The 576,716-nt window shown below is 48.7% G+C and overlaps 2 protein-coding genes and 1 pseudogene across 3 annotated transcripts; 2 read left to right on the top strand and 1 right to left on the bottom strand.

Annotated features, from left to right (window-relative positions):
* Window positions 1–144,790: 144,790 nt before the first annotated feature.
* Window positions 144,791–407,058, top strand: FBN3 (fibrillin 3). The gene is made up of 65 exons (XM_090027836.1): window positions 144,791–144,929; window positions 148,040–148,348; window positions 174,020–174,102; window positions 187,435–187,533; window positions 195,746–195,841; window positions 205,973–206,068; window positions 243,811–244,008; window positions 253,639–253,764; window positions 291,263–291,388; window positions 318,198–318,350; window positions 319,215–319,412; window positions 321,391–321,534; window positions 324,163–324,282; window positions 331,846–331,971; window positions 333,561–333,683; window positions 334,195–334,470; window positions 335,660–335,713; window positions 338,411–338,536; window positions 339,246–339,371; window positions 340,315–340,434; window positions 341,484–341,621; window positions 341,716–341,766; window positions 342,524–342,649; window positions 350,526–350,753; window positions 350,896–351,021; window positions 351,540–351,668; window positions 354,810–354,935; window positions 355,771–355,896; window positions 356,448–356,570; window positions 357,161–357,286; window positions 357,437–357,562; window positions 358,637–358,759; window positions 359,090–359,212; window positions 359,941–360,066; window positions 360,679–360,801; window positions 361,255–361,377; window positions 362,263–362,424; window positions 363,114–363,182; window positions 363,485–363,610; window positions 364,162–364,287; window positions 365,200–365,349; window positions 372,689–372,760; window positions 375,210–375,335; window positions 376,470–376,595; window positions 378,428–378,553; window positions 378,852–378,968; window positions 379,168–379,296; window positions 380,475–380,594; window positions 381,404–381,529; window positions 381,896–382,048; window positions 385,237–385,302; window positions 386,561–386,686; window positions 386,943–387,062; window positions 388,414–388,536; window positions 388,809–388,940; window positions 390,545–390,670; window positions 392,149–392,355; window positions 392,952–393,077; window positions 394,583–394,705; window positions 395,373–395,489; window positions 395,891–396,019; window positions 397,293–397,412; window positions 398,353–398,584; window positions 400,990–401,158; window positions 404,402–407,058. The coding sequence occupies exons 2-65, from the start codon at window positions 148,179–148,181 to the stop codon at window positions 404,774–404,776; spliced, it is 8,622 nt and encodes a 2,873-aa protein (XP_089883962.1). The 5' UTR covers window positions 144,791–144,929; window positions 148,040–148,178; the 3' UTR covers window positions 404,777–407,058.
* An 18,755-nt stretch (window positions 407,059–425,813) lies between these two features.
* Window positions 425,814–538,680, bottom strand: CTXN1 (cortexin 1). 2 transcript variants are annotated; one of them, XM_090027789.1, is made up of 4 exons: window positions 538,581–538,680; window positions 536,463–536,538; window positions 429,976–430,086; window positions 425,814–427,935 (listed from the first exon to the last, which is right to left on the bottom strand). In XM_090027789.1, exon 4 carries the CDS (start codon window positions 427,688–427,690, stop codon window positions 427,436–427,438), a length of 255 nt encoding a protein of 84 aa, XP_089883915.1. In that variant the 5' UTR covers window positions 427,691–427,935; window positions 429,976–430,086; window positions 536,463–536,538; window positions 538,581–538,680; the 3' UTR covers window positions 425,814–427,435. The 2 variants fall into 2 exon arrangements, with proteins under 2 accessions (XP_089883915.1, XP_089883916.1); XM_090027790.1 differs by lacking the exons at window positions 536,463–536,538; window positions 538,581–538,680 and adding an exon at window positions 455,529–455,668.
* LOC149853356 (uncharacterized) lies at window positions 430,109–431,156 on the top strand (annotated as a pseudogene).
* Window positions 538,681–576,716: the final 38,036 nt, after the last annotated feature.

Below are 576,716 nucleotides of genomic sequence, written 5' to 3'. Positions count from 1 at the left end.
ATTCCTCTTTGGTGATCTCTCCCTGTTTCCACTTTTTATGTGCTCCCCTTTTGGCCCTTAGTCTGCCCTGGATTTCTCTGGTCAGCCAGGGAAGCCTCCTGGCCCCTTTCCCTCTTTTACCTCTCACGGGGATCGTCTCGCTTTGTGCTCGAAGGATAGCTTCCTTAAGGCACAGCCACCCTTCTTGGGCTCCCATCATTTCAAAACTACTACTCTGTAGTGCGTCCTTCACTAATTGCCTGAGTTCACTGAAATCAGCTTTCCTAAAGTCCAGCACATTCACCCTACTGGTTACCTTACCCACTCGATGCCTTATGTTGAATTGTATTTTTAGGTGATCACTGTCCCTCAGATGGCTACCAATCTGTAGGTCCCCTACTATGTCATCCCCCGTTGCCAATACCAGATCCAGTAAGGCATTCCCCCTAGTGGGACCATGTACCTCCTGCGTCAGGTGGAGGTCCTGTACACAGGTTAGAAACCTGCGTGAGCGGTGGGACTTTGCTGTCTGTGTCTCCCAACAGATGTCCGGGTAGTTTAGGTCCCCCATGACCACCGCCTCTTTAGCTTTTATGGTCTCTGAGAGTTGCCTCAGGAGCCCCAAATCTATTTCTTCCCCTTGATGTGGGGGTCTGTAGCAGACCCCTACCACCAAATCCTTTTCTCCTTGCCCCCCATTTAGCCTAACCCACAGTCCTTCTACTTCCTCATCCTTTGATTCTGTCTTGATGAGGGTTGATGTATATTGCTCCTTAACATAGAGCGCAACCCCTCCCCCCTTTTTCCCCACCCTGTCCTTTCTGTACAATCTATAGCCCTCGATATGTACCGCCCAGTCATGGGATGAATCCCACCAGGTTTCCGTCAGCCCCACTAAGTCATAGGTGTTTAGTGCAACCAGGAGCGCTAGTTCATCCTGCTTGTTCCCCATGCTCCTAGCATTAGTATATAGGCACTTGAGCCCTGCGACTGGTGCCTTTGCTGCCCCCCCGCTCCAAGTCCCAAAGGGCTCTTTGTCTCTTACCTTCTCGTTCCTTACCTGTGCCGTATTGCTGTCCACCCCCTGTCTTTCATGTTCCCAAAGCTCTCTTTCTTCAGGCTGGGCTGTCCTTGTTGGTGCCACCTGGTTTGGTGGTCCACAGCTTCCCCCGCCCTCATCTTCCCCTCCCCCCGACGAGCCTAGTTTAAAGCCCGCCGGAGGAGATCCACCAACCTGTAAGAAAACACACGCTTACCTTTGGGGGACAAGTGAAGCCCATCCCAGCTGAGCATGTCCCTCATTGTAATGTGTGGGTCATTGTCCAGGAAGCCGAAGCCTGCCTCGAGACACCACTGCTGAAGCCGCCAGTTGGTCTCTCGGATGCAGTTCTCATGCCGTCTGCCGCGTCCGTTCACTGGTAGGATGGAAGAGAATACCACCTGTGCACCGAATTCCCTCAGCATGCCGCCCAGAGCCCGGCAGGGCAAGTTATGCTGAGGGGAAACCAGCATGGGTTCGTGGCAGGCAGATCGTGCCTGACCAATCTAGTCTCTTTTTATGACCAGGTTACAAAACGCCTCGACGCAGGAGGAGGGGTGGATGTCGTATACTTGGACTTCAGGAAGGCCTTTGATACGGTATCCCACCCCATACTGGTGAACAAGTTAAGGGGCTGTGACTTGGATGACTGCACAGTCTGGTGGGTGGAGAATTGGCTGGAGGGTCACACCCAGAGAGTCGTGGTGGATGGGTCGGTTTCGACCTGGAAGGGTGTGGGCAGTGGGGTCCCGCAGGGCTCGGTCCTTGGACCGATACTCTTTAATGTCTTCATCAGCGACTTGGACGAGGGAGTGAAATGTACTCTGTCCAAGTTTGCAGATGACACTAAGCTATGGGGCGAAGTGGACACGCCGGAGGGCAGGGAGCAGCTGCAAGCAGACCTGGACAGGTTAGACAAGTGGGCAGAAAACAACAGAATGCAGGTCAACAAGGAGAAATGCAAAGTGCTGCATCTAGGGAGGAAAAATGTCCAGCACACCTACAGCCTAGGAAATGACCTGCTGGGTGGCACGGAAGTGGAAAGGGATCTTGGAGTCCTAGTGGACTCCAAGATCAACATGAGTCGGCAGTGTGACGAAACCATCAGAAAAGCCAATGGCACTTTATCGTGCATCAGCAGACGCGTGACAAATAGGTCCAAGGAGGTGATATTTCCCCTCTATCGGGCGCTGGTCAGACCGCAGCTGGAGTACTGCGTGCAATTCTGGGCGCCACACTTCACGAAGGATGCGGATAATCTGGAGAGGGTCCAGAGAAGGGCCACTCGTATGGGCTCGGGGTCTTAAGGGCCTGCAGGCCAAGCCCTACGAGGAGAGATTAGAGAAACTGGACCTTTTCAGCCTCCGCAGGAGAAGGTTGAGAGGCGACCTGGTGGCTGCCTATAAGTTCATCAGGGGGGCACAGAAGGGAATTGGTGAGTATTTATTCACCAAGGCCCCCCCAGGGGTTACAAGAAATAATGGCCACAAGCTAGAAGAGAGCAGATTTAGATTGGATATTAGGAGGAACTTCTTCACAGTTTGAGTGGCCAAGGTCTGGAATGGGCTCCCAAGGGAGGTGGTGCTCTCCCCTACCCTGGGGGTCTTCAAGCGAAGGCTAGATGTGTATCTAGCTGGGGTAATGTAGGCCCAGCACTCTTTCCTGCTTATGCAGGGGGTCGGACTCGATGATCTATTGAGGTCCCTTCCGACCCTAGCATCTATGAATCTATGAATCTATGGCTGCCCTTAGGGGCTAGTCCTGCTACATTGATGTGTTGGCTGTACACAGAAAATAATATTTCTCTTTCCTGAAAGTAAAGAGAGCCCTTTGGCCAAAAACAGGAAAATGGGACAGTTAGAACCCCATACCTAGCAAACAAAGGGCAGGCAGAGAGGCTGTGGGCTAGGAGAAGGCTCAGCCAGGGAGAGTTCAGGCCAGTGTTTTAGTAGAAGCTAGGGGATCACTGGCACAAACGGTTGCCCTTGGGGAACATGGACTGGGATTTCTGGACCTGCAGAATGATCAGGATAGATCAGCCTACGAGCAAGCCCAAAGAACAGAAGCACTGGGGCAAGCACAACTCCAGTTAGGACAAGAAAACTAGGGCTTGTTAAAGCAGATAGTTTTGCTCCTGGTGCAGCTGGATAGCAAAGTTTGGAAACTCCAGTTACAAGGTATGGAGGCCTAACAAGACAGAATAATGATGCAGCAGCTGCTGCTAAAACACCCATCTGACCTGGAACAAAATTATAGGGGGGGTCAAAGTAGAGAAAAAGCAGCAATAGAGGCCAGCATAATTGAGCAGTTGAAATGCAAACTGCTAGAGATACAGCTCTTCTAGTATGAAGTAGTAGAGTGAACCGTGCACTTTCAGTGCCAGATGCCATCATTGTATGCAAGCAGAAACTGAAGCAGGGTCACTTAGACAACATATATAGGCAGGTGGAAAATAAATTAAAGCTAAAAAACTGAGATGTTTGATTGTAGCAGAAGCAGAAAAAAACCAAAGAATTAAAGCAAATGTTAACAGCAGAGTCAGAAAAAAGTAGAAAATGGGAAGAGACATTACAGAGGCTAAGGAGGGAAATACTCAATATCACCTCTCAAGCAGAGAAGAGAGACTCTGGTATGAAGACTAAGGTGATGAAGTGCTCAGAAGCAGCATTGGAGATTGTAGAGCAGAAGTCCAGAGATTGGCAGATGAAATGTATGGAAAATGAGCAAATGTTGACCAAACTGCAAGAAGAATTTAAGAGTGCCCAAGCCCTCAAAGGGAAATCGATGCCAGTAACATATTTATACCAGCACCAGAAGAATGAGCAATGTTCACTGGAGAACAAATTTTATGAAGAGTGGGACAAGGGCCAAAACAACATTAAGATCCTACAGGGGGAGCTTGCACAAACCAGGCAGTTGTTAACAGAGGTCCACATGCAGAGGGAGAAGCTGCTGGCCAAGAATATCAGCCAGAAGGAGCAGCTTGCGGTGCTCCAACAGACCCTTACTGAGCTGGCTAAGCAGAACCAAGGGCTCAATGAAAGATTGAGCCAGAAGCAGTGGGAGTTCAAGGCTGAACCTATGGAGTGAGAGAAAATCATGCTCGAGAATGGGAGTGCCTCCTGTGGGAGGCCAGGTGTGAACAAGAGAAGGGGAAAAGGAACTGGAAGTATGAAGAATCCCCAAGGGAAAAAGAGAGACACCATAAAGAAGACTCCTGAAGGGAAGTGAGGGGAAGAAAAATCACCAGAACAGCATCTCAGTGACAGAAACACAAACAAAACAGAAGGTGATATCACAGATTTCAAACAGGGAAACAGGCTGGTAAGACAGAACCCCTGAAAGCAATCACCACAGGGCAGGGAGCAGGAAAGAGAAGTTCTGGCCATAGCTTCGACAGGCAACTGCAGTGGTAAGAAAGACACTGGCCTGGGAGATGCAGAGATAGTGCAGGCGGGGTCCCAGTAGAAAGAAAAGAGATTCTGAAATTAGAAGTTGGTCTGACTCCCAAAGGGAAAGTGAGGTCACACCCTAGGTGAAGGTGCAGTACCTGTATGCAGGCAAAAACACAGTTCACAAGAAGATGGACAGTTCAACCCTGGAGACAAAAGGTAGGCCATCCAAAGAAAACAGGGATGGTGGGGAACCCCCACAAGAAGCAGAGGAGAAACAGGACTACTTGCTGGGGGCGGGGGGGAGAATAATGGACTTCTCTTTTGGGGAGTATCAACACAGGGGCAAGGCTATAGACATTGTGGAATCATCTTCATTGGAGGTGTTCAAGAAAAGGTTGGATAAGCATCTGTCAGAGATATTCTAAGCATAGCCCTGACTGCTTCATTTATGCTTGTGGTATTTTCCATACCTGTGGGCTTTTCAGGCTGCTATATGGGACAGAGAAGGAATTGTTTTTTCCCCTCCTTCTGCTAGATATGTTTGGTGTTGTTGTTGGTGGTGGTTCTTTGTTTTTGGGTTTATTTTTTGTGGGGGAGGTGTTACCTTCCTCAGAAGCACTGAGTGTTACCTGCAGCCAGGGCTGGGGATTTTGACTGTAGTGTGCCACTGCTGCTAGACTAAAACCCAGAGATGCTTGGATAGAGGGTCTTGCTCCTCTGTTTAGGGTCTTACTGATAGCTACTTTGGGGGTCAGGAAAGAATTTTACCCCATGGTCATATTGGTACATACTGTGAGAGGTTTTGCCTTTCACAGCTTTCTTCCTTGATCTCTTGAACATATTTTAACAATCCTTACAGCAGCAGGATATTAACCATTGTTGTCACCTTACTGTGTGTGGCAGATTATGTCTTGTGTTGTGTCAGGGTTAACTGTGTAGTTCTGCTAAGAGGTTAGACAATGGGTTTGTATAGGTTGGTTTGGAAAGAGATGATCCTACCCCAGGCTGGGGGTTGGACTAGATGACCTATGGAGTTCCCTTCCAGCCTTCTCTATTATTCTATGGCTATTTGTTATACCTTGACAGTGGCCCTCCAGAAACTAAAAGTCCCAGTCAGTGGCTCAAGGGAGTCCATTAAACACCAAATGCTGAGAGACAAATTATAAAAAAGATCTATAATGGAGGAAAAGAAGAAAGGCCTATAATGGATCAAAGGATGGATCTACCCCAAAGGAGGTGGACTCTGCACTAGTTTGGACCTGTAGGGAGTGAACCAGGAAAGCCAAGGCTGTGACTGAACTCCACCTGGCTACACGTATCAAAGACAATAAAAAGTCCTCTTTTAGATATGTGGGGAGCCAGAGGAAATGAAGGGTAACATTGAACCCCTGCTAAACAATATGGGTCAACTGACAACTGATGCCCAAGGAAAAGCCAATCTGCTCAACAGGTATTTCATACCTGTTTTTCATCAGCCCCAAGGGATGGCCCTGCCCAATAAGGTATGGGACAGCCAGGGTGAGGGGAAACTTACTCTTCATCAATGTTGACCATGTCAAGGAACACCTTGAGAGGTTGGACACCTTCAAGTCAACTAACTCAGACAGCTTATACCCCAGGGAATTTAAGGAGATGGCAACCATCATAGCTTGGCCACTGGCATGAATCTTTGAGAACTTGTGACACTCAGGTGAAGTGCCGGAGGATTGGAAGAAGGCCAATATGGTGCTTATCTTCAAGAAAGGGAGGAAAGTAGATCCAGGGAACTACAAGCCCATCAGCCTGACCTCCATCCCTGGGACGATCTTGGAAAAATCATCAAAGAAACCATTCTTGACAAACTGGCTGAAGGCAACTTCTTGAGGGATAGCCAGTTTGTTGCAGGTACATCTTGCCTGACCAATCTCATCTCCTTCTACAACCAGGTGACATATCACCTGCACAAGGGAGAAGAGATTGATGTCATATATCCCAATTTAAAGAAATCTTTCAATCTGGTATCCCACGATCATCTTATAGAAAAACTGGACAACTGCGGCCTCAGCTACATCACAGTCCACTGGCTGGGGAATTGGCTTCAAGGTTGGACCCAGAGAGTGGTAGTTGATGGAAGTCAATCACTGTGGTGCACTGTGACCAGTGGGGTCCCCCAAGGCTCCATCCTTGGGCCTTTCCTTTTCAACATCTTCATTAATGATGTGGACATTGGTGTCAGGAGTGGACTGGTCAAGTTTGCTGATGACCTCAAACTTTCAGGTAAAGCCTCTACACACAAGGACAGGATGGTGATCCAGATGACGTTGACAGGCTCAGAAAATGGGCGGATGAAAACCTGATGGCCTTCAACTCCAGAAATGCAAGGTACTCCGCCTTGGGAAGAAAAACCCACAGCATGCTTATAGGCTTGGCAGTGCTACACTTGCTAGCACCATGGCCAAAAGGGACTTAGAGGTCATGATTGACCACACAATGAATATGAGCCACCAAGGTGCCTGCTACTTGGAGAGCTGGGATAACCACCCAGGTGCAGGTTGCCAGGGCAACCAAAGGGAGCTAAGGAGCCACACCTGCCTGGTCAGCTGATCAGAGGGGGCAGGGCCTGGTTCCTATATAACTCCCAGTCTGAGGCCAGACAGGCAGTTCCCCGCTGGCAGCCAAAGGGGTAGGAACTCTGCCGGAACAAGAAAGGTGAAGAGGCTAAAAAGCATGAACAGTTGGTACGGGGGAAGTATGAAGCATCCTTGGGGGTTGCTTGAGGGATGTTGTAGCCGATTGGTAGAAGTTTATGTTATAGCCTAGGGGCTTGAGTTTTGTGTTTACTGTTTATGACAGAAGGTTTGGGTGAGGCTATTAGGGGTTGGAGGAGACCTCATAAGGGGACCCATGGCAGAGTGGGAACCCCAGCCCCAGAGCAGGGGGCTGTGATTCTATGAGCATCCAGAGAGGCGCGGTTGTGAGACAGGGGCTACGGAGAGCCCACGAGCTGAAGACAGTATAAGACTAAACAATGTCTGGTACATGAGTGAGGCTTGGGGTGTGGTATGGGTTGGTTGGAATCATGCATAGCCCATAAGGCTGGGGTGCGTAGGAACACCCGTTGGCAAAGCTGGGATAATGTACAGGAGGTAAACCATGTCCAGGAAGACGAAGAGGCAGCCTCCCTATCATATACATTTAAGATCAAAGACGTGGTGGGTGAGAATGAAGGGTGCTTTATAGGTTAACTGGACATGGTAAAGAGGCGCTAGGGGAGAGCATGGCGACCCTAGGACTCCCTCCTGCTACATTGGTGCATTGACTAGGAAAGGCAGCTGTGCATAAACCAGGAGTGAGAGAGAACCCACGGGCTAAAATAGAATGATGGACAGTTTGGTAGAAGGGCAGTGGGGCCACAGCTTGCTAGGATGGGCTGAAGGAAGCATACCCATTGCCCAGAATTCAGGAGTAAGACTGAGGCCCTGACCCAGAAAGACAAGGGCGGGGTAATTATGGCTCAGGTAGGAAATACAGGAGGCCAGGGACAGGAAAACTTTGCCTGGGAACTGAGGATGGATGATATGAAAGAGAAGATGACCCAGTTAGAATGGGAACTAGGACTAGCAAAAGCCCAGAAAGAGAGAGTGGAGGTGAAGGACACCATGTTAGAGCTTCAGCTACTGTTGAGCAAGAAAGATTGAGGATTGAAAGAAATCAGGTGCCTAATGGCGGCAGAGGCAGAGAACTTGAGAAATTGAGCAGCTTGTCTCCCAGGAGGCTCAGAGGAGCCAGGAGAAGGAAGAGAAATTCAAAAATTTGCAGGAGGAAATGATAGTAGAGAGGACAAGGTCTCTGGAAGCTGACCCCGAACAGGTAGAAGAACATAAAGAAGTGCTACGGAAATTAGAAGTAGCAAAAGGCCTGATAGGGGTCCTCCAAAAGGAAGTCCATAGCCAAAAGGATTGGAGAAGGGAATTGCAGGAGGAGATATAGAGCTGGCAACAGAGATCTATACATGCAGAAGACCTGGCACAGGAAATGCGGGACAAGTTGCAGGAGAGCTATACACAGGCAGCAGAGACCTACAAGGTGCTCTTGCAAGAGGTGGAACAGATGAAAAGGTTCAGGGCAGATTATGAGACATTGGAGAAACAAAGGCTATCCCTGGAAGGAGATCTAAAAGCCAGAGAGAAAGAGAATGAGGAGATATACACCCAGCTACAGAGGGTGGAGATAGAAAAAGAACAGCTGGTGGAATAAGTGCAGTCCCTTAAAACCTCATGGGAAAGGCTAGAGGTTTTCGAAACCCAACTAGCTGAATACCTGGGGACAGCCAAATCTGAATACCACGAGAGGGAAGAACTTATGGAGTCCTTGAAGGAGGTAGAGGCACAACTAGAGGACACCTGGTCTGGAATTATGAAAAGCCTTGAGCCAGAGGAGTTTCCCAGTGTCAGGAGTCCAGAGGGTCCTAAAGAGGAAGCTGGACGAGGGCAGCCGGAGAGAAGTACCGGGAGGAGAGTCCCATAGCGGAGAAACCGGAGACCTTACAACAGGAGGCCCTGCCAGCCCTCCTAGAATACTGGGACCAGAGATGGAACCAGTGGCAGAGTCATCATATGAACGAAATGAACCAGCTAAGGCAACAACTGAGGGAACTATCCCTACTGCAAGTCAAGGGAGGAAGTACAGCGCCCAGCCAGGGGCAACTAGAGGTGGTAGACTTGGGATATGTAGGGGTGACAGGGAAGGAGGAACAGGTTTCCCCCAGAAAGCAAGACCTACCTCTCAGTTGGCCAAGATGAGGTGCAAACGGTCTGGGGCCTAGGGCAACAAAAGCCCAAGATAGATCTGGTAAAAAGGGGATCAGTTGAGCTCAGGAAAGGAAGTTGTGCCCAGGGGCAGGAGACGAGGAGGAGAAAACCACCACCAAAAAGGGACAAGGGCCTGAGAAACAACCACAGATTTACATAAATAACATTCCTAAGCAGATCAGGTGGCAGACCCTGAGAAACATCATTGAAGAGAAAAGTGGAGGAGTATCTTATGTGAAAATCTATAAGGGACCTGGAGGAAGACCCACTGGCCAGGGAAAAGTGGAGTTTTGGAGAAAAGAGTATGCCCAGAAAGCATTGGATAAACAGTGGGAGATCTGGGGAAGGCTTCAAGATCTCCAGAGAGCTATAGAGAGGCGAGAGACTCCGCTATTTGTCTGGGAAAAGAGACCAGGGTATACGGGGAAGGAACGTAGAAGGGCCAGAAATGAGAGAGAGAAAAAACCCTGTAAGGTAGGCTGTAGCTTGACCCACAGAGAGTATAATCTACCAAGGTTGGCTAGTGTGGGGGAAATCCCATAAAATACCACATGGTGTGCCTTGGGTAGAAGGTGGGTAGGAGGTGCCTTAAAACCTCTGTGTTGGTGTGTCTGAATGGTCAAAGAGCAAGAGCCGGAACCTGAGGGAATGGAGACAAGAGAGGTGCGGCAGATGAAAATCAAGACCAGGCCCAATGAGTTTGAATCAAAGGGGGGAGGTGTGTAGCAGGGCACCAAGGTGCCAGCTACTTGGAGAGCTGGGATAACCGCCCAGGTGCAAGTTGCCAGGGCAACCAAAGGGAGCTAAGGAGCCACACCTGCCTGGTCAGCTGACTAGAAGGGGCAGGGTCTGGTCCCAGTCTGAGGCCAGACAGGCAGTTCCCTGCTGGCAGCCAAAGGGGTAGGAACTCTGCCAGAGCAAGAAAGGTGAAGAGGCCAAAATGCATGAGCAGTTGGTATGGGGGAAGGATGGAGCACCCTTGGGGGTGGCTCGAGGGACGTTGTAGCCAATTGGCAGAAGTTTGTTATAGCCTAGGGGCTTGAATTTTGTGCTTACTGTTTATGACTGGAGGTTTGAGTGAGGCTATTAGGGGTTGGAGGAGACCTCATAAGGGGACCCATGGCAGAGTGGGAACCCCAGCCCCAGAGCAGGGGCCGTGATTCTATGACCGTCCAGAGAGGCACAGTTGCGAGATGGGCTGCGGAGAGCCCGAGCGCCCAGGGCGGCACGGTTGCAAGATGGTCTGTGGAGAGCCCAAGAGCTGAAGAGAGTATAAGACTAAACGATGTCTGGTACATCAGTGAGGCTTGGGGCATGGTACAGGGCTGGTTGGAGCCACGCATAGCCCATAAGGCTGGGGTGTGTAAGAACACCCATTGGCAAAGCTTGGCTAATGTACAGGAGGTAAACCATGTCCAGGGAGACGAAGAGGCAGCCTCCCTATCATACACATTTAAGATCAAAGACGTGGTGGGTGAGAATGAAGGGTGCTTTGTAGGTGAACTGGCCATGGTAAAGGGGCACTAGGAGAGAGCACGGTGACCCTAGGACACCCCTCCTGCTACAGTGATGTTGCAGCTGGCAAAATGAGCAAAGCTCTGGCTTGCATCCATAGAGCTTCTATAGCGCATCCCAGGACATCATCTTCCTGCTGTACTCAGCCTTGGTGAGGTCGCAGCTGGAGTACTGTATCCAATTCTGGGCTCCACAATTTTAAAAGAATGTGGAGAAGCTTGAGAAGGTCCAGAGGAGAGCCACGTGCATGATCAGAAGGCAGGAAAACAGGGCTTATGATGAGAGGCTAAGAGCTACAGGACTCTTCAGCCTGGAAAAGCACAGGCTCAGGAAGGACTGGGTGGCTGCCTATAAGTATAAAAGGGGTGTACGTCAGGAGCTGGGGGAACGCCTGTTCACCAGAGTGCCCCATGGGATGACAAGATCAAATGGTCAAAAACTTCTGCAAGACTGTTTCAGGCTTCACGTAAGGAAGGACTTTACAGTTCAAGCCCCCAAGACCTGGAACAGACTGCCACCAGAGGTGGTGCAAGCACCTACTCTGGATTCCTTCAGGAGTTAATTGGACATTTATCTTGATGGGATCCTGTGACTCCAGCTGACTTCCTGCCCCTTGGGTAGGGGCCTGGACTTGATGATCTTCTGAGGTCCCTTCCAGCCCTAATGTCTATGGAAAAAAAGAAGAAGAAAATTGGAATCAGAGTGCAAGTTATAGATTGTAACAGGGTGAAAGAGAACACTGTACTGGAGGGGGTAACCCTCGGGAGGGGGGACAGACAGCAAGGCCAGGATGAGGGCATCGCATTGCAGGCTCATGTTCATCTTGTGGTCAGTCATGACCCCCAAGTCTCTTTCTTCTGTAGTGCTATCCAATGTAGCACTGCCAAGCCTATAAGGATGCTGCAGGTTTTTCCTCCCAAGGTGGAGAACCTTGCATTTTTCGGTGTTAAACACCATCAGGTTCTCATCCGCCCATTTGCTGAGCTTGTCCAGGTCAGCCTGGATCACCCGCCTATCTTCTGGCATGGATGGTTTGCCCCAAAGTTTGGTGTCATCGGTGAACTTGGCCAGTCCACTCCTGACTCCAATGTCCACATCATTAATGAAAATGTTGAACAGTATGGGTCCAAGGACAGAGCCTTGAGGGACCCCACTGGTCACAGGGCACCACAATTAGTGACTGCCATCAATTACAACCCTCTGGGTCCGACCACGGAGCCAGTTTCCCAGCCAGCGGATCGTGGTGGATACCAGATCAAAAGCTTTTTTGAAGTCAAGATATATGACATCAATCTCTTCTCCCTCATCCAGGTGATAGGTCACCTGGTCATAGAAGGAAAAGAGATTGGTCAAACAAGACCTACCCGCAACAAACCTGTGCTGGCTATCCCTTAGAATGTTAGCCTCGGCCAGTCCATCAAGGATGGCCTCCTTAATAAATTTTTCTAAGATCTTCCCCAGGATAGAAGTCAGGCTAATGGGCCTGTAGTTAGCCAGATCCACTCTCCTTCCTTTCTTGAAGATCGGCACCACATTGGCCTTCTTCCAGTCTTCAGGCACTACACCAGAGCGCCAGGAGTTTTCAAAGATCCGTGCCAGGGGCTGGGCTATGATGCTCGCCAGCTCCTTGAGTACCCTGGGGTGCAGATTATCAGGGCCGGCTGATTTGAAGGTATCCAGCTTCTCAAGATGTTCCTTCTCGAGATGTGGGACAGCAAAAAGAAAACAGGAATGGGAGTGAAGTCATAGGTTAATAACTAGGGCATCAGAAGGGGACACTGAACACAGCACACCAGCTAGCTCCCACTGCCCCCTGGAGGAGTTGAGGGAGTCTGTGGATGCCAACCAATGAAACTCTTTCTGCATATGTGAGTGGAGTAGTGCTAGGAAAGCAGCCCCACACTCACCTGGACTCCTCCCAGCCAGAGCCTTCCCTTCTTCCTGGTCTTTTAGATGGCAAGCTTGGCCAGAACCAGGAGGAGGTTGACCAGGAGGTCCCAGGACTCGGTGAGGCCACAGATGGAGAAATCCATAAAAGAAAAGGTGTGGGGAGAAGTGCAGCAGGAGGGTCTGGAGGAGGTGGGAGAGGGGCTGCAACCTAGCACACTCAAGGTAGGTATGCACCAGGGTGTTCCTCTGTGGGCAGAAGGGGCAGGTGTCAAGTGTGTTTGTAAATCATGCCAGATACACACCCATGGAGATGGTTCCATGGAGGAGCTGCCAACTGATGTCCCCAGTGGCTCATGGGATCAATGTGGAATACAGACTAGTCCACTGGGGACCCTTGCCCCCACCCTTGCCTAGGGTGTCCCGTCACTTGTCAGGGTGGAATGTGAGGATGGGATGGTGAACAGTGTGGAGCATGAGTGTATAGAGCTGGTGGCAGTGGGCTGTTCAGAAGTGGAGCAGAAGTGGGCTGTTCAGAAGTGGAGCTTGGTGTCCCCCAGTGCCTGCTGAAATGGTGGGGCAGGGAAAACTGAAGGGCCGGTCCTGTTCTGTGACAGAAAACTGGACTAGATGGACCTACAGTCTGACCCAGTAAATGGCATTTCTTATGCTCTTATGTTCATTCATCCAACATAGTTATTCCTTTAGCTCTGGTTACTGCTTTCACCTCTCCTACTAGCAGAGGCTTCATATATGACACTTTAGGCTACATAGGTGCCCAGCCTCTAGCTATGATGTTGGGAGTTGAGGTTAGTGCAGAGAATGCTGCTCTGGCTGATACTCTACATCTGGGGATCTACAGCAGAAGGACTGGGTCTGCAGTAAGGGTGTGCAAAATATGTATTTGATTTGGATTCAGCCCGAATCAGGGACAGTGATTCAAATCATTGATTTGAATCACTGTCCCCAATTTGATTCAGCTGAATCCAAATCTGAAAATTTGATGCTGATTCAGAGAATCAGCAATTCGGACATACACACAGCTTTAAATGTTTTTTCTACATACCTTGAGGTACCAGGCATGGCTCATGAATGCTGCAATACTGGGGCAGCTGGAGTATCCCACAGGAGTGCTGGGCCCCCCCCGCATGCTTGGCATAAAAAAATAAGGTTGGGAGGGCCTCAAGAGGTCTAGTCCAATCCCCTGCTCAAAGCACAACCATCTCTACCTAGATCATTCCAGGCATGGCTTTGTTGAGCTGGGCCTTAAAAACCTCCAAGGATGGAGATTTTACCACCTCTCTAGGTAACCTGTTCTAGTGCTTCAACCTCCTCCTACTGGGAAAGTTTTTTTTTTTCTAATATCCAACCTAAACTCCCCAAGCTGAAACTTCAAACCATTGCTCCTTGTTCTGTCATCTGTCACCACTGAGAACAGTCTAGGCTCTATCCTCTTTGGAACCCCTCTTCAGGTAGTTGAAGGCTGCTATCAATACCACTCCCCCCCCCCGTCTGCAGTTTTCTCTTCTGCGACTAAAAATGCCCAGTTCCCTCAGCCTATCCTCATACATCTTGTGTCCCAGCCCTCTTCCCATTTTCATTGCCCTCCACTGGACTCTCTCCAACTTGTCCACATCCTTTCTATAGTGGGGGCCCAAAACTGGACACAGTACTCCAGATAGAACAGAACACCAGTGCAGAAAACAGGAAGAATTACTGCTGGCAATGCTCATACTAATATAGGCAAGGATGCTGCTAGCCTTCTTGGCAACAAGGGCATACTGCTGACTCATATCCATCTTGTCCACAGTAACCCCCTTTTCTGCAGAGCTGGTGCTTAGCCAGTCAGCCCCCAGCCTGTATTCGTGCATGGGATTCTTCCATCCTAAGTGCAGAACTCTGCACTTGTCCTTGTTGAACCTCATGAGATTACTTTTGGCCCAATCCTCTAATTTATCTGGGTCACTCTGAATCCCAGCCCTACCCTCCAGCATATCTACTACACTCCCCAGCTTGGTAGTGTCTGCAAACTTGCTGACAGTGCACTCCATGCTATCTTCAACATTGTTAATGAACACATTGAACAAAACCAGCCCCAGGACCCACCTCTGGGGCACTCCACTTGATACCAGCTCCCAACTAGACACTGAGCAATTGATTATGAACTGCTGAGTCCAACAATCTAGCCAGGTTTCTATCCACCTTACAGTCCATTCATTCAGCCCGTACTGTCTCATCTTGCTTGCAAGAATGCTGTGGGAGACAGTATCAAAAACCTTGCTAAGATCTATTATGACCACTGCTTTCCCCACATCCACAGAGCCAGCTATTTAATCATAGAAGGCAATAAGGGTGTTCAGGCATGACTTGCCCTTGGTGAATCTATGCTGACTGTTCCTAATCACTTTCTTCTCCTCCAAGTGCTTAGAAATAGATTCTTTGAGGACATACTTGTCACAGGCTGGCTAGGTGCTGTGAGCGTATCAGCTGTTAGGCTGCTGGGTTCAGGATCAAGGAGGTGAGTCAGGAGTGAAGTAAAGGCAACAACAGTTAACAGAAAGGTTAATGCGACAAACAGATAGTACCATAATAAAGAGCTAATAGCAAATGATAACAACAGATAGACAGAATGACAAAGAGTTCCCACATGGGGTTGGCAACTTATTGGGAGTCCCTCTATGCCAGGTGCACACCAACTTGTTCCAGTGAAGTCAGGTATCCCCAGTCAATGCTGTCTAAGGGGTCACCAGGAAGGTCCCTTGGTCAGGATCCGGTCCTTGCTCACACTGGGAGTCCAAGGTCCGGGCTTGGTACAGTGATGGTCCTTCTGTCCCATCCTTCTAACTGGTCACTTGACATGCGTGTTCCTTTATGCTTTATCTTATGCTAATCTGTTGGCTTTAGAGTCGCTCACAATCTTGCCCCTATAGCTGTTACCCTATGGGCTCAAAAGGTGTTAGAAATTATCATGAAAGGTTACCACCCGAACTCAGGTTCACCCAATAAGCAAATTACACCACATTACTCTGAGGTTTGAAATTAGCATTACCTGCCCAAGCTCAACCCCTTAGTTTCTTATTCCTGGATTCCTTGGAATGTGCTAATTATATTAGGTGGTCAGATCTTGTTACGGCCGACCTTTAAAAAACCTGATAGATCAGCTAATCTTGTAGTTTGCTTATTTTGGGGGCTCAGTGGTCCCATGATCAGTGCAAACAGTTAGATTCAGTACTTCGGTTAAATTGTGACAGACAAATTCCACTTTCAGGTTGCAAACTTACAAGCTTTGCATTAGGTAATCTTAACTGCTTAGACAATTGCCTGAATGTCTCCAAGAGCATATATTTATTGCTCATGATAGTAACCCCTCTGGTTCTGGCCACCACTCCTGCTCCATGATTTTTCCAGAGACTAAGGTGAGGCTGACTGGTCTGTAGTTCCCTGGATCCTCTTTCTTACCCTTATTGAAGATGGTCACTATATTTCCCTTTTCTAATCATTTATGACCTAGCCAGACTGCCATGAGTTTTCAAAGATAATGGCCAGCAGCTCTGGAAGCACATCAGCTAACAGGGCTGTGCGAAACAGCACCATTCTGCTTAGACTTCTGTTTCAATGTTTTGATGGAACACTGAAATTTCATTTCAAATTTGGTTTGGTTTTGAAAGCACTGTTCCATTTTGTTTCATTGAAACAGTTTAGCTGTTTTGATGCTGTTTTGACGTTTCACCCATAGGCTATAATGGGGAAGCACAAAACTGGAGGAGGAGCAACCTCCTATGATCGCAGGCAGATTGGGGGCCTGCACCCCTAGAGGAATCTGGCAGAGCCCTGCAGCCCTCCTGGGGGTGCTTGCAGGAGGCTGCTACTGCCTCCTGAGACCGGTAGAGCTCTGCCTCCCTCCACTGGGCTCAATGCCCAGCAGCTTGCAGCCTGGTGAGGGAAAATGGAGCACAGCGCTGGGGCTGCATTCCACCTCCCTCCACAGGGCTCAGCTCCCAGCAGGTTGCATCCACGTGGAACTCAGCCCAGTGGTGGGAAGCAGAGTGAAGCTCTGCCCACCTCCCACCATTGGGCTGAGCTCCATGGGGCTAGTGGAGCCAATCAGAGTGTAGCCTGGCAGTGGGAGGCGGGCAGCGCTGGTGCTGCACTCTGATTGGCTCCGCCAGCCCCACAGAGTGCAGCTTGGCGGTGGGAGGCTGGGGAGAGCCAGGGCGGTGTTCTCTCCGCCCCAGGCTGAGCCGTATGTGGAGTAGAAACAGCATAAAAATGAAACAGCCAGTGAAGCTTTGCACAGCCCTATAAGCTAACTCCCACAGCATCCTCGGATGCATTTCATCCAGCCCCATGGGGTTGTACATGACAAGCTTTTCTAAATAGTCCCTAACCTGTTCTTTCACCACTGAGGCTTCTCACCTTCCCAAAATGAGCTGCCCAGTGCAGCAGGGAAGATGAGCCCTCCTATGATTTTTCCCAGTAGCCTAGCAGTTAAAGCATTTGACTGGGAAATATGAGACTCAGGGTTTCAGCCTATTTACCCACTAGAGATTTGAACCTACATCTCTCCTATTTCCCAACAGAGTGCTCTGACTGCTAGGCCACAGATTAGGCATCATCTGGTCTCCTCTTGCATGTCCACACTGCATGTGGATTAATGTCCCTAACAAGGTTAAAGTGCCAAAAACATGATACACAGCTGCACAACTGCCGTTTGGGTGTGTAAAATGAAATAGGATCCTGCCCCTAACATCCTACTAAGCTCTCAGGCCTGTGCTGATCCTTTCTCTACATCAGAAGTTCTCAAACTTTTTAGGTTCAAGGTACCCCGTCCTAGGTCCAAGGCACCTCAACTCTTAGTTCTATCTTTTTTTAACAGAAAAATAATAGAGCAGTTTTTTCTATTACAAAGAAAGACCAAAACAGGGCAGAATTTTTTTAACACTACAAACTCCTATTTGAAATCCCGGGGTTTATCTTGTGAGTAATGTTTGTACACTTAGTGGTGCGAACATTGTGGGGCTCCACACACTATCCTTGAGAGGATCTCAAAGCACCCAGGGTCCCCCTGCACCCTGGTAGAAAATCACTGCTCTACACAGTGCAATAGGCACTTTCCAGCTTCCATGTGTGCTTGCAGTGATTCCTACACCCTCTCCTAAAGCGGTGCTCCCCAAGTCTCAGTGGCTATTCCCATTTCTCTGGCAGGGTAACAGCTGGAACACAGGGTAATGGGGTATGATTGGGGGACAGGAAGATCAGTATCATCAGTGAAAGGGAAAAACCAGAGTGTTCCTGGAACTGTGGTGATCTAAAGATGTAAACTTCTTAACTTGTCTGGTCAGTCTTTCCAGCCACATGAGAACACAGTACCCAATTAGGGTGTTCTCAAAAACAGGAATATTTCTAGAAAGACAGAATGGATAAGCTGATTGACCATGCTGGGAGATTTCCCTGGGCAATTCTCAGAGTGGGACGGTGCTCAGAGTCAAGTAGTTGGTGTTAGCCCTGTCTCTGTCTCTGTAAATTGCTACCCATTTCTCCCTCTGAGTTGGTGATAATGGTAATGATGACCCTCCTTGGATGGGCAGTCTGCCTTTATTTCTTTTTCACTAATGAGGTAAAACAAAGACTTCCCCAATGTCGTGAAGAGCAATGGAATGCTCTCCTTTACATCTACTCCTATATCAATGTCTTTGTCTTGTAAAACCCAAGAAGCCATATAGGGATAGTACACTGGAGACATCGATTGCCCTGCACCCTAACAATCAAAGCCACCGAGGATCCTGAGCACAGCTATGGGAAATCTCCAATTTAATGCCTGTACAGGTGTCTGTTGTCCTCATTCCAGACAATTTTTGGACAGTCCTCTGGCAGGGTTGTATTTGTATAGAAGATTCCTCTGAAAGCTGAGGAACTCACACAGAAGAAACTCACGCATACTCCACTGCTGAGCAAAACTCTAGTTAATGAGATGATTAAAATGGTACAAACATGACTGGAAAAAACACTGCACTGAAAGGCCAATAAATTCAAATCCTCCTCCCTAATTACATGTGATTGCTTCCTGGCAAGCATTCAATCTGCCAGAACACTGAGGGAATGTTTTACAAACATTCACACAGGCATTAGGTCATTGTTTGAATGAATTATTGGCAGCCCAAATCTGAAATAAAAACACGGTTTAAGGAAAACCATATTGAACAGGGTGAAGCTGCCTGCTTTAATGTTATGCAGTTCCTATACTCCAGGGCATGGAGATGGTGTTCCTTTGGGTTCCTGTAACATGCCAGTCTGTCCCTTTGAGAGAGAACAGTCAGGTCTGTTGAGGATGCCCAGATCTGGATAATGGGAAGTGTCCCACTAGGAGCTAAAAACCCCAGAGGAGATAGTTCCCTCACAGTTGGCTGCCTATTTGCTGTTTGCAATGAGGAAGGAAGCAGGAACTTCTTGCTTCATAGAGGGGCCAGGATGTTGTGCCAGAGGATAAGGAGTTCCCCTCCCAGTGTCTGGGAGAGGACAGTAGGACATTGTTTCATAGAATCATAGAAAATTAGGGTTAGAAGGGACCTCAGGAAATCATCTAGTCTAACTCCCAAAACAAAGCAGGACCATCCCCAACTAGATAATCCCAGCCAACGCTTTGTCTTGCTGAGTCTTAAAAACCTCCAAGGATGGAGATTCCACAACCTCTTTGGGTAGCCTGTTCCAGTGTTTTACTGTCCTCCTAGTGAGAGAGTTTTTCCCAATATCTAACCTAAACTTCCCTTGCTGCAACTTGATACCATTGATCCTTGCTTTATTGTCTGCTATAGAACAGTGGATTAGGATCATGTATGATCACAGGAAAATAAGGCCTGGTGGGGACTGCACAAAGTCATCTAGTCCAGCCCTCTGCTCGAGGCAGGATCATCCCAACTAAACCATCTCACCCAAGCGTCTGTCCAACCTGCTTTTGAAAGGTTCAAGAGATGGGGATACAACTTCTCTAGGTAGCCTGTTCTACTGCTTGACTGTCCTCATAGTCAGAAATTTCCTCCTAATCTACAACCTAAATTTCCTCTGCTGCAGTTTAAGTCCATTGGTCTAAGTCCTGTCCCCCAAAGCCACAGGGAAATGTCCACCTTCATCTTCTCTTTAATTGCCCTTCATACTTTAGAAAGCTGTTATCAAATCCTCCCCAACAGTCTTCGCTTTTTTTGTCTAAATAACTCTAGTTCTTCCAGCTTTTCCTCGCCGTCATGCTTTCCAGATCTCTAATAGTTTTTGTTTCTTTCCACTGAACTCTTTCCAATCTAACTACATCCTTGATGTGTGGGGCCCAAGACTGGGCAAAGCACTCCAAAACAGACCTCACCAGTGGCAAACAGAGTAGAAGAATCATTTCCCTTGATTTGCAAGTGACGCTCTTGTTGATACACCCCTGTATGCTGCTGGCTTTTCTGGCAAGAGTACACTATAGACCCATAGTCAGCTGATGGTTTACTGTAAGTCTCAGGTCCTTCTTTGCAGTACTGCAGCCTAACCAGTCATTCTCCAGTCTATATTTATGCATGCAATTATTCTCTCTCAAGGACAGGACTCTGCACTTGTCCTTGTTGAATTTAATCTGGTTGATTGCAGACCATTTTTCTAGTCTATCTAGGTCATTCTGGATCCTAAACCTACTCTTCAGAGTTTCTGCAACTCCACCCAACTTGGTGTCATCTGCAGATTTGCTAAACATGCACTCAATTCCATCATTCAAATCATTAATAAAAATGTCAAACACTACTAGACACAGAACAGACCCCTTGGCAAACCTACTTGATACCTCCTCCCAAGTAGACACTGGCCATTGATGTCCACTTCTCAAGCATGATAATTAAACCACTAATGTATAATAGGGGTGCGTGAAGCGGGCCCTATTTGTTTCAGATTTGGATTTGGCTCAAATCAGGGACAGTGATTTGATTAGTTAATGTGGATCATTGTCCCTGATTCAATTCAGCTGAATCAGAATCTGAAGATTTGATGCTGATTAGGAGAATCAGCGATTCGGACATAGACACAGCTTTAAAAGGTTTTTTTACATACCTTGAGGTAGCAGGTGAGGCTTATGATTGCTATGATGCTAGGGTGCATGGAGTGTCCCACAGGAGTCAGTGGAGCGGGGGGAGGGCTTTACGTGCTTGGTGGTGAACCCAGAAGTGGACCAGAAGTACTTCCAGTCTGCTAGGGAGCATGCTGGGGAGGCCCCCCACACCCTTCTGGCTTGGTGATTGGAGAAATTAAAGGTTTTTCACAGATTTCATAGACATTAGGACTGAATGGGACCTCGAGAGATCATCATGTCCAGTGCCCTGCCCCAAGGGCAGGAAGTCAGCTGGGGTCAAAGTATCCCAGCAAGATAAGCGTCCAAACATTCCTTGAATGAGTCCAGAATAGGTGCTTGCACCACCTCTGGGGGGGAGTCTATTCCAGGCCTTGGGGGCTTGGACAGTAAAGAAGTTTTTCCTTATGTCCAGCCTAAAATGGTCATGGAGGAGTTTATGACCATTGGTCCTTGTTATCCCTTGGGGTGTTCTGGTGAACAGACATTTCCCCAGATCCTGATGCATACCCCTTATGTACTTATAGGCAGCCACCAGGTAACCCCTGAACCTACACTTTTCTAGGCTGAAGAGTCCCATGGCTCTCAGCCTCTCATCATAAGGCCTATTTTCTTGCCCTCTGATCATGCGCGTGGCTCTCCTCTGGACTCTGTCAAGCTTCTCGACATCCTTCTTGAATTGTGGAGCCCAGAATTGAATGCAGTACTCCAGCTGCGGCCTCACCAAGGCCAAGTACAGCAGGGGGGGATGACATTCTGAGATTTACTTGAGAAGCATCTACGGATGCAAGCCAGAGTTTTATTTGCTTTACCAGTTGCAATATCACATTGGTGGCTCACGTTCATCTTGTGGTCAATCGTGACCCCCAAGTCTCTTTCAGCCATGGTGCTAGTGAGTGTAGTGCTGCCAAGCCTATAAGTGTGCTGAGGGTTTTTTCCCCCAGAGTGGAGTACCTTGCATTTTTCGATATTGAATGTCAACAGGTTTATATCTGTCCACTTACTAAGCTTATCCAAGTGAGCCTGGATCACTAGCCTATCCTCAGGTGTAGACACTATGCCCCAAAGTTTAGTGTCATCGGCGAACTTGGCCAGTGTGCTTCTGACACCAGTGTCCACATCGTTGAAAAATGTTAAAGAGAACCAGTCCAAGGACATGGCCTTGGAGGACAACACTGGTCACGGAGTGCCATAGTGATTTGTTTCCATCGACTACTACTCCTGGGTCCGACTTTGGAGCCAATTTCTCAACCATCGGACTGTGGTGTAGCCTAGGCCACTGTTGGTCAATTTTTCCATGAGCAGATCATGGGACACCAGATGAAATGCTTTTTTAAAGTCCAGATACATGATGTCAATCTCTTCTGCCTTGTCCAGGTGATATATGTCACTTGGTTATAGAAGGAGATGAGATTGGTCAGGCAAGACCTACCTGCGACAAACCCATGCTGGCTGTCCCTCAGGATGTTGCCATCAGCCAGCTTATCAAGAAGGGTCTCTTTGATAATTTTCTCCAGAATCTTACTGGGGATTGAGGTCAAGCTGATTGTCCTGTAATTCCCGGGATCTACCTTTCGCCCTTTCTTGAAGATGGGTACCACATTGGCCTTCTTCCAGTCTTCAGTTACTTCACCTGAGTGCCACAAGTTTTTGAATATTTTTGCCAACGGTTGAGCTATGACTCCTGCTAGCTCCTTGAGTACTCTAGGGTGTAATTTGTCAGGATCAGCTGACTTGAAGATGTCCATCCTCTCAAGGTGTTCCTTTACAAGGTCTACACCAATACTGGGTATAAATACACTCTCACCCTGGCTGTCCTGCATCATGCTAGGCAGGGTGGTCCCTTTGGGCTGATGAAAGAGTAACATAAAGTACCCTTTAAGCAGGCTGGTTTTTCCCTGAGCGTTGGTTATCAGTTGTCCCATTTTGTTCAGCAGCAGTCCAATGTTACCTTTGCTTTTTTCCCAACTCCCTACATATCTGAGAAAGGAATTTTTATTATCCTTGGTATGTGAAGCCAGATGGAGTTCAGTTGCAGCCTTGGTTTTCCTGGTCCACTTCCTGAAGGCATGGACCAGTGCTAAGTACTCCTCCTTGGCGGTAATTCCATCCTTTCATCCTTTATAAGTCTCTCTTTTTAGGCATAGGGGGTCCTCAAGTTCCCTGCTGAGCCAAGGGGGTTGCTATGCCCTTTTGCTATCCTTCCTCTGAGATGGTATGGACAACACTTGTGCTGTCAGGATTGCTCTCGAGGAGCAACCACACCTCTTGGACTCCCCTTCCTGTTGAGTCATGGTCCATTAGGTCTCAGCAATAAGCCTCTTGAGCTTTTCAAAGTCAACTTTCCTAAAGCCGAGGACTTCTGCATTGCTTACTGACTTGCCAGCTTTGTGATGGATAGTAAAGGTGATCAGCTCGTGGTCACTATCACCCAGCCTTCCACTGATTCTTAGGTCACTGACTAGATTATCCCCTTTGGCCAGTAGCAGGTTCAGCAACACTTTACGTCTTGCTGGACCATACACTTCTTGAGTCAGGTAGAGCTCATCCACGCATGTGGGGAAGCTTTGCAACCAATCAGATTTGGTTGAGTGCTCTTCTCATGAGATGTTCAGGTAGTTAAAGTTTCCCATGACAACCATGCACCAACAATGTGCAGCCTCAGTCAGTTCCCTGTTGAATTCCTGGTCTGGCGCTTGTTTCTGGTTGGGAGGTCTATAGTAGACTCCTACCATGATGTCCCCTGTGCCACGTTCCCCACAGATTTTAACCCAGAGGGACTCCACTCATCCTCCCTGGGTGCCAATATCAATTTGCAGGAACATGTAGCTTTCCTTGACATAGAGAGCTCCACCACCATCCCTTTTATCTGCATGATCTCTCCTGTACAGGGTATAGCCATCTATACCTGTGGCCTAGTCATAGGTGGAGTCCCACCAGATCACCGTTATCCCTATGAGATTGTAGTCTTTCTTGCTTAGCAGGAGGACCAGTTCCTCCTGTTTGTTCCCCAAGCTCCTGGCATTGGTGTACAGACATGTATGTTTCCCATTGGAAGGCCTAGGCTTCCTTGCGTTCTCAGGTGGACACCATTCCAGGGCTGGGGTAGGTGTGGATTCTTTTGGGTGCCCTAACCTGCTGGTTATGCAGTAGTTACCTAGTGGGCTTGCATTGGCAGTTATCAGCCCATCCCCTGGAGATCTTAGTTTAAAACCCGGTTGAGCAGGTCAGCCAGACTGGCTGAGAAGAGCCTCCTCCCCAGTGGAGTGAGGTGGAGGCCGTTTCTTCCCAGCAGACCACTGCCTCTCTCATCAAAGAGTGGACTGTGATCATGGAAGCCAAAGCTTTCATGATGACACCAGTGCTGCAGTCTGGTTGACTACGTGGATCCTCCTCTCCCTCCTCAGCCCATAGCCCAAAACCTGAAGGATCGAGTAAAATACCACCTGTGCCCCCAACCCCTTAAGTCCCACTCCCAAAGCCTGGTAGTGCCTCATGACCTAGCTGGGATTGCTCTGAATCATATCATTCATGCCCACGTGGATAAGGGGTATAGGGTAGTAGTCAGTGGGCCAAGTCCTCCCTTTCCCTGGGAGGTCACCTTGGTCTACCTTCCACCTCCAGGGGGTGAAGGGCTTGGAAACAGGAGTTTGTCTCCTGATTGCCCTCCCTGATGGCATGCAGTCTCTGGACTGTGGCCTGGAGCTCCTCTATCTGGTGCCCGAGAGACTCCAAAGTGGAGCAAACCTTGTAAGGGGAGGTGGCCATGCTCCTGGTCCCATGTGCCTGCAAATGTGCCAATCAGTCCCCATAGCTGAAAGCCAGAGACTCCTCTTCATGGAGCCTGGAACCATGGGTTCCATCTAGATGGAGACCTCAGACGTGTCAGAGGGAGAGGTCATAGACTCTGAGGGCACCCTCGGGGTGTGGCATGTGCCTATCTGCATTGTACCAGTGGTAGTCTGGCTACTACTGTGACTACCTACCCTAGGGTGCTCATTGGCAGAGCCTCGGGCCCTCCTACTTGCCCTCCTGTGTGAACTCCCATGCTAACTTGCGTGCCAAGCAGATAAGTGTGCCTCTTTGTGCATCCTGTTCACGCACATGGCTCCGGTCACATGGCTCCCTGGGGGCTGGATGAAGAAGGAGCTGGGGGGAGGTGTCCCTCCTCAGTTCCCACTCAGCTGCCCCACAGATGACTGGGTTGGGGGTCCCTCCTTCCCTGCCATGGGCCTCACCTACCTCTGGCTGCACTGGGGGTCCGGGCCAGGGTCCTGCTGGGAGGTCTTGGTGGGGTCCCTAGGCTCAACGGGGGTGTGATGGGCTTCTGCCTATATGTCTCTCACCAGCACCAGGGGATGAACTGCTGCTTTGCCAGTGGCAGGCCCTTTTAAAGCTGTCTGCATACATAGAAGGGCTCGCTGATGGCACTGTGCAGGGGGTGATGTGTAGGGGTGCACGCGAGTGCACATGCACCCTGTGAGCATGGCAGTGCACAAAAAGGCACCACCAACTCTGTCAGTGGCACCTGGGAGCAGTCACCGCTCACCACCTCCACTCCCTTGCTGACACCACTGGCAGCATCTGCAGGCAGCATCTGCAGGTGGTCAGCGATCATTGCTGTGGATCATTGCTCAACATGCTGTGGAAGGGCTGGCTGAGGCACCAGAGTATGATTAGCTGGAAGGAAGCCCCTGCACTGTAGATAGCACCTTCATGCCCTAGTCACCCAGTTCAGTCTCTACAAGTGTGTTGCTGCACATAAAAACAAACAACACAAAACAAAAAACAATGCTCCAGCGGGATATTATTTGTATTAACCTGTCCCCGATGGCACTAGGGGGTCCCTGCTTCACGGAAGAAGGGGACAGATGAGTTCCTCCCGTTCCCCTAACTCACACACCAGGTGGGACCGGTTACATGGCTCCCTGGGGGCTGAGCCAAGTAGGAGCCGGGGGGGTCATGTCCCTCCTCGGCTCCCACTCAGCTGCCCTGCAGCTGACTGGGTTGGGGGTTCTTCCCTCCCTGCTGTGGGCCCCACCTACCTCTGGATGCACTGGGAGTCCAGGTCAGGGTTCCACTGGGGGATCCTGGGGGGTCCCTAGGCTCAACGGGGACGTGACAGGCTTCTGCCCATGGGTCTCTTGCTGGAGCCAGGAGACAACCTGCTGCTTTGCTGGTGGTGGGTCCTTTTTAAACTGCCAGGGTCTCCTTATTCAGTTTGGATTTAGAGATTCAGCCATCACATTGGGCCAAATCTATGCCAAATGGAATCAGGGACTGAAGCTTGGCACAGCCCTAAGATCTGCATTTACTTTGTCCAGGGAGGGCTCCACCCAATCCCACTGCTTCTGACTAAAAAAAACTTTTCACTTTCAACAATGCCAGTTTAAAACCATCACTAAAAATGCAATAAAATATCCTTTCTTATGCAGCTTCAGGGACACTAATGTTTGAGCTATACACCCCAACCTTTAACCGCCCAGTTGCCTCTTCCAAATTTGATTCTTTGAGTGCATCTACACATGCATATTAATGTGAAGCAATAAACTCTAGTGCATATCATGCCAGAGTGCATTGCTCCTGGGCACCATCTTTACATGTGCACCTGGGACTGCAGTATGTTGAGGTGGGTCAGAGTAGCCCCAGCTGGAAGGGAGCCTTGGAAGTCAGCCTGCCAGCTCAGGGCTGCTCCTGACCAGCTCAACATGCTGTGGAAGGGCTGGCTGAGGCACCAGAGTGTAATTAGCTGGAAGGAAGCCCCTGCACTGTAGATAGCACCTTCATGCTCTAGTCACCCAGTTCAGTCTCTACAAGTGTGTTGCTGCACATAAAAACAAACAACACAAAACAAAAAACAATGCTCCAGCAGGATATTATTTGTATTAACCTGCTGTGGAGTTCTTTTCCTGATGACTAATAGGGCTGCACATGTAGATTCCAAGACAACTCTGAAAAACACGTCTTGTGTAGATGCACCCCTTGACTATCTAAGAACTCCGATGCTGCTTTACTGCTTTGCTTCTCCAATATCTCTGCCACCCATTTGGGGTTGGAAATCAATGACATCTCTGATAGTGGGGAGAAGTCTGGCTCCATATCAGTCTGACCATAAGGTAAAATTCCTTCCTGACCCTAAATATGGTGATTAGTCTGACCCTGAGCAGAGGGACAAGACCCTCCAACCAGGAACATCCAGCTTTAAGCCCCAGTAGGAACACTAGCATGCCCCCAGTCAAAACCCCCAGCCTGGGCTGTAGCAAACACCTCATACCTTCTGTTTAACAGAGCATGAACAAGGTGTGCCCTTGGTGGCTGGGGGGCATGGCGGTGCTGGCGGTGGTGGGAACATGGTGGCCATAAGTGGGGATCTCCTGCAGACACCACCAGTGCTGTCGGCAGCTGTGGAGGTAGGGGTGGGGGTGGCGAGCGCTGACTAGGGGTCAGCAACCACCCACAGACACCACTGGCAGCATCAGCAGTGGCCAGCAATGATCACTGACCACCTGCAGATGCTGCCGGTGGTGTCAGCAAGGGAGTGGAGGTGGTGAGCGGTGACTGCTCCCAGGTGCCACTGACAGTGTTGGTGGTACCTTTATGTGCACTGCCATGCTCACGGGGTGCATGTGCACTTGCGTGCACCCCTACACATCACCAATGACAGAGAGACAGTAAGGTAGAGACATTTCGATCCACAAAATGAACTTAGGTACCTACTTGTCATTGCAAGTGCCTATAAGTCAATCATTTGGAACCAAAGACTGCAGCGCTGGTGTCATAGGAAAGGCTTTGGCTTCCATTACCACAGCCCACTCTTTGGTGAGAAAGGCAGTGAGCTGCTGGGAAGAGATGGCCTCCACTTCTCTCCCCTGGGGAGGAGGCTCTTCTCAGCCAGGCTGGCTGACATGCTCCACTGGACTTTAAACTAAGCCTGCCAGGAGACAGGGGGACTACCACCACTGCTGGCCCGCTTAGCAACTATTTCAAAGCCAGCAGGCCAAGGTACTTAAGGGAAACCACCCCTGCCCCAGTCCTGGTACAATCTGTGGGCAAAGCAGGAGCCCCCAAAGGGACACTTGCCTGCCTGTACACAAATGCCAGGAGCTTGGGGAATAAGCAGGAGGAACTTGTCCTCCTGCTTAACGCAAATAATTATGATATAAGGATAACAGACACCTGGTGAGACTCCACCCACAACTGGACCATGGGTATAGATGGCTATACCCTGTACAGGAGGGATCATGTAAAAGTAAAAGTAGAGGGGGTGTAGTTCTCTATGTTAAGGAAAGCTTTGCGTCCCTGCAAGCTGATGTTGGTGACCAGGGCGGATGACTTTAACCCTCTGGGTTAAAATCCGTGGGGAACACGGCACAGGGAACACAACGGTGGGAGTCTACTACAGACCTTTCACCCAAAGTCCTGAGGTTGATAAGGAGTTCACTCAGGAACTGGCTGAGGCTGCATGCTTCAGGACCATGGTTGTCATGGGTGACTTCAATTACCCAGACATCTCGTGGGAGGATCACTCAGCAAAATCTGAGCTGTTGCAAAGCTTCCTATCATGCATGTATGACCTCTACCTCACTCAAGAAGTCTACAGGCCAATGAGAGGTAAAGCGCTGCTCAACCTGGTACTGGCTACTGGGGATGACCTAATCGGCGACCTAGTGATCGATGGGAAGCTGGGTGACAGCGACCACGAGCTGATCACCATCTGCAGTAAAGCTGGCAAGTTAGTCAGCAACACGGAAGTCCTTGACTTCAGGAAAGCCGACTTTGACAAGCTCAGGAGGCTTGTCAGTGAGGCCCTAAGGAACCACAACCCCAGGGGGAGGGGAGTCCAGGAAGAGTGGTTGCTCCTCAAGGAAGCGATCCTCAATGCACAAGCTAATTCTATGCCATTTTGGAGGAAAGGCAGCAAGAGGGCACAGCAGCCCCCCTGGCTCTCCAGGGATCTAGCAGACCTCCTGAGGCTAAAAAGAAAAGCCTACAAAGGATAGAGGTTGGGTTTCACCTCCATAAACTCTGCAACTGAACTCCAACTAGCTTCGAGCATCAAGGACAATAAAAAGTCCTTTTTCAGATACGTGGGGAGCTGAAGGAAAAGCAAGGGCAACATTGGACCCCTGCTGAACCAGATGGGACAGCTGACAACTGAAGCCCAGGAAAAAGCCAACCTATTAAATGGATACTTTGTGTTGGTCTTTCATCAGTCCCATGGGACACCCATGCCTACCACGGGACAGGGAGGTCCGGGTGAGGGAGATCCCCTGCCCTCCATTAATGCTGACCTTGTGAAGGAACACCTTGAGAGGCTGGATACCTTCAAGTCAGCCGGCCCTGACAATCTGCACCCCAGGGTACTCAAGGAGCTGGCTAGCATCATAGTCCAGCCTCTGGCACGGATCTTTGAAAACTCCTGGCGCTCTGGTGTAGTGCCCAAAGACTGGAAGAAGGCCAATGTGGTGTGTATCTTCAAGAAAGGGAGGAAAGTGGACCAGCTAACTATAGACCCATCAGCCTGACTTCTATCCTGGGGAAGGTCTTAGAAAAGTTTATTAAAGAGGCTATCCTTAATGGACTGGCCAATGCCAACATCCTGAGGGACAGCCAGCATGGGTTTGTTGCGTGTAGGTCTTGCTTGACCAATCTCGTTTCCTTCTACGACCAGGTGACCTATCACCTGGACAAGGGAGAAGAGATTGATGTCATATATCTTGACTTCAAAAAAGCCTTCTATCTAGTATTCCATGATCACATCTTGGCGACACTGGCCAATCGTGGCCTTGGGTCCACCATGATCTGCTGGCTGGAGAACTGGCTCTGTGGTCGGACCAGAGGGTGGTAATTGGTGGAAGTCAATCGGCATGGTGCCCTGTGACCAGCGGGGTCCCCCAAGGCTCTGTCGTTGGACCTACACTATTCAACGTCTTCATTAATGATGTGGACATTGGAGTCAGAAGCGGACAAGCCAAGTTTGCCAATGACACCAAACTTTGGGGCAAAGCATCCACACTAGAAGATAGGCGGGTGGTCCAGGCTGACCTGGACAGGGTCATCAAATGGGCGGATGAGAACCTCATGGTGTTTAACACCAAAAAATTCAAGGTTCTCCACCTTGGGAAGAAAAACCTGCAGCATCCTTATAGGCTGAGCAGTGCTACGCTGGCTAGCACTATGGAAGAAAGAGACTTGGGGGTCATCATTGACCACAAGATGAACATGAGCCTGCAATGTGATGCTGCGGCTAGTAAGGGACCAAAATGCTGGCTTGCATCCATAGATGCTTCTCAAGAAAATCCTGGGTCATTCTCCCCTTGTACTCGGCCTTGGTGAGGCCGCAGCTGGAGTACTGCATCCAGTTTTGGGCTCCACAATTCAAAAAGGATGTGGAGAAGCTTGACAGAGTCCAGAGGAGAGCCACGCGCATGATCAGAGGTCAGGAAAACAGACCTTACGACGACAGCCATGGGGCTCTTTAGCCTGGAAAAGCGCAGGCTCAGGGGTGATCTGATGGCCACCTATAAGTTTATTAGGGGTGACCACCAGGATCTGGGGGAACCTTTGTTCACCAGAGCGCCCCAAGGGATGACAAGGTCAAACGGTCATAAACTACTGCAAGACCATTTCAGGCTGGACTTAAGGAAGAATTTCTTTACTGTCTGAGCCCCCAGGGTCTGGAACAGCCTGTCATCAGAGGCGTTTCAAGCACCTACATTGAACACCTTCAAGAGTAAATTAGATGCTCATCTTGCTGGGATCCTATGACCCCAGCTGACTCCCTGATCTTCCAAGGTCCCTTCCAGCCCTAATTTCTATGTCTATGTCTATGAAATGACAAGGACTTTTCTCAGCTTCCAAACACAAATTTATAGAGGCATCAGGAGGATGTGGTGTCCTACTGCTTAGACCTCTAGTGCCGGGGCTGAAACAATCAACTGGGATGTGAAACCCATGAGTAAAAATTCTTCCTCCTACCAAGTACTTAAATAATCTTTGGAGAAGTGATTGGAACCTGGATCTCTTAGGTGAGTGCTTTAGCCACCAAGCTTTAATCCTTCCCTTGCTGGGGCCAAGGAATACTTAAGTATTTCATAGAGATGTTCTATTTTCTATCAGCAGGACTAAGAGAGTGTCATCCTGAAATACCTTCTAGATTGGTGGCTAGGATATCACCCTGAAAATGTGAGAACCAAGTTTAACCCCTGAGGAAAATGGGACTGAAGAAAAATTTGAACCTAGAAGTCCCATTTCTGGGTGTGTAAGAAGGTGAGTAATGTAAACCCAGCTTAGGTGTCTAATTTCAGGGTAAATTCACAGTTGTGAATCCTGAACTGAGGGACGTATCTATATCCTTTGTGAGGCTAGGTCACACACTACTTCTTAGATACCTGTGGTAGCCCACAAGTGATACTATCTCCCTTCATGTACTTGCTTTTTGCATTCCATGGTTAGACATTTAATTCTTGACATGCACTCTGCAGAGGGCTTGGATGTCTAATTCAGGAATGATTTAAGTGTCAGAGTACCTAAGAATCTGGACAGACTTAAATATACACAGGTTTATGGTGAACAAGAGGCTTATCACTTTAGAACTGCATGTCAATGGAACTACTAAATATTTCTTCTGTCCATTCTTATATCAGTGTAAATGGACTGGACTATTATAACTTTAAATAAAATAATGGATTTCAGGGTAATTTAGTGCCTTAAAAATCTAGATGTGAGTGTTACGTTCCAAACCAGTACATTTTTAGTGTCTTTTTTGGATGCTCAGCTGGAGTTCCTGGGATGAAGTTGCATCACTGAAAGGCCTGAGAAAGAGAGTATGTTTTGAAGTCAGTACTTCAGTTCAGCCTAGAGAAAAGGATAGAAGATGGAACCATTTGTCACTTATATATTGATAGTGGATCTCATGTTCTGGACTCTGTTGAAGATTCCTAGCACCTAACAAATAGTGTCATGTGAAAGAGCAGGGCAAATAGCCATTACAATGATTTGCCCTGTTTGTTTCATTCTAAAATCCATTATGTGTCAGTCATAAAATGAAACTGATCTTCTATATGTAGTATCTCAGTCACCCACAGAATCAAGATGGAAACTTCCCCTGCCTGAAATCTATGGTTTACTTGATCATTCTTCCCTCACAGCCTCTCTACACATCTGTTGCATGGCACCATTGCCTCAGTTTTTCTAGGATAAGGACAGTTTTCTGTTATTTCTTTGCAAGCCACTAGACTATGATTTGTTCTTTGCAAACACTGGTACCTTGTTGTTATATATATTAAAGACCACACAAAAGTATGTGTGCACAGTTGGGGCCAGTAACTTCATCAGGAGAGCTTATGTGACACAGACCAATGATACAGATCAATTTTAAATGTTGTTTACTCAGCCCTGCAGACAGCCTGTCCCTGGTCCTTTTTGGCATTGTCCCAAAACCCATCATTAATGCAAGGATTTTTTCCCTTTCTGTAAGAGAGGGGAAATGAGGTGGATTCTTCTTTCCAGTGACCATTGGGATTTCAAGCACAAATCCCCAGCCAACAGTGCATTGCATACAACTATGCACAAAGGAACTTGACCTAGTTTGAATAAATTAGTGGTAATTATCTGCTCTTTCCAAACAGAAAATCCTTTAATCACCAGCATCTGCTTTGCCCAACCTCACAAATCAGTCCAAAAGCCTGTCACTGAGTGAGAACATTCTCATCCCAGAAGCACCAAATTACAAGAATACTCCCCAAAGACACTTCTGGAATGGAGCCAGATGCTGCAATGATGGGCACCAATACAAGAACTGGATAGATGGACTGTGTATACCAAAGGTACTTTCCAGAAAAGCAATAAATATACCATGATGTGCAGTGCAGTCCAGGGCAGAGAGTTCACATTAGATGAGAGGACTTGGGGTTTTCAATGCTTCCATCATCCCACAAGAACCACAGCTGAATAAGGAGCCATGATGTTTAAGTCCCAGGGTTCACTAAGTTTCTGGGTCCCTGCAGAAAAGCCACAAACTTAGCATACCTGTACTCCTGAGTCTCTGGTGTAACTTGGGAGGAGAAGAGGGAGAATGTGTCAGTTAAAGTATAGACCTTATACTACTGCACTTGTTGACTATTCCTAGCTCTTGCAGAGTTCACTTCCTGACCTCAGGCATGTGGCGGGCCAGTAGGGGGCGCTCCTGCGTTGAGCCGCCCACCTCACTGTGCCCGACCACCTTCCAGACTCTGAATGCCTCCCTAGGGGCGCCTTATGCTTGGCCGACCCCTCTCCTGGAGCACACTCGCTAGTCTGGGGGTAACTTTGCCGCCACCACCCCGAAAAGGGACTGTCTCGGCCCTGTGTCCTCGGGGAAACACAGGCCTAATAGTCCGACAGGTACTCGACCCAGTACAGGCACTTGGGGCACTTCCCCAAGTCAAGGCGGCAAAAAGTAAGGTCTCCCTTAGTCCGCAGACCTAAGGGGTCTCTTAGGCATAATTTAGACCCACCCCTCAATAAGTCTCCCACACCAGTCAAAAAGGAGAACTTTATTGATTACAAGGGGTAGGGTAAACTAGGGTACAGGGTTGAGCAATATCCTAGAAATCCTAAAGAGCTGTGTGGCTGAGGTATCCTTTTGATTACGCATCTGTGTAACTGCCAGCTAGATATCTAATCCGATTGACCGGCTTACTCACAAGCATCTTCCAGAGTTCTCCAGTTTCCCTTCTGGAGTCTTGGGGTGAGAGAGAGCTAGGTCCAGATGGTAAGGCTTCTCTGTCTCCCCTGCTTTGCTGCTGCTTCACATCATGGCTGAAGAGAGCGAGCCTCCTCCCCCCCCCAACCTATATAGCCCCTGAGACCTCATTCACCTGGGCCAGTGGAGGTCAGCCCCAGTTGGCTGTCAGCCAACCAATTTGAAATACATAGATTTCATAGATTTCATAGACATTAGGGCTAAAAGGGACCTCGGGAGATCATCGAGTCCAGCCCCCTGCCCAAAGGGCAGGAAGTCAGCTGGGGTCATAGGATCCCAGCAAGATAAGCATCCAATTTACTCTTGAAGGTGTTCAATGTAGGTGCTTGAACCACCTCCGCTGGCAGACTGTTCCAGACCTTGGGGGCTTGGACAGTAAAGAAATTCTTCCTTACGTCCAGCCTGAAACGGTCTTGCAGGAGTTTGTGACCGTTCGACCTCATCATCCCTTGGGGCGCTCTGGTGAACAGATGTTCCCCCAGATCCTGGTGGTCACCCCTGATAAACTTATAGGTGGCCATCAGATCACCCCTGAGCCTGCGCTTTTCCAGGCTAAAGAGTCCCATGTCTCTCAGCCTGTCATCATAAGATCTGTTTTCCTGACCTTTGATCATGCGCGTGGCTCTCCTCTGGACTCTGTCAAGCTTCTCCACATCCTTTTTGAATTGTGGAGCCCAAAACTGGACGCAGTACTCCAGCTGTGGCCTCACCAAGGCCGAGTACAAGGGGAGAATGAAGTCCCGGGATTTGCTCGAGAAGCATCTATGGATGCACGCCAGAATTTTGGTCGCTTTACTAGCCACAGCATCGCATTGCAGGCTCATGTTCATCTTGTGGTCAATGATGACCCCCAAGTCTCTTTCTTCTGTAGTGCTATCCAACGTAGCACTGCCGAGCCTATAAGGATGCTGCAGGTTTTTCCTCCCAAGGTAGAGAACCTTGCATTTATCGGTGTTAAACACCATGAGGTGCTCATCTGCCCATTTGCTGAGCTTGTGCAGGTCAGTCTGGATCACCCGCCTATCTTCCGGCGTGGATGCTTTGCCCCAAAGTTTGGTGTCATCGGCGAACTTGGCCAGTCCACTCCTGACTCCAATGTCCACATCGTTAATGAAGATGTTGAACAGTATGGGTCCCAGGACAGAGCCTTGAGGGACCCCACTGGTCACTGGGCACCACGATGAGTGACTGCCATCAATCACAACCCTCTGGGTCCGACCACGAAGCCAATTTCCCAGCCAGCGGATCGTGCTGGAGCCAAGGCCACAACTGGGCAGTTTGGCCAAGAGGTGATCATGGGATACCAGATCATAAGCTTTTTAGAAGTCAAGATATATGACATCAATCTCTTCTCCCTTGTCCAGGTGATAGGTCACCTGATCATAGAAGGAAATGAGATTGGTCAAACAAGACCTACCCGCAACAAACCCGTGCTGGCTATCCCTTAGAATGTTAGCCTGGGCCAGTCCCTCAAGGGTGGCTTCCTTAATAAACTTTTTTAAGATCTTCCCCAGGATAGAAGTCAGGCTAATGGGCCTGTAGTTAGCCGGATCCACTCTCCTCCCTTTCTTGAAGATCAGCACCACATTGGCCTTCTTCCAGTCTTCGGGCACTACACCAGAGCACCAGGAGTTTTCAAAGATCCGTGCCAGGGGCTGGGCTATGACGCTCGCCAGCTCCTTGAGTACCCTGGGGTGCAGGTTGTCAGGGCCAGCTGACTTGAAGATATCCAGCTTCTCAAGGTGTTCCTTCACGAGGTCAGCATTGATGGAGGGTAGGGGATCCCCCTCACCCAGATTTCCCTGTCCCATAGCAGGCATGGGCGTCCCGTGGGACTGATGAAAGACTGACGCAAAGTACCTATTTAATAGGTTGGCTTTTTCCTGGGCTTCAGTTGTCAGTTGCCCCATCTGGTTTAGCAGGGGTCCAACATTGCCGTTGCTTTTCCTCCGGCTCCCCACATATCTGAAAAAGGACTTTTTGTTGTCCTTGATGCCTGAAGCTAGTTGAAGTTCAGTTGCAGCCTTGGCTTTCCTGGTTTGCTCCCTGCAGGACCGGACCAGTGCGGAGTAATCCTCCTTGGAGGTGAATCCCATCCTCCATCCTTTGTAGGCTTTCCTTTTTAGCCACAGTAGGTCTGCTAGGTCTCTGGAGAGCCAGGGGGGCTGCTGTGCCTTCTTGCTGCCTTTCCTCCGTGTTGGAATAGATTTAGCTTGTGCACTGAGGATCGCTTCCTTGAGAAGCAACCACTCTTCTTGAACTCCCATCTCCCTGGGGTCATGGTCCCTGAGGGCCTGACCGACTAGCCTCTTGAGCTTGTACAAGTCGGCTTTTCTGAAGTCAAGGACTTCTGTGTTGCTGACTGACTTGCCAGCTTTACGGTGGATGGTGAAGGTGATCAGCTCGTGGTTGCTGTCACCCAACTTCCCATCAATCACTAGGTCGCCGATTAGGTCGTCCCCTGTAGCCAGTACAAGGTCGAGCAGTGCTTTGCCTCTCGTTGGCCCATAGACTTCTTGAGTCAGGTAGAGGTCATCCACGCACAAGAGAAAGCTTTGCGCCTGTTCAGATTTAGCTGAGTGATCTTCCCACGAGATGTCCGGGTAATTGAAATCACCTATGACAACCAAGGTCCTGGAGCAAGCAGCCTCAGTCAGTTCCCGGGAGAACTCCTGGTCAAGCTCAGGACTTTGAGTGAGAGGTCTGTAGTAGACTCCCACCGTTGTGTCTCCTGTGCCGAATTCCCCACGAAGTTTTACCCAGAGGGTCTCTAGCTGTCCATGCCGGTCGCCAACATCAGCTTGCAGGGACATGTAGCTTTCCGTCACATAGAGAGCTACACCCCGCGCCCCTTTTGTCAACACGATCCCTCCTGTATAGGGTATAGCCCTCTATCCCTGTGGTCCAGTCATGAGTGGAGTCCCACCAGGTCTCCGTTATCCCAATGACATCATATTTCTTTGCACTGAGCAGGAGGACGAGCTCGTCCTGCTTGTTGCCCAGGCTCCTGGCATTAGTGTACAGGCAGGCAAGTGTGCCCTTGGGGGCTCTTGCCTTGCCCACAGATTGTGCCAGGGCTGGGGCAGGGGTGGGCTCCCTTAAGTGCCCCCTTAAGTGCCTTGGTCTGCTGGCTTTGCAAGGGCCGTTCAGTGGGCCAGCAGGGGCAGTAGTCCCCCCATCCCCCAGCGGACTTAGTTTACAGCCCGGTGGAGCAGGTCAGCCAGCCTGGCTGAGAAGAGCCTCCTTCCCAGGGGAGAGAGGTGGAGGCCATCTCTTCCCAGCAGCTCGCTGCCTCTCTCTCCAAAGAGCAGGCTGTGGTCATGGAAGCCAAAGCCTTCTCGATAACACCAGCACCGCGGTCTTTGGTTCACCACGTGGATCCTCCTCTCCCTCCTCAGCCCATAGCCCGAGACTGGGAGGATCGACGAAAACACCACCTGAGCTCCCAGACCCCTAAGCCCCACTCCCAACTCCCTGTAGCACCTCATGACCTGGCTGGGGGTGCTCCGAGCCGTGTCATTGGTGCCCACATGAATAAGGAGCATGGGGTAGTGGTCTGTGGGCCGGAGGAGCTGCGGGATCCTCTCCGCAGTGTCTCGGATGCGGGCCCCCGGGAAGCAGCAGACTTCCTGGGCTAAGGGGTTGGGGCAGCAGATTGCCCCCTCAGTGCCCCACAGGATGGAGTCTCCCACAACAAACACCTTATGCTTTGTCTTGGGGAGAATGGGGCCAGTAGCTGCGGTCGAGCCTGGGTTGCCTGCGGGAGCTGGCAACTGCATGGGCTCTGCTGGGGCTGCAAGAGGTGCGAACCTGTTGCTAAGCTCCGGCGGGGCAAGGGCCTTGGTGCGGCGGGCCTTGAGGCCCTTGACCACCTTGGTCCATGCCCCTGACTGGGCAGAGCGGGAGGTCCCAGAGTCCTCCTTAGTCGTGAAGGGAGACGGAGCTCTCCCCTGTGGCTCCCGGGGGAGAAGGGCCTGGCAGTAGGAGTCTATCTCCTGCTCACAGTCCCTGATGGCATGCAGTCTCTGGACTGTGGCCTGGAGCTCCTCCAGCTGGCACGCCAGAGACCCCAGTAGGGAGCAGACCCTGCAAGGAGAGGTGGCCATGCTCCCGGGCCCCAGAGCCTGAAAAAGGGACAGGCAGCCCCCGCAGCGAAGAGCCAGGGGCTCCATCTGGGTGGCCATCTCTGTGGTGCCTAGTGGAGGGGCCGTAGAGCCTGAGGGGACCCTCGGGGTGCGGCGTGTGCCCATCCGTGTCATGCCTCTGGTAGGCTGGCTACGGCTGGGGCTGGCTATGGCTGGGGGGGTCGCAGGCAGGGTCTCGTGCCCTCCCACGCCCTCCCCTGCGCAAACTCCACGCTAACTCGAGCGCCTGTTTACGCAGCCTCTTCGCGCGGCTCTGGTTGCATGGCTCCCTGGGGGGCTGGGCCAAGTAGGGGCCTGGGCGGGGGCTTGACCCAGCCCGGCACCAGGCAGTGGCCTCCTCCCAGCAAGCGAGGAGTTAACCCCTTCCCACCACAAGCCGGCTCACCTCCGGCTGTGCTGGGGGTCGGCAGGGGGCTCGGTGGCTGCTGAGGGGGTGTCTACGGGGCTTCGGGGGAGTGGGGGCGCAGCGGGCTTCACCCACGCGTCTCTCACCACTCCAGAGCCTACCTGTTACCGGGCAGATTCCAGCTCCCCAGGTAGATGCCCCTCACCCAGGTAACAGATGCCAGTCATGTAGGCAGAAGGAGCAGGTTTCCCCCCTCCCTCAGGAATGCAGCCAGCTCAGGTTACCTAAAGAGACAGGCTGAGGGGTGAATCCTCTGTGCTGGCCCATCTAATCACATAGTCATAGGGCAGAGATTTTGGGGAGAAACCAAGGTGGCTTTCTGCCACAAGGCATATCAACTCCCTTTTCAGTCCCTGTTCCACTAAGTATAAAATAGAGATACTAATTGTAGTATCTTGTAGGGATGCTGGGACTGAAGGCATTTTCAAAATATCTCCTGGCCAGTAAAGCTGTCTTGTCTCTATTATACCCTGCAACGTCTGTGAATAATTGAGATGACTGCTATAACACTCTTTTACTTGCTTTTCACCAACTGCTACATAGTTGTTGTATCATGTTAGTTCAGTTCTTCACAATCAAATTCAAGTAGGGTTAAATGCTGGAATGAGACCAGCCACTTTGCTGTTGTCCTTTTCTACTGTCATCATAAATATAGGACCATCTGACCTTACTGAGGGCCCAGGAACAAACCATCCTGATGTGCAGGAAGAATAGCAAATATGGCAGGTGACCGGCTCAACTTAGCAGAGAACTCTTCAGTTAGCTTAAACACAAAAAGAAACCTGACAAGTGGAAACTTGGACAAATGAGGGAGGAGTATAAGGATATTGCTCAGACATGCAGGGATAAAAATCAGGAAGGCCAAATGCACAAGTGGGAGTTGCAGCTAGCAATGGATGCAAAGGGAAACAAAAAAAGTTTCTACAAGTAGGTCAGCAACAAGAAAAAGATCAGGAAATATGTGGATCCCTTACTGAATGTAGGAAGCAACCTAGTGACAGATTGACACTAACCTAGTGACAGACATAAAAGACTGAAGTACTCAATACCTTTTTTCACCTCAGGCTTCACTGGCAAGGTCATCTCCCAGACTACTCACCTGGAAGCACAGTATGGGGAGAAAATGAGCAGCCAACAGTGCCAAAAGAAAATGGTTAGGGACTATTTAGAAAAGCTGGACATGTACAAGTGCATGGGGCCAAACAAGATGCACCCAAGTGTGCTGAGGGGGTTGCCCAATGTGAGTGCAGTCACCAACCATTATATATCCACAAGAGGTCCTGGATGATTGAAAAAGGGGCAAATATAGTGCCTGTATTTCAGAAAGGGAGGAAGGAGGATCCGGGGAACTACAGATCAGTCAGCCTCCCCTCAGTCCCTGGAAAAGTTATGCAGCACTTGCTCCTCAAGGAATTAATTTCTAAGCACTTGGAGAATGTTATTAGGGACAGTCAGCATGAATTTACCAAGGGAAAGTCATGCCTGACCAAACCAACTGCCTTCTGTGATGGCTGGTTCTGTGGATGCAGAGAAAGCAGTGGATGTGGCATACCTTGACAATAGCAAGGCTTTTAGTACGGTCTCCCATAACATTATTTCAAACAAACTAAGGAAGTACAAGTAGGATAAATGGATTGTAAGGTGAATTGAAAGCTGGCTGGATCATCAGGCTCAATGTGTAGTAATCAATGGCTCATGGTCTGGTTGACAGTGCCCCAGGGATTGATTCTTGGGCTGGTTTTGTTCAGCATCTTAATAAATGATCTGGAAGATGGGAAGGATTGCAACCTCAGAAAGTTCACAGATGACACCAAACTGGGGGGTGTAGTAGATGCACTAAAGGGTAGGGCTAGAATTCAGAGTGACCTCAACAAATTGGAGGTTTGGGCCAAAAGAGATCATGAGGTCCAACAAGGACAAGTGTGAAGTCCTTAGAACAGAAGAATTCTGTGCATTACTACAGGCTTGGGACCAACTGGCTAAACAGCAGCTCTGCAAAAAAGGATCTGGGGGTTATATTGGACAATAAGCTGGAAAAAAATCAAGTATGCCCTTGTTGCCAAGAAGGCTAATGATATACGGTAAAAGCTCTGTTATCCGGCATCCCCCGGGAATGGGGAGTGTCGCAGGGCACTTAAGTGCCCTGCGTATAAAATGGAAGTGACCTGTGAGTGACCCCTAGTGGTGAGAAGGGGAAGGCTCAGCTGCCAGTCACCAGGGCAGCACAAGTGTGGGTTGCCAAGACAACCAGTTTGGTCAGCTGACCAGAAGAGGGCAGGGCCTGGCCTATATAAACAAGCCAGCCTGACGCTGGAGGTCAGTTCCCCTCTGGCAGTCGAGGAAGGTGAAGCTCTGTTGGAGCAAGCTGAGTAGGGAAGCCTGATGGCCTGAGAACCTTCTGTGGGAGGATACAGGGTGGAGGAAACCCTGGTAGGGAGATGAATGCTGGATAGCCAGTTGGCTTTGAATTTATGTTGTAGCCCAGGAGTGGGAGTTTTCTGTTTTGTTGTTGTATAAGACTAGAGGACCGGGTGAGGCTGTAGGGGTTGGAGGAGGCCTCATAGGGGCTCCACAGTAGCGTGGAGGCCCAGCGCCAGAGAGGGTGCCGTGTTTTGGGGTGTATTGACCCTGGCCCCAGTGTGGGCAGTATTGTGAGGGAAAAACCCCAGTGACGGCACAGGCAAGAAGCCCCAGTGGGGCGCAGGACCCGAGAAGGGGGTCTGGGGCCAGGCATGGCTATGGCCACCTGAGCCTTGATTGTGGGAAGCCCCAGTGGGGCACAAGACCTGAGAAGGAGGGTCTGGGGGGGGGCCAGGCACGGCTATGGCCACCTGAGCCTCGATTGCGAGGAGCCCAGTGCGGGTGGGGAACTGTGAGGCCAGGCCCCAGTGCAGGCGGGGATCGTGGAGACAGGCCCCAGTGCAGGCGGGGGCAGAAGAGAATTGACTAGACAATGTCTGATACATCTGCGAGGCTTGGGGCTTGGTATCAAGGTGGTAGGAGCCACGCACGGCCCCAGAGGTTAGAGTGCACTGTGTCACCGAAGGCAGGGCACGGACTGGGACATCTCAGGGCACCATGCCAAAGAGGGTAAAAAGGCAGCCTCCCTTTTACTATGTTAACATCAAAGACGCGGCGGGCAAGATGAAGAGGGTGCATTGAAACCGATCTGGCATGGTAGGTAGGGGGTGCTAGGAGGGATCACGGCACCCCTAGGTCCTGCCCTGTCACAGGGATGCTGGTTAATCAAACATGCTGGTTAATCAAATGTGCACCACCTGGTGCACTCCCCGGCGTCAGTGTGCCGGGGGACGGAGAGGGGGGCCCCGCACAGGCTGCTTTGCCCTGGGCCATGGGCCAAAGAAATGACAAAGAAGAACTCAGCTCATGGCAGTAAAACCAGAAGTCCCTGCAAGTGGTACTTCTGGTTTCGTTTTTGCCATGTCCCTCAGATGCCGGTTAGTGGAGTTTTCCAGCTAATAAAGTGCCAGTTAACACAGCTCTTGCTGTACTGGGCTGCACTAGTAGGAATGTTGGAAGCAGATCAAGGGAAGTAATTATTCCTCACTATTTGGCACTGGTGAGGCCACATCTGAGTACTGTGTCAAGTTTTGGGTCACCCACTATAGAAAGGATGTAGACAAATTGGAGAGAATCCAACAGAAGGCAACAAAAATGGTTAGGGGGCTGAGGCACATGACTTCTAAGGAGAACCTGAGGGAACTGGGCTTATTTAGTCTCCAGAAGAGAAGACCAAGGGGGAATTTTATAGCAGCTTTTAACTATCTGAAGGGTGGTTCCAAAGAGGATAGAGCTGGACTGTTCTCAGTGGTGGCAGATGACAACAAGGAACAATGGTTTCAAGTTGCAGCAAGGGAAATTTAGGTTAGATATTAGGAAGAACCCTCTCACTAGGAGGGTGGTGAAGCACTGGAACAGGTTACCCAGAGAGGTTGTGGAATCTCCATCCTTGGAGGTTTTTAGGGCTTGGCAACAAAGCCCTGACTGGAATGATCTAGTTGGGAATGGTCCTGCTTTGAGCAAGCGGTTGGATTAGATGGCAACCTGAGGTCTCTTCCAACCCTAATTTTCTATAATTACATGACTTAAACCCAGAGGTTCCCATCTAGAAGGCCTTGCCTTTCCACACAGGGTAAGATTCTCTGTAGTGGGGGGTAGGGCCCTCTTCCAGGGATCGCTCAAGCATATCTTAACAATTCTTGCAGCAACAGGAAATTGATCACTTTTGCGCCTTACCTGTTACAGATTGGTGTAGTATATTTTGTACTGTGTCAGGGCCGACTGTAGTTTTGCTAAAAAGTTAGACACTGGATTTGTACAGGGTGGTTTGGATCCTGCCTTCAGACTGGGGGTTGGATTAAGTGACCTCTTGAGGTCTCTTACATCCCTACTTCTCTGTTTCCACATCCAATGTCTCAATATAGATATTAGGCCTGTACAAAGCAGCAAGTATTCAATTTGGATTGGCTGATTTGGAGGGACAGTGATTTGATTCAGTGATTTGAATCACTGTCCCAATTTGATTCAGCCAATTGGGGTTCAGAGATTTGGCACCGATTTGGAGATTAGGCCATAGACTGTAATGGGGAATCACTAAAATAACTATAACTTTGTCCTTTTTTTGTAAATTCAGATGAAAACCACATCTTTGGTAGTTCCTTCTGAGGGCATGATGCCTGCCAAGTTTTAAGGAGATAGGTGTAGGGGTTTCTGTGAAAGAGCTCAAAATGTTGAAAGCAAACTTGTATCATTTGTGTGTTAAGGCAGAGTGGGATGAATGCAGCAGAGATGGTAGCCCCTCATGTGGACGTGAGGCCTGCCAGGTTTCATGCAGAATGGTGCAGAGATTTCTGTGAACAAGGTTCTGAAAGGTTCCTGGGCAACCGTGGCCAGATCCTGCCACGCCTGGCTGCAGGTTGCCCAATAGGCCCAGGGGTCACAGTGCAGAGGCTTCACATCCTTGACGAGGTAGGTAGCCACCAAGGTCTCTGTGTTACCTGCCTCTGGACCCCAACATTGAAGCCATGCCCTTCGCCCACATTGGCAGCAGTTGTGGTAGAGGAGATTTGCTTGTGGTTGGAGTGCTAGCACAGGAAAGTGGATCCCCCTATTCCATGTCCCTCTGCCCTTGTGCCTCCCTGACTCTGCACCAAAACCTATGTCCAGTGATGGATGGTTTTGCTGCTGCAGATGCTCCCCTTCACCCTTGGTTCTCACATGCCCGCCAGCACATGGAGCATATTGGACTGCAATGGATCCAGCCATTTTTTGATGCCCTCATTCAGCTGCTTCACCAGTGCCTGCACCTCTGGTGAAAGCGCCCTGCCTCAGCCAGGAACATCGATCCCCTGTTACTTCCCCATTTCATTCTCAAGCTCCTTCACTGTGGGGATCACCTGGGTAAGGAGGTCATAGCCAGTGGTGAGGCTCTCTGTGGCCTCAAGGAAGGGTTTGAGGACCACCAAGATTTGGGAGAAGGTATCCCACTCTGTTTTGTTCCCAATTTCCCCGAGCAAAGCCATCTCATGGATGACCTTCTGTTGCTCAACAGGCCTTTCTAGCACTAGGTATGTGGAGTTCCACTGAGTCTCCACATCCTGCATGATTTTATGTTGCAAGATGCTCAGCTCTGCCTGTTTGTCATGCATCATGTTCACCATTTTGATGCTCCAGAGGAAGCAGCCTTCCACCTTCCTGCATTTTGAAATAAGCTGGCTGGTAGTGATGGCACCATCACCTGGAGCCCTATCCCCCTCCAAGGTATCCCTGGCTACAAGGTGGAACTTGTGTGCCACACGGCAGATGCCAACAAAGTTGGCATCACCGACCGCCTTGACCATATTGCCCCTGTTGTTGTTGGCCATAGCCCTGTGGGTGAGCTCACCCTGTCTGATGAGCCATCCCTGCACCATGCAGTTCATGGCCACCATGATTTTCCTTGCCATGTGGGATGCCTCCATCACCTGTGCTTAAAGGAGAGCCCACTGATGCCCTGGCTGATCGCACTATTTCCCTGTGAGGGAGAGGTAGGTATGGTCTCCATCCAGGCTGTGCCAGATGTCTGAGGTGAAGTGCAAGGCTACCTGTGGCCCTGCCTTCCACAGCTCCTCCCTCACGTACTTCCTGCATGCCTCATACAAGGAGGGCACCACCATCCTGCTAAAGGTGTTGCTTGCAGACACTTGGTACGAGTAGGCCCCAAGCACCATGAGCTGCCTGAACCCTGGACACTCAACAAAGGGGAAGGGTTGGTCATCCAAAGCAAGCATCTCCCCAATGCTCTGGGTGACCTTGGTTGCCTTGGGAATGCACCCCCACCTGTGTTTCTGCTTTTGATGACAGGGGCTTTGGAGGAAGAGGGGGATTTCTTTTTGGGCCACTCCTACTGGTGCCAGGCTGAGGAGGAAAAAGGGCAAGGGTGTGCTATCTTCTGAGATGCAACAGAATCGCCGCGGTGGTGAAGTGTTTCACATCCTTGCCCTGGCTGATCTGCCTTTGGCAATGCTGGCAGGTAGCATACCTAGGATCATCTGCCACCTTAAAATGATCCAGTGGTGTAACCTTAAAATGATCCCACACTACACTACCCACCCACTTCTGGGTTGAGGGTTGGGATCCTGCCTTATCTCCCTCCTTCCCAGGCAGAGGCACAACAACAGGAGAAGCTGAGCCAGTTGCCCCCACAACCTCCTCCTAAGTGCCTTCCAGAGAAGGAGGTCTGCCTCTAGGGGAACTCTGAGGGGTGTAGAGCACAAACTTAGATTCTTCCTTCTTCCCCAGAATTTCCTTTGCTATGGCCCTCAGCTCCTCTGCTTCCAGATCCAACTCCTCCTCTGGCACTGGAAACTGAAATCAGGGTAGAGAATGTAATGCTGCTGCTGGTTAGTGGTGGTGGTGCAGGTGCAGGCACTGCTGCCACCTCCTTGCTCCTACTAGCAGAGGAAAACTCATCACTGCCAGGAAAGAGGGTGCATCTATGTTTGGCGGGGGGGAACTTGCAGCTCTCCCTCTGCCCCCTGCCCTCTCTCCATCCCCTGCCAGAAGACCTGGCACCTTTCTTTCCAGCACACTTCATAATGTTTGGTGTGCTGCAAAATGTGTGTGCGCATGCATGCACATGCATGTGTGTGTGTAATATGTTGTGCTTTCCTGCACAGTGATGAGACACTGTCAGGGAGAACACAGATTTCTTTTTGTGGGGGGAAAGAATCAAGACAAACTAGCAAGAACAAATAAGAGGATTTTAGGAGAGGAATAAATTGAAAGGCATGGATAGGGATAACAGTAGGGATTGTAGGCAAGGGTAGGTAGCAAAGGATTGGATACAGCTTACAAGAAGAGAGGCTAGATAGCGAGCCAGAGTCTTTCAGACACTGCTGGTCCAAGAGAGACAGCTCACAAAAGGCACAGATCACTTCAGACACAGCTTAATATGTTGTTTGCATATCCCTCCCCCAGAGCACTGTGACTAGAAGGGAACTCAGAGAAAGATCACAGTCACTGGCCAGCTATAGATGTCAATATCAGAGCAGTTCCCCTCCCCTCCCCCCCCCCCCAGCCCTTTCCATATATGGAAGAACACTCCCCTCCCTCTTCTCTGTTTCTGTTTCCTGTGTGGCGGGCCAGTAGGGGGCGCTCCTGCATTAAGCCGCCCACCTCCCTGCGCCTGACCACCTTCCAGACTCCGAATGCCTCCCTAGGGGCGCCTTATGCTTGGCCGACCCCTCTCCGGGAGCACACTCGCTAGTCTGGGGGTAATGTTGTCGCCACCACCCCGAGAAGGGACTGTCTCGGCCCTGTGTCCTCGGGGAAACACAGGCCTAATATTCCGACGGGTACTTGACCCGGTACAGGCACTTGGGGCACTTCCCCAAGTCAAGGGGGAAAAAAGTAAGGTCTCCCTTAGTCTGCAGACCTAAGGGGTCTCTTAGGCATAATTTAGACCCACTCCTCAATAAGTCTCCCACACCAGTCAAAAAGGAGAACTTTATTGATTACAAGGGGTACGGTAAATTAGGGTACAGGGTTGAGCAATATCTTAGAAATCCTAAAGAGCAAACAGTGTGGCTGAGGTATCCTTTTGATTACGCATCTGTGTAACTGCCAGCTAGATATCCAATCCGATTGAGTAGCTTACTCACAAGCATCTTCCAGAGTTCTCCAGTTTCCCCTCTGGAGTCTGGGGGTGAGAGAGAGCTAGGTCCCGATGGCAAGGCTCCTCTGTCTCCCCTGCTTTGCTGCTGCTTCACATCATGGCCGAAGAGAGCGAGCCTCCTCCCCCTCCCAACCTATATAGCCCCTGAGACCTCATTCACCTGGGCCAGTGGAAGTCAGCTCCAGTTGGCTGTCAGCCAACCAATTTGAAATACATCACCTGTTACCGGGCAGATTCCAGCTCCCCAGGTAGAAACCCCTCACCCAGGTGGCTGATGCCAGTCACGTAGGCAGAGGGAGCAGGTTCCCCCCCCTCAGGACTGCAGCCAGCTCAGGTTACCTAAATAGACAGGCCGAGGGTGCGGTCCCCTGTGTGCTGGGCCCATCCTAATCAAATGGTTGCAGCTCAGAGATTTTAGTCACAGTGTCACAGGGCAGAGATTTTGGGGAGAAACAAGGTGGCTTTCTGCCACACTTCCCCCCCCCTCCTTTAAAAGCTTGGATCCGTAGCTTCACAGAGGTATGGAGACAAGCGTGCTTGTGCTGGGCCTCTTCACGCTGGGCCTCCCGCTCCATCCTTTTCTCCTCCTGCTCCATCCTTTTCTCCTCCTGCTCCATCCTTTTCAGCTCCAGCTGAGCCTCCACGTGCTCACGCTGGGCCTCCATCTCCATCTTTGCCTTCTCCCACTGGGCCTCCATCTCCGTCTTTTTCAGCTCCAGCTCATACCTGAGCTTGCCCTGTCGCTCCTCCGGAGGGGTTGATTTCCCTGAGGACTGCAAACTTGGCATGCGGTGCTGTGATTCTGGGGAGGACTCAGGAGTTGGCGTGTGTGGAGGTTGCTCTATGGCTGTGTCATTGTCACACAGGAGTTTAATCAGTTCCTCCTTCTTTAGCCCTTTCTTCACATGAAGGCCTCTCTCTTTTGCCAGCTCTTTCAGTTCAGGCACGGTCTTTTGGGCATACTGCTCCACCATCCTGGCTATCTACACTATCCAGTCGACCCGATGCCAAATTAGAAATTGTTTGCTCAAGGGATTTCAGTGACTCTATTACTCTTCCCAAATTATGCCTGTAAAGCTGCAGGGTATTCAGATCCCACCGCTACCACCACATGTGGCAGGCACAGGGATCCCACCTAGGTAGAACAGCTGGGTATTCGTATCCCACCCCTGCCACCACGTGGTGGCAGCCGTGGGATACGAATACCCAGCTGTTCTACCTAGGTGGGATCCCTGCGTCCGCCACATCCTGCAACGCTTCCAAATCTCTGAATCGCTCAGAATTGATTCAGAGTCTTACAATTTGATTTGGACCTTTTAATGGGTCTCCTTATTTGATTTGGATTCAGAGATTTGGCTGTCAAATCGAGCCATATCTACTCCACATTCAATCGGCTACCAGAGCTTTGCACAGCCATAATAGATATATTGATGACATTTCTCACAGCAAACAATAATCCCTAAAGCTCCTTCTTAATCTGTGTGTATCTAGTTTCTGCCTTGGGCATCATTTTGGAAGAATATGCCATTGGTTGCCAATTGTCATCTTTTTGCAAACTACTGTATCTGATAGATTTTTTTTTTTAATATTGTGATGGGGGCTATCCCAGGGCAAAATACATTACTGGCCTTCTCCCTGTCTAAGACAGTCCACCCTCACTTTCCTGCCATGCCTGATGTAAATTGCCCACGATCCCCTGCTTGTGTGCCCCTGCCTGGAGCATTCTGGCTGCAGATTGCAGCTCTGCCCTGGTTCCAGAGCAAGCTGCCCCCATCACAAAATCCCGGCAGCTCTGGAGCAGCCCCCTGCCCTGCTCTCCCATGTGTTCTGCCAGTGTGGCTAGAACTGGTCTCCTTGGCAACCCCAGCCTTGTGTTTTAATGCACAGCTGCAGCTAAGGTCTCCATGGAGACTGACCCCCCGCTATACACAGGGAGGCTGGGAAATAGTGTCTGCTGCTGACCAGGTACAGCCCATGGGCTGGACTTTGCTTGTCCCTGCCCTGGAGGAAACAAACCCCAATGCAGCTTAGGTCCAGACCTACAGCTGTTCCAAGCAACCAGTACAAGTACTGATCCTTGCCACCTGTTGGACCTTACTCCCCACAGCAGAGTCTCATGTGGGATTGCTTCCCAGGCTAGCAATTCCATTTACTTCTATTACAGCTCACCCTGGCAGTATCATTTTCCTGATTATATTCTGCTGTAAGCCCTACAGCAGAGAAATGTTGCTTCTACTTTTTTCTAAAGGGAAATGCCCTTGTTTCCAGAGTCTGTTGACTTGATATCATAGTTGGCTTGATTCTCACCCAATCAGGCACCTGCCCTGGGTTACGTGGCCACCTGATTGGGCCAGTGCACACCTGTGGGTAGACCCACAGCCTGGCTGCTTCCCTCCAACCTCATAAGGTGGCAGGCGCACTTTGTGCCCTGCTACATATATATTTGCCAGGTATATAAAATTTTGATACTGGCACTTTCATCAGTTGTTGCTTCAATGTAAGCAATGATTCCTCTTGTTCTGCTTTCCAACACCATTTGTTTTTATTCTCAAGGAGTGTCCTCAATGTTGTGCTGGGTGTTTTTGACAGATTAGGTGTTAATTTGTCCAGAAAACTTGGTAGTGTTGGGGTGATGACGTAACTCTGTACGGTAATCCAGGTTCTTCTTACTGTGCTTGCTTTCCTCCTCAGATTTGAAGAATCCTTTGCATTTGAAGGCTTCTCTAACATCATCTGATCTATATACATGGTCCAGTAAAAGTAACAGCTGAAAGAATCCTTGCCTGTCCAAGAAAATGTATCATTCCAATCAGCCATTGAACTTATCTCTTTGACTAGAGACAAAGCATCATTTCAGTGGCCTTAATTTTGTTTTTTTCAGGTTTCACTTGGTCAGTGGCAATTTATATTCCCTTATAAAAGTCACTTCAATGGCATCCAGCATGCACTTTGCTCTATTCGATTTAAAATTTGCAGCTATAGTAGCCTCCAACACTTCTCAAAGCTTGTGATTACGAGGCCCAGATGATAACATAATCCATAAAGGTGTCCACAGCAGGAATGTGCTCATAAATCATGTGTATAGTTTTATGACACGCTTCAGGAGCAGAGGCAATGCCAAAAGGTAGATGCAGAAATCTGTACATTCCAAAGGGAGTATTAAATGTACATAATTTAGAGCTTTTCTCAGTGAGCTTCAGCTGCCAAAATCCTGAGGGGGCATCCAATTAATTGGAAGAGTATGCATTCGCCAATTAGACCATAATTTCTTCTCTAATTGGCAATTGAAATTGTTCTTGTTTGATAGCTTTGTTGAGGTGCCTCAGATTCAGGCATATATGTAACAGGTCATGATTTTTCTCCATAGTAACTAAGAAGATGACCCATTCTGTAAATTTCTATTTTTTCTGTACCACTTGTAATTTTTCCATTTTTGCTAACTCTGCCAAAGAGCAAACAGCAATTTTCTGCATTGCTGAAAAATGGGGGACACTCATACTCCAGGCCCGGGTCGTGTTGTACTGCATGCACATTCTAAAATGAGATTCAGGTTTTCAGAAGCTGCTGGAACCAAAATGTGTATAATCTCCCTCAACAGCACAGTTTCAGGCCTTCAACCCAGGGATATGGCCTTGCCAACACAGACAGTGCATCCACACCTACCACCCCATAGCTAGCTACTCAGACAAGGCAACACTAGCCTGACGCCTTCAGTAGAGTTCAACTGGAGTGGCAGTCAGTCAGGAACAGGAAGTGTCAGGATTTAACCAGATCCAAGACAGCTTTGCTGTTCCCTCTAGCTTGCTGTCTGATTCTATTTTCTGCTCAATCTCCTGTTTTTTTGACCCATCTAGTTCTCCAGCTCCACTGCCTGCTTGACCCCCTGCCTTTCCAATTCAGCCCCGCACTCAGATTGATCCTTGGCTTCTTGACCTGGCTTGTCCCAACATGGGTACTCAAGTGCCCCTAGACCTGGATGCCCACATCCCTGTGTGAGACATGATCAATGATGTTATTTTTTAAGTGGACTTTAGCAATGGATCTCTGTAACAGGGAACTCTGGCCCTGTTATTGACAGGTGGCATGGCTCCTTTAAGGGCACAGTCTTTGTAGTACAGGCAGCCAGCAAGGGTTAAAGGCATGCATGGAAATTAAACTGGCAACCAAAATTAATGACAACAAAAAATCCTTCTATAGGTACATAGTGAGCAAGAAAAAATCAAGCCCCACTGTGGCACCCCTACTGAATATGGAGGGGAAGCCCACAGTTGACCCCCATGAAAAGGCAGAGCTCCTTAATACTTACTTATACTTACTTAATACTTGCTCCTTAATACTTATTTTGCACCAGTATTCCTGAAACTAGGTAAGAACTCACCACCTGTCCAAAGGTGCAGAGAATATGGCGATGATAGCAGTCCGCATAAAATAAGTCCCAAACAGGTGAAGATACTCTTTTCATATGGACATTTCCAAGTCAGCTGGGCCAGATGAGCTGTATCCAAGAGTGCTGAAGGAACTGGCTGAGCTCATAGCGGTGCCTCTAGTGAGGCTGTTCAAAAAGTCAAGGAATCCAGGAGTGGTCCTGAATGGCTGGAAGAGGGCTAATGTGGTATCCATCTTTAAGAAAGGAAAGAGGGACTACCTTGCTAACTATAGACTGATCAATATGACTTTGGTCCTGGGAAAAATCTATGAAAAAATAATCAAAGAGGTCATCAACCACAAGCTCGCAACTGGTGGGGTACTGAGAAACAACCAACATGGCTTTGTTGAGGGGGGGTCATGCCTAATAAACCTGGTGTCCTTTTATGACTAGGTAAATACCCATCTGGACATGGGACAGGAAGTGAATGTTGTGCAGAAGGCTACCTCTGTTTCTCCCCAAAAACTCTGTTCTGTGACAATTTGGTTAGTCAGGGCCCTGCAGAAGCTACACACCTTAATACTTGCTCCTTAATACTTATTATCTCTTTAGGTAATCTGAGCTGGATACATTCTTGAGGAAGGGGGAAAACCTGCTCCCTCTGCCTACGTGACTGGCAATATACCTCGGCAATATACCTGGGTGAGGGGCTTGGGCTCCCTGTTAGGCTAGAGACTGCCATTCTGCCCAGCAACCAGTGATGCATTTCAAATTGGTTGCCTGAAAGCCAACAGGTGCTGGCTTCTGTTGGACCAGGTAAATGAGGTCATAAGGGCTATATAAGTTAAGGATTGCCCAGGTGGAAGGGGGAAGCAGCCATGGGGGAAACTCAGAGAGAGAGAAGAGCTGGACCATGTGAAACTTGCTCTCTCTCCCAAAACTCATGATCAAGGAACTGCCTGCCTCCAGAGGGAATCTCCACCTGCCTCTGAATGATACTTGTGAGTCAGCTACCTGAGATCTAACTAGATATATAGCTTGCAGTAACTCAGATGTATGATCAGAGGCTACTCCAGCCACCCTGTTTGTTCTGTGGGATTATCTCAGATATTACTCAACTCTGTACCCTATTCCAACACTACTCCCTGTAACCAATAAAGTTCTCCTTTGTACCTAGCATGGGAGACTTATTGGGACTGGGTCTAGAGATTGTGGCTTGGGGCTCCTTTGGTTCAGCTGACTAAGGGAGACCATTACTTGTGCTTCCAACTGAGGGAAGCACCCCAAGTTCTTGAAGTGAGTCAAGTACCCTCAAGGGCTACTAGGCCTGTGTTTCCCAGGGGGTGCAGAGCCAGAATCAAGCCCATCCTTGGGTGGTGGCAGTTCTACCCCCAGGCTAGCGGGTGTGCTCCAGGAAGGGGGTCAGCTAGATGTGAAACACCCCCAGGGAGGCACTTGGAGCCTGGAAGGTGGTCAGGTGCAGTAAGGTGGGTGGCTCAATGCAGGAGCACCCCCTACTGGCCTGCCACAGATGTCATCACCTAGATTTCAGCAAGGCTTTTGGTACTGTTTCCCTTGAAATCCTCTCGATAAGTTGGAGAGTATTGGCCTAGACCAGGCTACAGTTTGGTGGGTTGGCAACTGGCTCAGCAGTTGATCCTAGCAAGTGGTAATTGATGGGATGGCCTCTTCCTAGAGGACCATTTCCAGTGCTGTCCCCCAGGAATCAGTGTTTGTGCCCCTGCTCTTTAACAGATTTTGTAGACATTAGGTGCTGAAAGGGACTTTGTGAGATCATCAAGCCCAGCACCCACCCCCATAGGCAGGAAGTCAGCTGGGATCAAGTGATTCCAGCAAGAAAAATATCCAGATGTTTTTTGAAAGAGTCCAGAATAGGTGCTTGCGCCACCTCTGTGGTGAGTCTGTTCCAGACCCTGGACACAGGCACTGTAAAGAACTTTTTTTCTTATGTCTAATCTAAATCCACCTTCCTGGAGTTTATCGCCATTAGACCTTGTTATCCCTTGGGGACCCTCTGGTAAACAGCTGTTCTCCTAGGTCCTGATGTACCCCTCTTATATAATTATAGGCTGCTACCAACTCCCTCCGAGCCTTCTCTTTTCCAGACTGAAGAGTCCCAAAACCCTCAGCCTCTCCTCATACGGCCTGCCCTCCAGGCCTTGGATCATATGAGTGGCTCTTCTCTGGACCTCTCAAGCTTTTCCACATCCCTCCTGAAGTTGGTGGCCCAAACCTGGATGCAGTACTTCAGGTGCTGCCTCACCAAGGTGGAGTAAACCAGAAGGATGACATCCCTGGTTTTGCTTGAGATGCATCAGTAGATGCACGCCAGAGTTTGGTTTGCTTTGCAAGCCATAGCATCATATTAGTGACTCATATTCATTGGTGACTCATATTTTTATCAATGGCCTGGGTGAGGGAGTGAAAAGCACAGTGATTAAGTTTACAGATGATACCAAGCTGTGGGGACAAGTGGGCATGTCTGAGGAAAGGACAAAGATCCAGGATGACCTTGACAGGCTGGTCCTATGGGCAGAATGCAATCAGATGAGGTTCAACAAGGACAAGTACCGGGTCGTTCATCTGGGTAGGAAGAGCCCTCACCATTTCTACATGATGAGTGGTGATCCACTGGCTGGTACTGTATCTGAAAGGGACCTGGGCATGACAATTGACCAGAGGATGAATATGAGCCATACATGTGATGATGCCAACAGAACAAATAGAACTCTGGTGTGCCTCAGAACCTGTGTTGCCAATAGATCTAGAGTGGTGCTCTTCCCCCCCATACAGTGTTGGTGAGGCCACAGCTGGAGTCTAGTTCTGGACACCGCAGTTCAAAAAAGATGTGGACAAGCTTAAAAGGGTGCAGAGAACACCAGGATCTGGGAAAGCAGCTTCTAAGAAAAGCATACCCTGGGAGGATGAGATCATTATAAGCACAAGCTAGTCAAGTAAAAGTTTAGGCTAGACATAAGGATAAACTTCTTTTCCGTACAAGTAACTAGAATATGGGACACACTTCTAGCAAAGGTGGTGCAGTCGCCATGCCTAAAAGTGTTCCAGAGGAGGTTAGACAAGCACCTCATTGAGCTAATTTGGACTCAACTACTAGGGCTGTGTGAAACGGCACCGTTTTGTTTCAACTTCTGTTTCATTATTTTGAAGGGGCAGTGTTTCACAGACTCATAGGGCTGGAAGGGAACCCAAAGGATCATCAGGTCCAGGGCCCTGCATGAGCAGGAAAGACATCTGGGGTCAGGTGACCCCAGCTAGGTGACCTCTAGGGTAGATGATTGCACCACATCTGAGGGGAGCTTATTTCATAGTCTGGACACCCTAATTGTGAAGATGTTTTTCCTAATGTTTGGCTTGAAACTATCTTCTAGAAGTTTGTGGCCATTGTTTCTACTTTTCCCCCAGGGCACCCTGGTGAACAGTTGTTCACTAAACCCCCGATGTACACCTCTGATATAGCGGTAAGCTGCAATCAGGTCGCCTCAGCCTTCTTTTCTTTAGGCTGAAGAGTCTGAGATCCCTTAGCCTCTCTTCACATAGCTTGCCATGCAAGTCTCTGATCATATAGGTGGCCCTTCTCTGGAACCTCTCAAGCTTTAGCATGTCCTTCTTGAAGTGCAGCACCCAGAACTGGATGCAATACTCCAGCTGCAACCATACCAATGTTGAGTAAAGTGGGAGAATCACTTCTTTGGTTTTACTGGAGATACATTGATTGATGCATGCCAGACTTTTACTGGGCCTTATTGGGCCTAGCAGTTACTGTGTCATATTGCTGGCTCATATTCATGCTTGGGTTTGTTGTTACCCCCAGATCCCTTTCATTTTTAGTGCTGGTCAGGTTAGCGTTGCCCAGTCTGTTGGTATGCTGGGGGGTCTTCCTTCCCAGGTGTAGCACTTTGCAGTTCTCTACATTGAACCTCATCTGGTTTTTTTCTGCCCAACATGCCATCCTGTCTAGGACTGCTGTATCTGCAGCCTATATGCGAGTGTGCCCACACAACCCCGTATCTTAGTGTCATCTGTGAAAGTTGCCCAATGGGCTTTTCACCCCCTCATCTAAGTCATTGATGAAGATGTTGAACAGCATTGGGCCAAGTACCAGCCCCTGGGGTATGCTGCTACCCACATCTCACCAGGACAACACTGATCCGTTCATTTGGACTCTCTGGATCCTACCCCGCAACCAGTTTTGCACCCACTTGACAGTCCCGCAGTTGAGCCCAATATATTCTAGTTTTCTGATCAGTACCTCGTGAGATACCAGGCCAAAAGCTTTCTGGAAGTCAAGGTATATGATGCCAACCACTTTTCTTTCATCTAGGTGACAAGTCACCTGATCATAAAAAGAAATGAGGTTGGTCAGACAGGATCTGCCTGTGATGAAGCCCTGCTGGCTGTCATTCAGTATCATGCTTTCTGCAAGTTTGTCACATGTAGCTTCTTTGATGAATGTTTCTAGGATTTTCCCTGGAATAGATGTTAAGCTAATTGGCCTGTAGTTTCCCAGGTCCTCATGCTTCCCCTTCTTGAAGATGGGCACAACATTGGCCCTCTTCCAGTCCTCTGGGATTTCTCCAGAGGCCCATGATTTTTGAAAGACCCTTACCAGGGGCTCTGTGATTACTTCAGCCAACTCTTGCAGCACTCTTGGGTGGAGTTCACTTAGTCCTGCTGATTTATATACATCTAATTTATTTAATTGGTCATACACCAGTTCTGTGGCAATGGCAGGAATCGTGACAATCCTGCCCTGCTTATTCTGTTCCCAACCTGGTGTATTGTTCCCCTTGGTTTGGTGAAAGACCGAGGCAAAGTAGTCATTTAGGAGCTCCGTTTTTTCCTGAGTAGTAGTGACCAAATATCCTGAGGCACTGAGCAGTGGCCCCACACTCCCATTAGTTTTCCTTTTTCTCCCTATGTAGCTAAAGAAGGACTTATTGTTGTCCTTGATTCTTGCATCTAGTTTTAGTTGGTTTTCAGCCTTAGCTTGCCTAATCTTGTTTCTACAAGTGTGGGCCATTGTCAAGTAGTCTTCTTTAGAGGCTGCCCCAAGCTTCCAATGTTTGTACACCTCTTTCTTTTTCTGTAGGAAGGGCTGCAACTTCCATGCTTAGCCAAGAGTGTCTTTGACCTTTCTGCTACTTTTGTCCATAAGGGAATGGATTTTCTCTGAGCCTTAAGGGTTGTGTTCTTAAGGAATGACCATTCTTCTCGTGCTCCCTTTACCTGTGGTCCTTGGTCTCTCAGGGCATTCTCTACTAGTGATCTGAGCTTAACATTTCCATTTTTGAAGTCTAAGACTTTGAGGTTGGTATTATTTGTTTTGTTAGCCTTGTGATGGACAGTGAACATAATGATTTCATGATCAGTATAGCCTAGGCTGCTCTTTATGTTTAGGTTGGTCACTGTGTCATCCCCTTTGACCAGGACCAGGTTAAGAAGTGCATTGCCTCTAGTTGGCGTTTGCACCTCCTGAGTCAATAAAAGCTCTTCAGTGCTGGTCAGAAGAGATTGTGATTGATCTGAGCTGGCCAAGCATTCCTCCCAGGAGATGTCTGGGTAGTTGAAGTTACCCATGACAACCATGTCCCATGCACACGCAGCCTGTCTTTGGTTAGGCAGCCTATAGTATACACCTACAGTCAGGTCTCTCTCACCATGTATCCCCTGGAGCTTGACCCAGAGGGTTTCAAGCTGTTCTTCTTTGGGGCCGACTTCGGCCTGTAGGGAGGTGTACTGCTCCTTGACATAAAGGGCAACATTACCACCTCAGTTCCCTACCCAATCCGTTCTGTGAAGAATGTAGCCCTTTATGGCTATGATCCATGAGAGGAGTCTCACCAGGTCTCCATGATCCCTACTAGGTCATAGTGCCCAGTGGAAAGCAGGAGGACTAGTTCCTCCTGCTTGTTCTCCATGCTTCTGGCATTGGTGTACAGGCACCTAGGTCCTTCTACTGAGGTCATTGGTTGCCTGTTGTGTTGAAGGGGAGGTGTTTTCTCAGCTCCCATAAGAGTGGTTTCCTTGTTTTCATTGTCAATGGAGCGTTCCTGTATATTGGTCCCTGGGTAGGCTCCACTTAGCATTTCCCCATCCCCCTCTGATCTTAGTTTAAAGCCCTATCTAAGAGATTGGCCATCCTGGCCAAGAAAAGGGACTTACCTTTCTGCATGAGGTGAATACTGTCTCTAAGAAGGAGTCCTCTGTCCTTGAAATGGGCACCGTGGTCATAGAAGCTGAAGCCTTCTGTGGCACCATCATAGGAGACACCGGTTAACCTCATTGATGCATTCTTGCCTCTTTGGACCTTGGCAACAGGGAGCACAGAGGAAAAAGCTGAGAGATTGGAGAGAGAGAGTGGTTTTCTTGTGAGAAATGTGTCCCTACTGGTAATTGGGTGTTCTTGTCTTTAATAGATTTCCAGTGTGCATTCATTCTGGTGCGCAGTTGTTGTTTGGTCTCTCCTACATATTTTCCATCAGGGGATTTGGTGCATTGGATGAGATATATAACATTTCTGGAGGTGCACCTATAAGATCTGGGAATGCTGATGGTTCTGTTGTGGGGTGCAGTAATTGTGGGGGTATTGGAGATATGTTGGCGGATTTTGCATTTCTTGTCATGGCATGGTGTTAATCCATTCGGTGTGTTTCTGGGCTGTAGGAAGTTTGCTTGTGATGAGGTTAGTGAGGTTTGGTGCTTGTTTAAATTTACAAAAACTTTTCACAGACAACCCTATGAACTTCACTTCATCAACCTCCTAGATACAAAAGCTCATGGACTCAATATAGACATTGGATTTATGACATACTATAACCTACCTGACATCTGACTCCCCAGGTACCTCTCCACTTTTACGTGCTACATCCCCCTTCCCGCTCACCCCCTGATGCCTCAATTTACATTTTCACTGACTGACTTTCTTGCCTGCAGCCCAGCTTCTGGCTTCTTTATTATTTATTCCATCCAGGAAGATCCCACACACCAACTCCAGATGCCTCCTCAGCCGGATGAAGAGTTTTTAAACCCAAAAGCTTGCTAAGTTATATTTCTCCAACTATTCAGTTGGTCTAATAAAAGATATCAGATTGACCCAAAGAACCTTGTTCGCCTATGTCCTTAGACCAACATGGCTACAACCTACACCCCTTAACACACACAAGTGATATGAATTTTGCTTTCAACTGCTTGCGGGTGACTTTCACAGAAACCCATGCACCTATCTCCTTGAAACTTGGCAGGCTTCATGCCCTCAGAAGGGGCTACTATCTCTGCTGCATTCATCTCACTCTGCCTTAACACACACAAATGATACAAGTTTTGCTTTCAACAGTTTGATGGGCACTGTCATAGAAACCCCTGTATCTATGTCCTTGAGGACCAACACTGTGCCCATCCTCAAGAAGGGGAAGAGGGAGGGCCCAGGCAGCCTAACCTCCATCCCAGGGAAAATCCTGAAAAAGCTCATTTCATAGATTTCATAGACATCAGGGCTGGAAGAGACCTCGAGAGATCATCAAGTCCAGCCCCCTGCCCAAAGGGCAGGAAGTCAGCTGGGGTCATAGGATCCCAGCAAGATAAGCATCCAATTTACTTTTGAAGGTGTTCAATGTAGGTGCTTGAACCACCTCCGCTGGCAGACTGTTCCAGACCTTGGGGGCTCGGACAGCAAAGAAATTCTTCCTTATGTCCAGCCTGAAGTGGTCTTGCAGGAGTTTGTGACCGTTCGACCTAGTCATCCCTTGGGGCGCTCTGGTGAACAAATGTTCCCCCAGATCCTGGTGGTCACCCCTGATAAACTTATAGGTGGCCATCAGATCACCCCTGAGCCTGCGCTTTTCCAGGCTAAAGAGTCCCATGGCTCTCAGCCTATCATCATAAGATCTGTTTTCCTGACCTCTGATCATGCGCGTGGCTCTCCTCTGGACTCTCTCAAGCTTCTCCACATCCTTTTTGAATTGTGGAGCCCAAAACTGGACGCAGTACTCCAGCTGCGGCCTCACCAAGGCCGAGTACAAGGGGAGAATGACGTCCCAGGATTTGCTCGAGAAGCATCTATGGATACACGCCAGCATTTTGGTCGCTTTATTAGCCGCAGCATCGCATTGCAGGCTCATGTTCATCTTGTGGTCAATGATGACCCCCAAGTCTCTTTCTTCTGTAGTGCTATCCAACGTAGCACTGCCGAGCCTATAAGGATGCTGCAGGTTTTTCCTCCCAAGGTGGAGAACCTTGCATTTTTCAGTGTTAAACACCATCAGGTTCTCATCTGCCCATTTGCTGAGCTTGTCCAGGTCAGCCTGGATCACCCACCTATTTTCTGGCGTGGATGCTTTGCCCCAAAGTTTGGTGTCATCAGCTAACTTGGACAGTCCACTCCTGACTCCAATGTCCACATCGTTAATGAAGATGTTGAACAGTATGGGTCCCAGGACAGAGCCTTGAGGGACCCCACTGGTCACAGGGCACCACGATGAGTGACTGCCATCAATTACAACCCTCTGGGTCTGACCACGGAGCCAATTTCCCAGCCAGTGGATTGTGGTGGAGCCAAGGCCACAACTGGGCAGTTTGGCCAAGAGGTGATCATGGGATACCAGATCAAAAGCTTTTTTGAAGTCAAGATATATGACATCAATCTCATCTCCCTCGTCCAGGTGATAGGTCACCTGGTCATAGAAGGAAATGAGATTGGTCAAACAAGACCTACCTGCAACAAACCCGTGCTGGCTATCCCTCAGGATGTTAGCCTGGGCCAGTCCCTCAAGGATGGCCTCCTTAATAAACTTCTCCAAGATCTTCCCCAGGATAGAAGTCAGGCTAATGGGCCTGTAGTTAGCCGGATCCACTCTCCTCCCTTTCTTGAAGATCGGCACCACATTGGCCTTCTTCCAGTCTTCGGGCACTACACCAGAGTGCCAGGAGTTTTCAAAGATCCGTGCCAGGGGCTGGGCTATGACGTTCGCCAGCTCCTTGAGTACGCTGGGGTGCAGATTGTCAGGGCTGGCTGACTTGAAGGTATCCAGCTTCTCACAAGGTTAGCATTTATGGAGGGTAGGGGATCCCCATCACCCGGATCTCCCTGTCCCATAGCAGGCATGGGCGTCCCGTGGGACTGATGAAAGACTGATGCAAAGTACCTATTTAATAGGTTGGCTTTTTCCTGGGCGTCAGTTGTCAGTTGCCCCATCTGGTTCAGCAGGGGTCCAACATTGCCCTTGCTTTTCCTCCGGCTCCCCACATATCTGAAAAAGGACTTTTTGTTGTCCTTGATGCCTGAAGCTAGTTGGAGTTCAGTTGCAGCCTTGGCTTTCCTGGTTTGCTCCCTGCAGGACCGGACCAGCACAGAATAATCCTCCTTGGAGGTGAATCCCATCCTCCATCCTTTGTAGGCTTTCCTTTTTAGCCGCAGGAGGTCTGCTAGGTCCCTGGAGAGCCAGGGGGGCTGCTGTGCCCTCTTGCTGCCTTTCCTCCGAGATGGAATAGACTTAGCTCGTGCATTGAGGATCGCTTCCTTGAGAAGCAACCACTCTACTTGAACTCCCATCTCCCTGGGGTCATGGACCCTGAGGGCCTGACCGACAAGCCTCTTGAGCTTGTCAAAGTCGTCTTTTCTGAAGTCAAGGACTTCTGTGTTGCTGACTGACTTGCCAGCTTTACGGCGGATGGTGAAGGTGATCAGCTCGTGGTCGCTGTCACCCAACTTCCCATCAATCAGTAGGTCACCGATTAGGTCGTCCCCCGTAGCCAGTACCAGGTCGAGCAGCGTTTTGCCTCTCATTGGCCCATAGACTTCTTGAGTCAGGTAGAGGTCATCCACGCACGAGAGAAAGCTTTGCGACCGCTCGGATTTTGCTGAATGATCTTCCCATGCAATGTCTGGGTAATTGAAGTCACCCATGACAACCAAGGTCCTGGAGCAAGTGGCCTCAGTCAGTTCCCGGGCGAACTCCTGGTCAAGCTCAGGACTTTGAGTGGGAGGTCTGTAGTAGACTCCCACCGTTGTGTCCCCTGTGCCGTATTCCCCACGAATTTTTACCCAGAGGGTCTCTAGCTGTCCATGCCGGTCGCCAAGATCAGCTTGCAGGGACATGTAGCTTTCCTTCACAGAGAGCTACACCCCCGCCCCTTTTGTCAACACGATCCCTTCTGTACAGGGTATAGCCCTCTATCCCCGTGGTCCAGTCATGGGTGGAGTCCACCAGGTCTCCGTTATCCCAATGATGTCATAATTCTTTGCACTGAGCAGGAGGATGAGCTCCTCCTGCTTGTTGTCCAGGCTCCTGGCATTAGTGTACAGGCAGGCAAGTGTGCCCTTGGGGGCTCTTGCCTTGCCCACAGATTGTGCGAATCTACGTGTGATATGTTTACGGGAGCTAAGATTCTGAATGATAGCCAGCATGGTTTTGTTGTGGGTATGTCTTGTCTTATCAATCTCATCTCCTTCTACAACCAGGTCTCTCGCCACCTGGATACGGGAGACATGATAGACATTATATACCTAGACTTCCAAAAGGCTTTTGATCTAGTATCCCATGATATCCTTCTGGGAAAACTGGAAGATTGTGGGCTCAGCTGCATGATGGTTCAGTGGGTGGGAAACTGGCTACAGGGTAGGACCCAGAGAATTCTCATGAACGGATCTGTGTCATCCTGGCACGAAGTGGCCAGTGGTGTCCCTCAGGGGTCCGTGCTTGGACCAGTGCTTTTCAACATTTTTATCAATGATTTGGACGGGGAGTGAAAAGTTTGCTGGACAAGTTCATGAATGACACCAAGTTATGGGTCAGTGTGGTCACATCAGAAGACAGGTAGACCTGGATAGACTTGAGTGTTGGGCAGACCGGAACCAGATGAACTTCCTGATCTCTCCCCTTCTGCCTTGCTTGCGACGCCTTTTATTTCCCTGTGCTGGCTCCTCCCATGCCTCTCTCCAGCTGGCTGCAGTTTTAAAAAGATGCAGCTAACAAGCCACGCAGGTCCTGCCACCACTTCCAGTTTTGCCACGGCTCCAGCTGCAGGTGATTTATTTTCCATTGTTCTCTCTCTCTCTTTGTCTTTCCCAGGATGTTCCAGCCCCAAGGGGTCCCCTTTGATCCCTCGGGGTCTGTCCCTTGTGTCCCCCCTGTGCCTTTTCCTTAATTTGACATTAGCACAAAATTAATAACTGCTTCTCTGTTTTGAGTGGGATACTGAGTGCACTTTCATTTGCAGCTTAGACCAGCATGGGGTTCTCTGATTCCATGGCTTCATGCATTGGAACTACCTTGCCCTGTGTGAGCCTCGCTTCTCTCACCCACCCTTTACTTTGAACAGGGCATTCATAAGCCAGATTTGTGGCTTCTGCCTAGGCCAAAGCCAGGCATGGTCCCAGTCACTCAGGGCAAGAAGATGGGCAATTGGGCTGGGATCTCCATTACTGTTTTTTGTGTCAGTGGGTCACTGAGGTTGGAAAAGGTTCTTTTCCTGAGTGCAACTCCCCAGAACCCTTCTGTCTGTGATGACACACCATTCTGAGCACACCATTCACTGGAGCCAGTTGAAATTTCAATAGTTGCATTGCACAAAATATGTTAGCAGAGCACAGCTCCCCAGATTTGCACAATAGCAGTGGCCTTGGGAAACTACTTCTCCCTTCTACCCTCCACTAAAATATCTCTTCAACATGCTGTGCCTGAATTTTCCACCCCTACCCCCCAACATACATATTCATGTAGCGTTTTTACAGAAAATTGGACAAATGATGTTCTATCAGCACACAGGACCATTAAGTGTGGCCACACAAACTATGAATATCGGGTCCATTTTTTCCCCAACAATGCTAAATGAAGATCAGAGTAGGATTAGGATTAGAATTAGGATTAAGATGGGATGGTACAACTACACCACCCTGGCCCGTTGTTCCCACCAGCACAGCACATATGCAGCTGTGACAAGGTCCATAACTTTATTTATCATCCCATTTCCCCAGAGCTGGGTGGGGCCTCCCTCACTGCTCACACACTGAGGAAAGCATTGATTCCTGCTGCAATGTCATCTCCAGTATCGGGGGTCAGGATCGTGTAGCGCTGTGACAGGTAGCCATCCAACTACTAGTGAAGGTTGCATGGCAGATCAGGCTTGCCTCCTGTGCCATTATAGTTAAGGGTCCCAAACCAGGAGTGCAGGTGTACATGGGGCACCAGCAGGATCAGCAGCAACAGGGTGTAGTGGCTCAGGCAAACTTCAGTCTGCACAAACAGCTCATCACACAGCAGCAGCATGCTCTAGGCACATTGGCATTATGGAGGATGACTGTCCTCAGGATGCCTCCCTGGAGAGGCCCCCAACGTGTGTGGCAGCTGCACAGCAATACCCGCACAACAGTTGTTCTGCAGCCCCATGTATGATCTGAGCCTGGGCACTGACAGCTGTGCAGCAGTGCAGCAGAGTTGTTGTTCTGCATGGACAGATAAAGGGGTGGGGAAAAGAATTTGGAATGGCAGCAGGTGTTACCTGCCGCCATCACCCAGCAGGATGCTGGCCACAGTGGACCAAGCAGGGAAGGGGCAGGGGGCTCATCCAGCATCCTTCTGGCCACCAGGTCTGACCAGGTGACTTACAATTCTCACTGGGCACCCCTATGCACAAGCAAGCTCAGATCTAAGGAAAGGCAGTGGATGGCACTTGATGCTGAGCATCTTATCTGTGAAATGTTGCAAGTTTCACAAAAGACTTCTGTCTCTTCGCTCTGCAGAGCCAACATCTGTACATGCGGGAGAGTCCAGCTTAGGGTCCCAAACACCTCAAGGTTGCAGGCTTAATATATCAATTATGTTTAAATATAGAAATCAAAGTTTCTATGTGCCTGACTTCAGGATCCAAAGGGAAGGACTTGAATAACCTTGATGGGCAGGCATTGTCTTTTTAAATGTAGGCTATCATGACATATTCAGGCCAGGCTCCATGGTTTTGTTCTTCTCACTTGCAAAACCAATAGCAGTTGACAGAGAAAGCCATAGAGGGGCTTGTTAAACTTTTAAAACTACAAAACCTGTTAAAATTGCAGATTGGCTTCAGGGAGGGGGGATGAAAATAAATGCTAGGAGCCAGGGGGAAGCACAGCAGAGGTTGGCACCCTGTCCAGAGACATGTGTTGTGGGCATGGGACAGGCAGGGCTCCATTTGCTGTTTAGGGCAAATGAAAGTGCTTCCACGTGCCCACATTAGGCACCCAAGCAGTTGTTAAGTCCTTTCAGGATCCAGGGGCTGATTATGGGACACCAGAGCACAGAGGGTCACCCTGGCCATGGACATGCAGAGGAGTGTGGCACAGCTGCAGGCAACATGGGTGGCCCTGCTCCTGCCCACGCCTTGCAATTTGCCTTTAGCCGCCAGCACCAATGCTGCTATTATAGTATGAGACTGCCCATGCAGGCAGCCGGTGTTGAATCTGCTCCCCCACAGCCACCCTAATTCCATTCCACTACACCACAAATTACCAGGGTACCCCTGTTCTGCACCCCCCACACCTCCCACACACCCATCATCCCCGTGTGGAGAAGTGCTTGCTCATTACTGCTATGTGTATGAAGCAAGTCAGGGAATATTTGACTTTGCTTACATCACCCAATACCCAGAAACAGGCATTATCAACCCTTCCCAATAAAAAAAGGCAGATATGGATGGGAATTACTTTTTATTGAACCAGAGCACTTACTTAAATGACAATGAAATACCAGAGGATGTCCACTTCACTATTTCCTGTATAAAAAGCAGCATTACCAAATAGGATCCCCTCTTCAGTTATATGCTCTTCTTTCCTGGTCATGCACCCCCTTTCTGACCAACCCCTTGTCACCGGAACTATAGCGGTGATCTCCTGGCCCTGCTGTAATTGCGGTGCACCATGGTTGCAGACAATGTTGGTGGGAGAACAGGCTCAGAGATCTCACTGCTTGTGACCACCTGGAAAGAAAAAAGCCTAATGGAGCTCCTGTGCACTCTTCCAGGGGGGACCCGCTTATGAACTGGGGGCTTGTTCATGCACCTAAGTAGCTGATCCTTAATCATTGCACATATCTCCTGGAGAGTTGCACAGCACTGTGAGGCCAGCTCAAGAAATTTGTTTGTGTGGTCTAGGAGACCCTTTTGGAATTCCCTAGTGTTAACCGTACTTTCTGTCTCCATCTGTTTAGCCTCTCTAAGCACCTTCCAGACTTCATCCTGCCAGTTATCAATGGTGGCCACTTGTGATTGTGCAGCCTCCACCAGACTCGATCATGTTCTTTCTGGAGCATCACTGCCTACAGCTGAATTCCCTCATTCTCTCTGCTCCAGTGCGAGTTGATGTCTGCAGTTTGTATACATGTCCCCAGCTTCCATAGGGTGTAGTAGCTGGTAACAGGAATTGGAAAATGAAGGGCTTGTGGTCAAAGATCTCATCCCCAACCACTAAACCAAAGGTTAACCCCCATCTAAGTTACTTGCAGTAACCCCCCAGAATATTCACACCAATGGAAATGAAACATTACCTGCCATAGTGCCACATAGCGGATATAATGCCCATTAGGCCTGTGCGAGTCGGCAGCGATCCAATCCGGGTTCAGATCTGGCCAGTTCAGATGGCAGCGATCTGATCCAGAGCTCCAGACTGGGTTTCTGCCTTGGTCTGGCCGAAGCAGCTCTGAAGCTTTGGAGCCGCCTTGAAGATCCAGCCATAGGTTATAAAGGGGGAGTCAATGAAATATCTATAACTTTGTTGTTTTTGTCCAATTTGAATTAAACTTGCAGGGATGGTAGCCTCTGCTGAGAGCATGAAACCTGCCAAGTTTCAAGGAGATCGGTGCAGGGGTTTGGAGAAAACTGTACCCCAAATTCTTGGAAGCCAAACTCATGTCACAGCTATGTGTTACACCTCGGGGTGGGGGAGGGGGCGGTGAAAACTGCAGTGGTGGTAACTCCTACTGAGGCCACAAAGCCTGACACGTTTCAAGAAGATCTGTGCAGGGGTTTGGGGGGAACTGCACCTCAAGCTGCGGACAAGCAAAACTGGTACCATGGGTGACACAGCGTGTGTTAAGGCACAGCAGAGTGACAGCTGCAGGGATGGTGGCCCCTGCTGCAGTCACAATGCCTGCCAGCTGTTAAGGAGATCTGTGCAGGGGGGTTCTGGGTCCCTGCACCCCTGGCTGCTGACAGACAAAACTTGTGTCATGGGTGCTTGTGGGACAGACTGTCTGTCTTGGGGCAGTTGATTGTCTGTATTATTTCCTCTCCAAAGATCTCATCTCCAACCACAAAACAACCCCTGGTTCCTGCAAGGACTTAACAACTGCTTGGGTGCTTAATGTGGGCACAGACGCCAGTCTGTGGTCTCTTGGCTAGGTATGCTCTCCTGAATACCTGTCTCAAATAACCGGACACAAGCCTCACCTGCATCCTTGGTAAGAACGGGGAACAGCTGCCCATAGAATGGTGCAATTGTGTGCATTACCCCAGAACAAGAGTTCTCATTTTTGGTCCAATGAAAAGCACATTTCAGTGCATTGATCTTACTGTAGTACTGTTTTCAGTCCAAGTGGTGCCTGTGCATCTTCATTTCCTTGGCAATTGCTGTATACACTGGCTTATTCTATCTACTTTCCAGTTGCTCAATGATCTTTTTCTCCAACCAAACATCTATCAAGTCTTTAAGTTCTTCTCAGGTCCAGTTGGAGCCATGGTTTATGTATCTGGCTCCTGCTCCATAGCCTGCATACTGGACTTGTTCTTCAGCATCAACATCAATAATTTTTTCATGGCCAAAAGGAGTCAAGAGAGGGCTAGCTATGGTGCCACCAGTGTCATGAAATGCTTTCTGGTAAAGTGTTTGAGCTGTTATATAGACATCTGTTTAAAGAACATTTTTGTAAATTCCACATATGCATACCTATGTACCTGCATTCAGAGGAATCTCATCAAGTGACCTTTCCAAACAAAGCATCAGTGATATGCATAGCCTGGCCCAAATCATCCCATTGTCCAGAAGGATAGATCAAACTGGCTCACTGCCAATCACACCCAAGCATCTTTGGCTGGCAGATCTTCCTTCATGCATACATTCCCTTCCCCCACTGTGCCACCTATCAAGTGCCCAACTGTTCTGAGGTTCTATTTGGTGTAAAGGGAAGGAAACATTGGAGTTCATCCATTGAGTGTTTGGCTAACCCCCCACTTTTTACCAATGAGTGATTAATGAATTTCTGGCGGATTGATGGGGGGGAGGGGGAGGAATCACACAAAACCCCAAATACTAAGTTATGGGAGATGACCACATTACAGGGCTACACGAGCCTGGTGTGTTCAACAATACAGATGTAGCATGGGTGTTAATAATGCCCTATTCCCAAACCCGGTGTGGGCTGATTTCAGACAATAGTGACTGCAAAGGAACTTGATGGTCCTGGTGCCTGGCATAGGTGTTTAAACTGATTTGGATGGGGAAACTCCAAGTGGAGCATGACTGGGGAGTGACACACAGGACAGCTCCCACATGGAGGGCACTAAGATAACTGTTTTTGAAAATGCTAATGCAACAGTTCTCCCACAGCATCTAGGAAATCAAGGGTGTCAGTTGGGGGCCTCAGCTGCCTGTACACCAATGACAGGAGCACGGGGAACAAAAAGGAGGAGCTAGCCCTCCTGCTCTCTAGTGGGCAGTATGACCTGGTACGGATCACAGAGACCTGGTGGGACTCCTCATATGATTGGAGCATAGCTGTAGAGGGCTATATCCTGCACAGAAGGGACCAAGCAAGGAGAAAAGGTGGAGGGATAGCTCTCTATGTGAGAGAGCAGTACACCTCTCTGGAGGCTGACATTGGCTCCAAAGATAAGCAGCTTGAAACCCTCTGGGTCAAGGTTCGGGGTGGGGGTTGAGGTGAGAGGACCTAACTATGGGCTTTTACTACAGGCCACTAAACCAAGCAGAGGAGCTTGATCTGGAGTTGTCTGATGAACTGGCAGAGGCCATGCGTGCAAGGGACTTGGTTGTCATGGGCAACTTCAATTATCCGGACATAGATTAAGAGGAATGCTTGACTAGGTCGGATCAGTCATGTAGCTACTTAACTGTGATTGAGGAGCCCTTTCTGACCCAGGAAGTGCAGGGGCCAACCAGAGGTACCACTCTCCTAGACTTGCTCTTGGCCAAATGAGAAGATCTGGTGCGTGGCTTGAACATTGAGGGCAGCCTGGGTGACAGCAACCATGAGTTCATCAGGTTCACTGTCTGCCACAAGGTTGACAAATCAACTAGTAGGACTGAAGTCCTGGACTTCAAAAATGCTGACTTCAACAAACTCAGGGCATTAGTAGGGGAGACGATGCAGGACCAGGGACAGAAGGCAAATGGGGTGCACGAGGAGTGGTTGTTCCTTAAGGATATGATCCTGAAAGCACAAAAGAAAACCATTCCCATGAAGAGGAAAGGTAGCAAAAGGTCTGGGATGCCCTCCTGGCTCAATAGGTCATTGCAGTTCTCTTGAAAAAAGAAAAAGACATACACATAGTGGAAGCTAGGGACAGTCCTCAAGGAGCGCTATACAACAGTGGTCCACACTTGTAGGGAAATGATTAGGAAAGCTAGGGTGGTGACTGAGTTTAAGTTAGCCAAGGGAGTCAAGGACAGTAAGTCCTCCTTTAGGTATGTAGGGAGCAGAAGAAAAACAAATGGAGGCATGGGCCCCCTGCTTAACACCTCAGGACAGCTGGTAATCAACACTCAGGAAAAAACTGAACTCCTAAATGCACCCTTTGCTTTGGTATTTTAGCAGATCAAGGGGAAAGACATGTGAGGTAAGGGTCACAGGGGGCATGGTGGGAATAACAGCCTTCCCACTGTGGATGCTGATCTGATGCAAAACCAACTGGAAAAGCTAGACATTTATAAGTCAGCAGGATGAGATGGACTTCACCCGAGAGTGCTGATGGAGCTGGCTGAAGTCACTGCAGAACCCCTGGCAAAGCTCTTTCAGAATGCGTGGCACACAGAAGAGATCCCTGAGGACTGTGCCCATCTTCAAGAAGGGGAAGAGGGAGGACCCAGGCAACCAGAAGGAGGAGAATGAGCCTAACCTCCATCCCAGGGAAAATCCTGGAAAAACTCATTAAAGTATCTATGTGCAATACACTTGCAGAAGGTAAGATTCTGAACAACAGCAGCATGGCTTTGTCGTGAGTAGGTCTTGTCTTACCAATCTCATCTCCTTCTACAACCAGGTCTTTCATCACCTGGACACGGGAGACATGGTAGACGTTATATACCTAGACTTCCAAAAGGTTTTTGATCTAGTATCCCATGATATCCTTCTGGAAAGATTGGAAGATTGTGGGCTTCACTGCTCAACAGTTAAGTGAGTGGAAAACTGGCTGTATGGTAGGACCCAGAGAGCTCTCACGAATGAATCTGTCATCCTGGCGAGAAGTGGCCAGTGGTGTCTTTCAGGGGTCCATGCTTGGACCAGTGCTTTTGAACATTTTTATCAATGATTTGGATGTGGGAGTGAAAAGCTTGCTGGCCAAGTTTGCAGACAACACCAAGTTATGGGGGAGTGTGGCCATGCCAGACGTTAGGTTGCCGGTACAGGTGGACCGGGACCAGATGAAGTTCAACACTCAGAAGTGTAAGGTGCTCCACTGGGGGGAAAAAAATCCCCAACATACCTACAGGCTTGATTGTGACAATTTGACTTGCACCATGGCCAAAAGGGACCTAGGGATAGTGATCGACCATAATATGAACATAAGCTGGCAGTGCAATGCTGTGATCAGCAGGGCAAACAACATGCTGGCATGCATTAACTGTTGCATTTCATGCAAAGCTAAGGAAGTGATACTCCTGCTGTACTCTGCACTGGTAAGACTACAGCTGGAGTAGTGCGTCCAGTTCTGGGCACCACACTTCAATAAGGACTTGGAAAAACTTGAGAGGGTCCAGAGAAGAGCCACTCATATGATCACGGAGGCAGAGGGATGCTCTGGAGCTGCTGGGATCTTGCAATGGAGGTAGCTTGCTCCAGAGCCAGGGCAGAGCCGTGATCTGTAGCCTGCATGCTTTGGGCAGGGGTGCTCAGGCAGGAAGTTCTGCTCTTGCTCCAGACCAGGCTGTCATTGCTGCAAGAAGCTGGGGCAGACCTGTGATCCCCTGCCTGTGTAACCCTGTCCACAGCATGCAGACTACAAATCCCAGATCTACCTGGCTACAGATCAAGCTACCCTCATTAATAGATCTCAGCAGCACGCTTCCCTGCTCTGCCATGTGCCCTGCCAGCATGCTGGGGCTAGTCTCCATGGCAACCCCAGCCTTGTGCTTTCACACACTGCTGTGGCTGGGTCTCCAGGGAGACCGGCCCCAGCCATGTGCAGGGGCATCTGATAAATGGAGTCCACTGCCATATGGATCCAGCCTGTGGGCCAGACTTTGCCTGTCCCTGGTCTAAACCTGGTTTCCTATATGTATCAATCCTGCCAGACTTTCCAGATCATATAATCATAGAAAATTAGGGTTGGAAGAGACCTAAGGAGGTCATATAGTTCAACCCCCCGATCAAAACAGGACCATCCCCAACTAGATCATCCCAACCAAGGCTTTGTCTAGCTGGGTTTTGAAAATCCACCAGGATAGAGCTTCTACAACCTCTTTAGATAACCTGTTCCAGTGCTTTATTACCCTTCTAGTTGTTGCAAAAATTTGCTATGGTTCGTTTCTCGGGAGGCAAAAAACTCTCAGTCACAGACACACTCCATTAGCAATACAAAAGGTATATATTTGCAAATAGGGTCAGAGAGAGAGACAAAAGATCAAACCCTCTGCCCGCGGGGAACACTTCTCAGCAGGCTTTTATCCCCTCTCTCCTGAGCACGTGTACAGAAGCAGGAACTCTTACAACTCATTTCCGGTTCATACAAACATATATGAAATGACGTCACGTCATACATCGCATGTGTATTATAATTAACTACTTAAGTATGCGGGGCGGGTAGGCTTATATGTATTAGCTGATTGCGCTTGCTCAGAAAGTACTTTAGGTTACAAAAAGTTCAGACCCAAGGCCAAGATTGCAATTATTCTTATCTACCCTGAGAAATGTAGGGGGCATGAAAGGAAGTGTGATTTAGTGTAACAAAGAGATAGTAAATTTGCAGAACAAAGAGAGAGTGATACCTTAGTACAAAGAGCCCTTAGTAGCTTTTTTTTTTTTTTCTTCAATCTCCAGCCCCCCCTTCTTCCACCAAGGAGACAAGGAGAGCTAGCAGCTGTGCTGTTCTAACAACACTATTGATAATGCATTTTTAATAATATTTCTAACATAGTGAAAAAGTTCTTCCTCATATCTAACCAAAATTTCCTTTGCTACAACTTGAGACCATTGATCCTTGTTCTGTTATCTGCCACCACTGAGGCAATTTAACTCCATCCTCTTTGGAACCACCTTTCAGATAGTTAAAACACTGCTATTAAAACCATCTCAATCTTTTTTCTCCAGACTAAATAAGCCCAGTTCCCTCAACCCCTCCTCATAAGTCATGTGCCCCAGACCACTAATCATTTTTGCCCTCCACTACAGCACTCTCTCTAATTTGTCCACATCCTTTCAGGGCAGGGGAGGGGGAGGGGAGGCAAAACTGGGCACAGGACTCCAGTTGTGGCCTCACCAGTGCTGAATAAGGGGAATAATCACTGCCCTTGCCCTGCTGGCAACACTCCTACCAATAAAACTCAGGATCCCATTAGCCTTCTTGCCAGCAAGGGGACACTGTTGGCTCATATTCACCTTATTGTCCACTATGGCCCTCAAGTCATTTTCTGCAGAGCTGCTGCCTAGTCAGCAGGGCTGTGCAAAGCTTGGTGGTGGTGATTCAATTTGGAGGAGATTCGACCCAATTCGGTAGCTGAATCTCCAAATCTGAATTAAATCAGGGGACCAATTAAAAGGTCCAAATTGATTCAAAGCTCTCCAAATCTTTAGAAAAGATTTGGAGAGCTTTGATGATTCAGGTAGTCCCCAGTGGCTGCAGCTGGGAGCTGCAGCCGACTCCAAGCTGGTAAGTACTAGGGGCGGGGGAGGGGGCAGGAGGGAAGGGGACCATGGGGGGACCCCTGCCAGCCCCTTCAGCCCCCATTTCCTTCCCCATCCCCCCCGCTGTATGGCTGCCTCTGCCTGCCCCAGCTCAGTACTTTAGTAAAAGCACCATTGCTCACTGGGTGCTGCCAGGTGAGAGGGGCAATCCCTGCTTCCCCCAATGCTGTGTGGGAGGCTCTGCATGAGCCCCCCGACCCCCACCCCATGCTCCTCCAGTTCCCCCATGGGTGCCCCACCCAGGCCAGCTCTTGCCCTTTAAGAAAAAACCCCAGAGAAAAGCTCCGGGCTCACCACTCCTGCAGCAGTCTTGGGGCTTTGGAGGCTCCTGCAGAGCCCGCCTTGTGGTGTGGGGAAGTGGGGGGCAGTAGGGATTGCCTCTGACAGCAGGAGCAGTGAGGCCAGAGGGGGGTTCAGGTTTTTTTTTCCTGTTTTTTTATGCCAGTGCCAGGCTGGGAGAGAGGCAGGGGATGGGCTTGGCCTGGTTGATTCAGAGATTTAGCAGCAGCTGAATCTCCAAATCAGATTCAGCCAAATTGAATTGGAACAGTGTTTCAAATCACCAAATCGAATCACTGTCCCCCGAATCAGCCAAATCCAAAGTGAATACTTGCCGCTTCACATGGGCCTACTAGTCAGTCAGTCCCCAGGCTGTAACAGTGCATTCAATTGTTCCATCCTAAGTACAGGACTTTGCAGTTGTCCTTACTGAACCTCATGAGATTTCTTTTGGTATAATCCTCCAATTTGTCTAGGTCTCTTTGAATCCTAACCCTACCCTCCAGTGTACCCACAGCTTGGTTTCATCTGCAGACTTGCTGAGGGTGCACTCCATCCCATTTTCTAGTTGTTGTTGAAGATATTGAACAAAACCAGCTGGAGGACTGACCCCTGAGGCACTCCACTTGAGATCAGCTGCAAACTAGACATCAAGACATTGACTACTATCTTCTGAACCTTATAATCCAACCAGTTTTCTATCCACCTTACAGTTCATTCATCCAACTGTTACTTCCTTAGCTAGCCTGTGAGAATGTTGAGAGACTGTATCAAAAGCCTTGTGAATTCAAGGTATATCACATCCACTGCTCTCCCCACATCCACAGAGCCAGTCATCTCATAATAGAAGGCCATCAGGTTGGGCAGGCATGACTTGCCCTTGGTGTATCCAAGCTTCTTCTCCTCCAAATACTTAGAAATGGATTCCTCAAGGACCTGCTCCCTGACTTTTTCAGTGACTGAGATGAAGCTCACCAATCTGTATTTCCCTGGATCCTCTTTTTTCACTTTCTTAATTATGGGTACTATATTTGCTAGGGGTGTGTAAAGCTTTGGGTGCTGATTCGATTCAGGGAGATTTGGCCCAATTTGGTAGCCAAAAAATCCAGTCTCTGAATCCAAATCAAATCAAATCAGGGAACCAGTTGAAAGGTCTGAATTGATTCAAAGCTCTCCAAACTAATTTGGAAAAGATTTGGAGAGGTTCAGTGATTCAGACAGTCCCCACCCACTGCAGCAGGGAGCTGGTAAGTAGGGGGAAGGGGACAGCAGGCTGGAAGAGCAGGGAGGGGACCATGGGCGGACCCCTGCCAAGTCCCATCCCCTGCCTGCTCCCCCTAAGCGGGGGACCCCCTGTCCCCCGCTCCCCTCATGGCTGCTCCACCTGCCCCAGCTCCCTGCCCTTTAAAAAAAAGCCCCCACTCACCGGCTGCTGCCAAGTGGGGGAATGATCCCTGCTGCACCCTACTGTCCCATGCTGTGTGGGGGGCTTGGCCACGAGCCCCACGATCCCTGCTCGCTGCCCCTGTCCACCCCAGCTCCCGGTCCTTTAAGAAAACAAAACAAAATAAAAAACCCGAACTCACCGGCTCCTGCAGTGACCTCGGGGCTTCTGGGTGCACATGGAAGAGCCCCCCCATGTCACATGGGGCAGTGGGGGACGGCGGGGATCACCCTCCACCCTTGCTGGGCAGCAGCTCGTGAGTCAGGGCTCACATGAGTTTGGGGATTTTTTTGTTTATTAAAGGACCAGGATCTGGGCTGGGTGGGGCTGGGAGAGTGGGCGGGCAATGGGGGGACTTGTGGCAGAGCCCCCCACATGGCACGGAGCTGTGGGGGGGCAGCAGGGATCACCCCCCCAACCTAGCAGCAGCTGGTGAGTGGGAGCTTTTTTTTCCAAAGAGCCAGAAGCTGGGGCAAGCAGGACTGGGAGAGTGGGTGGGGGATGGGGCCTGTGTGATTTGGAGATTTGGCCGAATCGATTCAGGACAGTGATTTGGATCACTAAATCAAATCACTGTCCCCCAAATCAGCCAAATCCAAAGCGTATACTAGCCACTTCACACAGACCTAATATTTGCAGTTTTCCAATTGTCCAGGACCTCTTGCAATTGCCATGCATTTTCAAAGGTGATGGCCAGTGGCTCTACAATTACATCAGCCAACTCCCTCAGCACCCTTGGGTGCATCGTATCCTGCCCCATGGACTTGTATATGTTCAGCTTTTCTAAATAGTTCTTAACCCCTTCATTTACCGTTGAGGGCTGCTCATGTTCTCCCCAAATTGTGCTGCCTGATGCAGTAGTTTGGGATTTGACCTTGCCTGTGAAGACTGAGGTGAATCAGTACTTCAGCCTTTTCCTTATCATCTGTCACTAGGTTGCCTCCCCACTTTAGTAAGGGACCTACACTTTCCCTGATCTTCCTTTTGTTACTGACATACTTGTAGAAGCCCTTGTTCTTACCCTTCACATCCCTTGCTAGCTGCAATTCCAATAGCGCTTTGGCCTTCCTGATTTCATCCCTGCATGCCCAAGCAATATTCTTATACTCTTTCCTAGTTGTTTGTCTGAGTTTCCACTTATAAGCTTACTTTTTGTGATTTAACTTACTGAAGAGTTCCCTGCTAAGCCAAGCTGGTCAATTGCCATACTTGCTCATCTTCCTGCACTTTCAGTAAGGCTTCTTTAAAGTACAGCCAGCTCTCCGGTACCCCCCTCCCCCTTAGATTGGCTTCCCAGAGAATCCTGCCCATAAGTTCCCTGAGTGAGTCAAAGCCTGCTTTTCTGAAGTCCAGTGTCCTTACTCTGCTGCTCTCCTTTCTTCCTTTCTTTAGGATCCTGAACTCTATCATCTCATGGTTGCTGTTGCCCAAGTTGCCATGTGCTATTACATTCCCCTCGAATTCTTCCCTGTTTGTGAGCAACAGGTCAAAAAGACTAGGCCCCCTAATTGGCCGCTCCAGCACTTGCACCAGGAAATCGTCCCCAACGCTCTCCAAAAACTTCCTGGATTGCCTGTGCACTGCTGTATCGCCTTTCCAGCAGATGTCAGGGGGACTGAAGTCCCTCATGAGAACCATGGCCTGTGATTGGGAAGCCTATGCTTTTTGTTTGAAGAAAGCCTCTCCCACCTCATCCTCCTGGTCTGGTGGTCTACAGCAGACATCCACCATGGCATCACCCTTGTTACTCTCCCCTCAAATTTCAACCCAGAGACTTTCAACAGACCTATCTCCAGTTTCATCCTGGAGCTCTGAGCAATCATACAGCTCTTTTACATATAGCACAACTCCTCCTCCTCTTCTTCCCTGCCTGTCTTTCCTGAACAGTGTGTACCCATCCATGACAGTGCTCCAGTCATGTGAGTTCCCCTGAGTCTCTGTTATTCCAATCATGTCATAGTTGCTTGACAGTGCAAGGACTTTCAGTTCTTCCAGCTTGTTTTCCAGGCTCTGTGCATTCATGTACAGGCACCTGAGGTAACTAGCCTATTGCCCTAATTTCTCAGGAAGAATAAGAAAGTCTCCCCTGTTTACCCCTCCTGCTTGCACTTCCTCCAGGTCACCCACTTCCCCACTTACCTCAGGGTGTTGGTCTCCATCCCCCAACAAACCTAGATTAACGCCCTCCTAACTAGGTTATCAAGGCCCTATTTGATTTGGATTTGGATTGGCCAAGGGGGGACCCCAGGTGCCCCCCCAGACTCTGGAGGCACCAGTCACTAAGCTGGGGGGGGGGAAGGGGCAATGCACTCTCTGGTGGACCTGGAAATGGACTGGAAGTGCTTCTGGTTCACTTCCGGGTCTGCTGCTGAGCACACTGGGGAGTTCCCTGTGCACTTTTGGAACACTCCATGCACCCCAGCATCATAACCTTCATGAGCTGCCTGCTACCTAGCGATATGTAGAAAAAACATTTAAAGCTGTGTCTATGTCTGAATCTCCAAATCTTTCTGAAGCTCTCCAAATCAATTCAGAGGGTTCTAATTTGATTTGGGGAGATTAAAGGGTCCTCTGAGTTGATTCAGATTTGGAGATTCAGCCTGCAAATCGGGCTGAATGTCCACCAAATTGAATCAGGGACCAAAGCTTCACATAGCCCTACTCTTCCCTCTTTTCAGCAGGTGCATCCCATCTCTTCCTAGCAATCCTTCCTCTTGGAAGAACATCCATGATCAAAGAAGCCAAAGCCTTGCTGTGGATACCACCTGCACAACCATGCATTGATCTGTATGATGCACCCATTCCTACCTCAGCCCTTCCCATTGGCCAGAAGAATCGAGGAGAATAGCACCTGAGCCCTTGCCCCCTTCACCCTTGCATCTAGAACCCTATAGCCCTTTTTGATCCACTCAGGGTCTCCCCTGGCAGTATCGTTGGTTCCCACATGGACGAGCAGCACTGGGTAGTACTCAAAGGGCCAGATGAGTCTTGGGAATCCATCCATGACATCTGATATCCAGGCCCCGGGCAAGCAAACTAGGACCTTCATTTGTTCTTTAGGAGTTGTATCTCATAGCTCAAATATCCATTTCCTGGTGGGGTGGCCTATATAACAGCTAGGGAGCAATAAACAGATGTAACCATGCATTCTGTTTTGGCTGGGTTTTCTTGCTGGCAGATTCTCCCCTAAAACAATAGCATCTCTTTCTTGCCTTCCTGCAGCTTAAGCCATGCATCCTCATTTACTTTTACTATCAACATTTCTGGGATTTTGAAGCAGGAATGGCTGTTCTGTTATGCTGATTACATTAGTCTGAAGTTGGAATAGAGATGCACTTTATAGACTAACTAAATCATGAACTTGCATAAGCAAAAGCTTACTTCATCAGATCATAACCTGTGTCAGAAGAGCTGCTAACCGCATGCTTCCATTCTTTTCTGCATAGAAAAAACATACTAAAGTATAGCCAGACTAAAGCTGATGAAGCAAGCCATTGCTTACAAAAGCTAATGAATCTGATTTAGTCTATACAGTGCAACCCTGCCTTATATTATATACCATACCTTCTATTATATTATGGCTGTTTTCAGTTGAATCCCTTTGGAAAAGCGTCCTATGTTCACCAGCCTTTTGCTGCTGAAATTAGCACTCATATCCTATTAAATTTCAGGGCCTGAACCTAATAGGTGGCACTAAGAAGAGTCACTGTGACTGGAAAGACAGGGTATCTTTCAAAGCCAAGTTTGCAAAGTACATGCTTAATAATAATCCAGTGAAAAGAAAGCTCTTTGGAAAGGCATCTGACTTCTCCTACTAAGGGAAAAAATATGTGCTGTCAGTGGCTTGGCAGCCTTCAGAAGGGGTTAACCTTTCTACTGAAAATCAACCAAAGAGAGAATTTTGGAGTGGGCATTGGGATTAGAACTAAGATGACATTTTTAGGTCACACACAAACATTTCCAATCATGACCTTTTTTAACAAAATGGTGCATTTTATACTGTAAGCGCTGAACATTCCACAATTGCTGTGTTTAATAAATACAGCAGGGGCTCCTAGGAGACTGAATGGGGCTGAATGAATGAAGTATGTGAGACATCTGAAACCCATTAGTTGAAGCAAACTGTTAGCAAGGCAGGAATTCTTCTCTTTTTAAAAATATTTATCCATTTTGCTTTAATGTCAGGCCAACATCTTATTTGGGGTTATGTTCCAGTGGAAGGAAAGGTGTGTCAGAGGGAAGTGCAGGGGGAGGGGAGGCACATTTTTGGTCTAGTCTCAAAAGGAGAAGAGGGGCCATGTGGCTTTAGTAACCTGGCTTTCTTTTGCTAAATGAACCAAGTTCAAAGACGTTACAGTCATGTTCCCCTAACTTTGGAGACAACTAGGGGAGCAGCATTAAGCATTTATTTTTTGTAGAAGCTAAGGACTCCCCAGATAGGAGGGCATCACCAGATAGGAGAATGGTGGATGCCTGGAATCTTAGTGTATTCAGTCTGTTTCTGATATGTAGAAGGGAATACTAGCATGCGGCCAGCACATTCTCTTACACATGGAGGGCTGTGTGCACACAAATCATCATCTTTGCACCAGCAGGAAGTTCCCTCTTCCACACCCACTCTTTTCAGTGCTCTCTGAATTAAGGATCCATTCAAACATTTTCTTTATCATGCACAAATGGGCACATCCACCAACAGACCCTAAGACAGAGAGAAAACCAGGAAGTAATTTTAAGAAAGAGTGTAACACCGGAGGATAGGTTAATATCTATTTAGAAGGAAGTCTTCACCAGACAGTAGCCAAACATTTTTGCTAAAAGGAATACCAGTGATATGATGAACAGTTAAATGGTTGATCACCTGGCTTCACTGTTAACACAGCATTGAGATGAATTGAGCAGTTCACATCTCATGAAACTGTTTTCTTGAGCTGTCTGTCGTTTTCCAGGAGACCAAATAATCCTGGTCACAGTAGGAATGTTTCCATAGAAGCCAAAAAGGCTACAATTCTCCCTCTCTCTCCCTTTCACCCCCGCCCCACTTCCCCCTCAGTGCTCCTTTGCTCCCCTCTCTTCCACCCCCTCTTCCCTGTCCCTCTCTCTCCCCCCTCCTCCCCCACACCTCTCTCTCTCTCTCTAAAAAACAAAAACAGTCCAAATTCCACAAAAATCATCAGGATGAGAAGTGTTACAATGGTTCAGCACCACAGCCCAGCTCCACTTGCTGCTCCATTTAGGGTATGTCCCAGATGGATACCAAGGGCAGAGGTAACCCAGGAATGTCCAGAAATCTCTCAGACTTTCTATCTTTATCCAACAGTTTTTACACTGGGAGGCAATGTCCAGGCAATTTTTTAGCATCTTCCTTCTGCCTTCTGCCCTCTTTGCCTCTTCCTCCTCTCCCATGTACTCTATCTTCTCTTCTTTCCCAAGAGAAACATAAGCTTCAAGCCACTTCTGATTAGAAAATCCAGGAAGTACCAGAAGGTCATGAAAGGCAGGTTTTCCCAACTGTAGAATAAGCTGGGTACTTTTCAAAGAAAGAGCTTTAGATCTCTGTAGACTCTGTTTGGATGCAGCTGTTGAGATCTCACTTTATGGCTGAATGCGGAGGTATGGGACAATGTACAAGCACAGTACAACTCCCTCTGTATAGATGAGCTCTACCTGCAAGCCACCCACTGTTAGACACAATAAAGGTGACAGCACCCTCTTCTGCCAGCAAGAAGAGACTGTAGCACAAATGGAGCAGTGCTGCTGTTATGTACCCATGCATAGGCAATGTTGCCTAGGGGTTAGTTAACTAAAGCACAGGTGTAGTCCAGGCCAGTTTCCCAGGAAGCTGGCATCTGGTGGGTTATGGTGTTGGAATTGGATTCAGAAGCCATAGCCAAAGTCAGGACAAGCTGAGATCAGAAGCCAAAGCCAGAGACAAGGTAAGCCAAGGGTTAACCAAGATCAGAAGCCAAAAGGCAGAGTTGGAGGTCAAACCAGAATCATAAGCAGGGAACTAGAATCAGGAAATACCGGAGCCAGGAGTCAAAACAAGAAGATGAACAGGGCACCACATGGAAGGTCAGGAGCAAGATCTTTCATCTTTGCCTGGACAAGAAGACTTCAGTCTGGACTTGGCTTTTAAGGGCTGGAGCAGGTGGGGCCTGCTGCCTGTGGATGCCCTGATTGCCTCACTCAGCCCAGCAGAGTAGGCTGCTGCTCAATGCTTGCTGCAGGTGGCACAGGGATGACTTGCCCTGATCTCTTGATTGGGAGTGGCTTGGTCCAGGGTTCTGGCTTGTCCTTGTTACAACCCTCCAGTGACAATGAGTGATAGTTGCAACAGTGAAGCAGTGTCCCCTGGGGTGGTGAGAAGCAGTGGCAGTGGGAATGGAAGTACTGCCTCCCCATTTCCTGGGGGTCAGGAGTGGTGGTAGTGCTGGCAGAGCTGTGCTACCCTCCCCCCTCCTGGTAAGGCTATCAAGTTCATCCTTTTGACTGTGATAACGTGTTAGTAGTTGGCTTTGGTGGAATACTGAGTATTAAGGGTTTTCTCAAGATAGTTTATTGAAACCATTTCCCCCCCTTTAATAAGCCCTGTTTTGGTTACTATATTTTGTGAGTAGGGAGGTTTGTTCAATTTGGAACACCCAGGCAGCATTTTTTTCTCAGGTTTCTGGGTTGGACTCAAGCAAAAATAGAAAATTTGTGTAAAACCCCTAAACTGAAGTCAGCTCTTGTTACTGCCATACAATGCCTGGCACAAGGATTACAACAGGATCACAATTTCAGTGGAGCTGTAAAGGGGAGCTGAACTTTTTGTGAGCATCTAGATGTGAGTATCCAGAAATCCTGACTCAACTATGTGTATATATGCCAAAAGTGATGATGGGGGGGAATGCCCCCTCCCCCAGCATCCTGGAAGAATGGGATCCACAGAGACGGTCCCTCTGGGGATCATAGTGGGAGTGGGAGTTTTATGAGAGTGCTATCAACATGAGCAGGGTTTTCATCCCCACACCTAGAGGAAGAACGGGTCTGAAAAAAAGCAAATAAAACAGCAGTCTCTGGAAATATGTTGTAAGGGTAGAGTGCAAGTTGCAGCACCTGGCTTCCCTCAGGTACAAAAGCCCCCAAGGGAAAGCAAAAGCTACTTAGCTGCATGGAGCTTTCAGGCAGGTCAAAGAGCAAACTATCCACAGCAGCTGGAAGGGAGAAGAGTCTCATAGAAGTGCCTGGTACCTCTATAGTCCCACGCTCTTTGAACAGTGGGCTCACTCATAGACATCTCCCTTTCTTCCCGCCCACTTTCACTCTGCAGTCAAGCTCCCTAAATCAATGCCCTTCTACCATGTTATCCACAAGTTTCCCTCACAGTTTCACACTCTGTTCTGGCTAGGTGCACCTTGTTCCTACTCCTTGTCTGTCTTCGTACTCTGTCCCTACCCTTTCCTTGTTTCCCCCTAGATCTCTCTAGATGTCCTTCTAGCTCCTACTTTAACCCCTGGACCCTAAAGCTAGCCTGAGTGCCCTAAATTTAATTGTAGTTCTCTGAGGTTCCCTCAGTCACCTCTCTCCTGCTGGGATCTGGCTCAGTTATGCTACCCTGCCCCTTCCTCCCCATCTCCATGGGTGGCAGTCCCCTCTGTTAATTGTCTTAGGTGCAGAAGATCTTCCTGATGAATCAGCAACTTCTCCTGCACCAGAGGCAAAGTCCCTGTAGTCAGACGCTGAGTGTGACTACATTTTTCTAGCTTCATGAGGCTCTAGATCAGCGATGCTCAGCCCACAAAAAGATAGCTTGTACGTAGTGGAAAATTGAAGAAATAACTAGGAAAGAATATAAAAGTATTGCTGACATGCAAGGATAAGTCAGGAAAGCCAAAGCACAACTGGAGTTGCAGCTATCAAGGCATGTGCATGGTAACAAGAAGGGTTTCTACAAGTGTATCGGTAGCAAGAGGAAGATCAGGGAAAGTGTGGGTCGCTTACTGAATTGGGGTGGCAACCTTGTGACAGATGATGCATCAAAGAAGTGCTCAATGTCCTTTTTTTCCTCCTTCTTCACAGGCAAGGGCAGCTCCCAGACTACTACACTGGGCAGTACAATTTGGAGAGGAGATGAGCAACCCCCAGTGGTGAAAGACCAGGTTAGGCACTACTTAGAAAAGCTGGATGTATAGAAGTCCATGGGGGCAGATAGGAAGCACCCAAGGATGCTGAGGGAGTTGGCCGATGTGATTGCAGAGCCATTGGCCATTATCTTTGAAAACTCTTGGCGATCAGAAGAAGTCCTGGGTGATCGGAAAAGGACAAACATTGTGCCCATATTTAAGAAAGGGAAAAGAAGGATCCAGGGAACTACAGACCAGTCAGCCTCACCTCAGTCCTTGGAAAAATCATGGAGTAGGTCCTTAAGGAATCCATTTATAAGCACTTGGAGGAGAAAAGATTGATTAGGAATAGTCCGCATGGATTCACCAAGGACAAGTCATGCCTAATCAACCCAATTGCCTTTTATGACGAAGTGACTGGTTCTGTGGATGTGGGAGTACTGGTGGATGTGATGTACTTTGATTTTAGCAAGGCTTTTGGTACAGTCTCCCACAACATTCTCACAGACAAGCTAAAGAAGTATGAGCTGGATGAATGGTCTGTAAGCTGGATAGAAACCTGACTGGAGCATCAGGCTCAGAGAGTTGTAGTCAATGGCTCAATGTCTAGTTGGCAGCCTGTATCAAGTAGAGTCCCCCAGGGATAAGTCCTGGAGACAGTTTTGTTCAATGTCTACATAAACAACCTGGAAGATGGCATAGACTACACCCTCAGCAAGTTTGTAGATGACATTAACCTGGGGGCAGTAGTAGATATACTGGAGGGTAGGGCAAGGATTTAGAGTGACCATGACAAATTGGAGGATTTGGCCAAAAAGGAATATCATGAGGTGCAACAAGGCCAAGTGTGAAGTCCTGCACTGAAGATGGAATAAGCCCATGCACCATACATGCTGGGGGCAGCCATCAGCGGGGCTGCAGGAGCCAGCAGGAGTGGGGTATGTGGGCCCTTCAGGAGGGTGGTGCCCCTGTGGGGCCCATGTGACTCCTGTCGGGGGGGTTGTAGTCCTGTGGGGGGCAGAAAAACATATAGGTATTTAGAATTCATTTTATTATGATGATAGAGACAATGGCAGGCTTCCAAATTGCTTTAACACTGTAGATGTATCAATAAAACATTGCTGTACTGATTGCTGTCTCTCTGTCTCTCACTCTCTCTCTATATATAGTGGTCTTTATTCTAATTGTGGAGGAACATGGATTTCGGAGTATTTTACAGACTAACTCTGGGATTTTTTTATAAGGAATTTTTCAGTTTTCAAATAGGAAACATCAAAATTCCTGCTAGGGAGACAAGTGGCAGGACCAAGGTAGAGGAGCCTGCTCAGAGGATTACAACATGGACCCAGCTGGAGGTGGCTGACTTTCTGGCCAACTGGGGCCAAGAGGACATGCCTTGACAGTGCAAAGCAGGCCACCACACTGAGAACATCTTCGGAGCAATAGTTGCCCAGATGGCCAGGCAGGGGGCACCCATGGCGGTAGTGCCGCACAAAGGCCAACTCTGCAGCCACAGCTCACTGGCAGCTGGCCCAGAGGGGTAGATGCCTCTACTGGCTGTGCAGTCCCCATTCAGGTCTAGCAGGTGTGCAGCAGGTCACAGCCAGATAGCAGCCCCCACTGCCAGACTGCTGCAGTGGGTAAAGGGTGCAGGGGTCACTCCAAGTTAGGGCTGCTTCAGCAGTCCAGCTGGCACAAAGGGTAGTGTCCCCAGGTACCAATTGGCCTGGCCTCAGAAGCTCCTGAGAGTGAGTAGCCTTGACAGGGCAGCTTTTGTACTGATGGGGCCAGGACAAGGCAGCTTTTTATACTGCCGGGGACAGCACAGGTGCTGATCCTGGCTCTAGGTCCCCCTGGCTGCAGATCCAGGAGGAGCTAGGCGGGGTTATTTTGCCCCAAGTGGTATGATCTGCCGCACACCAAAATGCATGTCCGGGCACGTGTGCTGAGGCAAAAAGCCCCAGCTCAAATTTGCACCACTTCTATTTGAGCTGCTGCAAGTGCACTTGCTTGCATATGTGGGCGGACCCATGATGAGACACTATATTGCAGACATTTCAACTTTCTGTTCACTTCCACAGCTAAGCAGAGCCTTTCTTTCCCATTTCCTATGATTCCTGTTTCTTCACCAGCCTTAAATGTCTGGCAAACAGCACCAAATGGGGCCCCAAACAGTTCGCCCAAAACCCATCTGTTGGCCCCTTTCTTAACCCATTACATATGATTAGTATTGTCCCCACCCTCCATGAGGTGGAGGCAGACCTGGTTGCCCTGCACCTCATTGGCATAGAAATTTTTTATGGATCCCAGGACTTGTGACAAGAATGTCTGGCTCTGGTCATGAGTGGGGAGCTAATTAGCACATGGATCCTTTGTGAGGTGTATCTGGACTACACATACATACTGAGCAGGTCTGAGATGTGGGTCACTATGGCTTGAAGTGTTATTGACTCTGGTGAGCCCCCACCGAATGAATAATATGGTAAATTATGAGTCTTTTGGCTTTAGGCTAATATCATGGACAGTTTGTACTCTATATACTTTTCTGGAAGGGGAGACACTATGATCAACCAGGGAGATACCTTGTGGGTTTTGGCCCAGATGGTTTTACTTATCTGGCAGAGGAGATACCCTTCTTCTCCGCCTTGAATGACTTAGCGTAGTTAGAAAATGAAGACCTGTTATTTGCGTTGCAGAAAGGCTAACCCTTGTGAAAGTCTACAAATACCTCCAAATGTGAGGATCTTGACTACACTATGGTGAAATATTTCTAAGCTGCTCTCCAAATAAAAGTGCTTCATACAGATTGGATCTGGAATGCATTATCTAATCTGAGCTTTAGACTGTTGAGATGTTGCTGTTGCTGAGTCCTCCCATAGTGCAACTGTTCCACCTCCAGCATCACACTGACCTATTCACAGTTGTCCTATGTTTGTTTTTAATTTGTCTTGCTGTAATCATTTTGCTTTAGCTCTATATGTCTTTAGTCTCTCTCTGAGACTATTTTTTGGGAACCATGTTGAATAGTTTAATAAAGTGGAGAGAAATTACTCCCACTGCATTTTCTTTCACAGAAAAATGTGGATTTGGGGTTACTTTTTTTTTCACCAAGAATTGGGGATTTTTTCTAAATGAGAGAAAACCAGGATCCCTGCTGATGGCAGTAGCAAAAAAAAAATTGTTGGTCAGTTCAAGAAAAAGTACTGAGGAGCTCATTAATGCCAACAGGGAATTTGGGCATTCAGCTGACAATCTGGTCCTTAATGGTGAAACCAACACTGTGTATTCTCCCTTAGTTTGCAGGTTTCCCTTTCCAGAAGAACGTATAGTCACCCCTTCCCCCTCCCCCACAAACATGGCCTTCATCTGCACATCTGGTCTCACTGAGAGCAGTGATATTGATGCTGTATCACGAGAGTTCTTGGGCGATGATAGCTGTTCTACATTCAGGTCTGTCATTGTTTGGGTCATCTAGTAGGATTCATACATTCCAGGATGCAAAGGACATTTTTGTGTTTCAACTGCAATCTGTATCCCTGACTGTAATATAATCCCCATAGATTATATTATAGACTCATAGATATTAAGACCAGAAGGGACTTCGGAAGATCATCGAGTCCACCAAGCAGAAAAGATAACTGGGGGTCAAGTGACCCCAGCAAGGTGATGGTCTAGTTTCCTCTGGAAGATTTCCAGGGTAGGTGATTCACCACCTCTGGAGGGAGCTTATTCCACAGTCTGGACACCCTGACTGTGATGCAGTTTTTCCTAATGTTGAGCCTGGAATGGTTTTCCAGGAGTTTGTGGCCATTACTCCTAATTTTCCCCTTGAATGCCCTGGTGAACAGTTGCTCACCAAGCCCTTGTTGTACTCCCATAGTATAGCAGTAAGCTGCTACCAGGTCCCCTCTCAACCTTCTTTTCTTCAGGCTGAAGAGTCCCAGATCCCTCAGCCTGTCCTCATATGGCTTGCTGTGTAGGACTCTGATCATATGGGTGGTTCTTCTTTGGATTCTCTCAAGTTTGTCCATGTCCTTGTTAAAGTGCGGTGCCCAGAACTGGATGCAGTACTCCAGCTAATCTCACCAGTGCTGAGTAGAGTGAAAGGATCATCTCCTTGGTTTTGTTGGAGATGTATTTATTGATGCATGCCAGAATATTATTTGCCCTACTGGCTATATCATCACACTGCTGTCTCATATTCATACTGTAGTCTGTTATTACCTGCAAGTCCCTTTCACTTATTGTGCTAGTCAGTTTGGTGCCACCAAGCCTGTAGGTGTGTTGTGGGTTGCTCGCCCCAAGGTGAAGCACTTTACATTTCTCAACATTAAACTTCATCAGATTCTGATCTGCCCAACTTGCTAACCTGTCTAGGTCGTCCTGCATCTGTAGCCTATCTTCAAGCATGACCACGCTTCCCCATAACTTGGTATCTGCAAACCTGGCCCATGAGCTCTTCACCCCCAAATCCAAATCATTAATAAAGATGTTGAAAAGTACTGAACCAATCACTGATCCCTGTGGAACACCACTGCCCACTTCTCGCCAGGATGATACGGATCCATTCACCTCAACTGTCTGGGTCCTATCCTGCAGCTAGTTTCCCACCCACCTTATTGTCTCAGAGTTAAGCCCACAATCCTTCAATTTTCTCATGAGGACATCATGGGTTACTAGCTCACAGGCCTTTTGGAAGTCAAGGTATACAATGTCAACATGTTCTCTCATGTCCAGGTGGTGAGTTACCTGGTCATAAAAGGAGATGAGGTTGGTAAGGCAAGACCTGCCTGTAATGAAGTCATGCTGGCTGTCATTCAGTATCTTACCTTTGCAAGCTTATTGCAGATAGACTCCTTGATGAAAGTTTCTAGGATTTTCCCTAGGTTGGAAGTTAGGCTGATTGGTCTATACTTACCTGGGTCCTCCCTCCTGCCCTTCTTGTGGATTGGCCCTCTTTCAGTCCTCAGGAACTTCTCCAGAGTGCCACGAGTTGTGGAAGAGTTTTGCCAGGGGTTCCACAATGACTTTGACCAGCTCCTTCAGCACTTATCCAGTCAGGTAAGATAAGGTGGGGCAGCCTATGTTTGGGACACCTTTTCTAGCCCCTTTCTCATGCAGGTTTAGCAGAGAGGATCCTTAAAAGGACTTCTCAGTCATGATAGCAGATGACCAATCACCCTTCTGTCCCATTCTGTCCCAAGGGTGAAATTACCATCATGCAACCACTTCCTGCATGTGAATCCATGACTAGAGACTCCTGGTGATCACTTTATCCATCCTTCCTGCCACTTGTCCATCACTGCAGGACTCTGCAGAGGTTATGGGTATTGGTTATTGGTTATTGTGGTAGATGTTGGATCCAGTAGGAGTAGCCTGCACATGACTTGTTTTATATGAGGAGGCCTTTACACACTGGCAACAACACAGATCTTGGCATAGGAGAAACCTGTATGTAGTAGCAAGGAAGTCCAAAACAACAAGGTGGTACTCTTCCACTGCACTTTTCATTTATCTTCACTGCCATTGAGAAGTATACCTTCCTTATCTATCAGACCCATTGTTGAGGTCTTTATATTATGTTGTGTTGAATGGCTCTTTGTCTGATATTTCACCTTTGACCTTACTGCCATTAGTGACCCTACCAGGAGAACAGGACTTCAAAAGATGTTGCTCTTAAGGTCATTGGTATATGCAAGCTTCTCCACCCCATCAAGGTGCCAGTCCATGGACAGGTCAGGATAAATATGTTCCAAGTTAAAAACTTTTACAGCCATTTGCTTGGAAGATCTGGTACCTCCAAAGTTCCCATCTCCTAAGCAAGAGATCTAACAACTGCACTATTAGAGAAACAGGAAGTGGTGGGCAGGCCCCTGTGTTATTGAAGTAAAGCATGAAGTGTTGCTTCATTCTTGCACATAATAGTTGTATATACATACTGTCAGGATAGGTTTCCAGACTCCTAAATAGATGGAGGCACCTACTTGCAGATCTGAAGTAGATACCTAAATTTTAGAGAGAAATGGGACTCCAGACACAACCTTGTACATAATGTTTCTAATTGGCTAACTCCATGTTTCTACCTGCTGAGCATATGGGATTTTGGATTGACCTTTTGAGATGCCTAACTTTCCATACCCACTAAAATATTTCAGTAAAGATGGGTCTTCCTGAGCAGTCCTCGGCATGCCATTCCCCTCCTGACAGAACCTAAGTGATCACAGATATAGTTACCCAGAAAGCTTTAGGTTGGTGCCAAGAATTATCAATGGGAAATCTATTTCCCCAGCAGGACTTCTGGAATCTGTGCCAATCCACAGGACTAAAACACAACAGTATGTTCATCCTCTTAGAACACAATAATTACAGCAACAAAACAAACTTTGTTATTCACAGCTCAAAAATGAGATATAAAGTCAATGGAAATGTAGGGATATTTATTTAAAATGAAAACATGTGTCCCACACATTTGTATGATTGTAAGCCTGTACATATGAGATAGATGTTTATGTTCTTTCTTGGTGCATGAGGGTTTTTTTTCCAGGCATGTTAGTGATTAGCAGGAGAGCCGGCATGAACACATGTCTGTAGTGAGCTGGGTTAGGAGATTTCTGCACACACTAAACCATATGGGATTGGAACAGACACAGAAATATCCTTTTCAGTAGGGTGCTATGGCTTTAGTTGTGCTTTTCAGTGCCTTCAGGAGCTGCCAATTAAGTTCAAGAGACTTAGGCAGGGGACCAAAGTAGGCAAGGTAAAAGAAGGATCTATAATGAAATAAAACAGAAAACTGGTTTCTGATTTGTGGTACAGAACATCATAACATCAAAAGCTCTGGGTGTTGGACTCCAGATCTCCTATGAGCAAGCCCCTGAGGACACAAAGAAATGGAAGCCCCTCCTACCCTGACTGAACTGAGATATTTGAAATGCTTCAGCCATTGGCTATTTGAGATGGTTGACACCATCAAAGATGACATAAGTCTGGCTCTGTGCTGAAACATGTACAGTTGGGAATGCTAGTGAGTTCCTCAGATGTAAGTAGCATTTGCCCAGCTGAGATGATGCTGACCTTGGAAAGGATTCAAGGACCTAGAGTGTTTAAATTATTGTTCCAAATAGAGAGCATGGAAATGAAAATCTATGAAACTGGGAAAGACTGAGGCAGAAGATTATTGGTACCTGATCTAGAGTGAAGAAATATCTGCATTTTCCCCTATAGCTATGTGGAGAGATTCCAGCATCTGTTCCTCAGAGATGGTTCAAATATACTGCTTCAGGAGAAGGTGAAAGAGCAAAATTGGCCACAAGGAAGAAAGTTCATTCCTGGCCCCAAATTCTGCAGATCATCCAGGTACCTGAAGGCAAAGATTTTCATTGTTAAACGTCTCACACATTTATATTCAAGATACATTTGTGGTGACATTCTGTTCTATTCTGCTTATGTAAGTAGCATTTTTTGGATGACTGGAGAGCATTTTTTGGTACTTACTGTCACAGGATCAAGGAGGTGTCCTGTGACTAATATAGGGTTAAGGAGCTGCCAATCACCAGGGGCAGCTCAGGTGCCGGTTGCCGCAGCAACCAGATAGGTCAGGTGACCAAAAGGAGGCAGGGCCGGGCCTTTATAAACAGCCCAGGCCAGAGCCTATGTGGGCAGTTGCCTTGTGGTGGTTGCAAGAGTGGGAGCTCTGTGAGAGCGAGAACTCTAGAAGAGGCCATGACTAAAGAGCCTAGTGAGTGCAAGCTTTGTGTTATAAGCCGGTAGGCTTCTTGTTTGTGTTGCAGCCGCTTGGCTCATGGTTTTGTTATGGTTACACCGGAGGACTGGGTGAGGCTGTAGGGGTGAGAGGAGGCCTCACAGGAGCTCCCCAGTAATCTGGGGGTTCCTGGTGCCCAGCAGGGCACAGCTGTTTGTGCCAGTGGGGGGTGTGTTTGGGGGTGTTGCCCCCCCCGTGGGGTGAGATGGGGGGAAGCCTCAGTAGGGCAAGTGACTGAGACAGTGGTCCAGGGGGCCAGGCACGGCTGCGGCCACCTGAGCCCTCAGCCTCTCCTCACTGAGACTGCCACTACTCCATCCTCCTTGAAAGCACCCTTCAGGTAGTTGAAGGCTGCTATTAAATCTCCTCTCAGCCTTCTCTTCTCTAGACTTAATGAGCATTTATAAACATACATTTTCATGCCCAGATATGCTGGAGATCTGGCACATCAGAGCAGATTCAATTAATTGAGTTTGCTTTGCACAGGAGCTGATGTGTCAGTGCTGCGTGGCTTGCAGTTGTGTAAGTGGAGAAATGTGCATCAGGGTAAAGAAAATGGCAGTGGTGCACTTTTAAACTAAAACACCTATGTGTTTTGGTTAAAAAACAAACTGCCACCATTTTCTCTGCTCTGATGGACATTTCACCACTTATTCAACTGTAACTGGTGCTTCCGTGTGTGTGTGTTGTTCTATAAAAAAAACCAACCAAACAAAAAAACTCCTGTTCCCTCAGCCTTCCTCAGAAGTCATTTTTGTTGTCCTCCACTGGCCTCTCTCCAATTTTTCCACATCCTTTCTGTAGTGTAGAGTCCAAAACTGGACACAGTACTCCAGATGTGCCCTCACCAGTGCAGAATAGAGGGGGATAATCACTTCTGCTGGCAACGTTCCTACCAATGTAGCCCAATAGGCTGTTAGCCTTCTTGGCAACAAGGGCACACTGTTGGCTCATATTCAGTTTATTGTCCACTGTAACCCCCAGACACTTTTCTGCAGAGCTGCTGCCCAGCCAGCCAGTCCCCAGTCTGTAGCAGTCCATGGGATTGTTCTGACCTAAGTGCAGGACTTTGCACTTATCCTTGTTGAACCTCATGAGATGTCTTTTGGTCCAACACTCCAATTTGTCTTGGTGTCTCTGAATCCTAACCCTACCCTCCAGCATACCTACATCTCCCCGCCAGGTTGGTGTCATCTACAAAGTTGCTGAGGATGCACTCTGTACCATCTTCTAGGTTGTTGTTGAAGATATTGAACAAGACCGGCTCCAGGACTTACCCCTGGGGCACTCCACTTGAGACTGGCCACGAACTAGACATTACACCATTGACTACTACCCTCTTCACCTGAAGGTCCAGTCAGTTTTCTATCCACCTTACAGTCCATTTATCCAACTCATCCTTCTTTAAGTTGTGTATGAGAATGTTGTAAGAGATCATATCAAAAGCCTTCCAAAGGTCAAAGTGTATCATGTCCCCTGCTCTCCCCACATCCACAGAGCCAGTCATCTTGTCATAGAAGACAATCAGGTTGGCCAGGTCTGATTGTCCTTGGTGTATCTATGCTGACTGTTCCTAATCACTTTCTTTTCCTCCAAGTGCTTAAAAATGGGTTCTTTGCAGATCTGCTGAATGATTTATGCCACAACTGAAAAGAGGCTGACCAGTCTGTAGTTCCCTGGATCCGGTTTTTTTTTTCACTTTCTTGAAATATAGGCACTATATTTGCCCTTTTCCAATCATCCAGGACCTCTCCCAATCACCATGAGTTTTCAGAGATGATGGTCAGCAGCTCTGCAATCATGTCAGCCAACCCCCTCAGCACCCTTGGGTGCATCGCACCCTGCCCCATGGACTTGTATATCTTCAGCCTTTCTAAATAGTCCCTAACCTGTTCTTTTGCCACAGTTGGCATCTCACCTTCTCCCCAGACTGTGTTGCCAGGTGCAGTAGTCTGGGAGCTGACCTTGCCTGTGAAGACTGAGGTGAAAAAGGCATTGAGCACTTCAACCTTTTCTGCATCCACTGTCACTAAGCTCCTCCCCCATTCATTAAGGGACCCACACTCCCTGATCTTCCTTTTGTTACTGACATACTTGTAGAAACCCTTCTTATTACCCTTCATAGCCCTTGCTAGCTGCAACTCCAATTGAGCTGTGGCCTTCCTGACTTCCTCCCTGCATGCCTGAGTAATACTTTTATACTCCTCCCTAGTTGTTTGTCCATGATTCCACTTCTTATAAGCTTTGTTCTTACGATTTAGCTTACTGAAGAGTTCCCTGCTAACCCAAGCTGGTATTCTGCAGTTCCTGGATGTGTAGCTCTACATACATGGATAACTATATGTGATTATGGAGGCACACAGACTGAACATGCATAGTAGCAGCCTTATTTAGTGGACTCTCACATGTTCAAATGGAGTCAGTCAGAACCCAGCACTCTCACTACAGTACCAGAAAATGGCCTGGTACATGTTGTCCAGAACCATTCATTCTAACCACAGAACCGGTGCATGTATCCCCCTCCTAGTGCACTCATCTGAATTGCTTGAGCTCAATGGTGTTGGGTCCCACTCACCCAGAGAGGGTGTGAATCAAGGCCTCTTTCACTTCCCAGTATAGCACTGTAATTCTTAAGTAGAGAATATTACTATTAACTCAGTAACTGGTTTTTAAACTTATTTGATTTGTATATAGGCCTGCTCCATAACTCTAGATTCCATTTTACAATGAACTTTGCAGGAGGGTGGTTTTGTCTTATAGCTTTGCAGCTGGCCCCTTTGTAAATTCAGAGCTGACCCCAGACTTCAGTTTAGAACATTTCAGTTCTACGGAGGTGTGGACTCTGAGAGGTATCTGACTGGGTAGGTATATTCCTTCTCATTTGAGCATCTTTTCCTCATGTTTGCCTGAAGGCCCAGCCTTAAGAGGAGGGCTAGAGGGTACTGTGCACAATGACTAGGACACAGTTTGGTGGTTACAGCACTTTGCTGGAAAACAGTAGATGTAGATTCAAACCCTCTCTAGGTGAAGGATCTAGAATGTTTCCTGCTCCCTCAGCAATTGCTCCAATCCTTAAGAAGTTTTGCTAATTAGACTTCCTCCCCCATAGGTACACACATATCTGGGCAGCCCAGTTCACTGATAAGAGGACATAGAACCTAAAAGCTATTTAAATGCCTGTGGCAGGGCACTAAGGTGCCTGCTACTTTTGGAGCGGTAATAGAGGACCCCAGGTGTAGGTTGCTAGGGCAACTGGAGGGAGCCAGTGACCCACTCGTGTAAGCGGTCAGCTGACTGGAAGGGGCAGGGCCTGGTTCCGATATAAATTGCACGTCTGAGGCCGGGAGAGAGTCTCCTGCCAGCAGCCAAGGGGGAGGGGAGAGCCCAGACTGCAGGTACAGCCTGAAATTTGGGGAACGATGAAGCACCCCCAGTGTGGCAGGAATAATGTTGGAGCCAGATGGCTAAGATTTATGTTATAGTCCAGGGGCTTGTGTTTTGTTTGCTGTTGTGACCAGAGGTTTGGGTGAGGCTATAAGGGGATGGAGGAGGCCTCATAGGGGGTCCACGGCAGCGTGGGGACCCGGGCGTCAGACAAGGCACAGCATTGGGGGTGTGCTGACCCCAGGCCCCAGAGAAGGGGCAGCGAGACCAAAGAATGTCAGTTACATCTGCGAGGCTTGGGGCATGGTAAAGGGGTGGTTGGAGCCACGCATAGCCCATAAGGCTGGGGTGTACAGAAACAGGGCCAGTGTACAGGAGAAAAACTGTTTCCAGGGAGATGAAGAGGCAGCCTCCCTATTATATATATTTGACATCAAATTGAAGGTGCTTTGTAGACTGACTGGACACGGTAAGGGGCATCAGGGGAAATCATGGCGACCCCTAGGACACCATCCTGTCGCAGTGCCTTTTGGGCATGTAAAGGTGAAACGGGATTTAGTACTTCATTTAGGTCACTCCCCCAAAGCATTTAGAGTGCTCACTGATCTTTCCACACAATCAAGGCTAAGGACATGCTTTCTTTTGTACCACCAGTTTCTTAGTGATATTTGGTCTGCTAAGGATGATATGCACACAAGTAGTGCAGTCCTTAGCTAAAGAAGTGCACGTCTCAGCTAGCTTGCTGAAAAGTATGTTTGTGTTTCATCGTTCAAGTGGAATTGCAGAAGCCTCCACCATGAATAGCACAGGAACTCCCATATGACAAAGCTCTGGTATGTCTATCCTGTTTAGATCCTAGATAAAATCATCTCGGTAGGAGTTATCCATCACTATAGTTGTGATGGCATTTTCTTGGTAAACAGACCCTCTTGAATTGACACTAAGAAGTGTTTAACATGTGGGGAGAAGTGGGCACGCTGGAGGAGAGGGACAGGCTGCTACTAGATCTAAACAGGTTACAGGGGTGGGCGGATGAGAACAGGATGGGATTCAATACTGACAAGCGCAAGGTACTGTACCTAGGAAGGAAGGACCAACAGCATACCTACAGGCTGGAGAACTTCCTTCTAGTCGGTACAGAGGCAGAGAGGGATCTTGGTGTCACTATTGATGCCAAGAAGAACATGGGCTGCCAATGTGGGGACGTGGTCAGGAAGGCTAATTGCATCTTGTTATGCATCCGCAGATGCATCACAAGCAGGTCCAAGGAGGTGATCCTTCTGCTCTATGCGGCACTGGTCAGGCCGCAGCTGGAGTACTGCATCCAGTTCTGGGCGCCGCACTTCAGGAGGGATGTGGCCAGCATTGAGAGGGTCCAGAGGAGGGCCACTCGCATGATCAGGAGGCAGCAGGGCAGGGCCTATGAGCGGAGGCTACGGGACCTGAACCTGTTCAGCCTCCACAAGAGAGGGTTGAGAGGGGATCTGGTGGCTGTCTACAAACTGGCCAAGGGGGATCAGCAGGCTATGAGAGAGTCCCTGTTCCCCCAAGCACTACTGGGAGTAACAAGGAATAACAGCCACAAGTTGCTAGGGAGCAGGTTCAGGCTAGACATCAGGAGGCGCTAGTTCACAGACAGGGCAGCTAGGAGCTGGAACCAACTTCCAAGGGAAGTGGTGGTCACTCCTACCCTGGGGGTCTTCAAAAGGAGGTTTGATAATCACCTAGCCAGGGTCATTTGACCCCAGCATCCTTCCTGCCCATGGCAGGGGGTCGGGCTTGATGATCTGCTCAGGTCCCTTCTGACCCTACCAACTATGCAATGTTATTATGCAGAGGCTGCAGCCAGTATTCTCAGGGAAAATCCCTGCAAGCACTGGCTGATTGCTGCAGCTGCTCCTAAAAGCAACCACTGCCACTCCTGGAAGCAGCTACAGTGATCAGCTGCAGCAGTCGGCTATTGTGGGATCAGATGTAAGTCTATCTGTGTCTAAGCTTTTTCCTGTTTTTTTCCCATAAAATCACATAAGTTAGAGCAAGCAGAAACTCGTAAGTCATGAAGCCCTCTGCCTCAATTCAGTTTTATCCCAGGCTGTCTTCCTACAAGTGTGTTATCTAATCACCTTGTGGCATGTTTCCATTTAAGATGTCATAACAGCTTCCATTGGTATTTGTTCCACTTCCTTAACTGGACATACTGGTAGAAAGATTTCTTCATATCTAATCTAAACTTGCCTTTCTTTGGGGTAAAGCCATTACTTCTTGTAGTGGAAGCCCTATTTCTCCAGTCATTCACACCAAGACCAGACAAGAAGCTTGGTCTTTTGGAAAAGATTTTTTTTTGGTTCCTGGACAATGGACAAGGCAATCTAACAGGGATTTTCTCACTTATTTTTCAGCTGGTTCAAGGATGTGATGCATTAAACCAGAAATATAAGTCTTTTCAATGTTTTATATTGTTTTCTCTCAGGAAAATGCAGTCTTTCCCATTTCTTTCCTTCATTGAACTTTAGTAATTAAGCTCATTCACTTGTAAGTACACTTACAGTTGGAAAGGATAGACTGATCTGATTTATACTGAAGTATTTACACAACAGAATATGCTTCAGAATAACACTTTTGTAGCACCTTCCTAAAGTTACTATAAAGATGCATGCTTCCACTCATGGGTTACTTGACCATTGCATTTCCTAAGTTTTCAACTCAAAGTACTTTTATAAAGAGGGGCGAATGTTACAATCATCTTTTAACAGATGAGGAAGCAGAGGCACAGGAATGTGAAGCATCTTTCCACAGACACATGGAAAGGTAGCAGCAGGGCCCGGAATTAAATAAACATCTTTTGAATGTTGATTAAAGTACCCTATGTATTTAAGCACACTCCCATCAGTCAGGGGTTGCAGAAACATACCCCTGCATATTAAAAGAGAGCACAAATTAAAGTTGGAACTTGAAGTAAATGATTATTCATTTGGAACCTACAAAGGCATCAATTATGCACCCAAACTTTTCTATTCCTTTTCTAACAGATACCAAAAATGGATACTGCAATTTAAGTTAGCTCTAATACAAAATGTTCACACACTGGTCATAGGGTTTTATATCAGTTACATCAGTAGACTGACACATGGCTATCAGGTGTAGGGTTGTAGCCATGATGATCCAGGCATGTAAGGGATTGTTCCCTCCTAGGCTGGCCTCAAGTACTAAGCTTAGGCCTTGACGTGAATGACTCGAGGAATCAGGCTCCCAATGAATGTGACTTTAACCTGAAGAAAGATGAGATAGGCTTAAATAAAACAAATTTTTGTTCTTAGAGCACAGACAGTGATATATTCTGTGTTGTTTTTGTGTGTGTGGGGGGGGAGGGTTGTTTGTTTGGTTTTTTTTAAGATAGCCATCGCCTATTTGACTTGTGGCTTCAAAGGATGAGACAGTCAGCATTTGAAGACAGTTATACCGAAGCTAGCAGAGAGTTAAGGGAGAGCACTCTCTCTCAGTCCAATACACAGGTAAGTATGATTTCTGCTGAAAGCTTTTCCTTACCTTGCAGTTTTGCCACCTTGAGTTCTGCCAAGACACTAGTCTTTGTAAAAGGAAGGAAGAAGTTTGATGTCTTGTATCCACAAGAGACAGAGCGGTATAAAGTATTCAAATGCTTTTAGAAGTACCTAAAACTAAGCTCTTTCTAAAGTTACCTGCTAAACCCTGAGTTCATAATTCTGAGTTTCAAAACTTTCTGGCAAAATTAGCATCCAGAACTCAAGAGTATAACATTTCCCTTCACATAGGTATATTGAGGTGGATACTTCCAGTGTCTGGGATGGATTCATAAGGAGCCCCCATATACAGTTTTCAGCAGGTCAGCCAAGGAAAACCTAGGCTTTGAAATATTTTTTATTTAAAAATGTAAATATGTTTTTATCTGCATAAACATCCTTGATAAAAGCTAGGGGCTGCAAGCGTTTCCTTATCAAAGTACACTTTGAACATCCATCCATATGGCCAACATGTGTGTTTTACCTAGACAGAGCATACAGTATTGTAGAATTTTAAACTAAAGAGGACTATTAGATCACCTAGTCAGATCAGTCACATGATGTATACCATAGGCCATTAAATGTTACCAAGGTAGCTGCATTGAGTCTGGGAACTTGTATCTGATTCAGGCACATTTTCCATAAAGGCATCCAGTTTGGATTTGAATTCATCAAAAGATCATGACTCTACCAGTTCTCTTGATAATTTCTTCACGTGGTTAATCACCCTTGCTGTTTAAATATAAACCTTATTTACAACAGATGAAGGTTTCTTTACTAAAGTCTTTTTTCTTCATGAAGGTGTTTATGTTCTAAAAATCTAATCACTTTTCAAATCCTTTTGTAATAAGATGATTGAGCTCCTAAGTCTCTCAGCACACAGATGAGCATTTTCTACAGACCTTGAAACCTTTCCCTCTCTTGCACTCTCCCCAATTTTTTAACTTTTTTTTTAATGCAAAAGAGGATGCAGTATTCCAGTTGTAGTTTTACCAGTTCTATATTAAAATGTAGAATCACATTTTTCCTTGTTTCCAACTCCCCTGCTTATACATTCAAGGATCACATTAGTCCTTTGGCCCACAGCATTGTTGTAAGAAGCCATACCAAGTAGTTTGTCCACTACAACCCCCAAATCTTTTTCCAGAATTGCTGTGATGAGGCCAGATCAGAACCCTTGACCCAGAGGCCGTGTCCAGATGAGTGAGCACATGCCTGTTGCAGCATCTCAAAGCAGTCTGAGATGCCACAAGAAGCATGCTAAGAATGAAAAAATGTTTCCTATGCTGCATATTTGTAGCATGGGCTTGTAGCAGGGCACAAAGGTGTCTGCTACTTGGAGAGCTGGGATAACCACCCAGGTGCAAGTTGCTAAGCTAACCAGAGGGAGCTAGTAACCCACACCTGTCTGGTCAGTTGACCAGAAGGGGCAGGGCCTGGCTCCTATATAAATCACAGGCCGGAGGTCAGGAGCTAGTTTCCTGCTGGCAGTCAAGGGGGAAGGAGCTCTTCCTGAATGAGAAATAAGCAGCAGCCTGAATGCATGAGCGGCTTGATATGGGTGAGGGATGGAGCACCCTTGGGGTGGCTCAAGTAAAGTTTTAGCTGAGTGGCAGGAATTTACGTTATAGCCCAGGGGTTTGTGTTTTGTTTGCTATTGTGACCAGAGGTTTGGGTGAGGCTATTAGGGGTTGGAGGAGGCCTCATAGGGGGCTCATGGTACAGTGGGGACCCCAGCCCCAGAGAGTGGGCAGTGATTGAGAAGCCCCAGAGAAGGGGGCTGCAGAAAGCCCGAGTGCCTGTGAGGTGCCATGCGAGACCAAACAACGTCTGGTACATCGGTGAGGCTTGGGGCGTGGTAAAGGGGTGGTTGGAGCCACGCATGGCCCATAAGGCTGGGGTGCACAGAAGCACACAGTACAGAAGTGGGGCCAGTGTACAGAAGGAAAACCATGTCCAGGGAGATGAACAGGCAGCCTCTCTATTATATGTACATGACACCAAACACGTCATGAGAGCGAATTGAGGGTGCTTTGTAGACTGACTGGACATGGTAAGGGGTGTCAGGGGAGAGCACGGTGACCCCTAAGATGCCCTTCTACTACAGGGCTCTAAATTTTATACCAGGATTTCCTGGTATTAAAAAACAAACAAACAAACAAAACATTGGGGCGGGGAGCAGTGCAGGGTTAGGATGTGGGCCTGGCCCACTTGCACACGTCGGAAAGAATAGGGCAGGCTCTTGCTTTCACCTGGGGTTCTGGTATCCCACACAGAAGCTGTGTGCCATTAGGCCTGGCCAGGTCCTGCCTTTAAGGAGCTGGTCTAGCCCAATGGCATGTGGAAGCAGGACCCGGCCTAGCTTGAGAGTATGCAGCTTTTTCTTGCAGTGCTGGGACCCCAGGTGACAGAAATAGCTGTCTGTCCTGTTTCTGACTGAGGGTGCATGCAAGCAGGCTGGGTATGCGTAAGTGGGCCAGGCTCACACCCTGTGGCATGTGCAGCTGCGAGGTCTGAGGCCATGTTGCACCACACCCCGCTGCCAGGGGTCTCTGCCAGGAGTGGGTATGAGCGCTCTAATGGCTGCTGCTGCTGTTCCTGCTGTCGTGTGATGTGGGGGCTGTGCACCATGCAGGGGAATGGGCGGGGTCCTACCCTTCCCAAGCAGTCGCTCCCACACCCACAAACCCCACACCACCCCAAATCCCCACACCAGCCCCAGAAACCCAACAAATCTCACATCCTGTTTGTCCAGCCACCAGAATGGATGGGACAGGACCTACTGGGGGGAGCCACACTGCAGCCCTGCCCTATGCACACACTGGTGCTGGGACATACAATGGTGGGGGCTCCTGGTCCCAGGAACTACTTGGTGGGCGTGGTGGGCTAGGGGAAGCAGTGGAGGTGACGGCAGGGGTATGTGTGTGTGCAAGAGAGAGAGACGGGGTTTGGGAATGGGGGAAAGAAGTTGCTGAAGCCAAGCTCGGAGCCTCTCTGCCCCTCTAGAGCAGCCTGTGAAGGGGAGGCCATTTTGGAAGGGAAGGGAAACAGCTCCGAAGCTTCAGAGCTACCTTGGAGATCCGGCCATAAGATATAATGGGCAAATCAATCTGGTTTGCTTCCGCATTCTTTACTCAATAAACACCATACCTGCCATGTGACAAAACATATTCAGCATGAATTGTCTTTTTTTGATGTTGAAGTTATCTAGATGGTGGTGTCTAATGAAATTCCATTTTACCAGTAGGCAACTAAAAGGCTTACTACAAATCCATGGTGCCAAAACTTATTCTGAACATACTCAAAAGAAATCCAAGGCAGCTACCAAAGCATTTAACTTTGCTTCATTCCTTTCCACTCCTATTCCTAGTACCTAAGAGAGGGGACCTTGAGAGGCCATCTAGCCTAATTTCATGCCTGAGGCAGGATCATCCCTGTTCAAACCACCACATACTAATCCATTGTCTAACCTCCTAGCATAACTAGAGCCAACTGTGACATAACACTCTAATCTGCCACAGGTAAAGCAGGGGAACTATGGTGGCCAACATCCTACTGCTGGAAAGCTAGTTAAAAACACTCAGGAGACCCCAGGAAGAGGACCCTAACCACTACTACAAAGGAAGGTAACGTCCCCCACAGTCATTACTGTTCTGACCATGGGGTAAAATTCCTTCCTGACCCCATATCTAGCAAGAAGTTTGACCCTGTGCAGAAGGGCAAGGCCCTCTAGCCAGGAATTGATGGGTTTGAGTCCCAGCAGGAGCACTGGCACACCCCAGTCATAAACCTCAACCTTGGCTGCAGCCAACACCAAATGCCTCTTGGTGAAGGCTTTAAAAAAACACTAACACATGTACCAGTGGCAGTGGGGGCAGAATTTCTTCCCAGCCCAACGTGGCAACCAGAAAAGCTCAGAAGCATCAGAAATACCCACAGTAGAATATATATGTAGTTATGCCTAGATAGTCTCTGGCCAGTGGCTGGACTGCTTCTCAAACACCTCCAGTGATTGAGAGTCCACAACTTCTTTAGGCGTTCTATTCTGCCACCTTACTGCTTTAACAGTGAATGAGTTTTTCTTGAGCATGTCTACACATAGATTAATGCACTGTAGTTACAGTGCGTTAAGTTAATACCTGTAAGATCTACTAACTCAATGTGCGGTAACCAGTGCTACTATGCAGTAGTGCATGCCTTTTTAGTGATGCTAATGCACAGCAGACTAATTCTACTGTGCATTAGCACAATAGCACAGTTTTTGCCATGGTGCTGTAATGCACAGTAGAATTAGCCTATGGTGCATTTAGCATCTTGTGTAGACATGCTCCCTGTTACCCAATAGAAACCTACTTTGCTGCAACTTCAAGCCATTGGTCCACATCTTGCTGTTTCCCTCTTCTTTATAGCAGCCTCTCAAGTATTTGAAAACTGCTATCATGTCCCCTCTTAAGCATCTTTTCCATTAGGTGAACATGCCTAGCTTCTTCAGCCTCTCCTCATGACTTGCCTTCCAAGCCCTTTACATTTTTGGCTCCTGCCTCTGAATGCCCTCTAACTTCTCCACACATGTCCCACAATACTTTAGATGAAGCTTAACTGTTCCCAATTAAAGAAGCAGTATCGCCTCCCATGTCTTGCACCTAATGCTCCTATTGATGCATGCCAAAACTGTATTCACCTTTTGTGTGGCTGCATCACATGGCATATTGAGACTATGATGTACCAAGACTCCCAGATCCTTCTCTCTAGTGCTGCCATCAAGCCAGGCATCACCCATTTTGTATTTGTATTTTTGATTATTCTTCCTAAGGTGTAGAACCTTGCATTTGTTCCTAGAAAAGTGAATAAATTTCTCACAATTCCCCACATATATGAGCAGGAACTTCAACTATTTCATATTGAAATTCAATATGCAGTAGCATGGCACTGGTGCTTACCTTTGACCTAATGGACTAGTGGTTAAAGCAGTTGCCCAGGGAACAAAACCCCCAAATTTTGTCACCCCCAGAGGTCTGAACCCATACCTCTCACTTCCTAGTAAAATATCCTCCCCAAAAGGCTCTGGGCTAGGTGAGAATGCTAGTGGCCCAAAGTAATAGCCAGGATGCCAGAAGACAAACAGGGAGGGGAATCTATGGCTCAGAGAGGTGGCCATTATTGTTTTCTGGTCCATGTTAATTATCCATGTTGTTCAGTTTCTGTGTAGCATAAAATACATAGAGGGCACTTTAACACATGCTCCAGGTGGGTGGGGGGCAGTTCTTTAATTAAAGCGGCTCCAAGACCTGCTGTAATTAAAGTGCCACAGCATGTCATGTATCAGCATCCCCACACTTCAAAATGGCAGTGGGGCACTTGTACTAAAGCTTCTTTGATGAGCCTTAGTTCAAGTGTCCCCACCACCGTTTTCAAGTGCTGGGACACTGATATATAAGACACAGGAGACTCCTGGAGCATGGTAATTGCCGCACTCCAGAGGATTTAATTAATTGAGTCTGCTCTGATACACTGTGTGGCAGCAAAGATTGCACTGCCAGCCCCAAGGACAGTACAGTTCCTAGGGAAAAGAACCTTGAAGTCCCTAAAGAGTGTCAGAGGAGTTGCTCTGAGCACAAATGCTTATCTTGCTGCAAATGAGAAGACCTAGACTCACTGGGAATGCAGATGCTGAGATTTGTGAGTCCCTGATGGTTCTGGTTTGCTGGGCATGCAATGGACTATTTCATAAAAATGCATGCAGCAACAGCTGTGGGAGAGAAGGAGAAACAGGAAGGAAGAGAGGGTTACTGAAAAGCAAGAATGCTTAGACTGTGCCCTTGCAGGGGAAATGGAGGAGAGCAGGAAACTGTCTTCTTTTGAGGATCAGAGGAGTCTCTTTCACTTACCTAAATCCAAGATTGAGAATGGGACATGGAAAAACTTTAGAGAACTGCAGTCCAGGTGCAGGAGAGAACCTGCAAGACCAGAAGACAACCAACCGTGAGTGGTGGTGTTGCAGGGCTTGTGGTCAGAGAAAATCCCAAGAACAGGAGCTCTGCAACCCACCCAAGGATATTTCTCGTACTCAAAAGGAGCTAGACCAGGGCAGGGGTCCCAGGGCTATGGACAATTAAGGAGACCCAGTCAGGATTGGAAATTAAGTTAACTAAGAAGATAGAAGTAAAATTAGAGGAATATAGGCCAATTTAGGTCTGTGACCATATTACCATTGTTTGCCTGTGACCACAAAGCAGGTAATGGGAGTGAAGAACTACAGCCAGCCATAAGTCTAAAGCATTCTAGGCCAGCAAGCCTCCCTCTTTTTCTTACATTTTTTTACATCAAGTCGTGGCAGGAAAGAAAGAGCAGATGTGCTGATAGACCAAAATTTCAGACACCTGCTGAGATCTTAAAAGCTAGCACACACCCAGTACCATCAGGAAAGTAAGCGAGCAAATTTGATAAGGACTCACCTGTTTATACACTGTAATTACAGTGCATCACATCAGTCTCTATGCTTGTGTACAGGCACCCAAACAGTCCAGGCAGCAAGTATGAGAGAGTTGTGCTCTGCAGTCCAGTAGTTTGAGCATGCAAATTGAAGTTCTAAGCTAAATGGAACTTATGTAGTTGGGTAACTGCCATTTAGACATGTAAAGTAAAATACCCATATTCCCTCATAGATCACTTACTGTCAAATAAGACGCACTTCTTGTTTCTGGAAGGCAATAAGAGAAAGAGAATAGTCGGGGAAGCACTGAGGTCCCAGAGGGGAGGGGAGCCAGGTGTCCAAGAAGAGTGGTTGCTTCTTAAGGAGATGACCCTCCAAACCCAAAAGAAGGTAATCCCAACACGGATCAAAGGGGGAAGGAGGGCGCAAAAGCCCCCATGGCTCACCAAAAGCATCCAGGAGTCCTCTCTTAGCTAAAAGGGAGGCGTACACCCAATAGACGGGAGGAGCCATCACCAGGGAGGATTATACTGCAGTTGCTCGGGGATGCAGGTGGGCAGTCAGAAAAGCCAAGGCGGAGATGGGACTGGGACTAGCTTCCCGGATTAAGGACAACAAGAAGTCCTTTTTTTAAATACATAGGGGGCAAAAAGAAGGTTCCAGGTAATATGGGGCCCCTGCAGGACACGCTAGGAAATTTGGTTGTCACACCAGATGACAAAGCTAACTTATTTAACGATTTCTTTGCCTTCATTTTCCTGAGCAGGGATGGGAACAGCCACCCCCCATCAGACCACAGAGGAGGTGCACCTAGGCCAAGGGTGAGTGAGGAACTAGTTAGGGAACTTCTGGAGGGACTGGATGTATTCAAATCAGCTGGTCCGGACGATGTCCAACCTAGAGTACTGAGGGAATTAGCTGAGGTCGTTGCAGGACCCCTGGCACGGCTGTACAAGCACTCATGGTGCTCTGGTGTGGTGCCAGAGGACTGGAAGAGGGCCAATGTGGTTCCCATCTTCAAAAAAGGGAAGAAGAAGGACCCAGGGAACTATAGGCCAGTTAGTCTTACCTCAATCCTATGCAAGCTTTTTGAGAGAATTATTTTGGCACATGTCCACGAGGGGCGAGCAGGGGAGATTATGCTTAGGGGCAACCAACACGGGTTCATTAGTGGCAGGTCCTGTCAGACCAACCTGGTGGCCTTCTACGACCAGGTCACCAAATCCTTAGATGCAGGGGTAGCACTGGACATAGTCTTCCTGGACTTTCAGAAGGCCTTTGACACTGTCTCTCACCCCGTTCTCAATAAGAAACTGGGGGACTGTGGTGTTGACACCTATACAACCAAATGGGTCGCCAACTGGCTGGAGGGACCAGAGAGTGGTAATGGGTGAGTCATTTTCGACTTGGAGGGATGTGGGCAGTGGGGTTCCGCAGGGCTCGGTCCTCGGGCCCGCACTGTTCGACATCTTCATCAGTGACATGGACAAGGGGGTAAAAAGCACCCTGTTCAAATTTGCTGATGACACTAAGATGTGGGGGGATGTGGGCATGCTAGATGGGAGGAATAGGCTGCAATCGGACCTAGACAGGTTACAGGGGTGGGCGGACAAGAATAGGATGGGATTGAACGCTGCCAAGTGCAAGGTGCTGCACCTGGAGAGGAAGAACCAGCACCATACCTACAGGCTGGGGAACTCCCTTCTCATCAGTACAGAGGCAGAAAAGGAACTTGGAGTCATCATTGATGCCAAGATGAACATGGGCCAGCAGTGTGGGGATGCAGTCAGGAAGTCCAACCACACCTTGTCATGCATCCACAGATGCATCTTGAGCAGGTCCAAGGAAGTGATCATCCCCCTCTATGTGGCACTGGTCAGGCCGCAGTTGGAGTACTGCGTCCAGTTCTGGGCACCCATTCTGCACAGGAGTTAAACTTTGTTCTCATATTTTCAGGGTGGTATCCTAGCCACCAATCTAGAGGATATTTCAGGATGACACTCTCTTAGTCTTCCTGATAGAAAATAGAACAGCTCTATGAAATACTTACGTATTCCTTGGCCCCAGCAAGGGAAGGATTATAGCCTGGTGGCTAAAGCACTCACTTGATAGATCCAGGTTCCAATCACTCCTCCAAAGGTTATTTAAGTACTTGGTAGGAGGAGGAATTTTAACTCATGGGTTTCACATCCCAGTTGATTGGTTCAGCCACTGGGCTAGAGGTCTAAGCAGTAGGACACCACATCCTCCTGATGCCTCTATAAATTTGTGTTTGGAAGCTGAGAAAAGTCCTTGTCATTTCATAGATATAAACATAGAAATTAGGGCTGGAAGAGAGCTTGGAAGATCAGAGAGTCCTGCCCCCTGCCCAAAGGGCAGGAAGTCAGCTGGGGTCACAGGATCCCAGCAAGATAAGCATCCAATTTACTCTTGAAGGTGTTCAATGTAGGTGCTTGAACCACCTCTGATGGCAGACTGTTCCAGACCTTGGGGGCTCAGACAGTAAAGAATCCTTCCTTATGTCCAGCCTGAATCGGTCTTGCAGTAGTTTATGACCATTCAACCTCAACATCCCTTGGGGTGGTCTGGTGAACAAATGTTCCCCCAGATACTGGTGGTCAGTCCAATAAACTTATAGGTGACCATCAGATGACCCCTGAGCCTGTGCTTCTTCAGGCTAAAGAGCCCCATTGGCTCTCGTAAGTTCTGTTTTCCTGACCTCTGATCATGTGCATGGCTCTTCTCTGGACTCTCTCAAGCTTCTCCACATCCTTTTTGAATTGTGGAGCCCAAAAATGGATGCAGTACTCCAGCTGCGGCCTCACCAAGGCCGAGTACAAGGGGAGAATGACATCCTGGGATTTGCTCGAGAAGCATCTATGGATGCGAGCCAGCGTTTTGGTCATTTTACTAGCTGCAGCATCGCATTGCAGGCTTATGTTCATCTTGTGGTCAATCATGACCCCCCAAGTCTCTTTCTTCCGTAGTGCTAGTCAGCGTAGCACTGCCAAGCCTATAAGGATGCTGCAGGTTTTTCTTCCCAAGGTGGAGAACCTTGCATTTTTCAGTGTTAAACACCATCAGGTTCTCATCCGCCCATTTGATGAGCCTGTCCAGGTCAGCCTGGATCACCTGCCTGTCTTCTGGGGTGGATGCTTTGCCCCAAAGTTTGGTGTCATCGGCGAACTTGGCCAGTCCGCTTCTGACTCCAATGTCCACATCATTAATGAAGATGTTGAACAATATGGGTCCCAGGACAGAGCCTTGACTGGTCACAGGGCACCATGACGATTGACTTCCGACAATTACCACCCTCTAAGTCCGACCACAGAGCCAGTTCTCCAGCCAGCAGATCATGGTGGACCCAAGGCCATGATTGGCCAGTTTCGCCAAGAGGTGATCATGGGATACTGGATCAAAGGTTTTTTTGAAGTCAAGATATATGACGTCAATCTCTTCTTGTTGAGACGATAGGTCACCTGGTCGTAGAAGGAAATGAGATTGGTCAAGCAAGACCTACCCGCAACAAACCCGTGCTGGCTATCCCTTAATGGAGTGGCTGACGCCAACATCCTAAGGATGGCCTCTTTTTAATAAAGTTTTCTAAGACCTTCCCTGGGACAGAAGACGGGCTAGTGGGCCTATAGTTTGCCGGATCCACTTTCCTCCCTTTCTTGAAGATATGCACCGCATTGGCCTTCTTCCAGTCTTTGGGCAGTACACCAGAATGCCAGGAGTTTTCAAAGATCTGTGTCAGGGGCTGGGCTATGATGCTCGCCAGCTCCTTGAGTACCCTGGGGTGTAGATTGTCAAGGCTGGCTGACTTGAAGGTATCCAGCCTCTCAAGGTGTTCGTTCACAAGGTCAGCATTAATGGAGGGCAGGGGATCTCCCTCAGCAGGACCTCCTTGTCCCGTGGTGGGCATGGGTGTCCCATGGGACTGATGAAAAACTGACGCAAAGTACCTATTTAATAGGTTGGCTTTTTCCTGGGCGTCAGTTGTCAGCTGTCCCATCTGCTTCAGCAGGCATCCAACATTGCCCTTGCTTTTCCTTCAGCTCCCTACATATCAGAAAAAGGACTTTTTATTGTCCTTGATTCTCGAAGCTAGTTGGAGTTCAGTTGCAGCCTTGGCTTTCCTGGTTTGCTCCCTGCAGGACCAGACCAGTGCAGAATATTCCTCCTTGAAAGTGAATCCCATCCTACATCCTTTGTAGGCCTTTCTTTTTAGCCTGAGGAGGTCTGCTAGGTCCCTGGAGAGGCAGGAGCTGCTGTGCCGTCTTGCTGCCTTTCCTCTGAGATGGAATAGAATAAGCTTGTGCGTAGAGGATCTCTCCCTTGGGGAGCAACCACTCTTCTTGAACTCCCCTCCCCCTGGGGTCATGGTCCCTTAGGGCCTCACTGACAAGCCTCCTGAGCTTATCAAAGTCAACTTTCCTGAAGTCAAGGACTTCTGTATTGCTGACTGACTTGCCAGCTTTACGGCAGATGGTGAAGGTGATCAGCTCCATATAACAAGCCTCATCAAGACACTACAGACTTCATGCAGCAGCCCACTTGCCCTGAGTCAGCACACTTGCTGCTTCAGATACAAGCAACAATGCTCAACCGATAGTTACTGGAAATTCCTGTGCAGCTGTGAGATGGTTAACACCAGATTCCAACCCTTCTGCCTCTGGGTCCATAGAGGAACAGCAGCCATTTTGGCAGCAATTAGAATACAGTGTGTATATATATATGTATGTATGTATGTATATGTATATATATATATATATATATATATGCTTCTGTTCCTGTTTTTTTTCCCTATTCCCATGACGAAAAATCAGCCTCCTGGCAATTTGGAGCTGGCTAGTGTCATTTAAAAGACCTGCTTGGCAGAGGCAGAGAAATGCAGTTCCATGCCCTGGGGCAGTCACACAGCACCTAAGGCAGTAGTGGCTCCTGCTGCCTTGATTGCAGAAGTGCAATCAGCCATCACTGTGGCAACAGCAGCTTTTGCACCCCTGCAACAAAGGTGGTACCTTTCATATGTTTTGCAGAAGTATTTCAAACTTATAGAATCATATCATAGAATCATAGAAGTAGGGTTGGAAGGGACCTTGTAGATCTTCAAGTCCGACCCCCTGCCTGGGCAAGAGAAAAAACTGGGCTCAAATGATCCCAGATAGGTAGGCATCAAGCTTCCTCTTAAAGACCCACAAAGTAGGACCAAGCACCACCTCCCTTGGAAGTTGGTTCCAGCTCCTAGCCGCCCTGACCGTGAAGTAGTTCTTACGGATGTCTAGTCTAAACCTACTCTCCAACAACTTGTGGCCATTATTCCTTGTTATGCCGGGGGGGAGGGGAGGCTAGGGGAAACGAGGCTTCTCCCAAAGCCTTCTGGTCCCCCCTAGTGAGTTTATAGAGAGTCACCAGGTCCCCCCTCAGCCTTCTCTTGTGAAGGCTGAATAGGTTTAGGTCTTGCAGTCTTTCATTGTAGGGTCTGCCCTGTTGTCCCTGGATCATGCAGGTGGTCCTCCTCTGGACCCTTTCAATGTTGTCCACATCCCTCCTGAAGTGGGGTGCACAGAACTGGACACAGCACTCCAGCTGTGGCCTGAACAGCGTCGCATAGAGGGGGAGGATCACCTCCCTGGCTCTACTTGAGATGCACCTGTGGATGCACGACAAGGTGCGGTTAGCCCTGCCAACCGTGACCTCTCATTGTCAGCCCATGTTCATCTTGGAGCCAATAATGACTCCAAGATCCCTTTCTGCCTCCGTGCTCTCAAGAAGGGAGTTTCCCATTCTATAAGTGTGCTGCCAGTTTTCTACTGCCCAAGTACAGCACCCTGCACTTGTCAGTATTGAAACACTTCCTGTTTATGTTAGCCCACTCCTGTAACCTATCCAGATCTTGCTGCAATCTTTTCCTCCCTACTAGCGTGCTCACCTCACCCCAAATTTTGGTATCATCAGCGAATTTAAACAGGTTGCATTTCACCCCATCATCCAAATCACTGATAAAGAAATTGAACAGTGCAGGCCCGAGGACCGCGCCCTGGGAGACTCCGCTGCCCAGTTCCCCCCAGGTCGAATATGACCCATCCACCACCACCCTCTGAGTACAACCCTTGAGCCAATCTGCAATCCATCTGACTGTGTAGGCATCAATGCCACAGTCGCCTAGTTTTTTAATGAGGACGGGGTGGGAGACGGTGTCAAAGGCCTTGCTGAAGTCTAGAAAGACTACGTCCACAGCGACACCTGCATCCATTGCCTTTGTGACTTGATCATAAAAGGCAATCAGGTTGGTCTGACATGACCTGCCCCTAATGAAACCGTGCTGGTTGCCCATGAGCATCATCCCTGAAGCCAGCCCATCACAGATGTGCTCCTTGCGGATCTTCTCAAAGAGAAGATTGAGGTAAGACTGATGAGCCTATAGTTGCCCGGGTCCTCTCTCTTCCCTTTTTTGAAGATGGGGACCACGTTAACTATCTTCCAGTCAAACTTATCTTGGAGACTTCTACGTGGGCTAAGAGAACAGTTGTTTTGGTTCCTTCATCCTTCTCAAAGTAAAGCAGAAAGCTTTCGGAGGAGAAACCAGTTACTGCTCCGGCATCCAGAAGAGTGAAAGGTTTCAGCTCGTTGGTAAGAAAAAATGTGATGTTTAGGAAGTTACGTGACCTGTTGCAGTATTTTGAGTCAAGTTTGGGGCAGGCTGGACCTATGCATGCTCTCTGTTGACACACACAGCTCTGCCAGCATGTCTTAGTCTTGACTGGATGTCTCGAGTAGTTTTCAGCTGCCATCCAGCCATGGTTTTGCAAAATATATCAGCACCTCCTGTGGCCAATGACCTTTTAACCTTGATTTGCAGGGCCCTTGGCACTAAAGGCTTTTCACTAATGCACAGCCTTCCCAATGCACCTCAGTCCTGATCAGTGCTGGGTGAACAATGAAAATAAGAATTTGAGAACATTTGTTCAAATTAAATCTGTACATTCACATTAATGGTCCTTGTAAACACTTATTCCCACTCTATAAATGATCACAAAACCAAAGATGTGTTTGTACAAATATACACAGAAATAAAAACAAAGTAGACATGTGAGCCCCCAAATATGGTAGAGGTTCAATATTATGAGACTTCAGCCCCTCAAAAATGAAGTGTAAATTATAATTTGTGAATACTTATAGCCATTGATGATGACAATCCCTTGATTTGAAGAGGCTCTCTACCATGGCTTATTGATGGGTCTTGAGGTAAGAGTCCAATCCCTGAGCCACAAATCTGCCACAGAAGTAGCAGAATTTTCCACAGGGGAGAGAAGCCCATAGGCCAAGATTCCTTTCCTTTTTCTTCCTCTGCTTTCTCTTCTCTACTTATAATGCTTTATTTCAGAAGGCTGCTGCTTGGTTGAGGTTGGGGAGCCATTGAAGTCTGTTAGCAGCCAGCTCTTCCCAGGTCCTGATGTCAGTGTCCATTTTTCTGAAGTATGCCTTCAATATGTCCTTGTAGCATTTTCCATGGCTGCTGTGAGACCTCAGGCTGCAACTAAGCTGGGAGTAGAACGCTTGTTTTAGGAGTCAAGAGTTGGACATACACACATAATGTCCATATAGCAGAGCACTAGGGTGCTCGCTACTAGCAACCGTAATGAGGACAGCTGCCAATTAATAGGGCAGCACAGGTGAGGGTTGCCAGGGCAACTGATGTTGGTCAGCTGGCCAGGAGGGGGCAGGGCCGGGCCTTTATAAGCAGCCCAGGCCAGGGCCTAGAGGAGCTGGAGCCTGGGTTGATGGTTGCAGCCTGACCACTCTGGCTGGCTGCAATGATGCAGGGGTAAAGAGAACTCTGATGGGGGTAAGACAGAGCCAGCATAGAGCGGAGCTGGGTTTATGAGCTCGGGGGCTTATGATTGTGTTATGAGCCGGTAGGCTTCTTGTTTATGTTGCAGCCGCTTGGCTCATGGTTTTGTTATCGTTACACCGGAGGACTGGGTGAGGCTGTAGGGGTGTGAGGAGGCCTCATGGGAGCTCCCCAATAATCTGGGGGCCCTGGGTGCCCAGTAGTGGCACAGCAAGTGGTGCCAGTGGGGCACAGCTCTTTGCGCTGGAGAGCTGCGGTGTGCAGGGTTTTGGACGCCAGCCCATGAGGGCAGTATTTTGCCCAGTGGGGCAAGCGGCCCAGGAAAAGGTCAAGGGGCCAGGCATGGCTGCGGCCACCTGAGCCCCAAACACAGGAAACGTGCAAGTGAGACCCCAGAGGGGGGGCAACGAGCGCGAAAGGTGTGGCACAGGCCCCAGAGAGGGTGAGGGAGAGGGCTCAGCTTTGTTTGGGGGCACGTTAGCCCAGCCCTGGAGCTAAAAGGGGGCAGCAAAGAGCCCTGGAGCTAGTGGGGTATCCCAACACCAGCCCAGTGGGGCAGTATCGGGAGTAAAGCCCTAGTAGGGCGTAAGACCCCAAAGGAGGGTCAGGGGGCTAGGCACAGCTATGGCCACCTGAGTCCTGACCACGGGAGGCGCGGCATAGGCCCCAGACAGGAGGCGCTGGTGGTGAAACCGGCTCCGGGGTGCCAGGTAGGGCGCTGAAGTGTAAGGGCTTGATAATGCCCAGGAATAGCTGCAAGGGGAGCTTGGAGGCACACATTGCCCATAAGGCTGGGGGTGTTGGAGCACCCCACTTGGAACGGAGGTAATACCAGCGCTGTGTCAAGGTGGAAGTAGGCAGCCTCCTTTACTGAACTTTATAAGATAAAAGATGTGGCGGGCGAGAAGAGGGTGCTGGGCCACCTTTAATTGACACGGCAGGGGGCGCTAGCAGGATCACGGCCGTTCACAGGCCCCACTCCGTGACAGTCCAATTTAACAAAATTGGTGCTAAGATTACCAACTTGATGCTGGTAACACTGGCTTCAGCAATGATGTTGGAATTTGTGCAGTGATCTTCCCATTTGATAGAGGATTTTCCAGAGGCAGTATTGGTGATATCTCTCCAGGTTCTTGAGATGACAACAGTAGGTCACCCATGTTTCGTATCCATAGATAAGAGTGGGGATGGTGACTGTGTTGTAGACCTGGATCTTGGTCTCTTTCTGGAGATTGTGATCAATCAAAACACTGAATCAATTTCCTGAATCACTTCCACAACAGATCCAACTCAGGATCTCCTCCTCAGTATTCACTGAGAGAGATGGCTACTGAGGTAAGGGAAGTGCTTGACAACCCTTAAGATCTTTCCCTTAATGATAATTTGTAGGGCAGTGCAAAGCTTTGGTCCCTGACTTGATTTGGCAGAGATTCAGACTGATATGGTGGCCAAATCTCTGAATCTGAACTGAATCAGAGGACACTTTTTTTTAATCTCTCTGAATCAAATCAGAACCCTCTGAGTCAATTCCGAGAGATTCAGACATAGACATAAGTTTAAGTGTTTTTTCTAAATACCTCTACGTAGCAGGCAGCTCATGAGTGCTGTGATGCTGGGGCGCATGGAGCATCCCACAGCAGTGCTTCCCAGCACACTCGGCAGAAGACCCGGAAATGGACTGGAAGCACTTCCGGTCCACTTCTAGGTCCACTGGGGAGTGCACCGGACCCTCCCCTCCCATACCCCCTCAGCTTGGCAACTGGTGCCTCCTGGGTCTGGGGGGGTCACTTGGGGTCCCCCTGCAGCTGATCACTGAACCAGGGGGGCACAGGGGCACCCCCCTGTGCACTCCCTGGGAGACCCATAAGTGGACCAAAGTACTTCCAGGCCACTGGGTTTGCCACTCAGCACATGGAACCCCCCCCCCTCCTGTGGGACACTCCATGTGCCCCAGCATTGCAGCAATCATGAGCCACACCTGCTACCTCAAGGTATGTAGAAAAACTTTTAAAGCTGTGTCTATATCTGAATCAGTGATTCTCCAAATCAGCATTGAATCTTCAGATTTGAATTCAGTGGAATCAAATCACAGAAAGTGATCCAAATCAATTAATCAAATCACTGTCCATGATTCAGGTTGAATCCAAGTCCGAATCAAATAGGGCCCACTTCATCCACCCCTAGTAATTTGAGGAGGCGGGGGTCACGTTCATGGCCTAGAGCACGCTGATAGAATACTTTAGTTTTCTTAGTGTTGAAAGAGAGGCCCAAAGTTTAGTAGGCTTCTGCAAAGAGATCCAGCATAATCTCAAGGTTTTCCTCAGTGTGCAAGGATGGCACAGACATCAGTGTATTGAAGGACAAGGATGGGATTTTTAAATTTTGAACAAAAATGTCCTAGACTGAAGAGCCCTCCATTCATTTGCTATTAAATGCTAATTACAGAATGGAAGCTGTTCTTAACAAGAAACAGGATGATGGTCAAAAAAAATGGAGAACAGACCTGGGCAATGACACATTCTTCCTTGACCCCAGTTTGAATGACAAATGGATTTGTCTCTGATCCACTAAAAAGAACAGCTGCAGTATTCTGGTCATGGAGAAGCCTGAGGACCTCTTTAATTTTTTTCAGAGTATCCAAATTTGACCAGTATTCTCCACAGCACTTTGTGATTGATGGAGTCAAAGGCCTTAATGAGGTCAAGGAAGGCCACAACATAGCTGCAGCTGTATAAAGTGGGTAGGAAGGAGTATATAATTTGTAATGTGTTTGCATAAACCATTCACTGAATAATTCTGGATAGGCAAAAATCCAACTCTACATTTATTATTTGGTTCATTCCTTTATAACAGACCCCTAATGCTGGGGACAACAAGCTCAAGAGAGATGTACCAGAGGCCTGAAAGTGTGATCATGTGCTTTCTGGCCTACCTTTGCTAATTTATTCTGGCTAGCATAGTGAATAATAGCAGTGAAGACAAGCTTCAGCCTAATTCCTCTGCTGACATATATTTCTTGGTGCACAGCAATATCAGCCCTCTTTTTTTTTTTTTAAGAAAAGATAGTATTTTCTTCTTTGTAATTGGGCTGATAAGGTTCTTAACATTCCAAGGTACATACTTAATAGGGCTGTGCAAAGCTTCGGGTGCTGATTCGATTCGGAGATTTGGCCTGATTTGGTGGCCAAATCTGGTCATCCGAATTAAATCAGGGACCAATTAAAAGGTCTGAATCAATTTGAAGCTCTTTGAATCGATTTGGAAAAGATTTGGAGAGCTTCAGTGGTTTGGGCAGTCCCTGCCCACTGCAGCAGGGAGCTGGACCCAAACTCTGAGTGGGTAAATAGGGGTTGGGGGGGGCTGGAAGAGCAGGGAGGGGACCATGGGGGGGACCCCCACCAGGCCCAATTCCCTGCCTGCTCTCCCAGCCCCCACAGACCCGCACCCACTCCCCAGCTCCCCTCCCCCCACCATGGCTAGCCTACCCGCCCCAGCTCCCAGCCCTTTAAAAAAAAAAGCCCCTACTCATCGGGTGCTGCCAGGAAGAGGGTAATTCCCACTGCCCCATGCTGAATGGGGGGGCTCTACCACAAGCCTCCCAAACCCCGCCCACTCCCCCAGCCAAAGACTGGAAGAAGGCCAATGTGGTGCATATCTTCAAGAAAGGGAGGAAAGTGGATCCAGCTGACTATAGGCCCATCAACCTGACTTCTATTACGGGGAAGATCTTAGAAAAGTTTATTAAAGAGGCCATCCTTAATGGACTGGCCGATGCCAACATCCTGAGGGATAGCCAGCACGGGTTTGTTGTGGGTAGGTCTTGCTTGACCAATCTCATTTCCTTCTACGACTAGGGGACCTATCACCTGGACAAGGGAGGAAAAAATTGTCATATATCTTGACTTCAAAAAAGCCTTCTATCTGGTATCCCACGATCACCTCTTGGCGAAACTGGCCAATCGTGGCCTTGAGTCCACCATGATCTGCTGGGTGGGAAATTGGCTCCGTGGTCAGACCCAGAGGGTAGTAATTGATGGAAATCAATCATCATGGTGTCCTGTGACCTGTGGGGTGCCCCAAGGCTCTGTCCGTGGACCCATATTGTTCAACATCTTCATTAATGATGTGGACATTGGAGTCAGAAGCAGACTGGCCAAGTTTGCCGATGACACCAAACTCTGGGGCAAAGCATCCACACCAGAAGACAGGCAGGTGATCCAGGCTGACCTGGACAGGCTCATCAAATGGGCAGATGAGAACCTGATGGTGTTTAATATCGAAAAATGGAAGGTTCTCCACCTTGGGAAGGAAAAACCTGCAGCATCCTTATAGGCTTGGCAGTGCTACGCTGGCTAGCACTACGGAAGAAAGAGACTTGGGGGTCATGATTGACCACAAGATGAACATGAGCCTGCAACGTGATGCTGCGGCTAGTAAAGTGACCAAAACGCTGGCTCGCATCCATAGATGCTTCTCAAGCATATCCCGGGACATCGTTCTCCCCTTGTATTTGGCTTTGGTGAGGCCACAGCTGGAGTACTGCATCCATTTTTGGGCTCCACAATTCAAAAAGGATGTGGAGAAGCTTGAGAGAGTCCAGAGGAGAGCCATGCACATGATCAGAGGTCAGGAAAACAGACCTTATGACGACAGGCTGAGAGCCATGGGGCTCTTTAGCCTGGAAAAGCGTAGGCTCAGGGGTGATCTGATGGCCACCTATAAATTTATCAGGGGTGACCACCAGTATCTGGGGGAACATTTGTTCACCAGAGCGCCCCAAGGGACGACGAGGTCGAATGGTCACAAACTACTGCAAGACCATTTCAGGCTGGACATAAGGAAGAATTTCTTTACTGTCTGAGCCCCCAAGGTGTGGAACAGCCTGCCATCGGAGGTGGTTCAAACACCTACATTGAACACCTTCAAAAGTAAAGTGGATGCCTATCTTGCTGGGATCCTGTGACCTCAGCTGATTTCCTGCCCTTTGGGCAGGGGCCTGGACTCGATGATCTTCCGAGGTCCCTTCCAGCCCTAATGTCTATGCCTGCCCCACCTTCCCCACCTCCCAGCCCTTTAAGAACCCCCCCCTCCCCCAAAAAAACCAAAACCCCTCAAACTTACTGGCTCCTTTAGCAGTCTTGGGACCTCTAGGGGATTGTGCACAGCCCCCACATAGTGCGGGGCAGTGGGGAATGCCCCCTTGCTGGGAAGCAGCCAGTGAGTCTGGGCTTTTTTTGTTTTGTTTTGTTTTTTTTTAAGGGTCGAGAGCTGGGGCAAGCCAGGCAGCCATGGGGGGAGGGTGCTGAGAGAGTGGGCAGGGGTTGGGGGTATTCTGGCAAAGCCCCTCATGTGGCATGGGGCAGTGGGGATCACCCCCCGCCAGGCAGGAGTCAGTAAGTGGGGGCTTTTTTTTCTAAGAGCTGGGGTGGAATCTAAATCTGAAGCAAATATTAGCCACTTCATGCAGGCCTAATACTTAATAGGACTGACCATTTTTAGTGACCTTATTTTTTTATGTTCAGTTTTGTATATACCTGGCAATATATCATTTTCCATAAATCAAATGTGCAACATTTATCTGTATATTGCCACAGATGAGTATATCAACATTCTACCATATATTTAGAACTCATAACAAGAAAGGCTCAGAAGCAGTCTCAAAAAAGAGCATGAGAGAGAAGAAGAGAAAGGAAAAGAAAATAAATATAAAGCAGAAATAATATTAACAGCAAATTTAATATATGTCATACTATGTCTTCAAAAACAGATGAATATCATTGGTTGATAAACAGTGTTTAACAAGCTAAAACCCCCTCACTTTCCTCCCTCTTTTTTTCCCCTTCTGTTAAATAACCCTAAAATATATTGAAGTAATTTTGGAAGTAAACCTAGTGCAAGTATCATAATTTCATGGAAAAATAAATAACATTTAGACATGTTTATATACATTCACTTCTGAATATTTTAAATAATATAGTAGCCACTGTGAGGAATATAAGAAATCTAAATGATGATGTCTTCTGAGATGTGTTCCCTATAAACAGTTTTACACAGGTCAATCTATAACTTTAGCTTCCCCAGATAAAGCTGACATATTGAAGGTTTTTAATTCCCTAAGGTCAAGAATATTTCAAGGTACTAGATTTACTCTGCATTAACTAAAGCATGTTAATATGTGTATGGATGGACCAACTAGTATCATTTGGCTTATTCCATAACTTTACCCTCCCACCCCCGCCCAGTTGGTACTGATGTAATAAAGCTTTCTGCTTTCTTAGGGTCAGAGAAACTATAGGTTTTCCCTCAATTAATCCAGATCTAGGATGGCAGGATACTTCATGAAGTATTTCAGCTGCTTCAGTCTGGTCTGCCATTTTTAAACCAGGTGTGTGCAAAGTACGGCCTGTGGGCTGGATCCAGTCCATCAAGGGATTTTCGCCCACAGTGGGTCCCTTGCCCCCCTCCCCCACCAGCTTGGGGGGAGGCCTGGGCTGTCGTGTGTCTAGTCCTGCCACCCCCGGGCAAGCAGCAGGACTGGGGTGGCATGGTGGCTGGACATCACTTCACAGAAGCCATAGGGGTGGTGACTCCTTCTGGTCTGCTGCCACCAGATCCAGATCTGCTTCCTGGACACCCCAGTTCATCTGCCGTGCACCCACCGCCAGGGGTGCTAGATGAAGCAGGTGCTAGACCACTTATCCTTGAAGGTCCTGGCACACCAGCAGCCCAGGAGCTATGAATGCTGCTTGGTGGTGTCCCTGGTAAAGGTCCTAGTGTATCTGCAGCCCAGGAGCTGGGAGTGCCACCAACTTGTAAAACATTAAAGTCTGTGGACTTTTAGGAAAAAATCTTAAATAATTTAATTGAAACCAAACCACGGTAGAGCAAGAGGGCTTAGAGCCACATTTGGCCACATTTTGCCTGCAGAATTCAGCTCAAAACAATATGATTTGAGCTTACAAATTTTTATAAACACACTCCTGCCCCCTCCATGACTAGAAGTGTAGTAAGGATGAACAAGGTTACTTCTGAGCCTTTTGAGACTGGCCTAAATTCTCAGATGTACCTTTTGACTTTAGGGCCCGATCCAAAAGGATGAAGGCAAAGCAGATTCTCTTGCTTCTGGACTCTTGGTGCAGATCCTAACTTCAGTCCCTATTTAGAGCAGCCTATAAGCTGCTATAAAACACTGGTTCGTCACGAGCCTAAGTGGTCATTATACCAGCCGAGTATAACTTGAGCATGACTGTATGGTGACTGTACCCTCTGCTCCCCTGACACACCGCATAGGCTGGAGGCGATGAGTTCCTCCATGTAGAGGAATGGACAGCTAGAGATTTTTGGCTATTTTCCAACTCATTTGTCCTGTTTACTGTTTTCTAACTGTTGTGGAAACCATTTTGTTTTTCTGGTTTGAAGGTACTAGTCTTTCTTGTAAATAATTTACTACACCATTGGCATGCTAGGTCTACAGCCCAGCTAACCGCAATTCTGGCTCAGCTCTGTCCTATGTTAAATATTACTCTGCACCATTTTTGTCATACGAAAAAAGAGTAGTTAGGGCCACTGCATAATAACCTAGTAGCCTGGCCTTTAGCGTTACAAGGGCACCCAGAGAGTCCTGTTGCAGTTCCAGCTGGTGTTTCTGGGAGCCTGGGGATTAGCCAGAGCAAGAGGTGTGGCCAGGATGTCACAATCTGGAAAGCTTATAGCTATTGCAGAAGTCCTCAGGATAGTTTTAGCTGATGAAATTTAGGGCTGGGGCTAGGTTCAGCCATGGCTGAGTGCTATGATCAGAAAAGTAGGAAGAGGGCTTGAAGCCTTGTATCCAGTACAGAGTACAACGTATCTGAACCTGTGGAACAGTTTTAGTACTTTCTATTTGCTCTATTACTTTGTTTTTTGGGGGCTTTTTTGGTTTGTTTATATTTCTGTTTACATAAACAGAAAAATAAAAGGAATTTTCAAATGAGTGTAGTGACACACATTTTAACGAGGAATTTTGATTTCAGGCCAGGGACCAGTTTTGAGATGAAGAGCTCTGAATCTGAGGGGCAGCAAGAACCAGACCGTGCTGGCTGTCCTATGCATTGCCTTTTGGCCTGGGGAGAGAGGGCCAGAGAAGACTGCTCCTTGGTTGTATGTAGTACCTCCGTGAGCAAGAGCTCTATGCAAATTACAGCCATAAATGTGATTTGTCCATCTGTGGGGAATGAGAAAGGTGCTTGTACCCCAGATTTCACAGGAAATGGAAGGATTGCCTTATTCCTGGCAACAGAAAGAGGCAATTTTTGTTCTAAATAAGGTAGTTTCCATGTCAAATGTTCCACGGTGAAATCTCACTTCGCAGCTTTTTCTGAATCGAATCTTAACAAGTGTCCAGTGCTTGATTCTTCACAACAGACTTTGCTTGGCTTTGCTCTGGATTTGCCTCAGCTCAGCACGGCTGCTGCTCCCTGCCAAACTAAAAAGGAAAAAATGTGACTTTTTTCTTTGGTTTGAAATGAAAATGTGTGTTTTTGTTTGTTCTTTCTTTCAAGATGGCTGCTGACAGGTGAAGCCCTTCTAAGCTCCTGAAGCTCAGGTCCCTTCTGCACGTGCCCCCCACTTCCTCTCCCCAACGCCCCCGACCTTGCCTCTCCCCAGCCTGTGCTTGGGGAGCTTTCTCTCTGCCTCTTCCCCCCACTTCATGAGCATTTCCCCCTGGGCTCTGGCAGCCTCGTTTGCCTCTGCCCCACCCCCACCTGTGCTCTTCCTTTGATTCCTGCTGCCTCCCTCCTCCAGACCCCCTTACCTTGGTCTATGCCACCTCCTCCTGCCTTAGGGCTTGCCTACAGCCCCTGCAGGGTTGCTCTGCCCTCCCCCCGGGGCCGATTTTGGGGCTGTTTCAACCTCCTCCCAGTCCCCAGCTTGTTTGAAGCTTTTTTTTTTCCTCCTCTGTAGGAGAGTCAACCCTCTCCTGCCCAGGATGGCTGCCAGCAGCTAGGGCACTTGGCACGGGGATGTCTCTATGGACCTTCCCCTCAGCCATGGCCTGTGGGTGCACACCTCTCTCCACGTCAGGGTGGAGGACGGTGCCAGAGCTCTGGCGGACCTGCTGGGATGCTGCGGTGTCCAGTACGCCTCCCGGGTAAACTCTGCCCATCGTATATTTGAGCTCTCCCAATCTGGTGAGGGAGGTGTGTGTAGTGGGGCTGGAAATCTCGGGGGTCCACCACTTGGTTATGCCCCTGGAAACTCTAGCAGTGCAGGTGGTGGCTTCCAATGTCCCCCCACGCCTGCCAGACCAAGACCTCACCAAGGTGCTTGAGTGCTGTGGTGTCCTCGCCACCCCCTGGTGTAGGCTGACCATGGGGAACAGGGACCCTAAGCTCAGGCACGTCTTGTCCTTTCAGAGGCAGGCATTTATGCTCCTCATGGGTGGCACCCAGAAACTGCCTCTCCATGATCTTCGTGTTGGATGGGAGGCCCTACGTGGTGTACCTCTCCCAGGGTGGGAATTCATGCCGCTGCTGTGGCAGCAGCTCCCACCTGGCTGCGCAGTGTCCACTGGAGCAGTCAGCCGGGGCACTGGCTGCTGCACCTGCACAGGGGGAGGGTGCGTCTGCCTCTGGTGTAGGAACCTCATCAAAGGGTGGGGTTGTGAGACCCTCCAAGCCCCCCTCCACCCCTCTTCCATCTGGGGGGAGATTGACCCCTCTGGTGCTGGCATGCCACCCGGGGGGGGGCCTGGGATGTCCTTCCAGGGTTCTCCTGCCCCTGTCGTGACCGATGCCCCACCCCATGGAGGGCCTGGGGTGTCCTCCCAGTCCCTCCCTGTCCCAGTTCCATCTGGGTGGCTAGCATCTCAGGCGCTGTGGCCCCATCAGGTGGAGCAACTGAGACCTCACCTCCACCTCCCACCACCCCTGCTTCAGCTAAGGTGGCGGACCCGGAGGTGGCGAACCCCAAGTAGCCTGGCCCATACCCTTTGGGGGAGGTGCCAGCTGCTCCTGAGAAAGCTAAAAGCGAGAGGCAACAAGGAGCTTCTAAAGGAGCGCCTGCCCCTTTGGGGCCTGCCTCTGACAGCACCGGGGAAAATGTAGCCAAAGAACCTGACCCCACCCTGTCTGCCCCCCTGGAAACCCCGCCCCCTCAGGCCATGACTGGGGTTGTCCCAGCAACGTCTGGCAACCCTTCACCCCCATCCCAGCTCGTGGGGCTTGTGAGCAGCAAGGCAGAAAGAGAGTGCCTGCCTCCCCAGCATCAGGCACAGGAGACAGCAGAGGGTCCTGCCACCTCCCTGCTCGCTCCCCTGCCCACTGAGGCCAATGAGGAGGAGATGAAGTGCCTGCCCTCCAAGCGCTGCAAGCAGCCCCAAGAGTGGGATGACATTTGCCCCCCAAAGCAGATGGGGATTGATCTCCCGAAGACCGTCTTCAACCCAGATGCTGAGGGGGGCCTGCTAGGAAGCCTGACCATTGAGGGCACCTTCACCGGTCTCACTGGGAGGTCCCCTCCCAGAGTACAGTCCTGCCCGTTCTTGGTCAGCAACATCCAACTCCTGCTGGAGAACCACCCTGGGTGGCCCCTAGCTATGGAGGCCTCCCCAACGTCTTAGAGCAGACCAAGGGCCAGAGGAATGTGGCAGAGAGTATCCGGCAATGGTGCCCGGACCCTGCGCAGCTTGTCCGTGCCGCTAGTGATGCAGCAAGGCTCATGTGCTGGGACCCGGGCACGTGTCAACATGCCTTCCGACTTGAGAAGCTGGTGACTCAGGTGAGGGAGGTGTGGGGCCGAGGCGGGCCCATGGAATAGGGTCGGGCAAGAATAGGCCTTCCCCTGTCTCTGTGGTTTTTGCCCAGTTCTGTCACCACCTCTTCCGTCAGTACCCTGCCTACCCTTCCTCTCTATTCTCCTGCTCATGGCAGTTACTACCATTGCCTCACTAAGCACCAATGGCTGCAGAGACCCAGCGAAGCGAACAGCCATCCTGGACAGCTTGCAGCAAAAGCGGCTGGCAATTGCCTTCCTCCAGGAGACACAGCGACCTGTATGTCCAAGCTAACTGGCACGCTGCCTGGAAAGGCCACTTATTTTTCAGCCACAACACTAACCTCAGCACAGGAGTGGCGACCCTCCTCTTGCCTCAGCTGCAGTATGACTCAGCAGTGGCATGAGAGGTTGTCCCTGGCCGGCTGCTGACTGTTCACGTCACCCTGGCACATCAGAGCTTGCTCCTCATCAACATCTACGCGTCCACTGACAGGAGAGAGGGGGTAGCCTTCCTAGAGACCCTGGGTGACCTCCTGCATGATGCCAGTGAGAATGATGACCTGCTCCTCGTGGGCAGGGATTTCAATTGCACCGTCGATGCGCTGCTAGACCAGGCGGGGCCAAAGCTGCCCCTGCCTTCAGGCCACAAGCTGCGGTCCGTGCTAGAGGCAGCGGATCTCATCGATGCCTGGCCTCACAGGTCCTTCATGCTGACATGTGCCAATACACCTGGGCAAAGAGGAGTGCTAGTGGGATCACCATGGCCCACCTCGACCATCTTTACAGCACCACCTGCCGTTCCTACACAGCAGCTGCATCATCCCATCGGGCCTTTCAGACCACATCCTGATCTGCTGGGAACTGAGTCTGCCTGGCAGAGCACACATGCAGGCCCCTTACTGGTGTCTCAACATCAGCCTGCTACAGGACACCCACTTCGGGGACTACTTTGCCCACCTCTGGAGGAGCTGGGAGGCTGAGTGAGCAGACTACCCCTCCTGGTGGCTGTGGTGGGACGTGGGGAAGACACAGATTCGGGGCATTCTGCCAGCAGTATTCCCAGCTGATGGCAAGCAAGATCCGCCACTGCACCCAGGAGCTGGAGGAGGACATGGCGGAGCTTGAGGCAGCCCTGCTCCATGCAGGCAATGACGTGGCACTCCTCAAGAGCCTCCGGTCCAGCAAGCAATGCCTGCAGGACCTGGCGGAGGGTGTGGCCCACGGTGAGTGGGTTTGTGCCCACTGCCAGGAGCTGGCAGAGGCTGACACCCTGACCGGCTTCTTCTTCGGCCTGGAGAGGCAGTGGGTTGCAGCTAGGACATTGGACCATCTCAAGACCCCGGAGGGATGGCTGCTCCTAGACCTGGGCAAAGTGCAGGGGCATGCTATCGCCTTCTATCGGGACTTGTTTGCGGCTGACCCCATTTGTCCGGAGGCCACTCAGCAGCTGCATAAGGACCTGCCGTGCCTTGGCTCTTCACAGGTCGATGCCCTGGAGCGTGAACTCTCCCTGGCAGAACTCGAGGCTGCTGTGGGGGAACTTGCCTTGGGCAGGGCCCCGGGCCTTGATGGACTGCCCATGGAATTTTACAAAGTTTTCTGGCCCCCCCTTGGGTCCAGCCTCCTCCACGTTTTCCGTGAGAGTCTCACCAAAGGAACCCTGCCAACCAGCTGCCGCCGGGCAGTGCTCACCTTGCTGCCCAAGAAGGGGGACCTGGGCTACCTTAAGAATTGGGGCCCATCTCCCTTCTGTGTGCTGACTATAAGATCCTGGCAAAGGTGCTGGCAAACCGTCTCCGCACCATCAAGGCCTCCGTCATTGGGCCGGAGCAGAGCTACTGTGCCCCAGGCGGGACCATCCAGGACAACCTGTTTCTGCTGCATGACCTGCTCATGGCCACGGAGATTTTTGGCGTGGACATCAGCTTGGTCTCCCTGGACCAGGAGAAGGCCTTCGATCGCATCGACCACCGGTACCTGCTCGGCACCCTCAAGGCTTTTGGCTTTGGGCCTCTTTTCATCGCGGTCCTCCAGGTCCTGTACCACGACACCTCCAGCCTGCTCAAGGTGAACAGCGTGGTGTGCTTCCCATTCCCGGTGCATTGCAGCATACACCAGGGCTGCCCCCTCTCGGGCATGCTGCACGCACTGGTTTTTTTGTCTAAAGCGTGCAGGCAGGCCTTGCAGGCCATAAGCCCAGGCCTTGTCCTCGAGGCCCAGATCCTTGGACCAAACTGTACATAATATCTACTGCCCACTATTTGTCACCCTTCCTGAAATAAACGTCTCTTAAAAGTCAAAGTCTTTTGTTCTGTGTGGTTTTTTGTTTGTTTGTTTGTTTTGTCTAAAGTAGGCGGGGAGGCCTTGCAGGCCATGAGCCCAGGCCTTGTCCTTGAGGCCCAGATCCTCAGACCAAACTGTACATAATTTCTACTGCCCACTATTTGTCAACCTTCCTGGAATAAACGTCTCTTAAAAGTCGAAAGTCAAAGTCTTTCTTTCTGTTTTTAATGCCTTGGCTGTTGACTTGTATGTTATTCATCATTGCCTCAGACCTATCCATTCTTTCCCATCCAGAAAGCACATTGAAACAATTTCCCCGTGGTTTCCCTCCTTGGTAAAGCAGATTCCTAGAAAACAAAAGGAATGTCATAACAGTAATCACCAGCACTGAAGGAAGTCAGGAGGCCTAGAAGCTGACTTGCATAATGGACTGAATGTCTGCTGAGCATGGTGCCCTGATGCTAAACGCTATTGTCTTCTTCTCATGGAGCAGATTTGACTCTCATTCTGGTGACTGGCTTAGAAATTTTCTCTTTCCTTCACATGCCAGTGTGCTGCTCAGAATTCTGCATTGCACATCCTATGGATACATCAGAATCCTATGACTCATAAATGTGTAAAAATTTATGGAACATTTCTACAACCACAGAAAAGGCTGAAAATGCTCAGCAGAGCTGATACTTCAGCCCCAGGGACATGCTCCTTCAGAAGCCTGGCCTTCCTGTGGATGCTATTCCTCCCTTCTTCACACCCATTTCAGTCTTCCAGCATAATCGCATTGGAAGCTTTTAGTAATTAGTGCAGGATAACCCCAACAAATTACAAGTAAAAAAAGGGATCTGATAAAATATCCTAATCCAACCAATCAAAAGGGTGCTGACAGATATGCAGCTCCCCACCGTAACTCATGGCACCTCAAAAGAAGCACCACAAATTACAGCGATCATCACCCCAACCAAAAGATTCTCCCCCTCGTTTGGGGGAAATCAAGCTTCAGTTTGGAGCCAGCTGCATGTCTGCAGCCTTTCTCCCTTTAGCCTTAACCTACCTTCCCAGCTCTGGTATTGTCTTCAGAATGGGAGGGAGGAAAGAGAGGGGAAGGGGGTCAATCTGGGGTTGCCTAGCTTGTGCTGGAGGGTGGAGCAGGTGGATTGGAGCCCCCCACCCCATCTTGTTTTTGCCTCAGTGTCATATGTACTAAGCTTCTGCACATGTCAAAATGTCTGTGGGGGGGCTTTATCTAAACCTCATCAAAAGAGCTTTAGATAAAGCATCTTGTGGCCATTTTAAAAAGTGTGGGGCTTAATACACATGACGCTGAGCCGTTTTATTTAGAGTGGCTGTCCAAAAACCCCTCAAATTATAAAACAGTGCCCCATGCCCACCCCTAAGCGCATGTATAGGAAACCTATGATGTTTTCAGGTTTATCAGATGCACTTACAGGATACGGCAGTAAAATGGTAGAATTTTTCCAGGGCTATAATTGTAGAGCGGGACAGTCTTACTTCAAAGTGACCGGAGGCCGCATGCTCTGTGGACCACACCAGCAAGGGCTGCACAGTGTTCTGAAGTGAGTCTTTACTAATCACTTTTTTGGCCCCCGCCCCCTTTTCTGTAGCTCTTAACAAGTCTCTGAATCTGCTGTTTGTCTGAAACCTCCTGATGTATCAGATTTAATTCCTGATTTGTTCTTGGTGTGAAGCTTTTTCTCTAACTCTGGATAAACTTGAGTTCTTATACTGGGATACAACTGACTTGCACTTCTGGCAGCTATGCTTCTGCTCATAGCACAAAGTTCATTAGCTATAGACTGTTGAGGCTGGTTTCCTCTTTCTGCATGATAGTATTTGCATTTGTGTTTGTAGATAACTTTCTTCCCTTATGGATAAGGTTGTTTCTGTGTTCTGAAATAGTTAGTTTCTTCCTATGAAAATTTTCCAGATTTGAAGTATAGCAGCCAAGAGGATCACCAAGAAGCAGGGATGTTGTGTTTTCTTGTATTACTTGCACGCACACACTTAACTAGACTCAGTTTCTCACAAGCTGCTAGACCTAAAATTGGTGTTACCTCCTACGGTACCATAACACATGTGAGTTTGTATACTCTAAACTGTATGCCAGCAATGCATCTCACTTTCAATGGTATATTTGTTCCAGAATAGCCAAGATTTTTTCTTTCTTTTTTTTTTTTTAAATGTGCTTATTTTTTTAATACAGTAATCTAGTTATTAAATATTCCAAGATTTCTTTCCAAATAGCACCATTTTTTTTGGAGCCAGTTAAGCCTACTAAAAACACGATTTTCTCCATGGATGCCAGCTACATTAGCTCATTTTACCAGATTTTGACCTTTGGAGATATCCTACTTTTCCATGACCACAACATCCTTTGCACGCACGGCCTCCCCAAGCTGCCTGGAAAATTCCAGATCCAGGTCTTCCTCCTGATGTGGTGGCCTGTAGTAAGCCCCTACCACCAGATTCCTCTCCCCCTGCCCTCCTTGAAGCTTGACCCACAGGGTCTCAGTTAAGCTTTCCTCTGGTCCCATTTGGAAGGTAGAACTGGTATACTGCTCCCTAACATAGAGCACTACCCTCCCCACCTTTTTCCCCCTTCCTATCTCTTCTAAACAACCTATAGCACTCTATGTCTACTGCCCAGTCAAATGTTTCATTCCAACATGTCTCCACTAGGCCAACCAAGTCGATTTTACTACTTGCAAGCAGGAGACCAAGCTCCTCCTGCTTGTTCCCCATGCTTCTTGCATTAGTGAAGAGACACCTTAATCCCCCCAAGAGAGCCCTGGGCACCCCCTTGCCCCCCTTCCTGAGAGACAACTGTTCCCTTGGTATATACCTGAGCTCTTACCTGGGCAGGTCCTACACCTGGTTGAGTTGTCTCTTGCTCCTGTGGATCCCCATCCCCCAACAAACTTAGTTTAAAGCCCACTGGAGGAGGTCAACTAGCCTGTAAGAAAACAAACTCTTACTTTTGGGGGAGAGATGGAGACCATCCCGCCCCAGGACGCACTCTGCTCTGAAGTGCGGGTCGTGGTCCAGGGAAGCCAAATCCGGCGTGACGACACCAACTCCGAAGGTGCCTGTTCACCTCATGGATGCAGGCGCTTTGCCACCGATTGCCTTCACTAACCGGGAGGAGGGACAAAAAGACCACCTGAGCCCCCACTCTCTAAGCTTGGCCCCCAGAACCATGTAGTCATCAATGATCTGGTCCGGACTACTCCGGGCCACATCATTGGTTCACACATGGATGAAGACCATAGGATAGTAGTCAGAAGGCCAGATGAGGTCAGTGGTCTTCCCTGTGACATCCCCAATCTTGGCTCCTGGGAGACAGTACACTTCTTTCACATTGGGGTCCATGAGGTGGATGGGTCTCTCCGTTCCTCTGAGGAGGAAGTCCCCTATGACAATGACCCACTGTCTCCTCCTCTGGGTCACTGGATGATGCTCAGTTGGTACGGATTCCAGCTTGCTGGATGAGAACGTGGCTTCCTCCCTTCCTCCTTCCTTGTGCCAAGTCTCCTCCAGCGCTGCCAGAGCCACATACCTGTTCCCCAGTTGTACTGGGGTGACAGTTGATGCAGCTGCGCGCCGCCTGCGACGCCGCCTGGCCCTGGAGGTGACTGTCCTCCATTTGCCTCCTGCAGACTCCTGGGTGGTGACAGCCTGAGGGGACAGACCCTGCAGAGAGAGAAAGTACCTGTCAGTCTCGTCCTCCATGGCCCTGATCCCCCACAGCCTGCTCATTTCTGCCTGGAGCTCTCTCACCTGCCCCTCCAGCACCACAATCCTGGCACAGGTGGGACAGGTGAGAGAAGCCCCTGCCCCCATGTTCCCCCCCAGCCCCAGGGACCAAGCCAGGCAACCCCCACATAGTTCTGATGAAGCATCATGCAAAAAACCTGGCCTTCGTCTGCCCAATCACTGCTACCTGGCAGCACGCATTCACTAGCTTCATGTAAATAAACAGGTATATGTCTGGTAGTGTCAGAGACCCTAGCAGGCAGCCCAGCCTGAGATAATTGCCTAAGCACCACATCTACCTTGGGTCTCTGGCTAACAAGCTTTGCCTGAGGTAGTTAACTGGCTGGCTCGGTTTCCCAATTTATTCCCATCTGTGGCAACAGCCTCCAGGCCAGCCAACAGTTCTGATGTCAGTCTGTTTTGGCAAGCCTCCTGGTCCCTATAGGCATTTATACACATACATTTTCATGCCAGGACACACCAGAGATCCAGTGCATCAGAGCAGACTCGATTAATTGAGTCTGCTCTGCATGTGAGCTGATGCACACTGCGCTGCACTGCGTGCAGTTGTATAAGTGTATAAATGCACATCGGTGCACAGAAAATGGCAGCAGTGCACTTTTCAACTAAAATACCTTTGTTCAAAAGTGCGCTGCTGCCATTTTCTCAGCGCTGACACGCATTTCACCACTTATATAACTGTATGCACCGCAGCACTAGGTGCTTTTAAAAGCACCTGGTGCTGTGGCACAAGCATGTGTACAAATGTCCTATACTGTCTATCTTTTCTGGTTCCTGACCCTGGTTTTGAATCCAGCCCCCCTGCCCCAGGGGCAGTAAGTCAGCTAGGGTCAAAGGATCCCAGCAAGATAGCTGTCCAAAGGTTTCTTAGAAGAATCAGGAGTAGGTGCTTGCACCACATCTGGAGGGAGTCTACTGGGGGCTCAGACAGTAAAAACATTTTTGGAAGTCTGTTACTTCCTAGACAGTTATACACAATTTTTTTAATTCAACTTTTCATTGTGGTTCCAAGTTTGGTAACAAGTTTTGGGAATCTCTTATCTGGTCCAGCAGCCTTGCCAGTCTTGGTTGCTTTAATAGTTGTGTTGAACTCATTGTCAGAGATGAGGGTGGTTAAATTAAGATTGGCATTCAGTGATTTAATTTGTTCATGAGTCCAATGTCTAATCATTCCTGTGGATTGCTTGCTTAGATTACTGTACTTGCTGCTGTTACTGGAGTTTGCCGATGCAGGGCAATGTCCTTTTTTTGGTGACTTTGCCTAAAAAGGTCCACCATGCTTGTCTGCTCAAGTGGGTCATACCCAGTCCTTCTATGGAAGAAGTAAGTCATTTCTCCTTTGTGATATTATTCATATCCCTTGGACCTGATAACTTGGCATCTGATCCTAGACCTAAACCCTGACACTGACCAGTATTGTGCCTCTGGATTTGGTAATGTGGCTCCTCATCTCTGAATGAGCCCCTCTGATCTAACCAGTAGGCCAGCCTGCCTGTGACCCAGTCCCTTACAGGTACTCCCCAACTTCAAGCTTTTCAGTGTAAGTTAATCTTTCCAAAAGGAAATGCACGTTGCCCTCTTTAAACAAGATAATTGCTACCCCGATAGCAGAAAGTCCCACATAAAAGATTGTAGGCAACAGAATCACCTTCATGGCTTTCACCTATCCCCCTCTCCCCCATTAATCGGCTCTCTGTAATCCTAGGGTCTGTCATTCTTTTATGGTGGTCTTTTCCCCATACCTTCTCCCCTGCAAGTCCCAAATCAAAGGGTACTCCCAATATCTTCATCTCTGTACTGGTGATCACCTGCCCAAGCTCATGCACTCCCCCATAGTTCCCATTCCCATGCATGCTCTCCCTTCTGTTCACACTGCCTCCTTGTATTCCCCCCAATGTGCTGCAACAGTTTCTGCAATGAGAGGTCTTTATGCTCTGCCCAGTGAAGTGAAAAGAACACAAAATTAATATGGGAACCATTCCTGTTAACTCACAATCCTATGGAGGAGCTAAGACAAGCTGTCCAGGCCTGAACCTTCTCTCCCTTTGTCCTGTGCCCTTACACACAGGGTGCATCTACACCAGATGCTTACTGCGCAGTAGCATGCCAGTCAAAAACCATCCTAATATGCTACTGCACAGTGTTATTAGGCTACTTCACAGTAAGCATCACAAAAAAACAACTGTGCACCACCACTGCTGCACAGTAACTGTAGTTACTATGCATTTAGTTAGTATTTCATTAATCAAGTACTAAACTAAATATGCAGTAACTACTGTGCATTAGGGCTGTGTGAAGCTTCAGGTGTGGATTTGATTTGGAGGAGATTCGGCTTGATTTGGTGGCCAAATCTCTGAATCCGAACTGGGTCAGGAGACCAATTAAAAGGTCCAAATCGATTTGAAGCTCTCTGAATTAATCTGGAAAAGATATGGAGAGCTTTGGAGATTCGGGCAGTCCCACTTGCTGCTGCAGGGAGCTGGACATGGACTCTGTGCTGGTAAGTAGGGGGCGGGGGAGGGAGGGCTGGAAGACGGTGAAGGGGACCATGGGGGGACCCCTGCCAGGCCCCATCCCCTGCCTCCTCCCCCAGTTCCACTGAGTGCTCCCCAACCCCCACCTGCTCTCCGAGTCCCCACCATGGCTGTCCCATCCAGCCCCAGCTCCCGGCTCTTTAAAAAAAAGTTCCCACTCACTGGCTGCTGCCAGGTGGGGGGTGATCCCTGCTGCCCCACACTGCCCCACACTGTGTAGGGGGCTCTGCCATGAGCCCCCTGACCCCTGCCCGCTCTCCCAGCCCCTGCCTATGACTGATTAAAAAAAAAAGCCCCCACTCACCAGCTGCTGCAGCAGCCTTGGGACTTCTGGAGGCTCACAGCGGAGTCCCCCATGCAGCGTGGGGTAGCAGGGATCACCCCCCATCTGGCAGGATCCAGTGAGCCCCAGGAGCTGGGGCTGGGTGGGGCAGCCATGGGGTGGGGCTGGGAGAGCGGGCGGGAGTGAGGGGGCTCATGGCAGAGACCCCCATGCAGCACAGGACAGTGGGGGTGCAGTGGGAATTGCCCCCCACCTGACAGCTTCTGGTGAGTGAGGGATTTTTTTTTTTAAGAGCCAGAAGCTGGGGCTGGGCAGGGGTTGGGGGCTTGTGACAGAACAGAGCCCTCCACATAGCATGGGTCAGTGTGGGGTGGCAAGGATTCCTCCCCCCCCCCAACCTGGCAGCAGCCAGTGAGTGCTTTTTAAAGATCTGGGGCTGGGTGGGGCATCCACTGATGGGGTTGAGAGAGTAGGCAGGGGATGGGGCCAATTCAGAGATTCATCCGATGCAGTGGTGGCTGAATCTCTGAATCAGATTCAGCTGAATCAACTCAGGACAGTGATTCAAATCACCAAATCGAATCACTGTCCCCCAAATTGGCTGAATCCAAATCCAAGGTGAATACTAGTCACTTTGCAAACGCCTACTATGCTTGAAGAAATGTATAGACACATCCACTGTGAGCAACTAAGGTCCACCATCACAATTTTGCCCGTTTTGAGGGTAGACAACTATTCATAAGCTTACAAATAGTAAGCATTCAGGCTAAAAATGCTTGTCCATAAAGTCCATGAATAAATTTAAATCCCCTGTAAAAACAAATCAAGCTCTGGCTACTTTGTGAAACTCCCTCTTCAAAAGAAGCTGCACAGCTGGCACTTCTGTGGAGCAGAAGGAGTGGGACCAGCAAGAAAAGGCAGAGTGGGTGGCCTGGAGGGTGCAGTTAAGGATGTCAGGGTGTGGGATGCGTAAGGAACCCCTGTGGTGGGGGCAGCAGAGTGTAAAACCATTGCTGTAGTCACACAGGGCTGCCAACTCAAGATTTTTTTTCTGACAGTAAAACATTGTCAGTAAAATTTTGTTAGTAAAAAAAGTTTGCAGTTTGTCATAAAAAAGAAACTTGGGCCAGGCAACCTAGCTACACCCCCAAAGAGCACTGTGTTAACTGTTTGAAAAGCCCGTAGAAGTGGCCCCCTCCACTTCAGTTGAAGCATATTCATTGACAATAAAAACTCCTCTCCTACCACACATATTGCCCAAAGCAGCCAACTGAATATCACGTTTGCCTAAATGCAATGATAACAAGGATAACAAAATCCCCTAAAGTAAAAGAAAAAAGTAAAGATTTCATTTTGGGTTAAAAAAACAAAAAATCAACCCTCCAAATGCCCAAAAAGGGCGGGAAAAACCCTGACAAACTTTTTTTTTAAAGTCAATCCAACTCTTTTTATTACTTTTTAAATTTAGTTTTAATCTTTTGATTTTGACAATGAAGCAAAAAAAAATATTTTGACAACTGTGTTCTGAAGACAATTTTTATGGGAGGCTTTCTTGATACTTACAATAATGTCTGAGTACTTTTATAACATTAATGTTATTAAATTAGCATTTTTATTTATTGTTAGCATTATTATGTGAGTGACCAGTGGGGTCCCTCAAGGCTCTGTCCTTGGACCCATACTGTTCAACATTTTCATTAATGATGTGGACATGGCCAGTCCACTCCTGACTCCAAAGTTTGCCGATGACACCAAACTTTGGGGCAAACCATCCACGCCAGAAGATAGGTGGGTGATCCAGGCTGACCTGGACAAGCTCAGCAAATGGGCAGACGAGAACCTGATGGTGTTTAACACTGAAAAATGCAAGGTTCTCCATCTTGGGAGGAAAAACCTGCAGCATCCTTATAGGCTCAGCAGTGCTACGTTGGATAGCACTACAGAAGAAAGAGACTTGGGGGTCATCATTGACCACAAGATGAACATGATCCTGCAATGCGATGCTGCGGCTAATAAAGCGACCAAAACGCTGGCTTGCATCCATAGATGCTTCTCGAGCAAATCCCGGGATGTCATTCTCCCCTTGTACTCGGCCTTGGTGAGGCCGCAGCTGGAGTACTGCGTCCAGTTTTGGGCTCCACAATTCAAAAAGGATGTGGAGAAGCTTGAGAGAGTCCAGAGGAGAGCCACATGCATGATCAGAGGTCAGAAAAACAGATCTTACGATGACACGCTGAGAGCCATGGGACTCTTTAGCCTGGAAAAGCGTAGGCTCAGGGGTGATCTGATGGCCACCTATAAGTTTATCAGGGGTGGCCACCAGGATCTGGGGGAACGTTTGTTCACCAGAGCGCCCCAAGGGATGACGAGGTCGAACGGTCACAAACTCCTGCAAGACCGTTTCAGGCTGGACATAAGGAAGAATTTCTTTACTGTCCGAGCCCCCAAGGTCTGGAACAGTCTGCCAGCGGAGGTGGTTCAAGCACCTACATTGAACACCTTTAAGAGTAAACTGGATGCTTATCTTGCTGGGATCCTATGACCCCAGCTGACTTCCTGCCCTTTGGGCAGGGGGCTGGACTCGATGATCTCTCGAGGTCCCTTGCAGCCCTGATGTCTATGAAATTTATGAAATTATGTATTGTTATTAAATTAAATTGGCTTTAAATTAATTAATTTAATGCTACAGCTACACAACCATTTGTCATGTTTGCAATTATTTTAGTGGGATAGCAACCATCAGATTCTAGCCTAATTGTCTGAGGACTTTGTACTTACCTGTCTAGGACCATGATGCTAAGCTATGGCATCTCCAAAACAGGTGTGGGGAACTCAATTAAACAGCAGTAAGCTGAACTCAAGAACAGAAGTCCCATACATTGGACACCTTCTGACCTCAGCAGGATTCTGGCCTGACTGAGAAATTGAGAGTCATTAGGGCTCAGGATAGACATTCAAAAAGCCTGAGCCTGAATCGATTTAATCTTTGCACGTTTATCTAACCTACCGAGGCTGAGTCAGTTTGTAACTGCTCAGACATCCTCTTGGGACTGAAAAAATGGAGGCTTATGCCTGCAGTGTCTAAGGCTCAAAGCCAGGGGGTGCTAGATCAGCCCTCTCTGTCAAGGGGTCAATCACTCATTTTCAGACAGCAGTATTGCATCTGGCTTCTTAAAAGATGGTGGAGAAACCCTTTTGCTTTCCTGACTACCACCTTCACTGAATCTATGTCACTAACTCCATCTTTTAGTAGCTCTCTCACAAACCACATGCTCTATGGCTGCAGGGATTGCTACACTTTCTTTTTGTTCCAATATTCTTTTTTCAGGCAATTCTGTGGAAAATTGCAGGAAAAGCCATTTTTCACGGTGATAAAGGAAATCGCCGTTTTACGTGGTTTCTGTGAAAAATGTGAAACTGTGATTCAAGTAGGTCCCTATAAATTGGGGGCAGACAATTATTTGGACCCATGAGCCATATAGACAGTTTTGGGGAGCTACCATGGGCCAATCAGCTCCTTGCCCACAACAGCCTAGAGTCCATACACATCAGTGGCAGTGGCCAGGCAGAAGCTGCTACTGGGCACAGGGGAAAAGCAACTGCATCCCCCTTGCAGACCCTTCTTGCTGCAGCTGCCTAGAGCCCATGCCTGAGCTGCCCTGTGGCTCCTATCCACTGCCACTGTTGCCCTGCCAGGTGGCTTGGAGGCAGTGCTGGTGGTGGTGATGATGGCAACAGAGAAGCGCCAGAGGGCAGCCCAGGCATGGGCTCTGGATGGCCACAGCAAGGAGGGTTAGGCAGCGGCAAGTCGGAGGTGTCCACTTGTCATTCATGCCAGCCACCAGCTTCTACCCAGCCACTGCTACTGCTCAGCATGGGTAAGCAGGTCTGGAGGAGGCAATGGGCAGGCCTGGGTCATGGCTGTGTGCATGGGTCCTGACTGGCCTGGAGCTGGTCTACTCTGGCTGGGGTGAGAGTGGAGCAAGTGTGGGACAGCCTGAGGCCAGGGCCAGGGCTGTGTAGGTGGGTCTGTGCCAGTCTCCATTGGACGGGGGCCAATGGTGCCACAACCAGAAAAAGTCACCGCTGCCTGGGCTGCCTAGAAATGGAGTCCAGTTGTGGAGCCACCCCATCCCACCTGTGTGCCCTGGGGCAGTGGGATACACCATGGGCTAGATGGTGCCTGGGCCAGGTGGGACTGAGGAACCTGCTGTGTGAGCTGGACAAAAACCCTCCACAGACCAGATCTAGATCTGGCCTGCAGGCTGTTTTGCCAATCCCTACTGTAAATGAAGGTACAGTGTAACTTTAAGAACACAGAGGTGAAATCAGAGGAAACTGCGAACAGGCTTAGGTTTGTGTGACTTCATGTGTTTCATTTCATGCAAATCATTTACTTAGTTATTTTGCATATTGCAATCGGTGGTTGTCAGAACACAATGTAAGTAAGGGACATTTGATTGCCTCAGCATGTTTGCCTTAGCACCACCAGAGAGTGGCGGTGGATGGGTTGGTATCAACCTGGAAGGATGTGGGTAGTGGGGTCCTGCAGGGCTTGGTCCTTGGACCTGCACTCTTCAATGTCCTCATCAGTGACTTGGATGTAGGTGTGAAATGTAGTCTGTCCAAGTTTGCGGACTAAATGGTGGGGTGAAGTGAACACTCCAGAAGGTAGGGAACGATTGCAGGCAGACCTGGACAGGTTAGGAAAGTGGGAAGAACATAATAGGATGCAGGAGAACAAGGACAAATGCAGAGTACTGCACCTAGGATGTAAAAATATCCGGCACACCTACTGGCTAAGAAATGACCCTCTCAGCAGCACAGAACCGGAAAGGATCTCGGAGTCATAGTGGACTGCAAGATTAACATGAGTCAGTGTGATGAAATCACCAGCAAAGCTAACTGCACTTTATCATGCGTCAGCAGATGCATGACAGATAGAACCAAGGAGGTGATACTTCCCCTCTATGTGGCATTGGTCAGACCACAGTTGGAGTACTGCATCCAGTTTTGGGCACCATATTTAAGAAAGATGTAGATAGTCTCAAGAGGGTCCAGAGGAGGGCCACTTGTATGGTTAAGGGTTTACAGATCAAGCCCTGTGAGGACAGACTAAAGGACTTGGACCTCTTCAGCCTCTGCAAGAGAAGGCTGAGAGGTCATCTTGTGACCACCTACAAATTCATTAGGGGGCTGCAGCAAGGTATTGGAGATGCTCTGTTCACCAGGGCACCTTTTGAGGTAACAAGGAACAATGGTCACAAACTGACAGAGTGCAGATTTAGGCTAGACATCACGAAGAACTTCTTCACTGTAAGGGTGGCCAAAATTTGGAACGGGCTTCCAAGGGCGTTGACACTCTCCCCTACCTTGGGGGTCTTTAAGAGAAGGCACCTGGCTGGGGTCATCTGACCCCAGCACTCTTTCCTGGCAGGGAGTCAGACTTGATCTGTTGAGGTCCCTTCCAAACCTAGCATCTATGAATCTATGAATTAGTTTACATGTTTACTATAGAAATAGGTAGTTTTCAGAACACAATGTAAGTAAGAGACATTTGTTTGCCTTAGCATTTATTTCAGGGTTTCAGGGTTGATTTTTAACAAGCTTTTACCTTTTGATGAAGAAAATGGTGGCTACCCATGGTATGCATGCCACAAGTGGCATGGGCAGCTGGAGCATTTTGCACACAAGCCCAGGGTGCCAGTTAAAGGGAATACTGGTGACAGGGGTAAGGGAAGCACTCAGGAAGGGAAAGGGATCAGAGCATTACTGGGGGAGGCAAGTGGGGGGAGGAGGTCAGTGCTGGTCCAGGGGTTTGGCCCCATGGGTGCTGTGGGTTAGCCACCAAGAAATGCAATGTTGCCATGAAGTGTTGCCATTTCCTGGTGATGGTGGGATTCAGTGGACCAAGGCAACTGCAGTGGATGATCATTAGAGTGGCACTGCATCATACTTTGGACTCAACTTGTGGTATATTAGTCAATAAGATTGTCCACTATGGGATTAATTGCTGTGGTGAAGAAATGTTTAATATTTATATGTTTTTAATGCTTAGCATTAGGGCTGTGTGAAACTTTGGCAGCCGTTTCATTTTGGAGGTGTTTCAGCCCATTTTGGTGCCTGAAACACTGAATCCAAAATGAAATGGAAGGCTCCGAAACATCTCCGAAATGAAACGAAACCATCTGAAACATTTTGGAAATGTTTCAAGTGTTTTGGAATGTTTTGGAAGTGCCTCCAGCACAGGTCCTCAGCCCTCCTTTTAAAGTGCCAGGAGGCTGGGCCCAGGCGGGGGATGGGGCCAGGCAGGGCAGTCATGGAGGCTCCTCTGGCTGTGCCTGCCTCTCCCTGGGCAGGGGGATCCATGGGAGATGTCCTCATGGCTGCCTGCCTGGCCCCATCACTGACATGGCCCCAGCCTCCCAGCACTTTAAAAAAAATAAAAAACCCCACACTTACTGGCTGTAGCAACAGCAATCAGGGCCTCTGAAGGCGCGTGGCAGAGTCACCTTTCCCCCCACCCCGCCCCTCCGTGCAGCATGGGGCAGTCTGGGGGTGGGGGCAGCAGAGATCTTGTTTGCTCTAAAATATTTCTCTGATATTACTCTATCCTGTACCCTGTTCTAAACCTACTCCTTGTAATCAATAAACTTCTCCTCTGTACCTAGCATGGGAGGCTTCTTGGCAGAGGGTCTAGATTATGCCTTGGGGTCTTCTTGGTCTGGCTGACAAAGGGAGACAACTATTTGTGCTTCACAGTAAGGGAAACACCCTAAGTTCTTGCAGTGGGTTGAGTACCCTCTAGGACTACTAGGCCTGTTTCCCAGGGGGCATAGGACCAAGAACAGTCCAGACTCTTGGCAGTGACAGCATTCCCCTCAGACTTGCAGGTGTGCTTCAGGAAGGGGGTCAGCTGGACCTGAGGCACCCCCAGGGAGGCACTTGGAGCCTGGAAGCCGGTCAGATGCAGTGAGGTGGGTGGCTTAGTGCAGGAACATCCCCTACTGGCTGCCCACACATGGTGGAGTGGGGAGCTGCAGGAGAAGCCCCCATGGCTTCCCTGCCCAGCCCAGCCCCGTCCCCCACCCAGCCCCAGCCTCCTGGCACTTAAAAAAAAAAAAAAAGACCCGCACTCACCAGTTGTAGTAGCAGCAATCTGGGCCTGTGAGGGTTCATGGCAGAGCCCCCCCATGCAGTTCAGGGCCCTTGCAGGGATTGCCCCTTCCCCTTGGCACCTGTGCAACAGCTGCCCCATTGTGTGGGTACAGCGGGGCTCGGCAGGGCACCACACACTGTCTAGGAGTTGGGACAGCTTCACCTGTCAACCACAGCCCAGCACTGCTCAGACTCAGTGGCCCCAGCTCCCTGACAGTGGGCAGTGCCCTGCTGATCTACGCTGCACCCATGCCATGGGGCAGCTCCTGTGCAAGAGCGGGGCAGGGGGAGATCCCCGCTGCCCCCACTGCCCAGTGCTGTGGCGGGGGGGGGCTCTGCCACAAGCTCTCAGAGGCCCTGATTGCTGCTGCTGCAGCCAGCAAATGTAGAAATGTGAGGCTTTTTTTTTTTTCTTTTTAAGTGCTGGATACTGAGGTTGGGCAGGGCAGCCTCTCCTGTGGCACCCCCCCACCCGAAGTGAGGTAGGCACAGCCAGAGGAGCCACAGGAAAACCTGCAGCCACCTGCCTGTGCCTGCCTCTCCCCAACTGATCCGACTCTCCAAAACAGCATGGAAACTTTGAAACAGATTCAGCCAAATTGAAACGGAACAGTGATCCGAAATACTGAAGCAAATCACAGTGAAATGGTGAAATCAGAAATGGAAATAAAACATAGCAGTTTTGCATTATGGCACTTGTACACCCATGCAACTGAAGTGATAAAAAGTTAGAATTCAATACATAGACATGTATTGCTCAGGAATATTGTGTTTCTGGGTTATAGTTTCATTTGATCAGGCCAATAAAAATGTTAAGGTGATAATTATTAACTACATTGTATAGGCTGATTAAAATTATTAAATATTGAATAGTCTTTTTGGGCCCCGCATAGTTGTAACAATGTGTTTAATCCTTTCAGTATGATGAGGATAAGTCTTCCAGTAAATAAGAGAATCATCAGTAAGTCTTGATATGGCTGATTATGCCAATCTGACATCTGCATATTTGACTGCAGACATGGTAAATAATTCTAGGAAGAACTGGGACCTGGTGATGTCACAGATCTTTCCCTTTGTCTCCCTAATAGAAGGAAGGAAGTGGTGGAAGGAAGTTGAGTAATACAGTTTTTAATGACACAACTAATGAGCAAAAAATCTGAGATAGCAAATCTGTTAGTGAAGAAGGAGACCTCCAGCACTGAGTATGGATTGTGAAGATGGAACTTTGACCCATGTTTGGCTTAGGAAAAGCTGTTCTTAAGGGAAATTTCAGTAGAATTTAATAAGGATGTGTAGCAGGACAGTAAGGTGCCTGCTACTCTCAGAGCAGAGGCACAGGTGCAGGTTGCTAGGGGCAACTGTGGGGAGTCAGTTGTCCGGAAGGGGCGGGGCCTGGCACATAAAAACCCCAAGGCTGAGGCCAGGAAGGCACTTCCCTGCTGGCAGCCAAAGGGGAAGGAGATCTGCTGGACTGAGTAAAGAGGAGAGGCCAGACTGCAGGTACGGCTTGAGATTGGGGAAAGATGGAGCATACGGTGCTGGATGAAGAAAGCACCGGGAAATGTGGGGCCCCTGCAAGATCCTCTGGGCAATCTGGTGGTTGCACCAGAGGAGAAAGCAGACCTCTTTAACCAATTCTTCACCTCTGTTTTCTTAGGCAGGGACCAGGACTTCCCCACCGTGATGCAAGACGGGCTCAAAGGGAACGCCTCCAGACCTCAGGTTGGGGAGGACCAGGTTCGAGAGCTGTTGGAGGGGATGGACATGTTCAAATCAGCGGGTCCAGATGCTCTCCACCCAGGGCATTGAGGGAGCTAGCAGGGGTTATTGCAGGGCCCTTGGCATGGCTTTATGAGTGCTCATGGTGCTCGGGCCAGGTGCCGGATGATTGGAAGGTAGCCAAAGTGGTCCCCATCTTTAAAAAAGGGAGGAGGGAGGACCCAGGCAACTATAGGCCCATCAGTCTTACCTCAATCCTAGGGAAAGTCTTTGAGAAGATCAACATGGAGCACATCTGTGATGGGCCGGCCTCAGAGATGATGCTCAAGGGCAACCAGCATGGTTTCATTAGGGGGAGGTCACGTCAGGCCAACCTGATTGCCTTTTATGATCAGGTCACAAAAGCCTGGGATGCAGGTGTTGCCGTGGATGTAGTCTTTCTGGACTTCAGCAAGGCCTTTGACACCGTCTCCCACCCCATCCTCATTAAGAAATTGGGTGACTGTGGCATTGATGCGTACACAGTCAGATGAATTACAGATTGGCTGAGGGGTCGCACTCAGAGGGTGGTGGTGGATGGGTCATATTCAACCTGGGGAGAAGTGGGTAGCAGAGTCCCCCAGAGCTTGGTCCTTGTCCCACCCTGTTCAGTCTCTTTATCAGTGATTTGGACAACAGGGTGAAAAGCAACCTGTTTAAATTCGCTGATGATACCAAAATTTGGGATGAGGTGAGCACACTATAAGGGAGGGAAAGACTGTAGCAAGACTTAGACTGCAGCAAGACTTAGGTTACAGGGGTGGGCTAACAAAAACAGGATATGCTTCAATACTGACAAGTGCAGGGTGCTACACTTGGGAAGTAGTAACCAGCAGCACACTTATAAGATGGGGAAAATCCCTTCTTGAGAGCACGGAGGCAGAAAGGGATCTTGGAGTCATTATTGGCTCCATGCTGAACATGGGCCGACAATGCGAGGCCACGGTCGGCAGGGCTAACCAGACCTTGTCGTGCATCCACAGGTGCATCTCTAGCAGGGCCAAGGAGGCGATCCTCCCCCTCTGTGCAACACTGGTCATGCCACAGATAGAGTACTGTGTCCAGTTCTGGGCGCCCCACTTCAGGAGGAATGTGGACAACATTGAAAATGTCCACAGGAGGGCCACCCGCATGATCTGGGGACAACAGGGCAGACCCTACAATGAGAGACTGCGGGACCTGAACCTGTTCAGCCTTCACAAGAGAAGGCTGAGGGGGGACCTGGTGACTCTCTATAAACTCACTAGGGGGGACCAGAAGGGTTTGGGAGAGGCCTTGTTTCCCCTAGCCCCCCCACAGCATAACAAGGAATAACGGCCACAAGTTGTTGGACAGCAGGTTTAGATTAGACATCTGTATGAACCACTTCACAGTAAGGGCGGCTAGGATCTGGAATCAACTTCCAAGGGAGGTGGTGCTGGGTCCTACTTTGTGGGTCTTTAAGAGGAAGCTTGATGCCTACCTAGCTGGGATCATTTGAGCCCAGTTTTTTCTCCTGCCCAAGATCTACAAGGTCCCTTCTGACCCGACTTCTATGATTCTATGAACTCTGGTGTGGCAGGAAGAATGATGGTGTAGCTGATTGGCAGAGATTTATGTTATAGCCTAAGGGCTTGAGTTTTCTGTTTACTGTTTACAACTGGTGGTTTGGGTGAGGCTATTAGGGGTTGGAGGAGGCCTCATAGGGGATCCATGGTGGCGTGGGGACCCTGGCACTAGAGAGGGTGCAGCATTTTGGGGTGCACTGACCCCAGCCCCAGAGCGAGGGGGCCAGTAAGAAGCCCCACAGCGGGGAACGAGACAGAGTGAGACAGGGCTGTGGAAAGCCCAGGGAAGACAAGGGGAGGGCCAAATTGCAACAAGATCCAGATCAAACCACGTCAGTACCATCTGCGAGGCTTGGGCTGTGGTGCAGGGGAGGAAAAGGAGCCGCAGATACCGCCCTCTGGCACCGGGGCAAAATAAATGGGCAGCCTCCTGCTAATTAACATCCATTATTTAATTATGATCAAGGCATGGCAGGTGAGAAGGCAGGCGGTTGGCCCATAACAGGAGGGTGGAGTCGCTGATAGATGGACTCCAGTAGAGGCACTCCTGTCACAGGATGAAACCAAGAATATTTCATACAAGTTTATCAAATTTCTGTAGAAATAACTGTGAAAACCTAAGGAGTGAATTATCTTCTTTCTATAGTGTTTTTAACTATCCAATAGAAATTTTATAGCAGGGACAGAAATATCTATTTACTGTTTAGGAGGGCTCAAAAATCTACTAAAGGGAGTTATTTTCTATCTAATTCTCTAGTGCAGTTTGATATGGGCCATCCATGACAACACAAGACATAAGGCCAGTTCTGGAATAAATCATGCCATTTTAATCATGTGTCGGGTATACTTTTAACTGTTCAGGGCAAGCCCCCCTGACCCGCGCCCTGCCCTGCAACTGCGGGCTCTGTCCCCAGGTGGCCCTGTTGGAGCAGTAGCTGGAGTGGGACGCGCTGCCCCAAGGCCCAGGGCAGGAGCCGTGGCTGCCCTTACCCACAGGTCCTGGAGCTGGAGCCCAGGGTTGGTTGTGCATGACCCTGCACGATATTGCCCCGCAGCTGGGCAGTGCCAGGGGTGAGGCACAGACCAAGCTCTGGGTGTGGCCCTTTGCCCCACCATGGCTCAGTCCAGTTGCGGCAATACCTGGCCAACAAGCAGGATTGTGGCCAGGCCAGGACCTGGCTGTTCTGAGGCTGCCTTTCCGCTGGCAGGTCCCAGCCATGCACCGCACCCGGCTCTGCTCCCTACTGCTGGTGACTCCAGGTGCTCCCAGGGCCCTGGTGCAGTCACCCCCCAGACCCCACCCAGCAGCCACAGCCCACAATGTCGCGCATGCCTGACCTAGCCTGGTCACCAGTTTTGTCCCCAGACCCCCTTCCCTCCATGCCTGCCTTCCAGGCATCCGGGGGCCCCTGTTTGACAGGGGCCCCGGGCCCAAACCAACAGCTGGGCTGTGCATTCATCTACCTGTGGTTCAGGGTTTCAAAAGAGTGAAGTTTCCTCAGAAGTGAAGAATCCTAGAAAATGCTTTTAACAACAGGTAAATCTGACTCCTTTCCTTGGTTTTTTGGTGGACAACAGTGTTATTTAGTGCTTTCCCTGGGATCAGGGACCCCCATATTATACAACTCCTCCCCTGCCAGCACTGCTGCCTGAAAGAAAGGGAGAAGATTCAAGAGAAAGTTGGTATTACCTTCTGGTTCCCTCCCCAAGGGCAGCTCAAGTCCTGGTATAAACTTAAGCTGGATACAAATAGGAGAGGTGGATAACAAACTTTCATATCCAATTACATTCCTCACAGTGTCTGGGTGTAATTAAACCAAGGAGCTGTTATTTTGGTGTGTAACACTGCAGACAAAAACAACCAAAATTCACCCAACCTCCTAGCCATCTACCAGGGGAAACAGATGGGGATTTGGACAAATATATCCAAGTGGTAGCAGCTCACTGCTGGTGACAAGTATTTGGGAGCCAGGCTGAAGACAGAAGTCTGAAAGAGGCTCTGCCATCTTGCTGGGATGCCTATGTCCTGGTGTTTATTGTGACATAATCACATACAGCTGTGCTGAAAATTTTTGCTGTGGAAAAAGAGGGAAAGAGCTAAAACAATAGTGTACATCGAGATTTGCATATGTTAGAAGGATTAAAATACTTCTTACCCATCAAAAATGGAATGTAAAGAAAAATAATGTGTTTCCCTTCTGTGCCAGCAGTGTGTAGGGCTGCATCTCACTTTCTGTCCCTGGAAGAGAAACTAGGAGGAGTACTCGTAGCAGAGAAATGTGAATTAAACATGTTTGTTCCTACAGATGACTTAGATGTAAATTAACAGGGAAAGCATACAGTGCCTCATTATGCCTTAGCACAAGGCACTTTCCTTTGACCTACCTTCACCAGCCCAAACCTCCAGCTTTTTAGGCACAAATACAGTCTAAGCAGCATGACAAATACATTATATAATTATTCAATTAATGTTCCTTTGGCATTTTTCCCCTGACAAAGCGAGGGAAAATAGGAAAAAAAGAATACTTGTGCCAAGTAGCATTTACTTTGCTTAATACAAGGACTGTGGGCCTGAATTTGAAAGACACTTTAATATACAAAAGATGCAGAAAGGTATCTAAGGTGTTTTGAAAATCCAATTAAGCAGCCTGTTGCATCTTTAGATGCCTAAACACTTAAAAAAAAAAATCTAGCCCTTAAATATCATAGTGATAAGCACAGTATAAAAACTGAAATAGGATAGTTTCCTAGGCCATCAATTTGCTTTTTTTGCCTCTGCTTTTGTACATCACTGTCCTATGCCTCGATTGTGTAATTCTTACTCAGGCCAAACTCCTGTTAATTTCCAAGGATGTAAGAACGACGGGCTAGGGCCCTCAGCAAAAGCCTAGGCTCCTGCTGAGCACTAAAAATTCATGCAGACTTGCAGACGGTACAGAATTCCATGACATTCTCCGTTACTGGATGTTTGCAAAAATTAGGTCTCTTTTCTCAGACTGTCTACCCAAGTTTGTTGTTAATTAGGCGGAGCATCATTTCAACTTCTATAAAGCTAGCAGGGGGCTGATTACTGGGAGGGAGAAGAACAAAGACATTTCAAAGAGAGGCAAAAGAAGGGAAGAGGAGCTGACAGTCATACTCTCAGCCTGAGGTTTGTCTTCACATCTCTATGAATTGACAAAAAGGTCACATGCAATCTTTTATATGCTGGCTGTAAAAAGGTAACGGAGGAATGAAGCACATGTGCTTTAGGATAACAAAAAGTCTGATCACTTCTTTGTGTGCTTCATACACAATCTTCAGGATTACTTCTGATTCTATTTAGTTAAGCAGCCAGTGCCCAGCTGCTTTTCTGAAGCTTATCAACATGTTTTTGGCCTGGAAATTGGCCTGTATCAGATTTTCTGGTGAAATTTTTGGCATTCCCTTGTTCCACAGTTTGGTGGCTTCAGCTTCCTGGAAAAATCCCGGGCGTGCAGAGGCACACATAAAAGCAGCGGGGAAGAAGGTTTGTGTGTGCGTGCATTTTCTTTTTTCATTTAAAGAAAAGACATCAGTAATAATTATTGAAACAAGATGGAGAGGAAGCATATTATTAAGCACCAGGAGAGCAAAACCAGACTATGAACTAGTGGGTGACTGTAAGAAAAGCCTAATGACTTCAAAATGCTGTTTGTTTGTTTGTTTCCCCCTAGCTTGTTTCAGATCTCAAACTGTTCTTTTGTGGGTTTATTATGATGTCGCCCTTCGCTAATTACCCCACATCAGTGCCAGTTAATTGCAATAAAACAATTGGTAAAAAGTACCTTTTATTTAGTCTTTCTTTTGCTCACTTTGATATGGGAACAACTTTTTCCAAAAAAGGAGTGAAAACTCAACCCCCAAAGGAGAATGCATTCTTTTCTCCCCAAATCTTTTGATGTGAAGTCACTGTTCTTAATTTTTTTCTGCCTCCTACAGATCCAGCCTAAAGTTGGGACACGCAGTCAGGATGTGAACTGAAATGGGTAATTAGCTGAACTGAGCCAGTCCTAGGTTCACTAGGACTGGTTAGGTGATAATCGTGTCTGCATTCAAATGTCTCTTGCTAAACCCAACTCCCCTCCTCCCCCCCCCCTTGAAGTTAAAAACTTTTGGCTCAAGAATGCAATAGGGTTGTCCTCCTCTTACTCCCACTCCCCCTGCACCCCTTCTCTCACAGCAAGGCCCTCCCCCTGTCCAATTTGGATTAGGCTGTACCTTTTTTCTTTCCTTCAGGGTAAAGGTTTTATTCCCTTCTTTTCTGCCCAGATCTCCACTGAACAAAGGAGCTCTGGGCACAACACCAGTTCCAGGACCTGAAGGTATTTAAACAGATTCAGACTAAATCCAGACCTGTAGAGCTGATTTTTTTTTCTTTCTCTTTATCAGTAAGCTACTTCATAATTGTTTGAATGCCTCTTTAATTTATTTTTTATGTATATCTTCTTTTTAATCTCTGACACTTAATAACACAGATTGCTATATCTTCCCTGCTCCCATCAACTCTGCCAAGTAGTTTTAGATCTGAGTTGATCAGTTTTTTTTTCCTTTGTCAATGCTGATTTCTTGCAAAGAGTGTTTTTAATGGAATTTCTCAGAGCTGCAGATAATTTTGTTGAGCTATTTCTTCTAACTCTCTGCTGATGGTGTAAATGACTTTTCCATATTCTTTTAGCAAGACTGTTGTTTTTAACACTTTCAGAGGTATGTGTCTGTGTATTAATCACTGTTGTGATTCTAATTTCATTGTAAGGTCTCTGCAATTTAAATCACTGCACAAGAACTTGAAAACTTTTTTTAAAAGTATAAAACTCTGCTTTTTCTGACAAGTTTTTTATGTGTTTTACTCTGAAATCTCTGAAAACATATTTCCTTTTGTCTAGCTGGAAATAATCATATCCTAGCCTTCAGCAGAGAGGCATGTGTAGCAGAGTTTTTGCAAGGCACTGCAGGGAGGGGAGTTTCTTTGTCTCTCCTTTTGCCTCTGCTTCCAGCTCTGCCTGCTCCTTTCCACTCTGTCTTTCTCATTTACTGCCTTTGAAATATTAGTGGCTGAAAAACGCATGTCCTCAAGAGCTGAGGGATTCTCAACAGGGATATTGCTCTGGTGATGTGAGTTTCTGAATGGTTCAAACACATTTTCTGCCTTCCCTGAGTTGATTTTTGTCTGCTTTGGGGCTGGGCTAGAATTGGAAACTGCTGCTGTGGGAGAGCAAGAGGGACATTTAGGGGAGGCTCAGGGGCCCTACTCCTCCCAGCAGGAGCATACTTGAAGGCTCTGCCTCTCAGCAGAAGCAGACACTTTGATCTGGGGGAGGGTAGGTAGGGGGTAGCAGCAGACTTGCAGGGAGGGGTCTGGCCTGAAAGTCTCTTTCTAACCCTCCCCAGGACGACTGGAAGTCGAAGCTCTCCCAGGGCCCAGCTCACAGTTCTGGCTGCCTGGAAGGACTAGGGGTGGGTGGGAGGAGAGGGGCTGCTGCAGAGTGGTCGAATGTCTGCACATGCCAGTGTGGGGTGGGGGGTTGAGAATAGGAGGGGCAATGGGGGGGACTGGGAAGGTAAAGGTTGGGGCACGGAGTTCCAAAGTGGTGATTATTTGCAGCAATTTTGTCTGTCCCATCAGAGCAGTCCCAGCAGGGCAGTTGCCCTGACCCCTGCTTGCCAAAAACACCCCTTGCATCCCAGGCAGAACCCTCATTGCCATTCCAGGGCATCTTCCCGGGGAGCCATCAGTCCTAGTTTGCACACCGTTCTCTTAGGAGGGCCAGGAGTATGGCTACCTGCCTGCAGCTGTATTCGTGGCAGGTAGCCCTGCTTCTGCTGCTTGGGCTGGCACTCCTTGTACTCTGCAGGCCTGAGATCAAAGTCCTGCATAAATGAGTCCACATTGCTAAAGAGAAAGGGCTGGGCAAAATCCCTTTGAAACTGAAATACAAATGCTCTGGAGATCTCTGGGCTTTCCCTACTGTGGCCCCCACATGAATCTTTACTGCAACACAGATGGGTCCACAGGGCCACAACTTGAATCCCCCTCCATCCCTCTCCCCTGGGCCAAGAGCTCCAACAGTGAGGCACCAAGATCCCTCTCCCCGTTGTGTGGGCTCTCCCTGGCAGCAAGAGCCATCCCCTAGCCCTCCGCTTGGAAGGTCTCTGGCTTTGACTTTTGCTTCAGTCACTAAAACTGATCCATGATGAGCTGATTGTAGCAAAAAGTCTCTGGTGGCCCCTGTTGTGTGTTTTGGAGAAAGCTGCAAGCTTAACTCCCATTTTTCTCTGCCTGGGCTTGCTGGACTATGATACTTGGCCATTGCCCTAAGCCTGAGGTCAGATGCAGTGTTGACACCAGCCTCTTGGAATAGCTTTGCCCTCATCTCTGCAGGTCCCAAGCTACTGATGCTCACTCAGTGCAGTAGCCAAAAATATGGCATTAAGGAACGCCCAGAATCTCTTGTTGCCTGCCTTCTACTACGGCACAACCATTCGCCTCTCCCACAAAGCCTCCATGCTTCTGCTCCTTACCCTTTTATGTGAAAGCTCCCATGCCTCCCCGAGGCCTATAGGAGTCCAGAGGCTCTATATCTGCATTACCCAACCATATGGTTGGTTCAACTTCCCAACCATTCCTGGCCTCTTCCCTTGCCCAAAGGTCTTGTACTCTCTCACCAAGCAAAAAAAAGAACATGCCATGTTCCTCCACTTCCTGTAGCTGGGCCTATCAATCTCGCTACCCTCGCTTAACTTTCCACTTCACCATTCCCACAGTCCCTACCCCATGCTTACTGGCTACCTCTTAAAGGAGCCTCCCTTTACCAGCTGGAAATACCAGGAACGGGAGAGGTTGTTTTTAGGGCTCTCTTTGTCTTGCATTCCCCAGCTCCTGTTCCATCTCTGGGTGGCATATGTGGTCTGCCTATACTAGCACAGTCCTGCACCAAGAAGCCATTGTCATTGCAATATTGCCACTGGCTCCATAGTGTAGCTCTTACATTGCTGCCCAGAACTGCAGGCAGAAATCGCTGTCACAGTTTGGTTCCATAGTTCAGCAAAAGCCAAACCCACCTCTCGTCTTCCGTCATGTCTACTGCACAGATTAGGCACTCTTTACATTTCTGTTGCGCTACAAAAACTCTGCCAAGTTCAGAAGAATGGAGTGGAGAGGAGAAAAGCAATTCCTCTGTATAGACTTCTAGAAGCAGCCTCTGTTATTTCCCAAGTTTGGGGAGAGGAATTCTTTGGCAATGTCTTTGCGAGGACTGAGCGTGTAAGCTAGTTAGCCTGGCTCCCCATGCAGAATCCAGCCAAGTGGGATTATATGATCTCACTGTATTAACACCAGGGAGGGACAGCCTGGGATGAATGATTATTTAAAACATGTTAAGGTTTTTAAGAACACTTGTCTCTTTCCTCCCTTCTGTCCCTTGTCTGCTTCTAGCTTCAGAAGGGGAACATCAAGACAGCAGCTTGGCTTTCAGAGGTTACCGCCACAGTCTATCCTCACAGAGGGCTACAAGGGCCCTCCAGCTGGAAGAGGCTTTCAGGAAAGCCAGGGGAATCAAGGAATTGCTGCCATCATGGGGGTATTATGGCTGGCCAAATTCATGCTGGGATGTACAGCACTTTTGTATGTGGAACAAGCCCAGTGTCAATATGACGGGGACTTGCAGACGGACAGATTTTCAGGCTATGAGGAAAGACAGCCAGCAAACAGAGTGAGAAGAAGAGGCCAAGACACTTTACGAGGGTATGTCAAATGTTCTTTTATTTTTTATGGTGCAGCTCTTGGGATATTAACATGGTACAATAGACAATGAAGACCGACCTGCTTACAAGACTGTCCTTTAGTCGTTTCCCCCGCCCAGCCAAAATAAGAGTTTCCAGCCCTCCAACTAAGAGAGAAGCAGATTCCTCAGCAGAATGTAATGTTTGATTACCACAGGGAAATCACAGGTCTTTTATCTGCTGCACATATAATAAGGGTTTGGGAAAAGAAATGAGGAAGGGCTCATGTGGTTGTGTTCACTTGGTCAGTGTATCTTATCAAGGAAATGTGATCCAGGTGCTTTTCCTCCCAACGAAAAGCCAGAAACTGTCTGCCGGTAGAAAGGCACTAGTATTTTCATGGTTCCATCTTTGAAGCAGTTACCTATGGGGTCACTGGAGTGTGGAGGGACTGGGCAATAAGGGTGTCGCATCTGGTCTCCAGTGCCAGACCAGGCCCAGAGCTATGTTAGGTGAGAGATCTTAGTACTTGATGGCTACTCTGGTTTTTGTATCTTATGTCCAGGGAGTTATTGATTCCCAGTCCCGTTCTTAGTATGCAAGTGTCCACATCACAAAGCTCTTTGCTGTGATGGGAACTCATGGACAGTCTCTTTCATGGATCAAATCCCTGAAAATTGACCTTGTGCCAGCCATAGAAGGGGTGCCTTCGTGTGTGTGGAGGTTAACCGGCAGGACCCTGGTCTGTTCTGAGAAGCTTGCACTATTGCTGCTCATGCTGTAGCTGGGCTCTAGTCTGAAGGCTCGAAAGAGCCCCCAGTACTACACTGACTTGTGGGTTATTTTAAGTCTGCCTCACTGTAGTTGGGGAAAATGTTCTTGTGTCAGCGGGCAGAATCGGAACAGGAAGTGACATACACACAGCTCCTGTACCTCTCCAGTCAGTGTTGCTTTAGCCCTTGCCAAGGAACACCTCTTGAATGGGATCTGAATGTGGTGTGTTTGGCACAGAGGGTCTAACGAGCAGATCTTGACCTGGAGCTGTAGCGTGGAAGCAGGCAAAAGCAAATGAGGATCATCTGCCAGGGGCAGGTTATCAGGGCTGGCTACTTTTATTTTGAGAGTGGCCATGGATACCTACATTTTTGTCTCTGCTGCAGTGAGATACTGAAAGGATGGACAGCGACCATGGAGGCTGTATTTGGAGTGCGTTCACTTTAAGAAAAAAAGGGGGGCGGGGACCCACTACAAACAGCTTTTCATAGAAAAGTAGGGCTACAAGGGGCTTCTAGTCCAACCCTCCCATTTGAAGCAGGATCATCCCTATCAAAACAATCCTATACAAGTCCTTGTCTAACCTATTTCTAAAATTACACCATCAACCTTGTTGTACAACTACAAAACATTGCCCAGAGACACCAAAAGCACCCTGACCTGCCGTAGGTAAAGCTGGGTGGTCAGTGTCCTTCTGCAAGGGTGGTTTAAAATGCACTCAAGAGATCCAAGGTAGAAGGCCATGGTTCCCTGCTACCATGGAAGGTGAAAACCCCACCGTCCATGCCGATCTGACCGCAGAATGAAATTCTTTTCCGATTCCAAATATGGCAATTGGTCTAACCCTGAGTAGAGGGGTAAGGCCCTCTAACCTGGGTTTAGCCATTTTTGTACCAAAACATCTGGGCCTTAGTCCAGCAGGAGCATTGGTACACCCCAGTCAAAATAGCAAGCCTTGCCTGCAGCCGACATCTGAGGGAGCTGGGGAGCACCCCCCATACCTGTAGCAATAGGAGTGGGGGGGAAAGTCCTTCTCTACCCCAAGTAGCAACCAGCAAACCCCAGAAGCATGGGCTTTGCTGGGTAACACTCAGGGCAAAGAAGGATTCCCCCTCACATCTTTGCCCTGCAGCTAGGTATTAGGTGCAGCCAAAGCTTGAGGTTTCGACTGGGGTGTGCCAACAGTCCACTCTGCTCTGCAACCTGGGGCAGCAAGCATAACTCCATGCGTCGTACCCTCTTACAGAATAGTCAGAACTCCCCTTTCTGTATTCCCTCCCCATAACTTATCCCAGGTCCCTCTACTTTTCATGCATAACTAAACCATTTATGGCACTCCGCTTCATTCTGCTGCTGCTGAGCATGGTCATGTCTAGTATCCACCTGCTTTAGGCAGCAGAGCTCTTGTTGTCTCCCAGGAATCCATCCTGCTCATTACAGAACACCCCAGACATGGTACTCCTAGATCATCCCTGACCAACACCTTTCCAGTTCTTGAAAATCTTCAATGGTGGGGATTCAACAACTTCCCTAAGTAGTCTGTTTCACTACCGCACTGTTCCAGTGGCGATGAAGATTTTCCTGATATCCAAAGGTGTGTGTAGATGAAGCAGGGGCCCTAAATTGAAGTGGTGGGCTTTTAAAAACACTGCTTCAATTTAGGGTCCTTTAAACCCCTGGGTCATGCACATACCCGACTTAACCGCTTCTCTGGTGACAGGGAGGGGAGGGCGAGCTGCCGGCAGACAGAGTGGGCCCTGGGCTGCAACAGGGGAGGGTGGGGGAGCTAGTGCTTCTCTACACAGCACATGCCCGCAGGCACCTGGCTCAGGTGGTCCTGGGGGGCATTGCAGCTGGGGAGGAAAGCACAGGGCCCCTGCACAGCTTAGGAAGGCAGGCTCTGTGGGGGGTTGGAAATCAGGCTTGCTGCTTTTCTTGGGTGGAGCCTGCCTTCCCAGGCAACTGCCAGGCTGCCTGCAGGGTTTCCCGCGGAGCCACACAGCTGCACAGAGCCTGGTGCTTCGCTACACAGCTTTAGGGGCAGCAAACTAAAACTCTTCAGAGGAAATTGTTTGCTGTGCCCCAAGTCATTTAAGGTGCATTACGCTGGTGAGCCTTGCAAATACCGACACCATTAAAGCAGTGCAAAAGCATTTAGCCTGCTTTAAAGTGTTGTGCACACCCCGCCCTCGTTTTGTCTACACGTGGCCCAATTTAAACTTACTTTCTGCAGCTTCAAGCTATTAGTATGTATCCTGCTCTCTGCTGCAAGGGCGAAGGTATTTTCTCTCTTCTTTATGGCAGCACTTCAGGTATTGGAAGACTGCTATCATGTCCTCTCTTAATCACCTTTCTTGCAAGCTGAATATGCCAGTCTCTCTCAACATCTCCTCGTGTGCCCTGCCCTTCAAGACCTTTGTCATTTTTTGCCACCTGCTTCTGGACCTATTCCAACTTCTCCATGTCCTTTTTAAAATGTGGAGCCCAAAACTTTACACACAACTAGATGAGGCCTTAAAATGTAGAGCCCAAAACTACACGCAGTACTCTAGATGAAGCCTAACCAGCACCAAGTGGGGAGGCACCATCACCTCCTGACCACATCTACATGAGATGCTGACTATGCAGTTGTTACTGTGCACAAGTACAGTATACACAAGTACTAAACGACTGCAATAACCAGCATTACGGCACAGTAGCATCCCTGAGATGCTGACTGCGTAGTAGCTTGTTACTACTGCGCAGTAGTGTTGAGTCGCACTTCATGCCACAAGACTACTGCACTGTCAGTGTCTGTCTCATGTAGATGTGGCCCCTGTGTCTTGCAGTTAATGCTCCTATTGATGCAGCTCAAAGCCACATTTGCATTTTGTGCAACTGCATTACACTACAGACTTATATGAGTCTTTGATCTACCAGAACTCCTGGGGCACCTATACACGCGTCTGATGCGTGTTAATTAGTACACTCTAGCAGCCGCAGTGTCCCCTGTAGGGGGGGATCAGTAGGGGGTACCCCTGCACTGAGCCACCCACCTCACTGTTCCTGGGGCACCTCGCGTCCAGCCAACCCCCTTCCTGGAGCCTGCCTGCAAGCCTGGGGTAACTGCTGCCACTACCAAGGGGTTTGGGCTGTTTCTGGGCCCTGTGCTCTCTGGGGTACACAGGCCTTGTAGTCCTTGAGGGTGCTTGACCCACTGTGAGAACTTGGGGCGCTTCCTTTAGCCTGCAGTATGAAAAGTAGCTTCACTTAGTCAGCTGAGCATAGGGAGCATCCAGACAGGCCCAGTCCCTCTCCCCACAAGTTCACCATGCTTTTTGTAGTGGAGAGCTTTATTAGTTAAAGAGGGTAGGCTTGGAAAAGGGTACTGGATAGGGAACGATCACAGAACAACCTTAGAGCAAGTAGTATCAGCATATAGTAGTTGGTTAATTTGCTTCTACATTACGGTAACCTCTATATCTAGATAAGTTTCAGGCAGTTTACTCACTTCAGCATCTTGAGAGAGCGAGTGAGAGCTGCAAATGTTCCAGTTGCTGTGTGTAACCCTTAACACGGTGCTCTCCCTCCCTCTGGGCAGTCTTAGGTTTATATAGGCCTTTTGCCATCACCCCTGAGACCCAACTATGGCCATGTGTTGCGGGGTGCCAGCCAATCAATTTAAAAAGCATCACTGCTCACCTGCAAGAGTGACAGGAGCTTGAGCCCCTGCCCCATGCAATGACGGTCAGTACTAACACAGTAGAGAGCTAGGTCCACCCCCTCTCACCTGGCAAAAGTCACGTAGGCAAATATTTGGTTGCCTAGCAACCAGTTGATAGACAGGTGAGAAATCAGTGGACAAGGAAAAACCTAATAGAAGAGTCTGGGAAGAGACTGGGATGGCATGCTTCCATATCCCCATGCTTCAAAATGGCAGCAAGGGTGCTTTAACTAAAGCTCGTTCAACAAACTTTAGTTAAAGGGCCCGCACTACCATTTTGCAGTGCAGGACGCTAAAAGCATGAGATGCTGCAACACCTTAATTAGAACAGCTCGTGAGAGACACTTTAATTAAAGCACCCCTCACCCTGGAGCAAGTGTAAAGATGCTCCTAGATATTTCTCTGTTGTGCTGCCATCCAGCCAGTAGTCGCCCAGCTCATAGTTGTGGGGTTTTTGAGGGTTTTTTACTATTCTCCCCAAAGTTTAGCATCTGGCATCTGGCAGGATTTAACCTCATCCTATTGACTCTAACCCAGCTTTCCAAGATCAAAACCCTTGTTAGTTCATTGCTACTGCATAACGCCCCCCTTCCCATAGTACCACACAACCTCTTTTGCTGTGCCCCCTTCATATATTTTCAAGTATACTTATCCTTCAGACAATACATTACCTCCATGTGTCCCCTGCTCTTTAGTGGCTGGTGAGAACATGGAATTGTAAATGGGGAGATGGCCATGGGCTGTGGTCCAGAGTCCCTCAATAATGGTGGGAGTGCCCAAAGTAGTTGCCCAGGCAGTTCAGTGTTTCACTAGCACTGTTATACCCTAATACTGAAGGGCAAAGGGCTCTAATAATACAAGTTTTAATTTTGCCTTTACCCTAGGATCCCTGAGGACTTTATTAACATTCATTCACAGTGGCAACACTACCGTAAGGGAGTTGTTGTTTGTTTGTTTTAGGGGGAGGAAATAAAAAAAACATATTAGTGACTTAAGCCTAAAAAAATTTTTGGAAAAGTGCCTTAGAAGCCAAATACATCCCATGAGAATGAGGGGGTAAGCTTGCTAAATTCCTATGTGCCTTTGGAAAATGGAATTTAGACTCCAAAGTCACTTGGATGTTTTTGACATTTTTCTTCTTAATGTATGCTTAAGAGATTGTCACAAGTGCACAGAGCTCTGGGCATTCTTTCACTGTGCTTTGGAAACCTTTAGATAAATACATTATTCCATCTGATACACTAGTAAGGCCACACACAGTCAGTGGCAGGATCGCAGACAAATCTGGGAGGCCCTAACTCGGTCTCCTGATGAGTGCACTAGACCACACTGCCATCTCTCTGGTATTTTCTGTCCCACTTTATCTAATGGCCTTAGAAGCCCTCTCTACAAGCAGAGGAAAAGAGTTGGTTGGGGTAAATGGTAGGTCTGCTTAGGAAAGCCTAGGAAACTGTAAATTAAGTATTTTTCAGGCATGCAAGTATGGTTTTCAGTCGTGCTTGCTTATTACAAATGCGGGGATCTTGCTGCCTACAGATGTAAACAGCATTTTGGCAAACCGCAGAGTACTTAGGACTTCTGTCCTGGGGCAGTTGCCATGCTGTGTGTCAAATGTGTGTGATCAAAATGATTGTGCAGTACTACAGCATGGAGGAAAATCTTTCCGGCCCCAGTTTCCGATAAACATATGTAGTTTCTAGCTAGAAAATCAAATCTAGTTCTCAGATATATGTTAAGAGCTGGAATAACAAAAGAAAAGTTATTTAGTTTAGTTATTAGGTGCAAGTCTGTGTAGAGATTAGAACAAGGGAAAATATATTTGAGTCATCTTGTGTTGCTATATAGCACAAGGTAAAAAAAAGAGCATGCAATTAGCTTATTTTATAACATTTATATCGCACATTATTGTGTCTCTTTCCAAATTAAGGCCCTGCCATTACTTTCATACATGAATATCTTTACTTGCATTATAGGCACTATGAAAGTAATAACTAGAGTCAGTTGGAACAGTCTCATTAGTGAAACTGCCCCTGCTGCTGCACATGCCAGAGATGTCGCCAGGGCAGCGTGAAGCTCACAGTAGCAAGGAGATCACTGCTCGGCCCTGATGTTGGTTGCAGAGGCCCTGGGGAGAGGACAGCAGAGTAGGCAGCCTGCGCACACCCCGTGCACAGGTCTGAGGGGCCACAGGTCCCCGCTGCCCCCAGTTGCAGCCCCAGCCCTGCCCAATTCCCTTCCTCCGTCCCTATGGGGGTCTCAATCCCCTCCCCTCCCCTCCCCCCCGCCACTTACCTGCAGGAGCTGCTCTCCAAGCTGCCTGGCAGCCAATATACATATGCATGACACCCCCTGCCTGACCACTCTCCCACTCCCTCCCATCCCCTTGCAGGCTGCAACACTGCCAGCTTGCAGAGAGCTCTTTGCAAAACTAAAAAATCCACAGGTTTCCCCAATAAAACAAGAAATCCGTGCTTTCTTCCGGTAAAGAGTAAAATCCATGGTTTTCTCTGTTTTCCCATGAGAAGTACATATCCCAGATTCCTGCTGATTAGCAAGGTTCCTTTCATCTGAGGAGATTCAGCAAAATCCATGGCCTTCTGGTTCATGCATTCCTTTACAATTAATAGCTAATAAAGCAAGATGCCTTACTTATTGCTTTAATAAAGCAATCTCTGTATGTTTCCCAAATCAGGGTAATCAGTTATAAAATCCATTCCAATAAACAGCAATTTAAAATGACTGACTCCTGAAGGAAGAGTATTGACAAATCTATTTGTAAGGCAAGATTTTAACAGCATGTATAACTGTAGTGAATTATTTAATGGTTTCCAAAAGCAAGAGTATGCTGAAAAAAGGGGGAATGAAAAGATTGCTATCCTGGAGCCAGTTGAGTCTGGCAATAGAAATGCATTAATTTGAGGATTAATGACTGCTCATTAACAGCCATCAGCATGAAGGATCAATTATAGTTTTAATGTGAAAATTATTATGTTGTTCATTAGTTATTAAAGAAGTAATGAAGAGTAAAGGACACTTGGAGAAAAAGAATTACTCAGAGCCCTGGTCTCATTGTAACCAAAGAGGGAGGATGGATTCCTTGGATGTTTTATGAAAGACTTTGTAGGGCTGAAATTAGAATCAGGAAATTAGGAGGCAGCAGTGAGGCAAGCAGTTCCTACCCCTCCACCTTCTGGCATCCCTCCCCTTAGGCAGCACCTGGGACACACACCCCACTTGCTCATTCCTTGTTATGCTTCTTCAGGATTCAGCATTACTGAACCATCCTCAACAGATACTGGACAGATGTCTATCCAGCCTCTCTTTGACAGCCTCCTATGACGGAGATTCGACAGCTTCAGAGGGCAATCTGTTCTGTCTACATCTATTACCACTAGGAGATTTTTCCTGAGAGTTGGTTTAAACCTGGTTTCCTGTATGCCTTGATCCTGCCAGACTTTCCAGATCATAGAATAGAAAATTATGGTTGGAAGAGACCTCAGCAGGTCATCTAATCCAACCCCCAGCTCTAAGCAGGACCAGCCCAGACTATATCATCCCAGCCAAGGCTTTGTCTAGTCGTGACTTAAAAACCTCCAAAGACTGGGATTCCACAACCTCTCTGGGTAACCTGTTCCAGTACTTTATTACCCTCCTCATGAGAGTTTTTCTTGTTCTCAGACATATATTAAGAGCTGGAATAACAAAGGAAATGTTATTTAGTTTAGTTATTAGGTGCAAGTTTGTGTAGAGATTAGAACAAGGGAAAATATATTTGAGTCATCTTGTGTTGCTATGTAGCACAAGGTAAAAAAAAGAGCATGCGATTAGCTTATTTTATAACATTTATATCACACATTATTGTGTCTCTCTTCAAATTAAGGCCCTGCCATTACTTTCATACATGAATATCTTTACTTACTTTCATAGTGCCTATAATGCAATAACTGGAGTTAGTTGGAACAGTTTCATTAGTGAAACTGCCCCTGCTGCTGTGCATGCCAGGGATGTGTATCTAATATCTAACCTAAACTTGAGACCATTGCTCCTTGTTTTGTCATCTGCCACCACTGAGCAGAGTCTAGCTCCGTTCTCTTTGGAACCCCCATTCAGGCAGTTAAAGGCTGCTATGAAATCCCCACAAAGTCTTCTCTTCTCTAGACTCAATAAGCCCAGTTCCCTCAGCCTCTCTTCAGAAGTCATGTCCCCCAGCCCCCTAAGCATTTCTTTGCCCTCCACTGGACTCTCTCCAAGTTGTCCGCATCCTTTCTGTAGTGGTACTCCAGATGTGGCATTGACAGTGCCAAATAGAGGGGAATAATGAACATATTAAGTGTGGGCCAACGTTTGGGCACACTAGCAAAGCTGACACATGTCACTCGGTGTGAGTGCGCTGAAGATATGAGAATGCATCTGATTTAAAGTAGGTTACAACCCACTTGGAGGTAGTCTCAGTTGTTGGAGAATTCCCATAGTCTCTTATGGGCATTTTTCTTAGTTTAATCTGGAAGAGAGAAGGAATGGTGAGATGGGATTTGCACAGCAAACATTTCCTAGGATGTAGGTAGACACCCTGAACCCTATTCTGTCACCTTGGGCGTAATGAACAATGGAAGCCTCAGAAAGATGGCTTCAGCTCTTTGATTTAGGGCTGCTTGGACTCAGTGCATGGCAGATGGATCCGGTGTTATAAGGTTGTTCATACAAGCAGTGGCTTGAGTGCAGCAGAACTCAGGCTCACCACGTTCCCAGTTCACTGATATCTGCCCAGCCCAAATTGACGCTTCTGGTCTGTTCTGTTACTGCACTGCTCAGGCGGTGTGGAGAGGGGAAGCCGTAGGGAGGTGGTTGGATCCTTCATGATAGGTAAAGGAAAAAGACTCTGGGTCTCGCACTTGGCCCTTTTTCTTCTCTATGCATCAATTTTGCATTCAGAATGTGTAATTGATGATGATCCTGTTTAACAGATGTGTTTAGACACTTTAATTCATGTCAAACACTGCAAAAAGCAGAAACTAATGTTTTTTTTAAAAGAAGTCCATACCTGTTAAACGTAAAGAATGCATCTTGTTTCACAATGCTTGTTATTCCCACCACTTGATTTCCTTGCTAATGAAATAGAAAAGTAAAGCCATGCTATACATTCCTATATTTAAATATTTTGTTTTTTAAAAATCATGATTTGTTAACCCTTTTGGATTTAGTACACACGTGCTTATTTATACTTTGGTTTCCTAACTCATGAACACAGTCTCCTCTGTTTTCAAGTGAAAAGTTGCAAGATGGTGCAAAATGTTTAATGATTTCTGATTTGATCCTGCTTCCATTGAACTCAACGTTAAAACTCCTGTTTACTTAATTGGAGAACGGTCAGGCACTCAGTGTATCTGTTACATGGTGTGTGGATCATAAGTTTAGTGATGTTGGCTGTTTTACTTAAATTCTAAGTTTTGGAGTCCTCTGAACGCAAAAGGATCCTAGATTTAATTCTTTTAGAAGAGGTTGGTCTGTATGCCTCGTGGTAGTATAGAAAACCTTGAGTCAAAAGCTAGGTTGCCAATAGGAAAAGGGCTTTATGATATTATGATGGGGTGGGGGGCTTGACTCCTAATTAATCCATTAATTCATGGAGGCTGCTGTACTGTTGCAGCACATTGAAATGCTGTGTAGCATGAAGTTCATACAGGATGATTCTAGTAATCTAGACCACATATACAAATTGGGAAGAAATGTGAGACTTGGATTTGTTAGGAAGTGTTGACTACAGCAGAGAGGGATGTGGCCAGGTACCTGAAGCACGGGGATAGTGGTAACTTCCAGTTGCTACCATGATCTCAATTGTGGCTGCACGGCTGCCAGAAACAGCCACTTTTTATTGCTTTCCCTGCCCAAGTCAGTGCCCAGGGTCATGTGAAGGTGCCCAGTGCTGGTGTGTCACTATGGTACTGGTTGCCTGTATGGTCACCATAAATCACATATCCTTTCCTTACTTGCTAAAAAAACTTGAAGTTATCTGTGAAATGTGAAACTAGCTGTACTCTTTCAAAACAAGGATCATAGAATGATGGAAGAATTTTAAGTTGGAAGGGATTTTCAGAGGTCATCTAGCCCAACCCCCGATCTAACAGTCCTATACAAATGCGTTGCCTACTCTGTTAGTAAAACTACAGAGTAGCTGGGGGGTGAGAGGTGGGGGTCGGGGGGTGCACTTATATTCTTACAGCAATCAGAGGCACATTCCAGTAGGGAACAGAGCCAAATCCTTGTACCTCCTTTTTCTTCTCCCCACCTTGCCTTCATGCCCTAGTCAAAATAATTGTCTCAGTGCTCTCAGATCTATTCAAACCACCAATCTGGGGTGTAGAGACCTCGGTGGTAAAATGTTTCATTAAACCTGTAATACAGGTTTCCTTAATTTTTATGCTGTAAATGTGTTCCTGGAAAACAGCACATAACTCAACTCAAATTTGCATCAAGGGAACTCATTTTACAATGTAACAAATAGGGATATGTTCCAAGACCTTGACTGTACTGACCCCTAGACCCATGTATGCCACTTTTACAAGACAAGTTTGGTAATTGCTAACAGCAGACAGTACACACAAGCACAGGGCACTATCATAATGGGGATGGCAATTACAAAAACACGTGTCGCAGACAATGAGCGAGGAGCACAGATCCACGCAGGAGACCATATTTTGGTGCTCACATCACTCCCGCAATGCATTGCTAGGGGTGCAGGGCCCCAGAACCCCCCTGCACCGATCTCGATAGCTGGCAGGCTTCATGGCCTCAGCAGGGGCCACCACCCCTGCAGCTTTCACCCTGCTGCACCTTAGCACACAGTGTCACCCATGTCACAGGTTTTGCTTGTCCGTAGCTTGAGGTATAGTTCCCCGCAAACCACTGCACTTATCTCCTTGAAACTTGGCAGGATTTGTGGCCTCAGCAGGGGCTATGACCCCTGCAGTTTTCATCCCCCCTGCGGTGTAACACACGCACAACATGAGTTTTGCTTTCAAGAATTTGGGGTGCAGGTCCCTCAAACCCCTGCACCGATCTTCTTGAAACTTGGCATGCTTCCTGCTCTCAGAAGAGGCTACCACCTCTGCAAGATTAATCCAAAAGAGACAAAAAACAACAAAGTTATAGATATTTCGTTGATTTCCCCATTATACCCTACGGCTGGATCTCCGAGGCGGCTCCAAAGCTTTTCCGAAGCCTAAAGAAGCCAGCGCTTCAATACAGACGTACTGCTTTGGACGTCAAAGCGTCTGAAGCTTCTCTGGATCTGAAGCACAGTCTGAAACCTCTCACAGCCCTAATGTTCAGTCATAAAGACTGAGACCAAAATACGACAAACCTAATGATGCCAGGAACAAAAACTAGGGCTGCTACTAAATGCTTCTAGCTTTGGGTTCTCATTTGCCAAGTCCTTTTTCTTTTTTTTCTTCTTCTTCTTGTGTGCCATGATCTATGTTAAGCAGATGGTTGATCTTGCTCGTGTGGGACAGACTGGTTTCTGTTGTTACATTTGCAAACACTGAACACAATTTTTGGTATGGCAGACATTTATCTAGCTTAGAGGTTAATTGGGCCTGGCATTTTTATTTGTAGGTTTTAAGAACTGGTTTTAAAATTTTGATTCATAATGGAGGTTTTAGAGAAAAAAGAAATAAATGGAAGAGTTGGTATACTGCTTTCCAGCTGAAGCTATTGTGCAATTCCTGAAAATCAGTTCCATCTTTAGCTATTTGTAAATTAAAGTAAACCTTGTGGTGCTTGTCCTGATATACAGGTTTTTAACTGAATTTTGCTGAAATTAAAAAGAAGTCTTCTTACACTCACTTAAAAAAGATGGATGTATAAAAGAAAAAAATAATTGAATGGAAAGGAAGGGAAACTCATAGCCGGCAAAGAAAGGGTGTCTAACTAAAGATAGTATAGAAACTTGCTGCTAAAAAAAGCTACTAACCTTATTGGGTATGAGCTGGTGCCTGAGCAAAGCAGCCTGAATACAATACTACACTGATTCTTTCTAAAGATTTGTCTTCCATCTTTTCTTTTCTTTTCTTTTCTTTTCTTTTCTTTTCTTTTCTTTTCTTTTCTTTTCTTGTTTAGTATTAAAATACCATATTTACCTGAATCTAAGATGACTTTGAATTTAAGATGACCCCTCCCCCAATAATTGTATTTGATTCATGGAAAATGTATTTAAAATTATAATTTTACATAGGCGGAATCTAATAATTGGAGGATCATCTTAAGTTCATCCCTGCCCCCATCTCCGCTACCACTTACCCTCCATTGCAGTTCTGGCTCCAGATCTAGAGCTGCTGCAATCCAGGTCACAGAGCACATGATCACTCCAGCCCCCAGGAGGAGGCAGTGCAGAGCATGGAAAGAGGGAGTTACAGGGGGAAGGCTGTGGGCAGCAGAGGCAGCAGAGTGAAAGCCTGGGGAGACAGTGATTATTTATTTATTTGTTGATTTATTTATTGTCTCACTCTGACCCCAAGCCCAAGTAGGGGCTGGAGTCAGGACCACAGCAGCCACCTGCTTTTGTGCCCCCCTCCCCCTCCCTGGATTCAAGTACAAGACAAAGGGCATCTTTTTTCCATGTGTTAAATGAGCAGGGGCCAGGGGCACCTTATCTTGGATTCAAGTAAATACAGTAATGTTGAATCTTGAATTATGTCAAATACTGTCTTTAATGTTGATTTCCTGGTAAACTTGCTGATATAACAAGCTTGCATTAAAGAACATGTAATAGTGAGGTTTTGATATCGGTTTTGTAGCAAGTGCTTTACCATCATGAGCATACAAGAACTAATCATGAAAGCCTTTGCAACCTAATACAATTCCATTGAGAGAAACGTGACCCAGCAAGACATGTTACACTTCACGTAACAGTATGTCTACTCTGCAGTCAGACCTTGTTTGCAGCTATAGCCAAGCTTGTTTCAGCTTTGCTAGCTAGGGTAGCAAATTACAACAAAGATGCTGCAACACAGATTTCAGCACAAGCCATGTACCCACATAAACACTAGGGCTGTGTGAAGCTTCAGGTGGTGATTCGATTCCAAAGAGATTCGACCCAATTCGGTAGCTGAATCTCTGAATCCGAATTGGATCAGGGGACCAATCAAAAGGTCTAAATCGATTCAAAGCTCTCCAAATCTTTGGCAAAGATTTGGAGAGCTTTGATGATTCAAGCAGTCCCCAGTGACTGCAGCAGGGAGCAGCAGCCGACTCCAAGCTGGTAAGTACTAGGGGCAGAGGAGGGGGGTTTTAGGAAGGGGACCATGGGGGGACCCCACCCCCCTTGACCCCCGCCCATTGCCTCAGTCCCTGCATGGCTGCTCCCGCCTGCCCCAGCTCCTGGTACTTTAAAAAAAAAACTACAGCTCACTGGGTGCTTCCAGGCAGGGGGCGATGATCCCCCCCACTGGTGCCCTGCCTGGGCCAGCTCCATCCCTTTACGAAAAAAAAGCTGAGAAAAGCCTCAGGACTCACCATTCCTACAGCAGCTACAAGGCTTTGGGGGCTTGTGCAGAGCCTCCCAGGTGGCGTGGGGCAGCGGGGATTGCCTGCACCGGCAGGAGTGGTGAGTCTGGGGGTTTTCTCAGTTGTTGGTTTTTTTCTTAAAGGGCCGGAGCTGGCCCAGATGGTGCTCCTGTGACAGGGCTGGGGGAGTGAGGGGGTGTTGGGGGTCTCATGCAGAGCCCCCCATGCAGCATGGGGCAGTGGGGGGCAGCAGGGATCGCCCCCGCCTGGCAGCACCTGCTGAGTCATGGCTTTTTTTTTTTTTTAACAAGTGCTAGGAGCTGGGGCAGGCCATTGCCAGGCTTGGAGTGGGGCGGGGGATGGGCCTGGCTGATATAGAGATTCAACAGCAGCCGAATCTCAGAATCAGATTCAGCCAAATCAAATCGGGACAGTGATTCGAATCACTGGATTGAATCACTGTCCCCCGAATCAGCCAAATGCAAATCCGAAGCGAATACTAACTGCTTCACACAGGCCTAATAAATACCCAGGGCTCTGAGCAACATTGCACAGCCTGTGCTAGGGTCAGTGCTGCTGTAGATTCACCTCTGCTGTTACCACTGCTCCTTCGATGGGTTAAAGAATGAATTTTAGGTGGCTTTCCCTAAGATCTGCTCATTGCCCAGACTTCTGTGCTGGCCTGCAAGGTGTGTGAGTCTTCTTCAACCAGGCACATAAGAGTCCTTGTCACTCTCCTGGAGCATGGGCCACTATGTCCACCATGTTTTCAGACCTGACTGTGTAATTGATGGCAAAGATGTGGGCGAGTTCTTTGTCGTGGGCACATGTGACCCTGCTGTCTTCTGTCTTACAGAAATGCTGCCTCAGTATCTTGCACTTGGACTGGCATTGGGTCCAGTCATGGTCATGTCCGCAGGCTGTCATTTTCCTTCACAGTCCATTTATACATGAACATCAGGTGCCCCTGGAGGCTGCAGGTAGCGGCAGTGGTAGCGTTGGCGGTGAGAGCATGGCAGTGGGGAGTGGGGAGCTCCTTCAGGCAGCCACGGTGGTATCAGTAGAGTGGGGTCAATGTGGGGTGGCAAGCGCCAACTATTGGTGGTTGCCAACCATCAGATGCTGCCGGTGGTGTTGGTGGCAAGGGGTGTGGGTGGCAAGCAGCGACTGCCCACAGGTGCTGCTGGCAGCATTGGCAACACTTTTCGCAGGGGGTGCACCACCAAACTCAGAGGGTGCACGTATACCTGTGTGCACCCACTATGCATCGCCAGTGCATTCATAGACTGCCTTCTTTGGTGGCTTGACTGAAGTGCCCATTGCTTCTTAATTTCACCCCAGATGGTGATAAGATCCACTCATGCCTCCCTGGTCCAGTTGCTTCTGTGCTTGTTTAGTGGTGCTAGAGTTGTCAGATTGAGGGAACATGATGAAGGGAGAATGGATACACGTGTGGAAGTATGGAGGTGTGAAATTGCCTCAGTGGTTGATGGATGGGTCTGATGACCACCTTGACAGCCAGGTGAATTGAAGGGTGGTCCCCAGTGGTTGGTGGTGTTCAGTGGATGCAGGTGCTGGCTTTGGGTGGGTGGTGATCACAAAACAGCTGGCAAGTTGCTGTACAGAGCAATTAATAGCTGGGGGTGGCCACTTGGGGCCTGACACTTCCAGGCAGTAGAATTCTGTGACTAGGGGCAGAGTAGCCATGCAGAGTGCAAAAGGGTCCAGGATTGGGACTAAAGCACTGCATTGTGGGATGTTTGGAGGCCTGTTAGGTCTGCTTGTGCCATGATAGTATTGTAGGAAATCCATTCAGATGTCTGGTGCAATAGCGTAGGACAAAGTGTTGCACAAATGCTTTTGGAGCCATCTTGTGACACTCACAAAGGATCACAAATCAAAAAGAATACCAAGCAGACAAATAAAACTCGTGCATGGTTTAATAGCAGAGCTAAGGAGGCCATACAAAGCAAAAAATGGAAGGTATTCCCACATGAGGAAAATGAGAAAGTTGACATATTCTGGCAGGTCAAGTATAAAAGTGAAATAAGGCAGACCAAAATAGAACTTGAGAAATATCTAGCAAAGCTGCTGAAATTTAATAATAACCCTTAAAAACAAAACAAAACAAAACACACCACATTTACTTGAATCTAAGTCAATCCTGATTTTAAGATGACCCCCCCAATAATTTAAATTCTATATATGGCAAATGTTATAAATGTGTTATAATTTTCCGGGACTGGACTCTACTTATTGGAGGGTTGTCTTGAATTTCCCCCACCACACTGGCTTGGGGGGCGGGGGTCAGGCAGCTGCCCTACCCTGTGCCTTCCCACTTTTCCCACTGCAGCCTTCCTGTCCCTCCTGTCACCTGCACTCCCCTACCCCTTGCTTCTCATAATCTCTTCTTCTCATCCTGCTCCCCCTACAACCCTTTTATCTACCCCCTGCTTCTCTTTCCCCCTCCCCCACCCCACTCTTTTGTCAGACACTGCTCAGGCTCCATTCCTTCCCCAGAGCACAGCACATGGACGATGTTCAACCCTTGCTGGGTCATGTAGCAGTGGTGGTGCTGCTGTTTGACCAGACAAGGGATGGACTTTCATTGCGCTCTCAGCGTGAGTCAGAGCTGAGCTGCACCTGCCAAAGGGGAGGGAAGGGGATACAGAAGCCACAGAGGGGAATTGGATGGGGGGCAGGCAGCTGCTGTGGGTCTGACTGGCCCTGATCTGAGCTCAGGGCCAAAGTTGGACCTACCTCCCCTTGCACTCTGCTTTGTACGTGAATCTAAGACAAGGGGATTTTCCCCCCATTCTGGGGGTGGTGGCTCATCTTGGATTCCAGTAAATACAGTATTTCAGAAGCAGGGAGCTAGCCACATAATTGATGGAAACATTAGATGACCAAGGTGTAAAAGGTGCACTCGGGAGCGATAAAGGTGTAGCAGAGAAGCTAAACAAATTCTTGACATTGGTTTTTACCCCTGGGGAAATTCCCATGGCAGATCAGTCCTTCCCAGTAGGTGGGTCTGAAGAGTTGGGCCACATTTGAAGTGACAATAGAGGAAGTTTTAGAGCAAATTGGTAACCTAAATACTAATAAATCACCGGGACTGGATAGAGTTGCCTGAGAGCTCTGAAGGAACTCAGAGGTGAAATTGCAAACTGCATGCTATGGTGGCTACCCCCCAGGTCCCCCTCCCCCCATTGCACATCCCGCCCAGCTCCCCCACCCTGAAGAGAAACCCTCCATTAGAACTTGAACCGGCTAGATGCCTGTCAGACCAGAAAGCTGTTCTGAATCTAGGTTAAAGGCTCCTTTACTCAGTGCCTGAACCAGCCAACTTTACACAGCCTGGACTTCAGCGTTTGCTTGGCAGCTGGGCTAGTAAGCCACAGCTAACCAGTGATTTAATTTTAAAGCCTTTCCTTAAGAGTCTCTCCCTCTAATACATATGCTGTCTTTTATATTCCTTCCATGGAAGGAGAACGATGACTTAGAAGTGTGCAAGTGTCATCCTTCCTCCTCAAGAATTCAAAGCTGAGCTGGTTTTAATAACAGAGCGGGCAGAAGAACTGTTGGTTTCATACCAATGTCTTCAGCTCCCAGCAGGGAACAGGGGTTGTCTGTTCCACTGTCTTTTTCAGAGGGTTACCATATGTCTGGGTTTTCCTGGACATGTCCGCTTTTTTGGCTCCCTATGCTGCATCCAGATGGGGTTTTAAAATAAGAGCAAATGTCCGGGTCTTTTGCTCTTCCTTTGCAGTCCTGGCCTGGCTGCTTGGGGCTGGGAGCAGCAGGCAAGGTGATTGGCTGTTGGAGGTCATGTGCTCCCTGTGCAGGCTCCAGCAAGCCAGGTGAAGAGGCACTGTGTGTGTGTGTGTGTGTGTGTGTGTGTGTGTGTGTGTGCGCGCGCGCTGTTTGGGCAGCAGGGCTGGGGGGTGGGGAGCAGGGGTGTGCAGGTTGGCAGTGGGGGGCACCAGCAGGGTTGGGGGGGCAGGGGCTACCGGTCCAGAGTGCAGGGCTGGACAGTGTTGGAGGAGCAGGAACCTGTGGGTTGGGAGTGAAGGGCACCGGCAGGGCTGGGAGGCAGGAGGCTGCTGGTTGGGAGTAGAGGGGCACCGACAGTACTAGGAAGATGGGGGGCTGTGGGATGCGAGTGGGGGGCAGAGGCAGAACACAAGCATATCGCTGCCCACCCCCCTCTCCTAGCCGGAATCATATGTCCCTCCCCCTCCCTCTCCTTCCCAGGTGTCCTCTTTTTTTGATGCTGGAAATATGGTACTCCTAGTTTTCGGATGCATTTCGTGCCCCCGGGGAGCAGAGCCCTGGCTGTCCCTTCGTGCACAGTACTGTGGAGAGTTTGAGCTCATGCATGAGGTAGCTCTTTTCGGTCAGCCCTAAAGCAAGTTGAAGGATGGGAAGAGCTGCAAGCAAAGTTACCTTTGAGCTTCTCTGCCCTCTGTAAGACTCTCCGGAGAGAATACAGAGTACAGAAGAGCAGGACCTGATGGGATTTGCTTCTGAGCCATTTTGGTGCTTCTCTTCCTGGTTGAGATTTGGAAGGTTTAAAAATGCTTGAAAATGGCTTCTCCTGGAGTGTAGTGATTTTTTTTTTTTTTTTTCCTTCAACAAACAGTTGCCTAGTTCTTAACTTTTATGGACCCGGGATTGTTTCCACTTGGCAAGAATAAATTACGTTAGTTGGATTCTGGGGGGAAATGGCATCTCCTGCAGAGTGGGAAAATGAAAAGGGTACTGTCTGATCTGCAGAGGTTTTTATTCTTGTGGAAAGTGTAGGGAAGACTGCTGCAGCTTTAAAAAGGTAGGAACCAGGCCTGGTGCAGTTTAGCATTCAGGTTAGCACATTAATTTCTTTGCAGTTGTGACTCAGTGAGGACGGCAGGAAATTGGCCTGCAGTGATGAACTGGAATGAATTTTTCTAGAATGCATTGCATCCCCCAGGTCCTGTTCTCCCACTTCCCCAGGATGAAGTCATTGTACCAGAGGTCACCAGAGCTCTGCCCGCCTTTGCAAAGGGATTTTTTTTTCTTTGAAAAAGTAGCTGACGTGGAACTCTCTATGCACTGGTGTAGAGGACTGTGTGCAGAGCTGGGCGAAAATGCTGCTGTTAGGGTAGGCTTGTGGTTGCATTCGCTTGGCTCTGAAGCAAGACGAGAGGGATCAGATTTGACCTCTAGGAAGTATTCAGGCAAGAGGCCAGGTTCTCCCCTCAATTAAACTGTTACAGCTCTGCATAGCTGATTGTTTTGCTGGGGATTTACATTGTCGGAGTAGAGCAGAGTCTCTTCCGCAGTATTTTAGGGCCCGGCAGTGGTTTAGGGTCTTATCCAGTCCTCCTGAAAACAACGTTGGTTGCCCTGTGCTGTCTTGACTGTCCTGCACAGAAGCAGCTTAGAACACTTTTGTTCTGGCTTTTCTGTTGTGTGCTCTTGGTAGTGGTGTAAGTGATAACACAAAGTTCAGGGTAATATAGAAACTTAAGAGGCGGCCTGTGCAGTTTTGCCAGTTACTCAAATGGGAGCCGAATCGGACTGGCAAGAGTGTGGGAGTCACTGGCCTGTCCAGCAGAGAGTGGTTTCCGGGATGTCTGAAGCAGCCCTGTATCCTGTCCTGGGAGTGCCTTAGCTTTATCCAGGCAGCAATTTTCCATTCATATCTGTCTTTTCTTGCTTTAAGAATCTCTCTGAGTATTAAAGCAAAACAAAGATTAGGGGATACTAATTATCCTTGGTGGAGCCAGATCCCTGAGAGTTGTGCCTGTCTTCTGGAAAGCTGATATTACGTGGAGCCAGAGCCTTTGTTAGCTGGGGGCCCTTCTCATTGGCAGGATCCTGTGTCATCCTGGTCTTTATATGTTGCCTGTGGGACACCAGATGGTGATTAAACAACAGAGAAGTGTTTTAGTAATTGTGCTTGGTTCCCCTTAACGGAGGGTTGTGGTTTTGGAATAATTTACTCAATGCTGAATTTCTTTTTCCCACAGCTGCAGGGACAGAGCTGAGTGCACTGTAATGTTCTGCAAGAACTGAGGGAAAGCGGAGAACCAGCTCAGGCTGAGCCTTCTCGGCTTTTCTGTAAAATCTGGCTCCAGCTAGGTATTCTCGTTTTGAACAGCCTCATCCTCACGCTGGGAATTGGACAGCTGTCTTACTCCCACCTCCTCTTTTAATAGCTTTCTTAACTGTGCCAATGCCACACTTGGCAGGTCGAAATAAATTAACACAGCCAAAACCTTCTCAATCCCTGTCTCAGCCAGCTGTGGGCCTTTCCAGTCCTGTGGCAACCAGGCTGGATTCCTCCAAATGCAGCTCTGACACGGCCATTTCCAGGCTGATTACATTGTGGCCTCAGCCAGATGCTGCTTGGCTTTGGCACCTGCTACCCACAACAATCCCAGTGGTCTTGAAAGAGTCTTACCTGCCCTTGCCAAGGCCCAAAGGAGATCCGGTTCCTTCTTTGTCTGCTGTAGGTATCTGGCACATTGCAGGTGAACGGGAGTGCTTTTTTAGTAACCGAGACTGTCTATTTTCACAACATGCATCTGTTCTGTAGCAGTGGCTCTTGGAATTGACTGACTGATTGTCAGCTGTCACGGGACCTGAATTAGTTTTAAATGAATAGATCCTGCTGGCCTGAAAATCTGGAATCTATTATATATGTAGCCTTTAAAATGTATACAACTATAATCAACAAGACACTTAAATGTTTAACGGCACTTTACTATAGGTACGAGATAGATAAGGGAGAGCAGGGGAGCAGCAGTAGGCTTTTGCTGTCAAAAACGATGGGTTTGCAGAGGCTTGTGATTCAGGTGTTTCCTCTGATATAAATCCACAAGCTGCTGACACCACCACACAGCTACTTTCACGCTGAGACATATTTTTAATGAAATTCAGGTCCTGCTGCAGTGTCAGAGCTGGGTAGCTGAGTTTTGTGATAAAGCTCAATTAAAAGACCATTCCAATTTATACAATCAAGAGAATGTCAAAGTGAAGGTTGCCCAGGCAAACAGACTTCAGTCCCCTTTTATGTGCAATCATTACAGCAGTCATTAATTATTAGCAGACACCATTCAAGGCAAAAAGGATGCAATATTGGCTTATATCAAACTTGATTTAAATAATCATAGAAGTAGGGTCAGAAGGGACCTTGTAGATCTTCAAGTCTGACCCCCTGCCTGGGCAGGAGAAAAAACTGGGCTCAAATGATCCCAGCTAGGTAGGCATCAAGCTTCCTCTTAAAGACCCACAAAGTAGGACCCAGCCCCACCTCCCTTGGAAGTTGATTCCAGATCCTAGCCGCCCTTACTGTGAAGTAGTTCATACAGATGTCTCATCTAAACCTGCTGTCCAACAACTTGTGGCCGTTATTCCTTGTTATGCTGGGAGGGTGGGGGGGCTAGGGGAAACAAGCCTCTCCCAAACCCTTCTGGTCCCACCCTAGTGAGTTTATAGACAGTCACCAGGTCCCCCCTCAGCCTTCTCTTGTGAAGGCTGAACAGGTTCATGTCCCGCAGTCTCTCATTGTAGGGTCTGCCCTGTTGTCACTGGATCATGTGCGTGGCCCTCCTCTGGACCCTCTCAATGCTGTCCACATCCCTCCTGAAGTGGGGCGCACAGAACTGGATGCAGTACTCCAGCTGCGGCCTGACCAGTGCCGCATAGAGGGGTTGGATCACCTCCTTGGCCCTGCTAGAGATGCACCTGTGGATGCACGACAAGGTGTGGTTAGCCCTGCCAACCGTGACCTCGCATTGTCGGCCCATGTTCATCTTGGAGCCCATAATGACTCCAAGATCCCTTTTTGCCTCCGTGCTCTCACAAAGGGAATTTCCCATCTTATACGTGTGCTGCTGGTTACTACTGCCCAAGTGCAGCACCCTGCACTTGTCAGTATTGAAACACATCCTGTTTTTGTTAGCCCACTCCTGTAACCTATCCAGGTCTTACTGCAGTCTTTCCCTCCCTACTAGCGTGCTCACCTCACCCCAGATTTTGGTATCATCAGTGAATTTAAACAGGTTGCTTTTCACCCCATCGTCCATATCACTGATAAGGAAATTGAACAGTGTGGGCCCAAGGACTGAGCCCTGGGGGACTCTGCTGCCCACTTCCCCCCAGGTCGAATATGACCCGTCCACCACCAGCCTCCGAGTACGACCCTTGAGCCAATCTGCAACCCATCCGACTGTCTAGGCATCAGTGCCACAGTCACCTACTTTTTAATGAGGATGGGGTGGGAGACGGCCTTGCTGAAGTCCAGCAAGACTATGTCCATGGCAACACCTGCATCCAGTGCTTTTATGACCTGATCATAAAAGGCAATCAGGTTGGTCTGACGTGACCTGCCCCTAATGAAATCATGCTGGTTGCCCTTGAGCATCATCCCTGAAGCCGGCCCATCACAGATGTGCTCCTTGAGGATCTTCTCAAAGAGTTTCCCTAGGACTGAGGTAAGACTGACGGGCCTATAGTTGCCTGGGTCCTCCCTCCTCCCTTTTTTAAAGACGGGGACCACGTTGGCTATCTTCCAATCATCTGGCACCTGGTCTGAGCACCATGAGCGCTCGTAAAGCTGTGCCAAGGGCCCTGCAATAACCCCAGCTAGCTCCCTCAACACCCTGGGGTGGAGAGCATCTGGACCCACTGATTTGAACACGTCCAGCCCCTCCAGAAGCTCTCGAACTCGGTCCTCCCCAACCTGAGGTCTGGAGGCGTTCCCCTCGAGTCTGTCTTGCATCACGGTGGGGGAGTCCCAGTCACAGCACAAGAAAACGGAGGTGAAGAATTAATTGATTAGTAATTGATTAATTAGTACTGTACTAATTAATTGACTAAGTAGTCAATTAATTTCTGTTAACATGTATGATTAATGCAAGAATGAGTTAAGGTGTTAATTATTTTATTGCATTAATCGCACACTTGGTTTTGGAGCACATGCCTGGGCTCCTCTGCTGCCATCACCGCTGCCTCTGGGCCACCCAGCGGGGCAGTGCTGGCAGTGCAGAGGAGCTGCAGGGCAGCTTGGGCTCTGGGCTGCTGCAGGAGGTGGGGGGAGCACACAGCATGCATGCAGCCAGGAATGTAGCCCGGGAGCGTGTAGAAAGGGTGTTTTGAACTGAACTCAAAAGCTGTTGGTGTTTTTCACACTTTAGTTGGACTCAAATGATCAGGGACTTAAAGGCAGTGGTTCTCAATCTTTGTAGACTCAAGGTACCCCATGGGAAATGGCAGCTGGTCATTGTCACTCACCCCACCTAACCCCCAGGAGTTCTCAGGGAGGATAGCCAATGGCTCTGGAGTTATCTCAGCCAGTTCCTTCTGTACCTTTAGCGTACATCCTATCTGGTCATGCCACCTTGAAAGCATCTACCTTTTCCAAGCTATCCTAACTTGTTTTGCCATAGTGTAGGCTGCTCGTGTCCTTTCCTATCTTTGCTGCTCACCGCTTGTCATATGATAGCTGCCTCTATTTGTAAGGACTGAAGTAAAGAAGGCCTTAAATATTTCAGCCTTCTCTAGATCACCCATAACTAGATTGTTTTATGACTTCCTTAAGTGATCTGCCGTTTCTCTGGTCTTCCTTTTACTCTCAACATGCTTGTAGAATCTCTTTTTATTGCCTTTTCCATCTTCTTCCAGTTGCGTCTCAAGTCGTATCTTGGCCGCCTTAATTTTCTTTCTGCATATACGTGCAATACTCTTACACTCTTCCCTAGTACTATGATCAAGTTTCTACTACTTATAGGATTCCTTTTTGAGTTTCAGCTCCTTGAAGAGATCCTGTCTAGCCAGTCTGGTCTCCTGTTCTTCTGTTGCATTGGGTTAATCTTGCTCCTGTGCCCTTAAAAGGGCCTCCTTAAAGCACAGGCAGGTTTCCTGGACTCTTTCCTCCTCTGACTTGCCTCCCAGGGAATCCAACCAACCCAGGGAACTGGTGGGCCGAAGTCAACTTTTATGAAGTCCCATTGTCTGTATTCTGCGGCTTTCCTTTCTTCCTCTGGTTAGGATCTTGAACTCTTATCATTTCATGGTAACTGTCACTGCAGTTACCTTCTACCTTAGAAGTAGAGTTCAGGGGTGGAAAGTTTGTCTACACAGAATGGGAAACATGCCCCTGCATCCCAGGATACTGGAGGATTGCAACTTGGGTGGCTTATCTTTGGGGAGTGTAATGGAACATGAGCTGGGTAACATGGCTCAGGGATGAACCTGCTCTTCAGTGGCATAATTTTAAGCTGCTTAAAATGTGTTTAAAACTAGTTTCCGTGTGGACAACGCAAGAGTTAAGAGCTCTAGGAATTGCCTAAAATTAATGTGTAACAAGGCCTAATTCAACAGTGGACATGTAGGCATTCATGTACCTACATGATACCTCCCATGTTTTAGTTCATTGGCCTAATGGTCAGAGCACAGCTATACCCATAAGGGGTTTGAACACACGTCTGTTTTGCATGAAAGTGTTCTAAGCACCGTGCCATAGGTTAGGTCAGTGATTCTCAACCAGCGTGCCCCAACCTCTGTCCTCTCCTTTCTAGTCCACCCCTTGAAGCTAGCCTGTGGGCAGCCCGTGTGAAGTGCTGGGAGGAAAACTAAAAGCCAGAGGTTGCGTGGCTCTGGGGTGGATGGTACCCCGGATGGGAGATGGCCCTGGACTCTATCCTGGGCTCTGCTCACAGTGAGGCAGAAATTGTCCCAATATTTATTCATCTTAACTGATGAATATGTAATTCACGGGTCAGTGGACCCTCTTCAAAAGCAAGGCTGGAAAGAGACTGGGCGATGGTTAGTTTATGATCTGCTGATTAGAGCCTTTTATTGGGAATATGAGGTGAAGATTTAAACCTCCTTGGGGGGAGGGCAGGCTTAAAATGTGGGTTTCCCTTTCTAATCAGTAGACTATTGGTCTAATAACACGAGGGCTTTCATCCTCCTCTTCCATTCTATTTCTATAGTGCCGTTATAGAGTGTCACACTGTGTGTACGTATTACAGCTGCAGTTACAAAATTTGGGGTGGCTGCAGCCCCCTCCGTAGCCCCCTGTCCAAGCCCCGCCCCTGGCAAGAAGAGCCTGACTCATCCCCACCTCCAGCCCACCCATCCCACCCCATGCAGATCTGGGGGCGTACACCTCTCCATGCCCTCGTAGGGTGTGCGCAGCAGTGGGAGCTGCCCCATCCCCCCATGAGCTACAGCACTGTCCTGTGTCCTCCCCTGGCTGGGCAGTGCCCGCCTCTGCCCCCTCCCTCACTTTAGGGGCATTGATCAGCCCCCCGCACAACCCCTCCCTCCCCCCTCCCCTTCTGCCACAACGGACTTACCCACTGGAGGCAGTTCTCCACACTGCCAAGCTGTGCTCCTCACTGCCTGAATACTATACTGTGGCTGTGCGCACGCACGGGCATTTATTGGCCAAATTATTGACTGCATTGGGCTAATTTCTGATATAGCCAATTTTCTTTATCAGTACCAATCTGATATTAGACTGATTTGTATCGGTGCACCTCTAGGAATTAGACTTTGGAATCTAATTTTAACTTTGTATTTAGAGAATGTAGATAGGAGCAGTTGCCATACAAGAGTTCATAAAATTCTCTCTTATAATAAAGGTACTTCATTGACTGCTTCAGCTGCTTAGAACAGATAACAAGGATTAAGAATTATTTTTACTTTTCTCAATCACAGACCAAATGTTTGTGGCTCAAGGTTCCACTCTTACTGCTGCCCAGGATGGAAAACACTGCCTGGAGGAAATCAGTGTATTGTTCGTGAGTATTTACTTTCGTTTTATTGTCATCACATAGTATCTTCTGGGAGTACATTCTGCACTTTCAGCAGATAACATTAACATTCTCCATTCATTTCAGATGAAGAACTAGAACAGAAGTTATGAATATTGGGCTTTATCACCTCTGTGAGCTGCCAATCTTGGTTAAAGATGAATGATTGTAACCCACCCCACTTAATAGAATTTATGTAGCCCCTAGACTCTTCAGGGTGTTACTGTGGTATTTAATGCTGGACAAGTTGCATGGCTTGTCTAGTGGAATAGCCCTCAAAGAGATGATGTTTATGACCTCCAAAACCAAAACATGAATTTAATGTAAACTTACTGCTTAAAAAGAAATAACTTGTAAGACTGAGGGCGAGCCAAGTACCTGACCCTGTGGGAGTGTGGTTATTACATATTGTTCATTTTCAGGAAGTTATATCTTTTTTTTTTTTTTAATCACCTGGTTCTAGTCACAGGCAAAGAGTAGATGTTGAATTAAACGGGACTTTCATCTGATGTGGTATAGCTATGTTGCTACTTGGACTTTCAAAATAAAACATAACAAAGACCTTCACGAGATGCTAGTAAGGAAACCAATTTAAAAGGCTGCTTAAGAACAAACGGACAACATTTCTAGTAACAATTTTAGATCAAAAATATTTCTTGCAAGTTTTTTACATTTTGAAAAGTGACAAAGTTGGTATTTTGTTTGAACACCTCCTTCAGCAGGACCATAGTTCCAACCAGCATTTCATGTCTGTGGGATAAAAGGGGTGGATGGCAGTGGGATAGTTTGTGTTTCACTGGGAGCAGTGATGAGGGTCAGGGTCCCTCTTCCACAACGTCGTCTATCATATTGAGTCATACGTTCTCTCTGACCGCCTCCTGGACCTACATATTCTCCTCTCTTAACTGCCCTGTGAATCATTTCAATGCTGAGTCTTTATGTAAAACATAGAAAATGATGGCACCAATATACTCAGCAGAGATTAAGCCCCAGCTGGTATACTGTATAGAAAAAAGAAGACAAAGGGGAAGAGTTGTGACCCAGTGTCACCAGGATCTACTCCTTCCTTCCAGAACTATTTTCTATGTCTGCAGTAATACACCCAGATCTTAGATCAACTTCCTCGGTCATCTGTGGATTCACTGCTATCTTCCCTTTACTGGAAGACTGTCTGCCTTGTATCAAAGGACTCCTAGCAATGGTGCAGTTCTGGGCTCCACATTTTAAGAAGGATGTAGAGACATTGAAGAGAATCCAGAGGCAAGCAAGAAAGATGAAAAGAGATTGGAAAGGGGGAGAAACCTTAGTATGTGTGTTTTGGAGAAAAGGAGATTTAAGGAGGACATGAAAACTGTTTCCAAGTATTAAAAAGGCTGTCATAAGAAAGACAGGCTTTTTAATTTCCCTTTATGTGTCTAAATGACAATCTTCTAGTTGCACACCTGGCTGTTTTTAAGCCATGGTCTTATGCTGTAGATACATAATCATGTGCACACACAGACTGAGCATGCCAAGTAGAGCTATGCACTGGCCAGTAGGCCTGAGCAAAGTAACTAGTATTCGCTTCGGATTTGGCCGAGTTGGGGGAACAGTGATTCGATTTGGTTATTTGAATCACTTTCCTGAATTGATTCAGCTGAATTTGATTTGGAAATTTGGCTGCTGCTGAATCTCCGAATCACCCAGGCCCATCCCCCTGCATCCACTCTCCCAGCCTGACAATGGCTGCCCCCCCGGCCCAACTTCCGGCACTTTGAAAAAAACAAAAGCCCTGACTCAGCAGATGCTGCCAGGTGGGGGGTGATCCCTGTGGCCCCCCCACTGTATGGGGGGCTCTGCATGAGCCCCCTTATCCCCCACATCACTGTCCTAGCCCTTCCCACAGCTGCCCTGCCCACCCCAGCTCTGGCCCTTTAAGAATCACCCCCTCAAAACACTGCACTCACTGTTCCTGCCCAGCAGGGGGCGATCCCCACTGCCCCATGCCACATGGGAGGCTTTGCATGAGCCCCCCAAGCCCCAAGGCTACTGAAGGAGTGGTGCATCCTGGGATTTTTCTCTTTTCTTTTTTTCCTTAAGCACCGGGAGCTGGGGCTGGCAAGGCAGCCATGGAGGGGGATGGGGGAGTGGGCAGGGGATTGGGTCTGGCAGGGGTCCTCCCATGGTCCCCTCCAATCTCCTCCAGTCCCCCCTCCCCTGCCTCCTACTTACCAGGTCTGAGTCCGGCTAGAGCTCCTACTGCAGCCACTGGGGACTGCCCAAATCATCAAAGCTCTCCCAATCTTTTCCAAAGATTCAGAGAGCTTTGAATTGATTCAGATCTTTTAATTGGTCCCCTGATTCAATTCGGATTTGGTGATTCAATCACCGAATCAGGCTGAATCTCCTCTGAATCGAATCGCCACCTGAAGCTTCGCACAGCCCTATTGGCCAGGTTTCTGTGTGTGTACCTGGGACTGAGTCCTGGAAGAATGACAGGAGGTAAGCCCCTCCTACATCTTAGGCCCGATAGCTGAGGGTTTATCGCACTTGACAAGAAAGTCCTCCACACCCAGAGCAGAGATGAACCTGCCTCTATTTGACTTCTTAGAACGATACTCTGACCAACACACCACAGGAATAGGAGTTACCAGAGGTTTCTGCAGTACCCCTCTTAAAGCTGAGACATTGCTTCTTGCATTTAGTAATCATGGTATAGCATGTATGGGGAGCAGTGCAAAAGTTTCTGCCCCATTGGGAACAAAGATACAGGCAAGAGGCTGAAGCTAAGGCCTGCTCCCTTCCAGGGAACCACCTCGCTGAGCCATGCACCCTCTAGGTTGCTCTTTTTCCAGTCCCCACATATCTCCTGCTTTCGGCTGACCAGTGGGATCGACTACAAAAGGAGAGCTGGAAAGCACAGGGCATAATGCCTAACCCGTGGCATGGTGGTTAGAGTACTGTGCTGAGAAGTCAGTGATACAGATCAAAACCTCTTATGGGTAAAGAATGTGGGTTTCTTGGCTTTGTACTGGGGCTAAAATGCAGGGAGGTCCATCTCCCCACCCATAATATAGTGCCTGCTACTTGTTTTCTAGCTGACTGTATTTTGGGAACCTACATGCAGCTATACATCCAGAATGGGTATGTGTATGCAGAGGTGGATTCAAAGGGGGTGCAACTGCATCCACCCTTTTGGACTGCACTGCTCTTTGGCAACCTCTGGGCTTGCCTCTGAGCTCTGAAGGGAAGGTGGTGGAGTTTAGTAGCTGCTTGGGGCCTTTAAAAAGTCCCCAGAGGCTCCCAGAGCCCGGTCTGCCTGCACTGGTTGAGGGGAGAGTCTGAGAGGAGGTTGCAGCCACCCCTGCAGAATGGTTGCTACTCTTGCACACCCTTTGGCCAGCCGTCTCTAGGCAGCCAGTTCCAATGCTTGACCACCCTCATAGTCAGAACATTCTTCCTAATATTCAACCTAAATTTCTTCTGCTTCAGTTTAAAGCCATTGCTCCTAGTCTAGTTTCCCAAAGCCACCCATCTCCATCCTTTCCGTAAATGCCCTTCAGGCTTTAGAAAATGGCTATCAAATTCCCCTTCGGTCTAAGAAATCATAGAGCATCAGGGTAGGAAGGGACCTCAGGAGGTAATCTAGTCCAATGCCTTGCTCAAGGCAGCACCATCTCCAACTAGATCATCCTAGCCAGAGCTTTGTCTAGCTGGGTCTTAAAAACCTCCAAAGATGGAGCTTCTATCACCTCTGGGTAACCTGTTCCAGTATCTTACTTACCCTCCTAGAAAGAAAATTCTTCCTAATATGTAACCAAAACTTCCCTTGCTGCAACTTGAGAGTGTTGCTCCTGGTTCCGTCATCTGTCACCATTGAAAACAGTCTAGCTCCATCCTCTTTCAAAGCCCATTTCAGGTAGTTGAAAGCTGCTATTCAATCCCTTCTGTCTCATCTTCTCCAGACTAAATAAGCCCAGTTCCCTCAGTCTTTCCTCATAATTCATGTTCCCCAGCCTCCTTCTCATTTTTCTTGTCCTTCACATGACTCTCTCCAATTTGTCCACATTCTTTCTGTAGTGGGGGGCCCAAAACTGAACATAGTACTCCAGATGTGGCCTCACCAGTGCTGAACAGAGAGGAAGAATCACCTCCCTGGACTTACTGGCAACACCCTACCATTGCAGCCCAGGATGCCATTAGCCTACTTGGCAACAAGGGCATACTGCTGGCACATATTCGGCTTGTTGCCCACTTGTTGTCCCCAGGTCCTTTTGTACAGAGCTGCAGCCCAGCCAGCCAGCCCCAGGCCTGTACCAGTGCATGGGATTCTTCCATCCTAAGTGCAGAACTTTACACCTGCCTTTGTTGAACCTCATGGGATTCCTTTTGGCCCAGTCCTCCATTTTGTCTAGGTCTCTTGGAATCCTAGCCCTACCTTCCAGCATATCTGCTACTGCCTCCAGGTTGGTGTCTTCTGCAAACTTGCTGGTGGTGCACACTATGCCATCTTCCAGGTTGTTGGTGAAGACATTGAACAATACTGGCCCCAGGACTGACCCCTAGGGTACACCACTTGATATCGGCTGCCAACTAGACATCAAACCATTGATTGCTACCCTCATCCACAGAGCCAGTCACCTCATCATAGAAGGCAATCGGGTTGTTCAGGAATGACTTCCCTTGGTGAATCCGTACTGTCCATTTCTAATCACCTTCTTCTTCTCCACCTTCTTCTCCAAACTGACATAGTTCCTCTTCTGGGCATGTGTTGCACCTGGTGTGGGGGCATACTGAACTGAAAGTAAAGCACTAGCTTTCCACACTTCCCCCCCTTCCCCCCCCAGAGTCTGTCAGCAGCCTATTTGCCCTTTTCCAGTCATCCAGGATCTCACCCAATCTCCATGAGTTCTCAGACAGGATAGCAGTGGCTCTGGAATAACCTTAGCCATTTCCTTCAGTACCTGAGGGGTACATCCCATCCAGCCCTGCCAACTTGAGAGCATCTAGTTTCTCTAAGTTAACCCTAACCTGTTCTGCCACCACTGTAGACTGTTTGTCTCCTTCCCTATCTTTGATGCTAACTTTGTTCATCGTCTGATAGCTACCCCTATTTGTGTAGACTGAAGTAAAAAAGGTATTAAATACTTTGGCCTTCTCCGCATCTTCCATAACCAGATTGTAGGTCCCATATGGAATGCAGAAGGCAGTTTCTCTGGTCTTCCTCTTACTCTTGACATACTTGTAGAATCCCTTTTTCATTGCTTTTTACATCCTTTGGTAGTCACAAATCATGCCTCTGCCTTCCTAATTTTTTACCTATATGCCCAAATAAAATTCCTACTCCCTTTCGTAGTACTATGCGCAAGGTTCCACTTTTTATGGGATTCCTTTTTGGGTTTCAACTTATTAAGAAGATTGTTGTCTAGACAGGCTGTTCTTCTGTTGCATTTCCCATTCTTCTGCCGTGTTGGGATAGCTTCCTCCTATTCCCTTAAAAGGGCCTCTGTAAAGTACAGCCAGCTCTCCTGGAAGCTTTTTCGTCTCAGATTTGCCTCCTGGGGAATCCTGCCTACCAGCTCCCTGGTTTTGTTGAAGTCTACTTTTCTGAAGTCCAATCTTTACTCTGTGGCTTTCCTTCCTTTCTCCTTTCAGAATCTTGACCCCAGGACTCTGACATTTCATGGTCACTGTCACCCAAGTTACTTTCCACCTTCACATTCTCAACCAATTCTTCCCTGTTGGTAGAAGCAAAGAAAGGGGGAAGCTCTCTTTTCCTTGTGCAATAATTTGCAGCAGGGAGCCTGATCTCCATTCTACCCCTCCCCCCCCAGAGGCTGCCTGCCTGTATGAGTTGCGAGGGGCCCGGTGCTTTCCTCCGCAGCAGCAGTGCCCCCCAGGACCGCCCAGGCCAGGTGCTAGCTAGTGAGTGCCGGCTGAGGGGTGCTACCACCATGGAGGGAAGCACTGGGGTCCCCTGCAGCTCAGGGAATGCTCAGCCCACTAGCAGCTTACCCCACCCTGCTGTGGGAGAGGCAGGTAAGCTCCAGCACCCTGTGTACCATCCCTACCACCTGGGACCACCTGGGTATGGCTGGCTTGCTCCTAAGGCAGAGCGGCAAGGTGGCAGGAGGGCAGTTGGGTGTGCTGGCAGCAGGAGAAGATGGCAGGGATGGTGCATGGGGTGCTGGAAGCCCACCACGCCCAAGCTTCCCCAAGTACGTTGGCTTTCAGCAATCCATGCACCATTGCACTTTGTTAGGTAGCAAACTAAAACATCTCGGATGGGTTTTACCTTGCTATGTTACAAAGTCATTTAAAGCAGAATACACTGCTGAGCACGTAAATAGCAATGCCATTAAAGTGGAATAGGCTGCCAAGCATGTAAATAGCAACGCTATTGATGTGGTTGAAAAGCACATTTAAGCCACTTTAAAGACCAATTTTGTTGCATGTGCAAAGGCCCTATAGCCACTACCCAACATGATATTCCCCCTGCTGTTCTCCCTTCTGACTTTTATCCAGAGGATTTCAACAGTCCTAACTGCCAGACATATAAGCTACCTCACTACATCTCTATAATACCCAATTCCATCATAAGTCTGTGATTGTACTAAGACCTCCTGTTCTTCCTATTTATTCCCCATGCTTTTCACATGGGTATATAAACATTTCAAGTATTTAACTGATAGTTCTGTCTTCTGTCTGAGAACATTGCCATTGTTTCCCTCTACTAAGTATTTTGTCCAGGTCTTGTGACTGTTTACTTGCCTCTAGGCTTTTGTCTCCATACCTTGCTGAACCTAGTTTAAAGCCTTCCTCAGTAGGTTAGCGAGCCTGTATGTGAAGACATTCTTCCCTGTTCTTATCACTTTTTCCAGTAGTCTTTCTTGAAATGCCATCCCATGGTTTAAGAAGCCAAGTCCTCTCAACACTATCTGTGCAGTCATATGTTGATCTTTGGGATGTCTGCTTCTACCTGGGCATTTATCCTTGACTGGAAGAACAGATGAAGATGCCACCTGGTCCCCCATCCCTTTGCACCCAGACCCATGTTGTCACTTTTGGTCTGCTCAAAGTTGCCCCTTGTAATATCATTAGTGGAGACAGTAGTTAGCCATATTAGCCTGAAGTCAGGCAGAAGGCTGCATAGACATGTACCTTATAGACTAATTAAATAACATATAAATAGAGTGCATATGTACCTTGCCTTCAGTATTAGTGCTTACATGGAGGAGTGGCATGGGATGGATGAATCAGGGGCTGGATGAGGCTCAGCAACCATTCTGTAATGTCTCCAGCTGTGGGCTGCTTGCAGGCAACAGGCTTCCTGAACCAAAAGGTCACATCAGCAACCAGATGCCTCTATACCCTGTGCAGGGAGTTTCCAGCCACCACCACCTGTTGCTTTCTCTTGACAGCAGCAGTCTTGATATCCCACTCCTTGGGCTGCATGGTTGGCCTCTCCTGCCACTGAAATAAGCTTATTCTCATCTAATGCCAAGGCTTCATACCTGTTCTCCAGCTACATAGTTTTAAGATGAGGAGTGTTGTCTGTTGCCATAGGTGACAGGCTGCCAGCTTCCACCTTCCCAAGTACCTGTGTCTTCCAATGCCTTCTCTGGCTGTCCCTCCTCCGTGACATGGGAGGTCTTCTTGTGCATTGAGTTGATGAAGGTATCATGCTCAAAGATGCTTCTGAATCTGTCTACCAGCTCCTACAGCTCCCTTACCTGTTTCCTGGGAAAATCCACCAGGAGGCAACTCTCACATCACAAACACTCCCCAAACTGGCTGTCTTTGGGCCATGCAGGCCGCAGTAACTGCGAAGCCAGGCTGTTAATATCAGCAGTCCTTTGTTATGAGGGTGATAGTCTTCCAGGAAATAACGAAGTCATCAGTGAGTCTGTAGATGATTGGCAAGTTTACTCAAAATGCTCTACACATGCTATTAGTGCACAGGTATAAACTATGTCACATATTGTGCTAGTTTCTTGCTCCCAGGTGCCAGTTGTACATAGGTGTCTGGGACCTCAGCACATTGAGTCAGGTCAGAGTAGCCCCAGCTGGCAGAAGGTGCGGGGAGTCTGCCTGTTAGTATGGAGCTGTTCCAGTCTGGCAAAATATGCTCAGTGGGGCTGGTTGGGGCACAAAGATGCTCCAGTTCAGGGCTAGTTGGCAGGCAGCCCCTGCACTGAAGCACCCTTGTGCCCCAGCCAGCCCCATCAGCGTCTACATGTGCAGTGCCACAGAATAAAAAAACTCAGGAGGAAAATACTTGTAAACACAAGTACTACCCTGCTGTGGAGTTACAGTATAACCTCATAAATCCGGACATCAAATATCTGGAATTCTCAAAAATCCAGCACTTTTTAAAATTACACTAGATCGGGGAGCAGTGGCAGCCAGTCCCACAGCAGCAGAGGGGGAAGCTTGCATGTGGCAGCTGCCGGTGCCATCCAGCACCCCTCGTCGCTGCTCCATGTAAGGCCACTGCTCCAGGACCAGCTGCTGCTACCCACTCTCCTCCCTCGCTCTAGGACAGGCCGCTGCCCTGGTTTCAAAAATATGGAGTTTACAAATTTCCGGCAGGTGCTCAGTCCCGAGCATGCCAGATTCATGACGGTATACTGTAATTAGTTTTCTGTGCCCTAATAGAGCTGCACCTGTAGACATGACACATTTACTGCAGAGCTAATTGGTCTACTCCACAGGAAACATCTCATGTAGATGTGCCTGCCTTGTAATACATCGTGGCATCATGAAGGATTATTTAGTGTTTGTTTCCCAGGCATTGATATTAATGTTGCATTTCTTCAGATTGGCCTTCAAGGTCTTGAATCTTTTATTTTTATTTTATTTTATTTTTTGCCTACCTCGAGAGCACTCAGCAGTGGTGAGTTAGGATCTGTTTTGGAAACTGGTTGTCATGACTTGTCCTGTCCAACAGAGTTGCTGCTGTATAAACGTGGCTTCAATGCTAGTGGTGTTTGCTTAAGCCAGAACACTAGCATTCATTCTTTTGTCCTTCTAATTTGATATGGGGACATTGTTGATTGTGGCAATTGTCATGTGTGCCTACTCTGTTCAAGAGCTCCATGTCACTCGTAGTTGCTTCTGTGAAGCATATGAATTACTTGGACACACTGTCAACTTCATGAAAACTAAGATCCTTTACCAGCCCACCCCATGCCAACCAGCAACTCCTTGGCATATTATAGTTAGACAGCAATCCTTGGAGAGAATGCTAACCATTCCCTGCCTGGCCAGTTTTCCCAAGAAGTAAACATAGACAGTAATATTCAATGCCAGATGAAATCAGCTAGTGCTACCTTTTGGATGTCTCCAAAATAGTATCTTTGATTGTGACATCAGGACCCAAACCAAACTTCTCGTCTGCCAGGCCGTTGTCATCTCTACCCTGTTGTAAGGGTGTGAAACTCGGACAACTTGTCAGAAACATCTGAAAGCTTTTGAATATCACCATCAGCAATGTTTTTGGAAAGCCCAGCTAGAACATGGGTGGAAGCCTTGGTGGTTTGTGGTGACACCTTGACAAAGCCTGTAGAAATGCACACAAAGGAAGAGCTGGCAGTAGCAGAGCCTTTGGCACTGCAGTGTATTCCAGCCATTGTGTTGATACTCCTGCCTCCCGCCATCTCCTTCTTCCTCTTTTGCTGCGACTTCCTGAAAATTTCTGTCTTCCACCTTTATGTGCTTTCACTCAGCAAGCTCAGAATGAAAGAAGGGTGAAAAAGAAAGTGTCTGAGCAAACTCCTCTGTGAACTCCCTACTCAAACTCCCCTGTTTGGTGGTCTGCGTATTTCTGGCTCCTGTGCACAGCCTTTCAGGCTAAGCAAGCCTTTTCGCTCCACTATCAGCTGCTGGGCTTAGCAGCTCAGAGCATTCCTTTCGCTCACTCCCCCAAGCAACCTTGCTGAATGGTTCTAAAACTGAAGCTATGCCACTGAGCCCAAATAAAATGTCTGTGTGCGGAGGGAAAATATCCTTCCTTAGTGCTGCAATAATAAGGCAATGGAATAAGCTGCCTTGTTGACCTGAAGAATCTCCTTTGTTGGAGATTTTTGAGCAGAAGCTGGATAAATATTTTACAGGGCATTTTAAGGAATGGTTCATCTGCATTTGTGAAGAACTAGAGGACCATTCTTGCCTTTTAGTAACATCACAAAATCCTTGAAGCACAAAATTCCAACCAAAACCTATAAAAACTAAAAATAGTGAGTCAGTAACACCTTCCCCCAATCATCACATTCTCTTGCTCAGTTAATTGTCAGGTAACTTTATACATGTGCATATACATATAAATATAGCGTTCTGTATACCTGCTTGAATGCCTTTACTTTACTGTGTTATGCTTCCTTGTAAATGGTGCACACAAGATCTTTGGCTCTATCCCCAAACTCAAACCTGCTTGAAAGATGTATCCATTTTTTTGATTTCTGTATGAACAAAAACATAACCATCTTAACCACAAAAAAGAAAGAAAAAACAAACCATTGCCTCTTCATTATTTTTGTCTTCAATCTAGTGAAATTCCCATATTCCCACCAGCTCCTCTGAAATCTTTAAACAAGGGATTGCCAAACATTTCAGACATTCCTTCAAAATCTCCCCTGCCAAGGGGCAATCCATTAAACAAGGCTTCTTTGACTCCTGGCCATAGTTCTATTCTTGGACAGTTTCTTTCCTCCTTAGGAATATTCTTCCATACATCTTTGAATGATAGTTTTCCATGCATTGCTCATGATACTGTTTCTTTATACTTACTGGATGGTTGTCCACATGTGCTTAGTAGCCTATTCTACTGCGCATTAAAGCATGACAAGAAACTGTGCAGTTACACTAATACACAATAAAATTGGCGACTGTGCGTTAAGCTTCACTGACAAAATGTGCGCTTTTGGTACTGCATATTAGGGCAGCCTAATGCACATTTATTTAGTACCTCAGATTGGAGGTACTAAATTTAACATGCATTAGGAAAAGCTCATTAATGCACGTGTAGACATGCCCACTGAGTAGCTGATCTGATCTCAGCAGTTGTAAGGCTTTAGAACTAGACCAAAGTGCCTGATCCAGATTGTCTGGCACCTGCTTAGAGCACTGAATATCTGAAACACTAGCATCTTTTGATATAATCCTTCCCATGTGTTACTCTTTCAGTACCTCATTCCACAGTACATATTAGTCAAATAAGTTAGAAAAGTCTACCTTGCCCCTCTACAACTGTCTTATTGTACCATTTAGCTACCATCCGTTCTGCTCTGCCTTCCCTAGAGGAGCTCACTATACTTTCTCATACCCCAGCCTGAACTAGACTGCACTGTGCCCAATCATCCTACTTTAATTCTTCCAGTAATTTACAGACTCTCTGAAAATAGTGAACACACAGAGGTATCAAGAAGTTTGTTTAGTGACTAAATCCAAGGCCCCTGTGCTCCTTCCTTCTCATCAACAATGAATGCTTAAAGCATATTGCATTCTCTTCCACAATATGAAAAGAAAACCAGACAAGCAAACAAAACCCTTTATCGCATCCATATTAAAGATCTTCTTTGCAAAAATCTTGCTGGTCTATGAAAAGATACCACCTCTGTCCACGAGCCCTGATTTGCTTTTTCCTCTACACCAATACGGCTACAACCTGGATACCTATCACTTCCTTTGAGGGCAGTCTTAAAGCTATTCAAATTCTTTGCTTCTGCTTCTTGGCTTGGAACTCTGGTTCCAGGAATGCACTAAAGCAATGACTCCAGCCTTGGGGCTTAATGCTGGCAGCACCCCTCCTGGATCGTCTGGCCCACAGGAAATGTCACGGGATAGCTCTAACTTGTGGGCTGTCCCATGATCCAGATTTGACCCATAGGGCCGAATGAGCTTGATACCTAGGACATGGATTTAACTCAGCAATTCTGACATCAAGGCCAATAACTTGCATGTCTTTTAGGAAGATATCTAGTCACCTAAAACAGTTGTCCAAGTCTGTCGAGCACTTCCAAAGCAAAGTCACTTGTCACGGCTTCTAACAGCTGAAGAGGCTCTACTCATGGAGGAATTGGTGTGCAGCATATAACAAATGACAAAACCTGTTGTGCGCCATAAAAGGCAAGGTTTTCATTTGGTGCGGAGCGTAGCGAATAACTAGCATTACAAGAATTAATATGTACGTTATCCACCAAAGACATAAAGCAAGAACAAAGACGAAGCACCATTTAAGGGTTAAAAATGTAGGACTGAAATGCATGCCCCAAGCGTGGTTTTTTTAAAGTAGGAGATGGCACTCCCCCTTAAAACAAACACGCAAACCCACAGTTCTACCCCACACAGGAAATCCTTTCAATTATTTTGGCTCGCCTGTGGTTCTGAAGAAAGCCTGCTGACGATACTAGGAGGAGATTTAACGTTGGTTACAGCACAAGGGTTAGGGAACTCCCAGCCAAAAACTGCCGAGTGGCATGTGAGATAAGTGACACTCACTAATGCCTGCTGACTTTTCTCAGAGCTGTAAAACATGCCATCTGGGTTTGTAATCCTTTGGGGTCAGTATGGTGTAACTGTTTTTACAAAACTCGCTGAGATGGGATCCTTTACGCTGGGCTCTATTAAAATCTTTGCTTACACAGGTGAAACTGCTAGCAGTGGTATCTGGCTCCCATGGTTCAGGACGGGGGAATAGCTGAGCTTCCAGCAGAGGGGGAGAGTAGGGGATGGGAGATGGATTACAGATATCACACTGATACATCTTTGGCTGGAGCTGGCTAGGATGCCTGACCCCAGCAGATGGATGTCTCAGTAATACAGACGGTTCCTTCAAGCCCTGTCTCAGGGTTGTGAATTTTCCAGAGGAACTGTAAAAAATATTGAGAAAATATTTTAATGTGGCCAAGCCTGAAATGCTGGCATTATGGTTATGGCCATCATGAACCATTATGTAAGCAAAAGTGGGGCAGAAATTATGCCTTTCAGCCCTGAATTTAAGCTTGTGCCCTTGAAGATGCTCAGTCTGTTGGGCTAGTGAGGCCTTTCCATCTGCTCCCCTCAAGCAGATGTTACACAGTGCTCCTCAGCGGGTCCAGCAGCCTCTGAAGCTATCCTTTCCATCAGTCAGGTTGATTTCAATCTTCTCAAGAGAAATGTTAATTCTCACTACTCTTGACAGCCAAGGAAATGCTTTTTGCATAGGTTAGCACCATAAAAACAACGTCGTAGACATGGTGCAGCAGCTTTTCGCGCAGAACTAAAGAAAATAGAGTCGGAAAGTCTGAGGCTAGTGCAACATGGCAATATTGTGCTAATCACAGACTTCTTTTTTCCTTCCAGCAATTTGCAGGCACTCCTGTGGTGATGGATTCTGCTCACGGCCAAATATGTGCACGTGCTCCAACGGGCAGCTTTCTACCAATTGTGGTTCTTCTGGAGGTAAGACAACATCACTAATGTTGGCCCTTTTCTTGGATGGTTGTTGGTTACCTCTAAAATTTCCTAGCCAGACCTGAGTGAAATTCTTTCCCTGAAATATTTGCTGTTCCTGGGAACTAACATTACAGGTTGTGATCAAAATGTAACAGTACCTGTAAATCCTAGCAGTGTTCTTGCTGATGATGGGTCCTTTGTTATCTTATGCGCAAGTAAAATTGATCAATCTGTTTGTAATTTTGGCCACTCTTCAATAAGCCCATTGTGGTCCTACAGGTACCTCTTGGAGCCAGTTCTCCTTGTAACAAAAGCATTCCTATAGATTTTGCCAAAAGTCCATCTGCTGCTATACCTGGAAGTGCAATAAACTCTTAATGCTGTTTATTTAGCAAATAAGTGTTCTTTCTATTTTATAAGTCTTCTTTATATGTTTTTGCTTAGACTGGGGGGTGGAGATCAGAAAACCTTCCAGATGTTCCTGGCTTGGATGACATCTTAAGGTCATATACTAGCAAGTCAGGAATCCAAGAAATGTGGTGCCGTTTTCCCTGCCTTGCTCTCTGACCTCAGATACCAAGGTGAAGATGCACAAGGGAGCTCTAGCTCGCCCTCGCAATGGGCTCTCTTCAGTTGCTCACTTGATTGGGATGAAATGAAAGAGCTGGGAGTTACCAGAAATACAGTATTTACCTGATTCCAAGAGACCTTTGAATTTAAGGCACCCCCCTGATAGTTAGTTTCTATACATTAAAAAATCATAAATTTGTTATAATGTTCTATGTATGGAATCTAACTTGTGAAGAGTCATCTAAAATTTGCACCGCTCCCTCCCCCCTGCAGCATGGCAAGAAGCAGCAGGGGAGCAGACAGTGGGGGGCCAGGCCATGAAGAAGTCAAGTGGCCTGCCCCCTGCCCCCTGCCCCTTTATGGTGAGAATATTTATGGTTTTTGCTGGTTACAACAGGGGGCCAGGAAGAATTTTTCCCCCTTCCTGTTGCTCTGGGTGTCAGGGCAGGTTTCCAGTTTTCTCTGAAGCATTGGGTGTTGGCTGCAGCCAAGGCTGAGGATTTTAACAGTCATGTTGACGTGGACTGTGTATGGTGGGAGCAGGGGAAAGGGGAAGAGCGCGAAGTTGCTTTCCTTTGCAGCTGGGAGCATGGTCTTTTTCCTGGGATCTCTTGAGTAGGTTTTAACAACAATTTCCTGCCGTTGCAGTGACAGGACATTGCCAGTAACATCACCACCTTGATTTACCTGTGGCAAATTAGTGTGTGTTTAATGTTTTGGGTATTGTGTCTGGTAGTTGAATGACAGGGCTGTTTACAATGTTTAAGAATAAGTTAGATAATTGTTTGGATGGTTTAGATAGGTAGGATCATTCCCTGAGCCAGGGGTTGAACTAGAAAACCTCCTGCGGACCCTTCAAGTCCCACTTTTGTATGACTCTATGATTCATCGATAACAGGAAGGAAAAGGAAAGATGAGATTCTCATGTCTTTCCTTGTCTATAGAAGCTTGGACTACAAGAAAAATGCAACATAACACAAGGCAGATACTACAGTCGTAGAAGCTGACTGCACCTTGATTGGTTCCATAGCTCCTAAATAGCTTTGATATTAAAAAGAAAATTGCATCACAGAATGAATATTATAGCACTAAAACTCTGTGTCCAGTCACTTTCAAGGGCACTTCAATAGCAGCTCAACAGCACTGGTAAAAAAGATAGTATGTATTTCTAGAACGTCTGTTACCTATGGGCCCTGATACACATTACATTTAAGACCAGGATTAACAAGTTAACTGCATCTTATAGTAACCCAGCCACACTGCAAGTCAATTTAAGGCATGATAACCCAGTAAACAAGCCACAAAGTTATTCCATATATAATCCATAATAACTTTGTGGCTAATTTTATGACATCTTAAATTTAGCACATGTGGCCACCCAGAATCTGTCAAAAGCCTACATGCTGCCCAGCTGGACAGCACACATGGTTTTATAGGTCCTGGACATAGGGGGAGTTGGGTATTGGTCTGTGGCTGCCGGATCCCAGTGGCCTGTGCCAGGGATGAATAAGTGTGTCCTGTGTGCTGCCTGACTGGGTGGTACATGTGGCTCTTTAGCTCCCTGTGCAGAGGGAGACCATCATCAAGGTGCCACAGCCCAATGCCAAACACCCCATATGCCAAGCTGATTGTTGGCTGGGGCTGGGGACGAGTTTGATTCCTAGCCAAAATGACAATCAGTTCATTGGTTTCACCTTGCTGGTACAGGGGGAGCCCAGGCTCATGTATCCAGGCTCCCCCTGTACTAGTAAGTAAGATGTGACTGGGACCTAATTCCGATCCCAAAATCATGTGTCCTACCATGCACATGTGGCATGGCAGGACGTGAGAATGTTGGATCAAGCGTTAGATCCCATCATGTCTTAAACTGAATATTTGTCAGGGTCCCATGTGCCGGAAAGCAACTGGAGGGGGTGGGGGATGGAAATCCACTCCTGTATGGTGGCTAAATTATTACACCCATCATAAAGGTGGTAAAGTTGAGGTACAGATAAAGGGATTGATTTGCCAAAATCCCAGAGCAATTCAACTGCTGAGCTAGGACTAGAACCCCTGGGTCTTTTCCCCATGTGCTGGGCTCCATCACTTCTCTAACTGAACCCCTTTTGTCTCCAACCTTGTGAAATAATAAGGAATCAGATAGTGCTGTTAGCACAAATATTTTGCTAAAAGATCTAGCTAGCACATATATATTTGCTGCCTTAGCACTGTACTAAGTACCAAGCAAAGAGTTCCATGTACTTCAAGGGATAGAAAATGCATCTATTTTCAGTGCAGCTATCCATTGACAGACCTTTTACTGAGCCCAGTCTGCTCCCGCAGAAGTCAACGGGAGTATTACTGTTTTTCATAGCAGACTGTCTCCACTGTTGAGTGCCTCACTAAATGACAACAGATATCCTTATTCCTGCTCTTTGTCTGGCTATAGTTTGGCCCAAGTTCAGCATTATACCATGCAAAAAACACTGGCTAGTCTCACTTTGATATCAGAAGACGAGAGGCAACTTCAGAAAGGCACTGGCTGTTCCTATCGGCTTGTGTGACTGGACATTCCTAGGTGCTTTATAACCTTCCTTGAAAAGACCACCCAGAGTGAAGTCTCAGACTAATAGAGTTGAATTACAGGCATAGCAGAAGGCTGGTTCTACTGATTATCTTTCTTCAGTACATGGCAGTTACTGGGATTTTGTAAAGTCCTTTCAGGTCCTCATATGATTGTTACTTTAGACCATAGTTTCTTACCCTGTGGTACGCGTACCCCTGGGGGTACACGAGACACAGGCAGGGGGTACGCGGGTACCCCAACACTCTCTTGCCCTCTTTCCCTCTCTATCTCACCCTCTTTTCCTCTCAAAACTATGGGAAAAAATTTAAATTCCCCAGTAATAATCTGGCATGCGTGGCAGTGGGTGCAGCCCTCCTAGCTTTGGGCAACATCACCTCTAACCCAGGTATATACTTGAATTGTGCACCCCGGTGTAAAAGGTGGCCACCCTATCCACACCAGATCAGACATCTGTCAGATCATGGCCTTATATACTCAGCCGTTCTTCCAACATATAGCACACATTAGTCTGTAAATAGAAAATCCCCTGGAAAATTGCGTTGGAGCACTTATTAAAATTCTCAGAAGTTAGCAGGTTTCCTACTTAAAAGGTTGAGAAACATTGCTTTAGACTGCAGGGGAGGGGGGTGATCATTAAGGCATTAGCCTGGTGTGGAACAGCCACAGTGAGCAGGACCATTTACAGGGATCTGATGCAATCTGAGGGAACAGCTCCCCCAAATACATTAGTAATATGACTCAAACAAGGAATTTTCTGGATAAGTTTGCAGCTCTGAATTTAAAGTGCCGCCTTTTGCTACCATCCCAAGAAAGTGCTCAGTACAGGAACCCATGTCTGCCGCTGCACGGCAGACCTTCACAGGGGAGGGCGGTTTAGCCTCAGAGGTGACCAGAGCATGGCTCCATATGTTAGCAATCTGCCAGGAATGCGGGGAATGTGTATACAAATGGCCACATTCCTGACATTTCACTAGAGGGACAGATTGCACAATGCCCTCTGGGGGGTAGGCTCCACAGGAGGGTTGTTCACGGAGCTTGGCATTTGTATCAGAGAGTGTTTGTGTTTGTACATATCATTAAAACTTTCATAGGGGCAAAGCCGGCAAGTTGGGCATTCCAAAAGGAAGCAATAAAAGCCACTCATCTCCCCTCTTTCATAACCAAGAGTTTTATTTCTTGCTTGTTAGAGTAAGTGCATTTATAGAGTAATAGTAATTTGCAGTGACTGTTTGGATAATGATAATCAGATTTGTTTACAGAAGACTTTGCCTGCAAAATCCAGTACTGATTACTGGCAGAACCGTATTGTAGCTATCTATTATTTTAAATCAGATTTAGATCTAACCTAATCATGGTAAAGATTAAATAGAGCTAAAACTTTACTCTCCAGTGCCTAGATGCCAGGATGAATGTTGCCCTGAAAGCACTTGAGGTAGATAATAGACAAAAATCAAATCAGTCCCTCTGCACGTGTTAGCTGGGTTTCTGACTCAGACTCTAGTACCAAACTGATGGAGTGAATTCGGCCTTGGTGTAAGCCCATGGACTTTGGCATCAAGGCAAAAAGGGGGTGGGGTAATAGTTTCAGAAAAGTTGGCCTTTGCTTGAGCTCTCAGGGTGGAAACAGGCATATGCAAAGTGAAAGCAAACAGGTTTCCATACCTTCTGTCTCTCCAGAAATGCTCATATTTTTGGCCATGACAAATTGGGCTGCTTTATTGTGTCTCCTGTGTTTGCTTATGGCAGAAGAGTTCAGGCAGAATGAAGCTGCTGGTGCTCTCCAGCCTCCCCAGGCTTGAGGGGCCTGGCCCTGCAGACCTTGGGAACTCCTGGGGAGCACTAGGCCCCCTCAGGCTTCAGGGGGCCTGCCTTGCTTTCCCACTTACCCAGATGCAGCCCTCCAAGGAAGGCTGTGGGTAAGCATGGTGGAAAGTTGGGGCTTTGGGATGCATATCTGCAAGTGGGGGGGGGGGTCTGCTTGCAAACACCCCATAGAGGGAGTAGGGAAATTCCTCTGCAGGGGATTTCCTGACACAAGCCTGTTAACACAGTGTGGGGATGCCCCATAGGAAAGTCCCCCCTCTGCATTTGCAGCCTGTGCACCACACTACTGCCTGCTGGCAACCCAGCATGCATTCCTGGCAGCAGCACAGAGTTTACAGAGGGGTTTCCCTGTGTGTGTCGCAAAGCGCAGAGGGGAGAGTGCAAATCCCTCTGCCTCCCTCCCTGTTTGTGCTTTGCAGAGATGGGAGAGGGGGGATTCTTGCAGTGAGTGCTGGGAAATCCTTCCCCATACACATTTGGGGAGTGGGGGAGCCCCCACAATTCTGCACATGCAGTTGAACACAAGGAAATCCCTTACAGAGGGTTTGAGTACCCTCCCTCTGTGCTTGCAGGCATGCACAGAAATCCCCTGCAGGGTATTCTCCCATTCCTCAATGCAGGGGGCAGGTCTGGAAGAAGGGGTTTTCTTCTGTTTGCAGAGAGCTTCAAGCTGGGGTGCCACAACAGGGGGCATCTATAAATGTCCTGAAAGTAGAGTCAGCTGTTTGGTGACATGTAATAGCAAAGCTGATCACACTCCAGTGTAAACATCTGTTTCTAGCCTCCGACTCAGAATAAAGCTCCTGTAAAAATGCTGGCGTAGGTTCTTTCCCAAAGACCTACAAGGAGGTAGGAGGAGAGGACCACAAAACATGAAGATAGCCTTGGACAAGCATTAGGACTCCTGGGTCCTTCCTCAAATCCCAGTCTCAACCACCGAACCCAAAGAGATCCACCTATCCCTACAAAAGGACCCTTTGCTCAGTCGTTTCCCGTGGTGGCTAAGAAGTACAGAATGCTGCTTAGGGAAAGGCTCTGACAGGAAGATAGAAATAGCCGATGCAGACGGCTAATTCTCTCTGCAAGGCCACTGGGTAACCCTTGTAGCTGTAATTCACAGTGGGCTTCCAGTGCTGGTTAGCTGTAGTCATTAACACACCGAAGCGAGTCCTTGGGCTGGAGAACAAAGACTTTGGACACAGTACCTTTTTGGGTAGAGACAGGCAAGTGTTTGACAGCAGTGATGTGAAGCCTCAGAGATAGTATGCTTATTTCTTAAGAGTTTATCTAACCTTGGGCTGATCTCGGGTCGTAGAGCAGTAGCATGATCAGCACACACTGTGACTGTTCAAATCTGTATGCCCAAGAAATAAATATACACCAGTGTGCTGAGATCCTGGATGCAAAGTTGGCATATGTCCAGTCCCATTCTGAACTCCCAGATTTTGCACGTACCCTTTCCCTACAGATAACTCCTGCAGTTTCTCAGCACTTAATATAATATGTTCCAGAAGGAGGAAGACGGAGAGACCTGTACAGGGAAGGCTGAGTGGGCACAGGATGTACACAGCACAGACAGTCATGACAGGAACCATAGTGCTTGCATAAAATGGTGGCGGCATGTGTGATTCCTCTGGCTGTGCTGCATAAATCAGGCTCGCTCCCAAATCCTACTATGCCTTGGGAAAAGATGTGCATGCACTGGTCTCAACCTGTACGGGAATACTGTCCCATGTGCAAGAGGAAGCAGACCTGTGCTCAGCACCCACTCAGATACGCTTCTGGGCTGTTCAGCCCCACCTTGTCCCAGCACTCGAGCAAATTATAGCTCCCTTCTGCCCTGAAAAAGATTCCTCCGTATATATACTTCTCAGGTACATGCACGCCACACCCGTGACTGGGGTTTGCCAGCCAGACATGAGCATCCATGACAACATTTTAATGTTTAGGCAGCCTCCCCACCCCAACAGATGAATCATGGAGGGATGTCCAAGGGGAAGCAAGCCTCCTGCTAATAGGCCAGTTTTTACACTCATGCGTCTTATGAAAATACTACTATTTTCAGTTTGACTGGCCATAGCCTACCAGGAAAGATGGACTTTTAATAGCTTACCTCACGGCTTGGAAAAAAATGCCAACAACATATCTGGACAAATAACATTTAGTGCTTGGCCATTATAACCACCCCCACCCCCTGCTTCGTTTTCTCTGTTCCATTTTAATACCATTTTCTCAAATACTGAACAGTAAGGGAATAACTACTTATGGTCAATAATCACGCAACTATTTCTCTACCTACCAAGTTAGGTAAGAGTGAGTGAGGTTCGTCTTCCTCGCACAATGGTTTATTCACACCCAAGGCTCAATAAAACACCAGACAGTCTGAATGCCAACATGCATTCAACAATGACAAGTGCAAAGCCCTGCACTTGGGATGTAATACTTGTATGCACAAATACATACAGGGGAAAGACTGGCAAGGCTGCAGTACTGCAGAGAAGGACCTGAGGGTTACAGTAGATGTTGACTATGAACCAACAGTATGCTCTTGCAAAAAAGGCTAACAGCATATTGGGTTGTATTAACAAGACTGTCACTGGCAAATCAAGGGAAGTGATTCTTCCACTCTGTTCAGCGCTGTTGAGGCCTTACCTGGGGTACTGTGTCCACTTTTGAGTGCCACACTTGAAGACTTCTGTGGGTGGCTTGGAGAGAGTCTGGAAAGAGCAACAAAAATGATTAGCAGCTTGTGGAGAAGGACTCATGAGGAAAGGCTGAAAGCACTAGGGTTATTTAGTTCGGATAAATGAAGACTGAGGGGGAATTTGATAACAGTCTTCAAATACTTGAAGAGTCATTATAGAGAGACGGGGGATGGGCTTTTCTCTGTAGCCACGGGGGACAATAGCCATGAAAGCAGTATACTGAATGTAGAGGGTAAGGGCAGACCACAGGAAACCTGTGATGTGTCATAGAATATCCTCAGCAAAAAAAAAAAGTGCAAGATGTTAATTGCTCTAATCCCATATGCTGAGATCCTGCTCCAATGGAAGTCAGTAGTAGTCGTTCCACTGAATGTGATGGCTTTGGGGCTGGTATAACGTGTATTAATTTTGGTGCAGCAGGCAACAGATGTCAAAAAAGCAGGACAGCATTTGAGGATTGGTCAATGTCTGCCTTGTGTTAGAGAGAGATTGGCTTATAGATCCAAAAACTAGAAGGTGGCTTCCTGTAATGTTTAACTGCTGTCTTCCACAGTCCAAACCTGCAGTGTAAGATGCATGAACGGTGGAAGCTGCAACGAGGAATCCTGCCTCTGTCAGAAAGGATACACTGGAACTTACTGCGGGCAACGTAAGTGCTCTCTCTTTTTTTAATTGTTTTGTTTTTTGGGGTTGGTTTGTTTGTTTGTTTTTGCTTTTCTTTGGACTATTTCCTCCACACGGCCTTTAAACTGAATCAGAGTGCTGTGTTCAGGAGGCCAAATAAATAGCTGTCCCACTGTGTTACCCTGCATATAGTGGCATTTTCAACTAGCAAGCAGAACATCCAAGCTCCAGTCCTCACTCTGCATTTGAGTCAGGCTACTTCCTTAATCTCAGGGTGGTGTCAGCATGGGAAACATTGGGGGCACAGACTCATTGAGGACATGGTACTCAGTTCTGATGCCCGGTAGTTACTTCCATATAGATATTGGATTTATGACGCATTACAACCTGCCTAACATCTGACTCTGCAGGCAAACCCTCCACTTCTTACCAGCTGTTCTCATTCCCTTTCCCCCCACTCTCCTGTCTCCCATTATAGTTTCATAGTTTGTAGGGTCGGAAGCAACCTTAGCAGATCATCTAGTCCGACCCCCTGCCACGGCAGGAAAGAGTACTGGGGTCAAATGACCCCAGCAAGATGTTCATCTAACCTCCTCTTAAACACCCCCAGGGTAGGAGCCTGCACCACTTCTCTTGGGAGCTGGTTCCAGACCCTAGCCGCCCTGACTGTCAAGTAGCGCCTCCTGATATCTAACCTAAACCTACCCTCTGCCAGCTTGTGACCGTTATTCCTGGTCACTCCTGGCGGTGCTCGGGGGAACAGTGACTCCCCCAATGCCTGCTGATCCCCCCTGACTAGTTTATAACAGGCCACTAGATCCACCCTCAGCCTTCTCTTTTGGAGGCTGAACAGGTTCAGGTCCTGTAGCCTGTTCTCATATGGCCTGCCCTGTTGTCCCCTGATCAGGCGAGTGGCCCTCCTCTGGACCCTCTCCATGCTGTCCACATCCCTCTTGAAGTGCGGCGCCCAGACCTGGACGCAGTACTTCAGCTGCGGCCTGACCAGTGCTGCATAGAGGGGGGGGATCACCTCCTTGGACCTGCTCGAGATGCACCTGTGGATGCATGCCAAGGTGCAGTCGGCCTTCCTGACTGCATCCCCACACTGCCAGCCCATGTTCATCTTGGAGTCAGTGATGACCCCCAGGATCCTTTTCCGCCTCCGTGCTGACAAGAGGGGAGTTCCCCAACCTGTAGGTATGGTGCCGGTTGTTCCTCCCAAGGTGCATCACCTTGCACTTGTCTGTGTTGAAACCCAGCCTATTCTCGTCCGCCCACCCTTGTAACCTGTCTAGGTCTGATTGTAGCCTGTTGCATCCTTCCAGTGTGCCCACGTCCCCCCACATCTTAGTGTCATCAGCAAATTTGAACAGGGTGCTTTTCACCCCCTCATCCAAATAGCTGATGAAGATGTTGAACAGTGCGGGCCCGAGGACCAAGCCCTGAGGGACCCCACTGCCCACAGCCCTCCAGGTTGAGAAGGACCCATCCACTACCACCCTCTGGGTGCGGCCCTCCAGCCAGTTCGTGACCCATTTGACTGTGTGGGTGTCTACACCACAGCCCCCCAGTTTCTTAATGAGAACAGGGTGAGAGACAGTGTCAAAAGCCTTCCGGAAGTCCAGAAAGATTATATCCACTGCTACCCCGGCGTCTAATGATCTGGTGATCTGATTGTAAAAGGCGACCAGGTTGGTCTGACAGGACCTGCCACTGATGAACCCATGTTGGTTGCCCCTAAGCATGCAGTCTCCTGCTGGCCCCTCCTGGATGTGTGCCAGCATAATTTTCTCGAACAGCTTGCCTAGGATCGAGGTGAGACTAACTGGCCTATAGTTTCCCGGGTCCTCCTTCCTGCCTTTTTTGAAGATGGGGACCACGTTGGCCCTCTTCCAGTCCTCCGGTACCTCTCCAGAGTACCATGAGTGCTCATAAAGCCGTGCCAGGGGACTTGCAATGAACTCGGCCAGTTTCTTTAGAACTCTAGGGTGGAGATCATCCGGGCCGGCTGACTTGAATACGTCCAACCTCTCCAGAAGCTCCCTAACTAAATCCTCACTAACCCGTGGCCCAGGTGCGCCTCCCCTGGGGCCCGAGGGGGGCCCAGCAGGGAGGTGGCTGTTCCGGTCCCTACTTAGGAAGACGGAGGCAAAGAAATCATTAAACATGTTAGCTTTGCTGTCTGGTGTGACGACCAAGTTTCCCATGGCGTCCTGCAAGGGCCCCACATTACCCGGGACCTTCTTTTTACCCCCTACGTATTTAAAAAAAGACTTCTTATTGTCCTTAATCTGGGAAGCCAGTCCCAGTTCCATCTCTGCCTTGGCCTTCCTAACTGCCCCCCTACATCCCCGAGCAACTACAGAATAGCCCTCCCTGGTGATGACCCCTTCTTTCCATCCTTTGACTATAGCTGCATTCATTCCCCCCCACCCCCAACCTGTCTCTCACCTACTGACCACCTCAATTTTATATTGTCACTGACTGGCTTTCTTGCATATATACTGGCCTGAGGCTGCTTTACCACTCCATCCAGGAAAAGCACAGACCATCTGCAGATGCCTAATGAAGGGTGTTTGTGCCTGAAAGCTTGCTAAGAAGACTTTTTCCAACTATTTCAGTTGGTCTAATAAAAGATATCAGATTTACCCAAAGAGCCTTGTCTGCCTATGTCCTTAGACCAACATGGATACAACCTGCACCACGGGTGGGCAAAATGCAGCCTGGGGGCCAGTTACAGCCCACCAGGCCATTCTATCTGGCCCACGGGCCCCCTAAAAAATTTAGAAAATAAATATTTATCTGCCCCTGGCTGCCTGTCGTGCAGCCCTCTATGCCTTGCCAAAACTCAGTAAGCAGCCCTCTGCTCAAAATAATTGCCCGCCCCTGACCGACACCCATAGGCAGATTAATGAACGGTCAAGCGGGGCACGAACCCAGGAGCCCCTACCAGTTTGCAGCCCTGACCCCGGGATCCTCATCAGCAGGGAAGTGAAAGTCACAGGTTTAAACTCCGCGCCAATTTTTGGCGCTAAGTTTAAACCTGTGGCTTTCCCCTTTGCTTCCCTGGGAGCTGGAAGTGGGGCTCCTCCGCCATTGAGGTAGAGTTGGGTCAGGCTGGGAGAGCCATGCCGTGCCTGGGGGAGGGAGGCAAGCTGGGTGGCACCGCGTCTTGGGGGGAGGGGGCCGAGCCAGGCTGGGAGGGCTGCACCCCACCTGGTGTGGTGGGGGTTTGGGGCCGGGCCATGAGCACACCATTGCACTGTGCCTTTGCGGGCAGCGATGCTGGGAGGGCCTTGGGGGCTATAGCCCCCCAAAATTCATCTTAGCCCCCTGCAGCCACCCCTTCCAGTACCACCGCCTGCCCTCAGAGACACAGTTCAGCGCTCCCAGCCTGGCCCTCTGCATTTGCAGGGCTGCACGGGACAGCCGGGCTGGCAGGAAGTGAGACTGAGGCATGGGGGGCTCACAGTAGAGGTAGGGGGGTGGAGGGCTGCCTCCTTCTGATCGAGAGTGTGGGAGGGGGGAGGTCCTGTGAGGGGAAAGTGTGAGTCTGTGTCCATGTGCAGAGTGTGAAAGTAGAGTGTGCGTACCTGTGTCTGCGTGCCCATATGTGTGTGTACGTTTGGCCATAGTGGGGGCAGGGAGCAGGGAGAAGTGGTGGGCATGTGCCCCCCAGCCTGGTGGGATCCACCCAGCCTCCTCTGCCAGCACTAGGAGGGGAAGGGGCCCAGCTCCCATGGGGGGAGGGGGCCTCCTATTTTGTGCTTGCCCAGGGCCCCAGTACACATTAATCTGTGTCTGCCTACACCCCAGAAGCTAAAGAAAACACGCTACAGCTAACGTAATTTTTTAAAACACCTTTTCAATGAAAAATGATTTCTCAAACAAAATAGAAATGTTTATGAGTTGAATTTGAATTGATGTTTATGAGTTCATTTTGGTTTTGAATTGATGTTTATGAGTTCATTTTGGTTGAAACTATCTGGTTTTCTTCAATAACAAAAGAATAGCATTAAGCCTGAAACTGAAAAAATAAGGTGGGGGGGGGGACGGGGAAAGGAAACCAGAACCAAAATTGTTTGTTTAGTATTGAGAAACGTAATTTTATACAAAATCCAAAAGCAGGAAACTCTTAGAAAACCTAAAAGATTTTGGTTTTTGTCTTAATATTTTGTTGGGAGGGGGACAGGACTAAGTAGTTTTGGAGCAAATTGGGGGAAAAAAATGTGTTTCCTGTTTTTTTTAAAAAAAAAAAAAGCTTCTTGCTTTTATCACCTCTAGTATTCAATGAAGAAAGAATTGGCAGCCAAATTTTCTGCACATCATTAGCAAACCCCTAAAGAGCAAGTACAAATAGCAAATTTCTCTACCAAATTCAGATCTCTGTGTCAAAGTCTTCAGGCATTAAAGTTTTGCAGGGAAATGATTGTAAGAATTTCTTAATATAAGCAATGCAGTGTATTTTCCCAACCTGATTCTCAGCTGCGAATGATGATTTTTTTTTATTTTTAAAACTTTTTTTTGCTGACATTCACCAAAAATTCAGCCTAAAATAGATGTGCTGTAAAGGGATCCACCTCTATGTATGCCTGTAGGCCACCCCCTGGCAGCCACCCAAAACCCATTCACACCAGAGTAGTGCCCTCTTACTCCACCTGCCATGCCTTGCTAGTAAATTTATATGAATTTAGGAGACTGGCCTCAAAAAACAGAATGAGATCATAGGTGCCTCACCCCACCCTGCTCATCATCTGGGTGCCTCTGTCTGGTCTGAACTTTTAGCCTTGTCCCTTTGAGCTGGGTGCCTTTCCTTTCAATTAGTCTCAGCCATCTGTCTTAATCAATAGCCAGCCCCTTTCTCCAGCACCTTGTTAACACTCCTTCAGGGTCTTACCCAGCTACCCTCAATGATTTTGCTGGGCTCCTATTCTCTGCAAACCAAATAATCAACAATGTCCTCACCACAGTGCCTTTTTGTGGCCCCCACAATCCCCTTCTAGGTACCCGCTGCCTTGCAGCAAACAGAAAGCCTGCACAACATCATAAGCAAATTTATATTCCTGTGTGTCACTTTCCGGCAGAGATGTAGGGAGGGAGAAAATGCGCTGCAGAAAATTTTCCAAAAGAAAAACATTTCCGGTGCTTTATTTTTCTGTGGGAAATTTTCCGTTTCTAAAAATTATTTGTTTCATAAAATTCATTAGTAACAATGAATGGATGCCAATACAATATTAGGCAAGCATGGCTGCTTCAAAGTTGTAATTAATGTTTTTCAGGTGATTATCCCTGGGAAGCATGTGAGAGAGTACATATATGTTTTATTGATTTGTAAACAGGAGGATAAATGCACTCACATAGTAATCCAAACCAAAAATAAAGTTATGAATTCACCTAATTGGCTGTGCAGGTCAAATCAAAACCAAAGCACAGCACATCATGTACTGTTCTTTGAGTGTGCTAAAATTAGCATGTCAATAGTTTTCAGTGCCTTTGGTTTTTTTCCTTAAATTTAAACAAGAAACATAAGGGAAGTGCATGCTGTTGTGTATTGTCTTTTCATTTCTACAAGTATTTCAATAGAAATAATTTCTTTCCACATAAAGCGTTGGATTTGTTTGAATATAACATTTCAAACACATTAAGTGTACTGTATTTAATATTTTTCCTAATGAAATAGTTCAGTTCAAATACTTGTGGCTATTGGGACATTAAATTAACAAGGGGGGGTACTTTTTTAGTTTTGTTTACTAAATATTCTAATATTATAAAAGCCTAACTCTGTCTGTCTGTCCATAATGCTTTATTCGCACTCTGATTGGCTGATGGAAACAGCCAATCAGTGTGGGGAAGCGCAGCCGTGATTCTGAAGCTTTGCCTAGGACCAGACAGAGGGTGGGGGGTGTTCTGCCTCATGCAAGAGGCAGTACAGTGGCAGCATGGGTCATTAGGTGGCGGCACTCCATCCCAGCCTCCTCCCTCCCCCTGTCATTCTTGACAGGCAATTGGCTAGCAAGTCAAATAAAGTGCTGAATCTATTTAGGGCATTGGAAAATTTTCCAGTTCAAATTTTCCCAGAAAACCCATATCTCTGCTTTCCACCCCTGCAGAGGTCTTTCCCTGAGCCTATTCTGGGTCAGACCTGACTCCTCAAGGAACTTTGTTTTAAGCCCCTGCTTAGCTCCACCCTTTCTGGTCACCAGGATCCTTTTCCCTAGTGGCCCGCAGGGGTTCCTTCTTACTAATAAGCGTATTTACTAATCTGGAGCATGCCTCTCCGCGTGCACATCAGCAGCCTGCCTCTTTGCAAGCAGACTTACAGCTCTGCAGTCCATCTTATTGCAGCCCTCAATAACAGGGGTTAGGGTCCCCAGTTACATATGCTGTCTGGAAAGTGGCATCCCAGATATCTGAAGTTTGGGGAAATTTTAAGCAATGACAAATAGGGGTTTATAGAAAGCATTAGGCAAGCTTACTATAGGGGCTGCTACCGGCTACATCTAATATACTCAATCGTATTTCATTAAACATGTATTAAATACAGGACATCATTAGCAAGCATGGGGAACAAAGGAAGGTCCCACTGGCAACTTTCCAGGAGTACAGTATAGCAGCTTCTCATTCAGAGGTGGGCAATGATTTATGCAGAGGAGGGCCACTTAATGAGTTTTGGTGAGCTGTTGAGGCCCGCATGGGTAGCCCCACCCCTTGACAGTTGCCCCACCTCCTTATTGCCATCTTGGGACCAGAAGTCCCACTCCTAAACCCTGACCTATTCCACTAGAAGTCCTCCCCCACTTGTCCCCTGAAAATGCTCCAGGGAATGGGATGGGGAGTTGCCATCTTAGAACCAGAAGCAAACCAAATCAAACACTAAGAGTCGAACATCTACTATAATGTATTTTAATTTTATTACAAAAAATATTTTTGTCATGATTTGTGTTTGCATAGTGTATATAGAGGTAATTGCATAATAGCTCAAATCAATTTTTAGTCTTGTATATTGTGGGGGTGTATGTGTGTATGGTGAGGAGTGTATAGTACTTGTGTGTGCGTGTGTATGGTGTGTGTGTGTGTGTGTGCGCGGGGGGTGTGGGTAGGTATGTGTGTGTGTATGGTAGGATGTGGGGAAGGGTTTGTGAGGGGGTGTAGCTGTGTGTGGGGGGGCATAGGGTATGTTGGGAAACTGTGTATATGTAAAGAGTTGTGGGTGAAGGGTGTGGGTGTGTGGGGTTTGTGGGGTGTGAGAGAGGGTGGGTGGGTGTGGGGACCCCCCCACACCTACTCCCCCATGGCGCAGCAGCAGCAGGTGGGGCAATCGGCACTCAGGGCACAGGTGTTTAGCGGGACATGTCTCTGGCCAGTACTGCACATGGCAGTGAGGGGTGCAGCCTTCCCCGGGCTGTCTGTTTCGCTGCCACTCCCCACCACTCTTGTGCAGCCCCTGTACTCACCAGGCACAGGAGAGAAGTCCTAGGCACTGGAGCCAGCTGCCTGCCCTGCGCCCCCGGGGAAGATGAAGCCCCAGTGGGGAAGGCAACTGGCTCCGGTGCCTGGGGCTTCTCTCCCATGCCCGGTGAGCGTGGGGGCTGCACACGAGTGGCAGGGAGCACTGGCAATACAGATGGCCTTGTGAAGGCTGAGCCCCTTGCTGCGATGTGCAGCGCCGGCCAGAGCCGGGCCCCGCTGGGCACCTGTGCCCTGAGTGCTCCACCTGCTGCTGCCGCCACCTGCTGGGGCTGCGTGCCATGGGATGGTGTGGGGAGGTCCCCTGATCCCCCACCCTCTCTCACACCCACGTGCTGCCCAGCCTGTCACTGCACTGCTGCCATCTCCCTGGGCATGAAGCCCCACACTCCCACCCAGCCTCACTCATGCCACCTCCCTACCTGCTGTGCAGAGCAAGCAGAAGACCAGGGAAGCAGAGCAGGTCCCTGGGGGTTGTAGCAGTGCCAGCAGGAGCCCCGCCTGGAAGCTGCTGCTGGCCAGGCTGCACCGTTCCTGCTACAGGGGTGGGAGTGATATAGGGTATGTTTGGGGCTATATGTACATGTGGACACCTTGCTCCCACCCTTGTGGGCAGAAGGGCTGGGCTGGGTGCAATCTGTTGGGGAGTGCCGTGGGCCAGATGAAAGTACCTGGTGGGCCAGATTCAGCCTGTGGGCCATATTTCGCTTGCTTCTGTTCTAGCTGCTCTCAGCTTTCAGTGTTTAAGCACCAGCATTCAACGCGACTACACTGTCACAATGAATATGGATCATACACAGAGATCTGACTGTCCTTGGCAGTTGTTCTAAACAGTTCTGCACTCAAGATGCCCCTTGGCTAGCATAGTCGCACTGCACTTGGCATGGCTCTTCTAGGTAGTGCAAGTGGGAACTGATTAACATTGTTATCAATCTTAGAAACCTCAGTCGGGGCACTGTGTGAGCTATCACCATAGCTGTGACCCCATCAATCCAGGATAGCAGTGAGTCCAGGCCTTTATAGTACATAAACAAATGCCACACAGCTCTCACAGCTAGGGATATTAGGAAATCCACTGAAACTTAGTCTGACAAAAGCCATACCTTTCTGCAGAATCAAACACCTAAGGGAAAATCTTCTTAATCATTTCATGAACTTCACACTCACGTCTTTACCTTTGGCTATCTGCTCCTGTACGTAGTGACCACTCTAGACTCCATGTTTCAGTATTAGCTCTGTAAGGAGGAAGAATAGTTGCACCCTGTGGATTCCAGTTCTCTCTGTTGCATGCATTTCTTCAATATGTGGCTGAGTTTACCACATCATGACTAAGTCATTTCCCTTGGAGCACTTGGAATATCTTTTGTTCAAAAGAGACTTTCACTGTGGTTGCTGGGGTTTTAATATGACTCCTGTGAACTATAATTTGGGCTTTAAGAAAATATTGGCTATCCATTGACCTCTACCCTCTCAGCCATCTGTGATCATTTGGCTTCTTCAACATCTGCTTTTAAAACATGCTTAGGTTGAGTGCTCCTGACATGTCACCCTCCATTCAGCTCTGGGACTTTATCAATGACGTGGCACTAACAATCGAAAGGAGATGGTATTTGCCCACTTTGGGACTCAGCGATGCTTTTGCAAGTCGCAGTGAGCTCTGGTTGGAGGCCAGCTCCAGTTCTCCCCAATTTTTCTCTTTACCATCTTTAATTATAAGAATCCATCAGTAGGCTGTCCCTTCCTCTTACACTTCTCACAGGATATAAGACAGGGCTAGCACCAGTACGCATTGGGAGTCACCTCCTCCCTACAAATAGCCCTTTAATCTGCGATGATCCAAAACCTGTAATCCCCCTTTCCTCCCTATGCCCAAACTGTAAATTTTGTAGCAGGAGCTCATGGAATCCAGAGACCTGTCATTCCTGAACATGGCTGGATTTCTTCGCAATGCAAACTACTGGGACTTCGACCCAAGCTCTGGCACACGGAGCCACCAGGAGGGCTGCAGGGGGAGGGACAGCGTTTTCCTAGCTTACTTGATGTGTAGGAATGCGATTGTTCAAGAAAAGGGCTGTTTTATGCCCGACGTACCAAGGCACCTCAAAATTGTAGTGTCCCAGGACAACCTTTTTTCCAAGCATTCAAATGGTGGTAGTTTGACTCTTTTACGATGATAGCTCATACCAATTTGGCCTTGTGGTTCACTCCCCAACTAAATACAAGTGGTACTTGTAAAGCTTTATTTTTTTTCTTCCACAATAAAGTTGTAAAACTTCCAGTACTGCCTGCAAGCAGGGAGGGCAGTCTGAAGGGGCACCTCCAGAGAGTGCAGGTGTTTCCCAGAGCTTTTCTTCAGGAGTCAAGAGTTTCCATTCGGAGCAGCCAGTCTGGTGCATAGGTGGTCACTCTTGTTTTGGATCCCAGTGTTAACTGAAGCCTCTCAGTCAGCTGTGCTGTCATTCTTCTGCCCATTTATAAAAGAAATCATGCACAAGCGAGAAGAATTCAGGGTGGCCTTGCTGGGGAAAAACAAACGCGGTGGCTTTTTCTTTGGGATCAGTAAATGGGGGAAGACCCATGAACTATAAAGGGTGCTCCAAATTCCATGACTTTCCCATGTTTCTTCTAGTGTTTGTGTGTGTTTTTATTTCTCTCTTGTAATTTTGCCCGTATTTATGTTTCTGAACAGCTATCTGTGAAAATGGCTGCCAGAATGGAGGTCGGTGCATTGGACCAAACCGCTGTGCTTGTGTGTATGGATTCACTGGCCCTCAATGTGAAAGAGGTAGAGACCTATTTGTTACGTTACTATCACTGATTTTACTACATAAAAGAACATTTACTACAATAAGAGGATGTTAAGCATGCATTCAAGCACTCAGATCTTAGGACATGCAATGTTAATTTTGCCTGTGCAATGTTAACTAGGCTTCCTTGTTTGTATGTGTCATGATAGTCTTAAATTACATCCTCGCATACAATTTTTTCCATAGGCTCTCCAAGTCATTCAATGCACAGGGTGGACAGTGCTCACTGAATAGGTAGCTAGTCAGTATTTCTTTTTTGTCCTCATCATTCAGTGCATGGCTTTTAGCCTCATTAGTCATGTACCAAAAAATCCCCAAATACAAAAATAACAGTTACCTCTTGGGTGTTTTTAATGATGCTCAGCACTGTAATATCCCATTACTATACAAATGTCAGGAAACTAACAATTGCAACTCATCTGTGAGGTGAAGTGAAAGTAGTATGCCCATTTTACGTATAGGGAACTGAGGCACAGAAACTGAAGGCCAAAACTGTTAAATACATACCCTAATTTTGAGTGTCTAACTTTAGTCACTTGGGTCCTAATTTGCCAGAATATTTAGGATTTCTGTATCTGCGTGTGTCTGATTCGGGGTTCCCATTGATTTCAGTTGCGAGTGCTCACCTCTCAGGGCTGCAATTCTAACTCCAGTTGTTCTCTTTTGGGCACCCAAAAAGTAAGAAATGCTTTCCGTGATCCACTATGAAAATGTCGTGTTTAATTTTTCGCCATTGGCACATGGGAGTTCAGTGTCAGAGGCTGGCATAAAATCTAGTTCTTCTGGGCGGGGGTATCAAGTTGCCATCACCAAAGCCACTGGCATACACTTATTTAATGGCACAGTGGGCCCTAATCTCCATTCCCACCAGTCATGCCTCCTGCCATTCTACACATGCATGGCAGGAGGTCCAATTTTGGGATTGGGGGTCAGATCCAGATTGCATTATAATAATTCTGGGCTCCCCCTGCAGTGGCAAATTGAAAGCCAGGTGCCAAAACCTCACACACAGAGTGGACAATTGGATGATTGTCAGCTCTGGCTGGGCAGTCCCAGGTCTGGTTCACCCAGGGCTGTTAGAGCAGACAATCAGCTAGGAAGGGCAGACAGTGAGACCTGGTGCTGTCTGGGCTGGTGCTCACTATCAGCTGATTGTTAAAACCCTATGCCTGGCAGCTATGGCTGGACTGCTGGGCACAGGGTTTGAAGTCCCAAGTGGGGGAAGCCCTTGTCCAGAAGCCCTGCCAAAGCTGCCAGGTGCAGGTCAAAAGTCCCTGGTGGGGGATGTCCTTTGGCTTCCCTTTCACCCAGGTCTGACAATCAGCTGATTGTCAGTCGTCAGGGCCGTTCCAGACCCTGGTGCAATCTGGGCCCTGGGATCAGGAGTCAGCTGATTGTTGGCCCCAGCCACATGTTAAATTTAGGTGTGTGGCAGGAGGCTGTTGGTGCCTGCCACTTTAAGACCTGGGGTCAAGCAGCCAGCAGGTGCTTAATTACGGCGGCCCTTTTGGAGCTCTGGCCGCCCATATGAACAGGGCAGTTCACTGCTGGCAGCCCAGGTAGCAACATTGCCTGGCTGTGAGATTTCTAGGCACAGCCTGGAGGTAAGAGAGGAGCTGTAGGGGATGGTCTGGAGGCTCCTAGTCCTGGGCGTGACCTAAAACTGTGCCCTGCCAGGAGTGGGTGGCCTGGTGGGGCTCCCAGTGGTGCAGGAGCCCCCAGGAAATGTCAGGCCAGTTACCACGCCAGTGAAAGGTGGGTCGGGGTGCCTTAACCCCAGCTCCCACAACCAGGTGGGTTAACCCTGAGTAGGGGCAAAAGGTAGACCCCAGGAGTGAGAGTGGGGCTAGAGGCTCAGAGGCCTGACAAAGAGTACCGTTGACTGGCCTGGGCTGGGGCCAGGACCAGAGTGGTCAAAATTGTTCTGTATTATATGTGGAACATTTTTTGTCTCATTTCCCACTTTATGGTGCCTGAAGTGAGTGCACATGTAGCACCCTTCCTATTTATGTCATGATTTACACTTTAATTGAGGCATAAACATGATGTGTAGAGGAGGCCCAGGACACAATCCTTCTGTTCCTCTGGACCAGAGCCTCATTTGTGGCACAAGGTCCACTTACTGTAACAAATGAGGCAGGGTCCTACCTACGACAACCTCATTCGCTGCACGGTCTCATCTGCGCTAAGGGAGCACTTTCCCTGCTGTGTTATTTGTGAGGCAGAGCTTTCTGAGGAAGGGGAGTTGATGCAATCTAAGCTTACAAAACATAAAAAATTCAAGTTCTGGTAATTAAAAAATGATTTTGTTTTCACAAAACAACTAACCTTTTTATAGTTTAGACTTTTTCTTTTAAAAACTTGCAAGTTTTCACCAAAGTGCAGTTAGCGGCCGTGTGTCTGGTATATTTTGCAAAGTTAATAAAATCCTAGGACCACCTCTTCCTTTATGGCAAATCAGGTCCATTTCATTATAGTCAGTAGTTCTCGATGATTTATATCCTGTTATATTCCCAGCAGCTCCCAATGGCTTACATCTGGTCATTCTCGGGTTTTATAAGTTATTTTGTTATTGTAAGCCACTCTGCACTTTTGTTGGGAAGGGTGGCATATAAAATCAAATAAATAAATCCAACTGAGGATATGGCACTTAGTGCCATGTAGCTTTGTTTTAGCTTCCGTGACCAGTATGTACTGAGAAGTTGGATCAGATTGTGTTAGAGCAAACTGGTTCTGCTCTGACAGTGGAATTCCTTTCCTTCTGTTGGCTTTAAGGAGCACCTAATGACATTCGCCTCCAGCAGAATATTTGATAAGGTCAAAGCAGCACAGAACAGAAATGAAACTGAAACACTTAACCAAACAGATGTGCAAACTCAAAGGATTTGCATCAAAGACCTCTGGAAATGTTTCTTCTTTCTGGCTGCTTACTTTCCTGAGACTGAGGTTGCTCTAACTCCCTGCTCGGGGTTTGGCTTGTTCCTGTCTCTAATGGCTTTTTCCAACTTTGGGATTTTTGGCAATCTACTTTAGAGGGTGAGACAGGAATAACAGTTGGTTTCCGGTAGCCCGGGCAGTCAATCAGTCCTGCTTGAGGAGCAGCCAGCAAAAACATGCAGAGCTCAGAATAGTTGTGCAGTGTTCTGTACAGGTTACAAGTATCTACTGAACTTCATGGTGCAGGTGCCCTTTAAAAAGGCCTCTGGCATTATTAAAGCCTCATTTTTATTGGATACAGAGGATTGAATGCTCTTTTAAGATAAGGTGACCATTTGTCTTGGTTTCACCAGGACAGACCCGTTTTTAAACGCATGTCCTGGCAGAGTGTGGAAAACGGGGCTGGGGAGTGAAGTATCCTGTTTTGAGTTTCAGGAAATACAGTGGTCCTGTTTTAACAGCCTCCATGTACATATAGGCTAGGGACAGAAGTTGCACATAAACCAGTTTAAGTAATCAGAAACTGGTTTAAACCTGTAACAGAACATAAGCTCAGTACACATAAATCAGTTTCAAAATGGCCGAAACTGATTTAAGATAAAACCTGGTTGAATGTAGTATCAGACCTACCTGATTTGGGTCAAACAAGTTTATAGAACTTCTGTCCCAGACCCCTTCCTGGTTTAAGTTAAATCCGAGTCCCCCACCATGCTTTGCAGCCGCAGGCTGTGCTCTCTGCTCCAGTGGAGCAGGGCTGGTCCCATCCACAGCTGCCAACAGGGACTTTTCCATCCCCAGCAGCCAGGAGCAGGGTGGACTTCTACACCTCCCCCCTTCTTGACCAGGGAATAGACCTAACTCCCAGCTGGGGCAGGGAAGTAAAGCCCCCACTGCCAGCTTCCTCCCTCTGCTGGGCACGGGGTGGGAATTTTCCCCCTCCAACTCCTGCCCTATCCGGGAGGGGTGGCGGGGCCCGGCCCCCGGCTGCAGTGCTGCCCAGGAGGTGCCAGGCAGCCAATTCTCTGACCCCCTGAGCCGGCTCCAGTGAAGTGGCGGCGCTAGGGGTTGTGCTCACTCCACAGCTCCTGGGATGGCAGCAGGGGTCTGGAATGGGGGTGGCAGAGGGAGGGGGAAGAGGGTGCCATTTTTCCTCCCAGTCCCCTTCCCAGCCAGCCTGCTGGCTGGGGAGCAAATACCACTGAGTGATTGGCCTGGCTTCTGACTGCAGGGAAGCCCATAGTCCCAGCTGAGCCAGAAGCCAGAGCGATCACCTGGCCATGACCCCTCCCCAGCCAGTGGGCCAGCTGAGGAGGTAGTAGGGTGGGAACAGCCCCCATTATGGGCTTCCCACCTGCCGTGCTGGGCACAACCCAGCTGGGGGTCCAGAGCTGGGTGGGGGCACCGTTCCCTCCCCCCCCCACTCTCTCCTCAGCCGGCCTGCTGGCCAAGAAGGAGGCATGGCCGGATGATCAGCTCAGCTCCTGGCTCTGGGTGTGATGGCGGGGAGGAGAACTGTCCCACTGGGGGTTCCCCTCTCCCCCCTTCCCCAACACCAGGGAGACCCCAGCTGGGGGTCCAGTGCCAGGTGGAGGGGAGGTTTTTCCCCCTCACCCCCTTCTTAGCCAGCCCAGACTGAGGAGGTGGCATGGCCCAGGGGTTTGGCTCTGGGCATGGGGAGACAGGGGAAGAGGCACCCTGCTGCGGGCTTCCCCCCTCTCCCCTTCCCCCTTTGTGGGGGAGACCCTGGCCGGGGTCTGGGGGGAAGGACAGGTTTCCCTGCTAGACCCACTCCTCAGCTGGCCAGGGGGACCAGCTCTGGGCACAGGGAGAGAGGAAGAAACACCCCACTTGGGGCTTCCCTCCCCCCACTTCCCCAGTGCTAGGGAGACTCTGGCTGGAGGTCTGGTTGCGGGGGGGGTGTCCCCATGCCCCCGCTCAGCTGATTGGAAGGGTGTGGCTGGGGAAATCACCCATCTCCCCACTGGTCACTGGCTGGGAGGTGCATTGTAGCACCATCCAGCTCCTGGTATGGGCCACTGCAGGGGTCAGGCTGCCTTTCTCTTTTGAAAATCTAATATGAGTTCACTTTCTTATCCATTCAATCTAAGCAATTTACAGAAACCTGAAAAGTTTGAATCAATTCAGTCTTGGGCTTTTTGACTGTCTGTCCCTAGCCATAGAGGCGGTATATGTTGTTTTGTTTTTCTCCTCTGTCTTCTGTTACAGCCGCAAAGTTTGGTGAGACAGAATGCTCTTTCTTGCATTATCTCGTGCTCTTTCTTACACACACATATGCACACACATCCACTCTCTCTCTCGCACACTCTCTCTTTTTTTTGGAGGACTAAAGCTATAAAGGGCAGTGTCATGACGATAGAATTACCATGAGCCACATCCTGCAAGCCCTATTGTTTGCAGACCCAAAACCTGAAATGGCTTACAAGGGTGCATCCTGCATGGAGTGTGTATAGGAGTGAGCCCCAATGTGGCTGTTTTGTTCCCTTCCTATGTTAACAGTCACCATAATTACTAAGGTTTTTACATTTATAAGAATAAATGGGGGGCAGGGGGGAGTTAAATGTGATTCTGGAAGTAAGTATGTAAATGTAATTTAAATGTAAAAAGGAAGCAAGTTTTAGCCATGCTTTAGCCAAAGACTGGAAAAAAAATCACCTTTATTTTTGTGACTGTGAAGGTTCTGAAGACATCTTGTAATGCATAAAATTCCTTAAATAAAGACAGCATTTTTATAAAGCCCTTAGAGAATTGATTTGGTCCAGATTTGTACAAGGAGACAAAATAAGCTCTCCAGCTGTGTATAGACAGGCTATTCTATGCCAAGACAAACAGAGCTTTTGCTTTGCTAAGGGATGTTATAAGTTATACTTTTCAAAGAGGTTCCTCCATGCTAATAGCTGGGTTCCCTGGGTGTGCAGCATAGTGGAGAGATTACAACTGTGAGCCTGGCATTTATTATTCCAGAGAAGGAAGACTTCCATTATTCCATGGTGAGAGACCATTTTTGTTCTATCCTCAGACACCTTAATGTCCACTTGCTGTGGACACAAATTATTAAAGATGCTTATCTATCAGATGTTTACCATTGAATGATTGTGTGGTTTCTTATTCACGTCAAACTCCAGACTGGCCCTAGTATTTGACATTTTCACAGTACCTCTTGAAAGTCTCTAGTAGTAGGCGACCCAAGAAAGCAAACTGTAGGTTTCATAGTTTCATAGTCTCATAGTAGCTAGAGTCGGAAGGGACCTAGGTAGATCATCTAGTCCGACCCCCTGCCTTGGCAGGAAAGAGCACCGGGGTCAGATGACCCCGGCAAGGTGCTCATCTAACTTCCTTTTAAAAATCCCCAGGCTAGGAGCCTGCACCACTTTCCCTGGAAGCTGGTTCCAGGCCCTAGCCGCCCTGACTGTGAAGTAGCGCCTCCTAATATCTAATCTAAACTTACCCTCTGCCAGCTTGTGACCGTTATTCCTGGTCACTCCTGGCAGCGCACGGGGGAACAGGGACTCCCCCAATACCCGCTGATCCCCCCTGACCAGTTTGTAGCAGGCCACAAGGTCCCCCCTTAACCTTCTCTTGTGGAGGCTAAACAGGTTCAGGTCCCGTAGCCTCTCCTCATAAGGCCTGCCCTGCTGACCCCTGATCATACGAGTGGCCCTCCTCTGGACTCTTTCCATATCGTCCACGTCCCTCTTGAAGTGCGGCGCCCAGAACTGGACGCAGTACTCCAGCTGCGGCCTGACCAGTGCCGCATAGAGGGGGAGGATCACCTCCCTGGACCTGCTCGAGATGCATCTGTGGATGCATGACAGGGTACGGTTGGCCTTCTTGACTGCCTCCCCCCACTGCTGGCCCATGTTCATCGTGGAGTCAATGACGACTCCAAGATCCTTTTCCGTCTCCATGCTGGCAAGAGGGGAGTTCCCCAACCTGTAAGTGTGGTGCCGGTTCTTCCTCCCCATGTGCAACACCTTGCACTTATCAGTGTTAAACCCCATCCTATTCTCATCCGCCCACCGTTGCAACCTGTCAAGGTCAGCTTGTAGCCTATTGCACCCTTCTAGTGCACCCACATCCCCCCACATCTTAGTGTCATCAGCAAACTTGAACAGGGTGCTTTCTACCCCCTCATCCAAGTCACTGATGAAGATGTTGAACAGTGCGGGCCCGAGGACCGAGCCCTGCAGAACCCCACTGCCCACGTCCTTCCAGGTCGAGAAGAACCCATCCACTACCACCCTCTGGGTGCGGCCCTCCAGCCAGTTGGCGACCCATTTGACCGTGTGGGCATCGACACCACAGTCTCCCAGCTTTTTGATGAGGACAGGGTGAGAGACAGTGTCGAAAGCCTTCCGGAAGTCCAGAAAGACTACATCCACAGCAACCCCTGCGTCTAATGATTTGGTGACCTGATCGTAAAAGGCCACCAGGTTGGTCTGACAAGACCTGCCACTGATGAACCCATGTTGGTTGCCCCTGAGCATACATTCCCCCGCAAGGCCCTCCTGGATGTGTGCCAGGATAATTTTTTCAAAGAGCTTACCCGGGATTGAGGTAAGACTAACTGGCCTGTAATTTCCCGGGTCCTCTTTTTTTCCCTTTTTGAAGATAGGGACCACATTGGCCCTCTTCCAGTCCTCCGGCACCTCGCCAGAGCACCACGAGTGCTCATAGAGCCGCGCCAGGGGTCCCGCAATGACCTCGGCCAGTTCCTGTAGAACCCTAGGGTGAAGCTCGTCCGGACCAGCGGACTTGAACACGTCCAGCCTCTCCAGAAGTACCCTAACTAACTCCTCGCTAACCCCTGGCCCAGGCGTGTTTCTCCCGGGCCCGAGGGGGGCCCAGCAGGGAGGTGGCTGAACTGGTCCCTACTTAGGAAGACAGAGGCAAAGAAATCATTAAATATGTTAGCTTTATCATCTGGCGTGATGACTAAGTTGCCCATCGTGTCCTGCAGGGGCCCCACATTACCCGGGACCCTCTTTTTACCCCCTATGTATTTGAAGAAGGACTTCTTATTGTCCTTAATCCGGGAAGCTAGTCCTATCTCCATCTCTGCCTTGGCCCTCCTGACTGCCCCCCTACATCCTCGGGCGACTGTAACATAGTCCTTCTTGGTGATGACCCCATCTCTCCATTGGGTATATGCCTCCCTTTTAGCAAGGAGACATTCCCGGATGCTCTTAGTGAGCCATGGGGGTTTATGTGCCCTCCTGCTCCCTTTGACCCTTGTTGGGATTACCTCCCTTTGGGCATGGAGGATCGTCTCCTTAAGGAGCAACCACTCACCTTCGATTTTTAGGAATTTTTTTTTTAGATATAGTGATGACTAATGTGTCTCTGAATGGTAATTTCTTGCTTTTCTCTTTCTGCTAGGGCAGTTTCTCAAATGCATCTGTTCTCTGAATTACTTCTGCAGAGAAAGAAAAGTAAAGTGGAGGCAGTGTCTTTCGTTCTGCCATTCTTGTCCCATTGAAATTTTGTGACATTTGTCAAACTTAGAAGAAGGAGGTTGAAATGAACACAGATCCTCCCTTATCCCTAGTTTTGTTTATGCAGGATAATTTTTTGGAAGTTCAGTTCAAGGACAGGGTCTGGAATCTGTTGGGGTTGTTTGCAAGAGGGACATATTTCTGCACATGTATCCAGAATGATCCCTCTGTGACACTGTGGATAAAGAAGAACTACGTCCCTTGGTATTGTGGGTAAAGAAACATTACCCATGAAGTTCCTTGGTATTTGTTCTTAAATCCTTGCTAGGATGATCTTGCTACATCTAGGTTCACTGAATAATGGTTGGCAGATGGAAGGTGAGATTCTGCTCAAATAAGCCTTGATGGCTAGGGACAGATGCTCAAAAAGCCTGAGCCAGAATTGATTCAGTCTTTGCAGGTTAGTCTAACCTGAATAGGCTGAACTGGTTTGAAACTGGACAGACATTGTTTCTGGACTGAGGAAATTCAGGCACATGCCTGCAGTGGTTTGGGCTAGAAGCCAAGGGGTGCTAGAGCAGCCCTCCCTTCCCTTCTACAGGGAGCTGAGCTGAGGAGGGCATGGCCAGGCCTTGGCAGGACTCTCTCATTAGAGAGGTCTACCTGCACGGTCCCAAGCTTTTCCCACTGCTCAAATGGCGGGAGTGTTGCCAGTCCTGAGCTAGCACTCTGAGGCAAGGGGAGGTATGCAGTGCATGCATCTGTTGATGATATGGAGCTTTTCAATCTCCCTCCCTGCTTCATCATACTGTGTGCAGCAAACTGACAGGTGAGCAAGCCAGCCAGATAACAGTCTTTATCACCCAATTAGTAAAATAATAGCCTCTCTCCACATTACTTCAGACTTCTTAAACAGTTTATGGGCTAACCTGTTTATTAGCTCCAAAAGCCCTAAGCAGTCACTTCTTTGTCTCCCTATCCCAGTGAAATTGGAGACACAGACATGCACGCACACACTTCTCGGCATTAGCTAGCATACCATGGGCTGGCTATGGTCTGTGCTGTGGCAGAGAGGAGGAAGGGATCTCTGCTTAAGCAGCAAGTGGTGAAGCTGGGTGGGGGTGGGGGAATGGGGAAGCTAGCAGACCCTGCTGTGCGTACAAGCCTGTGCCAAGCTCCAGCCAGGGAGCAGCGGGGCAGGGCCAGTCCTGCTGTGGAGCAGAGAGCCCTGGCCAGCCTAGAGAGCATGGCAGGATGCTGGGGGACTCTGATTTAACTTAAAGCAGCAAGGGGTCTGGGACAGAAATTGCATAAACCTGGTTGAATGCAGTATCAGACTTAACTGATTTGGCTCAAACCGGTTTATCTCAAACTGGTTTCAGCCATTTTCAAACCAGTTTATGTACACTGAACATTTGTTCTGTTACAGGTTTAAACCAGTTTCTAATCACTTAAACTGGTTTACGTGTCATGTCTGTTCCTAGCCTATTTGTGATAATGGCAACTGTTTCCAGGAGTCTGCTGGAGTCTGTATTTATGCTCAAGGTACAGGACTAATATCTCTCAGTGCCTTAGCCCTATCTGGGCTGATATCCACTTGATGTGCTCAATATCACTCTGCCCCAGTTTGCATCATGGTATCATTACCATTCTCCAGTAGGAACTGATAGATGATCTACAGAAGAACTGAGTAGCAGCTAGCAAAATACCTATGGCCATCTGAGGTGATTGATTCTGACATAAATGTGTAACATTTGCCAACTTTAAGCCTGAAGTGTAACCTCAAGAGAACATTGATTTTAAAGTTATCTTCATTATCACAAAGTTCTGGTGCCAAGCTTAGTGTCCCATGCTTGATAGTAATTAGGCCTGTGCACAGCAGCTAGTATTCATTTTGGATATAGGGGACAGTGATTCAATTCAGTGATTCAAACCACTGTCCCAAGCTGATTTAGCCAAATCTCTGAATCAGCCAGTCCCATCCCCGCTCAGCTCAGCAATTGCTATCCTGCCCGCCCCAGCTCTTTGGGGAAAAAAAATGCCCAGCTCACTGGGTGCTGCTGGGCAGGTGGGATGATCCCTGCTGCCCCCCACTGCATGGGGGGGCTCTGCACGAGCCTTCCACCCCCGCCCCCTCACTCCCCCAGCCCCCACATGCATGGGTGCCCTGCCTGTGCCAGCTTTGGCCCTTTAACAAAACAAAACAAAAAAACCCAGAAAAGTCCTGTACTCAAGGCGCCTGCTGGAAGGGGACAATCCCTGCTGCCCCTCGCTGCCTTTCGCCATGTGGGGGTCTCTCCACAAGCCCCCCAAGGCTGCTGCAGAAGCGGTGAGTCCTGGGGCTTTTCTTGTTTTTTTTTTTTCTCCTTAAAGAGCCAGAGCTGGCCTGGGCAGGGCACCCATGGAGGGGCTAGGGGAGCAGGGGGGGTATTGGAGGGCTCATGCAGAGCCTCCCATGCAGTGTGGGGCAGTGGGGGGCAGCAGGGATCGCCCCCTCCCTGCCCAGTAGCATCTGGTGAGCACCGGGGCTTTTCTTTAACGGGCTGGGAGCTGGGTATGAGGCAGTCATGGGGGGGGCTGGGGGAATGGGCAAGGGTTGGGGCATCTGGGGGAGTGAGGGAGGCCTGCAGGGGTCCCCCCACGGTCTCCTCCCCCAGCCCCTGCCTCCCCCACCCCTAGTATTTACCATCTCGGAGCTGACTGCAGCTTCTTGCTGCAGCCATCGGGGGCTGCCCAAATCATCCAAGGTTTCCGAATCTTTTCTGACGATTCGGAGAGCTTTGAATTGATTTGGACCTTTTAATGGGTGCCCTGATTTGATTCAGATTCAGAGATTTGGCCACCTAATCGGGCCAAATCTCTTCCGAATCAAATCACCACCCAAAGCTTCTCACAGCCCTAATAGTTGTGTTGGCTATAGCCAGCATACAGGTTATTAACATTTTTCCAGGTAATATTGCAGTACATTTTTGCTTTGCACTGTCAGGTTATATTCAGGCTGCCTGCAACATCTATTTCATAATCTCTACTTCAATTTACAGTCAAATGAAGAAATATGAATTGGAAAACAACTAACTAGCTAAGCCACTAGGAAAAGGACATGTTGATTCTAGTGGATGGCAAACTGAATGTGTGACCATGATATGATAAAATTCATGATGTTGAGACAGGGAAAGCAGAACTAAGATACTGGATTCAAAAGACCAGATTTCAGTCAGGAGAAGGGGATAGTAAGGTGACATGGGAGGAAAGATTGAACGATAAGGGCACCAAGGAAGGCCACCACAGTTTTGAATCCTAAAGGGCATGGTATTGAATGCTCAATAAGAAGAAATTTCAACATGATAGAAGCACAGAAAGAATGGTTAGAGACTAATGTGACTGTTCAAGGAGCTTCTAGGATGCCACAAAAGCAGAAGGAAAGCATACAGCCAACAGAAAGATGAGCAGGTCACAAATGAGACATACCAGGAAACAGCAAGAGTTTTCAGGGACAAAATCAGGCAAAGAAGAGTAAAAAATGAGCTCTATCTGATGAGGACAGCCAAGGACAAGAAGAGTTCTATAAATATTTTGACCACAAAAGATAGTTGAAGGAAGTTGTGGGTCTGAAGTTAAATAGCAGGCACTATTATATAGCCGTTTTTCTTAATAGCGGATGTAAAGAAGAGGGAGCCACTCAACAGGCATTTTATCTCAATCTTCTTAAATAAAAATAAGCTGCAACCAGGCAGCTAATAAGGATTATTTGGATAAGGAAAGGGACAAGCTGAGGATCAAGTTAACAAAAGAGACATCAAACAGCTCTTGATTAGTTTTAATGAATTCTAGTAAGCAGTGTCTGACTGCACCTGGTTAAAATGTAATAAGGAAAAGCGATAGCAGAAGCCTTAGCAATATTTTCAGGGAAAAGATAAGACAACCAGATACCTGAAATGTTTATACACTAATGCGAGAAGAATGGGAAATGAACACAAAGAAGTGGAGGGTCCTGGTTCAATTGAGGAATTACAATGCAATTGGAAATACGGAGATGTGGTGGAGATGCAGTATGAAGTGGAAGATAGGCCTGCTGAAAGTCTCTGGTAAAGGTCAGAAGATAAAACAGAAGGAGGAGTGTCATGGGTAGATCTGCTACAGGCCGTGAAGCTGAGAGGAAGAGGTGGACGAGGCATTTGAAATGCATGGAAGCTTCCAAATTATAGGACCTGGTTCTCATGGGGTTACTTTAATTATTGGGACATCTGCGGGAAGGAAAACACAGAATACATAAGCATTCCAGAAAATTCTTGGAAAATGTTAGGGATAACTTCTCAAAACAGATGACAGAGTAGCCTACAAGAGGGGAAGCTCGTCTTCCCTGGGAGGCAAGTCTGAGGGGAAGAGGAGCCCAGGAGAGCTGGCTTACTTTAAGAAGACCCTTTGAATGGCACAGCACCAGAAGAACAAGAAGCGCAACAAGAGCCCAGCCTGCTTGGTTAGACAGCAGTCTCTTCAATGAACTAAAATTCAAAGAGGAATCCTACAAAAAGTGGAAGTCTAGTCAGAAGAATCTGAAAGTATCACACAGGCATGCAAGCAGAATATGAGGAAGGCCAAGGCACAGCTTGGGATGCAGCTGCCAAGGGACATAAAAGAAAATAAACAGGGTTTCTACAAGTATGTCGAGAGTAAGAGCATGGCCAAAGAAACCAGGGGTCCCTTATGGCATGCGGAAAACAATGGATGATTCAAAGAAGACTGAAGAATTATAATGCCTTTTTTTCTTAAGTCTTCATAAATGGGGTCTTGGGTATGACTGAAAACTGCATCTGACTGGACGGCCTGGTGGCAATATATTGGGGCTACTCCCGGTCGGGTAGCTCCTATAAAACACCACAATGTTGCAACCTCCAGAGTAAGGTGAATGTAGGGTGCCTCAAAACCCTAGCCCCCACTGCCTTGTGGGTGTTCCTGGGTTGGAGAAAGGCTAAGGGGCATCACCCTGACAGAAATGTGGCCTTGCTGAGGCATTAGGCCGTCAGCAGCGGTTCTTACCTGTTGCTGTCTGGCAGCAGCTACAACCACTGAGGCATTGAATCTCTGGACTCAGTCTGGCTTTTAGATTCGGTCTCAGTGGTCTAAAGGGGGAATGGTCGGTCTTGGGCAGCCTCCACTCTTCCATGCTCTTGCCTAGGTATACACATCAGAGGTCTTGGTGACTAGACCTCTTAAACGTATGCCATGATCCACAGGATCGATGGTTGCCTACTACATAAATAGAGGCAGCTACCAGGTGGTGAGTGCAGGTGGCAGCGAAGATAGGGTCCTTCAAAAACAGAAGTGTCACTTGCAAATCAAGGGAAGTGATTCTTCTTCTTTATTCAGCACTGGTGAGGCCTCACCTTGACTGTTGTGCCCAGTTTCGGGCATATGCAGACAAAGTGTAAAAAGTACAGCAGACAGTAACAAAAATCATTAGACCTCTGTCCCGTGCACAGATCGGAGGCTGCGTGCCCCCCTCAGCTCCCCCGCACCACCTCTGGAGGAGCCCCTGGGCTCATGGGGCTCTTTGCGGGGATGACGCGGGGTGGGCACAGAGACCTCCGCCCCAGGCGATGCAGAACCAGGGCTGGTGCGGGACTGAGGTGTGGCATTTTCGCGGGGGCCTCCAGTGCTGGACAATGACCCCTGGCATGGGGGAAGGGACAGCTGCATGGGCATGTCCATCTCCGGTTTCTACCCCCCCACATCCTCTGGGCCCTTGCCTACCTGCTTTCCCTCCCCTCCCTGCCGGCTGTTGTGGAGGGTGGCATGCCAAGCGGCGGGAGGGCACCACCACCATGATCCATCCCCTCGCCCTCAGGCAGGGAGGCATGGGGTAGCTGCGCTGCTCCTACAGCTGAGGCACGGTCTCCGCCGCCAAACTTCCCCGGTAGCAGCACAAACTTAGGCCCTCGCAGCCACTCGCTGCCTGTGCTCTCCTGCTTTTCCTAAGCTGGCCCCACCACTAATCGAGTGCAAATACCAATTCATTGATTTTTTCCAGCAGTGGGAAAAGCAGCCGAGGCAGCTGTTGCAGGGAGGCTGGAGAAGGCAGTGGCGCCCACGGAGGGGCCCCCGCTTTTCCTCAGCTGGCCCCACTGCTGTTAAAGTCCGATTCCCAATTGATTTATTTCAAATTACTTATTTCTGATGTGTGGAGGTGAGGCGGAGAGAGCCGGAGACTGCAGGAGGAGGCGGCGCCAGCGGAGGGGCTCCCGCTTCAACTCAGCCAGCCCTGCCCTGCCAGCGCAGCCAGTTGGCGCATGTGCAGTTTGGCAAAAGCATTAGGGACGGACAGATTAAGGCTTTTATTAGATTAGAATTGTTCTGTTTGATTCCTTTTATTATATTTTATTTTGTTAAAAAGAGAGAAAGGGAAATTAAACATTTTTTAATTGTTGTTCAGTTTGAATAATCTAAAGAGTTGTTACTGTATAAAAAGCTCCTTGGCTGATCATGTCTCTGTTTCCCTGCTTAGCAAATGGAAATGCAGTACTTGGGGATTAGGCAGAGCTTTTTGTAGTAGAAGGAATCTGGCTACCTTTACACTTCATTCAGGAAACACTCCACTTTAGTGGTAAATACCTTAATAGTTAAGCACTCACAGAATCTTAGCATCATTTCCTCTCTCTAATTGACAGCTTCAGGGGTGAAAGACTAGCTGGTATGCCGTTTAATCCCAGCAGCATTTGGTAATATGAGCTCAGATTACACTGGTACCAGAGGAAAAAAATGCAGTGCAGAAAAGTTAGCTTTTTGTGGGGAAAGAACCAACATCAAGAAAAAAAGTTGAATTGGGCTTTGCAGAAATTGAAACATTTAGAAGTTTTGTCCCTGTTGTTTACCCTTTTCCTCCATGAACAGAGATTCCTTCTTAAAGTGGCAAATATTTTATTACAAAAATGTCAACATTTTATTCAGGTGATGGTGTGAAAACATGTTCTTTGTTCCAAAAGCGAAACTTAGCGAGTGCAGCATGTTGTTTATGTATAACTTGAGACGTTGTTTTTAGGACAAACTTCCCCGTTCTGCACATAATACCGTATCTCAGTGATGCAGAACCCTAGGGCAAAACCCTCGTAGTCTGACCGTGTGAAACGATTAATTTTTTTTTTAAGTGCTTTTTGGTCCCCAAAGAGAAATTGATACATTCTGGCTTTCTCTATCACTGAACTTAAAATTCGCAGAAGCAGCGCACTTAAGCGTACTATACTCCTCTGGCCAAAATGCTTCTAAAACTGCAAGTAGGGGAATGGGGCAAAATAAACACAATCATAGAAAAGTAAGGCTGGATTCAAGGCAGGATTCTCTCTATCCAAACCATCCTATGCAAGTCCTTGTCTAACCCATTCCTAAAAAGACACAATGAACCCTGCTGCACAGCTGTGAGGTGTATGGCTCAAAGACACCAAAAGCACCCGAACCTGCCACAGGTAAAGCACAGGGGTGGAGACTGTTAGTTTCTCACTGCTGCAAGTGTTGTTAACCCCTCACCCCGCTCTTACAGAGGAAGCAAAAACCTCCACCTGACCCCCTGGCCGTGGGGGGAAACGTCCTTCCTTTGATCCCAGAGATGGTGAGTGGTCTGACCTGGAGAAGAGTGGAAAGACCCTCCAAGTTTCAGTTGCAACAAGAGCACTGGTACATCCACATCTTAAACCCCAGCCTTGGCTGAAACCAGCACCAATGCTTCAGAGAGGAGCAAAAAACCTCCTGATGGTTCTAGCAACAGGAGCGGGGGAATGACTGCCTGGCCCCATGCAGCACCCGGCAAAGCCCAGGAGCATGAGAAATACCAAACACCCTCTGCTGTGTTTTACAACAAGGAACAGCAAAAAACTCTACACATCACTCCCCTAAAGGTCATTCTTTGTCCTCCCTAAACTTATCCCATCCCCTTTAATTGTCTTTAATAACTAAGCAGACTGTGGAGTTCTGCATCATTTTCCTGCTGCTGAACATTGTCCATCTCTGGGCTGCGGATATCCTCCCATGATATCCTAGTGATCTCTGAGTGGGGTCCCTTAAGCTTCCAACTGTTGCTCTTCACAGCACGCTCCAGGCATTGCTGCTCCTAGATCATCCCTGACCAGTGTTTCTCCAGCCTCTTCTTGCAAATGGCCAGGGATGGCGATTCCACGATGTCCCGAGGCAGTCTAGTCCACTGCTTCATTCTTCTAACAGTGAAAAAGGTCTTCCTGGTATGCAGCGTAAACCTACTTTGCTGCATTTCAGGCCATTGCTATGTGTTCTGCTCTCTGCAGAGATGGAGAAAAGGTGTTCTTGCTCTTATTTTTGGCAGCCCTTTAGATACCTGAAGACTGCTGTCATGCCCACTCTTAAGTGCCTTTCCTGCAAGCTGAACATGCCTATTTTTTTCAACCTTTTTTAATTTGGCTTGCCTCCTCAGCCCTTTGTCATTTGTCACCTGCCTCTGGACCCTCTCTAGGTTCTCCACTTCATTTTCAAATATGGGACCCAAAACTTCACACAGTACTCTAGATGAGACCTAACCAGTAATGAATAAAGAGAAACTAGCACCTCCTCCTGTGCTTTATACCTAATGCTTCTATTGATCAGCACAGGACTGCATATGCCTTTTGTGCAGCTGCATCACAATACAGACTCATGTTAATTTTGTAAACCCCCAAGACTCCTGGATTCTTCTCTGTAGTACTGCCATTCACAGAGTCATCACCCATTTCATATTTGTGCCGTGGTTATTCTTCCCCCGGCGTAGCATTGTGCAATTTTTAGCATTGAACTTCATCCTGTTGGCTCCAGTCCAGCTTTCCAGTCTATCAAGATCTTTCAAAATTGTGCTTCCATTCTCCACTGTTTGTAGTTCTTCCCAGTTTCATATCATTTGCAGATTGGTTCAGGAAGCGCTCTCTTCCAGCATCCAAATCTTTAATAAATTCAGTGAATAACACCAGGCCCAGGACAGACCCTGTGGGACTCCACTTGAAACCAGCTGTCATTCTGATATGGGTCCATTTGTAATTCATTTTTACTTGCAGCTATTGAGCCAGTTGTCTGTTCATCTGCAACAGAGCGGTCTGGCCCTTCACGTGGGAGCAGGCAGTCTTGTTGTAGAAACTCAGCTATAGGCTTTCGGGTTATGAGGAAGTGTCCCTAGCACAGAGGCGGGTAAAATATGACTTGTGGGCTGGATCCAGCCCACCAACCAACTGGATCTGGCTCACAGCTGCCCCCATGGCACTCTACATGGGGCTGAGCCCTGCCTGTTCCCGCTGGGGCAACCAGTGCCATGTTCCTGCCAATGCCTGCTGGCTTGGCCCCAGCCAGCATGTGCAGCCACACCAGGAACAGCTCTCCTCCCTTGTGAGTGCCGCAGGGCAGGGCAGGCGCTCACAAAGCAGGACTCGGTGAAGCGGGGGTCATTCTGCTGGTGATGGGGCAGGATGCAGTGTCAGGGGCAGTGCGGTCTTGCCGGGTCAGGTACTGGCAGCGCCTGGGTTGCAGCTGCCTGACACCAAGATCTGTCCATCCACCTGCCCACCCACCTGTCTGTCCCATTGTGGCATGTGTCTGTCTGTCTGTCCACCTGCTGGGCACGTGCTGAAATTAGTATATCAACAGTGTTCAGTGCCTTCATTTTTTTCCCTTAAATTTAAACAAGCAACATAAGGGGAATACATGCTGTCGTGTATTGTCTTTACACTTTTACAAGTATTCCAATAAAAATAATTTATTTTCATATAAAACTTCGAATTTGTTTGAATACAACATTGAAACCACATTGTGTGTTGTATTTAATTTTTTTCCCAATCAAATATTTCAGTTCAAATACTTATGGCTATTGGGATATAAAATTAACATGGGGTACTTTTTTAGTTTTGTTTACTACACATAAGTCAACTAAACATGCCAAATCAGATCACGCTCTGTTTAGGGCATTGGAAAATTTTCTGGAAAATTCAATTTTCTGGAAAACCCACATCTCTGATTGTGCCTAAATGCAGCCCTGTGATTCCAGCCTCACCTACCCATCCAGCTCCTGAGCACTGCTCCCCGCCTGCTTGCAGCCCCATAGGGCATTTTGGTGAGTTGTTGCATGGTAGGGAAGGGGGAGGGCAGTGCTGACCCAGCTCACAATAGCTCATCAAAACTCCCTGTTTGGTTCTCGGGCACAAATAATTGCCAACCCCTGCCCTAGTAGCTTAAAATCTCAGAGGAGAGAGCAGAGGGAGGCAAATAGTGAAAGAGTAATTTGTAGGCGGGAGGAAAAGTGGAACCCCAGATAAATTTATTACCAGGAAGGGACCACATTACTGTACTGAGCCAGTGCAAAGGGCCCCTCCCACTGTCTGGAGAAGGGCTGAAGGTTTGTATTTGTTGGTTTGCTTGTTGATTTGGTGCAAAGGACCGTGTTCCAGTATTAAATAACAAGGCTGATGAGCTCCTGGGGGAGCAAAGGCAGCCTGCAAGGCAGCGGGCTCACACACTTACAAAACCTTGTAATACTTTTGTCTTTTCAGCATTTTGTCCATTTGTTTATAAGGAGGTCATGTGGGACTTTATCAAAAGCCATACTGAAGCCCACATACACTGTATCTGTATCCCTCTACCCACAATTCCTGTCCTTAGCTTCCCTCGCCAGGTGTAGCTCATTTTTTACCTTTACCTCCCTGATTGTGTCCCTGAAAGTTCTTCTTTCCTGGTATACTTCTTTCATGGCTGGCCCATTTTTACATCGCCTGTATCTTTTCCTTTTCCTTTTGTGGAATCTTAAGCTCTTTTCGCAACCACATTGTTCTTCTGTCATTCTTGTGCTTTCATCATGTTGGAATAGCTTGTTGTTGGGCTCCCAGTACTGTGCCCTTTAGAAGCTTGCAATCCTCCTGGGCACCTTTATCCTTCAGTCTTTCTTCTCACGGCCCCATCACCAACTATCTCTCTGTGAAATCTGCTCAGATCTGCTGACCTTGTGCTTTCCTCATCTCAGAATCTTGAATTCTGTATCGTGATCGCATGTTCCCAAAAGTGCCAGCAGCTTCACATCTTCCACCAGTTCTTCCCTATTGATCCAGACAAGATCCAAGATAGATGATCCCCTAGTTGTAGTCTCACCTGCCTGGAACAGAAAATCATCTTCCATGAAAGTTAGAAATTTGATCAACATTTATGTGTGGCTGTATTATTCTTCCAGTAGATACCCAGAAAACTAAAGTATCCCATCAGTACCATAACTTTGGAATGATTTTCACCTCCTTGAAGAGTGCTTCATCCATCTCTTCTTCCGGACTTAGCAGTCCAAATCCCCACCATTATATCTCTGTTTACTTTTTTACCTTTTATCTCTACCCAAATACATTCCAATCTGCTACCTTCTTCCTCCTAAACTAAGGAAAAACTGTATATATTTTTGACACACAAGGTAAAGTTACCACCTTTTCTCCCAACCCTTTCCTTCCAAACCAGAGCACCCTCAGTGAGGATGACAGATTTGTCCCACCAAGTCTCTGAGATACCAGACAGATCGTGGTTCTTATCCCAGGTTGTGGCTTCCTGCTCATCTTGTTTGTTTTTCGTACTTCTCATATTTGTATACGTCAGAGGTGTCCAACCTTTTTGAATGGGGGGCTGGATCATGAACTTCAGTGGGCTAGCAAGCCATATTCAAAGACCTCCCAGGAAGCGGTATCACATTACCCCCCCAAAACAAAAGTACAGTGTTTACTTTCTCTTCCCATTGCAGCACCTCGGGCTTCAGAAAACAGCTTGGAGAGCCACATGGCAGCCCGTGGGCTGCATGTTGGACAAGCCTGGTATACATACATCAGAAGTGTTTTGCATTTTGACTTTCTCATTCACTTTTTGCATCACTTGTTGTTCTGTGGCTCCCTGGACCTTTCCCCAAGCAGAGCTGCTTCTTCCACACCTTTCCCCTCTGTGTTATTTGCTCTCTTGCTGAAAGGTTTTGTTCACCATCTCCCATGGATCCTTGTTTAAAGCCCTCCTTACTTGGTTTCATAGTTTCATAGTTTCATAGTAGCTAGAGTCGGAAGGGACCTAGGTAGATCATCTAGTCCGACCCCCTGCCTTAGCAGGAAAGAGCACCGGGGTCAGATGACCCCGGCAAGGTGCTCATCTAACTTCCTTTTAAAAATCCCCAGGCTAGGAGCCTGCACCACTTCCCCTGGAAGCTGGTTCCAGGCCCTAGCCACCCTGACTGTGAAGTAGCGCCTCCTAATATCTAATCTAAACTTACCCTCCGCCAGTTTGTGACCGTTATTCCTGGTCACTCCTGGCAGCGCACGGGGGAACAGGGACTCCCCCAATACCTGCTGATCCCCCCTGACCAGTTTGTAGCAGGCCACAAGGTCCCCCCTTAGCCTTCTCTTGTGGAGGCTAAACAGGTTCAGGTCCCGTAGCCTATCCTCATAAGGCCTGCCCTGCTGACCCCTGATCATACGAGTGGCCCTCCTCTGAACTCTTTCCATATTGTCCACGTCCCTCTTGAAGTGTGGCGCCCAGAACTGGACGCAGTACTCCAGCTGCGGCCTGACCAGTGCCGCATAGAGGGGGAGGATCACCTCCCTGGACCTGCTCGAGATGCATCTGTGGATGCATGATAGGGTACGATTGGCCTTCTTGACTGCCTCCCCACACTGCCGGCCCATGTTCATCGTGGAGTCAATGACGACTCCAAGATCCTTTTCCGTCTCCGTGCTGGCAAGAGGAGAGTTCCCCAACCTGTAAGTGTGGTGCCGGTTCTTCCTCCCCATGTGCAACACCTTGCACTTGTCAGTGTTAAACCCCATCCTATTCTCATCCGCCCACCGTTGCAACCTGTCAAGGTCAGCTTGTAGCCTATTGCACCCTTCTAGTGCACCCACATCCCCCCACATCTTAGTGTCATCAGCAAACTTGAACAGGGTGCTTTCTACCCCCTCATTTTTTTGCTGATCTTTTGGTTTGGTTATTGAACCTTATGTTTTGCTATTTCTATACATGCAGTTAAGGGGCCTGAATTTTCTTTGCAAAATTTTTTTTTCTCTGCAACACTTAAAATTAAAATAGAGACTTTTCTTTGCATAAAATTAGCTTAATTTACTATGGAATAAGTCCTGTACTGTGTAGACAGTGATGCTTTACCGCAAATTAGATTAGTCTAATGCGCAATAAAGCATCTCATGTAGATATGCCCACAGAACTCTATCCACGCTTATATTTTATAGGCCGTGTCATCTTTTCTCCTGCTCAGGCTTAGCATTCAGGTTAGCTGAGGCATGAAAAGGTCATTCTTAAAATAATTGGGTACTACCCACCCTCAGTAGAAACACTGAGAGAGCTGATTAGAGCTTCCACTCTGCTTGCACGTGCAGTTGACTCTCATAAGGTTTGGGACTACAAGGTAACTTTATACACAAGAGACCATGGTCTACACCAGACTGTATGACAACACACTGGCTAATGCGCCACATAGTGCAAAATTCACTTGCTTGGAGACCTAATCCTTTCCCAGAGCTGACATGTAACGTAGAGCTGTCCTGTTCAGATGCTCTTGTATAATAGGTTCTGTGGATAAAGCATGGGCAGCTCTCCTCCATGCCTCTCTCACACTAAAGTGCAACTCTTGCTGAAACGTATTCAGAACTTTTTCAGAACAAGTATTTGGAGTTAAATCTGAGGGTAAAACCCTGAATGTAGGCAGTAATAATAGCTCCTAGTCACTTTGAAACAGGAATTACAATGTAGTTGCTTAGGGAACAAACACTTCCTACATGCAAATGGTTGTAAACAGTGTTTGGAATTTTGCTGAATAACTTAAAATTACTATGTAGTGACTGTACTTGCATTCCTTATATAGACCTCCATCAGTCTGTTTATATTGCATGTATTTCAGTGTAAAGTTTCAGCAAAAAATGTTTATACTTTTACCTAACCATGATCATCAGAGCATGTTATGTATTGAGCTTCCTTCAGAGAGAGTTTCTCAGACTCACTAAAGTAGCCATAGTATGCAGTGCGACCCACTTGGATTTTTCAGATCTTGTGAAATGTGGCAGTGTTTAGTCCTTTTCCCTCAAAGGATTCAGGTTTTTGAACAAGTAGAAGCTCAAGGCTCCTGCCAGCTAGCAGTATTCTAATTCTTCTTTAGTAACTGATGGCTCTGTTTCTGGTGAGACAGAAAATACCAAATGGTAGAGGCACTGAAATCTGTATATAATATATCCATTCTCTGAATTTCTAAGGTTTCCATACATATGTGTCTATTTATTTGTGGGACATCCCTATGACAGTGCAACAAATCCTGGCACTGTTAGCTTTCATTGTATTGCAGTGTTGTAGTTACGCATAATGCCACAGACAATTAGAATATATTCAGTCCAGAAGAACAATCCTTTTAATGTGTGGAAGCATAATAGGGAAAGCCCTTAGTGTGGCGTGATTCAGTCTGGTCTGCTCACATTTCAGCATGATGAAAATATTATTGTATTAAGCAAAATAATTTATTGTGTTTCTTGTAATGTCCTATGACCTCTCCCGAAGGGAGTGTTGATCAGAGGGGCCCAGACATAGATTTGCTGTTTCCTTTTCATAGTGAAATGTTTTTCTTCTATAATTTTAGTTTCAATTTGGAGGGCTGGGAGAAAGGGAGCACCCACACAGGATGTGTCTGATTCCCATGTGAATATACATAAAAGCCCTAAAAGAAAAGCATTCAGTGTTAAACCATATCATTTTCTCACTGTCTTCTGCTGAATAGATGGTAATTTGAATCCTGGGATTGTCCAAGAAGCAGGAGATACAGGTTCAATCCCTCCTCATGCAGGAGTTAACCTGCAACCCCGGGTTCCCTGCCTCATGCTGCTGCTATTGGAGTCTCCAGGCTCTTCCCCTCCTTCTTCACCTTCTGTTTTCTGCTCATGTCCATGAATCAGGGTGGCACAGCCCACAAGGGTGAGGTAGTCAGGGACCCAGGGACAGGGGCACGAGTACGGCGCAATGGATGTCATCCACAGCATGGTGGGGGCCAGCATAGCATGGCAGAGCCTACATGGTGTGCTGGGGTGCCTGCCCAGTATGGAGGTGCCAGCACAAAAGGCCCTCAGAATAGCCTTGAAACAAAACGAGGCTGGTCAAAATGTTTCAAAAGTCAAAACATTTTGACCATAGGCTGGGGAGGGTAGTCAAGCCAGCTGGGCTGACTTCCCATCCCCAGCGCTGCATCACACTGGGGGCAGGAGACAGCCCAGTTGGGCTGCTTCCCCATCCCCTGCACTACATCCCCCCCATGCAATCGAGTGGGGGACTGGGAAGCAGCCCTACTGGGCTGCCTCCCGCCCCGGCGCACTGGGGATGGGAAGTCAGCCCAGCTGGGCTGACTTCCCATCCCCAGCGAAACTCAAAACAACTTTTCTGTTTCGACAGAACAAAACAGCTGTTTTGACTTGAAATGAAATTAGATAAGTAACACTGTTCTGTCAAACCATTGAAACTCAAGGCAAAACGGAACGGTGCCATTTAGCACAGCCCTAGTGAGAACAGTAGATGGCTGAGTCTGTCTGATTTCTGGCAGGCTGTTCTTCTCATCAAATTCAACTTCATCTTGAAATGTCTTCAACAAAAAACCTGGAGAGGAGGAATGCTATTGGCAGTAATTAGGGTTTTTCTGAAATAAATTTCCTAAGAAAAAAATCATGTTTATAAGGAGATTTTTCATATTCATTTGCAAAGAGACATTTAATGGATTCTTTTTGTTAGTACAGATTCCTAAAGCAGGGCAAAGATCACCATCAAGGTGTCTGATTGATAGGTAGGTATTAGCCTACTGAGGTCTTTCTGCTTTCCTGCTCATTAATAATCACTTCATGTTCTGTCTTTTCTTATTTGTAATAGAATCATCACTGTAGGTGAAGTATGAACTTCCATTTCTCCTGCTGGGAATGTTCAAACTCTGTAATGGAGTAAATCTTTAGGAAAAATAGATTTAGCTTAATAAAAACCTAAGTTGGCTCTCTCTCATATCTGTGTGACCTCATAAGGGTCAGTGGGTAATGTTCATTTATGAACACAAATCGTCATCTACCCAAGTGATAATATGGTGGATGAGAGCAGGTGAGAGATCTGATATCTTGGCAGCTTTATTCAGGCAAGAGGACACTGTTAATGAGACATTCTTGGGAAGTGGTTCTTTAAGTCCCTCTTGACTTTTTCAAAGCCAAAATTTCATGACTTTCAGGAGAGCCTGAAAGGGCTTTTTCTTCCCAGAAAGTTCTTTCTATGCACAGTATCTGCAGGTGGGTTGGAATTCTGAGTCAAGGGGTGTTGAGAAGAATTTGTTCTGCGAGTTGGTTTGGTAAGTATAAGGTTGAGGAGAAAGAAATGAATGATAGTGATGTCTTTCACTGCAGAATATTGGTCTAATTTGCATAGATGTATTTGATAATTGTGTGCATTCTGTGGGGAACTGTACCTTTAGGATGCCATGCTTGTAACTCTGAGGCCAATAGAACTAAGATCCTGAATGCAGCACATTTCTATCAAACAAATCCACACATGAGCTGTCGGGGAGATGCCTGACAATCAGCTGATTGTCAGAATCAGCCCTGAACAACTCTAGATCTCCAACAAGTAGTGCTAACAACCTTGTCAGCAGTAGCTTGGGGCATCCCCAGATCTCCAATTAGGTCTGGGGCTGCCTGCGGGCTCCTGGCAGGGATAGCCAAGGTGCTCCCCCACCAAGAAGTTTAAATGGCTACACCCAAACTCCCCTGCACTGAGCAGCCCCAGCAGGGCTTCCTGGGATGAGGCTCTTAGTATCAGGGAAATGAAGGGCTTCCCCCACAGCATAGGCAGAGGGTGAAAAAAATTGGGGGGCAGGGGGAGAAGAATGCGTGGATGCATATGCATGCATGCACCCCCCCCCAGGCAGGAAGGTCTGTGGGGAAAAGAGCATGGGGAGGGGAAAAGTCTGTGGCAAGATGGGAGGGAATGGGCTTGGGTGCAGGAAGGGAGTGGAGCAGAGCTGGGCCCAGGATTGGGGCTGGGTCTGGGACCTGCTGCACCCGTGCAGCCACCCCTTCCCCCATGCCCAGGATCATTGCCCCCCATGCCAATGAATCCACCACCCCCCAGCCCTGCACTGGACCCAGCTGCCTCCCTGCACTGGGCCTGGCCCCACACCACCCAGGGCACCAGAAGCTGTGGCCAGAGTGGGGCCAGCCTTGGCCGTGCCGCCAGGCTGGAGGGGATGGAGCCCCCAGGATCCCCGTACTTGCCACACCATTAGTTGTTGCTCTCTGGGGGGCATGGCGAGGGAGTGGCAGCTCCTGCCACTGCACACATCCCAGGCATCCCATGCCCCTGGATCTTCCTGGGGCAGGGAAGGGTGCCACTGTAGGCTGGGGCAGAGGCTATGCTGGGCTCTTCCTAGCCCACCACCCCACTGGGAACAGCCCACCATGGCCCCGGCCCCAGCCCACAGTGGCACTGTGACCTGCCCTGTTCAGATCGAGGGCGCACACCCCACTGTGCCTCCCAGGGTGCAGGTAGCAGCAGGAAACACGCCCCCTGCATGAGTGACTGGTGACTCAGTCCTGCACCCTGATGGCTGTGCAGCACCTGTCCCACCCCTAGCCCCAGCCCCACTCCCTTCCCATCCCTGCTGCACCAGCAGCCCTCAGCCAGGCTGCGTTGCAGCCCTGCCCCATGTTTTGGGGGCCTAAGCCCTGTTAGCCCCTCTCTTCTGCCACATATACCCCAGAGGGACTTTAAACTCCACACCCAGCAGCTCTCCCTCCAGAAGAAAAGTGAGACAGTCTCAAAAAAAATGATCTATGTCACTGCTGACTTTGTATTCACCAAACAGATCAGAAGAAACCTGGATTGGTTGGAGGTGCACTCACCTGAATTGATTCAATTTATCAAGGCCAAATAAACTGCTATGTTAAATCACAAGAAAAATGCTTCAGATGAAACTTTGAAGGAGCTGAGGAAAGCAAAGAAAGTAGTCTAGGCCTGTGCAAAGCAGCTAGTGTTCACTTTGGATTTGTATTCAGCCGATTTGGGGGACAGTGAGTTGATTCGGTGATTCAAATTACTTTCCCAAATCAATCTGGCTCCTGCTGAATGTCCAAATCAGCCAGGCCCATTCCCCCCAGCCCGGCAACGGCTGCCCCACCGATCCCAGTTCCTAGCACTTGTTAAAAAACGCCCCCCTAACACACTGGGTGTTGCCGGGCAGGGGGGACAATCCCCACTGTCCCCCACTTCCTCATGCTGCAGGGGGCTCTGCACAAGACCCCCTAACCCCCTGTACTGCCCCAGCCCCCCCCCCATGGCTGCTCCAGCCACCTCAGCTCCGGCCCTTTAAGAAAAAAAACTCAAATAAACCCCAAACTCACTGCTCCTGCCAGCAAGGGGTGATCCCTGCTGCCCCTCACTGCATGGGGGGGGGGTCTGCACGAGCCCCCTGAAGCCACTGCAGGGCTTTTCTCTGTGTTTTTTTTTTTTTTTTCCTTTTTCTTAAAGAGTCAGAGGCATGGTGGGTGGGAAAGCTGTGGGGGGGCTAGGGGAGTGGGGGAGGGGTCAGGGGGCTCATGAAGAGCCCCCCATGCAGCATGGGGATTGCCTCCTTGCCTGGAAGCACCTGGTGAGCACCGGGGCTTTTTTTTAAAATGCCAGGAGCTGGGGCAGGTAGGGCAGCCATGGGGGGTCTGGGGGAGCAGGCAGGAGTCCTGGGGGCTGGCGGAGGAGGCAGAGGATGGGGGCTAGTAGGGGGCCCCCCGTGGTCCCCTCCCAACTCTCTCAGCCCCCCTCCCCCACCCCTAGTACTTATCATCTCAAAGTTGGCTGCAGCTCCCTGCTACGGCCACCCAGGACTGCCCAAATCAAAGCTCTCTGAATCTTTTCTGAAGATTCAGAGAGCTTTGAATTGATTTGGACCTTTTAATTGGTCCCCTGATTCTATTCAGATTTGGAGATTCGGCCACCGAATCAGGCCGAATCCCCTCTGAAGCAAATTACCGCCTGAAGCTTCGTACAGCCCTAATGCAGTAAAACAAGTCTTGAGATGTTTCCCCAATGATTATTGGCTATATCTGTGTGGGGAAATTCAAACTACATTTGACACTGGAAACATCAGAGGCATATATGACAGAATCAAGAAGGCAGTAAGTCCAACAGCAAAGAAATCAGTTCCATCAAAGACAGCATCACAAGGAATCATAACAGACTGAAGGCAACAGATGGAAAGATGTGTAGAACATTATCTTGAACCCTATTCAAGGGAAGGTGATGTCACTGACATAGCCCTTTATTTCATTGAGAGTCTGTCCATCCTTGAAGAGCTTGATGATATTCCAACGGTTGAGGACTTAAGGAAGGCTATAGATAATCTGGCATCGGCAAAGCTCAGGAAAAGACCGCATTCCTACAGGAGTAATCAAGTGCAGAAAACCTGTATTTCTTTCCCACCTATAGGAGCATCTTACTCACTGCTGGGCAATACAGACAGTGCCAAAAGATATGTAACATAGTCACTCTGTGCAAGAATAAAGGTGACGGAGGGAGCTCTACCAACTGTTGTGGCATTTCACTACTAAGCATAGTTGCTGTTTTTATCTGGGAGTCCTGGCTCTTAACTTACCACTGGTCTTTTGTCTCCAACCCTTGGTGAACCTAATTTAAAACCCTCCTCACTAGGTTAGCAAGTTTGTATATAAAGACACTCCTCGGTCTTCTTGTCAGGTGGACCTCATCTCTTCCTAGTAATCCTTCTTTTTGGTATACCACCCCACCATCAAAAAAAAACCAAAGCCAAAGCTGGTGACATGATCTATGCAGCCACATGTTGATCTCCAGGATGCATTTCCTTCTATTTGAGCCTTTCCCTTAGACTGGAAGGATGGATGAGAACATCACCTGAACTCCCATCCACTTCACCTTTGTGCTCAGACCCAGGTAGTCACTTTTGATCTGCCCAAGGTTGACCCTGACAGTATCATTAGTGCCTACATGGATGAACACCATGGAATAGTAGTCAGTCAGATGATTCTCAGCAACCTTTCCATGACATCTCAGATGCAAGCTCCTGCCAGGCGCCACACCTCCTGAGCAAAAAGATTAGGCTGCAGATGGATGCCTCTGCCTGCAGGAGGAAGTCATGACCCACCATCACCTGTTGCTGCCTCTTGGCAGCAGTGAGTGGTATCAGTCATCCCACCCATAGGGCTTGGTCTCTCCTACCATTGGAGTGGGTGCCTACTCATCTGATGCCATGGCTTCATATGTGTTCTTCAACTGAATAGCCCCAGGTTCAGAAGAGGAGTCCTATGTGTTGCCAGAGGTGACTAGCTGACAGTTTCCACCTTTCAGAGCACCTATATCTTCTGCATCTCCCAATGGCCTCTCTGGCTGTCTTTCTACCATAGTGCTGGGGGTTTCTTTGTGGAACAAGTTGATGAAGGTCTTATGCTTACAGATGCTTCTGAACCTTTCTGAACCTCATCCTACAGCTCTCTTACCTGGTTCCGGAAAGAATCCACCAGGAGGCACCTCTCACACCGCAAGCACTCCCTTACCTGCACATACTTGGCAAGGAGGTGCAGGCTGCAGTCCCTGCAAAACCAGACCAGAACTGGAATGCAAGCCTCAGTGGTCCATGGCTATGTCTGGACAGAGCCCACACAGGTACATGGTATCAGAAAGAGCTGTCAGTGGCAGGGTCTTCGACACTGTGATCACGAATGACTGGTGCCTCCCGAGACTGGGGGGTCACTATGGCGGCAAGCAGGGACTGCCTGCAGCCGCCAACAGTGGTGTCAGCAGTGGGGGTGGGGGGGGGGTGGTGAACAGCGAGTGGAGGCCACTCGCAAACGCCACTGGCTGAATCAGCAGGGGGGAGGGGGGCAGGTGCGAATGGCAACTACCTGAAGAAGCTGGCGGCGGCAGCTTCAGCAGCAGCCAATCTTGGGGGGGAGGGATGTGCCCCCCCCGCCAAGCGTCGCCTATGACTGTGATGTTTTCTAGCCATCCTATTGCTTTTCCTACTAGCTCCTTCTTATTCTTCTACTTTTGGGGGAAAAAATCCCTCTTCTTCCACCTGTTTCCCCTCAGCAAGCTTACAGTGAAAGAAGGTAAGAAAGAAAATGTCCTGGCAAACTCTCCAGTGATATTAAAGTTATGTAAAATGTTATAAAGATATTCATGGAAATTATTTTGAGTTTATTCTAGTTGCATTAAATAAGGGAAACTTGCTATGTATTCTTTTTAGAGGTTTCTTCCTGAATAACTAAAATTAGGGATACATTTTCCAAAGACTCATGTTGTACAAAGGAGAAGGGCCATGTTTTATTGGTGATTAATAGAAATACCATAGTGATTAATAATGCTTATAGTGTTTTAGTGAATTGACCTGCCCAAGGACACACAGCAAGCAAATCGATGATAGAGTTCAGCAACACTGGTAGTTTGAAAACAGAAGCCTTGATTTCTAGTGCCCTGCCTTATTCTCTTTCCAGAGGCAGGAATAGAACTCAAGGATCCTAACACCAAGGCCCTTTCTCAAACTGCTGGCCATCCTCCTTCCTTCTCCAGTGCTGTGTAAAATAACTGACCTTATATCTTGCCATGTGTGCTTTGTGCCTGGGATGCTGCTGGGGTTGAGAGTCCTTGGAGGAAGGCTGTGCAGGGAGCTGTATCTCAGGTTTCATCAGACTAAGACTTTGACAGGAAACTGTAAAAACAGGACAGGAAAACTAAAAAAAAAAATCTCTCTTTACTATTTCCTTTGTGTGCTTTTTTCAAAATCTGGAATGTCTGGCCTTAGACACTGCCTTAGCCAGCTTTTTCCTTTCTGTGAATGCCCAAAACGGTTAAACACCAAGACTGGAGTTGTGTTTGTATGAGGTAAGGAAATGACTAAGTAGAGAAAGTATTTCATTAGAAAGGAGCCCTCTGCTGAGACCCCGCACTGCTCCCTCCACCTCTGCCATCCTGCCAATGGAGCCACAATAAAGCTGTCTAGCTGGCTGCCAAGTAAAGAAGAACTCAATGGGATAAAGGGAAGAATTCCCATTTGGTTATATTGAGTAGGAGTGGCGTTATGTATCAAGATTCAAATTTGTTGGTTTAAAATGGCCACATTCAGACCAGGTCCAAATAGGAGTAATGCTAGTGACTTAGCTAGATCTGATTTCACTTACACCAGTTTGGACTTTGACTGATAGTCTTTTCATGTCATCTCCACTTATGCAGCTGCACTTCGTTCACTTCTGTTCTGCCAGCATGAAAACATTTATTTATCTAAAGAGCGTAAATCAATTCTGCTGGCTCAGGAGATGCAAATTGTGTGTTCCGTTTCCAAGCTCTTGAGGGCATTGTGACACGTCCTTGGAGACTGTGCGCGGGAGGGCAGTCTTCTCTTGTAGTTAGAGCTGCTTGGACATTTCAGTAGAGACTTATTCGGGGACCTGCTGAATGAGTGTATCCCCTCAACACGCTGCCCATGTTGGCTTCCCAGCTAAGGCTGCCCACTTCCTTTTGGCACTGTGGTGCTTGCTGCTTGTTTGTGGTTCTTTGAGCTACAGCAGTTCAAAACATATGTGGCTGTACTCTCCTGACCTGATGAAAGAAGCCTCCCACTGAAGGAAAATCATGGTTTGATAATGTGAAAATAGATACTAGGCTTTTGTTACTCTAAAATAAACATTGGAGTAGTTAAAAAATGATGTGGAGCAATGCCAAAGCCTGGGGCATATGTACTGTTGACCTAATCACAGCAAGGTTGCAACTCCCCCAGGAGGGCTTACAAACAGCATTTGTCCTCACTGTTTTAAGAGAAAACCTTTAGCAAAAAAGCCCCCACATTATTATGAGGGAGAATTTGATTTTGGCTGAGAAAGTGCTTCTTTCCCTTCCTCTTCTAGTTATTTGTTTAACAAGGAAAGAATTCTTGTGGCCGCAGCCTGTCTCTCAGGGGGATTTTGGCCATATTATGCCAAAGAAAGGATCATTTAAGACGCAAAGGGACACTACATGAGTCACTTTACTGCGCATCAGACTAATTTGCAGTAGTGTCACCATCTACATGTGCACAGGACTTACTGTGCAAGTAAATTAAGCTAATGCATGATTTGCTTGTACCAAGAAATACAGGCACTAAATTAACCACCAATTAGCTACTACACAGTAGTGTGTGTGTAGATGCTGACCGGGAGCAAATTTGACCGAGAGCAATTGGCTCCCAGTCAGCCTAGGCAGCAAGGGGCCACAGAGGGTGGGGGCTGGGAGAAAGGAAAGCTGCAGCTCCAGTGAGGAGCTCAGCATTGCAGCAGTGGTGCCCTGAGCTTTCCCCTCGCTTTGCTTGCTGAGGTGATGGAGGAGCTCTGTCCCTGGTCCCAGTGCTGCTCAGCTCCCAGCTCCCACTCAGGAGCCAGGAGCTGAGTAGCGATGGGACAGTGGAGCTCTCTGTCCCCAAAATGCTGGGTCAGGGACAGAGAGCTTCCCTATCCCCTTGGTTCCTCCCCCAACTCCCTGGAGCTCAGGCCTGAGCCCCGTGTTCCTTGCCAGCCTGGGGCTGGCACTGGGGGAGCCTGTAGCTCTCTCTGGCTGCTTCAGGGGGTAGGGAAGGGTAGGGGGGCAGGAGCAGCCCTGGACTCAACTCCCATTGGGAGCAAATTTGCTACTGATGTGGACGCATGTGTGGACTCATTCCCAGGTGCAGTTTACTGCACCTTATTTTAATGCGCAGTAACCTTAAGGCACATTTAAAAAGCAACAGAGATTCTGTAGATGCTGGGTACGGCTCTAGCATTCTCATCCATGGATTAGAATTTCTTTCACAAGTGGCCATTTACCATCATGAGAACTTGCATGACAGACCAACTTTACCAGATCCAGAGAGCTGTTGGAGAAACTGGCATTTTTCCTGTGGAAAAATTCAAACAAAATATTGTTTCCTCAGAATCATTTGGTTGAAATGTAGTGCTTTGTCCATGGGACATTTTACTAAACATGAACATAGAATTGTTTTGTTTTAACTTTAAATTTTGGTCTACTAAATCTACAAAATAAGTTTAAAAGAATGAAGAGTGCAGCTCTGAATCAATTTCAACACTTAAGGGCACCTGTCCATGAGCATGGAGGCTGCTCTGGCGTACTGGAATTCCAGCGCATCGGAGTAGACTTGATTAAGAGATTCTGCTGGACTGTGGCAATTGCCACACTCCAGCAGGCTCCTACGTCTTGTGTATCAGCATCCCTGTGCTTAGAAATGGTGGTGGTGGTCCTTGAACTAAAGCTTGCCAAATGAGGTTCAGTTCAAGTGCCACCACCACCCTTGTTAAGCACAGGGACACTGATACATGAGATGCAGCGGTGCTTTAATTAGAGTGACTCTCGGGACCACTCTAACTAAAGTGCCACCCTCTCCACCCCCGATGCACATGTAAAAGTTCCTTTAAGTAGGGTTGTTTAATTTTAGATTTTATTAAAAGGAAAAGCTGAAATGGCATTTTAAGTCAAAATGAAAAACCTTGTTTTTCTTCAAAAGATTGGTCTGAAAAAAATGTGTCTTTTGACATTATCCTTAAATAAATCTATATTTTTTTCTTTGGAACATATCCCCACCAAGAAAAGAAAGTCAGTTTAAATGAAGCAATATATTCCAGCAGGGAAATATCTGACACAAAAAATTCCAACCACTTACATTTGGGGAAGCCAAGGTGCAATAAGATAATGATCCCTAGTTACATGGTACCTGTTTTAACAGCTCTTGAACAGTGGTGAAAGGCTAAATCATTCCAAGAGCCATAAGCTTCAGTAGATGACAGCCTACTGCATCAGATGCTATCTGACAAACAGTGCTGTGAAGTAGCATGAAATCTCTGATTATTTTTGACAAGTTCAGGATGTCTCCAATGTGAATCTCAGCAATTTTTGGCAAAGAGCTGCCTGCTGAGCTCTGGTACCCCAGACAATAACTGAGGCAGACTAAGGAAGGGAGGTTACCAAATAAATAGTTTAGACAGAGATTGTGGGACATATCCAAAGACAGATAGGAATGGATATCAGAAGCCCTTTGCTCCTCATTGCTCTCTCAGCCAATGCACCGGTTCTTATTGTACTAGCCATTGTATCAGGCATGTGTTTCTAGCCAGATTCCAATAATAGCCTTTGAAGAAGGAAGCACCCGGATCAATATTGTGTTGTTTCTCCATACATTTAACATGAATACAGATTGGAGAAAGAGTTAAAAACATATAAGTAGAAGCTTTCACATTCTAACAAAGCAGTGAGGCATCCTCTGGAAGCCTCTAGTACAGCACAAGCCTTGTGCCTAAAGGGTTAATTCCAGGCATCAGACATACGATCATGGGTTGGATCCAGTGTGAAGAACCACTCCATCTGGCCCACTGGCACAATTCTCACAAGTTATGGAGGAGGCTTTGAGTCACATGGGAGGTTCTTTGAGTCTAAAAAAAGGTGGAGAGCCTCTGCTGGGTAAAGGGCAGGCAGCTCAAGCCCTCTTTAGCCCAGAAAGTCTAAATCTTTAGTCTTCTGCTTCTTGGCCGCTTACCCTAACAGCTCACATCTTTATAGGCTGAAACATGGGAGGGCCCTTCCCAAACATGGCAAACAAGTGAGTAGCTTTATATGCATGTTTAGTCAATCCACACTTGTATGACTACAAGACAGATGGATGGCCAAGTATCCATCTAAATAATTGTGATTTAGGTACACAATTACCTCTTCTGTTACCACGTTACACTTTTCCTGTGTCCACATGACAAAAATCACCATTAAGCTAGCTAAATTGCGTCTATGTATCCACGTTATCAGCTGATTTTATCATTTTAGGGTTTTTTCCTTTACGGTAATTTAAAACACCTCTGACACACCCACCTCCGTATTCCCCCCAATAGTCCCTCTATCCCCCACCCACTCAGGCTGTGCTGTCTGCTGCTTATTGGAGCAAGCCGACTGGCCAAGCCAGCCTCAGCCGCAGCCTCTTTCTACCCAGACCCTAAACTTTTTTCCCCTGCTCCTGCCCGGAGTTGGGGGGGGCACACCCACCCCCATGTTCCCCTATTTTCCTGCTCCTCTTCCACCCCTCTTTGCATTTTCCTCAGTTCCAGCAAGTACACAGAAGGCCATATTGTATTCAAAAAAATTTAAAAACCTAAGTTAATGTACATATTAACAAATAAATACTTTAATTTAATCACATAATGATCCTCAGTAGCAATCACTGCCCAACCACTGCAAAAATTTCTTACAGTTTGACACAATACAAATGAGAGAAGACACAGAATGCTTTCTGTTTTACATACAAATTTATGTAGTACTGTTTCAATTGAGGCTTTAGATAAACCATGAGTTACATTTTTACATTTATATTTTTGCATTACATTTTTTATAAATCCAAGCATTGACAGTTATGTTTTTTACATACATGGGTGAAGCAGCAGGGGGAAGAGGCTAGAAGGGCCTGTCCAGGGAGGGGAGGGCATGTAGGTTAGCACCAACCGGGGTGCTAAGCAAGAGCCCCCCCAGCCATAGGGGAAGCAGCTGTTGGTATTCAAGTGCTGAAGCTGGCTGAAAAAAAAATTTATTTGTGAAGAGAATAATATTATATCACAAAGCTGTTAATATATATATATATTAGGGCTGTGAGAAACTTCAGTCCCTGATTCAATTCGGCAGAGATTCAGCCAAATTTAGTGGTTGAATCTCCAAATCAAATTGGAACCAAATCAGAGGACCCTTTAATCTCTCCAGATCAAATCAGAACCCTCTGAATCAAATCGGAGAGATTCGGAAAGATTCATCAATTTGGACATAGACACAACTTTAAATGTTTTTTCTACGTACCTCTAGGTAGCAGGGGCTCGTGAGTGCTGTGATGCTGGGGCACATGCAATGTGTCCCACAGAAGCACTGGGGGCCCCAGCATGCTCAGCAGCAGACCCAGAAGTGGACCAGAAGCACTTCTGGTCCACCTCCAGGTCCACTGGGAAGTACGCTGGGGGCACCCAGGGCCTCCCCTGGCTCTGTGACTGGTGCCTCCTGTGTCTGGTGGGGGCACCCAGGGTCCCTCTGTGGCTGATCGCTGAGCCAGGGGGATGCAGGGGGAACCCCCAGCACACTCCCGGTCAGACCCAGAAGTGGACTGGTAGTACTTCCAAGTTTGCTGCCAAGCACATGGAGGGCCCCCCCGCACTCCTGTGTTACACTCCATACACCCCACCATTGCAGCGATCACAAGCCGCACCTGCTACCTCAAGGTATGTAGAAAAAACTTTTAAAGCTGGTCTATGTCCAAATCGCTGATTCTCCAAATCAGCATTGAATCTTCAGATTCGGATTCAGCCAAATCGAATCAGGGACAGTGACCGGAATCAATTAATTGAATCACTGTCCCTGATTTGGGCCAGATCCAAATCAAATAGAGCCTGCACCTGGGAATAAGTCTATTGCCATCTTTTTTTCTGGAGACAGAAGTGGCATCAGGTGACTTTCCCAGGCTTGTGTTCTTGTCTTCTGCCTGTTGTGCCCAACCATAGTGGCATAATATAAAGCATAGCATTTGGGAACTAGAAACAGAAGGGAGGGAGAAGTTAAAAGCATAAGAATTCGGATTGTAAAACCACCATTCAGTCATTCCAGCCCTGAAATGGGCAGTGAGTGTGGGGGCAGAGAGAAGTGGAGAAAGGCAGCTTGAACCACAGGCCAGATCCAACCTCTGGAGTTTCTGTCTTTGGCCCCTGGGCTATGAGCAGGCAACAAGACACTGGAGAGGTATGGCCAGGGGGAATGGCCTGCCTCAGAGTCTGGGGCCTTTGTGCCCAGTGGATATAATGATCAGTGACAGGAGGGCAAGAGAGGGTTGATAGAGCTCCAGCCACCCTCTGATAGCTTTACCCATCGCCACCAAAGTGGCCCAAACTCATTGGCAGCCAGCCCCCTCCACCACCACATGCCGTATGCTAGGGCCAAGGCCACAGTATGGAACATGCAGCAGTGGTGACAGCTCTGGCTCTTGCATAGGGCACATGACAGAAGCTGGGCCTACTATACCATAGCTCATTGTTACCGTGCAGTAGTGTTGCTGGGCACTAACCGTACAGCAATGATACTGTGCAGTAGTAACAAGCTACTGCACAGTAGCATCAGGCAAAAACCATGCGGCGATGGTACTGCGCAGTAATACTGGTTACTGCACAGTCTTTTAGTACTAGTTTATGCACATACTAAATGAGTGCTGCTCATTTAGACATGGCCATTATTCTCAATCTCTATCTGTGCAAGGGGATACAAAATTGTACAATTTTGCTTCTGGTGTCTGCAATGCCCAGAACCATTTTGCATCATCTCACATGTACCATTTTCAGTGTTGGTTTCTAGGTATTTTATTGGCTGCTTGCATGACTGGCACACCTTCCACCCCAATGCAAACATGCAGCAAAGCAGCCTTGATCCCTCCCGTTTATGTCTTAATGTAGGAAATTATTTTCTCTATGTGATTCCGTGGACCTGTTATATAGTCTGATTCATAACTCAGCACTGGAAAGGGAGGTGCCATAGAAGCTTTGGGTTTCCTGGACTTGCAAAAGAAAGATTCTCCCAGTACTCTGTCCCTGTAGTCATGCCCTCGTAGGGTTTATATTCAATGGGCTTCCCAACAATGAAGGAATAAATGGATTTCTGATCCATTCATCTCTAGTGATATTCCGACACCTACCTCCTGGGCTAGCTTGGTCCCTGGAGCTCCTCCAGCAGAAGTGAACTTGCACTATCACAGTGTTCTCTTCAGTAGATTTTTCTGTCTTATGGGGTCCTTTGCCACAGTTAGTGCTGACAGGAGCTGGCAGAGTTCTTGGAATGAAGGAAGCCCATGGTCTGAACAGGGAGGATGAGAGGAGCTGACTTGGAGCCCCTCTAGGCAACAGCACATAATGGAAACAAAGCCACATTACCAGTCATCAGCCTTGACCTCCTGATCTATACTGAATTTTCCTCTTTCCTAAAATAGCAGGGTTTGTTTTTTTTTACCAGAATAAAACTTGTAGTTCCTAGCACACCTGTCCTGGGGACATAATGGCCTGTCACAAAAGGTTTGGGATACAGGATGCCTGCGTATTAGCCAGAGGAGTCTAGCTTTGTGCTTGATCTAACCCAGTGGCTTTCAACCTGTGGTCCACAGACCCCTGGGGGTCCACAGACTATGACTAAGGGGTCCACACCTCCATTTGAAATTTTTTAGGGGTCTGCAAATGAAAAAAGCTTGTAAACCACTGTTCTAAACTTTTGCTGCTTTGATTTATCCTCAGACTATCGCACTGGTCCCTGCTTCAGCCAAGTGAATAACCAGATGTGCCAGGGCCAGCTCAGTGGCATTGTCTGCACCAAAACTATGTGCTGCGCCACCATCGGAAGGGCATGGGGTCATCCATGTGAAATGTGCCCTGCCCAGCCTCACCCCTGCCGGCGGGGCTTCATCCCCAACATACGCACTGGGGCTTGCCAAGGTAAGTGCCATGGAAATGCACTTGTGAAACCTCCCACGTTCCCAGAGTGTTAGGATTCCCGGGGCCTTGTGATATTACTCAGTGTTGCAATAGCAGTTATATACATGGACTATATCAATGATAAAGCCTGTGCAGCTGGATACTGTGTGATGCTCCTGTTTTTATGACCTTGTCCCCTCTGCTCCACCTACAGTGCCCCTGTTAGTGCTATTTTGGTTGTCTTCTCCCATGCTCATGTCGATGCATTATTCCATTCACCTCCATAGATTCCCTACCCTTGACTCCAAGCCACATCCTGGTCTTTCCCAGTTCTTCATGTGAGACCTCCAAAGGCAACCTCTGTCCCCTTCCTGAATCTCTGGGATCTGAACCTCCCCCACTGCTTTTATATAATTAGCATCCATGGGGCATCCATTTTTTTGTGGTTGTTCTGCTTTTCTTTTTGTCCTGGAGTATCAAGGTATTTAGTAAAAAATACTCAGTACAGAAGAGACTGAACTCCTGCCCCCTCTGGAACTCTGAGTCAGGCTACAGATTAGGAGTGACAGTCTGCTATTTCTTAGTCATCTTAAAATGCCCAGATTTGGTAATATACATGGATGTCTAAGTGCTAATACATGTTACTTGTGAACAGGTTGGCATTTTGTTGTTAGATGTATAAATCCTGTGTGTGTGAATGACTGTGTAGGCACCCAAATGGAACATATGCACTACCAGCAGAAAGTGTGAAGAAGAGAGCATTCTCCCATCCTTTCTCCCAAATACCTAAAAAGCCAGGACAGTTACCTGGGAAGTTGGATGTTTGGGATCCTCTTCACCGAAAGGTAGAGAAACGAAGGTTCAGGCTAACTTCTCAACACAGCACCCCAACTACCACACCACCAGTCACTTGTTATCTAGGTCCTTCTCCAGCATTCTTGGGCAGTCACACAAGGGTGGTATTTGGGAGATATGTGGAGCCAGGAGGATGGAAACCAGCCAGAGGTATGTGGCTCAGTTAGCTGCTTGCAGGCCTGCAAGAGCGGGGATCCTAGATTCTAGCTGGGGCCCTTGCTCCGAGTGAGGCAGAAGCTTCCCTCCAGCCAATCTCCTATGGGCAGAATTCTGTGCTCTGAGGCTAGAGGAACTTAGGGTTTCTGGGCAAGAAGGTGTGAGGCCAGGACCGTCAGGTCAGTAACCTAGTTATTAAAGGGCACAACTGTTAGAGCTGTGCAAAGCTTCAGTTCATGATTTGGATTCAGAGATGATTTGGATGATTTGGAGGCTGAATCTACAAATTATGAATCAAATTGCTGGAAGCTTTAGGCTTTCTGAATTGATTCGGAGCCCCCGAATGGATTCAGAAAAAATTCAGCAATTTGGAGATTCGGCCATAGGGTATAATGGCGAATCAATTAAATATCTATAATTTTGTCGGTCAAATCGAATCAGAAGAATGAGTTGGATCTCTGAATCAAATCTCTGGCATCTGAATCAGCTGAATCTGAATTGAATAGTTCCCTATTCACACAGGCCTAACAACTGTGCACTTTTTCTCTGCTCTTGAGTCAAACTCTGGTGGTAGTCATGGATATTGCCAAGGTAAGTGCCATGGAAATTAGGGCTGTGCAAAATTTCACCAGCTGTTTCATTTTGACTAGCTTTGAGCTTGAAACAGCAAAATCGAAACAGAAACAAAGGGCTTTGAAACAGACTTGAAATGAAACGACGCCAATTGAAACGTATCAAAAGTTTCAAAATGTTTCAAATTTTGAAGCTCAAGCTGGGCTTGCCTGAAGAAAACAAAAAGTAAGGAGAGGGAGGGGGAAGAGGGGGGAAGAACTGCTCTCATATTGACTGTGTGTAGCTGGCCAGTGACTGTGATTCTTCCCCGAGATCCCTTCCAATCCCAGTGCTCTGAGGGAGGGATGGAAAACACACACAGTAACACATGTCACAAGTTTTGCTCCAAACAGCATTTTCCCAGAAACCCCTGAACCTATCTCCTTGAAACATAGGAGGATTCATGGCCTCAGCAGAGGCTACCATGCCTGCTGTTTTCACCCCACTGCGCCTTGGCACACACAGTGTCACCCATGCCATGAGTTTTGCTTCTCCACAGCTTGAGGTACAGTTCCCACCAAACCCCTGCACCTATCTCCTTGAAACTGGGCAGAGTTTGTGGCCTCAATAGGGGCTAGCATGCCTGTAGTTTTCATGCCCCTGTGCCTTAACAGACATGTGTGACATGAGTTTTGCTTGTCAAAAGCTTGAGGTGCAGTTTCCCAGAAACTCTTATACTTATCTCCTTGAAATGTAGCAGGCTCTGTGGCCCCAGAAGGAGCTACCATCCCTACAAATTTCATCTGACTCAGGCAAGAAATGACAAAGTTATAGGCAGTTTTGTGCTTCCCCACTATAACCTACGGGCAAAACATCGACACAGCATTGAAACAGTGGAAGTTTCGACAAAACGAAATGGAACAGTGCTTTTGAAACTAAATGAAATTTGAAACAAAAGTTGAAATGACACAGTGCTGTTTTGCATAGCCCTACTAGATAGCAGGTGGCTTGTGAGTGCTGTGATGCTGGGGCACATGGAGTGTCCCACAGAATCATGGGGGGGCTTCCCAGTGCACTCAGCAGCAGACCCAGAAGTGGAGCAGAAGCACTTTCGGTCCCCCTCCTCCCTGCATCCCCCAGGCTCAGTGACTGGTGCCTCCTGGGTCTGGGGAGGGGCACCCAGGGCCCCACTCCCCGTGGCTGATCACTGAGCTGGGGGGCAGGGAGGAGAGGTCCCCTGTGTGCTCCCCAGTGAACCCACAAGTGGACCGGAAGTACTTCTTGCCCACTTCTGGGTTCACTGCTGAACATGAGGGGGCCCCTTCTGCACTCCTGTGGGACGCTCCATCTGCCCCAGCTTTGCAGCATTCACAAGTCACGCTGGTACCTCGAGGTATGTAGAAAAAACTTTTAAAGTTGTGTCTGAAATGCTGATTCTCTGAATCAACATCAAATCTTCAGATTTGGATTCAGCCGAACTGAATCAGGGACAGTGATCCAAATCAACAAATCAAATCACTGTCCCTGATTCAGGCCAAATCCAAATCAAATAGGACCCGCTTTGCACACCCCTACTACCTAGAAGTACATAGAAAAAACATTTAAAGCTGTGTCTATGTCCAAATCTCTGAATCTCTCCAAATTGATTCGGAGGGTTCTGATTTGATTCAGAGAGATTAAAGGGTCCTCTGATTAGATTTGGATCTGGAGATTCAGCCATCGAATCAATCTGAATCTCCACTGAATTGAATCAGAGACCAAAGCGTCACACAGCCCTAGTAGGCACCTAACTAGCCAGTGGTGATGCCCAGCTCTAAAGCAGTCTGTGTTGCTTCAGTTTTAGCTGCAAGCAGGTGGAAAGCTAGCCTGTCTCTAAATTCTGAAAGTTTTCATGAACTATCCTTCCCATTATACAAGCTCATAAAAGAAAGCACCATATTTCTTCAATTTCATCTTTCCTTTATTGTGCAAGTTTCATCCGTTCAGTTTCATCTTTGCTTTATTTCTTACTGTGTTAGTAAAAGATCAACTTCAATGAAAAGTTATGGGCTTGATGAAACAGTCACTGGGTGATGACCTTTGAACCTTTGGTCTGTTTTCCTCTACTAGAAGAGCATTGCACACACGATCCAGATACAAGTTTAAATTATTAATTTCTTATCTGATGCATTAAGCAAAATTTCTGTGCAAGAATTGCCCACTGACTCCTGTGGTCCAACAGGAACAGGTGTTATCAGGTAGCAGTAACATTAATTTCTCTGCACTTGTTGTTTCTCCCAGATTGGTAGGGTCTTCACCCACTGTTGTTTTATTGAAAGAACTGGCTCTTTCGGAAGATAACTTTAACTCTTGCGTGCTTAGTGGAATGTAAGGGCCCAGGCAAGAACCATCTTACCACGGAAGTAAATGCATGGCTGAGAAGATGGTGTTGATGTGAGGGCTTTGGATTCTTTGACAGTAGGTTGGCATTATGGGCAGGAGAACTGCTATCAAGAGGTGGGATCCATCTTACCTGAACTGGAAAGAGCATCTTTGGCCAACCTAGTAAGGAGGGCTTTTAACTAGATTCCACAAGGCATCGTGATAAAAACCCTCTAGCAACAGAATAAACAATCCAAAAGGGAATAAACCAGAAGAAGCAGCTCAATCTAGGAAAGGTCCATGGGGCACAGGACAGGAATAAGTCATGAAAAAGGGAAACAAGTAGGTCAGAATGTAAAATATGTCCGATGTGTCTATACAAATGGAAGAAGTACAAGGAAAAAACAAGATGAGCTGGAAGGCTCAGACTGTAGAAAGAGCTATGGTCTGATTAGTATCACTGAGACTTGGTGGGACAGCTCTTATGACTGTAAGGTCAACACTGAGGGCTACACTCTTTTGGAAAGATAGGGCTGAGAGAAAAGGTGCTGATACTATTTTGTATGTCAGAAATACATACTCGTGTTCTCTAATTCAGAAGGAAGGCAGCTGGTCAGAATATATTTGGGTGAAGCTACAGGGTGAAAGGTACAGCACTGATATAATGATAGGGATTTATTATAGACCATCAAGTTAGGTAGAAGAAGTGGATAAGGCAGGCTTCAAGGGTGTGACAACATTATCCAAAGTTTTCTGAATGACTTCAATTTTCCAGATATCTACTGGAAAAATAATACATCCAAACATAAAATGAAAAATTCCTAACTTGTGTAGGGACAGTATTCTGTTGCAGAAGGTTGAGGATACATTTAGAGTATTGCCTATCTTCGTTCTTATCCTAACCAACAGGGAAGAACAAGTGGAAGATATGTAGGAGATGTGCAACTTGAGAGCAAGTGATCACAATATGAAAGAATTCATGATCGCAAGAGGGAAAAAGTGTGAGATCTGCAGAACAAACAACCCCAATGGATTTTAAAAAGGTGGATTTCAACCAAGTCAGGGAGATGTGATGTCAGTGTGACGAAATCATCAGCAAAGCTAACCGCACTTTATCATGCATCAGCAGATGCATGACAAATTTCATAGATTTCATTGACATTAGGGCTGGAAGGGACCTTGGAAGATCATCAAGTCCAGCCCCCCGCCCAAAGGGTGGGAGCCCAGCAGGATAAACATCCAAATTTCTCTTAAAGGTGTTCAGTGTAGGTGCTTGAACCACCTCCAATGGCAGGGTGTTCCAGACCTTGGGGGCTCGGACAGTAAGTCCAGTATGTCCAGCCTGAAATGGTCTTGCAGGAGTTTATAACCATTTGACCTCATCATCCCTTGGGACACTCTGGTGAACAAACGTTCCCCCAGATACTGGTTGTCATCCCGATAAACTTATAGGTGGCCATCAGATCACCCCCGAGCCTGCGCTTTTCCAGGCTAAAGAGTCCCATTGCTCTCAGCCTGTCGTGATAAGGTCTGTTTTCCTGACCTCTGATCATGCATGTGGCTATTCTCTGGAATCTCTTGAGCTTCTCCACATCCTGTTTGAATTGTGGGGCCCAAAACTGGACGCAGTACTCCAGCTTCGGCCTCACCAAGGCTGAGTACAAGGGGAGAATGACGTCCCGGGATTTGCTTGAGAAACATCTATGGATGCAAGCCAGCATTTTGGTTGCTTTACTAGCCACAGAATCGCATTGCAGGCTCATGTTCATCTTGTGGTCAATGGTGACCCCCAAGTCTCTTTTTTCCGTAGTGCTAGCCAGCATAGCACTGCCGAGTCTATAAGGATGCTGCAGGTTTTTCTTCCCGAGGTGGAGAACCTTGCATTTTTCGGTGTTAAACACCATCAGGTTCTCGTCCACCCATTTGCTGAGCCTGTCCAGGTCAGCCTGGATCACCCTCCTGTCTTCTGGCTCAGATGCTTTGCCCCAAAGTTTGGTGTCATTGGTGAACTTGGCCAGTCCGCTCCTGACTCCAATGTCCATATTATTAATGAAGATGTTGAACAGTATGGGTCCAAGGACAGACCCTTGAGGGACCCCACTGGTTACCAGGCACCATGACAATTGACTTCTGTCAGTTACCACCCTCTAGGCCCAACCCTGGAGCCAATTTCCCAGCCAGCGGATCATGGTGGACCCAAGGCCACAATTGGCCAGTTTTGCCAGGAGGTGATCATGGGATACCAGATGGAAGGCTTTTTTGAAGTCAAGATATATGACATCAATCTCTTCTCCCTTGTCCAGGTGATAGGTCACCTGGTTGTAGAAGGAAATGAGATTGGTCAAGCAAGACTTACCCGCAACAAACCCGTGCTGGCTATCCCTCAGGATGTTGGCATCGGCCACTCCATTAAGGATGGCCTCTTTAATAAACTTTTCTAAGATCTTCCCCGTAATAGAAGTTAGGCTGATGGGCCTATAGTTAGCTGGATCCACTTTCGTCTCTTTCTTAAAGATAGGCACCGCATTGGCCTTCTTCCAGACTTTGGGCACTACACCAGAGTACCAGGAGTTCTCAAAAACCTGTGCCAGGGGCTAGCCAGCTCCTTGAATACCCCAGGTTGTAGATTGTCAGGGCCAGCTGACTTGAAGGTATCCAGCCTCTCAAGGTGTTCCTTCATGAAGTCAGCATTGATGGGAGGGCAGGGGATCTCCCTCACTGTCCCATAGTGGGCATGGGCGTCCCATGGGACTGATGAAAGACCGACTCAAAGTACCCATTTGGCTTTTTCCTGGGCGTCAGCTGTCCCATCTGGTTCAGCAGGGGTCCAATGTTGCCCTTGCTTTTCCTCCGGCTCCCCACATATCTGAAAATGGACTTTTTATTGTCCTTTATACTCGAAGCTAGTTGGATTTCAGTCACAGCCTTGGCTTTCCTGGTTTGCTCCCTGCAGGACCGGACCAGTGCAGAATAATCCTCCTTGGAGGTGAATCCCATCCTCCGTCCTTTGTAGGCCTTTCTTTTTAGCCTCAGGAGGTCTGCTAGATCCCTGGAGAGAGGGGTAGAACCAAGGAGGTGATACTTCCCCTCTATCCAGCATTGGTCATACCACAGTTGGAGTACTGCATCCAGTTTTGGGTGCCGTACTTCAAGAAGGATGCTGAGTTTCAAGAGGGTCCAGAGGAGGGCCACTTGTTTGGTTAGGGGCTTACAGGACAAGCCCTATGAGGAGAGACTGAGGGACCTGGACCTATTCAGCCTCTGCAAGAGAAGGCTGAGAGGTGATCTTGTGGCCACCTACAAATTTGTTAGGGGGATGCAGCAAGGGTTTGGAGATGCTCTGTTCACTAGGGCTCCTCTTGGGGTAACAAGGAACAATAGTCACAAACTGAGAGAGAGAGCAGATTTAGGCTAGATATCAGGAAAAACTTCTTCATGGTAAGGGTGACCAAAATTTGGAATGGGCTTCCAAGGGAGGTGGTGCTCTCCCTTAGCTTGGGGGTCCTTAAGAGAAGGCTGGATAGGCACCTGGCTGGGGTCATCTGACCCCAGCACTGGTTCCTGTATAGGCAGGGGGTCAGACTCGATGATCTGTTGAGGTCCCTGCCAACTCTAGCATCTATGAATCTATGTTAAGGATGGCAACATGGGATGTCAGATTTGTGGATAGAAGTGCCCCAGAGGTCTGGAAGCTTCTAAAGGGTACAGTACTGGAAGCCCAACAAGAATCTGTTTCAACATGATGAAGCAAAAAGAAGAATGGCAAGAGACCAAATGTGGCTGCTCAGGGAGCTTCTAGGATGCCTCAGATGCAAAAGGAAAAGGGTGCAGGCAATGGAAAAATAGGCTGGTCACCAAGAAAGTGTACTAGGAAATAGCAAGAACTTGCAAGGACAAAAGCAGGGGGGCATAGGTGAAGAAAAACACTTAATCTGGTCAGGGAAGTGAAGGGACAACAAAAAGAGAGTGAGATGGATGGATGGATGGATGGATGTGTTGGCCAGAAATGGAAGACGAAGGAAGCTGTGGGTCCACTTTTAAATAGCCAGTAGGGCTGTGTGAAGCTTCCATCCCTGATTTTATTCGGCAGAGATTCAGCCCAATTTGGTGGCCGAATCTCCTAATTGAATCAGAAGACCCTTTAATCTCTCCGAATTGATTCAGAGACTTTCAGAAAGATGCAGAGAGTTGGACATAGAGACAGTTTTAACTTTTTTTCTACATACCTCTAGGTAGCAGGGGCTCATGAGTTGTACGATGCTGGAGCGCATGGAGTGTCCCACAGAAGCACGCGGGGCTCCCCTGTGCTCTTGGCAGCAGACCCACAAGTGGGCCAGAAGCACTTCCAGTCCACTTCTGGGTCCACCAGGGAGCATGCTGGGCCCCCCTTCCCATGCCCTCCCAGCTTGGTAACTGGTGCCTTCTGGGTCTGGGGGGCACCTAAGGTCCCCTTATGGCTGATTGCCAAACCGCTGCGGGGGGGGGGGGGGCCCAGTGCACTCCCCAGCAGATCCAGAAGTGGATTGGAAGTATTTCCAGCCTGCTTCTGGGTTCACTACTGAGCACATGGAGGGCCCCCCGCATTCCTGTGGGACACTCCAGGCACCCCAGCATTGCAGTAATCACAAGCCACGCTGGCACCTCGAGGTATGGGCCTTGCTGGTTGCCAAATGGAACTAGGAAAGATTTTTCCCAGTTCTCGTGTTGCTATATATGTCAGAGGGTTTTTCTGTTTTTTCACTTCCTTAGAAGCAATGGGTGTTGGCTACAGCCATGGCTGGGGATTTTGACTGGGGTGTGCCAGCTCTTCTGCTGGGACTAAAACCCAGAGGTTCCTGGCTAGGGGGCCCGGCCTGTCTGCTCAGTGTCGAACTGATCACCGCATTTGGGGTCAGGAAAGAATTTTGTGCCACGTTCAGATTGGTATGTCCTGTTGAGGGGGTTGCCTTCCTCTGTAGTGCGGGCCATGGCCCTCTTCCTTGGATCACTTGAGCATGTTTAGCAACTCTTTCAGAAGCAGGAGACTGACCACTGTTGTCTGCCTACTTCATTTGTGGCAAGTTAGGGTGCTACGCCTTGTGGTTGTGTGACCATGTTGACTGTGTAGTTTTAGTAACAGCTTACACAAGGATGTGAATGGGTTTGGATAGGGATGATTCTACCTTTGGATCAGAGTTAGAGGTCCCTTCCAGTCCTACTTTTCTACGATTCCATGATGCACACAAGGAACCAAAATTACAGCTCAATTCTCAGGTGTGCCCATGAGTGCTGTGCAGAAATGCAGAAAGGAGGTCAGATAAAGACTCATCTGCAGCATGAGGGTCTGATGTCTAATGTAACCTGGGGATTCAGAATGCACAGTTTCATGATCCTGAGCCCTTCTTATTGGAAGATGCAGTTTGTGTCTCGTGCTATAAGCCCTTACCCCGTGTGGTATTGTGTCACAGCTAGGAGGATTAAATGCAGATGGGAAAAGATGTTGACTTTAGAAAACAGAATAACTGTACCCTGCATCAGACTTATACCCCATTGTTCAGTTTTACAGGTAAGCAGTATCCTTACGTCCATTTGTTGACTGCCTCTCTACCCCAACTGCCTGAATGCCTCTTCTCTCAGGGCAGGGCTCCTGTTCTCTAATGGTATTTCACCCTCTTCAGTCAGACCTCAGCAAACTTCTTTCCTATTTTGTGGCCCTCCTTGCTGACATCCTTGCTCTTCTCTCTGCAGATGTGGATGAATGTCAGGCTATCCCTGGCTTGTGTCAAGGCGGTAACTGCATCAACACTGTGGGTTCATATGAGTGCAAATGTCCTGCAGGACACAAGCAGAGTGAGACCAGTCACAAGTGTGAAGGTAAGACTGCATGAATCTCTGAGACCCTTGGCAAAATGCAGAGACATCTTCCAAGTTACACCAAAGCCCTCTTATACTTTTTTGAGAAAATAGAAATGTTTACTCTAAGTAGGTTTTCTCAGCTTTCCTCTTCCATCCCCACCCCTGACCATTCAAGTGGCCTCTACAGCTGGTGATGCAGAGCTGAGAAATGGCTCATATACTGACCCTTTTCCCACTTTCTGGCATAGCAGTATATTGGAGTATATTGAAGGGCACACTACAATGGGATTATGATTTGCTACTGTGCTACCCTGGGCCATGGTAGAGCAATAAAAAAGAGCATCCCTCAGCACACTTGAGGTGCTAAACAAGGGGGAGTAAAAAGATGGATTATATCCACCTTTCTACATCCTCCTCTATTTCTATCAAAGCAAAGGAACAGAAAAAAATTCCAGCAGGTGAAGCATATCTACAGTGTGGGTGCTGTTGTAAAGTAGCAAAGGTAGAGAAAATATTATGCAGTGATTGGATTCCTGCGATTCATAGCAGAAGAGACCATGCCATGGTGTGGGCTCTAGCTGAGCTTCTTAATTTTGGTATACTAATACGTACACAGTGACCGCACTTGACTTTAGCGTGGGGTAAAGCAGGGAAGGGGGGAATCTGCCACCAGAATATCTTCCTAGGGTGTGTCCCCACATGCAGAGGGGCTTGAGCTTGCAGCAGCAGAAAAAGTAGCACCACAAATATGTGCCACTACATTTTGCTACTGCACATGCCCCTGCGTGTACACTTTGGTGTGAGGCAAAATGCCTCACTTCAGGGAAACTACTGTTTCCATACTCCTCCTGGCTCCCAGCATGCTGGAGGAGTCAGAGTGGAACCAGAGGAAAAGAGATGTCTGGCCAGTAGCCAGAGTATCTCCTAGGAGGACTGAGCCTCCGTGTCTGCCGGTGCATGGTCCTGCTTTTTTTGCGGGTTGTTTTCTTTGTTTTTTTTGCTACCAGGATTTCCCAGCAGCAAATTTTGCCCTTGTCCTGCAAATTTGCAGCGCAGGGAACATTTTAACATGCCAAGAATGCGGTTAAATGAAGGTGCCATAAAGAGGTTTGGGGTACCACAAACCACATGTGCCCACATGTCTGGATCCAGCTGAAGGATCAGAATGGAAGAGCTAAATCATACTTCCTTTTTGGTGTCTCAATTGCACATTCAAAACCATGTAAATGTGGTTTTTGGCACCTATGCACAGTTTACAATTCAGCTCTGTATGAGCAAGCCTGTAAATATCCACAAAGTGTGCTCAGCGTGGCTGTGCTCCAGCTGGGAAGCTGCAGCAAAATGAGATCACTCAGGCACACAAGTCTGAGTAAGTCCCCAAATTTTTTTTTGGGGGGGGGTAAACATTTTACTAGTGGCAGGCTGCACCCTGCAATCTAGTTTCTGGGTGCTAATTCCCTGCTGCCATCCAAGCCATCCCTGATCTTTGCGGAGGACTATTCTCCCACCCATAAATGCAGCCTCTACTAAAAAATGTGCTGCCCCAAAACAGGGCAAGCCACAGTTTGGAGCAACAGTTTCAGTGTCTGTGGTGAGCAGTCGTCCACACAAAGCAGGAGCAGGTGGGCAGCAGCAGGGGATCAGCCCACTCTTAGTAAAATGTAATCCAGATCAGACCTTTGTGGGCCAGATCTAATCTCTTTGCAGGCCAGATCTGGTCTGTGAGCCGTAAGTTGCTGGCTCCTGGTCTAGAGGCGTAGTTAGTGCGTAGAATTTGGGGCAACTCTGAGCAGCAATAAAAGCAACCTATTTTGTTTTAAATGTAACAGTTCACCAATTCCTACAGGCAAGATATTTTATAGAAGTCACTTTGTGTTTGGAGTCCCCTCTATGGCAGCTGTAACTTAGGGCTGTGCAATGGGGCCTCTTCTGAGATCGGCCTTATACTGGAGCTTGGAAGGAGCAGGGGGAGGTGTTCAAAGGACAGCTTAATAATATGCCTCCTCAGCATTCACCATCTCTGTCATTGGTTTCAAGCAGTATTCCCAGCAGCTAGAGCTCTGCAAAGAGCACCTGCCTTTTCTTAAGCATGGTACTTACAAAAGTTTTGAGCCTTATTTCACTTCTTAAAGGCATTTGCAAGAGCTCTATCTGTATCTACACAGCGTGCATGTTGGCAGCCTGATCTGGTTTACTGATGTCCATCTAAGCATCACCTTTGTTACTGAAACATTACTGCATTTATTTTCCAGTAGCATGCAGCCTTCTATGGAAAGAGGGTGCTTTCCCAAACCACTTTTCCAGCAGTTCCAGAAAGTCAGCTGCTTGCCTCACTAGTAAGGCTGCACCTTGCAGCTGGAGGAATAAACATTCATTGCAGTTTACAAACATCTGGCAAATGAAAACAGCATTAAAGTTTCCCTGCCTTCTTTATTAAAGAGCTTTCCTACATATCTTAATGGAAACCTGCTGGCTTCCAGTCTTCCTGGGCTCACCACTTTAACAATGAAATGGGAGAATCCTGCTGATGCAACTGCAGTCCTATCAATCTTTGCTTTAGTTTTGCATCCTTACCAAGGCCATGTTGTAACCAGAATGAGGGATGATCAATGTGCTGGGATACAGAAGTTTAACCTAGATTTTGCTTCCAGGTGGCAGAACTATTTACAATTATGGAATTCCTGGAAGCTGTTGTTTACAGGGCAAGGGGAGGTGGGAAGCGCGGGACTTGTGGTGAAATAACCGCTTCAGCAGTTCGAGCTTGAAGATGTGAGGCGATAAAACAACTATATCAAGTTAAAAGGTGCAAGGGAACTTATGTGTGTCAAACTGATCTGCTCTAACAATTTAAACTAGGTTCAATGGGGGTTGGTGACAAAAAGTGCAGGGGTGAGGGAAGTGCCACGGGACATGGATAAAAACCAAATCGGAGGAGATTAAATGGGGAACCTTAACTCTTTCCTGCCATGGCAGGGGGTTGGACTTGATGATCTGCTCAGGTCCTTTCCAACCCTAGTAACTATGAAACTTCTTTAGAAAAAAATTAGGACAAGCAGCTAGGTACCTAACATGTCTATACACTAATGTGAGAAGCATGGGGAATTCATAGGAAGAATTGGAACTCTTCATACAATTGCAGAAGTATGATATATTTGGGATAATTGAGACCTGAAGGGATAGTTTTCATGACTAGAGTACTGCCATAGATTGGGCATATGTTTTTCAGGAAGAACAGACAGGAGGTGATGGTGTTCTGTATATGAGAGACATACACTTGTTCTGAGTTGCAGTAGGAGGGTAGGCCCGTTGAAAGCCCATGTGTCAAGATAAGAGGGGAGAACAGCAAGGGTGATGTCATGGTGGGTGTCTGGTGAAGACCATGAAGCCAGAAAGGAAGAGGTGCATGAAGGTTTTTTCAGATAACTAATAGAAACACGGAGATTGCAGGGCCTGCTGTTGAAGGAGGACTTCAGATACTGTGCCATCTGTTGGGAGGATAATACAGCAGCGTACAGGCAGATTCTAGGAGGAACGTCTTGTCAGTTCCAATCATCTCCTTCAGAGGCAAAAATTCCCAGTTTAGCCTTTGTCAACCAAAAAAGACAGCAAGAACACAAATTACCACAGATTATCTGATGTATGGTAAATCCCCAATTCTATTTGAGCTACGTATGTTGTTTCTTCTGTCCATACTGTGAGGCTTATGGCATTGTGAGTTCAAACCAAATGTACTTTGTGTAGCTACCTTTCTCCCACCTGTCTTTGCTCAGAGAAAAGGTCATAGCGGTAGCAGTGACACTTCAGAAGCAGGGAGTTGTGAGTGTATCCTTATCATCCAGAAGTCTAGTCATTTTATCACTAATCTGTCTCTCCAAGTCTGTCCTGCAGTGTTATTTAATACAGACGGTGACTGGCAACACGGTGGTAACCTTCTCCATGATGAGGCACCCTGTACTGACAATGCTAATTTAAGGCAGGCAAGTCGTACACCAGCCCAGAGGACAGAGGTCACCCGTATCAGATGTTATCTCTGCCACATTGTAGTGCTGGATCTTACAAAACTTGAACAAATTCAGTGTGGTCTCCACCTGCGATAGGTTCCATCAGCCGAGCAGAGAACCCCGGGACTTCTTTTGGTTGTACAGCTACCTTTTTACTCTAGGCTTTGGTTGAGGGCTCATAGTTGTCGCTAGCGACTTTTCTCGTGCAGTTTGAATTGCCCATGTGGGTAACCCCAGTGGAACTAGGAATGGAACAATGTAGAAGCTAGACCTTGCCTTAGAACACAATAAACCTACGTCTCATGGTTAGCCTCATCCACGCTGATTGCAGACCAGGCAAAGCCACATTCAGAATTGGTTTGGATTTAATCTTCTTTACTTTGAGATTAAAAACAATCAGTTTTCTGAATTTGCAACCCAGATGCAGGCGCCATGCACTGGCACTAGCTTTCTGGAATGCTTATAGGAAAGCAGCATACACTCTCATTCTGGGCCAGCCAAAAAACCAGATGAGATGCCTTTTCAGTTAGCAGCCACTGGTTTATTGCTTCAACTGCTTAAAAAAAACCATCCCAGGTGGGAGAAGGTTCCATTCATGACTGTCTCTGATCCTGAGCTGCACACCACCCCTCACAGTCCAACTAAGGCATCACGGGTAGTCAAGCCATAGCACTGCTCCAAGACATGCCTCAGAGCATTCCCCAGCCTCAAACACACCTTCTACGCCAAGACCAGAAGGGAGGTGGGAGATGCTGGCTTTGCCATCACTTCTTCTCTGAGGGGTGTCTCCAGCTGGCTGTTTGCAACAGCTCCCTGGCCCTCTTGGCCACTGTAATAAGCTTGGGGCTCCAACCTCATAGTCTGACATGCCTAGTGGTCAGACCTGCCTGCTTCGTTCTTCAGCCTCTGCAGCACCTTCTGTTTCCTGCCTGCCACACCTTTGCTGTTAAATGTTCTGATGAATTTGGGGAGGCCACCTCTAGAAGCTGGATTATCCTTTTTAAGTGCATCTCCTCTTGGCATTGTCCCTCCAGGCCCCTCTTTCTGCCACACCGTATCGCCAGGCCTCCTGGGCCTTCCACACAGCTCACTGGGCTCTCAGGTAGTCTACCATCTCTGTTCGAGCGCCTCTGGCAGCCTGCTACCTTTGTCTTTGAGCTTCTGGCCTTCTAACACAGCTTCTGAGCACCAGTAGCCAGCTATCTCCATCTTAGGACCTCAGGCAGCCTTCTATGCCAAGCCTCAGGCCTTTTAATCATGACCTCCAGCATCTCCTATAGCAATGCCAATGCCTTTTAGATGTTACCTTCATTCCATTCTCTGGGCCCTCTGGCCCTGTCTTAACATCAGCTCACTGGGTCCCTAGCCCTGGCAGGGCTGTTCCCTCAAAGCCTCAACTCACTGGGCCCATGATTCTGGCAGGGCTCAAAGCAGAATGCCTCCCAGGCACTCCCCTGTGGCCTCCAGCTACACCCAAATCTCCAGTTAACACAAACTGAAAGCGGAAACAAAACGTGTAACCTATACGCACCAACTGATCTTACAATGTGCAGCACTACATGAACCAGGGAACCAATGAAAAAGGATGCAACTGCCTCTCATGTCCAACAGGCCATTCCCAACATCCTGCAGTGTGGAAAACTTATGGATACGTCCCAGATGTTTGCACTAGCCCCTGTGTATTTCCAGTAGTACTGTATACCTCTGTATACTGCTCCCTGCTGAGCTCTTCTTGTGGGATCTGGGCCAATCAGCCCCTAGCCCTAAGCTTGGGCTTAAATACCCTTTTCTCCACTTGCTTGACCTGGCTGTCTGGAAATAGAGCCCAGGTGCCACTAATTTGCCTAATTAGCAACCTATTGCAGTTTCCAGACTAGGCCCTATAGCCCTTTAACTGTGCTGTTTGTCTCTGCTAAGCTGCACTTGTTCTGCTGGCTATTACATTAGGAAGCAAGAGGGATTCTGTTGTCTGTCATCTCCTTCTGCAGTCCTGAAGTAACATGGCTAGGAGTTCCTTGTTGCAGCCACTAAAATGGATATTGCTTGTAATGCCTATTACAGTACTACTGGAAATACACAGGGGCTAGTGCAAACATCTGGGACCTATCTATAGTTTTTCCACGCTGCAGTATGTTGGGAATGGCCTGTTGGACATGAGAGGCAGTTGCATCCTTTTTCATTGGTTCCCTGGTTCATGTAGTGCTGCACATTGTAAGATCAGTTGATGAGGCACTGAACTCTGTCAATGGTTATGTTTCAGATCCCAACTGTAGGCCATGAGATAGCAATTTCCTTTATATGAGATTGTTCCAGGCCTAGAATCTCAAATGATCAGACTTTTGACTCTGTCTGCCAGTTGATCATTTTTCCCCATTTCATTTTGACCCAAGGCCATCTTGCTAAAAATAAGGACAAGCATTCCTCCATCTCTCTGATTTCTCACCAGGTACTTAGTGTTACTTGAGTCCTGGTGTTAAATTATTTTCCTGTTCCCAAGATGAGGTCATCTCTTGTTTTCTGCTTACAGGATTCCTCCTACCAATGGATCTGTGTTTGAGTTGAATGTCAAAGCATGTGTCCATTTGGCTGATGATGACTAAATCCATCAGTACATCAGCATGTCTTGCTATTCAGCTCTGGGCCTTTACTTCATAGGAGGTAATACAACAAGCAGGGATGCCGTGATGGCCATGTCTCAACACAAATGCCCCTCCTGGAGCAAGGACAACCTTTTCAATCCTTGAGCCCCTGTGGGATAAAGACATTTTTATTATGCAAGATCTATTACAGTGATAATCCAGAGAGACACAGGCCCCCTCTCATGGTCCTTGGTCCTTGGAAGCATTCTGGAGGGCACTGCATTCCAACCACTGATCCCAGGAGGAATTTTGATTAGCCTCTTATCTGGGCCAGAAAGGATAGGAGGAAAAGAAAGTTAACAGGAAGCAGGTAGTTTCCATTCTTCCTGTATCTATGGAATGTGAAATGGGCCTGACAAGTTATGTATTTTAACTCAAACTCCCAAAAACTCAGGGCTGCTCAGATCCAGGTTTGTGGGATTAGCTCATTTCTATCAAAAGAATGTGGCAGCAGAGCTGTACTGCTACTCAGCATGTCCACAGGGGGCAGATAAAGGAATGACCTTCAGGAAGATTAGCTGTTAAATAAGCAGGGGTAACACTGATGAATAAGCAGTCATGGACAAGGAAGCAGCAGCACCACTGGGATGTGATGGGGACAAGCATGTGGCAATGCTTTTCCTCCTGAAAAACCACATATATCCTTTGACGGTGCTGTGACATGGCAAGTACAGGTTCCTACTGTAATAAGCCTGCCCATCCCCCAGTCATGGGTCTACAGTTCCTCAATGGCAGAACAGGCAAAAGTTGATGTTAAAACCTTAACAACAATGAAGGCTGCCCCAGATGGTCTTGGTCTCCTTGCCATTGGCTCAAGGTCCCATTCCATCAAGAATAGTGTGGAAGCTGATGTGCAGGAGCTTCTCCATGATAAAAGAAATCAGGCACAGCCATCTTCCATAGAAATAGATTTTCCAGAACATTCTTCAAGTCCTTTGGCAACCAGCTAGTGATGACAGGAGCAGGATTGTGAGGCATGGAAGTCATGAACCGGTACAAAGGTGGCAGTTAGAAGATAGTTATCTGGCACTTGTATGAAGTAATCAGGAGTGTAATTGGGCAATTGTAACTGTAACTGGGCAGACCTCTTCAGGACCCACTCTGCTCATTCCACGTGGGGAGGGGGCTAGAAAAGATGCCCTGAACATAGTCTGCCTACCTTTTCCTGACTGGATAACTTTGTCCAGTGAGATCACCTTTACTGCAGTTGAAATCAATAAAGAAATGCATTCAGTTTTGGGACCTGGAACGCCAGGACCCTCATGGACAGCCCTGATAATGAACACCCAGAGCACTACACCGGAATTGTAGCTCAAGAACTTAAGAAACATAATACTGACGTCACTGCACTGAGCAAGACCCAGTGAGTGGTGAGATGGTCTAGAACATGGAGGTGGCTGTAGCGTTTTCTGAAGGGTAAACAGGAATGAGAATGCTGGCTTCATGGAGTTGGGTTTACCATCAAGAATGAACTTGTAAATCAACTCAATGAGTTCCTTGTCACAATTAATGAATGCCTCATGACTTTCTGTCTTAAGCTAGCGGGGGGCCAATATGCCTCTGTCATCAGCACGTATACCCCAACTCTTGTCGCTAGCGATAAAATCAAGGAGGAATTCTATGGCAGAGTCCTTTCTGGTGTTCCAGAGGGAGACAGACTTATTCTTCGTGGCAATTTCAGTGCCAGAATTGGAATGGACTCAAACCTTTGGAACGGAACTATCAGCAAAGAAGTAGGAAAGGTCAACTCCAACAGTATCTTCCTCTTGACCAAATGGGCAGAACATGGACACTCCATCACCAACACCCTCTTCCACCAGAAAAACAGATTCAGGACATCATGACAACACCCGTGCATTAGCACCTAATTGATTATGTCATTGCTAGTGCCTGGGATTGCAAAGACGTCCTTATCACCAAGCTATGCTAAGGGAGCTGACGATTACTTGACCAATCACTAGCTCATCCTCTGGGATAGTCATTCAAACTGACTCCCAAACAATGGCTGCAGCAGAAGCAATGCCAACAGATGATCGATGTCAAAGGACTCAAGAACCCAGTCAAGTGAGACCTCTTCCATCAGTGCCTCCACATAAGCTTTAGCAATCCATACTGCCTCATCAAGGGCTTGGGGCTGATGTCACCACACCCACTTCTAAGCCTTTTCATCTAAGTCCCAGATGAACTGCTTGAGAACCACTATCTCAAATAGTTCTGCAGACAGCCTCTCAGCAGACTTTACCCATCACACCCCACCAGCCTGGGCCGCTGATGGTCTTTGATTTTTTTGGCTCAGAACTGATGCCTGTAATACTCTGTCTCAAGAAATCTCCAGTCAGTAGAGGATGGCATCTTTAACCATTTAGTACTCCAAGGTGTCCGTGCATGAAAGCATGTGGTAGGCAGCTTGGGCTCCTCCCATTAGGAGAAGCCCCAGTTGAGTGGCCCACCATCTTACGTCCCAGACTGCCGCTATTGCCAGATGCCCAAACAGTTCCAGGTAGTCTTCAGGGTCATCTTCTTTGACCATCCTGGGCATACAGAAACTCTTATGGCTGCCACCCCAAGCCTCTTGGGCCTTGGCCAGCTGCTCTGCCAAGAACAAGGTGCCATGAGCCTCCATTTCCCAGGACTTTGCCTGCCTAAGTTCCTGTAACAGCTGCAGGATCATCCCCTGTGTCTGCTGCCAGGTTTTGTATGATTGCATGGCCCCCATCTCATCCATAGCTGATAGGTCTGTGGGTTGCCTTGCTTTCCTAGCAAATGCACCAAATGTGACAAGCTCACAACCACCACGTCAGCTAGTGGGCATGTCCCATCTCCTTGACTGTGTTGCACCAGGGTCTATTCACCTGCCACAGCTCGATGTTAAGTTGTGTTTTACCACTGGAGGTGACATTTAATGGCTCCCCAAGGACCTAGGGTGACTCTGCTGACACATCTTCTGTGGGGCTTCACCTCTTTCTCCACTTCCCTTTCCACTCTGGTGTTTTGGATCAGCCTTGATGATGCTCAGAGGTGATGGTGGGGCTCTCTACCCCTGTGTTGAGGCCCGGTGATGAGGATGGCTGCAGGAGGTCTGGCTGCAGCCCTGTAAGTTTATGAAATTTACAGCATAATGATAATTCAGTGAAAATAGCTTGGATGGCACAGTGGGCAAGGCAACAATGCCCCCATGCTGATCACTTTTCTTCAGCATGTGGGGTGTGCTGGTGCCTGACACACCCTTCTCCCATGGACCCTTAAGTAAAGGATGCCCTCTTTTGGGGCATGCTTCTTGGACTGAATTCCACCCAGCCAGGTGCTATAATGTTGTGCAGTGAGTCCCTCCAGGTCCATGAGCCACTCACGGCCCTATGAGTCCCCTGCTGGGGCACTCTGGTTCCATGAGTGCTCAACAGGGGTGTGTAGTGCCAGTAGAGACCCATGCCAGGTTCTCCTTTTAGGAGGCTTCAGCAGTTCCCACTGGGCTGCCCTCTCTCAGCCCCAGCTTACCTGCATGCTCCTGCATGGGTCATCATGGGTGTTAGGGAGTGGTATTGTGTCACGGCTGCTCAGCTCACTAGCTGCAGTAACCGGCCTGGTGTGTGCTGCAGATTCCAGGACCACCTGGATGGTTTGGGCTTCTGTGTGTTTTCTGGGAATTTTAGCCCCTGGGGAGAACAGCTACGGGGCATGTGTCTGGGTGTTTCCCAGGTGCCCCAACAATGTTGCAGGCACCCGCTGCCCCTCCAGGGATTCTGGTCCCAAACAGACATGCTGAGTCACTTCCAGACATAGGGAGAGCATCCAGCTCCACTACTGGTGCTCCCTCTTGACTGTGCTTCTCCTGGCCACATGGTACTGGCCAGCTTACCCTCAGACCAGCCATGCGGACACCAGTGCAGTGGCAGGTGAGTCTCAAACCTGTCACAGTGATATCTTTTATTAGACCAACTAAATAGTTTGCAAAATTGTTCTTGATAGGCTTTCAGGCATAAACAGCCTTCTGGCATTGGGAGAGTTTGCTGGTGTTTGTATAGCCTCTAAGTATGGAGAAGGAATTCCTAAGCTTTTAGCTTAGCTGGGAACACCCTGATGTTCATAAAGAAAGAATGAAATGGCTAAATTTGTCTAGCTTTGCTATGTAACTCTATTGTTTGTGTGTGCTAAGTAAAGAGCAGGGAACAACCAGAAGGAGAGATAAGTGTTGAAGGTGTTTTGCAAAGGTATAACTGGGATTCGTGAGGTGAAATGAATGCTTAGTATCAGGGCAGCTTTCCTGAAACAATGAACTCTATGAGCTTGTAGGTAAGTCTATCAGTAGAACTGGGGAACTTCTATTAGTAGAACTTGGGAAGTTTGATTGGATACAATCGGAGAAAGCCAGCGGAGGAGGCAATGAGTTGACTTGCAACTACCTCCACAATAGAGGGTGGCAGCTGTTTGGATTGTTTGGTATCAGCTGAATTCTGTCTTTTGCAGGGATAGATTGTGCAGAGGATGATGGCTTAAGGGTATTTCCCATGTCTCATTTCTCTCTGATTTATATTGCATTGTTAGGGGGGCCCTCTTGTTCCTATAGACCCATCGAGCTGTGTCTTTTGTCACCAATGAGCAAGATCTTTCATTTCCCAGTCTTCTGTAAAGGTTATTCATGTTTCTAAAGTGGAATGAGATTTCCTGCATTGTCTTTTCCATGAACGGACACCTTGGCCCATTTTCCAACAGACTGGAACATGTTAGACATTTTTTAGCATGTTTGCAATTTTCTCACACAATGTTCACAAAAGGGCTCATTGTTTGCATCCATTAAAAGCTCATTTCCATGGATTTGGTGTTATTGGAAAGGACCCATTAATTTTTGCAGTGCTTCCTTTGTGCTTGCAGTGAATTAAAGTCTGAGCCCTCTGAGTTGCATAAGAGAAGGCTTCTGAAGCATGACTTCTGCTACGTGACACACAAACATTTTGCCTCTTAAGTTTTGGACTTTTTAATTGCATGGAAAGGTTGGGTTTTGAACGTGTTTGTGGGCATCCATGTCGGACAGACATTGTAGACTGCTATCCTGTTTTTAAACACTGTAGTTCTTGGTTTCAAGCATTTTAAACTGTACATGATCAGGCCAAGTCCAACCCAATAAAATGGAAACTAGATCCAAAATCAATGTTTGCACTGAATTTTGCCTTTGTCTGAAGCATAATGTGCACAGAGCATGGCTTTAATTCTTAACAGCAAATTGGAAAAGACTCAAAGTGACTATGTTGGGGCTGGAGCAGTTCCCTGCCTAAAACTGGCCTAAGTGACTTACATATGCATCCCGTTGTGTCAGGCTATGGGTGACTTCAACACTTAGAGACTCTGAATGCTATTCATAGCAGAAATAAACAATACAGTAGTTGTGAGGAAGAACAGTGACTATAACATTGTCCAGAGCTCACTAGCAAGCTTAATTTTAGAGGCAGTTTCTTAAAAGGATAGAATGTGCATGCATTACTGACTAACTTGTCTTTTTCTGTTTATTGGGGCAGCTAGTACTAATCCCACCCTAAATTTTGTTCTTAGGGGGGGAAAAATTGCTAACCTTTTTTGGTGTTTCTATTTTTACCATAAGAATGGAATGTAGCTCTCCCCAGCACTTTTTCTCAGATGACTGACACTGGGCGTGTCTACATGCAATGTTTTACTGTGCAGCAGAATAATTTGCTGCACAGTAAAGCATGACGATATACATGTGCACAGCAATTAGGGTGCAGTAGGGTAATTTACTGTGCTGCCAGGTAGTCCCATCAGATACAAGTGGTATCTGGCAGCACAGTAAGTTACTGTACTTAAATACATGTAGATGGTGACATCAGGATTAGTTTACTCTGGCTCAAATTGACATGCCCACTGGGCATGTCTACACATGCATTAATGTGCTGTTATTACTGTGCATTAAGTTTAGTACCTGTAATATGAGGTACTAACTAAATGCACAGCAGTGGTTGCACATAGTCTTTTTGTGACACTTAATACACAGGAGACTGATTCTGCTGCACATTAGCACAACTTTTGACATGACGTGCTAATGCACAATAAAATTAGTCTACGGTTCATTGTCTCATGTAAATGCTCTCAATGTATCTTATGTTTTGATCTAGCAAGATGCCTGCCTATCAAATGGCTTCCAGACCTCTAATACAAGCCACTTCTGGGGAGCTCTGTAGACATTGTAAACTGCTGTTTCAAATAGTGCAACCAGTGTTTCTTTCGTAAAACCCCTTTCTCTGGAGTGATCTTCAAATTGTAACCAAATGCAGGTCTGTAATTAAGTGGGGAGGCTGAAGTGACAAAATCTCTTTGCCCCCAGGGGCTCAGGTGGTGTGTGGGACTTTTTGGTTTTGCACAGCTCCCTTTCCAAGTTTCAGGGCATGTTTGTCAGCTGTCAGAGCTCAGAGCAGTAAAGCAGAGTCACTGCTGAGCTGGTGGAACATTGGAGCTCTGAAGGCAAAAGCACTGCTGTGTGTAAAAAGACAACTAAAAGCCATCCCCTCCAGCCAGCATTTTATACTCTATAAGAAATCAAACTAATTCATCTGCTCCTCCAAATTTTGTCCCATGCTGTCACCCTTCTTGATTTAATGAGTGGTATAAGTGAAGTTTCACGACAAGACTAGTATTATTTGCTCTTGGCTCCTTGGGGTTTGAAAATACAGCCAAAGCAAGTAGTAGAAATTCCTTTTGTCTGTGGGAGAATGGTAGGGAACAGGGAAAGGGGTTTGGAAGCTAATCCTTGGAAGCCTTACATTACACTAGGGGATCATTCTAAGGACTATTCACCCTTGCATTAGATATTCAGCACTGGTTTTGTTTAACTAAAGAGAGATGCAACAAAATAATTCCCAATTTATTAGGAGTAGTTAACGATACATACTGTCATTCTCTGGTAGAGGACACTAGTTGATTGGAGGTATTTTTTTTAGACTTGCCTTATATTGATATACTATTAACAGTTATACCTTATCAAGACAAAGCAATTGGTACCCTTTGGCCAACCCAAAGGTGACTGCAACAGGCCTAGCCCAACATATAAACTGATGGGTGTGCCCTGCCACCTGGGGCCACACCATACTGAAGCCTATTTGTTTGCCATGACTTGTTCTCTGGTATACATCTGAAGGTGACGCTCAGTGTTTCTTTTAGGGGCTCGGGGCAAGTCCCTTGGCATGCTTTCTGTGGGGCTCCTCCTACTCTACATCCCACCACTTTCCACTCAGGTGTCACAATGGATCCAGGTGGCACCTTGTCATAATCGCAGACTTCTCCCACATAGTGGCTCAGCGAGAAGGGGTACTGCAGGGGTCTCACCACAATCCTGCTGCTCCCAGAAAATCTCACCACCTCAAAGAACTTAAATAGCCTGGTCTGACCAATGAACAGAGTAATGTTGCCCTGCACTGAGGAACTCAACTCTGAGCTGGGGGGACTGAGTGCCCAATGCACCCTTCATTCCCCTTTGGGTCACAGTTATCTTCCTGGCAAGCTGGCTTCCTGCAATGGGTTCTTCCCATCTGCCCACCGAGCTAGGTATGGCACAGCCCCAGGGCACTCCACGTCACTCCTGTTTGGGGCCTGCTGCTCTGCCAGTTCCCCATCAGCATGCTATGGGCTCATGGCCACACTGGTGGAACATGCCTGGTCCATGGGTCTCCATTTCAGGGTTCCCCTTATCTGGTGCCCACAAGGCCCACTGGGATGCCCCCTCCCAGCACGACCTGACCTGTGAGTTCCTGAATGGTCCTCACCCTGTGGCAGCAAGTAGGCTTTCGTCTGCGCTGAGATGCTCATCAATTGGCTTGGGTGGGCTGGCGTCCACTTCTGCCTTCTCTGTTCCAAGGGGAAATGAGCCCTCTTGGTTTCATCCATGCCTTTCAGTCCTGGGAAACATACCCAGCCTCCAGCTGGCTGTCAGGAATACGTTCAGGTTTTCCCCAGTTGCCTCTGCGGCAGGACGTGTATGCCCTGCCTCCCTGGACATGCCAGCCATCAGGGGAAGTGCAGCAGCAGGATAGTGTCCAGCCTGGACATGTCCCTCTGGTGACTCAGCCCCTAGGCTCATATTAAGCACATGACCCCCGGGCTGTATGCCAACCAGGTTTGCTTTCTCTGACCTTATCGTGTCAGCTATTTTAATTAGTTACAGTGCTAAGGTAAATTGGGTGGGGGCCTGTCACATACCCACCCTCTGCTTAGGGGTCAAGCTGCATGTGGCCAATTGGTCTTTCGCCGGCTCTGGACTGAGGTCCCAATGGACCTGGTGTTTCAGACTGCTTGGCATTTCTTCTTCCCCATGTCAGCAGGAGAGAAAATCCACCACCACATTTCTCTTGCCAGGTCAGTGCTGTACTGTAAAGTAAGAGGGCTATAGGGCTAACACCCACTGAATGATCCAAGCATTGTCAGTTTTTGCTGACTGTAGCCACCTTAGAGGGGTATGGTTGGTCACTAGTGTAGAGGCCTGCCCTAGCAGGTAATACCAGAATAGTTCTATGGCCAGACATTGCCATTTGATAGTGGAATACCAACACTCATGAGGGAGCATTGTGATGGCTAGCACAGGCTATTGGTCATTCCATGTGTTCTTCTCCCTGTGTTAAGACTTGCCCCCACTGCACTTCCCAAGTTACTCTGTAAAACACAGTTTCTTAAAATCTGGGGTGTATAAAATGGGGCTCTGATATAATCCTAATTTGACCTGTTCAAAGGCCTTTTGCAGTTGGGGGGGGTGTCCACTGAACCATGTTCAGTCAGTGGCTTTCAGTCAGGGCCCATTATCTCAGAAAAGTGCAGAATGAACTTGCGATAGTAATTGATGATTCCCAGAAAGGAGTGGACTTGCCTCTTGGTCTTTGAGCATTCATAGGAGTTTAGAGCCCTGACCTTGTCCTCCAGCAAGAATATTTGGCCTTGCCCAACCTGAAAATCTAGGTATTTAGTTTCCAGCTGGGCCAGCATGCATTTGGGAGGGTTAGCCATTAGTCTGACCCTGCACAATTCTTGGACTTTTCGCAAGTTTTCCAGGTGTTGGCCCTAGGTCTCTGAGAAAATAATTACATTTGAAATATAAGCAGTCCACAAGCCTCTGAGATGTGGCCGCCATGCCATGGAGGCCAAACGGCATGTGCTTGAACTCAAATAAGCCCCACAATGTGCTAAAAGCGGTCTTCTCCGGGTCTGCTGCTGCCATAGGGATCTGCCAGTGTCCCTTAGTCGTATCAAACATGGAAATAAAATGGGCCTGGCCAACCTTCTCCAACATCTCCTCAATGCTTGGCATTGGGAATGCATCAAACTTTGCCACAACATTCATTTCTGGAGTCCACACACAAACACAAGGTTCCATCTTAGGCATGATGACTGCACCACTGACTTCTGGACTTCTGAATTATCCCTTTGTCTAGTATTTTCCCCAACTCAGATTTAACTGCCTCGTGGAGCTGATAGGGTATTCACCTCCAGGCCTTTCATAAGATACACCCTGTAGACATGACTATCCAATGTACTATCCCTCTGCCTTCCCCAGGTTCAGCACAGAACACGTCCTGGAATTCCACTACCAGTCCCCGGAGTTGATATTCTTGGCTTTGGGAGAGATGCTCCCCAAAGACTGGCCCTTCTGGGGATACCACCTCCTTTAGGGATAGCCCTAGCTCTGCCTGGTCAGAGTATGGCACCACCAAGTAACTTTCATAGGCATGCCACTGCTAAAGCAGGTTGACATGATAGATCTATCTGTCTTGACAGTGTCCTGGCATTACCTCCTTGTAGTATACTGGATCTACATGGTCTGACACTTCAAACAGCCCCTGCCATTTGGCTAACAGTTGACTAGTATGGCCTGGTAAGAGGGCCAGGACCTGATTACCCACACTGAATTGCTGTTCCTGAGCCTTTTCATCATAATGAGCCTTTTGCCTGGTTTAGGCATGTTCCAGGTTCTCCCTTACTACCTGGTGTGTGCAGGTCAGGCACTCCCATAACTCTACTAGGTGCCTTGCTACGTGAGTCCTCCTCAGTGGCTGTTTCTCCCAGCTTTGCCTCACCACATTGATCAGGCACCATGGCTAGTAGCCATAGACCAGCTCAAAAGGTGAATAACCAGTGGAGGCCTGGGGTGACTCTAGGACAGTAAACATTAAGGGTACCAGTAGCTGGTCTCACCTCTTGGGATTTCCCTGTATGCATTTCCTTAACATAAATTTTAGGGTACGATTGAAATATTCCACCAGCCTGTCAGTCTGGAGATGATAGACTGACATCCTTAGGTGTGTCAACTGGAGGATCTTGCAAACTCCTTTCATAACCTTGGCCATAAAATTTGTACCTTGGTCTGTTAAATTTTTTTTAGGTATTCCTGCCTGTACTATCCACTAAAGTAGTTTGGCCATGATCCTCAGGGCCATTGCTAAGCTCAGCAGCACAGCTTCTGGGAAACAGATTGTGTAGTCCTTCATTACCAAGACATTTCATAGATTTCATAGACATTAGGGCTGGAAGGGACCTCGGGAGATCATCGAGTCCAGCCCCCTGCCCAAAGGGCAGGAAGTCAGCTGGGGTCATAGGATCCCAGCAAGATAAGCATCCAATTTACTCTTGAAGGTGTTCAATGTAGGTGCTTGAACCACCTCCGCTGGCAGACTGTTCCAGACCTTGGGGGCTCGGACAGTAAAGAAATTCTTCCTTACGTCCAGCCTGAAACGGTCTTGCAGGAGTTTGTGACCGTTCGACCTCGTCGTCCCTTGGGGTGCTCTGGTGAACAAACGTTCCCCCAGATCCTGGTGGTCACCCCTGATAAACTTATAGGTGGCCATCAGATCAGACTACGCTTTTCCAGGCTAAAGAGTCCCATGGCTCTCAGCCTGTCATCGTAAGATCTGTTTTCCTGACCTCTGATCATGTGCGTGGCTCTCCTCTGGACTCTCTCAAGCTTCTCCACATCCTTTTAGAATTGTGGAGCCCAAAACTGGACGCAGTACTCCAGCTGCGGCCTCACTAAAGCCTAGTACAAGGGGAGAATGACGTCCTGGGATTTGCTCGAGAAGCATCTATGGATGCACGCCAGCATTTTGGTTGCTTTAGTAGCTGCAGCATTGTGTTGAAGGCTCATGTTCATCTTGAGGTCAATCATGACCCCCAAGTCTCTTTCTTCCGTAGTGCTAGCCATCGTAGCACTGCCGAGCCTATAAGGATGCTGCACATTTTTTTTCCCAAGGTGGAGAACCTTGCATTTATTTGGTGTTAAACACCATGAGGTTCTCGTCTGCCCATTTGCTGAGCTTGTCCAGGTCAGCCTGGATCACCTGCCTATCTTCTGGCGTGGATGCTTTCCCCCAGAGTTTGGTGCCATCAGCGAACTTGGCCAGTCCACTCCTGACTCCAATGTCCACATCGTTAATGAAGATGTTGAACAGTATGGGTCCCAGGACAGAGCCTTGAGGGACCCCACTGGTCACAGGGCACCATGATGAGTGACTGCCATCAATCACAACCCACTGGGTCTGACCACGAAGCCAATTTCCCAGCCAGCGGATCATGGTGGAGCCAAGGCCACAACTGGGCAGTTTGGCCAAGAAGTGATCATGGGATACCAGATCAAAAGCTTTTTTGAAGTCAAGATATATGACATCAATCTCTTCTCCCTTGTCCAGGTGATAGGTCACCTGGTTGTAGAAGGAAATGAGATTGGTCAAGCAAGACTTACCTGCAACAAACCCGTGCTGGCTATCCCTTAGGATGTTAGCCTGGGCCAGTCCCTCAAGGATGGCCTCCTTAATAAACTTTTCTAAGATCTTCCCCAGGATAGAAGTCAGGCTAATGGGCCTTTAGTTAGCCGGATCCACTCTCCTCCCTTTCTTGAAGATCGGCACCACATTGGCCTTCTTCCAGTCTTCGGGCACTACACCAGAGCGCCAGGAGTTTTCAAAGATCTGTGCCGGGGGCTGGGCTATGACGCTCGCCAGCTCCTTGAGTACTCTGGGGTGCAGATTGTCAGGGCCAGCTGACTTGAAGGTATCCAGCTTCTCAAGGTGTTCCTTCACGAGGTCAGCATTGATGGAGGGTAGGGGATCCCCCTCACCCAGATTTCCCTGTCCCATAGCAGGCATGGGCATCCCGTGTGACTGATGAAAGACTGATGCAAAGTACCTATTTAATAGGTTGGCTTTTTCCTGGGCGTCAGTTGTCAGTTGCCCCATCTGGTTTAGCAGGGGTCCAACGTTGCCCTTGCTTTTCCTCTGGCTCCCCACATATCTGAAAAAGGACTTTTTGTTGTCCTTGATGCCTGAAGCTAGTTGGAGTTCAGTTGCAGCCTTGGCTTTCCTGGTTTGGTCCCTGCAGGACCGGACCAGCGCGGAGTAATCCTCCTTGGAGGTGAATCCCGTCCTCCATCCTTTAGGCTTTCCTTTTTAGCCACAGGAGGTCCACTAGGTCCCTAGAGAGCCAGGAGGGCTGCTGTGCCTTCTTGCTGCCTTTCCTCCGTGTTGGAATAGATTTAGCTTGTGCACTGAGGATCGCTTCCTTGAGAAGCAACCACTCTTCTTGAACGCCCATCTCCCTGGGGTCATGGTCCCTGAGGGCCTGACTGACTAGCCTCTTGAGCTTGTCAAAGTCGGCTTTTCTGAAGTCAAGGACTTCTGTGTTGCTGACAGACTTGCCAGCTTTACGGCGGATGGTGAAGGTGATCAGCTCGTGGTTGCTGTCACCCAACTTCCCATCGATCACTAGGTCGCTGATTAGGTCGTCTCCCGTAGCCAGTACCAGGTCAAGCAGCGCTTTGCCTCTCATTGGCCCATAGACTTCTTGAGTCAGGTAGAGGTCATCCACGCACGAGAGAAAGCTTTGCGCCCACTCAGATTTAGCTGAGTGATCTTCCCAGGAGATGTCCAGGTAATTGAAGTCACCCATGACAACCATGGTCCTGGAGCATGTGGCCTCAGCCAGTTCCTGAGTGAACTCCTGGTCAAGCTCGGGACTTTGAGTGGGAGGTCTGTAGTAGACTCCCACCGTTGTGTCCCCTGTGCCGAATTCCCCACGAATTTTTACCCAGAGGGTCTCTAGCTGTCCATGCCGGTCACCAACATCAGCTTGCAGGGACATGTAGCTTTCCTTCACAGAGAGCTACAGCCCCGCCCCTTTTGTCAACACGATCCCTCCTGTATAGGGTATAGCCCTCTATACCCGTGGTCCAGTCATAGGTGGAGTCCCACCAGGTCTCCGTTATCCCTATGACATCATATTTCTTTGCACTGAGCAGGAGGACGATCTCATCCTGCTTGTTGCCCAGGCTCCTGGCATTAGTGTACAGGCAGTCAAGTGTGCCCTTGGGGGCTCTTGCCTTGTCCACAGATTGTGCCAGGGCTGGGGCAGGGGTGGGCTCCCTTAAGTGCCCCCTTAAGTGCCTTGGTCCGCTGGCTTCACACTCAGGTAGGCTCTGGAGCGGTGAGAGACGCGCGGGTGAAGCCCGCTATGCCCCCACTCCCCCGAAGCCCCCCAGACACCCCCTCAGCAGCCGCCGAGCCCCCTGCTGACCCCCAGCACAGCCGGAGGGAAGCGGGCTTGTGGTGGGAAGGGGTTAACTCCTCGCTTGCTGGGAGGAGGCCGCTGCCTGGTGCCGGGCTGGGTCAAGCCCTTGCCCAGGCCCCTACTTGGCCCAGCCCCCCAGGGAGCCACGCGAACAGGCTGCGTAAACAGGCGCTTGAGTTAGCGCAGAGTTCGCGCAGGGGAGGGCGTGGGAGGGCACGAGACCCTGCCTGCGACCCCCCCAGCCATAGCCAGCCCCAGCCATAGCCAGCCTACCAGAGGCATGACACGGATGGGCACGCGCCGCGCCCCGAGGGTCCCCTCGGGCTCTGCGGCCCCTCCACTGGGCACCGCAGAGACGGCCACCCAGACAGAGCCCATGGTTCCGGGCTCCACACAGACGGAGCCCCTGGCTCTTGGCTGCGGGGGCTGCCTGTCCCTTTTTCAGGCTCTGGGGCCCGGGAGCATGGCCACCTCCCCTTGCGGGGTCTGCTCCCTACTGGGGTCTCTGGCGCGCCAGCTGGAGGAGCTCCAGGCCACAGTCCATAGACTGCGTGCCATCAGGGACTGCGAGCAGGAGATAGACTCCTACTGCCAGGCCCTTCTCCCCCGGGAGCTGCAGGGGAGAGCTCTGCGACTAAGGAGGACTCTGGGACCTCCCGCTCTGCCCAGTCAGGGCATGGACCAAGGTGGTCAAGGGCCCCAAGGCCCGCCGCACCAAAGCCCCTGCCCCGCCAGAGCTTAGCAACAGGTTCGCACGTCTTGCAGCCCCGGCAGAGCCCACGCAGTTGCCAGCTCCCGCAGGCAACCCAGGCTCGACCGCAGCTACTGGCCCTGCTCTCCCCAAGGCAAAGCGTAAGGTGTTTGTTGTGGGAGACTCCATCCTGCGGGGGACCGAGTGGGCTATCTGCCGCCCCGACCCCTTAGCCCGGGAAGTCTGCTGCTTCCCGGGGGCCCACATCCGAGACATTGCGGAGAGGATCCCGCAGCTCCTCCGGCCCACAGACCACTACCCCATGCTCCTTATTCATGTGGGCACCAATGACACGGCTCGGAGCACCCCCAGCCAGGTCATGAGGCACTACGGGGAGTTGGGAGCGGGGCTTAGAGGTCTGGGAGCTCAGGTGGTGTTTTTGTCCATCCTCCCAGTCTCAGGCTATGGGCTGAGGAGGGAGAGGAGGATCCACGCAGTCAACCAAAGACTGCGGCGCTGGTGTCATCGGGAAGGCTTTGGCTTCCATGACCACAGCCCGCTCTTTGGAGAGAAAGGCAGCGAGCTGCTGGGAAGAGATGGCCTCCACCTCTCCCCCCTGGGGAGGAGGCTCTTCTCAGCCAGGCTGGCTGACCTGCTCCACCGGGCTTTATACTAAGCCCGCTGGGGGATGGGGGGACTGCTGGCCCGCTGAACGGCCCTTGCATACTGATAACCTGAGCTGCTCTTTGGCAAGGGGCCCACAATATTCATGGGGATCAATTCAAATAACTTCTCCACAATGGGCAGTGGCACCATTGGGGCCACCAGGGATCTATCAGTTGTGGATACCTGACACACCAGGCATGTCTTACAATAGAGCCTGACCTCACTGTAGAGCCCCAGACAGAAAAATCACTGCAGTAGGCAGGTTTCCATTTTGTCCCTGCCCAGGTGTCCACTCTTGGACCTGTCATATGCCAGTCTAATTAGAGGAACTGTGTACCATTGGGGCACCAGTAACTGCGCTAGGTCCTGCCCTTGTCCCTTCCCCCAATTAATGCGATACAAGAGGTTTTCTCTTACCTCAAAGCATGGGGCTTGTATTGCCTGTGCCAGCTGTAGCAGCTTGTCATTATAATGCACTCATCCGTCACTGTAAGTGTGCCAGAACATGGGGTCATTGAGTTGACCTATCCCAAATTGGTTGGAGCCAATGACACCTTCATGGGGAGTGGACCTTATGCCTTCTCTGGTGAATCCATCCAATACCTTTGTGCCCGCTTTCTTGGCAGTCCCTGTTAGGGTGCTTTTCAAGATTTTCATTAGGTATGAGCAGTCCAGACTGAGTAGCATGGGACATGGGAGGCTTGCAGAATCCCAGCAGGCATTTCATACATCCTCCCAAGGACTGTGACAGGAAGCTGGTGTCTCTTGTAGGCTTGCTATCTACCATGCACACGGACTAACATCTTGCCCGTAATTGGAGTGCCACTTGTAGCTGATGAGGCAGTTGCATGAACCAGAATCTGCAAAAGCCCCATGTCCACCATGGCTATCAGGGTGCGTCCACCAACCTTAGACATTGACAGCATGCCGGAGGTGTTATGGCTCCAGGCAGGCATGGCCAAAACTGCGATTCATCTTTTTCACCCTCACTGTTGCCAGCCCTTGGCTCTGTGTTGCATTGCAGGAAACTGCCGCCAGGATGGGTGTCCAGTGGCTCTACACTGGGTGCACCTGCCTTTGGGGGTGCCTGGCACTGGCCTGATGACTTGTCCTAGCTGGCTAGGTGAATTCACTTAGGACCTTTTCTCCATCCACAGCCCCCGGTCACAGGCAGTTTCTTCCACCTTTTCATAGTTTCATAGTTGTTAGGGGCTAGAAGGGACCTTACGGATCATCAGGTCCAGCCCCCCCGCACATGGGCAGGAAAAACTGATGGGAATTTTTTTTTTCTGGATTTAGCTGAGTGCTTATCCCATGAAATGTCTGGTTAGTTGAAGTCACCCATGACGACTGTGCTCTGCAAGCATGCAGACTCTGCCAGTTCTCTAGAGGATTCTTGGTTGAGCTGTTCTTCTTGGTTTGGAGGTCTGTAATAAACTACAATCAAATCCCTTTCCCTGCACTCTCTTTGTATCTTAACCCAGAAGGTCTCAAGTTGCCCTTCTTTGCATCCAGTTATTGCCCCAAGGGAAATTTAATGTTCGTTTACACATCTCTTCCACCCTTCTTCCCAACACAATACCTCCTCTTCAGGGTGTATCTCCCTATGCCTGTGGTCCAGCAAGCCATCGTCTGCTATGAGTTCTTCCCATCTTCACAGCCGCATTGAGTACTTGTGGCTGGTGTTGTCACACCCATTTCTGGTCCTGCTTCTCTAGGTCCCAGACAAACTACTCAGCTCAGAGGCCTGCCTCTCCACTGGCTTACACCACCAGACCCTGGTATCCTTTAACAGCTGAGCTAACAGCCAGGGTCACCAATATTCCTTGCTCTTTTTGGCTTAAAACTGTTGCTGGCAGTGCTCTGGAGATATCTCTAGCTAGCACAATATAACATCTTTGACTGGTAGTCCAGGACCTCTGTGCATGCAAGTGCTTGGTACGAGGCCTGAACCTGACCTGTTAAGAGCAGCCCCAGCTGGAAAGCCCACTGGCTCGCATCCCAGCTGTCCACCATGGCAAAGCGTTCAACTGACTCTAAGTATGCTTCTGGGTCATCCTCCTTGACCATCTGGGGCATGTGGAAGACCTTGTGGCTCCTGCCTGCAGCTGCCTGGGCCTTAACCAACTGCTCCACCAGATCTTGGTGCCTGGAGAACAAGGCACTGTGAGCCCCCATGAGTTCTTGCAACAGCTGTAGGATCATCCCCTGCATCTGTTGCCAATTTTCATTTGGCCTCATGGCTCCCGCCTCATCCATGACCAACCAGTCTGTGGTTTGCTGCCACCAGTATCTTCCTTTCTCTCTTCATGCCCAAAGCACAACTGTGACAGGCCCATGCCTAACTGATGGGTGTGCCCTGCCACCTGGGGCCTTGTTACACCTGAGCCTATTTTCCTGCCACACCTTGTTTTTCTTTGATATACTTCTGGAGGTGGTACTCAGTGGTTTCTTTAGGAATTCAGGTGCAACTCCCTTGGCATATCTTTTGTCAGGCTCCTCCTTCCCTACACCTCACCCCTTTCCACTCAGGTGTCATGATGGATCTGGGCAGCACCTTGTCATGATCATGGACTTCTCCCACATGGCAGCTGGGGAGGAAGAGGGGCTGCAGGGGTCTCACCACAGTCCTGCTGCTCCCAGAAAATCTCACCACAACTAAGAACTTGAATAGCCTGGCCTGACTAGTGGACAGGGCAACTTTGTCCCTGTGCTGAGCAGCTTAACTCTAAGCATGGGGGATTGAGTGCCTGATGCACCCTTCACTCCCCTTTGGGGCTCAGTTGTCTTCCCGGCAAGCCAGCTTCTGCCACGTGTTCTTCCCATCCACCCACTGGGCCCATATGCCACAGCCCCAGGGTGCTCCATGCCATACCTGTTTGGGGCCTGCAACTCCACCAGTCTACCATCAGCACTCTGGGCTTACAGCCACAATGGCAGGCTGAGCATGATCCATGCATCTTCACTCCAGGGTTTCCCCATGTCTGGTGCCCACTGGGCCCACTAAGCTACCCTCTCACAGTCTCAGGCGGTCCTTGCTCTGCTGAAGCAAGTGGGTTCATGTCTGTGCTGAGCCACTCGTCAGTTGGGTCAGGTGGGCTGGCGTCCACTTTGGTTTTCTCTGCTCCATGGGCAAATGAGCCCTCCTGGTTTTGCCCTGTGCCTTTCAGTTCTGGGGAAGCATACCCAGCCTTCAGCTGGCTATCAGGTGTGTGTTCAGGGTTTTCCCCAGTTGTTTCTGTGGCAGGGTGCATGTGCATTGCTTGCCAGCCATCAGGGCAAGTGTGGGGCCTCTTCTGGTAGCTGGAGAGTGTCTGGCTCTGCTTTTGGTGCCCAGACACATCCCCTCCTCTGTCTCGGCCCCTGAGCCTGTTTTAAGCATGTGATCTCTGGGCTCTCTGCCAACTAGGGTTGCGTTCTCCAGCCACATGATGTTGGCTGTTTTAATTATGGCCTGGCAACCTGGGCTGCGGTGCTGAGGTATGCTGGGCAGGAACCTGCCACAGTGATATTTTCTTTGTGTTCTACTACAGGCATAACCAGTGACTACAGAGGGAAATGTGTCCATGATAAATAATTTTCCATTGGGCAGAGCAGGCACAGTGTATTTATAGATATATATATCCAAAGCTTGCTGTATGACTCAATTCTTATCCCTCCAGGTCCTTGGACTATTCCAGTGTACTGCCATAGTATCTGAGGCCCCCAGGAACTCAGATTGAGTGATACACAGACAAATGATCATTTTTCATTGTGGTGATTCTTTTAAAGCAGTGACTCCCTTTTGTTTATATATGGGTTTATTTGAGAAGGTTCTCAACCATGTAGTTATCAGATGTGGTATGGCTACTCTAACTCAGCCAGCTCAACAGTGTCTCATACCGTATTCTTTCTGGGTCTGTTAATTACTACTGTCTACATACACCCCTAATGTGGGGGTATGTAAGCCATCCAATTTATACTTCAGTGATTCCCAGGTGGTTCACAATGCAGCTTGGCTTGGGGAAGTTAGACCCATAATTTCTATTTATTCCACCTCATTGGGTCAGCGGCATTGTGGGACTGTTGCTGTAACCCATTAAAATTACTTGAGTTCAAAGAATCAATATGAGTCATGAAGACAGCTTTCTCTACATGGTGAAAATCCTTGCATTCATTCTCATGCTGCTGGGAGGTGTTGTCATACACTGAATTAGGACTGTGATTTGGCTTCTAATCCAGATTCTGTTACTGCTTTGCTGTGTGAGCTTGGCATTTCTTAACTTTACTTTCTACATTTGGAATCTGGGAAAATAATAGGTCCCAGCCTTGATAATATTAGAGCTTGGAAAATCCTGCAGAAGTGTGCTTTCTGTGTTTGTTCTAATGTTTAAATTAATTTGTTTTGAGAATATTTTTGACCCAACTCTTTACTGGCTTCTGCCTTGTGGAGCTCTCACCTCTAAATGAGGAGGTTGTGTTTTACAGTCACTTGCACTGATGTAAATGATGGCACAAGGCACAGAGATAAGGAGGGACTAAAACATTGTGTTTGCGTTTGTTTTCTGTGAATATGCTAAAGCACAACTTTACTGCCAGGTATGAGCAAACAAGCTAAGGAAGTATGGGTTGGATGAATGGACTGTAAGGTGAAAGCCCGCCACACCCCTGCTCCCCTGAAGCCCCCTAGACACCCCCCAGATACCACGGAGCCCCCCCCCGCCAACCCCCAGCACAGCCAGAGGCAAGCAGGGCCCATGGTGGGAAGGGGTTAAACCCTCTCTGAGTGGGAGGAGGTGGCTGTGTGGAGCTGGGCCAGGTCAAGCCCTGCCCAGGCCCCTACTTGGCCCAGCTCCACAGGGAGAGAGAAAGGTAGGAGAGGGTACTCACCAGTCCCCCTCCAGTAGGGCAGGGCAGGGCAGGGCCCCCCCTTGCCCGAGAGCAGCTTTCCCCAACAGCGGCCCACTGCGCATGCGCACAGTATGAAAGGGCCCGCCAGCAACAAAAAAACCCCCCAGTTAGGCTCCGGAGCAGCGAGAGACACGCAGGTGAAAGCCCGCCTCACCTCCGCTCCTCTGAAGCCGTGGAGACCCCCGTCGACCCCCAGCACAGAAAAGCGGGGCCTGTAGTGAGAAGGGGTTAACCCCTCTCTGAGTGGGAGGAGGTGGCTGCATGGAGCCGGGAGGGGTCAAGCCCCTCCTAGGCCCCTACTTCACCCAGCCCCCCAGAGAGCCACATGACCGGAGCCACACGAACAGCTGCGCAAACAGGCATATTTGTCTTCTGGCATGTGAGTTAGTGCAGAGTTCACACAGGAGGGGGCACGGGAGGGCCCAAGACCCTGCCTACAAACCCACCAGGGTAGACAGTCCCAGCTGTAGCCAGCCTACCAGAGGCATGACACAGATGGGCACATGCCACATCTTGAGGGTCCCCTCGGGCTCTGCAGCCCCCCCCAGGCACTTCGGGCACCTCAGAGACTGCCAGCCAGACAGAGCCCATGGTTCTGGGCTCAACGCAGATGGAGCCTCTGGCTCTTGGCTGCACAGGCTGCCTGTCCCTTTTTCAGGTTCTGGGGCCCAGGAGCATGGCCATCTCCCCATGTGGGGTCTGCTCCCTTTTGGGGTCTCTGGTACGCCAGCTGGAGGAGCTCCAGGCCACAGTCCAGAGACTGCGTGCCATCGGGGACTGTGAGCAGGAGATTGACTCTTACTGCCAGGCCCTTCTTCCCCGGGAGCCAGAGGATAGACCACCATCTCCCTCCAGGACAAAGGAGGACTCCGGAACCTCCCACTCTGTCCAGTCAGGGGCATGGACCAAGGTGGTCAAGGGCCCTAAGGCCCACTGCACCAAGACCCCTGCCCCGCCAGAGCTTATCAACAGGTACACACCTCTTGCTGCTCCAGCAAAGCCTGCTGAGTTGCCAGCTCCTGCAGGCAACACAGGCTCAACTGCAGCTACCATCCCCACTCTCCCCAAGACAAAATGTAAGGTGTTTGTTGTGGGAGACTCCATCCTGAGGGGGACTGTGGGGGCAATCTGCCGCCCTGACCTCTTAGTCTGAGAAGTCTGCTGCTTCCTGGGGGCCTGCATCGTGGACATTGCAGAGAAGATCCCAAATCTCCTCCAGCCCACAGACCACTATCCTTTGCTCCTTATTCATGTGAGCACCAATGACATGGCTTGGAGCACTCCCAGCCAGGTCATGAGGCACTACAGAGATTAGGGAGCAGGGCTAAAGGGTCTGGGGGCACAGGTGGTGTTCTTGTCAATCCTTCCAGTCTCGGGCTATGGGCTAAGGGGGGAAAAGAGGATCCACGGAGTCAACCAAAGACTGCGGCGCTGGTGTCATCAGGAAGGCTTCCATGGCCACAGCCCGCTCTTTGGTGAGAGAGGCAGTGAACTGCTGGGAAGAGATGGCCTCCACCTCTTTCCCCTGGGAGGAGGCTCTTCTTAGCCAGACTGGTTGACATGTTCCACCGGTCTTTAAGCTCGTTGGGGGATGGGGGGACTACCGCCACTGCTGGCCCGCTAAGCAACCCTTGCAAAGCCAGCAAGCCAAGGCTCTTAAGGGAGCCCACCCTTGCCCCAGCCATGGTACAATCTGTGGGCAAGGCAAGAGCCCCCCAGGGGACACTTGCCTGCCTGTACACAAATGCCAGGAGCTTGGGGAATAAACAGGAGGAGCTCGTCTTCCTGCTCAATGCACATAATTATGATGTCATAGGGATAACGGAGACCTGGTGGGACTCCACCCATGACTGGACCTCGGGTATAGATGGCTATACCCTGTACAGGAGGGATTGTGTGGATAAAGGGGGGTGGGGGTGTAGCTCTCTATGTTAAGGAAAGCTACGTGTCCCTGCAAGCTGATGTTGGCAACCAGGTTGGACGACTGGAGACCCTCTGGGTTAAAATCCATGGGGAACACGGCACAGGGAACACAACGGTGGGAGTCTACTACAGAACTCCCACCCGAAGTCCTGTGCTTGACAAGGAGTTCACTCAGGAACTGGCTGAGGCCACATGCTCCAGGACCATGGTTGTCATGGGTGACTTCAATTACCCGGACATCTCGTGGGAGGATCACTCAGCAAAATCTGAGCTGTTGCAAAGCTTCCTATCATGCATGGATGACCTCTACCTCACTCAAGAAGTCTACGGGCCAATGAGAGGTAAAGTGCTGCTTGACCTGGTACTGGCTACTGGGGATGACCTAATCAGCGACCTAGTGATCGATGGGAAGCTGGGTGACAGCGACCACAAGCTGATCACTTTCACCATCTGCCGTAAAGCTGGGAAGTCAGTCAGCAACACGGAAGTCCTTGACTTCAGGAAAGTTGACTTTGACAAGCTCAGAAGGCTTGTCAGTGAGGCCCTAAGGAACCACGACCCCAGGGGGAGGGGAGTCCAGGAAGAGTGGTTGCTCCTCAAGGAAGCGATCCTCAATGCACAAGCTAATTCTATGCCATTTTGGAGGAAAGGCAGCAAGAAGGCACAGCAGCCCCCCTGGCTCTCCAGGGATCTAGCAGACCTCCTGAGGCTAAAAAGAAAAGCCTACAAAGGATGGAGGTTGGGTTTCACCTCTAAGGAGGAATATTCTGTACTGGTTTGGTCCTGCAGAGAGCAAACTAGGAAAGCCAAGGCTGCAACTGAACTCCAACTAGCTTCGAGCATCAAGGACAATAAAAAGTCTTGTTTCAGATATGTGGGGAGCCGGAGGAAAAGCAAGGGCAACATTGGACCCCTGTTGAACCAGATGGGACAGCTGACAACTGATGCCCAGGAAAAAGCCAACCTATTAATTGGGTACTTTGCGTTGGTCTTTCGTCAGTCCCATGGGACGCCCATGCCCACCATGGGACAAGGAGGTCCTGCTGAGGGAGATCCCCTGCCCTCCATTAATGCTGACCTTGTGAAGAAGGTATCCAGCCTCTCAAGGTGTTCCAAGTCAGCCAGCCCTGACAGTCTACACCCCAGGGTACTCAAGGAGCTGGCTAGCATCATAGTCCAGCCTCTGGCATGGATATTTGAAAACTCCTGGCGGTCTGGTGTAGTGCCCAAAGACTGGAAGAAAGCCAATGTGGTGCGTATCTTCAAGAAAGTGAGGAAAGTGGATCCGGCTAACTATAGGCCCATCAGCCTGACTTCTATCCTGGGGAAGGTTTAGAAAAGTTTATTAAAGAGGCCATCCTTAACAGACTGGCCAATGCCAACATCCTGAGGGATAGCCAGCATGGGTTTGTTGCGGGTAGGTCTTGCTTGACCAATCTCATTTCCTTCTACAACCAGGTGACCTATCACCTGGACAAGGGAGGAGAGATTGATGTCATATATCTTGACTTCAAAAAAGCTTTTGATCTGGTATCCCGTGATCACCTCTTGGCCAAACTGACCAGTTGTGGCCTTGGCTCCACCACGATCTGCTGGCTGGGAAATTGGCTTCGTGGTCGGACCCAGTGGGTTGTGATTGATGGCAGTCACTCATCATGGTGCCCTGTAACCAGTGGGGTCCCTCAAGGCTCTGTCCTTGGACCCATACTGTTCAACATCTTCATTAACTATGTGGACATTGGAGTCAGAAGCGGACTGGCCAAGTTCGCCAATGACACCCAACTTTGGGGCAAAGCATCCACACCAGAAGACAGGTGGGTGATCCAGGCTGACCTGGACAGGCTCATGAAATGGGTGGACGAGAACCTGGTGGTGTTTAACACCAAAAAATGCAAGGTTCTCCACCTTGGGAAAAAAAATGTGCAGCATCCTTATAGGCTCGGCAGTGCTACGATGGCTAGCACTACGGAAGAAAGAGACTTGGGGGTCATGATTGACCTCAAGATGAACATGAGCCTTCAACACAATGCTACAGCTACTAAAGCAACCAAAATGCTGGCGTGCATCCATAGATGCTTCTCGAGCAAATCCCAGGACGTCATTCTCCCCTTGTACTAGGCTTTCATGAGGCCGCAGCTGGAGTACTGCGTCCAGTTTTGGGCTCCACAATTCTAAAAGGATGTGGAGAAGCTTGAGAGAGTCCAGAGGAGAGCCACGCACATGATCAGAGGTCAGGAAAACAGATCTTACGATGACAGGCTGAGAGCCATGGGACTCTTTAGCCTGGAAAAGCGTAGTCTGATCTGATGGCCACCTATAAGTTTATCAGGGGTGACCACCAGGATCTGGGGGAACGTTTGTTCACCAGAGCGCCCCAAGGGATGACAAGGTCAAACGGTCATAAACTACTGTGAGACCGTTTCAGGCTGGACGTAAGGAATAATTTCTTTCCTGTCCAAGCCCCCAAGGTCTCGAACAGCCTGCCATCGGGGGTGGTTCAAGCACCCACACTGAACACCTTCAAGACCAAATTGGATGGTTATCTTGCTGGGATCCTATGACCCCCAGTCCCTATGATCCCACCAGTCTTCTCACAGATTTCATTGACATTTGGGCTGTCTTCCGAGGTCCCTTCCAGCCCAAATGTCGATGAAATCTGTGAGAAGACTGGTGGGATCATCAGGCTTAGAGGGTAGTAATCAATGACTTGATGTCTAGTTGGCACCAGTATCAAATGGAGTGCCCCAGGAGCAGATTTTGTTCAGTATCTTCATTAACAGTCTGAAAGATAGGATAGAGTGTGCCCTCAGGAAGTTTGCAGGTGACACCAAGCTGCCGGGGGGGGGCGGGTCAGTAGATATGCTGGAGGGTAGGGCTTGGATTCAGACAGACCTAGACAGGTTGGAGGATTCAACCACAAGAAATCTCATGAGGTTCAACAAGGACAAGTACAAAGTTCTGCACTTAGGATGGCACAATCCCATGCCCTGGTATGAGCTGAGGACCAACTAGCTAAGCAGCAGCTCTTCAGAAAAGGACCTGGGGGTTACAGTGGACAATAAAATGGATATGAGTCAGCAATGTGCCCTTCTTGCAATCAAGGCTGACAGCATACTGCGCTACATTAATAGAAGCATTGTCAGCAGAGCAAGGGAAGTGAGGACTAGTGAAGTCACATCTGCAGTACTGTGTCCAGTTTGGGGACCCCAATACAGAAAGGATGTAGACAAATTGGAGAGAGTCCGGCGGAGTTCAACAGGAACGGTTAGGGGCCTGGGGCACATAACTTCTGAGGAGAGGCTGAGGGAACTGGGCTTGCCTAGTTTAGAGAAGACGAGACTGAGAGGGGTTTAATAGCAGTTTTCAACTATCTGAAAGGGGGCTCCAAAGAGGATGGAGCTAAATGAATCTCAGTGGTGGCAAATGACAGAACAAGAAGCAATGGTCTCAAGTTTCAGCAAGAGAAGTTTAGGTTAATATTAGGAAAAACTTTGTCACTAGGAGGGCAGTAAACACTGAAAAAAGCTACCCAGAGAGGTGGTGGAATCTCTATCCTTGGATATTTTTAAGACCCACATAGGCAAAGCCTTGGCTGGGATGATCTCGTTGAGTTTGGTTCTGCTTTGAGCAGGGAATTGGACTAGATGACCTCCTGAGGTCCCTTCCAACCCTAGTTTTCTGTAATTCTATGAATGGTCATAGAAACAACTGGGCAGTGATTACTGGAGAATAGGTGAGGAAAGCCTTTTCTGGAAGGTCAAGTGTGAATGGCAGAAAGAGAATTCCTGAAGTTGCATGTGTTTCCTCAAAATGGTGTTTAGATCCTGCATCAGGATCTAGCCTAGAGGTGAGACTAGGTTTTCGTTGCAGAATAAGCTGTAGAGTCTATGGTATGTATATGAGGAACAAAACTTGTGCTTGGAGGCTGAATTTCTTCTGAAGGAATTGACTACTTTCAGGAAGAGAAATAAAGGAGCAAGGGTTGGAAGGAACATGGGAATTCTTTGCCTTTGCAGCTCAATGGGGACATGGTAAAGTGTCAAGTCAGTCACCTGTGGAGGGGAACCTCAGTTACAGAGGTTCAAATAATGTAGGTACAAGGCAATGCAACTGTGGGGTATCCCTTCTAACTCCTCTTTGGGACTAGACACTGGTTCCTTGACTTTCAGTGTCATGTGTTAAAGTTTTTTTCTTCAAGTTTGCAAAGAGTTTTTCTTGTTTTCAAGAGTTTGAACAAGGTGTGCTGCGAGGAATGAGTGCCTTGTGCACCCCAGGACAGTCTCTTCCCAAGTAGTGTGAACCACTGGGTGGAGACCAGGGCATGTTCATGCTGACTCACAGTGGCAGAACACAGCACAGGACCCAGGATTCATTCCTGAGGAAAAGTTGAATTAAAGTGGGATCATTTCTAAGCCATGAACCAGAAATTCTAGGTCTGAGGATGTCTTACAGCACATGTGAAAGGCTCTACACTTTCCAAGCCTCTGGAGTTTTCCTGGCTTGAGAGAATCGTAAGTCAACATGGGAAGTCCCTCCTGCACTTCAAATATTGTCCCTCCTTCTACAGAGAGGGAGTGAGGAATTTGGAAATAACATAGTGGAAAGAAAAGGGTCCCTGGGGAACAATACTAAGGCTCTACAGTATTGTCCAGTAGATTTCCTGGCACCAGTGCATCTGGGCAACTGTAAGCAGGTTCCCTACCCTGCTGGCTTCTGCAGGCAGGTTTTGCTGCCTGAAAAGCTCCTCAGTCAATCCCCCCAAAATAAAACACAATGTTTAGGTGCTCGTGCATAAAAAGTTTGCAAAGAACTTTTTTCCAACTACTCAGTTGCTCTAATAAAAGATATCACATCTACCCAAAGAAGCTTGCCAAACAAAACAAATCTTTCTGCTCTGTCCCAGGCACTAGGAGGGGAGACCTTTGACTCTGACTCCAGCACCGCAGCCTGACCCTCCTTGTAACAAGCTGTTCTGCGCACAACTTGTTTCCTCCTGCCTTATTCTTCTAAGAGCTTTTCAAAGCTCCTAGTGGGAGATTCCCTTCTCAGGACATGCCCTGCCTATCCAAATACCCCTCAGCTGGGCTCTCTCAACAGAGCCATCTGTTCCCTCTTAAAGGAACAGACTGCTCTGTTATAGCAGCCACACTTATTATAAAGCAGAGTAAGCTGTGTAAATGGTTCCCATAATTTGTTATCATCAACTATAAAAAATAACTTTTTTTTACAGTCTGGGTTTATCTTGCCTCAGCTTTCAGCCATTGACTTTTATTATACCTTTCCCTGATAGAGATCTTTGCTCTGAGAAATCATCTCTCCTTATAGACCCTAATCAAATTACTTCTTAACCTACTCTTATCTAAGCCAGATAGACTGACCTCCCTAAGTCTCCCATTGGAAGGCAAGAATCTTTTTTGTAGCTGCTCTGAATTAAGCCCATTTATTAATATTGTTTTAGAAGTGTAGGTACCAGGATGGGATTCAGTACCCAGTAGTAACCTAGAAGAGAAAACACCACCTTCTTTCCCATACTTGATATTTCTCTGTTTTACATCCTAAGAATTGCATTAGCTTTGTTAGCCACTGCAGGGCACTCTGAGACCACAGTCAAATGGCTTCCTCCATGGCTTCAAAGGTTTCTTCAGGATAACACATTTACAGATACAGTTCCCCCATCCTGTAATTATAACATTCATTCTTTTCTTTCAAAATTAAATCCCTTCCTATATGTGTCAGTCAGCATAAATGGGACCTGAGGGCTTCAGCTACCTAGAACAGATTTTTACTCTTTGCTACCAGTTGACTGGTAACTTTCCCTATAGGGGGATCCTCCTTCTGGCCCTTTTCTAGTTGTGCAAATGTTATATTCCATTACTAAAGCATCAGTGTTTTATAGTAACACAGCAAATCTTCCATATCTGTACAGCATTGGCAGTATCCTCCTAGCTCAGGGGTGCTCAACCTCCAGCCCATGGGCCAAATCTGTACAGCCATAGCATCCATCCCCAGGGACTCCCCGTACGGCAGAACTTTGGTGGCAGGAGAGCAGTAATATTTAATACTGTCACCCTTCCCTACTGCCAAATTCCCAAGCCCTGCATGGCTGGATCATAGCTAGGCTAGGCCCCCTTCTTCCCCCTCCTTCTCTCCACCAGTGCAGCTGTATTGTGGAGGGTCATGACCCCTACTCCTCTGGGGCTGGGTAGGGGCCAGCCAAGTCCCCTTCCCCTGCATGGCTGGACTGGGGCTAGGCTTCCCCCAGCCTCCCTCTGCATGGCCAAATAGGGCCCTGCCATGCCTACTATGGGTGCCAGATTGGGACCACCAGCTAGATGTGACCCACAGACAGACCAGGCACCACCCATCTGGCTTGCCAGGCAAAAGCTTGAGCACTGCTGCCCTAGCTCATTGGCTTTTGCTACTTTTGTTGGGCTTTAAACACTTTAATAGATGTTCTCTTGTCCTACATTGAATCTTGTCTTGGTCTATGCTGATGCCTCTGGGCTGTGTGCCTGTCTAGTTTCAAGTCGTTCACATAAGTCCTCCTGAAAGAGCAGAATTTTCCCAGTTCTTTTTCATTAGCCTCTCCTGCCAGTCCCAGTAAGCATCTAAATTGCATATAAACTCCTTCATCCATTCACAAAAGCTTGTTAGTTTTAAAATACAATAAATAAAGCTGCTTAAGAGAGAGCACTTATTTTGCTGGTTGCCAAATCATGAAAATTTGGCTACTGTCAAAGCACTTTGACAAACATTCTCTTTGCTTTCAACCAGCCACCCGGAGTTGAGCCAGCAGTAAGCCACTCTGGATGCATTAATTGTAGGTTGGATTCAAATTCCAGCTCTGCTTCTGAAACATAGATTTCAACTGAATCGATACAGGTTTCCCTCAATTTATGCAGTTCCATATATGCAAATTCACTCTTATGCAATCGCCCTTTTTCTACCCAAAATTCCTTATGTGCAAGGTAAATTCACTCTTATGCGATTGGAGCTCTGCTGCTCCCCACTCACCCCAGCCCCTGGGCTGCACCATGCCACAGTGCAGGCAGGTGTTGTTCACTTCCCCCAGGTCTGCTACAGCATCTGGGGTGAGTGGAGAGAAACAGAGCCCAGGAGGTTTGGGGCATGGTGCAGCCCAGCGGCTGCAAGCAGCTGGTGTTGGCTGTTCCTGCAAGGAGTTGGGTGAACGGGAAGAAGTGGAGGCCCCAGGCTGCAGCAAGGCAGCAGGAACTGTGAATGGGTGCAGGGCTTGGGGGGGGTGCGCAGGACAGGGGGGCTGTGCTGGGCTGTTTCCAGAGGGCATGTGCCCCCGGATCTCTGTGCAGGACAGCCTCAGGCTGGTGCTGCAGGCTAGGGCCAGCAGCGCCACCAGGCCGGCGGCAGGCAGGTTGGGGGGCCATGGCAAAGTTTGGGGTGGCAGCAACCCTCCTCGCTGTGCCACCACTGCCTGCCTGGAGTGCCAGGAAGAGCCTGGTGCCACCACCAACCCCAGCCTTGCTTGTAGGAGTGAGGTGGTGGTGCTGGGAGGGGGGCTGCTGCCACCCCAAAATTCACCATAGCCCCCCCCCACCCTGCACGCCGAGCACTGGGGAGAGCCCAGTGGCACTGCCAGCCCCAGCCTTCAGTGGCAGCCTTCTGTCATCCCACTTGGAGATCCAGGGGCCTGTGCCCCTCCCCCCCAGGAAGAGCCCAGCACAGCCTGCAGCCCTCCCAGGGGGCATATAGCAACAAGGGCCATGCTCCCCTGCCCCACGCTCACTCACAGTTCCCACCGCTTTGCTGCCCGCTGCAGCCTGGGAGCTGCTGATGGGCTCCGCCAGACCCCCTCCCCTTGTCCCTTCCCTAATCCCAGCCTTACTCCCTCCCTCCCTTCCTCACCACAGTGGGAACATATCCCTATCTGTTCTGCTGTAACCTGGGTTCACTTTATGCCAATTCGATTTATGTGCTGTTCTCCAGGAATGCATGCACCACATTAAATCGAGGGAAACCTGTACACAAATCTGCATCCCTGGTTCCAGACTAGTTCTGTGAAATCTAGTTCTGAGGAGTTTAGCCCTGTGGAATTTCCAGTGCTAACATTTGTGGGTGACTTTTGCTAGGATCTGCTCGAATGATCTTTGCAGGTAGGAGGGAGGGAGAGAGAACAGCTGGCTCCCTGAGAGGCCACGAAGAGCAGAGCTCCAGTTCAAGGCAGGAGCACACAAGGTAGTGGGGATCACTGCTACCATCACTGCTGTTGCCAGTGCTGAAAGCTTGGGCTTATGTAGCAGGCTTGGTGTCCCCTGACTCTTCACTTCCACTTGCTGGGTCATCAGGCACTTTCAGCACCTGGAGTCAGTGGCCCTCTTGTTTCACATCCTCCCCCTGTGTGCAAATTGTGGCAGCACCAGGAAGCCCACCAACTCTGGCCATGTGATAAAGGCAAAGTGAAGGAGCGTGTGTGTATAGAGGGAGAGAGATGGGGAGGGGAATTAAGAAACGAGGAAGGGAGGAAGTGCTGACCCAGGAAAATGAACAGGAAGGGTCATGTCCACACTGGCTGGAGTGAGCGTGGAGAACAAAGGTAACAAGAATATTGGGAGGAAAGGTAGCAGTGAGAGCATACCCTAAACCACCCAGTCTCCCTAGTAACAGGGTAAGGGCCCTGTTACAGGGATCCATGCATTACCTGTGCTTGGGAGCCATAGGCATTTAAGTAAGGATGGTACTGGAAGGGCTAAGCAGTTCAGCCTATTTCCTTTACCGCTCCCATTCCCACCCTAAGCAGATCATATATATTCTTGGGCTTCCAGTCCTGCTGGCTCTGCCTAGCCAAGTGTGAGATCCTGGCAGGAAGTGCTTTGCTGGTGGCAGACCTAGGGATTCCTATTAGCATTCAGCCAGGACACCCCAGAACAGCCTTTCTCATAGCCTATGTCACTTCTGCTTGGGTGTCAGCTGGGAGCTGTGGGTTCAGGGCCCATGGAAAACAGTGAGAAGAAGAATAAGACAATGTCTGGATCCTAAAAAAGCTTCAGCTCATGCAAACCCCAGTAGGCACCTGGTAGCACAGGTAGCAACCTAGAAGCAGCTATCTTTGGCCCAGGATCTGCTCTGCAGTTGAGGAGCAAAGATGGTTTGCACCAAACATTAATCACTTTTGGTTTGTTCTTTTCCAGATGTAGATGAGTGTAGCACTATCTCCAGCGTTTGTGATGGCGGCGAGTGCACCAACACAGCAGGCAGCTATGTGTGCACATGTCCACGGGGCTTCATGACCAGCCCAGATGGATCACGTTGTATTGGTAAGACATCTACTTCCCAGAAATACTGAGGGGACAGGTCATGCTGTATAGAGACCCTCTTGATTCACCTCAGAAGCAAGCAGTTTGTGAGATATATCTGCCTTCAACTTTTTTGTACTTGACAGATAAAGCCTTGTCCCCTCACAGTTCAGATTCAGGCAGAGAGACCAGTAGTTACACTGGTGCCCAGCAACTAGGGCTTTGGTGAAATCCATGCCCCCTGCTCCCTCCCCACACACATACAGGGAGCTCTCAGTGAAACACCAGGGCCCTCCTTTACATAAGAAGAGGCAGCTACAGCAACCAATTCAAATTCAGTACATCAACCCCTTTGCTGTGTGGTATTTTAAGGGGTGAAAATTCCTGTCTAAGTGCTTGTGTGCCCTACACAGATGGAAAGGGCAGATTTCTGTTTTCCTTTACATGCAGTTTTGCAGCTATACACCAGGCATTTTGGGAACTTATGCATAATTGGATATTCTCTTAGACAGGCAGTGTGGACACATACGTGCCCACATGGCTACTGGACAAGCACAGTCAACTACAGACTGGTCAGGAGGCTATAGATTAGCATAATTTATCATAAGTCCCAGGAGAGAGGACAACCCTCCCATATTTTAGGTCCCAATGGCTCAGTAATAAACATATTTACCCAGGAAGCATGAGACCAGTTTCTAGACACCGCCCCCCGCCCTCAGTGGGGTATGAACCAACATTCTCTGATTTCCCAGCATAGTGCCCTAATCACCAAGCCTTAAGTCAGGCATTAGCTAGACCTTTCTCCATCACTTCTTTTGAAACTGAGCTACTATACCTAGCATTTAGCATTCAGTGGATAAAATGGATGGAGAGCATCGAGGAAACTTCTACCCCATTGGATGCAAGAGTCCAGGCCAGAACCCATGATCTGCCGCCTTCTAAAACAACATCTCTGGACCACTTACCTGCTGACTTAGCGTCTCTTTCTCCTGACTCTACATAACTCTCTCTTTTGGTTGTTCAGGGGACCTGCAGTGGTTAGAGCTCTGAGGGTGCTTCTACACACACATGCCATTAATGCAAAGCAGTAAACTCCGGTGCATATTGTGCAAGAGTTTATTGCTCCCAGGTGTCATGATTACACATGTGCCCAGGACTGCAGCATGTTGAACTGAGGTAGAGCAGCCCCAGCTGGCAGCCAGCAGCCAGCTAGGTCAGAGCTGCTCCAACCCAACACAGTGTGCTGCAGAAGGGCTGGTTGGGGCACAAAGATGTTTCAGTGCAGGGCTAGCCAGCAGGCAGCCCCAACACTGAAGAATCCTCATGTCCTAGCCAGCCCTGTCAGGGTCTACACATGCTTTGCTGGGCAGTAAATAACACCACCACAGGATAGTACTTGTATTTACAAGTAGTAACCTACAGCAGCATTTATTAGTTTACTGAGACCTAATAGAGGTGCATGTGTAGACACAGAGACTTTACTGTGGAGCTAATTAGGCAGCTCTGCAGTAAACTTCTCATGTAGACACACCCTGTGTTGATAAGTCAGAAAGCTATAGGTTCACTGGCAATGCATAGGGGGTGCACGTGTGTGCACCCCCTACTAAAAGGGGCTAATGCCTGTGGGCAGTTGCCACTTTGCCACACCCCCCTCCTCCTCGCCCACCACTGCCAGCAGTGTCTGCAGGCAGTCAGCAATCACCACTGGGCACCACCAACACTGCTAGTGGCATCTGTTGGTCAGCACTCACCACCCCCGCCACTGATAGCACAGGAGCTTGCCACTTACTGCTGCCGTATTCCCACTGTCGCCACCATGCTTCCACCAGCACTGTGCCCCCACCCCCAGGGGCACGCGTCATTCATGCATAGGTTCAAATCCATTTTGGGTGAAAGAGCCTAGAACCTGTCTTCTACTTCCAGGGTGAATGCCCTAACCACTAAGCTATTGGGCCAAACCACATGGGTATTTGTATTTAACATGTATTTAACACCTGCTACTCATGGATTTTTTTGCCAGGTACAATCCCATGACTTTCACTTATTCCAGATATGTGTGCATGGAGCTGTGTACCTGCCAAGCAGTATGTAGCCTACTCAGTAGCTATAAGTAACTCCATAATGCATCAGTAATAGAATTGCAAACTGGGCATAAGTGCCAAAAAATACTGCTTACACAGCTGTAAAACCCATTTAAGTGTAAAGTGAAGTAGAATTCTTCCTAGAGTGACTTTTTTTTGTTTTCCTTCTTTCTTAGACCACTGATAGTAGTTCCTAAGTCTTTATTGGCCCTGAGCTAACAAACTTAGCCTTGTAGCTTAAGTAGGTGAGATCTATGCTCCAAACTCAGAGATTTCAGCATAATCATGATGCAACATTGGGTAGCAGTCTGCGAGTATACCAACCAGTTCTATGTAACAGCCAGTGGTACCATCCAGCAGGCACCATGTCTATCAGGGAAAATAGCAGCATACATTTTATATAGCGTTGCAGATGCTTTACTAGATATCGGGCAATTTACACACTAGCTAGTAATATGCGCCTCTTGGACCAATTAGTCCTACATTCAGTCTCTAACTGCCCACATAATATATACTGGCCTGTACCAATCCGGGATTGCCTATCCTGACTAATGGTATGCATGCCACAAAAGGTATACGTCCTCTACTCCCTGAAGCAGTGTAAGCACTTCAGAAAAATTACACACGCAGTGGGCACGTCTACAGGAGACAGTAGAAGCACGGTAGACTAGTTCTACTACGCATTTGCTCATCGCAGCAAAAGTCATGTTCATGCCCAGTTGATCAGTAGAATTAGTCTACTGTGCATTAACGTCACCTAAAAGATGTGTGCTGGCACTATTGTGCAGTCATGCCGATTATGGTGTATTACGTTAGTACCTGCTGTTACAGATATTAAACTTAATGCACCATAATTATGGCACATGAATGCAAGTGTCGATGTGCCCAGTTTGTGCCAACTAACAGTAAAAGGGCATCCAAACACACTACACAGAGAGCCCAGGCCCTTGTAGCATATGCCATTTACAGCTTTCTGTCCCCAGTATTTGATTTCTGGATACAAAATGTCATCCAGGACCATGTAAGAATTACACGTGCCTATTGACAGTCACTGTACTGCAAAACTCAGAAAGACATAGTGAATGCCAGTGAGAACAACTCTGACTTCAGTGTACCTGCCTACATGAGGCACTAGTTTGGCTGAATATGTGTATAACTTCAAAGCTTTTTGAAAGTGACTGGAGTTCAGGAAAGATCAGATTTAGGTCCTGTTATACATGCAAACCTCAGAGTCTAGAGCAAATCTTGTGTGTTTAACAGAATGAATTTTTTTCCCAAGATCTGTGAATATTTGATGGTCCATTTCTCTAAGTAACAGACACCAGATTCTATAATAAATACAGCATCTCCCTATTAATTGTTCTTAGTAAGGGCACTCACAATAATAGAAATAAATTTCAGAGTCTCTCTCAAAATGCTGGAAGCTAATTCTTCATAAGTGAGGAAAAGATACAATGATTTTTTTTAAAGGCAGAGATAGAATCAAGCTCAACCATTTACAATTTTCTATTGGAAACCTTGGGAAACAATGGTCATTTCACGTCCAATCTGTTTCATATCTTTAGAACCTGGATTAAAACTGGTTATGTTTCAGTCATGAAAAGAAAATATCATAAAATGTAACTCAGAGTCACCTTGCTAGTGCAGCTAATGGATTTCGATAGAAATTAAATTCCTTTTCTCCCTTTTTTCCATATGTTAGCATATGCAAGTCAAGTTGGGTGGAGTGAGGTGGGAGGGGAGGGTAAAGGCTTCTTGGTGAAACCACTGAACATTTAATGCCTTTCACGCTTGTCACATGCTTCAAGAAATACAAAGTAAATAAAATTAAAACCTCAGTGTTTAAAAATAGTCTAATGCCTACTTGGATGTAGTTGTCTGTGACTAAATCTAAACTCAGTACATCATGCTGCAGCAATGCCCCTGAACTAATATAAGCTGTTATTGTGCTGTCTTGATCTTCAGTTGCCCTCCCTGGATAAAATGCAAAGGCAGACAAAGGACCACAAAAATGGTGAAAAGTCATTTTAAAATTAACTTTTGTTGAAATATCTGCCCAGGTTTGTTTGGCAGAGAGAATCTGATTCTAACTTGTGATCAGAATTAAGACTGTGAAATAAATCTTCTATGGTGTTTGCCCACAATCATTCATAGATTTCATAGATTTCGTAGACATTAGGGCTGGAAAGGACCTCAGAAGATCATTGAGTCCAGCCCCCCGCCCAAAGGGCAGGAAGTCAACTAGGGTCATAGGATCCCAGCAAGATAAGCATCCAATTTGCTCTTATTTAACTTCACAAGACTCTCTTTCAGACGTCTTCATCTTCCTGAAAGATGTTTCCTCCAATGAGCTTTTTAAATTTACAAATCAAATTGAAAAATAATGATTTTCCAGCTGCAAATGTCCTTTAAAGTGAATTTCTATTTCTGCAAAGCAGCTGGGGAAAAATTAGCCCTTTCTTCCTGAGACTTGGCCACCATCTGCTTTCTGGGTCAGAACTGTTAGAGCTGCTCCTAATTACAACAGTTTTTATACTCCTGTTAGTAGTGCCAGGCTAAGAAAGCATGAGTTGGGGTTTTTCTATTCTTGGATATCATTGAATAAAGCCCCATTATGGGGCAAGTTTCATTTACTGCATAAATTCTTGGCATCAGCACAAGTTGCCAATATATTGCAAAGGGCTAGGGCTGTATGAAGCTGCAGTCTTTGATTCAATTCAGCAGATATTTGGCCCGATTCAGTGGCTGAATCTCTGAATCCGAATCAAATCGGGAGACCCTTTAATCTCTCTGAATCTATTTGGAAGGTTCCGAATCAATTCGGAGAGATTCGGACATACAGACTACTTTAAATGTTTTTTCTACATACCTCTAGGTAGCAGGGGTTCATGAATGCTGTGATGGTGGGTCAGATGGAGCATCCCACAGAGGTGTGGGGGGCTCCCCAGCACTCTTGGCAACAGACCCAAAAGTGGACCAGAAGCACTTCCAGTCCACTTCTGGGTCCACTGGGGTGCGTGCAGGGCTCTCTCCCCTCCACTCCCCCCGTATCCCTCCAGCTCAGCGACTGGTGCTTCTGGGCTTGATTGCCAAGCCAGGGAGGCATGGGGGGCCCCCCCAGCGCTCTTGGCAGCAGACCTGGAAGTAGACCGGAAGTACTTAGTAATTAGTAATTAGTACCTAATAATTAGTCCTAAGTACTAATTACTAATAACTAGTAATTACTAAGTACTTCTGGTCTGGCTTGGCGATAAGCCATGGGGGGTCCCGGAGTGCCCTCCCCAAACTAGGAGGCACCAGTTGCTGAGCCAGATGGTGCAGGGGTGCCCCCGTGCGCTCCCCAGTGGACCCAGAAGTGGGCAGGAAGTGCTTCTAGTCCACTTCTGGGTCTGCTGCCGAGCACGCTGGGGAGCCCCCCGTGCTCCTGTGGGATGCTCCATCTGCACCACCATTCACCAGCTCCTGGTACCTTGAGGTATGTAGAAAAAACATTTAAAGCTGTGTCCATGTCTGAATCACCAAATCTTTCCAGATCTCTCCAAATCAATTTGGAGGATTCTGATTCAATTTGGAGAGATTAAAGGCTCCTCTGATTCAATTTGGATTAGGAGATTTGGCCACCGAATTGGGCCAAATCTCTGCTGAATCGAATCAGGGACTGAAGTTTCTTCCCTTCAGAGGTGTTAACAATGCTTGATCGACTAATTGAGCTAGCCTTTCTTCTACCATTATCCTGGTAATTTTTCTGTGCTCATCTCCCAGGGGATTCAAGCCCACAAGAAATCAGGCAGGGAGGGGAGGGGCAGGGTTAAAAGCAGGCCTGGCTTTGCAGTGGCTGAAATGCAGGGGTCAGACGAGAGTAACTTGCAAAGTATAGGCAAAGAAGCTAGTAAGTGGAGTGACCCTTTCCTGGGTTATTCATTGCAGCAGATGATGGAGGCCCTGGGAGGCAGAGCCAGTGGTGCAGCCAAAGTGGCGTAAAGCCAAGTATGGATGGATACAGAGTGACTGGTCTTCCCAGGAAGAGGCACTGCAAGAGGCTGTAATGAGTCCTCTCCTGATCCCAACTGTTAGTTCCTGTATGTTGACAGTGGAGGGTACTGGCAGCCAGTTATTAACATGCTGTGGGGAGGGGAAGAGAATGGGAGAAAGATGGGGCAGTTGTAGTCCTGCCCCCACCTGCCCCATGGCTGGTGGTTGTAGGGGCAGGGGGAACAGTATGGAAAGGGTTCTGAGGGGAAGGGGATGTGAGGGACTAGATGGAGGATCATGACACTAAGGGGCTTGAGGGGGAGAGGGTTATGAAGGAGAGTAAGGGGCAATTTGGGGACCCATGCGTTGGGATGCAGGGAGCAGTTCTCTCTGTGGCCACACTGGGGGGTTATGGCTGTAATGACCTGGCACCAGGTGTCTGGAGCTGGCAGACAGCCCACCACGGCCTCCGTTATATTTGTTTTTGCTTGGATCTTAGAATAATATAGCACTAGGCCCCTACCATAATAGTAAAGCTTCTAGTTTCTTTTTAATTGGAGAAAATATGCATTGTGTTGTTTGATAAGGCATCATACATACCACTTGCACCACGCCTTTAAAATTTCTTGATCTGCCCAAGGTGTACCTCCTCTTTGCAGGAGGGAAAATTACAAATGAGGTCTATGGGCCCCAGAAATCATAGAATTTTTAAGGAAGTAATCTGGGGGAAAAACTTGATTTGTATTCAGTTTGCTCTGTAATGGAGAAATGGTGCTACCAGCCTCCTTTCCTTTCTATGAACCATAATGCGGGGTCTACCATGCCAGTCTTCCCACTGAGTTATGGGGATAGTGCAGTGAGGGAGCCCCTGGTCACGATGGCAGATACAGTTTAACTAAGTGGCCCTCATCCATTTCAGAATATTCTGATTTTCCAATTTGAAATTGCCTTTCATTTAAAGGCAACTAATGAAGAAGGCTGTTGCCTATAAAAGCTTGTGTCTTTCTGAACCAGTTAGTCTAAGGTACCACCCTTCTTTGCCTTCTGTCTTGCTTCAGACTAACAAGGATAATCTCCTCTCTTTTCATTTAAAATGTCATTTCATATAAGGAAAAAAAATATGCATAAATATGTAAGTGTGTGTATATGTGTTTATTTATGTAATGGTGTGTGTGCACACGTTTGATATACATAAAGAAATACGTATATTTGTTTCTGTTCCACTTTGGAATAGAAGAAATTCAAACACAAAGAATTTTCTACCCAACAAAAAGGTCAGTCCTCGTCCAATGCTATTCATTTAAGTCCAGTGTAACTAGTTTGATTTACATGGCTTTAAGGGAGCATTAGGTTCAGAGCATCTTTCCCGCTAGTGTTCAAGAAATAATCCCCTTGCACTTTGATTTTCATTGTCTGGTTTTGCTCCAATTTTTTGTTTGATCCCATGGGCTTCTTGGTTCCTGTGGGTAGGGATCTGTGGAGGAGAGAGAATCACTTACCCCTAACTGTTCTTCCCTGGGAATGCGCAGCTTTTATTCCTCAAAAGAGCAATGCAGCCCTCTCATTAATAAAAAGCTTTTGTGTTTTCCAGTTTTTTCTCTGTTTACAGTCAAAACCTTAATTTCCAAAATTGAAATAATTTAATTCAGAAAATCTTCAGTTACAGAACTTTCACATTTTGGATTTTATTTATATATTTATTTTAATCCATTTCTCCATCATGTTATTTTGACTCTCTTCCTATATGCCACCAAATACAATTCAATTAATCTCTATTCCCACATGACAAGCATGTATTACTAAACTCTCAGGATCTCTCTAATAATTTTTGGCAGTATTGTGCAAGCAGCCACAGCCTTTTTATCCCCTTTCCCTAACTGAGAAACTGCTGCCTCAAGAAACAATGACCTGCCTTTATCTCTCCCAGCCAGGTTTCTCTAAGATCAGGTGGAATTTTGTGCCTTGAAGATGATATGATGCAGTGAGATTGCGGTACAAATCTGTCAAGTTAATGGTTGTATAAATCAGGCAAAATAACACCATGCAGGCCTACAACATGTATCTTCTGAAACATGGGAGGTCTTGGCAAGAGGCCAGGGATGGACTAAATGGGCTTACTGTTCCTTCCATCCATCTCTGTCTCTGCTACAGGTCAAACCAGCCAACTGGGAAGAAAATTAGTTTTGACCTTATTTTGTGAGGGAGACTTATATGAACAATAAAAGCTTCAGGAAAAAAGCAAATAAATCAAGTATGTTCAAATTAATAAGGGATGGATCTCTCCCTCCACTATACCAACTCAGCACCGCCTAAGCAACATGCCTGCCTGAGGGAGCAGATGTCAGCACAAGCCCAGTGTCCTTTCTTGGTTCACTGGCCAGCTATTACAGTGTAGGATAAATGTGTACATTGAGGAAGTCCTACTAAAGAGTGAGATGGGGGTTGGAGAATAGTGTCCTCTTCAGAGCACAGCATGGGCCCATGGCAACACATTACAGTGCTACGTTCATTCAGCAGCATCAACCATACGGATCTACTTGCTGGTTCTAGGGCAAGGTTTGGCTCAATCTGCATCCCTTTCCTTAATTAACCTTTTATATGAAGCATGGTATCACTTGCAGCTTTTCCAAATGCTTCATCAGCCTGCCCTAGTTTGCTGTGAAGCATCCAGAGCCTTGCCCAGTAGGCCCGCACGAGTCTGCAGCAATCTGATCCGGCTTCGGATCTGGCTGCTTCAGAAGGCTGTGATCCAGTCCAGAGGTTTGGACCGGGTTTCCGCCTTGATCCGGCCGAAGCTTCGGAGCCGCCTCAGCGATCCGGCCATAGGGTATAATGGGGAATCAATGACATATCTATAATTTTGTTGTTTTTTGTCTGATTTTGATGAAACATGCAGAGATGGTAGCCTCTGCTGGTAGCATGAAATCTGCCAAGTTTCAAGAATTTTGGGGCAGGGGTTTGGGGGAAACTATACCCCAAATTCTTGAAAGCCAAACTCGTGTCAGGACTGTGTGTTACACCACAGGGGGGGTCAAAACTGCAGGGCTGGTATCTCTTACTGAGGCCACAAAGCTAGCTACGTTTCAAGGAGATCGGTGCAGGGGGTTGGGGGGAACTGCCCTCAAGCTGTGGACAAGCAAAACTCGTGACACTGTGTGTGTTAAGGCGCAGCAGGGTGACAGCTGCAGGGATGGTGGCCCCTGCTGTGACGCCTGCCAGCTGTTGAGGAGATCGGTGCGGGGGGGTCCTGGGGCCCTGCACCCCTAGCTGCTGACAGACAAAACTCCTGCCAAGACTGTCTCAGTCCTGGGGCAGTTGATTGTCTGTCTTGATTCTTTTCTCTCCTTAGCCTGGTTTGGTAGGTGCTAATGGATGCTCGTTAAGTCATTATGTAGTAGCCAGGTCCTGGGTATTGAGCTGGTTCCTGAGTGAATCATGAATGATTGATGGTAACTGGGAACACAGCAGCGTAGCAGCCAGGCCTGCAGCGGTGTGTCCCCTCCCGCCCCAAGACAGACACAGTCAGTCCCACAGCACCCAGGGCACCAGTCTTGCTTGTCCGCAGCTTGAGGGGCAGTTCCCCCAAACCACTGCACTGATCTTGTTGAAATTTGGCAGGCTTTGTGGCCTCAGTAAGAGCTACCAGCCCTGCAGTTTTCAACCCCTATGTTGTAACACAGAGACATGACGTGAGTTTTGCTTTCAAGAATTTGGGGTGCTGTTCCCCCCAAACCCCTGCACCGCTCTTCTTGAAACTTGGTAGGCTTCATTCTCTCTGCAGTCTACCCCCCCCCACCCAAAAATTTCATCCAAATCAGCCAAACACAACAAAGTTATAGATATTTTATTGTTTCCTCATTATATACCCTATGGCGGGATCTCCAAGGCGGCTCCGAACTGCTTCGGGAAGCTGAACGAGACCAGCGCTTCTACTCAGACGTGCTGCCTTGGACCCCAGAGTGTCCAAAGTTTCTCTGGATCCAAAGCTCTGTCCAAAGCCTCGCACAGCCCTATTGCCCAAGGAGAATGAATGGCAACTGTTTAATAATGATTCTTGCATCCAAAGTACCAGGGGTGAGTTGGTGTCAGCACTAGTATTAAGAGCCAAGAGCCCCTGGCTCCCTGTCCCATGTTTTCTCTTTTTTCCTGGAAGAAACTCCCTATAAGAAATGATTCATTATCAAATTAGTGCAATAAAGTGATTTAAAAAATGTGTCTGATTCAAGGCCCAGTTGGCTTAATCACTTTGGCTTTAAAAAGGGGTCACTGTCCTCTGCAAGTCACTGAGCTGTGATTAGAGATGAAAATGTACATAGAAGCCACAGATCAAACAGCCCCAGTGCAATTAATTTCAATTATATTTAAGGAAAATGTCAACCTGCTGGCAAACGCAGCTATAAAACCATTAAAAACAAATCAGACTGGACTTTCCCCCTCATTAGTTTACTTCAATAACCAGGGAAAGAGCTGAATTAACTGCGTTTGTTTTTTTTCAGTTGAAGGACCCTCTCTGAATCCAAGTTGTGCTAGGCAGGTGCAGGACTGAGTCCCACAACCTTGGCTATTGGCTATCCAGCCCTATATGCCAGAGCCAAACAGCTTTTGCAAGGGCTGTGGAATCCAAGTGTACTGTGAGTCTCATGTGGGACTCACAGGACTTCAGCATGTGATTTATTTCTCTCCTGGCCTGAACTGGTTTCTCTTGAAAGCATTGATTACAATGGGAGCAGGACTGAGCCATAACGACATCATTACTGGTTGTAATAGAATCATAATATTATCATGCAGAATCTTGATTCATCACATAATTATTCATACCATTATCATCTGTCACCTGGAGGATAGAAAACAAAAAGGAGCAACCATTATGAAGCATCCTGATGATTACCTGGAGCTTCAGCCAGCTTGCATTCATCCAGCAACCAGTTGCCTACAAAGTGTAATTAGATGGCCAGACTCCCACACTGCCTCCTCCTGTTCACAAGTGCTGATGCTTCTGTTTGGAAATATTGACTGATCTCCACTGACTCAACATGACAGATACATAGATCCTTAACATACCTCTCCCTGAAAGAAGGGAAGTGGGAAGCACAAGTTAGCAAGGGAAATCTGTAAGGAATCTCACAACAGACATTTCTGTGTCTTCCGCTGACTTATCAGCATGTGTTTTACTGCCTTTGAGGTTCAGTGTGGGCCATAGGTTCCAGCCCAGAGCCTGAAAACATTGCCAGTGGGATGAAGAAGAGTTAACCCAGGTCTGGAAAATATCATGAAAACTGTCATTGCTGCTCACTTAAAGGAAAAGGGTTGCAAGAAGAAATGTTCTCTTCCACTTACACCTGGCAGTTCTGCAGCCCTTAGAAGGGCCAAGCAGACAGAATTCACCTTTCCTTGGGTTTCATCTTAAATTATCCTGGGAAAAGAAGACAAATGACAAAACCCCCAGTTCTCCAACCTGATTGTGACAATTTCTGGGGATGGAGATTCCCCCACTTCCTCAGGCAGCCTGTTCCAGTGCTTGACTACCCTCACAGTCAGAAAGTTCTTCTTAATCTCCACCTAAATTTCCTCTGCTGCAGCACAAGTCCATTGCTCCTAATCTTGTCCCCTATGACCTCAGAGAAATGCTTATCTCCATCCTCTCTATAATCTCAACCTTCTCTATGACAAAGGGGTGAAGAGCAGCCTGTTTAAATTTGCAGACAACATCAAGATTTGGGGTGAGGTGGGCATGCTAGAAGGGAAGGACAGATTACAGCAGGACCTGGACAGGTTACAGGGGTGGGCAAATGAAAATAGGATGGGATTCAATGCTGACAAGTGCAGGGTGCTGCACTTGGGTAGTAGGAACCACCAGCATACCTATAGGCTGTGGAACTCCCTTTTCGAAAGCACGATGGCAGAAAGAGATCTTGGAGTCATTATTGACTCCAAGATGAACATGGGCTGACAATGCAAGAACACAGTCAGTAGGGCTTACCCGTACCTTGTCCTGCATCCACAGATGCATCATGAGCAGGTCCAAGGAGGTGATCCTCCCCCTCTGTGTGACACTGGTCAGGGAACAGCTGGAGCACTGTGTCCAGTTCCGGGCAGCACACTTCAGGAGGGATGTGGACAGCATTGAGAGGGTCCAAATGATGGCCACTTGCATGATCCAGGGACAGCAGGGCAGACCCTATGAGGAGAGGCTACGGGACCTGAACCTGTTCAGCCTTCACAAGAGAAGGCTGAGGGGGGACCTGGTGGCCATCTATAAACTTACTAGGGGGGGACCAGTGGGGTTTAGGAGAGACATTTTTTCCCCCCAAGCACTTCCTGGAGTAACAAGGAATAACGGCCACAAGTTGTTAGGGAGTAGGTTTAGACTAGACATCCAAAGGCACTACTTCACTGTCAGTACAGCTAGGATCTAGAACCAACTTCCAAGGGAGGTCGTGCTGGCTCCTACCCTGGGGTCTTTAAGAAGTGGCTCGACATTTACCTAGCTGGGGTTATTAGAGCCCAGTTTTCTCTCCTGCCCAGGGCAGGAGGTCGGACTAGAAGATCTACAAGGTCCCTTCCAACCCTACATCTATCTATGAATCATCCTCCAGGTATTTGAGAACTGCTATCAAATCTCTTCTTAGTCCTCTCTTTTGCAGACTGAATAACTTTAGTTCTTAGCCTTTTCTCTTCAGCCTTGTCTCACTGGCCCATGATCATTTCTGTTGCTCTGTGGTGAACTTTTTCCAAACTGTCCACAGCCTCCTTAAAGGATGACAATACTTCACTGTATCATCCATAACAAGATTGCCTTCTGCATTCTATAAGAGACCTGCGGTTTCTCTGTCTTCCTCTTCCTCTTGACACACTAGTAAAATGCCTTTATGCCTTTTATGTCTCTTGGCAGCTGCATCTTTAATTGTGACTTGGCCTTGCTAATTTTCTCCCACCATATCCGTGCAATATTTTTATAGTCTTCCTTAGTACTGTGACCTTTGCCACTTTATGTGGGATTCCTTTCTGAGTTTCAATTCATTGAAAAGATTGCTGTCTAGCAAGGCTGGTCTGCTGTTGCATTTTCCATTTTTCCGTTGCTCTAGGATAGCTTGCTCCTGCATCTTTAAAAGAGTCTCCTTAAAGTACCGCCAGCTCTCCTGGACTCCTTTTCCTCTGACTTGCCTCCGAGGGGATCCTGCTCACCAGTTTCCAGAGTCTGTTAGAGTCTGCATTTCTGAAGTCCGGTGTCTTTATTCTGCCGTTTCCTTCCTTCCTCCCCTTAGGTTCTTGAAATCTATCATTTTGTGGTCACTGTCACCTAAGCTGCCTTCCACCTTCTCCATTTCAGCCAAATCCTCCCTATTTGTGAGCAGCAAATTGAGACGAGCTTCCCCAGATGGCTTCTTTATTAAAAAGTTATCTCCAGCACACCCATGACTCACACTTACACAGCATGACAGTGATTCCCTCCCAACGTATGTTCCAATAATTAAAGGCCCCTGTGGGAACCAGGTCCTATGATTTGGAAGCTTCCGTCAGTTGTTTAAAGAAGGCTTCATCTATGTCTTGTTCCTGGTTTGGTGGCCTATACCAGATGCCCACCATGACATCCTCCCTTGTTGCTCCACCCTCTGACCTTTGCCCAGACACTTCCAGTAGGCTCACCTTCCATTTCATACTGCAGTTCAGAACATATCTGCATTTCATTTAAATATAGAAAAATACCTCATTCTGTTTTCCCTTGCCTACCCTTCCTGAACAAACTATCCCCCTACATAATAATACTTGAGTCATGTCAGCTAACCCACCACATCTCCATAATACCAGTCACATCATAATTCCTTGATTGTATTAGGACTTCCAATTCCTCCCCATACTAAGTTTTTATCCAGGACTTCTGGCTCTTAACTTAACTTGTCATCTGCTCTAGGCTTTTTTCTCCATCCCTTGGTGAACCTAATTTTAAAACTTCCTCACTAGGTTAGCAGGTCTGTATGCAAAAACAATCTTCCATCTCTTTGTCAGGTGGGAGCTGTCCCTTCCCCATAGTCTTTCTTCTTGCAGCACCACCCTGTAGTCAAACAGCCAAAATCCTGCTGGTGTTGGTTAAACAGCCCAAACCCTGCACCATCTATGCAGCTACGTGTTGCTCTCCAGGATTCATTTGATCCTAGCTGGGCTTTTCCCCTTGACTGGAAGGATAGGTGAGAATACTATCTGACCCCTCATCCACTTCACCCTTGTGCTCAGAGCCATGTATCACTTCTGCTCTGCTCAAGGTTACCGCTGGAAGCATCATTAGTGCTCACATGAATAAACAGCATGGGACTAGTCAGAGGGCCAGATGAGTCTGTAGCCTTTCCATGACATCTCAGATGTGGGCCTTGAGCCAACAGGTCAAGCCAGAAGATGGAGTCCTCTGCCCAGGAACTCAACAGCCGCTATCACCCATCCCTTCTTCTTGGCAGCAGAGGTCTCGGTCTTTCCACCTCTGGAGGCACATGGCATGGCCTCTCCTGCCACTGAAGCAGGCTCCTTCTCATCCAAATCCAAGGGTTCATACCTGATTTCCAGTGACACAGTCAGAAGTTCAAAAGAGCAGCACTGTCTGTTGGTAGACATGACAAGCTGTCACCGTTACTTGTTCAGTTTTGTTGGTCATGGGCCAGCAAAAGGTGAGGACTTTTCATAGTAGACAATATTAAGGGAGCAACTGAAGCAAAGCTTCAGGTTGGAGCCACTGGAGACTAAGCAAAACTATCATTGAGAGAGGTGGCAACATCTTGCCTCAGCAAATATCCCCTGGCAGCATCTCTCCATAAGGCAAGAAAAAATACAACAGCAACTGCTTCCACTGGTGCGTCAATGAAAAACTGGTGAATTCCAGTTAACAGCAATGGGAGAATGTCAGCAGCGTGTGGGGTGCCCTCAAAGCCACCGTCATCAGCACCTGTGAAGAGAGCCTTGGATTCTCTACCAGGAAACATCAAGACTGGTTTGATGAGAATAACAGGGAGAGCCAATAGTTGATAGCTTGCAAGCCCAAGGCCTTTTGCATTTGGCAAAATGACACCAACTCCAAGCAAAAGAAATTGAATTTCCAACAAGCCAAGGCAGAGGTCCAAAAGATAACCTACTATATGAAGAACAAATGGTAGGAAGACAAGGTTAAGAAGATTCAATATCTTGCTGAAACCCATGATATTTGTGGTTCACTCAGTGCTGCCAAAGCCATCTACAGTGCGAGCACTCAGGGACCAACCCCTTTGAGACCTAAGAATGCAGGAGATCTGATCAAGGAAAGAGGAATCATCAATGCCTGTTGGAAGGAGCATTTTGAAGACTTTCTTAATAGAGACTGTTGTTGACGAGAGTGTTCTCAGCTCCATCCTGCAGCACCTAGTCAGAGATGATCTCAGAATCCCTCCAACCCTCAAGGAGGTAAGGAAAGCCATCAAGCAGATGAAGAAAGACAAGGCATCTGAAGTGGATGGAATCCCCACAGAAATCTTCAAGCAGTGGGGAGAGGAGCTCACATCACAGCTTCATGCCTCCTTCTTAAGGAATGATGAGGAAATCCCAGATGACCTCAGGGATGCCATTATTGTGACAATCTTCAAAAAAGGAGACAAGCCTGACTGGAAACTACAGAGGGATCACCTTGCTGTCCACCACAGGAGAGATCATTGCAAGAATTCTCCTGAACCATCTCGTTCCACTTGCTTCCTCCCAGAATCTCAGTGTGGCTTTAGGGCATCAAGAGGTACAACTGACATGATCTTCACAGCTTGCCAGCTGCAGGAGAAATGCCAGGAACAACATAAGCCTCTCTACATAGCTGTCTTTGACCTCATTAAAGCTTTCAACTCTGTTGGCTGAGAAGTGTTGTGGAGGATCCTTCTGAAGTATGGATGCCCAGCTAAATTTGTCACCATTCTCTGCCTGCTTCATGACAGTATGCAAGTGGTGGTTCTCACTAATGGATCTATCCCAGATCCCTTTGAGGGTAAAACAGGAGTTAAGCAAGGGTACAGAATCACTCCAACACTCTTCTCAGTATTCCTTGCTGCAATGCTACATCTGACCACCAACAAGCTTCCAGTTAGAGTGGAGCTAAACTACTGAATAGACAGTAAGCTGTTTAACCTCATCTGTCTCTGAGCCAAAACCAAGACCACCCCAACCTCAATCATTTAGCTCCACTATGGTGATAATACTGTAGTGTGTGCACACTGAGAAATGGACCTTCAGGCAATCATCAATGCCTTTACTGAGGCATCCAAGAAAATGGGACTATCATTCAGGTACTTCAGGTACTTCATCTGAGCGCCAGGAGTTTTTGAATATCTTTTCTAGTGGCTGGGCTATGACTCCTGCCAGCTCCTTAAGTACTCTGGGTGCAATCTGTCAGGACCCGCTGACTTAGGTGAAGTACCTGAAGATTGGAAGAAGGCCAATGTGGTGCCCATCTTCAAGAAAGAGAGGAAAGTAGATCTGGGGAACTACAAGCCAATCGGTTTGACCTCAATCCCTGGAAAGATTCTGGAAAAAATTATCAAAGAGACCATTATTGACAAGCTGGATGATGGCAACACCCTGAGGGACAGCCAGCACAGGTCTGTTGTGGGTAGGTCTTGCTGACCAATCTCATTTCCTTCTATGACCAGGTGACATTTCACCTGGACAAGGGAGAAGAGAGTGACATCATATATCTGAATTTTTAAAAAATCTTTGATTTGGTGTCCCATGATCTCCTCCTGGAAAAACTGGCCAACTGTGGCCTCGGCTACATCACAGTCCGATGGCTGGGGAATTGGCTCTGAGGCCAGACTTGGAGTGGTGGTTAATGGAAGTGAATCATTGTGGTGTGCCGTGACCAGTGGTGTCCCCCAGGGCTCCGTCCTTGGACCTGTACTTCTTTACTGTCCGAGCCCCCAAGGTCTGGAATAGACTCCCTCCAGAGGTGATGCAAGCACCTACTCTGGACTCCTTTAAAAAGCATTTGGTTCAGCCTCTCAAGGTGTTCCTTTACAAAGTCTACACCAACACGAGTATAAATTCACCCTCACCCTGGCCATCCCGCATCATGTCCAACTCCGTGTGTGTGTGTGTGTGTGTGTGTGTGTGTGAAAAAGAGAGAGAGCCAAAGAGGGAGAGCAAGCAGGAGATCCAGACAAAAATGAAACAAAGCCACTTGTATACATTTCAGCATCGGGAAGACTCATCTGCAAGCCAGATAGATTTCATCTCTGGGTGTTTTATTACTCTTGCTGACTCTTGCTGACCAGATAGATCACTGCTCGGAGTTACCCTGACAGAATTCAATTGTGGTAGTAGAGTAGCTCATGCAGTATTTTGATTGCATGTTCCATGTAATTGAGTTCCCTTTATGGTCATTTTTCACAATCATCCTAGTCAGGCTATGCATTCTTTAGATTCATGCAGCTAGTAGGGCTGTGCAAAATGGCACTGTTCCATTCCAACAATTTCAAGGTCTGGACGGACCAGTGTTTTGTATCAAATTTAATTTCGGCTGTTTTGATGTTTCGCCCAACCATTGTGTTGGGGAAAGAAACTCAGCCCAGCTGGGCTGAGTTCCCAACATCAGCCCCATGATCAGGCTGGGGAAACTCAGCCCAGCTGAGCTGACTTTGTTTCCCCAGCATGACCATCACACTGGGAAAAGGAACTCAGCCCAGCTGGGCTGACTTCCCATCCCCAGAGTTATGGTTGAAAAGTTTCGACTTTTGAAACATTTCAACTAGCCTCGTTATTTTTCGAGGCTGTTTCAAAGCCTTTTGTTTCATTTCAATTTTGCTGTTTCAACCTCAAGATAAGTTGAAACAGTGTTGAAATGAAATGGCCAGTGAAATTTTGCACAGCCATAACAGCTAGGCCCTCAGCCCATGCAAAGGTCACTCACAGAGCAGTGTTGAGTCGCTTGCAGCTCTCTTAAAGGGGCACCTGAGAATTCTCCAGTGTGTTGTCATACAAGTTCTTTCTGGTGTAACCATTACAGTCAGCACACATGGGAAGAATTAAAATCAAATGGGCTCTACTAGCTCCCAGGCAGTAAACTGGACACTCTAGAACTGTTCCAGTTGGCATAAATTAAAGCAACCTGAATCTGTTCCAGCTTGCACTAGGGATCAGTTTGGATCCAGGGAGAGGAAACTATGGCTTAGAGCAGGAGAGGCCAACTTTTTTCGTAGGTGTATCACAAATTAACCCTGCACCTTCTCCAATTGCCACTCTGATCCGCTTTCCCTGCCCTGTCTACAACAATGTACTCTCTGGCTGGTCTAATTCTCTGCTTTCTGCTTTATTCCCCTGTGCTCTCTGCCCAAATTGCTGTTTTACTTTCTGCTTCCTGTCCTATCTGCTGTTGTGCTGCCTATCCCTTTCCTGATCTGGTGTGTGGCACACACAGGCTGCCCATGCCACTTGTGGCATCAGTGCCACAGGTTGGCTACCCCTTGCTTAGGGCCACCATTTCTCATCCCCATCAGTGGCAAATATAGAAAATGTGCAACCACAATGCACTCTGAAGGGAATGACATATACATGGAGCCTGCACAGATGTGGTAAGAGCGGTAGAGAAAGGTCCAAACTGAGATTTCAGATACATCTGAATGGAGACTGAGAGAATGGGAGATGGGGTGGTTAATGTGAAATTCAGAGTTAAAACCTTGTAGATCTCATGCAATGTGATGCAGCAGCTGTGAGAGCACTTCTCAGACATTATGCTGACAGCTTCTATCAATAAGAAAGCAGTCCCGGGCCATGGCATGACTATGGGGAAGGTCGTACAAAAATAGCAGCTGCCACTACCAATGTTCCTTTGGCTGCTGTGTCACCACCAGCATCCCAGCTGTGGCCACTGCCTCATGTACTGGAGCTGCAAAGGGGAAGAGAACTGCCAGGGATTTCCTCAGGGAGGCTCCTGGCACAGCAATGAGTAGGCCCTGTTGGGCATCTTGAAACTAGTGTGATGTAGTAGTTGAGCCAGGAGCACTGAGGCACTTTGTTATGGACTTGGGGTTGGGAACAAAAAGTCCAAATGAAGCAGGAAACATCTTTGGGGCATTTAACACCTGACCTGAACTTAGGAAATGTAGACAGGTCTTAAAACAAAACTTAAATCTGTGGAATTTCAGCAGAGGCCAGAACCTACAATAGTCTAACCCTGTGAGACTCTAGGAGCATGTCTACGCAAGATGCTAACTGCTCAGTAGCCTAATACTGTGCAGTAGTGTGTCACAGCACAAACAGTGCTAATACTCTCCCGTGCAGTATAGAGAAGGGGGCAGAGGCAGTGGGAGCAGTGCCAGATTTAGGCATAAGCTAAGTAAGCTTGAGCTTAGGGCCTCACATTATGAGGGGCCTCTAAACCAACCCTTGGGCCGTGAAGGGTTGGCTGCCAGACCAGAAGTGACCATGGACTGGCAAACCACGGCCCCATAGAGCTGGGCAGAGAGGCTGCAACTCCTCCCGCAGGACCGCGGCAGCTCTAGTTGAGGTTTGGGCCCAACCCCCACCCAGGGTGTGAAAGTATCTTTACTTGTGTTTGGGCCAGAAATTCTGGCTGCGAGGCTCTGTGCAGTGGTACACACTTTGCTGGGCCACGGCCACTTCTGATCTGGAGTTTGCCAGGCCACAGCATAGAAAGGTTGGGAACCCCTAGCTTAGGGCCCCACCCTGTCATAATCCGGCCCTGAGTGGAGGGAAGGTGGCAAGGGGGATCAGGCAGAAGGGGTTCAGGTACTATGGAGGGATCAGGTGCCCAGGCATGCAAACATAGGCATTGACTCTGTGGGTGCTCTGGGGGTCAAACTCTCATCAAAAAAAATTAGCAGGTGCACAGCACCCATGAGCCACAGCCATTATGGTTTTTAGTGTTTGCAGACATAAAAAAAAAAAGAAGAAGAAAAATATCCTGCTCTTTACCTAGTTCTGCAGTGTTTACATAGATCACATGCTTCAATAGGGCTTTTTAGTGCTTTTAACTAAAGCTGATTCAATCAGCTTATTAGATAAAAGTGGCAACACCCCCTCCCCCCAAAGTGCCTAATCTTTACAGATGCTGCAGAGCCAGGTTGAAGTAATGCCCTACCTTTTCTGGACATACACACAGCTCAGTGCAGGATCGCTAAAGTAAAGCACTGTTTTGGATGAGCGGGGTGGGGTTATGTCTGCAAGCACCCACTAGCAAAAACAAAACTTGGGGCCTATGTGTGCAGACACTGGGGGAGGCAGGGGGAACAAGTGGTGGGGGCAGGGGGCAGTGCTCAAGCTGCTTACCCTCCCTGCTTCTTGCCCCTACCGTTTCCCTCCCTGCAATTGCTTTCTCCATTGTAGCAGTTGTGGTATGATGAATGTAGATTCTATGTATGAAAAATTATAACAAATGTATAAATTTTCCATGTATATAATCTAATTATGGGGTGGGGGGATGGTCATCTTAAATTCAAAGTCAGCTTGGATTCAGGTAAATATGGTTTTTGGTCTTTGGAGTTGTGAATATGAAGGTGAGAGGTACCTGAAAATATATGTATGAACTCCAAATGGGAAGGTCAAGAAAGATCAGATGAATCCTGGCAGTATGTCTGGAAAGAGAATGGGTCTATAGGGGAAAAATGGATGCACCTGCTTTGCTCACAATAAATTACAGCATGACATTACCCTAAAACAGCTCTTTATCTTCCAAGTAGCTCAAATTGCTATGGGTAGCCTTACAACAGAGGAGTTGAACATCCACCACTCCCATTCAATGGATACTTTGTGGGCTGTCAATGGATACTTATGGCGCCTAAGGCCATGTCCCCTTGAGGAAGAGCGTGTGGTTGCTGCATGAGAAAAATCAGCACAAATTAGATCCAGTGACAACATTCTGGGTGCATGGCCAGGCTTCACTTTCAGGTTGCACATGCTGCTCCCACTTTATTTCCGTGCACTTTTTTTGATACCAGGATTTCTTAGTATCTTAATGTGGCTCCACGCTGCACATATGCAGCACAGAGAACCAAATCATGTGTGTGGGGTGCATTTTGTGGCAGCTCAAACCATACATGCACACTCTGTGGATGTGACCTAAGAGTCCAAGTAAGTACTTGGGGCTAGGTTCACAATGGTGTTTAGGTACCTTTCTCCTATCTTGGGGTGCCTATACATGAGCAGGGAGGCTGCTCCAATGCACCATAATTACAGTGCATTGGAGCAGCCTTGATTAATTGAGTCTGCTGGAGCATGGTTATTACAGTGCTCCAGCAGCCTCCGGCATCTCGTGTATCAGTGTCCCCACACTTAAAAGTGGTGGCGGGGGCAGTGCATCTAATGCTCATTCAATGAGCTTTAGATTCATAGATTCATAGATGCTAGGGTCGGAAGGGACCTCAATAGATCATCGAGTCCGACCCCCTGCATAAGCAGGAAAGAGTGCTGGGCCTACATTACCTCAGCTAGATACACATCTAGCCTTCGCTTGAAGACCCCCAGGGTAGGGGAGAGCACCACCTCCCTTGGGAGCCCATTCCAGACCTTGGCCACTCGAACTGTGAAGAAGTTCCTCCTAATATCCAATCTAAATCTGCTCTCTTCTAGCTTGTGGCCATTTTTTCTTGTAACCCCCGGGGGGGCCTTGGTGAATAAATACTCACCAATTCCCCTCTGTGCCCCCCTGATGAACTTATAGGCAGCCACCAGGTCGCCTCTCAACCTTCTCTTGCGGAGGCTGAAAAGGTCCAGTTTCTCTAGTCTCTCCTCGTAGGGCTTGGCCTGCAGGCCCTTAACCATACGAGTGGCCCTTCTCTGGACCCTCTCCAGGTTATCCGCATCCTTCGTGAAGTGCGGCACCCAGAACTGCATGCAGTACTCCAGCTGCGGTCTGACCAGCGCCCGATAGAGGGGAAGTATCACCTCCTTGGACCTATTTGTCATGCATCTGCTGATGCATGATAAAGTGCCATTGGCTTTTCTGATGGTTTCGTCACACTGCCGACTCATGTTCATCTTGGAGTCCACTAGGACTCCAAGATCCCTTTCCACTTCCGTGCCACCCAGCAGGTCATTTCCTAGGCTGTAGGTGTGCTGGACATTTTTCCTCCCTAGATGCAGCACTTTGCATTTCTCCATGTTGAACTGCATTCTGTTGTTTTCTGCCCACTTGTCTAACCTGTCCAGGTCTGCTTGCAGCTGCTCCCTGCCCTCCGGCGTGTCCACTTCGCCCCATAGCTTAGTGTCATCTGCAAACTTGGACAGAGTACATTTCACTCCCTCATCCAAGTCGCTGATGAAGACATTAAAGAGTATCGGTCCAAGGACCGAGCCCTGCGGGACCCCACTGCCCACACCCTTCCAGGTCGAAACCGACCCATCCACCATGACTCTCTGGGTGCGACCCTCCAGCCAATTCTCCACCCACCGGACTGTGCAGTCATCCAAGTCACAGCCCCTTAACTTGTTCACCAGTATGGGGTGGGATACTGTATCAAAGGCCTTCCTGAAGTCCAAGTATACGACATCCACCCCTCCTCCTGCGTCGAGGTGTTTTGTAATCTGGTCATAAAAAGAGACTAGATTGGTTAGGCACGATCTGCCTGCCACGAACCCATGCTGGTTTCCCCTCAGCATAATTTGTCCTGCCGGGCTCTCACAAATGTGAGCCTTGATAATTTTTTCAAAGACTTTGCCAAGGATGGAGGTGAGACTAACTGGCCTATAGTTGCCCGGGTCCTCCTTCCTCCCCTTCTTGAAAATGGGAACCACATTGGCCCTTTTCCAGTCCTCCGGGACTTGACCCGTGCACCACGAGCGTTCAAATATTCCCGCCAGTGGCTCTGCAATGATGTCGGCCAGTGCCTTCAGTACCCTCGGATGGAGCTCATCCGGGCCTGCCGACTTAAAGGCATCCAGTTCTTCCAAGTGACCCTGCACCACCTCAGGGTCCATGCACGGAAGTCTGGTGCCTTGCTGCTGCCTCCCTACACTCCCAGTGAGAGACTTGTCATGCCTCTCGCTTAGGAACACTGAGGCGAAGAACTCATTGAGGAGTTCAGCCTTGTCCCCTCTGTCCGTCACCAATTGTTTCTGCCCATTTAGCAGAGGTCCTATTCCTCCCTGGGCCTTCCTTTTACTCCCTATATATCTAAAAAACAATTTCTTATTGTCTTTTACTTGGGTTGCCATCCTCAGCTCCATGGTAGCTTTGGCCTGTCTAACTGCCTCCCTACAAGCACGAGCAGAAGAGGTATATTCCTCTTTGGTGATCTCTCCCTGTTTCCACTTTTTATGTGCTCCCCTTTTGGCCCTTAGTCTGCCCTGGATTTCTCTGGTCAGCCAGGGAAGCCTCCTGGCCCCTTTCCCTCTTTTACCTCTCACGGGGATCGTCTCGCTTTGTGCTCGAAGGATAGTTTCCTTAAGGCACAGCCACCCTTCTTGGGCTCCCATCATTTCAAAACTACTACTCTGTAGTGTGTCCTTCACTAATCGCCTGAGTTCACTGAAATCAGCTTTCCTAAAGTCCAGCACATTCACCCTACTAGTTACCTTACCCACTCGACGCCTTATGTTGAATTGTATTTTTAGGTGATCACTGTCCCCCAGATGGCTACCAATCTGTAGGTCCCCTACTATGTCATCCCCCATTGCCAATACCAGATCCAGTAAGGCATTCCCCCTAGTGGGACCATGTACCTCCTGCGTCAGGTGGATAAATGCCCCCACTTCCATTTTTAAGCATGGGGATGCGGATACACAAGACACTCCAGGGGCTTTCATTAAGCAGCCCCCCCACATGTATAAATGCACAGTGGTGCCTAATTCACTATTAAAATCAATGGTAAACTGGTGACCTACATAGGCATTTGGTACCAAAAGCTGTTTATAGATGTTACATTTTTTCTGGGTTTAATCCAGACTGCAGCCATCACTTTATACACATGGATGTCTATAATCTGAATTAAAATTTCATTAACTAATTCTCATTGAAGGAGGATTAAAATTAATGCAGACTAGGGCAGTCTGAATTAGGCAATTTTAACTGTATTAATTAATATGTACAGGTGAGGAAAGCATTGCTTTTACATAAATCAGTCCCCTCAAGGGAAACTCAGTTGGGTTTTAGCAACACAACAGAGGCTATCAGGCACAAAGCAACATCTGTACAAAGTCAAATGTGCCAACAATACCTCACCATGACTAAGTATCAGTATCCTGACTAAGCCTTCAGCCTTGCTGAAGGGCAGGGGTTACTGGTCTGTGAAGAAGGGGGAAACCCCCTTGATCATCTATTAACCCTTAATTTGCATTGCAATTTGCTTTGAAATCTATGATGCAAATCAATTAATATGGTTTAGAAGGTGGTGAGCACATGTACAAATGGCCCAAGTAACTCCAGGTCTTCAAGACTAAGTTGGGATCAAGGTTCATACCTCTTAACTGTTTTGCCATTGGATGATCTAGTTGGGGCTGGTCCTACTTTGAGCAGGGGGTTGGACTAGATGCCATGAAAGAAAACACTGGAATATGTTGCTGTTTTCAAGAGACATATTCTGATCCAGTTTCAGGCTAGATGTAAAATGAGCCTTATTCCAGTCTCCATAGGGAAATGGGCCCCTGAAAAATGTTTTGTAGAGCAGCATTGGAGTTTGCTGCCAGGCAGAGAATTTACAACGTTTTTTGCCCTCAGGCCATGGGTTTAGACCAAAAAAAGTGGCATGAAATTCATCCCCTTCCCCCCACCCCAACTTTCCTCACCTGAGAGCAAAGACTTCCACTGTCACTTTAGAGGACTACAATTCCTAGCACACCTTGCCTGCCCCTGCACCCTGCAAGCTAGAAGGTAGAAGGGGAGGAGTTGGGGGCAAGAGTGAAAGCAGTCTGCCCGATGTACATTTTTTTTGTGCTATTTCTCTGAACATGCCTCTCCCATTCCACATCTAGGGTGGCCATTTGTCTGGTTTTAAAGAGCACAGTCTGGTTTTCTGGTCCTCGGTCCTCTATTGATATGAAACCAGACACCTTTATGTCCTCTATTTTTCACTGCTTGGCACACCCCACCCCCACCCACCAAACACCGCTGCGGCTGCCTGCAGAAGCTCCCTGCTTGCCACCGCCACACCCCACTGCTCATGCTGCTGTCACCGCCTGCGAGAGCTCACCTGCCTCCCCCCCCCGCCTCGGGATGCACACGATGTTCATAGTGGTGGGGACAATTGCACTAAATGCAACTGTCCTCTATTCTTGAGGTACCTCGATGGCCACCCTATCCACATCATCTGTCCCTGTTGGAAAGGTTGATTGGAAGGAGGCTGAGTCAGTGCTGTGATGGCATCTCACGGGACGTTCCAGGTGATTGGGAAAGGGCAAGCATAGTTCCCATTTTTAAGAAAGGGAAAAAGGAGGATCCAGGAAACTACAGACCAGTCAGCCTCACTCACCTTGGTCCCTGGAAAAATCATGGAGTAGATCCTCAAGGAATCCAATTCTAAGGACTTGGAGAGAAAAGGGATTAGAAACAGCACATATTCACCGGGGCAAGTCATGCTTGACCAACCTGATTGCCTTCTATGATGAGATGACTGGCTCTGTGGATGTGGAGATACCTTGATTTTAGCAATGCTTTTTATACAGTCTCCCACAACATTCTTGCAGGCAAGCTAAGGAAGTATGAGTTGGATGAATGGACTGTAAGGTGGATAGAAAACTGGCTGGAGCATCAGGCTCAAACAGTAATAATCAATGGCTCAGTGTCTAGTTGGCAGCTGGTATCAAATGGAGTGCCCCAGGGGTTGGTCTTGGGGCCGGTTCTCTTAAATGTCTTCAACAGTGACCTGGAAGATGGGATAGAGTGCACCCTTAGCAAGTTTCCACATGACACCAAGCTGTGGGGAGTAGTAGATATACTTGAGGGTAGGCCTAGGATTCAGAGTGACCTAGACAAATTGGAGGATTGGGCCCAAAAGGAATCTCATGAGGTTCAACAAGGACAAGTGCAAAGTCCTGCACTTAGGATGGAACAATTCCATGAACCGGTGCAGGCTGGGGGCTGGCTGGCTGGGCAGCAGCTCTGCAGAAAAGGACCTGGGGGTTACAGTGGAGAGTAAGCTGAATATGAGCCAGCAGTGTGCCCTAGTTGCCAAGAAGGCTAATGGCACACTGGCCTGCATTGGTAGGTGTGTTGCCAGTAGGTCAAGGGAAGTGATTATTCCCCTCTATTCAGCACTGGTGAGGCCACATCTGGAGTACTGGGTCCAGTTTGGGGCCCCCCACTACAGAAAGGATGTGGAGAAATTGGAGAGAGTCCAGCAGAGGGCAACAAAAATGGCAAGGGGCTGGGGGACGTGACTTCTGAGGAAAGACTGGGGGAACTGAACTTATTTAGTCTGGAGAAGAGAAGACTGAGGGGGGATTTAACAGTAGTCTTCAACTACCTGAAGGGAAGGTTCAAAAGAGGATGGAGTTGGACTGTTTTCAGTGGTGATAGATGACAGAACAAGGAGCAATGGGCTCAAGTTGCAGCAAGAGAAATTGAGGTTAAGTATTGGGAAGAATTGTCTCACTAGGAGGGTAGTAAAACCCTGGGACTGATGACCCAGAGAGGTGGTGGAAGTTCCATCCTTGGGAGTTTTCAAGACCAGGCTTGACAAAGCTGGTTGGGATGATCTGGTTGGGGATGCTCCTGCTTTGAGATCACCTCCTGAGGTCCCTTCCAACCCTAATTTTCTATGGTTCTATGATCTCCCCTCTTAGGCTCCACCTCCATGTATGTGGGGCTTCTCTCACTCTTATTGTTGCAGACCAGCGGATTGGCACATGTTTCTCAGCTCTGATCGGTGGACGCTGCGCTGGGGAGCTCCCGGGCCAATACACCAAGATGCAATGCTGCTGTGACTCTGGACGCTGCTGGGCAATTGGGCAGACTCCTGAAATGTGCCCAGTCAGGGGATCTGGTAAGGAAAACAGTAAATCCCCAGTATCCTACTGAGTCCAACCTGCTACTGACTGTAGTGAGCTGCCCTGGTGTGTGTCCTACACCAGAATACAGGACCTGTGAGGGAACTCACTGACACACATGCACTGAAGATGGTTGTAGTGCAGGCATCCAGTGTCGGGGAGTTCAGATTTAAGATCACCTGACTCAGGACATCTCCTCTTTGTAAAGGCATTTCAGAAGGATTCTTGCAGGGCAATAATCTTACTGCTTGCCTCAGCCTCAGCTTCAGCCTATCCCAAAAATCAGTCAGACTTTTGGTGAATAAGTTAGAGAGTGACCTAATGACAACCTCAGGGTTTGGGAGCTGGGACCCTTGGGCTCTGAGTGCTCTTTCTGTCTCTATCTCTGCCTTGCTGTGTGACTGCACTCCCCCTTCCCAGGTCTCCCTTTACTTCTTTGCAATGCAGGGCAACAATCCATTTAAAATCTTGTTTGAACAATGATATCTGGTTGGCCCTGCTACATCCTGGGCCCTGCTACATGGAAGAGACTGGCCCCCTAGTTACTCCAGTGCAGGATCTATTGGCCACATGGCTGCAAAGACCACATACCTCAGCAGGGCTTCATTACTGACAGAAGGTAACTCATGCTTCCATCCTTCCTAACCCATCTTCCTGTCTCTAAATACACTCTCTGTCCCCAGGCAGAGTCCCTTTCTTCCTACTAGACTTCTCTGAGTACCTAGGCTTTGATGTCCTTGTGCCAGTTTGGCCCTGTCCCTGGCCTCTGCCTCTCGGCTATTCTGTTATACTCATTTGACATGAACAAGGAGCGTTGGACCAGGCTGTTGGAAAGCACTAAGACAGCTGTTTCATTTCAGATGAATACCGCAGACTCTGCATTGAAGGACTCCCAGTAGTGCCAGGGTTCCCTGGGAGCTTCCCAGGAATTCCTGGATTTGGGCCTAATGGTGTTGGACCTGGAATCAGTGGACCTGGAGGCATTGGACCAAATGGGGCTAATGGACAAGGCGGGATCCCAGGCCTGCCTGGAATGGGCCCAGGAAGTTCAAGTATTGGTAAATTAAAATACCTTTCTTACAACACTGCATGTCTTAGAACATCCAGCGTGTCTGCCTGCTTGTCTGAGCTGCATGCATGTGAACAAGGTAACAGTGCTTTACCCCAGTCGCTAGGTTTGTCTTGACATCTGTGGAGCAATGGGATGTGACACTAATGCTGTGCAGAATGCTGAGCTCAGCATACAGATCAAAGGGTGTTTTATGTCTGAGCCAGGGAGCTGAGGCAGCTCTCAGTGCCAAAGAGGCAGCCTGCCTTCCAATGGCGAATGTCTTTCTAATTACAGAATAGGAACAGAGCTCTCACAACCTTCCTCCCTCCCTTCCCTGTCTAGTGCAGAGGAATAAATGCCTAGCAACTTGGTTGCAAAATTGAGCGAAAGGGCAAAAAACCTGGAGATGAAAATCAGTGTTGATAAGTGCAAAGTAGTGCACAATGCACACGGGGGAATAAATAGTTCAAAATAAGCCTGGATGATGGACTCTACATTAACTGTTGCCACAAAAGAAAGAGAGCTAAAAATCAGTCTGTATCCCTATTGCCAAAAAAAATCAGCTTAGTGTCCAGCAGCAGTTAAAAGGCATAAAACATTAAGAATTATAAAGAATAGAAAGTATCTTTATGCTCTGAGATAAAGTATCCGTAATGCTGTCTTGAGCAAGATTGTCACAGGTACAACTCAGACATGGTTGGCTTGAATTCAGAAGCTGAGGGGGTTATATCATAAGTCCAGAAGCCAAAGTTGAGTGTCACACTGGGTGCCAATCTGAGTCCAAGTGAGTCCAGGTCAGGAGCTGGGAAATCCAAAATATGAGAGAGGGTAAGCAAGGTTTAAGGCTGGAGGAATGGCAGGAAGGTCCAAGGCAGGGGTGATATGGGAGTGAGGCAGGGGTTCAGAGGTGGGAGGTCCAAAACAGAAGCAGCAGTGCAGGGGTTAAGCAAGGAAGTCCAGGGGAAAGGTACAAAGAATATTGTTGCGAAGACAAGGCCCTACAGGAAACGGGAGGTTTATAGCTCTCCCATCAGGGGCTTGTGGCCTCCATTTGTCCTCTCAGGTCATCCAGTGCCTTGTTAGGAATCTCATGGTCAGACTCAGAGTGAGCTGGAGCAGGTACGTGGCTAGTCTTTCTGCAGCCTGGTTCTCTGCCTGTGGGTGTCACAGATTGGGGTTTGAATTCCAGGGTCTCTGACAAAGATGGTATCTCAGCCACTACCTTGCAGATCTGAGCTGCAGCAGCTCCTGCTCCTCCAGTCCCATTGCTTTGCCAGGGCTTTTCATTACTGGGCCAAAATGTGCCAGAAAAATGAAATTTCCCTGGATGCTACAGTAGGCAAATAAGGAGACCCAAATTGTAGAGGGAGTTGTGCTGGAACCCAAGGATGGTTGTAGAAAGCACAGGCTTGCATGAACCACTAAAATGGGGTTGGTAGCCTGCGACTGTCCTCTGATTGTTTTTTAACAAGTTCTTGCAAACGGGGAAATCCGGGATCTTCCCCCAGGGGCAGCTTTGTCTCTTTGACCCTCCAACAAGGTGAGTCCATTGGTCTGGAATGTCCTGGGGGAAATTGTTGCTTGTGTTCAAAAACCAAGGACTCTTTTCTGTGTCAGTGAGAATAGAAAACCCCCTCATTGCCTTGGGGAGGGAATGGGCTGAACACAGTATCACTCGCTGCTGAGTCCCATGAGATGCATAAAACTGAAACTTATAGCATGACTCCAGGCGGGGGGAAGCAGAGAGATGACTTCGGGTGGCCTATGAATTACAGAAAATGCTGGGAAGCCAAGCCCATAGTGCCCAGCATGGGATATATGCTCTACATACGTGTTTTCCATTTCTCTGGGCACCCTCTCTCAGACTGAAAAAAATCTGAAATGAAGGCCTGGTGATACAGAGGAGGGAACATGGGCAAGGGCTACTAGTTGAGGAGCTGCTCTTTACACGCCCAAACTGTCTCTGTTACTTGCTTGTTTTTCAGGAACTGCCACCTTAAATCAGACCATTGACATCTGCAAGCACTTCACCAACCTGTGTCTGAATGGGCGCTGCATCCCCACCCCCTCCAGCTACCGATGTGAGTGCAACATGGGATACAAGCAGGACGTGCGTGGAGAGTGCATCGGTAAGGAACATGTCCTTGGCAGACAGCCGGCTAGGCCACAAAGCATGTTCCAGGCCTGCTCCAGACGTCTGTTCCCAATGGTATGTGGCTGTCTCTGGGGTCCTCAGTACTGTCCCCAGCCCGGGATTCTTGCAACAGTGCTGATGACTGCAGTGCTCTTCACAGTACCCAGAGGTGAAGGAGCGCAGTGAGGCACTATTGTGCTCGCACAATGAGAGACAACAGCCTTGCCCTCATCTGGCAGATACAATTTGATCATAGGCAAGCATGAAAGTCGAGGTATTTGTTGTTGCCTGCAGCAGGGTTTCAGGGAAAAATGTTTATTTACCTCCAGATAAAGACTGCCCCCATGTCTGAGATGAATGGGCATGTGGGCCAGGTACTCGCCAAGCTGCTGTCCCTCATCTCAGTCTTTGCCACCTCATCATATAGCCAAGTCATCCCCATGCCTGGGATTCCAAGGGACTTATTGATCCTGGAGACCCGCTGGATTCTGAGACCCTCAGCTTAGGGCCTCTAGAGCAGTGGTTCTCAACCTTTATTTTACCAGGACCCATTTGTAAACATCAATCACCAGGCTTGACCCAGTAAATAGTTTAAGTAGAAAACAGCCCCCTGGACCTGCCAGTGCCCCTCACTCCCAACCCACAGCCCCACCCCCCAGCTTTGTTTGTGCCCCTCATTTCCAATATGCTGTCCCCCAGACCCAAGCCCTGCAGTCTGTGGGGCAGGGGAATGTGGGCATCTGGCCCCAAAATTTTTGCACCCACAGCAGACACGGGGCTGCAGCCTGGCTGGACCGGCACAGGCAAGAGCAGGCAGAACTCACCACGGGAGGGCAGAGCGGGGCAGCAAGACTCTTTGCTGCCACTGCCACCAGAACCTCCATGCCAGCCACACCACCAGCAGCACAATCAGTAACAAATAGTGGTAGGGGGCTGCACTGCCCTCACCTCGTCCTGCCACCAGCCTCTCGCGTGCTAGGCTGCAGCTTTATGCTGCCTCCATGGCTTGGCTGCCACCGCTACCCCCCTCAGGGCACAGCTCTACCCCAGGGTGGAGGTGGGGTGTGGGCAGTGTCGCCAGTGGGCTGCTGCCCCTCAAAACCTCGTCTACTCCCTCCACGCCATAGAATTACCTGTGGGGAGTTGCAAGATCTGCTCCTCATGCTGCCTGGTTGCCACATCCATGTGTGTGTGCACATATGCACATGGCACCCTGTGGCAGGGCACTTACTCCTTTAAGGGCCAGAAGGCAACAGCTGGCAGGTGCCTGATTAGGGCAGCCATTTTAGATTTAGGGCTGTCCATATAAACAGGGCAGTTTTGCTGCTGGAGGCAGGCAACAACATTGCCTGGCCGGAGGGCTGATGGTATCATCTGGAGGTAAGGGAGGAGCTGTAGGGGAAGGATAGGAGACTCCTGGTCCTGGGAATAACCTAAAACTGCACCCTGCCGGGAGTGGGTGGCCTGGTGGGGTTCTCAGTGGTGTGGGAGCCCCCAGGAAATGCCAGACCAGTTACCACCCTGGTGAAAGGTGGGTTGGGGTGCCTTAACCCCTAGCCCCCACAACCAGGTGTGTTTCCCCCTTTTCAGGGTCTAGAGGGTGGATCCCCAGCAATAGAGAAAAGGTCATAGACTCATGCCTGTCTGGACTTCCCCTGACTGGTCAATGCTGGGGCCAGGACTGGAAGGGTCAAAGGGCCAGGGGCCCACCGTGAGGAATGGCCAAGAGCCAAGGGCCTGGGGTTCCAACTGGCCTGGAGGTGGGCCAGGGCTAGTGAGCCAAAGGTCTCAGGGGGACCACACCCAAAGGGGAAGTGGTTCAGGGAGCTATGCTGCCTAGTATGAAGGCGGATGAGACCGCCTGAGGAGAGGAATCCAGGCGGGGTTAAATTAGGAGGATTCTGGGGCCCAATGTGGGGACCAGTGATGATGATAACATCTAGATGCCATCTGCGAGGCTTGGGCTGCAGTGTAGGGGAGGAACGGAGCCACAGATAGTGCCCCCTGGCATCAGGGCAAGAAGTGGGCAGCCTCGCACTTTATTAACAGAAATTAATCAATTACCAAGAAGGCAGGTGGTTAGCCCAGAAATAGGTGTGCAGGCCACAGTGAAATTGGCCCAGAGCAGGCCCTCTGTTACACACCCCCTGCCTGATCACCCTCCTCCTCGCATTCCCTCAGCCCCAAGCAGCCCCCGGTAGGCTAGAACTCTGCCAGTCTGCACAGGGAAACCTGCAGTTTCCCACAGTTTTTCCTTTAAAGGATAATCCATTTTTAGTTTGTTGATCCATTTTTTAAAGTTTGTTCATGACCCTTTTATATATTCCTGTGACCCACAGGTTGAGAAATGCTGCTCTAGAGAACAGTATGTGTAACTTACCACACCCCCCTTTCACACTGGCTTGTTAAGGTATGTGCTAATGCACGGCCTGATCCTAGAGGTGCTAAATATAAGAGCTGAGGGGATGGTTCTTAACACCTTGCAGAATCAAGCCCTTGCTGCTTAATCAACGTTTCCTGGTCTTTGGTTGGGTTTATCTGTGGGGTCCATGATGAAGTGCTGCAGAGCAGGCCTAGACTCAATATATTGGTGGCTTCTAGCTTTAGGCTTTTTTCCTTTCAGATGTGGATGAATGCTCCAGCAGCCCCTGTTTGCATGGAGACTGTGTAAATACACCTGGGTCCTACCACTGCAAGTGCCATGAGGGCTTCCAGAGCACCCCCACTAAGCAGGCCTGTATCGGTATGTCTGTGTCTGGATTTGCTCAAGAATATGTCAGATCAAAAGAAAATGAAGTGCCAAGAGGAGTTTCTTATAAAAGGGAGGTATAACCAGTGAACAAGCCTCTGGAGCCAGGAAGTCTTCCACTGAGAACTCCATCTCCTCCCTCCCCTGACTCCAGGATCGAGTCTCCCACCCCCTTCACATTGGGATTGAGTCCTGGCGGCTTGGCACCCCTCTCGCGCAAGCTCCTACATGGAGATTGGGCCCTGGGGCCCATGCTGTCCCCACCTGACCTTGTGCATTGGGATCATATGCTGCATCCTGTGCTCAGAGCCTGGGGTTCACCATAGGTCCAAAGATTTGGCAGCAAGGGAGCAGTACCACTGTTCCCTCGCTACCAAATTTCCAGACCCTGGGAAGCTAGCTGGGCCGGATGACATGGTGCCACAGGCTGGCCTGTGGTCAGAGCTTGAGCACCCCAACCTAGATCATATTTCCTTAACTTAATTATGAAAATATCCTGTGAGACAATGTCAAACCCCTTCCTTTGATTAATTAGGCTGGTTACCCTATAAGGAAGAAAATTAGATCTGTTTCTATGACACTGCTATTTATCACTTCATTTTTTTCTAGGTTTAATAATTTGTTCCAAAATTTTCCCAGGTATTAATTGGGTATATAATTCTCATTGCTATATTTTATCTTAAACTGAGACCTCTGGGGAATGGGTGGTGTACTAACAGTTTTAGCCCAGGTCATGTCAGCTGCACTACCAATAACTTGGGCAGCCCAAGGGAGACAGCCCAAGGAAAGGTCCCACTAAACCCCTCAGGGAAGCATTGGGCTTCATATGGAAGACTTAACTGCCTGTACACAACACCAGGAGCTTGGGAAACAAGCATGAGGACCTGGCCCTTCTCCTATGTGATAATGACTACAACCTTGTAGGAATTACAGAGACCTGGTGGGACTCCACCTATGATTGGTTGGTGGCAGTAGAGAGTTACACTGTATAGGAGAGACCGGAGTGGGAGAGAGGGGTGTGGGTGTTGCTCTCTATGTCAAAAATCAGCTCACCTCTCTGCAGATTGATTTTCCAAACCAGGAAGGGCATCTTGAGACCCTCTGGGTCAAGATACGAGGAAAACATGGGGAGGGTGACTTACTCATAGAAGTCTACTATAGACCCTGCCACCAAGAAGAAGACCTAGATCAGAAATTCATTAGGGAACTGGTCGAAGCCACACGCTCCCGATGCTTGATCATCATGGGAGACTTCAACTTCCCAGACATCTCTTGGGATGATCACATGGCCAAATCTGACAGGTTGCATAGTTTTCTCATGTGCATCGATGACCTCTATCTAACCCAGGAGGTCTATGGGCCAACTAGGGGAGAGGCATTGCTGGATCTGGTCCTGGCCAAAGGGGAGGACCTAGTGAGCGATCTGCAGATGGGGGGAAGCTTGGTGACAGCAACCATGAGTTGGTCACCTTCTTAGTTCACCAAAGACCAGGAAAACCCTTCAGTAAAACAGAAGTCTTTAGCTTTGGGAAGGACGACTTCTGTAAAGTGAGAGAATTGGTCACATCAGGCAATCAGAGGCCATACCACCCCTGCCCCCCAAAAGGAGTTCATGAGGAATGGTCATCACTCAAAAACATAATCCTTGAAGCATAGGGCAAAGACATCCCTTCTCACAAGAAATGCAGTCAACGAGCAAGGAAGTCCTTATGGCTGAGTAAGGACCTGTTGGACTTCATTAAGCTCAAAAGAGTAGCCTACACCAGCTGGAAAACAGGAAGCATTACAAAAGAGGATTGCTGTGCATTTGCTTGTACCTGCAGAGAGTGGTCGAGAAAAGCCAAGGCACAAACTGAAATTAGGCTTGCTCCGGGGATCAAGGACAACAAAAAGTCCTTCTTTAGATATGTGGGAAGTAGGAAAAAGAACAAAGACAGTTTTGGGCCCCTGAAAGATCCAATGGAGCAACTGACATCAGATGCCAAAGAAGGACCAATCTCCTAAATGATTTTTTCACATCAGTTTTTCATCCTCCCACGAGTATCACACTACCAAGAATGGCACAAACCAACTTGGGAGTGGGTGATGGGCCAAAAATTGATGTTGATCAGGGAGGGAACACCTTGAGAAAATTGGATATTCACAAGTCCATGGGCCCAGATAAAATGCACCCAAGGGTCTTGAAAGAGCTGGCAGACATCATTGCATCCTCCCTTGGCAGGGATATTTGAAAAATCATGGTGCTCAGGCGAGGTCCCTGATGACTGGAAAAGAGCCAATGTGGTCCCTATGTACAAAAAAGGGAGGAGGGATGAACCGGAGAACTATAGACCAGTCTGTTGTCCATCCCTGGAAAAATTCTGGAGAAAATTGTCAAGGGATCCATTAATGCCAGACTAATGGAAGGCAAGCTTCTGAATGCCAGCCAATGTGCCTTTGTGACTGGCAGGTCTTGCCTGACCAACCTCATCTCCTTCTGTGACCAGGTAACATTTGCTCTGGACAAGGGAGATGATGTGGACATCATTTATCTGGACTTTAAGAAGGCCTTTGACCTAGTTCCTCATGATGTCCTCATGGCTAAGCTGAGTAATTGTGGCATAGATCATCATATGGTCCGATGGCTAGGCAACTGGCTATGGGGTCAGACCCAAAGAGTACTAGTGGAAGGGAACAAATCAACGTGGCACAATGTTACCAGTGGAGTCCCTCAGGGCGCAGTACTTGGGCCGGTACTATAACATTTTCACCAGTGATCTAGATTCAGGGGTCAGGTGTGAACTGGCCAAGTTCACAGATGATTCCAAATTATGGGGAAGGGCCATCACACCACAGGACAGGCTGGGGATGCAGGCCAACTTGGACACACTCTCAAGGTGGGCTGGCCTAAACTGGATGGCCTTTAAAGTGCAAGGTGCTGCACCTCAGTAGGAAGAACCCTCAGCATAGTTACAGGCTCAGCAGTGCTACACTCACTAGCACCATGACCGAAAGGGACTTGGGGGTCTTGATTGACCACGAGATGAATATGAGCCACCAATGTGATGCGGTGGTGGGCAAAGCTAACCAAACTCTGGCATGCATCCAGCGATGCATCTCAAGCAAAACCATGGAAGTCATCCTCCCGCTTCACTTGGCCCTGGTGAGACTGCAGCTGGAGTACTGCATCCAATATTGGGAGCCCCCACTTCAGGAATGATGTGGAGAAGCTTGAGAGAGTCCAGAGGAGAGCCACTCATATGATCCAAGGCCTGGAGGGAAGGCCGTATGAGGAGAGGCTGAGGGACTTGGGACTCTTCAGTCTGAAGAAGAGAAGGCTCAGTGGGGACTTGGTGGCAGCCTACAACTTCATAAGAGGGGTACATTAGGACCTGGGAGAACATCTGTTCACCAGAGCTCCCTAAGGGATAACAAGGTCTAACAGCCATAAACTCCGGGAAGGCTGATTTAGACTGGATATTACAAAAAACGTTCTTTACAATACATGTGTCCAGGGTCTGGAACAAACTCCCGCCAGAGGTGGTGCAAGCACCTACTCTGGATTCCTTCAAAAAAAAGCTTGATTTATTTCTTGCTGGGTCACTTGATCCCAGCTGACTTTGCACCTATGCCTGGGGGGCTGGACCCAATGATCTTTTGAGGTTCCTTCCAGCCCCTAATGTCTATGAAATCTATGAACTCTCTTTTTAAAGATAGGTACTATATTTGCCTTTTCAAGTCCTCTTGGATTCTTTGGTCAAGTTCCTTATGTACTCAAGGATGATTTTCATCGAGGTTTGTCAATCTGAATACATCTGTCTCATCTAAGTAGTCTTTAGCCTGTTATTTCCTTGTTGTGACCTGCTGTCCTATCTCCTTAAACATTGTTTTTGTTGAGGACCTGGCCACAGTGAACTATTTTTGAGAAAACTGAAATAGAAGAGACAGTGAATATTTCAGCCTTCTCTACATCTTCTGTTGTTTATTCTCCTTACCTGTTTACTAATGGGCTTCTACTTTTCTTTGTTTTCCTTTTCTTTCAAATGCATTTACAGAATCTCTTCTGTTTGGTTTTTTGCCCTTGGTTAACTAAAACTCAGTGGTTTGTTCATTAACGTGCAGCAGTTACTGGGCATTTAATTTAGTACTTGTATAATCAAGTACTAAATAAATGCACAGTAACCAGTGCCATCGCGCCAGCAAATGCCTTTTTAGTGACATTACTGCACAGTAGCCTAATAATACTGAACAGTAACATGTTAGTACTGTTTGTGCTCTGATGCACTACTACACAGTATTATTAGGCTCCTGTGCACTTAGCGTCTTGTGTAGATGCGCCCACTCGGACCTTAGTCTTTCTGGTTTTATCACTACATGCTTGTGCTATTCCTTTGCACTCATCTTTACTCATGTACATAGTTTTCCTTTTTGATTTACTTGTCAATGAAAAACTCTTAAGGAAGTCATGTTAGTCTTTCCTATGCTTCCTGCCTTTCCTGTACAATAGGATAGTTTACCTTTATGCATTTAAGAAACCTTCTTTCAGTAAGTACCTACTCTCCTTTATGCTTTAATTGTCTTGCAAGGAGACCTTAGCTACCTGTTCCCTCTTGAAGTCTGCTTTTCTGAAAACTATTATTTTTATTCTTACCCTGGAATAATGGACTCTATTGTTTCATAATCACTTTCACCCAAAGTATCTTCCACTTCTCAGTTCCCAACTAATCCTTCCCCATTACAAACAGAACTTAAACAGCCACTGCCCTCGTAGCTTCCTTCACCTCCTAAAGCAAAAAGTTGCTTCCGACCTGTTCTAAGGACTGTCTGTGTTCTGCCATGTGTTTTTCCAGTGGCTGTGTGGCTAATTAACCCAAATTACCAAGGAGTCCTGTATTTTGGATATTACTGATAGTTATTCACAAAAAGGTTCATCCTTAAGATGGGCGATCTGTAGCAGAACCATAACATGACACCATCATTCTTATTTTCACCCTTTATGTTCACTTAATGACTTTGAACAAATTTTCATTTCCTCTTTTCCTAAATTTTAGAGCAAGTATATGCATTTTTGATCCATACCACCACTCTCCCTCTCTTTTTTCCTGTCTTTCCTCACTTAACAAGTTGCACACTCCTATGTCAATATTCCAGACCTCTAATTTATTCCATCAAATTGGTGAGAGAGAGGCCCTTATTACACATTCACTTTAGGCAGCTCCTTGAGCTCTTAACCCCCTCGACTGTCCACACATTAGCAACTGAAACTAGTTGTAAGCACACTTTAAGTGACTTAAAGTTACACCACTAAAGGTCAGGTTTGCCTCTGATCTGTATTACCCAGCTCCTATTCCATTAATGTGTGGACACTCCCCACAGATAAGCTGTCCAAGTCGAAGTCCTCCAACATCCCAGGATGCAGTGTCCCCTTCTCACCATCCTGTTCTGTGTGAACAAACTTTCCACCCCCTGAACTCTACTGCCAGGGGCAGGTGGGTGGGGGAGGATTGGTCTAGCACTAAGCAAAATTATGGGGAAGTGTGGTCACGCTAAAGGATAGGTTGGCAATTCAGGCCAACCTGGACAAGCTCGCAAGGTGAGCGAATCAAAACCTGATGACATTCAACGCGGAGAAATGCAAGGTGCTCCACCTTGGAAGCAAAAACCCACATCATACTTGTAGGACTGGCAGTGCTATAGTCACTAGCACCACAACCAAAAGAGACTTGGGGGTTATGATTGACCACAAGATGAACATAAGCCACCAATGAGATGCCGCAGCCAGCAAAGCAAATAAAACTCTGGCTTGCATCTATCGATGAACCTCAAGCAAGACTCAAGAAGTCATCCTTCTGCTTTACTTAGCCTTGGTGAGGCTGCAGCTGGAGTATTGCATCCATTCTGGGCTCCACACTGTAGAAAGGATGCGGAAAGTCTTGAGAGGAAAGCCACGTACATGACTACAGGTCTTATGAGGAGAGGCTGAGAGGCATGGGACTTTTCAGCCTGGAGAAGCAAAGGCTCGGGGGGACTTAGTGGCAGCTTATAAGTATATAAAGGGTGTGCATCAGGAACTGGGAGAACGTCTGTTCACCAGGGCACCCCAAGGGAAGACAAGGTCTACTGGCCACAAACTGCTGGAAGGCCATTTTAGATGGGACACAAGGGAAATCTTGCCCATCTGAGTCTCCAGAGTCTGGAACAGACTCCCCCCAGAAATGGAGCAAGCACCTACTCTGGATACTTTTAAGAAACGCTTGGATTCTTATCTTGCTGGGTTGACCTGACCTAAGCAGACTTCCTGCCCCTTGGCAGGGGGCTGAACCCGATGATCCTGCAAGGTCCCTTCCAGCCCTAGTGTCTGCAAAATCTATCAAATCTATAACCAACTTCTGCTTCTGCTCCCAGGGGTGTAACCCTCCCACCTTCCCCCATGCAAACAGTTTATAGATCACATGCCAGCTAGTCAGGTCTCAGGGCATGGATAGGTCCAGGAGTGGGGAGATGGGGAGGATCAGGTCCCTGTGAGCTGGGGTTTCCTTCCCAGGGCAGGAGCAGTAGCTCCCCCTAAAGTGCCTTCCCTCATCACTCCCACGTGCCAGACACCCCAGGAAGCATGACCAGCACCCTCCACACACTCCAATCCCAAATCCCAATTTATTAAAACATGAGACCTTCTTTTAATCTACTTCCTCCTTATTTCTTTTAAAATTCTTTTCTTTTTTACATCTTTTTATTTTATCCTTCAGTGGCTGGCTGACTTCATTTCCACCATCTACCCCCATCCCCATCTCCTTTCCACTTCCCATTTCATTTCCCACTCCTGTCCCATTACCTCTCCACCTCCCAGCTTCATGCTCCTCCGCCTCCCATCTTCCACACGCCTCTGCCGAGAGCAGGGATAGAAGCCAGTCCTGGCTCACCCATCCTCTAGTGGCAAGTCACAGCTGGGGGTCAGAGAAGGTTTTTAGCCTTAAGGTGCAACTGCTCCAAACTTGAGCTACTACTAACATTGACCAAATTTGCACAGCTCAAAGTGCAATGTGTAACAAGGCCCAGAGAAGGGGTTACTTGGTGCTGAATCCAAAGCCCACTATATTCAGTGGAGAGGCCTTAACATTGACTTCATCAGGCTTTGGATCAGGCCTGTGTTTGCTTGTAATACAGGCCATGGATAGACAGTGCTGCTTAAGGAACCAATACCTTACAAGAAGAGGGGCTGAGAAGGGAATTCATTATTAGCTTGAGCAGCTTTGTCTCCAAACCCTTGGACACCGTGCTGTTCCTGGAAAATAATAGTCTCACACAGTGAGTCTCCCCTGCAACTTTACCATGTGCTGTAGGCAGTAGCATCCTGAAGAGGGAGGGGCAGTGAGAAATTAGGGTCAGGACCTACCTTTTGCATCTGAGAGCAGTATCCTGCCTGTATTTTGTAGTGGACTCTAACTTGAGTCTTCTAAGGCTAAAAGCCCTTGGGCCCAACTGGACAAGAGAGAGTTACTGTTAGAATCGTAAAGTACGGGCAGCTCATGCTCACAAATCAAGTCTGCTGCTATCTTGCTCTGTTTGTCTCACTGCCAGATATTGATGAGTGCATCATGAATGGAGTGATGTGTAGAAATGGCCGCTGTGTAAACACTGATGGCAGCTTCCAGTGCATCTGTAATGCTGGCTTTGAAATTACCCCTGATGGCAAGAACTGCGTTGGTAAGCACTTCCTTCCGCATGACATCGGCTGGGGCAGAAATGGACTCACTAACGGCAATAACCCTGCATATAGATATAACATATTTAAAGCCAAAGCCCAGGGGTTTACAGATGGGTTAAGAATTCACTTCTTTCCTCCCACGTAGCGATGACTTGAGCAGGGTGCAGGGCCCAGGGCAAATCAGACTGTTTGGGGCCCCGCCTCCACACCCCCCGGACACGAAGCCAGCGGTGGATGGAGGCGGGATCCCAAGCAGCCAGATGTGCAGCCGGCAGCGGCAGTGGTGGTGGCGGTGCTGAGTTGCCGCAGCCATTCACCCCGATTCACCCCACCTATGGACGGCCCCGATTCCAGGAATACAGCCACCTCTTTAGCAATATTTCACAACCATTAAGGAGAGGAGAGAAAGAGTCACTGATCCAATGGAAGTTGCTCTCAGATGAAATAGTTACAGTGCTCTGAGACTAAGGAGTTAACAGTGTGTTTTGCTTGATGATAATTTTGCAAGGGCACTAGGGTGCCACAAGACCTGTAGTTTCGCAGAGTGATGAGGATCCCTGAGTTTTACATCACCCCTAAAAGGTGGTATCAGTGCCACAGTGCCACAACACAAGAGTGTAGGTTCACCTTTAGCTCAAAGAGCAAAGGGCATGAGAAGAGCCAGTGCTGCTTCCTGCAGTACTTTAGGATTTTTGTAAAGGTTGCAAAGGGATGTCATCAGAAAAGTGTTGATGAAATCGTTTTTCATCAAAATTTGTTGATTTGTCCCAGCTGAAACTTTTAGGGGACATTGTTCAATTTCAACGAACTTCTGACAGGCAGACTTTGAAATCTGACTGATTTCCTGCCAGCTTGTTCAGCCGCCAACCCAATGACCTGTAGGGCAGCCCAAAACTTCCAGACTCCCAACCAGGTTTGCTCTTCCCATGAAGCCGAAAGCCTTGACACATGCTGAGCGAAATTAAGAGTAGCTTCATGCCTTACAGACTAACTAAATCAGAGATGCATAAGCCTTCATAAATAGTGGCTTATTTCAGTTTACTAGTATGTGAGCCAGCCAGTTAAAAGCCAGCTCAGATATACCTAGATGAGCTGCAGACACACCTATCCCTGGCAACACAGGATTCTTCTTAGAGCAACAGTTTCAGCTAGGGGCCTCTGGGTGCCTTGAGGCCCTTTCAAGGATGCTACCAGGTGGCGTGCAACATTTGCATTCCTAGGTGTAGAGACATAACTCACAAGATAAACTCAGAGATTTCAAATAAGAATCCACAGCATTAAAACCATTCAAACTTGTTGTGATCTTCCTGAGTTCTTTGTAATTGCTCTAATCTTTTTTCTGTATTCAAAACACTAAGTGAATACTAAGAGTTAACATGTTCTAAGGGGTGCCTCATGTCTACTGAGGGGAGCCTTGAGTCTGTTAAGGGGTGTCTTGAGTCTGAAAATGTTGAGGCCACTGTCTTAGAGGCAAATAAAGATTTGACCACATGTGGGGTAAGGCAAAACATAGAATCTGAAAACAGGGGAGTCTTTGTGCACCCCAGAGGTTCGTGTTTCTTATCACCTTTCTTATCATCCTCCCTAGATCATGATGAATGCGCTACAACCAATATGTGTCTCAATGGGATGTGTATCAATGAAGATGGCAGTTTCAAATGTATCTGTAAACCGGGCTTTGTACTGGCTCCCAATGGGCGCTACTGTGTTGGTGCGTGTACTCCAGTTTTTCTCTGTTTCTGTTGTGTCCTATATGTCTCTGGGACTTGGTATGTACAGAGGGATGAGATGGGTAAAGCCAGAGTTATGAAGGGAAGAAGAGGAAGGTAAGGCAGATCTCAGGGTAATGATGCTGCTGACTGAATTCCCTAACCTTTCACCCGAGCTTAACCAACAGAGCAGCTAATGGCAGTCCAGGAATGGGTTAGGTCCTAGAGGATTGAAAGGCACTTGGAGAGAAGGAAGCAGCTCTGGTGTTATACAGATAGTAGTGAAATGAAAGAGTCTCACTGAACTATTTGGGAGAGTCAAGACTGGCCATCCTGCTGGCTCCATTCATTTTGCGTAAGCCTAAGGCAAGTGCTGGGGATTTTGCAGCATTAGAGCAGTGTTTTTTACAGTAGGCCCTGCCCCAGCCCACAGAGCCTCTGAGATCCTTTCTACCAAGAGTACGAACTCCTTTCCCCTCTGTCATGCTGCCAATATGTCTGCTTTCCTTTCAGATATCGATGAGTGCGAGACCCCTGGCATCTGCATGAATGGCTGGTGCATTAACACAGAGGGCTCCTTTCGGTGTGAATGCCTGGGTGGCCTGGCCATTGGCGTGGATGGACGAGTCTGTGTGGACACCCATATGCGCAGCACGTGCTATGGAGGCATTAAAAAGGGCACCTGTGCCCGTCCCTTTCCAGGAGCCGTTACCAAATCTGAATGTTGCTGTGCTAATCCAGACCATGGTTTTGGGGAGCCATGTCAACCGTGTCCAGCCAAAAACTCTGGTGAGCTCCACCTCTGTGTGTGTACAAATTCAAGGGGAAGGTACTTGGAAATGGTTTAATCCTCTAAGGATCCATCTGAGAAGACACCTTGGCCTATACAGCATGACAGCATTATTGAAAGGCCCAGAGGTATACTGCAACCACTCTCATAGTATGGGCTGTACTAGTGTTTCCTGCCTATGATCCACACAACCCATGATCTATACATGGGTTATGTATTGCTGTGTACTGCTATCTTGTTCTCTTTGTCTCCAGGTGCTGAGTCAGATAGAAAAAAACTAAACACCTTTATGCTTTCCCCTTTTCACTTGTCCATGTGAACAGTTGCTGTACTTACCACAGGAGTTTTTTGCCCATGGCCTATGTAATCTGGAAGACGTTCCCAGAAGCAATTGCTCTCTTGAAGTGTACTCCACCCTTAGAGGCATTTTTAGGAAGCCCTGCGCTAAGATATTTTTTAGAGTTCGTTATAGTGGTAGCTGCTGCTGCTAAAAATTAACATGTCAAAACTGCTTCATGGACCCTAACTTATGAAACTTGCCCCTATTTCCAATTTCCATGCTTCATCTCTGTTCAGAGTGATATCCTTTGTGTCTTGAAAATGCGAAATGAATCTGTGTACTAGATTACGCCAGTCCATGCTGGAGCTAGCACGTGGGGTCACTCTGTGGTTGGATCTGGTACATGGTTTTGGGCCATTGTGCAGGATCAAACCCATGTGCAGATCCTGTTTGTCAGCCATTGATGCTATCAGCAGTGATTTTATATCTACTCCCTGAACATTGATGAAATGTTAAATTGGTATTACATCTTGTATCAGAGCCCACTTAGAAGCACCCCCATCTGTTGGGAGTATTTCATTGAAAGCTACATTTTGAGATTTGTTTGTTAATCACTTCTTAACCCATTTAACAAGTGCTTTGCTTAGAATCTTATATGTAGCATAGTTCTACAACTGGTGTAGAGCAGCTGAACTGATCATGGGGATTTTTGTTTTATATGAAGGTTCACTGCAATATTAAGCAGTGTCAGTGTTAAAATATATCACACGCTGTTATAAACATCTAATTCTGAGTACTTACAATCAATACTCTAGCCAAAAGCAAATGGGAATTGTTCATATTGTTCTGAACTGATGTCATTTTCCCAATGCTATAATGAAAAACTAATGAATCTGCCCTTTCCACAGCTGAATTCCAGGCACTCTGCAGCAGTGGCATTGGAATAACAGCTGATGGCAGAGGTGAGGACTTTAGCATGTGCCATAGTACAGAGGGATGCTTATAACTAAGGTTCTCTAGCACATGCAGTTATAAGACCTGCTTTCAGTTGCATATAACTGATATGTGTGGATGTGTAATTATGTGAATGTGCATGAGTGGTACAAGATAGACTGAACATTTATATTAATGTAATCTGCATTACACAGTATCAAAAATAGTGGGTAGACGATGCAAACCACTAATCTGGGGTAACTTCACCCAGTCTGTGGGAGAAATACCCCTGAAAAATCAGGGGTATTAGTTACGGTGGCTTAGGTTTCACCTATCAACATCCATCCTGGGGTTGCTGCTTGTTAAAACCAAACTGACTATTATTACCAGCTTCCCTACTGCTTTGTGGGAAGGTGCAGTAATAGCTGACTCTGTCCATTCCTGAGCCTGGTATAAATTACATCAGTGTAAAAATCCAAAGTACATTACCACAGAGTATGTCTTTGTCCAGGGCCAATACTTATTGGGTAATTGTCTATGTACATGTGCCGGAGAGTGTGTGAGAATGAGCATGAGTGTGTGTGTGAGAGAGAGATAAGTGTATAAGTGAGCATGAAAGACTGGGCATGTTTTGGCATGTGCATGTAAAAGTGCAAGAAGCAAGGATTTTTATGGGTGATATATTTTATTGGACCACTACTACATGGGTGGGATAGACTTAGACAAGCTTTGAGTCATTCTTTTTCAGGTCTGTCTAAGTGAAATTTGTGTGTACATGCCTGTGAGTGAGTATATGTAAGCGCGTGAATGCCTGTGGGAGAGTGAGTCTATGTATATGTGAGTGAACGAGTGTATATGCAGGTGCAAGTAAGCATATGTGTTTGTATGCATGTGTGTGCATGTATGCGAGAGAGTGAACGTGTCTCAAATTCTGCCTTAAGTAACAACAAATTATTGTTAAGCAAACGTACCCAAGTCTGGTGTACTGAATCAAGTGGCTGGTCCTTGGCACCAAAGGGGAGTTGCGTTTCTGGGTTTGCCCATAGTCTGGCAACCCTACAATATATTGCTGGAGAACTGACCTAAAACTCATCAGCGAGGGGTTTAATTTGTTGAAGGCATTTATCAGTGATTTTCAGGTGTAGGTTTGTCTAGGTCTGCAAGCTGGGACCCTATTCAGCTCAAGGCCCTGATCCATACATAGCTCACCCCCCCGCATACCTCACCAAAGAACAAATGCTCATGGCTGGGTCTGAGGGTCCTCCTCCTGCCTCCCGGATGCATGGACTGCTGCTCAGCCAGCAATTTATGTCAACAGTAGGAAAAGGAAATTTACTTTGACCTGACCAGTGATGCGGCCTGGGAGCTCAGTACAGGCACTCAACAAGGGAGTTCATATAGAGTGTGGGTGCCATTGCAAAGCTTGTCTTTGACCACCTGCACCTGGCTATTGGTTTGATAAGGACTCCTTCTCCACCCCAGCTTCCCAGAGACTCTCTAGCATGCCTGTACAACACACTACGAGACCCAGGCCTTGTTCTCTCTCTTTACCAGCCCTGGCCTGGCAGTGCCAGTTGGGAAGTGCAGGACAGGACATGTGCAGGCTGCCAGCCTTGCCTCATTTAGGTACAGCACCCAGCATGCAGCACTTTCCAAACCACCTCCTCTTTCGGCCTTTTCCTCAGACAGAGACAGATGAGGGGACTAAAGGATGGACTGAGAACTGAGCACCAGAGGTGGAGATCGGTGCTTGGGTTAACCCAGAAGAGACTGTCACGGTCCCAACAGGCACCAGCACCTCTGTGGTTAGACTCCACATGTAAGGGTATGGCACTGTGCCAGCTGCCTGCCCAATGCACAGTGTTCTGCATTGCCACCTGTGAGTCTGCTGTCTGCCTTCAGGCTCCTGCTCCACAGGAGCTGGTAATAGAGGTGCCAGCACTGGGTCTATAGGCTAGCAGAAATTGTGTTCCCCCCCACTTCCTACTGGCCTCCTGGGACATAGAGGGGTATTGATGCCTAGAGAGAACCCCAAAACATTCAGAAGTGACTGTAATCAAAGGAGCAAATGACTCCTCCTTGGGAAAAGAAGAGCAAGCAGGCTGTTGGTCTCAGTGCAGTAGCTGAGACCCTGCACTGATGGAGACAGTACCCAGTGGCAGACAGAAGAAAGCTGATACAGCACAGGGACTCAGGATGCAGGCCATTTCCCTGTGAGCATCTCCCTCTGCATGGCACACCCTTGCAAGACAAATTGTGCATGTGCGCACACATATGCATATATGCACATCATGGACTGGGGGTAACTGGTGGGGCTTTAGTTGTCACCAAACTTCTCTCATACATGTGTGTGCTCTGCTCGAGACCTCACCTTCATGAAGGATGCAGCATCTCTGTTACAAGAAAGGTCTCTGCAGGGTAGAAATTAAAGTCTGTTCAACTGAATGTAGATTTGTACCCTGAGGAAACCTGAAGGTACAAGGCTGCAGCTTGGCAATATGTAGCAGCAAAGCAGTGCTGACATTCAGAGCATGCTTCTGCATGGTCTCCTGCAGATGACCCACACAATGGTCAGGCTGAGTAGTGAAAATGTGTACATCCAGATGTGTACAGGCTTGTGTAGAAGGCAGTGGAGGTAATGCAGAAGCAGAGGCTGAAGGATTTTCTTTCGGGGCTTGGCCCTGGTGCTGGTCACATCTGAACATGTGGTTACTTGCCCTGCACAGATATCAATGAATGTGCCCTCAACCCAGACATCTGCCCCAACGGCATGTGTGAGAACCTGCGTGGGAGCTACCGCTGCATCTGCAATTTGGGCTACGAATCAGATCCCACTGGCAAGAACTGCGTGGGTGAGTTCAGGAGAATCCCTGTGTGTTCAGTGCAGTTTGGAGCCCTCTGAAATAGGCTAGGTCAAGGCCAGAGAGCCAGATCTACACTCAGCAGGGAGCCTGGCTAGCAAAGGTCTACTAGAAACAAGTGGAATTCTGCAGGCCAGTCGTCACAGCGCTTGATGCACATTAACTGGCCCAGAGGCCAGGGCACTCGCTCAGGGCTTTGCTCTAGGCCTAAGCAAGAACTGATTCCCCTAAATACAAGGTTCTCTCCCTGTGCTGTGACAGGATCAGTCTGATTGTCCAGAGAGAAAGATCACAGGGCAGTAGCTATAACTAAAATAACTGCAATTTCAGAGTAACACATTTGCTAGTTAATATGGTAACGTGTTTGCTAGTTAATATGGTATTTGTTATAAAATGTATTGCTAGAACGTTTGGCAATGCTAGCAAGGTGGGTGTGTAAAGCACTGAAACAAACTGAACATTACTTAAAGGGCCTAAACATGCCAGGATATGGGGCAGGGTAGCTATGCAGATGAAGCTAAGCCCTGAGATTGAGGCTGGCCGGCCCTAGAGATGCAAGGTCTCTGTAAGTGAACTACCTGGGCCTGCGGTGTGTCTTAGAGAAGAAATGCTTTCAGTGCCATCTTGGCTACCAGAAACCAGCTAGCTGAGGGGATGCCTGGTGCTGGGGCTCACAAGCCCTGTCTGTCTCTGCCCACAGATGTCGATGAGTGCACTGTTAATCGTTTGCTCTGTGACAATGGCCTGTGCCGTAACACACCTGGAAGCTACACCTGCACCTGTCCCAAAGGCTTTGTCTTCAGGACTGAGACAGATACCTGTGAAGGTAATGATCTTCTTAAGCTCTTTGGTTTGGCTGTCGGACTGCCGTCCGGCATCATGTTTATTGGCTTTGCTGCCCTCTGCCAAAGAGAAGCAGAAGCTGCACCATGGCCAAGACCGCAGCCTAACTGGGCTGGACTGGAAACTGGCTGAGTCTGAATATTAGGGCTGATCCCAAGGGCAACAGAATATCTGCAAGGTGCAAAGCATGAGTGCTGAGCCATCTTCTGGGTGTAACATGCCTTTGATTTTCTCTGGCTCAGTAGTGGTTTGGACTCTAGCTGCTTGCGGGGGTTGAGTTTTCAGAAACTCAAACCCAAAACTTTTTCCTTCAAACACCAGAACTTTTGGACTAAAAAATGTAAATTAGGGGACAGGGAGTTGGTGGAAAATTTACAGTTTGGGGGTCATCTTTTTCCTGACAAAGAATTGAAAAAATTTGAAGAAAGGGGACAAGTTCTGCAGAAATGGATATTTAGACCCCCCCTCCCCCATTATAATTTTCCCTTGGAACACAGTAAAGTTTCCTTGCGGGCTCCAAGTATCAGCTATGTGGAACAAAGCATGTTGCGATGAAACAGTTGTAAAAGTATTTAGATGTCCAGACAAGCTCTTAGTTTCTTTAGCAGCCTTTTAAGGCTGTGGTGAAGTATGTCAACCGATTTTCACTCCTTCCTCTCTACTAACCTGCTCTGAGGGGTCTCTAAATCCCAGCTTTAACCACTGGTCTTATTATCTAGAGCTGGACCCGAGTCCCAAGATTCAGTTTCAGGTTTCTATCTGGGTGATGGTTCATCCTGTTGCAGAGGCAGGGCCTGGCAATTCAATTTCCTACTGACTCCAAACTCTTTCTGCCTTTGGTGGCCCAGATCCTGGGCTGGGGTGGGTCCTAGGCTCTCTATGGTTCTTTCAGTGCTAGTACATTGACGGTTATTTTTGACTCGCAGATATCAATGAATGCACCTCAAACCCATGTGTGAATGGTGTATGCAGGAACAATGCCGGCTCTTTTGCCTGTGAGTGCTCCCCAGGCAGCAAACTGGATCCAAGTGGCACCATCTGTGTGGGTAAGACTCCTTTCAGGGCCAGTGATGGGCAGGACTGACAATCCCAGCAACCCCACTTAATATTGCTCTGTCCCAGAGGCGGTCACAGGAGACAGTCCAGGGCTTAGCTTTGGACCCCAGCAACTTGCATAGGCACAGCAGGGCTCACACTATATTGACTCAATTTCTTGCTATAAGTTCTGTTTCTCGTGCAACAGTGAAGCTGAGAAAGCATCGTAGCAGTCAGCCAAAGTGTTCCAGCCACTGCACTGGATGCCCAATAAACCCTAACCATGCTGCAGTGGGAGAGTTGCTTGCTGTGAGGTTCCTTGGACATCATGTAGGATCATCACCCACATCCTGGCACACACAAGAGGACCCCCAAAATGGAGGATCCTACAACATGAAGGGAATGGCAGCCCATCTTACACACCGTTCAATAACTTACTTTGTACCATCAAGTGAGATACAAAAATCACTTTCAGCCAAGATGAAAGCCTACCTAAGCCCTGAACAAGGACTCTGGCCTTGGCTGAATCACAGCCTCTCCACTTCAGTCCAAGACCTTCAGCATCTCTGCATTGAACATAAGTTTTATATTAATGTGCCAGCGGCTAGCAGGTTGGGCTTGGTGTCACACTCCCTTTGTAAGCAAAGCTCTCATGGTTCTGCCTGAGCACAGAGTACAGGAGCAGGCCCTTTATCCACAAGAAGATGAGCAGGGCAGGGGCATGCAGGGAAGAACCCAGCCCTACTTCTCAGAGCCACGCAGTGCTTCCAGGCATGAGCACGCAGCGGTATCAGAGAACGGAGGCCAGCTTGCAGCTCCACAGAGCAGGGTCCTGGCAAATGCAGCCCTCTGAACCCCACTGTAGTGCACGTGGCTCCACAGCATGCCAGGTTAAGCAGAGCAGGCAAAGAACGCTCCTTACCTGGTTTTCAAGGCCTGCTGGCTTTTCCAGCAAGGCGCCTCTCCTCCAATTTCTCTCCCTTGCCGTCTAGCTGCTGGGAGCAAGGTGGCAATCAGACAGGGGGCAGCTCTTCACATACGCTGTGTTTTGCTTCCACAGACAGCATGAAAGGGACATGCTGGTTGAACATCCAGGATGGCCGCTGTGAGGTGAACATCAATGGGGCAACACTGAAATCTGAGTGCTGTGCCACACTGGGAGCAGCCTGGGGCAGTCCCTGTGAGCGCTGCGAGATCGGTAAGCCTAGCACCGTGGCAAGGAACCTTTGCCCGGGCATGGGCAGCAAGGAAATTATCTGCCAATCTCATTATGCCTCTTTGCCTTCCCGCAGATCCTGCCTGTCCCAGAGGGTTTGCCAGGATGAAGGGGGTCACATGCGAAGGTAAAGTGCCAAGGAGTGAAGCTCTTGCTGGCAACAGGGTTACTGGGAGACTAATATAAGTCTCTGCTTCTTCCCTCTTCCTGCAATGTTACCCTCCTTGCTGAGCTACACTAAGTGTCACAGCTGTGGGATAGTCCCAGTAGAGTCATACCATCATGCAGTTTGCTCTGGCCAATTGGTTTGCATCTGGATGTGCCTAGTCTGATTTGTGGGCATCAGCACACAGGTACAAAGGCATAAGGTGGGCAGCGTCTGGGGATGCTGTCACACCATAGCCACATGCATGAGGGGTGGGGATCCAGAAGCCACCGTGGAAAGTTTAACATTGGCTGGACAGGGCATATGCATAACTTACCCAACTTCCATGCCAATCCTCCACATTGGGAACACACTGCCTGTTTTGAAGGCAGGGAATGAGCCCTTGCAGGGGCTGAGCAGAGCTGCTGCAACTTCCTGCTTGTGACCTACCAAAGGATAAACTGAATTCATCTACAGGGATAAGGTCAGAAACACTCCCCCTGCCTGAATACCCATGCATTGGCTATGGAGCGGCCATAGTTCCCTGATAAGTTGGGTAATCATTCCTTCTCTGTATTTCTGGGGCTTGTATGATCATCTGCTGACTCTGTCAGGCTGCACAGTTTAGCCTGAAGGGTAACTATGGGCTTTTCTGAAGGCTTCCTCCATCCAGGGGTATCCCCAGAAGTCCCTGGGTCTGCTACTGCCTAATGCTTCTCCTTTGTCTTTTTGCCTTCAGATGTGAATGAATGTGATGTCTTCCCCAGCGTCTGTCCCAATGGTCGCTGTGTGAACACAGCAGGCTCTTTCCGATGCGAGTGTCCAGAAGGGCTGACTCTCGATGGAACTGGCAGGACGTGCGTGGGTGAGGATTGCTCCCTCAACAGATCATAGTTTTCCTTCAGTCCCTTATGTACCCAGGCAACACTGTCCACTAAAGTACACTACACACCTCCTGTCAAGGGAGGCGTTGGGGATGCAAGCGCCTTCTGGATTTCTTGCCTCTCAAGAAGCTGAGACTGCCCCTGGTCACAGGCTGGAGAGAGAGAGGAAGTGGAGTGCAGTGGGGGCAACTGAGTGTGTTTCTCTTGTCTAAAATACCCAAGGGGTGGCTGAAAGAAGGGCTCGGACACTTGACATAGCACTGATGTGTGGTGGGATTCATTTAGCTTAGGGCTGTCCAACTTCTAAGCAAGCAGGGGCTACACGCTGTGTGGGCTGCACTAACATAAGCCACTGGCCCCTTGGGCATCCTTGCACTGCATGATGCACGCAGGAACATCCACTTCTGCCCTATGCAGCTTGCATGGGAGGCCAAACAATGAGGCCCAGCCAGCACGCGTCTGTGTGGTCCCCTGTCTGCATGACATGGGAGGAGTATAATGTGCCCAGAAATGGTCAAATTTTTAAAGCCTAGGAGAAAGGATGGGAGGGGATCTGAGAAAGCAGGGAAAAGCCTTTCACTTCTAGCTGGAATCCAGGATGGGGCAAGGAGGTGGAGAAGTGCAGAGGGAGAACTGTTCCCAGAGCAAACCCAACACAATCCCAGAGCAATCCCAACACAGTGCAAGTGAGTGCAGTGATGTAGGTGTCAGTTCCCTGCACTCAAGACAAAAATCCCCATTGTTATACCAGAACACCCCATTAGCCCTGCTCTGTGCAGCTTCCTCTGGGGTCGCAGCAGCAAACTGCTTCCCTGAGCTGCGTGCCACCATTGCGCACTTTACTGAGTGGGTAAGGTAGTGGTTCTCAACTGTTTTAGACCCCAGTCCCCCTCTATAACTTCACTGCATGTAGTGGCACCCCATTTAAAAAATGAATGTATTCATTACAGTGAAGGGGAAGTTTGCTTGGAAACTCTCTCACTTTCCTTCACTGTAAGCTTGCTGAGAGTAAAGAGGTTTGCAGGGAAAAGGGAAACCTTTAGGATCAGGGAACAGCAAACAAGCCAGCTACAGAGGAGTTTTCTAGGTAAGGTCTGCTTGGAAAGAGAGGCACAACGTGAGAAGCAGCAGATTAAAAGACCAAGAGACATGGCTGGAGGATGTCGTAATTCCAGAGCCACTGCCATTTCCAGCTCCTCCTCTGCTTGCACCTGTGATGTCTGTCCAGACAGGAGCACACACTGCTGAGGCTTCCTCCAGGTCCTGGTTTGGTGCTATGCAGACTGCAGCTTGCAGATTCCTTCCCGTGTCAGCCAGGTGAGGGAGTGCCTGCAGTGTGAGCGGCGCCTTCGGGTGGTGTCTGTCCGGGCCAGGCAAGAGAGCTACAGGCGAGGTAGCCAGGCTCCAGAGCATCCCCCAACATGAGGACTTCATTGATTCCATGCTGGAGGAGACCTCTGGGACTGTGATGGAAGGACAGCCAGAAGCGGTGCTAGAAAAGGAAGAGGGCATGGACTCCCAGGAAGGTGGAAGCTGGGAACTTGTATCTTCTGCCAGCACCTCATGGTACTCATTCATGTGGGCACCGGTGGTACTGCCAGGGGTGACCCTGAACAGATCAAGTGTTGACTACAGGGCTCTGGGTGCAAGGGTGAAGGGGACAGGGGCACAGGTCGTGTTCTCCGCAGTCCTTCTGGTCAAGGGGAAGGGCCCTGGCAGGAACAGACACATCCTGCAAATCAATGCATGGCTGTGCAGCTGGTGTTGCCAGCAGGGATTCGGCTTCTTCGACCATGGGACATTGTTCCAAAAAGGAGGATTGCTGGGAAGAGACAGGATCCACCTGACAAAGAGAGGGAAGATCATCTTTGCAGACAGGCTTGCTAACCTAGTGAGGAGGGCTTTAAACTAGGTTTACTGGGGGATAGAGAACAAAGCCCTGAGGTAACTGAGGAAGCAAAGGACGTGGAGAAAGCAGAAGCAGGAGAGGGCAGCAGGGGAGGCCTCATTCTTCCTGAGAAAGTACTCGGTTTGTCACCTCGTGTGCCTGTACATGAATGCAAGGACTTTTGACTTTTTAATTACTTTATTCAGGGGTTCAGGTATACAACAATGGTTACTACCAAACCACACCAAACCCACCAACACATCACCCCGTGACAGACACCTGCGCTGCATTTCACGTCGTGTCTTACGTGCTAATTATGCAGTCGGTGTGCTGGCGACACAGTCATAAACAATTCAGACCCTGCTCCATCCCATCATACACGTAACAAAACCTTCAACTTCCACACAAAAAGAAAGCAAAAAAGCAGCCTGGTGAGGGCCCAGGACGCGGCACGAGCTGGAGGTCGCCCACACCGGTCATGACATCAGAGCGCGTATTTGAGACGGCCGTCCTCCACCTGGCACAGCGCGCCCGCAAGGGCCCAGCACGTCTCAAAGGTGGGCACCGCCCGCCGGAGCACAGCGTGCTCAAACTCCAGCGAGCGGCGCGCCTGCGCCAGGAGGCGGAAAAGCCGCAGGGCATCATCTGAGCCGGTCCCGGCGGCTCTTGAGGACGGCCAACTTGGCCTGACCCCGTACAAAGTTGGCCAGGCAGACGAGGCCCTTCTCAGCCGCCCGGTACGGGTAGGAGCACACGTAGGTGGTCTCCGAAGAGCTCCTGCCCAGCGCCTGCAGCAGCGGGCCGAGGGTGACAAAGAGCGGCTGCAGGAGGGGGCAGTCCAGGAAAGCGTGAAAGAGGGTCTCCTCAACACCCCCCGGGCAGAAGGGGCAGGCTGTCGAGGCGGCTGGGTCCAAGTGGGACGTAAACGTGCCAGTGGCTAGGATGCCGTGCAGCGATCGCCACTGCAGGTCGCCAGTCTTCTTGGCGATTGGCGGCTTATACAATGTGCGCCACGCTGGGTGGGCCACATGAATGCAGGGAGCATGGGAAACAAGCAGGAAGAACTGGAAGTCCTTGTATAAGCACAGAAGTCTGACGTGATTGGGATAACAGAGACTTGGTGGGCAGCGGGTGGCAAGGGGGGGCTGCATGTAGCCGCCGGTGGCCGTGTCAGCAGCACTCAGGCAATCCAGGACGTTTTTGGACAGCGTTGGAGACAACTTCCTGGTTCAAGTGTTGGAGAGACCAACGAGGGGCTGGGCTTTTCTTGACCTACTGCTTACAAACAGGGAAGAATTGGTGGGAGGCATAGAAGTAGATGGCAAGTTGGGCAGCAGCGACCATAGGGTGATTGAGTTTGGCATCCTGACAGAAGGAAGAAAGAAGAGCAGCAGACTACAGACCCTGGACTTCAGAAAAGCCGCCTTTGACTCCCTCAGGGAACTTGTGGGCAGGATCCCTCGGGAGGCCAGTCTGATGGGGAGAGGATTTCAGGAGAGCTGGCTGTATTTTAAAGAAACCTTACTGAGGGCAGAGGTACAAACCAACTGGATGTGCAGGAAGAATAGCAAATGTGGCCAGCGACCAGCCTGGCTTAGCAGAGACCTCTTCAGTGAGTTTAAACACAAAGGCTAAGGACAGACATTCAAAAAGCCTGCCCAGCCCAGAGAGCATGCCGGGATGCTGGGGGAGTGAGTCTGATTTAATTTAAACCAGCAAGAGGCTGGGACAGACATTGCATTAACTGGCTTGGGCCAAATCAGTTAAGTCTGATACTACATTCAGTCAGGTTTATCTCAGACTGGTTTCAGCCATCTCAAACTGGTTTATGTGCCCTGGGCATCTGTTTTGTTACAGGTTTAAACCAGTTTCTGATCACTTAAACTGGTTTGTGTGTCATGTCTGTCCCTAGCCAGAAAGGAAGCTCATAAGACGTGGAAGCTTGAACAAACAACTTGGGGGCGGGGGGTGTATAAAAGCATTGTTCAGGCATGCAGGGATGACGTCAAGATGGCCAAAGTGCAACTGGAGTTGCAGCTAGTAAGGGACATGAAGGGTAACAAGAAGGGTTTCTACAAGTATGTCAGCTGACTTCCTGCCCTTTGGGCAGGAGGCTGGACTCGATGATCTCCCGAGGTCCCTTCCAGCCCTGATGTCTATGAAATCTATGAAACAAGAGGAAGATCAGGGGAAGTGTGGGTCCCTTACTGAATGGGGGAGGCAACCTAGTAACATAGGATGCAGAAAAAGCTGAAGTGCTCAATGCATTTTCACCTCAGTCTTCACAAACAAGGTCTGCTTGTCTACATGCAAGGACTACTGCACCTGGCAGCACTGTTTAGGGAGGAGGTGAGCAGCCCTCAGTGGTGAAAGAACAGGTTAGGGACTATTTAGAAAAGTTGGACATGTACAAGTCCATTGGGCTGGATGCAATGCATCCAAGGGTGCTGAGGGAGTTGGCTGATGTGATTGCAGAGCCACAGGCCATTATCTTTGAAAACTCCTGGTGATTGGGGGAGGTCCTGGATGATTTGAAAAGGGGAAATACAGTACCCGTCTTTCAGAAAGAGAAGGAGGAGGATCCAGGGAATTACAGACCAGTCAGTCTCACCTCAGTCCCTGGCAAAAGCATGGAGCAGGTCCTCAAAGAATCCATTTCTAAGCACTTGGAGACGAATGTGGTGATTAAGGACAGTCAGCATGGATTCACCAAGGGCAAGTCATGCCTGACCAATCCGATTGTCTTCTCTGATGAGGTGACTGGCTCTGTGGATGTGGGAAAAGCAGGAGACAGGGTTACTAGAGGATAGCAGGGGTTTTGATACCATCTCCCACAGCATTCTTGCAAGCAAGCTGAGGTAGCGTGGGTTGGATGAATGGACTGTTGGATGGTAGGAAGCTGGATGGATTGTCAGGCTCAATGGGTAGTAATCAATAGCTCAATGTCTGGCTGGTTGCCAATATCAAGTGGAGTATCTCAGGGTCAGTCCTGGGGCTGGTTTTGTTCAATATCTTCATTATCAATCTGGAAGATGGGATGGATTGCTTCCTCCGCAAGTTTGTGGATGATGCCAAGCTGGAGGGAGTTGTAAATATACTGGAGGGTAGGGCTGGGATAGAGAGAGACCTAGACAAATTGGGGGGCTGGGCCAAAAGAAATCTCATGAGGTTCAGAAAGGACCAGTGCAAAGTCCTGCGCTTAGGACAGAACAATCCCATGCACCAGTACAGGCTGGGGGCTGACTGGTGGGCAGCAGCTCTGCAGAAGAGGACCTGGGGGTTACAGTGGACAATAAACTGAATATGTGCCAGCAGCGTGCCTTCGTTGCCAAGAAGGCCAACAGCATACTGGGCTGCTAATACAGGGGCAAGGCTGGTACTTGCTGCATGTATGCTGTTCTCTGTTAAGCCAAGCTGGTCCTACTAATGTAGGAACTTTGCCAGCTGGTCAAGGGAAATAGTTATTCTGATCTATTCAGCACTAGTGAGGCCACATCTAGAGTCCTGTGTTCAGTTTTGGGCCCCACACTATAGAAAGGATGTGGATAAGTTGGAGAGTCCAGCAGAGAGCAATGAAAATGGTTCGGGGCTGGGGCACACAATGTATGAGAGGCTGAGGGAACTGGGTTGATTTAGTCTGCAGAAGAGAAGACTCAGGGGTGATTTGATAGCAGCCTTTAATTCATGTGGTTCCAGAGAGGATGGAGCTGGACTGTTCTCAGAGGTGACAGATGGCAGAACAAGGACCAATGGGCATTTTTACACATGCAAGCACCGTAATGCCAGGCGCTTTTCAAAGCGCCTGGCACTGCGACCCTTACAATTGTATAAGCAGCAAAATTCACATCAGTGCTGAGAAAATAGCAGTAGCATGCTTTTGAGCTAAAATGCATCAAAGGTGCTTTAGTTCAAAAGCGCACTGCTGCCATTTCCTGTGCGCTGGCATACATTTCGCCGCTTATACAACTGCTAGCAATGCAGCGCAGCGCGTGTCAGCTCACGTGCAGAGGATCTGAAGTGGTGGATCTCCAGCATGTCGTGGGACCAAAAAGTATGTCTATAAATGTTCAGTGGTCTCAAGTTACAGAAAGAGAGGTTTAAGTTGGATATTAGGAAAAGCTTTCTTATGAGGATGGTGGTGAAGCAATGCAACAGGTTATCTAGAGAGGTGAAGGTTTTTAAGGTCTGGCTGGGATGACCTAGTTGGGGATGGTCCTGCTTTGAGCAGAGGGGTGGACCAGATGATCTCCTGAGGTTCCTTGCAACCCTAAGTTTCTATGATTCTCTGATTACAGTGCGTAACAACTAATATGCACATTCTGTATAAATAAATTTGTCCATTATGTCAGTTGTAGACAGTCATGAAGAGAAACAATCTGTGCCTGGTCCTTTGTGATTGCAGAGAGCAGTATTTCCTTCACCTGACCTTCCCCAGGTCTCTCAGGTGTCTCATGGGATTCTCGAGAGACAGGAAGATGGCATGTCCAAGCTGGAGGCAAGTTTGTCACAGTTGAGCCACAGAGCTGGGCAAGTGAGAAACTGGAAACCAGACTGGGGTGCCCAGGCAGGCTTTTCTGCATCCAAGGACCAATGCCAACTGGTCCTTGCCTGCCAAGCATCCCAGCTGGCAGTTGAGAGTCCAGTGCACACAGCAGGCTGAGAGCAGGTCAGGGTCTCAGTTCCCAGCTGGGGGAATCAGCACTGAAGTCTGGAGTAGTGCTGCTTTGTCCCAGCTGAGCCCAGCAGGGGCAAGGCTGGTACTTGCTGCAATGTATGCTAGCTAGCTAACCTCCCGGAGGCATGACTAATACGGTTTGCATCCTGGGCCCTTTGCATGCAGGTCCCCTCTGCATGCCGCCATGCAGCTTGCTCCAGTGCATTGTCCTTCTCTGCCTGCTCTATGCATTTCTCTGTACCCCCTCTGCAGCACCCAAGCACCTGCTGCCTCCCTAGCCATCCCTGACCAGTGGGAACCTGAGGGTCCCTCTTGAGCTGCACACAGTATAGGGGAACCATAAGGGGGCATGAGAAATCCTGCCCATGGGCGCAAACCAACAGGAGGAGGGGACCTGGGGACATCTTCTTCAAGTCAAGGCCTGCAGACTTAGGGCCCACTCATTACACTGCTGTGACCTCACTTCAGGCCAGTGATCTGGCCCTGCACATTTCCTCTTGGAAACAGAGGCACGTCAGGGCACTTCCACCTGGTGGCAGGGTGGTATACCACCCCTAAAAGGATCTCATAGCACCCAGCTGAGACTCAGTGGGGTAGGGCATTAGTATCACACTACAGCCATGGGGCCACTGACCTTGTCTAACAGCCACTGTGGCAGGTACTGGCTGCTCCCTGGGCAGCCAGCTTCGGTTTGAGGAAGCACAGGATGGGCGATACGGGGTCTTTGGCTCACCTGTCTAGGGACAGATCCTGTTTTAAAGGGGCACAAGCAGGACCCAGCTGTTCCAAGGGAACCAGGACACCAAAAAAAAGTCCTCTAGTGAAGAATCTTGAAAGCAGCAGTTCTCTGCCATCCATCCTAACTGGGATAATGAAGGGACGCTTCCACCACGACATGGCATGGCCTCCTTGCCCTTATTTATTATAAACCTCTTTTATGAGGAGAGGACCAGCTGTCTGGCCTGGACACCTACCCCTAAATTTCTTGCTGCCTTTCATCATTTTCTCTCTTCTCTGGAGCATTGACTGTTCCATTCCCTTCTGAAGAGGGCCAGCCCAGGGACAGGTCATAGCACAGCAAGACAGGAGTAGAGGGGGACCGGACTTTGGTAGGGATGTGAAGTAAGGAGCTCACTGTCTTCTGTCAGCCCACTGAAGTACAGGTAGAGATCCCTGGAAGGGTCCCACCAGTGTGAGATTTACTGTAGAACTGCCCCAAATAATAGAGGAGTCCCAGGTGGCCTTCGTCTGGTATTAGGCACTGAAGTGAGTCTCAGGTCTGTTGTCTCCCCAGATGTGCGTGTAGAGCAGTGCTACATGAAGTGGGATGAGGATGAGTGCAATGAGCCCCTGCCTGGGAAGTACCGGATGGACGTATGCTGCTGTTCTGTGGGCTCAGCTTGGGGCATTGACTGTGAAGAATGTCCCAGAGTTGGCACCAGTGAGTACAAGGCCATCTGCCCAAGGGGGCCAGGCTTTGCCAACAGAGGAGATGTACTCTCAGGCAGACCCTTCTACAAAGGTAAGAGAACAATTGATCTCTCTGGGTGCCAGTTTGTTCTTTGCTGCAGACGTGCTCGCAGGACCCAGCCCCTGACCTGGGAGTCTGTAGCTGAGAGTCATCAGGGAAGCCTCCTTACTGACGATGTGCCTGCTTTCCACAGATGTGAATGAGTGCAAGGTCTTCTCTGGTCTCTGCACTCATGGGACTTGTCGAAACACAATTGGCAGCTTCAGATGTATCTGTGGCAATGGCTTTGCTTTGGATGCTGAGGAGAGAAACTGCACAGGTAAGGGAGAAGAGCCCTTTCCCTCCCTCTCCAGTACCTGTTCTGGCCCCCAGGCCACTCTGCTGGGAGGGGTGAGTTGTGCTGCCTGCCTTTTGTCTGTAGTGATGCTGGGGAAGCACACTGTCAGCTTCATGTTCAGAGCGCAAGAGACCCTGAACAGACAGGTTGTCCTCAGGATTTACCAGAGTCTAGGGGCAAGACTCCACATTGGGAGACCTCCTAGGGCACAAGCAGAAGCCCTGAAGAGCTCTTTTCAGCTCTCCCTCTTGCTCTCCTTTTTGCAGTAATCTGCGTCTGCACAGAAGGCAGCTCATATGATATGTCTGACCCCAGGCAAGCCATCTCCAGCAGCCATTACAAGTCTGTCCAGACCCAGGGGCTCATTCCCTCATTCAGGCATCAGCCACAGCCGAGACCCTAATTCCCCCTGTCTAAGTCTAGTACACAGCAATGCCTGCAACTTGTCCTGGAGCTCAGGTGTTTGCTGTGTTTTCAGACTGAGACTCTTTTTCCTACAGATATCGATGAGTGTCGCATCTCACCAGACCTGTGTGGCCATGGCACCTGCATCAACACACCAGGCAGCTTTGAATGCGAGTGCTTCGAGGGCTATGAGAGCGGGTTCATGATGATGAAGAACTGCATGGGTAAGACAAAATTCCTGGCAGGGCAAGGACTCTGCCAACCACCAGGAGGTGATGAGGCAGTATCATCCCTTCCACCACTTCAGCACCCAGCCCTGGGCCCGGACATGAAAGGGCACTACAGACCACATTCACATCTGCCTGTCTAATTAACTAGCTTCCTGGGTTTTTATGCAGTGCTGTGCTACTGCAGCTGAGCACCAGTGACTCCTTGAAACTTCTGCTTGCAAATTACTTACAGGATTGGGACCTTGTGGGTTTTTGTTGGTTTTTTTTTTGGTTTTGGTTTTGGGGTTTTTTGCTTCTAAGGAGGCTGTGGTGAGTCTCCTGTCCATTAGGCTCCACTAGCAGAAGCACTGTGGTACTCTGGCCACCCCTCCATGAACTGGGCTATACAGTAGTCCGGGCATTGTGGAAGGGGAGCACAGGGTGCACCAAGACTCCCTTACATAGGAGATTTGGATAGTCACTTTTCTTCCCAGGTGAGTGACTCTCCAAAGAGCCCTCAGCATGAAGCAGGGATAAGACCAGTCTCCTGGGTCCCAGTGCCAAGCCTCTGGCAGAATGAGTATGGCTCCCTTTCCTCGTACCCTCCCTTTATCACTCATCTCTCCCATGAAGAAGGGAGAGTGCCAAGCAATGGGGCCTAACCAGCCCGCTGTTCCTACTGGCCATGGTCACATAGGCAGTCTGTCCTGGCTGCAGCTGGCTCTGCTGTGGAGAGCACTGCTGAAACTATGTCAGGAGCTTAGTGTGGACAGAAAGGCGAAGAGCAGGGAGCGTCCAGAGAGTGAGATCACCCATGGGAAAGAGCTTGGCTCATCATCCCCATTGTAGTCAGCACTCAGGCACTCAGTTCTCCCTCCCTGGAATTGCAGAATTAGTCCCACATTTTAATCATTCCCACCCGGCATTTTTGGAGGAAAAGAGAAACATCTTTCCCACACCTGGAAAATCTCAGGCTGGGATTTGTCCAGGACCCTCTGTGAAGAGATGATGTGAAGCTCAGTGGCGCTGCACTGGATTCTGGGATCTGTTGGACACACGGCACTGCAGGACTCTCCAAGGATGAGAAGGCTTCTCGGAGGCAAGCAAGGAGCCAATAAGCAGAGAGCCTTGACCTGCTTGTGTCTAGGGCGGTACATGTCTCAGCAGAAGCCTTACTTGGCTAAACTTCCCATCTATCCCAGGCATTTCTGCTGAGAAGAAACTATTTCTCCCATCTGAGACAAGGTCGTGTTTAAGCAAATGCCTTTTTTCATGGCAGCAGTGAGACTCTTCTCAAAATCTCCTTAAGATGCAAGGCCAATCCTCCATACTAGCTGGTGCTTGGGAGCCTGTCTGTGCTGTGGGATTCGTAATTGTCCTTGCAGTCATGGCCTCGGGGGAAACGGCTCCCAGGCTGTTCTCAGAGTCGAGCCTTCCTACCAGACGGGTATTTCACTCCCCTTTCTCTGCCCCACCCACTGAGTCTTAACGGCTTTCAAAGGGATTAATGCAAAACTGCACCATCCCCTGCTCAGAGCTTCACTGTCAGCTTCACAAAACACATTCATACCAGCCCAGCGAGAAGGCTGAGGGACCAGTTCTCTGCTCAGGTCAGGGGTGTATCCTGCAGTCTGTGCAACTGCTGCTCCCCTATGTGGCACCGTCCACCACAAAGAATAGCTGTGGTATTCAACTTTTTTAACCTCAAGGCTCCCTCCATAATGTCTCTGAATTTAGCAGCACCCCAGTGGAGAATCAGTGAGCTGGAATCTAAATTCAGACAAGTTATGGAGGGGGGCCTTGAGAGCCACTCATCGAGCTGGTACCAGTCATGGCAATGGGGGCAAAACCTGACCCCACCTTGCCCTCTTCTTCCCATCGTTTTCCCTTTCCTGACCACCTCCCCCGCCCCTCCAACCCCATCTGTAGCTGAAGGGGCAAGAGTAGCTCCTGCCATCAAAGCTGCTCAACCAGGTCTTACACACCAGCAACTATAGCTATATGCCCCTGCAGCCTCTCCCATAGGCCCAAGAGTGGGGGCGGGGAGTGGGATAAGGGCTGAAAAGCATGGCTACAGATCCCTACATCCACCTGTCCACCCACCCAATGACAGACTGTGCTGCTCACAGCATTGGGGCCACTAGCACTGGAGCTATGCGGAGAGAGGGGAGGGAGGAAGCACAACAACAGCAGTTCCCAAAGGAGCAGCTACAGGCACTGCTGGTCTGTGGGAGGCAGGGGCAGCATGGGGCACAGGACAGAGAGAGGAGAGAACTTGTGTTCTTGTATTGGGGCCAGGTACCATAGCACCTTTAAAGCGATCTCACAGCACCCCACGGTGCTGCAGCAGCCCGGCTGAGAATCACTGGTATAGAAAGAGTCTGGATCCCAGTCTAATCCCTATGGAAATCAGTGGGAGGATCAGGCTGAGATGTCAGGAGGCTGGTGCATGTACTGCATTCTCTGCACTGATCTTTGTGTCCTGCCACAAGCAATGAGGGCCTGTGGGCACGGTGTCACTCTGCCATCCAAGACAAGTGCGCGTTGGAGATTCTGGTTGGCGACAGCACTGCTGTAAGTCTCTGCAGTGCATTGCAGCCCTCCTGCGGCACTTCCCAAGTGCCAGCTAAGCCATTTAGCAGGGCCTGTGCGCTGTGAATCGCTCGTGTGGCCATTCTGCATAAAGGCTACTGCTAGTGTATCTCAGCTAATGTGTTTGTTCTGCTGACACAGCTCAAGCATTGACTAGAAGGGCTGGGCACAGATGTGTGCAGCATTTAGTTTGGAATTCCAGCAAAACTTGGCTCGACCCCAAATCTTCCTTGTTCAGCGCTCCAGCTAAGGAGAGGAGTTTTGTGAGTGGGTATGCAACGAGGCCTGTGCAAAGCACGGGAGTCAGGAGCCAAAGGTCTCCCTGCAAAATGGGACCTTCCACTCCATGAATGAGTGGAAATTCACTCCAGATTCCTAACATGGCCTCTTCTAGGTTCTCAGATGTGTTGCTGTTTATCTTCTGATAACGTGGGCAAATTTGTAAGGCGAATGTCTGCCTGGTTTCGGTGGTGCTTTTGGGATGATGGTCCTTGGTGTTACTGTAATGCATTACATGGAAACAGCAGCTGAAATGTAGCGTTGACTGAGTCCTTGTCTCTGCAGATATTGATGAGTGTGAGCGGGACCCCTTGCTCTGCCGCGGTGGGATCTGCGTCAACAATGAGGGCAGCTTTGAATGCATCTGCCCCCCAGGCCATGAGCTAACCGCTGAAGGCAATGCCTGCGTAGGTGAGCTGATAGAATAGATCTGGGCATGACTGTAGGAGGTCCTCCTCATTCACCATTAGCAACCACAGGAGAGCCTGTGACCTGAGCCAGTTCACCAGAGATTTGTACCCCTGCCATGTACTACCGTCTGTGTGCTTAATCCTTAGCCCACACTGGGTACATTATACTCCCACTCGGGTCACTGGGGAATTGAGGATACTCTGCATTGCAAGGATTGGGCCCAAGGATCTGGTCACTCCCAGAGCTTCCTTTTATTTACCTGCTGTCCCTAAGGCTTGATTGAGAGGGCAGTGAGTAAGGGATGGTATCCTGACTGCCTAGGTGACAGCACTGTGAGCAGAGAGGGTAAGCTAGGAAGAGGTCTGTGAGCAAAGGTTAATCAAGCTGATGCTGTACAGAGCTACAGCAGGGATCTGATAGAGGTCTATCCATCAGGATTAGGATCCTCCGGTTCTAATTGTTTGGGAGTTTAAATAGTACCTAGCGCTTTGACAGGAATGTTAATTGGGAGGAGCTGCAAACTGGAGAGCGCAGGGAAGTGCCCTGTAGGAATACAGGGAGAGCTGAGACATGACAACCTGGGAGCTACAGGTGGGCAGACATGAGGGACTGGCCTAGTTCCTCCGCTCCTTGGGGAGCTGTTGGAGAAGAGCAAAGGAAGAAGGCCAGGAACTTGGGTAAGTTTGCAAAAAGGGGTGGGGCAGGCAGGTCTGGGAGTACAGGGACACCACTGGAGTAATTATTAACAAGCTGAAGTTCTCTTCAGCAGCACCGAGGGATGGGTTATACCCAAGCAGTGCCCTGTACACTGATTAATCCTTTTTCTCTAACCCAGATATCAATGAATGCTCTCTCAGTGATAACCTGTGCCGCAATGGGCGCTGTGTCAATGTCATCGGCACATACCAGTGCGCATGTGACTCGGGCTTTCAGGCCACTCCAGACAGGCAGGGCTGTGTTGGTGAGTCCCCCTGCTTTACTTTCAGTGATGTACCCAGAAGTAACTGAGCTCGATTCAGGAGTCTGTGGCCAGTACGTGAAAGAAGGCAGCGATGGTGATCACAATAATACCTTCAGCCTTAGCTACTAATAAATCACCCAGTTGGAGCCAGAACAAGAAGCTGTCTTTCACTCCATTTAAAATGGTATAAATAAGTACCCCATTCAGGAGGGAGATGGGATGGGTATCTTCCCTTGGGCAGGACAGTCACTGGGAGTGAATTCCAGTAAAGCATTTATTAGCACTTGATGGTGTCCTGTGAAATGCAGTGTAAAGCAGCCAATGGGAATGAAGAAAGCATTTCCTCTTCAGGGCCTTGGGGCTCCTGTGAGTCGTGTCCCCTGAAGCCCACCAGGCAGGTATTATCTATCTGCATAGCTGCTTTCTGAGCCTGAGTGTTTTCTCCTGTGCAGCTAGCCATGTGCTGGCACACACCGTGTTCAGCCACTTCTGCCTGTGAGGTATGTTCCCCAGCTCTGGGAAGTGACTGACAAAGGGTTGTTTTAATGCAGATATTGATGAGTGCACCATCATGAATGGCGGCTGTGATACACACTGTGCCAATTCAGAGGGTAGCTACCAGTGCAGCTGCAGTGAGGGCTACGCACTGATGCCAGATAAGAGGTCGTGTACAGGTGAGTGGACAACGTGGCTGCCTGTTGGTGATGGCACAGAGGCTGTAGAGGAGTTTCAGGATTCACTACTGCCTCCTGTTATTCTAGAGTGATTTCCTGTGGCTTGGAAGGCAACATCTTTATGCCTTGTCTTGAGGGATCATGAACAGCACATAGGGACATCCAACTCATGCTACTGTCAGCACATAGCCATTTACACTGATGAGCAACCCTGCCTCACACAGGCCTCACTTTCAGCCCTGTGTTCACACTGATATAGTGTTGTCCCACACATGGGATGAGCACTTCTACCTCCCCATGGGTCATCAAGTGTGCAGCCGGAGCCCAGCATTCAGCCACTGCTTTTGATGTCTTGCCATTTGCAACGTTTGCTTCCCCCGTGACATCTCCTCATGGGTTACAGCCTCCCCCATGGACACAGATACCGACCGGCCTGCACATGGGCCCTCTGGCTCAGTGACATATGCAGCAATCTCCTATACCTAATGAACTACTGAGTATGCTCCCACACTGGACTACCAGAGCTTTTCTCCTCCACCGATGTAGTATATGTGCTAGGACAGGGGCACCCTTCCTTTCTCCCTCTGCAGATATCGATGAATGTGAGGATAACCCGGACATCTGTGATGGGGGCCAGTGCACCAACATCCCTGGGGAATACCGCTGTCTCTGCTTCGATGGCTTCATGGCTTCATTAGACATGAAAACATGTATTGGTGAGAATGACCCTCCCTCATGTCCATGGGCAAGCTCCATCACTGAACTGTAGTGCCAAGCCAGCGTCCAGTGGAGAGAGAAACTGCAACCCAGACCTGGGGCACTAACACTGGGGAGGAGCAGAGTACTAAACTGTTCTTTTTATGCAGATGTGAATGAGTGCGACCTCAATCCCAACATCTGCCTTCATGGGGAATGTGAAAACACCAAGGGCTCCTTCATCTGCCACTGCCAGCTTGGCTACTTCGTCAAGAAGGGAACCACTGGTTGCACAGGTAGTATCTGGGAATGGCCAGCATACGGCAGTCAATGAGGGTCCAAAGTAAAGTCGTGAGACAAGGAATCAAGAGCAGGAGGGTCAGGAAACTGAGATCTGTGAGGCACCGAGATGTGAGTAGTCACCAAGATAGTCACAAGTCAGAGGGGTTAGCAGGAAGCTGGCATTCAGACTGAAGTCGTTAGCCAGGGCATCTGAGGAAAGCGGCTGTAGCTGTAAGGAACAAGGACATGGACAGCTGCTGAACTAAAGCTACAAGGCAGGGGACAGTTTTCAGAAGACAGGGCTCTGAACTGAAGTGAGAAGGAAGGCTCCCACAGTCAGGGACCAGAAACTAGGAGCTAGACTTGGATTCAAACAAGGCTTAGGAGCTAGGAGCCACACAAAGAGGCATCTCTCCTGTTGAGTAGCCTAAGGAATACTAAGAGGTCATCTGCTTATATCCAAGCAGATACGCATGTAGGTATCTGGAGTCAGCTAGGCAGTCAGGCCCATTATGGTAATCAAAGCCAGCTTGGGCATTAGAGTCTGCCTGCTGCCATGGCTCCTGGCAGGTAGACATGGGCTGCACCTAGGAGCAAAGGACCCAGGCAGTGTTGAAGGACCACTGTCTGGGCCTGAAAGCATCAGCCAGCTAGAGAGACACCATCCAAGTACTCAGATGTTTTGCTTGGCTAGTCCTGCTGGAAGTATTTCCCTGTAAGAGTGCAGGGATTGGCAAGGTACTAAACCAAGGAGATTGCTCACCTTTTGTTCTTACCAGAAATTTGGATCCTGTTAATTTATTACTAACAACATAACGGCCTGTTTTCTGTCACCCCAATCCATCCCAAAGGGTCCCAGAGACTTACCTCTCAATAGGCCTTGTCTATCCCTGTAAGCACCCTGGAGATCAATCTTGTGTGAGCATAGACCCTTCCTAAGGGACTCAAAGAAGCAAACTCCTAGTTCAGCCTGGTCCATACCCATGAACACAAGAGTCCAGTGTTCAGGCTGATACCAGCCCATAGGCTTCCCCTCCCTTCTCAAGGAAACCTGGATGTGTCAGGACTGACACTCTTCCTTTATGCAGATATCGATGAGTGTGAAATTGGAGCCCACAACTGTGACATGCATGCCTCATGCATCAATGTACCTGGGAGCTTCAAGTGCAAGTGCCGCACAGGCTGGCTTGGAGATGGTCTGAAATGCAATGGTAAGTTCCAGCCAAGGTGTGGAGGAGACTTCCATATTCCCTAGCCACTTGCACTTGGGGGTTCTACGGGCTTATACATGCAGTTACAGTTTTCCAAGTGCATGTATGTTCACACATACAACATATGCATGCCTGCACATGTACGTCAGTGTTTCATGGGTCATACAGGTGTCCATGTACTGTAGCATCTTCCTAGATGTTTCCACTTACCAGTAAGGGATGTATTACTGGGAATTATGATGCACAGCCCAGGCTTTCCAAGGTCCAGACCATAACATACAGGCAAAGCTGCAAGTAGAAACTCTCTAACTGGGTTTTTTGCTCCCCCAGACTTGGATGAATGTGCCACTGAAGAACACAAGTGCAACCTGAATGCCAACTGTGTGAACACACCAGGCTCCTACCGCTGTGCATGCCGAGAGGGCTTCAACGGGGATGGCTTTTCCTGCTCAGGTATGGAACGCAGCCTCAGGTTTTCAAACAGCAAGAGCAAGGCCAGGATGCTCCATTCCAGGTCTGCCTCACTCCTCTACAGCTGTAGAAATTGTCTCACCATTGTCTGGCTAAGGCTGCCTTTGTCTGGTATCAGAGTTATGAAAAAGAGACTTCCTCCATCCACCCCATTCTCTAAGAGGCAAACAAATCTGTGATTGTCAGGTGTATTCCCTAAGACCAATCCAGCCTGCTGGTTACCTGGGAGATCCCTCAATTCAGCCCTCTCGATTACCTGTAGGGTCCTCTCGTCTCAGCCTATTCAGTTAAACTTAGTATTCTCTCCATCCCAGCCTGCTCAGGTAGTCATGGGATCACACAGTCCCTGTACTCTTGGTTATCTGTTGGGTCCTATCAAAATAGGTCTTCTACCCCAAGAGCATATCGCGAGGTTTTTCAAGACCTGCAAGACCTGATACAATATGCATGGAGATGTAGCATCTGATATGGGACCAGGGGCCCTTTCAAAACAAGTACCTGCATCAGGTCCCTCTTCAAAAGTCATAAGGAAAAAACCCAAGAGCCTCCATCCTGTTTCTGCAGGGCTGTCTCTCCCAAATGCCCTTGATTCTGGGGAACAGGCATAAGCTAGAAAGTAGAGGTGCATGGGCATTTTCTGGGGTGGGTGGGTGAGAGCTGTGGCCTTTCCAACAATGTTGAATGCATCTCATACTCAAATCCCCTCCCAGATGTGGATGAATGTGCAGACAATGTGAACCTCTGTGAGAATGGGCAATGCCTGAATGCGCCAGGAGGCTACCGCTGTGAATGTGAGATGGGCTTCAACCCCACAGAGGACAGCAAGGCTTGCCAAGGTAAGAGCTCAGAGTCTTGTAGCACAAGGCTTCTTCTGCCATCCCCTAGGAGATCCAGGGCCTCCACACACAGCTGCTACCTGGAGCTGGGCACTAATCCTCTGGTGCCAAGGGAGAGGTGTAAGGCTCTAGAGTTGTCACATTCACTGTCTCAGAGGGGAGCCTGAGTTTGATACCATGGTATGTAGAAGATCAAGGGAGTCTCTTCAAAAAGTACCAGGGCCAGAACGCAGCCCTGCCTCATGAGCATGGGCTGACATTTTCCTGACCTCACAGCCCCTCTCATCCATTACTCATGACAATGGGAGCGCTGCAGCAGGTTTCAGCCAGCCATTTTCCTCTGGCCCCATGGTTGTCTGCTTCAGATTAGCAATTTCCAGGTGAGTCTGTGACTTCTGCAGACCCCAGGGGTCCTAAGACAGGAGCCAGGCCATTGCTTGATGAGCGGATGAACTCTCGATAGTTCTCAGAAAAAGGTGCCATCTGAAAACTGCTGAGCTAAGCCCCTGCTTCCATATCCAGCATCAGCAAATGATGGAGCTGGTCACGTAGTGTATGGGGTGCATGCAGACTAGACCCAGAATTGTTCTCAGTCCTCTCTTTCTTTTACAGACATTGATGAATGCACCTTCCAGAACATTTGTGTCTTTGGGACCTGCCAGAACCTTCCAGGGATGTTTCGCTGTGCCTGTGACGATGGCTACGAGCTAGATCGGAGCGGAGGCAACTGCACAGGTAGCTGGGGTTCCCAGAGGATAAGGCAGGAAACTGCTGTGGGGGAACCCATTTGCAACTAGTGCCAAGAGTCGCCGGCAGTGGTGAGGCCGGCCCTAGGTTGGCCAGGGAAAGGCTCTGGCAGATGGAGCTAAGAGTTGTTAAGGATGCATAGTTTCAGTTGGCGGGGCTTTGTCTGAATGGCTCTGTGTGACTGACAAACTTCAGTCAGCTGGCGGTAATCCAGATGTGCGGGACTGAGTGTGGCATCTGAGCCCTAGAGGCACTAGGAGAAGGCCGAGACTTTCTCTGGAAGGGCAGTTTCCCATCACATGAGAGTCCTTAGAGTGCCCCCCCCAATCATGTAGGTACGTGGAGAGGCAGTCCATGTATGTACACAGCTTCAGGACATAGCTGAGTTTTCCACAGTGACCAGTGACTGCTCCTGATTACAAGTCTTCCCTCTCCCTTCAGATATCAATGAGTGTGCAGACCCTGTGAACTGCATCAATGGTCTGTGTGTCAACACCCCAGGCAGCTACTTGTGCAACTGCCCCCAGGACTTTGAGCTGAACCCTACTGGTGTAGGATGTGTGGGTGAGTGCAACCCTGTCTGTACTCCTTAGCCCTTACTCCAAGTCCAAGCCAGCTGTTCCAGACCCAAGCAGCACTGGTGCTGGCCATTGCTACATACAGGGATCAACAGTACAGAAAGTCACCGGCTCTGGAAAAAGTTTCTCTCTACCCCAGGTGCTTCATGGTTGATTCATAACCTGGAATCAAGGATGCTAGAGGGGAGGAGGTGGGGAAGGATATGAATTGCCGAAGGTTACTAGCCTGTCTAACGTGACTGGAAATAGGTTAAGTCTCTGGAAAAGCACTTCATCCAGTTTTGAGTCCTTTTACATTGTCTTCCATCAGAGCTAATGGCAATTTCACAGATTAACACTAACTGTGAAAAAGCCTGTTTTTATTATCATCTGGTTATCTTCTATGACCCCCCCCACCCCAACAGCCTCTTCTATGAGCCCCCACTACCCTCTCTTAACAGCCTCATTTCCCCGTGCCCTGGCATGTGACACATACCCCATCATGGGAGCAGGGTTTGTTAGTTAAATGAGGTGTCCTGTGCTGGCAAGACCGCTGACTGCAGCAAAACAGGACCATTGCATGGGAAGGAATCAGCCCAGCTGTTTGCGTGTGCCCCACTAACTATAATAAAAAATAGCAGGTGACCACGTCAGCACTATGGAAGCCGAATGCTACAGAGCCCTTCTGTGCTCAGAGAGGACAGTTCCTGGGCCTGCAAGAGGCTTCCCCTGTTGTCTCCCAAATCTTCTGAAACTTCTGGGTTCACTGACCCCACTGGCTTCACTGACACAATAAATGGGTCTTTCCTTTTGCCCTCTTGGCCTGTGGCTGGCATTGGCTGTGCAGGGAGGGGTTTTGGTGCCACAGATCTGACTCTCTCTTTCTGTACAGACACCCGTGTTGGTAACTGCTTCCTGGACACTCAGGACCGAGGGGATGGTGGGATCTCCTGCAGTGCTGAAATCGGAGTTGGGGTCACTCGAGCCTCTTGCTGCTGCTCGCTGGGCCGTGCCTGGGGCAATCCCTGTGAGCTCTGCCCTCCTGCAAATACAAGTGAGTCGGGGATGAACCTCATGCACAGCTAGGGTTCGAGCTTCCACCTGCTCCAAAAGGCAAGGCAGATTAGAGGTGCAAGAGGGAAATGGGCTGCATTTCAGTGGGGTTCATGGGTCACGGTGGCAGGCCCCATCAGGGCTCACCATTCCAGCTCGGGATAGAACAGGCTCTGCCATATGGTTACAGGAGGGTGCGACAGACCAAGCAGAGGTGTATCATTTCAGATCCATGTGGGGTGGGCTGGGCTGTGCAAGGGGGCTGGGTGAGGTGTGACCAAATATACTAAGGCACGGTGTACCTGGTCAGTACACACTGGGCTGGGCCCTGGGGTAGGTTGTAGCAGGCTGGGCTGGAATATGTTGTTATGGGTCTAGGTAAGATTGGCCATAGTAGGGCTTGGGTGGTGTGTGGCAGTCTGTGCTAGGACACAGCATATCTAGGTTGAGTGAGTAGGCTGCAGTACAGTGTAACAGACTTGGCTCAGATGCCTTACTCTAACTCCAGCTGCACTGGCTGGGGGCAGGGGTGTGGTAAGGTGCCTCTGAGTGTGATTGATTGGGTCAGGCAGCTCCACCTGCCCCACCACATTAACCCTCAGGGCCTCTCTCTGTCCTGAGGTCTCATTGGTTTCTCTTGGCCCTGCTCCATGGTGAGCCTCTCAACCTTACCTAACTCTCTTTCTCCAGCGGAGTACAAGACCCTGTGTCCTGGAGGAGAAGGCTTCAGGCCCAACCCCATCACTGTCATCCTGGAGGGTAAGCAGAATTGGCTCATCTGGAGAAGCCCAGCTGTCCTAAGGCTGTGGAGTCACACCAGCAAGAGGTGTTGCCTGCCGCAATATCCCAAGCCAAGGCCTGTTGCCAGTCCTGTGGCCTGAATTCACTGGACCTTCTGTGCCACGTAGCACGTAACAGGCCTGGTGTCTCTGAGCCTTTGCTGTGCAGACCCCAGCTTGTACATATTCCGGCTCCATGGAAGTCCAGGGGCAGCAAGTTTCATCTGTTGTCTCCCTGCCCCTGTGGGATGAGAGTACTTCCCTGCCATTCTCTGTTGACAGATATCGATGAGTGCCAGGAACTGCCAGGTCTGTGCCAGGGGGGCAACTGTGTGAACACATTTGGCAGCTTCCAGTGTGAGTGTCCCCTTGGCTACTACCTAAATGAGGATACACGCATCTGCGAAGGTATTGCACTCTCATGCATGTGTGTATGTGTACATGTGTGGCATGTGTACATGCATAGCTCAGCTGAGTCTGCTAGGGAGCATGCCTTCGTGGGTGACCTCACCCAGTTGGCACATGGCTGGTTGTATCTCAGGAGATCCACCTGTGTTCACTGCCCTTTTCTCCATTCCCTTTGTTCTTAATCCAGAGGCCTCAGGCCCAGTCCCAGAGCCAGCTGTGGATAGTCCCCCACTCTGTTCAGAAGGATGAGTAAGATCTGCAGAGCTCCACAGCTGACATAGCCCTCAACCTAACAAAGTAGTGCTTATGTCTAGACTGGATCCTCCCTGTTGGGTCGGATGGACCATGCCCTTTCCCCAGCTCCCTGTCAGGGCTGAATCCCCACCCCTATGTTAGACCTCACTTAGTGAATGTGCTTCAAGCCTCTGCCCATCCTGTCCCACTGCCCTGTGCCACACACTGTGCTTTACCTGCCCCTGCACTGTCCCATCTGCCCCACTCCCCCTACCTTCTGCCTATCAGTTAAGTCTCCAACATTATTGTTTTGGCAGATATTGATGAGTGTTCAGCCCACATTGGGATATGTGGCCCTGGAACCTGCTACAACACCCTTGGCAACTACACCTGTGTCTGCCCCCCTGAGTACATGCAGGTCAATGGAGGAAACAATTGCATGGGTATGGCACTGTCTGCATCTGGGAAAGATGTGGGGCTGGGGATGCCTCAGCTATGCAGGGTCTCTGCCAGGCTGTACTTATGGTATTTCAGGCATTCTAGGTCAAAGCAGAGAGGGTGGTGAGAAAGTCGTAATAGCAGGGGGGTAGCAGGCTGGGAGTCGCTTATGACCCTGGGTGAGTCACTTTCCCACGGTGACCTGCTTGCAGCTGCAATAGTATTAATTAGTTGGTTCTTGCAGGGGTATGGGTAGGGCAGGGCAGTGCTTCTCACCATCTGCCTTCCACTCCTGGGTTGCTTCTTACTGGGGAGCTGACCAGAAACACAAACCAGGGAATGGGGGAGGGTGTCTGGAGACCAGTCACTCTATCTTTGTCACTGTATTGAGCACCAGAGGGAATCAACAAGTCTGTGACCACTGCCAATCCCTTGACAAGCCCAAGGATCAGCAACCAGAGCTTTGGGGCAAGACTCTACTGCTGGTGGCGTCCCTGCCTGTTGCACTGTGGAAGGGGGCCTGGTTTGGAGGTGGCGTAGGCTCTGTGCCCACCTCTGCAACTAGCTCACTTAGGGGACCTGGCTAGCCATGTTGGGCCTGGCTAGCCATGTAGCACCTGGGCCTGGCTAGCCATGTTGGGAAGTCAGTTTCCATTTCTGTAGAGCAGAGATGTCCATGCCATTCATGCAGCTATTGGCAGTGCCCAAGCCCTGGATTCAAGAGCTGATCAGGGCTAAATATTACTGTTGCTAAATGATGGTCTCAGGTCATTTATCCAGGGTTTCCCATGCCTGTATCCCACAAGATTGGGCTAGGAAGCCTGTCTCCCAAACACCTTCTGTGGGTGAGGTGCTTAGGACACAAGCCAGCCACCCCCTGTGCTGTTGTTGAAGTGATCTCTGTGCTGCCTTTACAGACATGAGGAAGAGTGTGTGCTACCGCAACTACAATGACACCTGTGAGAATGAGCTCTCCTTCAACATGACCAAGAAGATGTGCTGCTGCTCCTACAACATTGGCAAGGCTTGGAACAAGCCCTGCGAGCCCTGTCCCACCCCTGCCAGCCGTAAGTCACCCCACCGTGTTTAGAGAGGGCCCTTGAAGGAGCTTGGCCCTTTGGCCACCCCTGACCATGGAGCACAGGATTGTTTGGATCCCAACTGAGAGAAGAGCAGATAACAATAGCCCTGGCAGGAAATAAGTTACAGCACTGCATCCCATAGGAGGCTTCATGCAGCCATGTGTGCTGCCTTTCTTGGGAGCTAGGTGACCACATCATGGCTGGGAAATGAGCGATGGGTACACTGAGAGCTGAAGATATTTGGACATCTCAGGCCCTGCGTCTGTGTACAGTGGGTCTGCAGTGAGTTCATGTATGGTGAATGCGTGGGCCTTGTGGGTGTTAAGCATGTGCTTTGTGTACAGTTTGCAGTGTCTATGCAGCATGGGTGTGTGCATCTCTGTAGTATGTTTAGGGATGTGCCTGTGTGCACATGTAAATGAGCACTGTTTGTTGCATGTGCAGCTGGGAGGAGGGTGTGCAGTGGCTGATAGGTATCTAACAGAATCAAGGAAAAATAGGGCTGGAAGAGAAATCAAAGGTCATCTAATCCAAACCCCTGTTCAAGACAGGATCAACCCAATCCAAACCATCCCATACAAGTGCTTTTCTAAAACTACACAATCAATCCTGTCATACAATCACAGGGCACATTGCCCCAAAACACCAAGAACTCCCTAACCTGGCACAGGTAAAGTAGGGGAACAAGGCCATTGGCAGTGTCCCACCTCTGCAAGGACCGTAAAAATATACTTGAGAAATCCAAAAAAGCGGGCCATGCCCCCTGCTGCAGAGGAAGGCAACCCCCTCCCCAGTTCATGGTGATCTGTTCATGGAGTAAAATTTTTTCCTGATCTCAAATGTGGTGATTAATCTGACCATAAGCAGAGGAGCAAGGCTCTCTAACCAGGATCCTTTGGGTTTTACTCCCAGCAAGAATACGGGCATGCCCCAGACAAAATCCCCGGGCTTGACTGCACCCAACACATCCCCTTGACTCAGCACCTGAAAACAGTAGGGTGCCGCCTCATGTAGAACTGTGCCACACAGCTGTCAGCCTGTTGACATGGGGGAGCTTTCAACCAAGTCCCGTCTTGCAGCTGACATCAGGCTGCATGACAGTGCTATCCTGCCACATGTTCAGTTTAAGGCAGGATGGAAACTGGCCACAAAAATATTACATATATTTTGTGGAATATTTGTGTGGCTGGTTTTCTGTTTTGCTGTTTTCCATTAATTGTCTGAATGTGTGGCAGTTACAGTTTATGGAGCAATTAACAGGGGCCTGAATTTTCTTTTATAACTAAGCTTGTTATGGAGCTCTGCTGCCTTTTTTTTTTGCTGCTGAGCATGGTCCTCTCCAATATCTAGCTTCTTCAGGCTGCAGAGCTCTTCTTTTTCCTTTTACTTACTTTGTTGCCTTTTCAAACCATTTTTACATGTCCTGCTCTCCACAGCAGTGGAGACAAGATGTTCTCCCTCTTTACAGCAGCTCTTCAGCCTACCTCTGGGCCCTTTCTTATTTATTAAGAGGTGGAGCCCAGAATGGCACAAATACTCTAGATGAGGCCTAACCAATGCTAAATAAAGTGGCATTATCACCTTCCATGTCATACATCTAATCTTTCTATTGATGCAGCCCAAAACTGTGGTAGCTTTTTTTTTTTTTTACAGATGTGTCATTTTACAGGCTCCTATTGAGTGTGTGATCCACAAGACTCCTAGATCCTTCTACACGGAGCTGCCATCCGTCCGGTTGTCACCCATTTTGTATTTCTGTTCTTCCTGAGTTGTAGCATTTTGCGTTTGTCAGTGTTGAAATTCAGCCTGTTGCCTCTAGCCCAGTTTTCAGTCAGGGTCTTTCTAAATTGTGCTTCTGTCCTTCCATGTTTTTGCAGTCTTTCCCAGTTTTGTGCCATTTGCAGATTTGCTTAGGAAGCTCCGTCTTCCAGCATCCGAAACATTAATGATCACATTGAACAGCACCAAGCCCACGGCAGGCTCCTGTGGGATGCCGTGTAACTTCCTGCCATTCTGACATGGATCCATTTGAAATGACCTTTGCTGTGGTTACTGAGCTGGTTGTTTATCCACTTCATATCAGTTTAATCTAATTCACCTTTCTACCATTTGATTATGACAGGTATGTTCAACCCCCAGCATGCGGACCAAATCTGGCCTGTGGAGTAATTGTTATCCAGCTCATGGGGCCAGGGCCATCCATAGGGGTGGGCAAGTGGGGCAGCTGCCCCGGGTCCCGTGCTTTGGGTGCACCGCCGGCTCCACTGTTTAGCTATTCGCCACCCCCCTGCTCTGTGGTTCACCACCCCGCCTTTGCCCCACACAGGCTGATACGCTTTGGGCCCCCCACACTCCTAGGGACGACTCTGCATGGGGCTCCCCACAGGCCCAAGAATTTGGCACTGGGGAACAGTGGCAGCTAACTGCTATTTCCCTGCTGCCAAATTTCTGGGCTGGGGGGATCCCCACGAGCTAGATAGCATGAATCTCTGCACTAGGTTGAGTTTGTAGGGCTGATCAGGGTGGTGCAAGGCTGAGTCAGGCATCAGGGAGCACAGCTGGGCAGCAGGGAGCAAAGCTGGGCAGTGTGGGGTGGCATGGGGGAGCAAGGAGCTGAGCTGTGCAGTGTGGGGCCCACAGTGAGGCTCCGCACCACTTGCCCAGGCCACACAGGTGAAAGACAGAGCAGGTTATTAGAAGGTCACGTGGAACTTTGTTGAAAGCCTTGCTGATGTCCAGTACCCTGCATCCACTTAATTCTCTTCAACCACCCAGTCAGTTACTTTGTTAAAGGTGATCAAATTTCATAGATTTCATAGACTTTAGGGCTGGAAGAGATCTTGGAAGATCATCGAGTCGAGTCCCCTGCCCCAGGGGCAGGAAGTCGGCTGGGGTCACAGGATCCCAGCAAGATAAAAGTCCAATTCACTCTTAAAGGCATCCAGAGTAGGTGCTTGCACCACCTCTGGTGGCAGTCATGTTCCACAGTCTGTTCCAGGCCTTGGGGGCTCAGACTGTAAAGAAGTTCTCCCTTATGTCCAGCCTGAAACAGTCTTGGAGAAGTTTGTGACAGTTTGACTTTGTCATCCCATGGGGTGCTCTGGTGGACAGGCTTCCCCCAGATGCTGATGTACACCCCTTATATACTTATAGGCAGCCACCAGGTCTCCCCTGAGCCTGCACTTTTCCAGGCCAAAGAGTCCCGTAGCTCTCAGCCTCTCAGCATAAGGCCTGTTTTCCTGCCCTCTGATCATACACATGGCTCTCCTCTGGACTTTCTCAAGCTTCTCCACATCCTTTAAATTGTAGAGCCCAGAATTGGATACAGTACTCCAGCTGTAGCCTCACTAAGGCCGAGTACAGCAGGAGGATGACATCCTGGGATTTGTTAGAGAAGCATCTATGAATGCAAGCCAGAGCTTTGCTCGTTTTGCCAGCTGCAACATCACATTGATGGCTCATATTCATCTTGTGGTCAATCATGACCCCAACATCCCTTTTGGCTGTGGTGCCAGCAAACATAGCACTGCCGAGCCTATAAGCATGCTGTGCGTTTTTCTTCCCAAGGTGGAGTCTCTTGCATTTTTGGGAATTGAAGGCCATCAGGTTTTCATCCGCCCATTTTCTGAGCCTGTCAAGGTCAGCCTGAATCACCCTTCTGTCCCTGGGTGTGGAAGCTTTACCTGAAAGTTTGGTGTCATCAGCGAACTTGACCAGCCCACTTCTGATACCAATGTCCACATCATGAATGAAGATGTTGAAAAGGATAGACCCAAGGATGGAGCCTTGGGGGACCCCATTGGTCATGGTGCACCACAATGATTGGCTTCCATCAACTACCACTCTCTGGGTCCAACCTCAAAGCCAATTCCCCAGCCAGCAGACTGTGATGTAGCCGAGGACACGATTGGCCAGTTTTTCTATAAGACAATCATGGGATACCAAATCAAAAGCTTTTTTAAAGTCAAAATATATGACCTCAATCTCTTCTCCCTTGTCCAGGTGACATGTCGTCTGGTCGTAGAAGGAGATGAGATTGGTCAGGTAAGACCTACCTGCAACAAACCCATGCTGGGTATCTCTCAAGAAGTTGCCTTCAGCCAGTTTGTCAAGAATGGCCCCTTGGATGATTTTTTCCAAGATCTTCCCGGGGATGGAGGTCAAGCTGACTGCCCTGTAGTTCCCTGGATCTACTTTCCTCCCTTTCTTGAAGATAGGCACCACATTGGCCTTCTTCCAACCTTCTGGCACTTCACCAGAGTGTCATGAGTTCTCAAAGATCCATGTCAGTGGCCGAGCTATGATGCTAGCCAGCTCCTTAAGTACCCTGGGGTGCAAGCTGTCTGAGCCAGTTGACTTGAAGGTGTCCAGCCTCTCAAGGTATTCCTTCACTTGGTCAGTGTCGATGAAGGGTAATAGTTCTCCCTCGCCTTGGCTGTTCTATACCGTATTGAGCAGGGCCGGCCCTTGGGGTTGGTGAAAAACCGATGCAAAATACCCGTTGAGCAGGTTGGCTTTTTCCTGGGCATCGGTTGTCAGTTGACCCATATGTTTTAGCAGGGGTCCAAAGTTACCCTTGCTTTTCCTCCAGCTTCCCACATATTTAAAAAAGGACTTTTTATTGTCCTTGACATGTGTAGCCAGATGGAGTTCAGTCGCAGCCTTGGCTTTCCTGGTTTACTCCCTACCAGCGCAGAGTACTCCTTCTTTGGCGGTGGACCCAGCTTTCCATCCTTTATAAGCCTTTCTTTTTAGTCACAGGAGGTCCACTAGTTCCCTGCAGAGCCAAGGGGGCTGCTGTGTCCTTTTGCTGCCTTTCCTCTGAGACGGGATAGACGTTGCTTGTGCTTCCAGGATCGCTCGCTTGAGGAGCAACCACTGTTCCTGAACTCCCCTCCCCTTCAAGTTGTGGTCCCTTAGGGCCATGCCAACAAGCCTCCTGAGCTTGTCAAAGTCAGCTTTCCTGAAGTCGAGGACTTCTGCTTTGCTGACTGACTTGCCTGGTTTACGGCAGATGGTGAAGGTGATCAGCTCATGGTTGCTGTCTCCCAGCTTCCCTTTGATCATTAGGTCGCTGATTAAGTCATCCCCTATTGCCAGTACCAGGTTGAGCAGTGCTTTGCCTCTCCTCGGTCCATAGACTTCTTGAGTTAGAGCTCATCCACGGACATGAGGAAGCTTTGCGACCATTTGGATGTGGCTGAGTGCTCTTCCCACAAGGTGTCAGGGTAGCTGAAATCTCCCGTGACAACTGTGCACCGGGAGTGTGTAGCCTCAACCAGTTCCCTGGTGAACTCCTGGTTAAGTTCTTGATCCTGGGTAGGAGGTCTGTAGTAGACTCCCATCATTGTGTCCCCTGTGCCTTGTTCGCCACAGATTTTGACCCAGAGAGTCTCCAGTCATCCCCTGTGGGTGCCAGTGTCAGCTTGCAGGGACGCGTAGCTTTCCTTGACATAAAGAGCTACCCCACCATCTTTTGCCCATGTGATCTCTCCTATACAAGGTTTAGCCATCTATACCTGTGGCCCAGCCATAGGTAGAGTCCCACCAGGTCTTTGTTATCCCTATGAGATCATAATCCTTTTTGTTTAGCAGGAGGACCAGTTCCTTCTGTTTGGTCCCCAGGCTCCTGGCCTTGGTTTACAGGCACGTAAGTGTCCCATTGGGGGCCCTTGCCTTCCCTACAGATGGTTCTGGGGCTGGGGCAGGGGTGGGTTCCCTTGAGTGCTTTAGCCTGCTGGGTTTACAAAAGCTGCCCAGTGGGCTTGTAGTGGCGGTACTCCCCCCATCCCCTGGCAGGCTCAGTTTAAAGCCCAGTCGAACAGGGCAGCCAGTCTGGATGAGAAGAGCCTCCTCCCCAGCGGAGTGAGGTGGAGGCCATCTCTTCCCACCAGCCCACTGCCTCCCTCACCAAAGAGCAGGCTGTGATTGTGGAAGCCAAAGCCTTCATGATGACACCAGCACCGCAGTCTCTGGTTGACTATCTCAACCCATCTGTTCCTCCTCAGCCCATGACCCACAACCAGGAGGAGTGAGGAAAAGACCACCTGCACCCCCAAAGCCCTAAGCCCCACTCCCAGAGCCCTGTCATGACATGGCTAGGATTGCTCCAAGCTGTGTCATTCGTGCCCACATGGATAAGGAGCATAGGGTAGTGGTTGGAGGGCCAGAGAATCTTTGGGATCCTCTCGGCTATGTCCTGGATGTAGGCCCCCGAGAAGTAGCAGACCTCCCAGGCTAGGGGGTCTGGGCGGCAGATTGCCCTCTCAGTCCCCCTCAGGAGGGAGTCTCCCATGACTAGCACTCTGCATTTCATCTTGGAGAGAGTGAGGGTGGGTGATCCTCCCTTGCCTGCCAGAGCTATTGGGACTGCAAGAGGTTCATGCCTGTTGCAAATCCCCAGAGGGAAGGGAGCCTTGGTGCGGCGGGCCTTGAGGCCCTTGACCACCTTGGTCCAACCCCCTGGCTGGACAGAATGGAAGGTCTCCGAGTCCTCCCTTGCCCTGGAGGGTGACCTTGGTCCCCTTGCCCAGGGGGTGAAGGGCCTGGCAGTAGGAATCTGTCTCCTACTCACCATCCCTGATGGCATGCAGTCTCTGGACTGCGGCCTGGAGCTCCTCTATCTAGCACCTGATAAATTCGTTTGGCATGACTTGTTCTTAGGAAATCCATGCTGGTTGCTCATGATCAGTCTTGCCTCCTCCAGGTGCTTGCAACTGGCTTTCCTTATGACATGCTCCAGTAGCTTCCCAGGTATTGATATCAGCCTAACCATTGTATAATTCCCTGGGTCCTCCTTTTTTGCCTTTTTTAAAGGGCATTATGTTGGCCCTTTTCCAGTACTCTGGTACCTCGCCTGTCTCCCACAACTTGGAAAATATTATTGTCTGTGGCCCCATAATCCCCACTCCCACTTCCTTCAGGACCCTGGGATGAAATTCATCAGGCCGGTTTGCCTTGTGTGTGTGCTGGCAGTCTATGCATCAAGGTGTGGTGCAGTGGGTGTGCCTATGTCCAGATGTGCATTGAGTGTGAAGTGTGCAAATGAATGAGTGTGTATGTGCAGTGGAGGTGTGGATATGCCATGCCTGTGTGTGTGTCTAAGATGTCAGGCCTTGGAGTAAGGGAGCATAGACCCCAGCTGGTAGCAGGATAGATGTTTTCTTCTGTATCTGTGGTCTCCTCATTCTCGGGTATGACTTCCTCCACCAGTTCCATCCCCATGTGCATATCTACATGGTGTTCCTCACCCCTCACCTTGTATCCTGGCACCCATAGCTGGTACATCTGCTGACTTCTAGGTGTGACCTTGTTTCCCTTCTAGCTGAGTACCAGATCCTTTGTGGAAACCAGGCCCCTGGATTTATCATTGACATTCACACTGGGAAGCCAATTGGTGAGTACAGTGGTGGGGGGGCCTGCCTTCAGTTACTGCTGGCATTGGTTCTCTCCCCTGCCCTCCCTCCTGCTCTCCTACTTAAGTCTTTGTGATCATTTCCTGATCTCCCTCAGCACATGAGCCTGGGGGCAAGGACAAGCAAGAAGGGGAAGGGGGCAGAATTGCTTGGGTTGAAACCGGTCAACTCTGACTAAGGATAACACTAGCATCTCAAGTGATTCCAGGCCATGCTGGAATATACATAATACCAGGTTTTGAATGTAGCACCTGCAGGCTTCTCTCTTCTCTCCAGATTATCATAGAGCTCTCACCACCATAGTTTTGAGGCCTTCCAGCAACACCTTTAGTGGCACGACTGATGTCATGTTCTCCTTGTTCTTTCTCCTGTCCTCCCCAGATGTGTTTGTAGTGGAATGGTTTTGTGTGCAAATGCCCATGCTGCCCTTAGATCAGAGAAAGCTAGTTGGAGGCATGGGCTTGCCTCTCAGAGCAGCCTGGGAGGAGGCTGGCCCTTTGTTTTGGAAGAATTTACTCCACAGCCTCAGACCAGCCCCTGAGAAGGTCCCATCTCCCACACAAATGACCTCCCCTTTACCATAGAAATCTCTGCTCTGCCACGTGACTGTGGCTCATAGGCAATCTTAGACCCATTATCGAGCTCCTGATAAAAATAGGGTAAGGATGGTGCAAAGCACGTTCAGTTCTCAGTGTTCCCCCTGCCTTTCTGCAGAAGGTAACAAGGTCTTAATAACTCGTGGTAACTCAGAAATAAACAGGTACAGTTGCCAGAGCCCAGGTGAGCGGTAATAGCCCCACCAGCAAAACTGAGACCCGGATGTGAGAGACACTATAAACATGGAGTCCCAGCACAGCTGTTGCAGTCAGTACAGAAGAGAACCAGAAACTCCCACAGGCAGGACCAGGGCCTGGGGCGGCCAGGACTAGTGCCAAAAGAGCACAGGATTCCTGTCAACACTGGTGCAAAGAGCATGAAGCCCCAGCAGGTTGCAAGATAGCAGACCTGAAAATCAGAGCACTTTTGCTTCCCCCCCCCCTCCCCCTTGCTAATAATGCAGACCCTCTCTTACGAAAGGCACCAAGAGCCGCAGCGGAAGAGCTCAGGTTTCAGGCCTGGATTCCAGTAGGGATACAGTGAGAGGTATCTCCTGTAAAGAAGTGCAAAACTCTAAAACTCTTAGGTCAGAGATGATACCTTTTATTAGACCAACTAAGAAATCGCAAAACAAAATCTTTCTTTGCAAGCTTTCAGGCACACACACCCTTCTTCAGGCTTAAGTAAAATTAAAGATGGTAAAAGTCCCCCTAGGTAGAAAATAAACTTCATTTTGCACAGAGGAAGCTGAAGATGAGTCCATGAGAGGTCCTTTGTATAAGTTGCTCCTTGTGCAGATAAGGCAGTTTCTCTTCCCTGGTGGTGTCAGATGGCAGAAAGGTAGGGAGGTGTAGAAATTTTTCTTTCTTGTTTAGCAATGAAGTTTATAATTCCAAAATTGACTAAAATTTGGCATCTTCCATGTTTCAGGGATGTATTTGGTAGCTGTGTTTGTCTGAGACAAAAAGAAATGCAAAACTCTAAAACCCTTGCGTCAGACATGATACCTTTTATTGGACTAACTAAAATCTAATGGTGTCCTGTCCACAAATGTTTGTAAGTTTGAAAGCTGGAGTCTCTAGCCCCGGTGGTACATAAGACTCAACAGACTTCATCCCCACCGAGGTTCCCTTGGCCTAGTGAAGTGTTTGCAGGCCCTGATGCCAAACTGAAGAGAACAGGGAAGAGATCATCCCATTGATTTATCTCCCATCCCCAAAAGACCGGCATCTAGCAAACGGACAGTGGAGTGAAAGGTTAAGCTGCTGTCTGTGTAGGCATACATGCATGGCTGTAGGGGAGCGAACTGTTCTGGTGTCTGATGACTAAACTGGCACCCCGGAAGCATTTCAGCTTGATAAAGATAGTTGCCACTGGCATTCAGCTTCCTCTCCTGAATGTTCGTCCAGGGGCTAAGGGTAGCTCCCAGGGACATTAGAGGGCGAGTACGTGCAGAGAGAGCCGTTTTGTGAAAAATGGAATCTCTTTCCCAAATGAGCGCGACCAAAGATGAAGTAGCTCATGTGAGCAAGGATCCAGCCTCTCTCTGTCAGGAACCGAAAGTCTCTAGAGTGCAGCCCGGGCCTTCGAACAATATCAGTAAAGGGAGAGTCGGTACCCTCTGCTCCTCGTGTCACTTGCGGTCAGCCAGAAGTGTCCTTTGCTGTGAATATTCACTGCAGCAAGAGCCAGAACACAGCAGTAGTCCCGCAGCCACAGGAGGGAGAGCAGGGCACACGCCATAACATCGCTCTTTCCTTCCCGCCCTGGGCTGATGCTTTCCCTGTCCCCCATCTCCCCGCATTACTCATGGGGATGTGATTCTCCATGCAGATATCGATGAGTGCAGCGAGATCCCTGCTATCTGCACCAATGGCGTTTGCATTAACCAGATCGGCAGCTTCCGGTGCGAGTGCCCAATTGGATTCAGCTACAACAATATTCTGCTCATCTGTGAAGGTAATAAGGTGGTAGTTGCTGTGTTGGCCAGGAGCTGCCTGCTTTGCTCTTCATAGTGCTGGCCCCCAGCAGTAGGTGATGGGGCACCTGACTGCTACAAATGAGGAATGACACTCAAGTCATCTCTGCCAATGGGGTATTGGAAGCAGGATATTTATTACAAGAAGCAAAGCCTTTGTCTGGTTTTTATTCTAATTTTAAATGTTCCTTTTCCACCTCAAAAGGTTATTAAAAGATTGTTATTTTTCAAAAAGCTTCAGTGGTATGTTTTATGCGAGAAGATCTTAACATGTTTTCATGTATCGTTTCCTCTTTTTGAGATCAGAGATTTCGAAACGGGAAGATGTTCCCGTAAGTCCCAGAACTAACACACATTTTTTATTTTCAGAAACAAAAAATAATGCAAAGCATGTATATTCACAGTCTTAGTATTTTTTTTAAATTCATAAAATCATAGAAAAATAGGGCTGAAAGGGACTTCAGGAGGCGATCTAGTCCAGGATCAGCCCTATCCAAATTATCCTCCACAAGTGTTTGTCTAACCTGTTCTTAGAACTGTACAAGTAGCCCTGTTGCACAAACCCCAAGACCACCCTAACCTGTCACAGGTAAAGCAGGGGGACAGGTGCTCTGTTGATGTCCTGCTGCCGCAAGGACAGAAAATAGTTATTAAAAAACACACTTGAGAGATTCAAGGAAGAGGGACATGCCCCCCATTACAGAGCAAAGGAGTCCATGCCAATTTGACCACAGGGTAAAATTCCCTTCTGAGCTCAAACGTGGCCATCAGTCTGACCGTGACCAGAGGGGCAAGACTCTCTAATCAGGAATCACAGGTGCTTTAGTCCCAGCAGAACCATCAGTACATCCCAGTCACATGCCCCTAGTCTTGGCTGTGGCCAGCACCCAAACTTCCTGAGAAAGACAGAAAAAAAACAAAACAACCCCTCCCGCCCCACCACCGCCTGTAGCAACAAGAAAAGAAAAATTCCTTCCATGTGGCAAGCAGAATATTTTAGGGAAACTATCTTAGAAGCAAGTCTGTTGGCGCCTGACCAGGTGCCAGGGTGCTTGCTTGTGGCCCGCTCAAGGGGAGTTGTGCAGTCAGTGCCAGTGATTTCTTCCTCTCTTCAGACATCGATGAATGCAGCAGTGGTGAGAATCTTTGCCAGCGCAATGCTGATTGCATCAACATCCCAGGCAGTTACAGGTGCGAGTGCTCAACTGGATACAAGCTGTCGCCTAGTGGAGCCTGTGTGGGTAAGATGGGAACTGTTCACTATTTATACCGGGGGAGTACTCAAACAATGCATAGGACCGAAGTCAGGAGACCAGTATGTGCTTGAACTTCCTGCATGGTTACTTTGCATGGCAATGGACTGGAGAAAGGATTTAATTGTTCTTGGCATATTTGTGACTACGGATCTCAGGATTTTTTTAACAGTCTGTGACTGTGCTGCACCAAGTTTAGTAGGGCTGTAGGCATGCAGAGGAATGAGACCACTGTGGAAATGCTGTAATGATCTGGTGTCTGAAATACACATTAGAAAAACTAGTCTGTGCAAGGTGGCTGTGCAACTGAAATGCCTCTGGTATCCTCCAAGCTCTGCTTGAGTACCCTAGTGAAGCAGACCCAGGGGGCAAGCGTCTGCCTGACAGCCGAATGTCTAAGGGTAGAGTCCTCCTTCCCTTTGTGCATCTAAATAGCAGCTGTGTAGCTGTGTGAGTGACATTTGTAGTACTTGTAGCAGGTAGTGATTCTGTTACCCCGTGCACCCCAGGGGTGCACGTCAAGAGACTGAGCATGCTCAGTGAGCTTTGCACCGGCCTGGAAGTCTGCATGGCCTTTCTGGCAGTGTAACTGTCTAAATCACAGAGATGCAGCCGAACAGAAATCCACGACTAACAGGTGTAAGAGGAGGAGAAGGGTCCTCTCATAATTTAGGTCTGTGAATTAAGTAGTCAAGGCACTTGTCCAAGGAGCAGGAAAACTGGGTTTTAGGACTCCCATCCCAAAAAGAAGTTTTAAACCTGGTTAGTTTTTTTTTAAATCAAGCTTTTATTTTGCATAGTGCATTAACCACAAGGTCACAAGTCAGGAATTTTTCAAATGGTTTTTCAGCTGTGGCTGAATAGTTCATTCGCTGTGCTGAAAAGTCACAAGCCAAAACAAAACCCCTTCTGGTGAAGAAGCTGTAGGGGAGATGCAACCTGTGCTTTCTGGGTAAATGTCCTAACCATTCAGCTATTAGGGCTAAAGTATGGCAAGGACTGGGGGCCTTGTGTTCACCTACACACTTAGTTATTTCTATAGGCTGACTTCAGAGTGCTCCAAAACCCACACCTGAAAGGAGAAAATCTTGAAAACTGGTAGGGCAGAGCAGGGAGTAGGTAGAGAGTTCAGGACAAATTTATAGCCATTGGATCAATGAGCTCCAAACATATAACCGACCAGATATGAGCATCTCTTAAATTTCAGAATGTGCTTAAATCAACCTGCATAGTGAGATAGTCCTGATTATTGCCATACTACAACACGTCCTGGAGTGAACTTCAGGAACTACAGTAATACATTGACGGGGTTGATTCTCACCCTACAGAGCTGCTGTTGGGCTGTATTCATCTGCATGGGGCATAGGTGGATCCAAGATTGTGTAAAGGGATGCGTGCATGTGCGCGAGCAGTGACTCAGTGCTGCAAGGGTGGCTGTGAACTCCCTGCCCTCCCAATGAGGCTGGCAGAGGAGCAGTACCAGGGGACTTTTTTCTAGCTGCTGCTCTTTGCTTTCTGGTAGTAGCGCTTTCAGGGGTCACGCTTACAAGTGTTTTCCCCTAACCAGGAGAGCTAGAAACTTCCTGTTTTTAGAAATGAAAATTCAGATTCTCTTGAATCCGGGAGAAAGGGGCTTTAAGAAACTGTCAAATATTGTAAGACGTGGGATAAAATTGTGAGAGATGAAATCACAGTTGTTTAGTGATTAATCCGTAATGGCCCAGAAACAAACACAGTGCCCCCTTCTGAATAGAGGAGCTGCATTTCCAATTTGGTTGGAGTCTTTCCTGTACCTTATTTTCTGCGTCGTTTTGTTCCAGGTCGTAATGAATGCCAGGAAATCCCCAACGTCTGCAGCCACGGTGACTGCGTTGACACTGAGGGCAGCTATATCTGTGTCTGTCACAACGGGTTCAAAGCCACAGGAGAGCAGACCATGTGCATGGGTCAGTGTGGATGGGGCAGCAGCCATGCAAATGTTGTACCGGGCCGCTTTGACATTCGGGGACACTTAAATCTGTTCTAGCATGGGAGTAAAAACTTTCTGGGGACTTAATGGCTTGGTGCTGTGTAACTGAAACTGCCACTGCCTGGCAGAGAGCGAGCCAATATGCTACCTTGATTCAAGGTTTGTGAGTCCTCATGTTAACTCTTGCCAAATCAAGCAGCCGTCCCTCCCGTAACTGAGCACCCAGAGCCAGAAACGGCTCAGCCCTTGACCTGTTGTCATGCTTTTCTCCTCAGATATTGATGAATGTGACCGGCAGCCTTGTGGAAATGGCACCTGCAAGAACACAGTGGGTTCCTACAACTGCCTGTGCTTCCCTGGCTTTGAGCTAACACACAACAACGATTGCATGGGTAAGAGCGCGTACAAGTGCCAGCTCCAGAAGTATTAGAGTCTACTGTCACACACAGTTGCAGGTGTATCACTATTTAGTTTGGGGTCGCACCCAAAACCAGCTGTAGAGAAAACAGTTGGGTGGCATACAACCAGCCCAGTGGAGTTGTTGCATTGCATCTCGCACTCCACTGTGCATATCTTTTGTACCCTGTGCAGATATCGATGAGTGCTCGTCCCTGGTGGGGCAGGTGTGTCGGAACGGCCAGTGTATAAACAGCATTGGGTCCTTCCAGTGTCTGTGCCAGGAAGGCTACGACCGGACCCCAGATGGGAAAAACTGTGTTGGTGAGTGTCTGGGCACATCTCGGGTAATAGCACTATAATGCTTGGGTACCTCCTGCTCACGAGTCAGCCATCTTTTTGGTTGCAAAGCACCCCGTAACGTAAGGTCTTTACTCCTGGTGGTGCGTGTAGAACTCCTGAGCACCGGCAAAACTCAGGTTTGAAAGACATTGTGGGTTTGAGATGTGGAGCTCTAGTCCCAGCAAGGAGAGCTCCCAGTGCCCAGTGTTTGTAGACTAGGGAGGGGTTGAGGTCACACACCACTGCACAATCCTCAGCTACAGAGAGTTGACCCTTTTATTGCAGAAGCTGCTTTAGTCAAAAATGAAGGCACTGATCCAGTCCTCTTGGACAGACTGTTTTCTCTAAGTTTATTGCTCTCAGAGGGATCGGCTAGCAAATTTCCCAGCTTCATTCCCTGAATTGAGACCACTTTTAGGGCCAGAAATCCCAGGCCACCTGCAGGGCAATATAACCTCCACAGCCAAAGCCCTGTCATCTGACTGGCTACCAAAAGCCACACACGCTGTTCCCAGCAGCACCTGAGGCTCTCCCTGCCTCAGACAGGCAAAGATTGCACTATGTCCAATACCACATTGTGCAAACCGCAGGTAAACAGAGCCTTATAGACAGCAGGTATTGCAGAGAACCATAATCATATTCATCAGGGAGACCATGAGCCCCTTATATTCTCAGCCTGAGTCCTTTAAGGGATTAATTTGAACACCGGCGGTATCCTGTGGTTGGGGTGTCATGATCTTGCCATAATCTGGCTAGAAGGATGTGTTGTTACTAACCCAGGCACCTGGCTGCACTGCTAAGGTTGCAGTGCGGGACACATGTATACATAAAACATCCCGTTCCCTGTTTCTTTGTGCAAGAGGTTCCAATACCTAGTGCCTAGCTGTGGGCACATCAGCTGCAGATTGCAAAGTGAGTACTTCACTTGGGACCTTTGCCCTTAGGGTTTAAAAGATGGAAGTGGAGTTTTCTAGCTCCATTTCCTCTTCAGCCCATGCAGGACCTGTTGGGCAGGAGCACGGTTGGGGCATCAGTCCTTGCCTGGAACACTCCCCTGTGTGCCAAAGTGGCATACATTTCTAAGCAGCTAGAGCTCAACCCTTTGGGTGCCTTCATTTTATAAAGATTTATCTGTCATTTTCCCCTCTGTTTATTTGCAGACATTAATGAGTGTGTGAGCCTGCCTGGGACCTGTTCTCCTGGAACATGTCAAAACCTGGAAGGCTCTTTCCGTTGTATCTGTCCCCCGGGGTACGAGGTGCAGAATGACAACTGCATCGGTAACGTTGATTCCTCTATTCAGTCTCCGGTACCAAGGGTCCAGTACTGTCCATGCCTTCAGGCTGTAACCACTGCCCCATCTGGTGAAGCCAGCATTTCATGGGCAGCAGAGATACAGGCAGTGCCCAAAACCTCATCTCTACAGCAAATTAGGAGCAGAGCGAGTGGGGCCTGGCACCCTCTGAAAAAAAGTGTTTGACAGATGCCTCACCTCACAGTCACTGGGAGGATTTTCATTATAGTGAACTGTCAGGTGGGAGGCTGGGGAAGATGTGCACGTTGCTGCAGTCTAATGGGCATAATTAGGCCTGGCCAGCTGGGCCACAGCTCTCTGAATGGTTCCCACTGATTCTGTCTTTGTGTAAGGAGGGGCCTGCACAGTGCAGTAGGAAAAGAGCTCCATGGCCCTGCCTCTCATGGGGAGCTGTGAGGCTGTGCAACTCAGGTTTCTGATGTCTGGAGCAGGTCAGATACCAGGCGACTTTGGGCCCTACGGGCAGCAGCACAGTGTCTGCACCCTGCATTGTGCTGGGAAGATGGGCCGAGGGGACAAGCTTAGTCTCAGGAGTGGGCAGTGCTGACCAGGCAAGTGCTTTGCAAGGCTAACAGAAGTGTATTGTCCAGGAGAGCCTGCCAAGAAATGGGCTGTAGGTGCTACTTCCCATCTTCCAGCATGGGTCAGACTTACCCCACTCCTAGCTCCACATGGCCCTTACATCCACCAGTGTAATGTTAATGGAAAGAGTTACAAGATGTTTGTTTGAGTCCGTGTGTAATAAATACCCCCTCATGTCCCCCATTCTCCCAGATATCAATGAGTGCGAAGAGGAGCCCAACATCTGCCTATTTGGGACCTGCACCAACACCCCCGGCAGCTTCCAGTGCATTTGTCCCCCTGGCTTTGTCCTGTCTGACAATGGCCGCAGGTGCTTTGGTGAGTGTCTGTAGCCTTGCCTACAAGCCAGTGAGGTCAGTGGCAAGTCGGGGGTGTTGCCCACCAGCTGGGAAAGACTGCAGAAGTGCTTCCTGTGACATCTGGTGCTGCATCCTCACGTCAGCTGTGACTGGGTTGGCCTCTGCATGTGCTCAGACACAAGAGAGTCCCCAGAGCGCAGTGGGCCCCAGGGAGCACTCAGGAGAAGAGTGTCAACCCAGCGTCACCTCCTACACTGCTCTGCAAGAGCCAGGGCCTCTGTCCTTTGGGAGCCGATCTGTGCCACAGCCCAAGTCTGGGAGGGAATGTCTGATACACTGAGCCTGCCTATGCATGTCTTTCGTGCTCTGCTCCATCCCGCTGCAGATACTCGCCAGAGCTTCTGCTTCACCCGCTTTGATAACGGGAAATGCTCCGTCCCCAAGGCCTTCAATACCACCAAAGCCCGGTGCTGCTGCAGCAAGATGCCTGGAGAGGGCTGGGGTGACCCATGTGAGCTGTGCCCTCAAGAAGGGAATGGTAGGTGGCTCAGGCCCCTTGTGTCATGTATCACCAAGAACTGCTGTAGGGTGGGGAGGCTGCAGCTGTGGGAATGAGGTGCAACAGATGCAACAAGGAGCACAGGCAGCGCTGTGAGGAATAGGAGCCTCTGTGCACCCTGGAGTGTGGACACCCCTGCTAGTGCAGGGATCCCATGAGGGAAATGGTGCCCTTGAAAGCAAATGTTCATCACTTGGTTGCAGCACTCAGACTGGAGGCTTTCTCTTTCAGGCAGGGGGAAAGGGAACATTCAGCCTTCAGGATCTTGGGTTCTGTTTTCAGCTCTGCTGTCACTTCTGTGGATGGCTTTGGACAAGTCATTGCACCCCTTTGTGACTCTGATACCCAAGAAAGGTGCTGTTTATTTCCCCACCCCTTGGGCTTCTGGCAGGTGGTATATAATGAGCAGTGTAATCATCAGTCATTAATAGTTTCATAGATGTTAGGGTCAGAAGGGACCTATTAGATCTCTGACCCCCTGCCCTGGGCAGGAATGAGTACTGGGGTCAGGTGACCCCATCCAGGTGTCTGTCCAATCTCCTTTTAAACACCCCCAAGGTGGGGGAAAGCACCACCTGCCTTGGAAACTTATTCCATATTTTGGTAGCCCTCACTGTAAAGAATTTTTTCCTGATGTCCAATCTGAATTGGCTTTCTTCCAGTTTGTGGCCATTATTTCTAGTTACCCCAGCAGGTCCCTTGGTAAACATTTTATCCCCTATTTCTTGCTGCCCCCCTCCCCTCCCCCAATGAGTTTGTAGGCAGCTGCGAGATCATCTCTCAGCCTCCTTTTGCGGAGGCTAAAAAGGTTCAGGTCTCGCAATCAGTCCACATAGAGTTTTTTCTGTAGGCCTTTAACCAGATGAGTGGCCCTCCTCTGAACCCTCTCCAGGCCATCCACATCCCTCCTGAAGTGCAGCGCCCAAAACTGGACACAGAACTCCAGCTGTGGCCTGACCAGTGCTGCACAGAGGGGAAGTATCACCTCCCTAGACCTGTTTGCGATGCACCTACTTATGCAAGAAAGGGTGCAGTTAACTTTACTTATTACCCCATCACACTGGTGACTCGTGTTCATTTTGGAGTTGACTGTGACTCCAAAATCCCTTTCCGCAGTTGTGCTACTTAGAGTGGTACCTCCCAGGCTGTAGGAGTGTTGATGATTCTGCCTCCCCAGGTGCAACACGTGCCACTTATCCTTGTTAAACTGCATCCTATTCTGTTCGGCCCATTTCCCCAACCTGTCCAAATCAGCCTGGATTCTCTCCCTGCCATCTAGTTTGTGTACCTCCCTCCATAATTTGGTGTCCTCAGCAGACTTGGACAGGGTGCTTTCTACTCCTTTGTCCAAGTCAGTAATGAAGATATTGAATAGTACTGGTCCCAGGACAGAGCCCTGGGGGACTCCGCTGCCCACATTTCTCTGGGTAGAAACCAGCCTGTCCACCACCACTGTCTGGCTGCGTCCCATAGTTCTACCCACCGGACTGTGTAATAATCTACATTGCTACTGTTTAGTTTATTTTTAAGAATTGGGTGTGACACTGTGTCAAAGGCCTTTTTAAAATCTAAGTAAATAACATCTCCCCCATTCCTTCATCCAAGCATTTTGTGACCTGGTTGTAACATGAAACCAGGTTAGTCAGGCAGGATCTGCCTGCTATGAACCTATGCTGATTGCCCCTTAGCATCATTTTACCCACCCCATCCTCATTAAAAAACTAGGCGACTGTGGCATTGATGCCTACGCAGTCAGATGGATTGCAGATTGGCTCTAGGGTCGTACTCAGAGGGTGGTGGTGGACGGGTCATATTCAACCTGGGGGGAAGTGGGCAGCGGAGTCCCCCAGGGCTCGGTCCTGGGGCCCGCGCTGTTCAATTTCTTTATCAGCGATTTGGACAATGGGGTGAAATGCAACCTGTTTAAATTCACTGATGATACCAAAATTTGGGGTGAGGTGAGCACGCTAGCAGGGAGGGAAAGACTGCAGCAAGACCTGGATAGGTTACAGGAGTGGGCTAACAAAAACAGGATGCGTTTCAATACTGACAAGTGCAGGGTGCTGCACGTGGGCAGTAGTAACCAGCAGCACACTTATAGAATGGGAAACTCCCTTCGTGAGAGCACGGAGGCGGAAAGGGATCTTGGAGGCATTATTGACTCCGAGATGAACATGGGCCGACAATGCGAGGTCACGGTTGGCAGGGCTAACTGGACCTTGTCGTGCATCCACAGATGCATCTCGAGCAGGTCCAAGGAGGTGATCCTCCCCCTCTATGCAGCACTGGTCAGGCCACAGCTGGAGTACTGCATCCAGTTCTGGGCGCCACACTTCAGGAGGGATGTGGACAACATTGAAAGGGTCCAGAGGAGGGCCACACGCATGATTTGGGGACTACAGGGCAGACCCTACATTGAAAGACTGCGGGACTTGAACCTGTTCAGCCTTCACAAGAGAAGGCTGAGGGGGGACCTGGTGACTGTCTATAAACTCACTGGGGAGGGACCAGAAGGGTTTAGGGGAGATGCTGTTTCCCTTAGCACCCCCTGGCATGACAAGGAACAATGGACACAAGTTATTAGAGAGTAGATTTAGATCAGACATCTGCAAAAACTACTTCACAGTTAGGGCGGCTAGGAGCTGGAACCAACTTCCTAGGGAAGTGGTGCTGGCACCTACCCTGGGGGTCTTTAAGAAGAGGCTTGATGCCTACCTGGCTGGACTCATTTGAGTCCAGTCTTTTCTCCTGCCCAGGCAGGGGGTCGGACTTGAAGATCTACAAGGTCCCTTCCGACCCGACTTCTATGATTCTGTGACCCCCACAAATGTGATCCTTAACAATTTTCTCGAAGTTCTTGCCAAGGATAGAGGTGGCCAGCCTATAGGTACCTGGTTCCTCCTTCCTCCCCTTCTTGAAAATAGGGACCACACTGGCCCTTTTCCAATCCTCTGGGACCTGGCCAGAGCACCACAAGTGCTCAAACAGTTGTTCCAGCAGCTCTGCTATGACTCCAGCTAATTCCCTAAGCACCCTATGAGTTATCTTTGTACAAAGCCTTGTCACTAGCCCAGGCAGGGTTTCCCTAAGGGGCTCTGTGACGTGTATTCCAGCTGCAGCAGTTGGGAGCACTTTTTAGCACATCTCACTTTTCTCATTTTTCCCAGTTGCCTTTCAGGAGCTGTGTCCATATGGCCATGGGGCCATTCCTGGCCCAGGCGATACCCGAGAAGGTAAGGCAAGATTTTTGTGAACATCATGGTGTAACAAGCCTTCCTGAGCTTCCTCATAGGTCTTTATTCCCCCTGCCTGTCAGCTGGGGTCTATTAAGTGCTCTGGCTCCTCAGTAGGTTACCGCCTTCATTTTGCCTTCCATGCTTTAGTTGGTAATCAGTTTAAATTTAGGAGGCAGCCCTCAGTTTAAATACTAGGTGTCTCTCCCCACTCTTGCGGCATCCTTAGCTGGCCCAGTAGTTGTTATGGTCCCATTTAAGCCCTTACTTGCCTGCCAGTTAAGTCCCCTAGGGCCATCTGTCTCACCAAATAAGGCCACCCAGATCTGAGCAGTTCCCCCAACTGAGGCTGCTCAGGGCTGCAGTCCTCCTTGAGTCTCTTACTGTAGGCCAGCATGCCAGGATTGTCGGGTCTTGGTGTATTCTGCTTTCCTCCCTTCTTGGCCTACTTACAGTAACCCCCTCCCACCCCCCAGTAGCTCTTCTAGAGCGCGATACATGCTGCTATCAGCCCAAGGGGCTTCTGGTAGCCTGCTTGCACAAAGTCCCAAGGAGCCCACAGGGCTGTGAGCCCTCAACATGTAGTCATCAACCACTCTATTAAATGAGCCTCTTAACAGCAAAAGGGGCTTTTTTTCTTTGCATGCCCCTTTCTGGCTTGCAGGCTCCCTACCGACAGCCTGTAGCAGGCTTCTATTCCAGCCTGTAATCCCTGGGAGTGCAGAGGTTTACTAGGAGCTCCTCATCTGGGCCAGTCTTGTCCCTCTCCTGTTCTGGAGCTGAATTTATGTGCCCTAGGCCTAACTCTTTCTGTCGCCATTCAAAACAGTCCATTTAAAGGGCTAATAGGGTAAGGGCCCACTATTACACATGGGCCAAATGATGTAATGGACAAAATGTACCAGGGAGCAACATGCCTTTTGTTCCAGACCAAGAAGTAGTCAGGCTCATGTATTTTGTGTCGTGGACATGCTGAGTTCCTGCGCCAGGAGCTCTCTGTGCTTTCTGTGGGCTCAGGATCCTTCCTGTTGTACCTGGGGCACCTCACTCAGTTCTTACTCAATCCTTCCTGAAGCCAAATTCCCACTTACTTCCGTGAGCGAGGCCCCATAGTTTGCCCCACAATCCTTAGTCTGTAGCCATGGAGCCCTGTCTTCACAAGGGAGCTATTCTCAGCACCTGGATGCATTTAGTGCCAGTGTATGGAAAGCTACTAATGAATCAGGAATTTCAAAGTTTCTTTTGGTTTCCACTTCAGATGTGAATGAATGCTCTGAGAACCTGGGCATCTGCATAAATGGGGCATGTATTAACACTGATGGCTCCTTCCGCTGTGAGTGCCCCTTTGGGTATAACCTGGACTACACTGGAGTCAACTGTGTTGGTAAGTGCTTTCAGCTCAAACTAGAGGAGATCCTTTTGGAGGAGGCAGGAGCCACTGCATAATTGGGACAACCTGCTGCCTGCCTCATTCTGGCTTAGATGCTTCTAGCCATTGTTCTTGCCCTTAAATCCAAGGGGAATTTCTGACTCACCCACCCTGGCTTCTAGTCGAATATACTGGCTGCCAAAAGAGATGTCCCCCAGGGTCTCTTGTGACACAAGATCAAGCTTCTAATGCTGTTCCTGGCCTTCCTCAGACACAGATGAGTGCTCCATTGGTAACCCCTGTGGGAATGGGACCTGCAGCAACGTGGTAGGAGGCTTTGAATGCACCTGTGAGGAGGGATTTGAGCCAGGCCCCATGATGACATGTGAAGGTAACGTTCCTTGGGGGCCAGTGCATCTTGTTGGGTTTGCAAGCCTGCAGTGGAGCTAGTGCAACTGGCTGGGAGGGTGAGACATCCAGCACTGCAGTGAGGAGGGAAAGGTACTGAGCAGGCAGCAAGGTGCAGATTCACATGTATTCTCTCACCCTTCCCCTTCTACCCTCACAGTCTCTCCCATTTTTTCTCAGACCCTACCCTCCACCCCCATCCTCAACACGTGTTTGCATCAGAGTTGAATCTTTCACACTCTTGGATGCATGTTAGATCATTTCCCTGTGACAGGATGTGTCCCTGGAGCATCGACAGGTTAGGGGACAGGGTGTACACAGTGGAACCCATGGGAGAGGGCTTCTCTTGGTACTAAGGGTTATTGATCTCTGCTCCATACCCACTGTAAAGGCAGGAAAAACATATTGAGCTCTGGACTCCATTGCTAGAGAAGGATAGTGCAGTGATTATAGCATAGGATTAGAGCATGAGTGACCCGAACCACCCCAACCAAAGAACTGCTTTGCTGCAAACTTCCTGTGTGGTTCGGGGCAAGTCACTCAGGCTGCATGGAGCTCTTAGCCATGCCCTGCCATGCAGGCTGGTTGGGAGGTTCAGGGCATATACGGTTTTGAGGTGCTGAGATGCAGTAATGAAGGCCAGATAGCATGAACGGCGCATGCCCCCAGCAGCTGTGGGGGGAACAAGTACACTGATGGCAACAGGAGCACAGTGGTGGCAGGAGCCCGGTGGCAGTGAGTGAGAAGCTTCCACAGACGCCGCCAGCAGTGTTGGCAGTGGGGGGTGGCAAGCTCCGACCAGGGCTCAGTGACCACCCACAGGTGCTGCCGGCAGTGTCAGTGGTGCCTTTTTGCAGGGGGTGCACTGCCATGCGCAGGGGGTGTACGTGCACCCGAGTGCACGCCCTATGCATCGCCTCTGCTGCATAGCATCACTCTGCAAACAGAAAAGGGCCTGAGAGGCAACCAGACATATTGAGACAGTAAAGGGTTGGGATTCTTCCAAGAATTGGGTGCTGCGTGCTTCTTACCTACCGTGTGGAATAAGACTGGTATTTCTTATCCCTGTGACAGTGCTGTGAAGATGTACCTGCCTTCTTCATTCCATGGCAGTGCTAGGGCCTGTGGGACTGCAGTAAGCTACTGGTACAATAGCAGTGTGTGTCAAGCCATTATAACAGGGAGCAATCACCACTCTCTCCCCAGGGACAACACGGCCTAGAATAGCCATAGAGATATACAGGGTATAACCAGCAATGCAACGTCTGCTAGAGGAACTAACTGGTCCCTCTGCAGTGTGGGGGTCAGATTCACTCTCCTCCTTCTGACTTCAGACATCAACGAATGTGTGCTGAACCCCCTGCTCTGTGCCTTCCGCTGTATCAACACCTTTGGCTCCTATGAGTGCACCTGTCCCTCTGGATATGCCCTCCGGGAAGACAGGAGAATGTGCAAAGGTAAAGGCCAGTTTTGCCAAGGAGTTTCCAGCCCCTTCCACAGCCTTTTGCCCTTAACCAGCTTCACTTGCCCTTGTGGAGCACTGTTGCACCTCCCTGGCGGTAATGAACTGCTGTCTGTGGAGCACTGTGGCTGGAGCCAAAGGGCCCTCTCAGTGTGAGACCAAGTAATTTTATACAAGGTGGGGTCCAGAAATCTCACTCAATGTTGGGCCAAAGTGTTTCATGCAGGATGGAAGCAAGCGCCCTCAACAGTGTGGTCTTGATTGTAGATCTGGATGAGTGCGCTGAGGGCCTCCATGACTGTGAGTCTCGAGGAATGGTGTGCAAGAACCTCATCGGTACCTTCATGTGCATCTGTCCACCAGGGATGCAGCGCAGGCCTGATGGAGAAAGCTGCACAGGTATCAGTCATCTATAGGGGGCATTTGCCACAGTGGCCAATATCCATCCACCTCCGAGGGGGTCGGACTCGATGATCTATTGAGGTCCCTTCCGACCCTAGCATCTATGAATCTATGAATCTATGAATCCAGGCAGATAGCTGTCTGTCCAGCCCTGCCCCTGGGTATCCATTGGTCCCACTTTCTCCCTGTGTCCAGCTGTCAGTCTGAAGTTGCCTAGAGCCCAAATACAAGCTTCTTCTGTTGTATCAGTACCCGAAGGCCCAGCTTATGATCAGGGCCCCGCTGTGCTGTGCTTAGCTTCACTTGATCATGGCCTTTCTCCTTGCCCTCACCTGCAGCCTCCTCTGCAAAGAGCTGAATTTAGACGTGTCCCCCTATTGTTTTACACTAGAACTTGCTGGCCAATCCTAGCCCACCCCAAGAGCTCCTGGACTTGTACGAAGAGAACACATGTCTACCTTAAGGGAAGCTGAGGTTTACTTCAGCCTACATAAATAGCCAAAGAAACTGCATCAACTCCAACCCTTCCCAAATTTTTGAAACAAGGGCAGGATAGGGAGAGGGTGAGGGAGTAGCTCTGAAACACTGCAGTCAGCCAACCCACCGGTGGAAATCTGGGACATGCTGGTGCACATTACAGTTCCCCTAAGCTTGTCCTGCTTTGCTCCAGTGGTGTTGCAGCTCTGTCACACTGAACATAAAAGCATAAGAATTGCTATTTACCGGGGCAGAACACAGGTCCGTGTTGCCCGCTATCCTGTGTCACCTAGTGGCAGATAGTGGATGCTGAAAGGGGGAGCGAACTTGGTATGACCAGGGGTTTTTTTTCCCACTGTTCTTCTCTTTTGCAGCCTCCAGCATTTAAGGTCTAGGAAGTTCTGATTCAGAGGCTGTGCCCCAACCCCTCCCTCGCTCAATATCTCCATGCCCCTTTCCTCCAATAATATGCCCAGTCCCTTGTTGAATCTGGCTAAACTGTCCACTTCCACAATATCTGGTGACAACAAGTTCCACACTTTAATTACATGAAGTGAGAAAAGGAGCTTCATTTTTGGTAGTTTTAAACTTACTACCTACTAGTTTCATTTTGTGACCCCCAAGTTTTTGTGCTGAGAGAGAGTAGAATAGAAGAAATCCCTATTTACTGTCTCTTTGCCATTTTAGTGTTTTGTAAACCCTTATGTCCCACCGCAAGTGTCTCTTTTCTAAACTGAACAGCCCAACCTCTTTAGTCTCTCCTCATCTGGAAGCCCCTCCATACCACTAATCATCCTTGTTGCCCTTCTCTGTACTTTGTCGTTTGAGGGGAGGGGACCAGAAGTGGGCACAGTATTCAAGGTGTGGATTTATCAAGGGGCGTGCTGATATTTTCAGTTTTGTTAACAGTTCCCTTCTTAATAATCCCTAACATTTTGTTTTATATTTTGACAGCTGATGAGAACTGAGCTGAGGTTTTTAGCTCGCCGTTTACAATGACTCCTAGATCTATTTCCTGTGTAGTAACAGCTCATGAAAGCACATCTTGTGCTTAGGGACCTGCTTCAATAGTGGCTTGTGTCCATGTGAGTCACCGTGCACTTCTTTGGTTCTGTTCCTCCTAGATGAGAACGAATGTCGTACCAAGCCAGGGATCTGTCCCAATGGCCGCTGCGTTAACACCGTGGGCAGCTATCGGTGCGACTGCAACGAAGGCTTCCAAGTCAGCCCCTCTGGCACTGAGTGCATTGGTAATTACCGCAACCAGCTGTATCAAGCTTGGACCAGGTCTGAAGTGGGCAGCAGGTTGTTCTTGTTGTATTCTCCCTAATCTCCTTTTGAGAGACTTGTATCAGCTGGAAGAGTCCCACAGCAGCCTAGTCCTGTTCCTCTGAGCAAGCCTGGAGACTCAGAGCTGGCAAAAAAGGAGTAAATATGCTGGGAGTGGGGGTCTCCAGCACAGAACTGCTGTTCAGATTTGCCAGCGAATTGCTCTGCCTACTCAGCAGTCTTTGATACTGAGCCAGGGGGCTTAATGCCCCCTTGCTAGACAGCATGCTTCAGTGGGGCTTCTCAATCAGGGTTCTAGATCCTGAGATGCTGCGAAGCCCTTGAGGAGATCCATGGCACCCAGCCCACGTGTGAGGAGCAAAATGCTCTCATCCCCATGTCTCTCACCCCACACCTGCTGCAGTGCCTTGCAGACCAGTGGCATCCCCAGCTGCATCTCTGGGGACACATCTGTGCTGCATGCCCCCACACTCCAAGCTGGACACGGGGCAGGTGGGCAGACACATCAACAGGGCCACATTTTTCAGCCTAGCTTGCTCCCATAGCCTCTCCTACCTTCCTAGGACCCCTGGGAAGGGCTATGAGGCAGACACCTCTGGTTGCCAGCTTGCATGACCCCAAGGGAGCAGCCTGAGCCTCAGCCTCAGAGATCACACTTACTCCCTAGAGATGGGGTGGGGGTCAGGGGGAGCGCGGGGAGGCAATGGAAAGAGCTGGGCACAGTAGGGTGAGGTCCTATACCCATTGCCCTCCCCTGACACCAGCTAGATCAGTGTTTTCCAACCTGCAGAGCCTCAAGGCAACCCCCAGGACTTGTTAGTATTTAGATTCTAGCTCACTAAATCTCAGCCAGCATCCCAAGGTGCTGCTAAATTTAGAAGAGTTATAGAGGGATGCCTTGAGACTTAAAAAGTTGAGAAGCACTAGATTAGGCAGTGCGGAGACATGGAGTTTGTTCAGGGAAGAGCAAGAGAAGGGCTGTGGACCTGGGGGGACAGAGTAACACGATGAAATTTGCTGGGTCGGGCAGGAGGCATGAAAGCAGGGTACATGCACCTGTGGGATGAGCACTGAGGACAGATTGTGGAACCGCTAGTCATGTTGATAAGACAGGAAGGGCCTGGGGTCTTCAGGTTAAGCTGGGCCAAGCACTAGAAATCTGCAGAGGGCAGTCCTGGCCTGGCCCCAGGAGAGCACGTGAAAGGTCTGCTAGGTCTTTTAAGACAGGCTTGCCAATATCACCTGAAGAGCAGAGCTGCTGTCACATCCCATCTCCAGCTGTGGGTCTTAAAAACAGTCATGTCCCCAGGCCCTTCTGCTTGCAGAAAGGCCAGGGTTTTCCCTCCAGCCAGTACATTTGCTGGACTCTGGCTGCCTTGTCATGTCCAGTACTGGCATTGTCTCCGTTACTACTTTTCTCTCCCTCTTTCTTTCCCAGACACCCGCCAGGGTTTCTGCTTCACTGAAGTGCTGCAGACTATGTGCCAGATGTCCTCCACCAACCGCAACCTGGCTACCAAGTCTGAGTGCTGCTGCAATGGTGGACGTGGCTGGGGAACTCAGTGTGAACTCTGCCCTCTCCCAGGCACTACCCAATACAAGAAGATGTGTCCACATGGACCTGGGTACTCCACTGATGGGCAAGGTGAGTGCCAGGCTGCATACGCTGGTCTGGGGAATGAAGCCAGAGACTTGCAGTGCAGGGCTTGCTTCTGACGGCACCCAGGGATCCAAATCACCCTGAAGAGGATGGGGAGGGGGTCAGGGCATGGATACAAGAAGAGCACACCAGCTGGAGGAGGCTGCATCGTCAAGGTGAAGGTGCTACACATCCCCTGCACACTGAGGTGCTGAGGGACATGATTATTTTTATTATTATTATTATCCAAGGGCAGTGGTGCTCACTCCTACCCTGGGGGTCTTCAAAAGAAGGCTGGACAGTCACCTAGCCAGGGTCGTTTGACCCCAGCATCCTTTCCTGCCCATGGCAGGGGGTTGGACTTGATGATCTGCTTAGGTCTCTTCCGATCCTACCAGCTCTGAAACTATTTCCCCCATGTCAGTGTCCTCAGTGCTGCCTCTGAGGCAGTGCGTCTTCATTCTGCCCCCTGCCCTGGGCTGTAGCTAACCCCCATGGTCCATGGCGGGCAGAGGTTGAACTACCTTGTAGCAGCACTGGTCTTAGCGCAGACCCAGCAGGCTGCAGAGCCATTGCTTTAACGAGTTACTCGCTCCTTCCAGATATTGATGAGTGCAAGGTGCTGCCTAATCTCTGCAAAAACGGACAGTGCATCAACAGCATCGGCTCCTTCCGCTGCCATTGCAAGCTGGGCTACACCACAGACATCACAGGCACAGCTTGCACAGGTATGTCACAGAAGTGAGCCTCATCCTAGAGCCTCAGCTCTGACCTCACTACTTGGGGCATGGGGGTATCTGTTCAGCCCCCACTCCTCCTCCTCCCTATGGGTGGAAAAGATCACCTGGGCTTGGATCCTGCAGTTTTCCCCTCCTGCAGTGCCGTGGGTTAGTGCTGACCAGAGCCTGACAACTGTGCTTCTACACGCATGTACTCATACAGACACTGAGCCAACACAAAGGACCTCCCAGCCCACAGTTCATTGAGAGTGAAGGTCAAGGGCATGCTACCTCTGTCACACATGCAGTTTAACCCCTTATTCCCTGAGCTATGCTTCCGTCTGCCTTGCACACTTTTAGGCTGTTTTGCCTAAAATAAAGAAAGTTGTCCAACAGTAACATTCTCCCTCCCTCTTCTTCTCCAAGACCCAGCCTCCCACTTTACCCAAATGAGTTCACTTAGACTGCAGGGAATCGGATCCAGGAGCCACTGGGAAGGTTGTTCCCGGCATCCAAACCCTTAACTCTGAGGGATGCTGTCTCATGTGCCCTGCTGCCCAGCAGTGTAAGCTGAGCTGGAGTCCTGGGAAGCTTGACTGCAAGATCAAAGCCATCACCTCATACTCCAGCCAGAAAAACATGAGAAGTTATTGCTGAGGCCAAGGTGGTGTCATGATTTCCTTGCTGCTACCACTGCCTGCCAGCAAGCTGCTGCTTCCTCCAGCGGTAGTTTCCAGATGGTGTCCAAGGGCAGCTCAATGAGCTGTGGATTGCAAAGCACGTAGGCATGGATTACACAATGTCCCTGACATAGGTGGGGAAAGCTGCCCAAATTTGGGAGCCAGGATCCGTGATGGTCATGAGACAAAAATAGAAGAAATGCCCACACTAGTAGTGATAGTAACCATCCTGTCCCTCTCTAACTTCTGTCTCTGTCCAGCTTAAGCACTGTTCAGCCTGGTCTTGGGACAGTGGGCTTGGCTGGGCAGTGAGAAGATGTCTAGCATGTCCAAATGAGTATGCTTCATGTCGCCTGTATAGTTATGTACCCACAGCTCAGAGCTCCCCACTGCCTCCGAACAGCACGGAGGTGAAACAACCCTGTGCCGGCAGAGGGCAGGCAGCTGTAAGGTGGTCCCCTTCCTATAGGGCACTAGCCGCGTGTACCTGGATGAGGATTACCTACCACACACTAACTGGTGAGGGGCTGGGCTTGTGCTTAGCGTGACACAGCAAGGCCTCATATCTCCACATCCCATAACAGCTCCTACTCTCTTGGCTGTCTCTCTCTCTCATGTCTCACTCTCATCACTCACATCCTTCCAACCAACAGAACCCCTTATACAAAATTTTATTACTCAAACCATTATCCCAGAGGGTCAGAGATCTCTCACAAAGGAGTTGATTAATTGCACAGAAGTTTCTATTTGATGAGATCCCTCATGTTTTCTATCAGGGCTTGGCACGGCTCATCCCCAGGTCATGCTGATATGCCCTGTTCCTCTTGCGTTTAGATATGGATGAGTGTAACCAGTCGCCTAAGCCATGTAACTTCATCTGCAAGAATACCGAGGGAAGCTATCAGTGCTCCTGCCCCAGAGGGTACATCCTACATGAAGATGGGAAGACGTGCAAAGGTACCCACCCGGTGACAAGGAGATAGCAGAGGGAGGAAGCCGTACCCCTGAGTCACAGTCCTTGCTTCCATGTAGCCTCATGGCTCAAAGCCAGATCTGACAAAAGTGAATTGACAGGGGTGTGCATGAGAGTGTGCACAGCAAACTCCTGACCCTGCTGACATCAGTGGGAACCTTTTCATTGGGTTTCATGGGTTAGACTTCGACCCCCTGTACTGTCGCTGCAGGTCTGCTATGAATAAATAAACCCAGGGATATCCCAAGGTTTTGAGCGGGTAAGGCTCCACTCAGCTCTCACATGTCACAGTAGCTGTTGTGCTGCTGGACTCTTTACCCAGCTCTCAGGACGGTAGTGCGTCCTCCTCAGGGTGACTAGGGGAGACTGAGGTTTGTGCTACGGAGCCAGAAGTAAATGTTTCTATCAGAAAGTGGCCAATCTCAGTGGCCTCTGAGATGTGGCCAGAGCAGCCTGCATTAATGCAGGGTCAGGTGGCACGCAAGGATTGCTGCACACTTGTATTTCTTACACAAGAGCCAGTCCCTGCCACTCTGGCTTTCTCTACCAATATGTTGTGTATGCTTCAGTGTGGCAACCCAATTGCTATATGTACAGGGGAAGTAGAAAGAGATAAATAAGAGGCACGTGGCTTTATGTTTGATACCTTAGACTTGGATGAATGTTCCACCAAGCAGCACAACTGTCAGTTCCTGTGTGTGAACACCATTGGCGGATTCAACTGCAAATGCCCTCCTGGATTCACCCAGCACCATTCATCCTGCATTGGTGAGTAAGGCCTTTCCCTCTGTGCCAGGCAACTCTGGCAACCACCTTCCCCCTAGGCCCCCCAACCTCACCCCAACACCGATGCAGCCTCTAGTTTAGCTGGGCTAATGTTAGCATCAAGGGGAACCTGAAAATAGCTGCTTCCAGCTCCCTGCTCTGACTAGAGTCCAGCCCAATATCTCCACAAACTCTTCACTGGACTGCTGCTATCCTGTTCTTCTTCTGTTTCTCTCATCTCAAGTCTATGCATTTTTTTCTCTCCACTAAAGAGACCATATTCAGCAGCATAGTACCAGAACAGCCAAAATCATAGGAAAGCCTCTCCAGAAAGTATGTCTTTAAGTGACAAGAAACACGAGTTTCAGGCTAATCGGTCACAAAATGCTATTGGGGTTTTCCAGACAATAATGAATGCACTTCCCAGCCTGCCCTGTGTGGAGCTAAAGGACAGTGTCTGAACACACCAGGAAGCTACAACTGCGAGTGTCAGAAAGGATTTTCCCTCGACAGCTCTGGTGTCAACTGTGAAGGTACTTGTTATCCACTCTTCTTTGAAACACTCCTTCCTCACTGTCCAGAGAAGCATCCCTAGTGCACTTACTCTTCTTGCTTTGTCTAAATTCAAGCAGTACGGACTAACCTGGATTTCTGGATGCTCTTCAGTACAAAGCTATGGTCTCTAAGAAAGGTTAAAAATCACTCTGTGCAGCCAGAAGGGTTGGTCGTTACCTGGTATTAGTATGCAGTCCCAGAGAGATACTGCCACTAGCTATTGCAGCCCTTAGCATATGGAATCTCATGCTAGGCAAAAACCGCTACACAAAACACTCTCTAAGTGGGGAAGAAAAGCCAGTCTTCATCCTATGCAGGGTGCAGCAATGCAGAGCAGATAGCCCCCACCAACTCAGGCAGTCATTCCTCACTGTCCCAAGAGAAAGGATGCACCTCCAAGCCCATAGCATGGCCTTAGGCAGGGGCTTTTACTAGGGCCCCAAACCTAAGAGCCTCTGACGGGGGCTTTCCTGCCCCTGCTCACTCTTCAGATTCTTGAGTTGGGGTAGGATTAGCCTGAACATCAGTCATAGTAAGGTCTGTGCTCAGGGCCATAGCTTATGATGAAATAAAACCAGAATCTCAGCTTTCAGGATAGAGCTATGGATGCAAAGTAGACCTAGGAAATATGAACCAAAGGCAACCGTTCCCTTCCTGAGTCTGCAGAGACCCTGAGCATGTAGTTCTGAGAACAAAGGAACTTCCTTAACTCTCAAACATGCTGCTTTGCAATGACTCCCTCCATGCCTTTTCTCCACCACCACCACCCCATCATGCTGCTGGCAGGGATCCCAAATTCAGCAATGGGCTGAGGAGCCTTACCTCCTCCAGGACAGATGGACACTGCTGCTAATAGAAATTAGTGGTCAATGGAGGTGGAGTAGGCTCAGATTGTCCAGACAGGACTGAGGTTGGTACCGTGGTAGTACTCTTCTAGACCAGGAAACCACTCCTGTATAGTTTGGCCATCCCAGGCAGAGGCAGGCCATGGGCTCCAGACCACGCAAGTAGGCCCTGCTGGCTGTTCTGAAAGGTTGAGCTGTGAACACTGATGGTGACAGATCATGCTGGGGCCTGACTGGGGATCTGCCAAATAGCTCTGACATTACACTCTTCAGTGATCCAGGACGTAGTATGGATACAGGAAAACTGAGCTGTCCCAGAGCCCTGTGCAAGCAGGCTCTCCATGTGTCCGCACGCTGCGGCTTCCTCGCTGGTTGTATGAGCCATTTGTATTGTTTGTGCTCTTAGATGTGGATGAGTGTGATGGGAACCATCGTTGCCAGCATGGCTGCCAGAATGTACTGGGAGGCTATCGTTGTGGCTGTCCCCAGGGTTACGTGCAACATTACCAGTGGAACCAGTGTGTAGGTGAGTGTGGGACCAAGGCTGCTGGTGGAGGGAGCTGCCACAGCAGACAGCATAATAACTGGGGGATGGACTGACCCCTGCTAAGCTGTTCCCCACCTTGGCAGGTCAGCAACTCCCTGGCGTTTGTCTTTAACTGATGCAGGACATTGGGTTCAGAATTGCATCCTCCCTGCAAACCTAGCCTTGGGCACTGCGCTGCCCAAGAGAACCTAAGGCTGGATTAAAGAGAGATCGCACTCTTTGTTTGGGACATATACCCAGCTGGGGTATCCCAAGCCAAAACTGGGCTGCCTGGGCCAAGTCCCTAACGGTCTCTGCAGCAGGTACCCACAGACAGGGCTGGTTTGCAAAGGGTGCTGAGATCTTGCTGCTCCTACAAACACCAACTGCAGCGCCAGGCAGGCCATTTTTTTTAGGTGCTTAAGTTTATGATTTGGCCTCTGTCATGGGTTCCCCAGAGGAGCACTTGCTTAGGACTCAGCTTTCCACAGTTTCTGGGTGCCTCTTGAAGCCAGCCCAGGCATAGCTTCTGGCTCCCTAGGCTCTGAGACCTGGCATTTGGACACCCTGGTTATATGTGACTCCCTCAAAAAGCTACCTCAAAACACGATTAACCCCTTCTCTCCCCATACACAAGCTAATGAGGGAAATATCATTGTAATATAAGCAGATTCAACCCCAAAATGTTCAAACACTGCAATACATCCGCACATGCAACAGAGCTGGCCTTCGCCTCTCCTTTCTCCCCACAACAAGTTGACCTGGAATGGGAAGCAGCTGCAACTCATTAGTCTCATTGGCTATTGTGGGCTGTGAGCACAGCAGCCAGAGCAGTAGCCCAAAAACAGAGTACTATGGCAATGTGTCCCCCCTTGTGCCCTCCCCTCCTACTCTGCTGCACCCAGAAAGGTTGATTGATTCTGCTGTGTCCTTCTTCCAGATGAAAACGAGTGCTCCAGCCCCACAGTCTGTGGCTCTGCCTCTTGCTACAACACCCTGGGCAGCTTCAAGTGCATCTGTCCTTCTGGGTTCGACTTTGACCAGGCCTTTGGTGGGTGCCAGGATGTGGATGAGTGCTCAGCTGGGAGCAGTCCCTGCAGCTATGGGTGCTCAAACACTGATGGGGGCTACTTGTGTGGCTGCCCTGGAGGATACTTCCGAGCTGGACAAGGGTGAGTTGCTGTGTTGGGTCAGGGCCCTTGTGAAATGTCAGCTTCCACCAGCTCTGCCACGACAGCCTTGAATATTGCCCACGGTATTCCAGATTCTTCCCAGTGCCTTGTACAATAGCATTAATAGTCCTGTATCTCTTCTGGAAATATTCCCTCAGTGAATTCTAGGATCACATTTACCTTTTTCAGGGCTACATCAGAAAACCTTTTAATCCTCCCATGATCCACTGATACAGACAGGTCTTTCTCCTGTGCATTCATTTCCAACTGATGAGCTATGAGCATAAATTACTGTTATTAGTCCCTAAGTGCACTTTGTACAATTGCATTTCATCCCACATCTATTACCCTGGTGGCCCAGGCCATCCAGTTCTTCCTGCATATTTCATACCTTCTCTGACAGTAATTCATAACTTTGTGTTATTACGTATTTTCATGAACACACTTCTACCTTTTGGCCAAAGCCAGTAATGAAAGTATTAAGGAGACCATTTTCACCGTCCTTTCAGCCCAACAGTCCCACTTTCAGCACAGTCTGTTGGTTTCTTCCTTTGCCTAGACCCCCCCCCAACAATCCTTGCACTAATCCCAATCAGCTTCTCTAGCTTTACTACTCATTTCCCAGGAGCACAGGGGCACATATCAAACACTGCACTGAAGTCCAGATAAACTAGGTTTCTCTTCTCTAGAAAATCATCTGTCATATTAAAGAAAGGTATTAAGTGAGCCTGGCATGATCTACCTTCACTAGCCCCTGCTAGTGCCCATTGACTGTTCTGTGCATGCCACCAAAACTGGTGGCATGACTTTTTTCATCATTTAGGCATCCAAATGTAGTCACCTGCCTGGTATTTTTGGTTGTCTTAAGTAGCTCTTCATGGGTAGACAGTTAGGCACAACTACATTGTTTCACAGACTGGGCACAAACAGAAGCAGCTGGGCCCCTACTTGTACTCATAGCAACCTTAGATGCCCAGAAACGGAGTCAGCCAGATCAGTGACAGCAGTTCAGGAATGGCAAGAAGCTTCGTGTGTGTGTGTGTTCACGTCTGTCTGTACCTTCTTTTGCCCAGCAAATGGCAGGCCTAGTTTTTAGCCTTCCTCCCCTCAGAGGGGTTTGAGTCAAGGCCAGTCTTGCCTCCCAGCACAGGACTCCAACCATCACACCGCAGATCAGCCATTATTCACTTCTCTCTCCAATGCTCCTTTTGAAGCTGAGCCACTAACACGGCCGGGGAAAAAAGGGTGCAGGGCAATGCCAGAGGCAGCTTCCACCTCACTGATAGCAAAGGCCCCAGCTAGACCCCAAGCCCCTGTCCCTTATAGGTAAGTAGCCACCTCACTGAGACACAGACCTTCTGACTTGCTGCTTTCCTCCTGGCCCTGTGCAGAGATCAGCCACAGTGATTTGGGGGGAAAAGCACTTACTGTCATTTTATTTCCAGAATGTATGACCAGTCTGCAGAGGTGGGTCCATGTGGGGCCCACCGGTGCAGTTGCACCCCCCTTTGATTCTTGGTCCACCCACAATTTTAAAACCAACTGCCTGGCAGTGTCAGCAGCATTTCTATTCTGGCAGTAGTGAGGGAGTCACTTGACTTTGTGGGTCATTATAAGTTGACTAACCCCTTCTAAACTCTTCACTCCACACATGTTAATGACCCTCTCTCCATTTGAATGGTCTTGATGTTCCACTAGTTAATCTTTTTTTTTTTCCTGCCATTCTTCTGTCTGCTAGTGCCTGCTGGTAATGAAGCTCCCTGTAGCCTTTTTAGCTTTAGCTAGAAGTGTTAACTCAAGGGAACATTAACTCACGTTAACTTTCAGTGAAGCATTGGATGCACTGTCAAGATGCTCTAGAAACCTAGATTTGTTTTAGGAATCTGAAAGAGATGCATGTGTAATTCTAATGACTACACCACTAAAGAAACAACATCTTTTGATTCTTTTCACCTAGTTATACATGATGATTTCGTAAATTAATGCACATTCTAATAAAGTTGTATTTGTTTTTGCTTTGTTCTTAAACTGAATAATATGGCCCTAGGTCCCTAGCATATTAGTAAATCTCCTAGTTTCTTTTCAACTAGAGAAAGATGTATGTTGTGTTATATGTGATGATGCGCCACATGGTCTGCACAGCCCTTTTCAAAATCCCCGCTGTGCCCATACCAGTCTGAGCATCAGCATGTGCAGGGCAAATGCCCAGGAATAATGCCAACCTACACATAAGTGGCATTTGAAGGATTTAGATGACCACGTTGACAACTGAACCTATTGTCTTGGCGTCCAGAAAAGAACAGACTGCCGTGTCCAGTGTGAACAATACCATGTGTTTGTTCCAAGTGCTTATTCCTGTGTTCTGGGAATGAATCCTGTTGCTTTCTTTCCACTTCTGGCACCAGGCACTGTATTTCTGGACTTGGCTTTGGCAAAGGCCCCTACCTCCCTGCCCCACAGGAGGAAGATGAGGACAACTTGCTCTCTCCTGAGACTTGCTACGAGTGTAAGATAAATGGCTACCCCAAGAGGGGCCGACAACGGCGCAGTATCAATGGGACTGAGAGGCACCAGGTAAGGTTTTCCCCTCTGGATGGCTTAGACCTGAGGTGTCAAAGACATAACCTGTAGACTGAATCTGGCCTGCCAAGGCCTATCATCTAGTCCGGGATGGGCAAAATATAGCCCGCAGGCCACATCCAACCCACCAGGCCATTCTATCCGGCCCACGGGACCCCTCCAAAAAACAATAATTACTAGCCTGTGGTTGCCCTTCTGAAAGCCACTGGGTGGTGGGCTTTCAGAGGTTGCGTGCCATTGGACCAGGCAGGCTCTGGGCTTCCACCTCCAAGCTGGGAGCCCCATGTAGAGGCACTGAGCCTGGTGGTGCATGACTGTACAGCTGGTGAGTGGGGAGGAGAGCTCCTGCCTGCAGAGGGGGTGGGTGTGGGGTTTGTGGGTGGATGTGGTGGCAATGGTCAGGGGTTAAGGTTGGGATTTGTGGTCCCAAGATGATGATCAGGGGGTGGGGTACCTGACAGAGCATCTGTCAAGGGGTGGGGCTACCCTTGTGGCCCTTTACAGCTCACCTGAAGTCATTAAGTGGCCCTCCAGCCAAAATAATTGCCCGCCCCGGTCTAATCAGTGGTGCTGCCTGTCTATACACTTCATGCAGTCCCTGCAGGATTGTCCACACAGGATCATCCCCGCAGGGTCCATATGGCACTTGGGGTCAGGGTGGATGCACACTACACATGGTGTGCAGGGCCAGTCTAGGACATAGTACACATAGACCATGGAGCCAGTCCAGGGAGAGCATAATGTCAGTGCCCACATCAGACTGCCCCCACATCGTGCTGCATCCAGCATGAGGGTGCAGTCTGCAAGCCCAGTCTGGCCCATGGACTCATAACTTTGTGTCATTAAGTATTGTCATAAGCACACTTCTACCTTTTGGCCAAAGCTAATAATGAAAGTATTAAGGAGTCCATTTTCACCCTCCCTCCAGCCCAATAGTCCCATTTTCACCACAATCCATTGCTTTCTTCCCATGCCTAGTTCTTGACCCCCCCCAACAATCCTTGCACTAATCCCAGTCATCGTCTCTAGCTTTACTACTCATTTCCCAGGAGCACAGGGGCACATATCAAACACTGCACTGAACTAGGTTTTCCATCTCTAAAAAATCATTTATCATATTAAGGAAAGATATCAAGCGAGTCTGGCATGACCTACCTTGACTAGCTCCTGCTATCTTTTGCATGCCCAACAACTGCTCTGTGCATGCTTCCAAGGCTTAGGGTGGCATGACTTTTTGCATCATTTAGGCATCCAAATTTAGTCACCTAATGGCCCCACACCATTAATCCAGCCCACAGACTGTCTCCAGGCCATTCATCCAGCCCTCAAAGCCTGATGAGTTTAACACCTCTGGCTTAGATTGAGAAGAGAGAGAGGTCCCTAAACAGAGTGGCTGAGAAAGAGAGCTGAATGGCACCCCCAGTCTTGCTGGCATGGGGGTCAGTCGCAGGATGTGCTTCTTCTCATTCATTTCCAAATCAGCTCAACCTATGCCTGGCTAAGCTGGCAGCTCAAAAGCAAACTGTAACCTAGTTAGTTCAACTGTTAGAAAATAGAGAGCTATTCGTGGTATAGTAATAAGGGGCAAGAGATGCTGAGACCCCACAGCGTGACACAGACAATCAGAGTGCCCACCTTCTAACACATTCACAGGGAGACATAAACCTGGCCTTTCAACACGCACTGTGTCCTCAGCTCTGCGCAGCACTGAGCCGTCCCCTCCCACACAAAACTTGGCCTTTGCTGAAAATATCCAGAATGGCAGCTCTGCCCAGGGGCAGAGATAGGGCTGCTGTACTCACACTCTGCATGCAGGTCTTGATGATGGCACCCAGCCCTGCCACACCACTGCTCATTATATTAAGCATGAATAAAAAACATTTGAATGTGTAATCCTTTTAGTAGTTTATAAAGAAAAAAAGAAAAGCTACTGGGCAGCATATCTACCAGTGATTCACCCTTTACAAGGCTCTTCAGACTCTCGTTGGGCACTTTTACACGTGCTCTGGGGGTGGAGGGAAGGGGTGGCACTTTAATTAGAGCGGCTCCAAGCGCCACCCTGATTAAAGCATCTTCGGTATCAGCATCCCTGTGCTTAACAATGCTGGTGGGGGTGCTTGAACTAAAGCTGATTCAGGCACCCCTGCTGCCATTTTTAAGTGCAGGGACACTGATAAGCAAGGTGCCAGGAGGCTGCTGGAGCACAGCAATTGCCATGCTCCAGCAGACTTGATTCACTGAGTCTGCTCTGACACACTGGAAGTACAGCACACCGGAGCAGCCTCCACACTCATGCATAGGCGCCTTTTGGTAGTGACACAACTCACGTTCACGGAATCGAGATCCACTCTGGCAGCCAGTGGCTGGAGCAGACGTGAGTTGAGTTGAGGCAAGAAATAAATGTCCATTTTTAACCGTGAGACTACAATAAGACCTATACCCTTCACATCTGGGTAGCTTGCAACCCGCTTAAATTCACAGAAAATAGCTGTGAATGAGCTGCTTAGCTCTTCCCTTCAGCTTCAAAGGGCACCGTTTTTCAGCTGGAGCTCATAAGCAGTCCCTTTGAAATAAAAACTGAAGGACACAGCTGCAGTAGGTACTGTTGGAGACTGGGAACCTAACCCGGTGAAGAATCTGGGTTTTACTATTATTAACCAATGAAACCACTTGCCTTTGGTCATGGGGCCATCACTTGGTCTGTGGATCAGGACCAGACATCTCTTCCAACACGTTATCTCTCAAGTAGGCAGGCTGGGATCGATGCGGGGGCCCCTGGGCAAAGGATACTGTGGCCTTTGTAATGCCTGAGGTCAGAATGGGGCATAATGGTCCTTTCTGTCCTCATAATTTATAAGTCTGTAAAAGGTGCAGGGGCTTTGCCCAGTATTTACTCTCCTTTGAGGAATCTCAGCTGTACTGTAAATACCTTGAGTTGCACAGCTGTTCAAAGAGGTAGAGTTCAGTTAACCTCATTTGTCAGCAAGGCTAGAACAAGGGGTTAGAGGCCTTAGGCTTCATTCAGGTGGGCCAGACAAAGCACTAGGGATATCTAAGGAAAAAGTTAGCAGGAGGGGCAGTGCTTCAGAAATGTGTAGGATCCCCAGCACTCCCGCATCTTAGAGCTGTTTTGAGGCGATCTGTGAGGGTTCCCGTCTCACATCAGTGCCTTTCTATGTCTCGCCATAAGCTGTTCTGGGTACCAATAACAAATGTGGCCTGGGTTGTCTTCCCTAGGACCGCAGAGTGAATCTGGCCAGTGTGGACACTGATGCTCCCTTGCCCATGTTCCTGAACCTCTCGGACCTGGCCCACAAGGAGCATATCCTGGAGCTGCTGCCAGCTGTGGAGCCCCTGGAGAACCGTGTGCGCTATATGATCTCTCACGGGAATGAGGATGGCTACTTCCGCATTCACCAAAAAGAAGGACTCAGCTACTTGCATCTCGGCCGCAAGAAGATAGTCCCTGGCACCTACATGCTGGAGATTATGAGTGTGCCCCTGTACCGCAAAAAGGAACTGCAGAAACTGGAGGCCAAGAATGACCTCAACTACCTAGCAGGGGAGCTTGGCCAAGCACTCAGGATGAGGCTGCAGCTCCAGCTTTACTAGCAATCATGAGAACAAACCAGCCAGCCAACCAACAGCACAGTTCTTAGCATTGCCATCCACACCTAAAAGCAAATCCCTCTTCTCTCGCTGCACCCCTGTGCCAGCATCTCGCTGGCCGCGCCACATGACTGATGGGAAATGTGCCTCTAGGTTCAGCACCGGACCTAGGCAGCTAGAGGCTGCTCTGCTTTACAGTGTCACTGTGTGTAAAGGCCAAACCCGAAAACCCCTTGTTGGTGGTTTGCAATGCCATTATCTGGGACTCCCTCCCTTGCACTCATCCCCTTTACACGTCTCCCGTACAATAGACACTGCTGGTCTGAGCTGACCATGGGGAATCTTCCTGTCTCCCTTGGCCAAGGGCTGCCTTCCACTCCACATCCCGGGATATGGGGGGGGCCTGAGGACAGAGCTGACAGTGAACTCTCGAGAAGCTTTCGTAATGGGCCATTTTCCAACTAATCTGGTTTTCCCTTTGCCTCTGCATTGTCATAATGGTGCTACGGAAAATCCTACTAAACCTATAGTGGCTGCTCGCTCTCTCCTTCGCCTTTTCTCCTGTGTTCCAGATGGTCCTTTTTTGCCCTTTTGCAGCACAAAAAAGGGTTAATATTTGTCACCCCATGTGGAGTGAAGAGGCTGTTTGGATCTGAAACCTCACATCACCCGCTTGCCAATATGAAGGGCTGCAGGGTTTTGTTCCAGCTGAGGGCTTTGATATTGCAGTATTCTGAAGATGTGCAATACTAGCTCCTACTACTAACACCCTCTCCCCAGACTGCAGTTTGCAAGAGCTCCAGCAACTCCAGGTGTTTACATATGTCTTTACATCAGCAGTCTGATGCCAAGCAGCTTTGGCAGAATTTGTAAAAAGAAATTGGCTTGATTTTGCTTGAACAAAAAATGTAAATGATCCAAAAGGATGTAGTAAGTCTGGGCCTAGCACACATAGGCCCTTCCTGAGCTGGAAAGAGGCAGCTTTGCATTACCCGAGGGAAATTATTCACCATGTTGCGGGACACAGATTTGCTGGACGCCACTGGCAGTGTGTTTCCAGGTTCTCCGAGAGGTTCCTATGGGTGGGAGCAGAGGGCTAAAGTGACCTTGCTGTCTTGAAAGCAGGTGGGAAAAGACACAGCCAGTCAGGTCCCCATTGTCTAAACGGTCCTTGATTCTGAGTGCCTCCGCTTTTAGCTGTCCAAGTTCAGTCACCCCTAGTGCTACAGGTCTGTGCCTAGAGTCAGTAGGCATTGTTCAAAGTGCAGGTCTGGACTCCGTTCAGCTTTGGCTGCTTATTGGAACTTGGTCAGGCCAAGCTGATGCCATAAATACTAAATCTCTGGTCAATGCAGACCAACTAGATGCACTAAAAAGAGTCTGGACAATCTGGTTTCAGTGAATCTGTATCAGGCTTGTACAGGCAGGCTTTGCTTCCTGTCCAGTGGGCTATATTTCATGCAGCTGTTTTCTAGAATGCCACTTCCTAGTTTTGCATGAAACTCCAGTTTTGGTTCTGCATCAACACTGTGCATCAGCAAAGGAAATAAAGGTGCTAATTCACTCTGGTAACACACAAGACTACCTGATAGACAGTTCCCCAAATCTAAGGTGCTTTCAGCTCTCAGAAGCTGGTGCTGGTATTGAATTGTCAGGGTTACTGCACTGTATCCACCCTTTCATATTTATGTATAACCACCAATGTTATGATTGATCATTGTTGTGAGGAGTGCATATTCCAGTAGCTTTTTTGGTACTTTGGGGAAGGGGGGGTTGTTTTATTTTTTCCTGGTAAGCTGCCACCACACGGAGTGGAGGGGAAGTGTACATATACTGTATCGTGGCTAATATCAAACTTGAAAACTCTTTTGCTTAATGCAGCTTCAAACCACACAAGCTGGATTTTGCAAGAGTACCAGACCTCATGACATGATGGGTGGCCTTCTTTATTTTGGTTTTTTTTTTGTTTTGGTTTTTTTTTTACCAAAAGGTGCTTTTTAAAAAAAAATAATAATAATAATAAATGCTCAGAGGTGGGGTTTTGTGTGTGTGTGTGTTGAGCCAAACGTGTCAAATGAAAAAGTGAAATGTTTTCCTTCCTTCCAGTCTGGTGTGGTGATTGTTTTATTGACATTTCTTGCTGGTTGTTTTTTTTTTTTTTTTTGGAAGCGTTGGGCACATCCCGTACAGAAGCTGTGCCACCTTGCCCCACAGAGAGAGCCGGCTCTTTGTGGAATCCCTTTTTGTATCAGAAACAACAGCAACAATAAAATTATTTTGGGTTACATGGGTCTGCCTCTTGTTTCTGCAAGGTGGAGTTTGCTACTGGCCCCAGTGAGCTTTGGTTCAAGCCCCCAAATATGTACAGTAGAAGGAGCTACGTGCGCAAATCAGTTATTTTAAGGAACATCGCCTCAGTGTGGAGGCAGATGGACAAGAGAGACGAAAGGAAAGTGCTGGGACCCAACATCACCAGTATCCGCTCTTTCATCCTGGACCTATTTTCAACATCTGCAGTCAAACATGCAGGTCTTAAATTGGGCGTCTCCGTCATTTATGGACTCACCAATGATTTCCCTGTTTACTGGAAGGCTGTCTTCCTCGTATTGAGGGACTGCCAACTATGATATGCAAGGAGAACGGTGCTGGTGTTTCCATTGTCTCTATCTGATGAGCAACTAAGTCCAGCACCCAGCATGTACTCAAAGAAAGTTTTGGCAACACAGTGATCGAGGCCATGGTAACTCCCTGCACGGTCATGGCCAGGTTGTTCCTTACTCTAAGGGCTAGTTCGTCTCTACTGCTTCATATTTCCAAGTCACAAAGGAAATTCTCATCATGTTTGACACAACTACAATGCCACTGAACTTGAACAACAGGCACAAAGAGCCTTGTGGGGGATTCAGGAGGAGAGAGTCTAGCAGGGCTGGGCAAAGTATGTCCCGTGGGCCAGATGTGGCCCAATGAGGGGTTTTGTCTGGCCCAGGGCAGCTCCCTTGGTCCTGCCTGGCCGAGACGCCGCCTGGCCATGGCTCATCCTGCCACCCCCTGGGCAGGCAGTGGGGCTGGGGCAGCTCTGCGGCTGGACTGCCTTTCTGGGCAGCGGGGCCCCCAGCTGCCACCACCGCTGGTCCCAGCCCAACAAAAACGCGATAGTGGTGGGGAATATTGTGCAGGCCTGGGGGATGTCGTTTGTGTTAATACCTTGTAGCAGACAAGCTTTTGGGCTCATGTGAGGGGAAAGTCCTGCTTCTTGCAGAGTAAAAAATCTGTCTTCACGACAGAAAAGCCTGTGGTTTTTCTTTGTGTATGCTGTGCTCTTTGTACACTAGTCACAGGTGGGTGAATGCTGACAGAACACATGTACAAGATACAGCACACCCCTGTATTCATTAGCATGGTATCAAACCCCTTTCCTGTACAGGCACCTATACATCATAATATAGTCCCCCTGGCCAGGGCTCGACACAGCCTAAAATGTAGGTTACAATTCCACCGGCATCGTGATTTGACCACGCTCATGGCGTACAGACAAGTTAGTGAAAATGACTGAGATTTTTGTTTTTAACTTGCAATAACCTGTCCTTCTATAAAAGGTTTGCACGGGAACCATAACACTTCCCAAGCATCTGCCTGGATGGAGATCCTGCCTACTCAAGGCACTAGTATTAAAGAGCCCCCTCAATCCAGAGTGGTACAGGGGACAGCTGTTTGAGATCCAAATATCCTCTGGGTCACTTGTTTAGAAAGCAGTGACACAACCTGGTCCTAAGGATTCAGGCTCCTTCCGGAGATCACAGCGGTACTTGCATTTTGATCAGATTCCCTGACAACCTCTCCACTTGAGGCCAGAAATCAAGATGTCGTTTTCTTGTGACGGGCTCTCCTCACCACCCCCTTAGAGGATCTACTAGAGGATAACGCACACAGTTATTAAAGGTGACCTTCAGAGCAAAGATAGTTTGCAACTTGTTTTTGCATCTTTACATGAGTAAAGGAGCCAGGGAAGCCTTTCATCTATTTCTTTTGCCTTAGAAATGGCAAATCTAGTTTCCTTTGGAGCTGAGTTTTCAGAGATGTGGTTTATGGGCTTTCCTACAGAATGTCACGTCAAATCTTACAAGATGCATGTTTGCAAAGCTTTTGTTAGATATTTGAGTTAGAGCTGTTAACAGAGACAAAGGCGCTGAACAGCTTTAAACAATCTGAATAAAAGTCACTTCCCATCTCAGCCAGTCAGCTTTCATCTCCAAGGCACCTCTGATGTCAGATTCTTGTACTTCAGCAGTCCGCCTAAGACTCTTCTGTGAAAACAGGAGAAACAAGACTTGAATTTCTAATTTAAAACATATGTAGATAAAGGTACTTAAAACACAGCCCGCCTACCAGGCATTTCAAGCTTTCTTTATTCATTATGCAGAAGCAGCAAAGGACACAAATGCAACGTATTTTTATTAGTCAGCTTTTTAAAAAACAGTTCCATTTTGAAAAAGGAGGAAGAGACTGGCATGGAAGTATGACTTCATTTTCAATGTCAGATGTTTAAAACCAAGTAGAATTACTGGAACAGGGATCCAGATGAAAACAATAAAACTTCCCATGGCATAAAAATACAGGGTTCGGTGGTACTTGGCAGGGTTAGGAATTTTTGTGTGACCAGCTACCAATCCCCATCTAACACTACCTGATCAACTAATAAAACCAGGCAATGTGTTTCTTCCAAATGCTCTTCCACATATACAAAATCAGAACTCCAAAACAGCTTCTCTGTGACCATGTCTACAAAAGATGGTGACTGTGCAGTTGTTGCTGACCAGTCATTTACTACCTGCATTACCAAGTATTAATGTCTGCGCAGTAGCGTCCTGGCACGGTTGCTTAGTGATACTTACTGGACCGTAGCTCATTACTGTGTCATAGCGTCACGTCATGGTTAGTGCCCGGGGATGCTACTGTGCAGTAGGAACAGGCTACTGCTCAGTAAGCATCTGGTGTAGACACGGCCTGTGTGTCTGACTGTTTGTCTTGCATTTAGCTGGGAGAGGGAGACCTGCCGTGTTTAGCATTAACAAGAACATGGCGGAATCAGAATGCAGGGAAGATGAAACCTAGCTCTCCCCATATTTCCAGGATGATCATCTTCATAGTGTGAAGTGAGACCTGTGCAGTCACTTAATGTGATCCTTGGTGAAACTGGAGGAGGGTGCAAACTTGCACCCTCAGCAAGTTTGCAGATGGCACCGAGTTGGAGGGAGTGGTAGATACACTAGAGGGTAGGGTTAGGCTTCAGAGTGACCTAGACAAGTTGGAGGATTGGGCCAAAACAAATCTCATGAGGTTCAACAAGAAGAAGTGCAAAGTCCTGCACTTTGGACAGAACGATCCCCTGCACTGATACAGGCTGGGGGCTGACTGGTTAGACAGCAGCTCTGCAGAAAAAGACCTGGGGGTTACAGTGGGCAATTAGCTGAATATGGACCAAGAGTGCACCCTTGTTGCAAAGAAGGCTTGTGGCATACCGGGCTGCATTGGTAGGTGGGTTGCCAGCAGGTCCAGGGAAGTGATTCTCCTCTATTCAGCACCAGTATGACCACATCTGGAGTACTCTGTTCAGTTTTGGGGCCCTCCACTACAGAAAGGATGTGGACAAATTGGAGACAGTGCAGCGAAGAACAACAAAAATGGGTTGGGGGCTGGGGAACATGACTTCTGAGGAGAGGTTGAGGGAACTGGGCCTATTTAGTCTAGAAAAGAGAAGACTAAGAGGGAATTTAATAGAAGCCTTCAACTATCTGAAAGGTGTTTCCAAAGAGGATGGATCCAGAGTTTTCTCAGTGGTGGCAGATGGCAGAACAAGGAGCAATGGCCTCAAGTTGCAGCAAGGGAAGGTTATGTTCGATATTAGGAAGAATTGTCTCTCTAGGAGGGTAATAAAGCAGTTGAACAGGTTACCCAGAGCAGTGGTGAAAGCTCCATCCTTGCAGGCTTTCCAAACTCGTCTAGACAAAGCTTTGGCTGGGATGATCTAGTTGGGGCTGGTCCTGCTTTGAGCAGGAGTTGGACTAGGTGACCTCCTGAGGTCCCTTCCAACCCTCATTTTCTATGATTCTGGGAGAGGAGGGAAAGAGTTTCTAACAGACTCCTGCATGTGAATGAGCCAAACGATAAATCATAAGGAGTATCTGCAACAGAGTCAGAGACTGCAACAGCAGTGTGACATGAAAGCCAGGCATCTACTCTGAGGCTTCCCCAGGAAAGCTGCCTTACTGTATGCACTTGTTACTCATTGGTGGACAAGAATCATTGGCCCATTTCCATCATTAAGTGCAGAGGTGGGAGTGGATGTTTCCCCCTTCGTCTTAGTGCTTAGTCTTATTCCAGAAGAATTAAAACACCAACTTTTCCCTCTACTTTCTGTCTACTGCCAGCAGCTCCCACCATTCAGACTCAGGAAAGGCAGGAGCTGTTGCCAGCATACCAGAGTCCACACCAAGTACAGTCTCTTCGGCTACCCGGCAGTGTTTGTCTCAATCATCTCTGCCTCCCCTGAAGTCCTGTTCGAGTGTTTCCATATCACCCTTGCCCCCAGAAGCGGTTCTCCTCCTTGACCTCAGCTTCCCACCAAACCCCTGAGTGTTGATGAGTGCGGCTCCCGCACTTCGGGATGAGCCCCTTGATGGCCCCTGCTTGTGACTAAGCACCCGCGGCTGCTCTGGTTGCCCATACAGCACCTGAAAACTGGTTTCAAGCCTAGTCTCCCTAAGGCCGTCCCGAGGCTGGTCACAGCGAGGGGCTGAGTGAGAATCCTGAACTCTGCAAGGGCGCACTGTGGAAGCCACTAGGTTGGCACTGTGCAGCACAAGGAGGCAGAGAGAAAGGGTGCTACAGAGCTGGAGGCCATGTGGAGGACAGGGCTGAATGAGGCTCTCACTGCCACTCTCTGGAATAAGCTGCTGGGTGATGCTTGGGGGCTGCTGATAGAGCCCAGCCATGCAAAGGTGGCCCACCATGTGCCGGCAGTGTCCTGGTCTGGTCTCATCAAAGCTGCTGCTGCTGCTCCTAAATTCTGTCCATGGTCCGGAGCATACCTGGGGCTGTGAAGCATTCTCCCTTCAGCAGGACACATGAAGAGGGGAGGCTTGGATGCCCACTGGATGCAGCCGCAGTAGGAGCCTGACAGCACTTGTCCCCCACAACTTTACTTGTGGCAGGTCAGGGAGCTTTTGGTGTCTTTGGGCAAAGTGCCCTGCAGCTGTGCATCAGGCTTCATTGTGTAGGTTTAGAAATAGGTTAGACACAGATTTGATTTGAGTGGTTTGGATAGAGTTGAGCTTACCTTGAGCAGGGGACTGGACTAGATGACCTCCAGATGTCCCCTCCAGCCCTACGTTTCTAAGGTTCTGTGGCCTCTGGCACACACACATTTATTGAATGGCATGATGGTAGCTGATCTCCAATCCCAACAATCACACCGCCCATCATGCCAGACATGAATGGTAGGATTAGATCCAAATCACACCATTACTACTTGCTAGCCTAGGGGGAACCTAGGATCATAGAGCCACAGGGCCAGCCAGCTGGCAAGCAGCTGATTGCCGGGTCCAGCCTCCAGGACTGTGGCTGTCAGGGCCAGCCCAGCAATCAGCTGGTTGTCTTAACACCCCATGATCCCCAGCACCCAGAGCTGCAGGATGTGGGGTTCAAAGTCCTGCATGGGGAGCCCGGGAAGCTGCCTCAGCTCACTCTTTAGAACTCCCCAGGGGCCACGAGCCAGAGCCCACTAATCCTCTCCCCACTTTCTGGGTTCAAGTGCTCAGGACGTTTTATAAAGCATGGCTGCAGCCCAGCAACAAGTGCACTCTTTAAAGCTGCCGGTGCACCAGGCCGCACAGGGCCAGAGTGTAGCAGGGAATCCCTGCCCTTGTTACTGGAAGGAAGCAGGAGCCGGTCCAGGAGGTGGGTGGGGGAGGATGCTGCTTACAAAAACTTGAGCTGCAGGGTTCTGAGCAGGGAAGGAAGGGACCGAGTACCCTCATGGTCCATTTGAATAATGGGCAGCACCTTGGCCCTGTTTTCCAGAGAGCCAGGACAGGTGACAAGAATGGGAGGAGTCAGGGACCATATAATCCAGAGTACAGGACTAAGAGATTGGTCTGGCTGAGAGCCTCATTAGAGGAGAAGTGCTGTAGGAAGCAGTCTGCAGGAGTGGTAAGGTATGCCTTTTATTTTTGTTTTGGGTTTGTTCTGAACGGGAGATTTGGGTTGTGGCTGTAGGGATAGTTAGGATCACACTGATCAGCAAGGATCCTGATTTAAAAAAAGGATCCTGGTTTTCCCTGATTTAAAAAAAAAATCCCTAATTTTCTGATTAAAAAAAGTAACCCGAAAACCATATTTTTCCAGAATCAAAATGAAACACCACTATATAAGTGGTGTTCATTTTGATCACAGAAAAATATGGATTTTGGGTTACTTTTTTTTAACCTGAAAACTGGGGATTTTTTAATTGGAGAAAACCAGGATCTCCACTAATCAGGTAGGAGATGCCTGTTTTCCAGGCCTTGGTGCTGCCCGTGTCTGATCCCCATGTCCAGCTAAGCATCAGAATCCATCAGAGTGAGCCCACAATATGCCACATATTAATTTAAGACCTGATGCAAACAAGCCACAAAGACATTACACAACATATGTAGAATAGCTTTGTGGCTTGTTTGATATGTTATTGCACCATAAGTTGTTTTTAATGTGTATCAGGGTTACTACTTGTATCATGAATGATTAACACTTTAAATGAGTCCTAAATGTATGTGCGAATGCCCCTGGATTCACCTCAGGCAAGCAGAGGGTAGAGAGAAATTGCAGTCCTTAACCTCAAGGCCTTTTAGGCTGAAGATAAGCCGGTGTCATAGTATATTGTCTATCTTGCTGTAAACCCTGCTTCTTACTACTGCTGATGCTCTAAATCCTTATCTTAATTCCACCCTTCTACTGACAAGGCTCTTATATCCATCATGTCATTCTAATAGTATAAAAGCCTTAATCTGTCTGTCTGTCCATAATGTCTTATTTGCACTGTGATCAGCTGGCTGAAACAGACAATCGGAGTGTGACTACAGCATTGGGACAGGAGGTATCAGCATGGCGGAGCACTGCCATGATGGTGGGGAAATGGGGGATGGAGGCAGTGGCGGGAGCAGATTGAGGCCAGCACTGCTGGCCTCTCCCCCACTGCCCTGCTCCCTGCAGGTGGTGAGGATGCAATGGAGGGGGGCTGAGGCAACCAGAGCTGGTCTCACCCCAACCTCTGCTCCTTGGATGTGGTGGCAGTGGAACAAGGGAGAGCGGGGACAGGATGCTGCAGGGGCAAAGCCACTGGCACTGGCCGTGCCCTGCCCCTCCTACCTTCTGTCATTGCTGCCTGAAGGGCTGACCTGGGCTGATGCAGCGGGGGCCGGAGCAGGCCCAATGTGGGGGGAGGAGCTTTCCCATTGCAGTGGTGGGGGAGGGGGAAGGGAAGAGCAAGGGGCCTGGCCCAATGAAACAGCAGCAGAGGGAGGGGAGGAGTGGGCCTCCTCTCCACCCACCCCTTGTCGGGCCCAGACCTGGGCCCACTCATTTCCCCTGCCCCCCCACCCCCGTATCAGCCATGAGCCTGCTCCTCCTGTCCCCCTGCTGCCACCACATTGTCCTGGGCCCACTGCTTCCACACACCACCACCACTGTGGTGGGTCAGCTTCTCCTCCCCACCCTCTGGCCCAGTCTTCCCGCACACCCCTGCATTGGGCCCACTGCTCCCCTCCCCCTACCACTGCGGTGGGGAGGAGGGGAGCAGGCCCAGACCCCAAGCAGCAGGAGGGAAGGGGGAAGCAGCCCCAGATGGGAGGCACGGGGCTCTGTCCCTGCCTGTTCCTCACACCCCTGCCATTCTTGACAGGCAGTTGGCTAGTAATATATATAATATGCTATAATCGCATGTTCCATTAAATGTCATTGCAGTAATTTATTATGGATAATATCATTTAAGTAGCGTAGTATGTCCTGCTATACATTTTAGTTTATCGCCACACCCCCCCCCCCCAATCAGGAATGATTGCGGGGGGAAGGGCAGGGACACTGCACCACCATCCATCATGCGGTGCTGATGCCACCTCCCAGAAGCAGGGTGGGACGTCTTGCCTCACTAGCCCTCTCGGCCAGCACCCCTTGCTGTCGCCAGCTATAGGGAACAGGGTCAGGGGTGTGGTAGTGTGCCATATGCTAATATAGGGTAGCATGTTTATGATGATAAATCATAATATGGAAATAAATGTAGGCTAGCATGTGTCCACTTAATCTTGAGAATACAATGCATGGGAAATGTACTGTGATATATGGAAATATACAGTGATTAATGGTAAGGTTGAACATACTGCAAAAGATACCTAACATTTCTATAAATGGCCATAATCTCTGCTGCCCTAAATAAGACCATACAGCTGTAAACTATATCATGATATATCAGTATACATATTACACCACAGACTGTGATCTGTCGTGCCCCGATGACCGGTGCACCCTTGACCTGCGAGCCTGGGTCAGCACGACCGGCTTGGCACGAGGAGGAATTTATGACCAGACAGGTAGGGGTTAACAGCGAGCAGGAGTCAGATGCTTTCAAGCGTGATGGTTACACAGAAAGTTTATTTTACTTACGCTACTGATGTAGTGCAGTGTAGGCAGAGGAGTTGATTTATTCAGTTACAGCATGCAGATGCTCTGTCACCCAGTGATTACAGTGGGTTGCAGACTTGCTGAATACAGGTTTTAAGCAGTTCACACAAATTACTGTGGTATACAGATTACCGAGAGCTCTTGACAAGGAAGACGGATGACGAAGATAAGACGGGCCGGCAGAAATGGGGTTACGCCAAAAAAAAATAAACCGGGGTGGGGAGATGTCTGTAACTGATCAGGTTACAAATTGTATCTCCTGGGAATGCTCTGAGATCTCCGCCTTGGGCGGAAGTTCTTTCAAAGTTATATTAAGTAGGGTAGCCAATTATTACACACCAGGTATGAATAATTAACGAGTTGGCACTTGTGCTCTCTTTGTTTGCTCAAGTTTCAGGAAAAGGTGGGTCATTTTTTTTTTTTTTTATATTTGGGTGGTACTGGTTCTGTTTGGTCACAGGAGGCCAAGCATAGTACATTATTTAATTTTACAACTTCACTTAAGTTAGTTAATTTGGAGTTTTCATTTTTATCTCGTTACCAGGTAACCATATCTTTCGTGCTGAGTCGTCAAGGTCAGTTTCTCTCTCTTGTATGGGAGCTCAAGTGATTTGAAATGAGGCACAGACAGGGGTGTATATATGCAGTACTGTTACAAACTAAAGAATAATAGTGTGGGACTACAATTGCAGAGTTTGTTGTGTTAGTCTTTGACCTTTTGCCACCTGACCTTTTGCCATCGGCATCCGAAATCAAAGACTTTAATCTTTGACATGATCCACTACAGTACCCTAGAGCAACACCCAGTGTATCAGGACACAGCAGGAAGAGTATACTTTATTGCCCTATATTTCACTCTCAAATGTTTCATTGCCTTCATTAATGCACTGACTCTTCAGATCCATGTAGTGCTAAATATGTATCATTTAGAGACAGTCCCTAACTTAGAGTTGGGAATTGGGGGATGGTCCCTCAGTTAAGGAATAGCCAGTCAGAGAGACTAAAAGAATGCAGTGGTTTGTCTACTGTTCCACAATAAAACTTGCTGTTCAGTTCTTCTCACTTATGCCTGACAATCTTCATTGTTCCCAGAGATTGCTACAACCCTGGCTGAGGGGTGCAGGGCCGTGAGTTGCACCCAGGGGGCACATCTACATGAGATGTTTACTGCGGAGCTGACTAATTAGCTCCACAGTAAAGCCTTAGCATCTACATGTGCAATGCTATTAGGATGGAATAAACTAATTAATTCTGCAGTAGGATGATGCTTGTCAACACAAGTATTACCCTACGGCAAAGTTATCTACTCTGTTGCAATTCACATGTAGACGCTTACCTGACTGGCTGGGACGTGTGGGTGCTTCAATGCTGGGACTGCCTGCTGGCTAGCCCTGGCACTGAAGCACCCTCATGGTCCAGCCAGCCCCTCCACAGCACGTTGAACCAGGTCAGAGCAGCCTCAGGCTGGCAGGCTGATTCCTGGGGCCCCATCAGCCAGGGTTGATCTGGCCCTGCTCAATGTGCTGCATTCCCTGGAGCATGTGCAAACACAGCACCCAAGAGCAATAAACTCTGGCATGAACTGCACTAGAATTTATTCAGCTGCTTTAATGGGACATGTAGACATGCCTAGTAGGGCTGTACAAAATTTTGCTGGCTATTTTGTTTCAATGCTGCTTTGACTCATTTCCAGCTCAAAACAGTGAAATTGAAATGAAACAAAGGGCTTTGAAACGGCCTCAAAATGAAATAAGGTTAGTTGAAACATTTTGAGTTTTGAAGCTGGACTTGCTTGCAGGGAAACGGAAAGCAGTGACAATGCATAAGGGGTACGCAGGGGTGCATGTGCACCCCCTGAGAGCCAGTGCACCCCCTGACCAGCCACAATCACCACTTAGGCAATGGGCAGACGGGAGTGAAAGTGTCCCCCCCCGCAAGCTCTGGCCAATCACTGCAGCTGCTCCCAGAAGCAGCCGCAGCCACTCCCAGAAGCAGCAGCAAATCCCCAAAACAGCTGCAGTGATTAGCCGCGGTAATCGGCAGTCACAGGGTTGGCCGCGGGAGTCCGCCTCCCGGACAGTGAGGTCAGCCACAGGATAGGCTGTGGGGGGAATCCTCCCCCCACCCCTAGTTGGCAGGACTGGTCTCAGAGGGGGCACATGCCCCCCGCCCCCCCCCCCCCCCCCCCCCCCCCCCCCGCTCGACTAAGGTAGCACCAGTTGCCCATGACAAAGTAAAGAAAGGAAGGGGATCGGAGGGAAGAATTGCTCTGATATTGACTGTGTAGCTGGCCAGTGGCTGATCCTTCCCTGAGGTCCCTTCCAATCCCAGTGCTCTGGGGGAGGGATGGGGGAAAAAAGCATAAAAAGCAGCATTGTTTGAACTTGGCTGCTTTCTGCCTTGGGATCAGTTACTGAGCTGTGTCTTTCAGCAGCTCAGCAGCATCAGACGGCAAAGGCTACCATTCATTTCCTACTTGGTAGCCTAGCAAGTGGGATTCATCAATACCTTTTTTACTTTCTATACCCTTTTATTATTGTATCCATTGATAATTTATTCCTCCCCCAAAAATCCTTTCTTTGTTTTTGTTAGTTTATTTTGATTCTTTTCAAATCTGTGCTTTCTCTTACAGTGTGCATTACACTCACTGTGCAGCTTTGCACAGCATAATTATATTGCATATTATAATATAGAATTTATATAGGAACACGTATGTACATTTAAATATTAAATACAGATATTACATAAATCAGATAACGTTACAGAAGAAGACACAGATTTTCCAGCACACCAAGGCAAAGACACTATGAATCACACCATGAAATGTGTTGGAAAGGCAGCTGGCAAGCCTTCAGGAAGGGGCGGAACAGGGGGTATAGGGAGAGCTGTAAGTTTTCCCCACCCCAACTGAGACACAGCCTCTTTCCTACAACAAGCAGGCATGCGGCTTCCGCTAGTACAGGCAGCAAGGAGATGCACAGGCAGTGGCACTGGCACTGCTTCCCTAAGTCTGCATCCCCTCCAAGAGCACCAGCCATAACCCCTCCCCCTTCATGACAACAAGCAGCAGCACCAGCATGAGTCTCCTCCACCCCCATTTCACTTCCTGTGCTGAGCCTTCCAGTGCCAGAGGAACAGCTGAGCTGGAGCTGGAGCTGAGTGCCATAGCAAGGGAAATTCTGGGAAAGGAAGGGGAATCAGCTGAGTTTGTGCTCCACACCCCTCAAGTTTCCCCGAGAGCCAGGTCTCCTTCCCCAGAAGGCACTTTGGAGAAGGTTGACATAGAGGTTGAGGCAAGTGGCTCAGCTGAGTCTGCTCGTCCTGTTGCTGTATCTTTGTCTGCTGAGGAGGGGGAAAAGGCAGCACCTGCACATGCACCCACACCCCAAAAATGGGCGGGTAGTGTGGTCTGGGATCATTTTGAGCTGGCAGATGATCCCACATAAGCTATCTGCCTGCACTGCTGAGCCAGAACCAGCTGGGGGAAGGGATCAAAACACATGAGCACCATGGGGATACTGATGTATCTCTGCAGGCACCTCCCCATTGCCCTTGTTCCTCTTCAGCCTAGCACCAGGGAGCATGCTCAAACAGAAGTACTCCTGTCCCCACCAAAGCAGAGGCAAGTCACCCCGGAACAGTGGGGGAAAGATGGACAGAAAGGGGAGCAAGGGCAAGTGAGATCACCCAGAACAATGGAGAGATGCTTGCTGTCGATGGCCAGCCCTTCTCCTTAGTTGAGGGGCCAAGATTCAGGTGGCTCGCGGCCCCATCCTACCAAGTGCCTGCATGCACCACCTTCAGCAAGATGGTGGTGCCCTCCCTGTATGAGGCATGCAGGGAGTACTTGAGGGAGAAGCTGCACAAGGCAGGTCCACAGCTGGCCTTACGCTTCACTTTGGACATCTGGAGCAGCTGGGTGGCAATCATGCCTACCTCTCAGGGCAGTGGTGCAACCAGTCAGGCTGTCGGTGGGCTCTCCTTCAAGCCGAGGTGATGGATAAGTCCCACAGAGCAACAGAGATCATGGGGGCCATGAACCACTTGGTAAAGGGGTGGCTCATTGGGCAGGGTGAGATCATCTGCGGGTTCGTGGTCACTGACAATGGGGCCAATAGGATCAAGGCAGTCCATGATGCCAACTTTGTTAACATTCTCTGTGTGGCACACAACTTCCACCTCGTTGTCCAGGACACCTTGGAGGGGGACAGGGCTGCTAGGGACAGTGCTAGCTAGCACCACTGGCAAGCTCATTTCAAAATGCAGGAAGGTGGCAGGCTACTTCCACTGGAGCATCAAGGGGGACAAGATGCTACAAGACAAACAAGAGGAGCTGAACATCCCGCAGCACAAAATCATGCAGGATGTGGAGGCTTGGTGCAACTCTACATACCTGATGCTTAAAAGGCTGGTGGAGCAACAGAAGGCCATCCATGAGATGGCCTTGCTCGAGGAGACTGGGATCAGCAGCCCCCTTAACACAGATGAGTGGGATACTATCTCCCAGATCTTGGTGATCCTCAAGCCCTTCCTTGAGGCCACTGAGACCCTCAGCACTGGTGATGCCCTCCATAGCCAGGCAATCCCTGTAGTGAGGGAAATTCAGAGCCAGATGGAGAGCTTCCGGGGGATCAATGGTCCTGGCTGGGGCAAGCCACTCTCATCAGATGTGCAGACTCAGGTGGGGTGGCTGAAGGAGGGCATCAGGAAACAGGTTGATCCTTGTGGTCCAGTACATTTCATGTGCTGGCCGCCATGTGTGACCTGAGGCTGAAGGACAACATATGCAGCAGTCAAAGCCTGAATCAATGGACGCAGGTGCTGGTGAAGTCAGGGAGGCAGAACAGCAGGGGCGGGGGATCCACTGTCCCGTGCCAGCATGCCATCCACTATCCAGTCTCCTCTTCCACCACAGGCACTGCCAGTGTGGGCCAAGGGCATGGCTTCCATGGTGGGATCCAGAGGCACCAGACCCCACAATCAGCCATGTAGCACTCGGGCCTTGGTGGCTGCCTATCTCACTGAGAATGTGGAGATGCTGCTGTGCAACCCCTTGGCCTACTGAGCAAGCCTCAGCCAGACGTAGCCGGATGTGGCCACGGTTGCCTGGGAACACCTGTCCTGTCCACCAACCAGTGGTCTGAGCGAGAGTGTTCTGTATCGCTGGGGATGTGGTGACACCCCACCGCACCTGCTTGGATCCTGGTTTGGATGCCTGCTGTTTTCACCCCGTTGCACCTTAACACCCACAAGTGCCACAAATTTTGCTTGTCATCAGCCTGAGGTGCAGGTTCCCAGAAACCCCTGCACCTATCTCCTTGAAACTTGATAGGCTTTGTGGCCTCAGCAGGGGCTACCCTCCCTGCTGTTTTCATTCAAATCAGGTAAGAAATGACAAAGTTTCACAATTCCCCATGATAGCCTGTAGGCGAAACGTTGAAACAGCGAAACTGTTTCGATGAAATGACATGGAACAGTACTTTCAAAATGAAAATCTGTCTCTTTGAAATGACAAAACGGACGTCGAAACAAAACGATGCTGTTCCACACAGTCCTGATGCCTAGTGATGCTAGGGATGGGTAGCTGAGAGCTGTTCAAGTAACAGGGACAAGCTTGACACTGGTCATATGATCGCTGGGAAGACTGGTGGAGAACTCTGCACCTGCACAGAGTCGGGGCAAAATCCTCCTTGCTGCCAGTGTTTCTGTCTCTAGTAACTCCTCTGGGTAACAGGTTTGCTTCTGTGGAAAAAGCTTTGAATTGCATTCGTTGTCTCACTGTGCATCACAAGAGGGCAGCAAATGCTGCAACTTTCTTCCAGAAGAAGTATTTGGGTTTTTTTTCCACACTGAATTCCATGCATTTCCCTGCATCCCAGGTAGGGGCAGATGGGCATGGCCAACCTGATTTCCAGAAGCCACCCATCTGCCTACAGCTTGTTTTCACCTCGTTTAGCAGCCCAGTGGAGTCAGGCTGACTTTTGGGATGTCTAGAAAGGATCTCTATTAGGTGACAGCTATGCCACTGGCTGTCAGCCTACCGTAGAGTGAAAGACCTAAGCCATGGGGTCCAGCACACCATAATTGCTGTATATTAATGGCACAGTGACACCCATGCTTGGAAATGCATGTATTGGTAGGTATTTGTGACATCCATTGCTAGGGCTGCAGGCACTGGCATGTGCCTTGATAGTCCTGATAAAGACTGTATTGCACTGAATTTGTCACCCACGGCAGAAGCCTCATACCCACATGTATTTGTGAGACCTGTGGTACAGCTACATGAACTAATTTGCATTTGTGATTTATCCATGCTAGGACTGCATGTATTTGTATGTGTTGGTGGCCTCTGTGCTAAAATTGTATCTATCAGAATATTTGTGTGATACCAATATTAGGGCTGTATGTACAGGTGTGTATCTGTGACACCCGTGCTGGGTGTGTGTATTAGCAATCAGGACTCATGGTAGACGTGATATCTTTTATCAGACCAACTAGAATTTTAAAGAAAAAAAAATTCTTTAATTGGTGTGTACTTGTGATACATCAACTCATTCAGCCTTACCCCAGATGTGCCTGTGACTATCCATCCTAGAGTCCACATGTATGTGTGACACCTGTGCTGGGGCTGTGTACTACATATTTGAGCCTGAGCTTTTTTCTCTCGCTATGGGGAGGGGAAAAAAAAAAAAGCCATGTTCTTAAATTAGAAACTGGAAAACCTGATTAGTTTCCTGGCCCCTGTGGGTGTAGGAAACAAAGATCAAAAGAGCAAGTAAACTTGCAGCATCACTTTTTCTTTAAAAAAAAGTCATTAATCACCCAAATTATCATGACACTTGCACTAATGTCACCAGATCCCCCCTCATCTGACACGGACCTCAGTACAGCTTGGCCTTAGTCCCTCCTACCCCAGTAGATACCTGCATTTGCACTGTGAGAATTTCTGTGTCCTGCTAACACCATCTCCTAAAGCCAGACTTGATATGCTTTTTCAGTGTCTTCCAAACTGTTATGCAGGGTAGCTTAGTGGGGAGCTTCTCTGGTTCTGGGAGAGAAGTGTTTTTAATGTAGTCGTTAGCAATAGGATAATTGAAGTGCATCTATTTGGTGCCTTAGCTCAAAAGGCTTCTTGATTTGGACATGGTTCTGTCATACTAACAGAGAAGGATTTTTCTCAGCTGTCTCTGCGGTGACCATACACAACCTCTCTCTTTCTTTGTGATAAAAGCTACTATTCACTGACCCTCCAGCCTGGGGCTCAAAGCTTTTTAATAAGGTAGCAATACTGGAAAGTGCATGCAAATATGAACAGTAGGCCTGAGCGAAGTGGCTAGTATTTGCTTCGGATTTGACCGGTTTTTGTCTGTGGGTGGTTTTTTTTTTACAGGGGGACAGCGATTTGATTCGGTGATTCGAATCACTGTCCCAGATCAATTCGGCTGAATCTGATTCAGAGATACGACTGCTTCTGAATCTTTGAATCGCCCAGGCCCCTGCTCCCAGCACTTGAGGGTGTGGGGGGAGTGAAAGAAGCAAGCCCTGACTCGGCAGGTGCTGCTGGGCTCGGGGGGGGAAGATCCCCACTGCCCCACACTGCATGAGGTGCTTGCAAACGAGCCCCCCCCATGCCCCACCTCCAGCTCCAAAAATCCTGTACTCACAGGTTCCTGCCTGGCAGGGGGCAATCCCCATTTCTACCCCCCTCCGCCCCCCAACACCACTGCAGGAGCTGGTGAATCCCAGGGTGGTTTTTCTTCTTAAAGGGCCGGAGCTGGGGTGGGCAGGGCAGCTGTGGGGGAGGGCTGGGCCAGTGGGGGGGTGGGGCTTGTGGCAGAGTCCCCCATGCAGCATGGGGCAGTGGGGGGCAGCAGGGATTGCCCCGCCCCCAGCAGCACCCAGTGAGTGGGGCCTTTTTTAAAAGCACAAGGAGCTGGTGTGGGTGGGGCAGCCTTGGGGGAGCAGGGGTTCGGGGCGGCTGCAGGAGCAGGCAGAGGATGGGGTCTGGCAAGAGTCCCCCCCCCCCCAAGGTCCACTCCATCAGCCCCCTCTCACCCGCCCCCTACTTACCAGCTCCGAGTCTGGGTCCAGCTCCCTGCTGCAGTGGGAGGGGACTGCCCAAATCATCGAAACTCTCCAAATCTTTTCCAAAGATTCAGACGGCTTCGAATTGATTTAGACCTTTTTTTTTTTTATTGGTCCCCTATTCGATTTCGATTTGGAGATTTGGCCACCGAATCAGGCCAAATCGCCAAATTGAATCGGCATCCAAAGCTTCGCACAGCCCTGATGACCGGCACTTCATAAGCATGATATGCATGCTTCAAGTCTTTGCGATCATATGTTCCCCTAGGTTCCAGGAGTATATAACAGCTTGCATTTTATGTTCAAAGTACTTGAAATGTGGGGTTGCATTAGTGTACTGAGATGCTGTGGAATTCAGTGGAGTTGTATACTCTGGGCTAGGCTCCTTGTATGGTCTTCTGGCCCCATATGACCCCCATATAAAGTGGGGGAACAGAGCTCCCAAAAGGTGCAAACTTGGCTCCATCATCCATTACTCTGACAGGAGCCAGGAAGGTTCAAAGACGAACAACCAGCACTTGGGTTGGTCACCGTTCTAGCCACACTGAGCAATGGATTCCTCAGTGCCTTACTCCCTGCTGTGCCTACTCTTCCCATGAATTGGCCCCACACCGCTGGTGCCTTGCGGTGTTGAGAACAAAGTAAAACCCACAGGTTTCAGATGCAGCTGATCAGTCCCAGCCTCACTGCCATACTTCCTATCTCCCTTCCAGTGGCTCCTTTCTTTAATGCAAACCTTGATCCCAATACAGCAGCCATCTATGGCCTCTGCCCAGCTTTGCCGGGCACCAGCTTCTTCTGGCATAGCAAAAGATGTACTGAGTACCCTCATAATGCCTTTCTAGGGCACTCGTTAGACCCTGATTCATATGTATTTTACTTCTCTCTGACATGGTCAAGAGGCATGGCAGTGGGTAGGACAGTTAGTCTATATACATCGGTGTGGAACAGGGGATGGATCAGGAGCATGGTCAGAAGGGTCATGAGGAGCAGAATAGTATATAGAGCGGCACTTCAGCTGCTCTAACTTATCCCGTAGCTATGTAAGCCCCTAGTTGCCCCAGGAATGCAGGGTAGATGAGAGCTCTTCTCCTTCCCTCTCCTTTAGCAGGCACTAAACCTACCCCTTTATGTACCACAGGGATGATGTGCTGGCCATGGAAGTGGAGGCTTTTCTTGTGTAATGTGTCCCACACTGTCCAGGGACCTCTCATCACACCACAAGTGGCCAATGCCGTTCTCATGGGAATGGGTACAGACTGAGCCAAAGTGAATTAACCAGGAACCCTGGCCTAGGATGCCACATGCCACCTTCTCACTGTGCCACAGACCACTGCCACATGAACACTGTGACACCAAGTGCATAAAAACATTCAGGGGTTGAGGACACTTTTGGCACTGCTGCCCTGCAGTGTCAGTGTGGAAAGCTGGAGCTGATGGATGATGCGCTGCCTCTGGCTCACACAGGTGGACCTGCTGTGGCTCAAATGGGGGGATGTGATGGCCCATGGGGCTGGCTTGGCCTCACAGAGAAAAACGTGCTGACACCTGGGCTGACTCAGGCTCACGAAGGTGATATAGTGGCACACAACCTCATGTCTGGCTCACACCCAGCGATGTGGTGCTGAGCTGGCCTAGAAGGGAACATTTATGGTATGCATGCCTTGCTGTGGCTTGCACAAGGGGACATCATGGTGTGTAGACCCAGATGTGACTCACTGAGGGAGTGTGGCAAGGTAAAGCGTGCCTTGCTGTGGCTCACATCAGGGAACATAGTGGTTTATGGGCTGGTCTCTGGATCAGTACAGGAACAGTGGGGTGTGGGTCTGGCTGTGGTTCAAAGAGGGATGTAGCAGCCTCTGGGCCCAGCTCTCTCTTGCCTAGAGAAGCAGTGCTACGTTGGCCCAGCTCTGTCTCGAGGAGAGGCAAGGGCACATGTGGCTGGATCCAACTCGCACAGGGACCCATGGTTGCCAGTGGACCCAACCGTGACTTGCCTTGAGGGAGGTGGTAGCACATGGGCCTGGCCATGTCTCTCACAAGGTCTGCGATGTTATGCTGCAGCAGATCACTCGGGGGAAGTGGACAGGCGGGCTGGCCTCTGGCTCTTACAGGGAGATGTGGTGGCACAAGCAGTTGGCACTATGGGGCAAGGTGGTGCCTGGGCCTGATTTTTTTGTTTGCATTGAAGTGCATGGTAAGACGCAGCAGAGAGAGGAGGAGAAGCAGTAAGGAGTGAGCAAAATTCGCCTTTATTTCCATAGTGAAGGAGAAGGGTGTCCCCTCAGGGTACAGTTCCCCCCCCAAAACCCTCCCACTGGCCAACAGCTGTAGCCTGCCAGGGCTCCTGCTAGCCCCATGTCTAGCTCACTGTGGCAAACAAGCATGGATCCTGGGCAAGAGGCAGGAATTTGGTCTTGTGTGAGCCCAAGCTCCATCACACCTCTGCTTTGCTCCCTGTGTACTGGGCAGCCAGGAGAGACGGGTTGCTCCTAGCAGGGCACCTGGGAGGCCTGAGCATCCTTCACTTCCACTGCAGCCACAGTGCAAGCACTGAGGGCTTGACCAAATTGGATAGAGTGAGAGACCTGGGAGTGGGGCCCATAATTACCAGGCTTGGGCTCACAAAAGCGTGTATCCCAAGTGTCATATGGTGCCTTAGGTCCCTAGTGTCACAGCAGCAGCTCCACAATAAAGAGGCCAGGGCTTCCTGGAGAGTTGCTGCCACAGCAGGGTCTACAGATAGCTATGTGGCTACATCTTTGTTTGGAGGCATTTTGACCACAACAGTGGGGATACACACGTGCCTAGCATTCACTACTGAGGAAAGCAGGGAGTGGCCTGCCAGGGAGGGAGCTGCACATGGGTCTCCACATTGATTAAGTCGGGCAGCAGAGCTGGTCACAAGATCACACGGAGTCCCTCTGGGCATCTCTGTGCTGCTTCCCTGGTGCTCTTGTGAGCGCTGCCAAGAAGCATGCCCTGCCCACCCACTCCTGCCCCGCACGAGCCATTACCAGAAACAAGGAGGTGCAGCCGACCACCGGCAACGCACGAGAGATGGAGTGGAGATGGGGCATCTCCTGGGCAGCTTTACTACCTCATTTCCAGCTATGGCACATGTGGAACGGGAGCAGATAAGTGGAGCTTGTTTCTCGGCGGCAGCCTCAAGAGCACCAGAGGCATAGGACAGACACGTGCCTGAGCTCCAGCTGCATACAATGGGCACAGGGCACAGGCAGTGCTCACATGGCATGGCGGGCTGCCCACCTGGAGAGTGGGGAAGCATTGTTCAACCAGTGAGTATTCACAGAAGCCAGCACTAGAGGTTTGCTGTCTAAACTGCCTCATAAATACAGATGCATATTCAGCTCCACGCAGTCAGCACTGCCTAGACAGGCAGGAGGAGGCAGAAGCTGCTACACAAAGCTGCCCTGTCCTGCATGGAGCGCCCCCAAGCAGGAAAACCCTGAGAAATCTGCTTTAAGGCAGGTCCTGTCCCACCCATCACCACTCAGCACAGCACAAGACACTTGGGAGCACAGTAAAAACGCCATCTAAGCGGGGCTGCCTGGACTTGAGAGCTGGATGGGTCCATCCTTTCTAGGCCCCCTCAAAATACCAAACACTAAAGGTGCTGCAGACAGAGAAGAACACAGAAAAGTGCTTACAAAAGAGAAAAAAAACCCTAGAAAAGGTCCCTGCCACACCTCTCAGCCCAGAGCATCCCAGTAGGACCAGGGCAGCATCACACAGAAAGGAGGAGGAGGAGGGGCTGGGGCTGGGGCTGGGGCTGGGGCTGGGGCTGGGGCCAGCCAGGGGAGGGAGGCACACAGAGTTTCCAGGCTCGCCCCACCCTACACCTCTTTACACCAGCGCGTAGTCGAACTGGCCCCTCTCCAGCCCCTCCTTGTGGTCGGTCCAGGAGGAGGCAGGCATGCGGCTGTAGGGGTCCAGCAGGATACGGAAGCAGCGCACCATCAGCATCACCAAAAAGACCAGAAGGAAGATGACAAAGGCAAAGACGGTTTTCTGCTCAGCATCCATGCCCATGGTGCTGGCTGGGTGCTCAACCAGGGAGGGGGATAGCAGTTCATAATCCATCGTCGGCACATCATTCATGGCAGTGGCGTAGCACAGCTTCCACGCGAGAAGCCAGAAGAGGGCTGGTCACACCGCTGGCATCGTCCTGCCCCTAGTGCACACAAAACTATGCCTGGGGATGAGACCCAGCTGGATTCCTGCTGTGCCCACACCCCAAGAGCAATCGCCCTCCTGGGCTATTCCATGTCTGCAAGCCCAGGCTGTGAGCGATGCTAAACAGGACTGAGTGGTTTGACACTCGCTCCAGAGCCAGCCACGATCTCCTGAAAGGGAAAAAAAAGGGCATGAGGAAGAAGGCTTCCTTTTCAGAGCCCTGTCTCTCGCAGCCTAGCTATCGTGGGCAGGTATACAGCACTCCATCAGCCGGCTCAGCATGTTCCTCCAGAGTCCTTGCCAAGCTGTACTTGCAAAGCCAGCCAGCCCAGACCATCAGCCCCAAGAGAAACCTCTCCTAACTGCTCCCCACCACCAGACCAGTCCTTTGGAAGCAGCCTCACAAAAAGCACAGCAATTCCCACCCCTCAAGAAAAATCGGACGTTCAAAGCCGAATGCTGTTCTGAGGGCATTGAAAGTGTTTACAAACTGGGGTGGGATTTAGCAAATGGTCTTGACAGAAAAATGGAGGGATTTTATCTGTTTCATTTCGACATTTTTCATATTTCACAATAGCATTTCTTGTTTGCAATAGGTTATTTAGCACTTTAAAAAAAATCTGAAAACAAAAAGGAACTGTTTTCTTTTGATTGACATTAAACTCTTCACAGCACTGGAGCCTAATAGCGAATGTTTCATTTGGGGTGACACAAACCAGACTGAAAAACGAACTAGAAACATTTTTAATTTTGGACTGACTCGAGCCTTTGAAGGCTTCATTATTGATGACGATGATATTCTTTATGGTGGCCCCTCAACTGAAATCCATTATATATGAAATGGCACAAGTGAGCCCCTTCCAAAGGACTCTATATCTGAATGTTAATCTGAATTATTCACCAGCCAGTCTAGACGGGCAGGCAGTGGTCCCAAACTCTTCCACTAGCCACTCTTCTGTACTGACAATCTTGGCCTGCTCTGTCGCATGGAGCTGCTTCTGCTAATTGAAGGCATGACTTTTTATGTATAAGGAAGGATGAAAAACAGCTGTTCAAAAATTTTCAGATTAAAGTGTTTTGTTGGATGAGCTCTGTTGCAATGAGCTCTTTGGCAACAAAAACTTAATTTTGGCAAAAATGTTTGGTTTTCTTTCTTTTTTTTTCTTTCAAAGTGAAACTTGTCTCCAACCTCAGGGGCTGAACTAGTTTGGGGGGCTGGACCTCTGGGAGCCCCTTCCAGCTCTACTTCTCTATGATTCTAAGGACATGGCATTGCTTGAAATATGTCATTTTAAAATTGCACTTTTTCCTCCATTCTGATTAACTTATGCCCTGTGAAAAATAGTGCAGAAACTGTTAGTTTCAAAGAGAAACTTTTTGGAAATGTTGGAGTGATTTTGTACTCATGACGGTCCAGGAATTATATGAGAAGCAAGGATTTCTGTGGGTGATAGCTTTTACTGGACCAACTACGTAGTCGGGATAGGATCAGACAAGCTTTTGAATGCAGTATGTTCTTCTTCGGATCCTTCAGTAACCTGAAGAAGTATGTCCTGCATTCGAAAGCTTGGCTAACTCTATCCCAACTGTGCAGTCGGTCCAGTAAAAGACATCACCCAAAGAAATCCTCGCTTCTTGCAAACTGTTTTGAAGTAATCCTTCCAGCAAGCAATACTAGGAATGGTAAGGGTGGGCTGCGAAGAAAAAATACTTTGCCACATTTGCAAATTTCTCCTGGGAAAACTATTTCCAAATGGGAAAGTTTCAAAAAGGGATATTTCATATGCAAACTTTCAGGCAGAATCTTGGTTTTCGAGTCGTCTCAGGAGCTTGTCCTGCAGCGTGTGCGAGAACCCGGATTTGTGGCACCCAGGATTCCTGGTGCTCTTAGTTTCACAATCAGTTCACCATAGCACTTGGGTAATAGTCATCCAGTCCCATCAGCCAGCTCCTCTGGGAATAGGTCCCTGATGCCTGCCAGCCTTTTTCGGTAATGACCTGCTTTTTCCATGGTACCGTCTAGCTCCTCTGATCCTGCAGTGTCCTGTCAAGGGAAGTCCCAGCAAAGGGCATAGATAGCACCCATAGCTTTGCCCACCCCTCCCAGGGAACACCGCTGAATTGCTACCTTTTCTCTGACCCAGATGCTCTGCCTTTATACACAGAGCCTAAAGGGAAGGAGGAACCTTAGTAGGAAGGGGGCATCATACCTCACAGAAGTTGCATAGGGGAGTTGTCATCTCTATGGCAGGAGGAGGCGGTGGTCCACTGGCCCCATTGCCTGGGGGCACTCTCTGATGTCAGAGTCTAGCTTTCTTAGGCTGTGGGCATAAAACAGAAGGACAAGGACGTCAGAGGGATATTAAAAAGGCCACATTTGTTCACAGCTGATGTGAAGAGTAGCCTGAGAAAACTATTTCCAGAGAGTGAGCAACAACACCTGGGAATTCTGCTGCCTGATCGTTAGTGCCACCAACTGGCCCTTCCCTGTTAATTGCTTACATACATATCTGCACAGAACCAGCAATCACCCTAAACACACCAAGAAAGCTGTGATATACAGCCAAGCCCTCAGATACTACCAAATTTGCACTGAGGGGACCACCCAGGATTGCCACCTCACCAATCTTAAAAAGGATTTCACCCAACAAGGACACTCCGCTAGAGAAAGAGATGCACGTTTGAAAGAGCCACCCAGATACCACGTGAAGAGTTGCTGCAGTGCAGAAAAAAACCTACCACGAATTGCACACCGCTGGTTATGACATATCACCCCTCCCACGAATTCGTACGGAAAATCCTCAAACAATTGTAACCCATACTAGAAAGAAACCTGATTCTTGAAGAGATCTTCCCAGAACCACCCATCCTACCTTTCAAACAAGCACCGAACCTCACTTGACTCATCACCAGAAGTAAACTTCCTACCGCCCAAAACATACCAAATGGATCCAAACCATGCCATGACAAGAAATGCAAACCCTGCCAACACATCTCCACCGCCCCCACGATTACTACACCCAACAGAGCCATCAGCAGCACCCCTGCGTCTTACAGCTGCACCTCCAGAAATGTAATACATCTCATCCAATGCACCAAATGCCCAGAGGGAAGGTGCATAGGAGAGACCAAACAGCAACCGCGCACCAGAACGAATGCACGCCGCAAATCTATCGGAGACGAGAACACCCAACTACGTGTGGGGCCGCACTCGCCACGGGACAATCACTCTCTCCCCAGTCTCTCAGTCCTGATCCTCAAAGGGAACTTACAAAACACTTCTCAGGGACGAGCCTATGAACTTCACTTTATCGATCTCCTGGATACTAAAAATCATGGACTAAATGTAGACAGTGGATTTATGACACATTATAACCTGCACAACATCTGACTCCCCAGGTACCTCTCCACTATACAACTGCTACATTCATCCTCTTTTTCTCTTCCCCCCCACCCAGCCCATCTCTTACCCACTGACTCCTCAATTTACATCTTCACTGACCACCTGTCTTGCATGCAGCCCAGCCTCTGGCCTCTTTACTATTCCTTCCATCCAGGAAGAGCAGACACCAACTGCCGAGGCTTCCTCACCCTGACAAAGGGTTTTTAAACCTGAAAGCTTGCTAAAAAAGTGTTTTCCAACTATTTAAGTTGGTCTAATAAAAGATATCAGATTCACCCAAAGAACCTTGTCTACCTACTAGGTAAGGCATTTTGGTGATATCTGAAGAAGGGCATTTTGTGCCTGAAGCTTGTTTTAACAGCTTTCCCAAATATACAGTTGGTCCAATAATAGATTACCCAAAAAAGGCCTGCCTCTCACAAGTTTCCTGTGCCATCGCAGCTTCAACAACACTCAAACTCAGCTAGCTGTCTGCAGTCTGAGACCATTTCTGCCACAGCCTTACCAACAAGTTCAGGCCAGTTCCTGAGCCTTGGTATCTCTGTTCCTGCAGAAAGCAGGGCAGGGTGGCACCTTAAAGACTAACTTGTTCAAACAGGCAGAAACTTTTGTAAACAACAGCCTGCTATGTCAGATGCTACGAACACACTTACAGTAGGCAGGGGTACTAAATAGAAAAGAGTTACCACCCCTCAGTGCTTTGTTCTTCCCTTTTGAGTTCTTCAGCTCCACTTCCCCCTGCTCTATACTTTCCTCACCTTTTCCCTATACTTTGTATTTAATTTATTTTATTCCTTTCGATATAGGAGCTATGATATCTGCAAATCCATTCCTAGCATCTGACAGAGCAGGCTGTCACCTATACAAACTTGTACCTTTCTGACAAAGTTGGTCTCAAAGGGGATCACTGCCTGACTTTTGACTAACACAGCTAACTACCTCGCCCTTGGCTCCTACAGAGATCCTGGTGTCAGATCCTGCAGCCAGATGTTCTCCCTGGTGAACGTGAAGAAACCCTCTTTGGGCCCTCTGGAGAGGTCTTTGATTAGCGCCTATGTAATTCAGAGCAGAGTTGGACTAGTTTTGTTTCTGTGAAACATCCCCTTGATAGCGCAACAAAGAAAGCACCAGGCTCTCCGTCCAAGCCAAACAGGAATATCCTCTCTGCCTGCGCACACCCTTCACTAGAGAAAGGAAATGCAGCCCTAGCAGGGAGGTGGTCAGGGATCCGGCTCACTGGCTGCTCCCACTGAAGTCAGTCACCACAATGAGCCCATGAATAAGTCAAGCAACCCTGCTGAAGCTAGAATTTGCTGTTTTTCTTCAAGGCCCCAAGGAGGCTATAGGAAAATCTCAATTTACTTTTTTTTCTTTAAAACCCCCCCAAAACCTAACTTCCAGCCCAAAGAAAAAGTTGCAATGTGATCCAGAGGTGGGCTAAAGATGGAGAGAGAAAAAAAATCAGCACCAAGGAATGACTTCTGATTTCTTTGAACGCCTGTGACTGACTATAATGCTGCGACCAGGAGCAGCCACTGGCTCTTGCTGTGCGAACACCCATCAGTCTTCAGACCTGGCCAAGCCGGGCTGAGCTCAGTGACACGAAGTTTCAACTGGAACGGATTCCATGGGCTGGATGTCCCATCATGTACGTAGGTCTGACTTGTCTGTGGGCAGCACAGGCAACATTTACACCAGCACTGGGTACCTGCACTATGCACAGAGGCCAGGCGCAGCGCTGTCAGTCCAGCATGGCCTTTGTGTCTATTTAAAGAGAAATTAAAAGTGCCCTTTTCATGGCTGGTTATCAGAATCCCATCTGGTGGGGATTTCTATCACATAATGACCATATTTCCTTAGTGCCCAGTGTTGTTCACTCTAACATGATACATGAGCACATGAGCAATTTATAGCCCAAAATATAAGGAAGTTCTCAGGTCTGTGATTGCTCCCAGGCCATCCTTCTTAGTTTTTATGACCTTTTACTCTATGTAGGTCTTGTTAGAAAGCAGGAAAGCAATGGGGTTGGACTTTTAGGCCTCAGTTATTCCATTCATTTTCCTTCATCCTTGGGGTGTTTCAGGTAACATGCATGCGGATAACATGAGCATAACTGCCTCAACACCTCAGGGAGCTGATATCGCTCTTAGAGCAGCTCAGTTAGCTTCCCTTGATGCAGAAGGGTACTATGCTCGCATGGACCAGGCATTAGTCCAGACATTGGGAAGTGGTTTTAATCCCACTTACCCAGTATCTTGCTGTGTGACCTTGGGGCAACTGTTTCCCTTCCCACCATGAGTCATCCTTGTGACCTAGCCTGTGATCTGTTTGGCCCAGGATGGGTTTTCAGTGAGGATTTATTCAGACTTTGGCATAAAGGAGCCCCAGTCAGTCGAGCCTAAGCTGCTTTTGTAACACCAGAAATGCTAGTACCTGCCCTGGAAAACCCTGAACTCACTTTTGGGGTTGCCTTCCAGTTAAAGCTAAGACCGTGAATCTGATGCAGCATTGTTGTCAGAAGTTTCCCTGAAGTTGAAGACAGTCTGACAAATTGAACATAGCAGCCTTTCCCCATACTCCAAGAAAGAGCACAGCATCATCAGACACCTGGATAAGGCAATGTGGCAGCAATCACAGTCAGGTTGAGATGCTATTTAAATGTCCAGCCACAACACTGGTTGTTTCCCCTCTTTCCCATCTCTCCACCACTGGTACCATGGCAGTGATAACGTCTCCATGGATACTGACCTCACCTAAAGCAATAAGCTTTAGCAACTGCAATAGCATACTTATCGGGGGTCCAAATAACCCCTTGGGCTGCTGTCAAACCTGAGGCTTCCCTCTACAGTGTTGCTAGGGGACTGTTATACAAGCAGGTTGTGGCAGAAAACCATCTCTGTCTCTCCCCAAACTCTGCTATCTGACAATTTGGTTACCATGGTCACTGCAAAGGGCAGACTCCTCTGCCCCATCTCTTAAGTCAACGCTGAGTTGTAACCTGAGCTGGATACAATGCTGAGGGAAAGGGAAACCTGCTCCCTCTGCCTACAGGACTGGCCACGCACACCTGGGCGGGGGCTTAAGTTCCCTTTTGTTCTAAGCAATGCCAGCATGACTGGGAGGGGGCTAAAGACCCTGACAGTCTACCCGGCAATCAGCGATGCATTTTAAATTGGTTGGCTGGCAGCCAACAGCTGCTGGCCTTCACTGAATCAGGTAAATGAGATCATAAGGGCTACATCATTGAAGGACTGCCCAGGAGGAGGGGCAGTGGCCATGACAAGAACTCAGAGAGAAGCTGGACTGTCTGAAACTCTCTTGAAACTCATGATCAAGGAACTGCCTGCCTCCAGAGGGAATCTCCACCTGCCTCTGGCTGATACTTGTGAGTAAGCTCCTTGAGATCTAAGTAGATATATAGCTTGCAGTAACTCATATATGTGATCAAAAGCTATCGTGCCACTGTTTGCTCTAAGGTATTTCGCTGATATTGCTCTACCCTGTATCCTATTCCAAACCTACTCCTTGTAACCAATGACATTCTCCTTTGTAGCATGGGAGACTTATTGGGAAAAGGTCTAGATTATGCCTTGGGGTCCTCTTGGTTCGGCTGACTAAGGAAGACCACTATTTGTACTTCAGACTGACGGATGCACCCCAAATTCTTGTAGTGGGTCAAGTACCCTCGAGGATTACTAGGCCTGTGTTTCCCAGAGGGTGCAGGTCCCAGATCAGTCCAGACTCTAGGTGATGGTGGCATTACCCCCAGGCTTGCAGGTGTGCTCTAGGAAGGGGGTCGGCCGGGCGTGAGGCACGCTTAGGGAGGCACTTGGAGCCTGGAAGGTGGTTGGGCACAGTGAGGTGGGTGGGCTTAACACAGGAGCACCCCCTACTGGCCCGCCACACAGATTTGTTGCATCCCACAAGTAAAAGCCCCTTATCTCCTATTAACTGTACAGTATATCCATGCTATCCCATGAGGCCCCTGATAGCAGCAGTCTTGCTCTTGATGCTGTTTAGCTGTGGGATAAATGGTTTTGTCTAGCAGCTGCTACACACTGTAGCACCACAATGCACAGGTCCTTCTTGGGGAGGTGATAGCTCTCTCCAGGTGATTGTTGCCATAGAGTGGTTGCTGTGGAGATCTCTCTAGTTCTCCTGCAGAATTCATCATACCCAGTAGAGCCCAGCGAGGGAGAGATTAATGTCCTCTGTTATTTTCAAAGTGCCAGCATCCAGCCAAACTGAGGACAGGCTAAAGGCAGAATCCTGTTTCACTTTACATACCCAAATAGCAGCTTCCCAGCCATGACGGCTATTTTTGACATTTACACACAGTCTGCAACCCTACAGCATGTCCAGCACGCATGCATGTCTGCGAGTCTACAGAGCATGTTTAGTAGGTTGTGCTCTAGCTGGGCAACTCTATGCATGAATCTGAACATAAGTCCTAAAACCGGTGGGATTCCTTGCAGTGTATCTTTGCCAGCATGCTGAGACGAATCAAATGCTGGGTTTGTGTTATTCTCCTCCTGGAGCCACCAGCAGATCACAAGACGATGGTCTTGGTGCATCCAAAGGCTGCAAGGCTTCACCATGGCAAGTGTACTCAGTGCTCACAGTGGAACACACCCTGCCCTATTTAGTCTCATTTCTAAAAGGGGCAGTCCCGCTGCTGCCACTGCTATGCGTCACTCTGATTATTGCTGCTTCCTTTGCAGGTCTCTGGGAATGAGGGTAGCTGAGTCTTTGTGGCAGGCCACAACCATCATGCAATCTCTCCTACACTCCTGCTCTGCATGTTCCTCTCTACATTGGCATTCAAAGAAGGAAAACACAGAAGTTGTATCCAGCCTGCATGCTGCTTTCCCAAGTCCTGTGAGACTTGTACCCTCTGGACACCCACTTAGGATTCAAGTGCTCTTGTCAGCGACCATGGCTTTCAGCTGCGTGTTTCCCTGGCCTCTCTCCTCCCAGGTTTGCTCTGGAGATAGGAATGTGTCTGAATTCAAAGCTTGGCAGGAGTGTAGGAGAGATGAGCTCTGGCCACAGAGAAGTTGTGTTTCTTAGCAACCCACTTAAAGCTATGAATGATGGAGCTTTTCATGCAGGTGGTGCCTTGTTTACTCCATGCATTCAGACTGTGGCTGAATTCAGAGGGTCTGAGGTGCCACAAGTTTCACCGCAGAGGAAAGACAGACTATTGGCTTGGTTAACTCCTACCTTCCTAGCACAGAAACCAGCTGGAGCAGACCGGTGAGCTATCCAACTGTTAACCTCAGGCCCTTTGCTATGTAGCAGGGTTGGGGAAGGGAGCCGTTGCCTCTTTTGCTGTGCAAATGCAGCGGGCCCTGGCTTGAAACATAGAAATGTCTTAAATCTGCCCATGGAAAACATGGTTGTTGTGTACAGATGTGCTGAGAAAGACCTGAGCTGCAGGCAAACAGGCTTACTAAGCAGCTGCTCTCAACAGAGGCACAGACCGTCATGCCCCCCCATCTCTTTATGCACCAAGGGCATGGGTTTCTCCTAATACTCACCAACTGAGGCACCTCGTGGAATATAAACCCATGCAGTTGTTGCTTCCTTGTTTGGAGGCCTGGTTCATTGGACACTCTACTGCAAATAACCTTGCCTATAAGGTTTCCAAGCCTTTGGGACTTTGGGTCCTTTGAGATGGCTGCAGTGCGGCTCAAAAGGCTGCTTTCTAAAACTGGCAGAAAGAATAGGGTGCAAGTGTACCTGTCACGATGACTGTGCCAGTTAAACTTGAAGATCACAGTACTTCCATTAGAAGCAATCGCAGGAAAAGGGTACGGCATATCCTTGGCCTGTGTGCCTGCTCCAGGCTAGTAGAGGGGTGCCACTTTGAGTTCGCTGTGCTAATAATTCATCTGTGGCAGGCCTTTTCTGTTCCTCCAAGAACCCAGGCATGGAAATACTATGGAGCACCCAGAGAGCCTTTCTTTATTTTGGATCCAAACAATACAGTGGTAAGTGTCTGGCCCAAAGTGAACCAGTTCCCATTGTCCTGCCAGTCAAGGATAGCAGGAACCAGGAACTGGCCCATTGACCTTTCATCCGAAGAAACGAGGAACTAGGCATTGGCCCATTGCTTGCCTGCTGAGGAAATGAGGAAGATGACACCAATGTATAGACAACTCTTCTGAGGGAACTTGGAACGTGCTTCAACTGGTAATGCAACTGGTAATGCAACGGGTGATTTGCATGGTGCAGAAGCTCAAATGAACAGGCTGTGGGCACCACTATACAAGATGTTTACTGAGCAGTTGACTAATTAACTGCACAGCAAACGTCCCAGTCTCTACACATGCACCCCATTAGGCTGGAGGGAACTAATTTCCTCCACAGCAGGATATTACCTGTAAACACAAGTATTATCCCGTTGCAGAGTACATAAACTCCGCAGCAGTGCATGTGTTAGATGGTGGAGGGGCTGGCTCGGGCATGAGGGTGCTTCATAGATTCATAGACTCATAGATTCATAGATGCTAGGGTCGGAAGGGACCTCAATAGATCATCGAGTCCGACCCCCTGCATAAGCAGGAAAGAGTGCTGGGCCTACATTACCTCAGCTAGATACACATCTAGCCTTCTCTTGAAGACCCCCAGGGTAGGGGAGAGCACCACCTCCCTTGGGAGCCCGTTCCAGACCTTGGCCACTCGAACTGTGAAGAAGTTCCTCCTAATATCCAATCTAAATCTGCTCTCTTCTAGCTTGTGGCCATTATTTCTTGTAACCCCCGGGGGCGCCTTGGTGAATAAATACTCACCAATTCCCTTCTGTGCCCCCCTGACGAACTTACAGGCAGCCACCAGGTCGCCTCTCACCCTTCTCTTGCGGAGGCTGAAAAGGTCCAGTTTCTCTAATCTCTCCTCGTAGGGCTTGGCCTGCAGGCCCTTAACCATATGAGTGGCCCTTCTCTGGACCCTCTCCAGGTTATCTGCATCCTTCTTGAAGTGCGGCGCCCAGAATTGCACGCAGTACTCCAGCTGCGGTCTGACCAGCGCCCGATAGAGGGGAAGTATCACCTCCTTGGACCTATTTGTCATGCATCTGCTGATGCACGATAAAGTGCCATTGGCTTTTCTGATGGTTTCGTCACACTGCCGACTCATGTTCATCTTGGAGTCCACTAGGACTCCAAGATCCCTTTCCACTTCCGTGCCACCCAGCAGGTCATTTCCTAGGCTGTAGGTGTGCTGGACATTTTTCCTCCCTAGATGCAGCACTTTGCATTTCTCCTTGTTGAACTGCATTCTGTTGTTTTCTGCCCACTTGTCTAACCTGTCCAGGTCTGCTTGCAGCTGTTCCCTGCCCTCCGGCGTGTCCACTTCGCCCCATAGCTTAGTGTCATCTGCAAACTTGGACAGAGTACATTTCACCCCCTCGTCCAAGTCGCTGATGAAGACATTAAAGAGTATCGGTCCAAGGACCGAGCCCTGCGGGACCCCACTGCCCACACTCTTCCAGGTCGAAACCAACCCATCCACCACAACTCTCTGGGTGCGACCCTCCAGCCAATTCTCCACCCACCGGACTGTGCAGTCATCCAAGTCACAGCCCCTTAACTTGTTCACCAGTATGGGGTGGGATACCGTATGAAAGGCCTTCCTGAAGTCCAAGTATACGACATCCACCCCTCCTCCTGCGTCGAGGCGTTTTGTGACCTGGTCATAAAAAGAGACTAGATTGGTCAGGCACGATCTACCTGCCACGAACCCATGCTGGTTTCCCCTCAGCATAATTTGTCCTGCCGGGCTCTCACAAATGTGAGCCTTGATGATTTTCTCAAAGATTTTGCCAAGGATGGAGGTGAGACTGACTGGCCTATAGTTACCCGGGTCCTCCTTCCTCCCCTTCTTGAAAATGGGAACCACATTGGCCCTTTTCCAGTCCTCCGGGACTTGAGCCGTGCGCCACGAGCGTTCAAATATTCCCGCCAGTGGCTCTGCAGTGATGTCGGCCAGTGCCTTCAGTACCCTCGGATGGAGCTCATCCGAGCCTGCCGACTTAAAGGCATCCAGTTCTTCCAAGTGACCCTGCACCACCTCAGGGTGCACGCATGGAAGTCTGGTGCCTTGCTGCTGCCTCCCTACACTCCCAGGGAGAGACTTGTCGTGCCTCTCGCTTAGGAACACTGAGGCGAAGAACTCGTTGAGGAGTTCAGCCTTGTCCCCTCTGTCTGTCACCAATTGTTTCTGCCCATTTAGCAGGGGTCTTATTCCTCCCTGGGCCTTCCTTTTACTCCCTATATATCTAAAAAACAATTTCTTATTGTCTTTTACTTGGGTTGCCATCCTCAGCTCCATGGTAGCTTTGGCCTGTCTAACTGCCTCCCTACAAGCACGAGCAGAAGAGGTATATTTCTCTTTGGTGATCTCTCCCTGTTTCCACTTTTTATGTGCTCCCCTTTTGGCCCTTAGTCTGCCCTGGATTTCTCTGATCAGCCAGGGAAGCCTCCTGGCCCCTTTCCCTCTTTTACCTCGCACGGGGATCGTCTCGCTTTGTGCTCGAAGGATAGCTTCCTTAAGGCACAGCCACCCTTCTTGGGCTCCCATCATTTCAAAACTACTACTCTGCAGTGCGTCCCTCACTAATCACCTGAGTTCGCTGAAATCAGCTTTCCTAAAGTCCAGCACGTTCACCCTACTGGTTACCTTACCCACTCAACGCCTTATGTTGAATTGTACTTTTAGGTGATCACTGTCCCCCAGATGGCTACCGATCTGTAGGTCCCCTACTATGTCATCCCCTGTTGCCAATACCAGATCCAGTAAGGCATTCCCCCTAGTGGGACCACGTACCTCCTGCGTCAGGTGGAGGTCCTGTACACAGGTTAGAAACCTGCGTGAGCGGTGGGACTTTGCTGTCTGTGTCTCCCAGCAGATGTCCGGGTAGTTTAGGTCCCCCATGACCACCGCCTCTTTAGCTTTCAATGTGTGGCTAACCAGCAAAAGTTATTTGCAGTATCCCCTGCCAGCTGGGGCTGCCCTGACCTGCCTCCATGTGCCGTGCTGAGCTTATAGCTCCTGCGTGCACATTCAAACAGCTTGCCTGGGTGCAATTAACTCCAGAGCAATAAGTTTATTCATGTGTTGTAATTCCACATGTAGACGCACCCTGCGCGTATTAAAGTTCGTGTTGCACCTTTGCCTTGCAGACACCAGGGTTTGGAATCTGAAGTTGGGCTCTAATATCTCCAAGAGAATGGGAGCTGCCTTCTTGAGATTTGGAGCAAACAGAATGAGAAACCAATATGCTTGCTTATTTCTCCTTTAATATTAGAAAGAAGTCCAGACCAAGTCCCCATGCCAATCACCTCTGAATCTGAAGCATTTTGAATTGCAAGTTAGGATCACCAGCTCCACATGATCATATGCCAGTAGCCGTAACTGAATAAAATGCCTGAAATCAGCCGAGACTGGTTTACAAATATTATCTATCTATCTATATATAGATCTATAAAACACATGCACGCGCACGCGCGCGCGCACACACACACACACTCACTTAGGATTCTTTTAAATAGTATCCAAGTTTCTCATGTAATTATGCTGTCACGAGCTGGGGCTTTAAGTGAAACATCAAATATTATGTGACTTGCTATAAAACTGAGACTCAGAGACACCGAGCTGTTCAGCTTGTGTCTTGCAAGTACCTAGATCTGTTTGTTCCAATACCAAACTCACTGAAGCTCTTGGCCAGCTTGCCGTCTGTCTCTTTGTTTGCTTGTTTGCAGGCTTTTTCCCCCAGTATTTATGCCAGAAAATGATAATGATTAATACAATGTGGATCCCTTATTTATTTCTGTTCCAGCACTACTTCCTTTATTCCTTCCAGAGTTGCAAGTGTCGTCTTCGTTGATAAATCCAATATGGCTTTGACAGACACTATTGATATATCAGACTGTGACACAGACAAAATCATCTGTGCTTTGGGTTGTTGGATGCTCAAGCAGCAGAGCTGTGTCCAGGGTCCCCCTGTCATGAGTCCTCCTCCCTTCCTCATTTATGAGTTACCTCTTCTCAGTCCCAAAAGAGCTCTGGTTTTCAGAGTGGAAGATGCTGATTGTGACCACAGTTGTGACTGCGGGAAAATGCCACATGTACATCTGCATGTGCTGCATTGTGGGGGCAATGAAAATTAACAGGTTGCCTAAGCAGTGGGAGGCTGGGACCAGACACCAGGAAAGAGGGACACAGCTGGCCCCTGTTGCAGGACGCAGGGGGACAGCAGGCATCCCCTGTGAACCTATGGAGATTGCTCCGCCAGAAGTTTGGTGCCTTTCAGAGTTCTCTTTGTGCAGTAAGGCTCTGCACTGCCCTAAGCACAGCTCAAACTCCAATGTAAACTGTATGGCTTGGAGGGCAGAACATTGGATTTGGAGTCCACGCTTGTATTCCTGGCTCTGCTACTGGCCTTCTGGGTGCCCTTAGGTAAATCACTTCCCCACTCTGTGCCTCAACTTTCCCCTCTATAAAATGGGAACAATCATACATGTCCTCTGTAAAACACTCTAAAGCAGTGATTCTAAACTGGGGTTGCCCACAAAACGAGATAGCCAAACTTTCCTAAGGCTGTAACTGGCAGCTGCACCCCAGCTGATGAACCAGTTGGCCACTGTTAGGGCCCTGTGCTGGGGAGCACAGTCTCCCCTTTTAAGTTCACCTGAAGATGGAAACTGGAGGCCAGCCAACAGTTCTGGCTGAAGGTCTGCTGTGGTAGACCTACTGTGGAGGTGAAGGAGTCTGCAGCTTCGTTCTGATTTGACTGATAGTGACTGACCCTGGCAACAGAGGACAGACTACAGAGGTGAGCAGTGGCATGAGCCTGGACAACAGATGGGAACTGGTGAGTCAGCAGCAGCAGAAGATGGAGAAGGAGGACAGAGGATAGCAACTAGAGGCAGGAGTGAGCACAGTGGCAGACCATGGACAGAATTTGACTGGCGGTATCCAGATAAAGGCAAGCAGCAGATGGGAAACGTTGGCAGGGAAGCAGGGCTTTACGGGAAGAACACAGCATGCCCGTCTCAGATGGTGCAGAGGGTGATGGAGGGAAGATGCTTACTGGTAAAGGTGGCTTTGGCTGATGAAGGGACTGATGGTAACAAACAGGAAGTGAACAGATATGGTTTTATGGAAGATGTTTTATTTGAGATCCTCAAAGTGCATTTGGAGGATTTAAATAGCCTGATTGCCTTTATGAATCAACGAATGTGGGCGTTTGCGTTCTACACCACTGAAGGGTATGACTGGTTTTGGAAATGCTATGAGATAAGCAAGAGCCCAGAGCTCCAATGTTTCAGGTTGTTATCAGACAAAGCAGCATGTGAAAGAGTAATTATATTAAGAATGTTCTCAGCTTTTATAACGGCAGAAGATATTAAATTATGGTTGGAAGGTCACCTAGAAAAGGTGATGTGGGTAGACAAAATTAGGAACAAGTAGGGGGTGTGGACTGAGCTGTGGTGGGCGAGAGTAATTTTAAACAAAAACTTGGGAAGTCCAGGCACGATGGAGCACCTCCCCACAGTGATTACATTAGGGAAACACTGGGGGTTCATTATCTATTTTGGACCGACCATGAAATGCAGCAAGTGTAGGCTGGAGGGGCACCAGGCAGCTAACTGTGTAGAGACAGCCTGCTCTACGTGTGAGGAGAGCGGGCACACTGCTATTGACTGCAATGCAGCTCTCAGGTGCAAGTTGTGTGGCGAGGAGAAGTGTATGTCTTTAGGACCTGCTCCATGTCCTTTGCAAATAGAGTCTGGAGCAAGGCAAAGAAACAGCAGAAGAGTGGCAAGAGGAGAGGAGAAGGGAGGAGGCGTGGATGTGGTACAGGAGACCCTGCAGAAAAGTGATGTGGAAGAGGAGGAAGAGATGATGGGTATATTGGTGGGAAAGCATAGAGGGAGGTGGCACTAGGTGAGAAGGAGAAAGGGGAGGAAGGTAGGAACCCAGAACAGAAATAGATAAAGGCAGGGCAAGAGGCAGTGGGTGAAAAGGAAGAGGAGGAAGAAGTGGGAGAAGCACAGGCACCTTTTGGCAAAAGGAAGAAATCCAAAATGAAGGAGACAAAGGAAGCTAAAACATGCCAGGGAGATTCAGAAGAGGATCCCAGCACCTCTCCCTTGTCCTCCTTGGTGTCTAGCCCTGAGTGGGCCACAAGAAGTGCTAGAGCATCAAAGGAGAAGAGAGATGGAGGGTTTTGTTCGCCCCGGGAAGGTCTGCAATGTGAGACTGGAGTTCCCAAACATACATGGTAAGGATGACGCATAAGGAAAGAACACTTTTTCTTTGGAAGTTTTAATGGTGTTGGTGGCCTCCTTAAATGTGTGGAGTGTTTTAGGCAAGCGACAAGGGGATAAGATGGAGTCCTTTTCAACACAGGTGCAAGCAGATATACTATGTTTGCAGAGTTGATCCCCATGCTTCTGTGCCCGGGTAAGATGAATGAGAGGGGGGATCAAGGCAGCCCAGGAGGAGGAAGGAGCCTGAGTGGAAGGGCAGGAAGAAGTATTCGACAAGGCAAAAAGATGTTATGAGGTTTTATACCAGAAGGAGGTGGATAAAGGGAGAGTTAGTGGGTTATAGGATGAACTAAAAAGGGAAGTGGGGGAACAAGATGCCCAGAGGCCAGAGGAGGAGGTAGCACTAAAAGAAATGGAAAACTGCCTTGAGACATTTAAGCAGGGAAAGAGCTCTGGCAAGGATGGAGTGCCAGTAAATTTTATATAAGGTTCTTGAGTCTTTGAGGGCCAGATTTGTTGGAAATGTTTAAGGAGATTTTAGAAAAGGGGTTGGAAGGGAAACATTTTACCACTAGTATTGTTGGTTAACTGTTCAAGAGACAGTCTTTAAATAGCTGGCAACTTATACAGACACAGGCTTTAAAATACAGACGATACATTACTGGCTAAATTACTGGTTTGAAGAATGAGGGATGTGCTTCCTCAGGTTAAACACAAAGAGCAGGCATATGCTGTTCCTGGGTGGCAGGGCACAGGTGCGCTGTGAGCACTACAGGTCGCACTTATTTATCATTGGAAGCCAGGAGTAGCCCTAATGAATTTGGATTTAGCAAAACCTTACAATAGCATGGCATACATGTTCTTGTTTAAGGTTTTATGGGAGCTGGGTTTTTCTGAACGTCTTGTGGATGAAGAAAGTTTTTACATAGACAAGCCAAAAGTAGGGTTTTAATCAATGGGCCTTTAAGTGACGCTTTTAGGATTTTGTGTGTGGGCCCTGTCTGTACCGGCATAAAAGTGTCAAGATTTTAATGGCAATTCACAAATGTAATAATCTTCCAGTAAAGGTGTTACTATGCAAACAGCATGGGAATCTTTGTAAATAATATATATGTGCAGCACTACCCTAGTGTTCACCTAATATCATAAACAGGGTTAGAAGTTAATCAAGCTTACTGTTCAAAAAAACAATGTGTGGTGGGTCTGTAAGTGCCAAGGGTACAAAATGGGTCTGGGTCTGATTGGTACAAAAACATTTAGTTAATAATGTCATATGAGTAAAAAATACAGTGTGTGGTTTAGAGTGTTCTCATTTTGGGGTAGTCTCAATACCACACAGGCTCCCCTCGGCTCCTGCAAAGTTCCCCTGATTTCCAATTCTCCTTTTAAACAGTGATCAAAGCAAATGACTTATTGATTGCGTTCCATCTTGAATCTTTATCTTAAATCCTTTTGTGCCATGGGCTTGTTTCACATCCTGATCTGGGTGTTCCCATTCCAGCTTTATCATCATGATACTGGAGTATTCTACCCCCCTCCCACCGTTCAGCAGGAGTGCCCATCTGATCCACATGCCAGGTTTTGCTTATGTAAGGCATCGGTCAAGTTTGCTGCTCAGGCCTACTCTGGCCAATGCTTTAGTGAAGCTTTTGTTTGAGCAAGTGTATAGTGAACAATGCTCCAACAAGCCCTATAGCATGTCAAGGGGGGAGTCAAACAAGGCCCTGGCCAGTGACCAAGCCAACCTAGCATGGCTAGTAGCAAGGGGCACGTTGCCAGCATGGGCACTGCGATATAGATGGGGCCTGGGTGGAACCTCGTGGGTGCTCCAGAGAAATGTGTGGGGTGGAGAAAACAGTGGGCCGCCTCTTTTGGGACCACAACTTTGCACAGTCAGTCTGGAGGAGGGTCATACACTTGGCCCACGTGACAACTGTTGTGCAGGCACTGTCAAAAGATGTGGTTTTATATGGCTTTATCTTGAGGGAGCCAGATAAAGAATACCTATGGACATGAGTGATTGGTGCCTCCTTGAATTGGGCGGCACCCGCAGAAGCCGCTGACAGCGGTGGCCCTGTCAGCGGGGCACCAGCCCTACCAAGAGCATCGGTGTCGGCCACTGGGAGGGGGCAATGGCCCCGTCAAGGGGGGGGCACGTGCATCCCCTATGAGTCGCCTATGCCTACGGACACTTTTACTTGTGTTTTGAAGTAAGTTTATGGATGTTAAGAAACCTGCTCAGTTTTAAGGGACTCACTTTTACAGTAAAAGCCTGTGTATGGTTAGGACTGAATGAACTGTGCTTTTATGTCAGCCAGGACCACGAACACCTTGGAGATGATGGGGCAGCAAAGAAGTGGAGAAAGACAGAATGGACTTTTTGATTCACACCCAGCATCTAGGATTGAGTTTTTTACCTGTTGCATTTTGAGTACTTATTTCATAGATTTTAACATGTTTTCTTGTCGAAATATGTTAAATATTTTTACATGCTTTATGCCCAATGAGTTTTATGACATGGTGGGTGAATTAGCCTATTTTTAATGTGCATTAGTGTCACTAAAACACATGCTATTTAGTTAACGCTGATACACAAGATGCACTGGCTGTTTTAATTAGAGCATCTCTCGAAGCTTTGGACTCCCCATCACTGGAGGAGCTCAAGAAGAAGCTGGATAGCCGTTGGTCAGGGATGGTCTAGGCACAGCTATACCCATGTTCTAATATGGATATTCCCTTGCTTCTGAGCTTTGGTTGCCCCCACTCCTGCTTTTCTGCTCCATGTGTCAGAGTGGTTTTAAGTCTCCCTCAAAGATGTTGGGTGTTGGCTACAGCCAAGGCTAGAGATTTTGACTGTAGTGTCCCAATGTGCTTCCTGGGGCCAAAGCCAGAAGTACCTGGCTAGAGGGTCTTGCTCCCCTGCTCAAGGTCAGACTAATCACTGTATCTGGGGTCAGGAAAGAATTTTACCCCATGGTCAGACTGGTATGGACTGTAGGGGTTTTTGCCTTCCTCTGTAGCAGGGAGTGTGGTCCTCTACCTGGGATCTCTCACGCATGTATTGGCAATCTTCTCTAGAAGCAGAACAGTGGCTGCTGTGGTTCCCTGGCTTTACCTGTGGCAGGCCGGAGTGTTATGTCTTGTGTTGTGTCAGGGTTGATGGTAGTCATACATAGATTTTTGGATTATGGATTTTGTATAGGATGACTTGGATAGAGATGATCCTGCCTCAAGCAGGGGGTAGGACTAGCTGACCTCTGGAGGTCCCTTCCAGCTTGATTCAGGATTCTATGAATTCTGCCTCTGACTCCAGAGCCCTGACCCGGCCTCCAGCTTGGACTCTGCCTCTGCAATTCCCCCTTGGATTTGGTAACTCAGACTCCAGCTCCTCTCTTTAGCCCTCCCTTGGTAGCCTACCCGCTGCCTGTTGGTCCTGATGAAGCACCTGAGAAGAGAGGTAGGATTTAGAGATGTTTCCCCCGAAACTCCTGCAGGCTTCATGCTTGTTGTAGATCAGACACCCTGGGCCTGAGTCTGTTCCCTTGTTAGTTACCTAGCGGCTTTAAGCATCCACGTGCAATCCTATTTTCCCCTGCTTGAATTCCTGAAAAAAAACAGTTAGTACAAAAGGTTTTACAGAAGGTCCTTCTCCTTGCTGCCCTTTGACAGAGTGAGGGCAGTCATGGATTTTTGGTTGTTTTGTTTTTGGAGGGTTTTTTGCAGGGGCTCAAGCAAAGTGGAATAGGATTTGACATGGCTCCTCGCTGGTATCTGTCTTGGCCCCTCCTGTTGAAGATGAGCGACTGGGCAGACAAGATTGTATGAGTCACTGGGCCAGAAGGAAGGCAAGCAAGAGGCAAGCCTGTGCAGTCTGGGGCTGAGGGCATTGCCCTGGGAAGGAGCTTCCAGGCCACGTGTCTCGGAATACATCTGGGTTTTATCCAACAAATGTCCAATGTAAAATGCACCAACAGTCTGGAAAGTAAGAACTGGAAACCCCACTTCTCCCAGCCAGTAGCTCAAACCACTGCATCAGAGAGTTGGGTAGCTCTTACCTGCTCTTCTTCGGACCCTAGCTAACTACTAACCGGGAAGCAGCACAAGTATGATATCTTGTCGGTGAGAATGCAGGGATTAGATCAGTGCTTTCTGCCCCTGATATGGACAGATGGATCAGTACCACGAACCCAAACAATGAGACAAGCAAGGCTGAAGGAGTGTCACTATGACAAGAAATGGTGGTCAGTAGAATGGGGAGTGCTGTACAGCAGGGTGGGCACAGTACAACCCATGGGCCAGACCCAGCTCGCGGAGGGGCTCTGTCCAGTCTGTAGTGGGTCCCTTGAGTCTGCTTGGCCCAGGCACTGCCTGGCCGTGGCCTGTTCTGCCACCCCCTGGGCACACAGCCGGCTTGGAGTGGCTCTGTGGCGGGACTGCCTTTCTAGGCAGCGGCTGCTGCTGCTGGCCCAGCCCCATGGTACCATCGGAGACCCACACGCGCAGCCCCACACAAACCCCATACCCACCCACCCACACATCCCCATACCCACCCACCTACCCCCACACACTCACAGCCCCCCACAACTGCACCACTGCACTATACAAAAGTAAGTCTTCATTTTGAGCTATTATGCTATCCCCTCTGTATACACAATGCAAACACACAAACCAGAACAAAAACATATATTTTAAATAACATTAAAATATGCTTGATATTTAGTTTATAATTTTTCCTCCTGTTCCAAGATGGCAACCCTCCCTTCCCAAAGGAAGTACTTCCTGAGGCAAGGGGAGGGACTTCAGGTGGCTAAGGTCAGGGATTAGGGGTGGGACTTCTGGTCCCAAGATGGTGACCAGGGGGCGGGGTGTTTGTCAAGGGGCGGGGCCACCCTGGCAGCCCTCAGCAGCTCATTAAAACTTGTTAAGCCCCACTCCAGCCCAAATACCTGTGTGCCCCTGCTGTGCAGGGAGCCCCTTCACCACTTCATGTACCTGGGCAGCTCAGTCTGCATTTCAGTGAAAGCAGAGGAGGCTGAGGCTGCAAGCCGCACGGGGCATTGCTCGGTGGGATGCTGTCTCCCTGCTCGCTGGACCACTGCTCTCTGTCCCTAATAAAGAAAGCAAGGTCTTCCCTGGCACTTGTCCTGCATCGCTGCCCCACTCTTGCAGAAGCCCCCAGGGCCTAGTTCTAAAGCGTGCTTTGGGCTTGGCTTATCTGCAGTACGGCAGCATGTAGCAACCCCAGTCATGGACCAGGACCCAGCTGTGGAAAGCTCTTGTAGACACAGACCAAAACGAATGCTCATTGGGAAATGCCTCCCCATATTGCCCTGTTTAGACTACACGCTGAAGTCGCCCAGAGGCTGTTCCGGCTACTCCAAAGGGTCAATCCTGCGGGTGAGAATAGCCGGTGCACAGACCGTTTAGCCACACTCCCTCTCCCAGGCAGACCTCTCAGATGAAGGCTGAAAAACAGTTTTCCACTTGTTGGGGGATACCCGTCTGCTGCAGGAATTCCCAACCGTATGGCCCGTTTGTGCCATTGCTGGAGTGTGTAGGGGCTAGATGCAAATGGAGTCAGGCCCTCGGCACTGCAAAGGGATTTTGCACAAATTACTCCCTGAACACAGTAAGACCGCAGGCACCAAAGTAAACACAATGCTTATTCACATGGAAATGTACCAGCGATGGCCTTTCTTATCAGGTTATTCTGAATAAATAAAGAATTTCTGCTCACACATAATCTCCCCTGGATTTCCTTTATCGTTTCAGATGCATTCCTTTTTTTTTTTTTTTTTTTTGTTACAATGTACTGATTTAAACCTTAATTTCCAAGGAATCTTGAAGACAGCAAGTGGTTCCGACAAGGCACTAATGAATGCAGCTTTTATTAAGGAATATTTGATTGGGTTTTATTAAGATTCATGTTCCCTTAGTAACTGAAAAAATACATTCATGAGATATGCAAATTGGTAAAGTGGGAGAGAATTCACTTAAAAAATCAATGATCATTGTCATCATTTTAGGAACAATGAAGGGATATTTTGGTTGAGTTAAAATAAGAATTCAGTGTTAGATTTAAGCAGGTATCTACTTGTGTAGGTACTCTAAAATAAAGCAGAATTGTATTTAAAAACAAAGGATAAAATATAGTAAGAGATGGTCACAGGCATGATTCTCGGGGGTCCGGAAAGTTTGCAAGGAGCACAAAATACTGCAAGGTTCGGCTTAAAGTTTTATGCAAATCCCTACCTCATCCCCTTTACTCCAGTCCTGTCTCTCATCAATGTATCTGATGAAATGAGTTTCAGCCCACAGAAGCTCATGTTATACATATGCATACATACTTTGGGTAGTATCTAAGATGAAAATCTACCCTGCCTTCTCCTCACCAGTGCAGCTAGCAGGTGGCACATGATTTGCAAGGAATTTTCCTGAATTTAGGATGAAGGCATTTGCAGAGATCCCAGTGCATTGGCAAACTCTTCCCACTCCTGGCATAGAGAAGGGGGTGACATCTTAGACTAACTCTACTCCATTCTTGCCCTGTGGGTGGGATTTCAGAGCCACAGTACAGGAACTGTCTGAGTTTGGACCACTTTTCTGGGCCCCTGGAGCAACCCTGGGGCCATCAAGAGATGAACGCAATAGTTAGAGCAAGGGCTGAGGGATGAGGTAGTGAAGGTCTGGCTCCACTGTGCAGGGCTGTGTGCAGTGGAGAAAGCAAAGGGGTTTGCCTCTCTCCAGAGCAACCAGAGGTCTTGCTCTCCCCACCAAGGATGTCCAGAGGCCTGCCCAAAGCTTCAGTAGCAGAGCCCTCAGAAGCTCCCCAGACACATCAAGCAAGCCCAGCCTCCAGAGGCAACATCAAGGGTCTGCACTGCGGCACAGTGCAGGAACTGTTTCAGCCTGGACCATATTCTTCTGGGCCCCAGGAATCATCATGGGGGTGGAGACAACTGATCAGAAAGCCAGGAGGATCTGTACACCCAAAGAAATGCATTCAGGTTTGCAGGCACACTTTCCAGGTACACCCCTCTTCACGCAGCTTGCTACCCACTAGCCAACTCTCATCAAGTTTATGCAATGGGACCTCTGAGCGGAGCACGAAGGTGAATTCATCTCAGCTTGCGTCATGGAGAATTCAGGCTGATGGGACAGATTTCCCAGTCCTGCCCCCAAAGCCAAGCAGAGAGTTGATTCTGGGGTAGCCAGCTAAGGATGCTGGGTATCATATGGGTGCCCAGAGGGCTCTCCATTTAGTCTCTAGTGCAGCTTCAGGGTCATTCAAGTGATATTCAGGAGCACCAGGGCTCCCACAGTGCTGGTTCTAGCCCTTTATGTCAATATGGATCCTTACAGTAAATCTTGGGCTCTTTGCAGGCAGCTCTGCAACAGATCTGGCCAGTCACTGAGGGGGCAGAGAGACTTAACACCTGAAACTCTTAAAGGTATAATGGGTGATTTGAATTTTTTTTTTAAATGGACAGTTTCAGCCGCACGCAGCCCCTGTGGCACTCCCCAGCTGGAGCCTTTCATAACTGCCACGGCTGCATGCAGCAGCATGCTGTCCAGCTAGGAGGTGTGATGGTGTACAGGCAGCGGGGGCTAGAGCAGGAATTCTGGCGCTGCTGGGTCTCCCCACTCCGGTGATGCCCTGACCATCCAAGTGCCAGGAGCAGCAGTGCCCACAGCACACTACATGCTGGGAGCACCAGGGTCCACAGTCTGAGTGTCCTGGCATCCTGAGCACCCAGAATGCCCTCAGCTGTGGCACCTGCAGTGCCCAAAGTGCTGGGAGCAGCGGTACCCTGAGTGTCTAGAGCAGGAGTGGGCAAAATGCAGCCCACGGGCCAGATGTGGCCTGCCAGGTCACTCTATCTGGCCCACGGAGCCCCTAAAAAATTTGGAAAATTAATATTTATCTGCCCCTGGCTGCCTGTCATGCAGCCCTCGATGGCTTGCCAAAACTCAGTGAGTGGCTCTCCACTCAAAATAATTGCCCACCCCTGGTCTGGAGTATCAGGAGCCCTGGTGCCTTAAGTGCCCTGAGCACCCAGAGACCCAGGAGCCCTTAGAGTGCTGGGAGCCTCAGCATCCTGGAGCCCCCAAATGCCAGGAGCCACTGTGCCCAAAACAGCCCAAATGCCAAGAGACTGTGGGGTGGCAGCAGCAACCCGGTGCAGGTAGACCATAAGCAGGGAGAAGACTGAGCAATGGGATGACTGGAGGACCAACCAACAGTACAGATGTGCTGGGTACCAAAATGGCATAAGATAATCTTTGCCTCCTTCAAATACATTTTTGGTCACACTCTAGAGAGTGCCTTGTGCTTTCTAAAGTTTCATCTTCTGTGCACATTGTTTGAAAGCCTTTTGAAACATTTCAAAAGCACTTCAGAGCCATTTGAATTGTTTCAAAAATGAAGTTTGTCCACAGGCAGAGATGAGGAGCCAATGTACCCTTAGGAACTAAACTGGAACGTGCCAGATGGGTCCAAAATGGAGTAAGCATCTGCACATGGAAAAGCCACTCCTGTAACAATCACTAGAAATACTAACACGGCTCAGTTCTGCCGTCCAATGACCAGTCCTCCCAGAACAGTGATTTCAGTTGCTCCGTGTTTTAACTACTCATGCATTACAAATTACATCAAAATTTGTGTCTAAATTGTTTTTCATCAACTGTCCATTACAAGGAGGTGACAAGAAGCCGGAAACAACGACAGAAGCTATCCCTCGGTTGTACTTTAGCACACAACTCACGCTCAGTGCCAACAGACAAGCGCAAGAAGAGGGAGCGAGGGGTTGAATCGAGCGAGGGGTTGAATCTTCAGCTCAAGCAATAAATCAACTGACCTGCTCCCTATACACTTGGGGAGCGAAGGTTTTCAGGCTGCTTCGCAAGGCACAAGGCCAGGATGCTCCCCATGAAGAAACATCCTGTCTCAGACATTGTTTAAAAATCAGTGAAGCAACTGATGTCCAACCAGCGTGTAAAAGGGAGGGTTTGACCCCGGGACAAACTGCCCAAGGCAGCCATTTAGCGTTTAAACGCTGTGAACGTGCTCATTTTCAATAAATTAAAGGCAGGACCCTGCCAGATACTGGCAGCAATCCCTCTGCCTCCATGTGAGCTCAGGATCTTTCAGGAACGGGCCCCATTTGCCCCGTATTAATTTCTCCTCCTTCACCATAGGCAGGGCTGCCTCTTCCAAGGCCCTCTGTGGCAAGGAGCAAACAAAAGCTCCTTACTTGGAGATGCAGGAAAAACAATCGTCTCTGCTCGAGAGAGGAGTTCTTGGGGCCCAAGAAAGCTCAAGAGAAATGTGAAAAGGACTGACGTGAATCAACAGCAGCTGGATGACGGTCTCAAGGCCCCTTGAGTCCTGTGCTCCCAAAGACAAACTGTCTGTCTGTCGGCTGTCTGTCCAAGGCTAGTTCCTCTCTCTCTCCTGCCAGGAGCTGCACGCGGCTGGGTGCGTTTCTGGGAAGCTGCCCTGTCCACGGCTCTGTTGTATGAATCTGGAATATGTTTAACTGAGGCAGACAGCGTCACACAGTTTACATTTCCTTTTTCAGTAAATGTTACTGCTGATTCAAATGAATGAATCCCACTAGGGTACAGTTACAGCTGCCAGCATAAATACAGCCCCTGCCACATTAATGTCAGTGCCAGCAAGAGATTAGCAGAGAAACCTCCATTGCCCTCCAGAGCAGAGACAGAAATAGTCATCAAACTTCTTAGCTCAGTCTCCAAACATTTCATTCCATCCAGTGGGTATCTGATTCACGTACAACCTCCTTTTAAACTGAGGCACTCACGACTACACGATGTTATCAAATCCCGGTCTAGTAATGCCCCTCTTTACGGGGGAATTTGCAAGCACTGTTTGCAGGCTTAATCCTCACACCTATGCACATTTCTAGCTGGGGGGAAAGAGGTGCTGGCTTCCGGATGAGAGGTAAAAAAGTAGGCTTAATAAGGAGTGCCGGGTACTCTGGCAGGGAGGGTTAGCCCCAGTGTCCACCTGGGACAGCTCCATTTCTTCTGCCTCGGCTCTGCTGCAGACTTGATTGGGGCTTGGTCTGTTTCCCTCCCTGCTCTAATGTGCTGAGCGCTGTTACTCCGTGCTGTGACTCAGTCACCATGCTTCCTCCAGAGGTGGCTGCAGTTTGGTGACAGGTGAAGTGACATTTTCACTACCTTACTGGAAGTCTATTTTCCAAACTCTGCCTCCACCTCTGAACTGTGAGTCATTGTCTGATGCCTCTGGCATCTGGCAGAGGGTACCAATCAACTGACCCAATGAGAGGGTGGGGGACTTCTGGGGCAAAATTCAGCTAGCTGGGAACACAGTCCACCCGAGCTATATTTTCACTTGACACTGCTGTTCTCTACTTGACAGAGAGCCATACAGCCATGGAGCATGCAGAATATCAGTGCCAAAATCATCGCCACGGGCCCGAACATATTTCTGCTTAATTTGTAAAGCACTCTGTGATCTTAGGGTGATAGGTCCTAAAAACTGAAAGCACTTGTGCTCCAGCTGATGCCGTTTAAACACTGAAACTCATGGCATGATCTAGGTGTGACAGCAGGCTCTGGGGCCATTTGAGTAGTTCAGGCCATCTTCCATCCCCACCCGGAAGCTCCAAAATCATCCCCCAGCCAAGTTCACACCTTAAGTACCATATGCTTCCCTCCTGTGCATAGCAGCCCCTTTTGAAGAGAGCTGCCTGGGAGGACTTTCCTTGTGGCCTCCTCCTACCAGGCTGGTCAGGCTCACAAGTCACATAGTGGTGCGGGCGCCTGCTTTGCTCCTCAGTGGGCATCCTGGCCTCTGCATGTATTTCCTCTCCCTCCCTTGGGATGTCTGTCCTTGTGTCATCATGGCATCAGAGATTCTGATGTCAGGAGGTGTGATAGTGTACAGGCCTTTGGCAGAGGCACACCTGTTTCTACCCGATTCTTTCTGCATAATGTAGTGGGGAAATTCTGCACAAATGCCCCTCCTGTGTCTTTGCCCCCAAGGCTGCAGGAAGCACACCCTGCCCACACTGCGAGCCCACAGCTAGTTCCTTGGTCAGTCCTCCTCTTCTCCAGTCCCATTGGCCACAAAACCCCTTAGAAGTCCCTTTTCCCCTCTTGCAGGGCTGGTCTTCTGGGAAAAGACTGCTTTTCTCTTCTGCCAAAAGGGGGTTTTCATACCTACAAAGGTGCATTTAGCCTGCACAGGAGAGGGACTGACAGCATGGGCAGAGCAGCACAAGGACCTCTGTGAGCTCTCACTGTCATGCATTCAGTCACTGTACCGGCTGTCTCTTTTGCTGATCTCTCTTCACAGTCATTACTATTGGCACAGAGATGTCCACGGTGCTCTCAACAGCTGACTTGGCTTTTTGGCAGCCTCTCCTTCCCCCACTGGGTTTCCACATCAGTGATGCCTTGTCCCATGTCACCTCTGACCAGCTAATACTTTGGCACAAGTGAGAAGGAAAAAAACCATATCAGGCACTGAAGGGGCTGAAAGAGATTTGCCTGTGTCCATCACCAGCACATCGACTTGCCCAGGCCCAGGGTCTGGCCACCGCAGCAGACAGCAGCAACCCGAGACCTCAGCAGAGCTTTGATCCATTCACTACATGCACTGCCACCTTCCTGCCCAGTGTGCCTGGGAAATCCTGGAGTGGAAGCAGGGCGACTATTGGCACTGAAAGCCCAGGGCAACCTGGACTCTGGATCCTCCATCCTCAAGGCCTGGACACAGAGCTATCCCCTGCCTGCCCTGCCCTCACTGCCTATATTCAAGAGCTCACCTTTCAAAGGCAGTGCTGCACTTAAGGTGTCTTAATCACTGAGCCCCATGCCAGCCCAGGGCTCTCTCCAACCTGGGGACGGCAAGAGACCCGGCTCCTTTGCAATATAGGTGTACAGGAGCTTCCCCTGTTGCTTTCTCTTGCCTCCCCCTCCTCACCCCCGCTGTTGCTTTCTCTTGCCTCCCCCTCCTCACCCCCGCAGACACATGCACACGCACACCGAACAAAGGCACCTAAGAAGACACAAAAATTAAAGATAATACCTGCCAGGCACCGGAGGGGGCCCAGTGCCTCAGTCATAGTGACTCCAGGTTCTGCTGCCTGCCATCTCATGGGAAGAAGCAGCCGTCTCTCCTGATGAACAAGTGCAGGGAAGGCAGCTGCTTCTCACTCACTCTGTAGCGGGTTCCTATGGCGATGCAGAATCAATTATAATAAAAGGTGGAGCACCAGCAATAGGAGCCCAGAGAACTTCTTATTAGCAGCATGACAAAGCCAGCTGGGTGGTGGCAGGAGTTGCTTGGAGGCAGGGAACCTGTCTAGTCTGAATCGCTCTAGCGCCTTGCTCCGTATTCGCTCCCGGGACTCCAAAGACAGCACACAAAGCACTTTTAATTGGCAGTCCTGCTCTCCAGCTGCTCCCACTCGCCTGCACTCACCAGCAGGGCTGCTCTGTGCCTTGGGAGCAATGTAGCCATGCTGCCTTCCCTCACAACTCACTCTGCCATGCGTGTTTGCTGTCATGTCCTCACACCTCTCCCACACCCGGTGCCGCAGGTCTCATGTGCAGAGGCTGGGCTGCCCTGGAGCCTGGAGTCTTCATTTCATCCTTGTGCCAGGTGACACACAGGCAGCAGCAGCATCTCTGCCCCTCCCTGCCACCTACCAACACAGCTCCTCCTGGAAGGAGCTCCATGTCCACCACCACTGCTGGGGCTCTCTGACAAAGGTGCCTTTGTCAGTCATACTTGTCTGGGGTGGCCTCTGGGGCATATTAATAGCTTTCATATAAAAATAGATGGTTACCTTCCTAACCGTATATTTTCTCTGGCAACTGAGGATGTATGCCTGGTTGTACAGGACCTCTCCCTATGACAGGTGGAGCTGGAGGACACAATAGCTCATGAAAACATATGCTAGGAGCAGGGATCCTGCACAGTTGAGAGGAGAGCTCATCTGAATAAAGGCACTCGCCTAGCACACCCAGGATCCAATTAATACCTGCAATACCTGCAGGGCCACTTGCCCACAACCATAAAGTAGCCATCCCTAAGGCAGGAGGTGGCAGCCTTATCTTGAACTGGGCACAGAAACAGATGGTATCTTTACAGAAAGCTACTCCAGAAAATGGCTGGACGCATAAAGCCAGAAGTAGTGCCATCCCAAATACCTATGTGTCCTGCCCCTAGGTGATGACCACAAGCCTTCACATTCACTGTGTTTTGTTCACAATGGACAATGAACCACCATTCATGGATACTGCCCCTGCTCCAGGAATGCCTGGGATCCCATTAAGGATTGGGCCCTGTTTTGTACTGCACCTACACGTACGGGGTACGTCTGCATGAGATGCTAAAGGCACAGCCGGCAAAACCCATGCTAATGCACAGAGTTAGTCTACTATGCCTTTAGCATCACAAAAAAGTGTATGCTGGTAATTATAGGTAATAAACTTAATACGCCATAATTATGGTGCATTAATGAATGTGTAGACGCGCCCAGGGAGAAGCAACCCACAGAGACAGAAAATTAATTTAAGAAAAGGGCTTGAGCGCTTGCAGGCCCCCTGGCTTGTTTCCCAGTTGGGTACACATGCCCAGGCTTGCTTTCTCCCTCTAACATTCACACTAGCTCACATACACAGTTTACACTTTTGTTATTTGTACTCTTAAACTCTTTAAACTCTTGCTTATTTTTTTAACTCCAAACACCCCCAGTTGCTCCTCCTCATTCGCCTGGTGTGTTGGGCTCCAGCCTTTTGGCTTGTTCATGTAAGTACTTACCACTAAGCATTTATTTTCCCTCTTGTTCTGCAGCCTGGACCCAAAGTCTCCTTGTTCTTAGTTCTCTTTCTCCTTCAATCTGACTTTTAGCTCGCAGCCGTTCACTTGCACCTGCAAGTGGTCCTTTACCTGCCTTTCACTTGCCCACTTGCACCATTACTGTGGTCCTTTACCTGGGCCGGCTGGCCAGAGATCACCCTTGTGCAGCTAAATGCTTTTCTAATTCTGCATCTTTGTATGCCAGTTGAATGCGTCTCCTCCCCAGACCCAGGGAAACTGCACTGGACTAGGAGATATCTGGAGACTGAGTCAGATTCTACCCCCAGCCTCTTGCCAATTTTACAGGCCACCCTGGCAGTTATATGGAGGCACTGAGATGCCCACAGTGCACTCAAAAGTGTTCTTCATGCTTTCCACAATCCTCTTCACACCACTTAGGAGCTGACTGCGCAGCAGCAGCGCAGGAAACACTTTCTCCAAATACAGCATCACAACGCCTTGTCTTATCTGAAGTGAGGGTGTTTCTACTTCAGCTTCCAACTACTTATAGTAATCTTGACTTCACTGCACCTGTCTGTGTGCCACAGGCCCCAGGACACAGGTTATTGCCTAAGAGATGAGTACATGCTCCGACTGATCCTGCCATTCTCTGGTTGCCCAATGCTGTTGGAGGGATGTTGACACGTTTCCATTGCAAGCTGTCTGTAATTTTTTCTGATTGATATGGATGAGGCTTGTTTGTGCAAATACAATTACTGCTGCATGAACGATTCTCCGTGATGTTATGCCGGTGAACAGGACCTCACTAGGGACCTGGTTCACGGCACAGTGAGCTGTGTTTGGGATGCTGAGTTACGCCATTCAACCAACAGCAGAAAAAAGCTGGGATTTTCCATGGACAGGAGAGCTGGGTGTGGTGCCTGAAATGGGTGGACAAATAGATGCAGCAACTTCAGCTGTCTTGCTAGGGAGCCAGACAATGGCTGTGGTGTATGAGCAGTAGCAGAGCCAGAGAAGGCCCTAGGTGCAACAGCTAGGTATCATGGCCAGTCGGTCTCTTAGAGCTCTCTGGGGCAGCACAAGCCCAGGCCAGCCAGAGGGGAATAATTCTCTATAGCAGCAAATGCATCTGCCTCCATTGCTCTATCCAGATGGAGGTCTGGGGAGCCCTGGCGAAGGTGTATGGACCTGGTGATTCTCTGCCTATTCCAACACTGTCCCAGTGTCACCAGAGTCAGCCAGAAGTGCCCGAGACATGAAAGGAGACTAGTTTGGCCAAGAGGATTGTCCAGGCTTTAGTGTGGTCCTTTGTGAACTGTGAGTGAGTGCAAGGAGATTCTACTCCGGCAGAAAAGACAATATCCACGACCTCAGCACAACATTTATATAGGAGGAAGAGTAATTGCAGCTCCATGCACTAACCTAGCGGTGGCCAACGTGTGGCATGCATACCATAAATGGCACGGGCAGCTTCTGTGTGTGGTACACAGAAGATCAGAAAGGGCACAGATAGGACAGCAGCAGTCTGGGGATGAAGCAGAAAGCAGAGCGGCAAACAGGGCAGGGGAAGGTGATCAGAGTGGCACTTGGGGAAGGGTGAGGCTAATTTGTGACACACCTGCAAAGAAGGTATGTCTGAACCCTTGGTTCAGCTGGATTTCTCGTCTTCAATCCTAGTCCTATTTCACCTGTAGACAACTCCATTTCTTTGTTGTGCATAAAGCAGATTTCGCACTCTGCTGATTAACAGCATTAGGGGTGGAAAAGCAACTTGTCACGCTGCTGCCATGTTCAGCCCAGGTACTTCTCACCTTGGCAGTTATGGTCATCCCAGCTATTATTTATGTTGGTTTCTGGTTTTATTTGATTGGTGTCTAGGGCTCTGAACATGTGAGCTAACAGGTGTTCTAGTAATAGAGATCAAAGCACCAGGCAAGAACCATTCGTCTAATGATTGTTCCTATAAGGAGGGTGCTATGGTAGGTGGGCAAGATGAAGTAGCCGTGAAGCAGTTACAGCAAACAGTAGCTTGGGCTGGGCCACCAGGAGCCACCAAGGTGGCAGTGAGGTGCTGCTCATGACTCCGCTGAGAGCTGCAATTAGCAAAGGCACTCTGTCCCCAAGACACCGCTCAGAAAATCCAAGAAGATCTGGGGCAAGGAGTCATGGAGACTTGCCTGACAACCCTAGGGGCTGCAAAAGGAGGGGGAGGCAAGAAATGCAGAAGTCTTGGTATTCTCCCAGGGGTGAGGTGGATCTCCTCTCAACCAGTTTTTTGTGCAGGGGTCATCTATTTAATCCCAAGTCATGGATTAAGCTGACTTCAGCCTTGGCTGAGACTCTCCTTGCCACAGAGGAGACTCTCCATGCCCAGGGTCCATCACTAGGCAGTCAGGAAAGGCCGTTTCCCTGCTTTTTTGTGTAAAGGTCCCTGCTGCTGCTTCACCAGCTGTTCCAGCTCATCCTGTCCATGTTTAACATTTCTCCTTCCTCTTTCAGCACTGAAGTCAGTCTGGCCGAGCCTGGACATGCATCTCATTCCCACCCCCAGGGTGCTCAGATTCATTTAGCTGTTTCTGACACAGGCTTTGCATTCATGGACAATGTCTGCTGCACATGGAACCAGCTCGCATGGCTTCCCTGGAGCGCCTAACCCTTGCTTACAACTTGTCCAGCTGCCCTAGCTAGCGAGCATCTGCCTAGCGAGCATCTGTGAGCACTCTTCACACCTGCACGCCCTCCTGGACAAGCGGCAGGAGCCGCTGGACAGGCCGTGGCTTCTCCTGCGGCCGCCTGGCTCAGCCCCAGCACCACCTGCCTCACCCCAGTGCAAGCGGCCGAGGGGTCAGCCGGATGAGCTGTGGCTTCTCCCGTGGCTGCCCGGCACAGCCTGCTTCGCCCTGGCAAGGGGCAGCTGGCAGAGCAGCCAGACAAGCTGAGGCTTCCCCCACCACCCATAGCCCCTGCTCCCAGAGCCCGGCACAGCCCCAGCTGGGGAGCATTTGCCCCACTCCCTATTCCAGCCCCCACTCCCGCAATGTCCTTGATCTGCACCCTCACGGCCCTTTCCTTCCTCCTCCCCTTCCACCGACAGACCTGTAACCAGCATTCGGCATCGTAAAGTTGAAACCCATGTCGGAACTTCAAAACCCAAGCGTCAGTTTACAAACGTCGTAACTGCCGTTTGTCGTAAGTCAAGGACAGCCTGTATTTACAGGCTTGCTGAAAGACGCATAAGCAATTACTCCCATCCTGAAAGAGGGCTGGCAAACATTTCTCTCAAGAATGCCCAATTTTTTTTCTTACCTACCAACATGAGTGGGGAGAGATTTCTGTATGTAAAGAAGCAGTCCCTAGAGCAGTAGTTCCCAACCATGCTAGGCCCCAGGCTCCCTCCATAACTTCAGTGAATTAAGCAACACCCCATTTCACAAACCAAATTATTTATCACGGTTCTTATGTCCTCATACAGGGATCAGGTGGTTGTGAGTGGGGCAGAGGAAGAGCGGTGAGGCAGGGACAAGCCTGCTTTCAAATTGCTTGGCTCTGAGTGATTACTGAACAACTAGGTACTGCAGCCTCATATAGAGTTTGGTGCTTGGATTGAAACCCCCCTGCAGATCACCTGTCCCCAGCCTGCATCACCTGTGCCCTGCTGTCGTCTGCTGGACATTTTTGGGAAGCAAACTGCAGAGCCTGCCAGGCAGCAGAGCTGGGAGCACGTTGTGCTTTGAGGTTTGTGCCACACCTCTGCCCAGCCCGAGTCTGAGCTGGCATATTCTTGCCCGTGCTGGGCATCAAGGAGGTTTCTCTTGCCCTTGATGAATTGCTATGACCCAGTAACTATTTGTCTCTTTTTATGTTTAGCACTGTCAGTGCAGGTGAAGCTGGAAGGCAACGCAGGTGCTGAGAGTCTCCCTTTGCTTGAAGAAGGGTGTTTGTGCCTGACAGCTTGCAAAAAAAGTTTTTCCAACTATTTAGTTGGTCTAATAAAAAAATATCACATTCACCCACAGAGTCATTATGGCTTTACATGACAGCAGAGCTGAGTCCCAGCATTACAGCTGGACTCCTGCGGGTACTAATATAGCATAGAGGTGTCAGTCAAGGTCCAGGTGCTGCTGTTGTAGTAGTTATTATTGCAACCAGGTGTTGTACGGGATAGAAGTCTGCCCTGTCCCAAAGAACAAAGTGATCAGACTGATTTAGCATGAAAAATGGTTTTATACCCTACACTGCTTTTCTCTCCTGCTTTATCCCCCTCCTTTTGCTCTGAGTCCTGGGTGGCTAAAGCTGGGGCAGAAGGATTTCTATTGTGTTCCCCTCCTTCACTCTCCATTAAAAGGTCTCTGGCTAAGTCAGTTAGCCAGTAGCCAGGTGGTTTCCCGAGTAGCTTTAGCTTCTCATAAGTAGTCAGATTTCTTTCCTCTGAGGAGTTCATCTGCTAACCAAATACAGCTCAATCAGCCCCCAGGGAAATTCAGGAACATGACTTCCTAAAAGCACGTGGCAGACTCCAGCAGTCCAAAGTACCGGTTCCACCTGCACTTCAGCACAATTGACTTAATGCTGCACATGCTTTCTGCACAGTCATTGACCCAACCAAGTATGCTAACCTAATTGCACCAAAAAGACTGCAAAGCTGTTTGTTCTGCCTGGACTTTTAAGGATTTGTAAATTAGAGGAGGTTCCCAGACAGCAACCTTTGCATTATCTCCCTGCTCAACCAAGTACTTTTTAAGAGCAGAAGTGAAGTGTTTCTTTAATCAAAAATCTAAACACCTATGATATGCAGTACAGTTCAAAATGGGATCTAAGCACTTTTTTAGTGCTGGCAAAGTGATATTGTCAAATACTGCAGTGATTGCACTGGATAAAATCCCTCAGCATGAAACATTTTTCCCTCTGAAGACAGTTACTGTATATCCGCATTTGGATGCTTTAGCTCTAAGCAGGAACACTTGCCGATAGCTTGGCTAAAATCATTTTTTTATTCATGCCGTTTTCAGTGATTGAGGATTTTAGTGTATATGCCGATGGTAATTAAGTTAGCAAAAATTCACTTCTGAGTTATTTCAAGACTGCATTCCAGCATGCGCTGGCTACGACGTAGAGCAGTTGGGAGAGCAGAGAGGGGAAGTTTGCTGCTCACTTTAAAGCACTGATTCTCGACCTTTTCAGAGCTGAGGCAGCCTTCATTCAACTCGAGTCATCCCTTCATATCTCTGTGAACTGGAAGGCACCCAATTTCAAAAATTAATTGACATATTATGGTGCTTATCTCTTTGCAAAGGGGCCAGGCAGTGGGGGTGGGGGATAGGATAAGCTTCAGCCTGCCCATATGTGCTTATCTCCTGACACCTCCCTTATCGTCTCGCACCTTAAAACACCCTTCAAAGGACTGTGTGGCACCCATGGGTGCTGCATCACCCCAGGTGAGAATCACTGAATTTTAAAGGAAACAGACTGGATCTGCTATGAGGCTAGTAAGTGAAATGGCGAGATTTAATAAACAATTCTGGAGTGAATTTACACACAGCTGAAACAGCAAAGATTGGTGGAGTCCCGGGCACGCTCCTTCACTCACCCTTCTTGGAAAGCATTCACAGTTGGCTGCACTGATCTGTTCCGGACAGCAAAGCAAAAGTCCACATTTATCAGCATGATCTGTTACAATAAGGCTACAAACAGAAATCACATTTGTCCCTCCCAGGAAAAACAATTTCTCCTGGGGCAAAGTGTGATTAATCATTCAGACATCCATATCCGTTGTCCTGAAACAAACCCCTAAAAAGGTCCCTGGGATAAAATGCATTAACAGTTTGTCCTGAGACACTGTGACACATGTCTGAATGCACACTGAATAAACGGCAGAAAAACAGCAGTGCATTGAGCGGCTCACTAACCACAAACCGGGAGGATGAGGTGTGTTCGCACCAATCCCGGGACTTTTCTGTTCTGAGACAAACAGGCATAATAGATCTTGGGACAAATCTATCTGGAAGGGTGCTCTTACAGGTTACCTGTAAAACATTTTAAATCTGTGGAACGGTATGCCATCATAAACCTAGACCAGTTTCAAAGCAGTCACAGGTAAAGCCGAAATGCCATCTCAGACCTGCACAATTGTGACTTGCCAGTAGAAGGCCTGGCGAGCAGGGGCGTGGATAGGAGCCAGCACTTTATCTCTCCTCGGGAGTGGAAGAGAAAGGGGAGGCTGGCATGTAGCTCAGAGGCAAAGAAACCAGCATGGGGGCTGTGACTTCCCTACTTTCGCAGCAGTGGGAGCTCAGGATGAGAGAGGAGAAATCCTGAAAAACTGAAGCGACAGTTGAGAAGAAGTAATGAGAAAAGGCAGAGGGGAGTTGGGTTAGGGGCAGCGGGATAGGATGGGGGAACTGTCTTAGCGCAGGAGAGGGGAGGAATAGCCGGGGCACAAGGCTGTAAGCCAGCATGCTCACTGCATGGCATAGAGCAGATGCCAAGGCAGAGCTGAGAACCAGGGGCTTTGTGAGACCAGGGAAACTGAGCCACAATGAAGTGGCCAGCCAGTAGCAGTGAGGAGAGGGTATGAGGAGGGGAAAGCACAACTACTGTTGTGCTTGGCAGCAGCTCACCTTGGCAGCAGACCCCCTTGGCAGCAGCTCACCTTGGTCTGCTTAAATCATTTAAGGTTATGTAAAAGTGCTTTTACGCACTTATTTAAAGCATTTTATTTGACAAGAAATAAATGAATGGAAAAAGAGACTCTCGTGTTAATGAACTGTGTGTGGTGGTAGAGGGCTGGGCCCTGGGGAGATACTTAGCCAAACCTAGCTGGCTAGCCCTATGCCAACCTGCTCCAATTAGCCTCTCAATGCTGTTTTGTCTAGGGAAGACTGGGGGGAGGGGGGGCGAGGCTGGATCTAGGATAGGGAAGGCCATGCAGGCTGGGAAGGGGGCTGCTCAGATGTGGGGGCTATGCAATCCCATCCTGGCTGGGTGGGGGTCTGACAAGCACCAGCCACTTGTAACAAACCCTGCTAAGCCCCCTGCACTCCTGTCCCAGGCTGGGCATTATGGGGCCACAGCTCTCCCACAAAGTCCTTCATGTCCTGGCCTAGAGGGGAGGAGGCCGAAGAGCAGAGCTCAGGCAGCAGACTCCCTGCCAGCTGCCTGCAAAGAGCACTGCCAAACCGGACCTCAGGCCCCCACCGCAACTCAGCCTTGCTCAGGGCTGCCTGCACCTTTAAGCTGGGTGCTGGGCATGGGGAAACTCTGATTAAGCTCACTTTACCTGAGGCTAATTGAAAATTTCCCACAGCTCCTGGCTCTTTTCCCCCCTGTTCTCCACTGGTGTAGTGAGGAAGGGGAAAGCTTCCTGGAGCCCCCCTCCCCACCAAGTCCAGGTGATGAGGAGTTATGGAGAGCTGTGGGGGTGGGAACATGGAGCCATGGAAAGCATGCTTCCCCTGGCTGCATGGTCTCATGACACCCAAGGCCTGGCTACTTTGTGCTCAGCACAGAGCAGCCAGGCAAGATCATACAGCCTAAGGAAAGCTTTCCGCAACGCCCTGATCTCCCTGAGCTGCAGCTGCTAAGAAGGCTACTCTCAGGGTTGAGGGGGTAGGAGGAGACCAGTTGAGATTTGGAGGGTAGAATGGGGTAGAGAGCTAGGAGTTGTGCATCCTGGGAATCTGGAGGACTACAAATTGATCACTTTATCTCCAGGCAGCTGACCAACAATACCCTGGAATGGCATAGGTAACAGGGTTTAAAGATAAACCTTGTTCTGAGTGGCATAACTTTAAAACATATATGGGGTACTTATGATGGGCTAATGTACTTTGTCAATGCTTTTATGATGGCTTAAAGGTAACCTGTAACATGACCCTAAGAGACTAGATGGTCCTCTGCAAAGCAAATGCAGAGTGCTGACCACCGCCGCATAGAGACAAGTTGATTCCTTTGTGATGTCCTCTAATCAGAGAACTGCACCTCATTACCGGCTTCTCTAAGGCAAGCTGAGCTGTGCAAAGCCATTAAAGATAATACATGCAGCAATTTACAATTGACCCATCCCTTGAATTTTGCAAAAGGAGAGATCGCCTTGCATGGCCTTTGGGCATCAGGAGCCGGTTGCATAAGAATGATGTTAACTAAGTAGAGAGCACTGTGGCAGAAAGCCACCTTGTTTCTCCCCAAAAACTCTGCCCTGTGACACTGTGACTAAAATCTCTGAGCTGCAACCATTTGATTAGGGTGGGCCCAGCACACGGGGGACCGCACCCTCGGCCTGTCTATTTAGGTAACTTGAGCTGGCTGCAGTCCTGAGGGAGGGGGAACCTGCTCCCTCTGCCTAGGTGACTTGCATCAATCACCTGGGTGGGGGGCATCTACCTGGGGAGCTGGAATCTGCCCGGTAACAGGTGATGTATTTCAAATTGGTTGGCTGACAGCCAACTGGGGCTGACCTCCACTGGCCCAGGTGAATGAGGTCTCAGGGGCTATATAGGTTGGGAGGGGGAGGAGGCTCGCTCTCTTCGGCCATGAGGTGAAGCAGCAGCCAAGCAGGGGAGACAGAGGAGCCTTGCCATCGGGACCGAGCTCTCTCTCACCCCCAGACTCCAGGGGGGAAACGGGAGAACTCTGGAAGATGCGTGTGAGTCAGCTACTCAATCGGATTAGATATCTAGCTGGCAGTAACACAGATGAGTAATCAAAAGGCTACCTCAGCCACACTGTTTGCTCTCTAGGATTTCTAAGATATTGCTCAGCCCTGTACCCTAGTTCACCCTACCCCTTGTAATCAATAAAGTTCTCCTTTTTGACTGGTGTGGGAGACTTATTGACAGGTGGGTCTAAATTACGCCTAAGAGACCCCTTAGGTCTGCGGACTAAGGGAGACTTTGCTTTTTGCCCCCGGACTTGGGGAAGTGCCCCAAGTGCCTGTACCGGGTCGAGTACCCGTCGGACTATTAGGCCTGTGTTTCCCTGAGGACACAGGGCCGAGTCGGTCCCTTCTCGGGGTGGTGGGGACGACGTTACCCCCAGGCTAGCGAGTGTGCTCTGGGAGAGGGGTCGGCCGAGCACAAGGCGCCCCGAGGGAAGCACTCGGAGCCTGGAAGGTGGGCGGGCGCAGGGAGGTGGGCGGCTCAACGCAGGAGCGCCCCCTACGGGCCCGCCACAAGAACCTAAGGCACCAGGGCAGCTGCTCTTGGCTCTGGTGCCTCTATTTTCCCAGTGCCCTTGGTCTGCTTGCCTTAGAGCAGCGGTTCCCAAACTCAAACAGATTGCACGCTACCAAGTTAAAATGATACAACCTTAAGTACCACCAGCAACTTTTTGTCATATAAAGTAATTATAATCAATCTGTTAACGTACCAGTGACAGGCTTTCTGTGTACCACTGGTGGTACGTGCATCACAGATTGGGAACGGCTGCCTTAGAGAACACTGAATAATTACAAATGCTTCCTGAAAACAATTATTATTGGCCAATGTGATGATTGCCCTAGGGATAGCTATAAACACTCCTTGGCGCAGAAATAACAGCCAGCCACTTGATCCATACTGTCATAATTTTCCCTAGTTGTCTTGCTGTTTAGTATGGATTTCACATGGCAAACTTTGTGCAAGGCAACATTACTTTTCCAGCCCCCTGAACGTGCTGAGTAGACACAGACAGAGCTGTCCCTGAAAGGGCTCAAGATCGGTGCTCATACACAATACAGGGAATGAGAGCTCCAGCACGACAAGAGAGGCTCCAAGAGCAGGTACTGACCCTTCAGGGTGCAGACACATGTAACACTTAGATTGGATCAAAAGTGGTATAAACCACAAGTGTTCAGATGTACAAGCTGGTTTAGACAAGTTTGCGCTTCCTCACACTTTCCCCTCATGGCAACTGGATGCTCTGGTCCACAGCCAGACCTCTACTGCCCCACCTGTATTGCCTGTACTTGACTACAATCTGCAGCATCCCAGGTTGATCTAGGGGGAGGAAGGAAGGTTTGCCAGCTGGGTGGGAGCCTGCCTGGACCCTTGTTTCTGCAAGCTGAGGTTGCCATGAATTTCTTCAAAGTTTCAGTTGTAAGCGCTGGACCCTGTACTACACACCTGAGGCCGATTTGGGCAAGGGGTGGCCTGGTGTTGGGAAACCTACCTGGGCCTGAGCTTCCGAAGTTCATAAGGGGCTGGATGCTCTAGGGGGCTGCCCAAGGTCTCCATGGCTTTTACAAAGCACTTCCCCCAATTTCCTCCCATTCACAGATTCCTGATTCCTAGATATTAGGGCTGGAAGGGACCTCAGAAGATCAGAGTCCAGCGCCCTGCCCCAGGGGCAGGAAGTCGGCTGGGGTCAAAGGATCCCACCAAGATAAAGATCCAAATGTTTCTTGAGGCTGTCCAGAGTAGGTGCTTGCACTACCCTTGGGGGAAGTCTATTCCAGGCCTTGGGGGCTCAGACAGTAAAGTTTTTCCTTATGTCCAGCCTGAAACAGTTTTGGAAGAGTTTATGACCGTTGGACCTCGTCATTCCCTGGGGTGCTCTGGTGAACAGGTGTTCCCTCAGATCTGGATGTAAACCCCTTATGTACTTATAGGTGGCCACCAGGTCACCCCTGAGCCTGCACTTTTCCAGACTGAAGACCCGCGTGGCTCTCAGCATCTCTTCATAAGGCCTGTTTTTCTGCCCTCTGATCATGCACACGGCTCTCCTCTTGACTCTCGCAAGCTTCTCCACGTCCTTCTTGACTTGTGGAGCCCAGAACTGGACACAGTACTCCAGCTGTGGCCTCATCAAGGCCGAGTACAGCAGGAGGATGACATCCTGGGATTTGCTTGAGAAGCATCTACAGACGCCAACCAGAGTTTTGTTCACTTTACCAGCTACAACATCGCATTGGTGGCTCATGTTCATCTTGTGGTCAGTCATGACCCCCAAGTCCCTTTCAGCTGTGGTGCTAGCAAGCATAGCACTGCCAAGCCTATGAGCATGCTGTGGGGTTTTCTTCCTGCATTCATAGCAACTGACCAAGATTCCCAACCCTATGAACTGATGAGTGGCTTGGGGGAGTGTTCGTTAAAGGCTGCAGAGACCTTGGGCAGCCCCCAGAGCCCCCAACCCCCAGGAAAGTAGAAGCAGGGGCCTAGACACCTCTGCAGCCTCACACCTGGCCACCCCTCCACCCTCAGTCCAAATGTGGGATCCACGGCCAGCAACTGAAATGAACTGAACAGCGTCCTCGGAAAGTTCTTCGAAAGCTACAGCATGAGGCAGACACCGCGGAGAGTCTCAGCTCTCAGCCCCCAGGCACCTAGAAGCAGGGCCCCAGACACCCCCTCGCCAGCTGGCCAAAGCCACCACCTCAAATCAGCCTGGGATACAGTGAACCCTGATCAGCTGCAATTAATAGAAGCAAACTAACAAGCCCCTTGGCAGAAAGTGCTCTTTAAAAGTGGCAAAACTTTGGGCAGTTCCCCCTACCCCCCAGCCAGCCAGCCCCCAAGCACACAGAAGCAGGGAGCCAGGCAGCCCCCCACCATCTGGCCACTTCTTCACCCCCACCTCAAATCATCCTGTGATGCTGGGGAGTGAGGTCCATTGCTGGCAACTGAAATGAATTACGCCGTTTTCTAGAGAAAGTCTTTTTAAGCACAGCCTGAGGCAGACCTTGGACAGCTCCCACAGCACCCAGTATCCCGGGAACCCGGAGGCAGGGGTCTAGAGCAGCCCCTCCACACCTGGCTACCCCTCTCCCCTTCCCCAAATCAGTTTGGCATGGTATGGACTGGGGTCCACTGCTGCCCATTAAAAGTAATTAAGCAGCTTTTGAGGAAAGTCCTTTGAAAGAGGTGGTGTGAGGCAGGGACCTTGGGCAACCACCCAGAGCACCCAGCATGCTGAAAACCCAGGGGCAGGAGTCCAATCACCCCCGTAGCCCACCCGGCCACTTCTCCACACTCTCATCCACCCAAAATAAGTCTGTGATGCTGCAGAGTGGAGTCCATTGCTAGCAATTGAAATTAAGTAAGCAGCTTTCCAGGGAAAATCTTTTTAAAGCTGTAAATCCACCTCCCCCCACCTCAAATCACCCTAGGTTGCCCTGAAGCAGGGTCCATGGCTGGTAAAGAAAATTAATTAAGTGGCTCTGTAGGGAACCTTAGTAGGAGGCAGATACTGTGGACAGTCCCCCTGGAGCGCCCAGGTACACAGAAGCAGGGATCCAGGCAGACCATCCACCCAGACACCTCCAGTCAGGGTAGCACCACACAGAGTGTGGTAAAGGAAAGGAATGGTCTTTATTGAACTCAACTGGTCCTTAATGAAGTTAAAGGTAGAAGAGAAGAGGAAGCACAGAATTGTAGGCAACTAGAGTCTTCCTGTTTGTCTTCCTTGGAGTCCAGTTAGGGTCCTATAGAAACACTGGGGATTTGCCACTGCAAGGCATGATGAGCTGGGCACTCCCTCCCACCCACTGGTGGCGGGCTCACAGCACTGCCGCTCCTCAAATGAACTGCTAGCAATGTTGTGCATGGGCACCACCGACCCGCATCAACTGTGAACCACTTCCCAATCAGTGACATCCTAGGAACAATTCAATTCACTCCCCAGACACCTATGTCAATTAGTTCCCATCTAGTGGGAGATACATAGGAAGTGGCTTTTGGGAGGAATCTGAGTGAGGAAAAGACTGTGGAGAGAGGAACCAGGATTGGGAGAATGTACCATGCAGAAAGGGCACTAGGGAAATGGGGGGAGCTTCTTAATTTTACAAGAAATGAGGGCCTTAAGGAACCATTTTGCCAGCATGCCATTTGGAGCAAGGACCCAGGAAGTGGCCTGGTGAAGCAGGGCTCAGGGCTGTCACTAGTACTCAGGTGCTGCCCTTTGGTTAGTCCAAGACGTTGTTGCCTCTATGGTGACTGAGTCACTGATGAAGGCCTCATTGCTCCCTGTGGATGTGCTGAGATGTCCGATGCCAGCAGCATCTCAGACTGTACGTACACAAACACCATAGTTTACGTGTGCAATGGCAGTGCCTAGGACCTACAGCCAGGAATCAGGACCCCGTTGTGGTAGCAGCTGTACATACTTAGCATACATGGTCCTGCCAGCAGGCTCCCTGAATATAACACAAAAGTCCAGTCTCCTGCACAGCCAGTGCCAGGGGAGCAAAAAGTTTCTGTTCTGTTCTGTAAATAAATGCTTGCCAAAGCCATCACTGTGTGTACAAACATGCCTGAGGAGCAGGATTTGGCATGAAAGACTCAGCTGTGCCCAGGGAATCTAGGACGGAGTATGCTCACTTCGTTGTAATTAGTTACAATCATTAAGTATAATGTCCTTCTTTCTGACTTCAGCATGTGATTGTGAAATGGCTCTATCAAAGCAGGCCTGCCAGGGGATGAGATGGATCTTTCTGCTGGGATTATACAGATATGGAATTATCTCCTGCCTTTGACAAGATCAATTAATTACTTTAAAGCTATTTGCAGTAATAAATTCATTCCTTTCCTGTCCTCCCAAGGAGGCTGGAGCAAGGCTGGTGAGTAAACATCAGCTGTCTGGATCCGGGTGGTGTAGGGGCTCCCTCACAGCACTGTTTACAACCCCGCAGCTCCCTCCTGGCTTTAGGGCTAGTTTTAAGGTTTTATGTTTGTTCCCTGCAGGCTTCTGTTGGAGCCTCTGAGGACCTTGCAGATGGATAAAAACAATGGTGGACTCCCCAGGATGCGGAGTCCCACTTCAAGTGCAATCTAGGCACAACAGGAGCCTGCTTCTCCCTTACCCTGCTCCTTATGCCATCATGCCCTCTGTGCATGCTCTTACTGGTATCCCACACCCACTTTGTAGGGGCATTACCCAAGGGTAAGACAGTGGAGACTCAACTTCTTGTGGACAGCTTCACTTTTCCTGCTCAAAAAGCAAAGCAATCCCCACACTGGACATTGCAGGTGGAAGAGTTGCCCTAAATAATGCTTTAACGACTATATGGAGTTATTGTAAGGGTGAAGGTCCTCACTGGCTATGCCCCATCTCCAATGTATCCTCTCCTTCATCGTCCTCAGAAGGTAAACCCCAGAATGCTGCTGCGCCAAGCTCATGTGATAAGTCACTGTGCCAATGGCTTTTCCAAGGCAGGGCAGGGGCAGACCCAAGGGACCCCAAGGCAGGGCTGGACACAGTCCTCTGTTTTGTGAGGACGGTAGAGGAGAAGGGGACATTGATGGGGAACACCATGAGATGCAGGAACTCTGAGATGGAAGGGGGTAGTCACAATAAAAAAATGTGGGCTACCTGGAGGGCACTGCCGCCACCAAAGGGGAGCTGTAGGTATCCCCCTGGCTGCTAGTCCAGGGGCTGGTAGCAAGCAACAGGCCAGGAGACAGCGGTCTCTTTGCTAGGACTGGAACATTGCTCCCTGCCCGTGGGGGCCTACCTGCTGCCGGGGTGGGGATAATGTCCCCCTGCCCTGGCAGCAGGGAGCTCCCAGCCCTGGCTCCTTGACTGGGGCAGGGGACTTGGAAAGACCTTCAGGGGAGGGGCAGATCCTAGCTCCCTGCCCCAGTCTGCCAGTAGAGCAGCTAGCAGCAAGCCCTTCTCTGGGCGGGGATCCCTGCCCAGCCAGGCTCTCACTACTAGCTGCCCCACTGGCAGGTCAGAGCATGGGGCTGGGACCTGCCCTACCCCTGCAGGTTCTTCCAAGCCCCACACCTCAATCACCCAGTTGGGGCACAGGGCTGGGACCTGCCCCTGACCGGGACAGTTCCCAGACCCTGCTCCATGAGAGCAGGGCAGGGGCTGGCGAACCTGTTCCCCGCTCAGCAACATGATTGCAGAGCTGAGTGGGGAACAGGCTCCCCAGCAGCCACCAGTAGGGAGCTCCCAGTGCCAGTGCAGCTGCAGAGCTGGTGCTGGGAGATAAGGATCTCCCAGTCCCCGCTCCCCAAATGCAATGCCAGAGCTGGGGGCTTGGAGTTGCCTGCTGCTCCCAGGGGCAAGGAGCAATCTCCCGCCTCCTGGTGGCCTGTTGACTGGGAGCAAAATTGCTAACAATCAAGCATCTACACAAGCACTACTGCACAGTGAGTATTTGCAAGTAAATTTTTTACATGCACTTGAAGATATAACATGGACCAATGGCTGGAAGCTGAGGCTGGACAAATTCAGATGAGAAATAGGTGCATGTTCTCAGCAGCAAGGTAATTAGCTATTGGGTTGTGATGGATTTTCTACCACTGGCCATTTTTAAATGTAGTTTATAACTTTCTCAAAAAGATTTTCTCAATCTCACTCAGGAATTAATTCAGAATGACAATCCACCCTGTGCCATGCAGGCAGTCTATTTAACCACAGTGGCCTCTTCCAACCTCAAAAATCTATGACTCTGGCAGGATCTGGACTGTGCACCTCTAGACGTGCCCTGGTTTCATGCCCGGCTGTCACATCGTCTTGATCTGGCTGTGCTGAGAAAGTTTGGCTCGCTATGACTGCAGGGAGCTGAATTGCAGCCTTCTCTTTTCAGGCCCTTCTGGTTTATTGCTTATGCACATAAGTGTGAGAGGTCGTATTGACTCTTTGTGCGGACCACAGGCTGGCAGTGTCAGCTCAGGCTGGTCATTTGGGTCTTTGCCCATATAATCATGGGACAGCTCTTTTCAAACGCCTTTGGTGGCAGATGGCACCTTTACAAAAATCTAGCTTTTAAACACTTTTAGGGCATCTTATCTCTTATATGACATGCTCCTTTTGCCATGGTCTGACATGGCCCCCTTTGCATCAGGCCACATTTAACAGCAAGGTTGCAAGAGAGAAGTAATCCTTTACCGAAGCTGAGGAGCTGGAGCTGCCTTTGTCTGAAATGCTTGGGACCTCTGGGCAGTTGTCTGTTGGATATGCTCTGGTTGCCTGTGTGCAAGCAATAGCTCTCTTAGACTGGGGTCATAGGCAGCAGCATCCAGACATCAATAAGGATTTCAGCAAACACATTCATCTGATATGTCAACCTGGGTGACATGGAGACTCGTGGACACAAATTGTGCTGACACCTTCACTGGGACCCATTAATCTGGTAATAGATAATTCTCACACAGACTCTGATGATAAAGAAAAACGTTCCCTCAGCAGGCTCTTTCTGAAAGAACTTGGCACCATCAATAAATTGCTGGGAGATTTATTTCTGCCATCCCTAAAACTGCAAATAAAATAATACAATTTGTTCAAACTCTTTAACTTGCTGCTCTCCCTGACTTAAAGGTTGCTGGGCTGCTTTATTTCCTAACCACATGCCCAATCTAAAAGGTCTGGCCATGAACCAAAGCAGCAGAGGTTTTTTGGGAGAAAGAGAGGGAGCGTGGCAGATGGCATGACTCAGGCAGCAGAACACCAGCTCTATATGCACGATGCTGGGAGTAATCAAATTCACATGCATCTTGCATGTCTTTGGTTCCTTTCATTTAATGACTGTAATACACCTTGAAAATGTTTCATTGCTAAGACTTATGGGTACCAGACCCAATATTATAAAAGTGGGGAAGGTCCCAAGACGGTACCTTTTTAGACTCAAGGCACCCCCTGTTAGACTTGAGGCACGAGTCAGAAAAAGCTAGATCTTTATTTTAATTCCTTTTCTAACTAAGGAAAAATAGTAGAACAGTTGCAAAAAACTCAGAAGCACCACAACAGCTCAAATTTTTTCAACACTGTGAGTTCAGGATCCTGAGGAAAGGAAGGATGGAGAGCAGGAGAGTAAGGACCCTGGACTTCAGAAAAACAGACTTTGACTCACTCAGAGGATGAGGATCCCTGGGAAGCCAGTCTACTCTACCTTTTGTTTTCCAAATTTCCACCTATTTGCATTCTCACTGACACCCTGTCACACTTTCAGCTTCTCTTGTTCCTTGGAGTCTCAAAACAGCAGAGACTTGCCTGAAGAAGGGCGATTGCACCTGAAAGCTTGCCAAGGACTTTCTTCTAACCACTCAGTTGGTCTAATAAAAGATATCACATCTACCCAAAGAACACTGCCTGCTTTGGAACTAGCATGGCGGTTGATGTTTCAATGCATTTCTTTAAAGCTGAGTCTGCTTGGGCAGTAGAAAACCACTCCAAGTTCCCCTGATTTCTTTAATTAATCTCTTACTGCTTAATATTTTGAACACAATTTCAACCAGCAGCCTGCTGTTTCCTCCTTCTTGACACAATCTGTGACTCAAGTTGTTTTGTTGGTCACCTGAACCATACGGTGTTAGGGAGAGGAAAAAAAAATTATTTCAGGTGCTGCATGTACCAGTAACACCCAAGCAGAAGAGATCCTAGTTTGTGGCTGTTACTGGACGTCCTGCTGAACAAAACCTCCATCTAACTATCTTTAAGATGGAACTTAATCAGTTTATGAACTGAGCTAAATGATGCAACTGAAATAGCAAGGTCTGGATTCTGTGACCCAAGAGGTCCTTTCCAGTTCTGTGTCCTATGCTCTTAAATGTGTGAGTGAACAATCAGGAGATTTTTACATTTTCTCCAGTCCCCAGGCAGTGCCACAAAGACTGATCTCATCATCAGGAACCAGCCCGAACTTCTTTTCATTAAACCAACATGAAAATAAATACACCTCTCCAATGAAAAGCCCATGTTAGCCTGAGCAGGCAGCAAATTGTAATCGTGAACCTTTGTGTCTTTAACCTTTGAGTTAGAAAGTAAAGCTAAGTCTGCCAAATCACTTTGGCATTTCCTGTGCTAGAAGAAACTCCTAGGCTAGGGACAGAATTTACACACAGACCAGTATAAGTGATCAGAAACCAGTTCAAATCTGTAATGCAACAGAAGTTCAATGCATATAAACTGCTTTCAAAATGGCTGAAACTGGTTTAAGATAAACCTGGGTGGAAGTAGTAACTGATTTAGGTTAAATAGGTTTATTGAACTTCTGTCCCAGATCCCCTCCAGATTCAAATTAACTCACAGTCCTCCAGCATCTCACAATGCTTTGCATCTCCCCTGCAAACCCCCCCTCCCCCGCTTTGCAGAGTGGGTGGGATGGCCCTGTCTGCTCCAGCTGAGCAGGCAAGCTGCTCTAGTACACCCCAGCTTCCAGGCCACTGCAGACACGTGGCTGTACTTCCAGAATCAAAAATAAATGTCTGTTCACTTGCTTGTCAGTTCACTCTACACAGCTTACACTAACCTGTGAAGATCAAATCCATTCAGCCTCAGGCTTTTTGACCGTCTGTACTTAGCCCTAGTGAGCAATGGTGCTGGAGTGTCAAAGCCTTTATCATCTCATTAGCAACTTGCATTAGAGAAGGAGCAAACTTTGCAGCTTGACATTTGTTCTCTGTAGTTAGGTTGCTACACAGACTTCTCTAGTTAAATGGGAGCACAAGGGGCTTATCCTCTCTCATGTCCTTGGGAGTCACTCAGCCAGAGGCAACTTTTTCCCTCACCCCCCACAAAGGGGATCTAACTGCATGCATTTGGATTCATTAAACCCAATGCCAAACCCAAGTCACACTGTGGCTGCATACTCTTTAAACGACCATAGCTTGCTTCCTTTTTTATGAGGCAAGCATTTTTTTTAAATGATATCTTTTATTGGACAAACTGCTGAGGAAGAAGTTTAACAAAAGGGCCACATCAGATGCTAGTCTCCACATCAAACAGAAATTACCACCCACCAGCAGCTGCTTTGTGCCCGAGAGCTTGTCGAATGTCTCTCCCAACTATACAGTTGGTCCAATAAAAGTTCTCACAAAAAAAGGAAAAGAAAAACACTTTGCTTCTTGTACATTTTCAGAGCCATCACAGAGACAACATTCTAACTCTTCTTTCTTTGCATCAGTGTCATGTTAGTACCTGGAGACCCCATGACTGAGATCAAGGCCCATGTCACATACTACATAGACTCAGAGTAAAAGAGAGGCCCTGCCTTAAAGAGTCCAGAAGAGCCTCAGAGCATAAGAGAGAATTCATCCACAATGGTGACTCTCAAGAACTGCTCGGGAGCAATCACAGGGGGATACCCTCAAGAAGTTATGCCAAAGTTGCAGGTCCACATGGATAATTATAAGCACTACCACAAAGAAGAAGAATCCTGTGACCAAGGCAGGAACACAACACAGCCACCCTGGTTCTCAGTCCAGGCCTGTAACCATAAAACCATCCTTCTCACAAACACTGAAACATCTTAATCATTACTACCAGGTTATACCTTGCTGTTACCAACTGCATTGTTAATACCTCATGTCACAATCAGGACAGAATTGAGGGTATTTGGATCCCTGGGTAGGCATTGCCAGACTGCTTAGATTGTTTTTCCTTTAACACTGACCTGGTTTGGGAAAAGTGCAGGTTACCCCTACCGAATTTCACCCTAAATCCCTAATTCATATTCTCAACCTTAACAAGACTGTAACCTAATTTTGACAGGGAGTCTATTTCAGGTATTGTGGACATCTTAATTGACAGGGAGTGTACCTGGATGCAACTATGGGAGTTTTAGCATCATTAGAAGCAAAAATTATTACTGGGGATCTAGAAAAGAGTCACTGTGTACCAAGCTCTTGCGATGCTACTGGGGCATCTTAAGGAAACTACTGAAGTAATGCTGGCTGCGTCTACACGAGCAGCAGACTGAGCAGCTGTTACTTGCATAACCAAGTACTAAATGACTGCACAGTAACCAGTGTTAATGTGCAGTAGCATCCCCACATGGTTTTTTTCTGATGCTAGGGCATAGTAGCAACAAGCTACTGCACAGTAGCCTGTTACTACTGCGCAGTAGCATCACTTTATGGTCAGTGCCCCCCAACGCTACTGCGCAGTAGCGTCTCATGTAGATGTGGCCACTGACACGCCCAGCACCCTTATAGTCTGGCCTTTGGTGAAGTCTTTCTGTGGATGGCAGCAGAGCCTTAACATTGCCGGATGCCGTCTGTGCCAATGTCCTAGCCACCTGCCTTTGGCTGCTATATTTTTGGCAGCCTAACTGCTGAATGTGCCTCTGATGTACTGCGTGGACTCCATGAATTAGAGAGGTCATGAGTAGATGGAATATATCACTGGCCTGGCTTGCTTCCTCATCACAGGCTCTGGCATCTTTCCCTAAGCACTCACGCCCGAGTGCTGCAGAAGAAGCTCAGCACCATCAAGAAACCCCATTTCCGAGACAAATGAGGAGTCCTGGCTGCATCCCAGAAGGACAAACACCAAGAGCCCCAGAGGCCTGGTTACCACTGCAGTCACTCTGTCAAGCTGATTCTTATACCGCTACCAGAACAGAAACAAAGGGACAGCACCTTCTGGGCTCTGCTCCCTGGCACCAGAGTGGTACTGGGAGTGGGCTACTGGGAGTGGTGGCAGAGCTACTTGGGTGCAAATGTGGCTGCAGCAGCTCCTAACACCCAACTGTACCTGCTGGCAAAGGGAATACTAACTTCTAGGCTATTAAAAGGCAGAAAAAAGAAGCTGGAGTTTTGTCATGGTATAAATTATCCAGGCACCACCTGGCAAGGATAAAATGCAGCCATTCTCACAATCCTCTCTGTGCAAAAGTATATCAAATATAATATCAAATACAGACACCTCCAGCTTTTTTTTAAATGAGCATTCCAGCAAGTAGATAAGCCTCTAAAACCAGTCACTGAGCAAAAACCTATACCTCTAAGCCAAAGGTCAACAACATATGGCCCATGAGCCAGATCTGGCCCACGGAGCCACTGGATCTGGCCCATGGAGTCATAAGGCTTTGCCTGTCCCCACACCCATGCTAGGACCAGGCAATGAGGAGCTGTGCCAGGGCCAGGCAGCTGGAAGCTTTGGCTGTGCTGCTGTCGCTTCTTTCTGCGCTCCCTTTTCTCCCCCTGCCTGTGGCATTGACCCAATACAGACATACCAAACCTGGGGAGTCTCCAGCTGCCCCTGCCCTCAGCCAAGAGGAGGGGGCATAGAAGTGGCAGCAGCACTGCTACAGCTTCCAGCCGCCCAGCACCTGTGCAGCGCCCACCAGCTGGAAGCTGCACCCATGCTGCTGCTGGGGAGCAGGGGGTGCTGGGAGCAGCAGTGGCAGTGCAGGCACAGCTCCCAACTGCACAACTCTAGCACAGTGCAGGGAAAGCTTTCTACCGCTGAGATGCCACAGCAGCCACCCACTAGCCCGCAGCTTGTTAAAAAGTGGCTAGCCGCTGCTCTAAGCATCACACTTAGCTGCTAAGAGACATGGAGCCACATCCTGACCAAGAGATAGAGAAAGGGGTTTAGAGCTATACAGAAAGAGAAATGCAAACCTGTGACAAGCCCGGAGTATGTGGAATTTCTCACACCCAAAGTAGAATCAAAATTCAAAGACCTTTATCCGCTCAGGTCAAGAGAATCGCATAATTGTGTTCCCCAAACGCTGAAAGAACTGACACATGCAATCAAAACTCCAGTAAGATCCATTTTGAAGCAATCTGTTCAATTGGGGGTGGTAAAATATAACTGGACAATAGTAAACATAATGTGTATGTGTACAAAAGAGAAAAAGTGACACCTAGGTAACAACACATGTCTTGGTCTGGCCTCAAAAATATACAAGATTTTTTAACAAATTTTGAAGGAAAGAATAATTAAACGCACAGAGATTAATGGAAAATGGGATAAAAAGCAACATGGGTTTACAAAAGGTTTTTTTGCACCAGAAAATCCAGATCGCTTTCTTTGATAAGTTAACTGATTTTTATAACAAAGGACATGCAGTACATCTAATCTGTTTGGACATCAGTGTATGGAAAAAAACAAGGTTAACTTTTCAGCAACCAGAGTTCTTCAAGATGTATTGTCCACACATCCATTTCTCTCACTGATGTGCCTCACTCCCACCCTGTATCCTCCTGCATTAAAGGTGTAAAGCAGTGATCAGGGTGCTGTCACATCCTGGGGCGCTGTGAATTCCCTTTCAGAGTCCCACAGGCTGCACATATTTTAGCAGTGTTAACACCTCTACACCATTCACAAGATGAACTCAGACTTCAAACAGGAATATGTAGTGTCTGACCTGCTGCAGTCTCTCTGAATTCTTTAAAACAAAGAATTGCTCTATTGCTTTTCCATGATCAAGGAGCAAATGAAAGCCAACAGCCGTCTGGCTCTTTCTGAGGTGTGCTTCGAGTCTATCGAGGTATGCCTTGAGTCCTGCAAGGCTGAGAACCACTGGGGGAGAATCCTTCTCAACACCTGTCCTAATTCAAACTAGTACAGGTGTTGAGAAGAGCTGCTAGGATGACCAGGGGAATGGATAATCTAAACGGACAAAAGAAGACTAAAACACTTGGCCTGACAACAAAGGCTGAGTGAGGATGGGATTGTTTTCTATAAATTCAGAAGGGAAAACATCAGGGAGAGAGAAGAGCTGTTTAAGCTAAAGCACAATGTTGGTACAAGAAAAAAACGGGTATAAGCTGGCCATAAATAAAATCTGCTAGCTTTTCCAAATCATTTTATTGCTCCTGCTTTTCTCATGTTCACTTTTTTTTTATGTTAGTTTGCTTCTGTAAGCTGCCCTGGGCCTTATCAGGAAGGCTTCCACATAAATCTAATAAACAAATAAAACTAATATATGGGCTTACATGGTGTGGTTCTGAGATATAATAGGGAACTGGACTCAGTGGGAAACATGTTCCCCTGTAATTTTTTTTTCCTATCCTCCACTCACAGCCTTGGCCACCTTACAAACATGCACAACAACAAAAAAACAAAATAAAAAAAAAAAAAAATAATAATAAAAAAAAAAAGCGCCTCTTACGCACTTTGAGCTTCAGACTTTTCTACCCATGCAGCATCATTCTGCATACATGTGATACCCTGGATCTGGGCCACCAGCCACTGTCTTACAGGCTGCCCACAGATGACCCTGAATGCATGCTGAGGAAGATTCCCCATGCACTGTAGATGGATCCTTTTACCCAACTGGCATGGGCCAGTTGCTGGTGAAAAAACGGCTTTTGTAAGAGGCACACATGGCCTCTGGCAGCCTGAGGGACTGTGAGCAGAGTCACTTGCGTTCAGGCCCCTGGCAGGTCCTCAGCAGGCCTGACTCTGGGGAAGTCTGTCTAACTTATGTCCAGTTTTGTGGACTGGGCCCACCCTTACTCTCCTAGATTGTGCAGCACAATTTGCACCCATTGCAGATCACAACACCAGTGAGGCTACCCTCAGTGTGGGCTCACTGCATGGCTCACATGGCACTTGTCTTCTAAACAGATGTTGCCACAATGCGCTCACCCTCACTCCCTGACAACAGTACTTTCCTTCCCTTAGACTTTGGGTGTCTTGGCTACCCATTGCCCAAAAAGGCTTCTTCTAAATCCCTTATTCTTTACTCAAGGAGGACAGAAATATTTGTATCTTTGCACATTATTTCCTCCCTGAGATGGACATCTTTGGCATCCTTTCATCTATGGGAGGCAGTGGATACCGCAGCCTATTATGTAGATGGCTTGCAGTGTCTCATGGGACTGAATAGTCCAATCTAAGATTTGTACGATCTGTGGCAGCGGTTACAAATGTATGTCATGGTTGGGTGGTTTGGGAGCTGCTTGCTTCCTACAGGCTCTTTTCTCTTCAATCTGCTGGAGCCAATTTCTGTCATGGACTTTGATGCCCTGGTGGAGACGATGACGCCACTTGTTACGATCGCTTGCCAAGGTTGGTCAGGATCAATTCCAAATGCCTTCATATCTCGCTTGCACATGTCTTTGTAGTCAAGCTTGGGATGTCCTCCTGTTTTTGTTCCTTTGATAGTTCCCCATATAGCATGTCCTTAGGTACACTTCCATATTCCGATCTGCGCAAATGACTTAGCCACGGCAGTCATCTGTGTTTGAGCAGGGCTGTCATGCTTGGTAAATTTGCCCTTTGAAGAACCTCTGCATTGGTATCTTTATCTTGCCATCTGATGTTGAGTATGTGGCATAAACAGCACAGGTGGAAGCTGTGCAACCATTTCTCTTGATATATATAAGCTGTCCATGTTTCCCCACCATACGTGAGAGTGCTGAGTACATAAGCCTTATACACTAGGCATTTTGGTCTTGATGGTAAGCTCTGAGTTGTTCTATGCTCTTTTAGTTGAACAGGTGGACAGCTGCCTGACAATTTTTAAATGTCCTCTTTGATATGCACCTGATGCAGTTTCCTTCTGAAATGCATTTGGCCACTGTCTGGGAGGAAAGCGAACTGGCTGACAGCTAGTCAAATAGGTTGGATTGTCAATAAATAATTGAAAACCTGTTGAGTACACAGATTACTAAAACATAAGACGTCTTCTACCAAGTTACATGTTACATAGAAACATGCGACTGATAAATGGACATCGCCTTTCTATCAGCTTTCTGTCAGCAGCTGCAGGAAGAACTGGGACGCAATTCAATCACACACATGTAAGCCCTGGGAGGAGACTAATGGTTTCTGGTGGGAGGGGAACAGTTAAGTAGAGGTAACACACTCATGCTGCCCATGCTGATGTTCCCAAGTTTAGCTCTGTACTGCTAACTAAAACTCACCTAAGGCTCCCCAGCCACACTTATTAAGGCCTGGTCTGCATTTATCAGTTTTTCCTATAGGTATGTTGGTTAGGAGTATAGAAAAAGCAGTCCCCTAAGTAACATAAGTGCGCCAGAGAAAGCCCTGATATACAGTAAGTAAAAAAAGGCCCTTAATATCCTCAAGGCATGAGTTCCCAGTGCTGGCAAATAACTTTTTTTGCCATTATAGGCTTTTTGTCCACACGCAGGGTTGCTGGTCCATTTCCCTTGGCGAAGTGCTCTTGACAGGGGATGCCATTCTACCAGTACAAGTCCAAACGTACTACCGTGACTGCAATTACAGTATGGTTTCATGCCAGCTTCGCTAGGCTGGTAAAGCGTCAGCTCCTAACTGACAAGGTTATTCCAATGTAACTGTTAAGTGTAGCCCAAGCTTGAAAGGTGAATGTGGCAAAACTGATAACCTAATGCCAGATACTTGCATGGTCCAAGGACACTGGGCACAGGAAAGTGCACAGCATCCGACATGGTAGGCTGTTGCCTAGAAAGGTTAAGTCTCTCTAAACCAGTTAGACTCTAAGGGTGTGTCCCCACGAGTGTGTACATATGTTTTCCTGGGGACAAATAGCAGTGGCACACAGTTGTGCCACTGCTACTTGTCCCTGTGGAACACCCGTGCACGTGCGCTCTGGCATGCGGCAGGTTACCCTGGGTGGTGTAGGGGAGGCTGGGGCCAGCACCTGGGCTGGCCTCAGGAGTCTTACCTGGGGTGCTGGGAGACTTCCAAGGCTCCAGCGGTGGCGATCCGGGCACACAGAGCCTGTTCGGCAGCCGGAGTCTGGCTCCAGCTGGCCAGGCTTGGTTTTCTTCTACCACAGGTTTTGTGACACCTGGATTTTAGTGTCAAAAAACCTCATAACACTGCTAATTAGCAGTATGACAAACACCCGTATGTGCAGTACGTGAGGTTTGCAGTGCCGCAGATGGTCTACAGTGCCATAAACTGCACTTTTGCACTAATCTGGATATGCCCCAAGATGCCACCCTACCTTGCCTTCTGCCTGACTTCAGACTAACATGACTAACTGCCTGTCCCTACTGGAGGAGTTATCCCTGTTCACTTTCCTTAAGGGCTTCTGACATAGAGGCTTGGAGCAAAACCAGTGGACAAGCTTCTGATAACATTGGGACGTGCAGAAAAGAAATGCATGTAATCTGAGTACAACAGGTACTCACGCACACAATAAGAACAAGTGCCTTGGTAGCTAAAACACCTTAGTGAGCGTGCTGGCCAGCTAAGTCTGGCCATCACCACACTTGGTTTGTATGCCTTTCCGAATTCAGCTGACAGTAATCCCAAAAACACTTCTCTGGGAAGAGCTCATCAGCTCACACAGAAACAAAGGAGCTTCTTGCTCGATCCCAGACAGATTCTTAAGAGAGTCAGTACCTTTGGCTTGGACCCAGCAATACACTCAGCCTTGATGGCTGCAATGGCAACATTACACGGGGAAAGGGCAACTTGTAATTACAAGACAGTAATACTCCCTAAGGGACTATGTCTGGTGCAATGGCACACCTGGTGTGCAGCTGAGCCAAGGGTAGCAGCTAGCTCACTCAACCTTCAAGTATGTACTCACAGCACTGTGGAAGTTGTGCATATCCCTCTAGTTAAACTGAAGCTTTGGGGAAGGGGTGCTGGAATGATGGACTATCATGAGGTTTAACTGGCAAGTGCACTTGGAAGAGACAGGAAGAAAACTTAACTACTCAGAGCCTGACTGAGCTTAGTAAAGCCTGGAAAAGTTCAGGTAACTCAGGCTATTATTTCCCCTCCTTAGACTCCATCTGTGCATATGGCTCTTAACAGAAGCAGGAAAAGCTGCAAGTGGGGCTATGGAAGGAGACTGGCCCTGGGTGGATGTAGGAATACGACAAGGAAACTAATGCTCCCAGAGTCCCAGCTGGCTGAGAGCAAGTGTGAAGAAAGAGGCAGAAATGCATATTACCTCTGCAACCTGCGCAGACTTCGGGTCCGTGTCATTTCCAATCTTTCTTCAAATACTGATATATCTCAGTCCAGTATTGCCAGCTCTCAGGATTTCATCACAAGTTTCATGCTATTTGATGTTTTACTTAATGCTCCAACTTCTAGAGTCATATGAAGATGTAGGGATCACAGCTGTCTTTTAAAAATGAGTAAACTTCCACCTCTCATGATTGCAAAGGGAAATGGAAAACCTCATGCACAAAGGTTCAAAACTGGAAAGCAAGTAAACCCCAAATGGATTATTAAAAAAAAACAAAAAAAAAAACCATGAAATTTTTTAAAACCAAATTTCATGATTTTGGAGCACTTGACTCATGATTCTTACTGGGGTCGTCCCTACTTGCCCCAGTTCCTGTAGCCTCCGATGTTTGGTGGGCACTGTTTGCTCAGTTACTCCTCATTTGCATAGTTTTACTATTCAAGTAGAGTTGGAATGAGGTTCACTCAGTGCTGCTTTGAGATCAGCTTTCCATCCATCCTTTTTAAAGATATTTTTGCAGAAATGTCAGGAATAAAAAATATCACCTGACTTTGCAAATGTCAAAGCCTCCAAAGAATCATAGAAAAGTACGGCTGGACTGAATCTCCAGGGATCATATAGTCTAACTGCTCAAGGCAGGATCATTCCTATCCAAACTATCCTATATACTTGTCTAAGCTATTCCTAAAACTACACAAACAACAACCCTGTCACACAGCTGCAAGGTCCTCAGACACCAAAAATGACCTAACCTGCCTGAGATAAAACAGGGGAACAAAGACGGTCCCACTAGTGCAAGTGTTGTTAAAATGCACTCAGGAGATCCAAGGAAAAGAGCCCCTCGGTACAAAGAAGGGACAATCGCTACCCATGTGACCATGGAGTAAAATTCCTCCTTGATCCCCAAATGTGGAGTCTGGCTTGACCCTGAGGTCAGCCAGCTGGGACTCTGGGAAAATTTGTTTTCTAAACCGGAACCTCGGAGTTTTTTGGAGCATCGGCACATCACACAAAATCCCCAGGCTTGTCTGCAGCCATCACCCAATGCTGTTGAGGAAGACAAAAAAAAATCTTCCTGACACCTATAACACCAGAAGAAATGAAAAAAAATACCTTCCTGACCTCATGTGGAAACCAGCAAAGTCCGGAAGCATGGGAAAAAGTCAAATACCCTCCATTCTGCTCTGCAATTTGATGACAGCAAACATGACTCCACATCGTAAGCCCTCTAACTCAGTAGTTTCAAGCTTTTTAAACTAAAGGTACCCCTTGGAAAATGCTAGCTCTTATTTTTTCACTCTCTCTTTTTTTTCTTTTTTTTTTTTACTATAGAGAAAAATAGGAGCTCTTTTTCTGTTGCAAAGAACTCAGAAAGACCACAACAGGTCAGAATGTTTTTAACACTACGGATCCCTATTTGAAATCATGGCACCCTGGCTGAGAACTACTGCTCTATCTAGACAGCCAGAACTCCCCTTTACGTATCCTCTCTATACACTTACCCAGGCTGCTTTCATCTTCTTTCATAACTAAGCCAATTTGTGAAGCTCAGATTTATTCTCCTGCTGTTGAGCATGGCTCCCTCCCATAGCTACCTACTCTGGGCTGCAAGAGCTATTCTCTTTCTCTCCTAATGAACCATGTGGCCATGCAAGGGGGTGGCTCTTTGGTTTCCAACTGCTGCTTTTTACAGAGCACTCCGGATGTAGCTACTCTTAGATCACCCCCAACCAATGCTTATCCAGTTTTTGAACTCCTCCAATGATGGAGAGCCAGCAGCTTCCCTTGGCGGTCTATTCCATTGCCTCACTGTTTACCAGTGCAAACAGGTTTTCCTCATATCTAGTCTAAACCTAATTTGCTACAACTTCAAGTTCACAGTTTATGCAAGGTGGGGAAGAGACTGCTTGAGAGGTTGAAAATCTCCACTTATTCAAGGATAGGGCACAACTAAAGAGCAGAGCAAACTACCCCGTACAACTCAGTCAACTGTACTTCATTCTGACCAGGAAAGCCTTTTCTACAGGGGTACGAGAGAAGTCTGGCTTCCAGAGCCCAGTGATTCATAGGTTGTATTAGTTGTATAGGCCTACCTGGCAGACAGCAGTTGTATGACAATGCAGACAGCAAGCAGCTCCACAGGTAACTTGTAACAGCTGCTGAAAGACCGGCACCACAACTGACAGCAAACACGTCCCTTTGGCTAAAGCAAAGGTGCAACACTACCTGCAACAACACTACCAGCTGCCTGCCAATAATTTTATAGCTGGGACCCTGTTAACAGCTTGCAAGATCACCTGTTATTCAGTTAAGAGTGAGATTTTGCTCTGGATACATCTGCACTAGGAAATGGATGGAGAAAAACATACAAGAGACCATGAAGTCATTCTCACTCTTGAACACTACCAACCTGGGCTGGTCTGAAATAAGCAGCCTATTCTCTGAAAGGGATCTATGGTTGATTTTAAATCTCAGATTCACAGACAAGGCCAGAAAGGACCACTGTGGCCTCTTAATCTGACCTCCTACATATATCACAAGCAATAGGTGTTTCCAGAATTAATCCCCATCAGAACTAAAAATGGCCAATGGTGGAAAATCCACTAAAAATACAAGTGAGTTGTTCTCCCTTGAATTAAAAACATGGGCTTTCTTTCTAATCTAAATGAATCTGGTTTCAATTTCCAACCACTGGATCTTTTAAACCTTTGTCTATTAAACAGAAGATCCCCCTATTATCAAAATTCTGTTTCTCAGGTAGGGACTTATAGACTGTGCCCCTTCACCTTCCCTGTAGCTGCGTAGAGCGAGCCCTGGTCCCAAAACCCTTGTTCCAACCCCTTAATCATTCTTGTGGCTCTTCTCTGATGGTTCTCCAATTTTTCACTATCATTTTGGATTACAGACATCAGAACAGTGTTCCAGGAGCAGTTGTTACTATCTACAAACTGTCTGTACACATTTTGTGTTTGCTTTCAGATCATTGATAAAAAATGATGAATAAGAGAGAGCCAAGAGCGGATCCCTGTGGCACCTCACTAGCAATGAACCCACTCAAAGAATCCCCGTTTGCAATTACATTTTTGGACCTATGCTTTTGCCAGTGTTAACCCAGTTCATGTTTTCTGGGTTAATTTGCATTGCCTTCATTTCTTAATCAAAATGTCATGGACTGCCAAGGTGCAGTGGCATTTTGGGTGGGTGAACCCTCTCAGGGCACAACGGCAGAGCAGGTAAAGTGTCCTACTGCAGCTTCAGAGGTATGAGTTTCAGACTTAATGTGGACTTATACACTTGAGTCAACTGAGGTGCACAAATGGGCACCAGGTCATTTGGGCTGGGGAGTTTAAAGCAGCTGGCTGCGATGTTAGATACATCACTCCCTTAGGTGCTACTGACTACAGGAACCGGCATAGCTTGGTGACAAGAGACTGGTGAGCTACTAGGCTTGTGCAGACCTTTGAACTGAAATCTTATCTGAAACGGGATAGTGTAACAGTCACCCTTCATTTGAGAGGCTTGCAGTCTCCTTTATGCAAGAATGGAGCTGAAATACTAGAAGCTTCCAAAACACCAATATACATCACAGCCCAAAACAAAACCACTCGGGAAACTGAACTATGTAGGTGGAGGAGCTGTCATGTCAATTTGGTGGGGAGTTACTTCTAAGATCAACATTTAAATGAACAATTTAATTGGGAGACAAGGCAGGAACTGAGGATGATGGCCCAGGAAGCAGAGATATATGGCACAAGGAAAACAAATGCTGAAATGCCACCATAACTCAGTCCATCACTGCAGAAGCCTGTCTGCCCCAAACCCATTCATAGGTATAAGGCTCCTCATCAGTGAAGTGTGCAGTACTAATCATGCCACTTTCAAGGAACACTGATGAATAATGATTGAGAACAAATGGCACTGACTGCATGTCCCAAGACCACTAAGGGCTTCCCATTCAGGGTGCTATTGCAGAATGGCTATGCCAACCTACGCTCGCCCTTTACTTTATTCCAAACAACTCCACAACCCTTCAGAGGTTCACCTGCCGCCTCACATAAATACCGAGGAGCTCGAATGCTTGGATCCCAGCAGAAGCATGGGCACACCCCAATCAAAGTCCCCAGCCTTGGGTGTAGCCAACACTCAGTGCCTCTGAGGGAGGCTTAAAAACACCTTGACATATGTAGCAGAAAAGGGGAAATGGGGACCAGCAAAGCTCAGAAGCATGGGAAATACCCACGGCAGAACATGCCTAAATCATCCCTGACCACTGGCTGTCTAACCTCCTCTTGAACACCCCCAGTGATGGAGATCCCACAGCTTCCCTAGGCCATCTATTCCACTGCTGTACTAGTCTAACAGTGAAGTTCTTCTGGATATCCAATCTAAACTTACTTTGCTGCAGTTTCAAGCTGTTAGTCCGCATCCTTCTCTCTGCAGCCACTCAGGCATCAGTGTGGGAAAAAGGATCTGGCCTGAAATGTTTCATTTTGACATTTTTGAACAAAACTTTTCAACTTTTCATTTCAAACTGCGTTCATTTTCATTTTTACAAAAGGCCCCCCCCCCCAAAAAAAAAACAAAACTAAAGACTCTAATCAAACCATAGTATTCCACAATAATTCTTTTTATTACCATTTTACAGCTGTGGTCATCAAACCAAGATTCAAGTATCTGAGAGCTCTAGCCAAGAGTTAATCCCTCATGCCAGGGGCTGGCAACATTTTTGGGCCGAGTGCCAAAAAACTCAGCAACCTGGACTTCTAAGATGTTGGCATGCCTGGGGTGGCTGGCAGGGGAGCCTTGTCATGGCAGCACAACCCTGGTCCCTTCCCTGCCATGCACCCCAAGGTGCGTGTGCAGCTGCTGCCAGCAACGAGCCTGGCCAGGGCTCCAGACCCCGGCCTGGTGTGAGCAGCCCAGCTCCGGGTAGGCCAGTTTGCAGCAGGCACTGCAAGTGGATGCACTGGAGTCCTTGGATGCCTTGGCCCAGATCATTTGCCAGCAGCAGCTGCACACTTGCCTCGGGGCACACGATGGGGCAAGGGCCAGGGGCTGCACAACCAACCTCAACTGACCTGGAGCTTCCACCCACCTGCCCTTGCCCCTGGCAGCCTGACGCTCCATAGCACCACTTCACTGATCTGGGTGCACTTCCTGGGCTGCGCATGTGATGAGGACAAGTCCCCAAGCTGCAGAGGGGTGGGGAGGGCTTGTCCTTTCCTTGGCGTTGGCCGCACCCCCTGGGGCCGCCCAGGTGGGCTGCTAGTGGGTAGGTGCCACCCGGGGGGGGGCCCGCACCATGGAGGGAAGGTCCGGAGCGCACCAGCAGCTCTCCCACCCAGCTGCAGGAAAGGCAGGCAGGCTCTGCAGGAAAAAGAAAAGAGGCTCACTCAACGGAGCCTGCCCACATCCTCCACGGTGGTGGCAGTGCCCCCTGGGGCTGCCCAGGCACGGTACTAGCTGCGCGGGTGCTGCCCTAGCTTGCAGGCAGCACCCGCTGGATCCAGCTCTTCCCCAAGCCCACACAAGGAGCAGTGCCTGGCGGGCTTCCAGCACATAGGCCCAGGGAAGAGCTCAGGGGCTGCTCCGCCCACCGGCAACTCACCCCCGGCCATGGGAACCAGGCAGGCTGTGCAGAAAGAAAAAAAAGAATCAGGCCCCCTCACTGCTTCTGCCTTCAGCCCGCTTCTCCCATGGTGGGGGGGCAAGCTGTCAAAGGCTGCGACATTACAGGGAGCTACATTGCAAACTAAACTACATGCCGATGTGGTTTCATTTGCAGCGTAACAAACCCATTTCAAACATAAAAAGGCCCTGCACGTGCACAGCAGCTCCGCCGCCACGTGCCCCAAGGCGCGCGCAGTCACCACCACCACGGAGCCCAGTGCAGCGTTTGCCGCCTCCTGGCTGCCTGCCACAACCGGCCTGGGCTCTGGGCAGCTGCTGCCTTCCATGTTGCCCAGGTTGCTTGCAGCAGGGCTGGCAGCCTCCTGGCCACCTGCTGCAGGCAGCCCAGGCTCCGTGGCCAGTGGCAGCTACCCAGAGCCCTGGCTGGCTGTGGCGCGCCAAGCAGGATGGCCCGGCGTGCCATGCTCTAGCATGCGTGTTGAGGGTTGCCGACCCCTGCCTCATGCAACACTTCAGGCTGTTCTGGTGGTAAAAAAGCTGGGTTCTGACTACTTTGATGTTCCAAAGGGGTTTGTATCAGTGTTATCACAGGTAATCAATAATCTACTAAGTAAGGCTTTATGTAGAGGTGGGGAGGGGAACACAATGTATCAGCTAGAGTCAGTCTAGCTAAAATAGTCCCTCACTGGGGTACAATTAATTTTTTTCTTGATATTATCACTCTTCCTTGGGTTTTAGCACTCATTAATTCATATTATATGGAGTACAAGCACAAATACATTTATTAAAATTTGTAATGTAATTGCTGAAGACTAGCAAGAACATTTGTGGGCTATATAAACAATATGCAGAAATGCTGAGCAACTCAGATGGTAATTGTACTATTTTAATTAGCAATTAAAGTACTTAGTAATTACATGCTAAGTAAATCAGTTCCTTTGTATTTAATTACTAGATACTCCTATAAATAGCTTACAGCAGTGAAGGCCAAACTTTTTAGCAGGCATGCCATAAATTAGCCCCACACCCTCCTCAAGCACTATTCTAATCCTTCCCCACCCCATAAATTCTTTTTTATAGAAAAATATCAATTTTGACTAAAAAAAATCTATTTTTTTTCCAACTAAAAAGTACTTAGCATCACAGACACAAGGAGGTGGAAAATGGCCACCATGCCTCTGACAGGTCATATACCTGTATACCTAGGCCATATACCTGTATACAAGTATACCTAGGCCATACTTGACAGATGTTTGCCTACCTTCCCTTAAAAATCTTTAAAGAAATGCATCTACAATGCCTGCTGCAGTCTTACACAACCTTCACCATTAGCCACTTTTCCTTGTATCCAAGCCAAGTCTTTGTTGCAAATCAAGAAAATGTCCTACCTCCCACACCCAGATTCGGACAGCATTCTCCTTTCGTAGATTAAGGCTAAATCCTGTTTCACCTATTTTGCACCCATTTGCCATTTACACGGCTGCACAGGTGCCATTTTTTCTGTCACATGCACAGATTTCAGCTTTTGTTTCCTCCCGCAGCAGAAGAGGATTGCTCGGCTGCGCGCACAAGTCCTTCAACACGTGCTTGGAAAGAGAACACACATCTAGCAACTGTTTAATGGGGGAAAGGGCCTTTATCTCCATGGTCTAGTGGTTGGGATCTTGTCCAGGAAGAACAGACCCAGACCATCAAGAGGGGGGGCTCAGAGCCTGCATTTTTCCAGCTTCCCAATACAATGCTCTAACCAGCAGGCTGTGAGCTAGGCACTACCCAGAGCATCCTTTCCTCTCCTCCTGAAGTTGGCCCATTGGGTACCCAGAAGGGAAGATACGTCGGGTGAGAAGAAGAGCAGGTCACAGTGAGTCTGGCAGGACCTTTTCTCATATGTCGTATCCTTTATACCTCAAAGTTCTTGTTCTCTGGAATCGCTCCAAAGTCTACACCTTCCTCAAGCCTGGTGCCCAAGACAAGCCACAGTACTTTTACCGAGGACTTTTCAGCACTGAGCAAGGTAGAAGAAATAGAAAGCCACCAAAATTATAAGAACCTTGATTGGGACAATATTACTTAATTGTTTTGCCAGACAGCACTGCCCACTCGGTTAGCAGAGCTTACTGATGTGTGTGAGCACTGCGCTGGGCAACTACACAATAACCAGCTCTTAAGGCAGAGTTCACAGATCATATGTGGTGCTGCCTGACATCTTTAGGAGGTGTTTCAAGACAAAAAAAATTAAAGACAAAAAAAAAAATTAAGCCAGGACAAAATACCAGTCCTTTAATTTCCTCTGGGATGCTGCCACCGCCTCTTTTCACGCGGAGACTATCCCACTCGAGAGAAATTTTGGCAGCTTTTAATCCCGTATTTGCTCCAATCTAAGACAAGGGTCCCCCCCATCAGCATGGGGTTTTCCCCTCAACTTTGATTAGCAAAGCATTGAAAGCAGAGAGGGAAGCAGGCAGCTGCTGTGCTGGCATTGGGTCTGAGCCCAAGTCAGAACAAGAGGCAGACCCACAGCTGCTTCCTGCCCATCCCCTCCACAGCTGATGCCCACCTTCCCCCCTTACTGGTATGCACAGCTGAGCTCCAGCTCAAGCTGGATCCCCTCGTGGGCAGGGAGTACAAGGAAACTGTTCCCTGCCCGGTCAAGCAGCAGCACTGTCACTGTTGCCTGGTCCAGCACGGGCTGCGCTTCCAGGTGCTGTGCTCCCGGAGGGAACAGAGCCTGAGCAGTGTCTGACAGCCAGCAGAGGGAAGGGGAAGAGGCAGAGACTGGGGAGTAGGTGGGAGGAAGGGGCAGAAGCCGGGGGTGGGGGGGGGCAGGTGGCAGGGGGAGGAAGTGGTGGGGGGGGCAGAGGGCAAAGTGGCAGCCTGACCACCGCCCTCCCACAGCCACTGCTTTCCCTGCTGTAGCAGATCTGGGGGTGGGGGGGCTGCCAAATGTAAGAAAACTCTCCAATAATTAGATTCTATACCTGAAGCATTGTAACAAATTTATAAATTTTCTATATAGAGAATCAAATTATTGGGGGAGGGGTTATCTTAAGTTCAGGGTAAAATGAGATTCGAGTAAATATGGTAATTATCTCCCTTTCTAGCATCCCTGTCAATATAACCAAGAATTACTTTTTCCTTTGTTCTGCGACGGTATCCGTCAAACTGAACACAAGCCGATGACAACCTCTATATCCTTTCCTGCACGATGCTATCTAGCCAGTTCTCCATTTTGTAGGTGTGTGTTTGGTTTCTCCTTCCTAAGTCTACTATGTTGCATTAGTCTTAATTGAGTTACAGAGCTTGTTGATTTATAAAAAACCACATGAATACTAACCTGCCCTCCAAAGTGCTCGCAATCCCTCCCACCTCTGTGTCATTTTATAAATACACTGCCGAGTCATTAATGAAAATATTGGCTAGAAACAGATCTACAGGACCGTGCTTGAAATCCTCTAACAATGGTATGATGTCAAACTGAAAACTGTATTTCAAAGTGTGTTTTTCCAATGAATACTGCCCTCACCTCATGGTGATGTCATCTAGACCAGGGATCGGCAACCTTTCAGTAACGCCAAGCTGAATTAACATAGCTAGATCCTAGGCAGTTGTTAGACAGTCCACCACTACTTGGTGCGCTCTTGCACAAAACATAGTAATGGTGGGACTGTCCTTGGCAGACTGGACAGAATCTCTTCAGACATGGGCGGCAGGTTACCAGCCCCTCATCTAGACCATCTTACTCCAGTTCGCTTATGAGAATATTACAAGTGACAGTGTCAAAAGCATTACTAACCACAAGATCCATCACATCTCCTTGTCCCTTAGAACAGCTGCCCTATCAAGGGAATCAAATCAGGTTGGCTTGACACAATTTGTTCTTGTCAAGCACCTGTCAGATTTTCCTTGTTATCTTGTTATCTCTCCAGTGCTTGCAAGTGGATTGCTTAATAATTCAAAGAGAAAAGCTTTGGTTCCAACAAACATGTCTGTATTTTTCATTTCAATATTTCAGAACAGTTGTTACTGTGAATATTCATCCAAATTTAGTCAAATTTTGAGTTTTCTGAAGGCCTATGAGCAGAACGCTATTCTGTCACTGGGACAACCAAAGCACAGGTTGCAACCAGTTCTGGGTTACACCGCTAAATGGTACGAGCAATTCTATACCCCTCTGAGTACAAAGGGCACCCATACATGTGCATCGAGGCTGCTCCAATACACTGTAATTATGGTGCATCAGAGCAGACTCTGGAGTGTGGTAATTACCCCACCTCCTGGAGCATATGTATAAATGGATCAAAGTACCCCCTTTCTAGAAATAAGATTGCCCTCCAGAGACACTCATGCCTCCCTGTTCCTATACTGGAGTATTTTTGCACCCAGAAGCCGCATCCAGACAAGCGTCGCACTGCAGACACATCTGCGGTGTCACATACTACATGTTTAGTTGTTCTCCACGCTGCAAGGGAGCAGCACAGAGGGGTTTGACTCCTGGAGTCAAAAAAAACATGGAGAAAAAAGCAGAGCGGTGCACGTAGGGGTAGTTCATGCTACTCAAAACTGGAACTGAGCCACCCGGAGCTGTGCAGTGGCTGCTGGCCAGGCTCTATGAAGCAGAATTGCCACTGCTGCAGCCCTGGGAGGCCCCTGGGACTCCCCCAGGACCCCAGGTAAGGCTGCTGGGGCCAGCCCAGTGCCCCTTACCACCCCCAGGGTAACTTGCAGCATGCCAGAGTGCACGTGGCACAGGCAGTCCCCGGGGACAACCAGTGGTGGCGCAAGGTGCACTGCCGCTAGTTGCCCTTGGGGAACCAAACATCCACACTGTGTGTGGACGGGGCCCGAGTGGGTAACAGAAAATACTCCGACACTTTAGTCAAGTAATTTAGTTGTGGCCTGCAATTTGTTTGTCCACTAACACAGCTAGGAGATGTTATATAATCACATGATGGGATCCCAGGAGTTCTGTGCCGAAACTCAGAAACAATGCATCTGCCATACCAGATGTGTCTGGCAAAACACCTGATTTGGGGGATCTGGAAAAAAAAAAAATCCCATATCCCAATTGCAAGACTGCAGAGACCAGGAGCTCCCCAACCTCCAGCTATCCACACCATGGCAGGGCAACTTTAAATATCCCCAAGTGCACGGAGCTCATAGGCTCTCCCTGCACAGGAACATGCAAAGCTTTGCGCTGCAATGCAGGAGGCAGACCTGGGTCCTGGACCTGGGGCTGCCTGCACAGGATCGTCCAGGGGGCAGCTCTGGGTCTGGTTCAAGCCCTGGAGCTGCCTCTTGCCCATTCCCCAGGATCAGGCACAGGACGCTGGAGGTTCCCACTGTCCAATGCCTTAAGCTAATTGCCAGCAACTGGCAGGGGCAGGCCCGGGTCTGGGTGATGTGTCCTATGGTCAACTTAAAGACATTAGACATGGAATATCATCATGGCTGGTATGCCATTTTGTTCCATCATAAATTCTCTGAACTGTGGCATGTTATAATTTAGTATGTGACTAATATGCTAATTACAAGGTGAATACAACATCTGCCAGGGTCTTGAATGAAAGAATTCTCCCTTCAACAGAGGAACTGAGTGACAGGAGCCTACCTTGGCCTTAATGGTATCCCACCTGGCAGCATGAAAGAGCACTTGAATGCAATAAGGTGATAAGTAGGGCAGAAAGTGAAAGGCAATCAGAGTGCCTGGGGATAAAGGAATTGGGAGCAAGAGCCGGAAGGAAAACGGTATATGAGTAGGTAATGGGATAAGAGGGACAGAAGCTGAGGACAGGGGACAACTGGTACAGCGGGTGGAAAGGCAGGATCCAAGTGTAAAGAAATAGATGGGCAGGAGTGGAACAGGGGCATGAACAAGTGTTGGAACAGGGAGAGAAAATATAGGAGCTAGGGCTAGATGATAGGGTCAGAGAAGGACAGGATGAGACTGAGGGTACAAAAGGGTTCGTAACCGGTGAAGTGGACTGCCCTCCAGAACGTGGACTTAAGCCCACTGCTTGTGAGCCCCATACGTTCTCCGCTGTCAGCAAATGGCTGCAAAACCTACAGCAAAGGGTGCATCCCGTTCCCCCTGGGCAGCCATATAGAGGATAACAATCTGCTACTGCTATTAGATACTGCATAGCCATATAGGCAGAGGCCTATACTGTGGATCTGAGGTTCTGGCTCAGATCAGAGTTCAGTGTGCTTCTATCTGATGGGCTTTCTGCATCATCAGTTTGTTTTTTTAAAGAATAACAAAAAATATTAAATACAATTTTCCTAAAAGAACATGGGCTGCAAAAGTCAAGAACACATTAGGCAAAACACCAGCAGGGGCTGGAATTATGTTTTCTGGGTGAAGGGTAAGTTATGCCGTGGATATCTAGGGTTCAGCTGGAAGAAGCAGTGTAAGAGCACTGTCTCCATGGTGAAGTTCAGGCGTATAAACTGCCCCACCCAATTTCACCATGCCCCAAACCACCTATGCTGTGGCCTGAATTCCCCTGCCGAGGCTAGCAGTAGCCCAGATTACTCCAGCCTTAAGCAAGCCCTAACTTGGCCCTGCTAGCCTAGTGGAAGCAGATCTTCAGAGGTTGTGCATGGCCCGGCCAAAGGAGCCTGGCTGAATGTAGGTGGGCTTCATTCTGCCTGAAGCTGAGCTGAGCCTCTGTCTTGGCGGCCAGGCTGGACTGGTTGCTGCTGTGTAGTGCAGCAGGAAGGAGGATTTGTATTCAGGTCAGTCAAAGAGGGGAGAACTGGAGACTGACAGAGTTATTCCTAGGGGCTGAAATTGGATCATTTATAGATGAGCCTCCCGCACAGAATATTCCATTGCAATCGAATCCAATTTGCTTGCCAGACGGTGCATCCGGCAGCGGTTCAGACTTGAAAGGGAAATGGATAACATTAAACAAACAGAAGCAGCCATAAATTAAATGCATTACCCTCCCCGCCCTGTGTGACAGTCGTCAACCCATTCTCACAGGCTCTGTCTCCAAGTTGTCGAACACAATCTAATTAAGGGCCCAGATTATTGAAACTCAGTTGGCCAGACAGCCATCACTTTTCTCTAAGCAGGTGCCATGCAAAGAGCAAGCAGCTCTTCTCCTCCATCCCAGCAAGCTCAGAGTAGCCCCTTTCTAACCACAAATCAAAGGCAACCCAGCCTGGGCATCAATTCAGCAAGGGAGGACGTGCAAGACCCTGCTTCTGGGACCTCTGAATATTCCCTGTGGGAACAGAGACACTGACCCAGCCATCCCCTACAGAGCTGTGCTAGCTAAGAGAGAAAAAATGCAGCTCCCTGTGGCATGTGGCTTTGCACCCACAGAACAGCCACCCAGCTCCCATCTCAAAACAGAGCACAGGCGTTCTGCTATGAGCTTTCTACCCGATACTGGGGAAGGATGGGTCACAACACATAAACACTTGATCAGGGAGACATTTCAGGCCCTGCAGATACATTCTTTCATATTTCCCAGCTCAAACTGAGAGCCATTTCTTTACTTTTCCCATGTAACAACACAATAAAAGATGGTAATAAAGTCACTTCTCAGGGTCATTTTTGTAATTTCTCATTTTAGGAACAGACTGGAAGGGGCCTCCTGGGTCACTAGGTTCAAACGTCATATTGCCCCTTTCATAAATGTATGCAGTATCATTGTAACCACACAGGGCCACATCCTATTCCACCTAGAGGGTGTCTAAGTGGACTTAAGACACCTCAACACAATTCTAGTCCACCTTGTTCAAGTCTCTGAAAATCCATTAAATGCAATTCCTTCTGTAACGTGCCATCATCTTCCCCTAAGAGGCTGAGTCACAAAAAGTAATGAGGAGGAGGATCCTCCCACCATTTCCTATGCCAGTGTTGCAGGGACTGGAGCCTAATGTAACAGAATCGCACACAGGCACCTAAGTCCACTCATGCACCTTATGGGGATAACAGAATCTGGCCTGTAGGTTTTGTTGCCCTGCTTCTCCTATCTGGAGGCTGCTCCAGGACTCCACTGCTTTGATGGGTAGGAATCATCCAGTTTCCAACCTAAATGTGTTCAGACACAGCTTACCCCCATTTGTTCTTGGGCCAGTCCCTTAGCTTACCTAGCTCTTCTCCATCTCTGGTGTTTACCCTGCAAAGATTTTACAGATAGCAATCATATTCGCCTCAGCCTCAGGGTTTTTCTTTTTGGAAATAACCAAGCTGTGCTCCTTTAGGGCCTGTCTATATCATGTCAGCAATGTTCACTTGGAGACTTAGGGCCACTCTGCTGACCTCAGCCTCGCGTCATGCTCCAGAGCTAGAACAAAGGTTGTTCAGGGCTTGTCCCCAGTGCCCAATCCCAAGCCCTTGGTCTCTAGCAGACCTAATGCCAGGCACTGGAGAGGAGCCTGGAGTTGGCCCAGTGGCAATTTTCTGGCTGAGAAGCACCTAAGTGGACTCAGGTGGGCAGGCGTGGGCAGCTCTGTGCCCCTCAAGAGACACTTCTGACCCGGCAGAGATAATGCTCGGTCTCCTTCCAAACCATTAAGATCCTTCAGTCACTCCAGCAGCATGATCCTCACATCATTTATCTGCTATTTTCAACACCCACCAACCCAACTGTAACCCCAAGGTACTGCCGGCAGTGCCAGTTCTCACATTGCACCTTTCCATCTGTTCCAGTGACGGGAGGGCTATACAGGGTTTGAGACTGGTCAGGCAGAGCATGGGAGCAGAGGAGGTTGTGCCCACAGGTTGTCGTGGTGGCACTGGACTCTGAGACAGCGACTGGTTTGGGATGCTGCTTCTGCTGGGCATCATGAGTCACAGCACAGCAGGAACCCAAAGCAATGCCATTGCCTATGCAGAAGCTCTGGGCTATTGTAATAGATCAGAAAGCCCAGTGCCTTCTAGATGACAGCTACTGCCAGGATCAGCACAGCTCTGACAGGGCCACCTAGAGAGACGAAGGAGCCAACAGCAGCCTTGGATAATAGAGCTGGGCCCACAAGCATAGTCAGAAAAGGTTTGTGCCATTAGATCCAGAGGTGCCCCAGCTCAACACCTTACATGGACCACCTCCTACAATGCCACATCAGTGGGTAGAGCATCAGGAGCAGATGCTCGACAGGACTTCTGGCTTTAAGCTAAAGCTTATGCCTAAGCTAAAATGCCAACCCTACTAGCTGAGGCTGACTTAAAACAGCCCACCTACAAAGAGAGCTTTACACTCAACTGGAGTTGTCACAGCGCGTGATGCTCTGTTTAGACACCAGGAGAGGACACGGTCCTCACTCCAACTCAGTTTCCAACTGCTCATTGTGAATGCATGACTGAGTAACAAAAGGAGGAAGTTGAAGCCAGTCTGGGGAGCTCTGCAGATGGAGCATGAAAGAAATAAGCAGATGGATGCCCAGCTAGTTAGAGAGGGCACAAGCATCCAGACGGGTGGAAAAGCAGCCAACAAAGGGCAGACACTTCCTCCTGGCTCTTTCTGCCAGAAGCCATGGGTCTGGCTGATTCTTGTCAAACCAGCCTTCCCATTTAGTAATAATCTGAGAGGAATCAGCTGCTGCCAGAGGGATAAAGAATTGTCAGGCAAGAGCCCTGCAAGACTGAGGAAGTAATGCTCTCATTAAATGAGAGCAAAGGAAGAAGACACTCATTCTGTCAAGATCTGGGACGAGGCATGTAATTGCTCTGGGGTTTATTCCATCCCCGTGGCAAACTAATACAATCAGATGCCAGCAGTGTGGGACAAGGAATGAAGAACTAGTATATGTTAATAGCTGAAGGGGAAAGGTAATGGACAGAACATAATTAACTGTGCTGGAATTCAGCTGGCACGAGTCTCTTGTGAAAAGTGCAGCAGGGATTTAAACGGCGTTGAAAACTCAGGCAGTTGTGTCCCCACCATCATCCAAAATGCACCACCTCCTGGAGAACAGCACCATCACAGCAACATATTAGGACCTCCATCCATAACAGTTTTGAGTGCTGAGGACAACTTCCAGGTGCAAGTCCTGCAGAAGGCAACTAAAGGCCATGCTCTTGACCTGCTGCTCACAAACAGGGAAAAATTGGCGGGGAATGTAGTAATGGATGGCAACTTGAACGGTAGCAACCACAAGATGATTGAGTTCAGGATCCCGAGGAAAAGAAGGAAGGAAAGCAGCAGAGTAAGGGCCTGGGCTTCAGAAAAGCAGCCTTTGACGCACTCAAGGAACTGATGGGCAGAATCCCCTGGGAGGCCAGTCTGAGGGGGACAGGAGTCCAAGAGAGCTGTTGTATTTTAAAGAAGGCTTACTGAGGGCAGGAACAAACCATCCCGATATACAAAAAGACTAGCAAGTATGGCAGAAGACCAGCTTGGCTTGGCAGGGAACTCTTCGGTGAGCTAAAACACAAAAAACCAGCTTATAAGAAGTGGAAACTTGAACAAACAACTAGGGAGGAGAATAAGAGTCTTGCTCAGACATGCAAGCATGAAATCAAAAGGCCAAAGCGCAATTGGGGTTGCAGCTAGCAAGTGATATGAAGGGTAAAAAGTATGTCAGCAACAAGAGAAAAGTGGGTCCTTTACTAAATGGGGGAAGCCTCAATGCCTTTTTCACCTCTTCACAGGCAAGGTGAGCTCCCAGACTACTGCACCTGGCAGCACAGTTTGGGGAACGGGTGTGTAATCAGTGTTGAAAGAACAGGTTAGGGACCATTTAGAGAAGTTGGATGCATATAACTCCATGGGGCCAGACATGATGCACCCAAGAGTGCTGAAGGAGTTGGCCAGCGACTCTACAGTAGCATCAGCCATCATTTTTGAAAACTCATGGCAAATCAGGAGAGGTCCCAGATGACTAGAAAAGGGCAAATATAGTGCCCATCTTTAAGAAAGGGAAGAAGAAGGATCCAGGGAAATACAGACCAGTCAGCCTCACCTTAGTCTCTGGAAAAATCACGGAAAAGGCCCTCAAAGAATCCATTTCTAAGCACTTGGAGGAAGAGGTGGTTATCAGGAATGGTCAGCATGGATTCACCAGGAGCAAGTCATGCCTGACGAACCTGATTCCCTTCTCTGATGAGATGACTGGCTCTGTGGATGCAGGGAGTGCAGTGGACATGATATAACTTTGTTGCACAATTTACCAATTGCAAATGACCAAATAACAAGCAAGACTTTATCAGGGGGATAAGGCAAGCTTAACATCGCTACACCTTGACTTCAGCAAGGCTCTCACTCCTGTTTCCCACAGCATTCTCGCAAGTAGTCTAAGGAAGTATGGGTTGGACGAATGGACTGTAAGGTGGGTACAAACCTGGATGGATCATCAGGTTTCATAGTTTCATAGTTTCATAGAAACTAGTTTCATAGGTTCAGAGTGTAGTAGTTAATGGCTTGATGTCTAGTTGACAGCCGGTCTCAAGTGGAGTGCCCCAGGAGTCAGTCTTGGGGCTGGTTTTGTTCAATATTTTTATCAATGACCTGGAAGATAGGATGGAGTGCACCCTCACCAAGTTTGCAGATGACACCATATTGTGGGGAGCAGTAAATAAGCTGCAGGGTGGGGCTAGGATTCAGAGAGATCTCAACAAATGAGAGGACTGGACCAAAACAAATCTCATGAGGGATTTCTTACAATAAGAAGCAGCCCAAATTCCTGCACTTCGGATGGAGCAATCCTATGCACCAGTGCAGGCTGGGGACCGGCTGGCTAAGCAGCAGCTCTTCAGAAAAGGACCTGGGAGTTACAGTGGACAATAAGCTGAATATGAACTAACAGTGCACCCTTGTTGTGAAGACGGCTAACAGTATTCTGGGTTGCATTAGTTGGAGTGCTGCCAGCAGTTCGAGGGAAATGATTATTCCCCTCTATTCTGCACTGGTGAGGCCCCATCTGGATTGGAGTCCGATTCCTAAATGAAGAATCAAACTACTTCTCCCACCACAATTCTTACTCCAAGGAAGACTCACAAAACTGGATTTCAATAATTAGTGAACATATCGTGCATCAACAGAGACTTTTAATCTAGAAGGATTCGGAAGTAGCAAATAGACTCTTCCCCATTCTTGGGGTGACACTATTGAACTACAACCAGCATGTTCAAAGACTGCATTTCAGGGGTAAACTGAGCAACAACTTCCAATTCAGTGCATTAGGAGCTAGTCAGAACCAACCCCTCTTCTTATAGCCTTTGCGCAAGAGCAAGTTCTTATGGCAATTATAGTTGCAATGTAGGACATGTGCTATACATTCCTTGCACGTGGTCTTGGCATTTGAAAGAACTGCAGGCTCTTTACTGGTCACAAACATTAGAAACCTGGTTCTACAGAAACTCAAACATACGTATATCTACACAGAACCAGCAATCACCCCAAACACACCAAGAAAGCTGTAATATACAGCCAACCCCTCCAGTACCACCGAATTTGCATTGAGGAGAATACCTACAATCTTCACCTTACAAATCTCAAAAGGGCTTTCGCCCAACGAAGATGCTCCTCCAGAGAGATAAACTGCACTTGTGAAAGAGCCACCCAGATACCACATGAAGAACTACTGCAGTACAAAAAATCCCCATGAACCGTACACCCTTAGTTATGATATACCATCCTTCCTTGGAACCTATATGGACAATCCTCAAACAACTGTAACCCATACTAGAAGACCCAATTCTTAAAGAGATCTTTCCAGAAGCACCCATCCTAGCCTTTAAAAGCAGCACCCAACCTTGCCAAGCTTATCATCAGAAGCAAAATTCCTATGGCCCAAAGCACACCGAATGGATCCAGACCAAAAACTGTAAAACCTGCCAACACATCTCTACCACTCCCACAGTAACTGCACCCCACAACAGAACCATCACCATTCCTGGACCTTACACATGCACCTCCAGAAATGCAAAATCTCTCATCCAGTGCACTAAATGCTCAGATGGAAAATATGTAGGAGAAACAACTGCACACCAGAATGAACAGTTGGCTTGAAAATGGTATTTAAAGGTTTGCTTTTGAAAAGTGGCTTATAGGATGTATTAGAATTATGGTTATAGCAGCAAGGGTTAAATTATTTCTAAAGAGCTTGGTCTCAAAGTCACACAGGTCTCCCAGCCTTCAGAACCAGAGTGTCTAACCCAGGCAGGAAAACAGCAAGGCCATACATCCTGGGTAACTGAAAACATCCAAACTTTATTTTCATAATACAAATAGGCCTGGCTACAGGGCAGTAGCGCCTGCTTGCAAAAAACCTTAAGCTTTCTGGTTCTGGGGAGACAGACCAAATTAGAAGGACACCAGTAAAGCCCCAAATTAGGAGGTGGGCATGTGACAGGTTTTTGAAAACGAGGTTTTGGCTGACGATGCCGTGTGACCAACCAGTGACAGCCACGGAACAAGAGTCATCAGAAGAACAAAGAATACCGAGTTTTCAAAAGAAAGGAGAGGGGAAAACAGTTGGCATCAGCCCCCAACCTCGTAGGCTGCTGACGTTGGACACCCAAGCAAAAGACCTCAAGGTGGCATTTATGTACCAGATGGACGGACCACTCTCCTTGTGTATATTCTGGGACTGGGGAGTTTGGGTAATGCATGCTCTATTTGCTTTGCCTGCGCTGCTTTTATTTCCTAGCACTGTGTATCAATAAACTCACCTATTACCAACTGGCAGGTGCTGTGGTCAATCCAAGGGTTGTGCTTACCCGGGACAAAGGTATAAGGGCTGGGTCCTAAATCCAGCACCAACAGAATGTACACCAAAAATCTATCAAAGACAAAAATACCCAATTACCTGCGACTGCACACGGCTCACAAGACAACCACTCTCTCTCCAATCTCTCAGTTCTAATCCTCAAAGGGAGTTTACAAAACACCTTTCACAGACTAGCCTACAAACTTCACTTTATAAATCTACTGGATACAAAGAATCACGGACTAAATATAGACATTGGATTTATGGCACATTATAATTTGACTGCCATCTGATAACCCCAGGTAACCTCTCTACGTTTCACTAGATATATTCTATCGCCAGGTCACCATTTCCCCATTCCCCTCCCCCGCCCCGGTCTCATACCTATTATCTCCATCGCCTGTGATCCTCACTGCCACACATTTGCATTTTCACAGACCTGTATTTTGGATATTAGCTTCTATTCTACTATGGATAACACAAAACACCAGCAGACACTCTCTATGCCTAAAGAAGGGTGTTTGTTCCTAAAAGCTTGCAAGGAACACATTTTCCAACTATTTAATTGGTCTAATAAAAGATATCACATTTATCCAAAGAACCTTGTCTGCCAGAGAAAAACAACGCTTTTTCAAAGCTTGGCAATCCCATCATGCAACAGGTCTCACCAACTCTCTTTCTAAATTATTCAGCAGTACAACAAATGATTGTGACCTTCGTTGCTGCATGGTTTATTAGCGTGCAACTTGTAGGTATTTAAGTACAGATGAACTCATGATTTCTCTGTAGGCACCAAAAATACCACTTCAAAGTGTGAACTCTTCACTTGAGACAACAAAAGCAACAGAATAAGACAGCTGTTCTGTAACATTCTGGATTCTGGGAACTTGCTCTGCCAATCAAAATGCACCCACTATTAGATGGTTCAGAATTAATGTACTCAGCCAGACAGCTGAATATAAAACAGCTTGGCAGTCCCTAATCTGAATGCTGAGTGGCAGAAGAAAGATCTCTGTAGTTTGCCATCAGTCAGCTTCCGGAGGTTAGACACCCAAGGTTCCTCTGAAGTCCAGACAGCACACCAAAGCTGTGGAAGTGATGAGGGGCAAAGAATAACATAGATCCAGTCTGCATTCAATGAAATACTCAGGAGATATCCTATTTGTTTGGGATAGGGAATAGGATCCAGGTGGATAGGGCCCAGGTTTGGCTGCAGAAGTGTCGGTCCCAGCCAAATAACTTTGAATTAAAGCTCCTTCCTCCCTGCAGTCAACTAGTCGTGTCAGTACATCTCCATATATACCCATTGCAGCTCATTATTCCAGGTGTTACTGGGGTAGAAATTAATCCATTAGCAGAAAGTACTTCTTGCCTACCCTGCACGCCAGGAATCAGCTACTGAGTTAGAAGTTTTCTCTTCACAATTATCAGCTAATACCCCATCCTCACAGAGAATATATTGCTGGCTGCTGGGAGAAGGGGATTGTCAGAGCTCTCCCACAGTCGGACTGCAGACTAACTCTTTGCAGCTCATTCAGACTTTGGCAAATGAAAGCAGTGACTGTAAGCTGCATTTTACCAGCACAGGCCAGAGTTTGTGACCTGACCATGGCTGCAGGCTAGAAGACACCAGTCCCCACCACTGCCGTGGCCGGCTGTCTGCACTCACTCTTGCTGCACATTCCAGACTCCTCTGCAGCAAGGGAAGTGCAAATGCAGCAGAGCTGCAGGCTGCACAGCAAAGGGGATCGCCATGGTGAGGATGGGTGACAACACAGCTCCGTGCCACCGGTCCCCCATGCCAGATTGGACCTTCATTACGTATTCCCATTGCACAGCTGGGAATGGAGGCACAGAGAAGCTAGGGTCAAGATCCCATAAGGGACCAAGGGACCACAATGCACAGTATCACACTGCCTTCATTTTAGGCACTGGTCTGAGCGAGCTGCCCAGGTTCCCAGCACAACGCACACAGCACCAGGTGTCTCAAAACAGGACTCTTGATGCCAGTGTGCAGGGCAGAGGGCTGCCCAAGGTAGTCAGAAGGAAACAAACAGGGTGCATCTAAAACCCTCCCCATCCCTGAGGCTTAGACATCTCTTCTACCTGGGACCTCCCGCCCAGAGAGCTCCCCATTAGGCAGCAAGTAAGCTCCCTTGTATAAAACAGTAAGGGCTTATTCTTTTCCTTTAAAGCATACCTAAAAGAGCCCCCTCCTACACAGAGGCTCAGTGGGCACAGAATTCATAGAATCATAGAAGTCGGGTCGGAAGGGACCTTGTAGATCTTCAAGTCCGACCCCCCGCCTGAGCAGGAGAAAAACTGGGCTCAAATGGCTCCAGCCAGGTAGGCATCAAGCCTCCTCTTAAAGACCCCCAGGGTAGGAGCCAGCACCACTTCCCTTGGAAGTTGGTTCCAGATCCTAGCTGCCCTGACAGTGAAGTAGTTCTTACAGATGTCTAGTCTAAACCTACTCTCCAACAACTTGTGGCCATAATTCCTTGTTATGCCGGGGGGCTCAGGGAAACAAGGTCTCTCCCAAACCCTTCTAGTCCCCCCTAGTGAGTTTATAGATGGTCACCAGGTCCCCCCTCAGCCTTCTCTTGTGAAGGCTGAACAGGTTCAGGTCCCGCAGTCTCTCATTGTAGGGTCTGCCCTGTTGTCCCTGGATCATGCAGGTGGTCCTCCTCTGGACCCTCTCAATGCTGTACACATCCCTCCTAAAATGAGGCGCACAGAACTGGACACAGCACTCCAGCTGTGGCCTGACCAGTGTTGCATAGAGGGGGAGGATCACCCCCCTGGCTCTACTTGAGATGCATCTGTGGATGCACGACAAGGTGCGGTTAGCCCTGCCAACCGAGACCTCACATCGTCGGCCCATGTTCATCTTGGAGTCAATAATGACTCCAAGATCCCTTTCTGCCTCCGTGCTCTCAAGAAGGGAGTTTCCCATCTTATAAGCATGCTGCTGGTTACTACTGCCCAAGTGCAGCACCCTGCACTTGTCAGTATTGAAACGCATCCTGTTTTTGTTAGCCCACCCCTGCAACCTATCCAGGTCTTCCTGCAGTCTTTCCCTCCCTACTAGCGTGCTCACCTCACCCCAAATTTTGGTATCATCAGCAAATTTAAACAGGTTGCTTTTCACCCCATCGTCCAAATCGCTGATAAAGAAATTGAACAGCGTGGGCCCAAGGACTGAGCCCTGGGGGACTCCGCTGCCCATTTCCCCCCAGGTCAAATACGACCTGTCCACCACCACTCTCTGAGTATGACCCTTCAATCTGCAATCCATCTGACTGTCTAGGCATCAATGCCACAGTCGCCTAGTTTTTTAATGAGGATGGGGTGGGAGACGGTGTCAAAGGCCTTGCGGAAGTCCAGAAAGACTACATCCACAGTGACACCTGCTTTTGTGACCTGATCATAAAAGGCAATCAGGTTGGTCTGACATGACCTGCCCCTAATGAAATCATGCTGGTTGCCTTTGAGCATTATCCCTGAAGCTGGCCCATCGCAGATGTGCTCCTTGATGATCTTCTCAAAGAGTTTCCCTAGGATTGATGTAAGACTGGGCCTATAGTTGCCCGGGTCCTCTCTCCTCCCTTTTTTAAAGACGGGGACCACGTTGGCTATCTTCCAATCATCTGGCACCTGGACCGAGCACCACAAGCGCTCGTAGAGCCATGCCAAGGGCCCTGCAATAACACCTGCTAGCTCCCTCAACGCCCTGGGGTGGAGCGCATCTGGACCCGCTGATTTGAACATGTCCAGCCCCTCCAGAAGCTCTCTAACCCAGTCCTCCTCAACCTGAGGTCTAGAGGCGTTCCCCTCGAGTCTGTCTTGCATCACGGTGGGGAAGTCCTGGTCCCTGCACAAAAAAACGGAGGTGAAGAATTGGTTAAAGAGGTCTGCTTTCTCCTTTGGTGCAACCACCAGATTGCCCAGAGGATCTTGCAGAGGCCCCACATTTCCCGGTGCTTTCTTCATCCTCCCTATATATTTGAAAAAGGACTTTTTATTATCTTTGATCTTGGATGCTAGTCCTAGCTTTATGTCTGCCTTAGCTTTCCTGACAGCCCCCCTGCAGGCCCAAGCAGATGAGGTATACTCCTTTTTGGTGATAGCACCCCCCTTCCACCAGCTGTACACCACCTTTTTGGCAATCAGGCATTCCCAGACACCCTTGGTGAGGCAGCGGGGCTTTCAGGCACTCTTGCCCCCCTTGCTTCTTGTTGGGATGGTCACCCGTTGGGCCCTGAGTATCGTCTCCTTAAGGAACAACCACTCATCTTGGGTACTGAGTTCCCTTGCTCTCGAGAACCCCAGTGCCTCTCCCACTAATCGCCTCAACTCATTTAAGCTGGCCCTCTTGAAGTCTAGGGCTACTGCCTTGCTGCAGGCCCTTGACACCCTGCGCTGGATAGTGAATTCCAGCAAGTGATGATCGCTATCACCCAGGTGGTCAAGGACCTGGAGGTCCCTTACCAGGTCATTGCCTGTGGCCAGGACCAGGTCCAACAGCGCATTTCCTGTGGTGGGACTGTGCACCTCCTAAATTAAGTGGAGGTCCTGTATCTCGGCCAGGAACCTCCTGGAACGGTCCGACCTGGCTGAGGAAGGGGTAAAAAGCACCCTGTTCAAATCTGCTGATGACACTAAGATGTGGGGGGATGTGGGCACGCTAGATGGGAGGAATAGGCTGCAATCAGACCTAGACAGGTTACGGGGGTGGGCGGATGAGAACAGGATGGGTTTCAACACTGACAAGTGCAAGGTGCTGCACCTGGGCAGGAAGAACCAGCAGCATACCTACAGGCTGGGGAACTCCCTTCTCATCAGTGCAGAGGCAGAAAAGGATCTTGGAGTCATCACTGATGCCATGATGAACATGGGCCGGAAGTGTGGGGATGCAGTTAGGAAGGCCAACTGCATCTTGTCATGCATCCGCAGATGCATCTCGAACAAGTCCAAGGAGGTGATCCTCCCCCTCTATACAACACCGGTCAGGCCGCAGCTGGAGTACTGCATCCAGTTCTGGGCGCCACACTTCAAGAAGGATGTGGACAACATGGAAAGGGTCCAGAGGCAGGCCACTTGCATGATCGGGGGGCAGCAGGGCAGGCCCTACAAGGACAGGCTAAGGGACCTGAACCTCTTCAGCCTCCACAAGAGAAGGCTGGGGGGAGGGGCGGGGGAAATATAGTGGCCTGTTAGAAACTAGTCAGAGGGGACCAGCAGGCATTGGGGGAGTCCCTGTTCCCCCAAACACTACCAGGAGTGACTAGAAATAACTATCACAAGCTGACACAGGGTAGATTCAGACTAGACTTACTGTCAGGGCGGCTAGGAGCTGGAACCAACTTCCAAGCGAAGTGCTGCAGGCTCCTAGCCTGGTGGGTCTTTAAGAGGAGGTTAGATGAACACCTTGCTGGGGTCGTTTGACCCCAGTACTTTTTCCTGCCATGGCAGGGGGTTGGACTTGATGATCTGCTCAGGTCCCTTCTGGCCCTACCAACTATGAAACTATGCGGTTGTGTGGGGAAGAGGGTGACTGGGCTGTGTGAGGGGGTGTGGGTGTAGGGGTCTGCATGTATGGCAGTGCAAGGGTGGCGTGCATGTGTATGGTGGGGTATGGGACTCACCCTATGAACACACACACACACACACACACACACACACTCTCCCAGCCCTGGAGTACCCGCATGGTCCCTCTGCTCCTGTGGTCCATTGATGCAGCTGGGGGCCACATGATGTTGGAGCAGATGGCAGGCATGCAGCAAAAGCTGTGGCAGGTAGAGACTTCCAGTTGTTGGGGTGCAGGGCAGGGCTGGCCTTGCTGGTGAGTCCTGCGAGATTCCCCTGGGTCCTCAGTCCCAGCAGGACTGCCTGGGTCCTGCTCCTGTCATTTTTGACAGGCAGCCACAATCAGATGAATATTAATTTTCTAAATTTTTGTTTTTAGGGACCCTGCAGGCTGGATAGAATGGCCTGGTGGGCTGGATGCAACCCACAGGCTGTATTTTGCCCACCCCTGCTTTAAGAAGTGAGACCACTATTACCTATTCTCCAGTACTTTTGAGAGGTGCAGGCTCCAATCCCCATGTGAAGGAGAGAAATAAATCCTGGTCTCCCACATCTTGGGACCGACTGGATAAAAGGAGGTCACCACCAACTTGCATTTTGAAAAAGAATGGTGGCTGCCACATTTATGGAGCCTGGTCACCAACCACATTGTACCATGCAGGCAACAGAGGCAGACTGCCTAGCTTGCAAGTCCTGACAGGGTATAGGCATGAGAGAAACACTAAGCCAATCAGTTTTGTGAAGCCTGGGGCAATGCTAGGCCTGCTCAGAAGCAGTCTTTTAGTCGTGCAGGAACTTCAGCATCAAAAACTTAGGCCCTGGCTTAGCAGGAGTTTTGAGAATTGCAATTTTGGACTTAAGTACCTAAATCCCTCGTGGACCCAAGCCTAAGTGATTTGTCCAAGATCACATGGAACGCCTGTGGCACTGCAAGAAAAAAACCCCTGAGGTTGCCAAGGTACAAGCCAGCACTGAATCCAGGACCCCCCATTCTTCCAAGCGTGCTCTCCCCAGTTCTCTCCATTCCAGCCGATATCTGAATCCAGTATTACACTAAAATACTGAGGCCCATGGCTGCAGCAGGTACAAACTGGTGAAGCACCACTGATGTCCACCATTTCAGCTCCACTGGTTTATACCAGCAAAAAATCTGGGCCAGTGTCATAATGCATAAACTCAGGGAAGGCTAAGTTTAGGCTTTTCTTTATGTTACCCTATTAGCAGTCACAGTGCCTACATCCCCTGGCTGTAGCAGACCCCTGGACCTTTATGTCCTGCTATGCACTTCTCAGAGCTTCTTTGCTCGTTTCCCTAGTTGTGTACTGATAGAGAAGTGTGTATAGTGGTTACTTGGAGCATAGAAAACAAGCAGGAAGGGCGACTGATCTGCATTTTCCTGTTGGTACTACTTCCTAAAAGGTATAACCAGGGACGAGTTTGTCATCACAGTCACCTGCACCATGAGGCTCAAAGCAAATAGGCTGACACCCATCTCAGTGCTCACAGGTACCCACCGTGCCTGTACTGCACAAGCGTCTAGGCACCTTGATTCTCTTGGCCAGATTACAGCAGGCTTTTGCAACGAAGAACGCTCGTCTTGACAGGCTGAGCTAGAGGTACTGCCCCCTGAGCTCTCTGGGGAAGAAGTGATTTTTATTGTTGTAACAGGATTTTAACAGTTCTTCAGGGGACAGCTTTGATGTGCATCCCTGGTCAGGCTGTATTCTCAACTGCAGGGCTGCCAAGAACACCAGAAGGGAACCATGTCCAGAGCCAAACCCATGCAGAGGTGTAACAAAAGCAGCTAGGCTGGTGCAACTATGACACAGGGAGGTAGGGGTGACTTCCAGCTGGTGCTGTGCCACCAGTGCAACTATGCTGCTGTGGCAGCTGCTATTATTTTTCCACCGCCAACTAAGTCGGCACGCAGGGCTGCTGCCCTGGTCACTCTGCCTTAATGAAGCTACTGAGATCACACCCACATAAAGAATACTGACAGGACAGCAATAAGTGTACACTATACTGGCAAAAGGAGCCTCAAGATGCACAAAGGAGCCTTAAGCCCACAAAGCAGTGCTTTCATTGAAATGGCTTATTCCAGCAGCCAGTCCAGGCAAATACCTCACAGCAGGAAAAGCAGTTTTCCTAATGCCACCGTGTCTATCCTAGCAGATTCTGCTGAGACAGCCCTGTTGGGGAAGTCACACATCTTCCCATCCCAGCTTGTACAGTTATGCCAGCAGAGGTCTGAAGCATACATGTGAGCAGGCATCCTTGCCTTACTACCAGCCTATTCCCCACAAGGTCTCATTCCAAACTAAGGAGCAAGAGCAAATGTAGAACTGAACACAAAGGGTAGAATCCTACTTGAATTTACACCCGCAAACAACATTACACAGGGACATAGCTGCTATTTCTGGCACTTGCGCACTGTTTGAAATCCTATCCTATGTGCAGTGCCGACTTGTTGACAAGTTTCTTAGGTGGCAACTGAACATGCACAGAAGGCTGCACTGTGGCTGGGTAGATGGGTGGCTCTGTATGTGCATAACTGAGTGTAAGGTTTGAAATTATGGCCCGGCAGAGACAGATGGTGCCAAGATGATTGCATAATAGCTCAAAATAGTTTTACTCTTGTATATTGTGTGTGGGGTGGGTTTGCACATGAGGTAGGAAAGTGCTGCCTGAAATGTTAGGTCCCAGGAGCCAGCGGGAAGTGAGGGAGAAGGCAGGGCAGGGCAGGGCAGGGGGACACATGCAGCAGAACTCGCCCAGGTAGTAGGGTCTGCGGCTGCCCCCACAGTGCTCTGCCCGGGGCTGAGCCACACCTGCTCCTGCCCAGGGCAGCCAGCACTGCACTCCCACGGGCTTCAGTCAGTGCGCAGGCCTGCTCCCAGTGTGGCTGCAGCCACCCAGGTGCTGGTCAGCCCCCACCCCACCTCCAGCAGGTGCTCTTTTTTCTCCAGTCCCTGCTGCATCGGTCCAAGCAGGAGGGAAACTTCAGCTGGGTGGCTCCTGCCCCAGCACATAGGGTTTCAGCTCCAGCCCACCTTCCACCATCAAGGGGCTGTTCATTGTGCTAGATGGGCAGAGTGGGTGGAAGGTAGTCAGAGATGGGAGCCCCACGTACTGGGGTAGGAGTCAGCTGGAGCTTCCCCCCTGCCCCTCCTGGAGCAGTACAGCAAGACAGGAGGAGGAAGAGGAGGACCCACTGGAAGCTGGGGGAATCAAGCAGCACCCTCCGGGAAGCCGCATGTGTTGGCCAGGGCTGGTGGGCACAGGCAGGAGTGCAGCAATGGCTGCCCTGGGTGGGGCTCAGCACCATGTGGAGCAATACAGGGGTAGCCACAGGCCAGATCCAATCAGTTGGCGGGCCAAATCCAACCTGCAAGCCGTAGTTTAACCTGATTTCGCTCTATGGCAGGGGTGAGCAGTCAGGCATGACTTGGCTCTTGGCAAAGCCATCCTGGCCGTTTGCGATTACCTTTTTGCTCTTCTCCAAGTGCTCCAAAATATAATTCAGGGAATTGCAGACTAGCGAGTCTAACTTTGATACCTAGAAAGATCATAGAGCAAGTCCTCAAGGAATCTCTTAGGACCGGCACCATATTTGCCCTTTTCCAATCATCTGGGTCCTCACCCAGCCTCCATGAGTTCTCAAAGAGGATGGCCAATGGCTCCTAAATTACCTTGGCTGGGTCCTTCAGTACCTTAGGGTAGTGGTTCTCAACCTTTTCTGTACCAGGACCCATTTGTAAACATTGACGGCCAGTCCAGACCCAGTGCCCCCACTCCCGGCCTGCTGCCCCCAGCCTCTCAGTGTGTGGGGCAGAGGGCAAGCAATCCCAAGGGCTGGAGCTCTGCCAGCCTGCAAGTGAAAAACCAACGGTTCCCCTCATTTTTCTCCTTTAAAAGGGGAATCATTTTTAAAGCCTGCTGATCCGTTTTTTAAGTTTGTTCACAACCCGTTCATATATTCTTGCAACCTGCATTTGGGTCACAAAGCACAGGCCGAGAAGCACTGCCTTGAAGCGCATCCCATCCAGCCCTGCCAACTTGAAAACATCCATTTTCTCTAAGTCGTCTGTTCTCCCACTACTCCAGACTGTCTGCATCCCCATCCCGGCTGTCAACTGAGTTCATTACCTGGTAGCTGGCTTTACTCATGAAGACTGAGGTTTAAAAAGGTTGGGGGGGGGCATTAAGTACCTCATTAAATAATTCTACATTTAGAAAGAGGCCTGCCCTTTCCTTGGTCTTCCTCTTACTGCTGACACACTCATAGAATCCTTTTTTATTGCCTTTTACATGCCTTACCAGGTGCATCTCAAAAACGCACCTTGGCCTTCCTGATTTTCTCATGAGAAGTATTCTCATACTCTTCCCTCTGTGAAGAAGTTCCACTTACTGTAGGATTCCTGTTTGGAGTTTCATCTCATTGAAGAGATCAGTCTAGCCAGACCGGTCTCCTTTGGAACTTTTTATTCTTCTATCCCATGAGGATAGCTTGTTTCTACACCCTTAATGCACCCTCCTTAAAATACAGCCAGCTCTCCTGGTCTTCTTTTACCATCAGACTTGCTTCCTAGGGGAAGCCACCAACCAGTCCCAAGTCTGTTCAAATCTGCTGTTCTCAGGTCCAGTGTCCTTATTCTGCCGATGTCCTCCCTTTCTTCACTTAGGATCTTGAACTCTATCATTTTGTGGTCACTGTCAGCTAAAAGTTACCTTCCACCTCCACTTTCTCAACTAATCCCTCCTTATTTATAAGCAGCAAGTTACAGGACAAGAGAGCCTAGCAGCTGAACACATCTTAGCGAAGGCTAGAAGCCCAGTTACAATGGATGGAAAGCCAAATGTCACCTGTATAACCAAGAATCTCTCTAGAGGTGTCCAAGTACTTCCCACTGAAAGGACTGGAAAAAGCTGTGTGGATCTGTAGGGTGAAGCAGAACTCTCCTCTGGGAAAGCACAAGCCACAAAACTGTCAGTTGAAACTACAGAAGAATTATGTATCTACACAGAAGACAACACTTTCCTGTTTCTGGTCATCCACATCAGGACCCCGCTTGGGGAACTCATGGGCAAGATCCCTCGGAAAGCCAGTCTAAGGGGGAGGAGAGTTCAAGAGAGCTGGCTGTACTTTAAAGAAACCTTCCTGAGAGTGCAGGAACAAACCATCCTGATGTGCAGGAAGACTAGCAAGTATGGCAGAAGACCAGCGTGGCTTAGCAGGGAACTCTTCAGGAAACTAAATCACAAAAAGAAATCTCATAAGAAGTGGAAACTTAGACAAATAAGTAGGGAAGAATATAAGAGCATTGCCCATGCATGCAGGGATGAAGTCAGGAAGGACAAAGTGCAGTTGGAGTTGCAGCTAGTAACGGAAGTAAAGGGTAACAAGAAGGGTTTTTACAACTATGCCAGTAGCAAAAGGAGGATCAGAGATAGTGCAAGTCCTTTACTGAATGGGGGCGGCAACCTAATGACAGAAGACAAAGAAAAGGCTGAGGTGCTCAATGGATTTTTTGCCTCGGTCTTCACAGGTAAGGTCAGCTCCCAGACAACTGCACCAGGCAGCACAGTCTGGGGAGGAGGCGAGCAGCCCTCAGCGGTAAAAGAACAGATTAGGGACCACTTAAAAAAGCTGGATATGTACAAGTCCATGGGGCCAGATGGGATGCACTTGAGGGTGCTGAGGGAGTTGGCTGATGTGACTGCAGAGCCATTGGCCATGATCTTTGAAAACTCATGGCAATCAGGAGAGGTCCCAGATGATTGGAAAAAGGGCAAGTATAGTGCCCATTTTTAAGAAAGGGAAAAGGAAGATCCAGTAAACTACACACCAGTCAGCCAATGCCTGGAAAAATCATGGAGCAGATCCTCAAGGAATCCATTTCTAAGCACTTGGAGAAGGTGTCTAGAAACAGTCAGCATGGAGTCACTGTGGGCAAGTCATGCCTAACCAGCCTGATTGCCATGGGAGACCATATAAAAACCTTCCTAAAAAAATCAAAGTACGCCTCAACCAGTGGTCTCCCCGCATCCTCAGAGCCAGTCACCTCATAGGAGGCATTCTTCCAGGCAAGCTAAGGAAGTATGAGATGGATAGAAAACTGGCTGGAGCATCAGGCTCAGAGAGAGAGAGTAATAATCAATGGTTCAATGTCTAGTTGGCAGCCAGTATCAAATGGAGTGCCCCAGGGGTCAGTCTTGCAGCCAGTTTTGTTCAATGTCTTCATCAGTGACCTGAAAGATGGCAGAGTGCAACCTCAGCAAGTTTGCAGATGACACCAAGCTGGGGGGAGTAGTAGATCTGCTGAAGAGTAGGGCTAGGATTCAGAGTGACCTAGACAAACTGGAGGATTGGGCCAAAAATCTCATGAGGCTCAACAAGGACTAGTGAAAAGTCCTGCACTTAGGACAGAACAATCCCACGCACCAGTACAGGCTGGGGGCCAACTGGCTGGGCAGCAGCTCTGCAGAAGAGGACCTGGGGGTTACAGTGGACAATAAACTGAATATGTGCCAGCAGAGTGCCCTCGTTGCCAAGAAGGCTAACAGCATACTGGGCTGCACTGGTAGGTGCATTTCCAGTAGGTCAAGGGAAGTGATCATTCCCCTCTGTTCAGCACTGGTGAGGCCACATCTGGGAGTACTGTGTTCAGTTTTGGGCCCCCACTACAGAAAGGATGTGGACAAAGTCAAGGTAATCCAGCAGAGGGTGACAAAAAATGGTTAGGGAACTGGGAAACATGATTTCTGCAATAAGACTGAGGAAACTGGGTTTATTTAGTCTAGAGAAGAGGAGTCGGAGGGGATTTAATAGCAGCCTTCACTACCTGAATGGGAGTTCGAGAGAGGATGGAGCTGGGCTGTTTTCAGTGGTGGCAGACAACAGAACAAGGAGCAATGGAACAGGTTACCCATAGAGATGATGGAAGCTCCATCCCTGAAGTTTTTCCAAGACCCAGCTAGACAAAAAACTTTGGCTGGGATGATCTGGCTGAGGATGGACCTGCTTTGAGCAGGGGGATGAACTAGATGTGACTTTCTGAGGTCCCTTCCAGCCCTAACTTCCTACGATTCTATAACCTTGCTAGCAATTAGACATCTAGCCAGTAAAATGTTTAAGTCCTAAGCTCTCAGTACTAGAGAGCGGGCTCTAGTGTTTTTTCCCCACTGCTAAGGGGCAACAAATTCTCACTCCTATTTTGAAGCCTCCAAAGAGAAACCTTACACAACTGGCAAGAGCTCAGCTTCCATGAACAGATGTTCTGGGAGAATCCAGAGCTGTGGGTGCACACACAACTGATATCCTTGACCTGAACTCCTGATGGAGGGTACCTGTGGGACTAGTTACAGGAAATGCCCCCCTAAAATTGCCCCATTCTCCCTGCCCCCCCCCGGCCTGCTTTATGGGGTTCCTGCTTGAATACTGCCCCAGTGCAATACAAAGCAGCTGTCCCAAACATCCACAATGTGCTAGCAGGGGGCAGACTTGCTTACATATTTAAGTTGTATAGGTCGCATAAATCTGTCTGATCACTAGACAAAAGAAATTCAGCAAATGCACAGCACCAAGTTCTGCCAGGGCCAGTTCATGACCCTGAAAATACCTAGTTCACATTAAGCATCTAAGAATCCACAACAGGGCTACTAATTTGCCCCCACCCATACCAACATCACATTAGCATTGGCCAAGCCACACTAACTTCACAGGAACGTATTAGCATAGCCACTCCCGCTAGAATTTCTTTCACTTACATGCTACCATTACATCATCCTGTTGACTCTGGCCTTTCCATGTCGGTAAACACAACAATATCCTTACAGGCATGATGCAGTTGTTTAACTGTGATGGCCAGAAGAAAAAAAGTGGGGGGGGGGCACTGGTCAGGGAATGGATGGGGCTCTATTCCCATGGAGGGAGAAGTATGAAAAAGCAATGAGGGAACTTCAGTGCACAGAGCAGACACAGCAGCAAGACTGAAGATGAGTTTGCATTGCTGACTATGAGGGCAGTAGCATGGGGGCTTCAAGTTGCCTGTGGCCAAAGAGCAGGAATTATGGAAGTGACAGTGGGCAGCGTGAGAGGACAATGGAGGAAGTAGAAACAAAGACAACCGCAGAGTAAAAGACAGCTTGCTTTGTGATTATATAGCAGGACCCCAAGCCTTGACAGAAACTCCTACAATCCAAAGCACGTCTGTGGTCTGGCTGCCTTCATGCACCAAGTGGCAGGAGGTGCAACATTGAATTCCTTGATATAACAGTGTTACCCATTGTCTTGTATACAACATGCAACTCCCCCCCCCCCCCCCACACACACACACTAAAAATGTACCTGTTGGAAGTTGGGGTGCACATTATAAGAAAGGAAATACAGTAATAGCAGTTTCCGCTTCCACCAGGAGAAAGCAAACGTAAAGCTGCAGTGCTTCAGGTGGGGTTTCCCCAACTGATGGCTATAGATACTTTCTCCCAGCGGAGGCCCCTGCTGCAGAAGCAAAAGATCCACACCCCCCGATTCCACCTTTCAAAAATAAATAAATAAATAAATAAATAAATAAATAAATAAATAAATAAAAGGTAGAAGTCTTATTTGTTGTATCCAGGAAAAATGCAGCATTTGGGATCCCTGGCTGAGATCTCAGAAGTGCTTACAGAATCAGGGGGGTGAAATTCTATTTCTATTTGCACACTTAAATGACTGTTTTCTAGTGGCATACCTGCCCATTTTTGGTCTTCTCTCTGTCTTGTGGACATGTAAGCTTGAGCATACACACTTCATGCTCAGTAAGCTATGTACGGAGTGCGCACACACATATCTGGATGTGGGTCCAAAAAACAGGAGGGAAGAGCCACACATTTATTCAGGAGTGTAGGGACTCAGCCAGGTGCCCAGGGCACAAGGACAGCAGCTGCTTTCTATTGCCTGCCCCACTGCCTCCCTCCCCCAAGTTGGTACACGGGGCCATTGCCCCATTTACCCTGCCCATCTCACACAACTGCATATATTAGTCCCAGTAGTTGAGTAGTTCAGGCACTCACTCAGGTTCAAGGCCTCTCCCCAACAAAGAGTTTGAAACAGTGGCTCCCCATCTTTCCAGGATAATGTTCAAACCACAAGTCAAGGCGTTATGCAAGACCCTCTCCACCATTCCTGCCGAAGCAGAGTCAGCCCCCTGCATTTACTACTCTATGCTGGAGATCAGCATAGTAAGGATCTGTCTGCCCCACTGAAGACTAGCGGCTAGGCTAGAACCCAGGCACCCCTCCCCTTGAAAGCAGCAGCCATCTCACCGAGCTCCACACCAATCTTCCTCCTGATCCCACATATCCCCTCTTAGGGCTGCCAGGGGGCCACCTTCAAAAAAAGCACTGGAGGGGCCTGGATAATGCCCGACCTGTGGTCTGGTAGTTAGAGCACTGTACCAGTACAGGTTCTAGCTAAGGGGCCCTATGGGACCCAGGTCTCCTGCTTCCTAGGCAAGTGCCCTGGTATAAGCAGGTTGCTTAGCCTGCTAGTTCTTGCAGGAGAGTTGGCTTCTCTTCATCCACTCCTTCCAACTTGCACACGGCCTTTAAACTGCAAACCAGTAAGCAAATGAGGAAACCAACAACCCCCCTCCCCCCCCAATGCCCTATTACAGACATTTGGAGAGGAATACTTTTGGCTCTGGTACCAATGCACCAGTTTTACCCCTTGATGTAGCAGTCTTTTTTTCAAACTGACAGCTAGCTCCTTCTCCCCAAACTGTTCCTTCAGTCTCCCTCTGCTCCCACACTGGGGTTTTTATGCTCCCAGTTAGTCGCTCCTTATTAGCAGCTTCCCTACAGCTGCAGTTACTTAACACAGCTGGCTGCCCCTTAAGGGGACAGACCACTCTGTTACACCTAGCTATGCATCTACTGGAGCTGAAATATGGGAAGCACTCCTCAGTCTAACACCAGTGAGTCATGGGTCTCTGGCCGACTGCACCGAGACAGACTTACGGGTACATATCTATCCAGAACAGGCATACTTTTGCAATTCGTATCTAACTACACATGCTCATTCAACACATGTATGCTTACACACATCCACAGTGCAGGGGGAACAGAATTACAACCTGCTTGTAATTGCCACAAACACCATCTACATAACTAGAAAACTGTCATTTAGACAAGAGAGAGAACTCTGCCCTTGGTGTCTTAGTCTATTAGACACTGCTGAAAGCCCACTTACAACATGCAAGGGATCAGCTCAGATCAGACAGAGCCATGAGATGGACAGGTCTGTCAATGTGCCTAGTCTTTCCTTGGAGGGCTTATGGGATCGTTGCCTAGAATATATGATTGGGGAAGAACAGTGGGGATCCAAGTCCCTAGGGAGCTGCTGCAGTCTGCCAGGTCTCACTCTCCAGAAGCTTTTTATATTCAGGCTATCCTGGGCACAGATTCAGGGACTCCTTCCAAAGAACAGCCACTAAGAACAAAGATCCCAGTCCTAGACAGTGACAACAATAGTGGGTAGACACAGGAGGAGCAAGTAAGTGGCACTCCCCGACAAGGGAGCGGTTGGAAGGATGGGGGATGGAGAGAAGCACATGGGAAGGTCTGGTGAGAGGCAGGACAGTAGATTGTCCGGAGGAATAGCACATAGCAATGCAGCAGGAAGACTGGGTGTATGCTTGGATGACTACTCTATGCCTAATTGGTCTATACTTAGGACGACGCCTACCTGGTCTAAACTGAGGATGATGGCATCTTGCTGAACTAAGACAATGGTGTCATTGTTCTTCGGTCTCCCCAGCTCCCACTGGGTCTTATCTTGGTCTCTCTCATTACACTGCCAAGTCTTTGAGGCAGAGTTGTCATTTCCATCTTTCTTGTATGGATGAGGCCTGGTCCCCAGTCTTGGTCTCTACCTGCTGCAACAAGCCAAAAGATAAACAGCAATAGTGAATACAGGATCTGGCCTTGCGAGCTTGGGGCAGGAATTAACCACATCCTGAACCTCAGGGCATCCCCTTTCCTCCCCGTCATTCTCAGCGTGCACAGCAGTGCTGGGAGTATAAGTCTCAGCTCCTGCTGCCAACAGGGAAATTTATCATGTTCCCTTTGTGTTGCCTTAGCCTAGCAATACATATTTAGTGATCATGAGTCATGGTAACTAAGGCAACCTGACTTTACAGGCCGAGGGCAGAGTGAATAGCACAGCTACACTGACAACTCAGTCACTGCTAGAGCTGCTTTGCAGAAAATATGAAAAAAAGAGGGGAAGTCTGTTCTCCCCATGAAGCTAGCGGACTAGACATCCCTTCCACTGCACTCAGCCCCTACTGCCAGACCGGAGCAAAGAACGGAGGCAGGGGTCCTGCAAAAATGGTAGCACGAAACCAAATTGCTGCAGGCCGTTTTGCAGTACACATGGCTAGAAAAGAAGTCAAGGCTTCATGTTCTCAGTGGCAGAACTAATTCTTACTGAAACGCATCCAAACCCTGCCTTGGGCAAGTGAGACCCGATTTAAAAAAATAAACAAACAAACAAACAAACAAACATAAAACAGCAGAACGTAAAAAGCAACCTTAGGACTTCTTTTATTGCTTTGTTGGCCATTTCTAACTGTTTTCACCTTAACACAACTAAGATAGCTCTAGATCCTGGACAATGCCAAAACCCACAATGCGCTACACACAAGGGCAATTGCATTCTGCATTCTACAAGAGGCAGAGGGCCCAGCGAAAGGCTTGGATAATGCAAGGTTCAGAAAAGCTTTTACATGGAGTGCTTATGTGCCCCAGGAGGGAGGGGAAGTACATCTATACCTGCCTCTGCATGTGACAATGCACACACAAACATTGGGCAATAAGGTGCACAGTGGAAGCATCTATTTTTCCCCTTAAGGATTTGAAGATTTGGTTGTTGTTACTGGCCCAGTCTCTATTATCCCTTTGGATTTTTTTATTTTTTTTAAAGTTTTAAATGCACTGAAGAATTTATATGCTTAAAGCCTCAGCACTTAAAGATAGGCTGGATAAATCATTAGAGCTGCCATGCCTGGAGAAGACATCCTGGGAAGAGATAGTGGTTGTCGAAGAAAGTAGCAGAGGAATCAGATGCCAGATTGAATGGGAATATATATTTATATTTATTTATTTTTAATTGGGGGGGGGGGTGTTTTTACAGACATCCAGAGACAGTGCTGTTAGGAGGCACACAATTGGATTCCAGTTTGTGCTATCATCATCTCGTGTAATCACAGTACTCACTCAGATAGCAAGGTGATTTGCACCAGTTGTAGGTTGTAGGCAAGTAGACAGATAAATAAATTATAGATAAATAAATGGATCCTCTGTTTGGCAGAAATACCCAAACAAATAAACACCCACTTCAAAACAGTTTTTGGAATAGTTGCCATTTATGAAAAGATTTACAGACTTGCTGCTGAAGAGGAAGCCAGCAGAAGCAGCCCAGGGTAACAAATACCATTTCCAAAACTGTGCAGATATCACTGAAGACACTGAGGGAGACTAAACTAGCCAGCAGGTGGAATACACACTATTGGACTATGGTAGAGTCAGATGAGATGATCAGTGGTCCCTGCTTGCCTCAGTCTGCGAGTTCGTGAAGCTCAGTAACTGAGAATGAGCCATATAAACTGCAGCACCTCTATACCACCCCCCACCCACTGTGAAAGCAGCCATGCTTGCCAAATGGGAAAAAGGACAAACCTGGCTGAAAAAAAAAAAAAAGTGAGATCATTTTCTAGCCGCTAAGCTGATCTGGGACACTGAAGAACACCACACATAATTGGGAACCTACACAATTTGTGGTTTTTGCGGAAACTGCAAAATCCAGGATCGTCTGCAAGAAAAAGACCCAGCAAAACCACATAATAAAAATAAAATGCTGATCTGATCCTTGCTGCCAGGAGGAAAGCACCAGTTGGCAGGGTGGCACAGAAGGCAGCCGACATGATGGCAACTGCCCCTTTGTCCCTCCTCCCCCCACTGGGACCTCTGTGCCAATCACCACCAAAGAGTGGGGCTGCACAAACGGCAGTCAGCGATTGAGATGACGGCCACCCCTTCATCCCTCTTCAAATCAGTGCCGAGGGACGGAGCCACTGCAGAGTAACCATGGGATTAGAACTATTTACACCACAGACGGCCTGCAAAAACTGGTAAGTCCCGCCATGACTGCTGCACATAATGAAATAGCTCATGTCTCTATTAGGCAGTGCCTATGCAGGAGTACCCTACCACAAAGTTAGAGTCTAAAAACATGAAAACCTGGGTGCTCAGAGTCAGGTGCGGAAATCCACAGCTAAGCACCTGCATTCTTCTTTCCAGAAACACCAAGCTGCCTTGATTCCCATTGGCGTAGGTCAGAGAAAGCTCTCCCTGCATGAGTGCTGGGGCCCACCATGCACTGCAGAGCACAACCCCATTTGGAAGAGAATACAAAAGAGGCTGCTGAAGCATGATTAACATTACCCGGTTCCCAAAAGGCCCCAAGATGCCAGAGCCATTTAGCACTCCAGACATTACATGACTTCCCCTGTCCTTGCCTGCAGCACCTGATGTTCATTCATGGGATGTTCCATTACAAAAGTCACATGAACTGCATGGGCAGGTGTCTAGCTCCAACGAGGGACCGAGTTGCGGCAACATTATGCACTGCCTCCTTTCCAGTGTATGCACCCATACGTAAAATTCAGAAAGACATCATGAGTCCCTGGTTGCCATAATTGGAATCGAGACCCCTCCAACACATTTAGAATAATAGAAATTATAGAAAATGAGGGTTGGAAGGGACCTCAGGAGGTCATCCAGTCCAACCCCTGCTCCAAGCAGAGCTAGTCCCAACTAGATCATTCCAGCAAGGGCCTTGTCAAGCCAGACCTTAAAAACCTCCAGGGATGGAGACTCCACAACCTTGCTGGGTAATTTGTCACAGTGCATCACCAACCTCCTAGTAAGAAAGTTTTTCCAAGTATCTAACCTAAACTTAAGACCATTGTTACTTATTCTGTCATCCGTCACCACCGAAACAGTGTAGCTCAGGTGCAGGCAAAATACAGCCCACAGGACAAACCCAGCCGACCCGGCAATTTCATCCAGCCTGCGGGCACCCAGCTAATCGTACCCCACCCAGCTTGTGTGCCTCCTTCCCACCCTCATGAAAAGAAAGGCCTGGTCCAGCCAGCATGCAGCTTCCACGTGAGGCTGCTGCTGCAGCGGCTGCTGGGGGACCTGCTCAGCTTCCCCCAAATCCCTCCCGCTCACTCCAGGCACCCGGTAGGGAAGCAGTGGGGGGAGAGGTGCCTTGCCAGAGCAGCACGGAGCTCCCAGCAGCGGCACCGAGCTTCCCCACTCAGCCCTGCTCTGGCCTGCCATGCCGGGTCTTGCCCACTGGGCTGCAAAGGCCCCGGCAGCAGGGCAGGCAGCCCCGAGCTACACCGGGCAGCCCGCACACACTCCACCCCATCCCACCCCCCTCCCCACTGGCTCTCCGCCAGCCGTGCTGCCCACTCAGGCTGCAGCACCTGCCGCTTCCCCCAGGCAGCAGCCAATGCTGGGGCGCTGCAGGCCTGGGTCCCTGGTCACGTAGCCCCAGCAGTTAGGGGCTGCCCTTCTAGCTGGGCCGCAGGGAGGCAGATTGTGGCTTGTGAGCAAGAGGCCTGGACCTGAGTCCTGGCAAAAATCAAAGGGCACCGGGGCAGGGGGGGGGCTCTGATTTTCCATGATAACCCAAAAATTAAATACCAAAATGTATAGGTGTTTAGAATATATTTTATTATAGGGACTGAGGCACTGGCAGGCTTCTACAGCGATTTAAAATTGTAAATATAAAATCAATAAAACATTGTGTTCAGTTGATACCTATACATACACACTGTATGTATGTATATAGGTAGGCATTTTTCATTTTAAAATCACTCATTTTGGGGTCAGAGAATTTGCAGGGGGGCAGTTAAAAAGTCAGAGAAAACCAGGATTAGGGGTGCACTGATAAAGATTTTTTTGGGCCAATTATTAACCAGCCATATCAGCCGATACCAATCCAATAGCCAATATGCAACCTGGCAGCTCCGAGAGCAGTGTCCAGACAGTAAGTCTGTGAGGGAGAAGGGACATGGAAGAGGGAAAGGGCATGGGGGGGAAGAACGGGGTCTCCACGGTGAGGGAGGGAGGCTGGGTCAGGCATGGGATGCAGCAGTGGGTGGCTCGTCTGGGGGTCACGGGGGATGAGAGTGGGGAGGAGAGGTGGCTCCCTCCTCTGTGTGCACCCTGGGGGAGGCATGGGGTGCATGTGCCCCCAGACTGGTTAGCAGGGTGAGGACAGGCTGCCCACTACAGGTTGGGGCCAGGAGATGCATCTGCCTCTTCCTGGTGGGAGGGCTAGGCTGGGGCAGCGTTTGGGGTGGCAGCAGAAGGCAACAGCACTGGGAGGAGGGAGCTATGGGGTGGGCTATAGCCACCCCAAAATTTGCTGTAGTAACCCTGTACCCCCCTCCCAGCGCTGCCACCACCTGCCCCAAGTGCAGCCCCAGCCCAGCGCCCCCACCAGGAAGAGGCCAGCACAACCCCTGGCTCTGAGCCCACAGCAGGCAGGTTGCCCTTGCCCCACGCACATATCCGGGGGGGGCACATGCCCCTCATGCCTCCCCCAGGGTTGCGTGCAGCGGTGGGGAGCTGCCCCCCCCCTTTGGACAAGCTGCCTTCAGTTCCATCCCCTACCCCTGCCCTTCTCCCTCCCTCACCAGGGGGGTCCCTTAATCTCCCCCCCCCGCCCCTTCCCTTCCCCCCAAGACTTACTGGCCAGATGCTGCTCTCCAAGCTGCCCAGCTGCATTTCTGGCCGCGTGCATGTGGTGTCTGCGTGCATGCACGTAGCATTTATTGGTGACATTATCACCTGTGTTGGCCAAAAAAAGCTGATTGCCAATAATGCCAATTTTCCTTTCATCAGTGCCAATCCAATATATTGGTGCACTTTTAACCAGGAACTCTGCTCAATATCCTAGTGATTTAGCAAAGAGGTGGGAATGTTCACTTTCTCCTCCATTGCTGCGCATAATAGATTAAGGGATTCCTCAAGGGACTTAAGCAAGAAGCACCTATCGAGTCCCCAAAAGCTTCAGATAGGATTTAAAATGCTAATATGAACATCTCCTGCCAATGGAAAACACATACTGAGCATTAGGACTGCGTGAAGTTTCGCCGGGTGTTTTGTTTTGAAGCCGTTTTGACATTTCCAGACGAACAGCAAAACAGTTTTGACAAAATGAAATAGAACAGTGCTTTGAAACGAAACGAAACGCTGTCCCTTCAAAACAGTGAAATGGAAGTCAAAACAAAACAGTGCTGTTTTACATAGCCCTACTAAGCATGTCCAATAGCTATAGTACTGCTACTGCTGTTGCAGCCTGGCCAATGGACCTCCAGGGAACTGTTCAACTGAACATTTCCCTGTGTCAGGGTAAACATTGGTTTAACCTGCCCCAAAAAAAGGAACAAGAAAATACAGCCTTAGACAACCCCAGACTCCAAAGCACCTCTAACTCAACCACAAAGTCACAGCACAGAAAAAAATATATATATATATATTAGAAAGCAGCAACAAATCTAAGGTGGCTTCTTTTGCTCCCCTGGGGAGCAGCTCATACCAGCTCAGAGACTGCTGGGAATCCTACACGTTTGAAGCAGAATTCAGTTTCCCTTTACCTGCCCAAATGGCAGTTTCCCAGCTGCACAAGTGACATTTTTAACACTTACTTCAGTCTGGAATTCTACTGCCCACGCAGTATATGCACATCAGTATCCACACCACTACTGAACATGCTCAGCATTGACCAGGCAAGTGCATGCCTATATGCATGTGTACACCATGCCGAGCCGGTAGGGAGCCACGCTCCCGAGCCGCGTGAACAGAGCGCGGTCTGTAAGAGCGCGCCGGCAGGTGAGCAGGCGGGGCCCAGAGGCTGACCCCTGCTCTGCTAGTAAGGGCAGTAACTCCTGCGATGGTGTCGACATGGAGTTCTGCCAGGGCCCCTGCCCGGGGGGCGCGGCCTTCCCGGGGCTTGTCCGAGGCCTCCACCCAGACGGAGCCCTCGGGGGGGCTGCCGTCCTCCAACCCCCTGGCCTGCGGGAACTGCCTGGCAAGGTCTGGGGGGGCAGGGACTGGGGACTCCTGCACCTGTCCTGTAGGTATCCACCTTAGGACCCTGGAGGAACGGGTGCGGGGGCTCCCGGAGGAGGTTAGCAGGCTGAGGGGAATCCGTGAGGCAGAGGAGGAAATTGATAGGTATTTTCTTTCTCTGCAGGGTGGTACGACCGAGGAGAGGGCAGCCCGGGATGAGCCCTCCACTGCTGAGTGGCAGACGGTCTCCCGTGCCAGGGCTATTAACCATGTTGCGGCACCAGTTCCTCCTGTCCATCTGGAGAACAGGTACGAGGCCCTGGCAGCCCTGGAGGAGGAGGGAGCAGTGGAAGATACCAGGGAGGAGACTCTGCGCACACAATGTCCTGTGCGGGCAGCGGGAGTCAAGAGGCCTAAGAGGAGGAAGCGTCGCGTCATCGTGATTGGTGACTCCATCCTGAGAGGTACGGAGGGCCCCATTGTCGCCAGGATCCCTCAGCATGTGAGGTCTACTGCCTGCCCGGAGCGAAGATTCAGGATGTGAAGGGGATGCTCCAGTCCATCATCCAGCCCACCGATTATTACCCCATGGTCCTTGTCCATGTGGGTACTAACGATGCGGCCAGGAGAGCCCCTGATCGCCTGATGGAGGACTACCATGCTCTGGGAGGCGTGCTGAGGGAGATGGGCGCACAGGCGGTCTTCTCTTCCATCCTGCCAGTGAGCGGTCGAGGCAGACGCCACGAGATGTGCATAGCGGAGACCAACTGGAGGCTACAGGAATGGTGCTTCGAGGCGGGCTTTGGCTTCCTCAGCCATGACCGGCACATCGTGATGAGAGACATGCTGGGACGGGATGGGCTCCACCTTTCCCCTAAAGGTAAGCGTGTGTTCTCTTCCACGTTGGTGAACCTCCTTCGGCGGGCTTTAAACTAGGCTCGTCGGGAGAGGGGGAAGATGAGGGCGGAGGAGACGACAAACTACCAGGCCCAGCAACAGCCAGCGAGCCCAGACCAATGGTCAAAAGGGAGAAGCAGGTAAGTGATGGGGGACGGGGCACTGCTGAGACTAGGGGGTCAGTGGGCACAACCGTTGGAGGCCTCAAATGCCTCTACACGAATGCTCAAAGTATGGGGAAGAAGCAGGAGGAACTCGCCCTCCTCCTAGTTGTCACCAGCCCTGACATAGTGGGGATCACAGAAACGTGGTGGGACTCATCGCATGACTGGGTGGTGAGTGTCAAGGGCTATAGGCTATACAGGAGGGACAGGATAGGAAGGAAAGGTGGAGGAGTAGCACTCTACATCAAGGAGGAATATACTTCCTCGTCAATTAGCAAGGGGGTAGAGGGGGGGCACTCCGAGGTGCTCCGGGTTAGAGTAAAAGGCAGTCCAGGGGAGAGAGACTTAACGGTGGGAGTCTACTATAGACCTCCCAACCAGGGAGAAGAGCTCGACCAGGAATTCTTAGGTCAGCTCGCAGAGGCAGTGAGGGCTAAGGATGTGGTCATCATGGGGGACCTGAACTTCCCAGACATCTGCTGGGAAGAGCAGTCAGCCAAGTCTGACAGCTCACGTCGGTTCTTAGCCAGAGCGCAGGACCTCCATCTAACCCAGGAGGTGCACAGCCCCACCAGGGGAGACGCCTTGTTGGACCTGGTGCTGGCCACGGGTGACGGGCCACCTGGGAGACAGTGATCATCGCTTGCTGGAATTCACCATCCAGCGTAAGGTGGCAAAGGGCTGCAGCAAGGCAACAGCCCTAGACTTTAGGAGGGCTGACTTCAACAAGCTAAGGAGGATCGTTGGGGAAGCGCTGAGGACCCAGAGGGGAAGGGAGCCAGACGTCCAAGGTGAGTGGTTGCTCCTTAAGGAGACGATCCTCCATGCCCAAAGGGAGGTAATCCCAACAAGGGTCAAAGGGAGCAGGAGGGCACATAAACCCCCATGGCTCACTAGGAGCATCCAGGAATGTCTCCTTGCTAAAAGGGAGGCATACACCCAATGGAGGGATGGGGTCATCACCAAGAAGGACTACGTTACAGTCGCCCGAGGATGTAGGGGGGCAGTCAGGAAGGCCAAGGCAGAGATGGAGATAGGACTAGCTTCCTGGATTAAGGACAATAAGAAGTCCTTCTTCAAATACATAGGGGGTAAAAAGAGGGTCCCGGGTAATGTGGGGCCCCTGCAGGACACGATGGGCAACTTAGTCGTCATGCCAGATGACAAAGCTAACATATTTAACGATTTCTTTGCCTCTGTCTTCCTAAGTAGGGACCAGTTCAGCCACCTCCCTGCTGGGCCCCCCTCGGGCCCGGGAGAGACACGCCTGGGCCAGGGGTTAGCGAGGAGTTAGTTAGGGTACTTCTGGAGAGGCTGGACGTGTTCAAGTCCGCTGGTCCGGACGATCTTCACCCTAGGGTTCTACAGGAACTGGCCGAGGTCATTGCGGGACCCCTGGCACGGCTCTATGAGCACTCGTGGTGCTCTGGTGAGGTGCCGGAGGACTGGAAGAGGGCCAATGTGGTCCCTATCTTCAAAAAGGGAAAAAAAGAGGACCCGGGAAATTACAGGCCAGTTAGTCTTACCTCAATCCCGGGTAAGCTCTTTGAAAAAATTATCCTGGCACACATCCAGGAGGGCCTTGCAGGGGAATGCATGCTCAGGGGCAACCAACATGGGTTCATCAGTGGCAGGTCTTGTCAGACCAACCTGGTGGCCTTTTACGATCAGGTCACCAAGTCATTAGACGCAGGGGTTGCTGTGGATGTAGTCTTTCTGGACTTCCGGAAGGCTTTCGACACTGTCTCTCACCCTGTCCTCATCAAAAAGCTGGGAGACTGTGGTGTCGATGCCCACACGGTCAAATGGGTCACCAACTGGTTGGAGGGCTGCACCCAGAGGGTGGTAGTGGATGGGTTCTTCTCGACCTGGAAGGACGTGGGCAGTGGGGTTCTGCAGGGCTCGGTCCTCGGGCCCGCACTGTTCAACATCTTCATCAGTGACTTGGATGACGGGGTAGAAAGCACCCTGTTCAAGTTTGCTGATGACACGAAGATGTGGGGGGATGTGGGTGCACTAGAAGGGTGCAATAGGCTACAAGCTGACCTTGACAGGTTGCAACGGTGGGCGGATGAGAATAGGATGGGGTTTAACACTGATAAGTGCAAGGTGTTGCACATGGGGAGGAAGAACCGGCACCACACTTACAGGTTGGGGAACTCCCCTCTTGCCAGCACGGAGATGGAAAAGGATCTTGGAGTCGTCATTGACTCCACGATGAACATGGGCCGGCAGTGGGGGGAAGCAGTCAAGAAGGCCAACCGTACCCTGTCATGCATCCACAGATGCATCTCGAGCAGGTCCAGGGAGGTGATCCTCCCCCTCTATGCGGCACTGGTCAGGCCGCAGCTGGAGTACTGCGTCCAGTTCTGGGCACCACACTTCAAGAGGGACGTAGACGATATGGAAAGAGTCCAGAGGAGGGCCACTCGTATGATCAGGGGTCAGCAGGGCAGGCCTTATGGAGGAGAGGCTATGGGACCTGAACCTGTTTAGCCTCCACAAGAGAAGGTTAAGGGGGGACCTTGTGGCCTGCTACAAACTGGTCAGGGGGGAAATCAGCAGGTACTGGGGGAGTCCCTGTTCCCCCGTGTGCTGCCAGGAGTGACCAGGAATAACGGTCACAAGCTGGTGGAGGGTAGGTTTAGATTAGATATTAGGAGGCGCTACTTCACAGTCAGGGCGGCTAGGGCCTGGAACCGGCTTCCAGGGGAAGTGGTGCAGGCTCCTAGCCTGGGGATTTTCAAAAGGAAGTTAGATGAGCACCTTGCCAGGGTCATCTGACCCCGGTGCTCTTTCCTGCCAAGGCAGGGGGTCGGACTAGATGATCTACCTAGGTCCCTTCCGACTCTAGCTACTATGAAACCAGGCATCTATGTGTCACAGAACTCTACCTAGCAAAAACTGTGACTAGGACTGTTCGCTGCCCCATTCTGAAGTCTCCTTTCCAGGTAGTCAAGACAAGACAACATGGAGCCAGGAGGAAAAATAGGAGTGTGGCTCAGCAAGATGGATGCTGCGCTAGAGAAGCATCAGGCCTAGGTTTTAATCTGGACTCTTGCTGTCACTGGTCCAGAAAATGCTCTCTACCCTTTTTATCCAACAAATATTAGATACAAGTTGCAGTGGCTCAGCTCTAAAAGTACCGAAGAGAGGCTTAGCTAAATGACTTGGCTGTAGCTTGGTGGTTAGAGCCCTGGGCTGAAGTCAGACAAACAGGTTGAAACCCACTTTGGGTGAATCTGGGTCTCCTGCTTGCTAGGCGAGTACCCGAACCATTCAGCTATTGGGATTAAAGCATAGAAAGGCTTTTGCCCTCTACCTCCTCAGGTAAGTGCATACCTAGCCAGTATATCAGGTACTGTAGATGCTCAGTAGTTGTGTGGATGCTTACGCCTACAAACTATACGAGTAACACAAACACAAACTAGGAGATGGGAAGTGAAATATAAAATTCTATGCTTAGCACCTTTGGGGGGGGGGGGGGGGGAGAAACACTCCCCACCCAAAAAAACCCAAAAAAACACCACCACCAGTGTCAGGTGATCACCTGAGAACCTCAGCTTCTATTTCTACAGCTAGTTGTCAGAGCTGAAAACAGGACCCTACATCAGGTGCAAGCAATTATTTCAGGGAGAAGTTAACAAGTTTTGGTGATGTTGGGAGCTGCCCCCTAACCCCTGACCTTTGCCAGTGAAAGTCCCTCTCCTTGCTGCCCTCACCCCCTCCAAGTACTCCTTTTGGAAGGAGCTGCCATCTTAAAACCAGAAAAAAAAACCCCCAAAATAATATATTAGGTGTTTGACTTCTAGTCTATTTTATTACAAAAAATAGTTGTCATGACTTGTGATTGTGTATTGTATATAGAAAGGATTGCATAATAACTCAAAACTAAAGTGTCACTCACTGTGGGGGCGGGGAGTACTGGGGGTTGTGAGAGGGTGTGGCTGTGTGGGGGAGCACAGGGTATGTTGAGGTATATCTATAAGTTGGTAGGGATTGTGAGGGCAGGGTATGGGTGTGGGGCATGATCGGGGGGGTTCTAGGGCCCCCCCCCCCCCAAAACACACTCCCCCCATGGCGTGCAGTCCCCACAGCCTGGCAGCAGCAGCAGGAGGGGAGGTCAGGGTGCTCATGCCTGGCGCAGGAGCCTGATGGTGCATGGCTGCGGCCAGAGCTGCGTGGGTAGAGGGAGTGGAGCCTGCCCCAACCACTGGGGCTCTGCACCGGGCGCCTGCAGCTCCACCACTCGCAGTGGGGGAAGCCTCACACTGAAGCCTGCCACCTCCCCTGCTCCCTGCTGCGCAGGGTCCTGCACTCTGCCCAGAATGGAGGGAGCCCCACCCCAGCACGCGGCTTCCCCTCTGCAAGTGCAGAGCTGCAGCGCGGAGCCCCTGTGATAAAAAGGGCCAGCGCTCTGCTGGGGGCAGGGAGTGCACCGCAGCACAGCCTGCCCGGCCACTTCTATCGCAGGGGCTCTGCGCCTGCAGCTCCACACTCGGAGGGGAAGCCCCGCGCTGGACTCCGCAGGGAAGCAAGGGGCAGGGCTGCCTCCACTCCGGGCAGAGTAGGAAAGGCAGCAGGCTCCAGTGCAGGACTTCCCCCTCTGTGAGTGCTGGAGCTGCAGGCACGCAGTGCAGAGCTCCGGCAATAGGTCACGCTTTGCTCCCACCCACCACGCAGCACCGGCTGGAGCTGCGCCCCACCGGGCACCTGCTCCAGGGATGAGCATCCTGACCTCCCCACTTGCTACTGCTGCCAGCAGAAGCTGCATGCCATGGGGGGAGGGGAGGGTGGGGAAAGTGTGGGAGGTCCCTATGCCTCCTCACCCTCACACCCACACCCTGCCCAGCTGGGCTCCACATTCCCACTGCCCCTCTGGGACACAAGCTCTGCACTGCACTCCTGCTTCCACCCAGCTACAACTCCCCTGCACCAGCCCCACCACTTCCTTACCTGCTGAGGCAGGAGCCCCTCCCAGAAGCTGCTGGCTGGGAAGAGCCCTTCTGCCCACGACGGTGGGAGTGAAGCCCAATAGGAGGGTATGTTGGGAGGGTTGTACATGTGAGCAGCTTGCTCCACCTTCGTGGACAGAAGAGCTAGGCAGGATGCAATGTGTTTGCAGGGGGAGTGCTGTGGGCTGAATGAATACACCTGGCAGGCTGGATCTGGCCCGCAGGCCATATTTTGCCCAACCCTGTTCCATGTACTCCAACACAAGAAGGAAGGTAAAGAAACAGATCCCAATATTTCCTGTTTCTAAAAAGCTTAATATGGGGCTCATGACAATGGGCCAGGGCTCAGACCAAAGAGGTCTTTCTTTGTGCTCAGAGCTCCCAGCACATCATCAGTATTAAGGATGCTTGTTTGCTGTGCTAATGGCACACGCACAGAGAAGTGGCTCTCTGCAGGACTGAACAGAATAACAATGGGCTCCTGCTTGCAAGCAATTTCCTGAATAATTGTCACATGCGTGAACTCCCGAAACCATCCAGCACTCACCAAGGAAGGTGGCCAAGACTGGTCCCAGGGACTTGTTTACAGCAATTCTCCACATCTTCTCCCAACCCTGCTGACCGGAGCTCTTCCCACCTGCAGGGCAGCCTCAGAGCAACGTTCCAAGCATCCCACCCTTACAGCTTCACAGAAGTTTAGGGCTGGAAGGGACCTTGTGAGATCATCAGGTCCAGCCCCCCTGCTCTGGGCAGGAAAGGCTGCTGGAATCAGATAACCCCACCAAGGTGTGCGTCCAATCTCCTTTTGAAGATCTCCAGGGTAGGTGCCTGCACCACCCCCACCTGGAGTTTATTCCAGAGTCTGGTCACACAAACCATGAAGAAGTTTTTCCTTATATCCATGGGGCTCAGCTTTGTGCATGCCTGAGCACAAGTCTGGAATTGGGGCCCACTTCAGAGTGCCAGATCTTTGAGCAAAGTACCCAGAAACAGCTCAACAGGATTTGTGCCCCTGCTTGTTTGAATTCTGAGAGTGCAAAAGGGGGGAAAAAAAGGGAGGGTGAGAAAGTGAGTAAGCAACAGTAAATGGGCCAAGCTAGGAGCATCAAACTCACCCAGGGCTGGATCCAGACCATGGGGCTCTTCCTAGGCCAGATCCATAGGTCCACCAACAGCTGACAGGTCCAGGAGCAGCAGCAGCAGCAGCAGCAGCAGCAAGGGGTCTGGCAGTGGCAGGCAGTATAGGGTATAGGCAGAGCCATAGAAGGTATAGGGTGTGCAAGCATTGCATCTGCACAGCCCTTGCTTGTCCCCACCCTCCACCCCAACCCCTCCACACTAAATCACCAAGTCCATTGGGGCCACAGAAAGGACTCCACAAGCTGCATCTTTGACATCCCTGCTTCAAACTGTGTAGGTGCTCAACTAGTCTGAATTTCAATGGGAGATTGGGGCCTAAATGCCTCGGAAGATCTGACATTTGGCAGTTGAGCCCTGTGTAGGCAGGTTGCTGCCCAATCCCCACTAAGGTCAGCTGCCCGCTTCCCCAGTCTTCTTTTAGGATTAGGCAGGGTCTTTGTCCCCAGATCACGTGGCTCCTTCTGAAACTCTTGCCCAGTCCCGTTATGGCAGACAGGCTAAATCTGGCAAGGGAAGGGCAGATATCAGCCTGGAATCAGGGGTTAAGTCACTGTGACAAAAATGTCACTGTACTTAAAATACCAAAACCCATTATTTAGATTGCAAAAGAGATCATGCAAAATGTACCAGAGGTGCGTCTGCTCCAGAGCCACAGATCAAGACTACAGGGAGCATAGCTCGAGCATCCTAGACCGCTATATCTCAGCCTGACTGCTGGTAAACCCACAGCACTATGCCTCTGTGCCGACAGAGAGGGTGTCCAACCAACGCCCTGTACTCTATGACCAATGTAAACAGCCCTGTTGGAAGAATGCCCTGTGCTCCGTCTGCCCAGCAAAGGCAGGCTCAGATGAATGCCAGCTTTCCTGGGAGCAGAGTGCAGCCTACAGCCGACTACCAGATTAATCAAGTGTAATAATATTCATATCCAACATTTACCTGAGGTCAGACATAAGGCTATAGGCCACACCTGGCCCATGGAGGTGGGTTATTGGGCTGTGCAAGTACAGTAAAGCACTCAAGGGGTTAATACAATACTCTGGCACCCCTCCCTCACCCTTCCATACCCCCAAATTTCTCATTTATCATTATTTGGCATGCAAATTGGCAGCATTAAACTCTGCATGCTGGCTGCACAAACAGTGTCGGGCAGTCAGAGCAAGAATCCCCACAGTCCAGATCCACAGGTGGGTCATCCAGCCTGCCAGAAGTCCAGACCTAGCCCATCAACTTATCTGAGCTTGTACATCAGGGATGTCAAGATATGAAGCTAAGATTCCAGTTTTAAAAGCAAGATCTTTTACCACTTAAGTGGCCATGCCCATTGGCATAGAGACGGACTCCTCCATTGCTCTCCACATGCAATTTAGCCGGAGAGTGACACAAAACCAAATGTGTTGGTGGGTTACTGAAGCCTACCACTTGGCCTGCTTCTTCCAAACAGCTTCCTCTAGGAGCCCTGCCCTTTCAAGTAGCAGTTAATCTGCAAAAAGTCATTAAGCTGTTTCAATACCCGGGGGTTTTTTGTTTGTTTTTTTTAGGTGCTCTGCCATCTAGTGTGATCCTCAGCCCTGAGTTAGGCACTCAGTGGACTCCTGGGAATAGTTAACTATCCAAGAACAAGATTTACAGAGCAGTCAAGAGAGAGCAGGAAGCCGACTCAGCTAGTCAGCAGACACCATGAAGAGTGGGGTCTAAGCCCCATGCCTTAAGACTAGGGTTTTCAGCCCTTTTTAATAAGTGTACCCCCAGGACCAGACATGGAGTTGGGGGGGGCATGCAGAGTGGCAGCAGCGCAGCATCTGTGTAGCCCTGCTCTCACCCCACCCCAGCCCTACTCCTATGAGGCAGCAGCATGGGATGGTGGCGCTCCATCCCCTCCTGCCCCTGCATTCCCCCAGGACCTTTGCAAGATACCCCCAGGGGTTTGCATAGACCCAGTTGACAACACCTGCCATAGAAGTATTTAGGGGCCTAACTCTGGACCTGAAGGAAGAGGCCAGCTCTGCTCAGAATCTGCAGCCATGGATCTTCCTCTGGACTTGGGCACCCAAGTCAAGCTAGCCCTTTGCCACTCAGAGAAAGCCCAGACCACAATACTCAATAGTCAGCACACTGTACACAGCAGCTCAGGCACTCACCAGGGAAGTCTGCTTTTATACTTCTACTCTGGGGCATGGACTGGACCCCAGAATGGGCTACATCCCAAAAGAGTGTCTTAACCATCTGATTACTGGGACTTTTGGGGATGTGACTTTCTGGATCTTGCTTGTTGAAGCTGATCCAGGTACATAGTTGCAGGAGGAGAGACACAGCACAAGAGAGTTTGGCATCGCACTCCCTAGTGACATGGACAAAAATCAGGATGGAGCACCCCTGTTCCAATGAATGGTTCGTTATTTATTGGAGGAAGTGGAAGAGCAAACAGAAAAAGGGGTTTGTAGCTCAAATGAGACAAGTTAAGGGAGCAAAGCAGCACAGGAAATGGCAAGCTGATAAGAAACTTCTGTACTGGTGATAGGAGGGAAAGGAGCAACAGATAGGAAGAGGGATCATGGCAAACTCAGCTGATCCCCTTAATTAGCGAGGCCTTCTGCAAGGGAGAGGAAGGAAAAAAAAAAAAAAAAAAAAAGCAAGGCGAGTTTGAAGAAGGAGAAAAAAGTAGCCTGTGGTGCTCCTGTCACACCAACAACCACAGCAACGAGCCTTAAGAGGACAAGGCAAAGGCTGGGGAGAGGGAGAACAGGGCAAGGGTCCAGTACAGGACGAAGAAAACAAGCAGTGCAGCCAGTAAGCAGCTCATCAATGCAGGCAGAGGCTGAACAAGGAGCCAGAGCTGAGCAAAGCACTTACAGTCAGCATCAATCAAATGCCAATCAGTTAAGCAGAAAAAAGCAACTGACCAAAGTAGCTCAGACAGACAGCAGTCAGCATGTGGCACGAGGAGCTAGCTAGCCAGGTAAGCCAGTGGGGTAGGGCAGAAGTAACTCTCTGGTAGAAGCAGTGGAGGTTGACAAGCAGGCACTGGGCGAGTCAGAACCAAAACCTTGCGACTTTCCAGAGCAAGCCTGCACTACAGCTTACTGTCAGCTGCGGTATCCCTTCAGGAAGCCCAGTACCCCGTCAGGAAGCAGCACTGCGGTCTGAGCCATCAGGCCATATTGGGATGCAGGAAGAAGGCAGGAGAGCCAAGCTCAAGAGCTGAAGAGGAGAGCCTGGGGTGATACGAGGGTTCAAGGCAAAGGAGGCTGCCAGGCAGTGTTGAACAACGGACTGAGGGACCAACAGCTTACTAAAATCAGAGCCCGGGAACTGACAAGCCTCAAACATCTCACAGGAGGTAGAGCAGCCACACAGAGGCACTGGGAACAGCTTGCTTAGGAGGTGCCGACACTGATCCTGCCAAGTGTGCCCAGGTCATGGTCAATGAGGGAGCGCTGTCACTTCAGAGCACCCTGCAGTATTTCTGCCGAGTACTTTAGCTTACCCCAGCCACCTCCTGGCTGTGAAGCCGAGCACAGCACTGCGCCCCGGAGGTTACAGCAACCGCTTGAATTCTGATCCTGCAAGACAACAAGGACATGTGTTACTTACTGCACCCCCACAAAGACATCACAGGCAGAGCAGAGGTGGAGAGGAGAAATGAGCTTTCGTTTAGGCTCAATCCGGCGTACGAGTCCAGCCTCACAGTCCAGCACCCAGGAAGCAAGGGCAGCCCCTTCCGACCCAAGCCAATGGCTGGAGCTGGACTCCATTTAAACAGAAAGTAAGCTGTGAATAGTTTTTGATTTAAATATTTTTCAGATGAATTTGAAGGTGGTGGAAAGACCCCAAGTACCAGAAGGCAATTCAGAGCCGTAAGTCAGACAGTGCTGGCTGTTTAGGTTACCCCAGTCAGCTTCTTCAGATCCACAGGCACAACGCTGCTGCTGAGTTTCTCACTTCCTAGCTTCCTTCTAAATCTTGGAAGTGGGAGGACGCCCGTCACTGCTCCAGAGCTTCCAACGTTTGCCCACCAACTTTGATGTCACGGCCGATCCGGGTAGCAAGTGACCCGCTCGTTTAGATCCGAATAACCCTTGCTGGAAGCAATAATTTCCTTAATCGCTAGAGAAGGTTCTTGACAATATGAATCCCTGTTTAAAACCTCTGGGTCTGTCTTGTGAATCATGCTTGCACACTTAACAGTGCTAACACGAAGTGCCAGGGCACCCTGGTTAAGAATCACTGGCTTAGAGCCTGGCTCAGGAAATTGGCAAAAGCATTGCCAGTCTCTGCAGAGAAACTTAGTTGGGAGGGAGGTGGCAGGGCAGTAGTGCCATCCCCTGCCTATGGAAGGGCAAGAACAGATGAAACCCTGCTTGCTCTCCCTTCCACTCCAACCCATAGTAGGCTGGGCCTGGTTTGGGAGCTCAAATAAACATGAAGGAACCTCAGACTGATACAAAGCCCTTCCCAGAATCACTACCCATGAGACCCTGGAGACAACAGCTCAAAAGCAGGCATAGTCGTTACACAGCTCAGGGAAAGGATGCTCTTGGGACCTCATTTAAAGAGGGAGCATATTATGAGCCAGTCTCCCCAGCTCCCTGGGCTACAGGATCCCTACAAGTGTCCACATACCCGCCACCCCCAGCAGCCGCTTCCTTGCCCACACACTGCCCAGCATACGCTCGAGTGGCAATGTTTCCAGAAAGCCAAACAAGTAGATATCTGTAAGTACATCATCTGATCAGCAGTAACCCAAAGGCTGCTCCTACCGAGATCAACAACAAGCCTCCGTGGGCCGCTCTACTAACCGCCCTCCAGAAGAACAGTGCTCACGTGGGCTGGATGTTACTGCGATAACCAGGGTGTCCTCTCACCTCCGACTACCCAAAGGTGGCTGCACTTACTCCCCCGGTTTACGTTCCACGCTGACAACTGCCCAACAGAAAAGTGACCCAGTGCCGGACCCTGCACCGCTCTTTCTAGTGCGACGGTCTGGAAAGAAGGGCGAGTACCTGGTAGCGAGGCAGAAGGGTGACGCTTTTCAAGCAGACAAACAAAAACCAAGCCTGTTCTTTCCCATGAGCAGGGCTCCCTTTATCCTAAGGAGATAAAAGCTTCTGGGCAGATTTATGACAGCAACAAACCACTCGAGAGAGCGCACAAGTGCTCCAGCAGCCATAGATCATATCCAAAACCCTTCGCTCTATTCCTGGGAGACGCCAAATGTCGGGGCATCTGTGGCCTGTAACTGGCCCACCCAGGTTTTCAGTGACTGCAACAATTTTAAGTGGTGCGCATTTAAAACCCGTTGTTTGCAGCATTTAAAGCCCGTCGCTTGCAGCAAGCCCAGAGCAAGCCCGTGTCCCGGGCTCTCCGCTCGCCCCCGCCGGCCCGAAGCCGGGCACGGCGCTTAGCCGGGCTCCCTGCGGCGGCACAAGGGTCAATTCGCTCAACAAGGGGGGGGGAAAAAGTTTGCCGGGGTGACGAGGGTCCCCTGGGCCGCGCTCCCGGAGCGCAGGAGCGGCCGCGGGCAGGCACGGAGCGGCGGGGCGCTGGGGGCAGAGGCGGGCGCGCCCTGCCGGCAAACTTTCCCGGAGCGGCGCCCACCACTCACCCGGGCTGAGGAAAAGCCGCGCAGCTGCTCCGCCGCCGCCGCCGCCCCAACAAACCCCCGCGGGCGGCGTGAGGAGGCGGCCGCCGGCCCGGCCCCGCCCGCTGCGCCCGCGTTTGAAGGGCAGCCGCCGCCGCCCATTGGCGCCCGGCGCTGCGGGGCGGGGCTCCCGCTCCCACCCGGCCGCGCCGGCCTCCTCCCGCCCTGCCCGCGCGCAACGCGCGCTGCCTTCCCGCCGCCCCTGCAGGACGGCGGTGCGCAGGACCTGAAGCCGAAGGGGCTCTAACACAAGCGGGTCCGGGGGGCGCCCCAGCCGGCGTGAGAAACCACCTGCCCGGCGGGGGCAGCCGCCTTGCCACCTAGTCGGGCAGCGTGAGGGAGTCACTTGCCCCACGGCTCACGGTGAGCCGACTCCTCCCTTCCTCATCCCGCGAGTGTCGATGCCTGGTTTCTTTGATGGGCTTGATGTCCCACTAATCCAGCGATCCCATCTACTGGCAAAATTATGCCTGCCAGAGCACATGGAGGGTTTTGGTCAACTGGCCGTGCACACAGACCGGTTGTAGCTTTAGCGTTTGTTTTCATCGGAGCCCGCAAAGGCCCTTGTCCACGACTGCTCACAGACTAGGAGGAAAACCGGAGGTAACCCAGCTCAGACCTGCGATCTGGCATACTGTAGCCCAGGTCCCAGTCCTGGAGCAGGGGAACTTCAGGGCAGTGACAGATGGGGTGGGGATCCTGCCCCTGCTCCGCGCGGGCCGCGTGAGTCAGTGGGTAGAGGGCTGCTCCCCGAGCCCCCCGATTAAAATTTTGCTGACCCCGACCCACAATTGTGGAGGTTTTACAGATCCGGCTATATATGTATGTTCTGTATTTGTCCCATTAAAACTGGGGAATGGTCTGACATGCTGTTTTATATTTTGAATCCTACTGTGTGACCAGTTAAAAGTAATACCACAGCAAACTAAAAAGAGAGGAAATGACCTATTTACAAATTATACCTGATCCGTGGAACTGTTGTTTAGAAATGCAGTAACAGATCTGACACGTTTAAATTAACCTCTCAAAAATGACAAAATGTCATATCCTCCTATTTGGAAATACACAATCTGATATCAATTTTTTTAAACACAAGTAGATTTTTAACCAAACCAACCCTTCATCTACCTCTAGTCATAATTCATACAGGTTTCACCCCAATGCCAGTAGGTCCTAGCTGTGGACTGCTCCGTAATCTCTCCATCAGGTGACATCTTCAAATGAGGCAAAAAAATGTGGGTGCTTCAAATTTGGGGTGTATGTCTTGGATCTGATATTCAAAAAGCACTGAGCAGTCAGCCTTTGGAAATTAAATCCTTTATGCTGACTCCAGTTGCGTAGCCCAAAATGACTCGGATTTAACAATCATGGCTTTTATGGTTTTGTTACTGAAACTGTGTCTGGAATATTGTAATGAGGAGATGGACATGGAAAACGAATGCCTCCATTGCTAACAGGAAGGAAAAAATCCCTGCAACTTTAAAGTGCATTTACCACTCCACCAATTTCTGGAGCACCTACAGTTGTTATCAGCAGTGATTTGAAATTTACTTCCAGTTTGCCTGTTCTAGCAGAGTTTGTCTAGGTGTAAATGACTAAATGAGATGCAACGAATGGGCTCAGACAGCTTTTTAAACAGTCTCTGACATGCTATTGAAGAAGCATCCTTTTTCATTGATATTCCTTCTCTACAGTGTTCTACCCGAGAGGAAATAGTTCTGGAAAACTTGCAATTAATGTACTGCAGCTTTTTCTAGATGTATGGGATTTTGGTAGAAGCATTTTTACATCTGGAAAAATCTACAGATTTTTTGTTAAGTCATACCTCAAAAACAGCTTGGTCAAGAAACAATTTTATTCTACACATTAGCATTCAGTAAAGACTAGTGCATAAGATGGTTTTTAATAAAGGTGAGTAAGCAAATAATATTGCAGTTATTCACTATAAAATGATGGTGTCTGAAAGTCTGGGCAAATGATACAAACGTCTTGATAGGTTTTGCAGATCGTGGCAAAGTGGGCAAACTCTATAGACTCAGTAGATTTGGTCTGAGGAACTTTCAAGATCCAGTGGACTTTGTAGAAAAAGATGTTGATGTGTCAGAGGCTGCACAGACCACTCGATGCAACAACAAGTTGGCAAAAATATTATTTGGATGCTAAAGTCTGGAGAAAAATAATCAGATGCCAGAAAGTCTGGGGAGAACAATTTGAACTTGTTGTTGAGACAGCATCCCTGATTTATTGCACAGTCTTAGGAGACAAAAGCATACTTGAGAAGCTATTGATGAAATGATGATGTTGTCATCATCATATTCATCAAAATCAAAAACAAAAGCTAGGCAAACATCTTAACAACAACTTTCTTCCTAACAGGAAGAAAGCCTTCAGTTCACAAATATAAAAATGCATTAAGTAATCACTTAAAAAACTGTTTAAAAACAGTTTTCCAGCTGAACAATTAGCCTTTTTGGCAGGTAGGCACAGTTTGCACAACTGCACAGTTGCTTTTACCCATGCAGTGCGGATGCATGAATGCCGACGTGGCTACTAAACGTGTACATTTGACTAGGCTGTGCACTGGCGAGGCAGGTACATGGATACAAACATACATACCTGAGCATAAGTTCAGGGGGGAAAAACAGGATGAGAAAAATACTCAGTCAATTAGCCTAGTGGAAGTGAGAAACCAGGGCTCCAAGCCTCTCTACCCTAGAGGTAGGTTTGAACCAAAGTACTTCCCGGCACAGTGCTCTAACTGCTAGTCAGGGACTCTCCAATATCCTCCTGCTCTGGGCTGCAGAGCTTTTCTCATTATCTATATCTCATTATCTCCCAGTGGAGGTAGGAAGGCTCCTGGACTTTCAGCTGTTGCCCTTCACAGCACGCGCCAGGCATAGCCACATCCCCAGTCAATGCTTATCCAACCTCTTTTTCAAATGTCCAATGATACTGTCCAGTAAGTTCCTAGGTATTGAAGTCAGGCTAACTGGTCTATACTTCCCCATGTCCTCCTTTCTGCCTGTTTTGAAGAGGGGTGCTATGGGGTGCATCTACATGTGATGCTACAGCGACGTAGCAACTCGCTATGGTGACCAGCTTGCTACTACACGTGACCAGCAAGTACTTCACCATAGTGACGTGTTTCCCTGGTGTAGTGTGCCCCTACGGCAAAGAAGCTGCTAAAAATAGCTGTGTGCTGCGCGTACAGCGCAGCATGGGCTATTACTACGCCCAGATTTAGTACTTTCAAAAGGAAATGCTAAATCACGGTGCAGTAACAAGATCACCATAGTGACACATGTCGACATGCCCATGTTGACCCTTTTCCAGTCAGTAACTGTGACTGTTTGCTCCCTCTGTTAGCCTTCTTAGCAGGTGCACTAGCTGTGTGGACACATGCACATCTATGCTACGGGGGTAATAAAATAGCAAATTGTGTACAAATGCCAAAAATGCCACTTTTGAAGCTGAAAAACTGCTGTTTTGGGCAGGCAAAGGGTAATAAAATCTGGTCTGTAGAGTTTAAGGCTAGAAAGCACCAACAGATCCTCTAGCCTGACCTCCTAAGTTAAAGTCATCCAGTTATTCCTGTATTAAGCCCAGTAATCTGAGTTTGGCTAGAGCATATCTTTCACAGAGAAATTCACCCTGAGTCTGAAGTCATCAAGAGATGGAAAATGGCTTACTTCCCTTTGCAGTTTCTCTGAGTGGTTAATCACTCGCAGTAGTAGTCAATCTATGCCTTATTTCTAGCTTCAATATGTTTGTCTTCAACTCCAGTCACGAGTTCCAGTTATGCCTTTCTGTACAGGATTAGGAGCCCGTTAATACCTGGAATTTTCTCCTGTGAAAGTGCTGATGAAGTATCTTTGTGATGTGCTAAGCAGATGGTGCTCCAGATCTCCGTCAGGCATTTCCTTCCATGGTTCTTCTTGCACCATCTCCAGTTTTTCAGTGTCCCTTCTTAAGTGGACATCAGGAGTAGAATCCGTTATGTGCCCAACTGGTACTTACATGGCCCTATCATCGCCATTTGGGTCACCTGCATGCAGGTTGTGATCCTACTCCACATACAGTATGGGTGCACTTGCACTCTCTTTGATTCCTGCTCCCCCTTGCAGTGGTAGCAGCATTTCTAGTCATGCAGTGCTGAGAGAATCAATTGACTTCTTGGCTCATTATATGTCCCTGATTCCTTCTAAACTCTTCATTCCACAGGTGCTAATGACCCTCTCCTCTTTGTAATGGTCTTGATGTCCACCAGTGCAACTATCCTTTGTTCTGCAATTCTGCTGTCTGTTAGCTGCTTCTGGTAATGAAGCTCCTATTTCATAGCCCTACAGATTATTATAAACTCATTCCACTTCAATAATATTTGTTTTTTGTTTTTGATTTTGGTTTCTCTTGCTTTAATACAATGCTAGGCCCCTAGCATTTAGTAAATCTACTTCATTTTTAACTTGGAAAAAAAATGTGTTGTTTCACATGTGATGATGCATCTCACCATCTCTGCCCCCCTTTTCAAAATTCTAGCTTTGCCCATGGGTGCGCACACATCCATATGGCTACTGAGTACATGCAATAGCCTGCACTCTGGCCATGCAACCTGGGCAAGTGCAAGTCCCTAAATTGTTACCAGGCAAACCCCATGACTAGCCAGGCACCAGCCTGGGGAGGACCCTTCCATGCTTTAGCCCAATAGCCTAGCAATTAGGCCTTTCAGGAAGTGGAGGTCACAGGTTCCACTCACTCAGAAGCAATTTAAACCTTTTTCTCCTGCCTCCCAAGGTGCTCCAAGTACCGGGCCACAGATTAGGTACTATCTAGCCTCCCCTCCAACTCTCCTCTTGAAGCTGAGCCATGGTACCTTGCATTTAATATTGGATAAACTGGATGGAGAGCAGTGAGAAACTTCTGCCCCACTGGGAGTGAGAATCCAGAGCCCCCTTTCCAGGTTAGCAGCCAAGCTACACAACCCCTGTCTTGCTCTCTTTTCTCCTGGCCCCACATATCTTGCTCCCTTGGCTGCCCAGGAGGCCAGCTTGAAGAGAAAAATGCAGCAGGGCCTGGAAAATGCCTAATTTGGTGGTTACAGCGTGATGCTGGAAAATAGAGATATAGGTTCAAACCCTGTATGGGTAAGAGGAACCTGTCTCCCCCACTTCCGCACAGTATACTAGCCACTAAGCTCTTAGGCTAAAACCTGGGAGGGTTTCCCACCTCATCCTGCATTTAATACCTGCTCAATGCAGGATTTTGCCCAGTCAGGACTTAAGTGTGCATTTGGGTGAGTGTGCATCATTGTGTACCCTGCTAGAGCACAGGTTATTGAGCATTGCTCACTAGCTGTGTAGACCCAGTGATTTTAAATTTATTTCCAGCCACGGTGAAAATGTCAAATAGCATTGAGCTCTCTACTGAGCCTGGAAGAGCCCTCCAGAAATACCCCTGGCCAGTGCTCCCCCACCTGCATTTCTAATACAGAGCACAGATTCATGGTGGGGTGGCAGGCACCATAGCTGTGTCTCACCAGCTGCCTCTGATGAGCTCCGCAACACAGCTGGACAAGCAAGCACAATGTTACTGCTCTAACCAGACTCTATCAGGTTTCTGGAAGGTGCTAATATTGTTTCACAACCACCCAGGGACATCATGGTGGGAAGACACATCCATCAAGGGGTATCAGACCAAGGCAGCAGCCCTCTGTGGATATTGCTGTCCAGGAGCAGGCGCGAGAAGGAGCTGCACAAGGCTTGTGCGAATCCTGACTAGCCTCTTCCCAGCAGGAGTCACACCACCCCTGCTGCCATTATTCTATCTTCTTCAGCCCTGCAACAGTCCTGATCGGTTCAGGAAATCAGAGTGCATCCAATGCCAACCCTTCTCAATCAGATTTGCCTACCCCTGGACAAAACCTGTGTTGTGAGACTTGGACTGCTGCTCAGCACCTCTTCCCCAGTGCATTGGCTTCACCCCTTTATTTTATTTCCTTTGTGCTTCTTGTGTTATCAGTATAGCAAGAGTCTGGCGCAATGGGTCAGAATGAATCTCCCCTTGTGACTAGACCAAGACAATGCCTTAGCCCTCCTCACAGTTTCAGACAGGCTGAAACATTTGGACTCCTGTTTCCGTTTAAGATGTAGGCAAAGAGGGGGCCCAAATCCCTTGAGTAGATTGGATACCTTGGTTGGGTTTACTTAGCATAATAGCACTCTGATGCAACTTATTTCCTTGTATATCTGTCTCCTGTTACCTCTTCTGCAGGTCAAAGCCTCCTGCCTTGGAAGCAGGTTGGGGGAGGGAGGGGAGACCTGGGTGAACAGACTCCCACTTCTTGCCCTCCGTTTCCAGCTCAGTAGTGCTACTCCCTACCTGCCAGGGCTGCATGGCATTTCTAGAAACTTCAGAGCTTACAATGGGTCAGTCCAAGGATGAGATTCTTAGCACGTCATAGGCCTTTTAAGCATTATGGGTCAAGTCTTAGCTTCACTATGGTTATGTTTAGCCTGGCTTCCCAAGAGCCAGTCACAAGGCTGTCTTCAAAGCCAAGCTCAGCTCTGGACCTCCGAGATGTTGCTCTGTTGACTCTAGTGGGGATTCGCTGTCTTTTCCCAGGACTGGGTTTGGCCCTGTTTGTGTTTGGGTCACTTGTGACACTGTCAGGGTGCGGGAGCCAAGGGAGCTGATTTCTGATTTCTAGTACCAGTGAATGTAGCCTACAACTTGGCCATTGCCTTGCAGGTGATGGCCCTATCTGGGATCTAATGGCTTCTTGCGCTCTGAGATACTGGACAACTGCAAAGAGCAGCTTGGCAAAGACTTCCATGTCATTGGCTTTAGGTCATGGGAACAGACGGGCTGTGACTCACTGGGCTGGGGACTTTCCTTCCAGCAGTCTGGAGGGATGGAGAATGGAATAATTAAGAGCTACTGTATGCAAGGGAGGTGGGAGCAGGCTGGAGTGTCTGGGCACCCGGTACAGCAAGTGCCACCCAGACAGCCAGGAACTGTGGCACAGTGCCAGGACCCAGGCAGTCTTGGGCAGACACTTTCACCAGCCACCATTTCCATCTGTTCGGCTGCACAGACAGAACCAAGTGAAGCACTTGGCTTCAGATTGCAGGGCATGTGCATGGGCCCTGCCCCTGGTTCAAGCCTGTAGGTGCCACTGTAACATAAATACTAATGGCTGCAACCAAGTGGTGAATCCTGGCTGTGCCCTTACAACTTTCTAGGGAGGGCACATTACAGGGTTCCCTTCTGCAATGATCTGTTGTTCTCTACTGATGACTTGTAGCCAATAAGGGTATTTATAGCCCCTGTCCCTAAGGTGTTGGCTCCAAAACTCAAGCTGGGTGGCTTCTGCCAGTGGTAGCTTGGGAGGTTGCTGATTTGCTCCCCAGCCTGTTGGCTAGCTAGGATGGCAGCCGTCTAGCGAAGAAGTCACCCATTTCTGGCTTGTATGTACCATGAACTCCAGAATGGCCTCTCTCAAGGTGTGATGCCAGCTCTTCACCTGGAGAGGAGAGGTGAAGAATAGGTCTAACCAAGGAGCACAGCCTTGCTAAGAGGCTACAGCAGAGGGTGTAGTTAGATTTACCAGATTTGATGGGTTTGCTCTGAGCTGCTAAAGTATCCCAGGGGGTGGGGGTGGGGGTAAGAGCTAGCGTAAACCTCTGGCATCTAGGCCTGGAGGGAAAAGCAAAGGAACAAGAAAGTGAGGGAAGGGAATGGAGAGAAGTGTTTAATGCCTGGCTGTGATCCCAGCACCTTTCCACATGGTCTGGGCTCTTCAGTCCTGCCCCACCTCCTGAAAATCAAGGGCATAGTCTCTGGTCTGACAGTGACAGAGAAAACCCATGATGGGAGAAGATTCCCCCAAGAGGGGGCACCTTGCACCATGTTTCAAGGGGCAGGTGTGGTTCAGACTACTGATCCTGAGGGCACCCTCTCTCAGGGTCCTTGGAGCACACTAAGGGCTGTGTTCCTGCCATAGTGGGGAGCCATGCAATGAGGGAATAATCGATATCTCTCAGGCACCGTCCTAATAGCTCTCTTTGCAGGGAGCCTGGGACAAATGGAACCCATGGTCCGTGGTTACTACATGGATCTCCAGCCTCTCAGAGGGATTGCATGTGGAGACACAAGTCCGCTTGTGCTGGTCAGACATGGAGAAGGGCCAAGACTATGCTACTTTGGCTATCTTGCTCAGCCTTGGAACACAGCGGGGCTCTGAAGGCAGCCTCTAGCCTGGGACCTCTCTAAGCGAGCTGCTCTGTGATCATTTCAGATCACGTTACACTGTCTGCAGCTTGGACAAGACACGTTCTGAGATCCCACAGTGGAAACAGGGAGGCCAAAGAGAGGAAGAGAAATTACATTTTCCCGACTCCCAATATTGATCCTGGTCATGCCCATGGTCCAGAGGTTACTAATGGATTATAATTGGAACCAATCTCTACTTTGATACATTATATATTATTTATGTCAGGGTCTTGGATGAAGTAAGACAGAGGCTTATTAAATTAACTGGGCAGACAGCTCAGAGCAGCCCAAACCAGCAGGGCTAGGAAGACTATAGCGGAGAACCAGCAATCCCATGAACATGAGAGAAAGTGATGTAGCCTGCTGGGCATTCACAGGGCTTCTGTCACAGGCTTCCTGTTCCTTGATCCTGTTCATAGGCCTCCCCACACAGAGAAGGGGGAGTCTCCTGCCCAGGAGTCATGTCACACTAAACGCTTCTTTTCCAGCTTGTGGATAGAAACATCACGAGGCCCTCAAGCCTTTGACCATAACCTTTGCCATATAATGAGCCTACATCTCCCACAGCCATCATCTGTCAGCTGTAACATGCAACCAGCATGAGTGAACATGGACAGAGTGACACCAGGAGGATGGATAGCCCCACACAACGATGAGAACAAAAAACATTTCCCCAGATATCTCCTCTCACCCCAGCAATGACTCTTCTCTGCCTGGATTGTGTAGGGGCTCTCATCAGGCATGTAGTCTTTATTTCAGACAGTCTGACTAAAAGCCTCCCCTGTTGACATTGCTCAGCTTTCATTGCCTTGGCTGATGTCATGTCATCATTCCATTAATTCTCCATCTACCAGTGTCCCCAGCCACACAGATCTGAACTAAGAACATAAAAAAAATGGGAAAAATGCCTTGTTTCCCTCCAGCTTCCAGCATTTCCCAGCCAGCTAAAATAAAGGGCCTGAGCCCACTGTCTTGTGGGTCACTGGTTTTGGAGGCAGGCAATCCAGTATCCCAGGACCATGCTGTGCTCCACCCCTCTTTGCTCACAGACTCATACATCTTCAGAGCCCTTCCTCAACCGCCTTCAGCCTTTGCTCATGTTTGCTACCAATTTTCTCTTTTCTGATCCTCATTCCTCTTCTAGCTCCCTGATGCAATTCTGGACGATTATAAGAAGGCTGCTATTTCTGCTGCCTGAAATAGGTAAGTCAACCCTGCTCCCAGTTTCTCAAACCATTTTTTCCTTTGCCACAGCATCTCTGAGTCCACAACAACACAACACAATACAACACAGACCTTCTGTCCTTTCTGGATGTTCAGGAGAGGCCTGATATGACTTGACGTCTTCCCAATACTCTACTCTGCCCTTGGAGTTGTTAACCCTTTTGATGGCTGCACCTGATTAGCTGGTCATCACCAGCTGGCCCCAGTCTCCCAGCCAGGCACACTAATACCCACTGACTGCCTGTTGGGTTCTGAGTCCTTGAGGATCCAAGCACCTTCTTATAACGATGTATATCTCTTCCTCTCCAGAGCCCCTACTTCCCACATATGAGGTTATCAATAGGGCATTCCCCAGGATAGGCAGCCAACAGTGTCATATCCAGTGCACTGGGAAGCCCAGACCCTCATTCCCTTATGTGGATCATGTGTGTCTGAGCCCAGGTTCTACCCTACAGAGTCTTTGGCCTATCCTTTCACTTTCTTCAGTGCTTGTGCTTGCACACCACATGTCCCATGTCCAACCCAACATGCTGCACATGTCACAGTCATGGACCATAATTACCCTTTGATCATGAGCCCCTTCAAACTCCAGCCCTAGGATATCACCCCACAATCCTACAATGGAAGGAACTGTTTTTCACACCTAGGGGGACGATACAATTCATCCCACTAAGCTGTGACTGAGATACAGCACATCTTGTGGAATGAGACACCAACTTCTTGTACACATTTCTGAAATCTATTCAACAATCTGGCCTCTGTACAGCCCCAGGCAAATCCCATCACACACCTGCCTCCTTTTCAGGAAAGCCTGTAAAATGGATGCCCCAATGGACATCTGATCTGGTGGATTTGGTGGACAAAGAGGAAAAGTGACTTCCAAAGCCAAACTCCCCACCCCGTGAGGCAGCAAGAATGCCTTTCTTTTAAACCTTGAGAGCCTGACGCATCATGAGAGGAGAGAGGCAGCTCCCCACGTAACCCAGCACCCAAGAACTACTATGTGAAAGCAAGGATCTGGAAGCCACATAAAGGCTGCCTACCTGAGTCTGTCACAGTCCAGTTGGTAGGACGGGAAGCCCACGATCTGCAGCTCAGTGTGCACAGATCAGCTGGGCTGGGATCCATGCAGCCTCAGCCTTGGGTTCTAGAGCTGTACGGCTGAGAGCCATGGCAATGTTCCTGGAGGGAGATCAGGGTTGGTTGACCTTCTAAGTGGAGACCATGTTGCTTACTAGGTAGCTGGGGAAAGAACATCTGGCAATACAGCATTATCATCAATCAAAGACATGTCTCCTTGCATCATGGAAAGAGCCAAGCTGAAGGTTCCTTATTAGCATGGAAATGAGCTGCTCTTAAGTGGCAGCTGGGGCTTTCCCATTGAGCTGGTTATGACTAATCATTTATTTTTACCTAATGCAGAAATCAGCTCTTGCTCTTATTATGTCCCCTTTCTTGGGAGCTAGGAACAATAGTGGGGTCAGACAGAAAAAAAACCCAGCACACAGCACCAATCTGCATCTCCATCACTCTCTCATGTCCTTCCTGTCCAGTGAACCTTACATCTGAACATTTCAGGGTGCTCCTGAACATTATTAAATGCTTCTATGGCAGGTTTTAGAGGCCTGTTAAGGATCCAGAAAGGACTACTAGCCTGGTTTGACAATGAGGTGCAGCCTGGGCAAGTCAGGCCCCTGGAAAGATTCCTAGCTGGGAGCACTTCAAAAGGGCCCTATCTGTGTGTTTGAGAGAGACTTTGACTTTTTAAGACCTTTATTATAAAAAAATTTACAAATAAAAGGTGAAAGCGTAAAAGTGTGTGCCTCCCCCACCCAGGGACCAAGCATGAAATTCCCTCCCCCCACAACAGCCTTCACATTTAGGACTAATCAACCTTCTTTCACGCTGCAGAGTACCCCTTCAATGGCACAACCCAACACAAACTGGTCCACATTTGTTACAAGGTGAAGTATTCAAATTCAAATGAACTGTGTGCCCGGACTAGGAAATGGAAGAGTTGTAGGGTGTCATCAGAGCTGGCTCCTGCCAGGATGGGCGATGAGGACATGGGCATTATGCACTTTGACAGTCCACATGTAAAGCATCTTTCTAGGCAGGATCTCAAAGGAGGTTCCACTGCTGTTCTCACTGGATACAGGGAGGGAGGAGCAGGGTACCAGGCCTGCCATTCTCATTCCTGTCCATGGTCAAAGAGATAGGCAGCAACTGGGATGGCCTATCTATGGAGCTGTTATTAGAAAAGGCTCATCATGTCCAGAGCTGGTCCTTTAGGGCAGCAATAGCATCCATGGGGAGTGTAGCCTGCACTTCAGCCAAGAGGCAGGAATCAAAGCGAGTAAACCCAGCTGGGTGGCCAAGGTTTTAGTCAGAAGCCAAGCAGACTGGATTGAATCAAGAAGGTGGATCAACTTGATGGTGTGTAAAGTAACTTACTCAAGGCCCTCTCCGGTGGGTCATTGGTAAGGCTGGATAAAGAAGCCGGAAGTCCCAATTTCCACAAGACAACCCTCCCCGCCTCTTCAGTGATGGTACACAAGCTGCAGTTTGTTGCAGCTTACAACAAAAGCACTTTTTATCACAAAACAATAACAGGAAGAGCTACATGAGGCTGAATTATGGCAAAGGCTCAGCATCCATAGATGCTGTAGAAGAGAGAGACAATTACTGAAGGCCCTTGGGGACCGAGGACTCGAATTCTCCCCAACAAGTTCCACAGAGATAGCCTCAACCTTGAGTTAAGCCGTATCTGTTGCAGGTGACAACTCGCCTATTCTCAACTCACCTGTGCTCAGCCACTAACACAGAAACATATACACAGGGCTCACTTATCACCTGCCTGCATGGACACATAACTATCTAGCTGCTGAGTGAACAATAATATGGGGATGTGGGAGAAACAGAGCACAGACAGGAGTTACTGAGCACTACTGAAATAAGGGGAGCAACAAACAAAGGGCTTTCTTCTGCCATGGTGCCAGCATGCCCTGGCCAGGATGGCTCTGAAAAACACCCTCCCTATGCTCTGTCAACAGGCCTGCTCCAGATCCAGAAGTTCTCTAGTGAGGATGCTGGGGGATATTCCTCTGCAGCCACTCTTAAGGCCCTTCAATGTCAATGATTTTACTTTGCCTTATATGTTATTTGCTTTGCATTATCTAGTCCAATGTGATTTTTTAAAAATCTAAACAAAAAAATTGTTTCTAAACCAGAAAAGTCAAAATGTTCATTTCCCAAAACGTTGGCATGGGACATTTCAACATTATTGGAACATCTTCCCATTTTTTACCCAAAGAAAAACTCCAGTGAAGTTGAATGTATTTCAGAAAGTGTTTTACTTCTAGCACCCAGTGATCCCATTGAAAAGTCTCCAGCCAGCTTTACTTGTAACTAAAATTGTCAGAAATGCTCTGCTGTAATAAAGTTTGTTGGAAAATGCCAGTTTGTCAGGCTTCAAATACATCATTCAAAATACCTGGGGTTTGATGAATTTTTGCTGATTAAGGCAAGGTTCCAACAGATCCCTGATTGGATTCTGTTTGCTCCAGAGAAGGGGTCCTGGAGGCAAGAGGACCTTGCTGGTCGGGAAGTTCAGTGGTGGGTTTGCTGCACAAGTGAAATTAAAGTTTTTGCCAGTTTTACCACTATGACTCAGTGATGCTGCCAAAAACCACAATTCCACTGAGCTGTGCTGGAGCTGAGCTTCTTTTGGCTTACAAGAAATAATAATAATTTTAAAAGGTTTCAGAGAATTGGGGGAAGAAATTTCCTGTGAAGCCAAAATGCTGCTTTCCAGCCAGCTCTGATTATAACCTAGTCTGACACAGTGGGGCTCTTCGGCTCCTGAGCTAGAGTGCCTGGTCCACACCTCATTCAATAGCAGTCCTTGCTTTTAGCTTCAGAGACCCCATGGTCAGCCCCTACAGGCACCAAGCCTCCTATACATGGAGACCAATGCTATGCCTGCAATATGCAGGGCTGAGATCAGGAAGGAAAGTAAACCCTGCTCATGCTGCTGCTATCCTTGCACCCATCCCACCCCTGAATCCACATCTGACATTCTGGCTGCTACCACAAGCAACAGCCTGTCACCAGCATGGGGCCAGGGTTTCAGAGTTGCTCAGGTGTATTTCTCAGTCAGGACAGTTGATCCTTGCTGTGCTACATATGGCCAATTCCCTAAATCATGTTAGGCATCTGCAGCCCTGCAGAGTCCCACCAATACAGAAGTACTAGTATGTAGACAAAGTACCATACAATTATGTATCTTCACTGTCTGGGAACATCATCCCTGCAGTGTCAATGTGACCTCTTCTCAGTGAGAGGACTGCGGAGAAGCACTATCAATGATAGTGATAATCCTGAAAAAAGCATAATTCTTGTGTGAACAGCTGCACCACACCTGGGCACTGACAACGCCAGCTCATCTGTAAAGAATAGTCATGATTTACACTCCCTCAAAGCTCACAAAGCTCCTGCAGCCCGACTGCCCCATGGCACATGGAGGCATCCCCTTGACTGATTATGTCGTGTTACCAGGTGTTCTGTCTCTAGCAGTCTGGCTGGTAGGCAGTTTACAGGCATTCAGGGACTGAGCAGAGCGTAAGTGCTCATGTTCTCACAGCCCCATCTGGAACATCAGCTCCGCTGAATCAACACTGCAGCAAGCATCGGATACGAAAAGAGAGCTGCTCCAGAAATCATGGCACAGCTGCGAATGTCTGGAAGCCAACCTACATGGGGAAGCAGCTTGGAATAGTTATTCTACCCTAGCTCCCATGTGCACGCTCTTATTCCACACTGAGGATGCTTTTATTAGTCCACCTTGGAAGTGTTTAGCCTAACAATATACAGGCTTTTCGGTGCAACTAAAGAAGCCACATGGATAATAAACATAGGGGAATTGCAGTGCTTTACATTTCCACCCGAGCTTATTTCACAAAAGATCCCCTGTGTGAAGAAGCCCTGAGATGGGGCAGACTATGGGTATGGACACACATATGCCTGGAACAACTTCACAAGGAGTGGGGGAGCTATTGTACCTTTATTATGACTCTGCATGAGCCTGGAGTGAAACAAATATGGCAAAACTGCTCCAACTTTGCCCTTGCTTTATCCAGGATCAAAGCGGAGACAGGTTAGCTCTCTTGTATTCACGAAGCTCAGGTGCATGTAACAGTCGCTCTGGCTGAGTGTGTTTACATGTGCTATTACTGCACATGAAAAAACTCAGGAGCTAATTGCTCCAGAGTATATTACTTCTGGGCATGCTGTTTTAATGCGTGCCTGGGAGCAATTAACAGCAGAACAACAAGCTCTGCAGTTTATTCATGTGCAGCACAAGGAGCTGAGTCAGAGCAGCCCCAAATGGCAGGGGGCCCTGGGGGTCAGCCTACCAACCTGGGGCTGCTGCCCCCAGTCAATCTTAGGTCACAAGGGAGGGCCACACCCAGAGAATGGTGGCAGACGGGTCATTTTCGACTTGAAGGGATGTGGGCATTGGGGTCCCCCAGGGCTCAGATTTCAGGCCCACACTCTTCAATATCTTCACCAGCAACTAGGATGAGGGGGTGAAAAGCACCTTGTTCAAATTTGCAGATGACACTAAGATGTGGGAAGAAGTGGGCTCTACAGAAGGGAGGGACAGGCTACAACTAGATTTGGACAGGTTACAGGGGTGGATGGATGAGAATAGGATGGATTTCAATACTGACAAGTGCAAGGTGCTGCACCTGGGGAGAAAGAACCAGCAGCATACGTACAGGCTGGGGAACTCCCTTCTCGTCAGTGCAGAGGCAGAAAAGGATCTTGGAGTCATCATTGATTCCAAGATGAACATGGGCCACCAACGTGGGGACGTGGTCAGGAAGGCCAACCACACCATGTCATGCATCCACAGATGCATCTCAAGCAGGTCCAAGGAGGTGATCCTCCCCCTCTACACGACATTGGTCAAGCCGCAGTTGGAGTACTGCGTCCAGTTCAAGAGGGATGTCAACAGCATCAAGAGGGTCCAAAAGAGGGCCACTTGCATGATCCGGGGACAGCAGGGCAGGCCCTATGAGGAGAGGCTACAGGACCTGAACTTGTTCAGCCTCCACAGGAGAAGGCTGAGAGGGGATCTGGTGGCCATCTATAAACTTACCAGGGGACCAGTGGGTTGCCCCTGAATGGGAGAGTTCCTGTTCTCCCTGTAATTTCCCGGGTCCTCTTTTTTTCCCTTTTTGAAGATAGGGACCACATTGGCCCTCTTCCAGTCCTCCGGCACCTCACCAGAGCACCACGAGTGCTCATAGAGCCGCGCCAGGGGTCCCGCAATGACCTCGGCCAGTTCCTGTAGAACCCTAGGGTGAAGATTGCCCGGACCAGCGGACTTGAACACATCCAGCCTCTCCAGAAGTACCCTAACTAACTCCTCGCTAACCCCTGGCCCAGGCGTGTCTCTCCCGGGCCCGAGGGGGGCCCAGCAGGGAGGTGGCTGAACTGGTCCCTACTTAGGAAGACAGAGGCAAAGAAATCGTTAAATATGTTAGCTTTGTCATCTGGCGTGATGACTAAGTTGCCCATCGTGTCCTGCAGATGCATCTCAAGCAGGTCCAAGGAGGTGATCCTCCCCCTCTACACGACATTGGTCAAGCCGCAGTTGGAGTACTGCGTCCAGTTCAAGAGGGATGTCAACAGCATCAAGAGGTTCCAAAAGAGGGCCACTTGCATGATCCGGGGACAGCAGGGCAGGCCCTATGAGGAGAGGCTACAGGACCTGAACTTGTTCAGCCTCCACAGGAGAAGGCTGAGAGGGGATCTGGTGGCCATCTATAAACTTACCAGGGGACCGGTGGGGAATGGGAGAGTCCCTGTTCTCCCAAGCACTACCAGGATAACTAGGAATAACAGCCACAAGTTGACTGAGAGTAGGTTCAGGCTGGACATCAGGAAGTACTGCTTCACTATCAGAGCAGCTAGGATCTGGAACCAATTTCCAAGGGAAGTGGTGCTCACTCCTACCCTGGGGGTCTTCAAAAGAAGGCTAGATAATCACCTAGCTGGGGTTGTTTGACCCCAGCATTGTTTCCTGCCCATGGCAGGGGATCAGACCTGATGATCTGATCAGGTCCCTTCTGACCCTACCAACTATGAAACTAAATATGAAACTATGGAACTTCAGTGTGGGGCTAGCCAGTAGGCAGCCCTTGCACTGAAGCACACTTGTGCCCCAGCCGGCCCCATCAGTATCTCTATGCACACTGCTGTGGAGTTTTTTTACAAGTTTTTTTACTTGTATTTACAAGTACTAACCTGGTACTATCCCATTGTGGAGTAAATTAATTTACTCCAAACTAATAAGAGCACACGTGTAAACATAAGACATCTACTGTGCAGCTAATTAGTCTACTGCACAGTAAACATCTCATGTAGATGCACTGTGGAGCAGCAGCTCCCACTTCCCTTTCAAGCTGCTCCAAGTGTACCCTGGTAGCATTTCCAGTGACACAGACACCTGATTTCACCCACATTGGGTGAGGACCTTTGGTACAGGCTAGATCCAGGGTAATACTAAGCCACAGTGTGAGGCCTGGGGTCTTGGTTAAATTCAGTCTAAGGTTTGGGTCTGATGGCACCAAAATCTGTCTGACTGTCTCACCCACGAATGTTAAATTATTCATATACAGTAGAACGTCTCCAGGAGAGACTGAGTGAAAAATCCTGGTTGCTAGGGCACTTGCTTGGGACTGGCTTGGTTACAAGGTTGCTTGAAGTCTTAATAGATCTAGGATGGTTTAGTTAGGATCATCCCTGGCATGAGCAGGGGGTTGGACTATAATCTCCTGAGGGCCCTTCCACCTCTGTTTTTACATGATTCTATTATTCTAAGCAAACAGACTGAAGCTGATTTCTATTTGTCTGCAACTTGACTTGCAGGAAGTTTGTGAATCTTAATTAATAAATAAAACCTGCATATGTTCTGCATATTTGATTACAGTTATGTTCTATAATAGTGGTGTCAAAGACATGACCCATGGTCTAGATCCATCCCCCAAAGTCCCATCATCCAGGCCCTGGGTCCAGAGTTGACCCATGCACTCCATCCAGCATGTTCTGGACTGAAGCATGTTCTGCTCATAGGACCTGGTACAACCCACCACACGCACTGCCCACTCCAGCCAGTCCAGGATGTACACTTCACATGGTGCTGGCTCTAGCAGGTTTGAGATCCACACTGCACATGGCATGCCCCTGGCCTGCTCTGAGGTAGGCACCATATGCAACTATGTGTCCCAGACCAGCAGGAGTGAGCACTGCATGCACTAGACACAGCATAGAGGAGGAGGAGGGAGGTCTGTGGGCCCTATCTAGCCTGTTGGGCCAGCCATGTACCATTACCTGGCCTGTGGTCTGGCCCCACATTGGTCCTCATCTGGTCCATGGGTGCCATATGAGTTTGAAATCCTTGTTCTATAGCAGTAACTTTGTGTATTCTTCACCTACATGCCCTCAATAATATGCATGCTTGAGGAGCTACTTGCATCTGTTTTCATGGGCTTGAGTTATACTGTTTCAGGTTAAAATAAAAAAATTGTAAAGGGCAGGTAGATCAGATTTTGTGTCCACTCGCCCACCCTTCCATGTTTGCAATGTTTGTAGGCACATAAATGTTCTTAGTGTAAACTGATACAAAGGTTACTAAAAAGTCAGCCCTCCGTGTAAGCTATGCAAAGGTCTGCAGGGGGGAGGTCCTCAATTTTAATGCAAAGTTGTGGGGGGGGAAGGTCTAGAGCAACTCCAAACAGGACCCAGCTTGAATCAACTCCGGGCACATCTACACATGCCCCTGACTGCACAGTACCCACCAGTACTGGGCAGTTCCAGCACCCCATGAGTCATTTCCAGCTCTACTGCGCAGTAACGGCAGCATCACGGTTGATGCCTGGCCAACACTATGTTGCCATAGTGATGAGATACATCGCTGTAACTCATTGCTACAGCGACACAGCATCCCACGTAGACGCACCCTCCTTGAAGTAAAAGTGCTTCTGAGTGTCGGATTCTACAGTAAGTTTAAGGAAAAGCCTGAGCCTCATTATAGTTAAAAAAAATAATTAGCATAGACTGCCAGTGATGTACAAGAGGACCTAAAAGAGCTGAAGTTGCATAACAACATGAAGAGACAGTAAGGAGAAGCAGTGAAGACCCTCGGAGGCAGTCAGCACTCCCCAGCATAAAAGTGCCAGCAACTACAGTGTGAACCTCGCTACCCAGCACTTGTGCCTTCGGCTAGTGCAGGTGGTAGAGCCCCCCGAGCAGAGCAACTCCTGGCAGCAAGGAGCAGCAGGGCCTCCAGGGTGGACCTCCCTGCCCAATGCTTGCTAGTCGGCTGGTATAGCTGGTAGAGTCCCCAGGTGGCAGTCCTGGTTGAGACTCACTTCCCAACTGACTGACTGGGCTAGGGGGAATCTCCCTGGGTTGGTTTGCCAGTCACTATCACCTGTTTGGGTCTTAGTTAAGGTTCAACTGTTAAGTTTTCTTTAAGGTGTCTGCCGCTTTTATTTTCTCCCTTGTGATAAATCTTGTTCTAGTTTAACATTTGCTTGCGAGTGGGGCAGTCCGCTCACATTAGTCTGTCCAATTTTATTTTCCCCAGTTTCTTGATGGAGGCTTGAGCTAACTTTGAAAAGTCAGTGGAAAACCCCTAAATTTGAACCCAGCCCTTGTTACTGTCATCCAGGACCTGGCAAAGTGTAACATAAATATTTGCTACATGCCTCCTTGCTGAGAGATACAAACCAATGCTGTATTTTTGAAAATATATCTCCCCTGGTAAGAGGTCAAATAAAGCCAAAGCCATTATTTATTCTGTGATGAGCCCTCCCAGAGCAGGTTCTTCCTGCATTGGTTCAAAATGACACAAGAAAACTCTAGCCAATTCCACTTCTCTATATAAAAGAATCAAAGTTGTACACGCTGTACAAATCCTCCATCCAGAGCTGTTCCATCAAGGACAGTAGTCCTAGAAATGCATACAAGCTTATGTCTAATTTTAACCCTCTTTGTTCCTTGTGTGTAGAGTGAAATGTGCTACTTGCTTGTTATCAAAGGGCTAGATTTTAAATGAGAAATCACTGCAAAGGACTAAACTGAGGCAGAAAAAGGCTCCACATGGTGGGTAGCAGCTCTCAGATGTAGGCAGTGAGTGTGTGGATGACACAGTGTACTTGTGATTACTCTCATGCAGAAGAAGCAGAAGGCAGACAAAGGAATTCAGCTCCTTCAAGAAGCTATTACAAAAAGTGTTGATTTCTCCTTTTGATTTTCACAGCATGCAGAACCCAGGGCCCATAACTGACTAGAGACAGAATGATTATTAGCTCATGTGATGTCACTTTCTAAGTTTAGATTAATTCAGCAGTTAATTATTAATAACTACTATAGAGCCCTTATGTGTATAAATCCTGTACTTGAATAAAAAGAACATAGCATTAAGATGAGAAAGATAAAGATGATTATGAATTTTTTAGGGAGATCAGAGAAGCAGCTAAAATGAGAGAGACAAAAATAACGGGAAAATTCAACTGTCTTCGCATACACTGGGTAAACACTTTATCAGAGTGAGATGCAGAGGTAACATTTCTGGATGTGATAAATGACTGCTTTCTAGCACAACTCATCTTGGAACCCACAAGAGGAAAATCAATTCTAGACCTAATTCTTATTAAGACACAGGACCCTGTTCAAGATGTGTCTGTAGGTGAGCCATACTGTAGTAGTGACCATAACATTCAACACCCTAACAGGAAGAGGTAAGCCCAAAATATTCATCACACTGATATACAACTTTAGGAAGGGAAATTACACAAAAATGAAATTGAAAAGAAGTTAAAAGGAGCAATCAAAAATTAAAAGGCCTGCAAGCAGCCTGGAGGCTGTTTAAAATACCACATTAGAGGCTCAGGAAAAGCTTCGCACAGCTGTACTTGTTATCACAAATCAGAAAGGGTAACAAGCAGGGCTGTGCAAAGCTTTGGGGGCCAATTCAATTCGGAGGAGATTTAGCTTGATTCGGTGGCTGAATCTCCAAATCCAGATCGAATCAGGGGAGCAATTAAAAGGTCCAAATCAATTCAAAGCTCTCTGATTTGGAAAAGATTTGGAGAGCTTTGACGATTCAGGCAGTCTCTGCCCACTCCAGCATGGAGCTGGACCTGGACTCCGAGCTGGTAAGTAAGGGGTGGGGGAGGAAGGCCTAGGGAAGGGGGGAGGGGACCATGGGGGGACCCCTGCCAGACCCCAGCCCCTGCCTGCTCCCCCAGCCCCCCCCACATGGCTGCTCCACCTGCCTCAGCTCCCGGTCCTTTAAAAAAATGCCCCCACTCACCAGGTGCTGCCTGGCGGGGGGCAACCCCCACTGCCCCATGCTTCATGGGAGACTCTGCCATGAGCCCCCCCAATGCCCCCACTCCCCAGTCCCCCCACTCCACACAGATGCCCTGCCCACCCCAGCTCTGGCCCTTTAAGAAAAAAAACAACCAAAAAAGCCCCTGGGCTCACTGGCTCCTGTAGCAGCCTCGGGGCTCTGGGGGGGCTCATGGAAGAGGTGTGGGGCAGTGGGGATCACCCCTGCCTGGCAGCACCCATTGAGTTGGGGCTTTTTTTTTTCAAAATGCCAGGAGCTGGGGCGGGCGGAGCAGCCATTGCCAGGGCTGGTGGGGATGGGACTGGATGATTCGGAGATTCAGCTGATTTGGCAGCAGCCGAATCTCCCAATCAGATTCAGCCGAATCAATTCAGGACAGTGATTTGAATCACTGAATCAAATCACTGTCCCCCGAATTGACCGAATCCAAATCCAAAGTGAATACTAGCTGCTTCGCACAGGCCTAGTAACAAGCCATCCAATAACACCCCTGTATGGTTTAACAGCAGCATTAAGGACATCCTCCAAGGCAAAAAGCACCCTTCAAAAAGTGGAAGGTGTGCCCCAAAAAAGGAAAACAGGGTAGTTCACAAACTCCAGCAGGTCAAGTGTAAAAGTGAAATAAGGTAAGCCAAAAAAGAATTTGAGGAGTGTCTAGCAAAAGATGATCAAGTTAATAATACTAAAAAAACCCACCAGAAGCATGAAGTTAGCAAGAGAATCATTGGGACCCTTAAATGAGCAACATGTAAAAGGTGCACTCAAGGACAAGAGGGCCCCAGCAGAAAAGTGAAATTAATTCTTTGCATCCGTTTTTAATGCATAAGATAATGGGAGAAGATAATGGAACAATTCCCACATCATATCAGTCCTTCCTAGTAGACAGAGCTGTAAAGTTGTATCACATTGAAATGATGACAGCAGAAGTTTTACAGCAAATCAATAAATTAAATACTAATAATTCACCAAAATTGTATGGCATTCATGCAAGAGTTCAGAATGAATTCAAATTGTAGACCTGGTGACAACAGTACCTTATTTATGCAAATACAAGACAACTTCAAATTCAAGAGGACCCCCCAATAATTCGATTCTCCACCTGGAAAATGTATACATTTGTTATCATTGTACACATATGAAATATAATTATTGGAGGTTCATCTTAAATTCATCATTGCCCCCCCACACACACACACAATTGTGATAGGGAAAGCATCAGTAGAGGGACAAGAATTGGCAGGGGCAGGCAATGGGGAGGGGAGGGCAGGCGTGGGTCAGTTAAGGAACCTGACCCCCATCCATTTCCCCCCTACACCTTGCTCCCTACTGCCCACCCTGGGCCCCTTTTCCTCTGTGCCACCTGCCCCCGCATTCCCTGGTGTCTACCCAGCCATGCTTGGCTCCCCTGCCACCTTCACTGCCCCTTCCTCTGAGTTGCAGTTCCAGCCCTTGCTCTCAGCCCCACTCCAAGCTAGCTCCAGCCCCCCCGCCTCCCTGGCCTGGCAGCAGTGGCACGGCAGAAGCAACTCTCGTCCCAGCCCTGGGCTCAGACCAGAGCAAGGGCCAGAGCTGATGCCAACATCACCACTACTTCCTGGCCAGGCAGGGGCCAGAACCAGGATGTGCCCCATGCACTGGTCTGTAGTGGGGCTGGAGCCAGAGAAAGAGCCAAAACCAAGGAGTAGCCATGGGTCTAACTCTAAGCCTGGGTCTGGGACTGGGTCTGGGTCTGGATCAGGGTCAGAACTGAAGCCACAGCTGCAGCATCCACCTGCCCCCCATTCCTCACTGTGCTCAAATCCAGGATAAGGGACTTGTTTCCCCCAAGTTAGGAGATTCTAGAAGGAAATCACCAGTCACATGGACAAATATAATCTGCTGGAGAAGAACCAACATGGTTTTTGTAAAGGGAATACCTGCCTTATTCATTTTCTGGACTTTTTTGATAGTGTTAATATGCCAATGGACAAGGGAGAGCCAGCTGATCAGGGGCATGGAACAGTTGCCAAACCAGGAGAACCTAAAAAGACTAGGGCTTTTTGGTTTGAAAAAGGGAAGGCTGAGGGGGGATATGATAGAGGTCCATAAAATCATGAGAGGTGGACACAGTGAAGAGGAAACTGTTATACACCAAGTCCCTGAATACTAGAACTAGGGGGAACCTACTGATTTAACAGGATACATGTTTAAAACTAACAAGAGAAAGAAATTTTTTATGCAGCGTGTAGTTAACTTGTGGACCTCATTGGCACAAGAGGCTGTAGAGGCAGATAGTACAGGCAGGTTCAAAAAGGGGCTAAACAAGTACGTGGATATTAGATCTACTAATAGCTATTAAACAGAGCAGTCAGGTTCTCTGGCATCTCTTCCCTGGTGATGATGAATGCCAAGGATGATAATGAACAGGGCATGGGTCACTCTGGATATGCCCACTCTGATGCTCTCCCTCTGGAGTGTCTGCTCCTGCAACTGTTGGAGACAGGGTGCTGGGCTGGATGAACTATTGTCCTGCCCCAGTATGGCACTGCTTATTTTCTTATGATTCTTTCCTTCTTTTTTGTTTCTTTCATTAATTATTTACTTTGTATAAGCTGAGGATGTTTCAGTGATCCTATGCCAAACTCAAAACTCCAGCTTTGAGACATGAGATGGGTCCATGTTAGAAGCTGGCAGGCTGCTTAGGAGCTCCTTTGCTTGTACAGTAACCAGCATTGTAGCAGAAAGCCCCCTTTGCACACTCCCTTTCTGGACATTTATATAACAGAAGCCCCTTCTTGCCTGCAGCCACCCCTACCCCCCATTTTGTGTATTTCTTTTTTCCTTCTAAGTATTGGCAGAGACCAAGCACAGTCATTGCAGGGGTGTGGCAAGGCTCAGAGCAAGCCAGAAAGCTGAAGTGGCTTTCTGTAGGAGAAACCTAAAAGCTACATCTACATATCAATTAAGCTCAGTGTCACTAAAGAAAACAAAAGAACTAAGATATCCACTTTAAAGCAAAGCCTGTAATAAACAAGAAAAGCCAAGGTACATTGAAAACATGACTGTAAATATATCCTGGTGAACACATTCCCCCTTTGATTAAAACCTATTTCCCAAAGCAAATGTCCCATATCTGTCTAAAGGTTATGCTAAATCAGTCTAGTGCATCTAACCTAATTCACTTACTGTCCCCAGTGTTTGATCCTCACTACCTCACATTGCATTTTTATATAGTGCTCATGCTGCATTTTTATATTTCATCTGTCTCATCTTTTCCATGGCACTGTTGGTGGTATTTTTCCAAGCTCTTGAGATGTCTTCTGTATGTGGCCCAAGTTTCTTAGCCATATAGCAGAGTTGGAATGATAATGGCTCAATAAACCAAGAGGTTTATTTCAGCAAGGATATCATGATTTAAGAAGACATCCAAAGGCTGTGCTTGCAGATTTCAAGTGGTGTTGTATTTCTGTGTCAATGCCAACCTTTGATGACAGATGGCTTCCAAGATAAGCAAAGTCATCCATGTTCTCTAGCAATTCTCCGTTGATTTGAATGGAGTGGGAGGTTGTTTCTCCATTTGGAGCAGGTTGGTAAAGGACTTGCATTTTCCTGATGTTTAGAGTTAGGCCAGTACTCTCATACACTTCTGAGAATACTTTAAGAATGGTTTGGAGGTCCGTTTCAGATTGAGCAATGACAGCATTGTTATCCAAATACTGGAGCTCCATTATGGATGTTGATGTGGTCTTAGTTTCGGACTTGAGTCTGCTGAGGTTGAAGAGCCTTCCGTCCATCCTATACACAATTTCAATTCCAAGTGGGAGATTTCTGTTGATGAGGTGCATTGTGGTGGTGATGAAGATGGAAAACAAAGTTGGTGCTTGCTTCACTCCAGGTTTCACCTCAAATGGTTCTGTTTGATTCCCATTGCTCAGAACCCTTGCTGATGTGTTGTCATGGAGAAGTCTCAGAACACTGATGAACTTGTTTGAGCAGCCAATTTTGGACAGGATTTTCCATAGGGCTTCATGGTTTACAGAATTAAAGGCTTTAGAGAGGTCGATGAAGGCCAAATAGAGAGGTCAATTTTGCTCACAACACTTCTCTTAGATTTGACATGCTGTACAGATCATGTCTGCAGTTCCTCGAGATGATCTGAAGCTACTTTGAGATTCTGGAAGAATTTCTTCCGCAAGTGGGAGAAGGTGGTTAGCAAGGATATGGGTGATGACTTTCCCAGCAGTGCCCAACAATGAAATGCCTCAGTAGTTTCTGCAAACAGCTCTGCTTTCCCTTCTTGAAGATGGTAACAATCAAGGCATCCCTTAGGTTGGCTGGGATTTCTTCCTTGTTCCATATTTTAAGGATGAGGACATGAAGCTGACACTTAAGTTGTTCTCTTCCTCCTCTGCAAATCTCTGCAGGCATTCTGAAAACTGGCTGCCTTGTTATTCTTCATTTTCCTGACGGCACTCCCGACCTCTGCCAGGGTAGGCAGCAAACTGAGGTCTTCTCTGATTGCAGAAAGTTGTTGATCTTTTCTTCATCAACAGTTGAGTCATGATTCAGAAGGTCATGGAAATGCTCTTTGCAGCAACCATTGCTGGATTTGCTGTCTTTCAGGAGTGTTGTTCCATCCTCTGATCTTAGAGGATTAAGGCCTTGAGTGCTAGGGCCGTAGACAGCTTTGGTAGCACTGAAGAAGCCACGAGTGTCACAGATATCAGCAAAATGTTGAATTTCTTTTGATTTCTGAATCCACCACTCATTCTTCAGTTCTCTTGTTCTTCTCTGTACCTCTAATTTTGCTTGTTGGTGTGCATTTTTCTTGATGGCAGGGCTGATATCACTCTGCCAGGCACAGAGAGCTTTCCATTTCCTGTTGATGAGACCTTGAATTTCAGTGTCATTTTCATCAAACCAGTCTTGATATTTCCTGGTCTTGTATCCTATGGTATTTTCACAGGATTAGAGAACAGCTGTCTTGAGTCCCATCCAGTGCTCCTCAACTCCTTCTGGGTGCTCTCTTGATAGTGTCTCATTCAAGAGTTCCTGAAACTATACTACAGAAGGAGTACACTTCTTTGGCCCACGCCTGCAGGGAGTCAGTCAGGAAGGCCAAGGCAGCTCTAGAACTCAGGCTAGCAGCAGGGATTAAGGACAATAAAAAGTCTTTCTTTAGGTTCATTGGGAGCAGAAAGAGGGTGCAGGGTAGCATAGGACCCCTACAGGATGGGCAGGGGGCTTAGTGATAGATAGCAGGGACAAGGCAGAGCTCTTCAATGAGTTTTTTGCCTCTGTCTTCTTAAATAGGAACCTAGATGAACCCTCAATATGTATCATGGATACCAACAAGGGGAACATCGGCCGACCAACTGTCAGTGCCGACACAGTAAAAAGACACTTGGAGGGACTGGACATGTTCAAATCACTGGGACCAGAGGGACTCTACCCATGGGTATTGGAAGAATTAGTAAGTGTCATAGCTGAACCACTGGCAAGGATATATGAGCACTCTTGGTGCTCGAGTCAGGTCCCAGAGGATTGGAAGAGGGCCAGTGTCGCCCCAAACTTTAAGAAGGGGAAGGAAGAGGATCTGGGGAACTATAGACCAGTCAGCCTTACCTCTATCCCAGGGAAAATCCTAGAAAAAATTATCAAGGAACATATCTGTGGGACCCTGGCTAATGTGATGCAGAGGGGTAACTAACATGGGTTTATAGCAGGCATGTCCTGCCTGACTAACCTAGTTTCTTTTTATGACAAGGCCACCAAATGTTTAGATGCAGGAGTTGAGGTGGATGTTATCTATCTGGATTTCAGGAAGGCCTTTGACACAGTATCCCATACCACCCTTATAAATAAACTGAGGAGATTTGCGTTGGATGATTACACAGTAGACTGGGTAGCAAACTGGCTCAAGCATCACACTCAGAGAGTGGTGGTGGATGGGTCAGGGTCAACCTGGAAAGATGTGTGCAGCAGAGCCCCTCACAGCTCAGTTCCGGGGCCAATGCTGTTCAACATCTTCAGTGATCTGGATGAGAGGATGGGAAGCACCCTGTCCAAATTCACGGATGACACAAAAATATGAGGTGAAACTAACACCCTGGAGAGGAGGAACCAGATCCAGGCTGACCTAGACAGGTTGGGGAAGTGGGCAGAAAGCAACAAGATCCAACTCAATAAGGACAAGTGCAAGGTGCTGCATCTGGGGAGAAAGAACTGCCATCGCACCTATAGGCTGAGGGGTGGTCTATTCAGCACCACTGAGGCAGAAAGAGATCTTGGAGTCTCTGTTGACTCCAGGATGAACATCAATGTGATGAAGTAGTCAGCAGAGCCAATCGCACCTTGTCGTGCATCCATAGGTGCTTCACAAACAGGTCCCGGGAGATTATTCTCCCCCTCTATGCGGCACTGGTCAGACCGTAGCTGGAGTACTGTGTCCAGTTCTGGGTGCAACAGTTAAAGCAGGATGCAGACAACTTGGAGAGGGTCCAAAGATGAGCCACTCATCTGACTAGAGGCCTGTAGGGAAGGCCCTACAAGGAAAGGCTAAGGGAGCTCAACCTTTTCAGCCTCTCCAAGAAAAGGCTAGGGGAGGTCAACATGAAGTAGGTGACAATCTGTTTACCAGGGCACCCCCTGGAACAACAAGGAACAATGGCCATAAGCTACTGGAGATTAGACTGGATATTAGAAAATAATTCTTCACGGTCAGGGTTGCCAGAATCTGGAATCGGCTTCCAAGGAAGTTGGTCCTTTCCCCATCTTTGGGGGTTTTCAAGAGGAGACTGCACAGGCACCTGGCTGCATTCACATGACCCCGGGTTTGGTGACCCTTTTCTTGCCTGCCAGGGGCAGGGGATCAGACTAGAAGGCCCACTGAGGTCCCTTCCTGCCCTAGAATCTATGAATTCTCTCTACTTGAGTGGGTCCTTTAAGCACTTGATGTTTAACTTGTGCGTGATCTGCTTCCTTTGCATTCTTCATTTAGGAGCAATTCTGATGGACATGCAGGAATGGATAAGGTGGTGGTCATCAGTGCTAGTCATGGCTTTCATAATCAGGAAACCCTGGCAATCACAAGTCTGAACAATTATACAGTCAATCAAATGCCAGTGTTTCAATCTAAGGTATTTCCAAGACATCTTGAACTTGTTCCTTTGATGGAACAAGGTATTTGTGATGACAAGTCTGTGTTCTGCGCACTTCATCAGGAGAAGGATCCCTGTTAGCATTTGAATTTCCAGTGCCTTCTTTTCCCATAGTACCATTCCAGAGTTTTGAGTCTCTTCCCACTCTGTCATTAAAGTCTCCAAGAAGGGTGATCTTATCTTCCTTTGGGATATTTGAGAGGATGGTGTCAAGCTGTGAGTAGAAGTTCTCCTTCATGATCTCATCAGCATTCATCGCCACTCGCCTATTGCTGTAGGAGTTTCCTGTTGTGCACAGGAGATGTATGATTCCCATAAGGAAGACGCCTGTTGTGGCACATCAAGAAACTCGTGGCCCTTGACAGATAGGGATCTAAGTCCAATGGCATGGAATCCAAGATGATTGGAGACCCTGATCTGCTGCAGCCTTCATCTGCCTTCACAGCCACTGAAAAGGAGGTTACACTTTTCTTCTGCCTGGTCCACCACTGAGGTCTTCTTGGATCGCTCTTACTCAGGAACCTCCGCATCGACCTTGCCGCCATGGGTGCCCCTACCAGGAGCACGAAGCTCCCAACGGCCTTGCTCTCAGGATCATTGGAACACGCAAGCCTCTCCACCACTACGAGGTGGTGATCCCTGGAGAGGTGGTTTCCTACCACCTCTAGCATAAGAGTAAACCCATCTTGTTCTTTATCTTACATGAGTGTAACAATTGTTACAACAGGTCAGAGCTGTCATGTATCTGAGAGATAAGTGACCTACAGCCCAGGGGTTGGATCCTGCCCACAAAGATATAGTATCCAACTTGTGTTAGCATGCAGCAGGGTGGATTTGCAGCATGCAGTATCTGCACCGTGCACCATCCCTCTGCCATATGCTGTGGTTGGTTCTGTGGGTTTCTCTTGAGCTGTGTACACCCCACACCCTACATTTGACATCATTTACTCATCATTTTAGCATGATTTCTTAGGAAGTGTCACATGGCTCATGCCATTTATCACATGCTAAAAAAATGACAGATCCATGATAAAAAGTCACTGTTTCAAAGAGCAAATTCAACGAGCAGTCCTCCAATGCACTGCGTACAGCATTCATACATAACAAGAAGAGCTTTATTTGTAGCTCTTCTAAATAGTGCCTCATTCCAGTGGGGTTAGGTTTTGAGTGCTTCAGCCATTTTTGTATCATTTAAAAGGGTGTGTATGTGTGTGCAACTTGCCCTTTGCAGCACTTCAGATACATTTGAACAGTTGAAATGTGATGTCTGTCCAAAACCAGGCAGGTTTACAACATCCTTGGCCAGGGCCTGCATCAGATTGAGGACAAGACAAAAAAAAAGGGCTCAGAAAGATAGAAAAATGGCAATAGTTGCCTTTCATAACAGCTTCTGGGGAGTTGCACGATAGAAGTTAACATAGCCAAGAGACCTCTTGGGTCTAAGCCTATCCTCCCTTCCAGAGAGTACAGGACTCCCATTCCCTAAAAGTAGCAGTGGCTGCCACATAGGAAGGAGACTGCTGGAATATGAGCAAGCCCCAAAAATGGGGGATGGTGATCAGCTGTGTACAAGGAAAATGGAGGTAGGCTTAGTGCAACTTCCCACATCACTGTGAGAGGGAACTAGTAGGCAGGCCCAGACTGGAGCACCCTACACTGGAAAGCCTAAAAGGAAATCCATGGCTAATGATGGGACGCTTTTTAGCTGCACCTTAATGACTACACAGCATATTTATTTTGTCAGTGATAGATTCTGCATCCTCAGAGAGGATCCTCAGAGGCATCCCTTCTGCCTTAGCTGATAAAAAAAACTCTCTACACACTATACATTCACCTCCCTCACTGTCTCGTGTGACCCCTGCAAAGATATCATGTGACACAAAATCCACCAGTGCCCAGGGGATACTTCCTGGTGCTGTCAAGGTGCTACTGGAGTTCTTCTGAAAGGAGACAAACCCACTCAGTATCAGTTTTATTAAGAAAAATGGATGGTGTTATTAATAACCCTTAATGACTATATTGCTGTTTAGAGCGCTGTAAATATACACAGCGCATTATGAAGCCAGGCAAATTCCCTGCTGCAAATTGCTTACAATTTGCAATTGACTGTGTCTATAATCATGGTGACTGTGTGATTCTAGCTTTCAGCCCTAGGATTCTGGCAGGGAAATAAGCAGCTCTGTTAATTGGAGTTCAGTTAACTGAAGCTTCCTGCAAGCAAGAAAATCCCACCAGACCAGTCAGTAGACAAAGAGATAGATGATCTTCCTGGTGTGCGCTGTCCCATTCTCTACTCAGCAGGGCTGTGCAAAACAGCACCATTTCATTTCAACTTCCATTTTGCTGTTTCAATGGGACAGTGTTTTGCTTCAAGTTTTGTTTCATTTTGAAACTGCTGTTCTGTTTCATTTCATCGAAACTTTCGCTGTTTCGACGTTTTGCCCATAGGCGAAACTGCCTATAACTTTGTCATTTCTTGCCTGATTCAGATGAACCTTGAAGGGATGGTAGCCCCTTCTGAGACCATGAACGCTGCCAAGTTTCAAGGAGATAGGTACAGGGGTTTCTGGGAAACTGCACCTCAGGTTGCTGAAAAGCAAAACTCATGACATGTGACTGTGTGTGTTAAGGTGCGGTGGGATGAAAACTGCAGGGATGGTAGCCCCTGCTGAGGCCATGAAGCCTACCAGGTTTCAAGGAGATAGGTGCAAGAGTTTCTGGGAAACTGCACCTCAAACTGTTCAGAGCAAAACTTGTGTCACTTTTAAGTGTGAAAACACAGAGACAGCTCAGTTCAAACAGCACTAGTTATGCCGTTTTTTCCTCCCTCCCCCAGAGCACTGGGATTGGAATGGACCTCAGGAAAGGATCACAGTCACCGGCCAGCTACACAGTCAATATAAGAGCAGTTCTTCCTCCCCCCATTCTTCCCCCTCCCTCTTCTCAGTTTCTCTTTAGCTGCAAACAAGCCCAGCTTCAAAACTTTCAAAATGCTTTGACAGCCCTCGTTTCATTTCAAGGCTGTTTTGAAGCCTTTTGTTTCATTTCGATTTCACTGTTTTGAGATTGAAATGAGTCAAAACAGCGTCGAAACGAAACAGCCAGCAAAATTTTGCACAGCCCTACTGCTCAGCCCCAAATGCCTTGAACTCAGGCTCCTGCATGCACACTCTCTGCACCTGTTTCCCAAATTGCACCTTGCAGCTGATGTGGAAGCACAGTTTTCCTAGAGTACAGCATTTAATGCCTGCAGTTAAAGTCATTGCTTTAGGTTCAGGCCTAACACTATGCAATGGACCAGTCCCTTCTCCATTTTACATTATGGGAGGGATTTCCAAGAGGCCTCCTTCCACTTACCCACCAGAAGCAGCAGTCAGATATCTAGCAACATTTTCCAAGGCACTCTAAGGGACAGAGTTTCAAAAGTATTTCAGGGGATGTCTACACCGCATCCTCAGCTTTTCCACCCCCACTCCTGCTTGCATGGGCCAGACCCAGGATTGGGGCCACCTTAAGAGCATCCTCCCACCAGCACTCTTGATTTCTGACGATGTTAATGAGTGGCTGCTGGAGACACCCTGGTGAGACTGGGCACTTTAGAAAATTCCACAAGAGCCCTCTCTGTCCCTTCCACACCTCAGCAAATACCTTTCAATGTCCCTTAGACACTTCAGAGAACAAGGTGCTTTGTTTCACAAGCAAGGACATGTCCGTTTGATCATTCGTATCAGTTTGTGGTGCTGAGGCTAAGTGCTCCAAATCTCGTTTTCATGCTTCCTACCATTACATCAATCTGACTGGGTGTGTGCTCCTATGAAGTCTGCAGTACCCTTTAATGTCCAGTTATTGACCCTGGTTCTCTGCCCCACACAAGCACTGGACTTGCTTCTCCATTGCCCTGCCCTATGGGCATTTGTTAACTCCCGAATGTGGGGGATGCCAGTCATTGCTATTCTGCTCTGGTCATGCATTGTGCTCTCTTTGCACCCAGACAGCATCTTGTTCTGACATCCCATGCTGACATCTCAGCACTGGGTGAAGTGCCTGTTGCACAAGCAGGAATGACAATTGTGTTACATTTGTGCAAACAAAAGGAAATCCTCCTCCAGGGGGCCTCCCTTCCTGACCCCCAGTGACTCCATTCATTGTCCCATGTAGCTTATTCCCTGATCCCATTACAGTGACTGGGTAGGCAGATTACAGGAATATCCCTGCAAGCCAGCTAGCAGAACTAGAGTGTCTGCTAAGCAAGGATTTACCAAAGCCATTTCCCTTATGCTGTTGAATCAGTAGGCATATTAGTTTCCCCTCAGTGACTTTGCAGCTTGGCTTCCCTTATTCGCAAAGCTCTCCGTCAAGAACAAGCAAACTTAGATACCCACCATGGCAAGCTGGTGCTACCTTTCCCCTAGCAGACCCTGTCTCCATGACAGAGCTCCCTACACTTCTTTATCATTGAAGCTGGCACCACTGCCTGTTCAGCTAACTTTGTAGCACAAAGCTCATGGCCTCATGGGACAGGTATGGTCCTGGGTTCCAGAAGGTCAAGATTCTCATGCAGCACCTTCTTTTGTCAAACCACCATTGCAAAGTACACAAGTCTGCTTCTTCCAGCAGTCTTACCTGCAGGCCCCATCCCCAGGGACAGCAGCATCACACTAAAGGAACAAGAGCACTCTTGGAAACTGGAAAGCTCCTCTAACAAGGGTATACTCATAGGATCCTAGCCACTGAAGATAACAACACATCCGTGCTCCATCCCTCTGCCCTAACAGAGCATCCCTAAGGGCTCTGGCAACTCGCATGTGACTGCCTCCTGCAGTAGAGGTTCCCTACACCCCGGCTACACCGAGCTGGCAACAAACCTGCCAAGAGCCAAGTCTGATTCCAGCACAGAGCAGCTGCTCAGTAGTCTGCAGCCACAACTGCTGTCAAAACAGTGAGTCATTATTACCATAGCAACTCCACTTACCTTAAGCATGTGGGCATGGGGAGAGAACTACTGAGCCACCAGCAAGCCTGGTGTCCCTTGGATACCAGGTGCTCAATAAGCCAAGTCATGGGCTCCCTCCCACCAGGACAGCTCCACCACCTGATGTGGCACCTGCGACAGCAGAGAGGACCGGCTCTGTGATGGCAATTGAACTCAGGCGGTGAGGTCCCACCCAGCAGACAGCCCGGAGCAACTGCTGGAGGGGGGTTTTCAAGATGTGTAGGAGTGCAGCCGGAGGTAGAACGGATGGGGGGAGCTGGAGGTTCTGTTCAATTTGGGGTGAACCCCTGGGGCAAATGTGGGGAGAATGCCTTGCAGTAGCTCTGTCTGCAATGCCTGCAACCTGGTGAGGAAGTGGCTGTACCTGCAACTGTTCATGGGAGCAGGAAGGAAAGTCCCTCTGCTACTGTGATTGTTCTGGGCAGGGGCATATCTGGAGGGGGTGCAGCTGTGCGGTCACACACCACTTTGGCTGTGCTGCAAATGAGCTCTCAGTGCGGGGCCTGGCTGGAGCTCCTGCTTTCCCGCAGCTCTGAAGCCCAGGACGAGTGCTGTCACCCTGCTGCTCAGCAGGGAAGGAGAGGGACGGAAAGAGCCAACAGCAACAGTGTTCACCCGCTGGCCTCTAAAGCCTCATAAAGGCTGGGGCTTTGGGCCAGACCTCACTCTGAGAAGCTACTGAGCTCAGAGTTTACTGTGTATGCACGGCACAGAAAGTGGAGGCTGTGCCTCCCTTGCCCTGTCTCTACATTCGCTACTGCTTCTGGGCTGCAGAGGTGGAGGACATGGCCCTTCCTTCGGACACGAGGCTCAAGGGGAAGTGCAGCGGGAGGTCCTAGGGCAGCGCTCTGCCAGAGCAATTCCACACTGACAGATCGGAGGTAACCTCTTATTTAACACACCTACCAATGCAGCCTTCTTAGAAACAATAGCACACTGCTGGCTCATATTCAGCTTATTGTCCACATTATGGGCCCTCCCTTCTCTGAGTGCCAACTTGAAACTCCAGAACAGTGCCTATCTTTCAGGAAGGGGTGAGAACCTGCCCTCTGAAAATCAGGCCCTTGAAGTGCTTCAGATTTGATCCCTGAAAACAAAGCACCTGGATTTCATAATCAGGTTTGAAAATCTTAGTCTCTGGCTGAAAAGAAACGGAACAGAAATAAAGTGGAATGGCAAAAGGCCTCAGAAGATCTCCCTAAAGAGAGACCGTGAAGACTAGGGTTAGCATGGCTTAGGTTAACAAGGAGACAAATAAGAGGGGGCTCAAGCCAAAAGAAAAGGTGGTAAGTCAATAAACCAATTCACTTTCCCTCATTGTACAGAACAAGGAGATGTTCCATTAAATTAAATTAAAGGATAGCTCAACTTCAAGTAAGAAGAGGAACACTTTATACCAGGGGTGGCCAACCTACTGTACAAGTGCTACAAGTGGCACAGGCAGGCCCCGCATGGGACAACTAGCAGCATAGGGTCAGGACAGACAGCACAGTAGCTGACAGGGCAGGAAGCAGAAAGCAGAGCAAGAGATCAGGCAGGGAGCACAAGGCAGGAAGCAGAAATTAGTGAGAAATAAGACATGGATGATGTCACATAAAGATGTTTTAATAACTAATGTGAACAAGGATGTGGCTGCTGTAAACATGAACTTCTCTTTAATGGTGTATAAAAAGGGGCCTGAGAACCCTTAACACTTTGTACTGGGCTTAGCAGTTATGTTTATGTCTGTACCATGCCTGCGAATGGCCCAAACAGTCATGAACCAGCTGGTCATGGATGTTAGTGTTGAAGCTTATTTGTAGATAAGAAACCTGGCCAAATTCTTTGTCACTAAGCTTAAAAGCCTGCTGTCTCTTTCTAGTAACAACGATGCTGTTAGGGGCACCACATCACAGATGGCATCCTGACTGCATGCGCACAGCAGGCCTGTGTGAGTAGGCAGCTATTCGATCCGGCTTCAGATCTGGCCACTTTGGATGCCAGGGATCCGATCCGGAGCTCCAGACCAAGTTCCCACTTCTATCTGGCCAAAGTGGCTCCGGAGCTTCGGAGCCGCCTTGGAGATCTGGCCATAGGGTATAATGGGGGAATCAATGAAATATCTATAACTTTGTTGGTTTTTATCTGGTTTGGATGAAACTGAGAGCATGAAGCCTCTGAAGTTTCAAGAAGATCAGTGAAGGGTTTTGGGGGGGAACTGAACCCCAAATTCTTGAAAGCAAAACTCATGTTGTGTATGTGTTACACCACAGGGGAGTGAAAATTGCAGAGATAGTAGCTGCTACTGAGGCCACAAAGCCTGCCAAGTTTCAAGAAGATCGGTGCAGGGGTTTGGGAGGAACTGCACCTCAAGCTGCTGACAGGCAAAACTCGTGACATGGGCGCTGGTGCAACTGTGTCTGTCTTGGGGCACGGGGGGCAGGGGGACAGAGGGCATCACTGCAGACCTGGCTGCTAAGCTACTGTGTTACCAGTTACCAATCAATCATGATTCACTCAGGGACCAGCTCAATACACAGTACCTAGCTACTACATAACGAATTAACAAGCAAGGATTAACAACGACAAAACCACAGACTAAGGAGAGGAAATAATCAAGAAAGACAATCAACTGCCCCAAGACAGGCACAGTTCAGTTGCACAAGAACCCATGTCATGAGTTCTGTCTGTCAGCAGCTAGGGGTGCAGGGCCCCAGAACCCCCCTGCACCGATCTCCTTGACAGCTGGCAGGCATCATGGCTGCAGCAGGGGCCACCACCCCTGCAGCTGTCACCCCACTGTGCCTTAACACACACAGGGTCATCTATGTCATGAGTTTTGCCTGTCAGTAGCTTGTGGTGCAGTTCCCCCCAAACCCTTGCACCTATCTCCTTGAAACTTGGCAAGCTTTGTGGCCTCAGCAGGGGACACCACCCCTGCAGTTTTCACCTCCCCCCCCCCGCGGTGTAACACATAGACGTGACATTAGTTTTTCTTTCACAAATTTGGGGTGCAGTTTCCATCAAACCCCTGCACCGATCTTCTTGAAAATTGGCAGGCATCATGCTCTTACTGGGGGCTACCATCCCTGCTAGTTTCATCCAAATCAAACAAAAAACAACAAAGGTATAGATATTTCATTGACTCCCCATTATACCCTATGGCCGGATGTCCGAAGCGGCTTTGAAGCTTTTCTGAACCGCCTCGGAAAGCCTAACAAAGCAAGTGCTTTGATCTGGACATGCTGCTTTGGACGCCAAAGCATCCGAAGCTTCTCTGGATCTGAAGCCTCACACAGCCCTAGTGCACAGACCATGAAGGAGCCTGATGTAACTGGTAACACATACAACACTGAGTCACATAACAACATTGATGGGATCCAGTCTGACAACACTGGTGACTCCCTGCAGACCGACAGCAGCTTTTCAGATATTTGAAGACTGCTATTATCTCCCCTCTTAACTACAAGCTAAACATGCCTAGTTCTCTCATTTGCTTTGCCTTCCCAAGACCTTCGGTCATTGTCCATGCCTGCTTTTGGTCCCTCTCTAATTTATCTGCATGTTTCTTAAAATATTGTTCCCAGAACTATACCTAATACTCTAGCTGAGGCCTCAGCAGCACTGAGAAGAGTGGCACTATTACCTGACTTGTCTTACAACTAGTATTCCTGTTGATGCAGCCCAAAATTGCATTTTACTACTGAATCACCTTCCTTCCTGATTAATGTTGAGTCTGAGATACACCAAAACCTCCAGATCTTTCTTTTCAGTGTTGCCATCCAGCCAGTTAGACCCCATTCTATATTTGGGCTTTGATTATTCTGCAGTGGGCGTAGCACCTTGCATTTTTCTGCTATGAGCTTCATTCTGTCGTCTCTAGCCCAGCTTTCCAATACAACAAGATCCTTCTGAATTGTACTCCTATTCCCCACGTGTTTGCATTCTTCCCAGTTTTGTGTCATCTGCAGATTTTCTCAGGAAGCTCTCTAATCTAACCTTCAAATAATGAATAAACATATCAGATAGCACCAGATTCAGGACAGACCCCTATGGAAGCCTGCTCAAAACTTCTTGCCATTCCAATATTGATACTTTTATAATTGCCTTTGTCTTGTGGTTATTGAGACAATTATTTATCCACCTTGTAATTTTATCTAGCTCAAAGTTCTCCAGTTTTCTTGTAAGAAGGTCATCTGGGACTTTCTCAAAAGCCTTATTGAAATCCAGATGCACTCCATCCACTTAATTCCCTGCAACCACCCAGATAGTTCCTTTGTCAAAGAGGAAGAAAAGGTTAGTTTGGAATTGATTGGATTTTAAGAGTTGCATGTTGGCTGCCTGTGATCAGCCTTTTTTCCCTGAGATGCTTACAAATTGACTTTATAAGTCGTTCTAGTAACTTCTCCGGTGTTAAAGTCAGGCTTGGCAATATATAATTCCCCAGGAATTCCTTTCCTAAAGAGGAGCAGTATGTCAGCCCTTTTCCAGTCTTCTACTGCCTCACCAATCTCCCATGACTGTAAATATTATTGCCAGGACTCCAAGACTTAAATTCATTCAGATAATTCAAAAGCTCTGTAAGCATCTCTTTCATTATCATGATCTTCAGGCCTGCCTCTTCGTTGTCTACATGAGTTTTATTAGCTGTCTGGTTGCAGCTTATTTATTTGGTGAAGAATGAGTTATAAAGTAGCTGTGGAGCAGCTCCATCTTCTTTGCATCTCCTGTTAATAGGTCACCCTGGCTTTTTAGCAGTGGACCTATGACTTGCTTGTTCTTTCTTTTCTATCCAGCATGTGGGAGGATTTGCACAAGGGTGGCATTTGGGATGGACAAGAGATCATGGGGTGGCTTTACACAGGGTGGCAGCTAAGGTGCATAAGGGGTGGTGTTACTTGTGTGGGAAATGCCTGTTTCTGTTACCAAGGGCAGTGACTTCCATGTACCTTCTCCGGGAATGGATTGACATAATCAGGGCCCCTGTCCCTCCACTCGGACAGACAGACTAATGGCTCCTCTACATATGCAGGGAGGCTGCTCTGACACGCTGTAATTACAGCGTGTCA

Source organism: Crocodylus siamensis, chromosome 14 (genome assembly GCF_052110815.1).
Source record: "Crocodylus siamensis isolate JL-2025a chromosome 14, ASM5211081v1, whole genome shotgun sequence".
Classification (NCBI taxonomy): Eukaryota; Metazoa; Chordata; order Crocodylia; family Crocodylidae; genus Crocodylus; species Crocodylus siamensis.
Note: the sequence above shows the minus strand (reverse complement) of the source record. Positions and strands in the feature narration are given on the sequence as shown.

Coding starts and splice junctions, on each gene's coding strand:
- CTXN1 (XM_090027789.1), bottom strand. CDS start 427,690: ATGAATGATGTGCCGACGATGGATTATGAACTGCTATCCCCCTCCCTG.
- FBN3 (XM_090027836.1), top strand. CDS start 148,179: ATGGGGGTATTATGGCTGGCCAAATTCATGCTGGGATGTACAGCACTT. Junction 195,842..205,972: donor TGGAACTTACTGCGGGCAAC/GTAAGTGCTCTC, acceptor GTTTCTGAACAG/CTATCTGTGAAAATGGCTGC. Junction 380,595..381,403: donor GCAGAATGACAACTGCATCG/GTAACGTTGATT, acceptor CCATTCTCCCAG/ATATCAATGAGTGCGAAGAG.